General features: G+C 38.6%; 1 protein-coding gene across 1 annotated transcript; it reads left to right on the top strand.

Annotated features, from left to right (window-relative positions):
* Positions 1 to 52,344: 52,344 nt before the first annotated feature.
* LOC128638649 (uncharacterized) lies at positions 52,345 to 479,289 on the top strand. The gene is made up of 5 exons (XM_053690744.1): positions 52,345 to 52,448; positions 140,705 to 140,737; positions 338,913 to 339,194; positions 431,314 to 431,601; positions 478,933 to 479,289. The coding sequence occupies exons 1-5, from the start codon at positions 52,415 to 52,417 to the stop codon at positions 479,040 to 479,042; spliced, it is 747 nt and encodes a 248-aa protein (XP_053546719.1). The 5' UTR covers positions 52,345 to 52,414; the 3' UTR covers positions 479,043 to 479,289.
* Positions 479,290 to 498,447: the final 19,158 nt, after the last annotated feature.

The following is a 498,447-nucleotide window of genomic DNA, read 5'->3' as shown; positions in this document are numbered from 1 at the left end:
TAAAAACCAATCAATCACTATTTTAGCAAGGAACACTAGATTTTAAATACATAAATCAGGTAAAGCCAGGCCTGCAAATCTTTTTTGCAAAGAAAGTTTGAGTGAAATTCGTGTTTTCCTACTCTGCCATATAAATTGCCGAATTGCAACATTTAAATCCTGTATATCTTTCCCCTTCAGCAACACTGGTGTATTTTGAAGAACATATAAATGTTTTGGTAAGAGAACCATTTTAAATAATGCAATCCAACTAGACTAACACAGAAAGAATATTAAGGTTGTACCACATTTCAGGTTGAAGGGAGATGTGAATGCCTAGATATATGAACAAATTTGTTATTACTTTAAAGGGAATCTCTGCAGAGGAGTCACTATTTGTCCTTATCCAGAGGATTTCTAATTTAGAGACGTTCACTTTGTAGCCAGAGAGAGACCCAAAAAGTTCAATGATCGAAAACAGTTTTGGGATATTAACCTTGGTATTAAATATATATATAAAAGGATGTCATCCAGGTATAACATGATTTTTAATTATTTCTGTTCTATTGCTATGCCTCCTAAGTGCTGCCGAACCATTATGGCTAAGGGTTTGATTGCTATGTCGAACAGCAATGGGGATAGGGGACATCCCTGGCGCGTAACTCTGCCAAGAGTTATCCCGGTAGAGAGATTGTTAATGACTATTAATTTTGTATAAGGTTTATTATACAAGTTGGCAATAACATTAACAAGATTTTCTTTGAACCCAAACTTGAATTAAGAGAATAGTAAATTATCGTAGTGTACAGAATTAAAAGCTTTTTCAGCGTCAATTGAAATGATTGCTAAGTCCAGGGGGTTAAGTTCCTTCGGTCCTAGATACTCCTGAAAAAAATTAAAATAGTCAATAGTTAAGAAAAGTTCTCAGATTTTGGCAGCTGAATTTCGTTTATACAGAAAGCCTGCCTGATCTTTATGAATAATATTAGGTTACAAATTCTGTATTCGTTTTGCAAGAATGGCAGTGAGTATTTTGTAGTCCAAGTTAAGTAGTGCTATGGGTCAATACGATTCTTTCCTCATGGGCTCTTTCCCTTGTTTCAAAATTAGAGTGGTCAAAGAAGCCGTAAAGTTGGGAGAAATTCGTTTATTTTCAATATAGTAATAATTAAAAACTTTTTCTAAATATGGGGCAATATCTTGAGATAGAATTCTGTAGAACTCATTCAGGAGTGCGTCTGGCCCTGGTGCTTTATCTAGTGATAAGTCTTGAATTACTTTTTTAATTTCAGACTTTGTGATAGGAGAGTTCAAGTTAGTAGCTAAGTCTATGGGTACTAAAGGGGTTGAAATTTTTGCCCAAAACTCATCTCTATGTCTCTGATTAGACTCCTTGACTTAGTACAAATCTGTGTAATATTCCGTAAAGACTTGCAGAACATCTTCCGGGTTTTAGTAACTGTTGCCTGGTTTGTAATCGTTCAACTATTGTGGATCTATTCATATTTTTAGTGAGGGTAGCTAATAGTTTTCCAGCTTTGTTTCCATATTTGTAAAATCTATTCTGACTTCATGCTGAGTGGTCTTCTGAACTATAAAAGTATCCCTTTCTTTTCTGGCTCTAGTATATATATATAGCCCAGGCCTCTTCCGATTTTTAATGCATATAGCGATTGTAGGCGTTAGTTAAAAAATTTAAGACTTCTTGTTCTCTTTTTCTATACTTTTTCAGCAATTTTTTACAGTATACAATATGATCTCACCCCTTAACACAGCCTTGGCAGTCTCCCAAAATATATCTGGTTTCACTAGGTATTTTCGATTAAAGTGTAAAAATCAAACTTATGTTTAATAAAGTTTTTTAATTTCACATCATTAAGTAAGAATTTGGGGAAAAAGAAATGTGAAGTTGCTGAACTAGATATAGAGGTATATATTTGAAGAACGATTGGAGCATGGTCTACTAGAAATAGATCAATTCTAGAAAATGTTTTATGCACTTTAGACAGACACGTATAACCTTGAGTATCAGGAATTTGTTTTCTCCAAATATCTATTAGAGCTAAATTTTGGAATATCCTTTTAAACATTTTAGTTTCTAAGTAATCTTTTCTTTTTTTTTAATTAGGATACCATTTCTCCTATACCTATCCAAAGGATACTGCGGAGCCATATTAAAGTCACCACCCATTATTAGGTATCCCCCCATACATTGCAATATCCTCAACTGGGCAGAATCCCAAAAGTCTGAGCTAAAAGAATTAGGACCATATATGTTACAAAATGTATAAATAAGATTATCAACTTTTAATTTCAGAAGCATGTATCAGCCATCTGGGTCCATGTATACATGCGACTCCCCTCTTTCTACCAAGACTGGGCATAGCTATTACCTCGCCCAGGAAACCTTTAATTTAGCGGCTTCAACTATGTCTAAATGTGTTTCTTGTAGGAAGGCTAAATCTGTTTTTTGTTTTTTAAGTTGCACAAGAATTGATTTCCGTTTAATGGGAGAAGTGATACCCCCGATGTTTCAAGAAACTATATTTAAAGTAGTCCCATTACTCATTTTGTTTCAACTGGAAGCATATTGCACAACCGGAAAAACAAGGGCCAGAGAAGGAGAAAAGGAGAAAAAAAAACAAAAACAAAAAAAAAAAACATCCCAATTAAAAAAAAAAAGAGTACCGACTATAATAAGTATGAGAAAAAAATTGGAAAAGTTTCCAATTTAGACGGCCCAAAAAAGTGACCGCTTCTTTCCCTTTCTCCTTTCTTTTACCCTTCCTTCTTTTTTTTTTCTTTTTCCCCTTCCTTCCCCTTTTCTCCTCTTTAACAAAAATAAAGAAATGGTATAAAGCCAGAGACCTCAACACCTCCTCAGGTCAGCTACCTGGGTGTCAAAATATTGCAGTGAGTAGACAGCTCTCCAGAATAAATGTTATGAGCCCAATACTCACAGAGTTCCAATGCTCAAAATGCCTCACCGGATCCGCTGTTGCAACTCAGGGATGTCCGTCCTGAACCGGTAATGACTCGTGGATGTTTTCCTCGAGGGTCAGGCTTAAAGATGACCAACACCGCCATCAAAATCTGAAGAGTAGATTCGGTAGTGAAGAGGACCCAGATTATCTATCCCCCTCACACAGCACTGGTGGGAGGGGGAAGGGGTAGGGTACACCACTTGACTTGGATCAGATGCCGACAGGTAAGAAGTCTGGAACCATCAGCTAGTCAGTACTTTGTTTAGCGCTGATGCCTAGCATGGGGGGGGCACAACCTACCAGCGCCACTCTTAGCTTCCGATAGCAGTTGCCTTGTTTAGCCGCACACCAGCCCAGGTCAGTCAGGCCTCAGGCATGATTTCTCCGCCTATGGAACGGGCACGGGGTAACAGAGCACAGTGCTAGTGTGATCTACACCTAGCTCCTCCTCCGGAAGTGATGATCAGAGAATACAATTTTTCTTGAGCATGCTATTTTAAGCAACTTTCAAATTTACTCCTATTATCAATTTTTATTTATTCTCTTGCTATCTTTATTTGAAAAAGCAGGAATCTAAGTTAAAGAGCCAGCCCATTTTTGGTTCAGCACCCTGGATAGATCTTGCTGATTGGTGGGTACATTTAGCCACCAATCATCAAGAGCAACCCAGGTGCTGAACCAAAAATGGGCTGGCTCTTTAACTTAGATTCCTGCTTTCTCAAATAAAGATAGCAAGAGAACAAAGAAAATTGATAATAGGAGTAAATTAGAAAGTTGTTTAAAATTGCATGCTCTATCTGAATCATGAAAGAAAAAAAAATTGAGTTTAGTTTCCCTTTAATCCCTTTAGTACTGGTAACATATGCTTGTAAGCTTTAAGGGCGGGACATCTAATATGAATTTAAAATTAAAATACAAATTAATGATAAAAATAGAAAGAACAGACTTGTGGGATATAAACCTGGTAACTTTTTGAAACGTCACAAGGAGCAATGCACTGTGTCCTGGTTATTGTGGGTTGATAAGTAGAACTTACTACAAGAATCCAGCCTCTCCTACCCCAGCACTTATAGAGCTTATTATAAATAACTAGTCAGCAAAAGCGTGTTACACAGTTCCCAAAAGGGTGCAGGTAATGCACATCCCAGTCACGGTAGATCCACCCAGAGCAGCAAACATACCTCAACTCACCGGCTGCCTCTGTAAATCCAAACCTGCTAATGGAGCTTCATCTGCTGATGCTGGTACTTAACAGTGGGGAGATGATCCACTCGCTACCACTGCTGTATCTGTAGACTTTGGCTAACTTACCCTCTAGCGTCCAAGTAACACAGCGTCCCACAGAGCAAAGCTAGCGTAATGACATCACAGGCTCCAAATGCAAGGTGCAATAATGTAATTGGCTCTCATATGTAGGATTGCTGAAGAAAGGAGCAGAGCCCCTGTGCTCCGTGGCAAATACAAAAAATAAATCCAGAGCAATCCAAAAGATGACTGGTGAAAAAAACAAACACTTTATTCAAAAATCATAAAAAAAACCCAGACTACTGACAAAGGGAAACAAAGACAAGAAAAGAGTGTGACCGGTTTCGGTCCTTAAACCGTAATCATAGACATAAAAAACACACAGGTGCAAAGATTTTTAAAAAGACCTAAAACCATTCTCATTTGTGAATCATTACGTACCTGGTTAACCCCTTAATTGATGGTACAGAGTAAATAAATTAACATTTTGTAAACTTGAATACATTGAATATATTAATCCCCAATGTTTAATAAGGAGTATACTTGAAAACATAAATCTGTAATATGAGAACAGGCTGTAAAAAGTGCAGTCTAGAATAGCATGTACACATATGTCACATAACTATTAATGAATATAGGAAACAAACATCCCGGCACTCCAAAGATAAAAGTAAATGTCCTTTATTGCAAAAAAAGTAAAAACATAATAGGCAACAACGGAAGCCCAATCAAAACAAAGGGACAAGAGGATAAACCAAGGCCCCCTTGCTACACCAGACACGTTTCATGCCGCTAGGGCACTTGTTCACTAAACCTATCAGTTGGTTGGTTATGCAAAATGGTTAATAAAGGGATTATCTATCTCTTAAAACAATAACAATACTATTGTAGACTGTTACTTTAACATACTACAAAATTAGCAGAGCTCATATATATTAAATTTCCACATAGGTTTCATAAATGCATATATACAGTATATATATATATATATATATATATATATATATATATATATATATATATATATATATATAAATTCAAGAAGTAGCAGTAGTCAATCTTCATAAAAGAAAAGTCTTTATTGATCCAATCGTTAAAATCATCACAGGGGTACACAAAGCAGCATTCAAGATCACAGTATCTGCTAACATGTTTCGGCCTTCAGGCCGTAATCATAGCTGTAATACTTAGCACCTGTACCCTTTAAAAAGCAACAGAGCCACCTTGATTGGTCTAAAAACAAAAGGTGTGATCAAATGCAAATTCCTTATTACACTATATTTAAAGGTGCTGTCAAAACTGTGATACCTGCAAACAGAGAGAAGTACTATACCTAAAATAGAATAATGTAAATCCCAAAAGGGTGTCATAATGCTGACCGCCAAAGAACTTATTTAAGTTGAAAATATACATAAATAAATAATATAAATAGAGAGATAAATAATCTCTAAGGGATGTATAATAAGAGTAACATATTTATATATTTGAACGATGCATAATATAAACTACAAATGCATGTTAGTTACTCAAATATAGTTCATTAATTATCAAATACATTATCCCTTTTTTTTCTTATTTTATATGCTGGTATATTTTATTATGAATCCTATATGTAGTTTCATCAACAAAGGACTGGGAGAATTACAAATCCTAATTATTAGGTAAAATTATATAGTAACATAAGAACGTGGTGTTACAAAACTGATATAAAGATGTGGGAGAGCATCCTAAGCTGGACCAAAGGACAGATAATATATTATCATAGGAAGTAACATACATATATATGTATGTATACTTATGGACATATAAAGCCCATATAATTAATCAGTGTTACCTTAGTAGATAATTATATTATGTCTTTAATGTCCATCACATAGTCTTATCTCTCATAACATAATGTTAGATTTAGTCTTGCTCGATGTATTCATAAAAACTAAGCTAGATGTTATCTAAACCAAGTTTGTTCAGGGTCTGCTGGGGAAGAGGGAAAGGAGGCATCACTGCCAATGGTTAATCAGATCATATTCAGAGTTCAATCCTTTAGGAACCCTGGTTTGTAGTTTAAAGATCCAATACATTTCCCTCTTCTCCAGCAGACGGTCTCTGTCTCCCCCTCTAGGGGGACAGTATACTCGTTCAATAGCCTGCCATCTCAGAGTATGGAGACTTTTTTGATGTTTATTTGCAAAATGCTGTACAAGCGGAGTAGTTGCCTGTCCTGCCTGTATTGTGGACAAATGGTTACGCATTCTCACTTTTATCTCATTTGTCGTTAATCCTACGTACTGCAAGCGACATGCTGTACAAGTGAGAAGATAAATAACGTACGTAGAAGTACACTTGAGACAGCTTTCTATTGGAAATGTTTCACCTGTGTATTCTGACTTGAAAATGTTAGAAGGTAAGACGTATTCACATACCTTGCATTTATTAAGACATTTAAAAATGCCTTTATGTATGAGCCAGGAGCTTTTTGGTTCTTTTAGAACCGGAAGTACTGAAGGAGACAAGATATTCCCCAGTGTAGTAGTCCGTCTATATGAACAACGTAAACCTTGAGAAATGCACCTTTCCAATTTATCATCAGCTGCCAAAAATTTGAAGTGTTGTTTTACGATGTTACATATAGCAGGGTACTCTTCACTATACTCAGTAACGAAGGTAACACCTTTATGTTCATTGGAAACATTTTTTATCTTTATGGATAAGTAAACTTCTATCCATTAAATCCACTTGCCGTTTCGCCTTAGATATTGTTTTCTCCTGATAACCTCTATTTCTCAATCTTGTGGATAAGTCTAGGGATTGTTGTTTATATACCTTATCTGATGTACAATTGCGTTTCACCCTAATGAACTGTCCCTTGGCCACTGCAAAAGGCACATGACTAGGATGACAACTTTTACCATGCAAAAGAGCATTGCCGGTTATGGGTTTACGATATATCTCGGTTTGAATATTACCCTCTCTTGTACCAATCAGAGTAATATCTAGAAAATTTATGGTATTCTCATTCAGATCACTAGTGAATTTTAGACCAATTGTGTTCAAATTGATGTATTCAATATATGATGCAAAGTCTGAATTAGAGCCCTGCCAGATAAGGAGGAGGTCGTCGATAAATCTACCATAGTAGAAAATAGAATTTCTAAAAGGATTTCCATCTCCATAGACGTGGGACAGTTCCCACCAACCCATAAATAGGTTGGCATAGGAGGGGGCAAACTTATATATATATATATATATATATATATACACAAGAGCATTGCCCTACAGAGAAGCATGTCAATAAATGTATCCAGTAGATGTAAACATCCGTAATAGGCATCCTAACTAACTAACTATATCTATCTATCTATCTATCTATCTATCTATCTATCTATCTATCTATCTATCTATATATATATATATATATATATATATATATATATATATATATATAATGGCAAGCAGACCAAAACCTACATTAGTGTAATGTAAGTGGAGAGTCTATAAATAGATTAAAGTGTTTATGTAGGAGGGAGATATATATATAGACAAAGGAAACTCCAATCCATATTAACTAAACATATGTATATATACATGTACAATTACAAAAAATATATATTATATACATCTATACTCAAGAAGACATATCCAGTACGTCTATGTCAGTATAGTTAAAAGTGTCTTATGAATTCATATTAAGTAGATAACTCATATCCATCTAAAGGGCCTCCAAGAAAGCAAAGAGACATAATCAGTTTGAATAAATCACTGTCAAATCATCTATGCCAGTAATTGATGATGTCACATTTGGAGTTAAATCCCTTAGGTACCTGGCTATCCAGCTTATGAATCCAGTAAATCTCCTGTCTGCACAGTATCTGGAACTTATCTCCCCCTCTTTGGGGTATAACAACTTGCTTGATTGCCTGCTACTTAAAAGAGCTCACATTCCTACAGTGGACCTCAATAAAATGTTTTGATAAAGCTGAACATGCCCTTTCATTTGTACTATACAACAGATGTTCTGTTCTGTTTTGATAAAGGTACTAACCTCCATGGTCGTCCTTCCAACATACTGCTGAGAACAGAGTGTACAATCTATCAAGTATTTTACAAATTTGCTAGTGCAATTGACACACCCCCTAGTATCAAATATTTCTGAAGAACTGGTAGAGCTAAATGTGGTAGAAGTATTGATGTGAAAACACAATCTGCATGATCTCTTGCCACATTTAAAAGTCCCCTTTAAATGCAACCAGGAACTCTTTGGGCAACCACCCCTCAGAAGACTAGAAGACAAAAGGTCACCCAACGTAAGGTTTGTTTTATAAATATATACTCATGAATAGTTATGACATATATGTGCATGCTATTCTAGACTGCTCTTTTTACAGCAGGTTCTCATATTACAGATTTATGTTTTCAAGAATACTCGTTATTATACATTGGGGATTAATATATTTAATGTATTCAAGCTTACAAAATGTTCATTTATTTCTCTATCTCTACCATCAATTAAGGAGTTAACCAGCTACTTAATTATTCACCACTGAGAATGGTTTTAAGTCTTTTTAAACATCTTTGCACCTGTGTGTTCTTTATGTGTATGATTACGGTCAGACTCTTATTTATCTTGATTTCCCTTTGTCAGGAGTCTGCCTTTTAATGATTTTTTTGGGGAAAAAAAGGGAGAAAGGGCGGGGGGGTGGGGTGGAAGGGGGGGGGGTGTTAGGGGAAGCTGGGTGGAGAGCTGGGCAGTAATCGAATTAAGGGGACTTCTGTTCAGATACAGTAGGGTACAGGAAATAGGATTTTTAGTTTAGAATGAATAGAGCGCTGGAACTGTAGAATCCCAAACTCCCTATCTATATAAGCTCCTTCCAACTTATATATATGTAAAATATTCAAAGGAATTTGTGTAGGTATAGGGGCGTGGTACACTTAAGGGATGTGATTCAATTTTTTCGGATTTTTAAATAATATTAACTATTTTCCAATTATTGCTTTATGATATAGATATTACTAGGTCCATATAACCAATGTTTGCAGGTGTAAAGAAAACAAAATTAATAAAAATATAGTGGTGTGTGGAGAAGGTATTTGAACCATATAAAAGTGGTGCCTTTTGTGATACTGATTTTTCTTTTCAATGTGTAAGTAGAAAAAATAGTATAATTAACAGTACGTGTATAATTTTATTTTATTGTTTATAGCAGCATTTAGCCTTATAAAGAAACTCGGTGATTTAAAGGGGTAGTGTTTCTAGTCCATTAGAGTGCGCTAATTGTGTAAATCTTCTATATTTTAAAGATTTTTTGTGAAAACAAGTTTGGTGATAATAGTGTTAATTTCCTATAAAAAACTTTTTGTGTAAGTGTAGGTGTAGTGTTAGGTGACTGATTTGTTGATAAGATTATGTCAAGAAACAGTAGACAAAAATAATAAATGACTTTAACTGGTAAAATTAAATCAACACGAAATTTATTTAAAAAATTATTATTAAAAATTTCTTATATTTGGTAATTACCACTAGATGTCAAAATTTCTCTGGGACGTCTCCCAGATGCAATATGAATATTCAGATGACCATATAAAAAAGCTCAATATGTGTCAAAATTGCTATATAAAAAATTGTTAAACACAAAGTCAAAATTAAAAAAGGGTCCATTTTTTTTAAAAAACTTGAAATAGGGTTCCAAATATCTATTATATTATATCCATCTAATAATCTCTTTAATCTGAAAAATTTCTTCTGAATCATTTATCTTTAAGTTGGTAATTTTTTTACTGTGATTACAGGCCTTACAGGTGTAACATGGGAAGAAACCTCTTACACTTTTACCCATTAGATCTTTCTGTATTTTTTGGCCTATCCTTGGTTGTTTAAGATCACTTGGGGCCAGAATAGATTTTAAATTATTCGCTTTTTTGAAGATAAACTTTGGGTTTTCTGAAATTTTATCTCCCAAGATTTCATCCTCCCTTATTATACGCCAGTATTTTTTAATGATTTTTTTAATGATGTTATGGTCTGCGTTATACTCTGTTATAAACGGTATTTCAATTTTTTCTGTATTTTTCGGTAATTTTTCTTTATATGTGAGTAATTCATCCCTCTTTGTATTTTTGGCTTTATTTAGTGCCTTTTTTGTGGTTTCAGATTTATACCCTCTGGCCAGGAATTTGTTTTCTAGCTTTTCTGCCTGTTCTTCAAAGTCAAAAGGTCTTGAGCAGTTCTTTTTTATACGGAGAAATTGACCTAATGGGATATTCTGTTTCCATAGATCTAGGTGGCAGCTTTTTGAATGTACATAATTGTTTGCGTCAGTTTTTTTGAAATTAGTTTTTGTCTCTATTTTGTTTTCTATGACCATTATTTCTAAGTCTAGAAAGATTATTGTTTCCTTACTACAGTTTGAGGTGAATTTTAGGCCCCAAGTGTTATTATTCATGTTCTCTAGCATGTTGGTTAACCCTTCTTGTGTCCCTTCCCATATAATTAACAGGTCGTCTATATACCTTCTGTAGAGCACAAGGTTTGCGCCATAGTTATTTTTGCTGAAGAAATCATCTTCCCAAGAACCCATAAATAGGTTCGCATAACTTGGCGCAAATCAGGAATACTTAATAAAAAGGAATTTGAATTTCTAACACCAAAATTCCCTAAAATTCCGATTTTTTACTTTCTGCCAAAAATGCATAAGAGTACGACTAATCCCCCTGGCAGACCCATCATTTCTGGAATCGATTCCCCATCTGCCAATTTATCAAAATATGTAGACAACTTCTTACAAACCCATGTAAAAACTTTAAAATCATACCTCAGAGACTCAACACAAGTACTAAACACTCTAGAGTCCATAAAATGGAACGACAAGATGATTCTGGCCACGGCAGATGTAACATCATTATACATCACTATCAACCATTCTAAAGGCCTGCTAGCAGCAGAATCCTTCCTTAAAACAGATAAACTCATGACAGATCAACATAGAAACTTCATTATAAAAAGTATGAGATATATACTGGAAAATAATTATTTTGCCTTTGAAAAACAATTTTACCTCCAGATAGAGGGTACGGCTATGGGCACAAGGTTTGCGCCAAGTTATGCGAACCTATTTATGGGTTCTTGGGAAGATGATTTCTTCAGCAATAATAACTATGGCGCAAACCTTGTGCTCTACAGAAGGTATATAGACGACCTGTTAATTATATGGGAAGGGACACAAGAAGGGTTAACCAACATGCTAGAGAACATGAATAATAACACTTGGGGCCTAAAATTCACCTCAAACTGTAGTAAGGAAACAATAATCTTTCTAGACTTAGAAATAATGGTCATAGAAAACAAAATAGAGACAAAAACTCATTTAAAAAAAAACTGATGCAAACAATTATGTACATTCAAAAAGCTGCCACCTAGATCTATGGAAACAGAATATCCCATTAGGTCAATTTCTCCGTATAAAAAAGAACTGCTCAAGACCTTTTGACTTTGAAGAACAGGCAGAAAAGCTAGAAAACAAATTCCTGGCCAGAGGGTATAAATCTGAAACCACAAAAAAGGCACTAAATAAAGCCAAAAATACAAAGAGGGATGAATTACTCACATATAAAGAAATATTACCGAAAAATACAGAAAAAATTTAAATACCGTTTATAACAGAGTATAACGCAGACCATAACATCATTAAAAAAATTATTAAAAAATACTGGCATATAATAAGGGAGGATGAAATCTTGGGAGATAAAATTTCAGAAAACCCAAAGTTTATCTTCAAAAAAGCGAATAATTTAAAATCTATTCTGGCCCCAAGTGATCTTAAACAACCAAGGATAGGCCAAAAAATACAGAAAGATCTAATGGGTAAAAGTGTAAGAGGTTTCTTCCCATGTTACACCTGTAAGGCCTGTAATCACAGTAAAAAAATTACCAATTTAAAGATAAATGATTCAGAAGAAATTTTTCAGATTAAAGAGATTATTAGATGCACAACAAAAAATGTAATATATATCCTAAGATGTTCGTGCAATTTATTTTACTTTGGGGAAACCAAAAGAATGTTAAAAGATCGAATTAGGGAGCATCTGAACAATATAAAAAATGGAATGGACAATACATATCTGTACAAACATTTCAAGAATGTACACAAAGGAAATAACAAAGACCTGACATATTGGGGCATAAAAAAAGTACAAAGACACTGGAGAGGAGGGAATATGGAGAAAAAGTTGTTGATAAAAGAAGCTGAGTTGATATATCTATATAATACCCTGTCTCCATTAGGTTTAAATTCTGAACTGGATCTGTCTCCATTCCTTTTTGAGTTATAAAATTCGAAATAGAATACATATCCCATATAAAGTATGACATAATCCTTCTTCATTTACACACACATATAAAATAAGAAATAACCCTTCCTCATTTACGCATAATTCCAGACAGTGGCACATACATATCTCAGTATACTTGTTAAACAAATGGGTGTATATAATTTTAAGTTACTTATAGATTGGGGCATAAATACATGGAGGTTAAATATTCACAATAAGGACATATTAATTATAGGACCACAAAAATCAACATTAGAATTAGGAATATCATTATGGATCAAATTAACAAAAGAAGGTAACTCAATTCCATTTAGATATTTATTACATAAAAGTCAGAGCAAGTTGTTTTGTATATATAAACAATGAGAACAAATTGGTATCCTGTAAAGCCTTTTAAGAGAGCTACATAATAAATTCATGTTGCATATAATAAGGAACATCAATACATCAATACATAATACAGGGACACATAAATAACGACCACAAAGTGATACTTTGTAATACCACCTTAAAGAAATAATTCTTGAATATAAAAAAAGAAGACTCCAAATTAAGAAGAGAAAAAATGGGAAATATTAAATTTCTGCCTATCTATAACCAACGGGGATCCAAAATTACTAGATAAGCACATGAAAAGTTGTAAAACAACGAAGTTAAACCACTCATTCATAAGGAAATAACAGGTACAATAATGAAGTAACAATGGAAAGGCTGAATGATCCACCTTTACACAGAATTAAGAGACAACCAATAAGGATCAAGCAGGACATATAAAAGGAGAGAAGCTACTAGTCACCAGCATCTTGATAAAGCTCTGGTAAGAGCGAAACGCGTCGAGCTGTGTGATCTTTCTTTTATCTATGAACTTACATTCATATCTCATTTGACATATCGATCATTAAAAATAACCCGGGTTATTATTTTTATATTTCTATTCCACCACCAATTGGGGAACTATAAAGGACCTTTCTTTCATGTAATTAGCAAGAGTCCATGAGCTAGTGACGTATGGGATATACATTCCTACCAGGAGGGGCAAAGTTTCCCAAACCTCAAAATGCCTATAAATACACCCCTCACCACACCCACAATTCAGTTTTACAAACTTTGCCTCCGATGGAGGTGGTGAAGTAAGTTTGTGCTAGATTCTACATTGATATGCACTCCGCAGCAAGTTGGAGCCCGGTTTTCCTCTCAGCGTGCAGTGAATGTCAGAGGGATGTGAGAAGAGTATTGCCTATTTGAATGCAGTGATCTCCTTCTACGGGGTCTATTTCATAGGTTCTCTGTTATCGGTCGTAGAGATTCATCTCTTACCTCCCTTTTCAGATCGACGATATACTCTTATATATACCATTACCTCTGCTGATTCTCGTTTCAGTACTGGTTTGGCTATCTGCTATATGTAGATGAGTGTCCTGGGGTAAGTAAGTCTTATTTTCTGTGACACTCCAAGCTATGGTTGGGCACTTTGTTTATAAAGTTCTAAATATATGTATTCAAACATTTATTTGCCTTGACTCAGAATGTTCAACTTTCCTTATTTTCAGACAGTCAGTTTCATATTTGGGATAATGCATTTTTTGATTTATTCATTTTTTCTTACCTTCAAAAATTTGACTCTTCCCGGTGGGCTATTAGGCTCGCGGGGGCTGAAAATGCCTCTTTTTATTACGTCATTTTTGGCGCGGACTTTTTTGGCGCAAAATTCTATTTCCGTTTCCGGCGTCATACGTGTCGCCGGAAGTTACGTCATTTTTTGACGTTATTTCGCGCCAAAAATGTCGGCGTTCCGGATATGGCGTCATTTTGGCGCCAAAAGCATTTAGGCGCCAAATAATAGGGGCGTCGCTTTAGTCTCCTCAATTATTTAAGTCTCATTTTTTATTGCTTCTGGTTGCTAGAGGCTTGTTCTTGGCATTTTTTCCCATTCCTGAAACTGTCATTTAAGGAATTTGATCAATTTTGCTTTATATATATGTTGTTTTTTCTCTTACATTTTGCAAGATGTCTCACGTTGCATCTGAGTCAGAAGATACTACAGGAAAATCGCTGTCAAGTACTGAATCTACCAAAGCTAAGTGCATCTGCTGTAAACTTTTGGTAGCCATTTCTCCAGCTGTTGTTTGTATTGATTGTCATGACAAACTTGTTAAAGCAGATAATATTTCCTTTAGTAAAGTACCATTGCCTGTTGCAGTTCCTTCAACATCTAAGGTGCAGAATGTTCCTGATAATATAAGAGATTTTGTTTCTGAATCCATAAAGAAGGCTATGTCTGTTATTTCTCCTTCTAGTAAACATAAAAAATCTTTTAAAACTTCTCTCCCTACAGATGAATTTTTAAATGAACATCATCATTCTGATTCTGATGACTCCTCTGGTTCAGAGGATTCTGTCTCTGAGGTTGATGCTGATAAATCTTCATATTTATTTAAAATGGAATTTATTCGTTCTTTACTTAAAGAAGTACTAATTGCTTTAGAAATAGAGGATTCTGGTCCTCCTGATACTAATTCTAAACGTTTGGATAAGGTATTTAAAGCTCCTGTGGTTATTCCAGAAGTTTTTCCTGTTCCTAATGCTATTTCTGCAGTAATTTCCAAAGAATGGGATAAATTGGGTAATTCATTTACTCCTTCTAAACGTTTTAAGCATTTATATCCTGTGCCGTCTGACAGATTGGAATTTTGGGACAAAATCCCTAAAGTTGATGGGGCTATTTCTACCCTTGCTAAACGTACTACTATTCCTACGTCAGATGGTACTTCATTTAAGGATCCTCTAGATAGGAAAATTGAGTCCTTTCTAAGAAAAGCTTATCTGTGTTCAGGCAATCTTCTTAGACCTGCTATATCTTTGGCTGATGTTGCTGCAGCTTCAACTTTTGGTTGGAAACTTTAGCGCAACAAGTAACACATCGTGATTCTCATGATATTATTATTCTTCTACAGCATGCTAATAATTTTATCTGTGATGCCATTTTTGATATTATCAGAGTTGATGTCAGGTTTATGTCTCTAGCTATTTTAGCTAGAAGAGCTTTATGGCTTAAAACTTGGAATGCTGATATGGCTTCTAAATCAACTTTACTTTCTATTTCTTTCCAGGGTAACAAATTATTTGGTTCTCAGTTGGATTCCATCATTTCAACTGTTACTGGTGGGAAAGGAACTTTTTTACCACAGGATAAAAAATCTAAAGGTAAAAGTAGGGCTAATAATCGTTTTCGTTCCTTTCGTTTCAACAAAGAACAAAAGCCTGATCCTTCATCCTCAGGAGCAGTTTCAGTTTGGAAACCATCTCCAGTCTGGAATAAATCCAAGCCAGCTAGAAAGGCAAAGCCTGCTTCTAAGTCCACATGAAGGTGCGGCCCTCATTCCAGCTCAGCTGGTAGGGGGCAGGTTACGTTTTTTCAAAGAAATTTGGATCAATTCTGTTCACAATCTTTGGATTCAGAACATTGTTTCGGAAGGGTACAGGATTAGTTTCAAGATGAGACCTCCTGCAAAGAGATTTTTTCTTTCCCGTGTCCCAGTAAATCCAGTAAAAGCTCAAGCATTTCTGAAATGTGTTTCAGATCTAGAGTTGACTGGAGTAATTATGCCAGTTCCAGTTCTGGAACAGGGGATGGGGTTTTATTCAAATCTCTTCATTGTACCAAAGAAGGAGAACTCCTTCAGACCAGTTCTGGATCTAAAAATATTGAATCGTTATGTACGAATACCAACGTTCAAAATGGTAACTGTAAGGACTATCTTGCCTTTTGTTCAGCAAGTGAATTATATGTCCACAATAGATTTACAGGATGCATATCTGCATATTCCGATTCATCCAGATCATTATCAGTTCCTGAGATTCTCTTTTCTGGACAAGCATTACCAGTTGGTGGCTCTGCCGTTTGGCCTAGCGACAGCTCCAAGAATTTTTTCAAAGGTTCTCGGTGCCCTTCTGTCTGTAATCAGAGAACAGGGTATTGTGGTATTTCCTTATTTGGACGATATCTTGGTACTTGCTCAGTCTTTACATTTAGCAGAATCTCATACGAATCGACTTGTGTTGTTTCTTCAAGATCATGGTTGGAGGATCAATTTACCAAAAAGTTCTTTGATTCCTCAGACAAGGGTAACCTTTCTGGGTTTCCAGATGGATTCAGTGTCCATGACTCTGTCTTTAACAGACAAGAGACGTCTAAAATTGATTGCAGCTTGTCGAAACCTTCAGTCACAATCATTCCCTTCGGTAGCCTTATGCATGGAAATTCTAGGTCTTATGACTGCTGCATCGGACGCGATCCCCTTTGCTCGTTTTCACATGCGACCTCTTCAGCTCTGTATGCTGAAGCAATGGTGCAAGGATTACACGAAGATATCTCAAACAATATCTTTAAAACCGATTGTTCGACACTCTCTAACATGGTGGACAGATCACCATCGTTTAATTCAGGGGGTTTCTTTTGTGCTTCCGACCTGGACTGTAATTTCAACAGATGCAAGTCTCTCGGGTTGGGGAGCTGTGTGGGGATCTCTGACAGCACAAGGAGTTTGGGAATCTCAGGAGGTGAGATTTCCGATCAATATTTTGGAACTCCGTGCAATTTTCAGAGCTCTTCAGTTTTGGCCTCTTCTGAAGAGAGAATCGTTCATTTGTTTTCAGACAGACAATGTCACAACTGTGGCATACATCAATCATCAAGGAGGGACTCACAGTCCTCTGGCTATGAAAGAAGTATCTCGAATTTTGGTTTGGGCGGAATCCAGCTCCTGTCTAATCTCTGCAGTTCATATCCCAGGTATAGACAATTGGGAAGTGGATTATCTCAGTCGCCAAACGTTGCATCCGGGCGAATGGTCTCTTCACCCAGAGGTATTTCTTCAGATTGTTCAAATGTGGGAACTTCCAGAAATAGATCTGATGACGTCCCATCTAAACAAGAAACTTCCCAGGTATCTGTCCAGATCCCGGGATCCTCAGGCGGAGGCAGTGGATGCATTATCACTTCCTTGGAAGTATCATCCTGCCTATATCTTTCCGCCTCTAGTTCTTCTTCCAAGAGTAATCTCCAAGATTCTGAAGGAATGCTCGTTTGTTCTGCTGGTAGCTCCGGCATGGCCTCACAGGTTTTGGTTTGCGGATCTTGTCCGGATGGCCTCTTGCCAACCGTGGACTCTTCCGTTAAGACCAGACCTTCTGTCACAAGGTCCCTTTTTCCATCAGGATCTGAAATCCTTAAATTTAAAGGTATGGAGATTGAACGCTTGATTCTTGGTCAAAGAGGTTTCTCTGACTCTGTCATTAATACTATGTTACAGGCTCGTAAATCTGTATCTCGAGAGATATATTATAGAGTCTGGAAGACTTATATTTCTTGGTGTCTTTCTCATCATTTTTCTTGGCATTCTTTTAGAATACCGAGAATTTTACAGTTTCTTCAGGATGGTTTAGATAAGGGTTTGTCCGCAAGTTCTTTGAAAGGACAAATCTCTGCTCTTTCAGTTCTTTTTCATAGAAAGATTGCTATTCTTCCTGATATTCATTGTTTTGTACAAGCTTTGGTACGTATAAAACCTGTCATTAAGTCAATTTCTCCTCCTTGGAGTTTGAATTTGGTTCTGGGAGCTCTTCAAGCTTCTCCGTTTGAACCTATGCATTCATTGGACATTAAATTACTTTCTTGGAAAGTTTTGTTCCTTTTGGCCATCTCTTCTGCCAGAAGAGTTTCTGAATTATCTGCTCTTTCTTGTGAGTCTCCTTTTCTGATTTTTCATCAGGATAAGGCGGTGTTACGAACTTCTTTTGAATTTTTACCTAAAGTTGTGAATTCCAACAACATTAGTAGGGAAATTGTGGTTCCTTCATTATGTCCTAATCCTAAGAATTCTAAGGAGAAATCGTTGCATTCTTTGGATGTTGTTAGAGCTTTGAAATATTATGTTGAAGCTACGAAATCTTTCCGTAAGACTTCTAGTCTATTTGTTATCTTTTCCGGTTCTAGAAAAGGCCAGAAAGCTTCTTCCATTTCTTTGGCATCTTGGTTGAAATCTTTAATTCATCTTGCCTATGTTGAGTCGGGTAAAACTCCGCCTCATAGGATTACAGCTCATTCTACTAGGTCAGTTTCTACTTCCTGGGCGTTTAGGAATGAAGCTTCGGTTGACCAGATCTGCAAAGCAGCAACTTGGTCCTCTTTGCATACTTTTACTAAATTCTACCATTTTGATGTATTTTCTTCTTCTGAAGCAGTTTTTGGTAGAAAAGTACTTCAGGCAGCGGTTTCAGTTTGAATCTTCTGCTTATGTTTTTCGTTAAACTTTATTTTGGGTGTGGATTATTTTCAGCAGGAATTGGCTGTCTTTATTTTATCCCTCCCTCTCTAGTGACTCTTGTGTGGAAAGATCCACATCTTGGGTAGTCATTATCCCATACGTCACTAGCTCATGGACTCTTGCTAATTACATGAAAGAAAACATAATTTATGTAAGAACTTACCTGATAAATTCATTTCTTTCATATTAGCAAGAGTCCATGAGGCCCGCCCTTTTTTTGTGGTGGTTATGATTTTGTATAAAGCACAATTATTCCAATTCCTTATTTTATATGCTTTCGCACTTTTTTATCACCCCACTTCTTGGCTATTCGTTAAACTGAATTGTGGGTGTGGTGAGGGGTGTATTTATAGGCATTTTGAGGTTTGGGAAACTTTGCCCCTCCTGGTAGGAATGTATATCCCATACGTCACTAGCTCATGGACTCTTGCTAATATGAAAGAAATGAATTTATCAGGTAAGTTCTTACATAAATTATGTTTTTCTATTAACTGCGTGCATAGCACTAAGTGCAGTTGTAATTCTCAATACAAAGTGACAGTATACATAATAGCGATCCCACTGCCACGGCAAGACGACCTCCCACGAAGGAGTGTGACGTCAGACGCCGAGAACGGACAACGGAGTGAAAGAACAACATGGAGAAGCAGTAAGCGGCCAGAACAGTGCGGTCTGCCATAACACTAAGAACTGTGAGTAAAACAAAGTTGATAACCACATTGGAAAGGTGAATGTAAAATAATCCTAACCTTTTTGAAGGATATAATAAGGCGCTGGAGTTACCGCATGCACAGCACTAAGAGCGGTACATGAAAGCTTAACTGTCTTGGATTATACATTGAAAAAGCTCCAAGCAAGAGTGTTTGTAACAGCTAAAAGTTTGGCCTTGCTTTTGGACATACATAGTTACTTCTCTGTTTTTCTTGCCGCGTGCATAGCACTAAGAGCGGTGTTGAGTAAAGTATAAGAAGGAAATGATATAACAACCTGTTTTGAATTCATCAAATAATACAAATAGACATTTGGAACCCTATTTCAAGTTTTTTAAGAAAACAGACCCTTTTTTAATTTTGACTTTGTGTTTAACAATTTTTTATATAGCAATTTTGACACATATTGAGCTTTTTTATATGGTCATCTGAATATTCATATTGCATCTGGGAGACGTCCCAGAGAAATTTTGACATCTAGTGGTAATTACCAAATATAAGAAATTTTTAATAATAATTTTTTAAATAAATTTCGTGTTGATTTAATTTTACCAGTTAAAGTCATTTATTATTTTTGTCTACTGTTTCTTAACATAATCCTATCAACAAATCAGTCACCTAACACTACACCTACACTTACACAAAAAGTTTTTTATAGGAAATTAACACTATTATCACCAAACTTGTTTTCACAAAAAATCTTTAAAATATAGAAGATTTACACAATTAGCGCACTCTAATGGACTAGAAACACTACCCCTTTAAATCACCGAGTTTCTTTATAAGGCTAAATGCTGCTATAAACAATAAAATAAAATTATACACGTACTGTTAATTATACTATTTTTTCTACTTACACATTGAAAAGAAAAATCAGTATCACAAAAGGCACCACTTTTATATGATTCAAATACCTTCTCCACACACCACTATATTTTTATTAATTTTGTTTTCTTTACACCTGCAAACATTGGTTATATGGACCTAGTAATATCTATATCATAAAGCAATAATTGGAAAATATTTAATATTATTTAAAAATCCGAAAAAATTGAATCACATCCCTTAAGTGTACCACGCCCCTATACCTACACAAATTCCTTTGAATACAGGAAATAGGAAAGGGACAGTAATCTGGTCTCACATGGCATCCTAGGGTTCCCAGATAAAAAAGTGTAGATCATATTGTAGTTTAGACCTGTATACATAGCTTTCCATTGATCTAAGACATGCGATTAGGCTTATAAAGGCCCTGCCAGTTTGGGGGTTTAGTTTTTTCTAATTCCTGGCTATTGATAGTTTAGCTACCATCAATAATATGATTAATAGACAGCGTTTTGGGGGGGGGGGGCTGTTTGCACAATTTAAGATGGAGGAGTGCAGTTTTGGGAGGCAGACTCTCGGTCAGATTGAGGAGCTGACATAGGGTGAGCAATTTGGACCAAAAGGCTTTGATGACAGCGCGAACAGATGTGTTTTGCGCATCTCCAATCTGTGAGTAACCTCGCCAGCATAAGGAGGAGCAGGTTGGAAACATCTTATTCAGTTCAGAAGGCACATAGTGCCATCTCGTGAGCAGTTTGTAAAAGAGCTCGTAGAAGGTCATGCAGTGGATGAACTGTTTGGTGTGGGCTATCGCTATGCTCCAGGCTTTCTCTAGAAGAGTTAGCTCCCAGTCTTTTCCCCTGGCTAAAATGTGTTTGGTTTTGGTCAAGTTTTGAGAGTTTAGGATACATTGATAATGATGAGAGAGAAAGGACAGGAGTTGTGTTTCCATTTGAATTCTAGTTTCCTATATGGTAAGGGGTCTCAGAGGGGCATTGAGAAATACCCAGGATTTCATCAGTGAGCGAAGCCTCAATAAGTCAAAATGGAATTTAGCTGGTGTGGAGGTCTTTTCTATAAAGCTGTCGTGTGTCATGAGTTCTTTGTCAGTGAAGAGGTCTAATAATCTAAGCCCTGTTAATCTGGATCTCACACTATGACTCACGGTTGGGAGGCTGTATAACAGTCCTCAAAGGGAATGGATTGGTGAAGGGTGGGGGGAGATTTGGGTGTGATGGCAGAGGTGTAGCCATTAATCTCTACATTGAATAACAATCTTGTTGTGGAGTTGGATAGATGTGGAGCTATGGGAGGGAATCCATAGTAGATATATTAGTGTCATATGCGCAGGGAGAAAGGCCTTGGGGGGTGTCTGGGAAACCACCCAGGATGAGATGTGTGTGATCATTGCCACTTCATAATATGAGTGAACATTTGGGAGGTTGAGGCTACCCAACAGCAGGGAGCATTGTAACAATGTTGCCGCTATTCTCGTGCGCTTGCAATTCCAGATGTACCTATTGATGACAGCTTGAAATTTGTTTAGAAGTGTGTTTGGAAGTCTCATGGGTAAACACCTGAAAGACTTCCAAAAAATAAGTAAGTTTAGGGAGCTGCATCATTTTGATCACTGCGATTCTGCCTAGCCATGAGATCTCGTCATACCTCCTGGAGATTAGTTCATGTTAGAGCTGAGTCAGTAGGTTATTGAAATTTCTGTCAATTATTTCTTGACAGATACTCCTAGGTGTGTAAATCCTTTATGGAACCATTTAAAATTATAATCTCTCTTAAGTGATGTGATTATGGATTGGGGTAACTTTATAGGTAAGGCCTCTGTCTTACTTAGGTTAAGTTTGTAAAATGAGATGGACCCAAAGTAGTCTAGGAGGTCGAAGAGGGTGGGTAGGGAGGTGTCTGGGTCAGTTAGGAATAAGCTCAGGTCATATGCGTATAAAGCTACCTTTTGATGGGTGTCGTGCAGGAGGAGGCCTTGAATTTTGGTGGAGTTCCGAATTGCCACCGCTACAGGCTACTATAGCCAACTTTAGTTCCTCAATGGAGAGGGGGTTGAGAGGCTTAGGGTGTTTCCCGGGGGTTAGGGTCAGCAAGGTCAGAAAAAGTGATGTATCTGTATTGGAGGAGCTTTGGTTACTTTTGGGGATTTTTAAATGTTGTATAGGGATTCTTAGTGTTGGGCAAATGCTGTTCCAATCTCCTTGGGGGAATATACAGGCCCTACAGGTGTTTTAATATTTGTATTTCTGTGATATTGGGTGCGGAGGCGTAATTTGTTAGCTACGAGGTGGTCTGCATGATTGCATTTGTATTAATATAGTTGACATATGGATAAAAGGTTGGATTGAACTCTCTGTGTCTCTAGAGCGTTGATCCTAGATCTGCTCAGACATCAACCTAGATGGGGCTTTTTATTTCCCTTCTCTGTGCGGAGGTCCACATTTATCTGGGCTAGGGTCTTGCCCTGATTCTTTCGGTCTTTCGCAGCTTGCGTAATAAAGTGACCCCTAAGAAATGCCTTGACTGCTGCCCATAGTGTACCATCATCAGTTTCCCTATTGTCATTTAGTGTGAAAAATGTCTCTATTACTTTTGAGGTTAACGCTAATGAGGGGCCCGAGATGAGGGAAGGCATCAGTCTCCAAGAGAGAGGGCTTGAGAAAAAAGGTGTAGACATTATTTTCATCAAGACCATGTCATGATCTGACAGGGGCGCTAATTGATATTTTGGGTGTGTTAAGTTATCAAGTAGGTTTGAGTGACACATTAAGTAATCGATTCGGGAATAGGAAAGGTGTGGTTTTGAAAAAAAGGTTAAGTCTTTCTCTGTTGAAGAAAGACATCTCCAAGAATCATTTAGGCCTAGATTTGGAGTTTGGCGGTAGCCGTGAAAACCAGCGTTAGAGGCTCCTAACGCAGGTTTTAGGCTACCGCCGGTATTTGGAGTCACTGAAAAAAAGGGTCTAACGCTCACTTTTCAGCCGCGACTTTTCCATACCGCAGATCCCCTTACGTAAATTACGTATCCTATCTTTTCAATGGGATCTTCCTAACTCCGGTATTTAGAGTCGTGTCTGAAGTGAGCGTTAGAGCTCTAACGACAAAACTCCAGCCGCAGAAAAAAAGCAGGAGTTAAGAGCTTTCTGGGCTAACGCCGGTTCATAAAGCTCTTAACTACTGTACCCTAAAGTACACTAACACCCATAAACTACCTATGTACCCCTAAACTGAGGTCCCCCCACATCGCCGCCACTCTATTTTTTTTTTTTAACCCCTAATCTGCCGACCGCAAAGCGCCGCCAGCTAAATTATCCCTATGTACCCCTAATCTGCTGCCCCTAACACCGCCGACCCCTATATTATATTTGTTAACCCCTAACCTGCCCCCCACAACGTCGCCGCCAGCTACTTACAATAATTAACCCCTAATCTGCCGACCGCAAAGCGCCGCCACCTACATTATAGCTATGTACCCCTAATCTGCTGCCCCTAACACCGCCGACCCCTATATTATATTTATTAACCCCTAATCTGCCCCCCTCAACGTCGCCTCCACCTGCCTACACTTATTAACCCCTAATCTGCCGAGCGGACCGCACCGCTATTATAATAAAGTTATTAACCCCTAATCCGCCTCACTAACCCTATAATAAATAGTATTAACCCCTAATCTGCCCTTCCTAACATCGCCGACACCTAACTTCAATTATTAACCCCTAATCTGCCGACCGGAGCTCACCGCTATTCTAATAAATGGATTAACCCCTAAAGCTAAGTCTAACCCTAACACTAACACCCCCCTAAGTTAAATATAATTTAAATCTAACGAAATTAATGAACTCTTATTAAATAAATTATTCCTATTTAAAGATAAATACTTACCTGTACAATAAATCCTAATATAGCTACAATATAAATTATAATTACATTGTAGCTATTTTAGGATTAATATTTATTTTACAGGCAACTTTGTAATTATTTTAACCAGGTACAATAGCTATTAAATAGTTAAGAACTATTTAATAGTTACCTAGTTAAAATAAATACAAAATTACCTGTAAAATAAATCCTAACCTAAGTTACAATTAAACCTAACACTATACTATCATTAAATTAATTAAATAAAATACCTACAATTACCTACAATTAAACCTAACACTACACTATCAATAAATAAATTAAATACAATTCCTACAAATAACTACAATGAAATAAACTAACTAAAGTACAAAAAATAAAAAAGAACTAAGTTACAAAAAATAAAAAAATATTTACAAAGATAAGAAAAATATTACAACAATTTTAAACTAATTACACCTACTCTAAGCCCCCTAATAAAATAACAAAGCCCCCCAAAATAAAAAATTCCCTACCCTATTCTAAATTAAAAAAGTTACAAGCTCTTTTACCTTACCAGCCCTGAACAGGGCCCTTTGCGGGGCATGCCCCAAGAATTTCAGCTCTTTTGCCTGTAAAAAGAAACATACAATACCCCCCCCAACATTACAACCCACCACCCACATACCCCTAATCTAACCCAAACCCCCCTTAAATAAACCTAACACTAAGCCCCTGAAGATCTTCCTACCTTGTCTTCACCCTACCAGGTTCACCGATCCGTCCTGAAGAGCTCCTCCGATGTCCTGATGCAAGCCCAAGCGGGGGGCTGAAGAGGTCCATGATCCGGTCGAAGTCTTCATCCAAGCGGGGCAGAAGAGGATCTTCCATCCGATTGAAGTCTTCATCCAGGCGGCATCTTCTATGGTCTTCCATCCGGAGTGAAGCGGCAGCATCCTGAAGACCTCCAGCGCGGAACATCCATCCGGCCCGACGACTGAACGACGAATGACGGTTCCTTTAAATGACGTCATCCAAGATGGCGTCCCTCGAATTCCAATTGGCTGATAGGATTCTATCAGCCAATCGGAATTAAGGTAGGAATATTCTGATTGGCTGATGGAATCAGCCAATCAGAATCAAGTTCAATCCGATTGGCTGATTCGATCAGCCAATCAGATTGAGCTCGCATTCTATTGGCTGTTCCGATCAGCCAATAGAATGCGAGATCAATCTGATTGGCTGATCGGATCAGCCAATCGGATTGAACTTGATTCTGATTGGCTGATTCCATCAGCCAATCAGAATATTCCTACCTTAATTCCGATTGGCTGATAGAATCCATAGGTCTTCAGGATGCTGCCGCTTCGCTCCGGATGGAAGACCATAGAAGATGCCGCCTGGATGAAGACTTCAATACCAGAGTTAATTTTATGGTGCGGCCAGAAAAAAGGCAGCGTTAGCTACGCGGGTCGTTACCGACAAAACTCTAAATCTAGCCGATAGATTTTATTGGTACATAATGGGCTTGAGTGGTTAGTCCTCTGTCTGGGGATTTTTGAGAGGGGTTGGATATCAGGTTAGGTTGAAGTTACCCCCAATAAGAAGGGTGCCCCTGCGGACTTGGTCAATTAGTGGGAGGAGTTTTCCCAAAAACGTCAGTTGTTTGGAGTTAGGGGCATATAGGGATACTAGTGTGTATTGTATATTGTCCAGCTGATATACCATGACTAAGAATCTGCCCTCCGGGTCCCTCTCAAGGAATTGAATATCGCAGGAGATGGATTTGTGGACCAAGATTGCGACTACTCTTTTTTGGCTTGGGAGGATGCTAGTTGGCATATTGGATATAATTTGGAGTTTTGGAGATAGGTAGAACCCTGGGGCTAGTGGTTTTCCTGAAGGAAGGCTAGTTTTTAGCAGATATCTGAGTAAGAGGCTCTGTTTTGAGAGGGAGTTTAAACCTTGGGTGTTAAGGGTAGCAGTTTTAAAGGATAGCATGTTGAATCTGGTAGTTATGATGGTTGGGGGGGGAGAGAGGGGAAGAGAGATGAAAAAATGGGGGGAGGGGTTAGAGAGAAGTTATGGTTAGGGGAAGGGGTTAATACAGTAACTATAAAGTCTAAATGTTGACAACCATTAATCTATCTACAGATCTACAGTTAGTCTTACAGTTTGCATCGCTTCCAGATGAGGCAATTACCTAAAGTTGGTTAGTAGAGGGAGGATAGGAGAAGGGAAGGGAGGAGGGGGAAGGAGGTGGGAGGGGGAGGAGGGTGGGTGGGGATAAGGAGGGAGTCAGGTATGATCAGGGTGGACTATACATAAGTTGGCTTTTAAGTTAAAGTCCTAATACAGGTTCAAAAAAGAAAAATAAATAATTATACTTATGCATTGTAGAAGAAGTGTGCAAGTTCGAATCAAGATGTCCGTAGACTGAAGTTAGAGCTTGTGGTAATGGTTGTGTGAGAGTGCCAAACAATTATACTTCAGGAGGTAGGTCATTAAACTTCTTGTGCTGAGGATGAGGATGATTTGTGGTTCGACTGATGTGATCTAGGTTGTTTTGCCCTTGGGGCTAGTTATTGCCACGAAAGGGTTTCAGACCAAAGTAGTGTAGATGATTCTTTGTTGGAAGGGGTAAGGGATGTCTATGTAGGAAGGAAATACCATTTGATGAGTAGATCTCTAGCCTGATCAGGGGTTGAGACAATAAATTGGTGGTCATCTTTTGAAATGAACAGTCTAACAGGGAACCCCCAGCGATATTTAATCCCCTTGTTACTTAGGATTCTGGTGTATTCTTGGTATGCTTTCCGTAGTTGGAGAGTGTGTGGGGAAAGATCAGAGAAGAGTTGTACAGAGTCATATTTGCTGGAACGAAGAGCCCCTGAGTTAATAGCCCTCAGGAGTCTTTCTCGGAATGTGAAAAAGTGCAGTCTGGCCGCAATATCTCTTGGTTTATCATCTGCAAGAGATCTTAGTCTATTCGCTTGGTGGAGTCTGTCTATAAGAGATTCTGGTTCATTTAAAGGGCCCAGTGTCGAGGTAAAAAGATACTGGAGATAAGTTTGTAGATCCTTCTGTAGAACTGTTTCTGGAACACCTCTTAGCCTGATGTTTTTGCGTCTGGAGCAATCTTCCAGGTTGGCAAGTTTTGTTTCCAGCAATGACATCTGTTCACACAAGGATTGTGAGTGAGACCAAGTTAGAGTGATCCACTATGAGATCCTTATGTTTTCGCTCCAGTATGTCTGTGCGTTCAACTATGGAGGTAATGTCCCTTTTAAGGTCAGAACAGGATTTATCAAAGTGCTTGCAGAGAGAGTCATGGTGGGCGGCTAAGACTGCTTTAATGTCTACATTAAAGCTAGTGTCTACAAGGTTGTTGTTTGCACCAATCATTTCCATGATGTTCAGAGGTAAGTTGTAGGTGCTCAGGGTCCATCTCTGGGGAACAATCTGAGAGTTCGTCTTCCGATCTACCTCCCATGGAGGATTGAGAATTTTGGGTGTGGTCCCTCACTGTCCTCTTAGGGGTGGGGCAGCCTTTCAATTTTTTCTTAAGGGCTTGAGCCATTATTTTAAAGTTGCAATCATTTAGGTGGTCAGGAACCAGATACTGTAATTGATAAGCTTTGTTACACTTTTGTGAGGATGAGTAAGTATATTTTTCTGCTGTGTGCATGATACTCAGTGCATTGCTCAGGCGTGGACCTTGGAGATTAGCCCATTATTTTATGTGTTGAATATATCATGGTGCTAAGCAGGTAGCCTGTCTGATTATTCCCACTATTGGAGTTTTGTAGGTTAGAAGGATAATAGGCACCTAATTTCTGCAGGCAGAATTGCATGAATTTGCTGGAAAGAATCTATCTGTGTCAGGGTCTAAATTTCTGGGCAGGTGGGTTATATGGTAGATTGCTAGGCCTGCTACGTGGTTGGTATGTTAATGTGTTTGCAATATAGCTTACCCTCTGTTCTGGCTAAGGCCCGCTGTCCAGTGGAGCTTTGTGTGGTGCGCACAATCAGGTGCAGCATGTATTTTGGCCCAGGTTCTTTGTCATATTGAGAGGAGCAACTTTGGGGTCTCTTTGAACAGACTTGTTGTCCCCTAGTAGGTTGTGGACCCTTTATTGCTGTGGTGGGCCAGACAGCAATATTCAGAAGGTTTTGCAGCTGTGGGCCTGTATAACTAATTGGTAGAGTGAGGCCTAATCTTGTCCGGCTGCCCACGTGGGCCAAGATGTTGTAACTTGGGGGCTCTAGTTAGATTATATGTAAGATTAGGTGATACTCCTCAGTGTGAGGTAGAGTGCGCCTAGGTTCATCTGGGAGCCGCAGCCCTTGTTTATTTAGGGTTGTGGGAGGTGTGTTGGCCGGTATGTTTAGCTGCCGGTTATTTGTAACACACAGTCTTTGGGGTGAGGCTTTGTCTCAACGACTCTTTGGAGCCGTGAGGAAGATTTTGGCGGTCACTGGTGAATCTCTTCACCTGGTGTGTGCTGGAACTGAATCTTGTCGGCTGTTCGATGGAGCCGACGCTAGGCCCAAAGTGACAGCTTTTCCGGCCGCAAGGAAGTTGGTGTTGCTGTAAGACCGAAGCCCTCCTGGCTACACCCACAGATGTGAGAGTGCACTCTGGGCTCTAAAGTCATCCACTAATGTGGGCTAGAGTCGGCACCAGAGCTGAACCGAGTCTTCTGCTCCAGTGGGAAATTATAATGCAAAAATCACATGTTCAAATTGGTTTGAGTCATATTTGCACTACTGAATACAGCTGTGCTTATCAACCCATAGATAAAATGTAATCTCCCAAGCAGAGAATGGTTAGTGAATGTCTGGTACTCATGCACCTGATTGGATAACCAGCCATGTCCTGCTTGAGAACTAGCATTTTCCATGTGGGACTTTACCTTTGTATTAAAACTCTTTGTTAAGTCAATAATGCAAACAAATGACATACTCTGAGGATTAAACCATGCATTTTGTGTTTCAGAACATCCCTTTAAGCCAATATCATCAGCTTTTACTAGTTGAAAGTAAAACGTTTTCACTGTCGACCCGATGCGTGCAAAAAGCCGAAGTTAAAATACTGCATCTTATTATCCAATAGAGGTCGATGGAGCAAGAAAAGTGGAAAAAACAACCTACTCATTTTCTCAAGTGCGCTAACCCAACATGAAATATTAATATTTCACTTTCCAATGTTTTTCACATAGAATAATATGTTCTATTTATTCATAAATACATATTTCTATAACTATATATGTATATATATATATATATATATATATATATATAATGGTATTTTGATAATATATATATATATATATATATAAATATATATACAGTATATATATATATATATATATATATATATATATATATATATATATATATATATATGTATATATATATATATATATATATATATATATATATATATATATACTTCGTCATTTGGGCTTGAGATATACTAGGATTGATCAAATTGCAGTGTAAAGTTTAGACTACTTTGTAGGATAGATAGATGATATATAGTGATGCTCATACTACATACACTGCAAATATTTCTTGCTTACAAAACTGTATACCTGAACATTAAAGTACCATATTGTAATTAAAACAACAATATAATTTGTCAAATTATTTCCTATGTTGATTTGTTCCTGCATATTTTTGAGTTGTAGTTATATGCTATTTTAATGTAAGAAAAAAATGTTATTGGATAATATGAGAAACCCATAATATTCTATGCACTGTTTAAGAAATTAATATAAATGTTGGAAATAAAGCTTTGTATTTTGTAACATTTACTGAGTTGTCTGATTTGGATTCTGGAATCTTTTTATTTGGGTACATTTAGGGGAGAACTGGAGTTTCCTTGGTTCCTTACTTCTTGTGATGGAACTAATGTATATTAAGCATATTACATAATCTTCAATAATAACACATAATAATAATAAAAATAACCATAATAATACATTGCTAACTGTTGTGTATGGTCTTGTTACAGAATGGCACCTGGGAGTATTTAAAGGGATACTAAACCCAATTTTTTTCTTTAATTATTCAGATGGAGCATGAGATTTTAAGCACCTTTCTAATTTACTCCTATTATCAATTTTTCTTTGTTCTCATGCTATCTTGATTTGAAAAAGCAGTACTGTAAGCTTTAGAGCCGGACCATTTTTTGTTCAGCACCTGGGTAGCACTTGCTGATTTGTGGCTAAATGTAACAAACCAATCAGCAAGTGCTACCCAGGTGCTGAACTAAGAATGGTCCGTCTCCTAACCTTTCATTACTGCTTTTTTAAATCAAGATAACATGAGAACAAAGAAAAATTGATAATAGGAGTCAATGATAAAGTTGCTTAAAATTCCATGCTCTATCTGAATCATGAAAGAAAAAATGTGGGGTTACGACTCAGGCCCCGATAATCAAAAGTGCTATTATACAGCAAAATATTCCAAAGACTCCACAGCTATGTTGAGCACGCCTGTAAAAATATTACAAGCTCCTGACATAGTGCCATTGCCGAGAGGTGTTTATTATGCATGCCATTGGTCGGCGAGGCTGACTTAAGATTACATCTAGCATCGCCATCCATATTGGCGATGTATAGTAAAATAACTGCCGTTCCTAACCACTTACCCTAATAACCCTAAACCAAAGTACCCCACGATCGCAAACTAATACTACACTAATAAAGATCTAAACCACCACATACCCACTGCAAGTATCTAAGCTATTAACCCTTATAACACCACATACCCACCACAAGTACGATCCTATTAACTCCTATACACCACATACAAACATTCTGTTGTATCTATTTCACTGGAACAATATTTTCAGGTAATAGTATTAAGTACCAGTGCAATACTGCTTTTATTTCAATAATAAACAAGTGGGGCTAAAAGAGACTGAAATCCAGATAAATAAAATAAAAACAATGTATATATAGGGCTGATATCTTTTCATCTACATACACAATGGTTATATATAAGTATTTATGAGAACCTTTGTAGTGTTAGTGGGAAAAGACAGTTTCAGCGGATTTACTGGCAATCTGTGAGTTGTGCAATTAACTCAGAATGTATGTGGCCTAGGCACTGGCGGTTAGTAAAATTATTTTATCTGATGGCCTTATTTCTAGACTAGACAAGTACCTAAGATGCTATGTAGAGAAATGAATAAATGGGAGGAACATAAAACCTCAGGCTGCTGGTGTGGTCCTTAATGTGTTAGAAGGCAATTCAACTAGCAGAATACAGAAATATATATGTAAATAAATAATGCAAGTAGAGAAACATCTTTAATATTAGCCTATGCCTGTCTAGTTCTGTCAGACTCGCAGGACTAAATATGAAAACCAGTATGTTAGAAGTTAAATTCTGCTACAGTTCAGCACTAACCTCGTGGCTCCTGTGACCTGTCTGCCTGTCACATCTCAGTGAGTTCTTCCCGCGCTGCAGTTCAAGCTGTCTGGGGTGAGACGCCCCTCCCCCCTCCACAGGCTCCTGTGTAAATACACTGCAGTGCCTTTACAGCTTGCCGTTCCACATCTGCTCAGCTGCTAGCTAAGTAATAAGATGTGATACACTGTCCAGTTACCTAGCAATCAGCTACCCATGCGTTCCAGCTCTGCTCTGAGGCATTTTGTGAAAAAATAAGTTAGAGCCAGCTGTGTAATAAATCAGTCACCCTGCGCAAATACATTTTTTTCACTCATGCTGCTTTCCCAATGCTGGAAGCCAGGCAGATCAGGCGCCCCCCTGCTGAAGGCGCCCTAAGGCAGCTGCCTTACACAAACGCCAGCTCTGGACATAAACTACGCCTGCCTCACAGGGATGCAATGCTCCCAAGTCAGCATGGGGAGCTACGGATGCCTCACAGGGACATAATGCTCCCAAGTCAGCAGGTGGAGCTACGGATACTTCACAGGGACGTCATACCGGTAACTTCTGGACTTTTGCAGCAGTGATGTGCTGGCATGGTGGCTTCTGACTGGCTATGTCCCAGATCTCCCGGTTTAACTCGCTGGGCTTTTCCAGCAGTGGTATGCTGGTGTGTGGGGTCGCGGTCATCATCCTTGCAGGGGCTTCGGTTGATGGCGGTGGCTGACAGGTGCTGAAGAAATCCCAGTGTAGGCCCGAACCCCTACCTCTAACAGGAACAGTATTCCCACCGAGCAGCATTCTCACCCAACCCTGACATGGAACTTTCAAGGTAACTTCCGTTGTTTACATATACCGGTATTTTAATTGTTTTATTTTGCAACATCCCGATTGTAGGCCACATCCCTAGTTTAAAGACTTACATTAGGAGAAAAAAGTGCGGCCTATACTCGAGACAATATGGAAAATATAAATGTATAAATTCATATTCATATATATTTAACATTTGCTGCCCATTGCTGCGCGACTTACCAGCTTTGCTGCACTAGGTTCTCATGCCGTGTCTCACGGCATGAGAACGAGGTTCCCATTGGAGCCTATGGAAGCGCGCTCTATTCAAATTTGTGCACAACTCATAATCTGGACCTTATTAAGCAAAGAAAATTCAACTTAAAGGGATAGAAGAGTAAAGTAAATTAAACTTTTATGATTCAGATTTAGATAGGGCATGCAATTTTAAACAACCTTCAATTTACTTTTAACAGTCCATTTACTAAAGTGTGAACGGACATGATACAATGTAGCGGATCATGTCCGCCGCACATCGATAAATGCCGACAGCATACGCTGTCGGCATTTATCATTGCACAAGCAGTTCTGGTGAACTGCTTGTGCAATGCCGCCCCCTGCAGATTCGCTGCTGATCATCCGCTAGCATGGGGGTTCAGTCAGCCCAATCGTATAGGATCGGGCAGATTGAAGACCGCAGCCTCAGAGGCAGTGGACAAGTTATTAGACCGCTGCTTAATAATTACTGTTTCCGGTGAGCCTGAAGGCTAGTGCGGAAACAGGGGCATCAAGCTCCATTTGGAGCTTGATAATTCGGCCCCTTATTATCAAATTTACCTTGTTTTCTTTCTTATTCTTTGCTGAAGGCTAAATCTAGGTAGGCTCGTAGACTGATTTCTTAGCGCTTGAAGACCTCCTCTTATCTCAGTGCATTTTATTAGCTTTTCAAATATAGACAGTGCTAGTTCATGTATGCTATCTAGATAACATTGTGCTCACTCGTGTGGAATTATGCATGAGTCAGCACTAATTGGCTGAAATGCAAGTTTGTAAAAAGCACTGAGGTAAGGGGGCAGTCGGCAGAGGCTTAGATACAAGGTAAAAAAGTGTATTAATATAACAGTGTTGGTTATGCAAAACTGGGGAATGAGTGATAAAAGGATTAGCTATCTTTTTAAACAATTAAACATTTCAAGTAGACTGTCCCTTTAATTATCTTTTCAGCAACATTGATTCTTAGATTTCTATAATCCTATTACTACTTACCAGCAGTTATGCAATTTTAATATTTAAAGGGGTGGCAGTAACATTTTATTATTTTTTGATGTATTTATTTAAATTATTTTGTATTAACAGAAGTGAAGTTTTCATTTCTAACACAAGATACTTTCTAATTGATAAAACATAAATCCTTTTTTTTAACCTATACTTTCTATTTAATAGTGAGGTCTTTAGTAACACAGAGCAAGGATATGTGTGGCTCAGGGGCCCTACATCTTCAGCACTGGAGCTTATGATTACCTATCAGCTCTTTATGGTTTACTGATCAACAACATCTTAGCACTATTAGGTATATTGTTTTTATTTTCTCTACAGACAAAGTATACATATACCTTTTTCCAGAGTAAGTACTGGGACTGCTGGGGTAGTTTCTCTGACGCTCAAATGGACAAGCTACTCTGATGAAATAATCATAATCATAATAATAATAATAATAATCAGGGATTTTTTGTGAGGGTACTGTGTACTGCCACCTCTGTAATCTAACAGCTAGATTTGGAGTTTGGCGGCCAAGGGCCGCACCATAAAAATAACTCTGGTATCGAGAGTCCAAAAAAATGCTGCGTTAGGCTCCAAAAAAGGAGCGTAGAGCATTTTTACCGCAAATGCAACTCTCGATACCAGAGTTGCTTACGGACGCGGCCAGCCTCAAAAACGTGCTCGTGCACGATTCCCCCATAGGAAACAATGGGGCTGTTTGAGCTGAAAAAAAACCTAACACCTGCAAAAAAGCAGCGTTCAGCTCCTAACGCAGCCCCATTGTTTGCTATGGGGAAACACTTCCTACGTCTGCACCTAACACCCTAACATGTACCCCGAGTCTAAACACCCCTAACCTTACACTTATTAACCCCTAATCTGCCGCCCCCGCTATCGCTGACCCCTGCATTATATTATTAACCCCTAATCTGCCGCTCCGTAAACCGCCGCAACTTACATTATCCCTATGTACCCCTAATCTGCTGCCCCTAACACCGCCGACCCCTATATTATATTTATTAACCCCTAATCTGCCCCCCTCAACGTCGCTGACACCTGCCTACACTTATTAACCCCTAATCTGCCAAGCGGACCTGAGCGCTACTATAATAAAGTTATTAACCCCTAATCCGCCTCACTAACCCTATCATAAATAGTATTAACCCCTAATCTGCCCTCCCTAACATCGCCGACACCTAACTTCAATTATTAACCCCTAATCTGCCGACCGGAGCTCACCGCTACTATAATAAATGGATTAACCCCTAAAGCTAAGTCTAACCCTAACACTAACACCCCCCTAACTTAAATATAATTTACATCTAACGAAATTAATTATCTCTTATTAAATAAATTATTCCTATTTAAAGCTAAATACTTACCTGTAAAAGAAATCCTAATATAGCTACAATATAAATAATAATTATATTGTAGCTATTTTAGGATTAATATTTATTTTACAGGCAACTTTGTATTTATTTTAACCAGGTACAATAGCTATTAAATAGTTAAGAACTATTTAATAGTTACCTAGTTAAAATAATAACAAAATTACCTGTAAAATAAATCCTAACCTAAGTTATAATTAAACCTAACACTACCCTATCAATAAATTAATTAAATAAAATACCTACAATTACCTACAATAAAACCTAACACTACACTATCAATAAATAAATTAAATACAATTCCTACAAATAACTACAATGAAATAAACTAACTAAAGTACAAAAAATAAAAAAGAACTAAGTTACAAAAAATAAAAAAATATTTACAAACATCAGAAAAATATTACAACAATTTTAAACTAATTACACCTACTCTAAGCCCCCTAATAAAATAACAAAGACCCCCAAAATAAAAAAATGCCCTACCCTATTCTAAATTAATAAAGTTAAAAGCTCTTTTACCTTACCAGCCCTGAACAGGGCCCTTTGCGGGGCATGCCCCAAGAAAATCAGCTCTTTTGCCTGTAAAAAAAAACATACAATACCCCCCCCCCCCAACATTACAACCCACATACCCCTAATCTAACCCAAACCCCCCTTAAATAAACCTAACACTAAGCCCCTGAAGATCTTCCTACCTTGTCTTCACCTCAACAGGTATCACCGATCCGTCCTGGCATCCGGTGCTGAAGAGGTCCAGAAGAGGCTGATAGGCTGATAGGATTCTATCGGAATTAAGGTAAGAATATTCTGATTGGCTGATGGAATCAGCCAATCAGAATCAAGTTCAATCCGATTGGCTGATCCAATCAGCCAATCAGATTGAGCTTGCATTCTATTGGCTGTTCCGATCAGCCAATAGAATGCGAGCTCAATCTGATTGGCTGATTGGATCAGCCAATCGGATTGAACTTGATTCTGATTGGCTGATTCCATCAGCCAATCAGAATATTCTTACCTTAATTCCGATTGGCTGATAGAATCCTATCAGCCAATCGGAATTCGAGGGACGCCATCTTGGATGACGTCCCTTAAAGGAACCGTCATTCGTCGGGAGACGCCGAAAGAAGAGGATGGATCCGCGTCGGCTGCTTCAAGATGGACCCGCTCCGCACCGGATGGAAGAAGATAGAAGATGCCGCTTGGATGAAGATGTTTGCCGGTCCGGATGTCCTCTTCTTGCCGGATAGGAGGAAGACTTTGGAGCCTCTTCTGGACCTCTTCAGCACCGGATGCCAGGACGGATCGGTGATACCTGTTGAGGTGAAGACAAGGTAGGAAGATCTTCAGGGGCTTAGTGTTAGGTTTATTTAAGGGGGGTTTGGGTTAGATTAGGGGTATGTGGGTGGTGGGTTGTAATGTTGGGGGGGGGTATTGTATGTTTTTTTTTACAGGCAAAAGAGCTGATTTTCTTGGGGCATGCCCGCAAAGGGCCCTGTTCAGGGCTGGTAAGGTAAAAGAGCTTTTAACTTTATTAATTTAGAATAGGGTAGGACATTTTTTTATTTTGGGGGTCTTTGTTATTTTATTACTACCATTTTATTTGTTATTTTCACTATTTTATTTGTTATTTTCAATACTATTGTCATTATGTCTTTTGATGTCTTTGGGACATTTTAAATAACATTCTAGTATTATTCCCTTTAATAAACTTATCCACATCCTCCCCCCAGCAACTCACCTAGAGCTATATAGACGAATAATAAAAGATCTTTAGAGATCTTTTTTACATGTTCAGTATGGCTATTAAAGTAGAGGTATATTATTAGGTTAGAGTATATGCAAGGGATATAATGTAGAAGTCTGATTTTCTAAATAAAGGGAACAATATTTACAGGAGACTAATATAAACAGTATCACACATAACATGAGTAAGAGATAGGGAGGTCTTTAGGACCTAGATGTTGCCTCTAATCAAAGTGGTAGTTGTATGTTTTTAGAGTACCAATCAGGTGAGAGTTGGTTCTTTAAATGTATGTAGTAATTAACTTCACAATGAGTCTATGATTACGGCAAATCCATGCTGAAACGCGTAAGACTGTGATCTTACCTACACTTTGTACATTTTTTGATGCTGCTCTACAGATTTTAATTGTTTGTACTATGTGTACACAATAAATGGACGTTTTATTATTATTGAATTGAGGGTCGTGGCCTTTTTTGGAAATTGTTTTTTTTTGCAAGTTTTAAAAGGAGTGGGAAGCTCCTTTTTTCCTTCTACACAGACCCTACCTTGGTTCAGCAGGCGGATCCTTGAGCCGGAGAGTTGACCCAGACGTGGGAGTACGAGTAGTGGTTGGCAGCGGCAGGGCAAGTGCATTGAGTGGCTACGGAGCTGTGCGTAGAGATACGTAGCGCAACAGAAGTTGGAAGATGCCGAAGAGTGACGTCACCAAGAGGAGCCGGGCACACGAGCTGCGTGAGTAGCAGGGGCATAGGTGGCTCCTAGAGTGAGCCCGGCAACTTGAGAGTCGATGGAAAGGACCGGAGTGGCTATGGAAGCCCTAGCAAGGTTAATCCTTTAGGTAAATCGAACGAAGCTACAGTCCTCTGAGGGGTGAGTCACACTACGGCAATATCTGTTTTGTCACATGAAGTACTCTGCATATACGCTTATACTACAGACATAGCCACTTAATAGCACAAGCTTGCCTTTATACACCACGAAGAAATCTTTAATACATTGATGGAAAATACATAAAATAAAATAAAAGTATACTCGACGGACAAGACTTATATATATATACATAGGAGTGACTTCTCAATTGATCGTCTTATTTATAATATTCTTCCCAAACCGGGAGTCACACTTATTTCTAAGATCTGCTTTACTCTATATTTTTGCTTATCCTATATGAACCAATACTAAGAAGTGCATAAGAACTGTGAGACTGAGCAGCACAAATATGGAGACACCCGTGGAACACAAAGACTTTTACTCATTATCAGTGGTGGATGACAGAGATTTGATGGGACTTGAACTTGATGAATTTTTTTCAATGGACAGTTCAAATACTAAATTAAGTGACTTATTTTATAATTTGGAAATTTTACGTTTGAAAGAACAGAGATTGAAACTTGATACATGGATAATTAATAAGTATATTTCTCTAAGTATGATTCCTAGGGGATTGAGAGTAAAGAAATTCCCCACATTTGAAGTTAATAATGATGATTTTGTTAAGGAGTGGAATCAAATTTTGTCTGAATGTTCCTTTAGGCTGATGGCTATGTTAGTTAAGTATAAAATGGAAATGCTTAATACGGTTAGACAAGATATATTATCCATACAACAGGAGTTGAATAACTTTCAGACTAATAAGGAATATGCTGAATTCGATAAACTCTTAGAGAATGTAGTTGAGACACATAAAAAGGAAATTATACAGACTAAGCATATCAAATTTTTGAGGGATCAGAAGGATTACAGCACAGGCCAAGTGTTTATTTGGTATAAGTCATATCAGCGTAGACAGTATAGGCTAAGACAGGCTGATGATAGAGAAGTACAGAATGATATGTCTACTCAAGGGTTTAATCGCAGAAGGAGGAGAAGGAGGAATAATAGGAACAATAAGAATAAGAAAGTTAGCTTCAATGTTACAGATAATGAGACTACGGATGAAGAATCCTTGTCCAACTTCTCTACCTCCTGTGATGATAGCTCTAATTCAGAAGGGGAGGGATATTTAAATAGTGGGAATCAGTTGGTAGTAAATCCAATTGAACAACGCCCACCCCACATAGAGGTTACTAACATAAATACAACAGCAGTAGTAGCAAAGACACAACATACAAACAAAGGGACTATTCCTAAAAACCCTAAGTCTATTGGTAGAGGTAGAGGTATGGTGAATACTAATCAGGATATACCTGTGACTGCATCTGCAGAAAATAATGGGGACACTTCAAGTGTCAACACTCAAGTAGCACCGGTTTTTCGGTCAGCTATGAAGGTCAAGGGAGGAGGAGGGACAGACAGTGTAATGGGTACCAGGGCAAGGAACAGATATATGATCAAGGGGTCAACAATGACACAATGAGACAGGAAAACATTGTTATTAACATCTCTTCCTATACCCTAAATCAATTTGAATTGAAAGTACTTAATCTAGGATTGGGGTTCTGTCCTACAAGAAAATTTGACCTTTTTCAAACAATTTTGGACGTTAATAGGTTTGTCAGAACCCTGACTCTCCGTAGACACTTTTCTGAACAGGATACTGTACGAGAAGAATTGGAGGTTAGGAGAGATAGGAACAACACTGGTGTAGGGAACATTTTTAATACAATGGTTGAATTTACAGACATGCAGGATCTAGTCACCTTGCAGTCCCTCAATGCTGAGAGTGAACAAATATCTCAGGGTGATACAACACCAAGTCAAGGTATGAAAATGAAATCCAAATTTTATCCAGTACAATCTAGGGGTAAATCCCTTGAGAATTTTCACAAGAGAGTCTTGGAAGATCTTGCTCTGTTGGACAGCACAACCAATATAGGCCACTCTAATCTGTCTAGAAAAGAGAGAGAGGCTGTTTCATCTCTGCAGAATAATTTGTCGATTGTCATTAAACAGTCGGATAAGGGTGGCTGCTTGGTTGTGATGGACAGAGAAATGTACATTAAGGAAGCCCTTAGACAGTTGGGCGACGGTGATTCATACCGGCCACTATGTGGGGACCCTACTGTGAAATTTGGTAAAAAACTTAGGTCTCTTTTGGACGATGGGATATATATGGGTGTGATTGATAGGAACACTATGGACTACATTTTGGTAGAGAATCCTGTCTTACCCATATTTCACCATCTGCCAAAAGTTCATAAGGGCCTAGAGGATATAAAGGGGAGACCGATAGTGGCTGGTATAGGATCGCTGTCTGAACATTTGTCTGAATGGGTAGATAATATCCTACAGCCATTAGTTAGCTCTCTACCCAGTTTTCTTAGGGATACATCTCACATGTTGACTATGATTGAAAAGATACATGTAGAAGATGATATGAGTTGGTTGACAGTTGATGTCGCCGCTCTCTATACTTCCATCCCTCATTCTCTTGGCATTAGAGCTGTTCATTTCTTTTTGGATATGTTAACTGATTATAATGATGAAACTAAAGATTTTGTGCTAAGGTCCATAGAGTTCCTGTTGGAACATAACTACTTTTCTTTTGAGGGGGTTTTTTACCTCCAGAGGAGAGGTACAGCGATGGGGGCGAAATTCGCCCCCTCGTATGCCAACCTATTTATGGGTTGGCTTGAATATACCTTTCTTCTGGGGGAGAATAACCCCTTCAGGGATGGAATTAAATTCTCTAAAAGGTTTATTGATGACCTCATATTCATCAGTACCTTTGATCCAAGAGAGACAGAGAGGTTTGTAGAATACCTCAATTCCTGCGTACCAGAGATTAACTTTACGTATGAGTGGCATAAAACAGAGATTAACTTTCTTGATATTAGACTGATATTTGATTTTCAGTCCAAGGAAGTGCATACATCTTTGTATCGTAAAGCCATTACAGCCAATTCACTATTGCATGCTTCGAGTGCACACCCGAAGCATGTATTTAGGGGAATTGTAAAAAGTCAGTTTCTGAGAAATAGACGCATAAATTCTAAAGAAGATACCTTTGAGGCTGAAGCTAGTGCTTTAACAACTAGATTCAGACAAAGAGGGTATTCAGACAATTTGATAAAAGACACACTTAAAGAGGTTCAAAAATGTAAGAGGGGAGACCTCTTGGGAGGAAGGAGGAAGAGACAGGAGAATAAAGATGAAATATGTAAGAAACCCATTTTTGTAACCAAATATTCATCACAGTACTATGATGTGTGTAGGATAGTGAGGAAATATCTGCCCATTCTATATGGGGATGATCTATTGAAGGATACCATTAAACAGGGATGTAAATTTGTACATTCTAGGAATCTATCATTAGGCAATATGCTTTCTCCTAGTCAATTGCGAACCCCAAGAAGTAACAGTTCCTGGCTTACACACAATGGTACATATAGATGTGGAAAAAATTGTAAAGCATGTGAACATATAAAAGTGGGCCCTAATTTTGTGTCACATTCAACTGGCCTGAATTTTGACACAAAAGGATGTATTAAATGTTTTTCTACGTTTGTGGTATATCTGATTGAATGCTCGGTTCATTCCAAACAGTATATAGGAATGACATCTCGAGAAGTCCGTACAAGGATAAGGGAGCATTTGGGATATATCACAAATGATGTGAGGTGCTCAGAATTAGCACGACACTTTATAGATGAACACCATCAGAATGTGTCAACATTCAAGTGGAATGCTATTGAACTAGTTAAAAGCCCCCCTAGGGGAGGTGACAGGAGATCCATTTTAGCCAGACAGGAAGTCTATTGGATTAATAAGATGGGCACGTTGACCCCAATGGGTTTCAACTCAGCCAATGATATCATAAATTTTTGGGAGTAAAGGTGGTAATAACCTCTTTACCATACGTGCACAATCTTTTATGTTTAGTCATAATTTTAGTTTTAGACCCTTTTGTTTATGTAATGTCTCAAGAGATACTTGGTGATATGAATTTGTAACTTCTTGTTTATAAATTATGTATCAACATATAAATTGATATTATTGATATTATTGTTTATCAACTGATGAAGTAGGTCTAACTAATAATTTTATAACGATGATAATGATCCACATGAACTAGTCCTTTCAATACTATTGTCATTATGTCTTTTGATGTCTTTGGGACATTTTAAATAACATTCTAGTATTATTCCCTTTAATAAACTTATCCACATCCTCCCTCCAGCAACTCACCTAGAGCTATATAGACGAATAATAAAAGATCTTTAGAGATCTTTTTTACATGTTCAGTATGGCTATTAAAGTAGAGGTATATTATTAGGTTAGAGTATATGCAAGGGATATAATGTAGAAGTCTGATTTTCTAAATAAAGGGAACAATATTTACAGGAGACTAATATAAACAGTATCACACATAACATGAGTAAGAGATAGGGAGGTCTTTAGGACCTAGATGTTGCCTCTAATCAAAGTGGTAGTTGTATGTTTTTAGAGTACCAATCAGGTGAGAGTTGGTTCTTTAAATGTATGTAGTAATTAACTTCACAATGAGTCTATGATTACGGCAAATCCATGCTGAAACGCGTAAGACTGTGATCTTACCTACACTTTGTACATTTTTTGATGCTGCTCTACAGATTTTAATTGTTTGTACTATGTGTACACAATAAATGGACGTTTTATTATTATTGAATTGAGGGTCGTGGCCTTTTTTGGAAATTGTTTTTTTTTTTTTGTTTTTTTTTGCAGGATTCTATCAGCCAATCGGAATTAAGGTAAGAATATTCTGATTGGCTGATGGAATCAGCCAATCAGAATCAAGTTCAATCTGATTGGCTGATCCAATCAGCCAATCAGATTGAGCTTGCATTCTATTGGCTGTTCCGATCAGCCAATAGAATGCGAGCTCAATCTGATTGGCTGATTGGATCAGCCAATCGGATTGAACTTGATTCTGATTGGCTGATTCCATCAGCCAATCAGAATATTCTTACCTTAATTCCGATTGGCTGATAGAATCCTATCAGCCAATCGGAATTCGAGGGACGCCATCTTGGATGACGTCCCTTAAAGGAACCGTCATTCGTCGGGAGACGCCGAAAGAAGAGGATGGATCCGCGTCGGCTGCTTCAAGATTGACCCGCTCCGCACCGGATGGAAGAAGATAGAAGATGCCGCTTGGATGAAGATGTTTGCCGGTCCGGATGTCCTCTTCTTGCCGGATAGGAGGAAGACTTTGGAGCCTCTTCTGGACCTCTTCAGCACCGGATGCCAGGACGGATCGGTGATACCTGTTGAGGTGAAGACAAGGTAGGAAGATCTTCAGGGGCTTAGTGTTAGGTTTATTTAAGGGGGGTTTGGGTTAGATTAGGGGTATGTGGGTGGTGGGTTGTAATGTTGGGGGGGGGTATTGTATGTTTTTTTTTACAGGCAAAAGAGCTGATTTTCTTGGGGCATGCCCGCAAAGGGCCCTGTTCAGGGCTGGTAAGGTAAAAGAGCTTTTAACTTTATTAATTTAGAATAGGGTAGGACATTTTTTTATTTTGGGGGTCTTTGTTATTTTATTAGGGGGCCTAGAGTAGGTGTAATTAGTTTAAAATTGTTGTAATATTTTTCTGATGTTTGTAAATATTTTTTTATTTTTTGTAACTTAGTTCTTTTTTATTTTTTGTACTTTAGTTAGTTTATTTCATTGTAGTTATTTGTAGGAATTGTATTTAATTTATTTATTGATAGTGTAGTGTTAGGTTTTATTGTAGGTAATTGTAGGTATTTTATTTAATTAATTTATTGATAGTGTAGTGTTAGGTTTAATTATAACTTAGGTTAGGATTTATTTTACAGGTAATTTTGTTATTATTTTAACTAGGTAACTATTAAATAGTTCTTAACTATTTAATAGCTATTGTACCTGGTTAAAATAAATACAAAGTTGCCTGTAAAATAAATATTAATCCTAAAATAGCTAAAATATAATTATAATTTATATTGTAGCTATATTAGGATTTCTTTTACAGGTAAGTATTTAGCTTTAAATAGGAATAATTTATTTAATAAGAGATAATTAATTTCGTTAGATGTAAATTATATTTAAGTTAGGGGGGTGTTAGTGTTAGGGTTAGACTTAGCTTTAGGGGTTAATCCATTTATTATAGTAGCGGTGAGCTCCGGTCGGCAGATTAGGGGTTAATAATTGAAGTTAGGTGTCAGCGATGTTAGGGAGGGCAGATTAGGGGTTAATACTATTTATGATAGGGTTAGTGAGGCGGATTAGGGGTTAATAACTTTATTATAGTAGCGGTGCGGTCCGCTCGGCAGATTAGGGGTTAATAAGTGTAGGCAGGTGTCGGCGACGTTGAGGGCGGCAGATTAGGGGTTAATAAATATAATATAGGGGTCGGCGGTGTTAGGGGCAGCAGATTAGGGGTACATAGCTATAATGTAGGTGGCGGCGCTTTGCGGTCGGCAGATTAGGGGTTAATTATTGTAAGTAGCTGGCGGCGACGTTGTGGGGGGCAGGTTAGGGGTTAATAAATATAATGCAGGGGTCGGCGGGGTTAGGGGCAGCAGATTAGGGGTACATAGGGGATAATTTAGCTGGCAGCGCTTTGCGGTCGGCAGATTAGGGGTTAAAAAAAAAAACGAGTGGCGGCGATGTGGGGGGACCTCAGTTTAGGGGTACATAGGTAGTTTATGGGTGTTAGTGTACTTTAGGGTACAGTAGTTAAGAGCTTTATGAACCGGCGTTAGCCCAGAAAGCTCTTAACTCCTGCTTTTTTTCTGCGGCTGGAGTTTTGTCGTTAGAGCTCTAACGCTCACTTCAGAAACGACTCTAAATACCGGAGTTAGGAAGATCCCATTGAAAAGATAGGATACGTAATTTACGTAAGGGGATCTGCGGTATGGAAAAGTCGCGGCTGAAAAGTGAGCGTTAGACCCTATTTTCAGTGACTCCAAATACCGGCGGTAGCCTAAAACCAGCCTTAGGAGCCTCTAACGCTGGTTTTCACGGCTACCGCCAAACTCTAAATCTAGGCCTAAGTGAGCTAAAAGTGTTAGTAATTTTTTTTTATCAGCACAGTCCATTAAAATCTATGGGGAGAAGTTAATGCAGTTGCAATATCCGAAGTCCTGAAAATAGTCTGCAGGGGTTTTACTTTAACCTTGTAAATGCATGCTAACCCGTCTGTATATGAAGCATACTTTTAGGGAAGAAAAAAATTAGCACGCCACTTTACGCTGAGGGGGGGATTTATAAACCCGTCAATGCATCTGTTTCCGTGCAAGCCTTCAGGCTTTCCCGTAAACAGGAGTTAAGAAGCAGCGGTCTTAAGAACGCTGCTCTTTAACTAGTCCGCCACCTCTAAAGGCGGACAGCAATCAGCCTGACTAGATACGATCGGGTTGATTGACACCCCCTGCTAGTGGGCGATTGGCCACTAATGTGCAGGGTCGTTCAATGCACAATCATTTCACTAGAAATGCTTGTGCAATGATAAATGCTGACTGCGTATGCTGTCGGCATTTATCGATGTGCAGCGGGCATGATCGGCTACAGCGGATCATGTCCGCCTGCAGATTGTTAAATCGGCCCCTAGGTCTTCACTTGAGCTAACCTGTTAAGCACAAATTTCGTTTGCTCTCGAGTGCACCCATTTACTTTCAACTTGTAATATGCCCACCAGTTAGGAGGGTCACAATATTGCTTACCCCACGCTAACAATAATTAGTAATCTAGCCCAATGTAGGCATCACTTTTTTGTTATTATTTTCACAATGTAAAAAATGTCCCTTGTTCAATGAACAAGTATATGTTAATATCTTCTTAACAAAACAAAACAAGACAGTCCATACCTATCAAGGCGGGAAGTTACCACATCCAGAAGAGTTTTATCCTCTCTGAATCTGGATGTGTTGATCACTTGAGGAACGCTCAACCTCACTGCTTACTTATACTTTCTCTCATTAGCCAACTCCACGTCCATGTATCCAGTCACTGTAGAACTGCTCTGATAAGACTACACAGGAGCACTAGTATGTATTAAAGGGACATGAAACCCAACATTTTACTTTCATGATTCAGACAGAGCAATTCATTTAAGAAAAATCAAATTTACTTCTATTATAAAATTTGCTTTGTTCTCATGTTATTCTTTATAGAGGAGACATCTAGATAGTTACGTGTGCATGTCTGGAGCAGTACATGACAGGAAAAAGTGCTGCAATCTAGTGCTCTTACTAATGTATAACATTCTTGCAAAACCGCTGCCATATAGTGCTGCATGCTCCTGACCTTATCTTCCTGTCTTTCAACAAAGGATACCAAGAAAACAAAGAAAATTAGATACTTGATGAATGGGCCTCAATGGAAGAATAAAGTTATTCTGTCCAAAGAGTATTGGATCAGTTTGGTTTCAACAACATTGGTACTAGAAAAATATCACCATTATCTTACGTGTAAATTGGATGATTAGTTTCTCTATTAAGTTCATTTGGGAGGAATCTCTTAATTCTAGATAATATAAGGACACTGACTATGTTTATGTATACTGCCAAAGCTCTGTAACACTAAGCTACCCTGTTATATTTACTATAGATCTTCTGTACTATTAACATATTGAACTGAATTGCTTTGTTTTCCAATAAAAATAAAAATTGCCAAAGAGCCAAAGCCAAAAAACTTAGATAAAAAAACAAGTAAAAAAAATTAATTCTGAAACAGGAGAATAAGAGAGCCTGGAAGGAACATATCATGAAGTTGAGATAAGTGATGAAGAAAATTATGATTATCCTGACCAGAAAGCTAGGATAATCAGAATTTTATTTTAAGAAATGAGACATCATATGTTGCTAGTTTCAAGCAAAATGGATCATTGCAAAATATTAAAGCAGGCTGACTGATATCATAGCTCTTAGGTAATGCTAACGAAAAATAGAGTTAGAAGACCAATCAGCAGCATTAAGATTATCCTTTAAAGAGGCAGACTTAATGGAGACATTAGAAGCAACAGCTCCTCAAACAGAGTGACCTGAAAAATCAGAAGAAATACCTGCATCCTGCATGAAGAGCCCTGAAATGTAGAGGAGCAGGAACAAATTGCTTGGATAGAGAAAGACAAGAGGCCAATTATTCTGGCAACAGTTCTTATAGTGAAGAAATCTCTCTTCAACAAAGAGGAAATTTCTCTCTTGATATTTTTGATTTTGTCTTTTAGGAGACCTAGGGCTCCATGTCATAATGGTCGACTACAGCAAATCATCTCTGCTGGAAATCGCTATGGGCGAACAGCATATGCTGCCTGCTTTTATCATTGCACAAGCATTTCACCAGAAATGCTTGTACAATGGTGCCCCTACTCACTGGTGGTCAATCAGTCACTAGCAGGAGCTGTCAATCATCCCAATGGTAGCAAATCAGGATTATTTCAGTCCGTTACCTTGTAGGTGGTGGACAGGTTAAGAAGCAGTGGTCTTATGACTGCAACTTCTTAACTTTTGTTTCAGGTGATCCTGAAATGATGGGCCTCCAAAGCAGGAACTGCTTAATAAATGGAACCCTAAGAATAGAGTTGGAAGTGTCTATGATGAAGCCTTAAAAAATAAGAACGGGATTCCCTTCTGATTTTTCTTTAGGGTGAGCAACAAAAATTGTGATAAGTTCCTCAAATAATGGATGCCAGTACCTTAAAAAGAGGGAATAATAAAGAATAGTGCAGTTCAATCTTAACAAAATATCTGGTACAATAGTAGCTGCTGATTGGTTGCTGCACATAGAAGCCTCATGTGATTGGCTCACCCACGTGCATTGCTTTTTCTTCAAATAAGGATATCTAAAAAATGAAGCAAAATAAATAATAGAAGTAAATTGTAATGTTGTTTAAATTTGTATGTTCTATCTGAATCATGAAAGAAAGATTTTTGGTTTAGTGGCCCTTTAAGAGCTTTTATCAAGTTCTATTGTAAATCCGCAGTGATGTGATAGGCTCACACCAAGCACTTCCTCTAGGTAATATTCAGTAACAGGACACCTCAAATGGAAGAGAGAAAAAAATATAGTGCAATCCTGTTGGATACTTCACTTTAATCACCATCGTTTTGGTTTCCTTATGGTTGTTTGAACTTTAAAACAAGCTCAATCGTATAAGCTTGTTGTTGTGATTAGCCCTCAACCAGCTTAGAAATGTTTAAAATGATTAATTTAAAGATTCCATAGCTGGTTGTGGGAGGGGACACAAAATCTATGACAAGTCCTAAAATGATTTATCGAACCCAGTTATAAGAGACCAGTTTAGGAAAAAAAAAAAATAACTGTAAATGTTCCCCAACCTCATTTGGCGAAGAAAGAGGGAGAGGGGGAGGGAATTTCATTACCTGAAAGAGATCTTCCTCTATTCCTGGTTCTGGAACCACTTGAATTCTACGTCATCTGGATGGTAAGAAATTAAAATTTGACTAACTTCTGTACTGCTGATAAGGTTACAAGTATTGCTGGTATTGTTGTTGTTGGGGATTGGAGGAAGAGGCTTGGCAGGGAATATGTCCCCTGATTCTCTCATATTTGAAAAAGGCTATTGTTGGGATAAAGCAATTTTTTTAACTAAGGCTTTAGTTTTGAAAAGAGCTATAAAGGTATTCATATAAGAATTTAACTTCTTAATATATTTGTTGCGAAAAAGTAAGCCATTGGCATTATCATCCAAATTCTGTGAAAGCATAATCCTGAACCTTTGGATCCATGCGCTTAAAGATTAAGCATCTTTCTTCAGCCGCTAGAGTAGTATTAGCTTTTCTGAGTAAACATATTACTGTTTGGATCCATTTACAATTTCTAATGGATTAAGTGTGGTCTTATGTTAAACAGCTTGTTCTGCCAACTAAAACATTTTTGTGGCTGAAGCTGTAGTGTCCAGTAATTTGTCTTAACTGACTTTGAGGAACTGGTCAGTTCCTCTTTTAATATTTATGCAAGAAGAACTTATAAATTGAATCATGTTTTGGTCTATTTTTGGAGTTATAGTTGAGTTATCTGAGGACAAGGGCATTGTGCCCCGAGATTTGCTCTGACGTCCTTAGGAAGTGGGTTGCTTAAACAATAATCTACCTATTCTGCCACATTGGAGGAGAGCACTATTCAGAAGATTTTGGGTTTTATATATCATCAGGGTGAAAATAAGGATTGCCACAGGACTCTAGAAAATGGGTTGATCAATTTTAAGGGGTTTAGGGTTTTTTTTGCATCGTTTTTGCTTTTAAATACTCATCGGATAGAGAGCTGTCAGAGTCATCATACGAATAAGAAATGGTGAAACATTTTACCTTTTTATTTTTTTGCTTCATCCTCTGAGGGAGAATCTGGTGCATCTGTATAAGAAGAAAAGGGTAGGGAAGGGTCAATTTGAAGAGAGATGTTTGAAGGGTTAAGAGTAGTAGAGTCAAACTCCAGGTGTTCCTGAAGGTCACTGCAGGCTTACACTTGGGTGCTTGATTTGTGAAAGCTTACACCTTGTTTAGAGCTAAGGCTATGGGGCCCATTTATCAAGCTCTATAAGGAGCTTGTGGGCCCGTGTTTCTGGCGAGTCTTCAGACTCGCCAGAAACACAAGTTATGGAGCAGTGGTCTTAAGACCGCTGCTCCATAATCCTGTCCATCTGCTCTGATGAGGCGGACAGGAATCGCCGGAAATCAACCCGATCGTACTTGATTGACACCCCCTGCTGGCAGCCTATTGGCCGCGAGTCTGCAGGGGGCGGCATTGCACCAGCAGCTCACAAGAGCTGCTGGTGCAATGCTGAATACGGAGAGCATATTGCTCTCCGCATTCAGCGAGGTCTTGCGGACCTGATCCGCACTGTCGGATTAGGTCTGCAAGACCTTTGATAAATGGGCCCCAATGTCTTCTTACATTGGAGAAATGTCAGCTGAAGCTTTCAAATGCTTCCTTTTTAAGTACACTTTTTTGGCTATTCTGAATTAATTGCAGACATAAAATTTGTCATTGTATCATCCATCTTCGTCATACATTTGTTCATCATATTAGTAAAAATAAAATATGTCAGATAAAGTACAATGTAATAAAAATTATTTTATCCACTTTGTGTGAGGGAGAGGGAGCGTAGGAAGGACCGCTGAGGATAAACTGCAGGTGTGAGACAGTAGTCGGAGAAAAAGGGCCGGAAAACCAATAACAATGGGGGTGTGAAGGAAGAGTAGTGTCAAGCAATTTCGGAAGGCTGACCAACAGTGAGTAAGAAAAGAGCGAGCAAAGGAAGAAAACAAGTGAAAATGGGTGAACACAGAGGGAAAACAGAGTGAAAATTCTACCGCAGGAAAAAATGTAACTAGACCGAAAAGGAAAAAAATTAATTTGGAATAAGAAAGGTAGCGAACCAAGAGGAAAACGACACAGGAAAAAAAATCTGAATTGCACTTTCGGTAAAGGGAGTAAATGGGAAAAATTAAAGGAACGGCAAGTGCTGGGAATTAAACAAATGGTGAAAATCAGGAAAAGTAAAGATATAACAGAAAAGAGAAAATATATATTTCTGCAAACAGAGAGAAGGAAAATGGATTAAAGACTATATAGAGAAAACACAATAGGGGAAGTAAAAATGCAATGGAGAGGTAATTGCAATTATAGTGGCAAGAGCTTTCTGACATATCTCCTGGCTTTTCTGTTGATCTGTTTCACTATGTTCTGATATATACTATTGCTTTGTATTGCTGCAGTGTGGAGTAAAATACATTTTAAGCAAAATATGAAGTCTCCATTCTTGGAATAAAATTGGAAAATTGTTTAAAATGGTATGCTCTATCTGAATCATAAAATTAAAAAAATGTTTTTGATGTCCCTTTAAAATCAACTCCTAATGATACAATGTATAAAACATTGGAACTAATATCATTGGTGAACAACGCAGCCCATCGGATGCATTTCATGCCCCTTCTTTGATGCTTTCTCAAAAAATTTTCCCATACATGGATTCACATTATTTACAGACATCACTCTCCCCCCATGGGTGCTTGCTGCCAAACCTTAAGGAATAGTTGTTTATATCAATACTTGACATGACCATGAAATTAATTAAAGGTGTTGATTTGAATACATGCTAGTGCCCCTCGTGTAGCCTTTTAAGAGCAGTGTTACAGCGGCCAGATACGGATTCATGGATGTGGAGTCAGCTAATATGAGAAAGTTTGTTAATATGGTAAGAAATGTTATAGAAATATAGCTTTAAGGTTTTATATATTATTACGCACATATTATAATGATTGAAAATAAAAAAATATGTATACAAAGTAAGTGTTACTTATCTACCTCCCAAGTTTCATTGATCATGAACCTTGATTTATAATCAATGGAGCCTACTGAAGAAGCTGTCTTTTTATGATTACTCTCTTTTCGTCTGCTTTGCACTTTCCTCTTTTAATATTTAATTATACTTAATCAGTTATTAATATACAGCAATATTTTAAAACAGGTAGATTTTTGACAAGGCAAAGATCAAATTGCCAATACTGGGGGGGGGGGGTAGTTTCTCCTCTTGTGGCTCATGCATATACTCATCTTTATGGAGGCTTTTGTTCTGTACACTTGTTGGTGTTTTGGACAGACAGTCGTCCATCATATTCTGACATTTCAGCACTTTGATTTTAGTGTGACTATTTTTTTGGTAATGGTAATTTTGGTAATATCCTCTACCAGTCAGCTTGATGATTTTTGGAACTTATTAATTATGCATTTTTGGTCATTTAAAGGGACAGTCAACATCAGCATTTTTGTTGTTTAAAAAGATAGATGATCCCTTTATTACCCATTCCCCAGTTTTGCATAACCAACACAGTTATAATAATACACGTTTTACTTCTGTAGTTGCCTTGTATCGATGCCTCTGCAAACTGTCCCCTTATTTCAGTTCTTTTGACAGACTTGCATTTTAGCCAATCAGTGTTGACAGCTAGGTAACTTCACGTGCGTGAGCTCAATGTTATCTATATAGCACACATGAAGTAACGCCCTCTACTGCTGAAAAACTGTCAAAATGCATTCAGATTAGGGGCGGCCTTTAAGGTCTAAGAAATTAGCATATGAGCCTACCTAGGTTTAGCTTTCAACTAATAATACCAAGAGAACAAAGCAAATTTGGTGATAAAAGTAAATTGGAGAGTTGTTTAAAATGGCATTCCCTATTTGAATCATGAAAGTTTATTTTGGACTTGACTGTCCCTTTAATGAGTTATTCAATTCCTGTTTTTAGTACCCACTGACAGACCAGATGTTGAGGATTGGGTAAAAGCAGTTTGGTGTCCATGGTTACTGAGCAGCTGGCTGTTTCACATGTGTTCTAGTACTTTGAAAATCTTAGTAATTTGCAGGAATAAGATATTTTTAATTGAAGGCAAAAAGTAACCCAGAAGGAAAAAAATATTTTGGGCTGCAAAAATTGAAAGATTAGAATCCTTTTGATAGTACTTGTAAAATATTTTCTAGTACCCTTAAATCAGCAGCAGATGGCAGTGCTAACACATTTTGTAAATACAGTAATTTAGGGAAGTGAAATAAAAAACAAAATACAAGATACTGAAAAAGTGGCGTGTGCTAATTGCACAAATTAAAAGAGGAAGAGAAGACTTCTTAAGTCGTTTATGATATAAATATTCATAAAGAAGTTCACATATTGACGGCATGGATTCTATGACAGTCTGCCTTACATTTATTTGTGAGTATTGAAAACTTAACTATAACTTGATATAACACTGATATAAAATCAGGATGTAAAACATTATAATGATTACTATAAATATCAAAATATGCAAATAAGCTGATGAGGTTAGAACTTCTATTGTGTTAAATGGGATAGATGGAATAAAGAGAGAACTTTTTGCTGAAGAAATTCCTAGATCACAAGACAAACTAAAACACACACACACACTCATACACACACACATATTACACACACACATACTGTATATATATATATATATATATATATATATATATATACAGGGCCGTCTTTAACACAGGGCAAAAGGGGCAGCTGCCCAGGCCCCAGTCTCTGTTGAGGGGCCCAAGACTGCTGATGTGACATGGGGAACACACACATTCAATCATAATACTGTCACAGTCAAAAGTACTCTGCTTATATATATTTTTTTTAAAAACTGTGCCTCGGCATCCAGCCATTCCCACTGCATCAGAAAAGGTCCTGCTGGGGTTACCACTGTTACCAGGTAACTGCTCTGGTGGTGGGGATAGTTTCTGGGTAGGGCAGACTGTAGGCGCATGCAGCAGAAAGTTGGCGTGGCAGGCACATGAGGATTTGAGCATCTGTGCAGCTGCATACACTGCTCTCTTCAGTCTTGAGGCTGTATGACACATCTCACACTGTATCCATGCAGCCTTGGGCAGACAGCATCCAGTCTGCTGGTCCCCTTAGCCCTGCTCTTTCTGCTGTGGCCCTAAGATCAACTAACTGAAGTTTGTTAGGGGAACAGTGCTTTGTAGAAAGGTGTCAGTGGGAAGAACAAGTGAGTGCACACACGTCCCTCCCCATGCAGCATTGTCTAGTGCAGGGTGAGAGAGAACTTGTCCCTAGCAAAGAAGTGACATGTGCTGCTGTTGCTGATGTATAGTGTCATGCTGATACTTCATACATTAATTATATAAGGTTTATTTTTTATAGTTTTTGTTTTCTCTCTGGCTCAGATTTTACAGCTTCCCATAGCAGTTCTGCTGTTCCAGTCAGTAAACTTATATTTGTCTGCACCTCCATGCTTCCTCCTCAGTCTTTAACTTGCTTTGCTCCTGTTGGCTGCCCTAAATCTCTTTAACCAGCTAACCTCACACTAGAATCACATTCAAAAGAATATTAAATGAATCCACAGTGGAGGAATTTATATATATATTTATTTACTTATTAACACTGCTTAGGTCCAGTTTCACAAATTGCAATTTATTTCATTTTTTTAAATGATTAGCCCAGCAGTGGATGATCCACTGCTGGGCTAATAATTTTGAAAACAATTATAAAATAAATTGATTTAGTTGTTTTTTTGGGATGTTGGGGTGGAGAGCAAAATTGCATGGGGGGGGGGGGGGGGGGCAAGAACATTTTTGCCCAGGGTCCAGTCAATATGAAAGACGGCCCTGTATATATATATACTATATATATATATATATATATATATATATATATATATATATATATATATATATATATATATATATATATATACATATATATATATATTATATTATATATACATATTTATATATATATATATATATATACACACACACACATTATACACATACATTACACACACACACACATATATATATATATATATATATATACACATACACACACACATTATACACATGCATTACACACTTACACACACACACATATATATATATATATATATATATATATACACATACATTATACACATACATTACACACACACACACACACACACACACACATATATATATATATACACACACACACACCCACACATTATACACATACATTACACACTTACACACACACACACATATATATATGTGTTTTATTTAACTGAGTGATTTTTATTTAACTGAGCTCAATTTAATACTCAGGATATAAAGTACATATTTATTCATGTGAATTTAAGAAGAGGTTTCAGCCTGGTTTGTGTAGTTACTGAATAATTTTATTTTGCATTTAAAACAAAAAAGCAAAGGTTTGAGAACAAAAAACTTTAATGCAAAGAAAAAGACTTAAAATATTTCTTTAAAGCTTCTTATTTAAGAAACTAGTTATATTTAAACACCCACATGTCTAGACCTTTTTATAATTTGTCATGTTGAAATATGTGAGTCAATATGCTGAAGTTCTCCCTAAAGGTTTTAAAAGGGATAGAAAGGTCAAAGCTGAACTGTGCATTGGTGCATTTTAATTTTAAATAGAAGCATTTTTGCAGTATACCTCCATTAGCAAAAATGCTTCTAATAAAAGTCACTGCTATTTTTCAGTGGCATACACACATATTCTGTGAGGGCCTATGCACCAGTATTGTTGTGTATTGTGCCAGTGAAGACTTAGGGGTCGATTTAACAAGGGCCGAATGACCCCTGTTCCCCTTGTTTCCGCGCAAGCCTTCAGGCTCGATGGAAACAGGAGTTAAGAAGCAGCGGTCTTAAGACCCCTGCTCCTTAACTCGTAAGCCACCTCTGAGGCGGTGTACATAAATCCACCCAATCGCATATGATCGGGCTGATTGACACCCCTTGCTAGCTTGTTTGGCTGATCGGATCAGCCAATCGGATTGAACTTGAATCTGATTGGCTGATTCCATCAGCCAATCAGAATTTTCCTACCTTAATTCCGATTGGCTGATAGAATCCTATCAGCCAATCGGAATTCGAGGGACGCCATCTTGGATGACGTCCTTTAAAGGAACCGTCATTCATCGGGAAGTCGTCGGTCAGAATGGATGTTCCGCGTCGGCGGGATGAAGATGGATCCGGAAGAAAGAAGATTGAAGATGCCGCTTGGTAGAAGACTTCAGCCGGATGATGGATCTCTTTAGCGCCCGCTTGGATCAAGACTTCAGCCCGATGATGGATCTCTTCAGCGCCCGCTTGGATCAAGACTTCAGCCCGATGATGGACCTCTTCAGTGCCCGCTTGGATCAAGACTTCAGCCCGATGATGGACCTCTTCAGCCCCCGCTTGGGCTTGGATGAAGACTTCGGAGCCTCTTGTGGACGGATCGGTGATACCCGGCATGGTGAAGATAAGGTAGGGAGATCTTCAGGGGCTTAGTGTTAGGTTTATTTAAGGGGGGTTTGGGTTAGATTAGGGGTATGTGGGTGGTGGGTTGTAATGTTGGGGGGGTATTGTATGTTTTTTTTTAAAGGCAAAAGAGCAGAATTATTTGGGGCATGCCCCGCAAAAGGCCCTTTTAAGGGCTGGTAAGGTAAAAGAGCTTTTCTATTTGTATTTTAGAATAGGGTAGGGCATTTTTTTATTTTGGGGGGCTTTGTTATTTTATTAGGGGGCTTAGAGTAGGTCTAATTAGCTTAAAATTGTTGTAATATTTTTATAATGTTTGTAAACTATTTTTTTATTTTTTGTAACTTAGTTCTTTTTTTATTTTTTGTACTTTAGTTAGTTTATTTAATTGCATTTATTTGTAGGTATTTGTATGTAATTAATTTATTGATAGTGTAGTGTTTGGTTTAATTGTAGTTAATTGTAGGTATTTTATTTAATTAATTTATTGCTAGTGTAGTGTTAGGTTTAATTGTAACTTAGGTTAGGATTTATTTTACAGGTAATTTTGTAATTATTTTAACTAGGTAGCTATTAAATAGTTAATAACTATTTAATAGCTATTGTACCTAGTTAAAATAAATACAAAGTTGCCTGTAAAATAAATATTAATCCTAAAATAGCTACAATATAATTATAATTTATATTGTAGCTATATTAGGGTTTATTTTACAGGTAAGTATTTAGCTTTAAATAGGAATAATTTATTTAATAATAAATAATTTATTTCGTTAGATAAAAATTATATTTATCTTAGGGGGGTGTTAGTGTTAGGGTTAGACTTAGCTTTAGGGGTTAATCCATTTATTAGAGTAGCGGCGAGGTCCGGTCGGCAGATTAGGGGTTAATAATTGAAGTTAGGTGTCGGCGATGTTAGGGAGGGCAGATTAGGGGTTAATACTATTTATTATAGGGTTTTTGAGGCGGGAGTGAGGCGGATTAGGGGTTAATAACTTTATTATAGTAGCGGTGAGGTCCGGTCGGCAGATTAGGGGTTAATAATTGTAGGTAGGTGGCGGCGACGTTGGGGGGGGCAGATTAGGGGTTAATAAATATAATATAGTGGTTGGCGGTGTTAGGGGCAGCAGATTAGGGGTACATAGGGATAACGTAGGTTGCGGCGGTGTGTGGTCGGCAGATTAGGGGTTAAAAAAAATTATTAGAGTGGCGGCGATGTGGGGGGACCTCGGTTTAGGGGTGCATAGGTAGTTTATGGGTGTTAGTGTACTTTAGAGCACAGTAGTTAAGAGCTTTATGAACCGGCGTTAGCCCATAAAGCTCTTAACTCCTGGCTTTTCTCTGCGGCTGGAGTTTTGTCATTAGAGTTCTAACTCTCGCTCCAGCCAAGACTCTAAATACCAGCGTTAGAAAGATCCCATTGAAAAGATAGGATACGCAAATGGCGTAGGGGGATCTGCGGTATGAAAAAGTCGCGGCTGGAAAGTGAGCGTTAAACCCTTACTTACAAGACTCTAAATACCAGCGGTAGCCCAAAACCAGCGTTAGTAGCCCCTAACGCTGGTTTTGACGGCTAACGCAAAACTCTAAATCTAGGCGATTATTATAACAGGGACTGTAATGTCAGAATTACACTTTCATGATTCAGATAGAGCGTGTTAAACAACGTTCTAGTCTACCTTTATTATCCAATTTGCTTTGTTATTTTGGTATCCTTTTTGAGAATCTTACCTAGGTAAGCTCAGAAGCAGCAGTGCACTACTGGAAGCTAGCTGCTAATTGGTGGCTGCATATAGATGCCTCTAGTCATTGGCTCACCAAATATGTTAAGATAGCTCCCAGTAATGCAGTGCTGCTCCTTCAACAAAGAAAACCAAAAGAATGAGGCAGAAGTAAATTGGAAAATGTTATTCTCTATCTGAATCATTAGAGAAAAGCCTTATTCCATGTATCACTGAAAGGGGACACCATTACTCATATCAATTTAGAAAGCTTGGGTTTTGTATTCAGTAATTTAGAGAAAAAAAGGATTGATCTTTGATTAGATGTATTGTTTCTGGATTGATATATTCTGTAGAATAGAATTAATGACACATTAACATCTGTTAGACTATAAAAAAAAACAGTTTACAGCCATTTATTCTTTCAAAAGGCAGCTAGATGATAAATTAAGTTGATTTAGATATGTCATCATAATAGGCACATAAATATCATAGGGGTGATAAATATTATAAACTAGGAATTGTATATTCTTGGAGGTTGGGAGGCACCCTTAGAAGGGGATATAGGCCCATGGCAAATCCCCAGTTGTAAATAAAGGGATCCTTTATTTGTACTGAGTGAGACTCCACCATAGGGAAACAATGGGATAAACCAATAGTAGGTCAAGAGGACAAAATCAACAAAATTATTTTCTTTCACCTAATAAATCCTCTACCGACACTGCAAGACATGAGGGTATGGAATAGAGATTGCAATTTCAGTAAACCTCATAGGAGAGATTGGAGTGGTCTGATGTAGGGTATAGGAGGATAGGAGTCTGCTGAATGAAATGACAGGCAGATTTAGGTAAACAGTTTAGCAATAATACTTGCTGTAAGATGACAATATGTCAAATGGTAGAGTAATGCTGGAATAATTCTTCTGATGATAGGTAAGGTAGGATTGAAAGTACTCCTCTTAAAGATATATTACAAAAATTCACATAACTGACAGATTCACACAGCAGAGCTATATTTTCAGGAATATGCTCAATGAATGAGAAAAAGGGAGAAAAGCTTGATTCAACTAGCTATATAAAATAAAGTATTTCTGTTATCCAACAACTCTAATTTAACTGGCAGATTTGTCACAGGAGTTTTATGTTCCCAGCTTGGTACTTTGGTTTCCCCCTTAAAAAGGTCATTAGCTCTATATCAAATATTAACAAAATACACTTTATAGAAAGATGATTTTTTAAATAATTATGGGCCAGATTACAAGTGGAGTGCTATTTAACGCTCTGGCATAAAGGGGCACTGAACCCAATTTTTTTTTTCTTTCGTGATTCAGACAGAGCATGCAATTTTAAGCAACTTTCTAATTTACTCCTATTACCAATTTTTCTTCATTCTCTTTCTATCTTTATTTGAAAAAGAAGGCATCTAAGCTTTTTTTGGTTCAGGACTCTGGATAGCACTTTTTTATTGGTGGATGAATTTATCCACCAATCAACAAGAACAACCCAGGTTGTTCACCAAAAATGGGCCGGCATATAAACTTACATTCTTGCATTTTAAATAAAGATACCAAGAGAATAAAGAAAATTTGATAATAGGAGTACATTAGAAAGTTGCTTAAAACGTCATGCTCTATCTGAATCACAAAAGAAAAAATTTGGGTTCAGTGTCCCTTTAAGCATAAACTTTGCTAGAAATAAGCGTGTCAGGTTGCGCTTATTTACAAGTTAAAAGTAAACTGTTTTTACTTGCCCGCTAACCCAACACGCATAGAAAGCTGAACTTAGAATATCGTGCACACAATAACCTATTCCCCCATAAAAGTCAATGCAGCAAAAAATGTTGGGGAAAAAAACAGCCTACTCGCTAGTAAACAAAATTGCATATTCTCAAGTGCGCTAAACCAACATGGAAATATTAATATTTCACATTCCAATGTTCTTCAAATAGCAGAATATGTTCTTTTTATTCAGAAAAAAAACTGATTTCTACCTATATCTGATGGTATTTTGGTAATATATATATATATACACGTCGCTTTTTTATGGTTGTTGTACCTCAATAAAAGAATTTTTCACCTCTAAGAAGCAAGACTGTGCTGTGGTGTTGTTACACTTTGTATATATGGACTGTATCTTTTGGAGTGTGGCTGATACTCCATAGTGACGGGCACACAGGCTGGAAGCCAATATTGAAATTTATGGTGCTGGGCTCTAACTATCTATCTTTTATTCATGGAATCAGCTGAGCTACGAGCACCTGAAGCGAGTGAAAATACTATGGAGGGTAAACAACCATCTATGTTCTCTTATTTGGACATTGATGCTGCACGCATCACTTCTTTAGCCCTTGGATCACGGAATTTTTTAAGGGATACTGCTGAAGTTGATATCAAGAAAGAGTATGAAAAAACAAAAAGAAAATTGATATCCCTGGAACTGCATTCAGTCACACTTGCAGAATACTATCACATTAAAAGGATCCCTAGGGGCTTAAGGGTGAAGTTAAGACCTACCATCCTGTCTAATAACGAAATCTACAAAAATAAGTTTGAAAGTATATTGAACAAATGTTCATTTGACCTGATTGTCCTGACGGTGGAGTGTCTGCAAATTGAAATCGAAAAACAGAAAAAAGCTGTACAAGACAGAGAACGAGCTATGGAAACCAAGTTTACCTTGGAGATGTTAAAGACCACCAAAGACGAAATCGATGCCCTATTATCACAATACCGCTTGGAGCTTGAAGAGAGAAAAAGGGTCAAGTTCGTGAGAGACGAGCTGGATTACGCTAACCATCGAGTTTACCACTGGTCACATGACAATGCGTCTAGGTCACGTGAGGGCCCACGCTGGAGGAGAACGCAGAGAGTAACAACGGATCAAGATCAGGACAAGGCTGAAAGCACATCATCCGGGGAGAGTTTTTTAGACTCCGTTTCGGAAGGAGACACCGGAGGGGAGGGCGGAAGCACCGCCGATCAAAGAGAGCCCAGGATGTATACCCGCAGTGCATGGAACCAACAGCGGCAATTATACAGGCCGCACAGACAACAGAGAGGAGAGAGACATCGACAGGGCATGAGAAGATAACAACACAGGTAAATGAACTGCCTAAAACTAACTCCCCTGTGTCTGAAGAAGAAAACCTTGTCATTAATATCTCCAGATATAAGCTATCAGATAACGAACTTAGTCTCTTGATGAAAGGACTGTCTTTTTGCCCTGTTAAAGATCATGACGATTTTGAGATAGATAAAGATCTCTGTAAATTTTTCAGGACATTAAGGTTAAAGGCATTATATGGTGGGAGTAATATGGCTAATTTGTGTGATCAAAATGCAATAAATGAAGTAATGCAGAATGATTGTTTTAATCTAAAAACTTTGAATTTATACAAAAAGTCCTCATTTATACCTCCTACAAGTAACTCTGGTATTGAAACCTTTGTCAAGTTTGTCCAACAGGATGTTGCTAGTTTGGTAAAGAAAGCAAAACTGCAGCCATATACTAAACAACAACATTTAACTAAAGGGGAATGGGAGGCTATATCTACCCTAAAAAGTAATAAAAATATCACAATAAAAAACGCAGATAAGGGCGGATCTATTGTGATATTAGATACTGATTATTACACCCAGGAAATTCTACAACAATTATCAGATGGGGGAGTTTATGAAATATTAGATCAAAACCCCCCTTACAGAGAAACAAAGTGAACTTAAAGGAATCTTAGATAGAGCCTTGGGACGCAATATTATCTCTAAAGAGATTTATGAATTTTTGTTTAACAAATTTCCAATAACACCAGTTTTCTATACATTGCCCAAGGTGCATAAAAACCTCACACATCCACCTGGATGCCCTATTGTGGCTTGTACTGATTCTGTGTTTTCTAATACTTCAATTTTTTTAGATAAGATCCTCTTTCCTTCAGTTAAACAACAAAAATCATTTGTTAAAGATACAAATGATTTTTTAACAAAACTTGCAGGAGTTGAAATAGAAGATACATGTTTAATCTTTACACTTGATGTAGTAAATCTCTATACTTCAATTCCACATGAGGCTGGTTTAACTACTGTTAAAAGTTTCTTAAGTGAAAGTAAACTATATAATCCATCTCAGATTGATTTTGTTGATGACATCCTAAGATTGATATTGTACTGTAATTATTTCCTTTTTCAGGACACATATTATATGCAAAAAACGGGGGACAGCAATGGGCTCCAATGTAGCCCCCTCATATGCCAATTTGTTTATGAGTGGCTTTGAGAACAAATTTGTCTACAATAGTCAGCCATTCATCAGTAGCTGTAAGCTCTGGCTAAGGTATATAGATGATATTTTTGGCATATGGGGGGGCTCATTGGAGTCCTTACTTCAGTTTGTTGAGGACATTAATGCCTCTATGGTGGGCATTAGGTTTACACTCACATATTCTCATCAAAAAGTTAACTTTCTTGACACTACTGTCTATAAGCAAGGTACAAAGCTGAGTACTGATCTCTACACTAAACAAACAGACAGGAATACATTACTAAGATATGAAAGTTTTCACCCAGAAACTGTATTTAAATCTATACCCAGGAGCCAGCTATTGCGTACAAAGAGAATAGTTCAAGAACAAGAGATATTGCCAGAAAGATTGAAATCTATGGGCAATAAGTTTATCCAAAGAGGATATCCAGAAGAGATAGTGGCTAGGAGTATTCAAGAGTTAGATAAAACACAAATAAAACAAACTAAAAAACATCCTAAAAATAGCACAGTAAATAGATCTAACAGACTGGTTTTCTCTATGGAATATAGTGATTTGAGTAGTGATGTTTTCAGAATAGTAAGAAAGTATTGGCACTTACTGTCTAAATATAATCCAGAAGTAGAATCTTTCAAATTACCCCCCATGCCCTCATATAGAAGGGTTAAAAACCTTAGGGATAATATTGTTAGTGCTGATATAGGTACTATTAAACTATCTAATGTTAATTATCTAACTACACCAAATAAGGGATGTTATCCCTGTCTGCATTGTGCCCAGTGTAACTCTATAATTAAAGGCAAATACCTAGCACAAAATGATAAAAGGAAACAATACACTATAAATGGATTATATACATGCCAGAAGAATTATGTAATCTATTTACTTAAATGCCCATGTGGGCTCTGTTATATTGGCGAGACCACCCAGGCTGCCAGGGATAGGTTTAGCCAACATAAGGCCTCTATTAAATCTAAAGATTTGTCATTACCAGTTTCTGCACACTTCACACAAATGGGACACACAGTTAGCCAACTTTGCTTTCAAATTATAGACCATATTCCCATACATAGAAGAGGGGGCAATAGGGAATTAAAGTTAAAGCAAAAAGAAGTATGGTGGATTAAACGTTTGAATACTTTACACCCTTATGGTCTGAATAGGGACTATGATCTGTATTTGTTTTTATAAGATATTTTTTTGTTTTAATGTGTTATGTGTTTTGGGGCCACCAGGGGGCTCTTAAGTAAAGTAAATTGCAATACCTGAACAGGTATGAGTTAAATCAATTAGTTCACAGCACCAAACCCTGATTGGCTCAGATACCCTTTTTAAATGTTTGTTCAGTTGTCTTTTAACTATGCATGAATAAGGACCATGTAGGTCCGAAACGTCGCTTTTTTATGGTTGTTGTACCTCAATAAAAGAATTTTTCACCTCTAAGAAGCAAGACTGTGCTGTGGTGCTGTTACACTTTGTATATATGGACTGTATCTTTTGGAGTGTGGCTGATACTCCATAGTGACAGGGACACAGGCTGGAAGCCAATATTGAAATTTATGGTGCTGGGCTCTAACTATCTATCTTTTATATATATACAAGTTGATAAGCCTGCCCAGAGGGCAGTCTATTTATTAAAAATGCAACCCCCCAAGCAACAAAAAATAGAAAAGTAAAAATACAGAAAAAAAAAATAAACAAAGCTATCCAAAATAATAAAATTAAAACTAAACTAATACCCCTATAAAAAAAATCCCCCCCAAAATGAAAACACCCCCTAATCTAATACTAAACTACCTATAGCCCTTAAAAGTGTTTTTTTGTAGGGCATTGCACTATAGAAATCAGCTCTTTTACATTAAAAATAAACAAAGTCCCCCCTAACAGTAAAATCCCCCAACCCACCAAACCCCCCAAAATAAAAAAATCTAACACTAATAAACCTAAACTACCCATTGTCCCTAAATGTCTTCGTCCAGGTGAGTCTATCATCTTCATTCACAGTGAAGGCGGCGCAGAGTGGAGGTCCAGAGTGGTCTTCCCAGATGTGGCGGTCCTCTGCGGTGGTGGCGGTCCTCACAGCAACGGTGGTTCTGGGCGGCATGGAGGCTCCTCTTTATCCGAAGTCCATCGTATACTGAATATTGAATGCAAGGTACCCCAATCAATTTGGGGTACCTTGCATTCCTATTGGCTGAATTTTTCAAAACAGCCAATAGGTATAGAGCTACTGAAATCCTATTGGCTGTTCAAATCAGCCAATAAGATTTCAGTAACTCTCATCCTATTGGCTGATTTTCAAAATTTTAGCCAATAGGAATGCAAGGTACCCCAATAAATATGGGGTACCTTGAATTCAATCTTTAGTGTGCGGCTGACAATCACATGAAGAGGAACCTCCACGCCTTCGCTGAGGACAGCCGATGACTGCCGCCGAGGATCGTCACATCTGGGAAAACCCCTCCGCTCCATGCCGCCTTTGCTTCGTGCACATCTGGGAAGACTGCTCCGGACCTCTGCTCCGCTCCGCCTTTGCAAGGTCTCAATCAAACAAACTGGGAACAAGTCAGGGTTCACAGACTTATGTAATCACCCTAGACATATACAAAACACGGAAGGGGATTGCACTCTCAGACTGGACTGGGTACACATCCATGACCCTGCAACATGCTCAGCCCTGGGTGCTATAGCACTCTCAGGAAGCTGTGCTGTGAACCCTGACTTGTTCCCAGTTTGTTTGATTGAGAGCTTGCTTTTGTATGGCTGTATTAGGGACCCAGGTTTTGGAAGAGACCTTGTCGTGGTACCTGGGCTTGTCCCATCTCTGATGAAGCGCATGTACGCATGCACAAAACGCGTCAGATAGGATCTTACCAGTGCCTTTTTGAAGCCTGTTCTTCAATAACACTTTTTTGATCTACTCCGAGACCCAGCGTTCTCCTTTCCTCATTGCACTTGTCCCATTTGGCCAGATGCGGTAACTAACTCTTCTAGTTTAGCTTTTAATCTTAGCTGAGAGTTTGTAAGCAAGTGCTGGACTTTCTCTGTGTGTTGTATTATTTTATTTTGTAATTTTCCCTATGGGCCTTGCACCCAGGCTTGTCTGGGGTTAACTGCGGTTGACTTGACTCTGGAGACAGCACAGCTTCCTGAGAGTGCTATAGCACCCAGGGCTGAGCATGTTGCAGGGTCATTGGATGTGTACCCAGTCCAGTCTGACAGAGCAGGTCCCATCCATGTTTTGTATATGTCTAGGGTGATTACATAAGTCTGTGAACTCTGACTTGTTCCCAGTTTGTTTGATTGAGAGCTTGCATTTGTATGGCTGTGCTAGGGACCCAGGTTTTGGAAGAGACCTTGACGTGGTACCTGGGCTTGTCCCATTTGGTCAGATGTGGTAACTAACTCTTCCAGTTTTGCTTTTAATCTTAGTTGAGAGCTTGTAAGTGAGTTTTTCTCTGTGTGTTAAATATATATATATATATATATATATATATAGATAGATAGATATATAGATATATATATCTACACATGATTATATATAGTTATAGATATATACAGATAAATATAGTAATAGCTATTTAAAAAATGTGCAGAACATTGGTATGTGAAATATTTACAGTAAATAGATAGTTAAAACCTTTATTAAATATGAATATTGCATAAATATGATTTTACATTTTTTCATCTACTTAATGGAAAAGGGCTCCAATGTATATGTATTTATGTGAATCAAAACTGTTGTAAATTGAAACCCAGTTTATAATGTAAGTCAATGGGAAGTGAGGGAGTTAGATTCCAGGCCCCTCTCAAAATTGACATAAGTAACACCTAATACAGTACATTATTTTTAAAGCTTTGAAATGAAGACTTTAAATACTAAACGGCATTTTAAACCAAATTAAATAATCACACAGCAGACTGTATCATCAAACTAAGTTTAATGAACAAAAACATTTTTTTACTTGCATTTCTCTGCAAACAGTTCTCTGCATTGTTAGCATGTTAGATAATATTGGGTCTGCACCTATTCTATGCATTTCAATCTGGACTGATTAAGCAGTTAGGCACCCTCACCTCAAGCAGCTGGACAGAAAGATAATAGGGAAGTGGCTGCTAGATCTTGCTGCTTTGAAAGCTGCTCGATAGCTAATGTCTGTTCTGTGTACACAGATTAATTTCAGACCTGCTAAGCTTGCATAACTTTGCTGCAACACAAGCGGACAGCTCCACCTACTGGCTATTTTAATTAGTGCACTGCTTTTCAATAGCAGTCACATGACTGAAAAAAAGGTTGTTATTCTGAAACGGCACAAATTGAACCGGCGGAAACCGAGGCCACCTGTATATATATATATATATATATATATATATATATATATATATATATATATATATGAAATAGATTGGGGTTTGAGAAAAGCGCCTCCACAGGAATCTAATCCCACATTCCCTGTATATGTTAGTATACAATATGTATATATATCAAAAAATGATGATGATAAATGTGATCGTTTGTTGAAGATCACATAAAAGAACAAAAAATATACATATATTCAAATAATAGTTATAAGTGGATTATGATCAGCAAATTGTTATTAATTGTAGATATGTATATATACGCTCAGTTATATGTAATCACATATATTCCATACATAAAAATGCAAATATATAAGGAAAAGTAAAGGCAGTCCAACCACAGAATATGTGGATGTAAAAGAACTGAAAGTGAGGAAACGCTTATCACACTTTATATCCAGTAGGTATTGCACTTACTAGAACAAACCTCAATCATATGAGGTAAGTTGCCACCTCTTGTAAGTGAGAAACTTCCGGAACTCAGTAGTGTTGATAAATGCTTGGCCGTCTGTGTCTTGCCTTCTCCTCTCAGAGTATGGATTCAGTGTTCTGATGTGTACTGATGATAGATATTCTCCAAGATCCACGCAGAGTTATGCAAAATGAGAGGCAGAAGAAAAATACATAACGTAAAACTGTTTTATTAAGTTAAAAACTATAATTAAAATAGACAAATGGCCACTCACATTATGAATCCTCAAACATATGAGGTATGTAAAAAACACTCAATGTTAGCCTGTGGTTCTCAACTTTGTGGATATGAACTGCAAACGCTGTATCTTTAAATCTCAACAGAGAAATTTCTTTCATGCATAGTTCTAAGAGTGTCCGTTTTCAAACACAAGACAAAGAATGTTCATAAAAACAATATATAAAGTGCATATAGCACCAGAATAATAAAACAAACTCTCACAAATGGAGTGATAAGAGGTCCCTTACGTGTTTCAAAGCTTTGTGTATTGCTTCTTCCTCAGAGGGTGATTGTTCTGAATCTGTATCCTGTGTTCATAAAAGCTGGGCGGCGGCACGCCCCTTAGTACACAGTGTCGTGTTTGATTGGCTAGAATGTATGTCTGTTAGCTTGCATTCCCTATATGGATCATGCCCAGTAATTGACGTGCTCCGTGATTGGTCAGTTTGGGAGAGCATGCGTCATTAACGTTAACGTGTGCTTCGCAGTGATACTTGCAAAGCGTGTGGGCCTGTGTTTATATGGTTACTAAGGTTACGGCCCTGGAGACTTGTATTCGTAACAGCGCGTTAGGAATTGTGTATTGTTTCCATAGTAACGTGCTATGTTATACGCTGACCACTTAGAAAGTAAAGTTTTATTTAGATTAGATTAACTATAAAGAAAAAACCTTTTATTTTGCATGATGTTGTCTTGCTTAAATAAAGCCCAATCTTTCCATTTAGTGATAATACTAGCATTGTCCATACTGGGAATGCATGTTTATGACAAAATATATATATATATATATATATATATATACATGTCAGAATTGTCTATAAAAATTGTATATGGATTACATGTGCTTGATTATATATTTCATATGTTTCAACCTAGTCACTGAATTCTTTTTTTGTTGTTAATTATATTCATGCATCTGTCCATAATTTTTGTATATAGATATTTTTTAGGTAATCTGAAAAAAATATGTCATATTATACTATTATCTGTTTATGTAATCAATTGTGTGAAGGTTTATTTAGAAGTTCTGTGGATATGTACACTTAGCTTGTTGTTTAGACATTAGAGCCTGGATTCATTCTTGTCTGTGTACTCAAAAATAACCATGCTTTCATAGTTTAGTTGTGCAACAGAGGGTGTGCAGAGTGGTCCTTCTATTCAAGGAATGCTGCAAGGTCAATATCCTTGTTCAGACCTCCTGGACTCATAGTTCCAAACTGATGGATCCAGAAGGTCTCTCTTTTTCTCAAAAAGAGCTCTCTGTTTATTCCCTCTGGTGCCTTTTTAATATGGTCTAAAATTGTTCCTTTTAGACTGGTGGGATCCTTGTCATGGAAATTTTTGAAATGGAGTGGTACACTGTGGTTCTTTTCTCCCCCCTCAATATTCCTGATATGCTCCAATAATCTTTTTTTATAGGGTCGTGTAGTTCTTCCTATGTATTGTAGATTACAACTGCATTCCAATAGATATACTACATAATCAGTCCTACAGTTAGTCAGTGTAGTGAGGTTGTGTGTTTTTTTTAGTGGAAGTCGATACTATTTGTTTGGTTGGTTTGTTTCCATTATAATGATGTAGGCATGCTGCACAGTTCAATCTATTGCATTTAAAAAAGCCAATACTATTTACTCCAAGCCAATTTTTTGTTCTTTCTTTTTCTTTTGTCTTTAGCTTGCTTGGGGCTATAATGGATTTTAAGTTCTTGTTTTTTCTAAATATAATTTGTGGATTTTTTTCTCCAATTTCTTTTAGTAACGTGTCTTTTGTTAATACATGCCAGTGTCTTTTAAGGATCTGTTCTATTTCTCTAGCACCAGTATTAAACAAAGTTATAAATGTGACTCCTGGGTTGAATTTTTTATTTCTATTTTTATTATTTTTATTATTACTCAACAGATGGTTCCTATCCATCCTCTCTACCTTGTTGTAAGCTGTCATCAAATCTTTTTCCTTATAGCCTTTATGTAATAGTTTTGCTGTCAATATTTTTTATTCTTCTTTAAAGTCACTGTTTTTTTAGCAGTTTCTCTTTAATCTCTGATATTGCCCAAATGGTATGTTGTTTATCCATTTGGGGTGATGCCCACTCTTGGCATTAAGATAACCATTGCTGTCAGTTGGTTTCTTATACAGTTTACTTAAAATTACATTGTTTTCTGAAAAAAGGACTAGGTAAAAAAATTCAATTTCCTTTCTGCTACTTTTATCCGTGAATGTAAGATTAAAGTCATTTAGATTAATATATGTCACAAATTCTTTTAGTTCTGTGTCATCCCCACTCCATATGACAATAATGTCATCTATGAAGTGGGCCCATGTCACTATTTTTGAAATATAGGGATTATTATTCCAAATATACGTCTCTTCCCCAAGGCCCATGTACAGATTGGCGTAGCTTGGGGCAAATTTAGTCCCCATTGCTGTACCGCCAATCTGTACATAGAAATCATCATTAAATTTAAAATAATTTCTCTCAAGAATAAATTTGATTGATTCTGTTATAAATTCTTTCTTATTCTCCTGTAGATCAGTTATTTTGTTCAACCAGTACTTAATTGCCTCAATCCCTTTGTGGTGAGGTATGTTGGTGTATAATGCGCTTACATCCAGTGTGAGCCATTTGTAATTGGGTTTCCATTCTACTTTTGTTAATTGTTCTATAATGTGTGGTGTGTCTCTAATGTATGCTTTTAAAGTCGGTACTAGTGGTTGTAGATATGAATCTACAAATTCTGATAGTTTAGTTGTCAAGGACCCTATACCTGAGATTATTGGTCTGCCAGGAGGGTTTTGCTGGTCCTTGTGGATTTTAGGCAGGTGGTAGAAAGTGGCTACCTAAGGGGTTTCTTGTGTAAGAAATTTTATCTCCTGGTCATTTAGTACCCCCTCAGACTTTGCTGTATCTAGATGACTATTGTATATTTTTAGAAAAATTTGTGTGGGATCATTTTGTATCTTTTTGTATGTTTTTTCATCTTTGAGTAATCTCTCTGCTTCTTTAATATAGGTTTTTCTGTCTTGTATGACAATACTACCTCCTTTGTCTGCCTCTCTAATTATGATCTTGGTGTTATCTTTAAGTTGATTTAAGATGTTTCTTTCTTTTTTGGTTAAGTTATCGTGTTTGATCTTGTGTTCACTGCACATTTTATATAAATCGTCCTGTACCAGCTGAGAAAATACCGGGATATGGTAACCTTTGGATTGAGTAGGGAAGAACGTGGATGAAGGTTTAAAACTAGTGTGGGAACCAAAATTGATTATATTGGTGTCTTTTATTCTAATCTCTTGTTGGCTTCCTTCCCTTTCTCCTTCTAAAAAGAGTTCTTCTAAATTGATTAGAGTTTCTAAGTCCTGGTCGTCTAGATCTTTTACATTGGTATTTTCCATATTTTTGATCCGGTCTCTTTTTATTTTTTCAAAATGTCTATGTAAGGTCAATTTCCTCATAAACTTATGTGTGTCAATAAATAATTCGAAAGCGTTTGGCCCTCTTTTAGGGGCAAAGCTAAGACCCTTTAAAAGTATGTCATTTTCAGTCTTTGTTAATATTTTGGTTGAAAGATTAAATATTTTTATGCAGTTTTCTTTCTCTATTACATCTTTGTTGATTTTGACCCTTTTTGTTTTTTTGAGTTGGACCACTCTTCCTGCTCTACAGCCCCTTCTTCTTCTCCCCTTCCTCTTTTTTGTGGATTTGTTTTTTGTCTCCAAAATGGGGTTGGAGGGGTTTCTATTTGTATCTGGGGGTCTTTCTGTAGTTGGTGGTTTTGGTTTGGGATCTGTTGTTGGTAATATTGATTCTTGCTCTGATATGGTCTGGGGTTGTGATGGTATTGGTAAGAATATTGTGGTCTCGGTGATATTTGTTTGCGGTGGTCTAAAAAACGTGACTGTTGGAACGTGTTGTTATTTGCATGATAGTAATTGGTATTGTAGTTTTCCTTATGTGTAAAGTTACGTCTATAATTGCTGTTTCTATTATTATAGGTTCTAGGTGGTATATATAAGGGTTCCTTGTTTATAAATGTATGTTCCTTGGGTTTCCTGTTGGAACTGTTAAAGTGTGTACTTGTCTGTTGTCTGTTGTTAAAAAAGGTTCTATACTCACTGTTAGTTGAGAAGTGTGGCGAATATATATCCTCAAAGAGATCATCTTTGGGATTAGTTTGTGGGTTTTCTATAATTCCTGGTGTGGTGTTATCAATTGAGGGCAAACCCATTTGTTGTGATATTAAATTATTCTCTGTTCTATTGATCTTCATGAGCTTGTAATCTCTTCTGAATTTATCTTTCTTTTTGCTGTCTACTTGGTTTTCAAACCTTTTAATCTTATTTCTATTTTCTGTATCTAGTTCCCTGTAGTAGACATCCACTTTGAACATATTAAATTTCTGTCTGATGTCCGTAATTTGGTCTGTAAAGGTTTTCACCTTCTTATTTCTATATTTAATCAAGATTTTTATTAGAGTCATCGAGCAATCCTCTAGAGCTGTCTTCCATTCAGAGAGTAGTTCAATTTCAGTGTCCTCAAAAATAGGTGTCTTTTCTAGTCTAAGTCCTTGTGAGATGATGTTGTATTTTAAATATCTTTCTAGATTATTGCTATCATACCAGTTTAGAAGTTGTTTCTTACTTAGTTTCTCTAATTTGTCAAACAGTTTTTTGGGGTCAGTCATAGTCAGGTTGCTTTCTAAGGTCATGTCCTCTATGTTTATAGAAATATTTATTTGTTTTGAGGTTGGGTCAAAGTAAGCCCCATATTCCAAATCTACAGGAGTGTTTGTGGTTTCCATCTTAGAGTGATATTATAATTAGGATGTATAATGAAATTTAGTAAAATTGTAATTAAAATTAAAATTAAAATTAGGGTTAAAACAGGAATGTGTACCACCCAATGTAACTTAATCACATTAAACTGCTGCTAACTGGAACTAAACATAAACCAAATGGTTTGTGAAAGTGAATGTGGGAGTGAGAGTGGTTTGTACGGGCTAAACCCTACAAAACCAGGTTAGCGCTGATTATGAGATCAGTTGCAAGGTAGGTAGGGGATCCTGTGGTAGCTGCTATAAAATCTCAGAGAAAGGAAGGATATCCTATCCAAATAAAGGGTAGAGGTATCCCTCCAGTTAGAATGTGAAATAAATTGGGGTTTGAGAAAAGCGCCTCCACAGGAATCTAATCCCAGATTCCCTGTATATGTTAGTATACAATATGTATATATATCAAAAAATGATGATGATAAATGTGATCGTTTGTTGAAGATCACATAAAAGAACAAAAAATATACATATATTCAAATAATAGTTATAAGTGGACTATGATCAGAAAATTATTAATTGTAGATATGTATATATACGCTCAGTTATATGTAATCACATATATTCCATACATAAAAATGCAAATATATAAGGAAAAGTAAAGGCAGTCAGACCAGAATATGTGGATGTAAAATAACTGAAAGTGAGGAAACGCTTATCACACTTTATATCTAGTAGGTATTGCACTTACTAGAACAAACCTCAATCATATGAGGTAAGTTGCCGCCTCTTGTAAGTGAGAAACTTCCGGAACTCAGTAGTGTTGATAAATGCTTGGCCGTCTGTGTCTTGCCTTCTCCTCTCAGAGTATGGATTCAGTGTTCTGATGTGTACTGATGATAGATATTCTCCAAGATCCACGCAGAGTTATGCAAAATGAGAGGCAGAAGAAAAATACATAGCGTAAAACTGTTTTATTAAGTTAAAAACTATAATTAAAATAGACAAATGGCCACTCACATTATGAATCCTCAAACATATGAGGTATGTAAAAAACACTCAATGTTAGCCTGTGGTTCTCAACTTTGTGGATATGAACTGCAAACGCTGTATCTTTAAATCTCAACAGAGAAATTTCTTTCATGCATAGTTCTAAGAGTGTCCGTTTTCAAACACAAGACAAAGAATGTTCATAAAAACAATATATAAAGTGCATATAGCACCAGAATAATAAAACAAACTCTCACAAATGGAGTGATAAGAGGTCCCTTACGTGTTTCAAAGCTTTGTGTATTGCTTCTTCCTCAGAGGGTGATTGTTCTGAATCTGTATCCTGTGTTCATAAAAGCTGGGCGGCGGCACGCCCCTTAGTACACAGTGTCGTGTTTGATTGGCTAGAATGTATGTCTGTTAGCTTGCATTCCCTATATGGATCATGCCCAGTAATTGACGTGCTCCGTGATTGGTCAGTTTGGGAGAGCATGCGTCATTAACGTTAACGTGTGCTTCGCAGTGATACTTGCAAAGCGTGTGGGCCTGTGTTTATATGGTTACTAAGGTTACGGCCCTGGAGACTTGTATTCGTAACAGCGCGTTAGGAATTGTGTATTGTTTCCATAGTAACGTGCTATGTTATACGCTGACCACTTAGAAAGTAAAGTTTTATTTAGATTAGATTAACTATAAAGAAAAAACCTTTTATTTTGCATGATGTTGTCTTGCTTAAATAAAGCCCAATCTTTCCATTTAGTGATAATACTAGCATTGTCCATACTGGGAATGCATGTTTATGACAAAATATATATATATATATATATATATATATACATGTCAGAATTGTCTATAAAAATTGTATATGGATTACATGTGCTTGATTATATATTTCATATGTTTCAACCTAGTCACTGAATTCTTTTTTTGTTGTTAATTATATTCATGCATCTGTCCATAATTTTTGTATATAGATATTTTTTAGGTAATCTGAAAAAAATATGTCATATTATACTATTATCTGTTTATGTAATCAATTGTGTGAAGGTTTATTTAGAAGTTCTGTGGATATGTACACTTAGCTTGTTGTTTAGACATTAGAGCCTGGATTCATTCTTGTCTGTGTACTCAAAAATAACCATGCTTTCATAGTTTAGTTGTGCAACAGAGGGTGTGCAGAGTGGTCCTTCTATTCAAGGAATGCTGCAAGGTCAATATCCTTGTTCAGACCTCCTGGACTCATAGTTCCAAACTGATGGATCCAGAAGGTCTCTCTTTTTCTCAAAAAGAGCTCTCTGTTTATTCCCTCTGGTGCCTTTTTAATATGGTCTAAAATTGTTCCTTTTAGACTGGTGGGATCCTTGTCATGGAAATTTTTGAAATGGAGTGGTACACTGTGGTTCTTTTCTCCCCCCTCAATATTCCTGATATGCTCCAATAATCTTTTTTTATAGGGTCGTGTAGTTCTTCCTATGTATTGTAGATTACAACTGCATTCCAATAGATATACTACATAATCAGTCCTACAGTTAGTCAGTGTAGTGAGGTTGTGTGTTTTTTTTAGTGGAAGTCGATACTATTTGTTTGGTTGGTTTGTTTCCATTATAATGATGTAGGCATGCTGCACAGTTCAATCTATTGCATTTAAAAAAGCCAATACTATTTACTCCAAGCCAATTTTTTGTTCTTTCTTTTTCTTTTGTCTTTAGCTTGCTTGGGGCTATAATGGATTTTAAGTTCTTGTTTTTTCTAAATATAATTTGTGGATTTTTTTCTCCAATTTCTTTTAGTAACGTGTCTTTTGTTAATACATGCCAGTGTCTTTTAAGGATCTGTTCTATTTCTCTAGCACCAGTATTAAACAAAGTTATAAATGTGACTCCTGGGTTGAATTTTTTATTTCTATTTTTATTATTTTTATTATTACTCAACAGATGGTTCCTATCCATCCTCTCTACCTTGTTGTAAGCTGTCATCAAATCTTTTTCCTTATAGCCTTTATGTAATAGTTTTGCTGTCAATATTTTTTATTCTTCTTTAAAGTCACTGTTTTTTTAGCAGTTTCTCTTTAATCTCTGATATTGCCCAAATGGTATGTTGTTTATCCATTTGGGGTGATGCCCACTCTTGGCATTAAGATAACCATTGCTGTCAGTTGGTTTCTTATACAGTTTACTTAAAATTACATTGTTTTCTGAAAAAAGGACTAGGTAAAAAAATTCAATTTCCTTTCTGCTACTTTTATCCGTGAATGTAAGATTAAAGTCATTTAGATTAATATATGTCACAAATTCTTTTAGTTCTGTGTCATCCCCACTCCATATGACAATAATGTCATCTATGAAGTGGGCCCATGTCACTATTTTTGAAATATAGGGATTATTATTCCAAATATACGTCTCTTCCCCAAGGCCCATGTACAGATTGGCGTAGCTTGGGGCAAATTTAGTCCCCATTGCTGTACCGCCAATCTGTACATAGAAATCATCATTAAATTTAAAATAATTTCTCTCAAGAATAAATTTGATTGATTCTGTTATAAATTCTTTCTTATTCTCCTGTAGATCAGTTATTTTGTTCAACCAGTACTTAATTGCCTCAATCCCTTTGTGGTGAGGTATGTTGGTGTATAATGCGCTTACATCCAGTGTGAGCCATTTGTAATTGGGTTTCCATTCTACTTTTGTTAATTGTTCTATAATGTGTGGTGTGTCTCTAATGTATGCTTTTAAAGTCGGTACTAGTGGTTGTAGATATGAATCTACAAATTCTGATAGTTTAGTTGTCAAGGACCCTATACCTGAGATTATTGGTCTGCCAGGAGGGTTTTGCTGGTCCTTGTGGATTTTAGGCAGGTGGTAGAAAGTGGCTACCTAAGGGGTTTCTTGTGTAAGAAATTTTATCTCCTGGTCATTTAGTACCCCCTCAGACTTTGCTGTATCTAGATGACTATTGTATATTTTTAGAAAAATTTGTGTGGGATCATTTTGTATCTTTTTGTATGTTTTTTCATCTTTGAGTAATCTCTCTGCTTCTTTAATATAGGTTTTTCTGTCTTGTATGACAATACTACCTCCTTTGTCTGCCTCTCTAATTATGATCTTGGTGTTATCTTTAAGTTGATTTAAGATGTTTCTTTCTTTTTTGGTTAAGTTATCGTGTTTGATCTTGTGTTCACTGCACATTTTATATAAATCGTCCTGTACCAGCTGAGAAAATACCGGGATATGGTAACCTTTGGATTGAGTAGGGAAGAACGTGGATGAAGGTTTAAAACTAGTGTGGGAACCAAAATTGATTATATTGGTGTCTTTTATTCTAATCTCTTGTTGGCTTCCTTCCCTTTCTCCTTCTAAAAAGAGTTCTTCTAAATTGATTAGAGTTTCTAAGTCCTGGTCGTCTAGATCTTTTACATTGGTATTTTCCATATTTTTGATCCGGTCTCTTTTTATTTTTTCAAAATGTCTATGTAAGGTCAATTTCCTCATAAACTTATGTGTGTCAATAAATAATTCGAAAGCGTTTGGCCCTCTTTTAGGGGCAAAGCTAAGACCCTTTAAAAGTATGTCATTTTCAGTCTTTGTTAATATTTTGGTTGAAAGATTAAATATTTTTATGCAGTTTTCTTTCTCTATTACATCTTTGTTGATTTTGACCCTTTTTGTTTTTTTGAGTTGGACCACTCTTCCTGCTCTACAGCCCCTTCTTCTTCTCCCCTTCCTCTTTTTTGTGGATTTGTTTTTTGTCTCCAAAATGGGGTTGGAGGGGTTTCTATTTGTATCTGGGGGTCTTTCTGTAGTTGGTGGTTTTGGTTTGGGATCTGTTGTTGGTAATATTGATTCTTGCTCTGATATGGTCTGGGGTTGTGATGGTATTGGTAAGAATATTGTGGTCTCGGTGATATTTGTTTGCGGTGGTCTAAAAAACGTGACTGTTGGAACGTGTTGTTATTTGCATGATAGTAATTGGTATTGTAGTTTTCCTTATGTGTAAAGTTACGTCTATAATTGCTGTTTCTATTATTATAGGTTCTAGGTGGTATATATAAGGGTTCCTTGTTTATAAATGTATGTTCCTTGGGTTTCCTGTTGGAACTGTTAAAGTGTGTACTTGTCTGTTGTCTGTTGTTAAAAAAGGTTCTATACTCACTGTTAGTTGAGAAGTGTGGCGAATATATATCCTCAAAGAGATCATCTTTGGGATTAGTTTGTGGGTTTTCTATAATTCCTGGTGTGGTGTTATCAATTGAGGGCAAACCCATTTGTTGTGATATTAAATTATTCTCTGTTCTATTGATCTTCATGAGCTTGTAATCTCTTCTGAATTTATCTTTCTTTTTGCTGTCTACTTGGTTTTCAAACCTTTTAATCTTATTTCTATTTTCTGTATCTAGTTCCCTGTAGTAGACATCCACTTTGAACATATTAAATTTCTGTCTGATGTCCGTAATTTGGTCTGTAAAGGTTTTCACCTTCTTATTTCTATATTTAATCAAGATTTTTATTAGAGTCATCGAGCAATCCTCTAGAGCTGTCTTCCATTCAGAGAGTAGTTCAATTTCAGTGTCCTCAAAAATAGGTGTCTTTTCTAGTCTAAGTCCTTGTGAGATGATGTTGTATTTTAAATATCTTTCTAGATTATTGCTATCATACCAGTTTAGAAGTTGTTTCTTACTTAGTTTCTCTAATTTGTCAAACAGTTTTTTGGGGTCAGTCATAGTCAGGTTGCTTTCTAAGGTCATGTCCTCTATGTTTATAGAAATATTTATTTGTTTTGAGGTTGGGTCAAAGTAAGCCCCATATTCCAAATCTACAGGAGTGTTTGTGGTTTCCATCTTAGAGTGATATTATAATTAGGATGTATAATGAAATTTAGTAAAATTGTAATTAAAATTAAAATTAAAATTAGGGTTAAAACAGGAATGTGTACCACCCAATGTAACTTAATCACATTAAACTGCTGCTAACTGGAACTAAACATAAACCAAATGGTTTGTGAAAGTGAATGTGGGAGTGAGAGTGGTTTGTACGGGCTAAACCCTACAAAACCAGGTTAGCGCTGATTATGAGATCAGTTGCAAGGTAGGTAGGGGATCCTGTGGTAGCTGCTATAAAATCTCAGAGAAAGGAAGGATATCCTATCCAAATAAAGGGTAGAGGTATCCCTCCAGTTAGAATGTGAAATAAATTGGGGTTTGAGAAAAGCGCCTCCACAGGAATCTAATCCCAGATTCCCTGTATATGTTAGTATACAATATGTATATATATCAAAAAATGATGATGATAAATGTGATCGTTTGTTGAAGATCACATAAAAGAACAAAAAATATACATATATTCAAATAATAGTTATAAGTGGACTATGATCAGAAAATTATTAATTGTAGATATGTATATATACGCTCAGTTATATGTAATCACATATATTCCATACATAAAAATGCAAATATATAAGGAAAAGTAAAGGCAGTCAGACCAGAATATGTGGATGTAAAATAACTGAAAGTGAGGAAACGCTTATCACACTTTATATCTAGTAGGTATTGCACTTACTAGAACAAACCTCAATCATATGAGGTAAGTTGCCGCCTCTTGTAAGTGAGAAACTTCCGGAACTCAGTAGTGTTGATAAATGCTTGGCCGTCTGTGTCTTGCCTTCTCCTCTCAGAGTATGGATTCAGTGTTCTGATGTGTACTGATGATAGATATTCTCCAAGATCCACGCAGAGTTATGCAAAATGAGAGGCAGAAGAAAAATACATAGCGTAAAACTGTTTTATTAAGTTAAAAACTATAATTAAAATAGACAAATGGCCACTCACATTATGAATCCTCAAACATATGAGGTATGTAAAAAACACTCAATGTTAGCCTGTGGTTCTCAACTTTGTGGATATGAACTGCAAACGCTGTATCTTTAAATCTCAACAGAGAAATTTCTTTCATGCATAGTTCTAAGAGTGTCCGTTTTCAAACACAAGACAAAGAATGTTCATAAAAACAATATATAAAGTGCATATAGCACCAGAATAATAAAACAAACTCTCACAAATGGAGTGATAAGAGGTCCCTTACGTGTTTCAAAGCTTTGTGTATTGCTTCTTCCTCAGAGGGTGATTGTTCTGAATCTGTATCCTGTGTTCATAAAAGCTGGGCGGCGGCACGCCCCTTAGTACACAGTGTCGTGTTTGATTGGCTAGAATGTATGTCTGTTAGCTTGCATTCCCTATATGGATCATGCCCAGTAATTGACGTGCTCCGTGATTGGTCAGTTTGGGAGAGCATGCGTCATTAACGTTAACGTGTGCTTCGCAGTGATACTTGCAAAGCGTGTGGGCCTGTGTTTATATGGTTACTAAGGTTACGGCCCTGGAGACTTGTATTCGTAACAGCGCGTTAGGAATTGTGTATTGTTTCCATAGTAACGTGCTATGTTATACGCTGACCACTTAGAAAGTAAAGTTTTATTTAGATTAGATTAACTATAAAGAAAAAACCTTTTATTTTGCATGATGTTGTCTTGCTTAAATAAAGCCCAATCTTTCCATTTAGTGATAATACTAGCATTGTCCATACTGGGAATGCATGTTTATGACAAAATATATATATATATATATATATATATATATATACATGTCAGAATTGTCTATAAAAATTGTATATGGATTACATGTGCTTGATTATATATTTCATATGTTTCAACCTAGTCACTGAATTCTTTTTTTGTTGTTAATTATATTCATGCATCTGTCCATAATTTTTGTATATAGATATTTTTTAGGTAATCTGAAAAAAATATGTCATATTATACTATTATCTGTTTATGTAATCAATTGTGTGAAGGTTTATTTAGAAGTTCTGTGGATATGTACACTTAGCTTGTTGTTTAGACATTAGAGCCTGGATTCATTCTTGTCTGTGTACTCAAAAATAACCATGCTTTCATAGTTTAGTTGTGCAACAGAGGGTGTGCAGAGTGGTCCTTCTATTCAAGGAATGCTGCAAGGTCAATATCCTTGTTCAGACCTCCTGGACTCATAGTTCCAAACTGATGGATCCAGAAGGTCTCTCTTTTTCTCAAAAAGAGCTCTCTGTTTATTCCCTCTGGTGCCTTTTTAATATGGTCTAAAATTGTTCCTTTTAGACTGGTGGGATCCTTGTCATGGAAATTTTTGAAATGGAGTGGTACACTGTGGTTCTTTTCTCCCCCCTCAATATTCCTGATATGCTCCAATAATCTTTTTTTATAGGGTCGTGTAGTTCTTCCTATGTATTGTAGATTACAACTGCATTCCAATAGATATACTACATAATCAGTCCTACAGTTAGTCAGTGTAGTGAGGTTGTGTGTTTTTTTTAGTGGAAGTCGATACTATTTGTTTGGTTGGTTTGTTTCCATTATAATGATGTAGGCATGCTGCACAGTTCAATCTATTGCATTTAAAAAAGCCAATACTATTTACTCCAAGCCAATTTTTTGTTCTTTCTTTTTCTTTTGTCTTTAGCTTGCTTGGGGCTATAATGGATTTTAAGTTCTTGTTTTTTCTAAATATAATTTGTGGATTTTTTTCTCCAATTTCTTTTAGTAACGTGTCTTTTGTTAATACATGCCAGTGTCTTTTAAGGATCTGTTCTATTTCTCTAGCACCAGTATTAAACAAAGTTATAAATGTGACTCCTGGGTTGAATTTTTTATTTCTATTTTTATTATTTTTATTATTACTCAACAGATGGTTCCTATCCATCCTCTCTACCTTGTTGTAAGCTGTCATCAAATCTTTTTCCTTATAGCCTTTATGTAATAGTTTTGCTGTCAATATTTTTTATTCTTCTTTAAAGTCACTGTTTTTTTAGCAGTTTCTCTTTAATCTCTGATATTGCCCAAATGGTATGTTGTTTATCCATTTGGGGTGATGCCCACTCTTGGCATTAAGATAACCATTGCTGTCAGTTGGTTTCTTATACAGTTTACTTAAAATTACATTGTTTTCTGAAAAAAGGACTAGGTAAAAAAATTCAATTTCCTTTCTGCTACTTTTATCCGTGAATGTAAGATTAAAGTCATTTAGATTAATATATGTCACAAATTCTTTTAGTTCTGTGTCATCCCCACTCCATATGACAATAATGTCATCTATGAAGTGGGCCCATGTCACTATTTTTGAAATATAGGGATTATTATTCCAAATATACGTCTCTTCCCCAAGGCCCATGTACAGATTGGCGTAGCTTGGGGCAAATTTAGTCCCCATTGCTGTACCGCCAATCTGTACATAGAAATCATCATTAAATTTAAAATAATTTCTCTCAAGAATAAATTTGATTGATTCTGTTATAAATTCTTTCTTATTCTCCTGTAGATCAGTTATTTTGTTCAACCAGTACTTAATTGCCTCAATCCCTTTGTGGTGAGGTATGTTGGTGTATAATGCGCTTACATCCAGTGTGAGCCATTTGTAATTGGGTTTCCATTCTACTTTTGTTAATTGTTCTATAATGTGTGGTGTGTCTCTAATGTATGCTTTTAAAGTCGGTACTAGTGGTTGTAGATATGAATCTACAAATTCTGATAGTTTAGTTGTCAAGGACCCTATACCTGAGATTATTGGTCTGCCAGGAGGGTTTTGCTGGTCCTTGTGGATTTTAGGCAGGTGGTAGAAAGTGGCTACCTAAGGGGTTTCTTGTGTAAGAAATTTTATCTCCTGGTCATTTAGTACCCCCTCAGACTTTGCTGTATCTAGATGACTATTGTATATTTTTAGAAAAATTTGTGTGGGATCATTTTGTATCTTTTTGTATGTTTTTTCATCTTTGAGTAATCTCTCTGCTTCTTTAATATAGGTTTTTCTGTCTTGTATGACAATACTACCTCCTTTGTCTGCCTCTCTAATTATGATCTTGGTGTTATCTTTAAGTTGATTTAAGATGTTTCTTTCTTTTTTGGTTAAGTTATCGTGTTTGATCTTGTGTTCACTGCACATTTTATATAAATCGTCCTGTACCAGCTGAGAAAATACCGGGATATGGTAACCTTTGGATTGAGTAGGGAAGAACGTGGATGAAGGTTTAAAACTAGTGTGGGAACCAAAATTGATTATATTGGTGTCTTTTATTCTAATCTCTTGTTGGCTTCCTTCCCTTTCTCCTTCTAAAAAGAGTTCTTCTAAATTGATTAGAGTTTCTAAGTCCTGGTCGTCTAGATCTTTTACATTGGTATTTTCCATATTTTTGATCCGGTCTCTTTTTATTTTTTCAAAATGTCTATGTAAGGTCAATTTCCTCATAAACTTATGTGTGTCAATAAATAATTCGAAAGCGTTTGGCCCTCTTTTAGGGGCAAAGCTAAGACCCTTTAAAAGTATGTCATTTTCAGTCTTTGTTAATATTTTGGTTGAAAGATTAAATATTTTTATGCAGTTTTCTTTCTCTATTACATCTTTGTTGATTTTGACCCTTTTTGTTTTTTTGAGTTGGACCACTCTTCCTGCTCTACAGCCCCTTCTTCTTCTCCCCTTCCTCTTTTTTGTGGATTTGTTTTTTGTCTCCAAAATGGGGTTGGAGGGGTTTCTATTTGTATCTGGGGGTCTTTCTGTAGTTGGTGGTTTTGGTTTGGGATCTGTTGTTGGTAATATTGATTCTTGCTCTGATATGGTCTGGGGTTGTGATGGTATTGGTAAGAATATTGTGGTCTCGGTGATATTTGTTTGCGGTGGTCTAAAAAACGTGACTGTTGGAACGTGTTGTTATTTGCATGATAGTAATTGGTATTGTAGTTTTCCTTATGTGTAAAGTTACGTCTATAATTGCTGTTTCTATTATTATAGGTTCTAGGTGGTATATATAAGGGTTCCTTGTTTATAAATGTATGTTCCTTGGGTTTCCTGTTGGAACTGTTAAAGTGTGTACTTGTCTGTTGTCTGTTGTTAAAAAAGGTTCTATACTCACTGTTAGTTGAGAAGTGTGGCGAATATATATCCTCAAAGAGATCATCTTTGGGATTAGTTTGTGGGTTTTCTATAATTCCTGGTGTGGTGTTATCAATTGAGGGCAAACCCATTTGTTGTGATATTAAATTATTCTCTGTTCTATTGATCTTCATGAGCTTGTAATCTCTTCTGAATTTATCTTTCTTTTTGCTGTCTACTTGGTTTTCAAACCTTTTAATCTTATTTCTATTTTCTGTATCTAGTTCCCTGTAGTAGACATCCACTTTGAACATATTAAATTTCTGTCTGATGTCCGTAATTTGGTCTGTAAAGGTTTTCACCTTCTTATTTCTATATTTAATCAAGATTTTTATTAGAGTCATCGAGCAATCCTCTAGAGCTGTCTTCCATTCAGAGAGTAGTTCAATTTCAGTGTCCTCAAAAATAGGTGTCTTTTCTAGTCTAAGTCCTTGTGAGATGATGTTGTATTTTAAATATCTTTCTAGATTATTGCTATCATACCAGTTTAGAAGTTGTTTCTTACTTAGTTTCTCTAATTTGTCAAACAGTTTTTTGGGGTCAGTCATAGTCAGGTTGCTTTCTAAGGTCATGTCCTCTATGTTTATAGAAATATTTATTTGTTTTGAGGTTGGGTCAAAGTAAGCCCCATATTCCAAATCTACAGGAGTGTTTGTGGTTTCCATCTTAGAGTGATATTATAATTAGGATGTATAATGAAATTTAGTAAAATTGTAATTAAAATTAAAATTAAAATTAGGGTTAAAACAGGAATGTGTACCACCCAATGTAACTTAATCACATTAAACTGCTGCTAACTGGAACTAAACATAAACCAAATGGTTTGTGAAAGTGAATGTGGGAGTGAGAGTGGTTTGTACGGGCTAAACCCTACAAAACCAGGTTAGCGCTGATTATGAGATCAGTTGCAAGGTAGGTAGGGGATCCTGTGGTAGCTGCTATAAAATCTCAGAGAAAGGAAGGATATCCTATCCAAATAAAGGGTAGAGGTATCCCTCCAGTTAGAATGTGAAATAAATTGGGGTTTGAGAAAAGCGCCTCCACAGGAATCTAATCCCAGATTCCCTGTATATGTTAGTATACAATATGTATATATATCAAAAAATGATGATGATAAATGTGATCGTTTGTTGAAGATCACATAAAAGAACAAAAAATATACATATATTCAAATAATAGTTATAAGTGGACTATGATCAGAAAATTATTAATTGTAGATATGTATATATACGCTCAGTTATATGTAATCACATATATTCCATACATAAAAATGCAAATATATAAGGAAAAGTAAAGGCAGTCAGACCAGAATATGTGGATGTAAAATAACTGAAAGTGAGGAAACGCTTATCACACTTTATATCTAGTAGGTATTGCACTTACTAGAACAAACCTCAATCATATGAGGTAAGTTGCCGCCTCTTGTAAGTGAGAAACTTCCGGAACTCAGTAGTGTTGATAAATGCTTGGCCGTCTGTGTCTTGCCTTCTCCTCTCAGAGTATGGATTCAGTGTTCTGATGTGTACTGATGATAGATATTCTCCAAGATCCACGCAGAGTTATGCAAAATGAGAGGCAGAAGAAAAATACATAGCGTAAAACTGTTTTATTAAGTTAAAAACTATAATTAAAATAGACAAATGGCCACTCACATTATGAATCCTCAAACATATGAGGTATGTAAAAAACACTCAATGTTAGCCTGTGGTTCTCAACTTTGTGGATATGAACTGCAAACGCTGTATCTTTAAATCTCAACAGAGAAATTTCTTTCATGCATAGTTCTAAGAGTGTCCGTTTTCAAACACAAGACAAAGAATGTTCATAAAAACAATATATAAAGTGCATATAGCACCAGAATAATAAAACAAACTCTCACAAATGGAGTGATAAGAGGTCCCTTACGTGTTTCAAAGCTTTGTGTATTGCTTCTTCCTCAGAGGGTGATTGTTCTGAATCTGTATCCTGTGTTCATAAAAGCTGGGCGGCGGCACGCCCCTTAGTACACAGTGTCGTGTTTGATTGGCTAGAATGTATGTCTGTTAGCTTGCATTCCCTATATGGATCATGCCCAGTAATTGACGTGCTCCGTGATTGGTCAGTTTGGGAGAGCATGCGTCATTAACGTTAACGTGTGCTTCGCAGTGATACTTGCAAAGCGTGTGGGCCTGTGTTTATATGGTTACTAAGGTTACGGCCCTGGAGACTTGTATTCGTAACAGCGCGTTAGGAATTGTGTATTGTTTCCATAGTAACGTGCTATGTTATACGCTGACCACTTAGAAAGTAAAGTTTTATTTAGATTAGATTAACTATAAAGAAAAAACCTTTTATTTTGCATGATGTTGTCTTGCTTAAATAAAGCCCAATCTTTCCATTTAGTGATAATACTAGCATTGTCCATACTGGGAATGCATGTTTATGACAAAATATATATATATATATATATATATATATACATGTCAGAATTGTCTATAAAAATTGTATATGGATTACATGTGCTTGATTATATATTTCATATGTTTCAACCTAGTCACTGAATTCTTTTTTTGTTGTTAATTATATTCATGCATCTGTCCATAATTTTTGTATATAGATATTTTTTAGGTAATCTGAAAAAAATATGTCATATTATACTATTATCTGTTTATGTAATCAATTGTGTGAAGGTTTATTTAGAAGTTCTGTGGATATGTACACTTAGCTTGTTGTTTAGACATTAGAGCCTGGATTCATTCTTGTCTGTGTACTCAAAAATAACCATGCTTTCATAGTTTAGTTGTGCAACAGAGGGTGTGCAGAGTGGTCCTTCTATTCAAGGAATGCTGCAAGGTCAATATCCTTGTTCAGACCTCCTGGACTCATAGTTCCAAACTGATGGATCCAGAAGGTCTCTCTTTTTCTCAAAAAGAGCTCTCTGTTTATTCCCTCTGGTGCCTTTTTAATATGGTCTAAAATTGTTCCTTTTAGACTGGTGGGATCCTTGTCATGGAAATTTTTGAAATGGAGTGGTACACTGTGGTTCTTTTCTCCCCCCTCAATATTCCTGATATGCTCCAATAATCTTTTTTTATAGGGTCGTGTAGTTCTTCCTATGTATTGTAGATTACAACTGCATTCCAATAGATATACTACATAATCAGTCCTACAGTTAGTCAGTGTAGTGAGGTTGTGTGTTTTTTTTAGTGGAAGTCGATACTATTTGTTTGGTTGGTTTGTTTCCATTATAATGATGTAGGCATGCTGCACAGTTCAATCTATTGCATTTAAAAAAGCCAATACTATTTACTCCAAGCCAATTTTTTGTTCTTTCTTTTTCTTTTGTCTTTAGCTTGCTTGGGGCTATAATGGATTTTAAGTTCTTGTTTTTTCTAAATATAATTTGTGGATTTTTTTCTCCAATTTCTTTTAGTAACGTGTCTTTTGTTAATACATGCCAGTGTCTTTTAAGGATCTGTTCTATTTCTCTAGCACCAGTATTAAACATAGTTATAAATGTGACTCCTGGGTTGAATTTTTTATTTCTATTTTTATTATTTTTATTATTACTCAACAGATGGTTCCTATCCATCCTCTCTACCTTGTTGTAAGCTGTCATCAAATCTTTTTCCTTATAGCCTTTATGTAATAGTTTTGCTGTCAATATTTTTTATTCTTCTTTAAAGTCACTGTTTTTTTAGCAGTTTCTCTTTAATCTCTGATATTGCCCAAATGGTATGTTGTTTATCCATTTGGGGTGATGCCCACTCTTGGCATTAAGATAACCATTGCTGTCAGTTGGTTTCTTATACAGTTTACTTAAAATTACATTGTTTTCTGAAAAAAGGACTAGGTAAAAAAATTCAATTTCCTTTCTGCTACTTTTATCCGTGAATGTAAGATTAAAGTCATTTAGATTAATATATGTCACAAATTCTTTTAGTTCTGTGTCATCCCCACTCCATATGACAATAATGTCATCTATGAAGTGGGCCCATGTCACTATTTTTGAAATATAGGGATTATTATTCCAAATATACGTCTCTTCCCCAAGGCCCATGTACAGATTGGCGTAGCTTGGGGCAAATTTAGTCCCCATTGCTGTACCGCCAATCTGTACATAGAAATCATCATTAAATTTAAAATAATTTCTCTCAAGAATAAATTTGATTGATTCTGTTATAAATTCTTTCTTATTCTCCTGTAGATCAGTTATTTTGTTCAACCAGTACTTAATTGCCTCAATCCCTTTGTGGTGAGGTATGTTGGTGTATAATGCGCTTACATCCAGTGTGAGCCATTTGTAATTGGGTTTCCATTCTACTTTTGTTAATTGTTCTATAATGTGTGGTGTGTCTCTAATGTATGCTTTTAAAGTCGGTACTAGTGGTTGTAGATATGAATCTACAAATTCTGATAGTTTAGTTGTCAAGGACCCTATACCTGAGATTATTGGTCTGCCAGGAGGGTTTTGCTGGTCCTTGTGGATTTTAGGCAGGTGGTAGAAAGTGGCTACCTAAGGGGTTTCTTGTGTAAGAAATTTTATCTCCTGGTCATTTAGTACCCCCTCAGACTTTGCTGTATCTAGATGACTATTGTATATTTTTAGAAAAATTTGTGTGGGATCATTTTGTATCTTTTTGTATGTTTTTTCATCTTTGAGTAATCTCTCTGCTTCTTTAATATAGGTTTTTCTGTCTTGTATGACAATACTACCTCCTTTGTCTGCCTCTCTAATTATGATCTTGGTGTTATCTTTAAGTTGATTTAAGATGTTTCTTTCTTTTTTGGTTAAGTTATCGTGTTTGATCTTGTGTTCACTGCACATTTTATATAAATCGTCCTGTACCAGCTGAGAAAATACCGGGATATGGTAACCTTTGGATTGAGTAGGGAAGAACGTGGATGAAGGTTTAAAACTAGTGTGGGAACCAAAATTGATTATATTGGTGTCTTTTATTCTAATCTCTTGTTGGCTTCCTTCCCTTTCTCCTTCTAAAAAGAGTTCTTCTAAATTGATTAGAGTTTCTAAGTCCTGGTCGTCTAGATCTTTTACATTGGTATTTTCCATATTTTTGATCCGGTCTCTTTTTATTTTTTCAAAATGTCTATGTAAGGTCAATTTCCTCATAAACTTATGTGTGTCAATAAATAATTCGAAAGCGTTTGGCCCTCTTTTAGGGGCAAAGCTAAGACCCTTTAAAAGTATGTCATTTTCAGTCTTTGTTAATATTTTGGTTGAAAGATTAAATATTTTTATGCAGTTTTCTTTCTCTATTACATCTTTGTTGATTTTGACCCTTTTTGTTTTTTTGAGTTGGACCACTCTTCCTGCTCTACAGCCCCTTCTTCTTCTCCCCTTCCTCTTTTTTGTGGATTTGTTTTTTGTCTCCAAAATGGGGTTGGAGGGGTTTCTATTTGTATCTGGGGGTCTTTCTGTAGTTGGTGGTTTTGGTTTGGGATCTGTTGTTGGTAATATTGATTCTTGCTCTGATATGGTCTGGGGTTGTGATGGTATTGGTAAGAATATTGTGGTCTCGGTGATATTTGTTTGCGGTGGTCTAAAAAACGTGACTGTTGGAACGTGTTGTTATTTGCATGATAGTAATTGGTATTGTAGTTTTCCTTATGTGTAAAGTTACGTCTATAATTGCTGTTTCTATTATTATAGGTTCTAGGTGGTATATATAAGGGTTCCTTGTTTATAAATGTATGTTCCTTGGGTTTCCTGTTGGAACTGTTAAAGTGTGTACTTGTCTGTTGTTAAAAAAGGTTCTATACTCACTGTTAGTTGAGAAGTGTGGCGAATATATATCCTCAAAGAGATCATCTTTGGGATTAGTTTGTGGGTTTTCTATAATTCCTGGTGTGGTGTTATCAATTGAGGGCAAACCCATTTGTTGTGATATTAAATTATTCTCTGTTCTATTGATCTTCATGAGCTTGTAATCTCTTCTGAATTTATCTTTCTTTTTGCTGTCTACTTGGTTTTCAAACCTTTTAATCTTATTTCTATTTTCTGTATCTAGTTCCCTGTAGTAGACATCCACTTTGAACATATTAAGTTTCTGTCTGATGTCCGTAATTTGGTCTGTAAAGGTTTTCACCTTCTTATTTCTATATTTAATCAAGATTTTTATTAGAGTCATCGAGCAATCCTCTAGAGCTGTCTTCCATTCAGAGAGTAGTTCAATTTCAGTGTCCTCAAAAATAGGTGTCTTTTCTAGTCTAAGTCCTTGTGAGATGATGTTGTATTTTAAATATCTTTCTAGATTATTGCTATCATACCAGTTTAGAAGTTGTTTCTTACTTAGTTTCTCTAATTTGTCAAACAGTTTTTTGGGGTCAGTCATAGTCAGGTTGCTTTCTAAGGTCATGTCCTCTATGTTTATAGAAATATTTATTTGTTTTGAGGTTGGGTCAAAGTAAGCCCCATATTCCAAATCTACAGGAGTGTTTGTGGTTTCCATCTTAGAGTGATATTATAATTAGGATGTATAATGAAATTTAGTAAAATTGTAATTAAAATTAAAATTAAAATTAGGGTTAAAACAGGAATGTGTACCACCCAATGTAACTTAATCACATTAAACTGCTGCTAACTGGAACTAAACATAAACCAAATGGTTTGTGAAAGTGAATGTGGGAGTGAGAGTGGTTTGTACGGGCTAAACCCTACAAAACCAGGTTAGCGCTGATTATGAGATCAGTTGCAAGGTAGGTAGGGGATCCTGTGGTAGCTGCTATAAAATCTCAGAGAAAGGAAGGATATCCTATCCAAATAAAGGGTAGAGGTATCCCTCCAGTTAGAATGTGAAATAAATTGGGGTTTGAGAAAAGCGCCTCCACAGGAATCTAATCCCAGATTCCCTGTATATGTTAGTATACAATATGTATATATATCAAAAAATGATGATGATAAATGTGATCGTTTGTTGAAGATCACATAAAAGAACAAAAAATATACATATATTCAAATAATAGTTATAAGTGGACTATGATCAGAAAATTATTAATTGTAGATATGTATATATACGCTCAGTTATATGTAATCACATATATTCCATACATAAAAATGCAAATATATAAGGAAAAGTAAAGGCAGTCAGACCAGAATATGTGGATGTAAAATAACTGAAAGTGAGGAAACGCTTATCACACTTTATATCTAGTAGGTATTGCACTTACTAGAACAAACCTCAATCATATGAGGTAAGTTGCCGCCTCTTGTAAGTGAGAAACTTCCGGAACTCAGTAGTGTTGATAAATGCTTGGCCGTCTGTGTCTTGCCTTCTCCTCTCAGAGTATGGATTCAGTGTTCTGATGTGTACTGATGATAGATATTCTCCAAGATCCACGCAGAGTTATGCAAAATGAGAGGCAGAAGAAAAATACATAGCGTAAAACTGTTTTATTAAGTTAAAAACTATAATTAAAATAGACAAATGGCCACTCACATTATGAATCTTCAAACATATGAGGTATGTAAAAAACAGTCAATGTTAGCCTGTGGTTCTCAACTTTGTGGATATGAACTGCAAACGCTGTATCTTTAAATCTCAACAGAGAAATTTCTTTCATGCACAGTTCCAAGAGTGTCTGTTTTCAAACACAAGCCAAAGAATGTTCATAAAAACAATATATAAAGTGCATATAGCACCAGAATAATAAAACAAACTCTCACAAATGGAGTGATAAGAGGTCCCTTACGCGTTTCAAAGCTTCGTGTATTGCTTCTTCCTCAGAGGGTGATTGTTCTGAATCTGTATCTGATAGAGGTGTGTGTACATATTTTTAGACACACACCTCTATCTATCAACTATCTATCTTTCTATCTATATGAATAGATGATAGATAGAGAAATAGATAGATAGATATAGATATATAGATATGTATACATCTTTAGACATGTATATGTATGTACGTATCTATCTCTATGTTAAAGTCCTTTGCCTGCCTTTTTTTTCTAACACCTGAGACCTCATATCTTTGAGCCCTTATAACTTTTATGTGCAAAAAATAAATAATTTTTATTAGATGGTGTTATTATGAGTGTAAGTGTACTTTGTAATGTATTTTTGATGTGTTTTTTAAGACAACATCAGAGTTAACAAACAGTTAACTAGAGCTCTGAGGTTCCGCTAACCCAACGTGCGTTAACTTCAATTGCGCTAAAACAATCACATTTACTTTCAACTTGTAATACAAGTGGAAAACCTGACGCGTTTAAAGAGCCACAATAAATCCCTTTTTGTTTGCGCAAGTAAGCGTGCCCTTCGTGATGTAGCCCTATAATGGGAATCACTTTTTGCCAACATATGACTTGTTTTCTGTTTGAGAAAAGTTGCTACCAGCAGAGACATGAGCAACTACATTAGCTAAGTTTGCCCCTTTGTATGACAACTTTTTTGTGGAATAGTCGAGTCTGTCTTTTCAGGAGGCAGCCCCTTGATGAAAAATATTTTGTTCTATGGTAGGTTTGTTGATAACTTATTTGTCTGAAAAGTTACTCTAGTTGAAATATTCAGGCAATTTAGCATTTCAATGAAAACATATGGAAGCCTACTTTGGATTACATTACATTATCCGCAAGTTCTTCTAATCTAAACTACCTAAAATATGTAATTATCAAAGGAAAATGTATCCAGAGTCAGAGAGATTTATAGATCTGGACACTTACAAGACAATGAGCTTTTGGATAGGTTAGTGGACAGAAGGTATCATCTATAGTATAATTGCGTTTGTAATGTCCGTCGCCGTCAGCAGTTGCACACGCATCCTCAATGGAATGTTGGCAGTGCGAGGCAGCTAACAGAATGTTGGCTGCGCGCGCAGCCAAAAAATTCAACTGGATGCAGCAAAGCTGCATCCAGATGAATTCTGAAAATGGCAGGGATTCTTTCACCACCCTGCCATTTTCGGAATCCACCGGGATACAGTGTAAGCTGCCATTTTCGGAATCCACTGGGATGCAGCGAAGGCAAATTGATCACACATCGCAGTAAACCTAATTAACCTATTAACCCCTAAACCGCAAAACCCGATTCGCAATAAACCTATTTACCCTATTAACCCCTAAACCGCAAAAAAACCACATTGCAATAAACCTAATTATCCTATTAACCCCTAAACTGCAAAACCCCCACATCGCAATAAATCTATTTACCCTATTAACCCCTAAACCGCAAAACTCCCACATCGCAATAAACCTAATTAACTTATTAACCCCTTAAACTGCCAAAACCCACAATGCAAATAAATAATTAAATTACTAAGCCCCCTAACCTAACACCCCCTAAACTAACACTCCCTAAATGAAAACCAATTAACTAAACAAAAAATTACTAAAGTTACAAAAAAAAGCTAAGTTTACAAAAATAAAAAAGGCTAACATTACAGAAAATAAAAACTCATATTACCAAATTTTACAAAATTAAACCTAATCCCTATGAAAATAAAAAAGCCCCCCAAAATAAAAACACCCCCTACTCTAAGAATAAACTACCAGTAGACCTTAAAAGTGCTTTTTGCAGGGCATTGCCCCAAGATAATCAGCTCTTTTACAAAAAATACACAAAGTCCCCCCTAACAGTAAACCCCCCCCACCCACCAAACCCCCCAAAATAATAGAACCTAACATTAAAAAACCTAAACTACCCATTGCCCTGAAAAGGGCATTTGTTGGGCATTGCCCTTAAAAGGGCATTTAGCTCTTTTACCGCCCATCCCTAATCTAAATAAAACAAGCCCCCCAAAAAACCCGTAAAAAACCTAAGTCTAACCCCCCCCGGTTGCTACTTACCGTTCCTGAAGTCCGGCCGAGAAGGTCCTGTTCCAGGCGGTGAAGTCTTCTTCGAAGCGGCAACCTGTTCTTTCTTCTTCCAGGAACATCTGGCACGGAGTGGAGCTGAAGACCGATGACCACGGAGCTGAAGACCGGCGATCCTGGAACTGAAGACCGGCAACCCTGGAACTGAAGACCGGCGACCGCAGAGCCATGGAGCATGGAGGATCCTCTTTGCATGATCGCTGCCGTACACTGGATAGTGAATTCAAGGTACGCAATTAAAGATGGCGTCCCTTGAATTCCTATTGGCTGATTTGATTCTTCAAATTCAAATCAGCCAATAGGATGAGAGCTACTCAAATCCTATTGGCTGTTCAAATCAGCCAATAGGATGAGAGATACTAAAATTCTATTGGCTGATTTGAATAGCCAATAGAATTTCAGTAGCTCTCTCCGAAAATGGCAGGGTGGTTCCGTCACCACAATAGACTGCTCTTCCGAAAATGGCAGGGTGGTTCTGTCACCACAATAGACTGCCCTCTGGGCAGGCTTTCCCACTATTTTTAAATAACTATCAAATTTCAAGAATAAATACTTTTTATTGATAGAACTATTCTTCTAAAAGGGAGATATGAACATAGTTCATGTCAATTATTTTTCATAATTCAATACTGTACAAAATATAATATGCTCTCCATCATCATTAAACACAATATATATCAATATATTGATATTATATATCAATATATACTATAGATATATATAGATATATACAATATCAATATGTGGCCCCTGTCTTGAATTTAGGAGTTCTTCAAATGACCCTGGGTTACCATTTTAAATCGAGGCTTGAATCTGACTGAGACAAGGTATAAAAGCTTAGGGGAAGTGTAGTATGACTATCTATGATTACGGGGGAACTCCAGAAACGCGTCAGTGATGTCATACTGCCCCACTGGTCGTAGTCTCAGCTGGTTTAAATTAGCAGTCTGCAGTCTGGTTCACGTGGTTGCTTACTTGTTGTGTTTTTTGTTTTTGCTGTTTTTTACGTAGTCAATAAAGATACTCACCTTTTATCTATGAAAGGAGCCGGACTGGATGTTTTTTTGTTCTATTGTGTTGAATTTTCATCAAAGTATTCCAAAGTGCTTATCATAGGTGCTGGGAGTTTGACACTGACTAGCTGCAAGGTGGCTTGTGAGTATGGAGGGGGATAGAAGACTCTGAGCTGTGGAGTGGTCTAATAACTGAAGGGGGCACACTGGTCTAAACAGAGACTGTAAGTACATTACAATCAAGCTGTTAAACAGAAGATTCATATACCTGCTATTGTTTGTGAACAGAGTTTTGGCTTTGTTTGCTTGTTGCATATATAGCGATGCCCAGAATAGCTAACAGTTCTTGCCTATAGTACTGGAGATAAAATTATACAACTATACAGCTACACTCTTTGCTTTGTTGTGTTTGTTTTACATACCACTTGCTTCGATGAGTGGCGTTCCACTAAACTCATTATATTACAGTGCCTGATTACCTCTATTACTGACTATCATTATTATTACAGCTACATTTTATTATTATTAATAACACAATATTGGGTCATAGTACCTAGGTGTAAGTTTTTTTTTGTTTGGAACTGCATATATTTTCAGTGTGCATAATGGAACTACAAAGGAGAATGCAAGGTTATTACTCTTGGGATAATGCTTTTGATAAATAGCTTACAAGCGTGGAATTTGAAAAAGTATTTTCTCTTAGTAGAACAAATTCAACTTTTGGAGATTTGTTCTATGACATGGAAGTTTACAATTAAAAGAAGACAAGGCTCAAACTTGATAAATGGACTTTAGAACGATACCACTCACTTAAGATGATCCCTAGGGGTCTTAGGATGAATAAATATCCTACCTTTCAGGTTAGTGGCCAGGATTTCATCAATGAGTGGAAGGAAGTTCTACATTAATGCTCCATTAGGCTATTACTTCTTATCATTAAAAATAAGACTAAAGAGCTGGCAACAGTATGGGAAAAAATTGTGGAGATACAGATAAATCTTGAAACTCACACAGCAGATCCATTGTATAAAGAAATGAATGTGATATTGAAAACCACTGTAGAAGAAATTAAATCTGTAATCCTATAAATGAAACACAACAAATATCTAAGATATTCAGATAATTACAAGAAAGGCCAGGTTTTTGTTTGTTGAAAGTTGGATAGAGCTTTATAATCCAGAAACTACAACCAGTCAAGAGAGAGGAGAAATAGAGAAAGACAAAGAAATAGAATGGATACTAGGACAGACCATACCCCACGATCTATCCAAGATGAAGCAAGAATAAATAAAAGAAGAGTGACTTTCTGAGACATGGAAGCGGAATCTTTGGAGGAAGATATAGGATCATTAAAATGACACTATCACACAGATCCACTTCTGGAAGATGACATTGGCGCCTGGTGACATTGTTAAAAGTTCAGGAGTTCTCTCTGCTAATAATAATGAAGATCTGAACCTATATTCTAATCTTAATTTTGAGGATCAAGGTTGCCTTAGGGATCTAGTAGATCTTGCAGAAAGAGATGCCACTACTGAAATTCCTGTAACAAATAAAGAATTCAAACAAACGGTTTTGAGTAAATCATCATTCAAATACAGAGCAGAGGAACAGTTTTAGAATATTTTTTTATAAAGCTGTTGAGAAATAATTAACTAACAGATAGATTACAAGTTTTGATCGCTATAGGGAAATTAACGAACGCAACAAAAGTTGCGTTATTTAATCCCCTATAGCGTTGCCATTACAAGTTTTAAAAAAACAGGCTTGTGCGGGCGATATGGTGCTTTTAAGATCCATACCGCACCAAAAACAAGTGCTGATTTGACGTGCTCATGCACGCTTTCTCCATAGACATCAATGGGGAGAGCGGGTCAGAAAAAAAACTAACACCTGCGATCGCAGAAAGAAAAGCTCCGTAACGCAGCCCCATTGATGTCTATGGGGAAAATAAAAATATAATTTAAACCTAACACCCTAACATAAACCCCGAGTCTAAACACACATAATCTGCTGCCCCCGACATCGCCGACACCTTCCTACAGTTATTAACCCCTAATCTGCCACTCCCGATAGCGCCGCCATCTAAATAAAGGTATTAACCCCTAATCGGCCGCTCCCGATATCGCCTCCACTATATTAAAGTTATTAACCCCTATTCCGCCGCTCCCCGACATTGCTAAATAAAGCTATTAACCCCTAAACCTCTGGCCTCCCACATCACTACCACTAAATAAACATATAAACCCCTAAACCGCCAGCCCCCACATCGCAACAATCTAAATTAAACTATTAACCCCTAACCCTAACATAACCCTAACATAACCCTAACACCCCCTAACTTTATCATAATTTAAATAGAGCTAAATTAAACTTACAATTATTAACTAAATAAACCTATTAACCCCTAAACTGCCAGCTCCACACATCGCAACAACCTAAATGAAACTATTAAACCCTAACCCTAACATAACCCTAACCCTAATACCCCTAACTTTAAAATAATTAAAATAGAGCTAAATTAAACTTACAATTATTAACTAAACAAACCTATTAACCCCTAAACCACCAACCCCCCACATTGCAACAACCTAAATTAAACTATATTAACCCCTAAACCTAACCCTAACATAACCCTAACAACCCCTAACTTTAACATAATTAAAATATAGCTAAATTAAACTTACCATTATTAACTAAATAATACATATTTAAAACTAAATACATACTTATCTGTAAAATAAAACCTAAGCTAATATAACTAATAGTGCAATTATTTTTATTTCTCTTGTAAGGTGTATCCAGTCCACGGATCATCCATTACTTGTGGGATATTCTCCTTCCCAACAGGAAGCTGCAAGAGGATCACCCACAGCAGAGCTGTCTATATAGCTCCTCCCCTTCCTGCCACCCCCAGTCATTCTCTTGCAGCTCTCGGCAAACATGGAAGCAGTTAGAGAGATGTGGTGTAATTTAGTTGTTTTTCTTCAATTCAAAAGTTTATTATTTTTAAATGGTACCGGAGTTTTACTATTTTGGTCTCAGGCAGAAAATAGAAGAAGAGTCTGCCTGTGGTCTCTAATGATCTTAGCAGGTTGTAACTAAGATCCATTGCTGTTCTCACACATAACTGAAGAGAGAGGTAACTTCAGCTTGGGGAATGGCGTGCAGGGTATCCTGCTATGAGGTATGTACAGTCTAAATTTTTCTAGAGAAATGTAAATGCTAGAAAATGCTGTTAATACCGGATTTATCTGAGGTAAGCCTGATTACAGTGATTTAACAACAACTAGTATCATGCTTGCTGTTAGAGGTAATACTCATATTATTTTTCACATTTCTGAAATATAAAGTTTGCTGGAAGTGCTTAAACGTTTTTGTATATGCATATTGGTGATAAAACTTTATTGGGGCTTAGTTTTTTCCACATGGCTGGCTATTTTTGCCTAGGGAGAGGAATATGACAAGGGGGAAGTTATGCTGACTAACTCACCCCACGTGTCAGAGCCTTTGACTCCCGCTCAAGGGACTCACGCTCAAGAGGCGCCAGGTACATCTAGCGCGCCCATGGCATTTACTTTACAAGACATGGCGGCAGTCATGGATAATACACTGTCAGCGGTATTATCCAGACTACCTGGGTTATGAGGAAAGCGAGACAGCTCTGGGGTTATAAGAAATACAGAGCACTCTGACGTTTTAGTAGCTATGTCTGATACCCCCTCACAATATGCAGAAGCTGAGGAAGGAGAGCTTCTTTCTGTGGGTGATGTGTCTGACTCAGGGAAGATGATGCAACCTGATTCTGATATGGCAACATTTAAATTTAAGCTTGAACACCTCCGCGTGTTACTCAGGGAGGTTTTAGCTACTCTGAATGACTGCGACACCATTGCAGTGCCAGAGAAATTGTGCAGATTGGATAAATACTATGCAGTGCCTGTTTTCTCTGATGTTTTTCCAATACCTAAGAGGTTTTCAGAAATTATTACAAAGGAATGGGATAGACCAGGTGTACCGTTCTCTCCCCCTCCTATTTTTAAGAAATTGTTTCCAATAGATGCCGCCACACGGGACTTATGGCAGACGGTCCCTAAGGTTGAGGGAGCAGTTTCTACCCTAGCTAAGTGTACTACTATCCCTGTCGAGGACAGTTGTGCTTTCTTGGATCCAATGGACAAAAAGTTAGAGGGTTACCTTAAGAAAATGTTTATTCAACAAGGTTTTATTCTACAGCCTCTTGCATGCATTGCCCCAGTCCCTGCTGCGGCGGCCTTCTGGTTTGAGTCTCTGGAAGAGGCTTTACAGGTAGAGACCCCATTGGATGATATACTTGACAAGCTTTGAGCACTTAAGCTAGCCAATTTATTTGTTTCTGATGTCATTGTTCATTTGACTAAACTAATGGCTAAGAATTCTGGTTTTGCTATTCAGGCGCGTAGGGCGCTATGGCTTAAATCATGGTCAGCTGACGTCACTTCAAAGTCTAAGCTTCTTAATATTCCCTTCAAGGGGCAGACCCTATTCGGGCCTGGTTTGAAGGAGATTATTTCTGATATCACGGGAGGAAAAGGTCATGCCCTCCCTCAGGACAGGTCTAATAAATCAAGGGCCAAACAGACTCATTTTCGTGCCTTTCAAAACTTTAAGACGAGCGCGGCATCAACTTCCTCTAATACAAAACAAGAGGGATCTTTTGCCCAGACGGTCTGGAGACCTAACCAGGCTTGGAACAAAGGTAAGCAGGCCAAAAAACCTGCTGCTGCCTCTAAAACAGCATGAAGGATTGGCCCCCGATCCGGCAACGGATCTAGTAGGGGGCAGACTTTCTCTCTTCGTCCAGGCTTGGGCAAGAGATGTCCAGGATCTGGGCGTTGGAAATTGTATCCCAGGGATATCTTCTGGACTTCAAAGCTTCCCCTCCAAAAGGGAGATTTCACCTTTCACAATTATCTGCAAACCAGATAAAAAGAGAGGCATTCTTACATTGTGTTCAAGACCTCCTAGTTATGGGAGTGATCCACCCAGTTCCAAAGAAGGAACAGGGACAAGGCTTTTATTCAAATCTGTTTGTGGTTCCCAAAAAAGAGGGAACCTTCAGACCAATTTTAGATCTCAAGATCCTAAACAAATTTCTCAGGGTTCCATCATTCAAGATGGAGACTATTCGTACCATCCTACCTATGATCCAGGAGGGTCAATACATGACTACAGTGGATTTAAAGGATGCTTATCTTCACATTCTGATACACAAAGATCATCATCGGTTTCTCAGGTTTGCCTTCCTGGACAGGCATTACCAGTTTGTAGCTCTTCCCTTTGGGTTAGCTACAGCTCCAAGAATCTTTACGAAGGTTCTGGGGTCACTTCTAGCGGTACTAAGGCCACGGGGCATAGCAGTAGCCCCTTATTTAGATGACATTCTGATACAGGCGTCAAATTTCCAAATTGCCAAGTCTCATACGGACATAGTTCTGGCATTTCTGAGGTCGCACGGGTGGAAAGTGAACGAAGAGAAGAGTTCTCTATCCCCTCTCACAAGAGTTTCCTTTCTGGGAATTCTGATAGATTCTGTAGAAATGAGGATTTACCTGACAGAGACCAGGTTATCAAAACTTCTAAATTCTTGCCGTGTTCTTTATTCTACTTCTCGCCCTTCGGTGGCTCAGTGTATGGAAGTAATCTGCTTAATGGTAGCGGCAATGGACATAGTACCCTTTGCCTGCCTACATCTCAGACCGCTGCAACTCTGCATGCTCAGTCAGTGGAATGGGGATTACACAGATTTGTCCCCTCTTCTAAATCTGGATCAAGAGACCAGGGATTCTCTTCTCTGGTGGCTATCTTGGGTCCATCTGTCCAAAGGTATGACTTTTCGCAGGCCAGATTGGACAATAGTAACGACAGATGCCAGCCTTCTAGGCTGGGCGGCAGTCTGGAACTCCCTGAAGGCTCAGGGATCGTGGACTCAGGAGGAGACCCTCCTCCCAATAAACATTCTGGAATTAAGAGCGATATTCAATGCTCTTCAAGCTTGGCCTCAGCTAGCGACAATGAGGTTAATCAGATTTCAGTCGGACAACATCACGACTGTGGCTTACATCAACCACCAAGGGGGAACAAGGAGTTTCCTAGCGATGTTGGAAGTTTCAAAAATAATTCGTTGGGCAGAGTTTAACTCTTGCCACCTATCAGCTATCCATATCCCAGGTGTAGAGAACTGGGAGGCGGATTTTCTAAGTCGACAGACTTTTCATCCGGGGGAGTGGGAATTCCATCCGGAGGTGTTTGTACAACTGGTTCAATGTTGGGGCGAACCAGAACTGGATCTCATGGCGTCTCGCCAGAATGCCAAACTTCCTTGTTACGGATCCAGGTCCAGGGATCCCAAGGCAACGCTGATAGATGCTCTAGCAGCGCCTTGGTCCTTCAACCTGGCTTATGTGTTTCCACCGTTTCCTCTGCTCCCTCGTCTGATTGCCAAAATCAAGCAGGAGAGAGCATCAGTGATTTTGATAGCACCTGCGTGGCCACGCAGGACTTGGTATGCAGATCTAGTGGACATGTCATCTCTTCCACCATGGACTCTGCCTCTGAGACAGGACCTTCTACTTCAGGGTCCTTTCAACCATCCAAATCTAATTTCTCTGAGACTGACTGCCTGGAGATTGAACGCTTGATTTTATCAAAGCGTGGCTTCTCCGAGTCAGTCATTGATACCTTAATTCAGGCATAGAAGCCTGTCACCAGGAAAATCTATCATAAGATATGGCGTAAATATCTTTATTGGTGTGAATCCAAGGGTTACTCATGGAGTAAAGTCAGGACTCCCAGGATATTATCTTTTCTCCAAGAAGGATTGGAAAAGGGATTGTCAGCTAGTTCCTTAAAGGGACAGATTTCTGCTCTGTCTATTCTTTTGCACAAGCGTCTGGCTGATGTTCCAGACGTTCAGGCGTTTTGTCAGGCTTCAGTTAGAATCAAGCCTGTGTTTAAACCACTTGCTCCGCCATGGAGTTTAAATTTGGTTCTTAAAGTTCTCCAAGGGGTTCTGTTTGAACCTCTTCATTCCATAGATGTCAAGCTTTTATCTTGGAAAGTTCTGTTTTTGGTAGCTATTTCCTCGGCTCGTAGAGTTTCCGAGTTATCTGCCTTACAGTATGATTCCCCTTATCTGATCTTCCATGCAGATAAGGTAGTTTTGCGTACCAAACCTGGGTTTTTACCTAAGGTGGTATCTAATAAGAATATCAATCAGGAGATTGTTGTTCCGTCACTGTGTCCTAATCCTTCTTCAAAGAAGGAACGTCTATTACACAATCTTGAAGTGGTTCGTGCTTTAAAGTTTTATTTACAAGCTACTAAAGATTTTCGTCAAACATCTGCTTTGTTTGTTGTCTATTCTGGACAGAGGAGAGGCCAAAAGGCTTCGGCAACTTCTCTTTCGTTTTGGCTAAGAAGTATAATACGCTTAGCTTATGAGACTGCTGGCCAGCATCCTCCTGAAAGGATTACAGCTCATTCTACTAGAACTGTGGCTTCCACATGGGCTTTTAAAAATGAGGCTTCTGTTGAACAGATTTGCAAGGTGGCGACTTGGTCTTCGGTTCATACTTTTTCAAAGTTTTATAAATTTGATACTTTTGCTTCTTCGGAGGCTATTTTTGGGAGAAAGGTTTTACAGGCAGTGGTACCTTTGGTTTAAGTTCCTGCCTTGTCCCTCCCTTCATCCGTGTACTTTAGCTTTGGTATTGGTATCCCACAAGTAATGGATGATCTGTGGACTGGATACACCTTACAAGAGAAAACATAATTTATGCTTACCTGATAAATTTATTTCTCTTGTGGTGTATCCAGTCCACGGCCCGCCCTGTCATTTTAAGGCAGGTATGTTTTATTTTAAACTACAGTCACCACTGCACCCTATGGTTTCTCCTTTCTCTTGTTTGTCTTCGGTCGAATGACTGGAGGTGGCAGGAAGGGGAGGAGCTATATAGACAGCTCTGCTGTGGGAGATCCTCTTGCAGCTTCCTGTTGGGAAGGAGAATATCCCACAAGTAATGGATGATCCGTGGACTGGATACACCACAAGAGAAATACATTTATCAGGTAAGCATAAATTATGTTTTCACAGGTAAGTTTGTATTTATTTTAAAGTGTGTATTTTATTTTAACTTGGTAGACTAGTTAGTAAATAGTTATTTACTAACTACCTAGTTAAAACCTAGTTTTGTAGGGCATTGCCCTAAGTTAAACAGCTCTTTTGCTACAAAATAAAAACAAACACCCCCTAAAAAAATACATTACACAAAATAACAAATTATCAAAAATAATAAAAATTATCCCTATTCTAATACCCATTAAAAAATAAACACCCCAAAATAAAAAACCTAATCTAGAATAAACTACCAATGGCCCTTAAAAGGGCCTTCTGTAGGGCATTGCCCTAAATAAATCAGCTCTGTTTATGAAATCAAAATTACAAACACCCACTAACATTATAAACCCCCCCCCCAAACCCACAAAATAAAAAACTATCTAAAAAACCTATGCTACCCATTGCCCTGAAAAGGGCATTTGGATGGGCATTGCCCTTAAAAGGGCATTTAGCTCTTTTACTGCCCAAACCCTAATCTAAAAATAAAACCCACCCAAAAAAACCTTAAAAAAACTAACACTAACCCAAAGACGATCCACTTACAGTTTTTGAAGTCACGCTTAAACAATCTTCATCCTGGTGGAGAAGTCCTCATCCAGGCGGCGAGAAATCTTCATCCAGGCGGACTCTTCAATCTTCATCCAGGCATTATCTTCTATCTTGATCCTGGCGGCACGGAGCTGGTCCATCCTGAAGACATCCGGCATGGAGCATCTTCTTCATACGGTCGCCGCCGTAAACTAAATCTTCAATGCAAGGTATGCGATCCAAGATGGCGTCCCTTGCATTCCTATTGGCTGAAAATTTTGAATCAGCCAATAGGAAGTAGAGCTGCTAAAATCCTATTGGCTGTTCAAATCAGCCAATAGGATTTAAGCAGCTCTAATTCTATTGGCTGATTAATCATCCAATAGAATGAGAGCTGCTTAAATCCTATTGGCTGATTTGAACAGCCAATAGGATTTTAGTAGCCCTAATTCCTATTGGCTGATTCAAATTTTTCAGCCAATAAGAATGCAAGGGACGCCATCTTGGATCACGTACCTTGTATTAAAGATTCAGTGTACGGTGGCGACCGTATGAAGAGGATACTCCGCACCAGATGTCTTCAGAATGGACCCACTCCGTGCCGTCTGGATCAAGATAGAAGATGCCGCCTGGATGAAGTTTGAAGAGGCCGCCTGGATGAAGACTTCTCGCCACCTCGATGAGGACTTCTCTGCCGGGATGAAGATCGTTCAAGAGGGACTTCAAAAACTGTAAGTGAATCGTCTTGGGGTTAGTGTTAGATTTTGTTTAAGGGTTTTTGGGTGGGTTTATTTTTAGATTAGGGTTTGGGCAGTAAAAGAGCTAAATGCCCTTTTAAGGGCAATGCCCATCCAAATGCCCTTTTCAGGGCAATGGATAGCTTAGGTTTTTTAGAAAGTTTTTTTTTTATTTTGTGGGTTTGGGGGGTTTGTAATGTTAGTGGGTATTTGTATTTTTATTTCATAAACAGAGCTGATTTCTTTAGGGCAATGCCCTAAAGGGTTAGGGTTATTCTTAGGTTTAGGGGTTAATACATTTAGAATAGTGGCGGCGATGTCGGGGGCAGCAGATTAGGAGTTAATAATATAATGTAGGTGTCGGCGATGTTGTGGGCAGCAGATTAAGGGTTAATAAATATAATGTAGGTGTCGGCGATGTTGGGGGCAGCAGATTAGAATTCTATCAGCCAATCGGAATCTAAGGGACACCATCTTGGATGACGTCACTTAAAGGTACCTTCATTCTGTGTTAGTCATCGGATGAAGAGGATGCTCCGCTTCGGATGTCTTGAAGATGGACCCGCTCCGCGCCGGATGGATGAAAATAGAAGATGCTGTCTGGATGAAGACTTCTGTCTTAGTTAATTATAGTAATTTTATTTAGATTTATTTAAATTATATTTAAGTTAGGGGGGTTAGGGTTAGGGTTATTCTTAGGTTTAGGGGTTAATACATTTAGAATAGTGGCGGCGATGTCGGGGGCAGCAGATTAGGAGTTAATAATATAATGTAGGTGTCGGCGATGTTGTGGGCAGCAGATTAATGGTTAATAAATATAATGTAGGTGTCGGCGATGTTGGGAGCAGCAGATTAGGGGTTCATAACTATAATGTAGGTGGCGGCGGTGTCTGGAGTGGCAGATTAGGGGTTAAAAATATAATGTGGGTTAATAAGTGTAAGATTAGGGGTGTTTAGACTTGGGGTTCATGTTAGGGTGTTAGGTGTATACATAACTTTTATTTCCCCATAGGAATCAATGGGGCTGCGTTAGGAGCTAAACGCTGCTTTTTTGCAGGTGTTAGACTTTTTTTCAGCCGTCTCTCCCCGTTGATTCCTATGGGGAAATCGTGTACAAGCACATTACACCAGCTCACCGCTGACTTAAGCAGCGCTGGTATTGGAGTGCGGTAATGAGCAAAATTTGCTCAACGCTCACTTCTTGTCTTTTAACGACGGGTTTGTAAAAACCTGTAATACCAGCACTGTCTGTAAGTGAGTGGTGAGCATAAACTGCTCGTTAGCACCGTATAGCCTCTAACACAAAACTCGTAATCTTGCTGCTTGTTAATAATTGTAAGTTTAATTTAGATTTTAATTATGTTAAAGTTAGGGGGTGTTAGGGTTAGGGTTACGTTAGGGTTAGGGGCTAATAGTTTAATTTAGGTTGTTGCAATGTGGGGGGCTGGCGGTTTAGGGGTTAATAGGTTTATTTAGTTCATAATTGTATGTTTAATTTAGCTATATTTTAATTATGTTAAAGTTAGGGGGTGTTAGGGTTATGTTAGGGTTACGGTTACGTTAGGGTTAGGTTTAGGGGTTACTTGTTTAAATTAGTTTATTGTGATGTGGGGGGCTTTCGGTTTAGGGGTTATTAGTTTAATTTATTATATTTCGATGTGGGGGGCTTTTGGTTTAGGGGTTAATAGGTTAATTTTAGTTGCGGCGGTGTAGGGCTTAATAACTTTAGTATAGTGGGGGCGATGTGGGCGGATGGCAGTTTAGGGGTTAATAATATTTAAATAGTGTTTGCGATGCGGGAGGGTGGCGGTTTTGGGGTTAATAACTTTAGTATAGTTGTGATGATGTCGGGGAGCGGCAGAATAGGGGTTAATACATTTTATTAGTGGTGGCGAAATCGGGAGCGGCAGATTAGGGGTTAATAAATTTAATTTAGTGTTTGTGATGCAGAAGGGCCTCGGTTTAGGGGTTAATAGGTAGTTTATGGGTGTTAGTGTACTTTTTAACACATTAGTTATGAGTTTTATGTTACAGCTTTGTAGTGTAAAACTCATAACTACTGACTGGCGGTATGGATCTTATCGTTTTAGAGTGTAACGCTCGCTTTTTAGCCTCACCACAAAACCCGCAATACCAGCGCTATGGAAATCCCATTAAATAACATAGGCCTAGATTACGAGTTGTGCTTTAGGCTTAAAAAGCAGCGTTAGCCGGTCCTAATACCGCTGGTATTACGAGTCTTGCAGGTACAGGTGTACCGCTCACTTTTTTGGCCAGACTAGGCAATACCGCAAATCCACTTCCGTAAATTGCATATCCTCTTTTTTCAATGGGACTTTCATAACGCCGGTATTACGAGTCTAACAAAAAGTGAGCGGTAGACCCTCTCTTGTCAAGACTGGTACTGCATTTTAAAGTCAGTAGTTAAGAGTTTAAACTACAAAGCCATAGCATAAAACTCTTAACTTAATTGCTAAAAAGTACACTAACACCCATAAACTACATATTAACCCATAAACCGAGGCCCTCCCACATCGCAAACACTAAAATAAATATTTTAACCTCTAATCTGCCGAACCGGACATCGCCGTCACTATAATAAATATATTAACCCCTAAACCGCCGCACTCCCGCCTCGCAAACACTAGTTAAATATTATTAACCCCTAATCTGCTGTGCCTAACATCGCCGCCACCTACCTACATTTATTAACCCCTAATCTGCCGCCCCCAATGTCGCCGCCACTATATTAAAGTTATTAACCCCAAAATCTAAGTCTAACCCTAACACCCACTAACTTAAATATAATTAAAAGAAATCTAACTAAAAATTCCTATCATTAACTAAATTATTCCTATTTAAAACTAAATACTTACCTGTAAAATAAACCCTAAGATAGCTTCAATATAACTAATAGTTAGATTGTAGCTAGCTTAGGGTTAATTTTTATTTTACAGGCAAGTTTGTATTTATTTTAACTAGGTAGAATAGTTATTAAATAGTTATTAACTATTTAATAACTACCTAGCTAAAATAAATATAAATTTACCTGTAAAATAAAACCTAACCTAAGTTACAATTACACCTAACAATAAACTATAATTAAATAAATTTACTAAATTAAATAAATTAACTAAATTACATACAGTTAGATAAATTAAATTAAATTATCTAAAGTAAAAAAAACCCCACTAAATTACAGAAAATAATAAACAAATCACAGAAATTTAAACTAATTACACCTAATCTAATAGCCCTATTAAAGTAAAAAAGCCCCCCCAAAATAAAATAAAAAAACCCTAGCCTAAACTAAACTACCAATAGCCCTTAAAAGGGCCTTTTGTGGGGCATTTCCCCAAAGTAATCATCTATTTTACCTGTAAAAAAAAATACAAACAACCCCCCCAACAGTTAAACCCACCACCCACACAACTAACCCCCCAAATAAAACCCTAAATAAAAAAACCTAAGCTCCCCATTGCCCTGAAAAGGGCATTTGGATGGACATTGCCCTTAAAAGGGCAGTTAGCTCTTTTGCCGCCCAAAGTCCCTAATCTAAAAAATAAAACCCACCCAATACACCCTTAAAAAAAACCAACACTAACCCCCTGAAGATCGACTTACCAGGAGATGTCTTCATCCAAGCCGGGCAGAAGTGGTCCTCCAGACAGGCAGAAGTCTTCATCCAGACGGCATCTTCTATCTTCATCCATCTGGCACGGAGCGGGTCCATCTTCAAGACATCTGACGTGGAGCATCCTCTTCATCCGACGACTAACACAGAATGAAGGTACCTTTAAGTGACGTCATCCAAGATGGCGTCCCTTAGATTCCGATTGGCTGATAGAATTCTATCAGCCAATCAGAATTAAGGTAGAAAAAATCAGTCAATAGAATGCAAGCTCAATCCTATTGGCTGATTGGATCAGCCAATAGGATTGAACTTCAATCCTATTGGCTGATTGCATCAGCCAATAGGATTTTTTCTACCTTAATTCCGATTGGCTGATAGAATTCTATCAGCCAATCGGAATCTAAGGGAAGCCATCTTGGATGACGTCACTTAAAGGTACCTTCATTCTGTGTTAGTCGTCGGATAAAGAGGATGCTCCGCTTCGGATGTCTTGAAGATGGATCCGCTCCGCGTCGGATGGATGAAGATAGAAGATGCCGTCTGGATGAAGACTTCTGTCCATCTGGAGGACCACTTTGCCCGGTTTGGATAAAGACATCTCCCAGTAAGTCGATCTTCAGGGGGTTAGTGTTAGGTTTTTTAAAGGTGTATTGGGTGGGTTTTATTTTTTAGATTAGGGACTTTGGGCGGCAAAAGAGCTAACTGCCCCTTTAAGGGCAATGCCCATCCAAATGCCCTTTTCAGGGCAATGGGGAGCTTTGGTTTTTACAGGTTTTTACAGGTAAAATAGCTGATTACTTTGGGGCAATGCCCTGCAAAAGGCCCTTTTAAGGGCTATTGGTAGTTTAGGCTAGGCGTTTTTTATTTTAATAGGGCTATTAGATTAGGTGTAATTAGTTTAAATTTCTGTAATTTGTTTATTATTTTCTGTAATTTAGTGTTTTGTTTTTTTGTACTTTATATAACTTAATTTAATTTAGCTAATTGTATGTAATTTAGGTAATTGTATTTAATTTAGTTAATTTATTTAATTATAGTGTAGTGTTAGGTGTTATTGTAACTTAGGTTAGGTTTTATTTTACAGGTACTTTTGTATTTATTTTAGCTAGGTAGTTAGTAAATAGTTAATAACTATTTAGTAACTATTCTACCTAGTTAAAATAAATACAAACTTGCCTGTAAAATAAAAATAAACCCTAGGGCCTAGATTTAGAGTTCGGCGGTAGCCGTCAAAACCAGCGTTAGAGGCTCCTAACGCTGGTTTTGGGCGCCCGCTGGTATTTGGAGTCAGTGATTAAAGGGTCTAACGCTCACTTTTCAGCCGCGACTTTTCCATACCGCAGATCCCCCTACGCCATTTGCGTAGCCTATCTTTTCAATGGGATCTTTCTAACGCTGGTATTTAGAGTCGTTTCTGCAGTGAGCGTTAGAGCTCTAACGACAAGATTCCAGCCGCCTGAAAATAGCAGGAGTTAAGAGCTTTCTGGCTAACGCCGGTTTATAAAGCTGTTAACTACTGTACCCTAAAGTACACTAACACCCATAAACTACCTATGTACCCCTAAACCGAGGTCCCCCCACATCGCCGCCACTCGATTAAAATTTTTAACCCCTAATCTGCCGACCGCCACCTACGTTATACTTATGTACCCCTAATCTGCTGCCCCTAACACCGCCGACCCCTGTATTATATCTATTAACCCCTAACTTGCCCCCCACAACGTCGCCGCAAGCTACTTAAAATAATTAACCCCTAATCTTCCGACCGCAAATCGCCGCCACCTACGTTATCCCTATGTACCCCTAATCTGCTACCCCTAACATCGCCGACCCCTATGTTATATTTATTAACCCCTAATCTGCCCCCCACAACGTCGCCGACACCTACCTACACTTATTAACCCCTAATCTGCCGAGCGGACCTGAGCGCTACTATAATAAAGTTATTAACCCCTAATCCGCCTCACTAACCCTATCATAAATAGTATTAACCCCTAATCTGCCCTCCCTAACATCGCCGACACCTACCTTCAATTATTAACCCCTAATCTGCCGACCGGAGCTCACCGCTATTCTAATAAATGTATTAACCCCTAAAGCTAAGTCTAACCCTAACACTAACACCCCCCTAAGTTAAATATAATTTTTATCTAACGAAATAAATTAACTCTTATTAAATAAATAATTCCTATTTAAAGCTAAATACTTACCTGTAAAATACATCCTAATATAGCTACAATATAAATTATAATTATATTATAGCTATTTTAGGATTAATATTTATTTTACAGGCAACTTTGTAATTATTTTAACCAGGTACAATAGCTATTAAATAGTTAAGAACTATTTAATAGTTACCTAGTTAAAATAATTACAAATTTACCTGTAAAATAAATCCTAACCTAAGATATAATTAAACCTAACACTACCCTATCAATAAAATAATTAAATAAACTACCTACAATTACCTACAATTAACCTAACACTACACTATCAATAAATTAATTAAACACAATTGCTACAAATAAATAAAATTAAATAAACTATCTAAAGTACAAAAAATAAAAAAGAACTAAGTTACAGAAAATAATAAAATATTTACAAACATAAGAAAAATATTACAACAATTTTAAACTAATTACACCTACTCTAAGCCCCCTAATAAAATAACAAAGCCCCCCAAAATAAAAAATTCCCTACCCTATTCTAAAATACAAATATTACAAGCTCTTTTACCTTACCAGCCCTGAACAGGGCCCTTTGCGGGGCATGCCCCAAGAATTTCAGCTCTTTTGCCTGTAAAAAAAAACATACAATACCCCCCCCCAACATTACAACCCACCACCCACATACCCCTAATCTAACCCAAACCCCCCTTAAATAAACCTAACACTACCCCCCTGATGATCTTCCTACCTTGTCTTCACCATGCCAGGTTCACCGATCCGTCCTGGCTCCAAGATCTTCATCCACCCCAAGCGGGGGCTAGACATCCACTGAAGAAGTCCAGAAGAGGGTCCAAAGTCTTCCTCCTATCCGGCAAGAAGAGGACATCCGGACCGGCAAACATCTTCTCCAAGCGGCATCTTCTATCTTCTTCCATCCGATGACGACCGGCTCCATCTTGAAGACCTCCAGCGCGGATCCATCCTCTTCTTCCGACGACTAGACGACGAATGACGGTTCCTTTAAGGGACGTCATCCAAGATGGCGTCCCTCGAATTCCGATTGGCTGATAGGATTCTGATGTTCCGATCAGCCAATAGAATGCGAGCTCAATCTGATTGGCTGATTGGATCAGCCAATCGGATTGAACTATATTCTGATTGGCTGATTCCATCAGCCAATCAGAAAATTCCTACCTTAATTCCGATTGGCTGATAGAATCCTATCAGCCAATCGGAATTCGAGGGACGCCATCTTGGATGACGTCCCTTAAAGGAACCGTCATTCGTCGTCTAGTCGGCGGAAGAAGAGGATGGATCCGCGCTGGAGGTCTTCAAGATGGAGCCGGTCGTCATCGGATGGAAGAAGATAGAAGATGCCGCTTGGAGAAGATGTTTGCCGGTCCGGATGTCCTCTTCTTGCCGGATAGGAGGAAGACTTTGGACCCTCTTCTGGACTTCTTCAGTGGATGTCTAGCCCCCGCTTGGGGTGGATGAAGATCTTGGAGCCAGGACGGATCGGTGAACCTGGCATGGTGAAGACAAGGTAGGAAGATCATCAGGGGGGTAGTGTTAGGTTTATTTAAGGGGGGTTTGGGTTAGATTAGGGGTATGTGGGTGGTGGGTTGTAATGTTGGGGGGGGGGTATTGTATGTTTTTTTTTACAGGCAAAAGAGCTGAAATTCTTGGGGCATGCCCCGCAAAGGGCCCTGTTCAGGGCTGGTAAGGTAAAAGAGCTTGTAATATTTGTATTTTAGAATAGGGTAGGGAATTTTTTATTTTGGGGGGCTTTGTTATTTTATTAGGGGGCTTAGAGTAGGTGTAATTAGTTTAAAATTGTTGTAATATTTTTCTTATGTTTGTAAATATTTTATTATTTTCTGTAACTTAGTTCTTTTTTATTTTTTGTACTTTAGATAGTTTATTTAATTTTATTTATTTGTAGCAATTGTGTTTAATTAATTTATTGATAGTGTAGTGTTAGGTTAATTGTAGGTAATTGTAGGTAGTTTATTTAATTATTTTATTGATAGGGTAGTGTTAGGTTTAATTATATCTTAGGTTAGGATTTATTTTACAGGTAAATTTGTAATTATTTTAACTAGGTAACTATTAAATAGTTCTTAACTATTTAATAGCTATTGTACCTGGTTAAAATAATTACAAAGTTGCCTGTAAAATAAATATTAATCCTAAAATAGCTATAATATAATTATAATTTATATTGTAGCTATATTAGGATTTATTTTACAGGTAAGTATTTAGCTTTAAATAGGAATTATTTATTTAATAAGAGTTAATTTATTTCGTTAGATAAAAATTATATTTAATTTAGGGGGGTGTTAGTGTTAGGGTTAGACTTAGCTTTAGGGGTTAATACATTTATTAGAATAGCGGTGAGCTCCGGTCGGCAGATTAGGGGTTAATCATTGAAGTTAGGTGTCGGCGATGTTAGGGAGGGCAGATTAGGGGTTAATACTATTTATGATAGGGTTAGTGAGGCGGATTAGGGGTTAATAACTTTATTATAGTAGCGCTCAGGTCCGCTCGGCAGATTAGGGGTTAATAAGTGTAGGTAGGTGTCGGCGACGTTGTGGGGGGCAGATTAGGGGTTAATAAATATAACATAGGGGTCGGCGATGTTAGGGCAGCAGATTAGGGGTACATAGGGATAACGTAGGTGGCGGCGGTTTACGGAGCGGCAGATTAGGGGTTAAAAGTGTAATGCAGGGGTCAGCGATAGCGGGGGCGGCAGATTAGGGGTTAATAAGTGTAAGGTTAGGGGTGTTTAGACTCGGGGTACATGTTAGGGTGTTAGGTGCAGACGTAGGAAGTGTTTCCCCATAGGAAACAATGGGGCTGCGTTAGGAGCTGAACGCTGCTTTTTTGCAGGTGTTAGGTTTTTTTTCAGCTCAAACAGCCCCATTGTTTCCTATGGGAGAATCGTGCACGAGCACGTTTTTGATGCCGGCCGCGTCCGTAAGCAACTCTGGTATCGAGAGTTGCATTTGCGGTAAAAATGCTCTACGCTCCTTTTTTGGAGCCTAACGCAGCATTTGTTTGAACTCTCGATACCAGAGTTAAATTTATGGTGCGGCCAGAAAAAAACCCGCGGAGCGTTAACAGCCCTTTTACCGCCGAACTCTAAATCTAGGCCTAAGCTAGCTACAATGTAACTATTAGTTATATTGTAGCTAGCTTAGGGTTTATTTTATAGGTATTTAGTTTTAAATATGAATAATTTAGTTAATGATAGTAATATTTATTTAGATTTATTTAAATTATATTTAAGTTAGTGGGTGTAAGGTTTAGGGTTAGACTTAGGTTTAGGGGTTAATAACTTTAATATAGTGGCGGCGACGTTGGGGGCGGCAGATTAGGGGTTAATAAGTGTAGGTAGGTTGCAGCGACATTGGGGGCAGCAGATTAGGGGTTAATAAATATAATGTAGGTGTCGGCAATGTTGGGGGCAGCAGATTAGGGGTTAATAAGTATAATGTAGGTGGCGGCGGTGTACGGAGCGGCAGATTAGGGGTTAATAATATAAAGTAGGTGTTGCCGATGTCAGGGGCAGCACATTAGGAGTTAATAAGTGTAAGATTAGGGGTGTTTAGACTCGGGGTTCATGTTAGGGTGTTAGGTGTAGACATACATTTTATTTCCCCATAGGAATCAATGGGGCTGCGTTAGGGAGCTTTACGCTGCTTTTTGGCAGGTGTTAGACTTTTTTTCAGCAGGCTCTCCCCGTTGATTCCTATGGGGAAATCGTGCACGAGCACGTTACACCAGCTCACCGCTGACTTAAGCAGCGCTGGTATTGGAGTGCGGTAATGAGCAAAATTTTGCTCAACGCTCACTTCTTGTCTTTTAATGACGGGTTTCTAAAAACTCGTAATACCAGAGCTGCAGGTAAGTGAGCGGTGAGTGAACACTGCTCATTAGCACCGCATAGACTCTAATACAAAACTCGTAACCTATGCGATAATTTTTAAGAGTGCGGTACTGACGTTGCATTACAGGCTAGAAGGCTTGCGGTACACCTATACCAACAAGACTTGTAATGGCTGCAGTGCTGTTTTAACACTGAAAATACCATATTTTCAGCATTAAAAGACGAACGCACAAACTTGTTATCTAGCTGTGAGTTAAGTACATGATTATAAACTGATAATAGCATTAAGAGTAAGGTCTTGAATAAAGCAACTGCATCTCTGAAAGATAAAACCAATTTGGTGATAAAAAGATCGGATAAAGGGGGAAGCACAGTAGTGCTCCTAAAAGAGGATTATGTTAGTGAGACTCTGGATCAATTAAATGATACCAATACTTACATTAAATAAAAGATAACCCAACAGTGATATATCAGCAACAAGTGAGGTTAATGGTGGATGAGGGGGTGGAAAAATGATACATAGATCAAAGAACAGCTGAGTTTTTATATGTACAATACCCAAAAATTCCCCTCTACCACCATTTACCTAAAGTTCATAAGTCTCTGGACAGTATAAGAGGAAGGCTTTTATTATCAGGTGTTGGCTCCTTATTGGAACCATTGTTTGAGTGGGTTGACTCAGTCATCCAACCATTGGTCGGTAGACTATGGAGTTATTTAAGGGACACTAAGCACCTTTTAAGGATAGTGCAAGACATTGATTGGGAACCACACTATGAATGTCTTACCATAGATGTGGCATCCCTCTATTCCACTATCCCTCACAAGTTTGGCTTACAAGCTATTGAGAGTTTTTTGTATACAGATACTAATTTTTTTATGGAGCAACAAAAATGTTTTTCTATATGTGATCAGGTACCTACTAGAACATAATTTATTTTATTTTTTTCTAGTTTTGAGAGTCAGTTTAATGTCCAGAGATGTGGGATGGCGATGGGGGCTAAATTTGCCCCATCCTACGGCCAAACACATCTTTGGAAATAAGAATCCATACAGGTCATCTATTAAGGGCTATAAAAGAATTATAGATGACCTGAATTTTATTTGGACAGCAACAGAGGAAGAGGCACTCTTTTTCGTTGAATATTTGAATGAAAACAAAGTGGGCCTGAAATTCACAATGGAATATGATAAGAAACAGATCAATTACCAAGATGTTACTCTAGTTGAAGCTTCGAAAATAAAAATTAGTGCCAACTATATAGGAAACCGATATCAAAAAACTTGTTACTTCATGCAACTAGTAATCACCCGAGTCAAGTACCTTTTGCGATTGCTAAAGGTAACTTTTTAAGAGTCAAAAGAAATTGTAGTAATGGTGATCAATATAAAGAAGAATGTAGGAAATTGACATCACAGTTGAAAGAGAGGGGATATACCAATAGAGTAATTAAAAGGGCAAAGATGCAAGCAGATTGACGCCCAAAGGACAGCCTTCTGACAAATAAACCTAGAAAGGATAAGGGATACCCCCAACAAACAACCTTTGTTACAGGTTATAGCAACCAATATTTTAAGGTCTGTAATATTGTAATAAGCACCTTCTGATTCTTCTAGCTGATGATATACTGAAGAGAATAGTCAAACAGCGCTGTAAATACTCTATAAATTCTGGAAAAATTGGTTCATGGCTGAGACATAATGGTACATATAGGTGTGGGAATTCACACTGCAGAGCCTGTGATTATATACAGCTCTAACAATTCTAACAATGTTTCATACTCTACGGGTAATGAATATACAACACTGCAATGTTGAAATTGCTCATTGAGTTATGTTGTATATTTGGTTTCCTGCACTGAATATAAGATGCAATACGTTGGTCTCACCACTAGGGTGGTGAGATCAAGAATTAGAGAGCATCTTACTTATATTGACAATGGTAAAGAATATTCAGCCCCTTCTAGTCATTTTATCCATGTACACAGTAAAAATGTAGTTTACATTAAGTGGCTAATAATTGAAAAGGTATCTTGTACTACAAGAGGTGGAGATAAAACTAAACCCCTATATCGTAGAGAGGCATTTTGGATATTTAAATTGCAGACACGACTGCCAAAAGGGTTCAAGTTTTTGACCTAATAAATCATTGGGAGTGAATAAACAAGCAGATAAATAAATAGACACATATATTGGTTTATTTTAATAAATTCCACACTCTTTCCCTCACCATGTACTGAAGTTGTTAAATATATATAGTACTATGTACTAATAGTTATTTTGATTATATATAATATTTTATTAGATCCTGTATACATATGCTATTTATTATAGCTATATAAGATTGATCGATAAAGGATACAATATGAAGAAGTTATAAACTGATGTGTCTATTTTTATTTGTATAATTAAGGAGATTTAGTTTTTGTATCTACCGATGAGATTTAGTGAATTGTCTTTAGAATGATCAAATAAGTATACAAGCACTATATATTATTATACTATATATATATATATTTATTTTTTCTATTTAATTGATCGATGACTACAATCTTTTTATATATATATATATATATATATATATATATATATATATATATATATATATATATATATATACAAATATTAGTGTTTGTATTGGGCTCCCTCTTCATCAGTACATGTGACGAAATACAATTGTTTATAAGATGACATTTGATGTGATCTAGAAAATATGTATGTATTATTATAGATGCACTTGATACTTTGTTCAGAATAATAAGTAACTAGAATTGTTATTGTTAGTATATATGCAGAAACAATGTTTGTTTAGAATTATGAATTTAAAACTGTTAATAAGTTGCTAAGTTTCAGATCCATTGATTACTGTATCGAATTCATTTAAATGGTAGCATTTTAAATTGAGGCTTGAATCTGACGGAGACAAGGTATAAAAGCTTAGGGGTGTGGTTATCTATTAATTTAAAATATCTTTACTTTCTACTAAATATAATATACTAAATCTCTATGGTGAAACCACTAAAACCAACACATATAAATTGTGAAATTAACTCTATGAGAGGGTCTCCATTTTTTTGCCAAACAGTTTATTTTGGAATCAATATATATGTTAATAATAAGATAAATATTTACATATATATATATATATATATATATTTATATATATATATATATATATATATATATATATATATATATATATATATATATATATAAATCTATTTTACAGCAACACAGTCCACATTTAAGATACAGGGCAACTTACTACAAAAATCCCAATTTGTCCAATAATGCTAAAATAACAATAGGAATATACTTAGCCACATTTCCCAAAGTGTTCACCATCAGCCATCTTTCCAGGATAAAGAGAGAGAGAGGTATTCTGGTGTTACAGTATTTTATACCCCAATTCAAAAGGGAGTGGCCTATCAAATGCCACTCAAAAGGCCATTGGGGGAGTGTCTTTAGTTCAGAGAGAAAGGTGTACCTAGGGGAAGGGATTTTAATAAAAGCTAGGTGAATATTCCAGTGATAAAATGTCACCACATTCCCTCACTTTTTCTTCTCCTATGTTGCCCCGTTTTCTAGTTATACCCACTAGTACAGAAGAACACAGTGGGAGCGAAAACCTTACAGGGGAAATTCTCCCACCATCCCTTCGGAATCATTCCCTCGGCGATATGAGCTCTTCTGTACTTTCCTAGGACTGTCAATTCCTAGTCTAACTTTATACAATTCATTAGAAAATTTGATTTAAAATTCTACATAGAAACACAAAATTCTATGCTTAACCCCATTAGCAACATTTATACAATGGTCTTTAAAATTGGGAAAAGTTCATGTATGAATGTGTGAGTGTGGGTACACTAGATGGGTATGCGTGTAGTAAAATCTTTATTAATGTGTGAATTGTGCCTGTAAAACAAAAGTTATAATGGTTCACTGAAGTTCTTTGTTGTCATCTTTTGGCATCTGGTCCTTGCTTTTGGCATCTGGTCCTTGCTTTTGCTTTACCAAATCTCTCTCTTTGAACCACTTTGTTTTATTCAAGACCCTCAAAGGAATGAAAAAAAATTAAAACCAGGCATATATTTACTTCACAGTCACACTACAATACTCCATCTGCAGTAGAAACCACATTCACAGTTATTAACTTCAAGTTGGAAAGTGCCTCTGTTATTGCATCATCCCACTTGCACCCTTACTTAAACTTATGTTGCTTGATTTATATGATTATTTACCCCTTTATGCTATATATATATATATATATATATATATATATATATATATATATATATATATATATATATATTTATATATATATATATATATATATATATATATATATTATTTTGGCCTAATGCACCATTTTACATCTCCATTTTAATATATTATACTTATTTAATTTGTCCAATGTCACCATCATAGCTTCATGGTAAGATCAGTCCTGAAGACACCTGAAAAACAACAATCTATAATATATGTTATTGGGGAAAAACTGGAAGGAAAGGTGAGAAGCCTTCTATCTTCATTGGTTTTCTTCCTGCAAGATAAGACTTCAGACAGTTTACATAGAAACGGTATTGCATGTGGCCTCCCAAAACTAATCACAATGGAGGTATCTGTTATTGTTTTTTTAGAAAGAGAATGCATCAATTAACTATACATTCTAAATATTGGCATTTAAAACTTAATAATGAAAAATACTTAAAACTTAAAACTAAAGTACACATTACAAATGCACTGCAAATATGCTTATAAACAAAATGAATGATTTTAATTTGAGCCCTCCAGCTCTGTCAGTTGCTTCTTTAGAAACCCAATTTGATCTCTCATTCTCCTGTTTTTTTGTTTGAGTTCCCAATAACTTAAGTTGGCCTTATTGTTCATCTCATTTAACCTCAGCTTCCAATTTTTATACTTATTTTATCCTCTGTTAATATCACCATTTAAATTCCTGTCTCTCCAGTTTGCTGTATTTGATCCTCTACTATTCTGATATCCCCAAACATGTCTCCTGTTACCCCCCTCTGATTCCTGCCTGTGAATAGTCAGATTGTTCTCCATTGACTGCTTCACTGCAGAAATTGCCTTAATGGTGTATGGGTGATAATTCCACCACTTCTCAGCTCTAGTGAGCACCATATCTAGGTTTGTGGAGTTTGGATGTGACAGCTTTACAAACTCCTGACATTTTCTGGGGAGAGCTTCAAGTACCCTCTGTATGTGAGCTGGTGACCCCCAGACCATTTGGGTCTGTGGCTGGCGCAGCACACACCAGAATAAAACTCTTTTTGCTACTTCAAATGGCCCATCTAGAGGTCTCATGGTAATTTCACTAATCTCTTTTTCTAGACTAGTAAAATTGAAAAAGGTTTTAATTATTCTCCTAGCCTGATCAAATATGCTTGAATTTAATCCTAATAACCTGTTGGCATAGGGGCCCATGGCATCTTGAAGCAATTATGTCCATTCCTGCATGCTCATACCTAATTTTATGGCTTTTTCAGTTCCCTTGTGAAACCAATGTGAAAAGTTATTAAAGCTGTTTGTGGGGATTGTGCCCCACCATTTCTTAAAAATGTCTTTATCTGCTACAGTCATCGGCCTAGTCTGATTTGAAAAATCTGTAGGAACTTTCAGGTTGTTAAAATTCTCAGATATTATGACAGGGGCAATTGGAACAGAACTTGTTTTTTTAGTGGGGCCCATTTGCATTTTATCTTGTTTTAATACGTGTTTTGGCTCTTTCCTTTGTGGCAGTAAGTTATCACTATGTGCATTGCTCCCAGAAATATCACTAATTATTTTTTCTTCTTGTTTTATTTTCATTTTTAACTCAGTAATTTTGTTTGAGTATTCGTTTCTGCTGTGTTCTGTTAATTTTAATTGACGTTGTAATTTACTGATCTGTATGGTGTTAGTTAAAGCAGAAAGCTTAATACAATCTCTGTCAGTCTGTGTGTTACCTAACTTTAATTTAAGGTCTTTATTTTTCTCTGTCAGGTCTCCAATAATGTTCGTTAATCCCCTTATTGTTGAAATCCCTGCCTGTGCTATCATACATTTTCTTTTATTATTATTAATCTTTTTAAGAGTTAATACCTGTGTTAGTATATCTAAAACACTTTCACACTTTTTGTTTTTAGCTTCTGGGATGAGGAATGGACCATTATATTTATGAATGTAATTGTTAAAGAAATCACAGATTTCCTGTGAAATATAGTTCTTTCCAGACATTTTTAACAGATAGCCGTTAGAACTAAAATAAAAATTATATATATATATATATATATATATATATATATATATATATATATATATATATATATATATATACTAGAACAGACTCTGAATAGTGTGTCTCTCACAGCATTTTTTAAATGTTAACACAGAATGTACAAGATACCATTGATATGCTAATTTTACACAACAAAGGACATAGCAGTTAAGCCATCTAGAAGGGGTAGTAATTAGATCATAAGCAGGTCAGCATTACAGCAGAGGTGGTAATATAGTTAAATTTAGTTTTCCTAACCACTGCTCAATATTCTTTATTTTAATTCTGGGGAACAGACTTAGAATAGTTTGTCTCTTACAGCATAGTTTGCCAGACTATTTTACCTGCCCCAAATGCAAGGAATTATCATATCTATAGGGCAATGAAACACCAGACTAAACAGAAATTAAGCAATTAGACTTTCTGTAAAGGAGATAACTTTGTTTATAAGGAGCAGAAATCAAGCATTTAAAAAAACAACAAAAAAACAAAAAAACATTTGTAGTCCTAAAATATAGACCAAATTGAAAATGCAGGCTAAATTAAACACCCTTCAGATGTTTTTAGTTTAAACATTGAAAAATGTTTTAAAAAAAATAAAAAATGTTTGTGCTTTTAAATCCAAGTGGTGTGTCACACACTCACAATATACCTTGCTATCTACCTCTTGTACCTTCCCCCAACACCCCAACAGGAAGGAATTGACATTAACATATGTATAGGGCAAGCTACAGCTCTGGGTGTAACACATTCACATAAATGAATCCTTTGTAAATAAAAAAAAAATTGTGCAAGAAAATGACTCTCTTTATAAAATGTACATTATCTTCCATTTATAAGGAGCAGAAGTCAATCACTTTAACCTGACTATGGCAACTATTACATAGTACTGTAAGGCTTTTGTTTGTAAAAACATTTAGATGGGACCAACACAATACCTGTCTCTAAAATTCATTAGATTTTTACAGAAAACAAAAATTCTAAACAATTTTACTCTCAAATTAATTGTTTAAAATCCATGCGGTGACCAATAAAAAAAAAACACACACACACATGTCTAGCAGGGACAACTGATAGAAAACTGGCTCAACAATAAAAAGTATCCAGTTTTCAAAAACAAGAAAAATACAAGAGTTAAAGGGACAGTCTAGTATACATTTTTATTATTCAGACAGGACTTTAATCAACTTCCCAATTTACTTCCATCATCAAACTTGCTTTTTTTCTCTTGGTATTCTAAGTTTAAGCCAAACATAGGTAGGCTCATATGATAATTTCTAAGCCTTTTAGGGTTGCCTCTTATCACATGCTTTTTTTAAATCTCTTTTCAACACAAAGGGCTCCATGTACTAAGCTGTCTGCGAGGTCTTCGTGACTATTTTCGTCTAAATTTCTGCGTGCGGATCAATAACCGTATGTACTATCCCACGAATCCATTGAAAACCTTATATTAAAAAACGGCGAGCGAACTTGCCCGCAAATCTTGAATTCTCGTCTTTTTTGTAGCTAGAAAATACTCGCTCGACATAAATCTCGCACAAAACAGGAATTACTAAACTATCTATTTCTACGCTCGTGAATTTCTCCGCACCTACCTCATTAAAAATCCCTCGCCAGCTAATAGGTGGCGAGCACCATAATAAACAATAGGGTCTATCAGATCAACGCCTACAACTGATTTAAAAGAGGTGTACAATTGAATGGTTACTCACTTTTGATCCTGTTAGCCATTATGGAGACACTTCTTCAACTTTATATTGTTCGTCTGATGCAAATGAGGGGTAGAAGGCAAATTCGTCAACCTGATGCCCCAAATCCGGTTCGAAGAAGGCGATTACGAGTACAGCGGGTATTCCTTCCTCGGGTTCCTTTAGATGCCCTTTCCGATCGAGAGGTTATTCAAAGGTTCCGTCTGGATCGACATTCAATATTGTCTTTATATGCTCAAATAGCACATTTTCTAGAGCCTGTGACGGCTCGTTCAAGGGCCATTCCCGGAATACTAAAGTTTCTTGCTGCCTTGCACTTTTTTGCCACCGGATCATTTCAGGCAGTGTCCAGCGTCATCATTGGTTTCAGTCAGTCTGCCTTTTCTCGTCATCTTTCCAAAGTTATCGATGCACTCATGCATATATTTCCCGAATATGTTTGTCTACCATCTACCACAGAAGAGTGGCAATCGATAAAGTCGCAATTCTACAGTGTGGCTGGAATGCCAAATGTTCTTGGGGCAATAGACTGTACCCATATTGCAGTTCGACCGCCACGGTTACGGGAGGAGATTTACCGCAACTGAAAGTCCTGCCATTCCTTGAATGTACAGATGGTTTGTGACCCCAAAATGAGAATTATCAGCGTGAGATCAAATTACCCTGGCTCCTGCCATGACGCTTATATCCTGCGGCAGACTGGACTGTACCAAAAATTCGAAAATGGGGAAATGCCAGAGGGATGGTTATTAGGTAAGCTTGAATTGAACTCAACCAAAATTTTTAAAGGTTTTTTAAAGAGCATGTAATTTTAAACGACTTTCAAATTGACTTTTTATTCTTTTTATATCAATTGTTGAAAATCATATCTAGATATATGCTCAATAGCTGCCGATTGGTTGATGCACCTAGAGGCCTTGTTTGATTGGCTCACATTTGTGCATTGATATTTTTTCAACAAAGGATATATAAATAAATTTTGAAAAAAAAACACATTATATAATTAAATTTTTAATTTGTTACTATAAATTTATACTAATTTGATGCTAGCCTCAATAACTAATAAAAATTATTTTGTCTTTTTGGAATGACTTACATCAATATTTTTTTTTTTTAATTACAGGGGATGCCGGTTACCCTTGTTATGAATGGCTTCTGACACCCTATAATAACCCCCAACTCCGGAAACATATTCGTTTTAATGAAGCACACAAGAGCACAAGGGGTGTCATCGAAAGGACTTTTGGATTATTGAAAATGAGGTTCCGATGTCTGGACAGATCTGGCGGTGCAATGCAGTATTCTACAGAAAAAGTAGCAAGAATCATCTTAGTTTGCTGTGTCTTGCATAATATTGCCACCAAAAGAGGATGCCCCATTGATGACGATATTGCCATGCCTTTTAATGACTTTCCAGAAGAAATTTTCAGAGAAAACACCAATAGACGTGGCATGGCCACAAGGGATATGGTTTCTGACCAATATTTCGAAGATTGATCTTTCTCTAACAATTTGTTCATCTTATGTAAATTGTGTTCTGCATTTTTTTTTTGTTTTTTCAAATAAAATTTGTGTGCAACATCATCATATTGTTATTTCTTTGTAGCCCTTTTTCTAAACAAACCTTATTTTCATTGTTCACACCCCAAAAATAAATGAAACAGAATTTTTTTTAAATGAAAATAATATAACAATTTATTTTAAGTTCAAAAGGCAACAAGAATAAGAATTATAACTATTTCTATCCTAATACAACTAATATATTTACATAACTAAAAAAGTTCAACATTTATCTATTCAAAAGGTTACATATTAGACTTACTATTCTACATTTAACCAGTGATTTTGTTACATAGTAATTGTATCAAATATAAATGAATCACAAAATTTGAGAATATATATATTGGTAGTGTTATCTGTGGTCAATGACCTAGGATATAGTGATGTACTAAAAAAAAGATTATCCATGACGATATATTTATATCGTCATTGTTCATTCCTCATGCCAAATTTATCGTTCCAACAGAAATTTAATATAATATTGGTTATTAATGGTTAGTCGGATCAACAATATTATTCATGTTACATTGTATTAGAAAAATAAAGATTCAACAAAAAATAATGCTACATTGTAAAAATAGTCATGCGTCAATTTGATTGACAAGTATAGTTGTGACGTCAGATACTAACATGTCGCTAACGGAGCCTTTCACAGCTGGAGAAATAGTCATTCTGGTATATGCAATGGAACGATATTTTCCTCATCGTATGGGAGGAGTTCGATTGGTAAAGCAGGACAGTCGTGATCATATTATATACGAAATGATAAGAAGGATGTATAGAGTATCAAAGATAAAAAGGACAAGACGTCAATGCCTAAGAAAGTACAGCGATTTGAGGCGTAGGGAAACTAATTATTACAATTCAATTAAACGACTAATAAGAAACTGTAAGTATAAATGTTTAGTGTTACTTATAGTAAGTTTCAATTTTAATAGTTATTGATAGTAAGTCCAATAACTGCGTCATCTTTTACCTTTCACCATTGATTGATTTGCAATAATAGTAGGAACAAGGGACAACACATTTGACTTTCAGTATTCCGTTAAAACTTTTCTATCTGAACATTGAAAGACAAAAATTATGTTCATTGTTCCTTTAGCTTTAATAGACTGTTATTTATAGTATCTTATTTTTTTTCTAAAGCTATTCACCTTTAAGTAAGCTATATACTTGTTGATTAAACTAGAATGTACTGTTTAATAATCCTTTAATTAATAATATTGACATCAAGAAATCTCAAAATCCAATTTTACATTGATAATAGCATTCGATAATCGATTTAATCATATATTTTTAGTATTATTAATACAGAAAATGTTTGTTTTTAGTATATCTTCAACTTGCATATATGAAATGAAAATTAACATCTATTAATCATTACAACTATAAAAATAAAGTCAATTTTTACAAACAGATATGAAAAAATCAAAATCAAAAACTCAAAAAATTCCACGTTATTTAAGAGAAATAAGGATTGAAACCCCAAATAGTGGGATCACTTCACCACCCCTTCCTTTGACACTTATGGACATACCAATGACTCCCAAAAATAACAGAGCAGTGAAAAAAATGGCTGTCAACACTCAAAAAGGTACATAACTATAGAACAGCGTTAACAAGGTTTTATAAATTGTAAATAAAATAAATAATAATTAAAAAAAAAATTATGTTTAATAATCTAATGCACATTTAGATATCCCTGGATGTTCTTATGAAGAAATTCCATCCTTTGAAAAAGAACCAAATTATTATTTTGATCTTGAGGTCGATGAGCCATGCACAAAAGATGATGATACTAATCTTGGAAGAGGTATTAGAATTTTTGTTTTTTAGGGAAGTGAAATATAGAAAAAATAATGTAATTTTAATTTTAATTTTTTATATATTTATAAAAAGGTCAACCTTTGGACAAAGCGGTACAAGTTAAAATAGAATTGGATGGCATGGTATACGCAACAAGTAATGATATTGGACAAAACATGTTTCCTCCTAAAAAAAATCTGATAGACAAAGGTATTTTATTTAGTTACCTTTGTCAAAAATAGAATAATTGTAAAAACAATAAATTAAAAATTAAAAATTTTATTTTTTTATTTTACTTTAGCCTCTGGTTCAAGCGATGCTTACACATTAGAGGAAAAAATTGTGCAGACAGAAAATGATATGGATATCATACCTCCCAAAGAAAATGAAGGTATATACAGATATCAATATATTATTTATATTTTGTTATGTGATTAATATGTGAATTTAATTTATTTTTATTTATTTTAAGGTATAGAAGTTTTTGAAGAAAAAATCGATGAAAGCACACAAACTTTTTTGGATGATAACTTCAAAATTAAATTGGCAAAAATTAGGTCTATAATGGGAATGTTGATGGAGCAAGTTGATTTTTTGTACAAGAAATATGGCATTTAGTTTTTTTTTTAAATAAATCTTTTAAAGCACTTTCTATTGTTTTGAAAAAAAATTTTACAAATTTAGAAACATCTAAAAAAAAGGGATGATGAGTGTTTGTTATAAAAATCGAAATTTTTGTTCTTTTTTTTACCATTTCATAAAAAAAAAATATATTGTAAGCAATAAAAAAAAAATTTCAATGAAAAAAAATTTGGATTCATTCTTTTTTCAAAAATTTTAATAAAAAACACCAAAAATTATTTTTAAAAATATTAGTGCAACTCGAAAATATAAATATATTTTGAACAAAAATATAAAACAAATCAAAAAGTGCAACATCAAAAACAGTATAAACTCAAGTTATTAATACAATTAATAAAGATGTCTATCACTACTGTCCTGGCCTATTTGGTTCAGAAGGACCCTGTCTTTCACGAATAATGGACAGGAGAGAATTCATTGTTTGTTCTGCGAGGCGTAATGAACGGTTTATCTGTTCGTTGTGCTCCTCGTCCATTCGCCTCTGCCAATCAAACCTCTCTCTGTCTAACTTCAATTGTCTTTCTGCTAATGATGCACTTCGGTCCAGGTGTGCGATTAAAACATTCTGTAACTCTCTATGATCCACCCTATATTGTCTAGCAAGAGAGATCATTTCATTGAGACAGACATCATCCACTTCTTCAATTTCATTGTTGCCAGGTACCACAGGTCTTTCATTAGATTGTGTTTCTGCTGGCTCTACATTTCCTTGAATTGTTTGTTCTTCTACTTCTGCTTCATCAGGGACAGGTTCATGGATCTCCATTGGTTGTGCATCCATGATATCATCCAACAAATCTGGGGTCTCACTTCCATGATCCCTGGATTGAAGTTCCTCCTCCTCAGGTCTTTCTGGTTGTACAGCAACCAGGTTTAAGATGACCTCCCTCGATGACTCCTCTGGATCTGTGAAAATTAAAAATAAAAAAATAAATATATATGAATATATTAAGATTTTAATATCTATATAAAAATATAATGTAGATATATAAATATATATATAAAAATATATATATATTTATATATATATATATATATATATATTTGAAAAAAAAATTTAAAAATTTTTTTTTAACGATTTTTGTTGATAAAAAAATAAAATACTAACAAAATATTTAGTAGCAGCTGTGAATATGTACTATGGAAAAAAGGCAGCACTCACATGTCATTTGTAACTAAAATTCAGCTGTTCATAACACAAAATTAAATAATCTTTTTTTTTTTTTTTTTAGAAAATTTAATGAAGCTTTTTGTATTATTAAATGCTCTTTTTAATTTTAAATGACGAGTGATTGATGCCTTTTTATGATCTAAAATTCTAAATATATCTATCTATATATATAAATGTGTATATATATATATATATATATATATGTATATATATATATATAGATAGCAATATATATATTTTTATTTATATAAATATATATCTTTATATATCCAAAAAATAATAATATATATGAAGATGTTGCTATCTTGATATTTATGTATAAGAAGAAAATTTAAAAAAAAAGGAATGTATTAATAGTACAGATTCTCACCATCAAACAACCGTGGAGAACTTCCCGTCATGTTCCGAAAAAGATGTCCAAGGTCAGCTATGATAAAAAAAAATATATATATATATATATATTAAAATAAAATTTCTTTAGTGAAAAATCCAAAATAAAAAAATTACAATAAATCAATGTTATCTATATGGCCTAAGTGAGCAAACACTACCACGCTTTTAAAAGAAAACAAAAAAAAATGGAATTCAAGTAATTAGATTTTTTGAGAGAAAGCGAATTTCGGTTAGCTTTGACCAGTATGACCAGTGGAGAATGGAAAAAATGAAAATATATTGTTTACCTGTACCTCTACCAACACTGGTTTCAGGGATGCTGGTACGGATATCTGGAAGTGTATCCGCTGATAAAAAGGTATGGCTAGCAGATGATGTGCTTCTTATCGTTTGCCCAATAACGACACCACCACTAGTCATCGACGTCCCAGAGGAGGTTGATGGAATGGCTGAAGCAGGGTCATCACCACCCCTAGCTGTCACGGATTGTGGTCGAGCTGTTAAGAGATAAATAAAATCAATCGTTATTCATGTTTCTATCTATAGAAGATTAATAAACAACTAATATTTAAAATTTTAAATAGTGGTTATTGAAAGGGACAGTGTAGCACACACAATAGTAACCAGGTTGAAGAATTTGAATGTAAAAATTAAAAAAATTTGTAGACACTCAAGGTTGTTTGTATTGAAACTGTTTTGTAAAGCTTGTTTCTAGTATTTAAAAAGTGTTGAGTACTTTGTTTGACATAAAACAATAGTCCTGTGTTTATGTAATCTTTCATTCTATTCATTATTCATTCTATTATATTCTTTAATTCTATTCATTCATTGTATTATGTATCAACAAGCTGTTATAAGTGTTATTTGAACTTGTCATTTAATTACCTTGTTAACAATTAACTGTAAACGAAAAAGAGTCGTCTGCTCATTTGCTAATTAAATGACAAGTTCAAAGAATACTTATAAGAGCTTGTTGATACATCATAAAATAGTTGAATGAAAGAATAATGAATAGAATGAAAGATTACATAAACACAGGACTATTGTTTTATGTGAAACCAACTATTCAAGTTTTTTTAAATAATAGCATTTAAACACTCATTAATCCGCTTAATCTTGATATTATATATACACTAATGTTGAGAGTGTGTATCTGCATGTGTAAGTGTATAATATTAGTGTGTGTGTATCTGCATGTATAAGTGTATATTTTTTGGTCTGTATACATGCTTGTCTAATGTATACTGTAACGTTTGTTTTTGTGAATTTGTAGGTTTATACTATGCAGGTGTATATGCATTTTATTATCATTTAAAAAAAAATATTATTAAAACTAAAATTTGTCTACAAAAATATAGCACTGTATTTTCAAACGATCGTTGAATACAGAGCTCACATAGCAATAACAATATTGTTTGGCGCAGCTTTTGATTTGATGAATAGGGACATTAAACCACAAAAGATTTGTTCATCAGTCATAAAGAAATTAAGATTTTAAAATAGATCGAAATTTACTTCCATTAAAGGCGTCTATTTACAATTAGCTAGTAAGCAGTTCTAAATATGCTTTTCATCAAAGGATATCAAGAAAATGAAGTAAATTAAAATAGAATTGCTATTTATAAAGCGATACAAAAATAAAGCAGTAATAGGACTATATTCTGCATAATCAAAATTGGCGCCAATAAATATTGATTTTCCAAAATATAATTAAATGTTAAATATTTTTATAAACCGACTCCACTGGAAAATTACAATATGATCATCAGTCAATTTAAAAAATAGTAATTATATTAATGTTTTAAATCTTCGGTCGCTATCACAATCATCTGTGATCATGAATATTACATTACATACGTTATTGGTTAAGCTATACAAAAATCTAACAGTAATCTGCATTGATTTAACGTAATCAAAATTGACACACCAAAAAATTGATTTGAAAAAATATCTTTACAAGATAGATATTTGGATAAACCAACTCTAATGGATAATTACAATATGATCATCATTCAATTCAAATAATAGTAATTCGATAATTGTTTTACATCTTCGGTCGCTATCACAATCATCTGTGATCATGAATATTACATTACATACGTTATTGGTTAAGCTATACAAAAATCTAGCATTAATCTGCATTGATTTAACTTAATCAAAATTGACGCACCAAAAAATTTATTGGACAAAATATCTTTACAAGATACATATTTGTATAAACCAACTCTAATGGATAATTACAATATGATCAACATTCAATTTAAATTATAGTAATTCGATAAATGTTTTACCTCTTAGGTCGCTATCACAATCATCTGTGATCCCGACGATTACTTCTGGGCCTAGACGCTGCACCAGTCTCTGCTCGTAATCATTAAGATCAGCGACATAAGCTGTTCCACCTCCGGTAGCACGGGTTGAATTTTTTTCTTTTGCCAATTTGGCTTTTGCAAATCGTTTGATGTCGTTGTACCTTTTTTTTATTTGATCAACGTCCTTTTTCCCAGGTCCCTGAGCACTGACAGCATCACTTATCCGGGTCCATATACTTTTTTTACGGATACTAGACGTTTGCTTCGAACGACAACCAAATAAATAGTCATACGAGTCTAGCACCATATCGACAAGAACCAGGTTCTGCTGATGTGAGAAGTGGGGATTCTTCGATTTGGACTGTGAATCAGATCGAGAAGTAGCCATACTTAATTTATCGATAACAATAAAAGTCAGTAAAGCTTCAAGTTCTTGAAATATGCAGTCTGAAAAACTTTATTAAATAGAGCTTATATAGTGCTGCAATATGTTCCTGCGACAAAGCTGACGTTTCTGACACTTTGCAGTCACGTGGGACAAACATGACTGACAGTTTGTAAGCGATTAATAGTACATTCGCAAATAGCGAGGCGTCATATGTATGAATCATTCGCCAGTGCTCGATGCGGATTAGACGCGCCTTTTTTTTTAATAGTTTTTAGTACATATGGCGGGCGGGCAACATCTCGCTAGCTGCGAGTTAGAGCGAGTCGAGCAAACACGTTGTCGGCGAAAAAATTGATGCTTTAGTACATGGAGCCCAAAGAGACAGAAAGTACACATGGGCCATATAGATAACACTGTGTTCAGGCACAGAGGTTATTTAACATTTAGCAAGCTAAAAAACTAATATCTTATACAACAGGCCTGCTGAAACCAACCATTATGTGCTTCCCCCATGTAACTATGCAAATGCAAATTTATACAGACCAGAAATACAGGTTTTTAAAACCATGCTTTTCTTGAGAAACATTTAAAAGATATATATATCCTGCAATAATATTCTAAAATTAAATCAACATTTATTTAGGTCCACTCAGCAACCAACCATCTTCTTTGTAAGAAAACAAGGTACTGTATGGGACCAAGACAACAAGTAAATATGTCTCTAAAATTCATTAGATTTTTACAGAAAACAAAATTAAAAAATATTTACTCTCAAATAAAATGCAGGTCAAATGTAAACTCTAATTCCAAGCTTCATACAATTTATTAACCATAAAAACTAATATCTTATACAACAGGCCTTCTGAAACCAACCATTATATGCGCTTTTTAAAAAAAGTACTACATACAAAAACTTTGCTATAAAACACCAACAATTTAAATTTAAAATAAATCAACATTCATTTGATTCCTGCAAAACTAAAATGGCATATGGATTTGTCTACAACTTCATGGCCGCCAAAATGTGGTTATCTATTAATTTAAAATATCTTTAGATTCTTTACTTTCTACTAAATATAATATACTAAATCTCTATGGTGAAACCACTAAAACCAACACATATAAATTGTGAAATGAACTCTATGAGAGGGTCTCCATTTTTTTTGGCAAACAGTTTATTTAGGAATCAATATATATGTTAATAAGAAGATAAATATTTACAGATATATATATATATATATATATATATATATATATATATATATATATATATGTATATATATAAATCTATTTTACAGCAACACAGTCCACATTTAAGATACAGGGCAACTTACTACAAAAATCCCAATTTGTCCAATAATGCTAAAATAACAATAGGAATATACTTAGCCACATTTCCCAAAGTGTTCACCATCAGCCATCTTTCCAGGATAAAGAGAGAGAGAGAGATTCTGGTGTTACAGTATTTTATACCCCAATTCAAAAGGGAGTGGCCTATCAAATGCCACTCAAAAGACCATTGGGGGAGTGTCTTTAGTTCAGAGAGAAAGGTGTACCTGGGGGAAGGGATTTTAATAACAGCTAGGTGAATATTCCAGTGATAAAATGTCACCACAAGGGGAAGTGTAGTATGACTATCTATGATTACGGGGAACTCCTGAAATGCATCAGTGACGTCATATGGCCCCACTGGTAGTAGTCTTAGCCGGTTTTAATTAGCAGACTGCAGTCTGGTTCACGCGGTTGCTTACTTGCTGTGTTTTTTATTGTTGCTGTTTTTTATGATTTCAATAAAGATACTCACCTTTTATCTACGAGCGGAGCCAAACTTAATGTTTTCTTGTTATATTGTGTTACCATTTCACACGTCAGCATCAGTTTCAAGATTTAAAAAAATATATATATTTTCACTGTTCAAAAAATGTATTTTGAGGACAGCAGAAATCACCACACGGGAGTTCATGAAAATCTGTCTCTCAGGGGGAAAAAATAAAATGTTAACTCCCTCTCTCAAATTCTAAAGTGATACATTTCCCCTCCTGTACCATCTACTTCTTAATGAGAGCAATAGAGGAGGGAAAGAGAAGGGAGAGAGAGAGGTAAAAGAGGAAAGAAAGTGATAGAGAAAATGGTGAGGAGGGATGGAAAGTGGAGAGAAAGAGTAGTGAGGGGTGGAGGAGAGAGAGATGGGAGAGAGAGAGAGAGAGAGAGAGGAGAATAGAGAGGAGAGAGAAGGGAGAGACATAGGAAAATAGAAAGGAAAGAGAGGGAAGAGAGTTAGGGGAAGTGGGAGAGCAGAGAGATAGTGGAGAGAGAAGAAAAATAAAGAAGGGAGAAAGATAGATGTGGGACAGAGAATAGAGTGGAGAGAGAGGACATGGGAGACAGAGAAGAAATGAGAAAGAGAAGAAAAAAATGAAAAGGATGAAAAAAAGAGAATAGAAAGATTTTCTCCCTTTTTCTGTCAGGCATTTCAAGACAGCTTTTTAAGCACAGCTTTCAAACCCTAGTAGCTTACCTGAGTACAGTAGTGGCCATACTAAATTGAGTTCTGAGTGCTGTTGAGAATCCAGGGGTAGATTAAAAAGAAGGCTTTCAGAGCAGCTGAAGTCCAGGGGGTAGATTTACCAAGCAGCAGATGCTGCTATCCCTGTACTTTCCAGATAGCTGGAAATGTAAGTTAAGAAGCAGTGGTCATAAGACCGCTGCTCATTAACTCATCCACCACCTCTGAGGCAGCGGACATCAATCAGCACGATCGGATATGATAGGGTTGATTGACACCTCATGCTAGCGGCTGAATGTGCAGGGGTCGGTATTGCACAAGCATTTCACGAGAAATGTTTGTGCAATGATAAATGCAGACAGCATATGCTGTCTGCATTTATCGATGTTGGGCGGACATGATCCACTACAGCGGATCATATCCGACAAATGATAAATTGGCCCGCAGGGCTGCACTAAGAAGCTGAGGTTTAGAACTGCTGACAGCACAGGGTGCACTGTTAGCATCCCTTGGTTGAAGTTAGTTTCAGAAGGGTTTAGCACACAGGATTTGCAGATTTCTTCTGTTATAGTTACAGCTGTGCTACCTGCACAAAGGGTAGTGCTGTTTGTGACCTTGATGTCGGAAGTGACACTGCAGTTGTTTTGGCACAATGACCTGTGGGGAAGGGGTTAAATACCTCTGCTAATGCCAGCCAAGGGCTTGGTTATTCTCTATGGAAGCCCTGACATTCTTGTTTCTAGCCTGATCTCCTGTTGTGTCTTTTGCTTCAACCATGCCTGTACCTTAAATTAAGGACTGATAAACTAGTTGCTGACCTCTGGAACTGAAATTTGAACTATTCCTCTGCAAGCTCCTTGTGTTGTGACATCCAGCTTCTGTTTGTTATTCTGGTATTAAACCCTGGTCTGACCATTGACTCCTCCGAATATCCCTTGCCTGCTGACATCTGTTTATTTTCTCTCAGTAACAACCATGGCTTGTTTCTGACATCTACCTGCAACACATTTCCTGCAGGCTGGTTGTAGACTTTCCCAGTCATGTGCAGCAGCACACATCAAAGAGAGGGGATTATTTTAACAATAAACATACCTTAGTTAAAGTAGCCTCTTGCCCCTCTAACCTTGGTTCAGTGCTATGTTCTCCTGCCTGTAGATTTGTGCTGGCTCAAACAAGAGGGTGACAGTACGATGCTTGAGCTGGGAAAACCATTCTGATTTATATTGCTTATTAAACTGAGGATCATCTCCCTATTTTTGTGAATAGTGAAGAACTTATAATGCAAAATGTTGCTTAGGACTATGATCTATAGGGGCCGAATTATTAAGCAGTCAAGCTGCTTATTCCGTGCGAGCCTTCAGGCTCACCGGAATCAAGGGTTAAGAAGAATCCTTAACTCGTCCGCCACCTCTACGGCAGCGGACAGCAATCATCCCGATCAGACACGATTGGGATGATTGACAACCCCTACTAGCTGCAGTGAATTTGCAGGGGGCAGCATTGCACAAGCAGTTCACTACAAATGCTTGTGCAATGTTACGCTGTTTGCATTTAGCGATGTCGGACGGACATGATCCGCTACGGTGGATCATGTCCACTGCATCTTAATAAATTGGCCCCATAGTCTTGCTTTTACCTAGATTCTGTCCTGCTTCTACCTAATTAACCACAAGTACTATGTGCTCTTTGGCACAGAACTTCACATGGGTCTGAAAAGAAAGAGGGAATTGATTAAAGCAGGTGAGAAGATTGCTATTGCACTGGTGGTATAGGGGATCAGAGAGAGGAGCTGCTTACAAGGTCTTTGGCAGCCACGTTCTATGCACTACTGACCCCTTATACTGAGCACTGAGCTGATTATGGAGCTTTAAATTTCAGGCTGCCCCATGATTGACTCTGTGGAGAAGTGCACTTATGGTAGTGGACTCCCCAGTGTTCAGCTACAGATTGCAGCCCCTGTCATCTAACTGCACAGTGCCATATTTATAGCAGTTTACAGTATATCATGCAGATATAAATAACGACACACTGCAAAGTGCATAGGGCTGTCATACAGGGCAGGGAGCTGACAGTACATCATGACAAATCTGGCTGCCCTACACTATCTGATTACTGCTTGTGATACAACTCCCAGACTACTGTCCTTTCACCCATGTTGGCCAAGGGGCTATTATCATCCTGCCCCCACAGACCAGTGTTCCCCTGCTTGTCTCTCCAGGCTTCTGTCCAATTTGTATTGCCCGACTGGATCTGGCTTTAAATATGTGTTTCTTTTTATTTTTATCTTCAAGTGATAGGGTAATAGTAAAATGTTCTAGCCATTATGTACCTTAAAATATTGCTTAAGACCTTTGTGATGACCAGTGCTATCCAACCCTGCGCCAGTCACTTGTTTGGCACAGAAAGGGTTATCAGACCCCTTCTACTGTCACCAATATGTCACAATCTAGCCACACCAGGCAAGCTTGTGATTTAGTTCAGTGGGTGTAAGGGTTAACAACACTCTCTAGTCTGTACTAGACGTAAAAGAAATGCCCAAAACTCCCCTTTAATGCCACCCACACTAAACTAAAAATGATATCTATCTGCCACCACTTAAGATTATATGATATGGGTAATCTTAAGGAAACCCCAGATTTACACATTGACTCTCAGAATACAATTTAGCTGAAAATAACCTAAAATATACAGTTCTAATACTCTAGTCTCTTTCAGTAACTGGGTTCAAATATTAGACAAAGGCCAAAGTTTAATAAATTAATTATTTATTATGGCAAAAATTATTATGCACAGTGCATTATTAATAAAAAGTTGTTACAAATAAAATTACACACAAGCAAACAGTTTTTCAAAATAAAAAGAAGAAAATATAAACCTCACACTGTGCTAGTCTTTGGAATCTGCCAGGGAGATGGCATGAAGCAATCGGTCCTTACTCCAATGTTTGTAACAGCTTCCCTTGTAAGAATGACAATTTCAATTTTTCAATTTTAAAACACAAGACCCTTAAACCTTTTTTTCAATAGATCTGGTTGCCTGACCTCACCCCCTTTGAAGGGGCGGGCTGGGAAACCCCCTATCTTTTACAACAGTCAATAAACTTTAAGTACCTGTGGCTGACTTTAGAGAACACATTATCATTTTCTGCTAGATACATCCATTTTCATATAGACAGAAAGGCAATCTCTTATTTGCATTGTGAGAAACAGTTTGATACCAAATATGACAGGGTTGTCATATTTCCCTTCATCTAATGTCAAATAACCTGTTTTAAACACATATCTTACATTGTACCAATGTCCTTTTATTGACCTCCTCAGGATCTATGAAGAGGCACTGTTCTGTGTCTCTAAAACCAACACTTTTACGGCCTGAATGCACAAATGCCTATATGATAACATTTATTCAAGTGGAACTCTTAAACAATTTATAATGGGGTCTGGTTTAATCACAAAAACATAAACACAGGACACAGTTCTTCTTGAAAAAACAAATGTTTTTTAGCTCACAGGCAAAGAGAATTAACACTTGGCAGCTAAATCATGAGGTATTCGTGACAACCTTTAACTGAATTTTTATTTTTGATCAAAGTAAGCTTTTTTTTTTTAAAAAAAAAAGTTCATTAAAATTATGGGGGGAGATAAAAAACTGAAATTAAAATCCTCCATGTCTCAAAATTAAATCAATGTAAATATTTGCATAGGAAATTAGTACATCTAGGCAAGTATCTCCGCTTGCTATTCCCCAGAAATTCTTAATATACAATGTTACCAATGCACAAGAGAATTGTGGGTAAGATATGCAAATTAGATATGCAAATTCTCAGTTTTTTTGCTTCAAAATACTGTTTTGACACAGCAATCCTTTTAACAGGATTATTACAGCAAACCAGAAATCACTCACTAGACAGCTGTTTAGTTCATTTTGAAACTCATCAGTAGGAGATAGATTTCTGGCTGCTGCATTGGTAAAGCTATTTTCATGGATAAACCAAAATTCATTAAAATTATGCAGCAACCAGAAATCTATCTCCTACTGATGAGTTCCAAAAAGAACGAAACAGCTGTCTAGTGAGTGATTTCTGGTTTACTGTAATAATCCTGTTAAAAGGATTGCTGTGTCAAAACAGTATTTTGAAGCAAAAAAACTGAGAATTTGCATATCTAATTTGCATATCTTACCCACAATTCTCTTGTGCATTGGCAACATTGTATATTAAGAATTTCTGGGGCATAGCAAGCGGGGATACTTGCCTAGATGTGCTAATTTCCTATGCAAATATTTACATTGATTTCATTTTGAGACATGGAGGATTTTAATTTCAGTTTTTTATCTCCCCCCATAATTTTAATGAATTTTGGTTTATCCACGAAAATAGCTTTACCAATGCAGCAACCAGAAATCTATCTCCTACTGATGAGTTCCAAAAAGAATGAAACAGCTGTCTAGTGAGTGATTTCTGGTTTGCTGTAATAATCCTGTTAAAAGGATTGCTGTGTCAAAACAGTATTTCGAAGCAAGAAAACTGAGAATTTGCATATCTAATTTGCATATCTTACCCACAATTCTCTTGTGCATTGGTAACATTGTATATTAAGAATTTCTGGGGAATAGCAAGTGGGGATACTTGCCTAGATGTGCTAATTTCCTATGCAAATATTTACATTGATTTGAAAAAAAAAAAGAAAAGAAAGATGGTTCTTATTGATGCAGTACCCATTAGAGTACATTGCAGCACTTAGGGGTAGATTACGAGTGGCGCACTATTTATTGCTCTCACACTTACTCAGCTAGAAGGAAGCTTTTTGCGCTTTTCGGGAAGCACTTGTATTACAAGTTGAAAAAAGTTAAAAGTTTTCGTTTGTGCGCTAACCCGACATGCACAAAAAGCCAAAGTTAGAATATCACGACTGCATTAATGTAGTCCCCATGGAAGTCGATGGAGCAAGTAAAGTAAAAAAAAAAAAAAAAAAACGAACACCTTACTCGCACGCAAACCTGATCGCATTTTTTCAAGTGAGCAAACACGACATGAAAATATTACTATTTCACTTTCCAATGTTCTTCACATAGAAGAATATGTTTTATTCATAAATACATATTTATATATATATATATATATATATATATATATATATATATATATATGATGTTTTTTTGGTAAAATATATATATTGCTATATACAAGTGTATATATAATTATATATAAGTATAGATATATACAGATCTATATAGGAATATCTATTTAAAAATACATAGAACATATTCTCCTATATGAAGAACATTGGAATGTGAAATATACATAGGTAAACACTTTATTAAATATGAATATTGCATAAATTTGTTTTTACATGTTTTTACATGTTTTCAGCTACGTAACGGCAAAGGGCTGCAATGCACTTACAGTATATACAAAATATATATGAATTTGTGTGTGTACATATGTATTTATGTGTTTATATGTATATATGTCTGTAAAAACATATATACACATATAAATACATACATCTGTACACACATATTAACATATATATATATATATACACAAACGTATACATCTGTAGACATGTACAGTATATGTATGTATCTCTATGTTAAAGCCCTTTGCCTGCCTTTTTTCTAACATCATTGAGCCCTTATAGTTTTTATTGCAATATATATATATATTATATATATATATATATATATATATATATATATATATATATATAATAGTGTTTTAGAAGGAAGCGTTTTGTGCTTGTCGGGGAGAACTTGTATTACAAGTTGAAAAAATTTAAAAGTTTTCACTCGTGCGCTAACCCGACATGCACAAAAAGCCAAAGTTAGAATATCGCAACTGCGTTAATGTAGTCCCCATAGAAGTCAATGGAGCAAGTAAAGTAAAAAACAAACAAAAAACGAACACTTTACTCGCACGCAAAACCGATTGCATTTTCTCAACTGTGCAAACATAACATGAAAATATTAATATTTCACTTTCCAATGTTCTTCACATAGAATAATATGTTTTATTTATTCATAAATACATATTTCTAAATATATCTGATGATTTTTTGGTAATATATATATATATATATACCTACAATATATACAAGTGTATATATAATTATATATAAGTATAGATATATACAGATCTATATAGGAATATCTATTTAAAAATACATAGAACATATTCTCCTACATGAAGAACATTGGAATGTGAAATATTTACAGTACATACATAGGTAAACACTTTATTAAATATGAATATTGCATAAATTTGTTTTTACATGTTTTCAGCTACTTAATGGCAAAGGGCTCCAATGCACTTATATATATGAATTTGTGTGTGTACATATGTATTTATGTGTTTATATGTGTATATATGTCTGTAAAAACATATATACACATATAAATACATAAATACATCTGTACACACATATAAACTAGACATGTGCATGGCGAAAAAATTCGTTTCGGTTCGGATCGATTCAGAATTTTTCGAACTTCGGTTCGAATCGATTCGAATTCGGAAAATTCGGAATCGATTCGTTTCGGATTCATTCGGATTCAAAGAAATTCGGCTGGATTCGGTTCGATTCGGTTCGATTCGGTTCGGAAATTCGGCATTTCAGTAAGTGTTAGGTGGGATTAGACTAGTATTATACTGTATATTATGTGTTAATCTAAAATACTGTACAATACTAGTGTAATCCAATGGCCATCCGAATTTACGAATCGATTCGATTCGGAAAATTCGGCAGAATCTTAATTCGGTTCGATCCGAATCGCTGAATTTTCCGAATTGAACCGAACCGAATCGCACATATCTAATATAAACATATATACATATATATATATATATATATACTGTATATATATATATATATATATATATATATATATATACTGTATATATATATATATATATATATATATATTTCAAAAAAGATATACAGAGGGGACGCAGCTGCTACTTAAATTTGAGCTTATACTAGGATACTATGGACCACACTATATGTCCATATATCCATGAGAGAAAGGTTGGTGCAGACCCTTAAAAATACTTGTCATGGGTATGGGTAAGAAAGAACATCCTGAAACGTCATTCAGGAAAGAAAAGACAGGGAAATCAGCACTCTTTTAGAAAAAATTAGAAGCTTACAACTATAGAATATGCAAAACTGATTTAATCATGGAGACAGCAGTCTCTCTCACCAAGAGAGTACTGTAGCACAATATAGGATATCACAAAATACTATATACAATGCAAAGTACCGGAATAGTGACAAACTGAGCACACAGTAAAAAGTTCAAATACAATAGAATCTATAATATAAAAACCTGACCGGTCAGGGATAGAGCATCAGCTAAGTGGTTAAAAAACTTCTGCTAACATGTACAAGATATTCAACAGGAGGCTGAACATACCCTCTACTCCCTGCTAACCACTATACCCCAAAGTGTAGAGGGGGAATACGTAGTGGAAAATTAAGCAGGTAACCGCCGGGTCAGAGAGGGAAAGTTGGGTCTCCTCCAGGTAGCAGGTTATACAGTACAGCTTGAATTACAAATAAGCATATGGCGTATATGTAGGAGGAAACCTCCCAGACCTGCTACACCCAGCTGCACACAGCACCTCCTAGACGGAGGAAAACTTGCTGGGCAGGTGCAATGTTCGGGATCTGTTGGGTCTCCTCCAGGTAGCAGGTTATACAGTACAGCTTGAATTACAAATAAGCATATGGCGTATATGTAGGAGGAAACCTCCCAGACCTGCTACACCCAGCTGCACACAGCACCTCCTAGACGGAGGAAAACTTGCCGGGCAGGTGCAATGTTCGGGATCTAAGCAGTCTGTATGAGGAGAACCTCCTAAATATGTACACAAAACCAAGCACAGTGTAAGAAGGTTAATGCATGCAAGTATAAAGTAATAGCATTACAAAAGATCCAGCAAAATGATTATTAGTTGCAAAAGTCCAGCAGCGTTACATAAAGTCAGTTTTTCAGTGGCTATTCAGTAGGCATGGCATATAATGCAAGCATAGCAAGACGGAAGAAATCCATTGATTAGAGCAGGAAGACAAATGTAGCAGAAAAAAGCTTGTCAAGCAACATATAAGCCTCTATCTGTCAGTAAATGGAAACTTCACTCTAGGGTATGCAGACAAACCCCCTCAACAGGGAGAACATGCGACCAATGCACAATTTAGCTGAAAGCAGACTGTAATTTGCGGGACTTTGAGCTAGTACAATACGACCTTAGGAAGCTGGAATGTGTTGTGTCATCCGTTTTGACAATTCATGCATTAAGACTCGCACCGTCAGGATTTCATGCTGCAAGCCGTAGTTCCTTGGCAAGCGACCGTTACGCCGCACCTCCTTAGGCGATACCAAGACACACCACCATGCCAGCATTCATCAACGGATTCAGTCGGCTGTAACAATGCCGACGCGCGTTTCACCCGCATGTCTAAATGTTTAGACCTGGCTTCGTCGTTATTTATGTAACGCTGCTGGACTTTTGCAACTAATAGTCATTTTGCTGGATCTTTTGTAATGCTATTACTGTATACTTGCATGCATTAACCTTCTTACACTGTGCTTGGTTTTGTGTACATATTTAGGAGGTTCTCCTCATACAGACTGCTTAGATCCCGAACATTGCACCTGCCCAGCAAGTTTACCTCCGTCTAGGAGGTGCTGGGTGCAGCTGGGTGTAGCAGGTCTGGGAGGTTTCCTCCTACATATATATGCTTATTTGTAATTCAAGCTGTACTGTATAACCTGCTACCTGGAGGAGACCCAACTTTCCCTCTCTGACCTGGCGGTTACCTGCTTAATTTTCCACTACGTATTCCCCCTCTACACTTTGGGGTATAGTGGTTAGCAGGGAGTAGAGGGTATGTTCAGCCTCCTGTTGAATATCTTGTACATGTTAGAAGAAGTTTTTTCACCACTTAGCTGACGCTCTATCCCTGACCGGTCAGGTTTTTATATTATAGATTCTATTGTATTTGAACTTTTTACTGTGTGCCCGGTTTGTCACTATTCCGGTACTTTGTATTGTATATAGTATTTTGTGATATCCTATATTGTGCTACAGTACTCTCTTGGTGAGAGAGACTGCTGTCTCCACGATTAAATCAGTTTTGCATATTCTATAGTTGTGAGCTTCTAATTTTTTCTAAAAGAGTGCTGATTTCCCTGTCTTTTCTTTCCTGAATGACATTTCAGGATGTTCTTTCTTACCCATACCCATGACACATATATATATATATATATATATATATATATATATATACAAACGTATTCATCTGTAGACATGTATATGTATGTATCTCTATGTTAAAGCCCTTTGCCTGCCTTTTTTTCTAACATCTTTGAGCCCTTATAGTTTTTTATTGCAATATGTTTTTTTTTTTTTTTTTTTATATGATAGTGTTATTTATTATGAGTGTAACTGCAACAGTTAACCAGAACTCTGAGGTCAAGGTAATCATTCTATCTTAAATTGTGCTTGCGCTCATGCTTTCGCATTTACTTTCAACTTGTAATACGAGCGCTCCTTTTGACGCACGCAAACAGCCTTGATAAACCCGATATCACTTGCGCATAACTGTTAGCGTGCTATTCGTAATCTGGCCCTTAGTTGTTTGATCTGCTATTACTATTTTAATTATGCAAAAAAAAAAAGAAATATTACTTCTGTGGATTAATTTTTAACTGGTATGATAATTAATGTGTTTTTTTTTATTACAGGTTATTTACTAGCTGGATGTGTAGATGCACAGAGTAAGTATGAATCTAACTATTTCTAATATGCAAAAGTTAGCAACTTAAAGGGAAAGTCAATCCCAGCATTTGTGAAACGCTAGGATTGACCATTGGAACAAATAAAGGGGGCTTTTAGTCATGAAATATAAAATACTTGTAGTACTTGTAGTGATCTTTATGTGAAACAGAGACTCCTGCATTGCAATACAAGGTGTAAAAAATCCCAAAGATTTTGCGTGATTTCTCTCCATGCCTGAGAGGTTTTGAAAATCAGGCCCCTTGTGTTAAAGTGAAAGTCAATCCTAGCATTTGTGAAACGCTAGGATTGACCATTGGAACAAATAAAGGGGGCTTTTAGTCATGAAATATAAAATACTTCATGCTGAAAGTTCCTTTATTTGTTTCAAGCATTCACCGCACTGAGCTGCTCAGGTAGCCCACGGCAGATTGCTGTTTTGCTGAGAGGTGACATTTTCACCTCTTAGCCAATAGTCGTGTGGGAAATCCGGCTTTGCACCTGCTGGAACACACAACTATTAGCTAAGAGGTGGAAACGTCACCTCTCAGCCAAACAGCGTTCTGCCGTGGGCTACCTAAGCAGCTCAGTGCGGTGAATGCTTGAAACAAATAAAGGAGCTTTCAGCATGAAGTTTCACAAATGCTAGGATTGACTTTCACTTTAACACAAGGGGCCTGATTTTCAAAACCTCTCAGGCATGGAGAGAAATCACGCAAAATCTTTGGGATTTTTTTACACCTTGTATTGCAATGCAGGAGTCTCTGTTTCACATAAAGATCACTACATAGCAACATAAACATTTCTCAAGCTAAAAAATTGCGTTTCTAAATTTTTTTAAGGGCCTTGTCATACTGACAAGACTTCTTAGAATATCTCGCCTGAGCATCAAGGCTTTTAATATCAGGCCCCTGATCTGTTATAGCAATGGCTTTTTATCACTAATATACATGATTGTACCAAACATATCCATGATGTCTCTTATCTAGATTTAAGTGTCTAAGTGTGTATTACTTCGTGATATGTTTGCCAAAACTTTTTTTTTGGATACTTCAATGTAGCAACAAGAGCTATCCAGGGTGCTGAATAAAAAATAGGCCAGCTTCTAAACTTTCATTCTTGCTTTTTCAAATAAAGATACCAAGAGAACAAGGAAACATTGATAATAAGAGAAAATTAGAAATTTGCTTAAAATTGCATGCTCTATCTGAATCATAAAATAAAAAAATTGGGTTTAGTATCTGTTTCACCTGGCTTTGAGCCCCTCCATTTAAGTCTATGCATTATTTAGACCTTCAACTTGTATCCTCAAAAGTTCTTTTTCTATTGGCCATTTCTTCAGCCAAAACAGTTACTGAACATTTGACTTTATCCTGTAAACCTCCTTTCCAAATTTTCCATCAGCACAAGGCAGTTCTTCTAATCAACTATTCTTTTCTGTCCAATATAGGTCTAGATTGAAAGTGGCGTGCAAACGATTGCGCGTAATTGTGATTTACTTTAGAATTAATACCGCTATTTCAGAGCTATGGTTAACTGTCGAAATTAAGAAATTGCACAAAACACTTCAAAAATACATTACAAAGTACATTTATACTCATAATAACACTGTCTAATAAAAATTATTTAAAACAATATTGCACAAAAAGATCTCAGGTGTTAGAAAAAAAAAAAGCTGATGAAGGGCTTTAACATTGAGGCCCATACATACTGTATATAAATGTCTAAATATGTATATGTAAATATGTATATATATATATATATATATATATATATAAATAAAAATATATGTATATATACATATAGTGTATATATATATATATATATATATATATATATATATATATATATATATATATATATATATATATATATATATATATATATATACAGGTGGCCCTTGGTTTACGCCGGTTCAATTTGCACCGTTTCAGAATAACAACCCTTTTTTTCAGTCATGTGACTGCTATTGAAAAGGTTTTGAAAGCAATGCACTAATAAAAATAGCCAGTAGGTGGAGCTGTCCGCTTGTTTTTCAGCAAAGGTTTGCAACTTAACAGACTGAAATTGATCTGTGTACACAGAGCAGACCAGATCTATCGAGCAAAACAAGATCTAGCAGCCACTTCCCTATTATCTTCCTTTCCAGCTGCTTGAGGTGAGGATACCTAACTGCTTAATAAGTCCAGATTGAAATGCATAGAATAGGTGCAGACCCAATATTATCTAACATGCTAACAATGCAGAGAACTGATTGCATAAAAATTCAAGTAAAAAAACATTTTTGTTCATTAAACTTAGTTTGATGATGATGCAGTCTGTTGTGTGATTATTTAATTAGGTGCTGTTAGCAAATGTTTTTGTTCATTAAACTTAGTTTGATGATGATGCAATCTATATTATTAGGTTTATAATGATGTTTAGCATTTAAAGTCTTCATTTCAAAGCTTTAAAAATTATGTATTAGGTGTTACTTATGACAATTTTGAGAGCGGCCTGGAACCTAACTCCCTTTCTTCCCATTGACTTACATTGTAAACTGGGTTTCAATTTACAACGGTTTTGATTTACAACCATTCCTCCTGGAACCTAACCCCGGCGTAAACTGAGGGTTACCTGTATATATATATATATATATATATATATTGTATATAATATATATGTGTATTCATAAAAGTAAGACAAAAAGAAGAAGAAAAGAGGCAATGAGAATAAGTAAGAATAAGGATAAAGAAGGAATGGAAAACGATAGCTCTATCCAGCACTAAATCATTATCCCTATAATAAACTTAACACTTTATGGTTTTTAATTATATCACAAATGATAATACACAGGGGATTGCACAAACTAAATAACAGTTTAATTCTTAATGCAAATAATAAATACAAGAACCAGCAGCAGTAATTATGTATAACAAAAAACAACAACAATTTTTGTTATTTTGTTGCAAGGGACCCCTTGAATTAATGCCATCTGAGAAATAAGGCAAAATGTCCCAGAAAACTCAAGGTCCCAAATTAAAGTCCCATGAATTGGAATCCAAGATTGAATTTATAATTCTATTGGGGATCCCCTTACTAAAGCAGTGGACATCGATATAGCCTCAGTCCTTTTTAACATGCAATTGGTATTTCTTATGAAGATGCAAATATAATATTGCTTGAAAACCCAGTCACACTAATAATTGCAACATTTAAATTGCTGTGATTCCTCCATACAGCCACTTTGTAATGGGGCTCAGATATAGTACTCACTCAGGTTGTGTGTCAGGTTGCTTGATGTAAGGATCAGCGGAGCGCATACAATACCTCCCTTGCTGACATGGAGAATGCTTCCAATCCACACCTTGTTGAAATACAGCTTCCTTGCTTGTTAACCACACCTTGCCAGAGTTGCTCCTGTGGCTGCAGAGTTCCTGGATGTTGTTATGTCCTGTCCACTGATGCTTGGTCACACTGTTGCTTGGTCACACTGCTGCTTGGTCACACTGCTGCTTGGTAAGTGCTTAGCGGTTTAGGAATATTTGATTTACCATTGCAATGAACGCCTAGCTACACATGTTTCACCCCTTAGGCTTAGGGCTTCTTCCAGCAAATCAATTTGTGATGTCATCAGGAGGATTCTTTTTTATTCCATTTTTAGAACCTCCCTTTTCACTCTTCACAGTATTGCTTTTTTGGAAGCAGGTGAATTAATAACTGACCTCTGTGCATCATTTCTTTGTTTCCAATTGTTTCATTTAGTTACCATAGGAATAATGTGAACATTTTCTATTTATTAATTCATTATCTCACACTTCGTCATTATAAATATCATACTGTATTAATACATCAATTCATTTTTTCTACTCCAGAAAGTGTAGATATAAATTCTTATTACCCCTAACTATCATACATAACATTAGGAGCTAACAGAGAAAAAGAAAAATAATGAAAATATGTGTCCTTTTGTTGTAAAGACAATTTATTACAAATATAAAAATATTTGTTTTTTAAAAAACGAACAAATTGTGAAGGTGACTGAAGGTTTAAACACCGGGGGCGCGATCCGATATACGGCGTAGTTTTCGGCGCAAGCGAGGGAACCCGCGCCGCCCGTAATTTCACCTCTCAACTCGAGCTATCCAATATACTGCTCCGTCAGATGCTAAACTGGCGTAAGTAGGAAAAACCAGCGATCAACTAAAATGTGCGCAAATACACATTTTAGTCGTCGCAAGTACTTACGCCAGTATTTTGTTCACGTAAAGTCTCAATAAAGTATAGTTTTATGCAAATTATGCTACGAATCGTAAAAAGTAACGGCCAGTTCTAAAAGATGCGCTACGTAATTACGCCATTCAAAATTCATACATAAACCCATGCGCAGCCTCCATTTTCTTTAGTGTGTTTGGTTGGTTCTTGGAGCTACAGCACACCACAGTGAGTAGAGAGATTAGTGGTAAGAGCAGTGAGAGAGGAGCATTTCATTCAGTTAGTTAGGTCGGATTGTTGGATTGTTAAGCCTGTACATTTACTTACACTTTTTTTACATATTGCACACATTTTGCACACACACATATACAAAATACACAACACTTTTTTTTATAACACCTCACACATTTTATTTATCTTTTACAGTGTGATAGGCTGAGTGTTTGGTTGTAATTGTATGTGATTAAAGTGGGAGTGAGTGTGAGTGTGTAGTTTGAGGATGACAGGGAGAAAAAGGGCGGAGGGGAGGAGGGAAGGGGAGTTGCAGGGAGAGGATTATGGACAGGAGGAGCAGCAGGGTCCCCATCAGGGAGTGAGTGTAGTGGGGAGAGGGAGAGTTATAAGGGAGGATGAGAGTGGGGTTGCCCCAAGGCCAGGCACACTCAGAAGAGGGATAGAGGGTGCACATGGGGATAGAAGGGGGGAGGAGGGAGAGGATAGGGAGGAACCCACACCAGAGACATCCCAGGGTGGGAGCCAGGCGGCCCAGGACGAGGAGCGCATGAGGTGCCCGAACTTTTCTTTTGCCGAAAACCTTGCGCTAGTCCAGGCCATCATGGAGAACCACACTGCCCTCTTTGGCCAAGAGAAGGGCAAAGGAGTTGCCCGAAGGCATAGAGATGCACGGCTGAAGGTCGAGGAGGCAGTCAACAGTGTGGCCCAGCAGAGGAGGAATGTGGATGGGCTCAAGAAAAGGTGGAATGACTGCAAGAGGCGGGTGGAGGAGAAAATGGGCCAAGAAGCCATGCACCAGAGGGGAACAGGCGGTGGTCCTCCCCAGGAGGCGGAATATAATGAGTGGCAGGATATCATTCGCAGGTCCCTGAACGTCACAGCAGTCCGTGGACTTCCAGGGGCTCGTGACTCAGGGGCTGCAACATCAGCACAGCATGCTGGTGAGTAACATCCCACACACCAGTATTATATGTATTTGAGATATAACATCCTTTAATGTTACACATTCATGTACACAATGAGGAGCATGGTATTTGGCCTACTAACAAAAACATCTACAATTATATTTCACATTAAAGGGACATTAAACCAAATATTTTTATGTCATTATTCAGATAGAGAATACAGTTTTAAAAAACATCCCAATTTACTTCTATTATCTAATTTGCTTCATTATTTTGTTATTCTTTGTTTATTAAATATCAATGCACATGGGTGAGCCAATCACATGAGGCATTGATGTGCAGCCACCAATCAGCAGCTTCTGAGCCTATCTAGATATGCTTTTCAGCTAAGAATATCAAGAGAATGAAGCAAATTAGGTAATGGAAGTAAATTACAAAGTTGTTTAAAATTGCATGCTCTAGCTGAATCATGAAAGAATAAAAATGGGTTTAATGTCCATTTAATGCTACTTAACACATTGAAATTCATGATATGAGGTGGAATAGTTAAATACTAACATGTCTCAGAGTAACACAGGCCACAAGCCACATGTAGAGTTTTCAGTAAATGGACACTATAGCCATCACAAAACTTTTAGCTGAAGAAAGCACGTTATGTGCCTACATCAGGCTAAAGGAAATTGTGTGACCATAGTGTCACTTAAAGAACACATTTTCTCCATCACTGACATGTACACATAACTATTGTATGAAACACATACATGTATACTTTGCATATTAAAATCCCTCATATCACAAATCACAATGTGCACATGCATGTTATAGAGTTTGACATGAGAATGAGTATAGGCCCTAGCATGTATCAATGTACATTGTATGCCCACATGGATATATATATATGATTGTACTAATACCTCTCATCATTTGACTCCTCCACAGAACCTCCTGTCATCAGGGTGCAAACGGGCATGCATCCACCGCAACCACCAGGCCAGAGAATGCCTCCACCCCAACCACCAGGCCAGAGAATGCCTCCACCCCAACTACCAGGCCAGAGATTCCATGAACAGTATGCTCCCAGGCATGAGCTGGGTTGGATTTCCTCTGTAGAGGAGCCAGACGTCATGCCACCAGCATTGGAAGACGAGCCCTGGCAGAATCCCTGGCCGGAGGACTATTCTTTTGGCTTGGAGGGGGAGCCAAGTCAGCCCCGAAGGATAGATGTCTTTAACCCCCCAATATCAGGCCAGTCAGGGCTTTTACCAACAGGCTGAGTGGTCACACACCAGTCGGCAATGGGACTACCAGTCCACCTGGAGAGCTCCACCATCCGCTTCCCTTGGAAGAGCTCCAGCATATGAAGAGGAGCATATAGCTGTGGTAGTTCCTCATGCAGCACCAGCTGTCAGAGTTCCTCAGCAAGCACCAGCTGTCAGAGTTCCAGAGGAAGCACCAGCTGTCCGAGCTCAAGAGGAAGCACCAGCTGTCCGAGCTCAAGAGGAAGCACCAGCTGTCCGAGCTCAAGAGGAAGCACCAGCTGTCCTAGTTCAAGAGGAAGCACCAGCTGTCCTAGTTCAAGAGGAAGCACCAGTTGTCCTAGTTCAAGAGGAAGCAGAAGCTGAGGATGTTCCAGATCCAACAGCAGCTAGAGGTGAACCTGCACCTAGAATCCCTGCTGGTCAACAGCCTGTAGATCCTCTGTATTCTGAGCTGGGCGACGAATACATTTCCATCCAGAGGAAACTCCTAGCAAGCTGTGAGAGAAGACAGAGAGATCAACGCAGGTTTTACAGGAGCCAACAGACCTTACTCCAGCATTCCATTGAGCTGCAACGGGACATGGCAGCATCTTTAAATGGTATAGTCCAAAACCAATCTCAGATGATGAGGGTTATATCGGATATGCAGATGCAGACTGACAACGGATGGCGGGAACAAAACCAACTGTTGGGTGTGTTGGTGGAGCATTTCACACACCAGCAGGACATTGCCTCCAGCCTCTCATCTGTGGCCAGCACTCCAGCTGAATCATCGGAATCCGCACAACCCAGGAGAACCAGGAGATCCACTCCAGGCACCTCAGCCCCCTCATCTAAGAAGCCTAAAAAAAAAAATATTGTTATATTTCATCCTAAATCTTGTCCTCTGTTATTTACCATATAATTGTCATCCACATCCATGTGAGGGGTGTTTTAGTACACTAATATTGTTGAAACATATAATAAGGACTGTGTGGAAATGGCCCACAAAAGGTAATATCATCATGTTTATGACATATTCATGTTCTATAAACCACATCACATAGTTATTCTGAGAACTAGAAGGGTGCAACCGCACTACACAAATATTTGGGGGATGCCAGTAAAATGCCTACTGTCGGTAGACTTTATTTGTTGGCTGGAGTGCTTATGCATAAGACAATGGTTTTGAACACTATTAGTTAAAAAAAAGGAATTTTAACTCGCTGCAGGATGCATTTTAAAATTCCTTTTTTTAACTAATAGTGTTCCACATCACATAGTTGTGTATGAAGGGTACATATAATGATATTCAATTATAAGATGTAAATCAAGGTTTCTCACATCCAATAGAAATTGACACATGTGCAGGGATAGGCACGAGCCAAGGCTGTGGCGGACATTTTCTAAGGTAAAGACCTTTAGTGAAGGACACCTTGCCTCTCCCTGCACATGGGTATATATATCTAAATAATAATCGCCTAGATTTAGAGTTTTGTCGGTAAAGACCCGCGTAGCTAACGCTGCTTTTTTTTCCAGCGCACCCTTTAAACAACGCTGGTATTTAGAGTTCTCTGAAGGGCTGCATTAGGCTCCAAAAAGGGAGCGTAAAGGCATATTTACCGCCACTTCAACCCTCAATACCAGCGTTGCTTACGGTAGCGGCTAGCTGGAAAAACGTGCTCGTGCACGATTCCCCCATAGGAAACAATGGGGCAGTTTGGGCTGAAAAAAAACCTAACACCTGCAAAAAAGCAGCGTTAAGCTCCTAACACAGCCCCATTGTTTCCTATGGGGAAACAGTTTCTAAGTCTGCACCTAACACCCTAACATGAACCCAGAGTCTAAACACCCCTAATCTAACACTTATTAACCCCTAATCTGCCGCCCCTGCTATCGCTGACACCTGCACTATATTATTAACCCCTAATCTGCCGCTCCGGACACCGCCGCCACCTATATTATACCTATGTACCCCTAATCTGCTGCCCCTAACATCGCTGACACCTATATTATATTTATTAACCCCTAATCTGCCCCCCCCAACATTGCCGCTACCTTACCTACACTTATTAACCCCTAATCTGCCGACCGGACCTCACCGCTACTCTAATAAATGTATTAACCCCTAAACCACCGCACTCCCGCCTCACAAACCCTATAATAAATAGTATTAACCCCTAATCCCCCCCCCAACGTTGCCGCCACCTAACTTCAAGTATTAACCCCTAATCTGCTGACCGGACCTCGCCGCTACTCTAATAAATGTATTAACCCCAAAGCTAAGTCTAACCCTAACCCTAACACCCCCCTAAATTAAATATAATTTTAATCTAACTAAATAAATTAAATATTATTAACTAAAGTATTCCTATTTAAAACTAAATACTTACCTGTAAAATAAACCCTAATATAGCTACAATATAACGAATAATTATATTGTAGCTATTTTAGGATTTATATTTATTTTACAGGCAATTTTGTATTTATTTTAACTAGGTACAATAGCTATTAAATAGTTATGCACTATTTAATAGCTACCTAGTTAAAATAATTACAAAATTACCTGTAAAATAAATCCTAACCTAAGTTACAATTAAACCTAACACTACACTATCAATAAATACATTAAATCAATTAACTACAAGTACCTACAATTACCTACAATTAAATAGACTAAACTAAATTGCAAAAAAAACAAAACACTAAATTACAAAAAATAAAAAAAGATTACAAGAATTTTAAGCTAATTACACCTACTCTAAGCCCCCTAATAAAATAACAAAGCCCCCCAAAATAAAAAAAATTCCCTACCCTAATCTAAATTACAAAAGTTACCAGCTCTATTACCTTACCAGCCCTTAAAAGGGCTTTTTGCGGGGCATGCCCCAAAGTTATCAGCTCTTTTTCCTGTAAAAAAACCCACAATACCACCCCCCAACATTACAATCCACCACCCACATACCCCTACTCTAACCCAAACCCCCCTTAAATAAACCTAACACTACCCCCCTGAAGATCTCCCTACCTTGAGCCGTGTTCACCCAGCCGGGCATCGATGGACCAAAAGAGGGCATCTGGAGCGGCAGAAGTCTTCATCCTATCCGGGCAGAAGAGGACATCCGGACCGGTAGACATCTTCATCCAAGCGGCATCTTCTATCTTCATCCATCCAGAGCGGAGCGGAGCCATCTTCTTCCAGCCGATGCGGATCCATCCTTCCTGCACGACGCCTACTCGCCGAATGAAGGTTCCTTTAAATTACGTCATCCAAGATGGCGTCCCTCGAATTCCGATTGGCTGATAGGATTCTATCAGCCAATCGGAATTAAGGTAGGAAAAATCTGATTGGCTGATTGAATCAGCCAATCAGATTCAAGTTCAATCCAATTGGCTGATCCAATCAGCCAATCAGATTGAGCTTGCATTCTATTGGCTGTTCTGATCAGATTTTTCCTACCTTAATTCCGATTGGCTGATAGAATCCTATCAGCCAATCGGAATTCGAGGAACGCCATCTTGGATGACGTCATTTAAAGGAACCTTCATTCGGCGAGTAGGCGTCGTGCAGGAAGGATGGATCCGCGTCGGCTGGAAGAAGATGGCTCCGCTCCGCTCCGGATGGATGGATGAAGATAGAAGATGACGCTTGGATGAAGATGTCTACCGGTCCGGATGTCCTCTTCTGCCCGGATAGGATGAAGACTTCTGCCGCTCCGGATGCCCTCTTTTGGTCCATCTATGCCCGTCTGGGTGAACACGGCTCAAGGTAGGGAGATCTTCAGGGGGGGTAGTGTTAGGTTTATTTAAGGGGGGTTTGGGTTAGAGTAGGGGTATGTGGGTGGTGGGTTGTAATGTTGGGGGGTGGTATTGTGTTTTTTTTTACAGGCAAAAGAGCTGATAACTTTGGGGCATGCCCCGCAAAAAGCCCTTTTAAGGGCTGGTAAGGTAATAGAGCTGGTAACTTTTGTAATTTAGATTAGGGTATGGAAATTTTATTATTTTGGGGGGCTTTGTTATTTTATTAGGGGGCTTAGAGTAGGTGTAATTAGCTTAAAATTCTTGCAATCTTTTTTTATTTTTTGTAATTTAGTGTTTGTTTTTTTTGTAATTTAGTTTAGTTTATTTAATTGTAGGTAATTGTAGGTACTTGTAGTTAATTGATTTAATTTATTTATTGATAGTGTAGTGTTAGGTTTAATTTTAACTTAGGTTAGGATTTATTTTACAGGTAATTTTGTAATTATTTTAACTAGGTAGCTATTAAATAGTAAATAACTATTTAATAGCTATTGTACCTAGTTAAAATAAATACAAAGTTGCCTGTAAAATAAATATAAATCCTAAAATAGCTACAATATAATTATTCGTTATATTGTAGCTATATTAGGGTTTATTTTACAGGTAAGTATTTAGTTTTAAATAGGAATACTTTAGTTAATAATATTTAATTTATTTCCTTAGATTAAAATTATATTTAATTTAGGGGGGTGTTAGAGTTAGGGTTAGACTTAGCTTTAGGGGTTAATACATTTATTAGAGTAGCGGCGAGGTCCGGTCAGCAGATTAGGGGTTAATACTTGAAGGTAGGTGTCGGCGATGTTAGGGAGGGCAGATTAGGGGTTAATACTATTTATTATAGGGTTTGTGAGGCGGGAGTGCGGCGGTTTAGGGGTTAATACATTTATTAGAGTAGCGGCGAGGTCCGGTCGGCATATTAGGGGTTAATAAGTGTAGGTAAGGTAGCAGCGACGTTGGGGGGGCAGATTAGGGGTTAATAAATATTATGTAGGTGTCGGCGATGTTATGGGCAGCAGATTAGGGGTTTATAGGGATAATGTAGGTGGCGGCGGTGTGCGGTCGGCAGATTAGGGGTTAAACATTTTTATTATAGTGGCGGCGATGTGGGGGGACCTCGGTTTAGGGGTACATAGGTAGTTTATGGGTGTTAGTGTACTTTAGAGCACAGTAGTTAAGCGCTTTATAAACCTAGCGTTAGTCCATAAAGCTCTTAACTACTGACTTTTTTCTGCGGCTGGAGTCTTGTCGGTAGAGGGTCTACTGCTCACTTCAGCCAAGACTCTAAATACCAGCGTTAAGAAGATCCCATTGAAAAGATAGGATACGCAATTGGCGTAAGGGGATCTGCGGTATGGAAAAGTCGCGGCTTGGAAGTGAGCGTTAGACCCTTCCCTGGCTGACTCTAAATACCAGCGGGCGGTAAAAGCAGCGTTAGGACCCCTTAACGCTGCTTTTGATGGATAACGCAGAACTCTAAATCTAGGCGAATGTTTTTACAGAAGGTGTGAACATAAGGTATAAACATCCATTTTCATTCTTCTTAATGATAGTCAATAAATCATAGTGACCAAAACATGAATTAAACTAATTATATATTTTCAGTAATTAGGATGGTTAAGGGAATGGGGGTGGGATGTAGTAGTTTCACTTCCATGCAGTGGAAATCCGCAGTATGTAATTTGATGACCAGCTGCAGCAGGGGCAGCACCATGACCAGGGATCTCAGCAGCAACTATAGAATCAGCATGTATAGACGGAACAACAAGGGATTGTAGGGCTTCCAGCACCCCTTGTGCCCCATGATGCACCCTTGTGCCCAATGATGCACCCTTGTGCCCAATGATGCACCCTTGTGCCCCATGATGCACCCTTGTGCCCAATGATGCACCCTTGTGCCCCATGATGCACCCTTGTGCCCAATGATGCACCCTTGTGCCCCATGATGCACCCTTGTGCCCAATGATGCACCCCTTTGTGATTGGTTTGAAACACTTGCAGGGGCAGGAATAATACATGCTTTGAAGAGGTTAAATATTTGTGATCAAGCTGCTGATATGTATATATGTATGTTGTTAAGCATGCATTTGTTAGGCCTTCAGAGAGTTACGTTGGTTTCTAAGTCAGTGCAAGGGTTGCTGCGCCTGCAATTTGTGGCGAGATGAGAATGGAGTAGATTTTCTGAAATCTGCGCGCGTAGGTCCTTACGCCGTATATTGGATACCAAACTGCGCGTGTTTTGTATGTCACTCTATGGACCAAAAAACTATGGGCGAAGGCAGAAATATACGCGCGTAACTTCTAAGTTACGCCGTATATAGGATACCAAACCTGTGCAAAATTTGGCGTCGCCGGCTTTTGCAGGCGACGATTTATATCGGATCGAGGCCTTTAATTTACTATTGACATTTTAATTTACAAATGGAGCATAATTAGTTTCTTTATTTAATCCTGTAGGATTCAATGACTCTAAATGAAATATCCATTTACACTCATTCTGCAGTAAAATTGTGTCAAGATCACCACCCCTGCCTTTCAAGTCTATTTTTTCCAAGACTCTAAATGTCAATTAATTCTTGTTACTGTTATGGTGAATGGCAAAATGTCTTGCCACACTGCTTGTTTTTATCAGTTTGTTTTTAATATCTCTTTTATGTTCTTTTATTCCGTCTCTAAGTTTTCTGTAGGTTTTTCCTACGTAATACATTAAACAGCTGCAGGTCACTAGATATACTACTCCCTCTGTCCTGCAATTAATATTACCTTTTACAAACTGTTTTTTATTATTTTTGTCCAAGAATGAATTGCCTGTGAGTATGTTCTTACATACTGAACATGTCTTACAATTAAAATTTCCATTCTTTTCTTTAAATTGTTTTAACCAATTTGTCTCCTTTTTAGTATAATGACTTGTAACAGGTTTGTCTTTTAAGTTACAGCCCCTCCTAGCTGTCAATTGTGGATGTTCACCTATAAATTTAGATAAAATTGGATCTATCTTTAGAAGATGCCAATGTTTACTTAATATTGATCTGAGTTCTTGACAATTGTTATTATAAGTTGTTATAAATCTTATTATTTCTGTCTGTTCATTTTCTTTTGGTTTATAGAGTAAATCTTCTCTACTAATAATTCCTTCTTTATCCTTATTCTTACTTATTCTCATTGCCTCTTTTCTTCTTACTTTTATGAATACATTTTATTCATTATAGCCCCTAGCACCAGTTATTGCTACAGGAAATGTTAAGGTAGCAATTATTTGTTAAATCTCTCCACTAATTATCTATCGGCTAGATTACGAGTTTTTTCGGTAAAGACTTGCGTTGCTAACAAGCCTTTTTTTTCCAGCGCTCACTTTAAACAACGCTGGTATTACAAGTTTTCTGAATGGCTGCGTTAGCCTCAGAAAAGTGAGCGTTGAGCAAATTTAGCTCCACTTCTCACTGTAATACCAGCGCTGCTTACGGTAGCGGTAAGCTGGCTAAAACGTGCTCGTGCATGATTTCCCCATAGGAAACAATGGGTCTGAGACGGCTGAAAAAAAGCCTAACACCTGCAAAAAAGCAGCGTCCAGCTTCTAACGCAGCCCCATTGTTTCCTATGGGAAAATACTTTTAATGTCTACACTTAACACCATAACATGAACCCCCGAGTCTAAACACCCCTAATCTTACACTTATTAACCCCTAATCTGCTGCCCCCGACATCCTCGCCACCTACATTATATTATTAACCACTAATCTGCCGCTCCGGACACCGCCGCCACCTACATTATACCTATGAACCCCTAATCTGCTGCCCCTAACACAGCCGCCACCTACATTTTATTTATTAACCCCTAATCTGCCACCCCCAATGTCGCTGCAACCTAACTACACTTATTAACCCCTAATCTGCCGCCCCCAATGTCACCACCACTATAATAAATTTATTAACCCCTAAACCTAAGTCTAACCCTAACACCCTAACTTAAATCTAATTTAAATAAATATAAATAAAATTACTATAATTAAATAAATTATCCTATTTAAAAATAAATACTTACTTATAAAATAAACCCTAATATAGCTACAATATAACTAATAGTTACATTATAGCTATTTTATGATTTATTTTTATTTTACAGGCAACTTTGTATTTATTTTTAACTAGGTAGAATAGTTATTAAATAGTTATTAACTATTTAATAACTACCTAGCTAAAATCAAGACAAAATTACCTGTAAAATAAACCCTAACCTAAGTCACAATTACACCTAACACTACTCTATAAATAAATTAATTAAATTAAATTAAACTAATTACAATTAAATTAAATAAACTAAATTACGAAAAAAAAAACACTAAATTACAGAAAATAAAAAAAAATTACAATTTTTTAAACTAATTACACCTAATCTAATCCCCCTAATAAAATAAAAAGCCCCCCAAAATAATAAAATTCCCTACCCTATACTAAATTACAAATAGCCCTTAAAATGGCCTTTTGCGGGGCATTGCCCCAAAGTAATCAGCTCTTTTACCTGTAAAAAAAAAATACAATACCCCCCCAACATTACAACCCACCACCCACATACCCCTACTCTAAAACCCACCCAATCCCCCCTTAAAAAAAACTAACACTAACCCCCTGAAGATCACCCTACCTTGTGCCGTCTTCACCCAGCCGGGTCGAAGTCTTCATCCAATCCGGGCAGAAGTCTTCATCCGATCGGGGCAGAAGAGGTCCTCCAGATGGCAGAAGTCTTCATCCCAGCTGCATCTTCTATCTTCATCCTTTGATTATTCAGCAAATTATGTAACCGGTTCAGAATCAGATTATTCTGGATCAGAAGGAAAAAATAGATTTCAAAGGAGAAGAAATAATAGAAGATTTTTTTTAGGGAACAGTCAGAAGGACAAAAAAGAACAAGGAGAGGGGGAGAAAATACAAAGCCCACAGATCTGCAAAACAAGAGATACCCACTCAGAAATCAGAGGAGAGAGAAGCAGTATAACTCCTTAGAACAAAAAAAGTTATACATTTATCTAAAACTATTCTGACTGATTCTCAAGTAGACGTATTAGGAAAAGGTCTAACTTTTGTTCCAACAAATAAAATTGATAAGTTTACAGTAACAAAAGATTTAAACTTATTTGCGAGGAAATTAGCCCTTAGCAAAATCCATCATGATAGAAAAGAAAAAGTAACCTTTGACATGCAGGATAAACTGCTACTAAAACAATTTGAGGAAATTTCAATTATTCCAGAAACATTAACGGCTAGATTTAGAGTTTTGTCGGTAAAAAGCCGTGTAGCTAACGCTGCTTTTTTCCCCAGCGCACCCTTCCAACAACGCTGGTATTTAGAGTTGTCTGAGGGGTTGCGTTAGGCTCAAAAAAGGGAGCGTTGAGCCTAACTTAGCTCCACTTCAACTCTCAATACCAGCGTTGCTTACGGTAGCGGTAAGCTTGATAAACGTGCTCATGCACGATATCCCCATAGGAAACAATGGGGCTGAGCTGGCTGAAAAAAAACCTAACACCTGCAAAAAAGCAGCGTTCAGCTCCTAACGCAGCCCCATTGTTTCCTACACTGTCAGAAAAAATGTGCAAAAATTGTACCTTTAGGGGTACAACAGCTTGTCACTGGGGCAGTACCCTCAAAGGTACACCTGCTGTACCCTTTAAAATGGGTACAAATTGGTACAAATTGGTACCCTTGCAGATTGTACCTTTCAACGGCAAATATGTACCTTTGGTGACTAGATTGGACCTCAGTCCTATGGTACCATATTGTACCCATAAAAAATGGTGCAAATCTGGCCTTTTAAGGGTACTGCCCCAGTGACAAGCCCTTTGTACCTCATGATGGCAAATTTGTACTCAACACAGCATAATACAAACACTGTTTCATTAAATTTAGCATATAACATTCAAATATGCATACTTTTTCAGGAAGTATTACAATAGCTACACTGCAGCTTTAATAAAAAGTTTGTATAGTTAACTGTAGCAACTCCAAAGACTGCTACAGAACCACCTGAAATAGCCAGGCAAACAACCAGTACCAAAAATAACTACTCAATGGGTTTTATATCACTCTGTACTAGACTCTAAAAACACCCTATTTAATTTAGGGTGACATGCCACATAAAACATAAATATATAGAAAACATATAGAAAACAACATAATAATAAAATATAACTCTAACGAAAAGAAGGAGAATTCGGGGGAGGGATAAACGATAAAACTCACAACCATACATTGAATTGTCACTCTATGCAAAATATATGCAAATGAGTCTATTTTCCTAGTACACACTTTGGTGATGAACCTGCTACCAATAGATGGAGCTGTGTTACACATGTCAAGGAACTTTCAACCAACAGATGGCGCTATGGCATGTCACACAATGTCCAGGTAAGTGACTGGGGAACGGTTACAATTTTATTTTGTTTTTTTAAAAACTGGTTCTTAAACAGCTCTTGTTTATTTTATAGAGTTTAAAACATTTTTTTTCTTTGTACTTTTAGTTAATACATTTGCTTTATGTTTAAGAGTTAACATATTGATGCTCTAAATATAAACATTAAAATGTTAAGTGCTTGTTTGCTATTTAGAACCAGCAACACAGTATCATTGAATATATGGGTTATTAAAGGGACAGTCTAGTCAAAATTAAACTTTCATGATTCAGATAGGGCATGAAAATTTAAACAACTATCCAATTGACTTTTATCACTAAATATGCTTTGTTCCCTTGGTGGTATTTTTGAAAATCTAAACCTAGCTAGGCTCAAACTGATTTCTAAACCATTGAAAACCGCCTCTTAGCTCAGAGCATTTTGAAAGTTTTTCACAGTTAGACAGTACTAGTTCATGTGTGTCATATAGATAACAATATGCTCACTCCCATGTAGTTATTTAGGAGTCTGCACTGATTGGCTAAACTGCATGCCTGTCAAAAGCAATGAGATAAGGGGGCAGTCTGCAGAGGATTAGATACAAGGTAATCACAGAGATATAAAGTATATTAATAGAACTGTGTTGATTATGCAAAACTGGGGAATGGGTAATAAAGGGATTATCCATCTTTTAAACAATAACAATTCTGGTGTAGACTGTCCCTTTAAGTATTTTTTTTCTTTGCCCACTTCTTGCATATTACCAACAACAATTGAACATAATTATTTTGCTGTACAACATGTATGTTGCATTCATTTTGGGTGACAGTTATGTGAATATGAATAATTGAGCTGTACAAATGATATGGACTTGCAGGGTTTAGCAGCCTTGAATCACCCATGCCCTCAACCTTTTAGTCACACAAGTGATTGTACCTTTTTGGGGGGATTAAATGGTACAGACATGGACCCTTTGACAGTTGGAAACATATTTGTACCTTATTTACCGCTAAATGGTACATATTAGTTCCTTAAGGTGTAATCATGATCCATTGAGGGTACAACCACAGCAGTTGTACCCTAAGTGTTCACAAACGGACCCCAACCGTACCCTTTTTTCTGACAGTGTATGGGGATACACTTTCTAAGTCTGCACCTAACACCCTAACATGAACCCCGAGTCTAAACACCCCTAACCTTACACTTATTAACCCCTAATCTGCCGCCCCCACTATCGCTGACCCCTGCATATTATTATTAACCCCTAATCTGCCGCTCCGGACACCGCCGCCACCTACATTATACCTATGAACCCCTAATCTGCTGGCCCTAACACCGCCGACACCTATATTATATTTATTAACCCCTAATCTGCCCCCCCCCAACGTCGTCGCTACCTTACCTACACTTATTAACCCCTAATCTGCCGACCGGACCTCGCCGCCACTATAATAAATGTATTAACCCCTAAACCGCCGCACTCCCGCCTCGCAAACACTAGAATAAATAGTATTAACCCCTAATCTGCCCTCCCTAACATCGTCACACTATCATTAAATTAATTAATTAAATAAATTAACTACAATTACCTAAAATAAAATACAATAAAATAAACTATTCTATAACACAAAAAAAAAAACCCACTAAATTACAAAAAATAAAAAAGAATTACAAGCAGTTTAAACTAATTACACCTAATCTAAGCCCCCTAATAAAATAAAAAAGCCCCCCAAAATAAAAAATTCCCTACCCTATTCTAAAAAACAAAAGTAATCAGCTCTTTTACCAGCCCTTAAAAGGGCTTTTTGCGGGGCCTTGTCCCAAAGTAATCAGCTCTTTTGCATGAAAATAAAAATACAATACCCCCCCAACATTACAACCCATCACCCACATACCCCTACTCTAACCCACCCAAACCCCCCTTAAAAAAACTATCACTAACCCCCTGAAGATCTCCCTACCTTGAGTCGTCTTCACTCAGCCGAGCCAAATTCTTCATCCAAGGGGCGCTGAAGAGGTCCATCATCCGAGAGAAGTCTTCATCCAAGAGGCGCTGAAGAGGTCCATCATCCGGCTGAAGTCTTCATCCAAGCGGCAAAGAAGAGGTCTTCCATCGGGGCGATGTCTTCTTCCAAGCGGCATCTTCAATCTTCTTGCTTCAGGATCCATCTTCATCCCGCCGACGTGGAACATCCATCTTCCCCGACGCCTATTCGACGAATCAAGGTTCCTTTAAGGGACGTCATCCAAGATGGCGTCCCTTCAATTCCGATTGGCTGATAGAATTCTATCAGCCAATCGGAATTAAGGTAGAAAAATCTGATTGGCTGATGCAATCAGCCAATCAGATTGAAGTTCAATCCGATTGGCTGATCCAATCAGCCAATCGTATTGAACTCGCATTCTATTGGCTGTTCTGATCAGCCAATAGAATACGAGTTCAATACGATTGGCTGATTGGGAATTTTTTATTTTGGGGGGCTTTTTTATTTTATTAGGGGGCTTAGATTAGGTGTAATTAGTTTAAACTGCTTGTAATTCTTTTTTATTTTTTGTAATTTAGTGGGGTTTTTTTTTTATTATAGAATAGTTTATTTTATTGTATTTTATTTTAGGTAATTGTAGTTAATTTATTTAATTAATTTAATGATAGTTTAGTGTTAGGTTTAATTGTAACTTAGGTTAGGATTTATTTTACAGGTAATTTTGTATTTATTTTAACTAGGTAGCTATTAAATAGTTCTTAACTATTTAATAGTTATTGTACCTAGTTAAAATAAATACAAAGTTGCCTGTAAAATAAATATAAATCCTAAAATATCTACAATGTAATTATTATTATATTAGGGTTTATTTGATAGGTAAGTATTTAGTTTTAAATAGGAATAATTTAGTTAATTTTAGGAATATTATTTCGTTTAATATAAATTATATTTATGTTAGGGGGGTGTTAGGGTTAGAGTTAGGTTTAGGGGTTAATAACTTTATTATAGTAGCAGCGATGGTGTGGGCGGGAGATTAGGGGTTAATAATTGTAGGTAGGTGGCGGAGATGTTAGGGAGGGCAGATTAGGGGTTAATACATTTATTATAGTTGCGGCTAGGTCCTTTCAGCAGATTAGGGGTTAATAAGTGTAGTTAGGTAGCGGCGACGTTGGGGGGGGGGCAGATTAGGGGTTAATAAATATAATATAGGGGTCGGCGATGTTAGGGGCAGCAGATTAGGGGTTCATAGGTATAATATAGGTGGCGGCGGTGTCTGGTCGGCAGATTAGGGGTTAAAAAATTTTATTAGAGTGGCGGGGATGTGGGGGGGGGCTCGGTTTAGGGGTACATAGGTAGTTTATGGGTGTTAGTGTACTTTAGAGCACAGTAGTTAAGAGCTTTATAAACCAGCGTTAGCCCATAAAGCTCTTAACTACTGACTTTTTTTGGCGTTAGGAGTCTTGTCGATAGAGGCTCTACCGCTCACTTCTCCCAAGACTCCAAATACCAGCGTTAGGCAGTTCCCATTGAAAAGATTGGATACACAATTGGCGTAACAGGATCTGCGGTAGCCTGGAATCACGGTAGGGAAGTGAGTGGTAGACCCTTTCCTGCCTGACTCTAAATACCAGCGTTAGGACCCCTTAACGCTGCTTTTGACGGCTAACGGTAAACTCTAAATCTAGCCGTAAGTGAATCTGAGGACATAGGGTACAGTAATCTCTGTAAAAAATCTAAATTTGTGCCATCACTAATAACATTTCCCGGTATATACAATTTTGTTAAATCGGTGGAAAAATAAATTAAATCTTTAAATAATGGTACAAACTTTGATGATAATTTAACTAAAAAACAAAGACAGGCAATAAAAGAATTCAAAGAAAATCAAACAATAACAATTAAAAGTTCAGACAAGGGTGGGAATGTTGTTGTCTTAGAGACTAAAGACTATGAACATGAATGCTTAAAACAAGTATTGGATAAAAAACTACAGGACTTTAACAAAAGACCCTACAATACAATACCAAGATGAACTAAATATTCTGCTAGAAGAGGCCTTGAGCAATAAAGTAATAAACAAAAAAGAAAAATAATTTCTATATGTAAAATTTCCAAAAATACCTACTTTTTATACAATACCTAAAAATCATAAAGAAAAATTACCCCCACCAGGGAGACCTATTATATCAGGAATAGGATCCCTAACAGAGAAAATTTCTGAATATGTGGATTATTGTCTCAGACCTTTTCTAGCAACTTTACCATCCTTTGTTAAAGATTCATTAGCAGTGCTAAAAAGATTAGATGGATTATCAATACATGAAAATACCCTTTTAGTTACAATTGATGTGGAGGGGTTATACTCCTCCAAACCGCATGATAAAGGAATAGAAATAATGAAAACAATTTTGGATCAGCGAGGACCAAATTATACAAAACACACAGAATTTGTTGAAAAATTGCTAAAATTTCTATTGCATCACAATTATTTTGTATTTAATAAAATATATTATGAACAGACCTTAGGGACAGCTATGGGCACTTGTTGTGCACCGACCTATGCCTGTCTCTACTTAGGCCATTGGGAAAATAATAACATTTTGGATAATGAACAAAGTGAAAATCTGTTTAGTGTTTGGATACGCTACAAAGATGATATCCTGGTGTTCTAGCAGGGATCAGTAAAGGAATTAGAAAAATTTATGGAAAAATTAAATATAAATCAGTATAATTTGAAATTTACTTACAATTACAGTACCAGTGAAATAAGTTTCCTAGACTTAAGTATAATAAAAAATGGAACTAAATTAAACACTGCCACACATAGCAAAATAACGGCAGGTAACACCCTTTTGAGGGCAGAAAGTCACCATACACCCAATCTGATTAGTAATATTCCACAAGGACAATACCTTAGGCATAAAAGAAATTGCTCTGAAAATAATCGATTTAAAAAGAAAGCTAGGGATCTTGAAAATAGATTTAAGGAGAGATGCTACAAAGGTAGCCAATTAAAAAAGGCATATGAAAAAGCAAGGGGTATTAGTAGAGAAGATTTACTCTATAAACCAAAAGAACAGACAGAAATAATAAGATTTATAACAACTTATAATAACAATTGGGAAGAGCTCAGATCAATATTAAGTAAACATTGGCATCTTCTAAAGATAGATCCAATTTTATCTAAATGTATAGGTGAACATTCACAATTAACAGCTAGGATGGGCTGTAACCTAAAAGACAAACCTGTTACAAGTCATTATACTAAAAAGGAGACAAATTGGTGATATAATTCAAAACCTTAAAGTGTTAAGTTTATTATAGGGATAATGATTAGTGCTGGATAGAGCTATCTTTTTCCATTCCTTCTTTATCCTTATTCTTGGTTGCTGCCACACACGCTTGACACCATTTGAACCAAATAAGTTTATATTGGTCTCATCGGACCACAGGACATGGTTCTAGTAATCCTTAGTCTGCTTGTATTTAGCAAACTGTTTGCAGGCTTTCTTGTGCATCATCTTTAGAAGAGGCTTCCTTCTGGGACGACAGTAATGCAGACCAATTTGATGCAGTGTGCTGCGTTTGGTCTGAGCACTGACAGGCTGATCACCCCCCACCCCTTCAACCTCTGCAGCAATGCTGGCAGCACTCATACATCTATATCCAAAAGACAACCTCTGGATATGACCCAGAGCATGTGCACTCAACTTCTTTGGTCGACCATGGTGAGGCCTGTTCTGAGTGGAACCTGTCCTGTGAAACCGCTGTATGGTCTTGCCCACCGTGCTGAAGCTCAGTTTCAGGGTATTGGCAATCTTCTTATAGCCTAGGCTATCTTTATGTAGAGCAACAATTCTTTTTTTCAGATCCTCAGAGAGTTCTTTGCCATGAGGTGCCATGTTGAACTTCCAGTAATCAGTATGTGAGAGTCTGAGAGCGATAACACCAAATTTAACACACCTGCTCCCCATTCACACCTGAGACCTTGTAACACTAACAAGTCACATGACACTGGGGAGGGAAAATGGCTAATTGGGTCAAATTTGGACATTTCTACAAGGGGGTACTCACTTTTGTTGCTAACGGCTTAGACATTAATGGCTGTGTGTTGCGTTATTTTGAGGGGAAAGCAAATTTACACTGTTATACAGACTGTACGCTCACTACTTCACATTGAAGCAAAGTGTCATTTCTTCAGTGTTGTCACATGAAAAGATATAATAAAATATTTACAAAAATGTGAGGGGTGTACTCACTTTTGTGGGATACTGTAGGTACAAATATAGTAATGTATTTCTATGTGTATATATGTATTTACAGACATATATACACATATAAACATATGAATATATACTGAATGTACACATATAGACATATATATAAGTGCATTAGAGCCTTTTGCTGTTAAGTAGATGAAAACCTGCAAAAACATTTATGCAATATTCATATTTAATAAAGGTTTTAACTATGTATTTACTGTAAATATTCCACATTCCAATGTTCTGTATATAGCAGAATATGTTCTAAGTATTTCTAAATAGATATTCATATATATTTATATATATATATATATATATATATATATATATATATCTGTATATATCTATATATAATCATGTATAAATACACTATATAGGTATAAATATATATTTTATTAATAAACCATCAGATTAATGAATTATGAATAAATAGAACATATTCCGTTATGTAAAGAACATTGGAAAATGAAGTATTCATATTTGTATGTCAGGTTAGTACTAATGAGAATATGTGATGGTGTTTGCACGAGAGTGGGGTGTTAGGTTTTTTCCACTTTTTTTTCTCCATTGACTTCTATCGGGGAATACGTGCATGCACATGCAATATTCTAAGTTCGGATTTTTGCACTAGTCGGGTTATCACTAGTGCAAACAAAGTTTACTTTTAACTTTCAATACCAGCACAACCCGACTAGCGCGGAAATTAAAATTGTAGCGGAGTTTTCGCTTTAGCGAAAACGCAAAATACCGCTCCACTTGTTATCCGGCCTATAGTATCTACAGATGTCCTGTTCCTAAAATTTGAAAGAATCATCTCTTCACAACTTTGATTCTGTAGGTGCTCTTTTATGTGAAAGCCACACAAAATTGTATAGTTTCTTTGTCCATTTTTCTGGACCTCACAAGTGAAATAAAGCTACAGCAGTTACTTTAGCCACTGAACTCAAAGCTTTAATTCACAAGGCATATTTTGTCAAGGGGAAGACTCCCTCTGGATGCATTACTGCTCATTCCACTAGAGAAGTAGCTACTTCTTGGTTTTTCATCATAAAACTTTCATGGACCAAATTTGCAAGGTGGCTACTTGGTCTTTTCTTCACTTTAAGTAACTTGTATAACTTATATGCCTCTTCCGAGGTGGCTTATGGCAGAAAAATGACACAGTGCCTGATTAGTAACATTTCTACCTAAACATTATGGTTTTATGGACTTCACTAATTGGGCAACGCTAAAAAATTAGTTTAGTTTTGTTTTAATTAGTTAAATAAATAATTGTGTTTCGGCAAATTAGTTATGTTAAGTTAAATCGTTTTTTTGATCCGTTTGTTTTTTCTGATCCATTCTTTATTCATATGCATTATTCTATTCTGAAGTATAGAATAGAATAATGCATATGAATAAAGAATGGATCCAAAAAAATGATAGGATTCGAAAAAATTATTTAACTAAACATAACTAATATGCCGGCGATTGCAGAAACAAAATGATCTAAAACCGCCACCCACATCGCCGACACTAAATAAAGCTACTAACCCCCATACCGCCGTCCCCCCACATAGTCGACACTAACTAAACCTATTAACACCTAAACCGCCGCCCCCCCCATATCGCCAACACTACCTAAAGTTATTAACCCCTAAACCGCAGTTCCCCGACATCGGCGACACTAACTAAATCCCTAAATAAAGCTATTAACCCCTAAACCACAGTTCCCTGACATCACGGACACTAACTAAACCTATTAACCCCTAAACCGCCGTTCCCAAACATCGCAGACACTAACTAAACCTATTAACCCCTAAACCGCAGTTCCCTGACATCACCGACACTAACTAAACCTATTAACCCCTAAACCGCCGTTCCCAAATGTTGCCAACACTAACTAAACCTATTAACCCCTAAACCGCAGTTTCCCAACATCGCCGACACTAACTTAACCTATTAACCCCTAAACCGCCGTACACCCACATCGCCAACACTAACTAAAACACTAACTAAACCTATTAACCCCTAAACCACTGTACACCCACAAGGTCAACACTAACTAAACCTATTAACCCCTAAACCGCCGACTCCCACATCGCATTTCGGATCCGTTCGTTTTTTTATGATCCATTCTTTATTCATATGCATTATTCTATTCTGAATTATAGAATAGAATAATGCATATGAATAAAGAATGGATCCGAAAAAATTATAGGATTCTAAAAATCTATTTAACTAAACATAACTAATATGCCGGCAATTGTAGAAACGAAATTATCTAAAACCGCCACCCCCATCGCCGACACTAAATAAAGCTACTAAACCCTAAACCGCCGTCCCCCCACATAGTCGACACTAAGTAAACCTATTAACACCTAAACCGCCACCCCCCCCATATCGCCAACACTACCTAAAGTTATTAACCCCTAAACCGCAGTTCCCCGACATCGGCGACACTAACTAAATCACTAAAGCTATTAACCCCTAAACCGCAGTTCCCCGACATCGCCAACACTAACTAAACCTATTAACCCCTAAACCGCCATTCCCAAACATCGCCGACACTAACTAAACCTATTAACCCCTAAACCGCAGTTCCCTGACATCGCAGACACTAACTAAACCTATTAACCCCTAAACCGCCGTTCCCAAATGTTGCCAACACTAACTAAACCTATTAACCCCTAAACCGCAGTTTCCCAACATCGCCGACACTAACTTAACCTATTAACCCCTAAACCGCTGTACACCCACATCGCCAACACTAACTAAAACACTAACTAAACCTATTAACCCCTAAACCACCGTACACCCACAAGGCCAACATTAACTAAACCTATTAACCCCTAAACCGCCGGCCCCCACATCGCAAAAACAACCTAAATTAAACTATATTAACCCCTAAACCTAACACCCTCTAACTTTAACATAATTAAAATAGACCTAAATTAAAGTTACAATTAATAATTAACTTCCTAGTTAAAATAAATATAAACTTACCTGTGAAATAAAAATAAAACTTAAGCTTACACTAATAAAACCTAACATTACTAAAAATAAAAAACCTTACATTACTAAAAATAAAAAACCTAACATTACTAAAAATAAAAAAACCTAACATTACTAAAAAAATTAAAACTTCAATTACAAAAAATAATAAACACTAAAATTACAAAAAATAAAAAAAATCCCATTACAAAAAATAACGAAATTATCCAAAATAATAAAAATTATTCCTATTCTAATACCCCGTTTAAAAAAAAAAAAAAAAAAACCCACTCCCGAAATAAAAAAACCTAATCTATAATAAACCACCAATGGCACTTAAAAGGGCCTTTGGCATTGCCATAAAGTTAACAGCTCTTTTGCTAAAAAAATACAACAAACACCCCTAATATTACAAACCCCACCCCCAAACCCACAAAATAAAAAAGCCTAACTAAAAAAAAACCTAATCTACCCATTGCCCTGAAAAGGGCATTTGTATGGGCATTGCTCTTAAAAGGGCATTCAGCTCTTTTACTGCCTTTAAAATGGCATTCAGCTCTTTTTCGGGCCATTAAAATAAAAAAAAAAGCCCTAATCCAAAAAACAAACAAAAAAAAAAAACTAACACTAACTCCAAAATCGGTATTCACAGTTGTTGAAGTCCAGCAAAGATCTTCATCCCAGCGGCGAAGCATCTTCATCCAGGCAGATCCATATTCATCCATCGCGGGACTGGCATCTTCTTCATCCCTGCGGAGGCGGAGTGGTTGATGCATGGAGGCGGAGGACCATCGGTCCAATGTTGAGGTCCTCTTAATGCTGATTTGAACAGCCAATAGGATTTAAGCAGCTCTCATTCCTATTGGCTGATTTAAAATTTTCAGCCAATAAGAATGCAACAGTACCCCAATATAAAAGGGGTACCTTACATTGAATCCTCAGTCTGCCGCAGACAATCGCATGAAGAGGACCTCCACGTCAGACCGATGGACCTAGGCCTGGGCCTCCGCCTGGACCTCCACCTCCGTGCATCCACTGACCGCTCCGTCTCCGCTGGGATGAAGATAGAAGATGCCGGTCCTGCGATGGATACAGATGGAGCTGCCTGGATGAAGACTTCAGCAACTGTGAGTACTGATTTTGGGGTTAGGTATTTGTTTTTTTTTGGGGGGTGTCTTTTTTTTAAAATTAGGACTTTTTTATTTTGGATAATTTCGTTTGTCATGTTTTGTAATGGTAGTTTTTTTAATTTTTTGTAATGTTAGTGTTTATTATTTTTTGTAATTGTAGTTTTAATTTTTTAGTAATCTTATTTTTTTTTTTACTTTTAGTAATGTTAGGTTTTTTATTTATTAGTGTAAGCTTAGCTTTTATTTTTATTTCACAGGTAAGTTTGTATTTATTTTAACTAGGTAGTTTGTAAATAGTTATATTGTAGCTAGCTTAGGTTTCATTTTTATTTCACAGGTAAGTTTGTATTTATTTTTAAATAGGTAGTTAGTTAATAATTGAAACTTTAATTTTAATTATGTTAAAGTTAGGGGGTGTTAGGTCTAGGGGTTAATAGTTTAATTTAGGTTGTTGCAATGTGGGGGATGGTGGTTTACGGGTTAATAGGTTTAGTGAGTGTTGGCAATGTTTGGGAACAGCGGTTTAGGGGTTAATATGTTTAGTTAGTTGTTGGCGATGTTTGGGGATGGCAGTTTAGGGGTTAATAGGTTTATTTAGTGTTTCAGTTAGTGTCGGCGATGTCGGGGAACTGTGGTTTAGGGGTTAATAGGTTTAGTTAGTGTTGGCGATGTTTGGGAACGGCGGTTTAGGGGTTAATAGGTTTAGTTAGTGTCGGCGATGTTGGGAAACTGCAGGGGTTAATAGGTTTAGTTAGTGTCAGCAATGTCGGTTAACTGCGGTTTAGGGGTTAATAGGTTTAGTTAGTGTCGGCGATGTCGGGGAACTGCGGTTTAGGGGTTAATAGGTTTAGTTAGTGTCGGGGGAACTGCAGTTTAGGGGTTAATAGCTTTAGTTAGTGTCTGCGATTTGGGGGGAGGTTAGGGGTTAATTGGCTTGGTTAGTGTCGGCGATGTCGGGGAACTGCGGTTTAGGGGTTAATAGGTTTAATTAGTGTCAGGGAACTCTGTTTTCAGGGGTTATTAGCTTTATTTAGTGATTTAGTTAGTGTCGGCAATGTCGGGGAGCAGCGGTTTAGGGGTTAATAGCTTTATTTAGTGATTTAGTTAGTGACGGCGATGTCGGGAAACTGCGGGTTAAGATTAGAACAATTAAAAATTCTGAATATGAATAATGGATCCGAAAATTTGGAAATTGATTTATTCATTTTTAGAATTTTTCTGGATTTTTGTTATGGTGCCGATTCGGAAATTTGGATGCATTTGAATCTCCGAATCTGCAAAACTTCGTCTGAAAACTAAATTCGGCCGAAACGAAAACACACATGTCTAGATATGACTTATGTAGGGTTTAGCCCTTCCTTATATTTCTTAATGTAACAAGGTTGTAGTATATTTCATGCTCTCTGAATTTGTATACAGGTGAGAAATAGCAAGTATTCGATATTAGGCCTAAAAGTAGTTTTCTCTCTATCCATTTCCTTCAGAAATATGATTATTTCTCTTGATGTTGTTTGATGATTTTTACAGTATATCCTTTATGTAATTTCCTAGAAAAATGTAATGAAAACCTCTTAAAGGGACAGTCTTCTCCAGATTTTTTATTTTTAAAAAAGATAGATAATCCCTTTATTACTCTTTCCCCAGTTTTGCATAACCAACACAATTATATTAATATACTTTTTACCTCTGTTATTACCTTGTATCTAATCCACTGCAGACTGTACCTTTATCTCAGTTCTTATGTCAGACTTAAATTGTTTACAATTGCATGCCCTATCTGAATTATGAAAGTTTATTTTTGACTAGACTGTCCTTTTAATTAAAATGCAGCAAGTAAATTCAAGTTCGTACCTGCTATTGTGGAAATAGTGATGTAATAATAGGGAGAATAGTGAGAGTAACCCAGCCTGTGAGATGGGATGGGCCAGTGCAGTTAAGGGAGTGGGAAGTTTTCAATGTGTTGGAGAAGCTAGGCCACGAAGACAGAGTGTGAGGAGCATGCATCCTATGTGAGACGTCAGTGCAAGAAAGAATAAGGGTCCAGTCTTTTATAAAGTATAGGCCAACAAGAAGGAGACTGAGTGGAGTTGAGCCTAGGCTGTGAGAATAGAGGAGCTTTTTCCACAGGAGAGAGACAAGGAGTAAAGTATCTTATAGAGTCTGGACCAACAAGAAGGCTGGTTAGTGAGGCCCAGCCTGTGAGAGAAAAGGGGCTGGGCTGGTACTGCAGACAAGAGTTATAGGGGCCTAGCCTTTGAGATGGTATGAAGGAGTAATGTCCTCTAGATTAGCGGTCACCAACCAGTGGTCCATGAACCACTAGTGGTCCACGAGAAGATGTTGGTGGTCCTTGACACTATCAAGCAGGAATTAATCTCTAATTAGTAAAGAGAGTGTGTGCAGGGCATACATATCAAACTCCTATCAGTTCCTAAAAAAAACCTGAATTAGGACAAAAGTAAAAAACAAAACAAATGTGTGTAGGAGTGCGCAAAGGCTAAAGATATAGACTAAAAATATAGTAGTAGAGTAGAAATATTACACATAAAGGTAAAAGGCAGGCTATACACTGTATTCTAAAAATGATAAATGCTGCAATGATTCACTGAATGCAACAGAGTGCACAATAAATAGCAATTTATTAATAATAAAAATCAGGGAATATTAAAATCGGACGTCTCCGTTACTATTATGCTTAAAACAAATAGCACAATGAAGGACTAAACAGGGAATATTGCCCCAACTATAGTTTTAGAAAAGACACATATTATCCACCTGCAGATGGAAAAATACGTAAGCAAAAACAAGCTTGTCTTGGGAAACAATTGAAACAATGTCTCTAAAGAAACCGCAAGGATTCCACAACGGTTAGCAATTTAATTTTGGATATTATCCTAGAACGAACATAGGCACAGTACCTGGCTTCCAGAATGGAATAGGGGCGAGAGTAACACAAACTTTTTCTGACAACTCAGCCTCTGTGTTTCCTTTCCTCTGCCGTGTAGGTCACGATACTAAGATCGTATTGGTAGATACTTGTTTTTCAAATCTACAGCTGATCCGCTTTCCTAAGTGTAGAAATATCGACAGCATCTGCTCTTAAGTGCAATACAGCACGCAGGATGAATCTTCAAAGGCTTGTCTTTTGGCACTTGGCAGCACACAATATTTGTTTTTGTAGGTTTGTCTTTAGGTATAGTTATACCAGGAGTGTAAACCGCTAGATTCTCTGTGAATATAAGAGGACACTTGGCAGGTTATTGTAAATTACTCAAATCTGTAATGACTGCACAACATCGAAGCGTTTCTCCCTGCATGAGGGCTTTTTCAAGATGACTTGATAGCAGTTCAATGCATCCTTAAATTTACCTCAAAAGTTTCTCATTGGTTGTAACTTTAATGAGAATATAAGGTGGTATTGGCAATAGTCCTTACATTTATACAGGTGGTATTGGGAAATTCCACATAGTACATAAACCTTCTAAGTCATTATTATTCAAAATGACTATATAAAATATTTAGGTATAAAATATAAAATTAATAGAATTAGTACCACATATAAAATATAAAATAACATACAAAAGGGCCCAATAGAATCTAAAGCAATTCTGCTACTAAAAGTATTATAATATAAATCTAGTCCAATAGGAAAGGGAAAATATAAAGTTCAGAATTCAGACCTGTGAGGAACAAGGTATTATATTTATAAATATACTCAGCTTCTTTTAAGAGCAAATATGTATCTATATTTCCTCCTCTCCAATTTAATTTAACATTATGTATGCCTCAATATTTAAGGTCACTTGTCCTGCCCCCATGAACCTCTTTAAAATGTTTATAGAGTTGAGTATCATCTACCTTCTTTTCAATATTTAGGCTATGCTCCCTAATCCTATCCCTCAACATTCTTTTTGTTTCACCAAAATAAATTAATTTACATGTACATTGCAGTACATAAATAACTCCCTTGGTGGAGCACCTAATTAGATCTTTAATTATCAATTCCTCTCCTGTAGTGGGTATAGTTAATGAACTTTTTTTATTACTGTGTTGGCACGCTTTATATGAATAACATGGATAAAAGCCAGAGATTTTATTCCCAAATAGGTCCTTGTTTACTTTCTCTTTCTTTGCTTTGTTTTTAAATTCACTTGGTGCTATCATTGATCTTAGATTTTTTGATTTTCTAAATATTAATTTTGGTGTTGGTATATGTTTATCACCTATTATAGGATCTGCTTTTAAAATGTGTCAGTGTCTTTTGATAATGTTTCTAATTATTCTATGATCATTACTAAACTCAGTAATGAAAGGAACTTGTATAGAGTCTTCCACATTTTCATTACTTGTTTTATATTTATGTGTTAATAATGATTTTCAATCCATATTTTTCACTCTGTCTACTGCTTCCTTAATAGTAGCCTCCTCATATCCTCTATCTTTTAACTTATCGATTAATATCTCTATCTGATTTTCAAAATCTATTATCCTTGAACATTTTTTTCTAATTCTCAGACATTATCCAACTGGAATATTATTCTTTCATTGTGTGAGGTGGCAACTGTCTGCGTGGATAAAACTATTTGAATCAACTTTTTTAAAATTAGTTTTTGTTTCTATATTATTGTTACAAACCATAATTTCCAGGTCCAAAAAAAATATTGACTCTTGACTGTAATTATATGTAAAATTAAGTCCTTTATTATTAGAGTTCATCAAAGCAAAATATTAATAAGATCTATTTCTGGGCCTTTTCATATAATTAAAATATCATCAATATACCTTCTACAGAGCACGAGGTTTGCACCATAGCCATTCTCTTGGAAGAAATGTTTTTCCCAATCACCCATAAAGAGATTAGCATAGCTAGGTGCAAACCTCATGCCCATAGCCATCTCTTGAATTTGCAAATAAAATTTATTGTTAAATACAAAATAGTTATTCTCAAGGATACAAGCAATACTTTGAAGTAAAAAAATTTTTTGTTCTGGTTTAATTTCAGAATCTCCATCAAGCATTTTTTTCACTGCCTGTAGACCCATACTGTGGTTAATAATCATATAGAGCGAAGTTACATTGCATGTCGCTAAAAAGAAATCATCTTCCCATTTAATATTGTCTAAGATATTTAGTACTTGGGTAGAATCTCTTAAATAAGAATTCAGATTTTTAACATATTTTTGGAGGAAGGTGTCAACATATTGTGACAAATTTGAGGAGAGTGCCCCTATGCCAGAAATTATTGGCCTTCCTGGTGGATTCTTTATATCTTTGTGAATCTTGGGCAGAAAGTAAAAAATAGGGATTTTTGGATACTTAGGGATTAAAAATTCTGACTCTTTTGTATTAAGGATTCCTAACTTCTTACCTTCTACAATATTTTTATTAAGTTTGTTACAAATGTATTGGTGGGGTTAAGGTCTAACTTCTTGTAGGTCTTAATGTCACTTAATAGTTTTTGAGCCTCTTTTTCATAGTGAGTCGTGTCCATAACGACAAATCCAACCCCCTTATCGGCCGGCTTTATAGTCAAGTCATTATTCTTTTTTAATTGTTCTAATATTAGTCTGTCCTTTTTAGTCATATTAGATCTATTATATTTTGATGGTTGACTTTTCCTTAAATCTTTTAATAACATCATCTCGAATGTTTCGAGATTACTGCCTTTAGCAAATGTATGGTTAAAAGTTGACTTATTCTGTAGTCTAGTATGAGAGAATGTATCATTCACAACACTAGTAGTTCTATTGGTAGATCTTTCTAGAGTATTTTTCATAAAAAAAACATTTCAGTGTGAGATTTCTAACGAATTTCTTGACATGTATGTGGGTGTTAAATTTGTTAAGTCTTGTACTAGGGGCAAAAGATAATCCTAGCCTCAGGATTCTTTCCTCATTGTCTTTTAGTTTTATACTACCAATGTTAAAAACAATTTTTCTTTTTAATTATCTCCATCTTTTTGCTCCGTTTGCTTGCTCCACTACCTCTTGTTCCTCTAGAGATCTTTTTCTATTTACCCAAGTTCTTTCTGGGTCTTGTCTCTCTAGATTTCGTGATGTGCCCTCCTTCAGAGGGCTGTTCTCTAAAAAATGTATCTCATTATCCCTAGATTTAGGAGCCTCTGTCTTTTGTTGGTATAATGGTGTAAATCTATTTCTCACTGGTACATGCCAATCATTATCGTTTTTCCATTGCTGCCTTTCATTCTCATAGAACCTATTTTGTGTCGTTTCATTGTACTTGTTATTAAATCTCCTATTATCTCTATAGTGATTAGAATTCTCATTATAGTAATATTCATCTCTGTTGTGTGTATCCCTAACTTTATTATAGGGACCTGATCTCCATGAATCATTAGATCCTTGGATGTAATTAGATCTATAATTTCTTGGTTGAATGTGATTTCTTTTATGTTGTTTTTTTTTGCATGTACTGTAGTCCACTGTGTTTGTGGTATATTAATTTCTATATTTATATTTTCATTAACTACACCGTTCTCTGTTTGTAAATTCATTATATCTCTTTCTAGTTTTTTCCATTTGGTTTTCAATAAATCTTTGTTTAATGTATCTAATATTTCAATCTCGACCTTTTGTTTTTCTTTGAACTCTAGGACTGTTTTTTTATCTTTTAATATTTCTTTTAGTTCAAGGATTTCTTTTTCTAAATTGGTTAAAGTATCCTTTCTTGATCTTTTTAAGATATCTATTAGTTCATTAGATGCCTTATGTAACACTCCCTCCCATTCTGATGCCTTATGTAACACTCCCCCCATTCCTCTTTAAGGGGAACTGTACATGTTTTACTGAGTTTCAGACCTTTAGGGATAATCCCCTTACTTGTATATTTATTTAGAAACATAATCTCCATTTTTTGCTTAAGTTCCCTAACTAGGGCTTTCTCTAAATTTTTAATTATATCGTCTAAATTATCTACAGAGGGATAGCTATAGGTATCTATTTCCTTTTGCTCATGTAGTTTTCTATACATGTTATCTCTAAATTCAAATATATCATCCATGTTCATTATTTATAATAACAGGGAAATAGATCCTAAAAAATGCAATATGTTCAAGGTATGCTCCCTTCACACTACAAGGGAGAAGGGAAGTCAATTGTCTAATTAGTAAAGAGAGTGTGCGCAGGGCATAACTATCAAACTCCTATCAATTCCTAAAAAACCCTGAAATAGGACAAAAGTAAAAAACAAAACAAAAGTGTGTAGGAGCGCTCAAAGGCTAAAGATATAGACTAAAAATATAGAGCAGAAATTTTACACATAAAGGTAAAATGCAGGCTATACACAGTATTCTAAAAATGATAAATGCTGCAATGAATCACTGAATGCAACAGAGTGTACAATAAATAGCAATTTATTAATAATAAAAATCAGAATATTAAAATTGGACGTCTCCAATACTATTATACTTAAAACAGATAGCACAATGAAGGACTAAATAGGGAATATTGCTACCACTATAGTCTTAGAAAAGACACATATTATCCACCTGCAGATGGAAAAATACGTAAGCAAAAACACATAAAAAAAATCCTCTAGAAAGATCTACCAATAAAACTACTAGTGTTGTTAATGATACATTCTCTTATACTAAACTACAGAATAAGTCAACTTTTAACCATACATTTGGTAAAGGCAGTAATCTTGAAACATTCAAGATTATAGTATTAAAAGATTTAGGGAAAAGTCAACCATCAAAATATAATAGATCTAATATGACTAAAAAGGACAGACTAATATTAGAACAATTAAAAAAGAATAATGACGTGACTATAAAGCCGACCGATAAGAGGGGTGGAATTGTCGTTATGGACACGACTCACTATGAAAAAGAGGCTCAAAGACTGTTAAGTGACATTAAGACCTAAAAGAAATTAGACTTTAACCCCACCAATAAATTTGTAACAAAACTTAATAAAATTATTGTAGAAGGTAGGAAGTTAGGAATCCTTAATACAAAAGAGTAAGAATTTTTAATCCCTAAGTACCCAAAAATCCCTATTTTTTACTTTCTGCCCAAGATTCAAAAGATATAAAGAATCCACCAGGAAGGCCAATAATTTCAGGCATAGGGGCACTCTCCTCAAATTTGTCACAATATGTTGACAAGTTAATCTCTTTATGGGTGATTGGGAAGAACATTTCTTCCAAGAGAATGGCTATGGTGCAAACCTTGTGCTCTATAGCAGGTATATCGATGATATTTTAATTATTTGGAAAGGCCCAGAAATAGATATTATTAATATGTTTCCTTTGATGAACTCTAATAATAAAGGACTTAATTTTACATACAATTACAGTCAAGAGTCAATAATTTTTTTGGACCTGGAAATTATGGTTTATAACAATATAATAGAAACAAAAACTAATTTTTAAAAAGTCGATTCAAATAGTTTTATCCACGCAGACAGTTGCCACCTCACACAATGGAAGAATAATATTCCAGCTGGACAATGTCTGAGAATTAGAAAAAATTGTTCAAGGATAATAGATTTTGAAAATCAGATAGAGATATTAATTGATAAGTTTAAAGATAGAAGATATGAGGAGGCTACTATTAAGGAATCAGTAGACAGAGTGAAAAATACGGATAGAAAATCATTATTAACATACAAACATAGAACAAGTAATGAAAATGTGGAAGACTCTATACAAGTCCCATTCATTACTGAGTTTAGTAATGATCATGGAATAATTAGAAACATCAAAAGACACTGACACATTTTAAAAGCAGATCCTATAATAGGTGATAAACTTATACCAACACCAAAATTAATATTTAGAAAAACTAAAAATCTAAGATCAATGTTAGCACCAAGTGAATTTAAAAACAAAGCAAAGAAAGAAAAAGTAAACAAGGACCTATTTGGGAATACAATCTCTGACTTTTACAGCGTAAAAAAGGAGAAACACCCTGTGCTCCTAAAATCACAAAAAACTTTAATGTGGATTCATTTTAAAATATGAATAGCAATCCAAACAGAGTGGAGAGAATAGCACAGCACACAGGCGTACGCGTTTCGTCAATCAGCCATAGTCTTAGCCTAATGAGTACGTCATTCTGTAGATTAAAAAAGGGTAAAATAAGATATCATTGGATAACAGAAAGCGCTATACCTCCCACTAGTGATGTCGCAAACTTAAAAATTTTGGTTCGCAAACGGCGGATCTGAACTTCCGCTACTGTTCGCGAACTGGCGAACCGCCATTGACTTCAATAGGCAGGCGAACTTTAAAACCCACAAGGACTCTTTCTGGCCACAATAGTGATGGAAAAGTTGTTTCAAGGGGACTAACACCTGGACTGTGGCATGCCGGAGGGGGATCCATGGCAAAACTCTCACGGAAAATTACATAGTTGATGCAGAGTCTGGTTTTAACCAATAAAGGGCCTAAATCACCTAACATTCCTAAATTTTTTGGAATAACGTGCTTTAAAACATCAGGCATGATGTTGTATCGATCAGGTAGTGTAAGGGTTATGCCCGCTTCACAGTGACAGACCAAACTCCACGTGTAACGCACCGCAAACAACCGCAAACAGTCCATTTGCTCAACCACGAGATAGATAGATTTGATAGATAGATAGATAGATAGATACATAGATTAAATAGATCAATAGATGCAATATACATATGATAGATACAAATTACATAGATCAATAGATGCAATATACATTTGATAGATACGAATTACATAGATCAATAGATGCAATATACATTTGATAGATACGAATTACATAGATCAAAAGATGCAATATACATTTGATAGATACGAATTACATAGATCAATAGATGCAATACATATTTGATAGATACGATTGATAGTTAGATAGATTCGATAGATAAATAGATAGATTTGATAGATATATAATTTCCCTGACAGAGTATAACAATAAGACATGCGGTCTGGGACCCGTGGTGTGTTAAGTAGTACTATTCTTAGCAGTTTACTACCTGTTACTCCCCCTATCGGGGGAGGTCTATATGGCCTGCATTTTTGGAACAGGGAGATAGAAGAAGATGATTGGTCTGTCCTCCTACTTCAAATTTGGCCTAAACACAAGTGGCTGTCTCAAAACAGTCCGGCCACGAGATTGATAGTTAGATAGAATCGATAGAAGATAAATAGATAGATTTGATAGATATATAATTACCCTGACAAAGTATAATAATAAAACATGCGGGCTGGGACCCATGGTAACTAGGTTGTGTTAAGTAGTACTATTCTTAGCACTTTAATCCCTGTTACTCCCCCTATTGGGGGAGGTCTATATGGCCTGCATGATTACCCTGACAAAGTATAACAACAAGACATGCGGTCTGGGACCCATGGTAACTAGGTTGTGTTAAGTAGTACTGTTCTTAGCAGTTTAATACCTGTTACTCCCCATATCGGGGGAGGTCTATATGGCCTGCATTTTTGGAAAAGGGAGATAGAAGAAGATGATTGGTCTGTCCTCCTACTTCAAATTTGGCCTAAACACAAGTGGCTGTCTCAAAACAGTCCGGCCACAAGATTGATAGTTAGATAGAATCGATAGAAGATAAATAGATAGATTTGATAGATATATAATTACCCTGACAAAGTATAATAATAAAACATGCGGTCTGGGACCCATGGTAACTATGTTGTGTTAAGTAGTAATATTATTAGCACTTTAATACCTGTTACTCCCCCTATCGGGGGAGTTCTATATGGCCTTGATTTTTGGAACAGGGAGATGGAAGAAGATGCTTGGTCTGTCCTCCTACTTCAAATTTGGCCGAAACACAAGTGGCTGTCAAAAAACAGTCCGGCCATGAGATAGATATATTTGATAGATAGATATACATAGATTGATAGTTAGATAGAATTGATAGAAGATAAATAGATAGATTTGATAGATATATAATTACCCTAACAAAGTATAATAATAAAACATGCGGTCTAGGACCTATGGTAACTATGTTGTGTTAAGTAGTAATATTATTAGCCCTTTAATACCTGTTACTCCCCCTATCGGGGGAGTTCTATATGGCCTTGATTTTCGGAACAGGGAGATGGAAGAAGATGCTTGGTCTGTCCTCCTACTTCAATTTTGGCCGAAACACAAGTGGCTGTCAAAAAACAGTCCGGCCATGAGATAGATAGATTTGATAGATAGATATACATACATTGATAGTTAGATAGAATCGATAGAAGATAAATAGATAGATTTGATAGATATATAATTACCCTGACAAAGTATAACAATAAAACATGCGGTCTGGGACCCATGGTAACTAGGTTGTGTTAAGTAGTACTGTTCTTAGCAGTTTAATACCTGTTACTCCCCCTATCGGGGGAGGTCTATATGGCCTGCATGATTACCCTGACAAAGTATAACAACAAAACATGCGGTCTGGGACCCATGGTAACTAGGTTGTGTTAAGTAGTACTATTCTTAGCACTTTAATCCCTGTTACTCCCCCTATCGGGGGAGGTCTATATGGCCTGCATGATTACCCTGACAAAGTATAACAACAAAACATGCGGTCTGGGACCCATGGTAACTAGGTTGTGTTAAGTAGTACTATTCTTAGCACTTTAATCCCTGTTACTCCCCCTATCGGAGGAGGTCTATATGGCCTGCATGATTACCCTGACAAAGTATAACAACAAAACATGCGGTCTGGGACCCATGTTAACTAGGTTGTGTTTAGTAGTACTATTCTTAGCACTTTAATCCCTGTTACTCTCCCTATCGGGGAGGTCTATATGGCCTGCATGATTACCCTGACAAAGTATAACAACAAGACATGTGGTCTGGGACCCATGGTAACTAGGTTGTGTTAAGTAGTACTGTTCTTAGCAGTTTAATACCTGTTACTCCCCCTATCGGGGGAGGTCTATATGGCCTGCATGATTACCCTGACAAAGTATAACAACAAAACATGCGGTCTGGGACCCATGTTAACTAGGTTGTGTTTAGTAGTACTATTCTTAGCACTTTAATCCCTGTTACTCTCCCTATCGGGGAGGTCTATATGGCCTGCATGATTACCCTGACAAAGTATAACAACAAGACATGCGGTCTGGGACCCATGGTAACTAGGTTGTGTTAAGTAGTACTATTCTTAGCACTTTAATCCCTGTTACTCCCCCTATCGGAGGAGGTCTATATGGCCTGCATGATTACCCTGACAAAGTATAACAACAAAACATGCGGTCTGGGACCCATGTTAACTAGGTTGTGTTTAGTAGTACTATTCTTAGCACTTTAATACCTGTTACTCTCCCTATCGGGGAGGTCTATATGGCCTGCATGATTACCCTGACAAAGTATAACAGCAAGACATGTGGTCTGGGACCCACGGTAACTAGGTTGTGTTAAGTAGTACTGTTCTTAGCAGTTTAATACCTGTTACTCCCCCTATCGGGGGAGGTCTATATGGCCTGCATGATTACCCTGACAAAGTATAACAACAAAACATGCGGTCTGGGACCCATGTTAACTAGGTTGTGTTTAGTAGTACTATTCTTAGCACTTTAATCCCTGTTACTCTCCCTATCGGGGAGGTCTATATGGCCTGCATGATTACCCTGACAAAGTATAACAACAAGACATGCGGTCTGGGACCCATGGTAACTAGGTTGTGTTAAGTAGTACTGTTCTTAGCAGTTTAATACCTGTTACTCCCCCTATCGGGGGAGGTCTATATGGCCTGCATGATTACCCTGACAAAGTATAACAACAAGACATGCGGTCTGCGACCCATGGTAACTAGGTTGTGTTAATTAGTACTGTTCTTAGCAGTTTAATACCTGTTACTCCCCCTATTGGGGGAGGTCTATATGGCCTGCATGATTACCCTGACAAAGTATAACAACAAGACATGAGGTCTGGGACCCATGGTAACTAGGTTGTGTTAAGTAGTACTGTTCTTAGCAGTTTAATACCTGTTACTCCCCCTATCAGGGGAGGTCTATATGGCCTGCATGATTACCCTGACAAAGTATAACAACAAGACATGTGGTCTGGGACCCATGGTAACTAGGTTGTGTTAAGTAGTACTGTTCTTAGCAGTTTAATACCTGTTACTCCCCATATCGGGGGAGGTCTATATGGCCTGCATGATTACCCTGACAAAGTATAACAACAAAACATGCGGACTGGGACCCATGGTAACTAGGTTGTGTTAAGTAGTACTGTTCTTAGCAGTTTAATACCTGTTACTCCCCCTATCGGGGGAGGTCTATATGGCCTGCATGATTACCCTGACAAAGTATAACAACAAAACATGCGGTCTGGGACCCATGGTAACTAGGTTGTGTTAAGTAGTACTATTCTTAGCACTTTAATCCCTGTTACTCCCCCTATCGGGGGAGGTCTATATGGCCTGCATGATTACCCTGACAAAGTATAACAACAAAACATGCGGTCTGGGACCCATGGTAACTAGGTTGTGTTAAGTAGTACTATTCTTAGCACTTTAATCCCTGTTACTCCCCCTATCGGAGGAGGTCTATATGGCCTGCATGATTACCCTGACAAAGTATAACAACAAAACATGCGGTCTGGGACCCATGTTAACTAGGTTGTGTTTAGTAGTACTATTCTTAGCACTTTAATCCCTGTTACTCTCCCTATCGGGGAGGTCTATATGGCCTGCATGATTACCCTGACAAAGTATAACAACAAGACATGTGGTCTGGGACCCATGGTAACTAGGTTGTGTTAAGTAGTACTGTTCTTAGCAGTTTAATACCTGTTACTCCCCCTATCGGGGGAGGTCTATATGGCCTGCATGATTACCCTGACAAAGTATAACAACAAAACATGCGGTCTGGGACCCATGTTAACTAGGTTGTGTTTAGTAGTACTATTCTTAGCACTTTAATCCCTGTTACTCTCCCTATCGGGGAGGTCTATATGGCCTGCATGATTACCCTGACAAAGTATAACAACAAGACATGCGGTCTGGGACCCATGGTAACTAGGTTGTGTTAAGTAGTACTATTCTTAGCACTTTAATCCCTGTTACTCCCCCTATCGGAGGAGGTCTATATGGCCTGCATGATTACCCTGACAAAGTATAACAACAAAACATGCGGTCTGGGACCCATGGTAACTAGGTTGTGTTTAGTAGTACTATTCTTAGCACTTTAATCCCTGTTACTCTCCCTATCGGGGAGGTCTATATGGCCTGCATGATTACCCTGACAAAGTATAACAGCAAGACATGTGGTCTGGGACCCACGGTAACTAGGTTGTGTTAAGTAGTACTGTTCTTAGCAGTTTAATACCTGTTACTCCCCCTATCGGGGGAGGTCTATATGGCCTGCATGATTACCCTGACAAAGTATAACAACAAAACATGCGGTCTGGGACCCATGTTAACTAGGTTGTGTTTAGTAGTACTATTCTTAGCACTTTAATCCCTGTTACTCTCCCTATCGGGGAGGTCTATATGGCCTGCATGATTACCCTGACAAAGTATAACAACAAGACATGCGGTCTGGGACCCATGGTAACTAGGTTGTGTTAAGTAGTACTGTTCTTAGCAGTTTAATACCTGTTACTCCCCCTATCGGGGGAGGTCTATATGGCCTGCATGATTACCCTGACAAAGTATAACAACAAGACATGCGGTCTGGGACCCATGGTAACTAGGTTGTGTTAATTAGTACTGTTCTTAGCAGTTTAATACCTGTTCCTCCCCCGATAGGGGGAGGTCTATATGGCCTGCATGATTACCCTGACAAAGTATAACAACAAGACATGAGGTCTGGGACCCATGGTAACTAGGTTGTGTTAAGTAGTACTGTTCTTAGCAGTTTAATACCTGTTACTCCCCCTATCAGGGGAGGTCTATATGGCCTGCATGATTACCCTGACAAAGTATAACAACAAGACATGCGGTCTGGGACCCATGGTAACTAGGTTGTGTTAAGTAGTACTGTTCTTAGCAGTTTAATACCTGTTACTCCCCATATCGGGGGAGGTCTATATGGCCTGCATGATTACCCTGACAAAGTATAACAACAAAACATGCGGTCTGGGACCCATTAAACTAGGTGGTGTTAAGTAGTACTATTCTTAGCACTTTAATCCCTGTTACTCCCCCTATCGGGGGAGGTCTATATGGCCTGCATGATTACCCTGACAAAGTATAACAACAAAACATGCGGTCTGGGACCCATGGTAACTAGGTTGTGTTAAGTAGTACTATTCTTAGCACTTTAATCCCTCTTACTCCCCCTATCGGGGGAGGTCTATATGGCCTGCATGATTACCCTGACAAAGTATAACAACAAGACATGCGGTCTGGGACCCATGTTAACTAGGTTGTGTTAAGTAGTACTGTTCTTAGCAGTTTAATACCTGTTACTCCCCATATCAGGGGAGGTCTATATGGCCTGCATGATTACCCTGACAAAGTATAACAACAAGACATGCGGTCTGGGACCCATGGTAACTAGGTTGTGTTAAGTAATACTGTTCTTAGCAGTTTAATACCTGTTACTCACAATATCGGGGGAGGTCTTTATGGCCTGCATGATTACCCTGACAAAGTATAACAACAAAACATGCGGTCTGGGACCCATGGTAACTAGGTTGTGTTAAGTAGTACTATTCTTAGCACTTTAATCCCTGTTACTCCCCCTATTGGGGGAGGTCTATATGGCCTGCATGATTACCCTGACAAAGTATAACAACAAGACATGCGGTCTGGGACCCATGGTAACTAGGTTGTGTTTAGTAGTACTATTCTTAGCACTTTAATCCCTGTTACTCTCCCTATCGGGGAGGTCTATATGGCCTGCATGATTACCCTGACAAAGTATAACAACAAGACATGTGGTCTGGGACCCATGGTAACTAGGTTGTGTTAAGTAGTACTGTTCTTAGCAGTTTAATACCTGTTACTCCCCCTATCGGGGGAGGTCTATATGGCCTGCATGATTACCCTGACAAAGTATAACAACAAAACATGCGGTCTGGGACCCATGTTAACTAGGTTGTGTTTAGTAGTACTATTCTTAGCACTTTAATCCCTGTTACTCTCCCTATCGGGGAGGTCTATATGGCCTGCATGATTACCCTGACAAAGTATAACAACAAGACATGCGGTCTGGGACCCATGGTAACTAGGTTGTGTTAAGTAGTACTATTCTTAGCACTTTAATCCCTGTTACTCCCCCTATCGGAGGAGGTCTATATGGCCTGCATGATTACCCTGACAAAGTATAACAACAAAACATGCGGTCTGGGACCCATGTTAACTAGGTTGTGTTTAGTAGTACTATTCTTAGCACTTTAATCCCTGTTACTCTCCCTATCGGGGAGGTCTATATGGCCTGCATGATTACCCTGACAAAGTATAACAGCAAGACATGTGGTCTGGGACCCACGGTAACTAGGTTGTGTTAAGTAGTACTGTTCTTAGCAGTTTAATACCTGTTACTCCCCCTATCGGGGGAGGTCTATATGGCCTGCATGATTACCCTGACAAAGTATAACAACAAAACATGCGGTCTGGGACCCATGGTAACTAGGTTGTGTTAAGTAGTACTATTCTTAGCACTTTAATCCCTGTTACTCTCCCTATCGGGGATGTGTATATGGCCTGCATGATTACCCTGACAAAATATAACAACAAGACATGCGGTCTGGGACCCATGGTAACTAGGTTGTGTTAAGTAGTACTGTTCTTAGCAGTTTAATACCTGTTACTCCCCCTATCGGGGGAGGTCTATATGGCCTGCATGATTACCCTGACAAAGTATAACAACAAGACATGCGGTCTGCGACCCATGGTAACTAGGTTGTGTTAATTAGTACTGTTCTTAGCAGTTTAATACCTGTACCTCCCCCGATAGGGGGAGGTCTATATGGCCTGCATGATTACCCTGACAAAGTATAACAACAAGACATGCGGTCTGGGACCCATGGTAACTAGGTTGTGTTAAGTAGTACTGTTCTTAGCAGTTTAATACCTGTTACTCCCCCTATCAGGGGAGGTCTATATGGCCTGCATGATTACCCTGACAAAGTATAACAACAAGACATGTGGTCTGGGACCCATGGTAACTAGGTTGTGTTAAGTAGTACTGTTCTTAGCAGTTTAATACCTGTTACTCCCCATATCGGGGGAGGTCTATATGGCCTGCATGATTACCCTGACAAAGTATAACAACAAAACATGCGGTCTGGGACCCATTAAACTAGGTGGTGTTAAGTAGTACTATTCTTAGCACTTTAATCCCTGTTACTCCCCCTATCGGGGGAGGTCTATATGGCCTGCATGATTACCCTGACAAAGTATAACAACAAAACATGCGGTCTGGGACCCATGGTAACTAGGTTGTGTTAAGTAGTACTATTCTTAGCACTTTAATCCCTCTTACTCCCCCTATCGGGGGAAGTCTATATGGCCTGCATGATTACCCTGACAAAGTATAACAACAAGACATGCGGTCTGGGACCCATGTTAACTAGGTTGTGTTAAGTAGTACTGTTCTTAGCAGTTTAATACCTGTTACTCCCCATATCAGGGGAGGTCTATATGGCCTGCATGATTACCCTGACAAAGTATAACAACAAGACATGCGGTCTGGGACCCATGGTAACTAGGTTGTGTTAAGTAATACTGTTCTTAGCAGTTTAATACCTGTTACTCACAATATCGGGGGAGGTCTTTATGGCCTGCATGATTACCCTGACAAAGTATAACAACAAAACATGCGGTCTGGGACCCATGGTAACTAGGTTGTGTTAAGTAGTACTATTCTTAGCACTTTAATCCCTGTTACTCCCCCTATTGGGGGAGGTCTATATGGCCTGCATGATTACCCTGACAAAGTATAACAACAAGACATGCGGTCTGGGACCCATGGTAACTAGGTTGTGTTAAGTAGTACTATTCTTAGCACTTTAATCCCTGTTACTCCCCCTATCGGGGGAGGTCTATATGGCCTGCATGATTACCCTGACAAAGTATAACAACAAAACATGCGGTCTGGGACCCATGGTAACTAGGTTGTGTTTAGTAGTACTATTCTTAGCACTTTAATCCCTGTTACTCCCCCTATCGGGGGAGGTCTATATGGCCTGCATGATTACCCTGACAAAGTATAACAACAAAACATGCGGTCTGCGACCCATGGTAACTAGGTTGTGTTAAGTAGTACTATTCTTAGCACTTTAATCCCTGTTACTCCCCCTATCGGGGGGGGGTCTATATGGCCTGCATGATTACCCTGACAAAGTATAACAACAAGACATGCGGTCTGGGACCCATGGTAACTAGGTTGTGTTAAGTAGTACTGTTCTTAGCAGTTTAATACCTGTTACTCCCCATATCGGGGGAGATCTATATGGCCTGCATGATTACCCTGACAAAGTATAACAACAAGACATGCGGTCTGGGACCCATGGTAACTAGGTTGTGTTAAGTAGTACTGTTCTTAGCAGTTTAATACCTGTTACTCCCCCTATCGGGGGAGGTCTATATGGCCTGCATGATTACCCTGACAAAGTATAACAACAAGACATGTGGTCTGGGACCCACGGTAATTAGGTTGTGTTAAGTAGTACTGTTCTTAGCAGTTTAATACCTGTTACTCCCCATATCGGGGGAGGTCTAAATGGCCCGCATGATTACCCTGACAAAGTATAACAACAAAACATGTGGTCTGGGACCCATGGTAACTAGGTTGTGTTAAGTAGTACTATTCTTAGCACTTTAATCCCTGTTACTCCCCCTATCGGGGGGGGTCTATATGGCCTGCATGATTACCCTGACAAAGTATAACAACAAGACATGCGGTCTGGGACCCATGGTAACTAGGTTGTGTTAAGTAGTACTGTTCTTAGCAGTTTAATACCTGTTACTCCCCATATCGGGGGAGGTCTATATGGCCTGCATGATTACCCTGACAAAGTATAACAACAAGACATGCGGTCTGGGACCCATGGTAACTAGGTTGTGTTAAGTAGTACTGTTCTTAGCAGTTTAATACCTGTTACTCCCCATATCGGGGGAGGTCTATATGGCCTGCATGATTACCCTGACAAAGTATAACAACAAAACATGCGGGCTGGGACCCATGGTAACTAGGTTGTGTTAAGTAGTACTATTCTTAGCACTTTAATCCCTGTTACTCCCCCTATCGGGGGAGGTCTATATGGCCTGCATGATTACCCTGACAAAGTATAACAACAAGACATGCGGTCTGGGACCCATGGTAACTAGGTTGTGTTAAGTAGTACTATTCTTAGCACTTTAATCCCTGTTACTCCCCCTATCGGGGAAGGTCTATATGGCCTGCATGATTACCCTGAAAGTATAACAACAAGACATGCGGTCTGGGACCCATGTTAACTAGGTTGTGTTAAGTAGTACTGTTCTTAGCAGTTTAATACCTGTTACTCCCCATATCGGGGGAGGTCTATATGGCCTGCATGATTACCCTGACAAAGTATAACAACAAGACATGCGGTCTGGGACCCATGGTAACTAGGTTGTGTTAAGTAGTACTGTTCTTAGCAGTTTAATACCTGTTACTCCCCCTATCAGGGGAGGTCTATATGGCCTGCATGATTACCCTGACAAAGTATAACAACAAAACATGTGGTCTGGGACCCATGGTAACTAGGTTGTGTTAAGTAGTACTATTCTTAGCACTTTAATCCCTGTTACTCCCCCTATCGGGGGAGGTCTATATGGCCTGCATGATTACCCTGAAAGTATAACAACAAGACATGCGGTCTGGGACCCATGTTAACTAGGTTGTGTTAAGTAGTACTGTTCTTAGCAGTTTAATACCTGTTACTCCCCCTATCAGGGGAGGTCTATATGGCCTGCATGATTACCCTGACAAAGTATAACAACAAGACATGCGGTCTGGGACCCATGGTAACTAGGTTGTGTTAAGTAGTACTATTCTTAGCACTTTAATCCCTGTTACTCCCCCTATCGGGGAAGGTCTATATGGCCTGCATGATTACCCTGAAAGTATAACAACAAGACATGCGGTCTGGGACCCATGTTAACTAGGTTGTGTTAAGTAGTACTGTTCTTAGCAGTTTAATACCTGTTACTCCCCATATCGGGGGAGGTCTATATGGCCTGCATGATTACCCTGACAAAGTATAACAACAAGACATGCGGTCTGGGACCCATGGTAACTAGGTTGTGTTAAGTAGTACTGTTCTTAGCAGTTTAATACCTGTTACTCCCCCTATCAGGGGAGGTCTATATGGCCTGCATGATTACCCTGACAAAGTATAACAACAAAACATGTGGTCTGGGACCCATGGTAACTAGGTTGTGTTAAGTAGTACTATTCTTAGCACTTTAATCCCTGTTACTCCCCCTATCGGGGGAGGTCTATATGGCCTGCATGATTACCCTGACAAAGTATAACAACAAAACATGCGGTCTGGGACCCATGGTAACTAGGTTGTGTTTAGTAGTACTATTCTTAGCACTTTAATCCCTGTTACTCCCCCTATCGGGGGAGGTCTATATGGCCTGCATGATTACCCTGACAAAGTATAACAACAAAACATGCGGTCTGCGACCCATGGTAACTAGGTTGTGTTAAGTAGTACTATTCTTAGCACTTTAATCCCTGTTACTCCCCCTATCGGGGGGGGTCTATATGGCCTGCATGATTACCCTGACAAAGTATAACAACAAGACATGCGGTCTGGGACCCATGGTAACTAGGTTGTGTTAAGTAGTACTGTTCTTAGCAGTTTAATACCTGTTACTCCCCATATCGGGGGAGATCTATATGGCCTGCATGATTACCCTGACAAAGTATAACAACAAGACATGCGGTCTGGGACCCATGGTAACTAGGTTGTGTTAAGTAGTACTGTTCTTAGCAGTTTAATACCTGTTACTCCCCCTATCGGGGGAGGTCTATATGGCCTGCATGATTACCCTGACAAAGTATAACAACAAGACATGTGGTCTGGGACCCACGGTAACTAGGTTGTGTTAAGTAGTACTGTTCTTAGCAGTTTAATACCTGTTACTCCCCATATCGGGGGAGGTCTAAATGGCCCGCATGATTACCCTGACAAAGTATAACAACAAAACATGTGGTCTGGGACCCATGGTAACTAGGTTGTGTTAAGTAGTACTATTCTTAGCACTTTAATCCCTGTTACTCCCCCTATCGGGGGGGGGTCTATATGGCCTGCATGATTACCCTGACAAAGTATAACAACAAGACATGCGGTCTGGGACCCATGGTAACTAGGTTGTGTTAAGTAGTACTGTTCTTAGCAGTTTAATACCTGTTACTCCCCATATCGGGGGAGGTCTATATGGCCTGCATGATTACCCTGACAAAGTATAACAACAAGACATGCGGTCTGGGACCCATGGTAACTAGGTTGTGTTAAGTAGTACTGTTCTTAGCAGTTTAATACCTGTTACTCCCCATATCGGGGGAGGTCTATATGGCCTGCATGATTACCCTGACAAAGTATAACAACAAAACATGCGGGCTGGGACCCATGGTAACTAGGTTGTGTTAAGTAGTACTATTCTTAGCACTTTAATCCCTGTTACTCCCCCTATCGGGGGAGGTCTATATGGCCTGCATGATTACCCTGACAAAGTATAACAACAAGACATGCGGTCTGGGACCCATGGTAACTAGGTTGTGTTAAGTAGTACTATTCTTAGCACTTTAATCCCTGTTACTCCCCCTATCGGGGAAGGTCTATATGGCCTGCATGATTACCCTGAAAGTATAACAACAAGACATGCGGTCTGGGACCCATGTTAACTAGGTTGTGTTAAGTAGTACTGTTCTTAGCAGTTTAATACCTGTTACTCCCCATATCGGGGGAGGTCTATATGGCCTGCATGATTACCCTGACAAAGTATAACAACAAGACATGCGGTCTGGGACCCATGGTAACTAGGTTGTGTTAAGTAGTACTGTTCTTAGCAGTTTAATACCTGTTACTCCCCCTATCGGGGGAGGTCTATATGGCCTGCATGATTACCCTGACAAAGTATAACAACAAGACATGTGGTCTGGGACCCACGGTAACTAGGTTGTGTTAAGTAGTACTGTTCTTAGCAGTTTAATACCTGTTACTCCCCATATCGGGGGAGGTCTAAATGGCCCGCATGATTACCCTGACAAAGTATAACAACAAAACATGTTGGCTGGGACCCATGGTAACTAGGTTGTGTTAAGTAGTACTATTCTTAGCACTTTAATCCCTGTTACTCCCCCTATCGGGGGGGGTCTATATGGCCTGCATGATTACCCTGACAAAGTATAACAACAAGACATGCGGTCTGGGACCCATGGTAACTAGGTTGTGTTAAGTAGTACTGTTCTTAGCAGTTTAATACCTGTTACTCCCCATATCGGGGGAGGTCTATATGGCCTGCATGATTACCCTGACAAAGTATAACAACAAGACATGCGGTCTGGGACCCATGGTAACTAGGTTGTGTTAAGTAGTACTGTTCTTAGCAGTTTAATACCTGTTACTCCCCATATCGGGGGAGGTCTATATGGCCTGCATGATTACCCTGACAAAGTATAACAACAAAACATGCGGTCTGGGACCCATGGTAACTAGGTTGTGTTAAGTAGTACTATTCTTAGCACCTTAATCCCTGTTACTCCCCCTATCGGGGGAGGTCTATATGGCCTGCATGATTACCCTGACAAAGTATAACAACAAGATAATTTAGGCGGAAATACTGGCGCTGAAAGCTAGGGTAACACAAAAGATATAAGGGTAACCTTCTGGGGTCTACCTTGTCAGATATATAATCGTGTTATATGTAACATATGTATAGGTAAGCAAGAAATATAATAACCCAATAGATATCTGAAAATATATATATTTAATATGTTAAAAATTACAATATGCAGTAATGGGATAAGTAAAACACAATCAAGTCAGTAAATCAGTAGGTATAAATACTAAAAAGTAATTAATGAGGCCCTTTAAATTAGCTCGAAAAAAACATACAGAAAGGGGGGAGATTAACCACATTTCTATATATATATATACTGTTATCAAGATTCTAGTAGAATAGGGTAAAATATACTCAGATAAGTATAAAATCTAAGTCGCGTGATTTAAAAATATGACAAAGATACTAAAACAGTAGAGATAAAAACAGATTAGACAACTGGACGTCAAGCGTTAAAACCTACGTGCCTAAAATCTGAGGGGTCGAAACTGCAGGACCCTGAAAGTGCACTATTATAAAAGAAATCACTTGTTTTCTAGATGATCTTACTGGGTAGCATTGCATCAAGCTAATGGGCGAGTGAGGTACCTTGCGCTATTCTGTGAATTACAGATTAGATATTGTTTGTCCTGTATGTGGGCGGTATTCTTAAAGTGGGCGTGTACTCTTAGCGTCATCCGCTTACATCACCCTTTTTCTTCTAAAATGTCCAGCTGATTTCCGGAGGAAAAAAATATAAACGATCTCCGGAATGTTAGCAATCCTTTAAATGAACTATAGTTGTAACTTAAAGGTGCTCTTACTCCGTGGTGCTCTGTGCAGGTTGTGGATCATCTGGTGTTTATTCAGTTCGTAGAATGGTGCGCTCCCTCAGAAGGCTGTATTCAAATTCACAGACCTTGAGAGTAGTAAGCCAGGCGGTGGTTGTTGTCCTGTGGGCTTTTCAACACGATAGCGCTCCTTTAGACGGCTGTATCTAGTTCACAGACCCTAGAGGAGTTCAGCTTAGCAGTGTTTTTTCTTGTAGGAAATGAGACACGATCATCAACGCGTTTCTCCCCTCACTTGGGGCTTTTTCAAGATGTGTTCTCATTGCTGGCAGGTATTCCTTTATAGGGCTATCCTTTATCCTTATTGGTTAGTTGAGATGGGTGTGTAATCTCAGTTAAGGTGGAATTAAGTTGTGTGCCTTAAACTTTTAAGGAAGTATCGTATTGTCTCTTGTAGTTTTTTGGAAATGTCCCGTTAGTAGTTTTAGTTTAAAAGCATATAGACTAAAAATACATAGTGCTGTGATACAACCACAGTTTTAGTATGTTTACATCCATGGTCTCAAGAGAGATGAAATTGAATATTGAGTAAAATATGATCAAAAATCAGTATCTTATGTAAGTTAGCAGTTTGATTAAACACATAGGTAAAGGTTAAACACATATGTCAATATTGCACAAAATTTTGACAAATATTATAAAGTTTTACATATGGTGGTTGCATACTGAGGTAATTTATGGAAAAGGGTTCTTATTGACTTAGGGGTTAAGTTAAACACATAGGTAAAAGTTAAACACATATGTGTATATAACACAAAATATAGACAGAAATTCAAAAAAGCAATAAAAAATTATGCTTAGAATTCCTCAAGAGAGGTTTTAGTCAAATATAAAAGGAGCTACATCAAGTTCTGAGTTTAGGCCTAATGGGTGCAGTGTTTTCATAGTATATATAAGTTCGGCTTCCTTTTTTAGGAGCTTTGTTTCAAAATTCCCTCCTCTCCATTCTGGCTTGACTTTAGAGATCCCCCAGAATTTAAAGTTTTAAGTCTGTTATTATGGACCTCTCTGAAGTGTCTGTATAAGTGTGTTTCTTTGTTGCCTTTTTCAATGATACATAGGTGTTCTCTTATTCTCTCGCGGAGTTTTCTAGAGGTCTCTCCAAGGTATTGCATATTACAACTACACTGTATGAGGTATATGATTCCTTTATCTGTACATCTAATAGTGTCATTTATATGGTAAGTTATCCCTGTTTGAGTTGACGTGTATTCTTTGGTTTTGTTTGTGTAGTGGCAGGATCTGCAGCAATATCAGGGAAAAAAACCTGTGACTATGTTCCCTCGAAGGTCATATTGTTTAGGCTGATTATTTGTTTTAAACTCGCTGGGGGCCAGTGTACTCTTTAGGTTCTTTGATTTTTTATATAGAAACCTTGGGTTAATGGAGATCTTGTCTCCAATAATTGGATCCTCTCTGATTATGTGCCAATGTTTTTTAATAATACGTTCGATAATCTTATGGTCCCCATTATAGTTTGTAATGAAAGGTACAGATATATCGTCCATTTCTTTAGTGCCTTTTGGTTCTTCATTTCTTTTATATTTAAGTAGATCTTTTCTATCTATTTCTTTTATTTTATTGAAATTATCCTGAATTGTTCTATCATCATACCCTTTATCACTAAATTTCTTTATTAGAATTTTAGACTGTTCTTCATAGTCTATTAGGTTAGTGCAGTTTTTTCTGATCCGCAGAAATTGTGCTTTGGGAATATTTTCTTTCCACTTTGAAAGGTGGCAACTTGTAGCATGAATAAAGTTGTTAGAGTCTATTTTCTTAAAGAAAGTTTTGGTATTAAATTGATCAGTGTTGGTTTCAATGTCCAGATCTAGAAATGAAATTTTGTGTTTATTTATTTCGTAGGTGAACTGTAATCCCCTCTCATTTTGGTTCATGGAGGAGAAGAGTTCTAATAGTGTTTCTTCAGTACCTTTCCAGATAATCAGAATATCGTCAATGTACCGCTTATAGGTCACCAGATACTGCACCAAGCTATTTGTTCCCAAAAATTCAGACTCCCAATCTCCCATAAAAAGATTGGCATAGCTTGGTGCAAATCTGGTGCCCATAGCGGTACCTTTAATCTGTAAATACATTTTTTGATTAAAAGAAAAAGTATTGTTTTCAAGAATGAATCTGATGCTGTCTAGTAGGAATTATCTTTGTTCCTTGGATATAGTTTCATCTTTCTTTAAAAATTTCGTAACTGCTTTAACACCTAAATCATGTGCGATATTAGTGTATAATGATGTTACGTCACATGTAGCTAAAATGATTTCACCATCAATTTTCAAATTATCTAGAAGTTGTAGTACTTGGGTTGAGTCTTTCAAATATGAGGGTAATTGTTTGACATATTTTTGAAGGAATCTATCTATGTATTGGGACAGGTTGGCGGTGAGTGAGTTTATCCCTGAAATGATCGGGCGACCCGGTGGATTTTTTAAATCTTTATGAATCTTTGTTAAGAAGTAAAAAATGGGAATTCTTGGAAATTCAGGATATAGGAAGCTGTATTCTTTAGAGTTGAGTATACCTTTATCTTTAGCAGTATCTAAAAGTAGTTTCAGTATTAAATGATCAGCTCTAGTGGGGTCTCTTTTTAACTCTTCATAAGTAGTGTCATCCTTCAGTAGTCTTTCTGCTTCTACTACGTAGTAGTCTCTGTCCATAAACACTACTCCACCCCCTTTATCGGCTGGCTTAATTATGATGTCTTTGTTCTCTTTGAGTCTTTTGAGGGCATCATTTTCAGATTTTTTCAAATTAAAAGGCGCTTTTTATTATTATTTGGCTTGTATTTTTCTATGTCTCTTTGTACTAATTTTTCAAACAATTCTACGTTCTTCCCTTTCTCTTGGGTGGGGTAAAACTTGGACTTCGGTTTTAAATCTGTATGAACAAATTTGGGGTCCTCAGTGTATTGTCTGGATGTGTATTGTTCAATCGGATTTTTAATAAAATACCTCTTTAATGTGAGTTTCCTTATGAACTGAGATACATTAATATGTGTATCACAGTTCATAAGGAAACTCACATTAAAGAGGTATTTTATTAAAAATCCGATGTAACCATACTAAAACTGTGGTTGTATCTTATCACAGCACTATGTATTTTTAGTCTATATGCTTTTAAACTAAAACTACTAACGGACATTTCCAAAAAACTACAAGAGACAATAAGATACTTCCTTAAAAGTTTAAGGCACACAACTTAATTCCACCTTAACTGAGATTACACACCCATCTCAACTAGGATAAAGGATAGCCCTATAAAGGAATACCTGCCAGCAATGAGAACACATCTTGAAAAAGCCCCAAGTGAGGGGAGAAACGCGTTGATGATCGTGTCTCATTTCCTACAAGAAAAAACACTGCTAAGCTGAACTCCTCTAGGGTCTCTGAACTAGATACAGCCGTCTAAAGGAGCGCTATCGTGTTGAAAAGCCCACAGGACAACAACCACCGCCTGGCTTACTACTCTCAAGGTCTGTGAATTTGAATACAGCCTTCTGAGGGAGTGCACCATTCTACGAACTGAATAATCACCAGATGATCCACAACCTGCACAGAGCACCACGGAGTAAGAGCACCTTTAAGTTACAACTATAGTTCATTTAAAGGATTGCTAACATTCCGGAGATCGTTTATATTTTTTTCCTCCGGAAATCAGCTGGACATTTTAAAAGAAAAAGGGTGATGTAAGCGGATGACGCTAAAAACACACGCCCACTTTAAGAATACCGCCCACATACAGGACGAACAATATCTAATCTGTGATTCACAGAATAGCGCAAGGTACCTCACTCGCCCATTAGCATGATCCAATGCTACCCAGTAAGATCATCTAGAAAACGAGTGATTTCTTTTATAATAGTGCACTTTCAGGGTCCTGCAGTTTCGACCCCTCAGATTTTAGGCACGTAGGTTTTAACGCTGGACGTCCAGTTGTCTAATCTGTTTTTATCTCTACTGTTTTAGTATCTTTGTCATATTTTTAAATCACGCAAATTAGATTTTATACTTATCTGAGTATATTTTACCCTATTCTACTAGAATCTTGGTAACAGTATATATATATATAGAACTGTGGTTAATCTCCCCCCTTTCTGTATGTTTTTTTCGAGCTAATTTAAAGGGCCTCATTAATTACTTTTTAGTATTTATACCTACTGATTTTACTGACTTGATTGTGTTTTACTTATCCTATTACTGCATATTGTAATTTTTAACATATTAAATATATATATTTTCAGATATCTATTTGGTTATTATATTTCTTGCTTACCTATACATATGTTACATATAACACAATTATATATCTGACAAGGTAGACCCCAGAAGGTTACCCTTATATCTTTTGTGTTACCCTTGCTTTCAGCGCTAGTATTTCTGCCTAAATTATCTTACTATCCTCCTCAGGGTTCTTAGAGAGAGACCCTTTTATACTTGGCAATAGGGTTCATATAAGCGCCAATTCTCACCAATCCTCCTTAAAGTATAACAACAAAACATGCGGGCTGGGACCCATGGTAACTAGGTTGTGTTAAGTAGTACTATTCTTAGCACTTTAATCCCTGTTACTCCCCCTATCGTGGGAGGTCTATATGGCCTGCATGATTACCCTGACAACGTATAACAACAAAACATGTGGTCTGGGACCCATGGTAACTAGGTTGTGTGTTAAGTACTACTATTCTTAGCACTTTAATCCCTGTAACTCCCCCTATCGGGGGGGGGGGGTCTATATGGCCTGCATGATTACCCTGACAAAGTATAACAACAAAACATGTTAAGGTTACTTCCTTTTGCACAATCGAGTACAGGTTGGGATCCGGGATTGCCTTTTTGTGCTGTATGATTCTTTCAGGTATACCAGTTGCAGAGGTTCTGACCCTGCATTCTTGCTGCAACTATCCCTGCAAGAGAGATATGTTACAGAATCTGTGGGCCGGTATGCAAAGAGCTGGCCTGCCTGAAAGGAGCAGCAAGGCAGAGGGATCAATTCCTGCCTATAAGAAACCAGAGGGCACGCTACCTGCTGGAAGTGTGCAGTGAGGCAGAGGGATCTATCCCTGCCTAGAAGCAGACAGGAAGAGGTGATGCTACCTGCCTGGGAGCCCACTGAGACCAGCCCAGCTGGGGGAGATACAGCCACTGGCTTGACCCCGGTCTCAGCCATGATAGCCCTGGTCCCACTATTTGGAGGCAAAGGGATCTATTCCTTCCAAGAAGCAGCCTGGCAGGGGGATTTATTCTTGCCTAGAAGCAGACAGGCAGAGGGGACGATACCTGCCAAGAAAGAGCTGCAGGGCAGAGAGGACGCTACCTGACTGGGAGTCCACTGAGACCAGCCCAGCTGGGGGAGATACATCTGCTGGCTTGACCCCGGTCTCAGCAACTATATCTCTGGTCCCACTATCCGGTTGCCACCCCTGGGTTTGGACAGAGAAAGGGAGACCCCCTAGTGGAGTACCGCTACATCCGGGAGATGGAAAAAGATGTGCCTCAACAGGCACAACAGAATGAAATACCACATATGCCATCCTTTTGCACAATAGTGTACAGGTATGGCATCGATTTTAGCAACCCAGAGATAATTTTTAGGAACCGGGAGATGGAAAAAGATGCTTGGACACCCAGTACAGGTCGTTCTCCTTCAGCATTTTTATACGAGGGTCCCCGACCCTCAACAGAAGCAACAGCATGAAATACCACATATGCCATCCTTTTGCACAATAGAGTACAGGTATGGCATCGATTTTCGGAACACAGAGATAATTTTTAGGAACCGGGAGATGGAAAGATGCTTGGACACCCAGTACTGGTCGTTCTCCTTCAGCATTTTTATACTTGGGTCCCCGACCCTCAACAGGCACAACAGCATGAAATACCACATATGCCATCCTTTTGCACAATAGAGTACAGGGATGGCATCAATTTTAGGAACCCGGAGATTATTTTTAGGAACCGGGAGATGGAAAAAGATGCTTGGGCACCCTGTACAGGTTGTTCTCCTTCAGCCTTTTTATACTTGGGTCCCCGACCCTCAACAGGCACAACAGCATAAAATACCACATATGCCATCCTTTTGCACAATAGAGTACAGGTATGGCATCGATTTTAGGAACCCAGAGATAATTTTTAGGAACCGGGAGATGGAAAAAGATGCTTGGAGACCCAGTCAGGTCGTTCTCCTTCAGCCTTTTTATATGACGGTCCCCGACCTCAACAGGCACAACAGCATGAAACACCACATATGCCATCCTTTTGAACAATCCAGTACAGGTATGGCATTGATTTTAGGAACCCAGAGATAATTTTTAGGAACCGGGAGATGGAAAAAGATCCTTGGACACCCAGTACAGGTCGTTCTCCTTCAGCCTTTTTATACGAGGGTCCCGACCCTCAACAGGCACAACAGCATGAAACACCACATATGCCATCCTTTTGAACAATCCAGTACAGGTATGGCATTGATTTTAGGAACCCGGAGATAATTTTTTAGGAACCTGGAGATGGAAAAAGATGCTTGGACACCCAGTACAGGTCATTCTCCTTCAGCCTTTTTATACGAGGGTCCCCGACCCTCAACAGAAACAACAGCATGAAACACAACATATGCCATCCTTTTGAACAATCCAGTACAGGTATGGCATCGATTTTAGGAACCCGGAGATCATTTTTAGGAACCGGGAGATGGAAAAAGATGCTTGGGCACCCAGTACAGGTCGTTCTCCTTCAGCCTTTTTATACTTGGGTCCCCGACCTTCAACAGGCACAACAGCATGAAATACCACATATGCCATCCTTTTGCACAATAGAGTACAGGTATGGCATCGATTTTAGGAACACAGAGATGATTTTTAGGAACCGGGAGATGGAAAGATGCTTGGACACCCAGTACTGGTCGTTCTCCTTCAGCCTTTTTATACTTGGGTCCCTGACCCTCAACAGGCACAACAGCATGAAATACCACATATTCCATCCTTTTGAACAATACAGTACAGGTATGGCATTGATTTTAGGAACCCGGAGATAATTTTTAGGAACCGGGAGATGGAAAAAGATGCTTGGACACCCAGTACAGTTCGTTCTCCTTCAGCCTTTTTATACGAGGGTCCCCGACCCTCAACAGGCACAACAGCATGAAATACCACATATGCCATCCTTTTGCACAATAGAGTACAGGTATGGCATCGATTTTAGGAACACGGAGATAATTTTTAGGAACCGGGAGATGGAAAGATGCTTGGATACCCAGTACTTGTCGTTCTCCTTCAGCCTTTTTATACTTGGGTCCCCGACCCTCAACAGGCACAACAGCATGAAATACCACATATGCCATCCTTTTGCGCAATAGAGTACAGGGATGGCATCAATTTTAGGAAAACAGAGATAATTTTTAGGAACCGGGAGATGGAAAAAGATGCTTGGGCACCCTGTACAGGTTGTTCTCCTTCAGCCTTTTTATACTTGGGTCCCCGATCCTCAACAGGCACAACAGCATAAAATACCACATATGCCATCCTTTTGCACAATAGAGTACAGGTATGGCATCGATTTTAGGAACCCGGAGATAATTTTTAGCAACCGGGAGATGGAAAAAGATGCTTGGAGACCCAGTCAGGTCGTTCTCCTTCAGCCATTTTATACTTGGGTCCCCGACCCTCAACAGGCACAACAGCATGAAACACCACATATGCCATCCTTTTGAACAATCCAGTACAGGTATGGCATTGATTTTAGGAACCCAGAGATAATTTTTAGGAACCGGGAGATGGAAAAAGATGCTTGGACACCCAGTACAGGTCGTTCTCCTTCAGCCTTTTTATACGAGGGTCCCCAACCCTCAACAGGCACAACAGCATGAAACACCACATATGCCATCCTTTTGAACAATCCTGTACAGGTATGGCATTGATTTTAGGAACCCGGAGATAATTTTTAGGAACCTGGAGATGGAAAAAGATGCTTGGACACCCAGTACAGGTCATTCTCCTTCAGCCTTTTTATACGAGGGTCCCCGACCCTCAACAGAAACAACAGCATGAAACACAACATATGCCATCCTTTTGAACAATCCAGTACAGGTATGGCATCGATTTTAGGAACCCGGAGATCATTTTTAGGAACCGGAGATGGAAAAAGATGCTTGGGCACCCAATACAGGTCGTTCTCCTTCAGCCTTTTTATACTTGGGTCCCCGACCTTCAACAGGCACAACAGTATGAAATACCACATATGCCATCCTTTTGCACAATAGAGTACAGATATGGCATCGATTTTAGGAACCCTTGAGATAATTTTTAGGAACCGGGAGATGGAAAAAGATGCTTGGACACCCAGTACAGGTCGTTCTCCTTCAGCCTTTTTATACAAGGGTCCCCGACCCTCAACAGGCACAACAGCATGAAACACCACATATGCCATCCTTTTGAACAATCCAGTACAGGTATGGCATTGATTTTAGGAACCCGAAGATAATTTTTAGGAACCTGGAGATGGAAAAAGATGCTTGGACACCCAGTACAGGTCGTTCTCCTTCAGCCTTTTTATACAAGGGTCCCCGACCCTCAACAGAAACAACAGCATGAAACACAACATATGCCATCCTTTTGAACAATCCAGTACAGGTATGGCATCGATTTTAGCAACCCGGAGATCATTTTTAGGAACCGGGAGATGGAAAAAGATGCTTGGGCACCCAGTACAGGTCGTTCTCCTTCAGCCTTTTTATAATTGGGTCCCCGACCTTCAACAGGCACAACAGCATGAAATACCACATATGCCATCCTTTTGCACAATAGAGTACAGATATGGCATCGATTTTAGGAACCCAGAGATAATTTTTAGGAACCGGGAGATGGAAAAAGATGCTTGGACACCCAGTACAGGTCGTTCACCTTCAGCCTTTTTATACAAGGGTCCCCGACCCTCAACAGGCACAACAGCATGAAACACCACATATGCCATCCTTTTGAACAATAGAGTACAGGTATGGCATCGATTTTAGGAACCCGGAGATAATTTTTAGGAACCCGGGAGATGGAAAAATATGCTTGGACACCCAGTACAGGTCGTTCTCCTTCAGCCTTTTTATACGAGGGTCCCCGACCCTCAACAGAAACAACAGCATGAAACACTACATATGCCATCCTTTTGAACAATCCAGTACAGGTATGGCATCGATTTTAGGAACCCGGAGATAATTTTTAGGAACCGGGAGATGGCAAAAGATGCTTGGACACCCAGTACAAGTCGTTCTCCTTCAGCCTTTTTATACAAGGGTCCCCGACCCTCAACAGGCACAACAGCATGAAACACCACATATGCCATCCTTTTGAACAATCCAGTACAGGTATGGCATCGATTTTAGGAACCCGGAGATAATTTTTAGGAACCGGGAGATGGAAAAATATTCTTGGACACCCAGTACAGGTCGTTCTCCTTCAGCCTTTTTATACGAGGGTCCCCGACCCCCAACAGAAACAACAGCATGAAACACTACATATGCCATCCTTTTGAACAATCCAGTACAGGTATGGCATCGATTTTAGGAACCCGGAGATAATTTTTAGGAACCGGGAGATGGAAAAAGATGATTGGACACCCAGTACAGGTCGTTCTCCTTCAGCCTTTTTATACAAGGGTCCCCGACCCTCAACAGGCACAACAGCATGAAACACCACATATGCCATCCTTTTGAACAATCCAGTACAGGTATGGCATCGATTTTAGGAACCCGGAGATAATTTTTAGGAACCGGGAGATGGAAAAAGATGATTGTACACCCAGTACAGGTCGTTCTCTTTCAGCTTTTTTATACGAGGGTCCCCGACCCTCAACAGGCACAACAGCATGAAACACCACATATGCCATCCTTTTGAACAATCCAGTACAGGTATGGCATTGATTTTTGGAACCCGAAGATAATTTTTAGGAACCTGGAGATGGAAAAAGATGCTTGGACACCCAGTACAGGTCGTTCTCCTTCAGCCTTTTTATACGAGGGTCCCCGACCCTCAACAGAAACAACAGCATGAAACACAACATATGCCATCCTTTTGAACAATCCAGTACAGGTATGGCATCGATTTTAGCAACCCGGAGATCATTTTTAGGAACCGGGAGATGGAAAAAGATGCTTGGGCACCCAGTACAGGTCGTTCTCCTTCAGCCTTTTTATACTTGGGTCCCCGACCTTAAACAGGCACAACAGCATGAAATACCACATATGCCATCCTTTTGCACAATACAGTACAGATATGGCATCGATTTTAGGAACCCGGAGATAATTTTTAGGAACTGGGAGATGGAAAAAGATGCTTGGACACCCAGTACAGGTCGTTCTCCTTCAGCCTTTTTATACAAGGGTCCCCGACCCTCAACAGGCACAACAGAATGAAACACCACATATGCCATCCTTTTGAACAATAGAGTACAGGTATGGCATCGATTTTAGGAACCCGGAGATAATTTTTAGGAACCGGGAGATGGAAAAATATGCTTGGACACCCAGTACAGGTCGTTCTCCTTCAGCCTTTTTATACGAGGGTCCCCGACCCTCAACAGAAACAACAGAATGAAACACTACATATGCCATCCTTTTGAACAATCCAGTACAGGTATGGCATCGATTTTAGGAACCCGGAGATAATTTTTAGGAACCGGGAGATGGCAAAAGATGCTTGGACACCCAGTACAGGTCGTTCTCCTTCAGCCTTTTTATACAAGGGTCCCCGACCCTCAACAGGCACAACAGCATGAAACACCACATATGCCATCCTTTTGAACAATAGAGTACAGGTATGGCATCGATTTTAGGAACCCGGAGATAATTTTTAGGAACCCGGGAGATGGAAAAATATGCTTGGACACCCAGTACAGGTCGTTCTCCTTCAGCCTTTTTATACGAGGGTCCCCGACCCTCAACAGAAACAACAGCATGAAACACTACATATGCCATCCTTTTGAACAATCCAGTACAGGTATGGCATCGATTTTAGGAACCCGGAGATAATTTTTAGGAACCGGGAGATGGCAAAAGATACTTGGACACCCAGTACAGGTCGTTCTCCTTCAGCCTTATTATACAAGGGTCCCCGACCCTCAACAGGCACAACAGCATGAAACACCACATATGCCATCCTTTTGAACAATCCAGTACAGGTATGGCATCGATTTTAGGAACCCGAAGATAATTTTTAGGAACCGGGAGATGGAAAAATATTCTTGGACACCCAGTACAGGTCGTTCTCCTTCAGCCTTTTTATACGAGGGTCCCCGACCCCCAACAGAAACAACAGCATGAAACACTACATATGCCATCCTTTTGAACAATCCAGTACAGGTATGGCATCGATTTTAGGAACCCGGAGATAATTTTTAGGAACCGGGAGATGGAAAAAGATGATTGGACACCCAGTACAGGTCGTTCTCCTTCAGCCTTTTTATACAAGGGTCCCCGACCCTCAACAGGCACAACAGCATGAAACACCACATATGCCATCCTTTTGAACAATCAAGTACAGGTATGGCATCGATTTTAGGAACCCGGAGATAATTTTTAGGAACCGGGAGATGGAAAAAATGATTGTACACCCAGTACAGGTCGTTCTCCTTCAGCTTTTTTATACGAGGGTCCCCGACCCTCAACAGGCACAACAGCATGAAACACCATATATGCCATCCTTTTGAACAATCCAGTACAGGTATGGCATTGATTTTAGGAACCCGGAGATAATTTTTAGGAACCTGGAGATGGAAAAAGATGCTTGGACACCCAGTACAGGTCATTCTCCTTCATCCTTTTTGTACGAGGGTCCCCGACCCTCAACAGAAACAACAGCATGAAACACAACATATGCCATCCTTTTGAACAATCCAGTACAGGTATGGCATCGATTTTAGGAACCCGGAGATCATTTTTAGGAACCGGGAGATGGAAAAAGATGCTTGGGCACCCAGTACAGGTCGTTCTCCTTCAGCCTTTTTATACTTGGGTCCCCGACCTTCAATAGGCACAACAGCATGAAATACCACATATGCCATCCTTTTGCACAATAGAGTACAGATATGGCATCGATTTTAGGAACCCTTGAGATAATTTTTAGGAAACGGGAGATGGTAAAAGATGCTTGGACACCCAGTACAGGTCCTTCTCCTTCAGCCTTTTTATACAAGGGTCCCCGACCCTCAACAGGCACAACAGCATGAAACACCACATATGCCATCCTTTTTAACAATCCAGTACAGGTATGGCATTGATTTTAGGAACCCGAAGATAATTTTTAGGAACCTGGAGATGGAAAAAGATGCTTGGACACCCAGTACAGGTCGTTCTCCTTCAGCCTTTTTATACGAGGGTCCCCGACCCTCAACAGAAACAACAGCATGAAACACAACATATGCCATCCTTTTGAACAATCCAGTACAGGTATGGCATCGATTTTAGCAACCCGGAGATCATTTTTAGGAACCGGGAGATGGAAAAAGATGCTTGGGCACCCAGTACAGGTCGTTCTCCTTCAGGCTTTTTATACTTGGGTCCCCGACCTTCAACAGGCACAACAGCATGAAATACCACATATGCCATCCTTTTGCACAATAGAGTACAGATATGGCATCGATTTTAGGAACCCGGAGATAATTTTTAGGAACTGGGAGATGGAAAAAGATGCTTGGACACCCAGTACAGGTCGTTCTCCTTCAGCCTTTTTATACAAGGGTCCCCGACCCTCAACAGGCACAACAGAATGAAACACCACATATGCCATCCTTTTGAACAATAGAGTACAGGTATGGCATCGATTTTAGGAACCCGGAGATAATTTTTAGGAACCGGGAGATGGAAAAATATGCTTGGACACCCAGTACAGGTCGTTCTCCTTCAGCCTTTTTATACGAGGGTCCCTGACCCTCAACAGAAACAACAGCATGAAACACTACATATGCCATCCTTTTGAACAATCCAGTACAGGTATGGCATCGATTTTAGGAACCCGGAGATAATTTTTAGGAACCGGGAGATGGTAAAAGATGCTTGGACACCCAGTACAGGTCGTTCTCCTTCAGCCTTTTTATACAAGGGTCCCCGACCCTCAACAGGCACAACAGCATGAAACACCACATATGCCATCCTTTTGAACAATAGAGTACAGGTATGGCATCGATTTTAGGAACCCAGAGATAATTTTTAGGAACCTGGAGATGGAAAAATATGCTTGGACACCCAGTACAGGTCGTTCTCCTTCAGCCTTTTTATACGAGGGTCCCCAACCCTCAACAGAAACAACAGCATGAAACACTACATATGCCATCCTTTTGAACAATCCAGTACAGGTATGGCATCGATTTTAGGAACCCGGAGATAATTTTTAGGAACCGGGAGATGGAAAAAGATGATTGGACACCCAGTACAGGTCGTTCTCCTTCAGCCTTTTTATACAAGGGTCCCCGACCCTCAACAGGCACAACAGCATGAAACACCACATATGCCATCCTTTTGAACAATCCAGTACAGGTATGGCATCAATTTTAGGAACCCAGAGATAATTTTTAGGAACCGGGAGATGGAAAAAGATGATTGTACACCCAGTACAGGTCGTTCTCCTTCAGCTTGTTTATACGAGGGTCCCCGACCCTCAACAGGCACAACAGCATGAAACTCCACATATGCCATCCTTTTGAACAATAGAGTACAGGTAAGGCATTGATTTTAGGAACCCAGAGATCATTTTTAGGAACCGGGAGATGGAAAAAGATGCTTGGGCACCCAGTACAGGTCGTTCTCCTTCAGCCTTTTTATACTTGGGTCCCGACCCTTAACAGGCACAACAGCATGAAATACCACATATGCCATCCTTTTGCACAATAGAGTACAGGTATGGCATCGATTTTTGAAACCCGGAGATAATTTTTAGGAACCGGGAGATGGAAAAAGATGCTTGGACACCCAGTACAGGTCGTTCTCCTTCAGCCTTTTTATACGAGGGTCCCCGACCCTCGACAGGCACAACAGCATGAAACACCACATATGCCATCCTTTTGAACAATCCAGTACAGGTATGGCATCGATTTTAGGAACCCAGAGATAATTTTTAGGAACCGGGAGATGGAAAAAGATGCTTGGGCACCCAGTACAGGTCGTTCTCCTTCAGCCTTTTTATACGAGGGTCCCCGACCCTCAACAGAAACAACAGCATGAAACATCACATATGCCATCCTTTTGAACAATCCAGTACAGGTATGGCATCGATTTTAGGAACCCAGAGATAATTTTTAGGAACCAGGAGATGGAAAAAGATGCTTGGTCGGTCCTCCTACTTCAAATTTGGGGCACTGCGCGTGCAATGTACTGTGCCACCAGATATGAGTGGTGTGTTAAGTAGTACTATTCTTAACAGTTTAATCACTGTTATGTGCCTTTTTTTTGGTTTGGGTTTTGTAGCCACAGTGCAGCACCAGAGGCCAGAAAAATTAGGCATGTAAAACTGCCTGAAAAATTAGGTATTGTTGCAGCCGCTGCTGTAGCAGCTGCCTGAAAAATTGATGTTTGTTTGACAGTTAGAAAGTGCCCTAAAACATTGCGTCTTGAACCCTAGTTGTTGGCGGGTAAGTCACGCAAGTCATCCGCCAATCGAAGATAAAATAAAGCAGCGTGTGTACCATTTGTAGCCCAAGGCAGCTCATCTCATCTCATCAGGCCTTTTTTACTCGAATGTATCGCACAATGTCAGTCCCTTCGGGATCCATCCCTCATTCATTTTAATAAAGGTGAGATAATCAAGACTTTTTTGACCTAGGCGACTTCTCTTCTCAGTGACAATACCTCCTGCTGCACTGAAGGTCCTTTCTGACAGGACACTTGAAGCGGGGCAGGCCAGAAGTTCGATTGCAAATTGGGATAGCTCAGGCCACAGGTCAAGCCTGCACACCCAGTAGTCAAGGGGTCCATCACTCCTCAGAGTGTTGAGATCCACAGTTAATGCTAGGTAGTCTGCTACCTGTCGGTTGAGTCTTTCTCTGAGGCTGGATCCCGAAGGGCTGTGACGATGCATAGGAGTTAAAAAGGTCCGCATGTCCTCCATCAACAACACGTCTGGAAAGTGTCCTGTCCTTGCCGGCATGGTCGTGGGAGGAGGATTACTTTCATCTCTTCCCCTGTTAGATTCCCGTTGTGCTGTGACATCACCCTTATACGCTGTGTAAAGCATACTTTTACATTTATTTTTGAACTGCTCCATCCTTTCCGACTTGCGTGAATTCGGCAACATTTCAGTAACTTTATGCTTATACCGGGGGTCTAGTAGCGTGGACACCCAGTACAGGTCGTTCTCCTTCAGCTTTTTTACATGATGGTCCCTCAACAGGCACGACAGGATGAAAGACCCCATTTGCACAAGGTTGGATGCCGAGCTAATCATGTCCCGTTCCTTGTCCTCACTGATCTTCCCCCAGCCACGTGCAACACCACGGGTACCAGATAGGTGACAGCAACGACCACCCTGGGATGCCTGTTGTGCTTGGTCTTCCTCCTCCTCCTCAAAGCCACATTCCTCCTCTGACTCCTCTTCCTCACAATCCTCTTCCTGCGTTGCCGCTGGTCCAGCAAGCGATGCTGATAAGGCTGTATCTGGTGGTGATGGAGACCACAACTCTTCCTCTTCACGCTCATCTATGGCCTGATCCAGCACTCTTCACAGGGCATACTTCAGGAAGAAAACAAATGGTATGATGTCGCTGATGGTGCCTTCGGTGCGACTGACTAGGTTTGTCACCTCCTCAAAAGGACGCATAAGCCTACAGGCATTACGCATGAGGGTCCAGTAACGTGGCAAAAAAATCCCCAGCTCCCCAGAGGCTGTCCTAGCACCCCGGTCATACAAATACTCGTTAACAGCTTTTTCTTGTTGTAGCAGGCGGTCGAACATTAGGAGTGTTGAATTCCAAAGTGTCGGGCTGTCGCAAATCAAGCGCCTCACTGGCAGGTTGTTTCACCGCTGGATATCGGACAAGTGCGCCATGGCCGTGTAGGAATGCCTGAAATGGCCACACACCTTCCTGGCCTGCTTCAGGACGTCCTGTAAGTCTGGGTACTTATGCACAAAACGTTGTACAATCAGATTACACACATGTGCCATGCACGGCACATGTGTCAACTTGCCCAATTTCAATGCCGCCACCAAATTACTTCCATTGTCAGAAACAACTTTGCCAATCTCCAGTTGGTGCGGAGTCAGCCACTGATACACCTGTGCGTTCAGGGCAGACAGGAGTGCTGGTGCGGTGTGACTCTCGGCTTTCAGGCAAGTCAACCCCAAGACGGCGTGACACTGCCGTATCCGGGATGTTGAATAGTACCTGAGGAGCTGGGGGGGTGCCGTTGATGTGGAGCAAGATGCAGCAGCAGAAGAGGACTCAGCCGAGGAAGAGGTTATGGAAGAGGATGGAGTAGGAGGAGTAGAGGAGGTAGCAGCAGGCCTGCCTGCAAGTCGTGGTGGTGTCACCAACTCCTCTGCAGAACCACACATTCCATGCTTGGCAGCCGTCAGCAGGTTTACCCAATGCGCAGTGTAGGTGATATACCTGCCCTGACCATGCTTTGCAGACCAGCTATCAGTGGTCAGATGGACCCTTGCCCCAACGCTGTGTGCCAGACATGCCATTACTTCCTTTCGCACAATCGAGTACAGGTTGGGGATTGCCTTTTGTGAAAAGAAATTTCGGCCGGGTACCTTCCACTGCGGTGACACCTGACTGTGGGCAGATGACCAGGAACTGCTACGTAAGAGAGACTGAGTGGCGGATGGATGAGAGGGGGCAAGGAGGACAGCAGTGGTTGACGTGGCTGAAGATGCTGGACCAGGAGGAGGATGGCGGCTTTGAGTTTGTGTGCTGCTTCTACTCATGTGTTCATCCCATCGGTGTTTGTGATGTGAGACCATGTGCCTTCGCAAAGCAGTTGTACCTAGGTGGGTGTTGGACTTCCCACGACTCAGTTTCTTTTGGCACAGGTTGCAAATGGCATCGCTGTTGTCAGAGGCAGACACACAAACAAAATGCCACACTGCCGAGCTCTGCGATGACGGCATTCTGGAGGTGGCAACAGCATGCGTTGATTGGCGTACTGTCTGGCTGACCCCGGGTGCCGATGCATGCTGTCTGACTGTGCCACTATCTCCTTGCGACGACCTCCCCCTGCTTCCAACTCGTCTTCTCCTCCTCCTCTCTGTCTCCCTATCTGAACTTTCCCCCTCTTCTTCTTCTCTTCTAGCGGGCACCCACGTGACATCCATGGACGCATCATCATCAACCGCTTCACTTGTATCTGACAAATCAACAAAGGAAGCAGCAGCGGGTACAACATCACCATCATCATCACACCGTAAGTCCATGTCTGTAATGCTGCCTGACTGAGACATATCACTGTTATCTACATCCTCTGTCAATGATGGTTACGCATCACTCATTTCTTCCAACTGATGTGTCAATAACTCCTCTGACAGATCAAGTGAAGCGGCTGTGGTGCTAGTGTTGGTGGTGGCGGCAGGCGGGCAAGTGGCACTGGTCATTTGAGAGGTGCCCGCAGCTAAGCTGGAGGTGGATGGTGCGTCAAGGTTAGGAGCGGAAGCTCTGGAAGATAGGGTGTCCTGTGTTAGCCATTCAACTAGGTCCTCCTCAGAACTTTTTTTGTTCATGGCACTACTATTAAACAAAATATGAGTGGTGCCACTGGGCAAGTGGGCACAGTATACGCTGTGAGCCTGACACAAAAAAAGCAGACTGATGTTTCACAATCCAAAAAGTTTATTTTTTTTTAAATGTACACTTACACTACTATTAAACAAGATATGAGTGGTGGCACTGGGCAAGTGGGCACAGTATACGCTGTGAGCCTGACACAAAAAAGCAGACTGATGTTTGACAGTCAAAAATGTTTATTTTTTAAATATTTAAACTACTGTTACAACAAATATGAGTGGTGCCACTAACTTGGCAAGTGAGCCTGGCACACATGCTGGCAGGCAGGCAGGCAAATGCAATAAGATTACAATAGCAGACTGATGTTTCACAGTCCAAATTTTTTTTTTTTTTTATATTTACACTACTTTTACAACAAATATGATTGGTGGCATTAGTTGGCTTGGCAAGTGGGCCTGGCACACACGCTGGCAACTTCAATTAGATTACACTAGCAGACTGATGTTTCACATTCCAATTTTTTTTTTTTTTAAATATTTACACTACTGTTATAACAAATATGATTGGTGGCACTAGTTGGCAAGTGGGCTTGGCACACACGCTGGCAGGCAGGCAGGCAGGCAACTGCAATTAGATTACACTAGCTGAATGATGTTTCACAGTCAAAAAAGTTTTTTTTTTTTTAAAATATTTACAATACTGTTATAACAAATATGATTGGTGGCACTAACTTGGCAAGTGGGCCTGGCACACACGCTGGCAGGCAGGCAACTTCAATTACATTACACTAACAGACTGATGTTTCACAGTCAAAAAAGTTTTTTTTTTAAATATTTACACTACTGTTATAACAAATATGATTGGTGGCACTATTTGGAAAGTGGGCCTGGCACACACGCTGGCAGGCAGGCAACTGCAATTAAATAACACTAGCAGACTGAAGTAAAATGTTTTTTTTTTTTAAATTTACACTAATGTTACAACAGATAGGAGTGGTGGCACTGAGGATGGAAGTAGGCACAGTATATGCTGGGAGCCTGACACACAGGCTGGCACTAGTGGCAGGCTGGCCTGGCAACTAAAATTAAATAAAACTAGCAGACTGATGTAAAAGTTTTTGTAAAAATTTTTTTACACTAATGTTACAACAGATAGAAGTGGTGGCACTGAGGATGGAAGTAGGCACAGTATATGCTGGGAGCCTGACACACAGGCTGGCACTGGTGGCAGGCTGGTCTGACAAATTAAATAACACTAGCAGACTGATGTAAAATTATTTTTTTACAAAATTTACACTAATGTTACAACAGATAGGAGTGGTGGCACTGAGGATGGAAGTAGGCACAGTGCTGGGAGCCTGACACACAGGCTGGTACTAGTGGCACGCTGGCCTGGCAATTAAAATTAAATAACACTAGGAGACTGATGTAAAAGTTTTTTTTTTTTAAATTAAAATTAATGTTACAACAGATATGAGTGGAGGCACTGAGGATGGAAGTAGGCACAGTATATGCTGGGAGCCTGACACACAGGCTGGCACTAGTGGCAGGCTGGCCTGGCAACTAAAATTAAATAACACTAGCAGACTGATGTAAAAGTTTTTTTTTTTTAAAGTTACACTAATGTTACAACAGATATGAGTGGTGGCACTGAGGATTAAAGTAGGCACAGTATATGCTGGGAGCCTGACACACAGGCTGGCACTAGTGGCAGGCTGGCCTGGCAACTACAATTAAATAACACTAGCAGACTAATGTAAAAAAAAAAATTAAAACATTTTACAGTAATGTTACACCAGATATGAGTGGTGGCACTGAGCAAGTAGGCACAGTATATGCTGTGGCCTGGCAACTGAAATTAGATTACACTAGCAGACTGATTTAAAAGTTTTTTATAAAAAAATTTACACTAATGTTACACCAGATACGAGTGGTGGAAAACAGAGCAATTAGGCACAGTATATGCTGTGGGCCTGATACACAGGCCTGATGGAAAATGAAATTAGATTACAGTAGCAAACTGATGTAAAAGTTTTTTTTTTTAATTTACCCTAATGTTACACCAGATATGAGTGGTGGCCCAGAACAATTAATCACTGTATATGCTGTGGGCCTGGCACACAGGACTGATGGAAAATGAAATTAGATTACAGTAGCAAACTGATGTAAAAGTTTTTTTTTTTTTAATTTACACTAATGTTACACCAGATATCAGTGGTGGCACAGAGCAATTAATCACAGTATATGCTGTGGGCCTGACACACAGGCCTAATGGAAAATGAAATTAGATTACAATAGCAAACTGATGTAAAAGTTTTTTTTTTTTTAATTTACAATAATGTTAGACCAGATAGGAGTGTTGGCACAGAGCAATTAATCACAGTATATGCTGTGAGCCTGACACACAGGCCTAATGGAAAATGAAATTAGATTACAATAGCAAACTGATGTAAAAGTTATTTTTTAAAATTTAAAATAATGTTACACCATATAGGAGTGGTGGCACAGAGCAATTAATCACAGTATATGCTGTGGCCTGGCAACTGAAATTAGATTACACTAGCAGACTGATTTAAAAGTTTTTTATAAAAAAATTTACACTAATGTTACACCAGATACGAGTGGTGGAAAACAGAGCAATTAGGCACAGTATATGCTGTGGGCCTGACACACAGGCCTAATGGAAAATGAAATTAGATTACACTAGCAAACGGATGTAAAAGTTTTTTTTTTTTAAATTTACACTAATGTTACACCAGATATCAGTGGTGGCACATAGCAATTAATCACAGTATATGCTGTGGGCCTGACACACAGGCCTGATGGAAAATGAAATTAGATTACAGTAGCAAACTGATGTAAATTTTTTTTTTTTAAATTTACACTAATGTTACACCAGATATCAGTGGTGGCACAGAGCAATTAATCACTGTATATGCTGTGGGCCTGACACACAGGCCTGATGGAAAATGAAATTAGATTACACTAGCAAAATTATGTAAAAGTTATTTTTTTTAACATTTACACTAATGTTACACCAGATATCATATGAGTGGTGGCAGTGAGCAAGTAGGCACAGTATATGCTGTGAGCCTCACACACAGGCTGGCAGGCAGGCAAATGCAAAAAAAAAACGACTGAAGTTCTAGCCCTAAAAAGGGCTTTTTGGGCTGAAGTTCTAGCCCTAAAAAGGGCTTTTTGGGGTGCTGTCCTTACAGCAGAGATTAGATGAGTCCTTCAGGACTGTAGTGGACACTGAATACACTAGCCTAGCTATCAATTTCCCTATAAAATCACAAGCAGCAGCACTAAACCTCCTCTCACTAAGAATGCAGGATCGTAATGAATCTAAAATGGCTGCTGCCCAGGAGCTGGGAGGGTCTGGGAGGGAGTGTCTGCTGCTGATTGGCTCAAATGTGTCTGCAGACTGTGAGATACAGGGTCAAAGTTTCCTCAATGATGACGAATAGGGGGCGCATCGCATATGTTCACCCGCCGCGGCGAACGCGAACAAGCTAAGATCGCTGGGAACTGTTCTCCAGCGAACTGTTCGCGACATCACTACCTCCCACTAATACCTGATTACAGAGATGCTAAACACATGTGTATAAGTTATACAAGCTAATAGTATGTTAAAGAAAATAACAAAGTATCTGCCTCAAGAATATATATGAAAAAAGCTTTTAAATGCAAAAAGTTGTATAAAACATTCAACTATTTATGCTATATCAAATAACTTATTCACTATACACTATAGGAAAAAAACATTCAATTAGACCCTAATGGATATATTTCTGTGATATTATGCTAGCTAGATGGCTCTTGTTATTGACAAGATTTAATGGATACAAAGGATAAGGAGAACTTGCATACATTTACAATATGTCCTGCATATGTTTGCAACATATTTACAACGTGGCTGTAATCTACCCAAGCCTGCCTCACATAGAACGCAGCTTTTTAGATTAGAAATATCTAAGAATGTGTCCTATAATTTTTAAAACTGAATGAAACAACATATGTATATGAATGTTTCAAGGTTGTGGGACATAGATATTAATATGGGTAAAAACTGTTTGTATTTAGCTTGCTTATGAATAAAAATACATACTAGTTCATTAGGTATTACTCCCAATAATTGATTAGGTCATATCTAGAGTTTAGACCCTCTGGATGTCTAGTGCACAGCTTAAACATCCAGAAGATCTCTCTTTTGGCCAGTCGTTTGTCTATGTTGCCACCTCTTTTTGGTAATTTGACATGTTCAATAGCACACCATTTCAGTGTGCTTATTTTCCCATCATGTTTCTCCACAAAGTGGCGTTCAAGTGGGGTAGTTGACTTACCCCATATGATAGTTGAGATATTTTCTCTTATCTGAGATTTTATATCTCTTGAGGTGAGTCCAATGTATTGAACCCAGAGGTTAAGTGTATATCTCTAGCGCCACAAGTGCTTCTACACAGGCTCCTATATGCAAGATCTCTCGACCAGATCTTAAATGAAATACAGATATGATTAGGCTAAAAGGAGCGCTTAGAGCACCTAAAAGGAGTTCTTAGCTACGTAGAGTCAGCTGGGTTTTTAAAAGAGATTATATAAATCAGTATTCATAAAAATATATAATTTAATGTACATAAAACAAATTGTATAGAACAAAGTATAAAAACAAATTATTAAAACATAGTCAATATATTGGTAAATAATACAATTATAAAAACTTCTACTAAGTAAAACGGCTAGTGCTGACTAAGGTGACGAAATAACTCCAACTTACGTGAATGTTAGATAATACAATATCTGAGATATCCAGATGGGATATAGGCAAAAAATATAGGCAAGAAATATAGACAAATTCGAAAAAGATAATATGGATTCACAATATGGCTAGCTGATACATAGCAAATACAAATTCAATGTAAAAACCAATGTGGATATATCCTCGATGTAAAAACAATGCAAAAACAATATGACAAATGATGATGATAGAACCAGGGTATACTTGGGTGTATCAATATCTTTAAAGTGTCCAAAAACAGTGTCCAATTAATAAAGTGTCCATATGGAAAAATTATATATATATGATAAAATGAAAAAACAAAAACCATGTGAAGTGATCAAAAAGCAATTGCTGTAAAAAATAAAAAATAAGAAATAAAATTCAAAAATTGTGAGATATAACAGGTGTACACCTTTAAACGGTTTTGAAAAATATCTTTGTGTCTCACATAAAACTTCTTTGTGTCTCACATAAAATTGTGAACTATTGTATACAAAAGTCTCTTGAAAAAAATCTCGTGAAAAAAATATATATATTAGTGAGTCTTGAATTTGAATTATCCAAATATCCTTCGGTAAGTACTGTTAAAATACAAATAATAATAAGTGAAAATGTCCTTGACGAATTTATAATATTTTGGTAGTTCCTAATATGTCTTTTACTCCAAATGTGATGTTTCCATGTCTTTATATCTTCAATATCCTATGCGAGAAAATAAACAAACATAGTGCAATATTGCTAATCCAAAATAACTGAATAGGTAATGAACTCATAGGATATTGAAGATATAAAGACATGGAAACATCACATTTGGAGTAAAAGACATATTAGGAACTACCAAAATATTATAAATTCGTCAAGGACATTTTCACTTATTATTATTTGGATTTTAACAGTACTTACCGAAGGATATTTGGATAATTCAAATTCAAGACTCACTAATATATATATATTTTTTCACGAGATTTTTTTCAAGAGACTTTTGTATACAATAGTTCACAATTTTATGTGAGACACAAAGAAGTTTTATGTGAGACACAAAGATATTTTTCAAAACCGTTTAAAGGTGTACACCTGTTATATCTCACAATTTTTCACAATTTTTGATTTTTATCTCTTATTTTTTATTTTTTACAGCAATTGCTTTTTGATCACTTCACATGGTTTTTGTTTTTTCATTTTATCATATATATATAAATTTTCCATATGGACACTTTATTAATTGGACACTGTTTTTGGACACTTTAAAGATATTGATATACCCAAGTATACCCTGGTTCTATCATCATCATTCGTCATATTGTTTTTGCATTGTTTTTACATCGAGGATATATCCACATTGGTTTTTACATTGAATTTGTATTTGCTATGTATCAGCTAGCCATATTGTGAATCCATATTATCTTTTTCGAATTTGTCTATATTTCTTGCCTATATTTTTTGCCTATATCCCATCTGGATATCTCAGATATTGTATTATCTAACATTCACATAAGTTGGAGTTATTTCGTCACCTTAGTCAGCACTAGCCGTTTTACTTAGTAGAAGTTTTTATAATTGTATTATTTACCAATATATTGACTATGTTTTAATAATTTGTTTTTATACTTTGTTCTATACAATTTGTTTTATGTACATTAAATTATATATTTTTATGAATACTGATTTATATAATCTCTTTTAAAAACCCCGCTGACTCTACGTAGCTAAGAACTCCTTTTAGGTGCTCTAAGCGCTCCTTTTAGCCTAACCATATCTACAATGTATTGAACCCCACATGTTTCGCATTTTAGCATGTATATTATCTGAGAGGACAGGCAATTCATACAAGTTTGAATCTGAAAGATTTCCCCAGTTATATGTGAAGTAAAAGTCTTGTTTTTTTCCAGGAATTCACACGGCCGGCACTTTCTATGTCCACAGCAATACATGATTCTGGTACTCATCCATGTGCTCATTCTAGGCTGCTCATTTTTGAGAGCCGTAGGGGAAAGCATGGACCCCAGTGTAGGACATTTTCTAGGAGTACACCTAACTCCTGCCTTAATCAAATCTATTAATTTATCATCTGCTGCCAAAATCGGAAAATGTTTCCGGACTATTACAGTGATCTGTGGGAATTGTGTACTATAACTAGTTATGAAATAAACCCAAAACAAGGTATTTACAGCACAACAAAAAAATGGGGAGTCACAGTTATTATATAAAATTATACATAAAACAACAATATTGAAATTCTGCTGTTTAGAATACAGATTTAACGTATGCAGAGACTTATATAATAGTTTCCTTGTGATCAAACAAATTATAGTACAAAGAAATTGATCATAAAGAATTACAATAAAAACAGTGTTACTTATATAAACACTAAAGTATAGAATTATGATATAATATTCACAGTTGAAGAATGTTGAATCAATGATACGTTTACCACATCCAGCTATGAGAAAATTGCTAGTTGCAGGAGATCAATAGCCCAATGTCTCATATAGGTTATATTCCAAACATTTTATTCATCACAATGATCCCAATCTGAGGGTTGCAGCTACTTCCAGAGATGTGTCACCAAACAGTCTCTAAGTGTAGTAATCCTGCAGCAAAAAGAACAAAGCGCAAACCCACATCAAGGTAGACGTTTTCTGTTTTTATTAAGCATAAGCGGTCAAAAACACTTACAAGATAAAAAATAATCACAAGCCTGTATCCCAATCTTGGGAAAAGAGAAGAGAGTCCCAGTTTGAATCAAAGTGATGTTTCAGTCACACTTAGCTGTTTAATCACCCGGCTCTTTCTCTGTTGCAGACGCTGTCCCGAGGAGCCTCATCAAGCTCCGCCCCCAATGCGTTTCGTTCGCCTTATGCAAACTTTTTCAAGAGGAAATGATTATACGCTGTGTAATACAGCATCTCCTTAAATCCTTGGATGCGGTTCCTAATTGGTTATTATCTGGCCAATCCGATGAGACAATCCGGAGCAGCCTTTTGTTTTGGGCGTAAGGATACTAACGTCATCTTGACACAGCCCAATCCGATTTCTTTTTGACTGTCCCATGTGCTTTATCGGCCAATCCGTTCAGGTAGTTAGGACCAGCCTCTAAGTAAAGGTAAATATACCTCTATCGTCATCTTGACTTTTCTAAATAGCTCACACGGAGATAGATGTATAAAGAAATAAACATTTTATAAAAAACATATGCAAGTCTACAATCAACAATAAGTAATAATAATAATAATAATAATAATAATAATAACATATGTCGATACATGTATATAACTAAAATCAGAAAGCAAGTTTGAAAAGTAACCTTAAATGTATGATAACATTTTTCATAAATGCCCTTCTTAGAAGAAATAAATGATCAGATAATACTGAGCAGTAATTTTCATACCTTGTCATTGTTGATTTATGTATATCTCTTACTTGGACATTACTAAATAATAATTTAAATATAAATATAAAAACTATTACATACTATTCCCATATTTAAAAACAGTTAATAACAATTAAAATTAATATATCCTATTTTAAGAAATGTATATAAAAAGTAAATTAAATATTAGTAAGAAAGCACTGAATGTCATATTTAAATATGCACCCAAAAGGGTTTCCCATTATACCTAGCTTTTTGGACTATATTCATGTCATAAAAGCCTGCAGCTCTAGGTCTATATTAAGCCCTTTAGGTGTCATACAATCTAATAGGTGGATCCATTTTGTTTCACACTGTCTGAGTTTCATAAGTCTTTGCTGTTCATTACCCACTGAAGCTGGTATGAGTTCTAAGACTCTGACTGAGAGATTAATGGGATTCTGTCCATGTGTGGTTTTGAAATGCTCAGAGATGCTATGATTCTCATAACCTCTTTTTATATTATCTATCGCCTAGATTACGAGTTTTGAGTTAGCCTTAAAAAGCAGCGTTCAGAGGTCCCAACGCTGCTTTTTAATGCCCGCTGGTATTACGAGTCTGACAGGTACAGGTGTACCGCTCACTTTTCTTCCGCAACTTTTGGCTACCGCAAATCCCCTTATGTCAATTGCGTATCCTATCTTTTTAATGAGATTTTCCTAACGCCGGTATTACAAGTCTTGGAAGAAGTGAGCGGTAGACCCTCTCCTGTCAAGACTTCTACCGCATTTAAAAGTCAGTAGTTAAGAGTTTTATGGGCTAACGCCGGAACATAAAACTCTTAACTAAAGTCCTACAAAGTACACTAACACACATAAACTACCTATGAACCCCTAAACCGAGGCCCCCCCACATCGCAAACCCTATAATAATTTTTTTAACCCCTAATCTGCCGACCGGACATCGCCGCCACTTTAATAAATGTATTAACCCCTAAACCGCCGCACTCCCGCCTTGCAAAACCTATAATAGATTTTATTAACCCCTAATCTTCCGTCCCTAACATCCCCGACACCTACCTACAATTATTAACCCCTAATCTGCCGCACCCAATGTCGCCGCCACTATAATAAATGTATTAACCCCTAAACCTAAGTCTAACCCTAAACCTAACCCCCCCTAACAAATCTAATTTAAATAAATATAAATAAAATTACTATAATTAAATAACTTAATCCTATTTAAAACTAAATACTTACCTATAAAATAAACCCTAATATAGCTACAATATAACTAATAGTTACATTATAGCTATTTTAGGATTTATTTTTATTTTACAGGCAACTTTGTATTTATTTTAACTAGGTACAATAGTTATTAAATAGTTATTAACTATTTAATAACTACCTAGCTAAAATAAAGACAAAATTACCTGTAAAATAAACCCTAACCTAAGTTACAATTACACCTAACACTACTCTATAAATAAATTAACTAAATTAAATTAAACTAATTACAATTAAATTAAATAAACTAAATTACGAAAAAAAAACCCACTAAATTACAGAAAATAAAAAAGAAATTACAATTTTTTAAACTAATTACACCTAATCTAATCCCCCTAATAAAATAAAAAAGTCCCCCAAAATAATAAAATTCCCTACCCTATACTAAATTACAAATAGCCCTTAAAAGGGCCTTTTGCTGGGCATTTCCCCAAAGTAATCAGCTCTTTTACCTGTAAACAAAAAATACAATACCCCCCAACATTACAACCCACCACCCACACACCCAACCCTACTCTAAAACCCACCCAATCCCCCCTTAATAAAACCTAACACTACCCCCTTGAAGATCACCCTACCTTGAGCCGTCTTCACCCAGCCGGGCCGAAGTCTTCATCCAATCCGGGCAGAAGTCTTCATCTGATCGGGGCAGAAGAGGTCATCCAGACGGCAGAAGTCTTCATCCAGGCTGCATCTTCTATCTTCATCCCAGCCAACACGGAGCATCCTCTTCAATCGAAGTCCTAACGAAGAATGATGGTTCCTTTAAATGACGTCATCCAAGATGGCGTCCCTTGAATTCCGATTGGCTGATAGGATTCTATCAGCCAATCGGAATTAAGGTAGGAAAAATCCTATTGGCTGATGCTATCAGCCAATCGGATTGAAGTTCAATCCAATTGGCTGATCCAATCAGCCAATAGGATTAAGCTTGCATTCTATTGGCTGTTCCAATCCGCCAATAGAATGCGAGGTCAATCCTATTGGCTGATAGCATCAGCCAATAGGATTTTTCCTACCTTAATTCCGATTGGCTGATAGGATTCTATCAGCCAATCAGAATTCAAGGGACGCCATCTTGGATGACATCATTTAAAGGAACCGTCATTCTTCGTTAGGATTTCGATTAAAGAGGATGCTCCGCGTCGGCTGGGATGAAGATGGACCCGCTCCGCGCCGGAAGGATGAAGATAGAAGATGCAGCCTGGATGAAGACTTCTGCCGTCTGGAGGACCTCTTCTGCCCTGATCGGATGAAGACTTCTGCCCGGATTGGATGAAGACTTCGGCCCGGCTGGGTGAAGACGACTCAAGGTAGGGTGATCTTCAAGGGGGTAGTGTTAGGCTTTATTAAGGGGGGATTGGGTGGGTTTTAGAGTAGGGTTGGGTGTGTGGGTGGTGGGTTGTAATGTTGGGGGGGGTATTGTATTTTTTTTTTTACAGGTAAAAGAGCTGATTACTTTGGGGCAATGCCCCGCAAAAGGCCCTTTTAAGGGCTATTTGTAATTTAGTATAGGGTAGGGAATTTTATTATTTTAGGGGGCTATTTTATTTTATTAGGGGGATTAGATTAGGTGTAATTAGTTTAAAAAATTGTAATTTCTTTTTTATTTTCTGTAATTTAGTGTGTTTTCTTTTCGTAATTTAGTTAATTTAATTTAATTGTAATTAGTTTAATTAAATTACTTAATTAATTTATTTATAGAGTAGTGTTAGGTGTAATTGTAACTTAGGTTAGGATTTATTTTACAGGTAAATTTGTAACGACAAAACTCGTAATCTAGCCGTGTGTTTTCATATATGCAGCGCTTTACCTTTCTTTTGGTCCTGCCCACATAGATTTTTTCACACTCGCAGGTTAGGCAATGCACCGGATACATGGATACACAGGAGGCCTTTTCTTTAATTTTAAATTCCTTCGATTGGTTCCAATTGCTTACAGAATCTCCTTTTTTAATCAATCCACACATACAGCAGTTCAATCTGCCACATTTGAATGTTCCCCCTTTACTTACACCCCAAGCTGAAAGGTTCCCTATTCTAGTTGATTTTTTAACCTTAATTTTGAAGGGGCTATTATATTTTTTAATATTCTTGTTCTTTTAAAATATTGTAACTGGATTTTTATCCAAATAGGGCCCCAAAATGGGGTCCATCGTCAACACATTTCAGTGCTTCTTCAAAGTTGATTTGATGAAGCCGGACCCCAAATTGTAAGTAGTAATAAATTTAGCTCCTATCCTATTCATGCTAGAATTCGATTTATCCTTATTAATTAAAAGATCCACTCTTATCCTACCTCTACTATTCTCTCTGGCTCTTTGAATTAATTCACTATCATACCCTTTCTGAAGAAACTTATGTTCAAGAATATCAGCTTTCTTTTCAAAGTCAGCTATAGCCGTACAATTTCTACGTATTCTTAGAAACTGCCCCAATGGTACATTACTTTTCCATTGGGGAAAATGTCCACTCTCTGCATTTAGGAATCCATTACTATCCTTAATTTTTCTATAGTTCTTTACTGCTATTCTATTAGTGCTTCCGTTTATATACAAAAGTAAATATAAAAATTCCATCTGTTGCTTATTTACTTTTCCTGTAAATTCAAGATTGAAGCTATTACTATTCATATAGTTAATGAATTCAAGAGCATCCTTTTCATCTCCCTTCCAGATCATAATGATGTTGTTGATGTATCTACGGTACATCACAACATTCTTCACAAGCAGGTTATTGTTCCACACATACCTCTCCTCGAAGGCTGCCATGTAAATATTGGCATAAAATGGGGCCATGGAAGTCCCCATGGCAGTTCCCCGTATTTGTTAGTAATATTTACTTTCAAAAGAGAAGTAGTTATGGAACAATATAAATTCAATTCCCCTGGCTATAAACTTAAACTGAGCAGATGATAAATCACTATACATATCGAAAAATTATTCAAATGCTTTTACTCCCTGTAAATGCAGAATGTTCGTGTACAGGGGTGTAACATCACAGGATATCCATAAATATTTTTCATCCCAATTCAGTCCTTCAAAGATTTTTATAGTTTCTGTAGTGTCCTTTAAATATGATTTAATGAGTTTAACGGTCGGTTGTAAGAACCAATCAAGATAGCAGGACAGATTACTCATCAAAGAGCCCACCCAGAGATAATGGGTCTCCCTGGTGGATTCTGTATGTCCTTATGCATCTTTGGTAGATGGTAAAACAAAGGTGTGGCAGGACAGGAGATCAAAATAAAATTGGCTTCCTCCGTATTCAAAATACCATCCTCCCTCCCCTTAGATATAAGGGTATTCAACTCAAGACTGAACTGGGGAGTGGGATACTTATCCAGTTTCTTATATGTATCGCTACAGTTCAATAGCCTGTATGCTTCCATCAAATATGAATCACGATCCTGGATAACTATCCCACCCCCCTTATTAGCTTGCCTTATAGTGATTTCTGTGTCAAGTTTCAATGAGTCAAGGGCTTTTCATTCTTGATGATTAAGATTATCTTTATATTTAAATTTACTAATCTTAGACTGGGTCTTAAAATAATTCCTAAACTCCTCCTTCACTATTTCATTAAAAACTGGAATGCACTCACCCTGTGCAAAAATGGGATTAAACGTTGATGGACGTTAAAAATAACTATGTTTAATGGGAATATCATTCTCATGTGTACTCAAATCAAGAAGACCCTGGTCATTAGTACATCCCTCAATACACTGTGTATTCTGCTGTGCTTCTTCTCTCAAACTAACAAGGATACTTAGGCCTAGATTTAGAGTTCGGCGGTAGCCGTCAAAACCAGCATTAGAGGCTCCTAACGCTGGTTTTGGGCGCCCGCTGGTATTTGGAGTCAGTGATTAAAGGGTCTAACGCTCACTTTACAGCCGCGACTTTTCCATACCGCAGATCCCCCTACGCCATTTGCGTAGCCTATCTTTTCAATGGGATCTTTCTAACGCTGGTATTTAGAGTCGTTTCTGCAGTGAGCGTTAGAAATCTAACGACAAGATTCCAGCCGCCTGAAAATAGCAGGAGTTAAGAGCTTTCTGGCTAACGCCGGTTCATAAAGCTCTTAACTACTGTACCCTAAAGTACACTAACACCCATAAACTACCTATGTACCCCTAAACCGAGCTCCCCCCACACCGCCGCCACTCGATTAAAATTTTTAACCCCTAATCTGCCGACCGCCACCTACGTTATACTTATGTACCCCTAATCTGCTGCCCCTAACCCCGCCGACCCCTATATTATATTTCTTAACCCCTAACTTGCCCCCCACAACGTCGCCGCAAGCTACTTAAAATAATTAACCCCTAATCTTCCGACCGCAAATCGCCGCCACCTACATTATCCCTATGTACCCCTAATCTGCTACCCCTAACACCGCCGACCCCTATATTATATTTATTAACCCCTAATCTGCCCCCCTCAACGTCGCCGACACCTGCCTACACTTATTAACTCCTAATCTGCCGAGCAGACCTGAGCGCTACTATAATAAAGTTATTAGCCCCTAATCCGCCTCACTAACCCTATCATAAATAGTATTAACCCCTAATCTGCCCTCCCTAACATCGCCGACACCTACCTTCAATTATTAACCCCTAATCTGCCGACCGGAGCTCACCGCTATTCTAATAAATGTATTAACCCCTAAAGCTAAGTCTAACCCTAACACTAACACCCCCCTAAGTTAAATATAATTTTTATCTAACGAAATAAATTAACTCTTATTAAATAACTTATTCCTATTTAAAGCTAAATACTTACCTGTAAAATAAACCCTAATATAGCTACAATATAAATTATAATTATATTATAGCTATTTTAGGATTAATATTTATTTTACAGGTAACTTTGTATTTATTTTAACCAGGTACAATAGCTATTAAATAGTTAAGAACTATTTAATAGTTACCTAGTTAAAATAATTACAAATTTACCTGTAAAATAAATCCTAACCTAAGTTATAATTAAACCTAACACTACCCTATCAATAAAATAATTAAATAAACTACCTACAATTACCTACAATTAACCTAACACTACACTATCAATAAATTAATTAAACACAATTGCTACAAATAAATACAATTAAATAAACTATCTAAAGTACAAAAAATAAAAAAGAACTAAGTTACAGAAAATAAAAAAATATTTACAAACAAAAGAAAAATATTACAACAATTTTAAACTAATTACACCTACTCTAAGCCCCCTAATAAAATAACAAAGCCCCCCAAAATAAAAAATTCCCTACCCTATTCTAAATTAAAAAAGTTACAAGCTCTTTTACCTTACCAGCCCTGAACAGGGCCCTTTGCGGGGCATGCCCCAAGAATTTCAGCTCTTTTGCCTGTAAAAAAAAACATACAATACCCCCCCCCCCAACATTAAAACCCACCACCCACATACCCCTAATCTAACCCAAACCCCCCTTAAATAAACCTAACACTAAGCCCCTGAAGATCTTCCTACCTTGTCTTCACCATCCAGGTATCACCGATCCGTCCTGGCTCCAAGATCTTCATCCAACCCAAGGGGGGGTTGGCGATCCATAATCCGGTGCTCCAAAGTCTTCCTCCTATCCGGCAAGAAGAGGACATCCGGACCGGCAAACATCTTCTCCAAGCGGCATCTTCGATCTTCTTCCATCCGGTGCGGAGCGGGTCCATCTTGAAGCAGGCGACGCGGATCCATCCTCTTCTTCCGATGTCTCCCGACTAATGACGGTTCCTTTAAGGGACGTCATCCAAGATGGCGTCCCTCGAATTCCGATTGGCTGATAGGATTCTATCAGCCAATCGGAATTAAGGTATGAATTTTCTGATTGGCTGATGGAATCAGCCAATCAGAATCTAGTTCAATCCGATTGGCTGATCCAATCAGCCAATCAGATTGAGATCGCATTCTATTGGCTGTTCCGATCAGCCAATAGAATGCGATCTCAATCTGATTGGCTGATTGGATCAGCCAATCGGATTGAACTAGATTCTGATTGGCTGATTCCATCAGCCAATCAGAAAATTCCTACCTTAATTCCGATTGGCTGATAGAATCCTATCAGCCAATCGGAATTCGAGGGACGCCATCTTGGATGACGTCCCTTAAAGGAACCGTCATTAGTCGGGAGACATCGGAAGAAGAGGATGGATCCGCGTCGCCTGCTTCAAGATGGACCCGCTCCGCACCGGATGGAAGAAGATCGAAGATGCCGCTTGGAGAAGATGTTTGCCGGTCCGGATGTCCTCTTCTTGCCGGATAGGAGGAAGACTTTGGAGCACCGGATTATGGATCGCCAACCCCCCCTTGGGTTGGATGAAGATCTTGGAGCCAGGACGGATCGGTGATACCTGGATGGTGAAGACAAGGTAGGAAGATCTTCAGGGGCTTAGTGTTAGGTTTATTTAAGGGGGGTTTGGGTTAGATTAGGGGTATGTGGGTGGTGGGTTTTAATGTTGGGGGGGGGGTATTGTATGTTTTTTTTTACAGGCAAAAGAGCTGAAATTCTTGGGGCATGCCCCGCAAAGGGCCCTGTTCAGGGCTGGTAAGGTAAAAGAGCTTGTAACTTTTTTAATTTAGAATAGGGTAGGGAATTTTTTATTTTGGGGGGCTTTGTTATTTTATTAGGGGGCTTAGAGTAGGTGTAATTAGTTTAAAATTGTTGTAATATTTTTCTTATGTTTGTAAATATTTTTTTATTTTCTGTAACTTAGTTCTTTTTTATTTTTTGTACTTTAGATAGTTTATTTAATTGTATTTATTTGTAGCAATTGTGTTTAATTAATTTATTGATAGTGTAGTGTTAGGTTAATTGTAGGTAATTGTAGGTAGTTTATTTAATTATTTTATTGATAGGGTAGTGTTAGGTTTAATTATAACTTAGGTTAGGATTTATTTTACAGGTAAATTTGTAATTATTTTAACTAGGTAACTATTAAATAGTTCTTAACTATTTAATAGCTATTGTACCTGGTTAAAATAAATACAAAGTTACCTGTAAAATAAATATTAATCCTAAAATAGCTATAATATAATTATAATTTATATTGTAGCTATATTAGGGTTTATTTTACAGGTAAGTATTAAGCTTTAAATAGGAATAAGTTATTTAATAAGAGTTAATTTATTTCGTTAGATAAAAATTATATTTAACTTAGGGGGGTGTTAGTGTTAGGGTTAGACTTAGCTTTAGGGGTTAATACATTTATTAGAATAGCGGTGAGCTCCGGTCGGCAGATTAGGGGTTAATAATTGAAGGTAGGTGTCGGCGATGTTAGGGAGGGCAGATTAGGGGTTAATACTATTTATGATAGGGTTAGTGAGGCGGATTAGGGGCTAATAACTTTATTATAGTAGCGCTCAGGTCCGCTCGGCAGATTAGGGGTTAATAAGTGTAGGTAGGTGTCGGCGACGTTGTGGGGGGCAGATTAGGGGTTAATAAATATAACATAGGGGTCGGCGATGTTAGGGCAGCAGATTAGGGGTACATAGGGATAACGTAGGTGGCGGCGTTTTACGGAGCGGCAGATTAGGGGTTAAAAGTGTAATGCAGGGGTCAGCGATAGCGTGGGCGGCAGATTAGGGGTTAATAAGTGTAAGGTTAGGGGTGTTTAGACTCGGGGTACATGTTAGGGTGTTAGGTGCAGACGTAGGAAGTGTTTCCCCATAGGAAACAATGGGGCTGCGTTAGGAGCTGAACGCTGCTTTTTTGCAGGTGTTAGGTTTTTTTTCAGCTCAAACAGCCCCATTGTTTCCTATGGGAGAATCGTGCACGAGCACGTTTTTGATGCCGGCCGCGTCCGTAAGCAGCTCTGGTATCGAGAGTTGCATTTGCGGTAAAAATGCTCTACGCTCCTTTTTTGGAGCCTAACGCAGCATTTGTTTTAACTCTCGATACCAGAGTTAAATTTATGGTGCGGCCAGAAAAAAGCCCGCGGAGCGTTAACAGCCCTTTTACCGCCGAACTCTAAATCTAGGCCTTAGTGTTTTATAATCAGTCTCTTTTGGGATTATTTGGGAAGTATTATCCATATTATTCCTAAAATTATTTTTCAAAAAATACCGCTGCAAAGTTAGCTTCCTTATAAACTTTTGCAGATCGATAAAAATTTCAAAGCTATTAGGTTGACTTTGTGGGGCAAACTTTAAACCTTTCCCCAGTAATTTATATTCATCATTAGTAAGCATTCTCTTAGATAGATTGAATACATCTTTTTACCTATCCTCTCATACCTGCATCTTGATTTTACATTCCCTAACTCGTGCCCCTGCTCTAGTTCCTCATCTTGTTCCCACCTTCTTTTCATCCCCTGTTTTCTCTCCTCCCTCTGTTCTAGTGGATACAGTTGTTGTTGTGGTCCCCATTGTCTCCTTTCCTCCCTTTCTGTTTGTTGGTAATAATTGTTCTGGGCCTTCTGAAGCCAAGTCTGTTGAGACCTTTCCCTCCATAAAAAAGAGGTAGAGGAGGAGGACGGGGAAGAGTAAGCAGGGTGGGGTTATTAAACTGTTGGTTTACCTGTCTATTGAGATGTTGCTCTCTTGATTTATAATGATTATATCTATTGCCATTCTCTTTCTTATGAATGTGCTGCCTATGTGACAGTGAAGGTTCATTCAAGGCCTGAAACCTGTTTTGTACTTTAACTCCATAATCTATATTCTCCAGTCCTGTTCTTTCTGGCTCGAGTCTATCTACCAACTCTTTTTTTCGAAAGTATTAATTCTAGACATAATATCACTATTATTTTCTTCCATTTTTCCACATCTTTCAAAGGGTTAATTTTAATAGATAGTTCCTTAATTTCTGTTTTAATTTTAAAGAGTTTTATTAAGACAATAATAAAGCAAAACATAAATATGAACACACGCAACATTGTGCATTAAATTATGATCTGCACTTACAAACATGTGAAGAGTTAGAAAAAATTTAGTACAGTTCAAGTTGATTACAGACAATTAAATTATAATATCTGCGTTTACATTTTCGTTCAATTGGACCTATAACGCATGTGTTGGTGTTGAGAATGATGTCTTATTTTTCTATGATAAGAAATAGAGAGGATGTATTTTTAATGTTATTTACACCATCAAGACCAGAGGGTCTAAGGGTGATATTTAGAAAAAGATATCTAAAATGCCTTAGATCTAAGGAGGTAATTCCCGGCCATGTCTGCAATGCCTGCCCAAGGGTGGAGGGTCAGAAGAGGGGGACGGGATTGGAGTTGAGGTGGAAATGGATATTTTGGTGGGAAAGGTTAAACGAGGGTTATTTCAATCTGGGTGGATTGTTAGCCAAGGAGACCAAATGTCATTATAGTAGTCTGTTTTATCTAGAACTCTGTGAGAGTATTGTTCCATTATCCTAATGAATCTGATGTTAGTACTTGTGTGAAGGATGGAGGTTTCTTTTTTTCCATTCTCTAGCAATCGCTAACTTCAATGCCATGAAGACATAGACTGTTAATGCCTCAGAAGCTTTATTTAGATTAGGGGATTGTATATGTAACAGGGTAATTTCTGGAAGAAAAGGAGGATTAATATCTAGGGAATGAAGAGTGCAGAAGAGTTCTCTCCACAGTGGTTGAATTTTGGGGCAGGACCACCATATGTGTGAGGGCGTACCCATCTGTCCGCGCATTCTCCAACACATAGGGAAGTGTGAGCTGTAGATTTTGTATAATATGGAAGGGACCAGGTGCCATCTAACTAGTAACTTATAGTACAACTCCCATAGAGTGGCACAGTGTAAGAGTTTTCTGGTTATCTGAATTCTTTTGTGCCAAATGGCAGTATCTACTATAAAGCCTATCTCTCTCTCCCAGGCCAGTATCTGAGGAATCTTTTGTTGCGCTTTAGTGTTGGACAGTAAGTTATAATGGAAGGATAAGGGGTGTTTAATGAGGTGGGCTTTATTCCAAGCTTGTTCCCAGAGTGAGGGGGGTCTGAGATGCTGCTTAGGATATCCCCAAGAGCGTAGCAAAGAACTAAGCCGGAAGGCCTCAAATTGCAATCTCGGGGGTATCAGGAATTTAGTGCAGAGTTGTTGGTGTGGAATCCATGTACTAGAGTCATAAAAGTCTGTCACATATGAGATCTGCAAGTTTTTCCAGAGCTCTGGGTGTGCATCTGGGAGAGAGAATATGGCTGCGGTTGGGAGAGGGGTGGGGTGCTATGAATGTAGTATGTCGGATCTGTTCCCAGAAGAGGAGGGCATCACGGAAAACAGGATGTATGTCTCTCAGGGTTTGCCCATGGTGAGAAGGTATCCAGAGTAAATCTGAAAGCCTAAGATAACTAGGCAGCAGGGAAGTCTCTATATGATGCAAACCCAGAGCTTGGGATTTATCGTTCCATACAAGTAAGTGTGTGAGTCTAGCTGCATTATAGTATGTGATAATGTTAGGTAGTGCGAGTCCTCCCTGGTCAGTCGGCCTTTCTAGGGTATGCCTAGCAGTTCTCGGTCTCCTGTCTTTCAAGACATACTTTGTAATAAGGCTTTGTAGTTTGTTTAGATTTGGTCTGGGGATATTATAGGGGATGCATCTGAAAAGATAGGGGATTTTTGGCAAGAAGGACATCTTTATGGCCGCAATTCTGCCCGACCAGGAAATTCTTAATTTCTGTTTTGATTTTTTTCCAATTTGAATTCTCTGTATTTCACCAGTATTTTAATTAAAGTTATGGAACATATATGTAAAGCATTATCCCACTCTGTCGTAAATTCTATCTCATCTAGTTTAAATGCTGGATATTTATTAATCCTGAGACCTCTAGGAATGATGTCGTGTAAGATATAATTATCAAGTAGGATCAAATCCTGTCATTCTTTGGGATCTTGTGTAAGCAATTTCTCTAATTGTTTAAACAGAATGTGGGGATCTTCATCTACATTAGAGATATTATTAAATAAATGAACTGATCTTTGCCTCTTTCTAATATATCCAACTTCAGTCTCTCCTTCTACTTGTATAATTTCAGACCCCTCATCCATAGTGCAGCTGTCCTACGTAACACACTATCAAAGAAATAAACCTAAAACAAGGTATTTACAGCGCAACTAAAAAATGGGGAGTCACAGTTATTATATAAAATTATACATAAAACGACAATATTGAAATTCTGCTGTTTAGAATACAGATTTCACGTATTCAGAGGCTTATATAATAGTTTCCTTATGATCAAACACATTATAGTACAAAGAAATTGATCATAAAGAATTACAGTAAAAAACAGTGTTACTTATATAAACACTAAAGTATAGAATTATGATATAATATTCACAGTTGAAGAATGTTGAATCAATGATACGTTTACCACATCCAGCTATGAGAAAATTGCTAGTTGCAGGAGATCAATAGCCCAATGTCTCATATAGGTTATATTCCAAACATTTTATTCATCACAATGATCCCAATCTGAGGGTTGCAGCTACTTCCAGAGATGTGTCACCAAACAGTCTCTAAGTGTAGTAATCCTGCAGCAAAAAGAACAAAGCGTAAATCCACATCAAGGTAGACGTTTTCTGTTTTTATTAAGCATAAGCGGTCAAAAACACTTACAAGATAAAAAATAATCACAAGCCTGTATCCCAATCTTGGGAAAAGAGAAGAGAGTCCCAGTTTTAATCAAAGTGATGTTTCAGTCACACTTAGCTGTTTAATCACCCGGCTCTTTCTCTGTTGCAGACGCTGTCCTGAGGAGCCTCATCAAGCTCCGCCCCCAATGCGTTTCGTTCGCCTTATGCAAACTTTTTCAAGAGGAAATGATTATACGCTGTGTAATACAGCATCTCCTTAAATCCTTGGATGCGGTTCCTAATTGGTTATTATCTGGCCAATCCGATGAGACAATCCGGAGCAGCCTTTTGTTTTGGGCGTAAGGATACTAACGTCATCTTGACACAGCCCAATCCGATTTCTTTTTGACTGTCCCATGTGCTTTATCGGCCAATCCGTTCAGGTAGTTAGGACCAGCCTCTAAGTAAAGGTAAATATACCTCTATCGTCATCTTGACTTTTCTAAATAGCTCACACGGAGATAGATGTATAAAGAAATAAACATTTTATAAAAAACATATGCAAGTCTACAATCAACAATAAGTAATAATAATAATAATAATAACATGTCGATACATGTATATAACTAAAATCAGAAAGCAAGTTTGAAAAGTAACCTTAAATGTATGATAACATTTTTCATAAATGCCCTTCTTAGAAGAAATAAATGATCAGATAATACTGAGCAGTAATTTTCATACCTTGTCATTGTTGATTTATGTATATCTCTTACTTGGACATTACTAAATAATAATTTAAATATAAATATAAAAACTATTACATACTATTCCCATATTTAAAAACAGTTAATAACAATTAAAATTCATATATCCTATTTTAAGAAATTTATATAAAAAGTAAATTAAATATTAGTAAGAAAGCACTGAATGTCATATTTAAATATGCACCCAAAAGGGTTTCCCATCATACCTAGCTTTTTGGACTATATTCATGTCATAAAAGCCTGCAGCTCTAGGTCTATATTAAGCCCTTTAGGTGTCATACAATCTAATAGGTGGATCCATTTTGTTTCACACTGTCTGAGTTTCATAAGTCTTTGCTGTTCATTACCCACTGAAGCTGGTATGAGTTCTAAGACTCTGACTGAGAGATTAATGGGATTCTGTCCATGTGTGGTTTTGAAATGCTCAGAGATGCTATGATTCTCATAACCTCTTTTTATATTATCTATCGCCTAGATTACGAGTTCTGCGTTAGCCTTAAAAAGCAGCGTTGAGAGGTCCCAACGCTGCTTTTTAATGTCCGCTGGTATTACGAGTCTGACAGGTACAGGTGTACTGCTCACTTTTCTTCCGCAACTTTTGGCTACCGCAAATCCCTTTATGTCAATTGCGTATCCTATCTTTTTAATGAGATTTTCCTAACGCCGGTATTACAAGTCTTGGAAGAAGTGAGCGGTAGACCCTCTCCTGTCAAGACTTCTACCGCATTTAAAAGTCAGTAGTTAAGAGTTTTATGGGCTAACGCCGGAACATAAAACTCTTAACTAAAGTCCTACAAAGTACACTAACACACATAAACTATCTATGAACCCCTAAACCGAGGCCCCCCCACATCGCAAACCCTATAATAATTTTTTTAACCCCTAATCTGCCGACCGGACATTGCCGCCACTTTAATAAATGTATTAACCCCTAAACCGCCGCACTCCCGCCTTGCAAAACCTATAATAGATTTTATTAACCCCTAATCTTCCGTCCCTAACATCCCCGACACCTACCTACAATTATTAACCCCTAATCTGCCGCACCCAATGTCGCCGCCACTATAATAAATGTATTAACCCCTAAACCTAAGTCTAACCCTAAACCTAACCCCCCCTAACAAATCTAATTTAAATAAATATAAATAAAATTACTATAATTAAATAACTTAATCCTATTTAAAACTAAATACTTACCTATAAAATAAACCCTAATATAGCTACAATATAACTAATAGTTACATTATAGCTATTTTAGGATTTATTTTTATTTTACAGGCAACTATGTATTTATTTTAACTAGGTACAATAGTTATTAAATAGTTATTAACTATTTAATAACTACCTAGCTAAAATAAAGACAAAATTACCTGTAAAATAAACCCTAACCTAAGTTACAATTACACCTAACACTACTCTATAAATAAATTAACTAAATTAAATTAAACTAATTACAATTAAATTAAATAAACTAAATTACAGAAAATAAAAAAGAAATTACAATTTTTTAAACTAATTACACTTAATCTAATCCCCCTAATAAAATAAAAAAAGCCCCCCAAAATAATAAAATTCCCTACCCTATACTAAATTACAAATAGCCCTTAAAAGGGCCTTTTGCTGGGCATTTCCCCAAAGTAATCAGCTCTTTTACCTGTAAACAAAAAATGCAATACCCCCCAACATTACAACCCACCACCCACACACCCAACCCTACTCTAAAACCCACCCAATCCCCCCTTAATAAAACCTAACACTACCCCCTTGAAGATCACCCTACCTTGAGCCGTCTTCACCCAGCTGGGCCGAAGTCTTCATCCAATCCGGGCAGAAGTCTTCATCTGATCGGGGCAGAAGAGGTCATCCAGACGGCAGAAGTCTTCATCCAGGCTGCATCTTCTATCTTCATCCCAGCCAACACGGAGCATCCTCTTCAATCGAAGTCCTAACGAAGAATGATGGTTCCTTTAAATGACGTTCCTTTCTTTTGGTCCTGCCCACATAGATTTTTTCACACTCGCAGGTTAGGCAATGCACCGGATACATGGATACACAGGAGGCCTTTTCTTTAATTTTAAATTCCTTCGATTGGTTCCAATTGCTTACAGAATCTCCTTTTTTAATCAATCCACACATACAGCAGTTCAATCTGCCACATTTGAATGTTCCCCCTTTACTTACACCCCAAGCTGAAAGGTTCCCTATTCTAGTTGATTTTTTAACCTTAATTTTGAAGGGGCTATTATATTTTTTAATATTCTTGTTCTTTTAAAATATTGTAACTGGATTTTTATCCAAATAGGGCCCCAAAATGGGGTCCATCTTCAACACATTCCAGTGCTTCTTCAAAGTTGATTTGATGAAGCCGGACCCCAAATTGTAAGTAGTAATACATTTAGCTCCTATCCTATTCATGCTAGAATTCGATTTATCCTTATTAATTAAAAGATCCACTCTTATCCTACCTCTACTATTCTCTCTGGCTCTTTGAATTAATTCACTATCATACCCTTTCTGAAGAAACTTATGTTCAAGAATATCAGCTTTCTTTTCAAAGTCAGCTATAGCCGTACAATTTCTACGTATTCTTAGAAACTGCCCCAATGGTACATTACTTTTCCATTGGGGAAAATGTCCACTCTCTGCATTTAGGAATCCATTACTATCCTTAATTTTTCTATAGTTCTTTACTGCTATTCTATTAGTGCTTCCGTTTACATACAAAAGTAAATCCAAAAATTCCATCTGTTTGTTATTTACTTTTCCTGTAAATTCAAGATTGAAGCTATTACTATTCATATAGTTAATGAATTCAAGAGCATCCTTTTCATCTCCCTTCCAGATCATAATGATGTTGTTGATGTATCTACGGTACATCACAACATTCTTCACAAACAGGTTATTGTTCCATACATACCTCTCCTCGAAGGCTGCCATGTAAATATTGGCATAAAATGGGGCCATGGAAGTCCCCATGGCAGTTCCCCGTATTTGTTAGTAATATTTACTTTCAAAAGAGAAGTAGTTATGGAACAATATAAATTCAATTCCCCTGGCTATAAACTTAAACTGAGCAGATGATAAATCACTATACATATTGAAAAATTATTCAAATGCTTTTACTCCCTGTAAATGCAGAATGTTCGTGTACAGGGGTGTAACATCACAGGATATCCATAAATATTTTTCATCCCAATTCAGTCCTTCAAAGATTTTTATAGTTTCTGTAGTGTTTATGATTTAATGAGTTTAACGGTCGGTTGTAAGAACCAATCAAGATAGCAGGACAGATTACTCATCAAAGAGCCCACCCAGAGATAATGGGTCTCCCTGGTGGATTCTGTATGTCCTTATGCATCTTTGGTAGATGGTAAAACAAAGGTGTGGCAGGACAGGAGATCAAAATAAAATTGGCTTCCTCCGTATTCAAAATACCATCCTCCCTCCCCTTAGATATAAGGGTATTCAACTCAAGACTGAACTGGGGAGTGGGATCCTTATCCAGTTTCTTATATGTATCACTACAGTTCAATAGCCTGTATGCTTCCATCAAATATGAATCACGATCCTGGATAACTATCCCACCCCCCTTATTAGCTTGCCTTATAGTGATTTCTGTGTCAAGTTTCAATGAGTCAAGGGATTTTCATTCTTGATGGTTAAGATTATCTTTATATTTAAATTTACTAATCTTAAACTGGGTCTTAAAATAATTCCTAAACTCCTCCTTCACTATTTCATTAAAAACTGGAATGCACTCACCCTGTGCAAAAATTGGATTAAACGTAGATGGACGTTTAAAATAACTATGTTTAATGGGAATATCATTCTCATGTGTACTCAAATCAAGGAGACCCTGGTCATTAGTACATCCCTCAATACACTGTGTATTCTGCTGTGCTTCTTCTCTCAAACTAACAAGGATACTTAGTGTTTTATAATCAGTCTCTTTTGGGATTATTTGGGAGGTATTATCCATATTATTCCTAAAATTATTTTTCAAAAAATACCGCTGCAAAGTTAGCTTCCTTATAAACTTTTGCAGATCAATAAAAATTTCAAAGCTATTAGGTTGACTTTGTGGGGCAAACTTTAAACCTTTCCCCAGTAATTTATATTCATCATTAGTAAGCATTCTCTTAGATAGATTGAATACATCTTTTTTCCTATCCTCTCATACCTGCATCTTGATTTTACATTCCCTAACTCGTGCCCCTGCTCTAGTTCCTCATCTTGTTCCCACCTTCTTTTCATCCCCTGTTTTCTCTCCTCCCTCTGTTCTAGTGGATACAGTTGTTGTTGTGGTCCCCATTGTCTCCTTTCCTCCCTTTCTGTTTGTTGGTAATAATTGTTCTGGGCCTTCTGAAGCCAAGTCTGTTGAGACCTTTCCCTCCATAAAAAAGAGGTAGAGGAGGATGACGGGGAAGAGTAAGCAGGGTGGGGGTTATTAAACTGTTGGTTTATCTGTCTATTGAGATGTTGCTCTCTTGATTTATAATGATTATATCTATTGCCATTCTCTTTCTTATGAATGTGCTGCCTATGTGGCAGTGAAGGTTCATTCAAGGCCTGAAACCTGTTTTGTACTTTAACTCCATAATCTATATTCTCCAGTCCTGTTCTTTCTGCCTCGAGTCTATCTCTGGTCTCTGGATTATTCCTTTTATTAAGGACTACTGGGTCTCCCCCCATTGTTTTATTGTTAACATCCCTTCTCTGCACATTAGAGACCCTATTATATACTCTGTCATTCTTATAATCATCCTGATCCCGCTTAAGTTTTAAAGTTTTATGAACTACCAACACTTTTTTCCAAAGTATTAATTCTAGACATAATATCACTATTATTTTCTTCCATTTTTCCACATCTTTCAAAGGGTTAATTTTAATAGATAGTTCCTTAATTTCTGTTTTAATTTTAAAGAGTTTTATTAAGACAATAATAAAGAAAAACATAAATATGAACACACGCAACATTGTGCATTAAATTATGATCTGCACTTACAAACATGTGAAGAGTTAGAAAAAATTTAGTACAGTTCAAGTTGATTACAGACAATTAAATTATAATATCTGCGTTTACATTTTCGTTCAATTGGACCTATAACGCATGTGTTGGTGTTGAGAATGATGTCTTATTTTTCTATGATAAGAAATAGAGAGGATGTATTTTTAATGTTATTTACACCATCAAGACCAGAGGGTCTAAGGGTGATATTTAGAAAAAGATATCTAAAATGCCTTAGATCTAAGGAGGTAATTCCCGGCCATGTCTGCAATGCCTGCCCAAGGGTGGAGGGTCAGAAGAGGGGGACGGGATTGGAGTTGAGGTGGAAATGGATATTTTGGTGGGAAAGGTTAAACGAGGGTTATTTCAATCTGGGTGGATTGTTAGCCAAGGAGACCAAATGTCATTATAGTAGTCTGCTTTATCTAGAACTCTGTGAGAGTATTGTTCCATTATCCTAATGTATCTGATGTTAGTTAGTACTTGTGTGAAGGATGGAGGTTTCTTTTTTTTCCATTCTCTAGCAATCGCTAACTTCAATGCCTTGAAGACATAGACTGTTAATGCCTCAGAAGCTTTATTTAGATTAGGGGATTGTATATGTAACAGGGTAATTTCTGGAAGAAAAGGAGGATTAATATCTAGGGAATGAAGAGTGCAGAAGAGTTCTCTCCACAGTGGTTGAATTTTGGGGCAGGACCACCATATGTGTGAGGGCGTACCCATCTGTCCGCGCATTCTCCAACACATAGGGAAGCGTGAGCTGTAGATTTTGTATAATATGGAAGGGACCAGGTGCCATCTAACTAGTAACTTATAGTACAACTCCCATAGAGTGGCACAGTGTAAGAGTTTTCTGGTTATCTGAATTCTTTTGTGCCAAATGGCAGTATCTACTATAAAGCCTATCTCTCTCTCCCAGGCCAGTATCTGAGGAATCTTTTGTTGCGCTTTAGTGTTGGACAGTAAGTTATAATGGAAGGATAAGGGGTGTTTAATGAGGTGGGCTTTATTCCAAGCTTGTTCCCAGAGTGAGGGGGGTCTGAGATGCTGCTTAGGATATCCCCAAGAGCGTAGCAAAGAACTAAGCCGGAAGGCCTCAAATTGCAATCTCGGGGGTATCAGGAATTTAGTGCAGAGTTGTTGGTGTGGAATCCATGTACTAGAGTCATAAAAGTCTGTCACATATGAGATCTGCAAGTGTTTCCAGAGCTCTGGGTGTGCATCTTGGAGAGAGAATATGGCTGCTTTTGGGAGAGGGGTGGGGTGCTATGAATGTAGTATGTCGGATCTGTTCCCAGAAGAGGAGGGCATCACGGAAAACAGGATGTATGTCTCTCAGGGTTTGCCCATGGTGAGAAGGTATCCAGACTAAATCTGAAAGCCTAAGATAACTAGGCAGCAGGGAAGTCTCTATATGATGCCAACCCGGAGCTTGGGATTTATCGTTCCATACAAGTAAGTGTGTGAGTCTAGCTGCATTATAGTATGTGATAATGTTAGGTAGTGCGAGTCCTCCCTGGTCAGTCGGCCTTTCTAGGGTATGCCTAGCAGTTCTCGGTCTCCTGTCTTTCCAGACATACTTTGTAATAAGGCTTTGTAGTCTGTTTAGATTTGGTCTGGGGATATTATAGGGGATGCATCTGAAAAGATAGGGGATTTTTGGCAAGAAGATCATCTTTATGGCCGCAATTCTGCCCGACCAGGAAATTCTTAATTTCTGTTTTGATTTTTTTCCAATTTGAATTCTCTGTATTTCACCAGTATTTTAATTAAAGTTATGGAACATATATGTAAAGCATTATCCCACTCTGTAGTAAATTCTATCTCATCTAGTTTAAATGCTGGATATTTATTAATCCTGAGACCTCTAGGAATGATGTCGTGTAAGATATAATTATCAAGTAGGATCAAATCCTGTCATTCTTTGGGATCTTGTGTAAGCAATTTCTCTAATTGTTTAAACAGAATGTGGGGATCTTCATCTACATTAGAGATATTATTAAATAAATGAACTGATCTTTGCCTCTTTCTAATATATCCAACTTCAGTCTCTCCTTCTACTTGTATAATTTCAGACCCCTCATCCATAGTGCAGCTGTCCTACGTAACACACTATCAAAGAAATAAACCCAAAACAAGGTATTTACAGCGCAACAAAAAAATGGGGAGTCACAGTTATTATATAAAATTATACATAAAACGACAATATTGAAATTCTGCTGTTTAGAATACAGATTTCACGTATTCAGAGGCTTATATAATAGTTTCCTTAAGATCAAACACATTATAGTACAAAGAAATTGATCATAAAGAATTACAGTAAAAAACAGTGTTACTTATATAAACACTAAAGTATAGAATTATGATATAATATTCACAGTTGAAGAATGTTGAATCAATGATACGTTTACCACATCCAGCTATGAGAAAATTGCTAGTTGCAGGAGATCAATAGCCCAATGTCTCATATAGGTTATATTCCAAACATTTTATTCATCACAATGATCCCAATCTGAGGGTTGCAGCTACTTCCAGAGATGTGTCACCAAACAGTCTCTAAGTGTAGTAATCCTGCAGCAAAAAGAACAAAGCGCAAACCCACATCAAGGTAGACGTTTTCTGTTTTTATTAAGCATAAGCGGTTAAAAACACTTACAAGATAAAAAATAATCGTAAGCATGTATCCAAATCTTGGGAAAAGAGAGTCCCAGTTTGAATCAAAGTGATGTTTCAGTCACACTTAGCTGTTTAATCTCCCGGCTCTTTCTCTGTTGCAGACGCTGTCCTGAGGAGCCTCATCAAGCTCCGCCCCAATGTGTTTCGTTCGCCCTATGCAAAGTTTTTCAAGAGGAAATGATTATACGCTGTGTAATACAGCGTCTCCTTAAATCCTTGGATGCGGTTCCTAATTGGTTATTATCTGGCCAATCCGATGAGACAATCCGGACCAGCCATTTGTTTTGGGCATAAGGATACTAATGTCATCTTGACACAGCTCAATCCGATATCTTTTTGACTGTCCCATGTGCTTTACCATCGGCCAATCCGTTCAGGTAAAACCGTTAAACTTATTAAATCATATTTAAAGGACACTACAGAAACTATAAAAATCTTTGAAGGACTAAATTGGGATGAAAATTATTTATGGATATCCTGTGATGTTATATCCCTGTACACGAGCATTCCGCATATACAGGGATTAAAAGAATTTGAAGAATTTTTCGATATGTATAGTGATTTATCGTCTGCTCAGGTTCAGTTTATAGCCAGGGGAATTTAATTTATAGTGTTGTTATTATTATTATTTTTTATTTATAAAGCCCCAACAGATTCTGCAGCGCTGCCCATGGGTACGAAGATAGCAGTACAATAGAGAAACAACACAATAAAAGACAAAATGTTACAGACAAATACAGGGGGAATTGAGGGTCCTATTCCTGTGGGAACTTACAATCTAGATGGGTAGAAGGATGGGAAACAGGAGGTGGGGGCTGCAAAGGTGAGAATGATATTAGTGAGGAGATAGAGGGCAACTGTTAAGTGAAGTTAGTTTGTTAATAAGTCGGGTGATAAGTTTCCCTGAACAGAAAGATCTTTAGGGAACGTTTAAAGGAGGAGAGGTTAGGGGCAAGTCTGACAGCACAAGGAAGTGCATTCCAGAGGGTTGGTGCCACACGAGAGAAGTCCTGTAGTCTGGCATGAGAGGAGGTGATGGTAGAGGACGCAAGAAGCAGGTCATTGTTGGATCTTATGGGGCGGGCAGGAGAATATTTGTTGATAAGTGAGGACAGGTAGGGTGGGGCAGCATTGGTGAGGGCTTTGTAGGTCAGGGTGAGAATTTTGAATTTAACTCTGTTGTGAATGGGGAGCCAGTGAAGGGACTCAAAGAGAGGTGCAGCAGAAACAGAGCATCGAGAGAGGTGGATTAGCCTGGCAGATGCATTTAGGATGGATTGGAGGGGAGAGAGGTGGGAGAGAGGGAGGCCAGTTAGTAAGTTGTTACATTAGTCAAGTCAGGAAATTACCAGGGAGTGGATTAGCTGTTTAGTAGTTTCAGCACTTAGAAATGGACGATTTTTGGAGATATTGTGTAGGTGTTTGCGGCAGGATGAAGAGAGCAATTGGATGTGGGGAATGAAGGACAGATTTAAGTAAAGCATGACTCCGAGGCAGCGGACTTGTGGTGATGGGGGATAGTGGTGCCGCCAACAGTGATAGAAAAATTATAAACTGGAGTAGAGTTAGAGGGGGGAATTAGAAGTAGTTTGGTCTTGGATATGTTTATTCTTAGGTGGTGAGAGGCCATCCAGGAGGAAATGCCAGATAAGCAGTCATTGATGTGAGAATTGACAGAAGGAGAGAGTGCAGGGGTGGAAAGGTAGATCTGGGTATCATCAGCATAGAGATGATAGCTGAAGCCATAGCTGTTGATAAGTTTACCCAGTGAAGAAGTGTAAATAGAGAAGAGTAGAGGACCCAGGACAGAGCCTTGAGGTACTCCAACAGACAGAGGCAAAAAAGAGGAGGAGTCACCAGCAAAAGAGATGGAGAAGGATCTGTTAGAGATATAAGAGTGAATCCAGGAGAGGGCAGTGTCACAGACCCCAAGAGAGCTGAGAGTCCGTAGGAGAAGGGGATGGTCAACAGTGCCAAAGGCAGCAGAGAGGTCAAGTAAGATGAGTATAGAGTAGTAGCCTTTGTTATTTACTTCTCTTTTGAAGGTAAATATTACCAACAAATAGGGGGAACTGCCATGGGGACTTCCATGGCCCCATCTTATGCCAATATTTACATGGCAGCCTTCGAGGAGAGGTATGTATGGAACAATAACCCGTTTGTAAAGAATGTTGTGATGTACCGTAGATACATTGACAACATCATTATGTTCTGGAAGGGAGATGAAAAGGATGCTCTCTAATTCATTAACTATATGAATAGTAAAAGCTTCAATTTTGAATTTACAGGAAAAGTAAATAACCAACAGATGGAACTTTTGGATTTACTTTTGTATGTAAACGGAAGCACTAATAGAATAGCAGTAAAGAACTATAGAAAAATTACAGATAGTAATGGATTCCTAAATGCAAAGAGTGGACATTTGCCCCAATGGAAAAATAATATACCATTGGGGCAGTTTCTAAGAATACGTAGAAATTGACGGCTATAGCTGACTTTGAAAAGGAAGTTGATATTCTTGAACATAAGTTTCTTCAGAAAGGGTATGATAGTGAATGAATTCAAAGAGCCGGAGAGATAAGTAGAGGTAGGATAAGAGAGGATCTTTTAATTAATAAGGATAAATCGAATTCTAGCTAGTGATGTCGCGAACAGTTTGTCGGAGAACAGTTCCCGGCGAACATAGCTTGTTTGCGTTCGCCGCGGCGGGCGAACATATGTGATGTTCGATCCGCCCCCTATTTGTCATCATTGCCTAAACTTTGACCCTGTATCTCACAGTCAGCAGGCACATTCCAGCCAATCAGCAGCAGACACTCCCTCCCAGACCCTTACACCTCATGGACAGCAGCCATTTTAGATTCATTCGGAAGCTGCATTGCTAGTGAGAGGAGGGATAGTGTAGCTGCTGCTAATTTAATAGGGAAATCGATAGCTAGGCTAGTGTATTCAGTGTCCACTATAGTCCTGAAGGACTCATCTGATCTCTGTTGTAAGGACAGCACCCCAAAAAGCCCTTTTTAGGGCTAGAACATCTTTTTTTTTCTTTGTAATCTAATTTCAGTTGCCAGGCCAGCCTGTGTGTCAGGCTCACAGCATATACTGTGCCTACTTGCTCAGTGCCACCACTCATATCTGGTGTAACATTAGTGTAAATTTAAAAAAAAAACAAAAAAACTTTTACATCAGTGTGCTAGTGTAATGTAATTTCAGTTGCCAGGCCAGCCTGCCACTGCCAGCCCTGCCAGCCTGTGTGTCAGGCTCAGAGCATATACTTTGCCTACTTGCTCAGTGCCACCACTCATATCTGGTGTAACATTAGTGTAAATTAAAAAAAAAACTTTTACATCAGTGTGCTAGTGTAATGTAATTTCAGTTGCCAGGCCAGCCTGCCACTGCCAGCCTGTGTGTCAGGCTCACAGCATATACTGTGCCTACTTGCTCAGTGCCACCACTCATATCTGGTGTAACATTAGTGTAAATTTAAAAAAAAAACTTTTACATCAGTCTGCTAGTGTAATCTAATTGCCAGCCTGCCACTGCCAGCATCTGTGTCAGGCTCACAGCGTATACTGTGCCCACTTGCCCAGTGCCACCACTCATATTATCTTGTTTAATAGTAGTGTAAGTGTACATTTTAAAAATAAAAAAACTATTTTGACTGTGAAACATCAGTCTGCTTTTTTGTGTCAGACTCACAGCGTATACTGTGCCCACTTGTCCAGTGCCACCACTCATATTATCTTGTTTAATAGTAGTGTAAGTGTACATTTTAAAAATAAAAAAACTATTTTGACTGTGAAACATCAGTCTGCTTTTTTGTGTCAGGCTCACAGCGTATACTGTGCCCACTTGTCCAGTGCCACCACTCATATTATCTTGTTTAATAGTAGTGTAAGTGTACATTTTAAAAATAAAAAAACTATTTTGACTGTGAAACATCAGTTTGCTTTTTTGTGTCATGCTCACAGTGTATACTGTGCCCACTTGTCCAGTGCCACCACTCATATTATCTTGTTTAATAGTAGTGTAAGTGTACATTTTAAAAATAAAAAAAAATATTTTGACTGTGAAATATCAGTCTGCTTTTTTGTGTCAGGCTCACGGCGTATACTGTGCCCACTTGCCTAGTGCCACCACTCATATTATCTTGTTTAATAGTAGTGTAAGTGTACATTTTAAAAATAAAAAAACTATTTTGACTGTGAAACATCAGTCTGGTTTTTTGTGTCAGGCTCACAGCGTATACTGTGCCCACTCACAGTAGCTTGCACGCATAGTAGCACTAATAAAAAAAAATGACAGGCAGAGGCAGGCCAACCCACAGGGGCCGTCATGGTCGTGGTGCTGTGATTCCCTTTGGCCATAGAATAATGCCCAGTGTTAGGCCACGTACCATGAACACGAAAAGTTCTGAGGAAATAGATGACTTTATAACACAGGACACCCAATCTTCTACAGCTTCCGCTCGTAACCTTGACGCACCATCCTCCTCCAGCTTAGCTTCAGGCACCTCTCAACTTACCACTCGCCCGCCTGCCACCATCACCGACACTAGAACCACAGCCAACTCACTTGATCTGTCAGAGGAGTTATGTACACATCAGTGTGAAGAAATGAGTGATGCACAACCTTCATTGACAGAGGATGTAGAAAACTGTGATATGTCTCAGTCAGGCAGCATTACAGACATGGACGATGCACGGTGGGATGATAATGATGATGTTGTACCCGCCGTTGCTTCCATTGTTGAGTTGTCAGATACAAGTGAAGGGGTTGATGATGACGATGCGTCCGTGGATGTCACATGGGTGCCCGGTAGAAGAGAAGAAGAACAGGGGGAAAGTTCAGATGGGGAGACAGAGAGGAGCAGGAGGAGGAGACGAGTTGGAAGCAGGGGGAGGTCGTCGCAAGGAGCTAGTGGCACAGTCAGACAGCATGCATTGGCACCTGGGGTCAGCCAGACAGTACGCCAATCAATGCATGCTGTTGCCACCACCAGAATGCCGTCATCGCAGAGCTCAGCAGTGTGGCATTTTTTTTATGTGTCTGCCTCTGATAACAGCAATGCCATTTGCAACCTGTGCCAAAAGAAACTGAGTTGTGGGAAGTCCAACACCCACCTAGGTACAACTGCTTTGCGAAGGCACATGATCTCACATCACAAACGCCTATGGGATCAACACATGAGGACAAGCAGCACACAAATTCAAAGCCGCCATCCTCCTCCTGGTCCAGCATCTTCAGCCACATCAACCACTGCTGTGCTCCTTGCCCCCTCTCAACCATCCGCCTCTCCGTCTCTCTTCCGGAGCAGTTCCTGCTCATCTGCCCACAGTCAGGTGTCTATCAAGGACATGTTTGAGCGTAAGAAGCCAATGTCACAAAGTCACCCCCTTGCCCGGCGTCTGACAGCTGGCTTGTCTGAACTCTTAGCCCGCCAGCTTTTACCATACAAGCTGGTGGAGTCTGAGGCATTCAAAAAATTTGTAGCTATTGGGATACCGCAGTGGAAGGTACCCGGCCGAAATTTCTTTGCACAAAAGGCAATCCCCAACCTGTACTCGATTGTGCGAAAGGAAGTAATGGCATGTCTGGCACACAGTGTTGGGGCAAGGGTCCATCTGACCACTGATAGCTGGTCTGCAAAGCATGGTCAGGGCAGGTATATCACCTACACTGTGCATTGGGTAAACCTGCTGACGGCTGCCAAGCATGGAATGCCTGGCTCTGCAGAGGAGTTGGTGACACTGCCACGACTTGCAGGCAGGCCTGCTGCCACCTCCTCTACTCCTCCTACTCCATCCTCTTCCATAACCTCCTCGGCTGAGTCCTCTTCTGCTGCTGCGTCTTGCTCCACATCAATGGCACCCCCCCAGCTCCCCAGGTACTATTCCACATCCCGGATACGGCAGTGTCACGCCATCTTGGGGTTGACTTGCCTGAAAGCAGAGAGTCACACCGCAGCAGCACTCCTGTCCGCCCTGAACAGGTGGATCAGTGGCTGACTCCGCACCAACTGGAGATCGGCAAAGTGGTTTCTGACAATGGAAGTAATTTGGTGGCGGCATTGAAATTGGGCAAGTTGACACATGTGCCGTGCATGGCTCATGTGTGTAATCTGATTGTACAACGCTTTGTGCCAGGCTTACAGGACGTCCTGAAGCAGGCCAGGAAGGTGTGTGGCCATTTCAGGCGTTCCTACATGGCCATGGCGCACTTGTCAGATATCCAGCGGCGAAACAACCTGCCAGTGAGGCGCTTGATTTGCGACAGCCCGACACGTTGGAATTCAACACTCCTAATGTTTGACCACCTGCTCCAACAAGAAAAAGCCGTTAACGAGTATTTATATGACCGGGGTGCTAGGACAGCCTCTGGGGAGCTGGGAATTGTTTTGCCACGTTACTGGACGCTCATGCGCAATACCTGTAGGCTCATGCGTCCTTTTGAGGAGGTGACAAACCTAGTCAGTCGCACCGAAGGCACCATCAGCGACATCATACCATTTGTTTTCTTCCTGGAGCATGCCCTGCAAAGAGTGCTGGATCAGGCCGTAGATGAGCGTGAAGAGGAAGAGTTGTGGTCACAATCATCACCACCAGAAACTGCCTTATCAGCATTGCTTGCTGGACCAGCGGCAATGCTGGAAGAGGATTGTGAGGAAGAGGAGTCAGAGGAGGAATGTGGCTTTGAGGAGGAGGAGGAAGACCAAGCACAACAGGCATCCTAGGGTGCTTTTTGTCACCTATCTGGTACCCGTGGTGTTGTACGTGGCTGGGGAGAAGAAGATACCTTCAGTGAGATCAGTGAGGATGAGGAACGGGACATGAGTAGCTCGGCATCCAACCTTGTGCAAATAGGGTCTTTCATGCTGTCGTGCCTGTTGAGGGACACTCGTATAAAAAAGCTGAAGGAGAACGAACTGTACTGGGTGTCCACGCTACTAGACCCCCGGTATAAGCATAAAGTGCCTGAAATGTTACCGAATTCACGCAAGTTGGAAAGGATGGAGCAGTTCAAAAATAAATTAAAAACTATGCTTTACACAGCGTATAAGGGTGATGTCACAGCACAACGGGAATCTAACAGGGGAAGAGGTGAAAGTAATACTCCTCCTCCCACGACCACGCCAGCAAGGACAGGACGCTTTACAGACGTCTTGTTGATGGAGGACATGCGGACCTTTTTAACTCCTATGCATCGCCACAGCCCTTCGGGGTCCAGCCTCAGAAAACGACTCAACCAACAGGTAGCAGACTACCTCAGCTTAACTGCAGATGTCGACACTCTGAGGAGCGATGAACCCCTTGACTACTGGGTGTGCAGGCTTAACCTGTGGCCTGAGCTATCACAATTTGCCATAGAACTTCTGGCCTGCCCCGCTTCAAGTGTCCTGTCGGAAAGGACCTTCAGTGCAGCAGGAGGTATTGTCACTGAGAAGCGAAGTCGCCTAGGTCAAAAAAGTCTTGATTACCTCCCCTTTATTAAGATGAATGAGGGATGGATCCCGAAGGGACTGACATTGGGCGATACATTCGAGTAAAAAAGGCCTGATGAGATGAGCTGCCTTGGGCTAAAAATGGTCCACACGCTGCTGTATTTTATCTCCGAATGCAGGATGACTTGCGTGACTTATCCGCCACCAACTAGGGTTCAAGCCGCCATGTTTTAGGGCACTTTCTGCCAGGGAAACAAACATCAATTTTTCTGGCCGCTGCTACAGCAGCGTCTGCAACAATACCTTATTTTTCAGGCATGTGTACATGCCAAATTTTTCTGGCCTCTGGTGCTGCACTGTGGCTTCAAAATCAAACCCCAAAAAAGGCACATAACAGGGATTAAACTGATAGGAATAGTACTACTTAACACACCACTCCTATCTGGTGGCACATTAGATTGCACTCGCAGTGCCCCAAATTTGAAGTAGGAGGACCAACAAAGCATCTTTTTCCATCTCCCGGTTCCTAAAATCCATGCCATATACACGTAACAGGGATTAAATTGATAAGAATAGTACTACTTAACACACCACTCATATCTGTTGTCAAAGTAGCTTGCACGCATAGTACCACTAATCAAAAAAAAAAATGACTGGCAGAGGCAGGCCACCCCGCAGGGGCCGTCGTGGTCGTGGTGCTGTGATTCCCTTTGTCCCTAGAATTATGCCCAGTGTTCAGAGGCCACGTACCCTGAACTCGAAAACTTTGGAGCACATAGTTGACTGGCTAACACAGGACACCCAATCTTCTACAGCTTCCGCTCGGAACCTTGACGCAGTGTCTGTCAAGGTGTCTGTCAAGGACATGTTTGAGCGTAAGAAGCCAATGTCACAAACTCACCCCCTTGCCCAGCGTCTGACAGCTGGCTTGTCTGAACTCTTAGCCCGCCAGCTTTTACCATACAAGCTGGTGGAGTCTGAGGCATTCCAAAAATTTGTAGCTATTGGGACACCGCAGTGGAAGGTACATGGCCAAAATTTCATAAATCAATGCCATATACACGTCCCCTGATGGGGGACGTAACAGGGATTAAACTGATAAGAATAGTGCTACTTAACACACCACTCATATCTGGTGGCACAGTAGATTGCACGCGCAGTGCCCCAAATTCAGAGCCTCGGGCCCCGCAACTGCCTCTGGGAACCTTACCATGGGTCCCAGACCGCCCGTCTTGTAATTCTCTGTCTGGGAAATTATCTATCTATCAAATCTATCTATCTATCTATCAAATCTATCTATCTATCTATCGTATCTATCATCAAATGTATCTATTGCATCTATTGATCTATCTATCTAATCTATGTATCTATCTATCTCATGGCCGGACCGACCAAGCATCTTTTTCCATCTCCCAGTTCCTAAAATCATCTCCGGGTTCTTAAAATCGATGCCATATACACGTCCCCTGATAGGGGACGTAACAGGGATTAAACTGATAAGAATAGTACTACTTAACACACCACTCATATCTGGTGGCACAGTAGATTGCACGCGCAGTGCCCCAAATTCAGAGCCTCGGGCCCCGCAACTGCCTCTGGGAACCTTACCATGGGTCCCAGACCGCCCGTCTTGTAATTCTCTGTCTGGGAAATGATCTATCTATCAAATCTATCTATCTATCTATCTATCTATCTATCAAATCTATCTATCTATCTATCTATCTGTCTATCTATCTATCTATCTATCTATCGTATCTATTATCAAATGTATCTATTGCATCTATTGATCTATCTATCTAATCTATGTATCTATCTAGCTCGTGGCCGGACCGACCAAGAATCTTTTTCCATCTCCCGGTTCCTAAAATCATCTCCGGGTCACGCGCAGTGCCCCAAATTTGAAGTAGGAGGACCGACAAAGCTATCCCCAACCTGTACTTGATTGTTTAAAAGGAAGTAATGGCATATGGGGTCTTTCATGCTGTCGTACCTGTTGAGGGACCCTCATATAAAAAGGCTGAAGGAGAACGACCTGTACTGGGTGTCCAAGCATCTTTTTCCATCTCCCGGTTCCTAAAATCGATGCCATACCTGTACTCGATTGTGCAAAAGGAAGTAATGGCATATGGGGTCTTTCATGCTGTTGTGTCTGTTGAGGGACCCTTGTATAAAAAGGCTGAAGGAGAATGACCTGTACTGGGTGTCCAAGCATCTTTTTCCATCTCCCGGTTCCTAAAATCATCTCCGGGTTCCTAAAATCGATGCCATACCTGTACTCGATTGTTTAAAAGGAAGTAATGGCATATGGGGTCTTTCATGCTGTCATGCCTGTTGAGGGACCCTCATATAAAAAGGCTGAAGGAGAACGACCTGTACTGGGTGTCCAAGCATCTTTTTCCATCTCCCGGTTCCTAAAATCATCTCCGGGTTCCTAAAATCGATGCCATACCTGTACTCGATTGTTTAAAAGGAAGTAATGGCATATGGAGTCTTTCATGCTGTCGTGCCTGTTGAGGGACCCTCGTATAATAAGGCTGAAGTAGAACGACCTGTACTGGGTTTCCAAGGATCTTTTTCCCTCTCCCGGTTCTAAAATCATCTCCGGGTTCCTAAAATCGATGCCATATACACGTCCCCTGATAGGGGACGTAACAGGGATTAAACTGATAAGAATAGTACTAGTTAACACACCACTCCTATCTGGTGGCACATTAGATTGCACGCGCAGTGCCCCAAATTGGAAGTAGGAGGATCGACCAAGCATCTCATCTCTGTGTTATTTCCTGTTCTTGTAGGACAGTTAATGGGTCAGTCATGTTGCACAGCTCCTCAATGTGACAAATCTTCCTGGTTAGCTCATCATTCTCTTTTTCCCAGCTGCTGGATCAGATCAGAGATTGTGAGTAAAACCTGCTCCTGTTGCCGGGTGATCTCACTCAGGACTTGCTTCTCTAGGTCTTCCAGCTGTTTCCTGATGTCCCTAATCAGGGCAGTGAGTCTCTCTGTTACACCAGCTGCTTTCTCTTGCACCCCTTTCCTGTGCTTCTGCAGACTCTGGATTTTTTTCTCAGTCTCCTTTCTCTTTGTGGTCAGTTTCTGCAGAACATTTCTCAGTTTCTTTTTCTTCTTCTCAGAAGCCTCATTCAGCAGCTCCACCTGGTGTCCCCTGTGCTCTCCGGCCAGGGAGCAGGACACACAGATACAGGTAGCATCCTCAGTGCAGTAATATAATAGGAGCATCTTGTGGGTGGAACATTTTCTGTTACCCCAGGAAGTGATTGCACGCGCAGTGACATCAGTGAGGACAAGGAACGGGACATGGCTAGCTTGGTATCCAACCTTGTGCAAATGGGGAGTTTGCGTTGTGCAAATGGACTGCTTGCGGTTGTTTGCGTTGCGTTAAACGGGGAGTTTGGTCTGTCACTGTGAAGCGGGCGTAACCCTTACACTACCTGAATGATACAACATCATACCTGATGTTTTAAAGCACGTTATTCCAAACAATTTAGGAATTTTAGGTGATTTATGCCCTTTATGGATTAAAAACAGACTCTGCATCAACTATGTAATTTTCCATGGGAGTTTTGCCATGGATCCCCCTCCGGCATGCCACAGTCCAGGTGTTAGTCCCCTTGAAACAACTTTTCCATCACTTTTGTGGCCAGAAAGAGTCCCTGTGGGTTTTAAAATTCACCTGCCTATTGAAGTCAATGGCGGTTTGCACAGTTCGCCGGTTCGCAAACTTTTGCGGACGTTCGCGTTCGCTGTTCGCGAATGCAAAATTTTAGGTTCGCGACATCACTATCCATGGGCATGTGTCTAAAAGAACTCTATTGCATGTCAATCTCAAATGCATACATGCATACCAAAATATTATCCAAAAGATAAATATATTATGAAATCATAAAGATTAGCACATAATGTTGACTTTGAAAAATATGATTTGTAATGTATTTATGAAATGTTACATGAAAAATAACAGTGAACAGTCAGAGTTTAAAGGATCAATTAAATCTTCTTATTAATTATATTTGATTAAAATCAATCAATAACTTAAAACAGTCATTATTGTGACTTTGTCTAAATATTTTATGAGAACAAGAATCCAGATTTTAAATAATGTTGAATCTTGACTTCTTTCAAGATAATAATATATTTTCATATCATATATGTATTTATAGAATTGTTTTATATATTTCAGATGGAACTTCCACTTCTGGGCATCAGCCTCCCTCCCCTTCCCATCCAGAAGCCCTCCCCCCACACCTTCCCAGCAGAAAACCCTACTCACTGCACACACCCCCAGCCAGAAGCCCCTCCCACCCCTCGCCCCTTCCCAGTCAGAAGCCCCTACCGTTCCCCCCAGCCAGAAGCACCTCCCACCCCCCCGCCCCTTTCCAGCCAGAATCCACTCCCGGGCCTTCCCAAACTGAACCCGCTCCTGGCCCTTCCCGTTCTTACTCCTGTCCTGTCCCTCCAAAGAAAAGATTCCTTGCCCCAACTCGCTGCTCTCCCCATTTGGCCTGCCCTGCTTCTACCCCACCTGCACAGCCACCAGCTCCCCAGGCCCCTGACTCCCCAGCTGTGCAAGCTCCCCAGAGCGGCAACCCAATCCCCCACCTCGCCACATCCCTCCCCATCAACACCTTTACCCTAATCCCAATCCCCACCTTCAATGTCCTGGGTGTTGTGTCCTCCTTCCCAGCCACCGATGTAAGTATCATTACGAATCAACATTAGAACATACATTCTTAAAGGGACATTATACTGATCTAATTATACATAAATATAATAGAGGAAATTGTATTTATCAAACTTTTATTTATTTCATTTATGTAAATGTTTACAATTTACATGTCATGAAATCAACATCCTGATTTTCTAATATCTAAATGATATTGCCTAGATGTTGGATATATATAATGTATTTATGCCAATATTTTGTATTTGTTATCACCGCCATTTTCACAGTGTTCATAAACCAAAAATATTTTTTTTTACAGATTGATAGTGTTTATTTTTTTAATAGTATCTTAATGGTTTATCGATTAAGAACATATTTAATGTTTAAAGGGACACTGAACCCAATTTTTTTCTTTTGCGATTCAGATAGAGCATGCAATTTTAAGCAACTTTCTAATTTACTCCTATTATCAATTTTTCTTCGTTCTCTTGCTTTCTTTATTTGAAAAAGAAGGCATCTAAGCTATTTGTTTGGTTCAGAACCATGGAAAGCACTTGTTTATTGGTAGGTGAATTTACCCACCAATCAGCAAGAACAACACAGTGTGTTCAGCAAAAATGGGCCGGCATTTAAACATACATTCTTGCATTTCAAATAAAGATACCAAGAGAATGAAAAGAATTTGATAATAGGAGTAAATTAGAAAGATGCTTAAAATTGCATGCTCTATCTGAATCACAATAGAAAAAATTTGGGTATAATTTCCCTTTAATTCTTATTCTCTATAGTATATTTTATTATAATAATGATTGTATTTAAATAAGTACAATGTCTCTTTGAAATATTTTTATTATGTTCTGTAATTCTTATTAATTTTTAATATTTATTTTTGTTTAGGTTGTGACTCAGCATGGTTGACGCTAGAGGCTCTAGCAAGGATAGAGCAAACCATGCTGAGTTCCTATCGGTTGCTGGGAAGGATGCATGACACCATGCTTACCACTCTAGCCCGAATAATGGGGCTATGCATGAAGCCGCAGCTGGAGGGGCTCAGGACGATGAAGGTTATTCTGATGCACCAGTAAGTGGAGGATCCGGAGCTGGCCCGAGGGAGCAAATATAAATTTTCCATGCACATGTTATGTTTTTTATTTGTTTCTTGTTGATATTTGTTGCCATTTGGCCAATTTTCTAGTTTTTGTTGTGCCTGTTGCACTATTTCACCTTGTCAGATTTATACTAAGGGCTATGTTGGCCTTTGTTTTGCCTTGTCAACTTCCTCCAAGGACTGTGATGCACTATGTCACCTTGTCAGATGGCTCAAATGGGGCTATGTTGTCCTTTGTTTGCCCTTGTCAACTCCCTCCAAGGACTGTGATGCACTATGTAACCTTGTCAGATGGCTCAAATGGGGCTGTGTTGGTCTTTGTTTTGCATTGTCAACTCCCTCCAAGGACTGTGATGCACTATGTCACCTTGCCAGATGGCTCAAATGGGGCTGTGTTGGCCTTTGTTTTGCATTTTTTTGTCAACTCCCTCCAAGGACTGTGATGCACTATGTCACCTTGTCAGATGGCTCAAATGGGGCTGTGTTGGCCTTTGTTTGCCCTTGTCAACTCCCTCCAAGGACTGTGATGCACTATGTCACCTTGTCAGATGGCTCAAATGGGGCTGTGTTGGCCTTTGATTTGCATTGTCAACTCCCTCTAAGGACTGTGATGTACTATGTCACCTTGTCAGATGGCTCAAATGGGGATGTGTTGGCCTTTGTTTGCCCTTGTCAACTCCCTCCAAGGACTGTGATGCACTATGTCACCTTGTCAGATGGCTCAAATGGGGCTGTGTTGGCCTTTGTTTTGCATTGTCAACTCCCTCCAATGACTGTGATGCACTATGTCACCTTGTCAGATGGCTCAAAATGGGCTGTGTTGGCCTTTGCTTGCCCTTGTCAACTCCCTCCAAGGACTGTGATGCACTATGTCACCTTGTCAGATGGCTCCAATGGGGTTGATTTCTCATTATGACTTGTTTTAAAGTTATCTTATTTCTTTATGTTTTATGACATTCCTATATCATATTTATCATAATAAAAAGAATGTCATTCATATGTTATTTTTCTTCTTTATTTATTCATGTCATTTATTAAAAAATATATTTTATGTTGTTAATCCTTAAATGGACATGAAACCAAAAAATGGTCTTTAATGATTCAGATATATAATACAATTTTTATAAACTCTTATATTTACATCTATTATTTAATTTGCTTCATTTACTTGATATACTTTGCTGAAAGGTTTATCTTTGCTACATCAAGAGTAGCAGAGAACCTAGTTTCGAGATGTTGATTGTTGGTTGCACATATATATATACAGTATATATATATTGGTTGTTATTGGCTCATCCATGTGTTCATTTAGAAAGCATTGATGCACCTTTAACAAATGATACCAAGATTATTAAACTAATGAGATAATCAATGTAAATTATGAAGTTGATGGAAATAGTATACTCTCTGTGAATCCTGAACTTAATTGTTTGTATTTCATGTCCTTTTAAGTGATGCTGACCACAATTCTTAATTTATGGATATGCATTTCTAATGTATTTATTTTCTTTTGACATCAACATACACATATAATATCTTTAAAACTGACTATTATCTGAATGTTGACAGCATACCTATTCCAAATTCACTTACATCTTATTGTAGTAGTATAACAAAAGAAATCACTGTGTGTAATGCACGTATTTTAGACGATTAATATCTTTCTATTATTATAGATTATATTTAATTATCCAACAATATATTGCTATAGGTAGGCTGACCATATTTCCGCTTTAATAAGTGACACATATGATAAATACATGTCATTGTTCTTATTAAAAAAAATCTTTAAACAGCCCTGACATATGTATTTCTCATGTGTCCCTTTTTAAAGCGGAAAGATGGTCACCAGAGCTATAGGTAACATATAATGTATAACCAATCCACATTTTCATAATGTATCTCGTAGCATTCTTTCTCAGTTAAAGGGACATGAAACCCAATAATTTATTTTATCATTTAGGTATAACATACTATTTTAAACAAATTTAAAATGTACTTCTATTATCAAATTTGCTTCAGTCTCTTGGTATCATTTTTTAAGGAGCAGCAGTGCACTACTGGTTTCTAACTGAACACATAGGTGAGCCAATAACAATCAGTATATATATATATGCAGCCACCAATCAGCAGTTAGAACATAGGTTATTTGCTGCTCTTGAGATTACCTCGAAACACATTTCATCAGAAGATAACAAGAGAAAGAAGCAAATTTAAATAATATAATTACATTTTAAAGGTTGTTAAAATTGCAATCTCTTACATAATCATGAAAAATAAAATGTGGGTTTCATGTCCATTTAAACCCTGCTTCTTCATAAATAGTTCATAATCTTCCTATTATAATGAAATATATAGTTATTACCAACAATGGATTATATTTTATATATCACAGTATTCTGTTATCTAGCGCTACATTATGTGAAGTTGTGCATTACATGAAACAAACACGCTTCATAGATAACAATATAGCACATACTAGTTTTTAAAATATAAATACGTTTCTTATTGACATGCAAAGCTGTAAAATCCGTCCTTTGATTGGATTACGTTTTTATGCAATCTCAGATGCACCATGTTGCTTAAGACGTCACATGCAAAGCTGTAAAATCCGTCGTTTGATTGGATTACGTTTTTACGTGATCTCGGATGTGCCATGTTGCTTAAGACGTGACATGCAAAGCTGTAAAATCCGTCCTTTGATTGGATTACATTTTTACACGATCTCGGATGCACCATGTTGCTTAAGACATCACATGCAAAGCTGTAAAATTCTTCCTTTGATTGGATTACATTTTTACGCAATCTCGGATGCGCCATGTTGCTTAAGACGTCACATGCAAAGCTGTAAAATCCGTCCTTTGATTGGATTACGTTCTTACGCGATCTCGGATGCGCCTTGTTGCTTAAGACGTCACATGCAAAGCTGTAAAATCTGTCTCATTGGATTATGTTCTCCCGCAATATTTGAGTTTCCACGTAAACCCACGTTTGCGAATGAGAACACAAGTTAAAAACCATGACTTTCTTAGATTATGGATTGTGTCAATCATGTACATTGTTGAATCATAGCTGATAAAGAACACAAAAATATATTTTGATGGCTGTCTCGTTGAAGAAACGAATGAAGGCAATATGTTTTTCATGCAGAATAAATTTTGAGGCAAGTGCGAATCAATAAATATACTCCATCTTGTTTAATATGTTTGTCAACAATATTTTCACTTTACTAAATAATTAATGTGTTGTATTGAATTTTCTACATATATAATTCCTAAAGATGCGCTTTTGTATTTGAAAAAAATAATCAATACGCATTGACCTTTATCATATGATAAATATATGAGATGTCTACTTATTCTAGATGTTATGTCCTGATATTTTTTCTTAATGTAAATGCTCAGTATCGTGTCATGTATAGCTTCCACATTGTTGATCTCCAAATATAGTACAGTGAGCATATATTTCTAATGTAACTCTTAAAAGGACAGGAAACCAGAAATTATTATTTTTTTATTTAACATACATTTTTAACCAGGTTTGCAATTATCTTATATTCTCAAATGTGCTTCAGTCTCTTGGTATAATGCGTTGAATGAGCATCAATACACTACTATATTTTAAGTAAACACATGGGTGAGTCAATAAAAATCGGTAGGTATATGCAGCCACCAATGAGCAGAGCAGTCTTAGATAAACCTTTCTGCAAAGGATAACAATATAATGAGTCAAAGAGTGTGAATGTTGTTTAAAATGTTAGACTCTCTCAAAATAATGTAAGCGAATGTTTTGCTTTCATACACCTTCTAAATGAAATGTCTTTCTTAAAAAATTCAAACACTATAATGTAGCTTTAAAAAAATACCCTTTATTTAACACGTCGAGAGAAATATGGCATTTAGGCTTAGTATCCTATTCAAATATTTTCTTGTTTTAACAAGTATGTGTAGATATACCAACAAGCCCAAAGGATTAGTATATGTTAGCATATGTTCTTGTTTAAAGGGACAGTCAAGTCAAGCAAAACATTAATGATTTAAATATGAAATGCAATTTTCTTCAAATTTCTATTAAACTTTTATCCCCAATTTATCTTTGTTCTCTTGGTGTTCTTAGTTGAAAGCTAAACCTAGGAGGTTCATATGCTCATTTCTTAGATCTTAAAGTGTGCCTCTAATCTGAATGCATTTTGACCACTAGAGGGCATTAGTTAATGTGTTTCATATAGAAAACATTGAGCTCATGCAGTGTAGTTACCCTGGAGTGATCACTGATTAGCTGAAATGCAGGTCTGTGAAAAGAAATTAAATAAGTGGTCATTTTGCAGAGGCATAGATACAAGGTTAATCACAGAAGTAAAACGTGTATTTCTATAACAGTCTTGTTATTCAAAACTTGATAATGCGTAATAAAGGGTTTTATTTTTAACCAACAATAATTCATGTTATGAGTGTCCCTTTAAGCTGTGTTGTTGGCATCAAAACAGTGATATGCCATCATGTATAATTGTAATGGTCATTTTTTTTGAGATTAGGAGAACAGTTTGGACATCACATCACAAAAAACAATCAATGTAATCAACAAGGACAGCATGTGATGATATGGTCTCCACACACTTGTAAAACACACTCTGCAAACAATCTGCCTCCATGGACCCTGTGCCATAGAAGCCTATTAAATACAAAGTGTGCTCCACAAGTGTAAGTAGAGAAAATCATCACATACCTATCCTTTACACATTAAATAAATAAAAATATATACAAAATTACTTCCTCTTCCTTCCCCTCTTTCCACGAGACTGAGGCTCGGGGTGGGGGGGCAACTGCCCCCTCCGATGAGTTCTCATAGGAGATTGTTGGGGAATAGGGGGAGTACTGTGAGTTGTTAAGGGATCACCAGGCTTAGGAGGAGATTGAGGCAGAGGAGAAGATGGAGGAGGCCCAGGAGCAGATGGGGCAGGAGCAGATGAGGCAGGAGCAGATGGTGCGTTTGGCACTTCCCGGAGGACCTGCAACATATTATTGAGAGCATTCAAAATATCTCTTTGTCCTTCGCAAATTTCATTCAGTACTCCTGTCAGGTACACTCTGTATTCCGCCTGTTCCCTCTGGGAGGCACGCATCTCCTCGAGGAAATCAGTCAAGATCTGCACCTCTGGTATCTTTGGGGGGATGTTCTCCTTAGGAGCTGATGCACGGCGGGCTGCTGCTGCACGAGGGGCTGCTGCTGCACGGGGGGCTGCTGCAGGGATCTCTTCTGCAGCTGGGGGTTCTTCAGGGGGTGCTTCAGGGGGGGATAGTGCAGGGATATCTTCCAGGTCTCCCCGAGGTGGTGAGTCATGTGAATGGGATATAAATAAAAGAGGGTAAGGGGTATTAAACAGATAAACGTATATGTTGAAAAAGACGAAGATGAGGATATGTAAACAATAAGTTTTTGCAAAACAAAACAAAAATAAAACTATGGGATGGGAATGGAATAAAAGGGAATGAGGTATGGGATGAAAGGGAATGAGGTATGGGATGAAATGGAATGGGGTATGGAGTGTAGTATGAGAGGGAATGGGGTATGGAGTATATGTAGTGTTAGTGATAAGTGTATGTATGTATTGAATGTGTTTGCGTGTAAATATGTTTATAAAATGAATGTAGGAACAAAACACTTGCACACTCACCCAAACAAACTCTCGCTCACTAACTCGCTCTCTCACTAACTCGCTCTCTCACTAACTCACTCTCACTAACTAACTCTCACACTAACTCACTCTCTCACACTAACTCACTCTCTTACACTAACTCACTCTCTCACACTAAATAACTCTTACACTAACTAACTGTCACACTAACTCACACTAAATATCTCTAATCTCTCCAAACCCTCCAACGCCTAGACCTGCACCTAACTGGAAAAAGCAATACAGTCAAAGAAGCCATGCTTAGAGCGTGCTTATATACCCTATGTAAATGTTAAATGATGTACCGGTTTGCAAAGTAAAGGAGGTTCAGGTGTGCTTTCTTTGTAATTAGTATGTGTGCAATGTGGAGTAGTTGTTTTAATTTGCGCATACTCATATTGAGTTTGTAAATGCACCTATGTATTTGTGTAATGTGTATAATGTGATGATGTCATAGTGATCGTTTTGCATAACATTCTCCAAAAGTAGTATCTCTAAATGTAAATGCTGATTTGTGATGGTCTCGTATTTGTCAAGTGCTGTAAATGTTTATTTGTACTAATGTTACATAATCTGCAATGCGAATGTTTTGTTTGTGTATCAGTGTGCAATTCTTTTTTCATGTTGCAAGATCTCAACGTATTTAGTGATTCCTCATTTAGTTTAAATGTTGTGCATTATTTTTTGCTTACGATTGTGAATGTTGAATGTGTATGTGCTATGTTGCGTGAGCGATTGTTGTTTGTACATTTGAGCTGAGTGTTTTTGTTGTGCATTATTTCGTATACGTAATATGACAGAGCAGTGTGTATTTCTCGCGAGATTGAGTGTTAGATGAAAAATCTTTGATTAGTTAATTTAGCATTGATCTCTATAGGAGAATCTTTAACGCGCCCGTGATTCCGCTTATTAAATAAACACGGTACTCGTGTTACTGCGACGTGTTGTGAGGTTGTTTTCAGACTCATAATACCTACGTTATAATAAGTGCGCAATGGAAATAACGTACACGATATTAGCGAGCAGCCATAATGGAAAACTTGTAATCTGGCTGAGTGTTGGTTATGCAAAACTGGGGAATAAGTAATTAAGGGATTATCTATCTTTTAAAACAACAAAAATTCTGGTGTTGACTGTCCCTTTAAAATAAATACAAACTTACCTGTGAAATAAAAGTAAAACCTAAGGTGCCTTACACTAAAAACTACCACTACAAAGAATAACAAACGAAATTATCCAAAACAATAAAAATTATTCCTATTCTAATACCCTGTTAAAAAAAACACCAAAAACCCTAATCTACAATAAAGTACCAAGGGCCCTTTGGGCCTTTTGTAGGCCCTTAAAATGGCCTTTTGTAGGCCATTGCCCTAAAGAAATCTGCTATTGTTCTAAAAAAAGAAAAACAAACCCCCCCCTAACAGTATACAAACCACCACCCCCCAAACCTACAAAATAAAAATAAAGTTAAACCTAATCTACCAATTGTCCTGAAAAGGGCATTTGTATGGGCATTGCCCTTAAAAATAAAAAAATGGCTATTCTAAAAAAAAAAAACACCCCAAAAAGAAAAAAAAACATTACACAAAATAACAAACGAATTATACAGAACTAGTCCTAAAGCCCGTTCACACGGGCCATTTTTTGCAGTACCCCTTGTGCGCTCTCCCTCCCCCTCTCTTTTGCTCTCTCTCTCTCCCCCCTCTCTTTTGCTCTCTCTCTCCCCCTCTCTTTTGAGCTCTCTCTCCCCCCTCTCTTTTGAGCTCTCTCTCTCCCCCCTCTCTTTTGCACTCTCTCTCTCCCCCCTCTCTTTTGCGCTCTCTCTCTCCCCCTCTCTTTTGCGCTCTCTCTCTCCCCCTCTCTTTTGCGCTCTCTCCCCCTCTCTTTTGTGTTCTCTCTCTCCCCCATCTCTTTTGCGCTCTCTCTCTTCCCATCTATTTTGCGCTCTCTCTCTCCCCATCTCTTTTGCGCTCTCTCCCCCCCTCTATCTCCCCCTCTCTTTTGCGCTCTCTCTCCCCCCTCTCTTTTGCACTCTCTCTCTCCCCCCTCTTTTGCGCTCTCTCTCCCCCCTCTCTTTTGCACTCTCTCTCCCCCCTCTCTTTTGTGCTCTCTCTCCCCCTCTCTTTTGCGCTCTCTCTCCCCCTCTCTTTTGCGCTCTCTCTCCCCCTCTCTTTTGCGCTCTCTCTCCCCCCTCTCTTTTGCGCTCTCTCTCCCCCCTCTTTTGCTCTCTGTCTCTCCCCTCTCTCTTTTGCTCTCTCTCCTCCCTCTCTTTTGCTCTCTCTCTCTCCCCCCTGTCTTTTGCTCTCTCTCTCCCCCTCTCTTTTGAGCTCTCTCTCCCCCCTCTCTTTTGAGCTCTCTCTCTCCCCCCTCTCTTTTGCACTCTCTCTCTCCCCCCTCTCTTTTGCGCTCTCTCTCTCCCCCTCTCTTTTGCGCTCTCTCTCTCCCCCTCTCTTTTGCGCTCTCTCTCCCCCTCTCTTTTGTGTTCTCTCTCTCCCCCATCTCTTTTGCGCTCTCTCTCTTCCCATCTATTTTGCGCTCTCTCTCTCCCCATCTCTTTTGCGCTCTCTCCCCCCCTCTATCTCCCCCTCTCTTTTGCGCTCTCTCTCCCCCCCTCTCTTTTGCACTCTCTCTCTCCCCCCTCTTTTGCGCTCTCTCTCCCCCCTCTCTTTTGCACTCTCTCTCCCCCCTCTCTTTTGTGCTCTCTCTCCCCCTCTCTTTTGCGCTCTCTCTCCCCCTCTCTTTTGCGCTCTCTCTCCTCCCTCTATTTTGCTCTCTCTCTCTCCCCCCTGTCTTTTGCTCTCTCTCTCCCCCTCTCTTTTGCGTGATCTCTCTCCCCCCTCTCTTTTGCGTGCTCTCTCTCCCCCCTCTCTTTTGCGCGCTCTCTCTCCCCCTCTCTTTTGCGCTCTCTCTCTCCCCCCTCTTTTGCGCTCTCCCTCTCCCCCTCTCTTTTGCAGTCTCTCCCCCCTCTATTTTGCGCTCTCTCTCCCCCTCTTTTGCTCTCTGTCTCTCCCCTCTCTTTTTTGCTCTCTGTCCCCCCTCTCTTTTGCTCTCTCTCCCCCCTCTCTTTTGCTCTCTCTTTCCCCCCTCTCTTTTGCATGCTGTCTCTCTCCCCCTCTCTTTTGCGCACTCTCTCTCCCCCCTCTCTTTTGCGTGCTCTCTCTCCCCCTCTCTTTTGCGCTCTCTCTCTCCCCCCTCTTTTGCGCTCTCCCTCTCCCCCTCTCTTTTGCAGTCTCTCCCCTCCTCTCTTTTGCGCTCTCTCTCCCCCCTCTCTTTTGCACTCTCTCTCTCCCCCCTCTTTTGCGCTCTCTCTCCCCCCTCTCTTTTGCACTCTCTCTCCCCCCTCTCTTTTGTGCTCTCTCTCCCCCTCTCTTTTGCGCTCTCTCTCCCCCTCTCTTTTGCGCTCACTGTCCCCCTCTCTTTTGCGCTCTCTCTCCCCCCTCTCTTTTGCGCTCTCTCTCCCCCCTCTTTTGCTCTCTGTCTCTCCCCTCTCTCTTTTGCTCTCTCTCCCCCCTCTCTTTTGCTCTCTCTCTCTCCCCCCTGTCTTTTGCTCTCTCTCTCCCCCTCTCTTTTGCGTGCTCTCTCTCCCCCCTCTCTTTTGTGCGCTCTCTCTTCCCCCTCTCTTTTGCACGCTCTCTCTCCCCCTCTCTTTTGCGCTCTCTCTCCCCCCCTCTTTTGCGCTCTCCCTCTCCCCCTCTCTTTTGCAGTCTCTCCCTCCCTCTATTTTGCGCTCTCTCTCCCCCCTCTATTTTGCGCTCTCTCTCCCCCTCTTTTGCTCTCTGTCTCTCCCCTCTCTTTTTTGCTCTCTCTCCCCCCTCTCTTTTGCTCTCTCTCTCTCCCCCCTCTCTTTTGCTCTCTCTTTCCCCCCTCTCTTTTGCACTCTCTCTCTCCCCCCTCTTTTGCGCTCTCTCTCCCCCCTCTCTTTTGCACTCTCTCTCCCCCCTCTCTTTTGTGCTCTCTCTCCCCCTCTCTTTTGCGCTCTCTCTCCCCCTCTCTTTTGCGCTCTCTGTCCCCCTCTCTTTTGCGCTCTCTCTCCCCCCTCTCTTTTGCGCTCTCTCTCCCCCCTCTTTTGCTCTCTGTCTCTCCCCTCTCTCTTTTGCTCTCTCTCCCCCCTCTCTTTTGCTCTCTCTCTCTCCCCCCTGTCTTTTGCTCTCTCTCTCCCCCTCTCTTTTGCGTGCTCTCTCTCCCCCCTCTCTTTTGTGCGCTCTCTCTTCCCCCTCTCTTTTGCACGCTCTCTCTCCCCCTCTCTTTTGCGCTCTCTCTCCCCCCTCTTTTGCGCTCTCCCTCTCTCCCTCTCTTTTGCAGTCTCTCCCCCCCTCTATTTTGCGCTCTCTCTCCCCCCTCTATTTTGCACTCTCTCTCCCCCTCTTTTGCTCTCTGTCTCTCCCCTCTCTTTTTTGCTCTCTCTCCCCCCTCTCTTTTGCTCTCTCTCTCTCCCCCCTCTCTTTTGCTCTCTCTTTCCCCCCTCTCTTTTGCATGCTGTCTCTCTCCCCCTCTCTTTTGCGCACTCTCTCTCCCCCCTCTCTTTTGCGTGCTCTCTCTCCCCCTCTCTTTTGCGCTCTCTCTCTCCCCCCTCTTTTGCGCTCTCCCTCTCCCCCTCTCTTTTGCAGTCTCTCCCCTCCTCTCTTTTGCGCTCTCTCTCCCCCCTCTCTTTTGCACTCTCTCTCTCCCCCCTCTTTTGCGCTCTCTCTCCCCCCTCTCTTTTGCACTCTCTCTCCCCCCTCTCTTTTGTGCTCTCTCTCCCCCTCTCTTTTGCGCTCTCTCTCCCCCTCTCTTTTGCGCTCTCTGTCCCCCTCTCTTTTGCGCTCTCTCTCCCCCCTCTCTTTTGCGCTCTCTCTCCCCCCTCTTTTGCTCTCTGTCTCTCCCCTCTCTCTTTTGCTCTCTCTCCCCCCTCTCTTTTGCTCTCTCTCTCTCCCCCCTGTCTTTTGCTCTCTCTCTCCCCCTCTCTTTTGCGTGCTCTCTCTCCCCCCTCTCTTTTGTGCGCTCTCTCTTCCCCCTCTCTTTTGCACGCTCTCTCTCCCCCTCTCTTTTGCGCTCTCTCTCCCCCCTCTTTTGCGCTCTCCCTCTCCCCCTCTCTTTTGCAGTCTCTCCCCCCCTCTATTTTGCGCTCTCTCTCCCCCCTCTATTTTGCGCTCTCTCTCCCCCTCTTTTGCTCTCTGTCTCTCCCCTCTCTCTTTTGCTCTCTCTCCCCCTCTCTTTTGCTCTCTCTCTCTCCCCCCTCTCTTTTGCATGCTCTCTCTCTCCCCCTCTCTTTTGCGCGCTCTCTCTCCCCCTCTCTTTTGCACGCTCTCTCTCCCCCTCTCTTTTGCGCTCTCTATCTCCCCCCTCTTTTGCGCTCCCCCTCTACCCCTCTCTTTTGCAGACTCTCCCCTCCTCTATTTCGCGCTCTCTCTCCCCCTCTCTTTTGCTCTCTCTCTCTCCGCCATCTCTTTTGCTTTCTCTCTCCCCCATCTCTTTTGAGCTCTCTCTCTCCCCCATCTCTTTTGCGCTCTCTCTCCCCCACTCTTTTGAGCTCTCTCTCTCTCCCCTCTCTCCCCCCCCCTCTCTCTCTCCCCCCTCTTCTCTCTCTCTCCCACCTCTCCTCTCTCTCTCCCCCTCTCCTCTCTCTCTCCCCTCCTCTCTCTCTCTCTCTCTCCCCTCCTCTCTCTCCCCCTCTCTCTCTCCCCTCTCTCTCTCCCCTCTCTCTCTCTCTCTCTCTCTCTCTCCCCCCTCTCTTTTGTGCTCTATCTCTCTCCCCCTCTTTTGCTCGCTCTCTCTCTCCTCCTCTCTTTTGCGCTCTCTCTCTCCCCCTCTCTTTTGCGCACTCTCCCCCCTCTCTTTTGAGCTCTCTCTCTCTCTCCCTCTCCCCTCTCTTTTGCGCTGTCTCTCTCTCCCTCTCCCCTCTCTTTTGTGCTCTCCCCCCCTCTCTTTTGCGCTCTCTCCCCCTCTCTTCGCGCTCTCTCACCCCTCTCTTTTGCTCTCTCCCCCCTCTCTTTTGCTCTCTCTCTCCCCCCTCTCCTCTCACTCCCCCTCCTCTCCTCTCTCCCCTCTACTCTCCTCTCCCCTCCTCTCCTCTCTCTCTCTCTCTCTCCCCTCCTCTCCTCTCTCTCTCTCTCTCCCCTCTCTCCTCTCTCTCTCACCCTCTCCTCTCTCTCTCCCCCCTCTCCTCTCTCTCTCCCCCCTCTCCTCTCTCTCCCCCCCTTCCTCTCTCTCTCTCCCCTCCTCTCTCTCTCCCCCCCTCCTCTCCCCCCTTCCTCCCTCTCTCCCCCCTCCTCTCTCTCTCCCCCCTCCTCTCTCTCTCCCCCCTCCTCTCTCTCTCCCCCCTCCTCTCTCTCTCTCCCCCCCCTCTCTCTCTCCCCCCCTCCTCTCTCTCCCCCCCTCCTCTCTCTCTCCCCTCCTCTCTCTCCCCCCTCCTCTCTCCCCCCTCCTCTCTCCCCCCTCCTCTCTCTCTCCCCCCTCCTCTCTCCCCCCCTCCTCTCTATCTCCCCCCTCCTCTCTCCCCCCTCCTCTCTCTCCCCCCCTCCTCTCTCCCCCCTCCTCTCCCCCCTCCTCTCTCCCCCTCCTCTCCTTCCTCCTCTCCCCCCCTCCTCTCCCCCTCCTCTCTCTCTCCCCTCCTCTCTCTCTATCTCTCCCCCCTCTCTATCTCGCGACCGCACCTGACCACGCCCCCTTCATGCCCGGCCACGCCCCCTTGACGGTCATTCACGTCCGGCCACGCCCCTTCCCATCTGCCATGCCCCCGCTCACGCCGGCCACGCCCACTTCTGCCACGGCGCAGATCAGACAGCTAGGGAGTAGGACTCAAAGGCCAGGTGTGTTTGTCCTCGTGCTGTCTCTACTGCGCAAGACAGCTTCGGCCAAACACACTTGGCCTTTTATATAATAGGATAATAAAAATTATTCTTATTCTAATACCCCGTTTAAAAAAAAAATAAAAAATTAAAGAACCCTAATCTATAATAAACTACCAATAGCCCTTAAAAGGGCCTTTTGTAGGGCATTACCCTAAATAAATCAGCTCTTTTGCTACAAAATAAAAACAAACCCCCCTAACATTACAAACCCCCACCCCCCCAAACCCACAAAATAAAAAAATCTAACTAAAAAATCTAATATACCCATTGCCCTTAGGGAATTTGTATGGGCATTGCCCTTAAAAGGGCATTCAGCTCTTTTTCTTGTCCTTAAAAGGGCATTCAGCTCTTTTAAGACAAGCCCAAACCTAATCTAAAAAAAAACAAACACCCCCCAAAAAATTAAAAAGACCTAACACTAACCCCTCTTTAGGCACTCACATTAGCTAAAGTCTGGCTTGAACGATCTTCATCCCAGCGGCTCCATCTTCACCCAGGCAGCTCCATCTTCATCCATCGAGGGACCAGCATCTTCTTCATCCCTGCGGAGGCAGAGCGGTCGATGCGTGGAGGTATAACAGTTTTGTTGCGTAAAACTCTTAACTACTGGTCTCAGATTGCGAAAAACAGATACCGTATAGGGTGTAACGCAAGTATTTTAGCCTCACTGCAAAACTTGTAAGGGCAGCGCTATGGAAATCCCATGCAAAAACATCATTTTTTTGACTGTGGGACGGACGTTGCATTACAGGCTAAAAGGCTTGGGGTACAGCTATACAGACAAGACTCATAATGGCTGCATTGCTGTTTTAACTCTGAAATGGCAATTTTTTCAGCGTTAAAACACGAACGCAAAACTCGTAATCTAGGTGTATATCAGCTTGCAACTGCCAGCACATAAGGGTGCTCTATCGAAATGGGAGTAAACCCTTTGCTTTGCATACTATATCCATCTTTATGGCTACTGATTGATACATACATGAGGCATCCCTCTCTTGTTTTTTTGAATTTGTAAAATTATCAGAAATACAGTGTAGATATTGTTAATGTTGTAAATGACTATAGCAGCTGGGAATAGCTGATTTTTTTATGGAATATCTACATAGGCATACAGAGGCCCGATATCAGCAACCATCTGTCCTGTGTTCCAATGGCAGGTTGTGTTTGCTAATCCAAGTTTATAATTTAAAAAGGCTAATTGATTATTAGAAAACCCTTTGCAATTATGTTAGCACAGCTGAAAACTGTTGTGCAGATTAAAGAAGAAATAAAACTGACCTTCATTAGACTAGTTGAGTATCTGGAGCATCAGCAATTGTGGGTTCGATTATAGATTCAAGATGGCCAGAAACAAAAAAACTTCTTCTGAAACTCGTCAGTCTATTCTTGTTGTGAGAAATGAAAGCTATTCCATGCGAGAAATTGCCAAGAAACTGAATATCTGTGAAGAGAGTAGTACAAAGCATTGTACGACAACAGCGCAAACTCTAACCAGAATAGAAAGAGTAGTGGGAGGCCCCGGTGCACATCTGAGCAAGAGAACAAATGCATGTAGAGTCTCAATTCAGACTTAGAAACCAATGGCACTACTTATGAAGTGAGCTCAAAAAGTTATAGCGCACAACCTTTATTCTTTTTTTTTTATTATTTTTTTATTTTAAAAAGGCTTTATTTGGTAATCATAAGAAATGATACAAAAACAAGTGTGTCATTAGATATTACAACAATCAATGTCATAAAATACATTATTCTGAAATATTCTGCATGCTCTGAGATTACAAGAAAAGAAAAAATAGCCATCAGCAAACATTAACAACTAGTGAGACACTATCTAGTCCTTAAGGTCATCACATTTGTAAATGCCAAGTGTCCAGTATTCCTCCTCTCATGTCCATATTGCTTGTTTCTAGGTTACAATTATTTCTCTTGGCTAGTATTACATGCGGAAACCCGAGATAGCTAACACACAGTCTATAACATTTTAACAATCGTGATAAACCCAATTTGGGTGTAACAGCAATACACCCTTTCAAGCTTAAATTATGGCATGCATCAGAACCATCGATGCATGTCATTAACATTGAAAGTAGGAAAAGGAAACGGAAAAAGAAGAATGATAGAATTTTTAGCATAGCATATCTGTAAAGGAAAAGAAGAGAGGGAATCATCTCAAGGAGGGAAGGGTAGGAAGGGGGAAGGAGAGGGGGGGAGAAAAAAAAATGGGGGGGGAAAAACCCCATGTCCAATTGAGTAGTTCCGTTGTGGGATGTGGAGTATGAGAGGCTTATATAATCAGTGGCCTCCAGAGTTCCTTCATGTATTCATGGATTTCAATTTTATCATCTCTCATATAGCGAAACCTTTCCAGCGACAGATATCTGTCTACTTGGATTTCCTAGTCTGAGGTCTGTGGAATTCTGTCAGATTTCCAGTTCTTGGGAATGAGAGATTTGGCGCTACTTAGCATTATATAAAGAAGGTGCTTTTTAGGTTTTTCTGTCAATTTGGGTAGGCCATGGAAAAGCAGGAGTTCAGAGCCCCTGCATAAAGTAATGTTTAGTTTAGAATCTATTATGTCCAACACTGACTGCCAGTAAGGTTTTATTAATTCACAAGTCCACCAGATATGGAGGATCGTGCCAGCCTCTCCACAGCCCCTCCAGCACTTTCCATCTGATTTCTTATCATTTTTTTTTATCCTAACTGGTGTAAGATACCAGTGGGACAAGTACTTATAGTTGGATTCTAGAGTTTTGGCAGAGATAGAAGCCTTGGTGTGATTATGGAATATGTTTTGCCACTCTGTGTCTGTCAGGGCCTGATCTAATTTGCAGTTCCAATGCCTTATGAATGTGGGTGTACAAGTCTCTTTATGAGATGTCAGTAGTCTATGCATAATTGAGATTAAGTGTTTTGGAGGGTGGGGTAGTAAGCAGAGCGTTTCCAACAAGGTCAGCTGTCTAGTGATGTCATTCGCCCTTTTATGGGTAAGTAAATAGTGTTGTAGCTGTCTATGAAAGTACCAGGATATATTCATAACTGTCCTTTCTAGCTCCTCTAAGTTTCTGAGTTTTTTGTTTGTTAGCAACCTGTAAAACATAGTCTGATCTAGCCGCGTTTTATTCATGGTTGTCTGTGATGCGTTGGAGAATGGTATGTCTGGGTTTTGTATGAAAGGCATTAAAGGTGAGGGATTGGTGGAGATATGTGGATGTTCTATAAGTGTCTTGTCCTATTGTAAAAAGCATTCCCATAGAAATGGGTAAGAACTGATTATGTTAGGTCTATTTTTGTTAGAGACCCACCCCAGGGATCCCGCATTCTGCACACCCAAAATTGTGCGTCCTATTTGGACCCACGTTTTTGTCTTTTGAATTGATGCTCCATTCCACTTGATGTTGGAGATTAATGGCTTTCTTATATAGTAAAAGGTTTGGAATACCCAGACCGCCATTCTCCTTTGATAAATAAAGAGTATGTTTAGAGATGCGAGGTCTCGTACCCCCCAAATGTATTGTAGTTTTAGTAAGTATTGGGCTGGGAATGGGATCGGGAGAGTTTGAAGATAATATAAGACACGGGGAAGGATGTTCATTTTTACTACTCCGATCCTGTCTAACCAGGAGATCTTCTTATTCTTCCACGACGAGAGGTCCCCTGATATTGATTTTAATAAGTGGTTAGCATTAGCTTCAAAAAGGTTATTTGTTTTTGGTGTTAGATTAATCCCTAAGTATTTAAGTGTGCGGGTTTTTATACGTAGTTTACAGATGTCCGGTATGCGGCATAAATCTGCTTGGGGCAAGTTAATATTCAAAATTTCTGACTTTGTGTGGTTTAAATGAAAGTTGGATACCTTGCCGTATTCTTCAAATTCTTTAAGAATTTCTGGGAGCGAATTAAGGGGATTTGTGACAGAAAGTAAAACGTTGTCCGCATATAATGATACTTTATGTTCATGGTCTCCTATTTTTATTCCAGAGATTTTCTGGTTGACTTTTTGTGCTAATATTTCTATCGTGAGGGCGAATAGCAATGGGGACAGGGGGTATCCCTGACGTGTACCGTTTGATATTTTAAAGGGGTCGGATAGTATGTTGTTAATTTTAACTTGTGCTGTAGCTTCTGTGTAAAGGGAGAAGACTTTTTGCATAAAGGGTTGGCCAAAATTCATTTTTGACAGGATAGCTTTAAGGAACGTCCAGCTGACCCTGTTGAACGCCTTCTCGGCGTCTGTCGAGACGAGCACAGATGGAATATTATTTTGTTGGGCATAATTCACTAAGAGGTTGGCTTTAATGGTGTTATCCCTGGCCTCGCGGCCAGGGACAAACCCCACTTGGTCAGGGTATATTAGCTGTGGAAAATATTTATTCAATCTTATCGAGAGAATCTTTGCAAAGATCTTTAGATCCACGTTAAGGAGTGATATCGGCCTAAAATCTCAGGCCGGTCAGTTGTCTTTACAGGTTTAGGGATAGTGGTGACATGTGCTAAAAGCATAGATGGGGGAAATCCCTGAGTGTTCCCGATATTGTTAAACAGGGAAGCGAGATGCGGTGATAATATATCTTTAAATATTTTATAGTATTTGGCACTAAAGCCATCTGGGCCAGGACTTTTACTGGCCGGCAAGCTTTCTATAGTTTTGGCCACTTCCTCCGACGAAATGTGTGCGTCTAAACCCTCTCTTTCTTCATCTGACAATGCAGGGAGTGTCAGGGAGTCCAGGTACTGATCAATGGGGGACTGGGAGGCGGTCTCACAGTTACTCTGAAGAGGGGCTTCTTTAACTTGTAAATTATAGAGATTTTGGTAATATGATCTAAGTACCTCCGCTATAGACGGACTGTCCGAACATGGTTGGTTATGATGGTTTAGGATAGTATGAACATGAGAATTTAATTGCCTGCTCTTTAAGGCTCTCGCTAAGAGTTTACCAGGTTTATCCCCGAATTCAAAATATTTTTGTTGCAGTTTTAAGGCCAATAACTGGTGATCTGTAGAGTGTATATCCTGTATCTCCTTCCTAGCCTGCTGAAGATCTAGTTTAGTTTGTGTGTCTGTGGGTGTTTTTTTGTGTTTTATCTCTAGTTCATGTATCTTAGAAAGAAGAGATGTGTATCTGAGTCTGATCTGCTTGGATTGGGCGGCTTTCTGCTGAATCAACTCGCCCCTAAGCACGTACTTGTGTGCTTCCCAAGCAACATGGTCCGACACCTCCCCAGTATCATTGTTTCGGAAGTAATCTAATAATTTTGTCTCTATTTGAGTTTTGACCACTTGATTATTTATCAGAAAATCGTTGAACCTCCAAATGAATGGTCTATCTGGCATGGTGGGCCATTTCATTTTACAGATGACTGGGGCATGGTCAGACCACGTCATAGGAAGTATCTGAGTACTTGTGACCCCTGCTAAAGTCGACTGATCTGTAAAGATGTAATCAATTCGTGTGTATATTCATGTGGATGTGAAAAAAAGGTATAATCACGCTTAGTGGGGTACAGTGTGTGCCATGTGTCATGAACTGCTAATTCTTCAAGTCTAGAGTTGCATTGCCTAAGGACTTTTTTGGTGATTGAAGCTGTCATTCTGGACGTGTCTAAGACAGGGTTAAGGGGGAGGTTAACCCCCCCCAGGATCAGAGCTCCTTTATGTAATTCTAGGATTTTGTTAGTAAGGGCGGACATAAATTTGTTCTGATGTTGGTTTGGGAAGTAGGCGTTTACCAGTGTGACCACTCTGTTGAATAGTGTACCTACCACAATCAAGTATCGACCGTCGGGGTCTCTTTCAATGTGTATAACTGAGAAAGGGGCAGAGTGTTTAATCAAAATTCCTACTCCATTTTTCTTTGAGGGCCCGGATGCAAAAAAGGAGGTTGGAAATTTGGAATTGGGCCAAACCGGTTCCCTACCTTTACGGAAGTGGGTCTCCTGCATAAATATTATATTGCAGTGCGCCCTATTGGCGTCCCTAATCAAATGTGTTCTTTTTTGAGGGATATGTAGGCCTTTCGTATTTATTGTCATTAAAGACAGGTTGTGTACTCCGTGTGTGGGCATGTTAGGGGGGGGGGGGGAGAGGGTAAGGGTAAGGGAAGGTAAGAGAGAAAAAAAGGGTAAGAGAGAAGATGAGTTGAAAGGAAGAAGGTGAATTAAGTATAGACACTAGTTCCAGATAGGGGAAAGTGATTAGTGTAGACGTAAATTGGTTAAGCCACAACTAGGTGCGATCCACCAAAATACTGCCAGAAAAGGATAAGTAAGAAAAATATAGGAATGTGGGATCAGTATCCCTACGCCTGATGCAATTAGAAAAAAGATGAATGTTAATAGGAAGGGGCAATTTATGCCCAAACATAACAATAATTTAAGATAACCCTGGGTAGCTTATGATTAAGAAGAACATGGTTAGACATTTTCATGTTATTTCCACATATTAACCCAAAAAATCTCTATACAGTAGTCCCAACAATAGTATCGAAACATAAACAGTAACATGTAAAAATGATACATCTTAATTCCAGAAAAAAGGAGCCAGGAACCATACTCCATGGAGGCAATAAATCCAGATGTTAACCCGTTATTCTTATGTGTCAGGAAGTTTTCCTTTCTTTGTATTATAAGGGAAAGAGGTAACCAAGCATGTCTCAAGAGAGCAACAAGGCAAGACATCAGCCTAACTATTTTTATATCCATGAGTATTTATATTAAGATAAGTGCTTAGTATATCTTTTGGGAGTTGTGGTGTGGCCCCTTCGTCTAGTCCAATTAATCCCATGTGGCATCTGTCTATGTCCCTGTTTTATAGTCTTGCTGTTAATAAGCGCTATTAAAATTAAATTTGAGCTGAGTCAGTGGGGAATATGAGCTCGGAATGTAAAACTGGTTTCATGCTCTGTTGTACATAGAAAATTTAGCGAATCTCATAAAAGCAATCGCCAATGCTATACCCTAAATATTAGTGTTTAGTACATTTCTTAATATCAGTGTACCCACCATTTCTACAGGGCCATCTACGGGTGGAGTTCTATAAGGATCTAGCTGGATTAGGGTGGTTTTCCTATACTTGCTAGTTTACATTCGGGATAATCCTCCAATAAACCCCCAGGTATCTGGCTTAAAACATCAAAACCACAATGGATAAAAAAAGAAACACAATTAACTCCTGTAACAAGAAAAAACAACAAGCAAAACACAACACATTCAATACTTATCTGGTTCCCTCATAGGCAACAGTGGAGACGCATAGTCGTTGCCAGTAAACTGTCCAATTAGATAATTTATTTAGCAATATTATTGTCCCGTGTGTTCTGGTCTCGTGGAGAGGCATCTTCCTCTGCAGGTGTTGGTATGTCTATATCCAGAATTTTACAAAAGTCCTGTAAATCCGTTTGGGTTCTGTATATTGCCTGCTTCCCATTTCGCGTGGCAATGAGACACACCAAGAAGCCCCATTTATATTGGATTTTGTGTAATTGGAGTGCGCTGGTGATAAACCGAAGATCTGTGTATTTTCTGCTGGACATTTTAAACTGAGGGTGTGTCAGTCCTGACTTACCCAAAGCAGGTCTCTGTAGGTCTGTGACCAGTGCCAGGTGGTTTCTCTGCCCCAGCTCAGAACAAATTGCTAGGTGTCACACTGCCTTGCCATGTGTGCTAAGATTATCATGACTTTAGGCCTTCTGTGTAGCGTCCTCTGACCGTTTTTGCAATTTCTCTTTATTTGTTATGTCTCCCTCCTCCTCACTGGGCTATTGACAAGCTTATGTGCTGCAGCCACAAGGCCCCCAATCAAATAATGCTGGACAACAACAATGGCTTAAGTACAGGTCCTGTGTATCTAAACAGAGTAGTAGTTATAGGCCCTCCTCGAGGTAAAGGCCTCCACCATGCCTTGATTACCTGGTACAGACTACAGGAAGCCTGTCGGCGGTCCGGCTATGTCTCCCCTCAGCTCCGCTGTCTAATTACAAATGTACTTTCTCCTTCAGGCTCCGCTTATGAAGTGTCATGGTGCAGGGTGCTAATATCGGCCGAGATCAGTGGGAACTAGTCAGCTCCGCCGCGGCAAATTGCGGCCCACGGAAGGCCTCCACTCCTCTTCTGGATCTCTCACCCCTGTTAAACTGTTATCCTCCATGACATCTGATAGTTTAAGGAAGGCTCCGGTAGGTGTAATTGTCACACCAGCATGTCTTAGGGCGAACAGAGCTGCTAGGCGATGTCCCGTTCTCAAGGCCGTCTAGGCCGCAGGCACTATCAGCATGATAATTTCTTCCGGGTTTCCCTCTGGTTATCAAATGTTGTGCAGGGTATATTTATGGGGTAGAACCCAAGGTTTAGAGCATTTTTGACAACAGCTTCCTTAGTAAAAAATTAAACATCAGGCGCAGGGCTTAGGAGCCAGGAATTAAGCAGCCATGTCCCTGCGTGGCCAGGCTCCGCCCCTCACAACCTTTATTCTTTATACGCTTATAGTTTGCTCCTGAAAGTGCTGTGAATCAAGAAATAAACCTTAATTTCATGTTCCAGTATTTATACTAGAGAGGATACCCCTTTAACTGGCAGCTTCATTATATAGTACCCGCAAAACATCAGTCTCAATGTCAACCGTGAAGAGGCGACTTTGGGATACTAACTTTCTAGGCAGTGTTGCAAAGAAAAAGACATACAGTGGCCTCTATTTATCAATGTGTCAACTATGGAGCATTCACGGGCGTCAATACGCTCGCCAAACTTCGCCATACATCGCGGCCACAGACTTGAAAACGCTCTCCAAAATTAACAAAAAAGTCGTCAAAAACATGGGTGTGAAGTGCAGTGTGAAGAGGATCGGACTGTTATTAGCTAACAGTCATCGATGTCGCAGCGATTCGGGCTTTTCCCAACTTTATTTATATTATTTCAGTACAGTCCATGCACATATTACATATCTTGTCGGCACATTATTGTATATAGGTATTGTAATTGTTTTTGTAAATCAAATTTTAAAGATAGCAAGTAGCGACATAATTCTTAGCAAAATGGAGAGGGAAATAGTTATTTTCAAAATTGTATATACTGTACATACTTGTATATCCTGTAATACATGCGTCACTCATAAAATTCAAACAATTGATCATAGGATTGTCTGGATTCATGCGTCTTAAGAGTATAATCAAATATTAAAAGATGCGATCCCTCTGTCGGACACTAGCCCCCTCATATCTGTAATAATTGTATAATTGTTAACAGCTGATTGTCTACGCATTACCTATCTATAAAAGGGGATTTAAAATGAAGTCTTTTCACTATATTTATTCTGGCGACATTTGTGTACTATATTATTTTGTTTTTTTGAGATTCCAATTGACTACTATAGCATCCGCGACCTCCAAGGCGGCAGATTGAAAACTCGGTTCGCAGCGTCAGATAAGACGCGAGCGCAAGTGGTCATTTTTTGATAAGTTTGGAAAAGCTTCAAATTGTGTCAAATAACACGGCGAATACACAGAATTCCACGACAATTCCAGATGTTTTCTTTCCGCATTGATCTGCGTCGAATTGAGAGCGTTGGATCGTATGTGACGTCACAAATTTCTAATACTTGCGACCTTGAGGCTTTGCTAACTACGGCGAATCAATCTCGCGTAAAGTACGACGCGAAATTCGGGCGCATTTTCTGTTGACGCTTTGATAAATAGAGGCCAGTATCTTAGACTGTGCAATAAAAAGAAAAGATTAAGATGGGCAAAAGAACACAGAGACTGGACAGAGGAAAAAATTATGGACAGCCAAATATATGCCTGTTTCTTTCAGTTCTTTTGACAAACTTGCATGTCAGTACTGACTCCTAGTTAACTCCATGGGAGTGAGCACACAGTTATCTACATGGCACACTGTAGATAACTGTCAAAATGCACTGAGATAAAGAGTATAGAAATTAGCATATGAGCCTATCTAGGTTTAGCTTTCAACAGAGAATACCAAGAGAATAAAGCAATTTGATGATAAAAGAAAATTGGAAAGTTGTTTAAAATTGCATGCCCTATCTGAATCATGAAAGTTTAATTTTGACTAGACTGTCCCTTTAACCCCTTAACGACCAAGGACGTGCAGGGTACGTCTTCGAAAAAAAAAAAAAAAAGGAAACGTCCTCGGTGTGGAAAGCAGCTGAAAGCGATCCCTCGATATGGAAGCATCCTGCAATAACCCTGCATAGCCATCCGATGCAGAGAGAGCCAACAGTCAAAGGGATCTTGGAGGGGTGGGGGGTTGGTCTTGGGTGGGGGGGGGGAGCTACACTACAGAAAAAGGGATAAACTGGGTACTGGCAGACAGCTGCCAGTACCCAAGATGGCGTCCATTAAGGCAGAGGGGGAGGGTTAGAGAGCTGTTTGGTGGGGGATCAGTGAGGTTGGGGGCCAAGGGGGATCCTACACAGCAGCATATGTAAAAATGCTTAAAAAACACACGCACAAAAAAGCCCAAATATACCTTTTATTTTAGTACTAGCAGAGTTTCTGCCAGTACTTAAGATGGCGGGAACAATTGTGGGGTGGGGGAGGGAAGAGAGCTGTTTGGGAGGGATAAGGTGGTCTGATGTTTCAGGTGGGAGGCTGAGCTCTACACTAAAGCTAAAATTAACCCTGCAAGCTCCCTACAAGCTACATAATTAACCCCTTCACTGCTAGCCATAATACACGCGTGATGCGCAGCGGCATTTAGCGACCTTCTAATTACCAAAAAGCAACGCCAAAGCCATATATGTCTGCTATTTCTGAACAAAGGGGATCCCAGAGAAGCATTTGCAACCGTTTGTGCCATAATTGCACAAGCTGTTTGTAAATAATTTCAGTGAGAAACCTAAAGTTTGTGAAAAAGTTTGTGAAAAAGGGAACTTTTTTTTTTAATTGATCGCATTTGGCGGTGAAATGGTGGCATGAAATATACCAAAATGGGCCTAGATCAATACTTTGGGTTGTCTACTACACTACACTAAAGCTAAAATTAACCCTACAAGCTCCCTACGAGCTCCCTAATTAACCCTTGCACTGCTGGGCATAATACACGTGTGGTGCGCAGCAGCATTTAGCGGCCTTCTAATTACCAAAAAGCAATGCCAAAGCCATATATGTCTGCTATTTCTGAACAAAGGGGATCCCAGAGAAGCATTTACAACCATTTGTGCCATAATTGCATAAGCTGTTTGTAAATGAAACCTAAAATTGTGAAAAATTTAACGTTTTTTTTTAATTTGATCGCATTTGGCGGTGAAATGGTGGCATGAAATATACCAAAATGGGCCTAGATCAATAGTTGGGGTTGTCTACTACACTACACACACTAAAGCTAAAATTACCCCAAAAAGCTCCCTACATGCTCCCTAATTAACCCCTTCACTGCTGGGCATAATACATGTGTGGTGCGCAGTGGCATTTAGCGGCCTTCTAATTACCAAAAAGCAATGCCAAAGACATATATGTCTGCTATTTCTGAACAAAGGGGATCCCAGAGAAGAATTTACAACCATTTATGCCATAATTGCACAAGCGGTTTGTAAATAATTTTAGTGAGAAACCAAAAGTTTGTGAAAAAAATTGTGAAAAAGTGAACGTTTTTTGTATTTGATCGCATTTGGCGGTAAAATGGTGGCATGAAATATACCAAAATGGGCCTAGATCAATACTTTGGGGGGTAGTTATCAAGCCGTCTACTTTTCTGGCTTCGCCGGCCCAATACGCCCGCCTAAGCTCGCCTACCTTCGCCGCCGCGGACCTTGAATACGTTCGCCTAAGTTATCAAATAAAGCTGTCAAAAAGCCGCGGGGAGATGAGCAGCGGACTGTGACAGTTATCACTCATCCGATCTCGCTGCCCTTCGGCTTTTTCCCAGCTTTATTGCTAGCCTGTCACTAAGCACTCACACTAAACTGCACTGTTCTACCCCCTATACCGGCACCCCCGGAGCCCCCCGCAACTAAATAAAGTTACTAACCCCTAAACCGCCGCTCCTAGACCCTGCCGCAACTCTTATAAATGTATTAACCCCTAAACCGCCGCTCCCGGACACCGCTGCCACCTACAGTATACCTAGTAACCCTTATCCTGCCCCCCCTACACCGTCGCCCTCTATTATAAAATTATTAACCCCTATCCTGCTGATCCCGCACCTCTCCGCAACTAAATAAATAGTTTAACCCCTAAACCGCCGCTCCATGAACCCGCCGCAACCTATATTAAACCTATTAACCCCTATCCTGCCCCCCCTACACCGTCGCCACCTATAATAAATTTATTAACCCCTATCCTGCCCCCCACTACGCCGCCGCCACTGTAATAAAATTATTAACCCCTAAACCTAAGTCTAACCCTAACGCCCCCCTAACTTAAATATTAATTAAATAAATCTAAATAAATTAACTCTTATTAACTAAATGAATCCTATTTAAAACTAAATACTTACCTTTAAAATAAACCCTAATATAGCTACAATATAAATAAGAATTATATTCTAGCTATCTTAGGATTTATATTTATTTGACAGGTAACTTTGTATTTATTTTAGCTAGTTAGAATAGTTATTAAATAGTTATTAACTATTTAATAACTACCTAGCTAAAAGAAATACAAAATTACCTGTAAAATAAATCCTAACCTAAGTTACAATTAAACCTAATACTACACTATCATTAAATTAACTAAATAAACTACCTACAAATAACTACAATTAAATACAATTACATAAACTAACTAAAGTACAAAAAATAAAAAAAGCTAAGTAACAAAAAATAAAAAAATAAGTTACAAACATGTTAAAAATATTACAACAATTTTAAGCTACTTACACCTAATCTAAGCCCCCTAATAAAATAACAAACCCCCCAAAATAAGAAAAATCCCTACCCTATTCTAAATTAAATAAATTTCAAAGCTCTTTTACCTTACCAGCCCTTAAAAGAGCCATTTGTGGGGGCATGCCCCAAAAAGTTCAGCTCTTTTGCCTGTAAAAGAAAAATACAACCCCCCCCAACATTTAAACCCACCACCCACATACCCCTAATCTAACCCAAACCCCCCTTACAAAAACCTAACACTAATCCCCTGAAGATCATCCTACCTTGAGTCGTCTTCACTCAGCCGAGCCACCGATGGAACTGAAGAGGACATCCGGAGCGGAAGAAGTTAATCCTCCAAGCGGCGCTGAAGAAATCTTCCATCCGATGAAGTCATCATCCAGGCGGCGCTGAAGAAAAGTCTTCGATCCAGCCGATGTCATCTTCAAAGAGGCGCTGAAGATGTCTTCTATCCGGGCGAAGTCATCTTCCAAGCCGGGACTTGAATCTTCCTTCCGCCGACGCGGAACCACCTTCTTCACCGACGGACTACGACGAATGACGGCTCCTTTAAGGGACGTCATCCAAGATGGTGTCCCCTCAATTCCGATTGGCTGATAGGATTCTATCAGCCAATCGGAATTAAGGTAGGAAAATCTGATTGGCTGATGGAATCAGCCAATCAGATTCAAGTTCAATCCGATTGGCTGATCCAATCAGCCAATCAGATTGAGCTTGCATTCTATTGGCTGATCGGAACAGCCAATAGAATGCGAGCTCAATCTGATTGGCTGATTCCATCAGCCAATCCTATCAGCCAATCGGAATTGAGGGGACGCCATCTTGGATGACGTCCCTTAAAGGAGCCGTCATTCGTCGTAGTCCGTCGGTGAAGAAGGTGGTTCCGCGTCGGCGTTAGGAAGATTCAAGACCCGGCTTGGAAGATGACTTCTCCCGGATAGAAGACCTCTTCAGCGCCGCCTGGATGATGACTTCATCGGATGGAAGATTTCTTCAGCGCCGCTTGGAGGATTAACTTCTTCCGCTCCGGATGTCCTCTTCAGTTCCATCGGTGGCTCGGCTGAGTGAAGACGACTCAAGGTAGGATGATCTTCAGGGGATTAGTGTTAGGTTTTTGTAAGGGGGGTTTGGGTTAGATTAGGGGTATGTGGGTGGTGGGTTTTAATGTTGGGGGGGGGTTGTATTTTTCTTTTACAGGCAAAAGAGCTGAACTTTTTGGGGCATGCCCCCACAAATGGCCCTTTTAAGGGCTGGTAAGGTAAAAGAGCTTTGAAATTTATTTAATTTAGAATAGGGAAGGGATTTTTCTTATTTTGGGGGGGTTTGTTATTTTATTAGGGGGCTTAGATTAGGTGTAAGTAGCTTAAAATTGTTGTAATATTTTTAACATGTTTGTAACTTATTTTTTTATTTTTTGTAACTTAGCTTTTTTTATTTTTTGTACTTTAGTTAGTTTATGTAATTGTATTTAATTGTAGTTATTTGTAGGTAGTTTATTTAATTAATTTAATGATAGTGTAGTGTTAGGTTTAATTGTAACTTAGGTTAGGATTTATTTTACAGGTAAGTATTTATTTTTAAATAGGAATAATTTATTAAAGTATAGTGTAGTGTTAGGTGTAATTGTAACTTAGGTTAGGATTTATTTCACAGGTACATTTCTCTTTATTTTAGCTAGGTAAGCTATTAAATAGTTAATAACTATTTAATAGTTATTGTACATGGTTAAAATAAATTGAAAGTTACCTGTCAAATAAATATAAATCCTAAAATAGCTAGAATATAATTCTTATTTATATTGTAGCTATATTAGGGTTTATTTTAAAGGTAAGTATTTAGTTTTAAATAGGATTCATTTAGTTAATAAGAGTTAATTTATTTCGATTTATTTAATTAATATTTAAGTTAGGGGGCGTTAGGGTTAGGGTTAGGTTTAGGGGTTAATAATTTTATTACAGTGGCGGCGGTGTAGTGGGGGGCAGGATAGGGGTTAATAAATTTATTATAGGTGGCGACGGTGTAGGGGGGCAGATTAGGGGTTAATACATTTATTATAGGTGGCGACGGTGTAGGGGGGGCAGGATAGGGGTTAATACATTTAATATAGGTTGCGGCGGGTTCAGGGAGCGGCGGTTTAGGGGTTAATACATTTATTATAGTTGCGGTGGGCTCCGGGAGCGGCAGTTTAGGGGTTAATATGTATAGAGTAGCTTGCGGTGGGCTCCGGGAGCGGCGGTTTAGGGGGTAATAACTTTATTTAGTTGCGGCGGTGTAGGGGGGGTCAGATTAGCGGTGTTTAGACTCGGGGTACATGTTAGGGTGTTAGGTGCAGACAGTTCCCATAGAAATCAATGGGATGTCTGGCAGCAGCGAACTTGTACTTTCGCTATGGTCAGACTCACATTGATTCCTATGGGATCCGCCGCCTCCAGGCTGGCGCTTTGAAAACCAGGTACGCTGGGCCGTAAAAGTGCCGAGCGTACCTGCTAGTTTTTTGATAACTAGCAAAAGTAGTGAGAATGTGCCGCACTTGTGTGCGGAACATCTGGAGTGACGTAAGAATCGATCTGTGTCGGACTGAGTCCGGCGGATCGAAGTTTACGTCACAAAATTCTACTTTTGCCGGTCTCGAGCCTTTGATAACTAAGGCGAATCAGCCTCGCCACAAATACGATGCGGAATTCCAGCGTATTTGAGGTTGACGGCTTGATAACTAGGCCCCTTTGGGTTGTCTACTTAAAAAAAATATATACATGTCAATGGATATTCAGAGATTCCTGAAAGATATTAGTGTTCTAATGTAACTAGCGCTAATTTTGAAAAAAAAAATGGTGCTACTTGTATTTATGGCCCTATAACTTACAAAAAAAGCAAAGAACATGTAAACATTAGGTATTTCTAAACTCAGGACAAAATTTTGAAACTATTTAGCATGGGTGTTTTTTGGTGGTTGTAGATATGTAACAGATTTTGGGGGTCAAAGTTAGAAAAAGTGTGTTGAAAATAATGGTATCTTTAGAAAGTCCATTTAATGGCGAGAAAAACGGTATATAATATGTGTGGGTACAGTAAATGAGTAAGAGGAAAATTACAGCTAAACACAAACACCGCAAAAATGTAAAAATAGCCTTGGTCCCAAACGGACAGAAAATGGAAAAGTGCTGTGGTCATTAAGGGGTTAATATTGTTTATCAGAAAGTGTATATGAGTGATACACTTTATTTAATGTATTATATAATAATATACAGTATATATACCTATACACACAAATATATATATATATGTATATATGTTTATATATATATATATATATATATATATATATATATATATATATATATATATATATATATATATATATATATATATGCAAAATAGAAATGGTTGCAGCACTCCAAGTTGTTTTTTTATAACATTTTTATTACAAGCAGTGAAATACAGGCGACGTTTCGGGCTTCTGCCCTTTCTCAAGCCAAGTGATTAGTACATAATCCAACTCCACCTTTTATAGGCAGTCCATGTGACACAACACAGGTGTAAATAATTACAATTGTGATAATACATATTCCTTCAACAGAATAAAAATAATCAATAAACAGTGATTTTGTTTCATAATCATAATTATGCATTTCTTATACAAAAAACCTTGTGATTTTCAACATATGTGATTCTTTAAACACCTTCTTATTATTAAATATTTAGGGTTAATATGAGGAAAATATAAAGTGACCCTAACAGTTCATTATCTTATCTGTGAATTATGTGAGATACTTTCATGTAAGATAATGAACTGTTAGGGTCACTTTATATTTTCCTCATATTAACCCTAAATATTTAATAATAAGAAGGTGTTTAAAGAATCACATATGTTGAAAATCACAAGGTTTTTTGTATAAGAAATGCATAATTATGATTATGAAACAAAATCACTGTTTATTGATTATTTTTATTCTGTTGAAGGAATATGTATTATCACAATTGTAATTATTTACACCTGTGTTGTGTCACATGGACTGCCTATAAAAGGTGGAGTTGGATTATGTACTAATCACTTGGCTTGAGAAAGGGCAGAAGCCCGAAACGTCGCCTGTATTTCACTGCTTGTAATAAAAATGTTATAAAAAAACAACTTGGAGTGCTGCAACCATTTCTATTTTGCATATTAATACCTGTCAAGGTGAGACAGCGGCTGCTTGCACCCTTACCGAGGAAAGAATTGGTGCTGGACGTTAACTTGTTTATATATATATATATATATATATATATATATATATATATATATATATATATATACTGTATACAGTATCACAAAAGTGAGTGCACCCCTCACATTTTTGTAATTATTTTATTATATCTTTCCATGTGACAACACTGAAGAAATTACACTTTGCTACAATGTAAAGTAATGAGTGTACAGCCTGTATAACAGTGTAAATGTGCTGTTCACTAAACCGTTGGGAACAAAAGTGAGTACACCCCTAAGTGGAAATGTCCAAATTTTGCCCAAAGTATATATATTTTGTGTGGCCACCATTATTTTCCAGCACAACCTTAACCCTCTTTGGCATGGAGTTCACCAGAGCTTCACAGGTTGCCACTGGAGTCCTCTTCCATGACGACATCACAGAGCTGGTGGATGTTAGAGACCTTGCACTCCCCCACCTTCCATTTGAGGATGCCCCACAGATGCTCAATAGGGTTTAGGTCTGGAGACATGCTTGGCTAGTCTATAACCTTTGCCCTCGGCTTCTTTAGCAAGGCAGTGGTCGTCTTGGCTGGCGGTGTGTTTGGGGTCATTATCATGTTGGAATACTGCCCTGCGGCCCAGTCTCCAAAGGGAGGGGATCATGCTCTTCTTCAGTATGTCACAGTACACGTTAGCATTCATGGTTCCCTCAATCAACTGTAGATCCCCAGTGCCGGCAGCACTCATGCACGCCCAGACCATGACACTCTCACCACAATGCTTGACTGTAGGCAAGACACACTTTTCTTTGTACCCCTTACCTGTTTGCCGCCACACACGCTTGACACCATCTGAACCAAATAAGTTTATCTTGGTCTCATTGGACCACAGGACATGGCTCCACTAATCCATGTCCTTAGTCTGCTTGTCTTCAGCTAACAGTTTGCAGACTTTCTTGTGCATCATCTTTAGTTGAAATAATTTTTATTGAGTACAATTCAAAATGAAGAATTAATACAAACAATTCCAATAACCATGACATGATCCACCACCCCCACACTGGATAGCTTGGAACAATAGTCTTTTTGTGATCTTGTAAAGTCCCAAGTGCAGAGTAGAATCCTGTTGGTTTAATATATTGTAACTCTTTTTTCAAGTCTTTTTTTGTTAACCATCCATAAAATTTTCCAAATAAAACCTCTTATAATTGTAGAATAAATGGATAAAATAAAAAAACAATATTAAACAATATAGGTCACTGCGATCTCAACCACCAACCTCCACATATGCTGAATCACACTTTTCACTGTCCAATTGATTTTAAAAATATCACTTAAGCCCTGCCCCTAGTTATTATCGTAATTGGCCCCCTCCATCACCCAGTAAAACCAAATCTTACTAAATCTATCCATGGTATTTTGTAAATGAGCAGCTGTCTCATACATTGCATATGTGTTCTTAATTTTGAGAATAATCTCTGACCATTCCGGAACCCCTGTCTTCCAGTATTTAGCGATGGAAGTCCTTACAATAGTGAATATAATCCTAAGAAATGTATTGACATATTTGTTGTAAGTTTTGTTTCTGACATTTAACAGAGCTTGTGATGCTGAAACTATAACTGGATCTCCCAACAGTCCCAACAAGAGATCTGACACCCGTCTCCAGTCCACACCATCTCAACCTTGGGGCACTCCCACCACATGTGCATATAGGTTCCCTTGACTTTACACCCTCTATAACATGTATTTGAGTTTCCTGCTACAGAGTGTGCTGTCCTCTCAGGGGTCAAATACCATCGAAACACTGATTTAATACTATTTTCCCTCAAGTCTGCGCTCAATAATCCTCGGCAAGCCTCACTTGTCAGTGAGTCCCATTCTTCCACTGATATGGCCAGCCCTAGATCTGTCTCCCACCTACTGATAATAGGTGGTTTGCTCTTGATTTTAGATGACTGGATGGCTAGATACATACTGGAAATTGCTTGTTTGGGCCTGATCATTGCACTACACTGCTTCTCTAGTGTTGTGGTCTGACTCTTAGTTCCCTTTAGTATGTAAGTACGGACTGCGGACAGTATCTGTAAGTATAAAAACCAATGTAATGGAAGTGGATGTATCTTCTCCTGCAATTGGGCAAACGTAAGTGGGAGTCCCCCATGTAGGAAGTCAGCTACCCTATATAAGCCCCTGTTTTCCCACTTATCTAGGAGAGCATGGCTATCTTTCGGGAGAATATACTTCAGTAGTCGTACGCCAGTGTACTCTGGGATCAATCTGTCAAGTACAGAGTTATGCCACTGCTGAAATGTGAGCACGAGAGCTCTTGGTCTGTATACTTTCCCAGTCATACCCACATCTTTTCTCCAGAGGATATCCTCTGGGGAGGTTAATCCTCCCATTGAAGCTTCTAAGGTGGGCCATACTATATCGTAATTCCGTCTTCCTAAAATTGAATTTTGGGCCAATCTGGAGGCTTGATAATAATCCCATAAATTGGGGAACCCCACTCCCCCTAACTGTCTGTGTCGTGTGATAATTTGGCTGGGTATTCTAGCATGCTTATTACCATGTAAGTAAGTAAGGAATGTAGCTTGCAAAGCCTCTAAGTCTTTTTTGTGTACTCTAATCGGTAATGTCCGAAAGAGGTACAACAGTCTAGGTAGCAGATTCATCTTAATCGCAGAGAGTTTCCCATACCACGAAAAGTTATAATGTTGCCATTTGGAGATCTCATTTTTCATATTTTTAAAGAGTGCTAAATAATTGGCTTGATAGAGTTTCATAATCCTGTGTTAGTTTCACCCCCAAATATTGTATATGACCCTTCGCCCACCTAAAGTCAAAATTGGCCTCAATAAGTTTAACTGTATGATTAGGGATATTAATGGGGAGGGCCTCGCATTTGTCTGCATTGATCTTGTATCCCAAGATAACTGAGAACTTGTGTAGAATGTTATATACTACAGGTAGGGAAATCAATGGCTTGGTCAGAGTTAACAAGACGTCATCTGCAAATAATGTTATTTTATAGGATTTCCCTCCTAGTTCTATGCCTTTAATGTCTGTTTCTTTGCGGATAGTCTCCGCTAGTGGTTCTATGCATAATGCATAACGGGCACCCCTGCCTAGTGCCGTTGAGAATATTGAAAGTGTGTGACTGATGTCCTATCGCCCTGACAAATGCCGTGGGGGAGGAGTACAGCATTGTAATTGCAGACACAAAGGGTCCCTCAAATCCCACCACCCTCAGCACTGTCAGCATATAATTCCAATCCACCCGGTCGAATGCCTTCTCCGCGTCCAACGAAAGGAGCAGAGAAGGCACTCCATGAGCCCTGAAATAATCCAGCACCGACACCATCCGCCTTATGTTGTCTGGGGCTTCCCTATCTTTAATGAAACCTACTTGGTCGGGGCTGTATAATAGTAGGAAGAATCTGTTTTAATCTGTTTGCTAATATTTTTGTTACGATTTTAATGTCTTGGTTTATGAGGGAGATCGGTCTGTAGCTTGAACAATGCTTTGTATTTTTTCCTGGTTTTGGAATAACCACTATTTTGGCTTGGAGTAAGTCTTTGGGCAATGGCCTACCCTCTAATATATGGTTTGCAAATTTAGTGAGATGTGGTACAAGTGTGTCCGCAAACAGTTTATAATACTCCCCCGGTAGGCCATCAGGGCCTGGTGTCTTCCCTGGTTTTAGGTCTTTTATAGCCTGAGAAACCTCCTTTGGGGTGATCGTGGCATTCAACTGGTTTCTGTCTGAATCTGTAATTGTCCTTAAGTTCGCCTTATTCAGAAAGTTTGTGAGTAAGTCTTGAGTAGAGTGTGTGTGGTTAACCTTCCTACCATCATAAAGCTCCCCATAGTATGAAGCATAAGCGTCAACAATCTCCTGCGGGTGTGAAGTTTCCTCACCGTCTGCTCTATATAGAGCAGGGATGGATGTAGCCATATAACCATCTCTAATCTTTTTGGCTAAGAATTTATCAGGTTTGTTGGCATACAAGAAGTAATGAGTTTTCATTCTATGAGCATACTTTATTGACTGATCTTTGAGAATCGTATCTAGTTGTCTTTTTTGTTGTATCTGTTTCAAGATGGACGTTTCTAGTGTTAGTTTGTGTTGCCTCTCTAATGTCTCAATATCTTTGGTGAGGGTATTGAATGTGGAGTTTCTTTTTTTAGTAAGTATCGATTTCTCTTTTATTAAGATACCTCTAAGCACCGTCTTATGGGCCGCCCATACCGACACTGGACACATAGTGGTACCCATGTTAACATTCCAATATTCCCCCATGGCTTGAATTGTGTTAGCTTTTTTTTGTGGGTCCCGAAGGCACGCCGGGTCATAAGTCCAGGTCCGGGTCCTACCTCTGTCTTTTATGCTTTTAAGTAGTATCTGTGTGATAGAGTGGTCTGACCAAGTACAAACGTGAATGGTAGCTGACACTAATAGCGGGCAAAGAAGCTGGCTGATCAGAATATAGTCTAATTTGGAATAGCTATTATGGGCAGCTGAAAAATATGTGGTGTTAGTTGTGTTACCATATAGGTATTTCCATGTATCAATTAGGGTATGCGGGGATAGAAGATTAAGAATAGTATTAGCTATTGTTCTCAGCCGGGTTTGTTTTTTAGAAGAATGTACATTTGTCTTGTATTTGAGTGCCTGTATGTCAATATTGAAGTCTCCGGCTAAAACTATCCGCATTTGCGACCAATCTGTTAGCAGATGTGAAATTTCCCTGAAAAATGCGTCTTGTCTTTCATTTGGGGCATAGACATTGCAAAATAGCACTTCCTCTCCCTGTATTTGACCCTGTACTATCAAGTACCTACCCTCCCTGTCTGCAATTGTTTTAGTATGTTTAAAGTGTAGTGAAGAATGCAGCAATATTGAGACCCCCCTTTTTTTTGTGTCTGCCGTGGAGTGGTAATTCTGCTGGAAGTTTCTGTACCAGTATTTGGGAATGTACGGCCTAGTGAGGTGAGTTTCTTGTAAGAAGATCACATTTGCTTGTAATTTTCTATAATGATCAAAAGCTGTGCGTCTTTTGCGATCTGTATTCAACCCTCTCACATTGTGTGAGACTAAACTAATTGTTGGTAAAGCCATATATGTATATAATAACTCCGCAAATGATCAGTACTTGACCCCTGCAAGCGGCGCACGCTCATACACTGACCCTGACTATATTGTATCCCAGACTTAGAGATAAAAACTAGATTATTCATAGGACTAAATAAGAAATCAGAGGGAAGGGTATTATTCTCACAGTGACCAACCGCTTTACAATAAAAATTAAAGAAAAAAGAAAACATATATACATATGAAACTACATCATGAATCCAGGCATTAAGTTGCCTAGGCATGCAATTGAATTTAGTGCAGGTAAGAGCAGAACATTTAAATAAAACATGTGAAACAACATACTGATATTAAAGATACTAGCAAAATTGAGTCTATATGAAAAACCAAACCTCGGCTACTAATGGGCTGTAAAATTTCACACAACATTCCTCAGAGTGGCCATTCAGGTTTTGAGTTTTTTCTTATTCTCTACTCTGGTCCATCTAGATTTCCGAGCTGGTGTTTGTTGTTTCTGTGACCCCTGATGCGGTGGAGGAGAGGAATCCTGTTGCATCTCCGGTGGATCAAGATTCAGATAGCTGCAGATCTCTGGGATATCTTTGTCTGACCTGAGAGTGATCAGCCTGCTGTTTTGAGAGATGTGGAGGGCAAAGGGATAACCCCATCTGTAAAGGATTTTCTGTTTCCTCAGCAAAGATGTGAGAGGGCGTAGGGCATACCTCCGTTGGAGAGTGCGCATGCACAAATCTTGGAAGAATTGGATGACAGTTCCTTTGAATTTAAAGGTTTGATGTTTTCTGGATGCTGACATGATGGTTTCTCTATCAGTAAATCTCAACATCCTGACGATGACATCCCTAGGTGGGAGGCTTTCTTTTGGCTTAGGCTTCAGGGCCCTGTGGGCTCTTTCTATTGGGAAATCCGAATCCCCCCCATCTCCAGTGATAGCCCTGAACAGTTGGGCAAGATAAGAAAGTAAATCAGTGATTTCCACACTCTCTGGAATACCCTTCAATCTAATGTTGTGTCTTCTATTTCTATTTTCAAGATTCTCCATCTTGTCTTGGAGGTCCTGAACTTGTTGTTGGTGATGTGAGATGGATTCAGTAGCTGTAGCCATATCTTCTGCTAGGGTTTCATGATCATTTTCTATCGTCTCCACTCTATCTCCAAGTTCAGATATGTCTTGCTTGAGTTCGGCTAAGCTATTTGTTACTGAGGTGTGGAGGTTATCTATTTTGTTCATTAACTTTTCAAAGCTGGAGGTCATATCTGCCTTGGAGACTAATGTTTGGAGATCAGCTTTTGTGACTGCTGCAAGAGACTCCATTGCTTCCTGCTGATTCCCAGCTAAAGTGTGTGCCTCTTCACCTCCCCTCTCCAGTGCCTCTGTCATGCTGAGACCCTTGGATTGCTTTAAAAAGTTGTCCATAGCTGTAGATTTGAGGTTTTTATCTATCTTGGTGTTCTTTCTGGCTGTCATCTCTGAGTTAAAAGAATCTTGGGCTCCGGGGGCGTGTCCGAATGGCTTACCTAACCAGTCGCATCTACTGTCAGCTCTGTAAGATCTCTCTTTAATCCGCCGATTTAGAGTCATTAACAGCAAATCTGGAAACAAACTATTGTTGCCTAACATAAGGTGAACATAACCCAACTTTCATTTGCTGTATTTATGAAAACGGAGACACAGTTCGGAAGCTTAATACCTAAGGCAGCGGCCTATCCATAGGTTGCAACCCCCCCCAGCTCCTCCGGGTTACCAGTGCTGGCAGCGGGAGACTGCCTTACTGATCTTCTAAGCAACATTGCATAGCTCAGCATATCACCACAAAGCTCACAACATGAATGATCCTTACTCTGCTAACTACCGGGTAACAGACTATTCTAAAATGGAGACCGCCTGGGAGATGGAACTGGAACAGGAACTTAATCTGCATTTCGCTAAGCTGGACAGTCTGCTTAACAAGATGTACCAAAATTCTTTTTACCAAGTTCCCACAGAGAATACTGGCCACAGGCATTCACATACCGACACATCAGACCAGTACTTTACAGCGCCCAAAACTAAAGATGGCGTCCAGAGGGGAGCAATAACAGAGGTGAGACCTTTTCCTCTAACTGCCCTACCAAAGCAATGGGGAGACCAAGCCATTACCCACGCCCCTCGTGAGACCGACCACCATCTCTATAGTAGAGAGAAAGTCTTGGCTGGCTTACAGGCTGCGCTGAAGGACTTCGGCGTGGCTGGAAGCCAATCACATACCACATGGCTGCCATTTATGTCTGCACAGTTCCCCCTTGTTCGCGGAGAACCAGCTGGGACTAAGCTTAACGAGAGTAAAGATCCTGACCAGGGGATGAGTACAACTGATCGTGAACTGCACAACAGTAACGCCCGACCATCATTAGCACCATCAGGGTTGATTTCAATGGCAAAAAGTATTAACGGTGCACCAGCTGCCTCTTTACGATTCTTTCCACACAGCAAGCCAGGTGAGGGGAGAGGCTCTGAATTGGAGGCAACCGCCATTGTTTTGGGAATGTATTATCACAAAGTGCAATTATCATCAACACCATGGGAGCATGAGACCGCTGTACCAAATAACATTATAGACGGCATATCAGCCGCAACTTCACAGAACTTTCAACTTGATACAGGCTGAAGAGAACTTTGGACTAAGCATTACTAGTTAGATACCCTCTTAAAAACATAACATCCCCAGATGTAAGTTTGGTTTAATACATGTCTCATTTAGTTAATAATGTTCTACCATGTTAAGTTTACCCTGCATATTGTGCTCCAAAAGCTTCCCCACTATGGCTGCCTCCCTCATACCCTGGAAAACGCATGAATAACGTTAGTGTTTGTAAACATTTGACCCTGAATCACTATATTTGGTAGCAACTCCCCCTCAACAATTATGTTTGTATTCTCATATTTACAGGTCCACATTATGGCTGTACTTGACATATGGGGTGCAATTAAGGGGCTATATTCCCATATACATATATATTGGTGATAGTAGGGGATTGAATTCCTAGTCACAAACAAGTGAACATATATGAGCAGATATATACCTAACTTAATACCTTACCTGTAATTTACTGGCAACCCCCCACCTCATACTTAACAATGGTCCTTTTAATAACTTATAAGCTGGAATAGCTCACTACACCCCAGCAGTAAAGGGTGCCACATACAATCTGCAACCCTCAAGCATCTAACTTAGCAGACAATATCCATGTGAGGGGAATGCCTTTCTATAATGGTGTTATTCCTGCTTAACAAAGGCAGGAATGGTATCACGCTCTGCTCCAAACATATTGAGGAAACTATTAGATTACCGGGTGGTCCCTTTAATTAGACAGAGAATGTAAAATGACTCTATCAATGATGACCGAACCGTGAGCAGGACAATCTAAAAGTGGCAGCCAGCCTATTTTCTTTTTCTTAATATATTCTTCCTTTTATTTTGCTTGAAATTACTTTGATCTAGGTAACCGGGGATGCATAAAAGCTGTACCTAGTATTGGCCCATGTATCTCCATAACAGTTACCGGTAGCTACGTAATTGAAATGTTGTCTTCTAATGTGTCATTTACTCTGCAATGTGTTTATGTTATTTTCTTTATTGTTTCTAGGCAATTCTTACTGTTACGCACTTTTGTTTATGTTTGTTTGGCCAGAGAGCCTATATGGACACGGACTTTATAAAGGTGCTGCTAAATTCAGCAGTAACCTCAAACATGGCACAAGCTGCCAGGAATGGCATTGAAAATTAAAAAAAAAAAAAAATGTGAAGCTTTACATGTTGTATACAATGTTTTGATTTTTTCAATAAAACATATTTAAAATTAAAAAAAAAAAAAAAAAAAAAAAGAATCTTGGGCTCCACGTGGGCAGCGATATTCTTTCAGAACAGTGGGAAATAAGTGTTAGGCCTTGTCCCATAAAATGGTATCTGCACCTCAATGATAGAATAATCTCTCAAGTACTTTCCAGCTGTGCAATTCTATTTGTTATCAATTCTGTGTACTTTTTGTCAAATCTGCCTCCGGTGTTTAGGATCTACTATGTAAGTGATTGAGGTTATATAGCTCCTCCTTAGTATGGATCTTATTGCAGTAGTTTAGTGACCGTTATGCTGTGTAATATGGCCCCCTCCACCTCAGCTTTATAATCATTATCTGTGAGTGAGACATAAATGCTGATTGCTGCCTGTGTTGATTCAGCTTGCAGGCGTAAAGTTTTGTAATGGTGTTAGTGTGGCCATTATCATACCAACTGTTGCGGGCCCCAGAACTTAGCTGCGTCACACATGGCTTACCTCCCGGTCAATGCATATCTCTGCTGCTGTCTCTCCGCATGTCAGCTTATCTGTGTCCATCATTGACATGGCGTGTCTATAGCTGCTGACAGAGCGGAGGTGTCCTTGATCAGAAGCGCTGCTTACTTGTCATGTATATGCCCATGCGATATCTATGGCCTCCGTTATGCTTCAGGGTCGGGTCTCCGGCACCCCTGTGTGTCCCAGTAAATAAAAAGGCATGCAAACCGGATGATCTGTGTTGTACCAGATATGTTCCCTCTACATATTTGTGTGGCTGTTGGTCATTAAAGCATGTTTTGCCAAAAATAGCTCAAATACTGCTCGGAGCTCCCTAACTAAGCAGCCATGCTAGAGCTCGGTCAGGCTCCGCCCCCCTGTGCATCATCTTTAGAAGAGGCTTTTCTCTGGGATGACAACCATGCAGACCAATTTGATGCAGTGTGCGGCGTATGGTCTGAGCACTGACAGGCTGACCCCCACCCTTCAACCTCTGCAGCAATGCTGGCAGCACTCATATGTTTATTTCCCAAAGACAACCTCTGGATATGATGCTGAGCATGTGCACTCAACTTCTTTGGTCGACCATGGCGAGGCCTGTTCTGAGTGGAACCTGTCCTGTGAAACTGCTGTATGGTCTTGCCCACCGTGCTGCAGCTCAGTTTCAGGGTATTGGCAATCTTCTCATAGCCTAGGCCATCTTTATGTAGAGCAACAATTCTTTTTTTCAGATCCTCAGAGAGTTCTTTGCCATGAGGTGCCATGTAGAACTTCCAGTGACTAGTATGAGAGGGTGTGAGAGAGATAACACCAAATTTAATACACCTGCTCCCCATTTACACCTGAGACATTGTAACACTAATGAGTCATATGACACCGGGGAGGGAAAATGACTAATTTGGCCCAATTTGGACATTTCCACTTAGGAGGGTACTCACTTTTGTTGCCAACGGTTTAGACATTAATGACTGTGTGTTGAGTTATTTTGAGGGGACAGCACATTTACAGTTATACAGGCTGTATACTCACTACTTTACATTGTAGCAAAGTGTCATTTCTTTAGTGTTGTCACATGAAAAGATATAATAAAATATTTACAAAAATGTGAGGGGTGTACTCACTTTTGTGAGATACTGTATATATATATATATATATATAAAAAAAATAATAAAAGGTTTAGTCTGCCCTCCCACACCAAAACGTGTCTAGATTGGGGGTCATACCTTCATGCAGATTTGGAGGAGGGGGCAGGCTTTTTCGTCTGTTTTGACTTAGACCAAGAGGAACCAGGATTTCACATGGACTTGGAGGTGTCTGACATTTAAAACATTTCGGAGGAGGATCTTGGCATCATGGATTGTCAAAACGGATTAAAAAACATCCAGGGGACCCCCCTTAGCTTTCTATGTTTTGGCAGGAAAGCTCCTTTACCTCTAGTGAATGTTGCAATAATAGCATTCAGTCCCGATTCAAACAAAATCTTTTCCTAGAAGAGATGGGAATGTAGTCTACTTTTTAATACCATATCAGCAGACCATGAATTGAGCCTTAAAGGGATAGTAAACTCATTTTGTTTCATTTAATTCATCAGATAGAGCATGTAATTTTAAGCATCTTTCTATTTTGCTCCTATTATCAATTTCTCTTAGTTCTCTTGGTTTATTTATTTGAATTTAAACTTAGGAGCCGGCCCATTTTTGGTTCAGCACCTGGGTGGCGCTTGCTAATTGGTAGCTACATTTAGCCACCAATCAGCAAGCGCAACTCAGGTGTTGAACCAAAAATGTGCCGACAGAAATGTTGTCACATCAGACTACAGTAACTGCAGGAACACATGCTACACTGACAATTTAATGAAACATATAGCCTGCCAGCTGGAATGATAATCTGTGAAGGCTTTCAAGCTTTTTGTCCATTTTTGGATCCTTTACTGTACTCTAAAGACATGGTAGTCCACCAAGCTAGAGTTGAGACACCACCATCCACTTTTGGAATAGATTTCAATACCCCAATTTTTCATAGGGAAAATTGAAAATATTCTTTAATTTGTCTGAAGGAACAAAAGAAACACCTGGTTTGTTCCATTTGTTGGTGGTTAGGTCAGAAGAAAAATCAGGAACAGGAAAGATATATGGATTTTCTGGAGCTACCTTAAAAGAATGTACTGTATTAATCTTATTAACAGAATGTCTGTAGTTGGAGGATCCTCAACCTCCAAGGATATAACACTTTCCACAAGAGAGTATGTGTCCCAACCTGAGACTAAAGGACGCTACTTCTGCTGCTTAATCAACAGGGGGGTCCTGTTTTCTGAATAATCTCCCTAAGAAGAGGAGGATTCTGATCTTATTGTATTCCTAGATTGTACAGGGATGTCTCTGGTGAGCCTAGGGCCAGTGAAGAATTATCTTCTGCCCTTTGCATGTGCTTACTTTTAACTGAAGGAAATATGACAGTCATCAGTTCTGAGATTGCAGAGTGGATAAATTGCTTCAAATTAGGGAACAGGTAAGTAGAGCTGTCATTGAGATAACCCTGGTGGATGCAATGCTTCATGACCTTGTCTAGCATTAGACATAGACTCAGTGCATAAATGGCATAACTAAGTGTGGGACACCCCAACACATTCTTACATTGCAATCATTGTTGTAGAGGGGTTCAATTATCCAATGATAGCCTATCTGATGGGTTAGCATGATGGTTTCCAGAGACAGAAGCTGCTCCAGTTTGCTCCATAATATACAGTCAATAGTAAGGAAAGACAACGGAATCAGAAAAAAATGGACACTGTCTCTTTAAAAATGAAAATATGTGTTTTAAAATGTAAATAAATGACAGTTGAATATAACTAGGGTTTATAAATATACACTAATTTGCCAAATCTCTTTAAATAAAGGGTGCTTACCACTCTTAGGCCTCTATTTATCAAGCCATCAACCGCAAATACGCTAGAATTCCACAGCGTATTTGTGGCGAGGCTGATTCGCCATATTTATCAAGCCCTACAGAACGGCAAAAGTAGAATTTTGTGACGTAAGCTACGATCCGCCAGACTCAGTCCGACACAGATCGATGCTTACATCACTCCAGATGTGCCAAACGCAAGTTCGGCACAATCTGACTACTTTTGGAATTTATCAAATTCCTAGCAGGTACGCTCGGCACTTTTCCAACCCAGTGTACCTGGTTTTCAATCCGCCGCCCTGGAGGTGGCGGATTCCATAGGAATCAATGGGAGTCTGACATCAGCGAAAGCTCATGTTCGCTGCTGCCCGATATCCCATTGATTCCTATGGGCGATGTCTGCACCTAACACCCTAACATGTACCCCGAGTCTAAACACCCCTAATTTGCCCCCCCTACACCGCCGCCACTTACATTATATTTATAAACCCCTAAACCACCGCTCCCGGACCCCACCGCCACTCTAATAAACTTATTAACTCCTAAACCACTGCTCCCAGATCCCGCCGCAACTAAATAAAATGTTTAACCCCTAAAGTGCCGCTCCCGGACCCCGCCGCAACTAAATAAAATGTTTAACCCCTAAACCGCCGCCCACCTACATTAAACTTATTAACCCCTATCCTGCCCCCCTATACCGCTGCCACCTATATTAAAGTTATTAACCCCTATCCTGCCCCCCCTACACCGGCGCCACTATATTAAACTTATTAACCCCTAAACCTAAGTCTAACACTAACACCCCCCTAACTTAAATATTATTTAAATAAATCTAAATAAATATTACTATTATTAACTAAATTATTCCAATTTAAAACTAAATACTTACCTATAAAATAAACCCTAAGATAGCTACAATATAACTAATAATTATATTGTAGCTATTTTAGGATTTATTTTTATTTTACAGGCAACTTTGTATTTATTTTAACTAGGTACAATCGTTATTAAATAGTTATTAACTTTTTAATAACTACCTAGCTAAAATAAATACAAAATTACCTGTAAAATAAATCCTAACCTAAATTACAATTACACCTAACACTACACTACAATTAAATTAATTAAATTAATTCCCTACAATTCCCTACAATTAAATACAATGAACTAAAATTAACTAAAGTACAAAAAAAAAAAAACACTAAATCACAGAAAATAAAAAATAAATTACAGGAATTTTAATCTAATTACACCTAATCTAAGCCCCCTAATAAAATAAAAAAGCCCCCCAAAATAATAAAAATCCCTACCCTATACTAAATTACAAATAGCCCTTAAAAGGGCCTTTTGCGGGGCATTGCCCCAAAGTAATCAGCTCTTTTACCTGTATCAGCCAATCGGATTTTTCCTACCTTAATTCCGATTGGCTGATAGAATCCTATCAGCCAATCGGAATTCGAGGGACGCCATCTTGGATGACGTCATTTAAAGGAACCGTCATTCGTCGTCTAGTCGTCAGTCTGGATGGAAGCTCTGTGTCGGATGTCTTCAAGAAGGTGCCGCTCCGCTCCGGAAGGATGAAGAAAGAAGATGCTGCTTGGATGAAAACTTCTGCCGGTCTGGATGTCCTCTTCTGCCCGGATAGGATGAAGACTGCGGAGCCTCTGGAGGACCTCTTCTGGCCGGATTGGATGAAGACTTTGGCCCGGGTGGGTGAAGACGGCTCAAGGTAGGGTGATCTTCAGGGGGTTAGTGTTAGGTTTTTTTAAGAGGGGTTTGGGTGGGTTTTAGAGTAGGGGTGTGTGGGTGGTGGGTTGTAATGTTGGGGGGGTTGTATTTCTTTTTTTCAGGTAAAAGAGCTGATTAGTTTGGGGCAATGCCACGCAAAAGGCCCTTTTAAGGGCTATTTGTAATTTAGTATAGGGTAGGGATTTTTATTATTTTGGGGGGCTTTTTTATTTTATTAGGTTGCTTAGATTAGGTGTTATTAGTTTAAAATTCCTGTAATTTATTTTTTATTTTCTGTGATTTAGTGTTGTTTTTTTTGTACTTTAGTTAATTTTAGTTCATTTTATTTAATTGTAGAGAATTGTAGTTAATTAATTTAATTAATTTAATTGTAGTGTAGTGCTAGGTGTAATTGTAACTTAGGTTAGGATTTATTTTACAGGTAATTTTGTATTTATTTTAGCTAGGTAGTTATTAAATAGTTAATAACTATTTAATAACTAGTTAAAATAAATACAAAGTTGCCTGTAAAATAAAAATAAATCCTAAAATAGCTACAATATAATTATTAATTATATTGTAGCTATCTTAGGGTTTATTTTATAGGTAAGTATTTAGTTTTAAATTGGAATAATTTAGTTAATAATAGTAATATTTATTTAGATTTATTTAAATAATATTTAAGTTAGGGGGGTGTTAGTGTTAGACTTAGGTTTAGGGGTTAATAAGTTTAATATAGTGGCGGCGGTGTAGGGGGGGCAGGATAGGGGTTAATAACTTTAATATAGTGGCGGCGGTGTAGGGGGGACAGGATAGGCATTAATAAGTTTAATATAGGTGGGGGCTATATAGGGGGGGCAAGATAGGGGTTAATAAATATAATGTATGTGGCGATGGGCTCCGGGAGTGGCAGTTTAGGGGTTAAAAAATTTATTTAGTTGCGGCAGGGTCTGGGATCGGCAGGATAAGGGTTAATAACTTTATGTAGGTGGCGGCGGTATAGGGGGCGGCAGATTAAGGGTTAACAGGTATAATGTAGGTGGCGGCGGGGTCCGGGAGCGGCGGTTTAGGGGTTAATATATTTATTATAGTTGCGGCGGGGTCCGGAAGCGGCTGTTTAGGGGTTAATATATTTATTATAGTTGCGGGGGGCTCCGGGAGCGGCGGTTTAGGGGGTAAACAGTATAGTATAGTGTGGGTGCTTAGTGACAGGGTAGCAAGAAAGCTGCAAAGAAGCCGAAGAGCAGCGAGATTGATGACTGTTAGTTAACAACAGTCCGCTGCTCATCGCACCGTACTTGGTGCGCGGCTTTTTGACAGCTTTCTTGATAAATTTGGCAAACGTACTCAGGTCAGCGGCGGCGATGTTAGGCGATCTTAGGCGGGCGTATTGGGGCCGGCGAATGCAGGTAAGTACGGAGCTTCATAAATAGAGGCCTTAATATCAAGAGGAAAAAGATTTGCATGTCAGCAAGATGGCCACAAGTCAGTGAGGGGAAGAAAAATTAAAGCTTGCTATTTTAGCGCCAAAAATTAGCCCCTGTTGTCTCCAGAGCACTTTTAACCCAAGAAGTAAAAATTAGCTCCCAATAGGGCTAAATATCCTCCTGATTGTTTTAAAACCTGTTGACAGTACCTCAATTATTAATTTTTTTGTGAAAGTGCCTAAAACTGTATGGTGTATGTAACTATGTACCCAGGCTGTGTGAACCATGTGTACATAATCATGCTTATAGCCAGCAGGCACCCGTCTACCGTGCTTACCTTAGCTGTAGAAGACTGCTACCAGTAGACTTGCCCATCCAAGGCAGTGCAAGCACAGTGCCAAGGATCTGTAAGGTTATAACAAAGAGCAGCAAACTGTAGACTAGGGGATTGGTGGGCATCAGGATACCTTTATGCATATCTCAGTTATTCTTGAAATCCCTTAATATGGCCACGTTTACATTATTGCCGAAAATCAGCAGTTGTAAAACGATAATAATTTTCAGATCTCAAAATCCTGCATCAGTTTAGATACCTTTGCATTACATTTTACTAACTCACAAAAAACTCGTCAGGTGATAAGCCCAAATCTGCCATTTTCCCCATATTTTAAGCTATGCAATACATAAATTGCTTTTGAATACTCTGTCAGTAGTGGGCGGGGCTGATATTTACATATATAAATGTGTTTCATATACACATACATAATACCTTGTACCGCTAGTGAGATCTCTAGGAAACGTGAGAGACCAGAAATCCCATCCCCATCTCAGAGAAAAGGGTTTTAGCAAACCAACCCATTAACAGGGGCACTTTAATTCATTCAAATATTTAAAGATGTTTCCACTAGCTGGATGAAAAAGGGGACATGAAATTATTGGATGAAGCCGAATTCGTCATCTAAAACAAAAATCAAGTATGAGATGAGGGCGGAGGAATGGTGCAATGTTTACCATCACTAAATAGTAAATATTTTACAAAGGAAGTGTCATATATTTTAATGAATTAAAGTGCCCCTATTTTTATAACTAATGTTAAATACAATGTATTAAACTATAAAAGTTTACAATCAGCATTTGCCTTTTTTTTTTTTTTTTAACCTCAATCTCCTTACAGATATAGAAATGCAGCAAAGACAAAACTCGTTCTGTACAGTGAGAGTGAACTTTTGAAAGCACACTCTGCAACTTTGGACAATATTTGAAAGCTCATAACATAAGCTGTTTCCCAATTTACAGCATGAGAACTGTTAAAATCCTGTTTAAGACGATAATAATAGTTGGTGCCACATTCTTCTAAATGAAAATGATTTTCTTGTTTTTAGATTAAAAACTCGCCAAATTGGAAAAAGTATTTTTTTCCCAATCAATGATATAAAAAATATAGGGCCAGATTACGAGTGGAGCACTAAGAGTTCCGCACGAGGAATAAGGGGTTTATCCTGGTTGTCTGCGTGTGTTGGACTTAACACTCATATTACAAGTTGAAAGTAAACAATATCGCTTGAGCGCAATCATGATTTATGCTAGAATGATTACCGCGTTCTCAGAGCTCTGGTTAACTGTTTTGCAAAACAAAAAAGTTGCACAAAATGCATCAAAAATACATTACAAAGTACAGTTACACTCATAATAACACCATCTAATAAAAAAATATTTAAAAAAGTATATTGCACACAAAAGTTATAAAAAATCTTAGGTGTTAGAAAAAAAAGGCAGGCAAAGGGCGTTAACATTGAGATGCATACATATAAATCTCTAAAGATGGATATGTATGTATAGATAATGGGGGGTAGTTATCAAGCCGTCTACCTCAAATACGCTGGAATTCCGCAGCGTATTTGAGGCGAGGATGGTTCGCCTTAGTTATCAAGCCCTAGATACCGGCAAAAGTAGAATTTTGTGACGTAAGCTTCGATCCGCCGGACTCAGTCCGACACAGATCGATTCTTATGTCACTACAGATGTTCCGCACACAAGTTCGGCACAATCTGACTACTTTTGCTAGTTATCAAAAAACTAGCAGGTACGCTCGGCACTTTTCCGGCCCAGCGTACCTGGTTTTCAACCTGCCGCCCTGGAGGCTGCGGATCCCATAGGAATCAATGGGAGTCTGACCATAGTGAAAGTTCATGTTCGCTGCTGCCAGACATCCCATTGATTCCTATTGGAGCTGTCTACACCTAACACCCTAACATGTACCCCGAGTCTAAACACCCCTAGTCTGTCCCCCCTACACCGCCGCAACTAAATAAAGTGTTTACCCCCTAAACCGGCGCCCCCGGAGACCACCGCAACCTATATTAAACTTATTAACCCCTATCCTGCCCCCCCTACACCGTCGCCACCTATAATAAATTTATTAACCCCTATCCTGCCCCCCCCTACACCGCCGCCACTGTAATAAAATTATTAACCCATAAACCTAAGTCTAACACTAACCCTAACACCCCCCTAACTTAAATATTAATTAAATAAATTTAAATAATATTATTCTTATTAACTAAGTTAATCCTATTTCAAACTAAATACTTACCTTTAAAATAAACCCTAATATAGCTACAATATAAATAATAATTATATTGTAGCTATCTTAGGATTTATTTTTATTTTACAGGCAACTTTCAATTTATTTTAACTAGGTACAATAGCTATTAAATAGTTATTAACTATTTAATAGCTACCTAGCTAAAATAAAGAGAAATTAACCTATAAAATAAAAACTAACCTAAGTTACAATTACACCTAACACTACACTATACTTTAATAAATTATTCCTATTTAAAACTAAATACTTACCTGTAAAATAAACCCTAAGATAGCTACAATATAATTAATAATTACATTATAGCTATTTTAGGATTTATATTTATTTTACAGGTAACTTTGTATTTATTTTAGCTAGTTAGAATAGTTATTAAATAGTTATTAACTATTTAATAACTACCTAGCTAAAAGAAATACAAAATTAACTGTAAAATACATCCTAACCTAAGTTACAATTAAACCTAACACTACACTATCATTAAATTAATTAAATAAATTACCTACAAATAACTACAATTAAATACAATGAAATAAACTAACTAAAGTACAAAAAATAAAAAAAAGCTAAGTTACAAAAAATAAAAAAAATAAGTTACAAACATTTAAAAAATATTACAACAATTTTAAGCTACTTACACCTAATCTAAGCCCCCTAATAAAATAACAAAGCCCCCCAAAATAAAAAAATGTCCTACCCTATTCTAAATTAAAAAAAGTTCAAAGCTCTTTTACCTTACCAGCCCTTAAAAGGACCTTTTGCGGGGCATGCCCCAAAGAAAACAGCTCTTTTGCCTGTAAAAGAAAAATACAACCCCTCCAACATTAAAACCCCCCACCCACATACCCCTAATCTAACCCAAACCCCCCTTAAATAAACCTAACACTACCCCCCTGAAGATCATCCTACCTTGAGTCGTGTTCGGCCAGCCGACCCACCGATGGAACTGAAGAGGAGATCCGCAGCGGCAGAAGTCATCATCCAAGGGGCGCTGAAGAAATCTTCCATCCGATGAAGTCATCATCCAGGTGGCGCTGAAGAAATCTTCCATCCGATTGAAGTCATCATCCAAGGGGCGCTGAAGAAGTCTTCCATCCGGGAGATGTCATCTTCCAAGCTTCATCTTCAATCTTCATCCATCCGGAGCGGCGCGGAGCCATCTTCAGATGAGCCGACGCGGAGCCATCCTCTTCTTCCCGACGACTACCGACGAATGAAGGTTCCTTTAAGGGACGTCATCCAAGATGGCGTCCCTTCAATTCCGATTGGCTGATAGAATTCTATCAGCCAATCGGAATTAAGATAGGAAAAATCTGATTGGCTGATTGAATCAGCCAATCAGATTGAAGTTCAATCCGATTGGCTGATCCAATCAGCCAATCAGATTGAGCTCGCATTCTATTGGCTGATCGGAACAGCCAATAGAATGCGAGCTCAATCTGATTGGCTGATTCAATCAGCCAATCAGATTTTTCCTACCTTAATTCCGATTGGCTGATAGAATCCTATCAGCCAATCGGAATTGAAGGGACGCCATCTTGGATGACGTCCCTTAAAGGAACCTTCATTCGTCGGTAGTCGTCGGGAAGAAGAGGATGGCTCCGCGTCGGCTCGTCTGAAGATTGCTCCGCTCCGCTCCGGATGGATGAAGATTGAAGATGCCGCTTGGAAGATGACATCTCCCGGATGGAAGACTTCTTCAGCGCCCTTTGGATGATGACTTCAATCAGATGGAAGATTTCTTCAGCGCCGCCTGGATGATGACTTCATCGGATGGAAGATTTCTTCAGCGCCCCTTGGATGATGACTTCTGCCGCTGCGGATGTCCTCTTCAGTTCCATCGGTGGGTCGGCTGGCCAAACATGACTCAAGGTAGGATGATCTTCAGGGGGATAGTGTTAGGTTTATTTAAGGGGGGTTTGGGCTAGATTAGGGGTATGTGGGTGGTGGGTTTTAATGTTGGGGGGGTTGTATTTTTCTTTTACAGGCAAAAGAGCTGTTTTCTTTGGGGCATGCCCCGCAAAGGGCCCTTTTAAGGGCTGGTAAGGTAAAAGAGCTTTGAACTTTTTTTAATTAAGAATAGGGTAGGGCATTTTTTTATTTTGGGGGGCTTTGTTATTTTATTAGGGGGCTTAGATTAGGTGTAAGTAGCTTAAAATTGTTGTAATATTTTTTAAATGTTTGTAACTTATTTTTTTTATTTTTTGTAACAGCTTTTTTTATTGTTTGTACTTTAGTTAGTTTATTTCATTGTATTTAATTGTAGCTACTTGTAGGTAATTTATTTAATTTATTTAATGATAGTGTAGTGTTAGGTTTAATTGTAACTTAGGTTAGGATTTATTTTAGAGGTAATTTTGTATTTCTTTTACCTAGGTAGTTATTAAATAGTTAATAACTATTTAATAACTATTCTAACTAGCTAAAATAAATACAAAGTTACCTGTAAAATAAATATAAATCCTAAAATAGCTATAATGTAATTATTAATTATATTGTGGCTATTTTAGGGTTTATTTTACAGGTAAGTATTTAGTTTTAAATAGGAATAATTTATTAAAGTATAGTATAGTGTTAGGTGTAATTGTAACTTAGGTTGGTTTTTATTTTATAGGTTAATTTCTCTTTATTTTAGCTAGGTAGCTATTAAATAGTTAATAACTATTTAATAGCTATTGTACCTAGTTAAAATAAATTGAAATTTGCCTGTAAAATAAATATAAATCCTAAGATAGCTACAATATAATTATTATTTATATTGTAGCTATATTAGGGTTTATTTTAAAGGTAAGTATTTAGTTTTAAATAGGATTAACTTAGTTAATAAGATAAATATTATTTAGATGTATTTAATTAATATTTAAGTTAGGGGGGTGTTAGGGTTAGTGTTAGACTTAGGTTTAGGGGTTAATAATTTTATTACAGTGGTGACGGTGTAGGGGGGGCAGGATAGGGGTTAATAAACTTATTATAGGTGGCGACGGTGTAGGGGGGGGCAGATTAGGGGTTAATAAGTTTAATATAGGTTGCGGCGGGGTCTGGGAGCGGCTGTTTAGGGGTTAATACATATATTATAGTTGCGGCGGGTTCCGGGAGCAGCGGTTTAGGGGTTAAAATATTTAGTTAGTTGCGGCGAGGTCCGGGATAGGCAGGATAGGGGTTAATAACTTTATTATAGGTGGCGATGGTATAGGGGGGGCAGGATAGGGGTTACTATGTATAATGTAGGTGGCGGTGGGCTCCGGGAGCAGCGGTTTAGGGGTTAATACATTTATAAGAGTTGCGGCGGGGTCTAGGAGCGGCGGTTTAGGGGTTAGTAACTTTATTTAGTTGCGGGGGGCTCCGGGGGTGCCGGAATAGGGGGTAGAACAGTGTAGTTTAGTGTGGGTGCTTAGTGACAGGCTAGCAAGAAAGCTGTAAAAAAGCCGAAGAACAGCGAGATCGGATGAGTGATAACTATCACAGTCCGCTGCTCATCGCCCCGTACTTGGTGCGCGGCTTTTTGACAGCTTTTTTGATAACTTAGGCGAACGTATTCAGGTCCGCAGCGGCGATGTGAGGCGAGCTTAGGCGGGCGTATTGGACCGGCGAAGGCAGGTAAAGTAGACGCGTTGATAACTAGAGGCCAATATGTGTGCACAGATGTGTTTATATATGTATATATGTATTTACAGACATATATACACATATAAACACATAAATACATGTACACATATAGGGACATTACGTATATATATATATATATATATATATATATATATATATATGTTCATTGGAGTCCATAGCAGTTAAGTAGATGGAAACATGTAAAATCATACTTATGCAATATTTATGTTTGATAAAGTGTTTTACTATGTATTTACTGTAAATATTTCACATTCCAATATTCTGCACATAGCAGAATATGTTCTATGTATTAATAAATAATAATTCACTTGAATCTTGGTTGCGCTCTTTGTTCCCTCTTCGTTTTTCATGCTGATGCTGGCGGAGTGTGAAAGAACTCTGCATCATTAGAGCTGCACCGAAAAGACCACACACATCGTGTTTGGCACGTCATCATCTGGCGACTGGGATCCACATGCTGGAACTGCACGCTACACTTTGCTGGGGATTCCCACTGTTGCGTGTAAGCCATTAGGAGCAACATTGTTGCGGAAAGACAAACTGATTATAAGAGATATACATCTATATCAGAGTGGATCCATATTTCAGCGGAGGTATTGTACTTTTGTATCCATGACTTTGGCTGTTATTATTTTTATCATCAGTTTTCTATGAATTCCACTTGACATTTGCTTCTGGACAGAAAGAGGATAGCTCACCAATGATTTGTTGAGGCATATTTATATTGTGTAATATTATTACTTACACTTATTCATTTATCATATATTTATTTTTTCTATTTATTCATGTGAGGAGGTTTTAGCGCGGAGCGTTCTTTTAAGGGTATATTAATAAATAGATATTATTATATACTGTATATCTGTATATATCTATACCTATATACAGTATAATCATGTATATATAAAGGTATAGATATATATTGCACCAAAATACCATCAAATATATGTAGAATTATGTATTTGTGAATAAATAGAACATATTCTTCTTTGTGAAGAACATTGGAATGTGAAATATTAATATTTTCATGTAGGGTTAGCACACATGAGAATATGTGATCGTCTTTGTCTGCGAATAGGGTTTTTTCCACTTTTTTTGCTCTGTTGACTTCTATCAGGGAATACGTGAATGCGCGGGCGATATTCTAATTTCCGTTTTTTTTGCACTCGTCGGGTTAGCGCAAGAGCAAAATCAGTTTACTTTCAACTCATAATACGAGCGCAACCTGACGAGCGCAAAAAGCTTACTTCTAGTGCAGTTAACGCTCAAGTGGGACCATTAAATAGTACTTCACTCATAATCTGGCCCATAATCATTAAAGGGACAGTCAATTCAAAATTAAACTTTCATGATTCAGAAAGAGCATGCAATTTTAAACAACTTTCCAATTTTCTTTTATCTTAAAATTTTCTTTGTGGAAAGCTAAACCTATGTAGACTATCCCTTTAAGCAAACGTGCCCATTATATTCATCATGCCTATATACACTTGGAATTGTTTAACTCTTCTCAGGATGGATTCAGGTTACAAAAGTTTTTGGTTACACATGCAAATGATGTTTTACTTTGTACATTGTACAAAGAGATTTGGTTTTGGCTATATTTTTACACTATTTTGCCTGTTCTTTGTGAATTAACATCTAGTAGTCAATGAAGAAAAAAAAGTTGAAAAAAACACACCTTACTCTCATGCCAACCCGATTGCATATTCTCATGTGCGCTGCGCAAACCCGATATGAAAAAATGAATATTTCACGTTCCGATGTTCTGCACATAGCAAAATATGTTCTGTTTATTCATAAATACATATTTCTACATATATCTGATGGTATTTTGGTACAATATATATCTATACCTAATAAGCCAGCACTCACTGTTCTGAATATAATCAAGCTGGGGTGCATCCCAAAGTAGAATACAATAAACAGTCCATAGAGAGCACTCTCGGTGTCTCAAAGTAGTGTTTAATCTGCGTAAACATTTTCAGGACGTGGCCCGTCATCAGACAAGTGGAAAAACAATAATAACAACTGCACTTACCTAAGGCTACTATATATAGGGGGCTAAAGGTCCGCACGCCAACGGCTACCCCTCGACAGCACCATGCTCGAGACCAGAAGTGGTCCCCAATGACGTTATCAAGGTGGCGGTGCGCCAGTCCGCTGCCGGAAGTGACAAAGCTGTGTAAAGTCGAAGAGTTAGTATGGTAACATACACAATAACAGATTGTCAAATAAAGCAAACAATTATATACAATGTGTTAACCAATGTGTGTGCAAATATTTACAGTGTATACTAAAAGTGTATATTAAATGTGTAAATTAAAAATGCACATGAGGTAACAGTTACGGTCTTGTGGCTAGTAACAAGCATTCTCAAGTAATCCTAAGGATATCATTAGAAACATGAAAGAAAAGGAAAAAGCAGAAAACATTAACGAGAATAACAACATTAAGATAGAGAAAATAGCAGAGGAAGATAAGAAGTAGAAAAGAGGAGAAGGAGGAGAAGAAGGAATAGAGAGGGGCATAAAGTTAGAGACTCCAATACGGCTCACTATCTAGCTATAGCGCCCAATTAGCAGGACAAATACCATATCAACTAGATGTTAGTGAAAGCCACCCAATAATGGGCATACGATTGGGCCATATAGGGTATTCAATTGGTGCATCCACCTGGAGATACGTGTGAACCAATTATCAAAATGGATTAATGAAAATTCTCATATGGGGAAACCATAAAGAGGCACCTAAAGAAGAGGTAAGGGAAAAAATTAAAGAATGAAATTGAAAAGAAAGAAAGAGAGAAAAAAGGCAAAAAAGAAGATAGAAAGAAGGAAGGAAAAACAGGACAATATGGGGAACAAATACATATACAAAAAATAAATATGCAAAGAAATGGGATATGCAAAAAAAAGTGCAAAAAAATTCATTCAGCAATTGGATTACACCATATAGTTGGCTATAGAAAACAATGCCAGTCCAGATGGGTATTAAGCCCATTAGGGATCAAAGTGCCCAATTCATAGGTCCATCTTGCCTCTTTTTGTAAGAGCATTTTTCCCCTGTCCCCTCCTCTTGAAAGTGGCAGAACATGGTCAATGAGGATGTAGCAGAGGACTTTTACTGAATGGCCCTTCTGTAAAAACTGCTGTGCCACTGGTTGATCCCTATGGCCCCTGTCTATGGCCGTCCTAATAGAGGACCTATAATTGGCCATTCTTGTTTGGAGATTGTCTGTGGTCTTTGCGACAAAGAATAGACCACAGTTACAATGTAGCAGATATACCACATATGCTGTGGTACGTTAGCCTATATTTATGAAAATATTTATTTTTCTTGTATGGATGGGTAAAGTAGGGGCCCGTAGCTAGTCCATTGCAGGTGGTACAGCGTATACATTTGAAGCATCCGGGTTTGTTATGCAGTCATGTGGTTTTCTGGTAGCAATGTACCGGGTCTGTATGTACCATAGTATCCTTCAGCGATCTAGCCCTTTTGAACCCTACCCTAGGGCATGGCATCTCCTGTAAAGGTAACTGGCGGTAAGTAGTAATTATCTCTCAGTTCTTCTGCAGACACTTTGAGAACCCCTGCTTATCATGGGTATATGTGGTGACAAATGTCATACACGGTGCTGCTTGCTGCTTCAGTTTACATAACCCCTGTTCAGTCATAGGTTCATTGAGCTTATTTAGTTCCTTGCTAGGGTATCCTTGCTCCATAAATCTATCTTGCATCACATCCAGTTGTTAAATTGTGTTCATATTTTCCATGTTGTTTCTTATAACACGTTTGAACTGTGAGCCAGGTAAGGACCTTTTTAAGGCTGAAGGATGGCAACTAGTGTAGTGGAGTAATGGTCTGTTGTTTTTCTAAATAAAGTTGAGTTTACTCTCTTTCTTATAGAGACATAGGTCCAGAAAGTCAATTGTATCTGAATTATAGCTGATCTTAAACTTTTGGGCCAGGCATACTGTGTTTAGTTTGTGATACCAATGTAGAAGGTCTTGTTTCGTGCCCCTCCAGATGATAATAAGATCATCAATATACTGTTTAAATAAAATAATCCTGTGATCTTGAAACAGTTCTGTGTCATTGGTTTCGAATTACGCCATGAAAAAATAATTATCTATAGGTATACAAAAGTGAGTACACCCCTCACATTTATGTAAATAATTTATTATATCTTTTCATGTGACAACACTGAAGAAATTACACTTTGCTACAATGTAAAGTAGTGAGTGTACAGCCTGTATAACAGTGTAAATTTGCTGTCCCCTCAAAATAATTCTACACACAGCCATTAATGTCTAAACCGTTGGCTAAAAAAGTGAGTACACCCCTAGGTGTCCAAATTGGGCCCAATTAGCCATTTTCCCTCCCCAGTGTCATGGTACTCGTTAGTGTTACAAGGTCTCAGGTGTTAATGGGGAGCAGGTGTGTTAAATTTGATGTTATCGCTCTCACACTCTCATATTGGTCACTGGAAGTTCAACATGGCAACTCATGTCAAAGAACTCTCTGAGGATCAGAAAAAAAGAATTGTTGCTCTTCATAAAGATGGCCTAGGCTATAAGAAGATTGCCAAGACCCTGAAACTGAGCTGCAGCATGGTGGGCAAGACCATATATCGGTTTCGCAGCACGGGTTCCACTCAGAACAGGCCTCGCTATGGTCGACCAAAGAAGTTGAGTGCATGTGCTCAGCGTCATATCCAGAGGTTGTCTTTGGGAAATAGATGTATGTGTGCTGCCAGCATTGCTGCAGAGGTTAAAGTGGTGGGGGGGTCAGCCTGTCAGTGCTCAGACCAAACGCCGCATACTGCATCAAATTCGTGTGCATTGCTGTCACCCCAGAAAGAAGCCTCTTCTAAAGATGATGCACAAGAAAACCTGCAAACTGTTTGTTGAAGACAAGCAGACTAAGGACATGGATTACTGGAACCATGTCCTGTGGTCCGATGAGACCAAGATAAACTTATTTGGTTCAGATGGTGTCAAATGTGTGTGGCGGCAACCAGGTGAGGAGTACAAAGACAAGTGTGTCTTACCTACAGTCAAGCATGGTGGTGGGAGTGTCATGGTCTGGGCCTGCATGAGTGCTGCCGGCACTGGGGAGCTACAGTTCATTGAAGGAACCATGAATGCCAACATGTACTGTGACATACTGAAACAGAGCATGATCCCCTCCCTTCGGAGACTGGGCCACAAGGCAGTATTCCAACATGATAATGACCCCAAACATACCTCCAAGACGACCACTGCCTTGCTGAGGGTAAAGGTGATTTGGTGGCCAAGCATGTCTCCAGACCTAAACCCTATTGAGCATCTGTGGGGCATCCTCAAATGGAAGGTGGGGGAGAGGAAGGTCTCTAACATCCACCAGCTACGTGATGTCGTCATGGAGGAGTGGAAGAGGACTCCAGTGGCAACCTGTGAAGCTCTAGTGAACTCCATGCCTAAGAGGGTTAAGGCAGTGCTGAAAAATAATAATGGTGGCCACACAAAATATTGACACTTTGGGCCCAATTTGGACATTTCCACGTATGGGTTTACTCACTTTTGTTGCCAACAGTTTAGACGTTAATGGCTGTGTGTTGAGCTATTTTGAGGGGACAGAAAATTTACACTGTTACAGGCTGTGCACTCACTACTTTACATTGTAGCAATGTGTAATTTTTTCAGTGTTGTCACATGAATAGATATAATAAAATATTTACAAAAATGTAAGGGGTGTACTTACTTTTGTGAGATAATATATTTATATATATATATATATATATATATATATTTATATATTTATATATGTATGTTGATAAAGAAAAATCACCTGCGCTACAACCTTACAATATGAAAATTTGTTGTTTCAGTATATTTGTTTATGTGGTATTTTTGCCCTTTGTAATATCCCACTATAGTATAGGTAAAAGTGGATATAGGTCTATTTTATACGAAGACAGTCAAAATGAAAGGAGTATATATAAGCGCACCACATATAATACAACAAAATTTAAATAGCGTGCTGCCTTAGTATTGACACAGTGTACCCATGTCACTGTTAGAAATAGTAAGAAAAGAGCAATCAATAATGATAAAAAGGCGCTCAGCTATAGTGTAATATGTCCTGTTGTAATAAGAAGAGTTCTTTGATGGTAAATGAACACAGTTTATGCAGATTTCTTGATGTGGATGTCGTAATTAATAAAGATGTGAGAGTAAGAATTCCTGCTTACTAGATATACCCTCAATCTATATGAGGTAAGCTTTCTGCTCTGTCTGGGTAAAGGTGGTGTTTTCCCTTGTCCTCCAGAGTACTATTTTCTGAATGCTTTATCCACGTCTTGTTCAGATGTGAAAAGAGGATCTTTGTAATCAATGGTATCCTTGGACTCTCTGTAGCTCTTTCGTGTAATGGTTAAATGAGGATATTGACCTAGCAGCATTCCTGTAAGTGAAATTTTGGATTAGGTCAGACAGATTACTTCTTCTATGAAGATTCTTCAATTGTTTAAAATATCCAAACCCTGGTGAATTAGCTTTGGATAAAATTCTTATATGATCTTGCAATTTCAGGAAGAGACGGAAAGAGGAAGTATTGAGCACTACTGCTGCTAGGTCAATATCCTCATTTAACCATTACACAAAAGAGCTACAGAGAGTCCAAGGATACTATTGATTACAAAGATCCTCTTTTCACATCTGAACAAGACGTGGATAAAGCATTAAGAAAATAGTACTCTGGAGGACAAGGAAAAACCTCACCTTTACCCAGACAGAGCAGAAAGCTTACCTCATATAGATTGGTATATCTGGTAAGCAGGAATTCTTACTCTCACATCTTTATTAATTACGACATCCACATCAAGAAATCTACATAAACTGTGTTCATTTACCATCAAAGAGCTGTTCTTATTACAACAGGACAGCGCCTTTTTATCATTATTGATTGCTCTTTTCTTACTATATATATATATATATATATATATATATATAGGAATATCTAGAAATACTGTGCTATGTGCAGAACACTGGAATGTCAAATATTTACAGTAAATACACAGTATAACACTTTATGAAATATGAATATTGCATAAATATGCTTTTATATGTTTTCATCTACTTAACTGCAAAGGACTCCAATGCACTTCTTTATATGTCTATATATGCATATAAATATGTATTTGTGTTTATATGTATATTTATGTCTGTAAATACATATATAATATACATTCTTAAACATGTACAGTATGTGTATGTATCTCAATGATAAAGCCCTTTTTTTCTAAAACCTAAGATTTCATATCTTTTGAACCTTTATAACTTTTGTGTGCAATATTTTTTTAAAACTTTTGATATTATGGCCTCTATTTAAGAAATGTCTGTCGGACCTGATCCGACAGTGCGGATCAGGTCCGACAGACATCGCTGAATGCGGAGACCAATACGCTCTCCACATTCAGCATTGCAAGAGCTGCTGGTGCAACGCCGCCCCCTGCAGACACGCGGCCAATCGGCCTCCAGCAGGGGGTGTCAATCAACCCGATCGTACTCGATCGGGTTGATTTCTGGCGATTCCTGTCCGCCTGCTCAGAGCAGGCAGACAGGGTTATGGAGCAGCGGTCTTTGTGACCGCTGCTCCATAACTGCTGTTTCTGACGAGTCTGAAGACTCGTCAGAAACACGGGCCGTCAAGCTCCTAATTAGGAGCTTGATAGATAGGCCTCTATAGTGTAACTATACTTTTTAATGTGTTTTGTGCAGCTTTTTAGTTTTTCAGAACTCTGAAGTTGTAGTAATCAATGTAGTGTAAATCGGGATTGTGCTCAAGCGATCGTATTTACTTTCAACTCATAATACAAGCGCAGGGGCATATTAAGGCATAGGCCGACAAGGTCTGTGCCTAGCGCAGCAGATTAGAGGGGGTGGCAATTGGGGGGGGGGGGCGCAGCATGGCGGCAGATAGCGGAAGCGTGGCACTGGCGGCACTTTCGTGTAGTCACTGTCAGTGTGTGACTGGTCACATGGGCTCTGTGGCCGAATGCATAGTAAGCACTAGGTGTGCGTGAGGCTTCAGCAGGTGTTACAGGTGGTAGGCGCCGGTACGACAAGACAGCTAGGAGCTGTCAGGACATACTGGAGAGGCACCACATACAGTAAGAAGGAGAAGAGGCTTCAGGGCTGGTAAAACACGTAGGGGCAATGATAAAGTTACAGAGGCTTGTGAAAGGCTCAAAAGGTGAAAGCAGAGGACAGAGCAGAGCTGAACCGGATAAAAAACGGTTCCCCGTTGCCAGCTGAATGCTTTCTTTCCTTCAAAGCCCTCATCTTTCCATGTAATACTGCTTCCTCTGCAACTTTCATCTTGCTGTCCAGTTCAGCTCTGCTCTGTTCTAATGCACACACCGTGTAGTTCTATATTTTTATTAATGTATATTTTTTAATTAGATTAAATTTATTTTGTAATAAATATGGGAGATGTGCTGTTACTGTGCTTAGGAAACTTTAGGCTTTTGCATTGGGAAAGAAGAAGGAGTAGGTGGGCGGAGCTAGCAGCACACGGGTCAGTTAGAGCACATCTGCTTCTCTGGAAGGGAAGGAGGAGTAAATGGGGGGGAGCCGGTGTTCTGGTAAGAGGCCGAACTTTGGAAAAGAGCGAACCATGTCACTCCCTGTAACATTTCATCAGCTGTTTTACACATTTTGGACCTAATTCGCATGCGTGCCAGCGTCATCACATACCTGACCGCATACGTCACTGCTAAAATATTTAGACCTGTGAAATTCAGAAACCCTTTCTATAGCACATGCGTGGGATTTTGTATCATAAATGGCGCACTCATGGAAAGCTGTTTTTTTTTTTTATTTGGTTTTCAAAAGCTTTATTGAACATATAATCGCTGCATACAATGCAAAATTGAAACAGTTACATATGCAACAGTGTAATAACAATGATTCCATATACATGAAACATGATACAATTTTTCAACATAAATGAGTTGTGGGTATATTTATCGTTCAATGAACAAGTTTAGGTTGCATAGGTAAGTTATTTAAACTAGGTGAGAGAGAAATGAAATCAATAAATAAATGAAAAGGTACAATAAACAATACAAATGGATGTATAAATATATATACATACATACATAGCTCCTGCAGAGGTGTAAACTGTTGTGTCGTTGATTATCGGGCTTTTGAAATGACCTTCTGTCTAGTTTAAGGTAATAAGAGAAAGCATCAAGTCCGTCAGCAAAGGGCGGTCAGTGATTTTGAGTTTGAGGGAGGGATATGAGGGTGGTGGTCTTGAGTGTGGGGGATTTCTGATTAAGATATTCCTCCCACAAAAAGTATATCGAGTGGTAGTCGGCTATTTGTTTGTTACGAGTAAAATTATATTTTTCTAGTTTTAGAGACTGAGTGGTTGTTTCTCTCCAAACATGGATAGATGGAAGTGTATTGCATTTCAAGTTTTTGGGAATTAGTCGCTTTGCTGAGTTTGTCATGATAGTCAGTAGAGCTAGCCGAAGTTTGCAAATTATTTTGGTAAATTTATTAAATATGAAAAACCAGATGTCGAGCTTGAGACTTAAAGATAGAACTTTTTCGAATTCACACGTCCACCATATGTGTGTAGGGGTGCCAATATTTTGGCAACCTCTCCAGCATTCCGATGAGTGTGTAGGGAAAATGGTGTGAAGCCGGTGGGGTGTGTAATACCATCTATATAGTAACTTAACATTCATTTCCATTACATAAATGGATGAGGAAGATTTTGTCATGCAGGAAAAGATTTGTTGCCATTCCTTTGGGGTTTGTGTAGTTCCAATCTCTGCTTCCCATTTTTGTGTGTATGAGGGGAGGGACATGTTGCTCAGCTGCATGAGTAATTGGTATGTAAAAGATAGAAAGCCCTTGTGAAGGGTGTCATAAATGCAGCTGCTTTCTAAACCAGTATGGGAGCGAAAAAGTTGTAGCTTATGTGGGTGTTTGGCAAGGAAGTCTGTTAGTTGATGGTATCTAAACCATTCTATGTGTATTTTGTCCAGGATGGGGGCGAGTTCGGTTAAGGGTTTGATTTTCCTGTTTTGAATGACTGTAAGGCAGGGAGAGGAGTTTACAATGTGGGGTGTTTGAGTTATTTGGGTGGGGAATGGTATTGGAGAATCTGGATTTTTGCAAAGAGGTGTTAGCGGAGAGGGTACAGTTAAGATGTGGTTATATTGTTTTATGGATGCGTACCATAATTTTAAAGTTTCCCTAGTGATTGTTGGTAGACATGTAGGTAAGTTTCTTTTGGTGGGATGCAACCAGCACTTGCTGCCAAGATGTGAAGTATGCGATAACGAGTGCTCTAAAAGAACCCATTCTTTGTGAACTGAATGTCTGCACCAGTGTATTATTCTGGTATAGAAGCTAGCCAGTCTGTATTGGATAAGGTTTGGGATCCCGAGGCCACCCAATTCCTTAGGGTGATAGAGGGTGGCAGTAGCTATCCGAGGTCTTTTGTGTTGCCATATATAGGAGATGAAGGATTTTTGAAGGTTGTGTATTACAGATTTGTGGATTGGATCGGTAGGGTTTGGAAGAGGTATAGTAGTTTGGGGAGGAGAATCATTTTGACTGAGTTAATTCTGCCTAACCATGAGATTGGTTTATTGCTCCAGGAGCGCAGCATGTTTTGTATTGAGTCGGCTATGACTTTATAATTGGTGTCAAGTGTGACTTGTGTATGGGGGGAAACATACACTACGAGGTATTTTATAGAACGCGGTTGTATGCGAAAGTGTACGAGTGCTTGTATCGCGGTGATTTCCTCTGTTTGTAATCCAAGTGGGAGCAATTCTGATTTGGTAATATTTATTTTGAAATTTGAAAAATTGCTGTATAAGTGTAGTGTTTGAATGAGGGGGGGAAGTGAGTCATGGGGTCGTGTTAGTGTGAGAAAGAGATCATCAGCGTATAAGGTAGCTTTGTATTCCTGGTGAGCAATTGTGAACCCCTGTATGTCTGTGTTATGTCTGATATGTGATGCTAGAACCTCCATTGCAAGGATAAATAATATAAGGGAGAGGGGGCATCCCTGTCTCGTACCGTTTGTGATTGAAAATGGCTGGGACAAGGTATCATTCAATTTTATTTTGGCTTGGGGGCTGTTGTAAAGGGAGAATATTTTTCCTGTGAAAGTTGGGTTGAAGCTGAATTGTGCAAGTGTCTCCTTCAGAAATTGCCAGTTTAGCCTGTCAAAGGCTTTCTCCGCGTCCATAGAGATGAACACGGAGGGGATATGGTTGTTAACTGCATGTTCCATTAATAATAGAATTTTGGTCGTATTATCTTTAGCCTCTCTAAGAGGAGTGAAACCAGCCTGATTAATATGTATGATTGATGGGAGTATAGAGTTAATACGGGTGGCCAATATTTTAGCATAAAGTTTGATGTCTATGTTAAGAAGGGAGATTGGGCGGAAGTTAGCGGGCGTCGTAGGGGATTTACCTGGCTTTGGTATCACTACTACTTGCGCTTCTAGCATGGATTGGGGGAATGGATTGGTGTCCGTTACCTCATTGAATAGTTGAGTAAGATAAGGGGAAAGTTGAGAGGAAAAGGTGTGATAATACTTTCCAGTGAAGCCATCTGGTCCTGGGCTTTTCCCATTATTAAGTGATTTTATGGCCGTGAGGAGTTCAGTTTGGGTAATGGGATTGTTGAGGGTTTTAAGTTGATCAGATGTTATAGTGGGTAGTGGCACACTGGAGATATAAGAAATCATATCTGGAGAAGGGCCTTGAGAGGGCTCATTTCTTTGAATATTATATAGAGTGGAATAATAGTCATGAAAGGATTGTAAAATTTCTTTAGTAGTTTTTAGGGTATGGGGGCAGTTAGGTGTTTGTAGTTCGTTAATATATGACTTCAATATCTTTTTTTTCAAGGTTCTTGCTAATAACTTGCCAGACCTGTTGTTTTCATAATAAAACATGCTATTAGTTTTTGCGCGAAGCGTCTGGTATTCTATTTGTAGGAAGGCATCTAATGCTTGTTTAGCGCTTTGTAAGTCATTCAGTATATCAAGGTCTGTAGGGGATTGTTTATGGGCCAGGTCCAGATGGGCAAAGGTATCTGATAGCTCATTGTATTGTTGTCGATGTAGTTTTTGGAAATGAGCCTTCAGTTTAATTAATTCACCCCTAAGCACGCACTTATGTGCTTCCCAGATTGTATATTTGTTGGTTGTCGAGGGGATGTTCAGTTTAAAATATTCTTCAATGGTGTTAGTGAGTTTCTTAATTGTGTCTGGGTTGTTAAGGAGGGAGTTATCTAATTTCCACGTATATGATGTTAGAGGGGTGTTTGTCCATGATATGTTTAGTTTTACCGCCGAATGGTCTGACCATGATGTGGGGGAAATAACGCATCTGTTGACTAAGGCTAGGGCTGGCTGGTTTGTGAAAATGTAGTTTATGCGACTGTGTGTTCTGTTAGGGTGGGAAAAAAAGGTATAGTCTCGGGTGTCCTGGTGGATGAAATGCCAGGTATCGTGAAGGTTAAGGTTTCTCAAACCTGTCCATAATAAATTAGTGACCTTTTTTGATATCGCTATTGTGGGGTTGGAGCTGTCCTTAGTAGGGTGAATGGGGACATTAAAATCTCCCGCAACAAAGATAGGTCCTTTTGCGATGTCTACAATGTGGTTAAATATTTGTTTAAAGAAAGGGGCTTGCTTTACATTTGGAGCATAGATATTTACCAGCGTGATAGGTCTGCCATAAAGCAGACCCACTAGGCCAAGAAATCGGCCTTCAGTGTCTTTAGAGGTTTGTATATGAGTGAAGGGAAGTGACTTGTGCAATAAAATACTAACTCCACTTCTTTTTGAGGTATTGGAGCTGTGATAGTGGGTGGTGAATGTTTTCCCAAAGTATTTGGGTTCCTTGTTTTTCTTAAAATGAGTCTCTTGTAAGAACAAGATATCTACCTGTCTTTTTGAAAGGTCTAAGAGGGCTTTAGATCTTTTGTGGGGTGAGCTGAGTCCCTTAGCATTTTGTGTGAGAAGGGTTAGTTTACGAGTTTCATCGTTCTTAATTTTAAACGACATGGTGTTTTTGCTGAGGTATGTTGTCTGGTTGTGTGTATGAGGTCATATAGAACCCATAACATATATGTAGTTTATAAATGTGTGAGCGTATCTCTGCAGGAGAAAAACATTCATTTAACAGGTGATAACTTAAACAGTATCTCGTAACAAACATTATAACATTGTAAACCATGAAAAACATTAACATGTTAACAAAAAACAAAAAGTCTCTCTGCCTATTATAGGTCATAACTGAGAGTAGGTTTGGGGCAGTACCGTAAAGTGCCCTGTAAATTCTGGATATTTTTAATAATATTGGTTAGGAATCCTGAAGGGGGGAAGGTAAGGGAGGTGGGTCAGAGGGATGGGTAGGAAGGAGAAAGGATAGGTGGGAAGGGGGGAGAGGGTGAGGAAAGCAATATGGGAGAGGGGTTATTAAAGTCTGTCTTTGCTCTCATTCTCTGAATAGTAGGTTATAAATTGCTGAGTTGAGAAAAAAACAACTAAATAATGATGACCAGTACTTGCCTGTCCCGGGGGGGTGACACTGTCCAAAATATCAATCTATTTGCTCAGTGTTACTGAATTAGGGGTAAAGGGTTCACGAAGGCGAATTTTCAGAGGGGGCCAAGCTGGTGGTGGGTTGCCTTCTTGTGGTGGTGTCTTTTGACTTGGCTTTCTTGGGAAGGGCTGTGTGCCAGGACTCGTTTGGATTGCTTCGTCCTTTGGAGATTTGTGAGATCTGTGGTTCAGGTAGAGTTTCTGCAGGGGGTTCAAGTCCAAGTGTTGTACAAAAAGTTTGAGTGTCCTCTGGAGTTCTGCAGACCACTCAGGTGCTATTGCTAATAGTCCAAAGATGTGTTGGAAAGCCCCATCTGTAGGGGATTCTCTTATTTCTTAGCAGGGTAGTAAGAGGTGAAAATTCCTTCCTGCGTTGTAAGGTGCGAGTTGATAAGTCTTGGAAGAATTGTAGGACATTGCCTCTGAATCTTACAGGCTGAGTTTTGCGGGATTGTCGTAAGAGCATTTCTTTTTCTTGAAAGTTCTTTAGGCGGATCACAATATCCCGTGGCGGGGCTGAGTCAGGAGGTTTTGGTCTCAAAGTTCTATGAGCTCTAACCCATGGGATATCCTCAGTATAGGAAGATTCTTTCAAATGTCGAAATAGATCCTGTAAATAAACCGGGAAATCCTTGGGCAGGACTGACTCTGGCACTCCTCTGATACGTATATTTTTGCACCTGCTTCGATTCTCGAGGTCGTCGAGTTTATCTTGAAGAGAAAGTATGGTCTCCTGTTGGGAGGTTACTTGGTCAGTTAACTGCTGTACATCTTCTTTAATGATTTCTTGGTTACTTTCAAGAGATTCAAACTGAAAACCTAAGGTGTGAATGTCCTGCTTTAATTCAGCCAGCTCCTCTCTAATACAGGAGCGGACTATGTCCGCGATGTCCTTTTTCGATTGTAAATTTTGTAAAAAAGAGGGAGAGAGCTGGCATTCAGTTGGTAAAGTTCTGTTTGGTTGAGATTCCTGCGACAGTGTTTGAGGAGTTTTGTCCCCAGTTTTAAGGAAGGCAGGAGAGGTATTCGTTGTATCTGAACTATGTAGAAAAGAGGACATTAGGTTTGATTTCCCTGTTATAGACTTTGGCATTTTATCATGTTTGATATTGCGTTTAGTCGCCATGTTGGACCAGGGATGCACGTGGCGTGATTCTTGGGTCTCTTGTGACAAGATTGTCTTATGCAATGTAACACTTATGAGGTATATGCTGGTAGAAGAATTAGTCCCCAAAACAGGCAAAAGGATCTTGTAATCACTGATAATAAATGAAAGATGCTCATCAATGGTATATTGCAGGTGGAAGGGGTTAAGGTCTGCGCTATAATCGCAGCAGCAAATTTTAGAAAGGAGGGCTTGATCTCCAGGCTGAGTTTAAAAGCCAAGCATTGGATATTTCTGTGGGTTTGTTTTTCAAAAGAGCTGCAAAGTCAGTGGTTAAAGGCAGCTAGGCTGTTATTTATTTTCTCTGATGTATAAAAGGTGATGTAAAGTATTAGAGCTGCAGTTCCTGTTTTATTGATCAGGCATAGAAGATGGGTTAGACTATGTAGCTGGTCTGTCACCGGAGCTGGTCCTGTAGTAGGCCCAATCCCTAGGATAAATTTTTAGCAGAGGCCTGTAAGGGCCGTACAGTGACTGATTATTAATTGTGGCCGGATTACAGTTAGGGAATGGGCCTGTCTCTGTGTGGATGAGCTGATATGTTAGGGTATATGAAAATTCTTACCCTGGAGGAAGCGGAGTTCCGGTGTAGGCCCAATCCCCAGGCTAAATTTTTTTTCCATTCTGACTCGAAAATCGGGTGCCATTTTTCAGTCCTGAGGCCCTTCGTTTTAAGCTATGAGCCTTCCTAGGAGCTTGGTTGTGGCCCCTGATGACCAGTAAGGAGGTATACTTGTGACCTGATGGCGAATGCGGCCTGAATTCGGTCCGGAGTGCTGAGTGTCTCTGGTTCAGGGGGAGATGAAAAAAATTATCCCTCTGAGTTGTTGCCACGGGTTTTAAAGGTGCTGGGGAATATTATAGGAGAGTTTAGGAGCAAGGATGGTCAGGATTCCTGATGATATAAGGGCCTTTACAGCGGAGCTCTATAGTTATGCTGCCATCTCTGCAGCTGCCGGCTCTGCCCCTCATGGAAAGCTGTTTATTAATCTCCTCTGCAATATTCGGAACTCCGCCCCCCCTACTGCAACTACTCCCATTACTACTACTACTGTAAAGCTGATTCTCGTGCTCATGCATGTCATTATCTTTCATTACAGCTCCAATTCATTGTGCTCCTCGTTAATAGAACAACACATTTACTGCTGCAAAAAAATGTTTAAAGAAACAGGTTGTTAGTGTTGTTTTATTAACAAGGAGCACAATGAATTGGAGCTGTAATGAAAGAAAATGATATGCACGAGCACGAGACTCAGCTTTACAGTAGTAGTAATGGGAGTAGTTGCAGTGGGGGGAGGAGTTCCAAATATTGCAGAGGAGACTAATAAACAGCTTTCCATGAGCGCGCCATTTGTGATACAGAATCGCTCGCATGCGCTATAGAAAGGGTTTCTGAATTTCACAGGTCTAAATATTTTAGCAGTGACGTATGCGGCCAGGTATGTGATGATGCTGGCACGCATGCGCATTAGGTCCAAAATGTGTAAAACAGCTGATGAAACGTCACAGGAAGTGACATGGTTCGCTCTTTTCCAAAGTTTGACCTCTTACCAGAACACCGGACAAAAATGCAGCATGCTGGTCAGTTAGAGCATGTCTGCTTCTCTGGAGGGGAAGGAGGAGTAAATGGGGGAGAGCCGGACAAAAATGCAGCATGCTGGTCAGTTGGAGAACGTCTGCTTCTCTGGATAAGAAGCAGGAGTAAGTGGGTGGTACATCAGTGTGAGGACTGAGGATAGTTGGACACAGCGTTAAAGACAAATAGATGTGGGGTAATAGGGTATAATTCTGAGTGCCTAGGGCAGTACAAAACCTAAATACGCCACTGTACAAGCGGTAAGCCTGACAAGCTCAAACACCCACGATAAACCCCTTATCACTCGGGTGCAAACCTTTGTGCTTCACTCATAGACTTGCCCTAAATTTACAAAAAAAAAAACAGTACCAAAAAACCCTCCACAGTTATGCCTATTCTCAAATTAAAGCCCCCCTTAAAAAAACATGCCAAAATAAAGAAAACAATCTAACACTTAACTAAACTATAGCCATTAGAATGGCTTTTTGTAGGGCATTTCCCTAAAGTGATACAGCTCTTTTTCCTTGAAAAATACACAACTATCTAACAAAGCCTTTTCTATGGATTGCCTTGAAAAGGGCATTTGGTTGGGCATTGCCCTTAGAAGGGCATTTAGCTCTTTTGCTGCCCAAGGAAAAAAAAATCTATTCTTAAAAATAAAAAAAACAACCCCAAAAAATTCCTAGCACTAAACCCAAAAGAAGGTAATCTTGAATCTGGCTCCTACGTGTAACGTGCTCGCCAACTGCTGTGTTTCTCTTCTATCACAACAGCAGTGGTCCATCTTCTTTCTTGATCCTGGCAGCGGTGGTCCATCTTCATCCCTCTTCTTCCTCTGCTGGGGAAGTCATCATCCATTGTGTCTTCTTTTCTTCTGGTCTTCCATCTACGATGTCCTCTTCTCATGAGGTGACACACTGAATTTTGAATGTTATGTACCCACTTATAAAGGGGTACCTTTGAATTGTTATTGGCTGACTTTCTAAACCAAATTCAAATCAGATAATAAAAAAAGCTTTCCTTCAATTGGCTGATTTGAATTTGGTTAGCGTATGACATAGGTGTAGGCATTCTGTGGGAATTCTTTGGGAGTTAGCCGGGCATCCATGGGGAGACCTTTGTACTTTGATCGGGATACATCACCAGCAGTGTAATATATTCCAATCTCTGAAGTGCAAGTTGCGAGTAGGGTGTCAGCCATATTTGTCTTGCCACTTTTTCAGTGGCAAAACTTTCCCGTATGAGGCAGTTAGTGTAGGTTTAGGGAATGTAAGGTCACCTAGGCATTATTTGAAGTGTTCCTACACAGAAGCCGTGTTTGTTTTCCCTATTGTATCCTATGCAGACACATTGCCACTCGCCGGCACTTTTTGGGTCTGCTGCCTTTTTTAGAGTAAATTGACAGACCGATACTTTAAATATCGCAGCTAATGTGAAAAAATCAGGTCAGCATAAACTGCAAAAGGAAATAAACTGTTAAACTATAAAAAAACAATGCTTTATGTTTAACAATAATTATTGGCAACAATGTAAGGCCTAGATTTAGAGTTCGGCGGTAGCCGTCAAAACCAGCGTTAGAGGCTCCTAACGCTGGTTTTGGCCGCCCGCTGGTATTTGGAGTCAGTGATTAAAGGGTCTAACGCTCACTTTGCAGCCGCGACTTTTCCATACCGCAGATCCCCCTACGCCATTTGCGTAGCCTATCTTTTCAATGGGATCTTTCTAACGCCGGTATTTAGAGTCGTTTCTGCAGTGAGCGTTAGAGCTCTAACGACAAGATTCCAGCCGCCTGAAAATAGCAGGAGTTAAGAGCTTTCTGGCTAACGCCGGTTTATAAAGCTCTTAACTACTGTACCCTAAAGTACACTAACACCCATAAACTACCTATGTACCCCTAAACCGAGGTCCCCCCACATCGCCGCCACTCGATTAAAAATTTTAACCCCTAATCTGCCGACCGCCACCTACGTTATACTTATGTACCCCTAATCTGCTGCCCCTAACCCCGCCGACCCCTATATTACATTTATTAACCCCTAATCTGCCCCCCACAACATCGCCGCCAGCTACTTAAAATAATTAACCCCTAATCTTCCGACCGCAAAGCGCCGCCACCTACGTTATCCCTATGTACCCCTAATCTGCTACCCCTAACACCGCCGACCCCTATATTATATTTATTATCCCCTAATCTGCCCCCCACAACGTCGCCGACACCTGCCTACACTTATTAACCCCTAATCTGCCGAGCGGACCGCACCGCTACTATAATAAAGTTATTAACCCCTAACCCGCCTCACTAACCCTATCATAAATAGTATTAACCCCTAATCTGCCCTCCCTAACATCGCCGACACCTAACTTCAATTATTAACCCCTAATCTTCCGATCGGAGCTCACCGCTATTCTAATAAATGTATTAACCCCTAAAGCTAAGTCTAACCCTAACACTAACACCCCCCTAACTTAAATATAATTTACATCTAACGAAATAAATTAACTCTTATTAAATAAATTATTCCTATTTAAAGCTAAATACTTACCTGTAAAATAAATCCTAATATAGCTACAATATAAATTATAATTATATTATAGCTATTTTAGGATTAATATTTATTTTACAGGCAACTTGGTATTTATTTTAACTAGGTACAATAGCTATTAAATAGTTAAGAACTATTTAATAGTTACCTAGTTAAAATAATTACAAATTTACCTGTAAAATAAATCCTAACCTAAGATATAATTAAACCTAACACTACCCTATCAATAAAATAATTAAATAAACTACCTACAATTACCTACAATTAACCTAACACTACACTATCAATAAATAAATTAAACACAATTGCTACAAATAAATACAATTAAATAAACTAGCTAAAGTACAAAAAATAAAAAAGAACTAAGTTACAGAAAATAAAAAAATATTTACAAACATAAGAAAAATATTACAACAATTTTAAACTAATTACACCTACTCTAAGCCCCCTAATAAAATAACAAAGCCCCCCAAAATAATAAATTCCCTACCCTATTCTAAATTTAAAAAGTTACAAGCTCTTTTACCTTACCAGCCCTGAACAGGGCCCTTTGCGGGGCATGCCCCAAGAAGTTCAGCTCTTTTGCCTGTTAAAAAAAACATACAATACCCCCCCCCCCAACATTACAACCCACCACCCACATACCCCTAATCTAACCCAAACCCCCCTTAAATAAACCTAACACTAAGCCCCTGAAGATCTTCCTACCTTGTCTTCACCATACCAGGTTCACCGATCCGTCCTGAAGAGCTCCTCCGATGTCCTGATCCAAGCCCAAGCGGGGGCTGAAGAGGTCCATGATCCGGTCAAAGTCTTCATCCAAGCGGGGCAGAAGAGGATCTTCCATCCGATTGAAGTCATCATCCAGGCGGCATCTTCGATCTTCTTCCATCCGGAGCGAAGCGGCAGGATCCTGAAGACATCCAGCGCGGAACATCCATCCGGACCGACGACTGAACGACGAATGACTGTTCCTTTAAGGGACGTCATCCAAGATGACGTCCCTTGAATTCCGATTGGCTGATAGGATTCTATCAGCCAATCGGAATTAAGGTAGGAATTTTCTGATTGGCTGATGGAATCAGCCAATCAGAATCTAGTTCAATCCGATTGGCCGATCCAATCAGCCAATCAGATTGATCTCGCATTCTATTGGCTGATCGGAACAGCCAATAGAATGCGAGCTCAATCTGATTGGCTGATTGGATCAGCCAATCGGATTGAACTTGATTCTGATTGGCTGATTCCATCAGCCAATCAGAAAATTCCTACCTTAATTCCGATTGGCTGATAGAATCCTATCAGCCAATCGGAATTCGAGGGACGCCATCTTGGATGACGTCCCTTAAAGGAACCGTCATTCGTCGGGAGACATCGGAAGAAGAGGATGGATCCGCGTCGCCTGCTTCAAGATGGACCCGCTCCGCACCGGATGGAAGAAGATAGAAGATGCGGCTTGGAGAAGATGTTTGCCGGTCCGGATGTCCTCTTCTTGCCGGATAGGATGAAGACTTTGGAGCCTCTTCTGGACTTCTTCAGTGGATGTCTAGCCCCCGCTTGGGTTGGATGAAGATATCGGAGCCAGGACGGATCGGTGAACCTGGTATGGTGAAGACAAGGTAGGAAGATCATCAGGGGATTAGTGTTAGGTTTATTTAAGGGGGGTTTGGGTTAGATTAGGGGTATGTGGGTGGTGGGTTGTAATGTTGGGGGGGGGGGGTATTGTATGTTTTCTTTTACAGGCAAAAGAGCTGAACTTCTTGGGGCATGCCCCGCAAAGGGCCCTGTTCAGGGCTGGTAAGGTAAAAGAGCTTGTAACTTTTTAAATTTAGAATAGGGTAGGGAATTTTTTATTTTGGGGGGCTTTGTTATTTTATTAGGGGGCTTAGAGTAGGTGTAATTAGTTTAAAATTGTTGTAATATTTTTCTTATGTTTGTAAATATTTTTTTATTTTCTGTAACTTAGTTCTTTTTTATTTTTTGTACTTTAGCTAGTTTATTTAATTGTATTTATTTGTAGCAATTGTGTTTAATTAATTTATTGATAGTGTAGTGTTAGGTTAATTGTAGGTAATTGTAGGTAGTTTATTTAATTATTTTATTGATAGGGTAGTGTTAGGTTTAATTATATCTTAGGTTAGGATTTATTTTACAGGTAAATTTGTTATTATTTTAACTAGGTAACTATTAAATAGTTCTTAACTATTTAATAGCTATTGTACCTAGTTAAAATAAATACCAAGTTGCCTGTAAAATAAATATTAATCCTAAAATAGCTAAAATATAATTATAATTTATATTGTAGCTATATTAGGGTTTATTTTACAGGTAAGTATTTAGCTTTAAATAGGATTAATTTATTTAATAAGAGTTAATTTATTTCGTTAGATGTAAATTATATTTAAGTTAGGGGGGTGTTAGTGTTAGGGTTAGACTTAGCTTTAGGGGTTAATACATTTATTAGAATAGCGGTGAGCTCCGATCGGAATATTAGGGGTTAATAATTGAAGGTAGGTGTCGGCGATGTTAGGGAGGGCAGATTAGGGGTTAATACTATTTATGATAGGGTTAGTGAGACGGATTAGGGGTTAATAACTTTATTATAGTAGCGCTCAGGTCCGCTCGGCAGATTAGGGGTTAATAAGTGTAGGTAGGTGTCGGCGACGTTGTGGGGGGCAGATTAGGGGTTAATAAATATAACATAGGGGTCGGCGATGTTAGGGCAGCAGATTAGGGGTACATAGGGATAACGTAGGTTGCGGCGGTTTACGGAGCGGAAGATTAGGGGTTAAAACTGTAATGCAGGGGTCAGCGATAGCGGGGGCGGCAGATTAGGGGTTAATAAGTGTAAGGTTAGGGGTGTTTAGACTCGGGGTACATGTTAGGGTGTTAGGTGCAGACTTAGGAAGTGTTTCCCCATAGGAAACAATGGGGCTGCGTTAGGAGCTGAACGCTGCTTTTTTGCAGGTGTTAGGTTTTTTTTCAGCTCAAACAGTCCCATTGTTTCCTATGGGAGAATCGTGCACGAGCACGTTTTTGATGCCGGCCGCGTCCGTAAGCAACTCTGGTATCGAGAGTTGCATTTGCGGTAAAAATGCCCTACGCTCCTTTTTTGGAGCCTAACGCAGCATTTGTTTAAACTCTCGATACCAGAGTTAAATTTATGGTGCGGCCAGAAAAAAGCCCGCGGAGCGTTAACAGCCCTTTTACCGCCGAACTCTAAATCTAGGCCTAAGTGAGGCCTATATTTGTCTTCCACCTTGGTTGAAAGTTTTTTCCATGAATTAACCATCCTTTTCTTTATATATAAAAAGTAAAATCTTGCACAAGCTATTCCTAAACCTGCTACTACCTTTCAGCTTTTTTTTTTACTGTGGAACATGCATTCATATCCACTTGTATCCTATGTATTTATTATTATTTCTCAGTGCACACGTCACTTTATTGTTCCTTCTGCAGAACCAAAGTTTTGTATTAAGAGTATATTCAGCACGTAGATTTGGCATTGGATAGACACCAAATGAATGTATCCTAACATGTCCTATATATTTTTTTTTAAAGTAGATGCAAAGTACTATATGGGAACTTATAGGCCCTGAGCTCTCGATGAAAACATTGGGAGTGGGTTAACTGCCATTGAATATATCTTTATGAGAGCGTAGCTGAGTTACCAATGATCTAGATCAGATGTTGTTTTTTCTCTTTCATTTATGTATTAATTGGTTTAAATGTTTTGTACAATATGAGGCTGGATGTGAGACTGTATGAAAATAATACCCTTACGATCCTATGTAACACTTATAGCTCTTACCTCCTATACGCCTAGATTTAGAGTTTTGCGTTAGCAGTCAAAAGCAGCGTTAAGGGGTCCTAACGCTGCTTTTTACCGCCCGCTGGTATTTAGAGTCATGTTGTTAAAGGTCTACCGCTCACTTTCAAGCCGCGACTTTTCCATACTGCAGATCCCCTTACGCCAATTGCGTATCCTATCTTTTCAATGGGATCTTCCTAACGCTGGTATTTAGAGTCTTGGCTGAAATGAGCGGTAGAACTCTAACAACAAAACTCCTACCGCCCATGGAAAGGCTGTAGTTAAGAGCTTTATCGGCTAACGCCGGTTTTTAAAGCTCTTAACTACAGTGCTCTAAAGTACACTAACACCCATAAACTACCTATGTACCCCTAAACCGAGGTCCCCCCACATCGCCGCCACTCTAATAATTTTTTTTAACCCCTAATCTGCCAACCGCACATCGCCGCCACTTACATTATAGCTATGAACCCCTAATCTGCTGCCCCTAACATCGCCGACCCCTATATTATATTTATTAACCCCTAATCTGCCCCCCCCAATGTTGCCGCTACCTTACCTACACTTATTAACCCCTAATCTGCCAACCGGAACTCGCCGCCACTATAATAAATGTATTAACCCCTAAACCGCCGCACTCCCGCCTCAAAAACCCTATAATAAATAGTATTAACCCCTAATCTGCCCTCCCTAATATCGGCGACACCTAACTTCAAGTATTAACCCCTAATCTGCCGACCGGACCTCGCCGCTACTATAATAAAGTTATTAACCCCTAAAGCTAAGTCTAACCCTAACCCTAACACCCCCCTAAGTTAAATATAATTTAAATCTAACGAAATAAATTATTTCTTATTAAATAAACTAATCCTATTTAAAGCTAAATACTTACCTGTAAAATAAACCCTAATATAGATACAATATAACGAATAATTATATTGTAGCTATTTTAGCATTTATATTTATTTTACAGGCAACTTTGTATTTATTTTAACTAGGTACAATAGCTATTAAATAGTTATTAACTATTTAATAGCTACCTAGTTAAAATAATTACAAAATTACCTGTAAAATAAATCCTAACCTAAGTTACAATTAAACCTAACACTACACTATCAATAAATTAATTAACTAAACTACCTACAATTACCTACAATTAAATCAACTAAACTAAATTACAAAAAAAAAAAAAAAATTACAAAAAAAAAAAGATTACAAGAATTTTAAACTAATTACACCAACTCTAAGCCCCCTAAAAAAATAACAAAGCCCCCTAAAATAAAAAAATGCCCTAACCTATTCTAAAATAAAAAGTTAACAGCTCTTTTACCTTACCAGCCCTTAAAAGGGCTTTTTGCGGGGCATGCCCCAAAATTATCAGCTCTTTTGCCTGTAAAAAAAAAATACAATACCCCCCCAACATTACAACCCACCACCCACATACCCCTAATCTAACCCACCCAAACCCCCCTTAAAAAACCTAACACTAAGCCCTGAAGATCTTCCTACCTTGTCTTCACCCAGCCGAGTATCACCAATCCGTCCAGAAGAGGGTCCGAAGTCTTCATCCTATTCGGCCAGAAGAGGTCCTCCAGAGGGTCCAAAGTCTTCATCCTATCCGGGCAGAAGAGGACATCCGGACCGGCAGACATCTTCATCCAGGCGGTATCTTCTATCTTCTTCCATCTGGAGCGGAGCGGGTCCATCTTGAAGCAGCCGACGCGGAACCATCCTACCTCACCGACAGACTAATGACGAATGAAGGTTCCTTTAAATGACGTCATCCAAGATGGCGTCCCTCGAATTCCGATTGGCTGATAGGATTCTATCAGCCAATCGGAATTAAGGTAGGAAAAATCTGATTGGCTGATTGAATTAGCCAATCAGATTCAAGTTCAATCCGATTGGCTGATTGGATCAGCCAATCAGATTGAGCTTGCATTCTATTGGCTGTTCCGATCAGCCAATAGAATGCAAGCTCAATCTGATTGGCTGATCCAATCAGCCAATCGGATTGAACTTGAATCTGATTGGCTGATTCAATCAGCCAATCAGATTTTTCCTACCCTAATTCCGATTGGCTGATAGAATCCTATCAGCCAATCGGAATTCGAGGGACGCCATCTTGGATGACGTCATTTAAAGGAACCTTCATTTGTCGTTAGTCCGTGGGTGAGGAAGGATGTCTCCGCATCGGCTGCTTCAAGATGGACCCGCTCCGCTCCGAATGGAAGAAGATAGAAGATACCGCCTGGATGAAGATGTCTGCCGGTCCGGATGTCCTCTTCTGCCCGGATAGGATGAAGACTTCGGACCCTCTGGAGGACCTCTTCTGTCCGAATAGGATGAAGACTTCGGACCCTCTTCAGGACGGATCGGTGATACTCGACTGGGTGAAGACAAGGTAGGAGGATCTTCAGGGCTTAGTGTTAGGTTTTTTAAGGGGGGTTTGGGTGGGTTAGATTAGGGGTATGTGGGTGGTGGGTTGTAATGTTGGGGGGGTATTGTATGTTTTTTTTACAGGCAAAAGAGCTGATAACTTTGGGGCATGCCCCGCAAAAAGCCCTTTTAAGGGCTGGTAAGGTAAAAGAGCTGTTAACTTTTTATTTTAGAATAGGGTAGGGCATTTTTTTTTATTTTGGGGGGCTTTGTTATTATATTTTTTTAGGGGGCTTAGAGTAGGTGTAATTAGTTTAAAATTCTTGTAATCTTTTTTTTTTGTAATTTAGTGTTTGTTTGCTTTTTGTAATTTAGTTTAGTTGATTTAATTGTAGGTAATTGTAGGTAGTTTAGTTAATTAATTTATTGATAGTGTAGTGTTAGGTTTAATTGTAACTTAGGTTAGGATTTATTTTACAGGTAATTTTGTAATTATTTTAACTAGGTAGCTATTAAATAGTTAATAGCTATTCTACCTAGTTAAAATAAATACAAAGTTGCCTGTAAAATAAATATAAATGCTAAAATAGCTACAATATAATTATTTGTTATATTGTAGCTATATTAGGGTTTATTTTACAGGTAAGTATTTAGCTTTAAATAGGATTCATTTATTTAATAAGAAATAATGTATTTCGTTAGATTTTTTTTTTTTTTTTTTTTTTAATTCTTTATTTATATATCCAACAGCAAACATAATTATATACGTTTACACCTATTATGCACCACACAGGGTCAGGTGTAAAAGAAAAAACATAAGGAGATAACATAAGATTTAAATAAAAAGATCTCTCCTTAAATACAGCATTTTGTAGAAAAAACAAAAGAAAAACGAGAGTTAACAATATATTCTCCTGTCATTCATTTGCATATGCTGTTGGAAATTTTTCACATACGATAAACAGTGGATCCATTCAAACTATCATTCAAACAGAGGAAAAAACAAGAACAAAGAAAGAGAAGAAAGAAAGAAAAGAGAGAGAAAAAAAAAAAAAAATATGTAAAATAAATAAAATAAAAAAAGATAATAAAAAGAAAATATATTTTTCCTTTCTTATCTTATCCTATCCCCCCTCCTCCGCCTCCGAGCATTATTACATGTAACCATCAGGCTTAATATTTATTGTCTTGTCTCTATCTTAACTCCCTTCTTCCTTCCTTTACTTCTTTCCTTCTCTTGTCTCGGTCCTTTCCCGTGCTATTTCCCTTGATCTTATTTTCTTTCGCTGTCCTTCTCCCCCTCCCACTCCCCTTCTCTCCCCCTCCCTTTCTCTCCAAAGTATTCCTTAAATCTTCTCTCATGTAGTAATCTCCCCGTAACCAGATACCCATAATGGGGGAAACAGTCCTAATATAACCAATTCCAAAAAAGCTATCGTATTTAAAAAAGGCTGTAAAATACGCCTCTGAACCTGAAGCGGATAAGATGTAATTAGCGGAAGCCAATACATAAGAAAAACTCCTATTCTACTGTCCGTCAGAGATTTAGTATGGAAAGATTCAAATAGGATTTGAAACTGAATTTCTTTAAGGAACTCTGAGACCCTGGGGGCTGTATGGTCTTTCCAGCCCTTGACAATTAACTGTCTTGCAGTAAAGATAATAGTATTTAATATTTTTATCACACGTTTAGGGCGTAAATCAGCATTAGTTAAAAAAAATATCTCCTCCGCAGCAAACGGAATCATATCTTTATAGTGTTTACTATACCAATATCTTATCTTTTGCCAATATTGTTGAATCTTAGGACAAGAACAGAATATATGAAAAATATCAGCCCTATCCAAAGAACAACGTGAACAAGCATACTTTTGGGTGGGAAAGAATCTAGCCATCTTATTGGGAGAAAGATAGTAATTATTAACTAGTTTTAAATGTGTTTCTCTCCATGATATAGAAATTTGTAATTTTACTGACTCTAAGAAGCTGCGCTCTATCCTATTCTCTTCCAATTGTGGAAAGTATCTCTTCCAGTAATTGTATAGTTTATCCATATTGAGTTCTCCCTGTTTAGCCAGGAGAATATCATAAATTAAAGATATTGTGGAACGACCCAAGGAAAATTGACGAATTATATTCTTAATATCCATCCAATCCACAAACACCTCTGTATTCCACTTTTGCGAGAATATATAATGACGTAACTGGAAATACGCAAATAAATTTGAATGGGGTAAATTAAACTTATGGAATAATAATTCTGAAGAAAATAGCTGATTAGAATCAAATAACTGGTAGACATATATCAGTCCTGCCTCCGCCCACAATCTAAACACTCTCTGCTTTAAACCCGAAATAAATTCGGGATTACCTATTATCGGAAGAAATTCAGAAAATAATGGAGAAATTTTTAATACTCGGCACATTTTATGCCAGGCTATAATAACATTTTTGAAAGAGATCAATTTATTGAGATTCGAGGGCAATTTTTTTACCGGGCAGTGGAGAATAGCTTTTAGAGAGAAGGGAGTAATCATAAATGTTTCCATATCTACCGAGACAAATTTATCTATCTCTGTAATCCAATCAAAGGCCAATTTAACTAGACAGGACCAATTATATAACCTGAAATCTGGCAATGCCAGCCCTGCCTGAGGACGTTTCTGCATTAACCTGTTCAGACTAATCCTAGGCTTTTTATTGCCCCATATAAATTTAGATTGCCAGGACTGTACATCACTAATATCTTTATTAGTCATTAGTAACGGAAGATTCTGAAGAAGATATAAAACTCGAGGGAAAATAATAGTTTTAATCAAATTGACTCTTGCAGATAATGAAATTGGTAGAGAGGACCAATTTTCTAGATCATTTTTAATTTTCGACAAGACTGGTGGGAAATTTAATTTGTACCAATTTGCTGGATTCCTATGAAGGATGATACCTAAATACCGAAAAGACTCAACTACTTTAAAAGGATGATCTCCCCAATTAAGACCGTTCTTATGTATCCATAGGAGTTCGCTCTTATCAAAATTAATTTTATATCCTGAAAAGGAGGAGAAAGCCTTAAATAATTGTAACACTATAGGAATATAGTGTTGAGCCTTATCCAGAAATATTAACAGATCATCGGCATACAAGAGCGTTTTTAATCTAGTAGGGCCCAGTGGGATTCCTGGCAACCTATCCCGTAATAGAGTAGCAAATGGTTCAAACGCCAAGTTAAAGAGCAAGGGGGACAGAGGGCACCCTTGCCTAGTTCCTCTTTTGAGTGATATATACGGAGAAGAGTGACCGTTGATGCAGAGAAAGGAAATCGGATTTTTATATAGATTTTTAATAAATTCTAAAAACTGATTCTTAAATCCAAAATGCTCTAAAGCCGTAAACAAGTAATTCCAATTCACTGCATCAAAGGCTTTCTCGGCATCTACTGTCAGAATAGCTGCTTCCCTGATCTTCTTAAATTCTTCATTTTTAGGATCTAAGTTCCAGGCATAGTCAAGAAATGTAGAAACTTTACGGATATTCTTAAGGGAGTTCCTGTCTTTCATAAATCCGGTTTGATCTGGGTGTATGATCCCATCTAATAATTTAGCCAACCTTGTCGCGACAATAGCCGTCAACAATTTATAATCCGCATTGAGTACAGATATAGGTCTATACGACCCAGGATCCTCCCGATCCTTACCTTTCTTAAGAATCAGAGATATACGTGCTGCCGAAAAATAATTAGACATTGGCTTACCGGAGGAAAAGTAATAATTAAACAAGTTAACTAGTGGTAATTTGATTTCTTCCTTCAAAATTTTGTAAAACTCTACCGGGATCGAGTCTGGTCCGGGAGATTTATTAATATTAGCAGATTGTATAGCCGCCAAAACTTCCTCCTCTGAAATAGGTCTGTTAAGATCTAACAGATTCTCTTCCGAGACACCCGGGAGTTTCACATCGGCCCAAAAATTTGATGCATTATCCAGATTTACCTCTGATTCTGAGTACAGCTTTTCAAATACCTTGAAGAAAGCCTGGCTAATATCCTCCGTATTAGAATACTTTACATTGTTAAATTTAATAGCCGAGATCAAGTTCTTGCTTTTCCTAACTTGCACTACACTAGCCAAAAATTTGGCGGAGTTCCCATAATGACCTCTAAATTGGTAATTTATTTTTAATTCTTCTTCTTGGGACCTTTGTTTTAAATGGATGTCTCTTTCCCTTTTTAATTTGCAGTATCTATCCCAATTATCCTTTGTCTTGTCATTATAGAATTTCCCGATCGCATTTCTGACTTGAGCAGCTAACTGTAATTCCTGCTCCAAAGTTTTCTTCCTCCACGTAGCTAAATAAAGTTTAATTTCCCCCCTCAGAACGGCTTTTGCTGCTTCCCAAAAAATCTCTGGTTTACTAGATTTCCCCACATTGAACGTAACATAATCCTTCCACCTTTGCTTTAACCAGTTGCAAAACCTAGGGCTGTCAGCCAAATACCGCGGAAAAAAAAAAGATGTATTAGGAATCTTGGGGGGGGAAATAGCCATCAATGTGAAAGAGATTACTGCATGGTCAGAAATGACAATATCATAGATATTGGCATCGGACCTACAAAGAGCAAGTGACTTAGAAATTAAGAATAGATCAATTCTAGAAAATGTCATATGGGATTTAGACTCACAGGTGAAACTACGTTGTTCTGGATTTTTAAATCTCCATATATCAATCAGTCTTAATTCATGACAGAAGAGTTTGAAATATTTTGCTAATTTAGCATTTTCACGAGAATTTTTTGCCGATAATCTATCCAATATAGGGCACAGTGCCATATTGAAATCTCCCCCTAAAATTAAATTAGCTGCTGAGAATAAAAATAGTTTACTTCTAATATTGTCCCAAAAAGCAGGAGAAAAGGAATTGGGGCCATAGAGATTACATATAACAAAGTTACAGTTATTAATCTGGATATGCAGAATCAAAAATCTTCCCTCTGGATCAGCCTCCGTTTTTATAATATTATAAACTAAATTTTTGTGTAACAATATTGCTACTCCTGATTTTCTTTTAACACCTGACGCTGCTACGCATTCACCTACCCATTTACATTTCAGTTTAGCTGCTTCAACCATACTAAGGTGTGTTTCCTGTAGCATCACAAGATCAGGATTAAATTTAGCAAGATATTTGATAATTAACTTACGTTTTCTAGGAGACGTGATGCCCCCCACATTCCAAGAAAGTATATTAATCTTGGATGCCATCAATCCTCAACATAAGACAATGTTCCGTGGCATTTTAGGCTGGTCGTATAACCAAGGGCGGGAGGAGGGGAGAGAAGAGAGAAAAGAAGAAGGAGAGAAAAAAAAAAAAAAAAAAAAAAGGAAAAGGAATATCTGCCATCCTGAACCAACACACTTAAGCCTAAAAGGTGGTTAAACTTAAAATAAAAAACATTCAGTTCCCAAAAAAGTTTTTTTCCACTTTTAAAAATATTGATAAACAGTGTATCCAAGCAAGATATAACTAAAACAGTATAATCAGTCAAGTAACACATCGATCTTGTTCAAAACAAATTTTCATTCTGGTAAGAATTAATTCTCCTAAGATACTATAGGGTACTGATAAACTCGAGGGCCTCTTGGGGATTATTGAAGACTCGCCTAACACCATTCTCTTCCATTACAATCTTTGCGGGGTATACCACCCAAGCTTTAAACCCTTTATCAATAATCTTGGTGCATAACGGAATCATTTGTTTCCTTTTGGTGGATGTTTCTATTGAGAAATCTTGAAACATCAACAGCTTGTTTCCTTCAAATACAAATTCCCCTATCTTTCTATATGCTTTTAATAAGTCTACCTTATCCTGATATACCCATAGATGTACTTGTTCTACTATATCCAACTCTATGGGCTCTTTCAACTGCCAGAGGGAGTTGTTGTTCCGGGAAACCTAATGCCTTAGGGAGTAATAAGGAGGTAACTTTAATAAGGTCCTCATACTCGGGGGATTCGGGGAGACCGATAATTCTAATGTTATTCCGCCTGGAGCGATCCTCCAGATCCTCCAGACGGAATTGTAAACTTGAAATTTTAGCTTCATGGTCTTGTACAATTTTATCTTGACTATTAACCTGGTCCTCCAAGTCAGAGATCCTATTTTCTGCCTCCTCTATCCTTGAGGCAAATTGCTTAACCTCATTTGACAATGAAACAATGTCTGTAGATATAATGCTAAGCTCTTTCTTGATAATATCAAACTGCGGAGTGAATATGTTGGTTAATTGCAACACTAGATTACCTGTGTCTAAATGAGCCATACCCCCCTCCACAGAGGGGTCCAATGAGGTGTCTGCACTCCTAACCTTTCTGTCCTTACCTTTTGGTGGCATTATGGGGGAACTCTGTTTCGTATGTATAACAAATCTTTCCATATACCCTGTGATTACAAACAATATTTACAGAGCTGCAAATGCAGCGAGAGAAAAAAAAGAAAAAAAAAAGAAAAAAGAATAACACGTGCAATAAATCCAAGAGAGAGAGAAACAGAAAGAAAAAATCAAACTCTGTGTAATTTCTGAGTGTTCAAATCCAGGGAGGATTAGTATCTCTTAAAGTGGGAGCCATAATAATGGGCAAAAAAGAAAAAATACAATTTCAGCTGTGAAGGTGTTTTTTTTTTTTTGTTTTTTTTTTTGTGTAGCTTTTTAAACTATGTGTAGAAAATAGGTTAACAGTGATATTAGGGCCTGTTGGCTTTAGCAATTATTATTATAGGAGGGGAGCACCTGTGTAATTAAATAATTATGGTATACAGATAAATATTAGTATAGAGTAAACCCCTTTCTCAAAAGAAATTTTTACCAAAATATTTTTGACAGAGTAATATATTATCTCTCAAGCTAGACACTAACCTAGACAAGGAGGGCAGTAAAGACCCCTAAGAAAATCTATATTGGAGAAAAAAAAAGACAAGCAAACATCCATTTACATTGGTCAACATTAAGCAGTCCCATGATAAACATTAAATCTTTTTTTTTTTTTTTCTCCTCCTCTCCCTCTCCTCTCCAGCCTCTCCACTCCTCTTTCTTCTTCTTACTCTTGGTCTGCAATAAACAAACAATCCATAGAACAAATAAAGTGGGGAACAGAGGGTCAGATGATACCAGAGTCCTGCAACCAGTACGCTGTACAAAAAGGCCTCCAAATGACTCCAAATGACTCAGACGAGAACTAGTAAAATAAAGTTAGCATAACCAAAGCAAATGTCAAGTAGAATGCTGTTTCTCCTTATATCTCAGGATTCACTTTCATGCGTTAGTAAGGACAGTGATAGATATAACCAACTCCATCATGCTGTAGTATCAGGTACCAGAATACCCCATATCCATTGTTGTAAAGCACTTCCCCCAGATATCACCCAACGACTCAGGTAGGAATAGGCCTAGGGTAGCAAATGCAATATAGATAATCAATGAGGGCCTCTTATCATTGTCTCACTTCAGGTAAAAAAAAAAACCCTTTGACAAAAGTAAAGTGCCTCAGCTTAAATGCAGGTCTCAACCACCCAAGCGTAAGATACAGCAGTGTAGGGGGAATATATGCCCGTAGGCTCGGTATGTCTTACCAGCTACTGTTAAACTTTTTGGCAGTCCGCCTAAGAAGAACCGCAGAGGGGTAGGTCGGCGTCTCCTCACCTTTCAATCAACCAGGTGATACACTCTTCACCGCGAGGAGGGAGTGCTGTCCGCCGATCTCTCAACAGACAAACTGCCCCCTCCTACAAGCGGCTATTCCAAACCGTGAGTCCGACCGCTTCACGGGTAAAAATCCAGCTTACCCGACTTTGACGCCCCTCTTTTCCGCTCTGTAAGGCTCCTCTGAGGTGATTGCGGTATCCACCGCCGGGCTTTACCGCCAGTACCGGAACTTCCTCTGCATAGGCATAGACGCCGCCTGTTAGCCTGCACCGGACCCCAGCGATTCTGGGTCACGCAGGCGGGTAAATGCTGGGGGAGATTTTTCTTGCTCCTGTTCACCAGAGCACCCGAGCTGTGCAGCCACAGCGTGTCCAACAGCTCCGCCCCCACCGGAAGTCCCAAGCGTCAGATTTAAATTATATTTAACTTAGGGGGGTGTTAGGGTTAGGGTTAGATTTAGCTTTAGGGGTTAATAACTTTATTATAGTAGTGGCAAGGTCCGGTCGGCAGATTAGGGGTTAATACTATTTATTATAGGGTTTTTTAGGCGGGAGTGCGGCGGTTTAGGGGTTAATACATTTATTATAGTGGCAGCGAGGTCCGGTCGGCAGATTAGGGGTTAATAAGTGTAGGTAAGGTAGCGGCGACGTTGGGGGGGCAGATTAGGGGTTAATAAATATAATGTAGGTGTCAGCGATGTTAGGGGCAGCAGATTAGGGGTACATAGCTATAATGTAGGTTGCGGCGGTGTACGGAGCGGCAGATTAGGGGTTAATAATATAATGTAGGTGTCAGCGATAGCGGGGGCGGCAGATTAGGGGTTAATAAGTGTAAGGTTAGGGGTGTTTAGACTCGGGATTCATGTTAGAGTGTTAGGTGCAGACTTAGAAACTATTTCCCCATAGGAAACAATGGGGCTGCGTTAGGAGCTTAACGCTGCTTTTTTGCAGGTGTTAGGTTTTTTTCAGCTCAAACTGCCCCATTGTTTCCTATGGGGGAATCGTACACGAGCACGTTTATCAAGCTAGCCGTGTCCGTAAGCAACGCTGGTATTGAGAGTTGAAGTGGCGGTAAATTTGCTTAACGCTCCCTTTTTGGAGCCTAACGCAGCCCTTCAGAGAACTCTAAATACCAGCGTTGTTTAGAAGCTGCGCTAGAAAAAAAAGATGCGTAGCTAACGCATCCCTTTGGCCGCAAAACTCTAAATCTAGCCGATAGTTGTTATGCATATTATATTCCTGTTAGCTGCACCCATTTGTAATCATTTTGGGTATGTTATAACCTATATGTTAACTTGATACGTAATGTATATGTTTACTGTGATAAGAGGGAAAGTAGATTTTTCCAGCTAGGTATTAGCTCATTTTTTATCCTACATTTTGGTTCCGGTGGAGCTGTCTGCGGTCGGAACTGCAAGAGTGGACCTAAGCTGTTTTAATTTAGGAATTAATACTGCATCTTCATATGTCTATACCAGACATTTAATTTTACATGTACTATGGCTTTAGTTTTGAGGTTTAATATGCTTGCTATTATAGATCTCACTAGTTTGAAAATCCCCAATAGTAACATTTACCAAACTCCAAATGTTTGTTTTCTATAAGATTCTCCAGTTAATAGTCTATATAGGAAATATAGCTTACATAGCACTTTTCAGCTAACCCTCCCCTCCCCCCCAGATAACCACTCCCTATATGCTATGGGTAACTTTTTATTGTATATCCTTTACAGCTGTGACACAGACATGTGCACTCTACCTCTCTTTATTTGTTGACCCCACAATATAGGTTGTATATACCTTTAAGATATTTAATTACGTATAATGAGCAACAAGCCTTTTACATTACTGTTGGCTCCATTCCGCCCCCCCCCCTATAGTTTACTTAGTAAACTAAGGAAAATATATCCTACTTATGTCCTATATCTCCAAATTTTTAAATGTACGTTTAACCAGAGGTAATTGATTAACCCTTTCCTAATCCACAAATTAAAATGAGGTTCTCACCCCGTAGGTTCTTTCATATTCATTTATGGCGCCCATTTGGGCAATTTGTATAAACAAAAGATGTTTAGATGTACACTATGGGGCCGAATTATCAATAGACCGCTGCTCCATAACTTGTCCACCTCCTCTGAGGCGGCGGACAGAAATCAACCCGATCGAATACAATCGGATTGATTGACACCCCTTGCTAGCGGCTGATTGGCCGCAAATCTGCAGGAGGCAGTATTGCACAAGCAGTTCTGGTGAACTGCTTGTGCAATGATAAATGCTGACAGCTTATGCTGTCAGCATTTATTGATATGCAGTGGACATGATACACTACATCGTATCATGTCTGCTCGCACTTTGATAAATATGCCCTATATATTAATTGGATACAACCACTTTGACTCTAGTTTCTGCGATTCTCCTAAGTATGCTTTAGAAGAAATCATCTGTACTATAACTTGTATTTTCAGCTTATTAAAACACTATGTGGATGCCAATATTTAGTATTTCATCTATATTTGTGAAAAAAACATGTTATATACCCTGTATGTTTATAACAACCTCAATAAAAAAAAAAACATTTAAAAAAAAAAAAAGAAAAAAAAGTATGTCAGCACACTGAAAATTAGTTTTAAAGTATCTAAACTAGACATATTAGGCTGCGGTCTATGAGCAACTTCAATCAAAAAGGGCTCTAGATTTTATTGATCTGTTGATTGGCTAATGACATGATGCCGGTCTGCAATCCACTCACACTGCTTTAAATGCAACCTCATCCAAACCTGGCCCCCAGTACAGACAGTCAGAAAAAGAGATTTATAACGAATTCTTCATTAGAAATATGTTTGTAATGTGTACATGATAGTGGGGACATCACTGTACACAAATGGGTAAAAAAGCAACTGGTGTCTATGAGAACTAGTGATATAAATCTGCTGCTCTTTGCATTTGATAGTTGAGAACTGATATCTCATTCAAATGGGAATTTAGTGAATCCTTGTGGCTGCACAAGAGGAGGCAGAAGGGCAGGAGAATAGGAGCACCTGTATAACACTATACAGTCAGCAATATAAAGCAGCATAGTGTACAAAATAACATGACATTTATAAATATGACTCTTTTTCTCGATTATCAGGTTATCTTGCAACATCACTTACAGCCCGTCCCAGCCAAGTGATATACAGAGGAGGAAACCTGACTTTATCTTGTAATTCTCTTTTATCACATGTGACATTCACTTTGTCCAGAGACTGCCACACAAATACACAGATAGTACAATCCAAAACAATTGCTTCATCTGTGGCTGAATTTAATATACAAAATATAAAGTATGAAGATGCTGGAAATTACTGCTGTTATGTAAGTTTACCGTATAGAACTTCTCTAATCAGTGAGAATCTTACAATCGAAGTCACAGGTAAGTAACTGTTATATTTTATTTTATTCTAATCATACACATACAAACAAGACAAATAGCAAAGTAAATACAGCAGTATACTGAGAGTCTGATGCCCGTGTAAACCAGGGACTCTGCTTTCATCCTTATATAATGCAATGCAATAATGTGTAGTCCACAGCTCCTCACAAGTTAATCCATCTTTAACATTGCCATGTTTCGGCAAACCCCCTTATTCATACATAACTTGTTCACATACAAAACACTTTCTTTCAAACTTTCATTTTCGCCTCACTAGTCACTGAAAATTGGTAATACAGCACCAGTCTAGTGGATATCAAATTCATTACAACTTCATACAAATTAAAACATTTTATCCTAAATTGATACGTTGTTAATCTATATGCATTTGTTATCAATTATTACCTCCTACATTATCTTACTCAATACAATTCTATCTTAACTTTTGACAATATCCCTTTTTAAATTTCATACTTCTTTCTGTCTATGTCATTAATTATTCCCCATTATTATATTATAACTTCCCCATAGAAATAAGGAAGATGAGGGACAAGATAGAGAAAATTATATTTGTCACACAGTATAGCCCTCTTAGTGATAACATTTCAAAGATTATACATAAACACTGGCATGTATTTAGAGTTTGCAATAAACATATGTAACTATTATATACTATACCACCATACTATACCATACCATACTATAATATACCATACCATACTATACTTTGCCATACTATACTATACTATACCATACCATACTACACTATACTATATCATAACATACTATACTATACCTTACTACTATACTATACCATATAATACTATACTATACCATATTATACTATACTTTACCATACCATACTATACTATACTTTACCATACTATACCATACACCACATAATACTATACAAAACTATATTTTACTATGCTATACTAAACTAAATTATTATACTATATACTATACAATACCATACTATAAAATAAAACTTTACTATACCATACTATACTATATTATTCAAATAAGGACAAATCTCACACAGTTGTGAGTGTATCCAAAAAAGAATGCTTTTTTTGCACTAATTGCAATTATCAGAAATTGTAGTAAGTTAAAATATAACTTTTATTTTAAACTTAGTAAAAGGCAGCAAATAGTGGCAGTATCATGCTGCTCACACACATATGTTAGTGTTATTCTAATATTGTATATTGAGTCAGTTATATAGTGACAGGAGAGATTAGTAATTTTGGTTAAACTAGTAGAATGGTGCTCAATGAATTGAGGCAAAACAACAGAGTTCTTTTAACAAATAATATTGATAGCCTGGCTATAGGCTTGTTTTAAGCTGTATCAGGCTTCTGAGGTTTGCTAATGTATTCCTACGATACTGGTAAAGTTAATACTTCCCTCCCCACTGGAGAGTACTAAGCAATAATTAAACACTATTACAGCAAAGAAAATTCGTAGTTTTTTAGGTATAGCAAGTATAAGGAGGCTCAGTGAATTGTAGCACAACAGCAGAACTTTATAACGTTTATATGGCAATAATAGCCTTACTATGGGCTTGTTTAAGCTATGTTAGGATTCTGAAGCATGCTAAGGTATTGCTACGATACCGGTAAAGTTGCTGCAACACTCCCTAATGGAGAGTACTTAGCTTAAATTAGCACTATCACAACTCACTTTTTATCTTATATATCAACAACAGGTCTGGCAATAGACAAGGAGGTGGTGTTGTTATTTTACTTTCCTCTCGTTGCACCTTTCAACAAATACAGCCCTTCTCTTCCCTCACATTTTTTCATTTAAGGTACACATGATTTGTTTATTTTCTCCCCTCTCTATACATGTTGCAGTAATATACCGCCCCCCTGGCTCCCCAGATCACTTTGCTGACTGGCTTCCTTATTTCCTTTCCTCAGACACATCTGACCTCACCCTTGGTGACTTCAATATCCCTCTTGACAATCCCACTGCCTCCTCTGCAAAACAACTTCTGCAACTCACTTCCTCTTTCGGCCTGTCACAATGGACTGACTCTCCCACTCACAAAGATGGTCACTACCTTGATCTGATTTTCAGTTATCAAATTCCCCTTTTCCTCTTTCTGACCATCATCTCCTAACTTGCAACATCACTTCCCTCCCTACAACCCCCCCTTCCTCTACCCCTTACACCAAACTTCACAGAAGCACTAAGTCATTAGACCAGCAACAGCTCGCTAGCTCTCTCGAACCTCTCCTCTCTTCCATCACCACCTTTTCCTGCCCTGACCAATTTATCTGCCACTATAACTCCACCCTTACATCGGTCATTGACTCCCTGGCCCCTCCTACCATAGCTCAGAAACCACACTCTCAGCCTTGGCATACTTCTCTGACACGGTACCTATGCAGATGTTTCCGTACTGCTGACCGACAGTGGAGAAAATCTCGGAGTTCAGCTGACTTTCTTCACTAAAAGTTAATCCTGAACTCCTACTATTCTGCCCTTAACCTTTATAAGCAACAATACTTCTATAATCTCATCTCTACTCTTTCCTCTAACCCAAAAGTTTAGCTCTTTTGCCCCTCTTACCGAGGAAGAAGTTTCTGCCCTTATACTGTCCTCCCACCTCACTACCTGTCCCCTCGACCCTATCCCCTCACAGCTACTACCCTCCCTCTCTTCTACCCCCACCCCAAAACTCACACACTTTTTTAACCTCTCCCTCAGCACTGGTATATTTCCCTCATCTCTAAAACATGCAATGGTCACACCTATCCTCAAAAAACCTTCCTTCGATCCAACCTCCCCATCCAACTACCGTCCTATTTCCCTACTCCCTCTTGCCTTAAAGCTCCTTGAAAAGCTAGTATATGCATGTCTATCCCATTTCCTTGCACTATACTCTCTTCTTGACCCACTGCAATCTGGATTTCATCCCCATCACTCCACAGAGACAGGAATTGTCAAGGTTACCAATGACCTACTTACAGCCAAATCCAAAGGCCACTTCGCTCAGCTTATCCTCCTTGATCTGTCTGCAGCCTTTGACACTGTTGACCAAACTCTTTTGCTCCAAACCCTCCAATCCTTTGGCATCTGCAATACAGCTCTCTTGTGGTTCTCTTCCTATCTCTGGAGCATTTTCTGCCCCGTTACCACTTCCTGCTGGGGTACCTCAAGGTTCTGTCCTTGGTCCCCTTCTCTTTTCAATCTATACGTCATCATTAGGTTCCTTAATAAAGTCCCACAGGTTTCCATATCATTTGTATGCTGATGACACCAACATCTACCTCTCTGCACCAGACCTACCTCCTTCCTTACTAACCCGTGTTACTAACTGTCTTCCTCATATCTCATCTTGGATGTCCTCTCACTACCTTAAGCTAAACTTATCCAAAACTGAACTCCTTATTTTCCCCCCTTCTTCCAAAATCTCCACTTCAATAAAAACATCTCTAAAATTAGATATTTCATTACACAAGACATAACTAAGATTTTAATCCACTCTCTCATCCTTTTCCGTCTCGACTACTGCAACTCCATCCTCTCTGGTCTACCTAGCTGCTGCCTAGCTCCTATATAATCCATAATGAATGTCTCTGCCAGGCTCATCTTCCTTACACATTGCTCTTCATCTGCTGCACCTCTCTGCCAATCCCTTCACTGGCTTCCTCTTGCCTCCAGGATTAAACACAAAATCCTCACGCTGACATATAAAGCCCTCAACTGCACTGCTCCCCACTACACTTCAGACCTTGTCTCCAGATACTCTCCCTCCCATCCCCTTCACTCTGCTCATGATCTCCTACTCTCCTCCTCTCTTGTTACTTCCTCACATTCCCATTTACAGGACGTCTCCAGACTGGCCCGCATCCTGTGGAACTCCCTGCCTCGCTCCACAAGACTCTCCCCTAGTTTTAACAGCTTCAAGTGCTCCCTAAAGACTCTGTTGGCGTTCTACAAATACCTGTTAATAATAGGTGAGCTTTTTAAAAAAACACAGAGAAATCCCCTGACGTGGTTGTGTTTCACATATGCTTCCTCAGAGGGGTAAGCGGGGCAGCAAGAGAGGCCGACTTATAGTAGAGTAAGTACCTACCTCTAATCTTTGATAGGTTGATGATGTGGTTACATTATATTAGACATGTCAGTCACAATCATGTGGTGCCGTATATCCTGTTACTAAATTGTGCCACAATCTGGGCTTACTTAGATTGCAGTATACATGCATTGGCTGTGTATTACTGAGAATTTTAGTTGGATCTATATTGTACAATGTAATAATGTGCGAGCAATTGTGGGCATTAAGATTTGTATTATTTACACAACACCCACTTGTTTACATAAATTACGTTCTCCTTTACTATTGGAGGAGAGCCAAAATCCGTTAAGCCTATCATCAGGCATTTAGCGAGCACACCTTTATAAAATCTATGTTGCTCCTGGCTTATGTTATTGAGAGGGTGAATGCTTTTTGCTATGAGTGTCAGTAGAACAAATTATAACATTATGATAACATTATGATAACATTGAAACATTTGAATACATATTTTGTTTTTGCTAAGATGTTATATAATACAGTGACTGAACAATTGTATTAATTTATTCCAAAGATACAGGATGTGTGAGTGTTGATAATCTGTTAAGAATACAGACTGCTGATTGTGGCTGCTATAAGTTATGCTAGTGATGATAATCATAAATTTATTGTTTTTATATTTTTTTTATTATCTTTTTTTTATTTGCTCAATAGTGTACACCATCAAATCAACAATACAGCATTATTTAGACAAATCACGAAATGATATAAATAGCATCATATTAACAATTTTAAACAAAAATTTATATACTTTCACATGTAGTGCATTGAATCTTCAAGACTAGATACAGAACAAAAAAGATATGCTGCTAGCTCTAAATGCTAGTAAATAAGGAGATGTGCACATTGGATGAATTTAACAGCTTATAAAAAATATCAAAACAAAGAAAATCAAAATGATAAATAAATACCTGTGCCATTGTATACTAAATAGGAAGAATACCATTATTTAATATGCCAGAGAAGTTTTGAGACACACACAACAAAAAAAAAAGGGAAAACAAAAAGGGAAAGGGGGGCAGGCAAATGGGGACAAAAAGAAGGGGTCCTGGCAGTCTTCCAATTCTTAATTATGAGGTGTCTAGCTGTAAGTATAATAGTTATAAAAGAGTATAAAAATTGGGGACCTGTATAATTATACATTTTTAGGAAAATCACTTCATCTATGGAAAATTTTATGGATAAATTAAATAACTGATTAACCCAGTATTGGATTTTCAACCAAAATTGAAAAAATTTAGGGCAAAACCAGAACATATGCACTAAATTGGCATTAGAGGAAAAACACTGTGGACATACAAATGTTTGTGTAGCATAAAACCGTGCCATCCTGGATGGGGAAATTTGTTAATAAGCTTAAAATGGGATTATTTCCAGTTTGTGGCAACCACACATTTATTTATTAAAAGTAAACTCTGACTGATCATTAGTGATGTCGCGAACCTAAAAATTTCGGTTCGCGAACGGCGGACTCGAACTTCTGCTACTGTTCGCGAACCGACGAACCGCGCAAACCGCCATTGACTTCAATAGGCAAGCGAACTTTAAAACCCACAAGGACTCTTTCTGGCCACAATAGTGATGGAAAAGTTGTTTCAAGGGGACTAACACCTGGACTGTGGCATGCCGGAGGGTGATCCATGGCAAAATTTCCACGGAAAAGTACATAGTTGATGCAGAGTCTGGTTTTAACCCATAAAGGGCCAAAATCACCTAACATTCCTAAATTGTTTGGAATAACGTGCTTTAAAACATCAGGTATGATGTTGTATTGATCAGGTAGTGTAAGGGTTATGCCCGCTTCAGAGTGACAGACAAAACTCCCCGTATAACACACCGCAAACAACCGCAAACAGTCCATTTGCACAACCACGAGATAGATAGATTTGATAGATAGATACATAGATTACATAGATCAATAGATGCAATATACATATGATAGATACAAATTACATAGATCAATAGATGCAATATACATTTGATAGATACGAATTACACAGATCAATAGATGCAATATACATGTGATAGATACGAATTACATAGATCAATAGATGCAATATATATTTGATAGATACGATTGATAGTTAGATAGATTCGATAGATAAATAGATAGATTTGATAGATATATAATTTCCCTGACAGAGTATAACAATAAGACATGCGGTCTGGGACCCGTGGTGTGTTAAGTAGTACTATTCTTATCAGTTTACTACCTGTTCCTCCTCCTATCGGGGGAGGTCTATATGGCCTGCATTTTTGGAACAGGGAGATGGAAGAAGATGATTGGTCTGTCCTCCTACTTCAATTTTGGCCTAAACACAAGTGGCTGTCTCAAAACAGTCCGGCCACGAGATATATTTGATAGATAGATATACATAGATTAATAGTTAGATAGAATCTATAGAAGATAAATAGATAGATTTGATAGATATATAATTACCCTGACAAAGTATAATAATAAAACATGCGGTCTGCGACCCATGGTAACTAGGTTGTGTTAAGTAGTACTGTTTTTAGCAGTTTAATACCTGTTACTCACCCTATCGGGGGAGGTCTATATGGCCTGCATGATTACCCTGACAAAGTATAACAACAAAACATGCGGTCTGGGACCCATGGTAACTAGGTTGTGTTAAGTAGTACTATTCTTAGCACTTTAATCCCTGTTACTCCCCCTATCGGGGGAGGTCTATATAGCCTGCATGATTACCCTGACAAAGTATAACAATAAAACATGTGGCATGGGACCCATGGTAAGGTTACTTCCTTTTGCACAATTGAGTACAGGTTGGGGTCCGGGATTGCCTTTTTGTGCTGTATGATTCTTTCAGGTATACCAGTTGCAGAGGTTCTGACCCTGCATTCTTGCTGCAACTCTCCCTGCAAGAGAGGTCTGTTACAGAATCTGTGGGCCGGTATGCAAAGAGCTGGCCTGCCTGAAAGAAGAAGCAAGGCAGAGGGATCGATTCCTGCCTATAAGAAACCAGAGGGCACGCTACCTGCTGGAAGTGTGCAGTGAGGCAGAGGGATCTATTCCTGCCTAGAAGCAGACAGGCAGAGTGGACGCTAGCTGCCTGGGAGCCCACTGAGACCAGCCCAGCTGGGGGAAATACAGCCGCTGGCTTGACCCAGGTCTCAGCAACGATAGCCCTGGTCCCACTATTTGGAGGCAGAGGGATCTATTCCTTCCAAGAAGCAGCCTGGCAGGGGGATTTATTCTTGCCTAGAAGCAGACAGGCAGAGGGGACGATACCTGCCAAGAAAGAGCTGCAGGGCAGAGAGGACGCTACCTGACTGGGAGTCCACTGAGACCAGCCCAGCTGGGGGAGATACATCTGCTGGCTTGACCCCGGTCTCAGCAACTATATCTCTGGTCCCACTATCCGGTGGCCACCCCTGGGTTTGGACAGAGGAAGGGAGACCCCCTAGTGGAGTACCGCTACATCCGGGAGATAGAAAAAGATGTTTGGACACCCAGTACAGGCCGTTCTCCTTCAGCCTTTTTTTATACTTGGGTCCCCGACCCTGAACAGGCACAACAGCATGAAATACCACATATGCCATCCTTTTGCACAATAGAGTACAGGTATGGCATCGATTTTAGGAACCCGGAGATAATTTTTAGGAACCGGGAGATGGAAAAAGATGCTTGGACACCCAGTACAGGTCGTTCTCCTTCAGCCTTTTTATACGAGGGTCCCCGACCCTCAACAGGCACAACAGCATGAAATACCACATATGCCATCCTTTTGCACAATAGAGTACAGGTATGGCATCGATTTTAGGAACCCGGAGATAATTTTTAGGAACTGGGAGATGGAAAAAGATGCTTGGACACCCAGTACAGGTCGTTCTCCTTCAGCCTTTTTATACGAGGGTCCCCGACCCTCAACAGGCACAACAGCATGAAATACCACATATGCCATCCTTTTGCACAATAGAGTACAGGTATGGCATTGATTTTAGGAACCCGGAGATAATTTTTAGGAACCGGGAGATGGAAAAAGATGCTTGGACACCCAGTACAGGTCGTTCTCCTTCAGCCTTTTTATATGAGAGTCCCCGACCCCAAACAGGCATGACAGCATGAAAGACCCCATATGCCATCACTTCCTTTTGCACAATCGAGTACAGGTATGGCATCGTTTTTAGGAACCCAGAGATAATTTTTAGGAACCGGGAGATGGAAAAAGATGCTTGGTCGGTCCTCCTACTTGAAATTTGGGGCACTGCGTTTGCAATCTACTGTACCACCAGATATGAGTGGTGTGTTAATGAGTACTATTCTTAACAGTTTAATCACTGTTATGTGCCGTTTTTTTGTTTGGGTTTTGTATTGGGTATGTATTGTTGCAGCCGCTGCTGTAGCAGCGGCCAGAAAAATTGATGTTTGAAAAACAGTTAGAAAGTGCCATAAAACATTGCGGCTTGAACACTAGTTGTTGGTGGATAAGTCACGCAAGTCATCCTGTTTTCTAAGATAAAATACAGCAGCGTGTGTACCATTTGTAGCCCAAGGCAGCTCATCTCATCAGGCCTTTTTTACTCAAATGTATCACCCAATGTCAGTCCCTTCGGGATCCATCCCTCATTCATTTTAATAAAGGTGAGATAATCAAGACTTTTTTGACCTAGGCGACTTCTCTTCTCAGTGACAAAACCTCCTGCTGCACTGAAAGTCCTTTCTGACAGGACACTTGAAGCGGGGCAGGCCAGAAGTTCGATTGCAAATTGGGATAGCTCAGGCCACAGGTGAAGCCTGCACACCCAGTAGTCAAGGGGTCCATCGCTCCACAGAGTGTCGAGATCCACAGTTAATGCGAGGTAGTCTGCTACCTGTCGGTTGAGTCTTTCTCTGAGGCAGGATCCCAAAGGGCTGTGGTGATGCATAGGAGTTAAAAAGGTCCGCATGTCCTCCATCAACAACACGTCTGGAAAGCATCCTGTCCTTGCCGGCATGGTCGTGGGAGGAGGAGTATTACTTTCATCTCTTCCCCTGTTAGATTCCCAATGTGCTGTGACATCACCCTTATACGCTGTGTAAAGCATAGTTTTTAATTTATTTTTGAACTGCTCCATCCTTTCCGACTTGCAGGAATTTTGTAACATTTCAGTCACTTTATGCTTATACCGGGGGTCTAGTAGCGTGGACACCCAGTACAGGTCGTTCTCCTTCAGCTTTTTTATACGAGGGTCCCTCAACAGGCACGACAGCATGAAAGACCCCATTTGCACAAGGTTGAATGCCGAGCTAATCATGTCCCGTTCCTCGTCCTCACTGATGTCACTGAAGGTATCTTCTTCCCCCCAGACACGTACAACACCACGGGTACCAGATAGGTGACAACAACGAGCACCCTGGGATGCCTTTTGTGCTTGGTCTTCCTCCTCCTCCTCAAAGCCACATTCCTCCTCTGACTCCTCTTCCTCACAATCCTCTTCCTGCATTGCCGCTGTTCCAGCAAGCGATTCTGAAAAGGCTGTTTCTGGTGGTGATGGAGACCACAACTCTTCCTCTTCACGCTCATCTATGGCCTGATCCAGCACTCTTTGCAGGGCATGCTCCAGGAAGAAAACAAATGGTATGATGTCGCTGATGGTGCCTTCGGTGCGACTGACAAGGTTTGTCACCTCCTCAAAAGGACGCATGAGCCTACAGGCATTGCGCATGAGCATCCAGTAATTTGGCAAAAAAATCCCCAGAGGCTGTCCTAGCACCCCGGTCATACAAATACTCGTTAACAGCTTTTTCTTGTTGTAGCAGGCGGTCGAACATTAGGAGTGTTGAATTCCAACGTGTCGGGCTGTCGCAAATCAAGCGCCTCACTGGCAGGTTGTTTCAACGCTGGATATCGGACAAGTGCGCCATGGCCATGTAGGAACGCCTGAAATGGCCACACACCTTCCTGGCCTGCTTCAGGACGTCCTGTAAGCCTGGGTATTTATGCACAAAGCATTGTACAATCAGATTACACACATGTGCCATGCACGGCACATGTGTCAACTTGCCCAATTTCAATGCCGCCACCAAATTACTTCCATTGTCAGAAACAACCTTGCCGATCTCCAGTTGGTGCGGAGTCAGCCACTGATCCCCCTGTGCGTTCAGGGTGGACAGGAGTGCAGGTGCGGTGTGACTCTCTGCTTTCAGGCAAGTCAACCCCAAGACGGCATGACACTGCAGTATCCGGGATGTTGAATAGTACCTGGGGAGCTGGGGGGTGTCGTTGATGTGGAGCAAGACGCAGCAGCAGAACAGGACTCAGCCGAGGAAGAGGTTATGGAAGAGGATGGAATAGGAGGAGTAGAGGAGTTAGCAGCAGGCCTGCCTGCAAGTCGTTGCGGTGTTACCAACTCCTCTACAGAGTCACACATACCATGCTTGTCAGCCGTTAGCAGGTTTACCCAATGCGCAGTGTAGGTGATATACCTGCCCTGACCATGCTTTGCAGACCAGCTATCAGTGGTCAGATGGACCCTTGCCCCAACGCTGTGTGCCAGACATGCCATTACTTCCTTTCGCACAATCGAGTACAGGTTTGGGATTGCCTTTTGTGAAAAGAAATTTCGGCCAGGTACCTTCCACTGCGGTGTCCCAATAGATACAAATTTTTTGAAAGCCTCAGACTCCACCAGCTTGTATGGTAAAAGCTGGCGGGCTAAGAGTTCAGACAAGCAAGCTGTCAGATGCCGGGCAAGGGGGTGACTTTGGGAAATTGGCTTCTTACGCTCAAACATGTCCTTGACAGACACCTGACTGTGGGCAGATGACCAGGAACTGCTACGTAAGAGAGACTGAGTGGCGGATGGTTGAGAGGGGGCAAGGAGGACATAAGTGGTTGACTTGGCTGAAGATGCTGGAGCAGGAGGAGGATGGCGGCTTTGAGTTTGGGTGCTGCTTCTACTCATGTATTCATCCCATCGGCGTTTGTGTTGTGAGACCATGTGCCTTCGCAAAGCAGTTGTACCTAGGTGGGTGTTGGACTTCCCACGACTCAGTTTCTTTTGGCACAGGTTGCAAATGGCATTGCTGTTGTCAGAGGCAGACACACAAAAAAAATGCCAGACTGCTGAGCTCTGCAATGACAGCATTCTGGTGGTGGCAAAAGCATGGGTTGATTTGCGTGCTGTGTGGCTGACCCCGGGTGCTTATGCATGCTGTCTGACTGTGCCACTAGCTCCTTGCGATGACCTCCCCCTGCTTCCAACTCGTCTCCTCCTCCTCCTCTCTGTCTCCCCATCTGAACTTTCCCCCTCTTCTTCTTCTCTTCTAGCAGGCACCCACGTGACATCCACGGACGCATCATCATCAACCGCTTCACTTGTATCTGACTAATAATCAAAGGAAGCAGCAGTGGGTACAACATCACCATCATCATCACACCGTACATCCATGTCTGTAATGCTGCCTGACTGAGACATATCACTGTTATCTACATCCTCTGTCAATGATGGTTGTGCATCACTCATTTCTTCCAACTGATGTGTCAATAACTCCTCTGACAGATCAAGTGAAGCGGCTGTGGTGCTAGTGTTTGGTGGTGGTGGCAGGCGGGCGAGTGGCACTGGTCACTTGAGAGGTGCCCGAAGCTAAGCTGGAGGTGGATGGTGCTTCAAGGTTAGGAGCAGAAGCTGTGGAAGATTGGGTGTCCTGTGCTAGCCATTCAACTAGGTCCTCCTCAGAACTTTTCGCATTCATGGCACGTGGCCTCTGAACACTGTGCATTATTGTAGGGTCAAAGGGAATCACAGCACCACGACCACGACGGCACCTGCGGGGTGGCCTGCCTCTGCCTGTCATTTGTTTTTTTAAATGTAGACTTACACTACTATTAAACAAAATATAAGTGGTGCCACTGGGCAACTGGGCACAGTATACGCTGTGAGTCTGAAACAAAAAAGCAGGCTGATGTTTCACAATCCAAAAAGTTTATTTTTTAAACAAGATATGAGTGGTGGCACTGGACAAGTAGGCACAGTATACGCTGTGAGCCTGACACAAAAAATCAGACTTATGTTTCACAGTCAAAAATGTTTTTTTTAAATATTTAAACTACTGTTACAACAAATATGAGTGGTTCCACTAACTTGGCAAGTGGGCCTGGCACACACGCTGGCAGGCAAGCAAATGCAATAAGATTACACTAGCAGACTGATGTTTCACAGTCCAAAAAGTTTTTTTTTTAAATATTTACAATACTGTGATAACAAATATGATTGGTGGCACTGTCCAAGCGGGCCTGGCACACACGCTGGCAGGCAGGCAACTGCAATTAGATTACACTAGCAGACTGATGTTTCACAGTCAAAAAAGTTATTTATTTTAAATATTTACACTACTATTACAACAAATATGAGTGGTGCCACTAACTTGGCAGGTGGGCCTGGCACACACACTGGCAGGCAGGCAACTTCAATTAGATTACACTAACAGACTGATGTTTCACATTCAAAAAAGTTTTTTTTTTATATTTACACTACTGTTATAACAAATATGATTGGTGGCACTAGTTGTAAAGTGGGCCTGGCACACACGCTGTCAGGCAGGCAGTCAACTGCAAGTAAATAACACTAGCAGACTGATGTAAAAGTTTTTTTTCAAAAATTTACACTAATGTTACAACAGATATCAGTGGTGGCACTGAGGATGGAAGTAGGCACAGTATATGCTGCGAGCCTGACACACAGGCTGGCACTAGTGGCAGGCTGGCCTGGCAACTAAAATTAAATAACACTAGCAGACTGATGTAAAAAAAAATGTAAAAAAAATTTACACTAATGTTACAACAGATATGAGTGGTGGCACTGAGGATGGAAGTAGGCACAGTATATGCTGGGATCCTGACACACAGGCTGGCACTAGTGGCAGGCTGGCCTGGCAACTAAAATTAAATAACACTAGCAGACTGAAGAAAAAGTTTTTATTTAAATAATTTACACTAATGTTACAACAGATATGAGTGGTGGCACTGAGGATGGAAGTAGGCACAGTATATGCTGGGAGCCTGACACACAGGCTGGCCTGGCAAATAAAATTAAATAACACTAGCAGACTGATGTAAAAGCTTTTAAAAAAATTTACACTAATGTTACAACAGATATGAGTGGTGGCACTGAGGATGGAAGTAGGCACAGTATATGCTGGGAGCCTGACACACAGGCTGGCATTAGTGGCAGGCTGGCCTGGCAACTAAAATTAAATAACACTAGCAGACTGAGGTAAACATTTTTTTTTTTAAATTTACACTAATGTTACAACAGATATGAGTGGTGGCACTGAGGATGGAAGTAGGCACAGTATATGCTGGGAGCCAGACACACAGGCTGGCACTAGTGGCAGGCTGGCCTGGCAACTAAAATTAAATAACACTAGCAGACTGATGTAAAAGTTTTTTTATAAAAAATTTACACTAATGTTACAACAGTTATGAGTGGTGGCACTGAGGATGGAAGTAGGCACAGTATATGCTGGGAGCCTGAAACACAGGCTGGCACTAGTGGCAGGCTGGCCTGGCAACTAAAATTAAATGACACTAGCAGACTGATGTAAACGTTTTTGTTAAAAAAAAAATTACACTAATGTTACCATAGATATGAGTGGTGGCACTGAGGATGGAAGTAGGCACAGTATATGCTGTGCTGGGAGCCGGACACACAGGCTGGCACTAGTGGCAGGCTGGCCTGGCAACTAAAATTAAATAACACTAGCAGACTGATGTAAAAGTTTTTTTATAAAAAAATTACACTAATGTTACAACAGTTATGAGTGGTGGCACTGAGGATGGAAGTAGGCACAGTATATGCTGGGAGCCTGAAACACAGGCTGGCACTAGTGGCAGACTGGCCTGGCAACTAAAATTAAATGACACTAGCAGACTGATGTAAACGTTTTTGTTAAAAAAAAATTAGACTAATGTTACCATAGATATGAGTGGTGGCACTGAGGATGGAAGTAGGCACAGTATATGCTGTGCTGGGAGCCGGACACACAGGCTGGCACTAGTGGCAGGCTGGCCTGGCAACTAAAATTAAATAACACTAGCAGACTGATGTAAAAGTTTTTTTTTAAAAAATTTACACTAATGTTACAACAGATATGAGTGGTGGCACTGAGGATGGAAGTAGGCACAGTATATGCTGGGAGCCTGACACACAGGCTGGCACTAGTGGCAGGCTGGCCTGGCAACTAAAATTAAATAACACTAGCAGACTGATGTAAAAGTTTTTTTCTTTAAAAAAATTTACACTAATGTTACAACATATATGAGTGGTGGCACTGAGGATGGAAGTAGGCACAGTATATGCTGGGAGCCTGACACACAGGCTGGCACTAGTGGCAGGCTGGCCTGGCAACTAAAATTAAATAACACTAGCAGACTGATGTAAAAGCTTTTAAAAAAAATTACACTAATGTTACAACAGATATGAGTGGTGGCACTGAGGATGGAAGTAGGCACAGTATATGCTGGGAGCCAGACACACAGGCTGGCACTAGTGGCAGGCTGGTCTGGCAACTAAAATTAAATAACACTAGCAGACTGATGTAAACATTTTTTGTTTTTTAAATTTACACTAATGTTACAACAGATATGAGTGGTGGCACTGAGGATGGAAGTAGGCACAGTATATGCTGGGAGCCAGACACACAGGCTGGCACTAGTGGCAGGCTGGCCTGGCAACTAAAATTAAATAACACTAGCAGACTGATGTAAAAGTTTTTTTTATAAAAATTTACACTAATGTTACAACAGATATGAGTGGTGGCACTGAGGATGGACGTAGGCACAGTATATGCTGGGAGCCAAACACACAGGCTGGCACTAGTGGCAGGCTGGCCTGGCAACTAAAATTAAATAACACTAGCAGACTGATGTAAAAATTTTTTTTTTTAAAAAGTTACACTAATGTTAAAACAGATATGAGTGGTGGCACTGAGGATGGAAGTAGGCACAGTATATGCTGGGAGCCTGAAACACAGGCTGTCACTAGTGGCAGGCTGGCCTGGCAACTGAAATTAAATAACACTAGCAGACTGATGTAAAAGTTTTTTTAAAAAAAAGTTACACTAATGTTACAACAGATATGAGTGGTGGCACTGAGGATGGAAGTAGGCACAGTATATGCTGGGAGCCTGACACACAGGCTGGCACTAGTGGCAGGCTGGCCTGGCAACTAAAATTAAATAACACTAGCAGACTGATGTAAAAGTTTTTTTCTTTAAAAAAATTTACACTAATGTTACAACATATATGAGTGGTGGCACTGAGGATGGAAGTAGGCACAGTATATGCTGGGAGCCTGACACACAGGCTGGCACTAGTGGCAGGCAGGCCTGGCAACTAAAATTAAATAACACTAGCAGACTGATGTAAAAGCTTTTAAAAAAAATTACACTAATGTTACAACAGATATGAGTGGTGGCACTGAGGATGGAAGTAGGCACAGTATATGCTGGGAGCCAGACACACAGGCTGGCACTAGTGGCAGGCTGGTCTGGCAACTAAAATTAAATAACACTAGCAGACTGATGTAAACATTTTTTGTTTTTTAAATTTACACTAATGTTACAACAGATATGAGTGGTGGCACTGAGGATGGAAGTAGGCACAGTATATGCTGGGAGCCAGACACACAGGCTGGCACTAGTGGCAGGCTGGCCTGGCAACTAAAATTAAATAACACTAGCAGACTGATGTAAAAGTTTTTTTTATAAAAATTTACACTAATGTTACAACAGATATGAGTGGTGGCACTGAGGATGGAAGTAGGCACAGTATATGCTGGGAGCCGAACACACAGGCTGGCACTAGTGGCAGGCTGGCCTGGCAACTAAAATTAAATAACACTAGCAGACTGATGTAAAAGTTTTTTTTATAAAAATTTACACTAATGTTACAACAGATATGAGTGGTGGCACTGAGGATGGACGTAGGCACAGTATATGCTGGGAGCCAAACACACAGGCTGGCACTAGTGGCAGGCTGGCCTGGCAACTAAAATTAAATAACACTAGCAGACTGATGTAAAAAATTTTTTTTTTAAAAAGTTACACTAATGTTAAAACAGATATGAGTGGTGGCACTGAGGATGGAAGTAGGCACAGTATATGCTGGGAGCCTGAAACACAGGCTGTCACTAGTTGCAGGCTGGCCTGGCAACTGAAATTAAATAACACTAGCAGACTGATGTAAAAGTTTTTTTAAAAAAAAGTTACACTAATGTTACAACAGATATGAGTGGTGGCACTGAGGATGGAAGTAGGCACAGTATATGCTGGGAGCCTGACACACAGGCTGGCACTAGTGGCAGGCTGGCCTGGCAAATAAAATTAAATAACACTAGCAGACTGATGTAAGCGTTTTTTTTTTTTTTAAATTACACTAATGTTACAACAGATATGAGTGGTGGCACTGAGGATGGAAGTAGGCACAGTATATGCTGTGCTGGGAGCCGGACACATAGGCTGGCACTAGTGGCAGGCTGGCCTGGCAACTAAAATTAAATAACACTAGCAGACTGATGTAAAAGTTTTTTTCTTTAAAAAAATTTACACTAATGTTACAACATATATGAGTGGTGGCACTGAGGATGGAAGTAGGCACAGTATATGCTGGGAGCCTGACACACAGGCTGGCACTAGTGGCAGGCTGGCCTGGCAACTAAAATTAAATAACACTAGCAGACTGATGTAAAAGTTTGTTTTTTTTTAAATTTACACTACTGTTACACCAGATATGACTGGTGGCACTGAGCAAGTAGGCACAGTATATGCTGTGAGCCTGGCACACAGGCTGGCAGTGGCAGGCTGGCCTGGCAACTGAAATTAGATTACACTAGCAGAATGATGTAAAAGTTTTTTTTTTTAAATTTACACTAATGTTACACCAGATATAAGTGGTGGAAAACAGAGCAATTAGGCACAATATATGCTGTGGGCCTGACACATAGGCCTGATGGAAAATGAAATTAGATTACACTTTAAAACTGATGTAAAACTTTTTTTTTTTAATTTAATTTACAATAATGTTACACCAGATATGAGTGGTGGCACTGAGGATGGAAGTAGGCACAGTATATGCTGGGAGCCTGACACACAGGCTGGCACTAGTGGCAGGCTGGCCTGGCAACTAAAATTAAATAACACTAGCAGACTGATGTAAAAGCTTTTAAAAAAAATTACACTAATGTTACAACAGATATGAGTGGTGGCACTGAGGATGGAAGTAGGCACAGTATATGCTGGGAGCCAGACACACAGGCTGGCACTAGTGGCAGGCTGGTCTGGCAACTAAAATTAAATAACACTAGCAGACTGATGTAAACAAATTTTTTTTTAAAAAGTTACACTAATGTTAAAACAGATATGAGTGGTGGCACTGAGGATGGAAGTAGGCACAGTATATGCTGGGAGCCTGAAACACAGGCTGTCACTAGTGGCAGGCTGGCCTGGCAACTGAAATTAAATAACACTAGCAGACTGATGTAAAAGTTTTTTTAAAAAAAAGTTACACTAATGTTACAACAGATATGAGTGGTGGCACTGAGGATGGAAGTAGGCACAGTATATGCTGGGAGCCTGACACACAGGCTGGCACTAGTGGCAGGCTGGCCTGGCAACTAAAATTAAATAACACTAGCAGACTGATGTAAAAGTTTTTTTCTTTAAAAAAATTTACACTAATGTTACAACATATATGAGTGGTGGCACTGAGGATGGAAGTAGGCACAGTATATGCTGGGAGCCTGACACACAGGCTGGCACTAGTGGCAGGCAGGCCTGGCAACTAAAATTAAATAACACTAGCAGACTGATGTAAAAGCTTTTAAAAAAAATTACACTAATGTTACAACAGATATGAGTGGTGGCACTGAGGATGGAAGTAGGCACAGTATATGCTGGGAGCCAGACACACAGGCTGGCACTAGTGGCAGGCTGGTCTGGCAACTAAAATTAAATAACACTAGCAGACTGATGTAAACATTTTTTGTTTTTTAAATTTACACTAATGTTACAACAGATATGAGTGGTGGCACTGAGGATGGAAGTAGGCACAGTATATGCTGGGAGCCAGACACACAGGCTGGCACTAGTGGCAGGCTGGCCTGGCAACTAAAATTAAATAACACTAGCAGACTGATGTAAAAGTTTTTTTTATAAAAATTTACACTAATGTTACAACAGATATGAGTGGTGGCACTGAGGATGGAAGTAGGCACAGTATATGCTGGGAGCCGAACACACAGGCTGGCACTAGTGGCAGGCTGGCCTGGCAACTAAAATTAAATAACACTAGCAGACTGATGTAAAAGTTTTTTTTATAAAAATTTACACTAATGTTACAACAGATATGAGTGGTGGCACTGAGGATGGACGTAGGCACAGTATATGCTGGGAGCCAAACACACAGGCTGGCACTAGTGGCAGGCTGGCCTGGCAACTAAAATTAAATAACACTAGCAGACTGATGTAAAAAAAAATTTTTTTAAAAAGTTACACTAATGTTAAAACAGATATGAGTGGTGGCACTGAGGATGGAAGTAGGCACAGTATATGCTGGGAGCCTGAAACACAGGCTGTCACTAGTGGCAGGCTGGCCTGGCAACTGAAATTAAATAACACTAGCAGACTGATGTAAAAGTTTTTTTTAAAAAAAGTTACACTAATGTTACAACAGATATGAGTGGTGGCACTGAGGATGGAAGTAGGCACAGTATATGCTGGGAGCCTGACACACAGGCTGGCACTAGTGGCAGGCTGGCCTGGCAAATAAAATTAAATAACACTAGCAGACTGATGTAAACGTTTTTTTTTTTTTTTAAATTACACTAATGTTACAACAGATATGAGTGGTGGCACTGAGGATGGAAGTAGGCACAGTATATGCTGTGCTGGGAGCCGGACACATAGGCTGGCACTAGTGGCAGGCTGGCCTGGCAACTAAAATTAAATAACACTAGCAGACTGATGTAAAAGTTTTTTGTTTTTTTTAAAAAATACACTAATGTTACAACATATATGAGTGGTGGCACTGAGGATGGAAGTAGGCACAGTATATGCTGGGAGCCTGACACACAGGCTGGCACTAGTGGCAGGCTGGCCTGGCAACTAAAATTAAATAACACTAGCAGACTGATGTAAAAGTTTTTTTTTTTTAAATTTTACACTACTGTTACACCAGATATGACTGGTGGCACTGAGCAAGTAGGCACAGTATATGCTGTGAGCCTGGCACACAGGCTGGCAGTGGCAGGCTGGCCTGGCAACTGAAATTAGATTACACTAGCAGAATGATGTAAAAGTTTTTTTTTTTTTAATTTACACTAATGTTACACCAGATATAAGTGGTGGAAAACAGAGCAATTAGGCACAATATATGCTGTGGGCCTGACACATAGGCCTGATGGAAAATGAAATTAGATTACACTTGAAAACTGATGTAAAACTTTTTTTTTTTTTATTTAATTTACAATAATGTTACACCAGATATGAGTGGTGGCACAGAGCAATTAATCACAGTATATGCTGTGGGCCTGAGAGACACAGACCTGATGGAAAATGAAATTAGATTACACTACCAAACTAATGTAAATTTTTTTTATTTTTTTATTTACACTAATGTTACACCACCAGATATGAGTGGTGGCACAGAGCAATTAATCACAGTATATGCTGTGGGACTGGCTCACAGGCCTGATGGGAAATGAAATTAGATTACACTAGCAAACTAATGTAAAAGTTTTTTTTTTTAAATTTACAATAATGTTACACCAGATATGAGTGGTGGCAGTGAGCAAGTAGGCACAGTATATGCTGTGAGCCTCACACACAGGCTGGCAGGCAGGCAAATGCAAAACAAAAATGACTGAAGTTCTAGCCCTAAAAAGGGCTTTTTGGGCTGAAGTTCTAGCCCTAAAAAGGGCTTTTTGGGGTGCTGTCCTTACAGCAGAGATAAGATGAGTCCTTCAGGACTGTAGTGGAGACTGAATACACTAGCCTAGCTATCAATTTCCCTATACAATCAGCAGCAGCAATAACACTCCTCTCACTAAGAATGCAGGATCACAATGATTCTAAAATGGCTGCTGCACATAAGCTGGGAGGGTCTGTGAGGGAGTGTCTGCTGCTGATTGGCTGTAATGTGTCTGCAGACTGTGAGATACAGGGTCAAAGTTTACTCAATGATGACGAAAAGGGGGTGGATCGAACAAGCTATGTTTGCCGGGAACTGTTCTCCGGCGAACAGTTCGGGACATCACTACTGATCATATCTGGATTTATAGCCGGAAAAGAGCTCGCCCAGACCTTACATATATTATCTAACAACAATATACTTTGTTTAGCAAGCATAAGATCATAGAAACGTGATATTGAGGTATCCCCAATTCTAAATTTATGAATACATTTAGTTAACATGTCCGTTACAAGATTCCGACTTAAAATGAAATGGCAAAGCTGAAAATACGTAAATAAATTATTCCTAGATAAATTGAATTGTTGAAAAAGAATATCAGGAGGGAATAAATGCTGACTATCCGAAATTAGCTGAAATACAAATTCCAGACCATTCTTTTCTCATTTTTTAAAGACTTTATACTGCGTTCCAGGCATAAATTCTGGATTACCTCTTATAGGTAAACATTTTGAAAAATAGGGAACCACTTTCAGGATCCTGCAGCACTTTTGCCAGGCTACCACTACATTTTTAATAGAGATTAACAATTGAATCTTATGAGGAATATTTTTAATTGAACAATATAAAATAGCCTTTAAAGAAAAGGGGCCAATACAAAAACTGTTTAACTCAATAGAAACAAAATTATTTGAATCAGAAATCCAATCAAGCGCGGTTTTAACTTGTGTAGTAATATTATACAATCTTGCATTAGGTAGTGCCAAGCCTGCTGCATTCTTTTTTGCATCAACCTGCATAATGAAATACAAGTTTTTTTATTTCCCCAAATAAATTTAGATTGGCAAGTATAGAGTTGCCGCAAATCCGTGATTGTAAGAAACAATCACCTAGATTACGAGTCTTGCGTTAGCCTTAAAAAGCAGCATTGAGGGGTCCCAACGCTGCTTTTTAATGCCCACTGGTATTACGGGTCGGGCAGGTACATGTGTACCGCTCACTTTTTTTCCGCGACTCGAGCATACCGCAAATCCCCTTACTTCAATTGCATATCCTATCTTTTCTATGGGATTTTCCTAACACGTTATTAAGAGTCGTGCAGAAAGTGAGCGGTACAGCCTCTCCTGTCAAGACTCCTACCTCATTTAAAAGTCAGTAGTTAAGAGTTTTATGGGCTAACGCCGAAACATAAATCTCTTAACTAAAGTGCTAAAAAGTACACTAACACCCATAATCTACCTATTAACCCCTAAACCGAGCCCCCCCCCCCACATCGCAAAAACAATAAAATTATTTAACCCCTAATCTGCCGACCAGACATCCCCGCCACTTTAATAAATGTATTAACCCCTAAACCGCTGCACTCCCGCCTTGCAAACACTAGTTAAATATTATTAACCTCTAATCTGCCGTCCCTAACATCGTCGACACCTACCTACATTTATTAACCCCTAATCTGCCGCCCACAATGTCGCCGACACTATGGGCTCCATGTACTAAGCCGTCAATTAATCCGAAATTGTAGACACGGATAAACTCACCGTTACTCACCGCGAGCGAAATGGTGTCCGCTGTCACTATGTACTATTAATCCTCTAATAAATAGACACGTCTAGCCCGCTGCGAGCAGTGGCGGATTTATTGATAAATTTGACGCCTCGCTCGCCGCGACTAAGCTAATGTACTTAACTGTCAGTCGAATTGTATGGCCAATTATTAACACGTGACATGCAAGGTGTCAGAAACGTCATAGTAGTCGTGGGAAAAGAATTTGGCTACTATAAAAGTGCAAGTTTTATAAACAACTGTATTATTGTTCCAAATTTTTAGAACAGTGATTACAGAGCGTTATTTTTGTAATATTTATTTACAAATTGGATATGGCTTCATCTGGATCTGATACCACTTCAAAATCCAAGAATCCTCACTTTTCGCATCAGCAAAACGTAGTTTTGATTGATATGATTATTGACTCTTATGATTATTTGTTTGGATGTCGTGTCAAACAGACTAATTTTTCAAGGAGGAAGATGATCTGGCAAAGGATAAGTGATGCCGTTAGTGCCCAGGGTCCTGGAAAAAAGGATGTTGAACAGTTGAAGAAACGTTATAACGACATCAAACGTTTCGCCAAAGCTAAATTGGCCAGAGAAAAAAATTCTGCATGTGCTACCGGCGGTGGACCAGCATATGTGGCCGACTTAAACGACTATGAGCAGAAGCTTGTTCAGCGTCTAGGACCTGAGATAATCACCGGCATAACGGACGACTGTGACAGTGATTTGAGAGGTAAATGTACGACATAATTGACGCCAAATGTTTGTTAAATAACGATAGTTCAGTGTCTCCAATATAATATTGAAGAAAAATAACCTTATCTGTCTTTGCTTCCATACGTGAATCCGCACATAGGCCCCAAATATTTTTGAGTCTTATCAATTATGGTGCATTAAAAAGAAAAATATGTATTTTTAGAATAAAAAGCGATAACGGGAATATAACTTTTTTTTAGGAGTTGATTATAAATATAGGGGACAACTATTATCGTGATGCCTAAAGATATTACCCATGTGTTCATATACAAACCAGTATTGAATTCAAACTCCTTCAAGAGATAATGACAATAGAAATAATGCAATTTCATACTATAAAAAAAATTATTCATGTTGTGTAACATGGTATGTTAGACATTAATCATGAAAGAAAATTTTTATTTTTCATATCAATTTAACTTTTATCTTTGCTCTGCATATTCTGACTTCCCATGATCACATGCCTTTGTAAATGTATTATCTATTGACTTCCATGTTGCAGTATTTGAGTATAGAATAGTATTTTTAACATCTTTCAAAATTAGTTAATATGTAATTGTCTGCTTTCTATAGATATACTTTTTTTCAGACATAGCGATGCACATGGTTGACGCAGTCACACGAGCCATCTATGTGCATCAACCAATGATCAACATTTACTGAGCCTGTATAGATTTGCTTTTCATACCAGTATATCAATGTAATGAAGCCAAAAAGATAATACAATTAAATTTTAAAATTAATTTTTAAAAAGCATGTTTTTCTGAAATCATGATAGTAAAATTTTTGTTTTCATGTGCCTTTAATGATTGTGCCAGCATTCACTGCTGTGATCAGAGTATTATTACCAGTATTAGCTTTCAGTTTAAACTACAAATAAAAACAGATTTAAAAATGTATAAATAAAAATATATTATTTCTTTCATGTAATTAGCAAGAGTCCATGAGCTAGTGACGTATGGGATATACATTCCTACCAGGAGGGGCAAAGTTTCCCAAACCTTAAAATGCCTATAAATACACCCCTCACCACACCCACAATTCAGTTTTACAAACTTTGCCTCCGATGGAGGTGGTGAAGTAAGTTTGTGCTAGATTCTACGTTGATATGCGCTCCGCAGCAAGTTGGAGCCCGGTTTTCCTCTCAGCGTGCAGTGAATGTCAGAGGGATGTGAGGAGAGTATTGCCTATTTGAATGCAGTGATCTCCTTCTACGGGGTCTATTTCATAGGTTCTCTGTTATCGGTCGTAGAGATTCATCTCTTACCTCCCTTTTCAGATCGACGATATACTCTTATTTATACCATTACCTCTGCTGATTCTCGTTTCAGTACTGGTTTGGCTTTCTACAAACATGTAGATGAGTGTCCTGGGGTAAGTAAATCTTATTTTCTGTGACACTCTAAGCTGGGCACTTTGTTTATAAAGTTCTAAATATATGTATTCAAACATTTATTTGCCTTGACTCAGAATGTTCAACTTTCCTTATTTTTCAGACAGTCAGTTTCATATTTGGGATAATGCATTTGATTTAATCATTTTTTCTTACCTTCAAAAATTTGACTTTTTTCCCTGTGGGCTGTTAGGCTCGAGGGGGCTGAAAATGCTTCATTTTATTGCGTCATTCTTGGCGCGGACTTTTTTGGCGCAAAAATTCTTTTCCGTTTCCGGCGTCATACGTGTCGCCGGAAGTTGCGTCATTTTTTTACGTTATTTTGCGCCAAAAATGTCGGCGTTCCGGATGTGGCGTCATTCTTGGCGCCAAAAAGCATTTAGGCGCCAAATAATGTGGGCGTCTTATTTGGCGCTAAAACATATGGGCGTCGCTTTTGTCTCCACATTATTTAAGTCTCATTTTTCATTGCTTCTGGTTGCTAGAAGCTTGTTCTTTGGCATTTTTTCCCATTCCTGAAACTGTCATTTAAGGAATTTGATCAATTTTGCTTTATATGTTGTTGTTTTTTCTCTTACATATTGCAAGATGTCTCACGTTGCATCTGAGTCAGAAGATACTACAGGAAAATCGCTGTCTAATGCTGGATCTACCAAAGCTAAGTGTATCTGCTGTAAACTTTTGGTAGCTATTCCTCCAGCTGTTGTTTGTATTGATTGTCATGACAAACTTGTTAAAGCAGATAATATTTCCTTTAGTAAAGTACCATTGCCTGTTGCAGTTCCTTCAACATCTAAGGTGCAGAATGTTCCTGATAACATAAGAGATTTTGTTTCTGAATCCATAAAGAAGGCTATGTCTGTTATTTCTCCTTCTAGTAAACGTAAAAAATCTTTTAAAACTTCTCTCCCTACAGATGAATTTTTAAATGAACATCATCATTCTGATTCTGATGACTCTTCTGGTTCAGAGGATTCTGTCTCAGAGGTTGATGCTGATAAATCTTCATATTTATTTAAAATGGAATTTATTCGTTCTTTACTTAAAGAAGTTCTAATTGCTTTAGAAATAGAGGATTCTGGTCCTCTTGATACTAATTCTAAACGTTTGGATAAGGTATTTAAATCTCCTGTGGTTATTCCAGAAGTTTTTCCTGTTCCTAATGCTATTTCTGCAGTAATTTCCAAAGAATGGGATAAATTGGGTAATTCATTTACTCCTTCTAAACGTTTTAAGCAATTATATCCTGTGCCGTCTGACAGATTAGAATTTTGGGACAAAATCCCTAAAGTTGATGGGGCTATTTCTACCCTTGCTAAACGTACTACTATTCCTACGTCAGATGGTACTTCGTTTAAGGATCCTTTCGATAGGAAAATTTAATCCTTTCTAAGAAAAGCTTATCTGTGTTCAGGTAATCTTCTTAGACCTGCTATATCTTTGGCTGATGTTGCTGCAGCTTCAACTTTTTGGTTGGAAACCTTAGCGCAACAAGTAACACATCATGATTCTCATGATATTATTATTCTTCTTCAGCATGCTAATAATTTTATCTGTGATGCCATCTTTGATATTATCAGAGTTGATGTCAGGTTTATGTCTCTAGCTATTTTAGCAAGAAGAGCTTTATGGCTTAAGACTTGGAATGCTGATATGGCTTCTAAATCAACTCTACTTTCCATTTCTTTCCAGGGTAACAAATTATTTGGTTCTCAGTTGGATTCTATTATTTCAACTGTTACTGGTGGGAAAGGAACCTTTTTACCACAGGATAAAAAATCTAAGGGTAAAAACAGAGCTAATAATCGTTTTCGTTCCTTTCGTTTCAACAAAGAACAAAAACCTGATCCTTCATCCTCAGGAGCAGTTTCAGTTTGGAAACCATCTCTAATCTGGAATAAATCCAAGCCAGCCAGAAAGGCAAAGCCTGCTTCTAAGTCCACATGAAGGTGCAGCCCTCATTCCAGCTCAGCTGGTAGGGGGCAGGTTACGTTTTTTCAAAGAAATTTGGATCAATTCTGTTCACAATCTTTGGATTCAGAACATTGTTTCAGAAGGGTACAGAATTGGTTTCAAGATGAGACCTCCTGCAAAGAGATTTTTTCTTTCCCGTGTCCCAGTAAATCCAGTAAAAGCTCAAGCATTTCTGAATTGTGTTTCAGATCTAGAGTTGACTGGAGTAATTATGCCAGTTCCAGTTCAGGAACAGGGGATGGGGTTTTATTCAAATCTCTTCATTGTACCAAAGAAGGAGAATTCCTTCAGACCAGTTCTGGATCTAAAAATATTGAATCGTTATGTAAGGATACCAACGTTCAAGATGGTAACTGTAAGGACTATCTTGCCTTTTGTTCAGCAAGGGAATTATATGTCCACAATAGATTTACAGGATGCATATCTGCATATTCCGATTCATCCGGATCATTATCGGTTCCTGAGATTCTCTTTTCTGGACAAGCATTACCAGTTTGTGGCTCTGCCGTTTGGCCTTGCTACAGCTCCAAGAATTTTTACAAAGGTTCTCGGTGCCCTTCTGTCTGTAATCAGAGAACAGGGTATTGTGGTATTTCCTTATTTGGACGATATCTTGGTACTTGCTCAGTCTTTACATTTAGCAGAATTTCATACGAATCGACTTGTGTTGTTTCTTCAAGATCATGGTTGGAGGATCAATTTACCAAAAAGTTCATTGATTCCTCAGACAAGGGTAACCTTTCTGAGTTTCCAGATAGATTCAGTGTCCATGACTCTGTCTTTGACAGACAAGAGACGTCTAAAATTGATTTCAGCTTGTCGAAACCTTCAGTCACAATCATTCCCTTCGGTAGCCTTATGCATGGAAATTCTAGGTCTTATGACTGCTGCATCGGACGCGATCCCCTTTGCTCGTTTTCACATGCGACCTCTTCAGCTTTGTATGCTGAATCAATGGTGCAAGGATTACACAAAGATATCTCAATTAATATCTTTAAAACCGATTGTTCGACACTCTCTAACGTGGTGGACAGATCACCATCGTTTAATTCAGGGGGCTTCTTTTGTGCTTCCGACCTGGACTGTAATTTCAACAGATGCAAGTCTCACAGGTTGGGGAGCTGTGTGGGGATCTCTGACGGCACAAGGAGTTTTGGAATCTCAGGAGGTGAGATTACCGATCAATATTTTGGAACTCCGTGCAATTTTCAGAGCTCTTCAGTTTTGGCCTCTTCTGAAGAGAGAATCGTTCATTTGTTTTCAGACAGACAATGTCACAACTGTGGCATACATCAATCATCAAGGAGGAACTCACAGTCCTCTGGCTATGAAAGAAGTATCTCGAATTTTGGTTTGGGCGGAATCCAGCTCCTGTCTAATCTCTGCGGTTCATATCCCAGGTGTAGACAATTGGGAAGCGGATTATCTCAGTCGCCAAACGTTGCATCCGGGCGAATGGTCTCTTCACCCAGAGGTGTTTCTTCAGATCGTTCAAATGTGGGAACTTCCAGAAATAGATTTGATGGCGTCCCATCTAAACAAGAAACTTCCCAGGTATCTGTCCAGATCCCGGGATCCTCAGGCGGAGGCAGTGGATGCATTATCACTTCCTTGGAAGTATCATCCTGCCTATATCTTTCCGCCTCTAGTTCTTCTTCCAAGAGTAATCTCCAAGATTCTGAAGGAATGCTCGTTTGTTCTGCTGGTAGCTCCGGCATGGCCTCACAGGTTTTGGTATGCGGATCTTGTCCGGATGGCCTCTTGCCAACCGTGGACTCTTCCGTTAAGACCAGACCTTCTGTCACAAGGTCCTTTTTTCCATCAGGATCTGAAATCCTTAAATTTAAAGGTATGGAGATTGAACGCTTGATTCTTGGTCAAAGAGGTTTCTCTGACGCTGTGATTAATACTATGTTACAGGCTCGTAAATCTGTATCTAGAGAGATATATTATAGAGTCTGGAAGACTTATATTTCTTGGTGTATTTCTCATCATTTTTCTTGGCATTCTTTTAGAATTCCGAGAATTTTACAGTTTCTTCAGGATGGTTTAGATAAAGGTTTGTCCGCAAGTTCCTTGAAAGGACAAATCTCTGCTCTTTCTGTTCTTTTTCACAGAAAGATTGCTATTCTTCCTGATATTCATTGTTTTGTACAAGCTTTGGTTCGTATAAAACCTGTCATTAAGTCAATTTCTCCTCCTTGGAGTTTGAATTTGGTTCTGGGGGCTCTTCAAGCTCCTCCGTTTGAACCTATGCATTCATTGGACATTAAATTACTTTCTTGGAAAGTTTTGTTCCTTTTGGCCATCTCTTCTGCCAGAAGAGTTTCTGAATTATCTGCTCTTTCTTGTGAGTCTCCTTTTCTGATTTTTCATCAGGATAAGGCGGTGTTGCGAACTTCTTTTGAATTTTTACCTAAAGTTGTGAATTCCAACAACATTAGTAGAGAAATTGTGGTTCCTTCATTATGTCCTAATCCTAAGAATTCTAAGGAGAAATCGTTGCATTCTTTGGATGTTGTTAGAGCTTTGAAATATTATGTTGAAGCTACTAAATCTTTCAGAAAGACTTCTAGTCTATTTGTTATCTTTTCCGGTTCTAGAAAAGGCCAGAAAGCTTCTGCCATTTCTTTGGCATCTTGGTTGAAATCTTTAATTCATCTTGCCTATGTTGAGTCGGGTAAAACTCCGCCTCAGAGAATTACAGCTCATTCTACTAGGTCAGTTTCTACTTCCTGGGCATTTAGGAATGAAGCTTCGGTTGATCAGATTTGCAAAGCAGCAACTTGGTCCTCTTTGCATACTTTTACTAAATTCTACCATTTTGATGTATTTTCTTCTTCTGAAGCAGTTTTTGGTAGAAAAGTACTTCAGGCAGCGGTTTCAGTTTGAATCTTCTGCTTATGTTTTTCGTTAAACTTTATTTTGGGTGTGGATTATTTTCAGCAGGAATTGGCTGTCTTTATTTTATCCCTCCCTCTCTAGTGACTCTTGTGTGGAAAGATCCACATCTTGGGTAATCATTATCCCATACGTCACTAGCTCATGGACTCTTGCTAATTACATGAAAGAAAACATAATTTATGTAAGAACTTACCTGATAAATTCATTTCTTTCATATTAGCAAGAGTCCATGAGGCCCGCCCTTTTTTTGTGGTGGTTATGATTTTGTATAAAGCACAATTATTCCAATTCCTTATTTTATATGCTTTCGCACTTTTTTATCACCCCACTTCTTGGCTATTCGTTAAACTGAATTGTGGGTGTGGTGAGGGGTGTATTTATAGGCATTTTAAGGTTTGGGAAACTTTGCCCCTCCTGGTAGGAATGTATATCCCATACGTCACTAGCTCATGGACTCTTGCTAATATGAAAGAAATTAATTTATCAGGTAAGTTCTTACATAAATTATGTTTTTTTTTTAAAAAAATTCAAAGCTACACCGACACCACAAGCACAGCCTGGGAGGAGTACAAATGAAGCGCCCACTTGTTCCAGATCATCTGCAGCTGTTTCAAGACCATCTACCAGTGCAGCTCATGGTCAATTTATACGTTCCACATCTACTGTCACACATAGTTCTTCATCAGCGGATACACTCCTTGATGTAAGGACCAGCACTCCAGAAAACAGGTGTTTGAAGAGCAACTGGTAAGATAAATAAATTATTAATTAATTGAAAAATTAAAAGGTAGTGTGTTATCTTTTTCATCTATCAAATACAATTTTTTTTAAAAACAAATGTACAATGTTAGTATTGACATAATCTAGTTCCAGATCATTTCAAGATGTAATGGCAATTGAATGACAAATACAAATGATCTGAGCTTTTCATTAAAGGGACACTGAACCCATTTATTTTTATATCATGATTCGGATAGAGCATGCAATTGTAAGCAACTTTCTAATTTACTCCTATTATCACATTATTTTCATTCTCTTGGTATCTTTATTTTAAATGCAAGAATGTGATTTTAGATGCCACCCCATTTTGGGTGAATACACTGTGTTGTTTTTGCTGATTGGTTGGTAAATTCACCTACCAATAAACAAGTGCTTTCCATGGTTTATGAACCAAAACAATAGCTTAGATGCCTTCTTTTTGATATAAAGGAAACAAGAGAATGAAGCAAAATTGATAATAGGAGTAAACTAGAAAGTTGTTTAAAATTGCATGCTCTATCTGAATCACAAAGGAAAAAAATTGTGTTCAGTGTCCCTTTAATTGCAAACTTAATTTTTATTTTCAATGTTTTATTAGAAATACTGTTTTCAGGGAATGTAGTAGCATTTGAATATATGTCAATAAATAAAATTTAATAAAATCTTATTTTCTTTTTTTTATTGCTGATTTGGGACATCTTTTCCATACTTTGACTGGAAATTCATTTCCATTATTTGATGGTATGTATCACTGATGTATATATATAATATAATTTAAATTTTTGTGTATAACTGTTTTATCTGCTCTCTCCTTCTATTCCATCTCTGAAACCGTCTGTAAAAAATGTTATGGTTATTTTCTAACAATTGTTTATGGTTTTATCTAGAAGAAGAATACTCATCAAGGGAGATAACTCTAAATCTCAAGCCAATAAGTGTGGAAAATCCAAATTCAGAAGAAAATACTGGACGTCATGATGGAAATGAGACTCCAGATATTCTAGATGAATTTGGAGATGCCCAACCAGTTGAAATACATACCCCTGAAAACATTGAGGAACCAGTGGAAACACAGGCACCACCACCGCTACCACAAGAAACAGGGGCTCTAAATATGGAAAATCCACCAGCTGAAGGACTATTGGCTGATGTTGGATTAACGGAAATGTTGTCCCTTGCCAGGCAATATAGAGAGGACCACAGGGACATGCAGAATCTGATCAACACTAATATTGAACGTTGGGCAGCCATTTCAGATAAAAATATTGAAATTGCAAAAGAAAAAAATGAAATTGAAAGGCAAAAATTCCATCTCCAAAAAGAAATGTTTCCGTGGCAGAGGCAGATGGATGAAGAAAAAAACCTGCAAATAAATAGAGCATTAAGCCTCACTGAAAGGACATTACAAGCACTGTTGTCTATTTTAAGTGAAAGGGAGGGTACAACAGACCCCAAAAGACCAAGGCTGCAATGAACTTTTAATTTCTAATTTATACCTCCAAAATCCAAAAAGTTGTATTTTCTGTTAATTGCTTGCAGACATATATTTATTTTTTATTTATTTCTTTGTTTTGTTTTTTAGGTTTAATTTTTTTTTTTAATAAATACAAATTTTTTTTGTGTAAAAAAAAAAATCTTTTATTTACAGAAAATCAAAATTCGGATCTACTATTTATTGTTCACAAAACAAAGTATTTGTCATTTTTTTGTTGTCATTCTTCTGACAATAATATTCCAAAAAAATAAAAAAACATAATTCTAAATCAAATAACATATTTTCGGTATAAAAAATCTACTTGCTCCAATAACATTCCCAAAGTTGCCCTAATTTTAGCGATTTTTAGTTTAACATTATCTTCAAGACAACTCTGAGTACTTTTGTCTTCAGTTTCAGTAGTTGATGTTGAAGATACATCTGTAGAATAACAAAAGCAAAAAATTAGTATTTAAATTTACATATACATATTCAATATATCATATGGTTTATTTATTCACCAATATTACATACTGCTGTTGCATTATCGATTTCAGCTACTATATTGGCTTCTACACTTATATCCACTCCTTTAAAGCTTTCATCAGAGCCTACTCCTAAAAATATGCAATATCTATCAGTTAAAACTTTATTTTTCTTATTTTTAAGAGTAATTAGTATGAAACATACCTTTATCTGCCATCATTGTTCTTAAAACTTATATTCTTGGTTGACTATCATCTGAACTCAAGGCTTCAACTAATGGCACACTATCAGGATTTTGAAAATCATCGATCTCATCCCTATTTTCTATGGCCTAGATTTAGAGTTGGGCGGTAGCCATCAAAACCAGCGTTAGAGGCTCCTAACGCTGGTTTTTACCGCCCTCTGGTATTTGGAGCCAGTCATTAAAGGGTCTAGCGCTCACTTTCCAGCCGCGACTTTTCCATACCGCAGATCCCCTTACGTCAATTGCGTATCCTATCTTTTCAATGGGATCTTTCTAACGCTGGTATTTAGAGTCGTGGCTGAAGTGAGCGTTAGAAATCTAACGACAAAACTCCAGCCGCAGAAAAAAGTCAGTAGTTAAGAGCTTTCTGGGCTAACGCCGGTTTATAAAGCTCTTAACTACTGTGCTCTAAAGTACACTAACACCCATAAACTACCTATGTACCCCTAAACCGAGGTCCCCCCACATCGCCGCCACTCTATTAAAAAATTTTAACCCCTAATCTGCCGACCGCACACCGCTACCACCTACATTATCCCTATGAACCCCTAATCTGCTGCCCCTAACACCGCCGACCCCTATATTATATTTATTAACCCCTAATCTGCCGCCCCCGCTATCGCTGACCCCTGCATATTATTAACCCCTAATCTGCCGCTCCGTACACCGCTGCCACCTACATTATAGCTATGTACCCCTAATCTGCTGCGCCTAACACCGCCGACCCCTATATTATATTTATTAACCCCTAATCTGCCCCCCTCAACGTCGCCTCCACCTGCCTACACTTATTAACCCCTAATCTGCCGAGCGGACCGCACCGCTACTATAATAAAGTTATTAACCCCTAATCCGCCTCACTCCCGCCTCAATAACCCGATAATAAATAGTACTAACCCCTAATCTGCCCTCCCTAACATCGCTGACACCTAACTTCAAGTATTAACCCCTAATCTGCTGATCGGAGCTCACCGCTACTCTAATACATTTTTTAACCCCTAAAGCTAATTCTAACCCTAACCCTAACACCCCCCTAAGTTAAATATAATTTTATTCTAACGAAATAAATTAACTCTTATTAAATAAATTATTCCTATTTAAATCTAAATACTTACCTGTAAAATAAACCCTAATATAGCTACAATATAAATTGTAATTATATTGTAGCTATTTTAGGATTAATATTTGTTTTACATGCAACTTTGTATTTATTTTAACCAGGTACAATAGCTATTAAATAGTTAAGAACTATTTAATAGCTACCTAGTTAAAATAATTACAAAATTACCTGTAAAATAAATCCTAACCTAAGTTACAATTCAACCTAACACTACACTATCAATAAATTAATTAAATAAAATACCTACAAATAAATACAATTAAATAAACTAACTAAAGTACAAAAAATAAAAAAGAACTAAGTTACAAAAAAATAAAAAAATATTTACAAACATTAGAAAAATATTACAACAATTTTAAACTAATTACACCTACTCTAAGCCCCCTAATAAAATAACAAAGACCCCCAAAATAAAAAAATGCCCTACCCTATTCTAAAATAAAAAAGTTCAAAGCTCTTTTACCTTACCAGCCCTGAACAGGGCCCTTTGCGGGGCATGCCCCAAAGAATTCAGCTCTTTTGCCTGTAAAAAAAACACATACAATACCCCCCCCGCCAACATTTACAACCCACCACCCACATACCCCTAATCTAACCCAAACCCCCCTTAAATAAACCTAACACTAAGCCCCTGAAGATCTTCCTACCTTATCTTCACCATGCCAGGTTCACCGATCGGTCCTCGGAAGTCTTGATCCAAGCCTCGGAAGTGTTGATCCAAGCCCAAGCGGGGGGCTGAAGAGTGACGTCCATCCTCGGGCTGAAGTCTGGATCCAATCGGCGGCTGAAGAATCCTTTAAAGGAACCGTCATTCGGCTAGTAGGTGTCGTTAGAAGAGGATGGATCCGCGTCGGCTGGGAACATGATGGCTCCGCTCCAGAAGAAAGAAGATTGAAGATGCGGCTGGATAGAAGACTTCATCCCGATGATGGACTTCCAACTTCAGCCGATGATGGATTTCTTCAGCCGCCGCTTGGATCCAGACTTCAGCCCGAGGATGGACGTCACTCTTCAGCCCCCCGCTTGGGCTTGGATCAAGACATCGGAGGCTCTTCTGGACAGATCGGGACCCGGTGAGGTGAAGACAAGGTAGGGAGATCTTCAGGGGCTTAGTGTTAGGTTTATTTAAGGGGGGTTTGGGTTAGATTAGGGGTATGTGGGTGGTGGGTTGTAATGTTGGGGGGGGGGTATTGTATGTTTTTTTTACAGGCAAAAGAGCTGAATTCTTTGGGGCATGCCCCGCAAAGGGCCCTGTTCAGGGCTGGTAAGGTAAAAGAGCTTTGAACTTTTTTAATTTAGAATAGGGTAGGGCATTTTTTATTTTGGGGGGCTTTGTTATTTTATTAGGGGGCTTAGAGTAGGTGTAATTAGTTTAAAATTGTTGTAATATTTTTCTAATGTTTGTAAATATTTTTTTATTTTTTGTAACTTAGTTCTTTTTTATTTTTTGTACTTTAGTTAGTTTATTTCATTGTAGTTATTTGTAGATATTTTATTTAAATAATTTATTGATAGTGTAGTGTTAGGTTTAATTGTAGATAATTGTAGGTAGTTTATTTAATTTATTTATTGATAGTGTAGTGTTAGGTTTAATTGTAACTTAGGTTAGGATTTATTTTACAGGTAATTTTGTCATTATTTTAACTATTTTAGCTATTAAATAGTTCTTAACTATTTAATAGCTATTGTACCTGGTTAAAATAAATACAAAGTTACCTGTAAAATAAATATAAATCCTAAAATAGCTATAATATAATTATAATTTATATTGTAGCTATATTAGGATTTATTTTACAGGTAAGTATTTAGCTTTAAATAGGAATAATTTATTTAATAAGAGTTAATTTATTTTGTTAGATTTAAATTATATTTAACTTAGGGGGGTGTTAGTGTTAGGGTTAGACTTAGCTTTAGGGGTTAATACATTTATTAGAATAGCGGTGAGCTCCAGTCGGCAGATTAGGGGTTAATGTTTGAAGTTAGGTGTCGGCGATGTTAGGGAGGGCAGATTAGGGGTTAATACTATTTATTATAGGGTTAGTGAGGCGGATTAGGGGTTAATAACTTTATTATAATAGCGGTGCAGTCCGCTCAGCAGATTAGGGGTTAATAAGTGTAGGCAGGTGGAGGCGACGTTGTGGGGGGCAGATTAGGGGTTAATAAATATAATATAGGGGTCAGCGGTGTTAGGGGCAGCAGATTAGGGGTACATAGGGATAATGTAAGTAGCGGCGGTTTACGGAGCGGCAGATTAGGGGTTAATAATAATATGCAGGGGTCAGCGATAGCGGGGGCGGCAGATTAGGGGTTAGTAAGTGTAAGGTTAGGGGTGTTTAGACTCGGGGTACATGTTAGAGTGTTAGGTGCAGACGTAGGAAGTGTTTCCCCATAGACATCAATGGGGCTGCGTTAGGAGCTGAACGCGGCTTTTTTGCAGGTGTTAGGTTTTTTTTCAGCTCAAACAGCCCCATTGTTTTCTATGGGGGAATTGTGCATGAGCACGTTTTTGAAGCTGGCCGCGTCCGTAAGCACCGCTGGTATCGAGAGTTGAAGTTGCGTTAAATATGCTCTACGCTCCTTTTTTGGAGCCTAACGCAGCCATTCTGTGAACTCTCAATACCAGCGGTATTTAAAAGGTGCGGCCAGAAAAAAGCATGCGTAGCTAACGCACCCCTTTGGCCGCAGAACTCTAAATCTAGGCTTGTGTGTTTTTATGAAAAACTTGATATGGATTTGGAGATAATTCAATATCCAATAGTGTTAGTGGCATAGGTGGAGATAAAGCTTGACTCCTGGGTGTTTCCACCAACATTGACCAGAGGTAGCGTGGTGGCTGTTTACACTTTATTTTCTTACTTCTCATATCTATAAACATATCAATATAAAAATAAAAATTTGAAGTAAAAACTTTAAATTTTTTAAATTGTAATACATTTTTACCAAATTTGAAGTTATGCATGCTACTAAAATGTTATTAAAGGGACTTTGAACCAAAAAAATTTCTTTCGTGATTCACATAGAGCATGCAATTTTAAACAACTTTCTGATTTACTCCTATTATCAATTTTTCTTCATTCTCTTGCTTTCTTTATTTAAAAAGAAGGCATATAAGCAATTGTTTGGGTTCAGTACCATGGAAAGCACTTGTTTATTGGTGGATGAATTTACCCACCAATCAGCAAGAACAATACAGTGTGTTCACCAAAAATGGTCCGTCATCTAAACTTACATTTTTGCATTTCAAACAAAAATACCACAAGAATGAAAACAATTTGATAAGAGTAAATTAGAAAGTTGATTAAAATTGCATACTCTAAATCACGATATAAATTTTTTGTGTTCAGGGTCCCTTTAATTGTATTTTGTTTTTATCAAGAATTTCATTTTAATTCTACTAACACAGTTATGCATGTTTATTTTTTTACTATTAAATTAAAATTCTACTAATATTGTTCATGAAGTTCATTCTTAAAGACTAATTACAATTATATTTTACTCTACTAACACAGTTCTGCATGCTTACTTTTCTAACTTTTTAAAATTGTATATACTAACATTGTTAAAGGGACACTCAAACAAAAATAAGATTGTTGTTTAGTCGTCAATGACGACGCACTTCAAATTACATTATCTGTTTCTATTACAATTTTTTTTAAATATATCAATATTAAACTTACATGTCCTTATCAATCTTCTAATAGATTTATAGTACTTAGGTTGTCTTCTCTTCAAGTCACTATATTTTCGAAGACATTGTCGCCTTGGTCTTTTGATTTTGGAAATCCGATGCATTCTTCTCAGCATCTCGTATAAAATTTTGTCACGGCATTCCTGTCTCACTGCCCTTACACCACCAATAGGTTTAGGAAAATATTTATCCATTGCATAAACTAATATTACTAATTCGCCAGCACCAAAAGGTTTAGGGCGCGACATGCTTGTCGATGACGTCATTAATCGTTAAAGTGTGCAAGGTGGGGGTGGGGAGCGCTCAAAAAGAGCTGTGAGTTGGACTGTGATTCTTAACTATTCCTTAAAATCCTTCAAATCTTCTCACAAAAATCCTAAATTAAAGTGTTAATAAATTAATCACTATGCTATGTGGCGGTAGACGTTTCTACAAAAGAGTGTACTCCGTGTTAAAACTTATTTCCCCTAATCGGCAATTTTGTAACAATATATATTGTTTGAAACTTAGTTTAAAGTGCAGTGCGTGTATATATGTGCATTAGTAATATTCCCATCCGCAACAGATACTACTGGTATTTATCCTATTCCTTAATACTTCTATCCGTAATGTGTAAGCACAATGTTGTGAATACAATATTGTAAATATACTTATAAGTGAATGAAAAATTATACAGTGGTTTAGAAAAAAACATTTACTTAAAACATGTTAAAATACAAATACAAATACTGTTGCTGAAGACAATTCATATGGTGTTCCGTATCTTTGTAATTAAAGCATATATTAGAGCATATCCATATCCTATGAAAAAAAGTGTAATTGTTTAAAAATAATGTTTTTCAGTGAGTTCAGATATTGTGATTCTTTAGTAATATATCTGATAGGGTATTCTTAAGTTGTGGCCACAACTAGTCCATAGATTAAAAAGTCCCAAAGGTAAAAACAAATTGGCTCAACTCCCCCTAACCGGACCTCCGATATCCCTTACCTCCGTGATATTTATCGTGGTGCCGTGGGTTCTGGGAAGAGTGCTTCTGTGTACAAGCCGAGTTTGTTGTTTCTCCCGTCGGCATGCCGCCGTTTGGGTCGCTTCCGCAACTACTTCCTACCCAGGTGTGTTTGATGTCCGTCTGACGTGGTGCACGGAGGACCTATCGGGTAGCCGGATCGTGGGGGGAGTGTTCCTGTGATCCTTCTGCTGGAGCTAATAGTATCCACACTCGATGTCGTTTTCTACGCGTTTCAGCGCTGTACCTTGCGCCTTTATCAAGACTGTATACTCTAGTGTGTTCCTTAAGCTCCTTTATAGTCCTTAGAAATTCGGATACTCCCCCTAATCAATTAGAGGTTGTGCTCTTAATATGCTGATGGTTTGTTAGATGTTGTTATCTTGTCTTATATATATATTATTCTAATAACAATATTAACAAAAAGAGGTTAACAAAAAGAGGTTAACAAAATGAGATGAAATACAATCACTAAATAGAAATAAATAGTATATGGTGATTTATGCTAAGTGGGAAGATATATAATAGCTGTATAGAGTATGTGTTCCTCGAATTACAAATTCTAAAGATATTCTGATATACATTTTATATTACATAGGCAAAGTAGCTGATTCCATATATATTGCCTGTATATTTGGCATAGGATACATATAGGATACATATAGGAGATGTGTTTACAAATTCAAACATTTCTCTAGTTGTTTGTATAACCAATATTTTATATATAATACCTATAGGATTGGAGTGTATTGGTATTCTAATGTAAGTTTCTTTTATTATATAAATGGATTTAGGTTGAGTTCTGCATTCAGGCCATTAGGAGTGAGTGTATTAAACTTAAATATTAATTCAGCTTCTTTTAATAACAACATTTTTTCCATGTTACCTCCTCTGTCATTATGTACTTTTTTTATGCCCCAATATATAAATCCTACCGGTTTTTTATGGTGTTGTTCTTTAAAGTGTTTGGAAAGTAAATGTTTACAGTTGCCTCTTTTAATATTGGAAAGGTGTTCTCTGATCCTATCATGTAATGGTCTGCTCGTTTGTCCTAAGTACTGTAATTTACACTGGCATTGAATTAAGTATATTATGTTTGTGTCAGAACATCTAATGGTATCTTTTATGGGATATTTGTAATTATTATTAGAGGATATTACTTCCTTACTTTTTTTGCCAAATTTGCATGCTTTGCAGCTGGTACAGGGAAAGAAGCCTTGCAATGTATTTCCCTGTAGATCTTTATCTCTTGATTTTAGTGTTTTATTAAACTGACTGGGAGCTAGTATATTTTTCAAATTATTTGTCTTTCTGAATATAAGTGTTGGGCGTTGTTTAACAATATCTGATAGTAGTGGGTCCTTTCTGATTATGTGCCAGTGTTTATCTAAAATCTTTTTTATAATTTTATGATCCTCATTGTATTCTGTAATAAATGATATTTGATTCTGAAATTTATTTTTATTCTTTTTTGCATATTTAAGTAATTCTGTTCTATCTTTATTTGTTGCTTGAGCTTTAGCTTCTTGTATTATTGTATCTTTATATCCTTTCTCTTTGAATTTCATTTCCAAAGTATTAGCCTGTTTCTGAAATGTGTTTTCTTCTGAGCAGTTTTTCCTAATTCTATAGAACTGGCCTTTAGGTGTGTTATTGATCCATCTTTCCAAATGACAGCTGTCGGGATGTATATAACTATTTGTATCTGTGGGTTTGAAATATGTTTCCGTTGTTATAGTATTGTTTTTGATGTTTATTTGAACATCTAAAAAATGTATATTGGTTTTACTATATTCGTGGGTGAAACTTAAACCCCAAGTATTACAATTTATGTCTTCTAGAAATAGATTCAGGAGTTCTTGATCTCCCTTCCAGATCAGAAATATGTCGTCTATGAATCTCCTATAGAGCACGAGGTTTGCACCCCATGGGGAGTGTAGGATATGTTTATCCTCAAATCTCCCCATGAATAGATTTGCGTAGCTGGGTGCAAACCTCGTGCCCATAGCCGTTCCTTGTAATTGCAAATAGAATGTTTTGTTGAAATTAAAATAATTATTTTCTAATATAAATTGCATACAGTTTAAGATGAATTTGATCTGAGGGGTTTTCATTTCATAATCTGTATTTAAGTAGTGTTCTGAAGCTTCTATTCCTAATTTATGTTGTATGTTGGTGTATAATGAATTTACATCACATGTAACTAATGTATAGTCTTCTTGCCATGTTATGGTTGTCAGTATATTTAGAAAATCTGTAGTGTCTTTTAAGTGTGACGGTAGGTTGTGTACATATTTTTGCAAGAATGTATCCACGTATTGTGACATGTTTGAAGTAAGGGCATCAATTCCGGAAATTATGGGACGGCCAGGCGGATGATCTAATGTTTTGTGTATTTTGGGGAGATAATAGAAAACTGGTGTTTTTGGATATTGTATATTGATGAATTGGTACTCTTGATTATTTATTATTCCTGCTGTTTTAGCAGTATTTAAGATTATTTCAAAATTTTTTGTTTGTTTTTGAATTGGGTTGAATGGTAATTTTCTATAGGTTTCTGTATCTCCTAGTATTCTATTAGCTTCTATTATGTAGTCTTTGGTGTTTAGTATGACCAGCCCTCCACCTTTATCTGCTTGTTTTATTGTAATTGTTGGGTCTTCTTTAAGTTCTTTTAGGATAGTTTTCTCCTTCCTAGTCAGATTAGATGGTTTCCTTTTGTTAATTTCACATTTTTTTATATCCTCTTTTATTAATCTTTCAAACATTTCAATATGTGTTCCTTTATCCTGTGTTGGGTAATATGATGATTTAGGTTTAAGTGATGTATGGATGTATTCAGTTCTTTTGGTTTGTAATTGATTTTCTTGAGGATTTTTTACAAAATGTCTTTTTAAAGTGAGTTTGCGTATAAATTGATTTGCACTTATTAGAGTATTAAATTTATTTAACCGTGTAGTTGGGGCAAATGATAAACCTTTGGCCAGAATATTCTCCTGTTCTTTATTTAAAGGTTTGTCACTTAAATTAAAAATGCCTTTATTTGTATTGTTGGTAGCTGAACTGTCTATCTCACTTTTTTGTGATTTCTTGGGCTCTCTGCCTCTTCTTCCTCTACTACCTCTAATCTTCTTTTCTTTTGATTTTTTAATCTCTCTCTGTTTTCTTGCTGTAAAGTGTTGGATGTGGATGGGTGTTCTTGTCCTATCCCTAAAAAATGTTGGTTTCCATTTGTGTTTTCATCTAAGGATTCTAATGCTTCATATCTATTCTTTAATTCTATCTTTCCTTGTGAATCTCTAATTTCTTTGTTCCTACCTTGATGTCTATTATAATCAGAATTATGTTCCCTATAGTTTTGATATCTTGGATAATCATTATATGTAGTATATGTTCGTCTGTCATAATTTGAATTATATTCTTCCTGGTTGTAATGTCTGTAATTCTGTATTTCTTGGAAATTTCTATCTGAATTTTGTGTATGCCTCCTCCAATTTTGTCTTCTATCCCAATCATTCGTATAATGCTCTCTATTCCTCCAATTATTTGTATAATTATTTCTATTTGAGTTTTTATATTCCCAATGATATGTTTGGTTATAGTTATGATTATTGGATCTGTCTCTATGATTAGTGTCTCTTATTCTATCATAATCATCTCTGTCTTTATAGTTTTGCCCATATCCATTTCTATAGGTTCTATAATTCCTTTTTGGATAATATCTGAAATTATCTTCCTCCCTATGTCTATCTGAATGTATCCCTGTGTGTTGTTCATAGTTTTCTTCATATTCTATTTTATTATTATTCCGTCTTTCTCTATTCCCATACTCGTTTCTATTATTTGAATATTGTTGATTCTTTTTATTGGATTTTTTAAAAAGATCATTATTACCATTTTTATTTTTATTAATTGTATCTTTTGTTGTTATTCCCATCTCTATTTCTTCTATTTCTGTGTCATTTTCTTCAATACATTCCCCGTTTTTAGATGTGATTTTTTTATTTTGGTTATAATCTGTTTCATCTCTTTCTAATTTTTTCCTTTTGCTATTATATATACTAGCGTTTAGATCTTTCATATTTTGAATAATAATCAGTTGTTTTTCTTTAAATTTGATGTCCTCCATATAAGGTTTTAGCGTTTCTTTAAATTGATTAATTTTTATAGAAAGGTTCCCTAATGTCCTAGTACGGGATTTAATAATCACTTGCATTAGATCTAAAGATGCTTTTTCAAGCACATTGCACCATTCGTTTTCATGATCTTCTTCTAATTCAAAAGTGCAATTTTTCTTTAATCTAAGTCCCCTTGGGACCATATTAGAACTGGTGTATTTTTCCATAAATATTATTTCAATTTTATGTTTAATTTCTCTCATCATTATATTTTCTAGTTCAATCATTTCTTCTTGTATATCTATGTTCGTGTTATCTGATTGTATATCATCAGAGTTGTTGGATATGTCAGATAATATGTTATCTCTAAGGTTAAACATGTCCATACTGTTTCTAATGTTCACTCAACGGGAGAAAATTTGATTACAAAAAGAGGGGGTGAGGAGTGAAGCTTAGATCAGACTCAACTTGCTTCCCCAAGTCTGATATGCTCCCAATATCAGATGTGTGAAAGTGTGCAAGGTGGGGGTGGGGAGCGCTCAAAAAGAGCTGTGAGTTGGATTGTGATTCTTAACTATTCCTTAAAATCCTTCAAATCTTCGCACAAAAATCCTAAACTATTGTGAAAATATAATGATGAGAGAAATTAAACATAAAATTGAAATAATATTTATGGAAAAATACACCAGTTCTAATATGGTCCCAAGGGGACTTAGATTAAAGAAAAATTGCACTTTTGAATTAGAAGAAGATCATGAAAACGAATGGTGCAATGTGCTTGAAAAAGCATCTTTAGATCTAATGCAAGTGATTATTAAATCCCGTACTAGGACATTAGGGAACCTTTCTATAAAAATTAATCAATTTAAAGAAACGCTAAAACCTTATATGGAGGACATCAAATTTAAAGAAAAACAACTGATTATTATTCAAAATATGAAAGATCTAAACGCTAGTATATATAATAGCAAAAGGAAAAAATTAGAAAGAGATGAAACAGATTATAACCAAAATAAAAAAATCACATCTAAAAACGGGGAATGTATTGAAGAAAATGACACAGAAATAGAAGAAATAGAGATGGGAATAACAACAAAAGATACAATTAATAAAAATAAAAATGGTAATAATGATCTTTTTAAAAAATCCAATAAAAAGAATCAACAATATTCAAATAATAGAAACGAGTATGGGAATAGAGAAAGACGGAATAATAATAAAATAGAATATGAAGAAAACTATGAACAACACACAGGGATACATTCAGATAGACATAGGGAGGAAGATAATTTCAGATATTATCCAAAAAGGAATTATAGAACCTATAGAAATGGATATGGGCAAAACTATAAAGACAGAGATGATTATGATAGAATAAGAGACACTAATCATAGAGACAGATCCAATAATCATAACTATAACCAAACATATCATTGGGAATATAAAAACTCAAATAGAAATAATTATACAAATAATTGGAGGAATAGAGAGCATTATACGAATGATTGGGATAGAAGACAAAATTGGAGGAGGCATACACAAAATTCAGATAGAAATTTCCAAGAAATACAGAATTACAGACATTACAACCAGGAAGAATATAATTCAAATTATGACAGACGAACATATACTACATATAATGATTATCCAAGATATCAAAACTATAGGGAACATAATTCTGATTATAATAGACATCAAGGTAGGAACAAAGAAATTAGAGATTCACAAGGAAAGATAGAATTAAAGAATAGATATGAAGCATTAGAATCCTTAGATGAAAACACAAATGGAAACCAACATTTTTTAGGGATAGGACAAGAACACCCATCCACATCCAACACTTTACAGCAAGAAAACAGAGAGAGATTAAAAAATCAAAAGAAAAGAAGATTAGAGGTAGTAGAGGAAGAAGAGGCAGAGAGCCCAAGAAATCACAAAAAAGTGAGATAGACAGTTCAGCTACCAACAATACAAATAAAGGCATTTTTAATTTAAGTGACAAACCTTTAAATAAAGAACAGGAGAATATTCTGGCCAAAGGTTTATCATTTGCCCCAACTACACGGTTAAATAAATTTAATACTCTAATAAGTGCAAATCAATTTATACGCAAACTCACTTTAAAAAGACATTTTGTAAAAAATCCTCAAGAAAATCAATTACAAACCAAAAGAACTGAATACATCCATACATCACTTAAACCTAAATCATCATATTACCCAACACAGGATAAAGGAACACATATTGAAATGTTTGAAAGATTAATAAAAGAGGATATAAAAAAATGTGAAATTAACAAAAGGAAACCATCTAATCTGACTAGGAAGGAGAAAACTATCCTAAAAGAACTTAAAGAAGACCCAACAATTACAATAAAACAAGCAGATAAAGGTGGAGGGCTGGTCATACTAAACACCAAAGACTACATAATAGAAGCTAATAGAATACTAGGAGATACAGAAACCTATAGAAAATTACCATTCAACCCAATTCAAAAACAAACAAAAAATTTTGAAATAATCTTAAATACTGCTAAAACAGCAGGAATAATAAATAATCAAGAGTACCAATTCATAAATATACAATATCCAAAAACACCAGTTTTCTATTATCTCCCCAAAATACACAAAACATTAGATCATCCACCTGGCCGTCCCATAATTTCCGGAATTGATGCCCTTACTTCAAACATGTCACAATACGTGGATACATTCTTGCAAAAATATGTACACAACCTACCGTCACACTTAAAAGACACTACAGATTTTCTAAATATACTGACAACCATAACATGGCAAGAAGACTATACATTAGTTACATGTGATGTAAATTCATTATACACCAACATACAACATAAATTAGGAATAGAAGCTTCAGAACACTACTTAAATACAGATTATGAAATGAAAACCCCTCAGATCAAATTCATCTTAAACTGTATGCAATTTATATTAGAAAATAATTATTTTAATTTCAACAAAACATTCTATTTGCAATTACAAGGAACGGCTATGGGCACGAGGTTTGCACCCAGCTACGCAAATCTATTCATGGGGAGATTTGAGGATAAACATATCCTACACTCCCCATGGGGTGCAAACCTTGTGCTCTATAGAAGATTCATAGACGACATATTTCTGATCTGGAAGGGAGATCAAGAACTCCTGAATCCATTTCTAGAAGACATAAATTGTAATACTTGGGGTTTAAGTTTCACCCATGAATATAGTAAAACCAATATACATTTTTTAGATGTTCAAATAAACATCAAAAACAATACTATAACAACGGAAACATATTTCAAACCCACAGATACAAATAGTTATATACATCCCGACAGCTGTCATTTGGAAAGATGGATCAATAACACACCTAAAGGCCAGTTCTATAGAATTAGGAAAAACTGCTCAGAAGAAAACACATTTCAGAAACAGGCTAATACTTTGGAAATGAAATTCAAAGAGAAAGGATATAAAGATACAATAATACAAGAAGCTAAAGCTCAAGCAACAAATAAAGATAGAACAGAATTACTTAAATATGCAAAAAAGAATAAAAATAAATTTCAGAATCAAATATCATTTATTACAGAATACAATGAGGATCATAAAATTATAAAAAAGATTTTAGATAAACACTGGCACATAATCAGAAAGGACCCACTACTATCAGATATTGTTAAACAGCGCCCAACACTTATATTCAGAAAGACAAATAATTTGAAAAATATACTAGCTCCCAGTCAGTTTAATAAAACACTAAAATCAAGAGATAAAGATCTACAGGGAAATACATTGCAAGGCTTCTTTCCCTGTACCAGCTGCAAAGCATGCAAATTTGGCAAAAAAAGTAAGGAAGTAATATCCTCTAATAATAATTACAAATATCCCATAAAAGATACCATTAGATGTTCTGACACAAACATAATATACTTAATTCAATGCCAGTGTAAATTACAGTACTTAGGACAAACGAGCAGACCATTACATGATAGGATCAGAGAACACCTTTCCAATATTAAAAGAGGCAACTGTAAACATTTACTTTCCAAACACTTTAAAGAACAACACCATAAAAAACCGGTAGGATTTATATATTGGGGCATAAAAAAAGTACATAATGACAGAGGAGGTAACATGGAAAAAATGTTGTTATTAAAAGAAGCTGAATTAATATTTAAGTTTAATACACTCACTCCTAATGGCCTGAATGCAGAACTCAACCTAAATCCATTTATATAATAAAAGAAACTTACATTAGAATACCAATACACTCCAATCCTATAGGTATTATATATAAAATATTGGTTATACAAACAACTAGAGAAATGTTTGAATTTGTAAACACATCTCCTATATGTATCCTATATGTATCCTATGCCAAATATACAGGCAATATATATGGAATCAGCTACTTTGCCTATGTAATATATAATGTATATCAGAATATCTTTAGAATTTGTAATTCGAGGAACACATACTCTATACAGCTATTATATATCTTCCCACTTAGCATAAATCGCCATATACTATTTATTTCTATTTAGTGATTGTATTTCATCTCATTTTGTTAACCTCTTTTTGTTAACCTCTTTTTGTTAATATTGTTATTAGAATAATATATATATAAGACAAGATAACAACATCTAACAAACCATCAGCATATTAAGAGCACAACCTCTAATTGATTAGGGGGAGTATCCGAATTTCTAAGGACTATAAAGGAGCTTAAGGAACACACTAGAGTATACAGTCTTGATAAAGGCGCAAGGTACAGCGCTGAAACGCGTAGAAAACGACATTGAGTGTGGATACTATTAGCTCCAGCAGAAGGATCACAGGAACACTCCCCCCACGATCCGGCTACCCGATAGGTCCTCCGTGCACCACGTCAGATGGACATCAAACACACCTGGGTAGGAAGTAGTTGCGGAAGCGACCCAAACGGCGGCACGCCGACGGGAGAAACAACAAACTCGGCTTGTACACAGAAGCACTCTTCCCAGAACCCACGGCACCACGATAAATATCACGGAGGTAAGGGATATCGGAGGTCCGGTTAGGGGGAGTTGAGCCAATTTGTTTTTACCTTTGGGACTTTTTAATCTATGGACTAGTTGTGGCCACAACTTAAGAATACCCTATCAGATATATTACTAAAGAATCACAATATCTGAACTCACTGAAAAACATTATTTTTAAACAATTACACTTTTTTTCATAGGATATGGATATGCTCTAATATATGCTTTAATTACAAAGATACGGAACACCATATGAATTGTCTTCAGCAACAGTATTTGTATTTGTATTTTAACATGTTTTAAGTAAATGTTTTTTTCTAAACCACTGTATAATTTTTCATTCACTTATAAGTATATTTACAATATTGTATTCACAACATTGTGCTTACACATTACGGATAGAAGTATTAAGGAATAGGATAAATACAAGTAGTATCTGTTGCGGATGGGAATATTACTAATGCACATATATACACGCACTGCACTTTAAACTAAGTTTCAAACAATATATATTGTTACAAAATTGCCGATTAGGGGAAATAAGTTTTAACACGGAGTACACTCTTTTGTAGAAACGTCTACCGCCACATAGCATAGTGATTAATTTATTAACACTTTAATTTAGGGTTTTTGTGAGAAGATTTGAAGGATTTTAAGGAAAAGTTAAGAATCACAGTCCAACTCACAGCTCTTTTTGAGCGCTTTTCACCCCCACCTTGCACACTTTCACACATCTGATATTGGGAGCATATCAGACTTGGGGAAGCAAGTTGAGTCTGATCTAAGCTTCACTCCTCACCCCCTCTTTTTGTCAATCGTTAAGTCAATCATTAGCGCATTGATCTCGATATGTAACCAAAACTTTTTTTTTAAATACAATGTATTTAGTGAATGTTTGTAAATTGATTCTATGTTTATAGTTATTATTTTTGTTTACATAATTTTAAAAAAAAAATATAATATATATAATGTTAAAATATTGATTGTCAGTTTGTAATAAAACAATTTAGTTTGCATTATTTGTTGATATTTTTGGGGGGCTTTATTTATTTTCGCACCAATATCGGCACTATTTTCTTCATACAAATTTATAATTGGTTTAATCTTACATAGATATATACACAATGACAATGCTTAATCTATAAGAGCCACAATAACTTAAAAAACGGAATGGAAAGCGAAGTTAATAAAGATAATAAGTGATAAGAGTAAGCCCTGACGGATTTTTGAAATTGAATATGGCCCAACCTAGGAGCTGTTAAAAATTGAGATTAAAATAAAACAAAGCAAATTAGCTTGTTAAAGTCTTTAAAATAACCACTCCTATCTGAAAGCATAAATTTTTACTTTTGAATAGCCTGTCGTTTGGTAAGTCTACAATTCAATGAGACAATACAATGAATTACCATCAGCTATTGAGGGATTACATTACACAAATCACATTATGTAAAAGAGTTAGAGAAGCTGTAGACAGTATTGTGATGTCACAAAGACAATGTATTATCCAAAAATTATACTTTGGAATTCCTTTGATCATAAACTTGATTTATAATTAATATTTTAAACCATTGATAATTGAAGAGCAACAACTCGATGTATTTATATGTTTATCAACATTGATTTTTAATAACCTTAATTATAAAAAAATGTATACTTTTTTGCTTTTAATTGTAATACCATTTTTTTTTACTATTTAAAAAGATTATCTTTTTATGAGAAACATGATCATTATTTTTCTTTAACATGTTCTTTTACATCATATTAAAACATTTTATTAAAAAAAGAAGAAGACAATGTAATAAAGCCATTTTTTTATTGATCAACTTAAGACAGGACATTTCTTAAGACAGGACATTTTTAATCATCAAAATATTGTTCTGAAACCATGTTCCTTGTTGCCATACCACGCCTGTTAGGTTGTTCTATACATATTTCTTCTGCAAAATCATCAGCATCTATGGTATTTTCTTCCTCTAATGGGCAGCCTCTTTTAATTGCTATATTGTGCAGTATGCAGCAAACTAATATAATTCTTGCGACCTTCTCAGTTGCATACTGCATAGCGCCACCAGAACGATCAAGACATCGAAACCGCATTTTCAAAAGACCGAAAGTCCTCTCAATTATCCCCCTGGTAGATTGATGTGCTTCATTGAAACGTACTTGATTTCTGGTCTGTGGGTTGTTATAGGGAGTCAAAAGCCATTCTGTACATGAGTACCCTCCATCTCCTAATAGGACATAAAAGAAATATAAATATTAATATAAAAATAATTATAAGGATTGAGAACTAATACGATACAAATTAAAAATATACAACACCTTACTCTTTAATTACAGTCGACAAATTTGGCGCAATTTATGTACATGGAAATTAAAATACACAAATTAGACGCCAGTTATGCTTACCTAGAAGCCATCCTTCAGGCATATCTCCGTCCTCGAACTTCCGGTATAAGCAAGTCTGCCTTAAGTTGTAAGAATCATGACATGAGCCTGGGTAGTTTGAACGGATACTGATTATCCTCATGTTGGGGTCACAGACCATCTGAACATTCAAGGAATGGAAATGCTTTATATTCCTATAGATCTCCTCACGAGCTTGAAGTGGTCTTACAGCAACATGGGTACATTCTATGGCCCCTAGGACATTGGGCATCCCAGCCATCCTATAGAAATTTAACTTTATAGATTGCCATACTTAAGGGGTAGGTGGCAAACAAACATATCGATGAAAAATAATCATCATAGCTCCTATGACTTTTGATAAGTGGCATGAAAAAGCAGATTGACGCTAGAAATTGCCTGAAAGGAGCCTGTTGCCATAAAATGCAATGCAGCTAATAGTTTTAAAAGTCCCAGAATAGCTTGTGAGCGAGCCGTCATCGGCTCCAAATAATCTCCAATCTCTCGATACAGGTGTAATATGGATTCACGATCGAGCCGGAATCTTTGTATGATCTCTTGGTCAGAAAGGCCGTGCAAACCAACCCCTGGAAGGAATATACGTGGGACATGAACTCTCCTTCTTCTAACTATTCGATTAGCGACATTTCCAGTATTCTGTCTTCTAGACCGGATTTGCATCACATGGAGAATAAACAAATACAGAAGTGTCTCCATAGCTGTAAGTACAATGCTGATATAACTGCCTTTTATATATGTCTAGACTGGCGTCTACAATGACTTTCCTATTGTTTTGTACCTTGCCTGCCACCTAAAATGTGGCGAGGCAAAAATAACGAGGTGGGAGCGGAAATTGTAGCGAGCGGACAAATTGATTTTTTAGTACATTAGTTTATGGCGAGTTGTTGGTCAAATGTGTCTAATTACAGTGAAAAATTGAGAGGTAGCGAGGTTTGGCGGATAAGTACGCTCGCAATTTTAAACATATCAGTTTGCAAGATTTGACGCAAGATTTTTTGCAGGTAGCTCGCTGACTGCTTAGTACATGGAGCCCTATATTAAATGTATTAACCCCTAAACCTAAGTCTAACCCTAACCCCCCCTAACTTAAATATAATTTAAATAAATCTAAATAAAATGACTACAATTAAATAAATTATTCCTATTTAAAACTAAATACTTACCTATAAAATAAACCCTAAGCTAGCTACAATATAACTAATAGTTACATTGTATATAGCTTAGGGTTTATTTTTATTTTACAGGCAACTTTGTATTTATTTTAACTAGGTAGAAAAGTTATTAAATAGTTATTAACTATTTAATAACTACCTAGTTAAAATAAATACAAATTTACTTGTAAAATAAACCCTAACCTAAGTTACAATTACACCTAACACTACACTATAATTAAATTAATTACCTAAACTAACTACAATTAATTACAATGAAATTAAATAAACTAAATTACGGGAAAACCCCCCCACTAAATTACAGAAAATAAAAAAGAAATTACAAATTTTTAAACTAATTAGACCTAATCTAATCCCCCTAATAAAATAAAAAAGCCCCCCAAAATAAAAAAATTCCCTACCCTATACTAAATTACAAATAGCCCTTAAAAGGGCCTTTTGCAGGGCATTGCCCCAAAGTAATCAGCTCTTTTACCTGTAAAAAAAATGACAATACCCCCCCAATATTAAAACCCACCCAATCCCCCCTTAATAAAACCTAACACTAACCCCTTGAAGATCACCCTACCTTGAGACGTCTTTACCCAGCCGGGCAGAAGTCCTCCAAGAAGTCGGGCAGAAGTGGTCCTCCAGCCGGCAGAAGTCTTCATCCGATCCAGGCAGAAGAGGTCCTCAAGTTGGCAGAAGTCTTCATCCAGACGGCATCTTCTATCTTCATCCTTCCGGCGCAGAGCGGGTCCATCTTCAATCCAGCCAACGTGGAGCATCCTCTTCCATCGACGTCCTAACGAACAATGAAGGTTCCTTTAAATGACGTCATCCAAGATGGCGTCCCTTCAATTACGATTGGCTGATAGAATTCTATCAGCCAATCAGAATTAAGGTAGGAAAAATCCTATTGGCTGATGCAATCAGCCAATAGAATTGCAGTTTAATCCTATTGGCTGATCCAATCAGCCAATAGGAGGACCACTGGAGGACCACTTCTGCCCGGCTTCTTGCAGGACTTCGGCCCGGCTGGGTGAAGACGTCTCAAGGTAGGGTGATATTCAAGGGGTTAGTGTTAGGTTTTATTAAGGGGGAATTGGGTGGGTTTTAGAGTAGGGTTGGGTGTGTGGGTGGTGGGTTTTAATGTTGGGGGGTATTGTAATTTTTTTTAAAGGTAAAAGAGCTTATTACTTTGGGGCAATGCCCCGCAAAAGGCCCTTTTAAGGGCTATTTGTAATTTAGTATAGGGTAGGGAATTTTTTTATTTTGGGGGGCTTTTTATTTTATTAGGGGGATTAAATTAGGTGTAATTAGTTTAAAAATTTGTAATTTCTTTTTTATTTTCTGTAATTTAGTGTTTTTTTTCCGTAATTTAGTTTATTTAATTTAATTGTAATTAATTGTAGTTAGTTTAGGTAATTAATTTAATTATAGTGTAGTGTTAGGTGCAATTGTAACTTAGGTTAGGGTTTATTTTACATTTGTATTTATTTTAACTAGGTAGTTATTAAATAGTTAATAACTATTTAATAAATACAAAGTTGACTGTAAAATAAAATTAAACCCTAAGATAGCTACAATGTAACTATTAGTTATATTGTAGCTAGCTTAGGGTTTATTTTACAGGTAAGTATTTAGTTTTAAATAGGAATTATTTATTTAATTGTAGTTATTTTATTTAGATTTATTTAAATTATATTTAATTGGGGGGGTTAGGGTTAGACTTAGGTTTAGGGGTTAATAAATTTAATATAGTTGCGGCGATGTTGGCAACGGCAGATTAGGGGTTAATAAATGTAATATAGTTGCAGCAACGTTGGGGGTTAATAACTATAATGTAGGTGTCGGCGATGTTGGTGGCTACAGATTAGGGGTTCATAGGTATAATGTAAATGGCGGCGGTGTCCGGAGCGGCAGATTAGGGGTTAATACGGTTATGCAGGTGGCTGCAATGTCGGGATTGGCAGATTAGGGGTTAATAAGTGTAAGATTAGGGGTGTTTAGACTCAGGGTTCATGTTAGGGTGTTAGGTGCAGACATAAAATGTATTTCTCCATAGGAAACAATGGGGCTGCGTTAAGAGCTGAACGCTGCTTTTTTGCAGGTGTTAGTTTTTTTTTCAGCCGAATCTGCCCCATTGTTTCCTATGGGGAAATCGTGCACGAGCCCGTTCAGCCAGCTTACCACTACCATAAGCAGCACTGGTATTGAGGTGAGATGTGGAGCTAAATTTTTCTCAACGCTCATTTTTTAGAGGCTAACGCCGGTTTTGAAAAAACCTATAATACCAGCATTGTTTGTAGGTGAGCGGTGAGCTGGAACTGAGCGTTAGCAACGCACAGCTTTACCGACAAAACTCGTAATCTAGCCGAAAGGTAGGTTTTGTAATGGATATAATACTTGGGGAAAAATAATTGTTTTTATTAGATTCACTCGTGCAGAGATGGGAAAAGGAAGACAGGCCCATAATTTAAGATTTTTTTTTAATCTTCTGTAATAAGGACAATAAATTTAAATTGTACCATTTTTGTGGGTTCCTGTGGAGACATATACCCAAATATTTAAAAAAACTCTACAACTTTAAAAGGATGGTGCTGACAGCTTACCCGAGATTTAATCACCCACATAAGTTCACTTTTTCCAAAATTAATTTTATACCCAGAAAATGAACTAAAATCATCAAATATTTGCAGAATTAATGGGATAGATTGTTTTATCCAAAAACAACAACAAATCGTCTGCATAGAGAAGAATTTTTAGTTTATGTACCCCCATAGGAACTCAGATCAAATTATCTCTTAGCCAAACAGCCAGTGGTTCTAGAGCAATGTTAAAGAGAAGGGGTGACAATGGGCATCCTTGCCTTGTTCCCCTACCAAGCGTTATTTTGGGGGAAAGCATCTCATTGATCAGTAAATATGATACCGGGTTTTTGTATATTTTGTGGATAAAATGTACAAATTGCTCCTGAAATCCAAACTTTTCCAGGGCCCTAAATAAGTAGTGCCATGTGATGGAATCAAAGGCTTTTTCCATGTCTACTTTGAGAAGTGCTATATCTGAGTAAATTCCCTTATTTTTAGCTTTATCCATATTCCACATATAGTCTAAGAGCATAACCACTTTACGGATGTTTTTAGAGGAATTCCTACCATGCATAAACCCGGTCTGATCAGGATATATGATCTTATCTAACCTAATTGCCAATCTAGTTGCAATAATTGAGGTCATGATTTTATAGTCAGCATTAAGGACAGAGATTGGTCTATAAGATGCTGGATCTTCCACCTCCTTATCTTTGTTTAAGATAAGGGTTATATGAGCTGCCGAAAAATAATTGGACATAGTATTGTTATATGAATAATACTCATTATACAACCTTTTTAGCGTATAGTTAATCTCCTTAGTTAAATTTTTATAGAATTCTGCAGGCAGGAAATCAGATCCTGCTGCCTTATTTGATTGAATTGTTTCTATTGCTTTGGTATATTCTTCTGCTGTAATAGGCAAGTTTAATTCACTTAAGTGTTCTTTGGATAATTTTCGACCAGAAGCTATCTAATTTTGGTAGATTAATATCAGTTTTAATTGATTTAGTACAAAATAGCAAAAGCACTACACTAATGGAATAGGAACGCTCTATTTTGTGATTCAATATATACACAACATATTCAGGTTAATTACCAATGGTATGCAATTTATATACCTGAATTGTATATACCTGTGTGTATTTATTAAATTTCTGTATTTATTAATAGGTATATATCTATATATCCAGTGAGCTTGAGTGCTTGTGCATGAATATCAGTTTTACCCTACAACTTTTGATAAAAGCTATGGAATACCTTAATAATGTTTTCAGAATCTGTATATCTGTCCATACTGGACTTAATTGCTGTAATATAGTTCTTACTCTTTCTGTTTTTAATCAATTTAGCTAAATGTTTTGCTGAGGTACCATGATATCCTCTAAACTGTAAATTCAATTTTAGCTCCTCTCTATGTGATTTCTATTTCAAAAACACATCACGATTGTTTCTAGCTTCACAGTATTTATTCCAATTAAGTGGGGTTGTTTCATTTTAAAATCTTCTAAGAGCATTTTTAACTTGATTTGCGAGCTGTATTTCAACTGCCCAATTTTTCTTATTCCATGCATTTAAATACGTCTTAATTTCACCTCTTAAAACGGCTTTTGATGATTCCCAAAATGTCTCTATTTTAGTAAATTGAGTTATATTAAGGGTAACAAAATCTTTCCATTTTTGTTTCAGCCATACATTAAATCTGGTATTATTAAGCCAGAAATGCGGAAATATAAAATTTTGATCTCTGGGTTTAGATAACGAAGGGAAAGCAAGTGATATAATGGCATGGTCTGAAATCAGCTATTTCTGGGGTTATCTTTAAAATGGAGAGAGATTCTGAGATTAATAACATGTCAATTCTGGAAAACGTTTTATGTGTTTTCGATTCACGAAAACACTCTAGCATCTGGATTCCCAATACGCCAGATATCTAACAATTTAAGTTTACGAAAGAATTGTTTCAAATAGTTTGCACTTTTATTATATTCCTTAAGTTTTTTCCTTGAGAATCTATCCAATTCAGGGCAGATTGAAATATTAAAATCACCCCCTAAAATAAGATTCTGACCAATGAACCGGAATAGTTTGACTTTAATACTTTCCCAAAATGAGGGGGCATGGGAATTCGGCCTGTATATGTTGCATAATGTGAAAGGATTATTATTAATCAATATTTGCAAGATAATAAATATTGCGTCAGGGTCGAGCTCAATATTTATAATCTTAAAATCTAGATTTTTACAAAGTACAATTGCAACCCCTGTTTTTCTATTATTGACCAGAATCGTGATCACTTCTCCCACCCATTTTATTTTCAGCTTCGATATCTCAGATTCTTTTAAGTGGGTCTCTTGAAGAAATACCACATCTAGATCATGTTTAGCAAGAGCTTTTATAATAAGTTTACGTTTCATTGGCGAGGTTATACCTCCTACGTTCCAGGAGAGAACCTTAAAGTTCCAGTAAACCTAAAAAATAATGTTATATAATTCTGCACATAGTGCAGAATTATATAACATTATATTAGTGCTATCCTTATAAAACTAATATTCCCTTTGATTTTTTTAAAAATATGTCAGTTTTTCAGACCCGCTCTCTGTCCTCTTCTGAGCGGGTCTGTTTTTATTACACAGCGCATCGGGCCAGCTGTATAGTCACAGCCCGGCCCGACCGCGCCATTATACTAAGTGCAGTTCGCTCCTGCTCTGTCTGACAGCAGGAGCGAGCTGCACTTAGTATAATGGCGTGGTCGGGCCGGGCTGTGACTATACAGCTGGCCCGATGTGCTGTGTAATAAAAACAGACCCGCTCAAAAGAGCACAGAGAGCGGGTCTGAAAAACTGACATATTTTTAAAAAAATCAAAGGGAATATTAGTTTTATAATGATAGCACTAATATAATGTTATATAATTCTGCACTATGTGCAGAATTATATAACATTATTTTTTAGGTTTACTAACACTTTAAAGTTTTTATTTACAGTTGTGGTCATTTAAAACAAAAAAAAAAACACATCAACACCTGATTCAAATCTGGGTGTGGATCGAGAGAAAGGGTGGGGGCTGGGAAGGAAGGGAAAGAGGGGGGAGAAAAAAAAAAAGAGGGGGAGGATCCCATATAAATTATATGGGAGACATAATAAAAATGATGGTCTAATCGCCGCTCAATCATCTGACACAAGAGGGGGACTGCTCCTACGATAGTAGAAGTTGGGTAAGAACTATACTCTTGCATATCGATCCTTACACATATGAGACATGCATACTTGTTTATACTAGACAGCCCACGAGGGATATGCGGCCTTTACATCTGCTGACACAGCGTGGTACCCTCTCCTAGACGGGTGACTCTATCGAGACTTTAATACACTATTAGGGAATTATCAACTATTATTGCATGCCACAATAAGCAGCAGAGGAAGATTTAAACATCAAAGGAACGCAGCAGAGCTGTTTATTGAAGGACTCCACTGAGGGTCTGTTATAACCTCCCCAAAGCGAATCAATATACAAAAGTCTGAGTAGAATAGCGCATTTTGGAGGAGAAGCTGAGCACCTGGGGTACATTATAATAAACTTTTGCCATCTGCTAGCCCCATAGGAGAGAGTATTCCTAAGGAAGGACATACAAAGTCAAATTATTTTTTTTAGCACAGGCCCTGCCTGCTTATATATCAGCCCAGAGGCTATGTGATCCTTGCTAAAGCTGCCACTATAGACCTTGGCTCTACCCAACAGACACTTGTCCCTCTCAGCTGGGTATATTTTTGGATTGGTATTTACCGTATTTTTAGCCACGTTGGCTGGGACTATAATTTATGCCAGGCCCTGTATTAAACTGACAGTCTTGCTGCACTGAGGAGAGCCCCCCGGCAAGGCCTCTGGGAAACAGAGATACTACAGGACACAGTGTAACCACCTCTGCAGAGATTCCCAAGACATTCTTTCTCTTCAATATAGAGGGCTCTAGGACAAGCTTTGGATTGGTATTTACCGTTTACTACATGCAGTTTGATTTCCTGTCACCCATATGTAAACCACATTGTATCAGATATATAATATCCTCTACTGCAGATGGTACTGTCTAACTGTTTCCTGGGAGAACATTGCTTATTAAGTACATAGTTTAAGGTCTGTAGCAGAAAGCCTCACAGCAACTGCTCCATGCAACATATTTCCTGGCAGCGGACTACCACACTAATATGAGAGGGTAGGACCCTGACAGGCCGACGGCTGGGGTAGGGTCGGGAAGCTTCATGGCCCTAACAAGGGTAGGATAGTATCAAGTCCTATTTAACCTCAAAAACATATGACGCCTTGACTAACATAGTGCTCTTTTCAGGTTGTCAGCCTACTATTTCTTCTAGTGAAACCTGCGCTTCAGTGAACTGCTGCCCCCCCTTCCCTCTCTAATATGCCGCAGGGGTCTAGGAGCAAAACTACAAATCCAGCTACTTACAAGAAATCGCTAGCAGATCAATTTAAGCCCAAGACCCTGTCAGAGAGACCGCCGGTTGCTGAAAATAATAAAGGAGGCACCGGTTCGGATAGTGACTCGCTAGTCCTAGATTCACAAAACACTTCTGACCTCCCACCCATCATGGCCTCTGAGATTGTGGACACTCTCACCCAGAGAATTAATAACCTACAAGAATCACTTACCAAGACTTTCAAAAGTTCGATTGCTGATCTCAGAAAAGACATAGGGGCTATAGATGAGAGAGTAGACACTCTTGAGCAGAAGCAAGAGGACCTTATAGTCGAACAAACTAACTTATCTAACCATTCACAAGTATTGGTAGACATGCTATACACTATGGAAGCCAAAATGGCGGACATGGAGGACCGCTCTCGACGCAACAACTTGAGATTTAAAGGAATACCTGAGACTCTCTCAATGGCGGACCTAGAATCATTCCTCAACAAATTCTGTTCCTTCCTGAAAACCCCACTTCTGCCTAGTGAGAGTCTTTTAGACCGTGTGCACAGACTTCCGAGAGGTAGAAATGTATCAGCTGAGAAACCTCGGGTTGTCATTGCCCGCTTTCACTTCTTCACCTACAAGTAGCAAATTGCCAGAGCAATGTTTGCCAACCCGACCCTACCAGAATGTTTTCAGGGCATACAGGTATTTCTGGATCTCTCACAATACACAATACAGAAACGAGCCACCTTCAGAGAGGCCACTAAGAAGTTGAGACAGCAGGGCATCAAATACCAGTGGGGTTACCCCACGAAACTACTCATCCAAAGGGAAGGTAACCTAGTTACGGCAACGACTCCTGACAGAGTTTTTCAATACCTAAAGATCTGGGACACAGCACAGTCTTCTGTTTCTAGTGAGACCCCATATACCAGCAGGGTTCCCCCATCCTCGGGGGAACCAGTCAAGCCTCCGAATGCTGATAACCTTCTAAGTCCCTCGGCTGCAGAATCGCGTCCTTTACCACAGAGACAGTCCTCTTCCAGGCTTTTGTTCCATGGTAGAGTGACCCTGATACAACCAGAGCACATGAACCCAAAAGGACAGTCTACAGAAGATGTAGATGCACTGGATTATGACTGAATGACGCGCTCAAGGCGATAAGTATTACTATCTGAGGGGAGAGGCAATGGGAATGTTCTAACTTTTCCCCTTATCCCTGATTCATCCCATTGAATGTTAAAATTAACAGTGTGCATTGGCTTATTATGTTTATTTTCTCTGTAACTGTTTATTTTTGCTTGTCTAATATGTTAAGAGGGTTATTGGAAAAGCAGCACCTCTTCTAATTTAACCTATCAGTGTTCATAAAGTTCCACATATCTAAACTATACTTACTCTGAATATGAAGTGGTCCTACGCTAATCCATATAATTGATCAGCTCTCCTAGCTGCCAAATGGTATACGACAGCCCCCTAAATTTAAAGTGGGGACAGGGAGTCCTAATTATGTGGAGTAGATGTTGGATTTATTCTGACTTTTCCCCTTACCCCTGATTCATCCTATTGAATGCTAAAATTAACAGTGTGCATAGGCTTATTATGTTTATTTTCTCTGTAACTGTTTATTTTTGCTTGTCTAGTATGTTAAGAGGGTTATTGGAAAGGTAGCACTTCTTCTAATCTAGCCTAGCAGTGTTCATAAAGTTCTGCATATCTAAACTATATTTACTCTGAATACGAAGTGGTCCTACGCTAATCCATATAATTGATCAGCTCTCCTAGCTGCCAAATGGCATATGACAGCCCTCTAAATTTAAAGTGGGGATGAGGAGTCCTAATTGTGTGGAATAGATGTTGGATTTATTTGGTGTGTAGGAATTGTTGCTGATAGTCATGTTCCATAATAACTGGAGTGTAGGTGGCAATAACACCCCAAACTATATTGTGCGAAGGGCGGTGAGACTCATGTAAATGCATATGTTTAAGCTGAGTACCATGCTGCCTGTTTTCTTATAGCAAAGCGGGTTTCAGCATAAATATTGTTTGAGGAACTCAGGCAGCATTGGCGATAGGCAGAATTACTTATGTCTAAAATCCACGACAATGGCAGTATCAACTGTTATGATATGTCTTTCTACAAGTAATACCATTGCACTTTTATGAATATTCTAACATGTTAGATGAGCCCTGCCTTCTTGCCTACACACACAGGTGAGGACCCTCCTGTGCTCCCTTAGACCAGGATTGATTGAATGCCTGCCCTTGTTTGTTGTTTAGATTTGAAGCCATGCTCTGTCTGGCGGGCGGGCGAGGCCATGGCCCACTACTAAGACGAGAATCTGCGACCATAATGTTGACCTTGGTGGGCCATGGGCCGAGCTTGCGGGTGAGACAGACCATTCGAGCCATTCCGATCTGTAAGTATTTATTCCAGTTATGTTTATCAGTTTGTATAATTATGTTTTTCTTACTCATAAGACAATGTTTTTGTACACTGTTATGCTGTGTTATCTTATAAGTTCTAAAGTTCCACCTTATTGAGTGTCCTAACTTACAAAATGAGACGATTACTGGTGTTAGAGATTACGACCAATAGCACAGGGTTCCTTTTTTTTTAAAAACTAGACTCTTAGTCTCATGCTAACCTTCCACCCAGTCCCTGACTCTATGGAGTGCACTTTCTAAAGTAAAATACAATGTAGTGGTCCCTTCTATATAAGTAACATTTTGGGACTATGATAAAGACAATCATGACATGTGACCCCCAGACCTCCTAACATCCCCCTGCATGTGGTCCAGTGACGCAACAGTTACAGAGCAATACTGCAACATCATTACATCACAGACACCCACCCATTATCTTCCTCTCTTCTCCCCTCACCCCCACATAGGACTTGATAACTTACGTTTATTCACACTATTGTACTCTTCTCTCCCAGCTGTCGGCCTAACTGACAGTTTTCCATTAGATACTCACAAGTTTCACCTCCCCTGAAACACAAGTTTACTCAGTAAACACCAGAACAAAATAAATCTTTTTCGCCTATAAGAGCGAATCATTCTCCTTTTTTTTTTTTTGCTTCTTTTGTTGTCTTTTCTTTTTACTTTTTCTCAGCATTCGGGTCATCCTACCCAGATATTAGAGCCTAGGATATCTATATAGGTTTTTCTCTTACCTTGGAAGCCTTCGGACTTCCTTTAGAGATCGTCTACTAGTCCCATACCCAGTCCCTCACCCACAACCCTATTTCTTTTTTTTTTTTCTTTTCTTCTCTCTCTCTCTTCCTTCTTCCCCTTTCTCTATCGTCTTCCATTTTCCCCGTGTCTGAGCCCCCACCGAGACTCAACCTACAATGACGTCTTTTCTGACTCTTAACGTAAAGGGTCTGAACACCCCTAACAAGTGAAGCCTATTAAAAAACTTTGTCAAGTCTCAAGGTAGTGATGTGGTCTTCCTTCAGGAGACCCATTGGGCCTCCTCACAGATCCCATCTTTTAAATTCCCCCAGTATCCAGATATCTTCCACTCAACGTACAAAGACAAGGCAAGAGGGGTCTCTATCCTTATTGGGAGACATACCTCTTTCCAACTCATACACCAGATTGGTGATGATGAGGGACGTTTCCTGGTTCTGATTTGCAAACTTAATAATCAGTTGTTCACGCTAGTCAATACTTATGCCCCAAATCAGGGGCAGGTACCATTCCTAAAAAAACTTCTCAATTCAGTTGATAGACTGAAACAGGGCACGCTAATAGTTGGAGGTGATTTCAACCTTATCTGGGATCCATACATGGATAAAAAAATACCAGCGTCTAAAACCTTGGACTCTTATTCTCTCTCGGTGGCCCCTAAATTTCGTAATGCGATATTTCAACATTCCTTATACGACGTCTGGAGGGCCTCCCACCCAGACTCGGGAGATTATACCTATTTCTCAGATTCCCATAGATCTTATTCACGTCTGGACTACTTTTTTGTTGACTCATGGACAATGAATCTAGTCCAGGACTCGAGAATCCATTATTGTGTTTGGTCGGACCATGATGCAGTATCCTTTAAGATTAAGAGCGAGGACACTCACACGGCTTTACCATCGTGGAAATGTCCTAAATTCCTTCTGAAAGATGTTTTATTCATTAAACACCTCCAGGAAGAGATACAGCATTTCCTTGCAACAAATAAGGAAGGCCAGACCTCCCACCAGGTGAGATGGGCGACACTGAAAGCCTACATAAGAGGCATTTGCATCTCCAAGCTTGCTAAGATACAGAAACTCTCTAAGGCTCCCCTGGGCAAACTTGTGGTCGAATTGAGAGCAGCGGAGAGTCAGAACAGAGCAAACCCTTCCCAGCAGAATACTGCTGAAGTCGCACGCCTACGGAGCTTGATTAACTTGATAGGATCCAGAAAGCACTAGCAACCTTCAAACAAATGTATTACCACAAGAGCAACAAAGCTGACTCTTTGTTAGCAAATAAGCTCAAATGCCGCACAGCTGCTGCTAGAATTCCATTTATCCTACATAAAGGCCAGAAAGCATTTGCTCCGGCTGATATTGGCTCTGCGTTCGAAGAGTTCTATAAGAATTTATATAACATCAAAGCGGAGGTTACAATAGAGGAGTCCTCTATTGAAAAAAATTCTCAATACCTCCAGAGCTTACACCTGCCTAGGCTTTTGGAAGAGAACAAAGTGGCCCTGACACAGCCCTTCCAGACCAGGGAGATTATGTTGTCTCTTAAAAATCTTAAAAATAATAAATCACCGGGACCAGACGGTTTCCCTGGTTGCTTCTACAAAAATGTTTCAAATCAACTCACGGCGGCCCTTCACTCTTTCTTTAATGAAATTAAAGCTGAGGGTAAACGGTTACTTGAATTTCTAGAGGCATCTATAATTGCTATCCCCAAACCAAACAAGGATCCCACACTATGCAGTAGTTACCGCCCCATCTCGCTAATAAACGTGAACACGAAGCTCTACTCTAAACTTCTTGCAGAGAGGATGGTATCCTTACTACCTTCTCTAATACAAATTGATCAGGTGGGATTCACCAAGGGACGTCAAGGACCTGATAATACGAGAAGATTGCTCTCGGTCTTGACTGACGCTCACAGAAGTGGTGTTCCGATGGTAGCCCTGTTATTGGACACAGAGAAGGCCTTTGACAGGGTCAGATGGGAGTTCCTGTGGGAGGTGCTAAAGATCTTTGGTTTCCCCCAGCAGGCTATCAGAGCCATCCAAGCGCTGTACTCGGCACCACACGCTAAAGTGAGAGGCCCTGGGTTTTGCTCTAGCGAGGTGAACATTACAAATGGTACGAGACAGGGATGCCCCTTGTCTCCCCTTCTTTTCTCTCTGGTCATGGAGCCTTTCGCACAAGCGATCAGACATTCCACACAGATAACAGGGATAAAGTACCCCCTCCATGTAGAGAAGATCCTGCTATTTGCGGACGATGTTACACTATTGTTGACCAACCCGGAAACTTCTATTCCAGCAGTCTTTGACTTGATTGATTCATTTATGAAGCTTAGCTACTATAAGTCTAATAAATCGAAAACAGAGGCATATGCCCTTAACATTGCCCCAGAGAGACTGCAGACCCTACAGAGTACCTTTGACTTCCAATGGTCTGATTCACACATGACACATTTAGGGATTATCCTCAGCGCAGTTCTTGATACTGTGATCATCAAGAATTATGACAAACTCCTCGGAGAGCTGAAAACTTTGTCACAGAAATGGGACTTTCAGGAGGTCTCGTGGCTGGGCAGGGTGGCAACGGTTAAAATGTCACTCTTGCCGAAGGCCCTATATGTGTTCAGATGCCTCCCAATTAATATCCCACACGGATATTTACAACAAATCCATAGACTGTTTTTACACTATGTTTGGAAGAATAAAGTACCTAGAGTGGCATACTAAATAATACAAAGATTGTTCTCCAGTGGAGGTGTCGCGTTCCCCAACGTATACCTTTACTATGAAGCGGCTAGACTCTCACACATTTCAGCGTGGGGTATACTCGAGGAGAAGCCAGGTTGGCATAGACTTGAAGAACAGGCTCTGCCTCCAGGACTCACCCTTAGAGATGTGATTTGGGTCCCCAAACATATGAACCTATGCAAAGACTTAACTAATCCTGTGGTACGTCAGACCTACTCAATGTGGCATGATCTACGTCACTGCACAACTATATCTCCACACCCATCTCCTATTCACAGTATTACTGGCCTATTTTGGAAGTTCCCAAACATCCATTTAGATTTCTGGGTAAATGAGGAGAAGCAAGTAATTTCAGATCTCTACTCCTCAGGGGAATTATCTCTAGTCCCAAAAGACTGTGCACCTATGGTGAGAGATCCCAGGTGGTTCAGATTTGAGAGTATGAGAGTCATGTCCCTTTTGGGATCTAGAGGCTTCCCTAAGTCAGGGTTAAGAGAAATCACCAAATGGGAGGAGAGGTGGGTAAAGGGAACAACCATGTCCAGACCTCTATCCTTTCACTATGCGTCCCTTGTGGGAGACCAGATGCCTGGACCCCCATGGCAAATGACAGAGTGGTACAGAGAATTAGGGGTAGTGATCCTGCTGGAGGATTTCTCCAAGGCAATTGTACTCACGAAAAAGACTCTCCACTGTGTGACGGTGATGGAAACTTATATTAAAGTTCTACTGAAGTGGCATAGGACGCCAGTGAGACTTTCCTTGATCTACAAAACAAGCAACCCATATTGCTGGAGAAACTGCCAACAGTTAGGATCCAATCCCCACATTTGGTGGTCCTGTGATAAGATAAAACCTCTTTGGAAGGACGTTGAACTTCTCATCCAAACACTAAACATTGATCTATGCCTCACTCCACAAATTGCATTATTCCACATCTTCTCAAATTCTATTACTACCCCAGCTAAGAAAATGGTAATTTACATAGTGGCTGCTACAAAATTGTTTATTGCCAGATCTTGGAAGCAAGTAGAACCTCCATCACTTGATGATGTATGCAATATGGTAAGCCACTTTGCATCAATGGAAAGATATGTGGCAGGAGATACCAATACAATAGAGTCCTACTGGCAGACTTGGCAGGATTGGTATGAGTCCCAGTAGACAGAGTGGAACAAACTTCTTACTTTCTTCTGCTTCTCCTCCTCTTTTTTTTTTCTCTCTCTCTTCCCCAATTTTCCCTCCCACCATGTATGCAAGTAACCCCCCCACTACCCCCCCCCCCCCCCCCGTATGTATGCTGGACAGCTGTGGTGATCTAGAAAGGATTTCTGAATATTAAGGTTTATATAGCAAGTAATAATACATAGAAACTGACCCTTTTTTTGCGTAATAGATGCCCTTGACGCGTATACGAGATGTTTAGGCTTGAGCTACATATTGTTTTATCCTTAGTCTATGATTCCAATGTCATGCTTCCCACGACAACAGTAATAGACCCTGAACCCTACCTAGAATTGATAGTAAGTTTTTTTCAAGTCAGAAGATTGAAAATGGGTTGACGACTTGCAACATTCTGGGAAGCCTAGACCATTCTTGAATGGCCAGCATCTGATAATATCTGAGGTTCTGGTTCTTTCAAACTATGTAATTAGTCGCAGACCTAATGTACTCAATGATTTCTTTTTTCTTTATTCTATGTTTTATATATTTCAATTTATGTACTGTAATGATGTGCAATTTATTCATACTGTTTGTATTTGACTATTGTTTCATCAATAAAAACTTTAAAAAAAGAAAATGATGGTCTGCGCAGAAAGTAAAAAGTACTAGTAGTGGCATAACTCTTATGTGGATACACATATTGACCTTTCTTTTTATACAGAAATACCTGAACAAAAGCAATCTGAATAAAAATACACTCTCATGCAGATATGGCTTTAAAGTAAGGCCCTATCTTTGATCAAAAAATACCCGAATGAGATTTTATTTAGTTAAAGTGAATTATTGGGCCTCAGTTACATTATTAAGAGTGAACCAATTATTGTTATATTCTACTACAATCTTAGCAGGGTATATTAATCAGGCTTTCAGACCTTTGTTAATAAACTGGGTACAATAGGGGGCCATAAGTTTCCTTTTTGCTAAAGTTTGTTTGAAAAATGTTGAAATAATAGTATCTTATTATTAGCTATAGAAAAAGAGTCGACTTTCTTATATAATTTTAATAATTCAATTTTGTCCTGAAACTTTAATAATTTAACAATGCACATTCTATTCCTGGGGGAACCATTTACGTTTGTTTTTAGGGGACCAATCCTATGGGCTCTTTCTACAGCTAGTAGAAGTTGCGAAGGAGGAAAACCTAAAGCCTGTGGTAGTAAAGTAGATGTGAATTTCAAAAGGTCATTGTATTCTGCAGTTTCAGGGAGTCCTACTATTCTAAGATTATTTCGTCTGGAGCGATCCTCCGGATCCTCCAGACGACTGCAAATTACTGATTTTGACTTCTTGTTTGTGTAATTGGCTATCCTGTGTGTTGGCTAGGTCTTCTAAATCTGAGATTCTGCTTTCAGTCTCTGATAATCTATTTGCAAAATGTCTTACTTTGGTAGAGAGATGAGTAATATTAGAAGAGATACTGGCAAGTTCATTTTTAATTACATCAAATTGGGGCGATAAAAATTCAGATAATTGCGCCATTAGAGGCTGTAAATCTGAGAAGGGGTTGATAACTTCCATGTTGCCATCTGAACTAACATCCAATAATTTGGTTTTCCTATCTTTTATTTTTGGAGGCATTGTGGGTGAGTGGTGTTTTCCCTGAGTGATAAATCTTTCCATGCAGAAAGAAAGTGAGAAAAAAAAAGTGAAACTTAAAACTGTGTGAAAAAAAGAGAGAGTGGTCAATTAATCAAAAAGTAAACCACTGGTGTTATCTACAGGTATAAGTGAAACTGAATAGTTTTACCTTTGTTAATTTTTTGGGGTTAGTTTAAAAAGGTGTACTGAGTGATACTGTGATTTTTTTTTAAGGAGTGTTACTGAGAAAAATGGCTCCTTTTTTCCAGTTTCTATCTTCTGTGTTTATATTTAGGATTTTTTAATTCATTAATATATATATATATATATATATATATATAAACCCCTTCCTATTTTTTTGTTTTTGTTTTAGCCCAAACTCTGAATTAAACCTGTTGTTGGAGGCTCCCTCACTAATTCAGTAAATATAATTACATACGTTGTTAGCAAGTTATTATTAGAGAAAGAAAGAGCTTTCTAAAAACCATTTGTTTGCATATAATGTGATGCATGATCTTAACACATAAATTAAAGGGCCACTGTAAGTAAATATTTTCTATGCCTGTTACTAACTAACTACCCCAAATACGCTTTTTATCAATAGCATTTCATTAACATATCTCTAGCGTATATCAGAAATCTTGTCTGCAAATTTAATTGTTTTCCAAACCCACTCCGTGGGTATCCTTTGCTCTGTACCAATCCGTTTACAATACCTAGGTTTCAAAATGGCGCTTTAAACACAAAGTTATTGGTTTAAGTATTTTGAACACGCAGTGCTGAAAATAGTGGGCAGGATAACGTGACATCATCGGGGAATAAAAGATATAACTTTTAGAACGTTATGAAACTTCGTTTTGGAGAAAATATAGGTCAGTAGGTTTTAATTAATGTTTATTAACTTTAATATGTTAGTTGTTTAGCTTAAAAATTATAACAGAAAGTAATCCTTTAACAACAATCAATCATTGAGTAGGAACTCTGCAGGATGTGGGAGATTGCAAGCAAAGATGATAATTATACTCCAGTAACAAGGTAAACACATAATAATACAACCACCATTATCTAAATATGACTAAAAAGACCTGCTGTGGTCGCTTTATATACAGTATATATTTAGATAAATCGTTAAACCTTATTAAGCTTTACTACCATGTTTTGCAAATAACTATAGATGGCTTTTTGATATAATCTTCAAAAAAGGAAAAAAAGAGAAAAAAGATCTACCAAAAACCAATAAAAGAGTGTTAACCAACAGTTGTTGAATCCCAATCTGGCTACACTTATGTGTTTATATACGTTTATGCATTTATACGCAGCATATCAGTAATAGCAATAATAGTGAAACACAAAATCACAGTTATATGTGTATATATACTTTGTTAAGTCTTGTAACACTTGTCTAAGCAAGTTTACAGCGTGTAAATCCTTAACAAAATTTTCCTGTGTAAAAGGCTGCTGGCTACACAGATAATAATGGGTTTCACTCCAACAAAGAAAAACAAAAAGTTCCAGGTGTTTGAAATGCTTAATGATCCTTGTCAGGTGTCCACGACAATAGCCCTCACACGGAGCAAGAGAAAAAAAGGCTAAATAAAGTTCCAGAGAACAATTGCAGCGTCTTATATTAACTGTGTGGCTAGAATATCCCAGTCAATGGGAGGCATACAATGCCGATTTTCAAAGGCTGAATGAATGTTTATGAGCCACACAATTATGTATATCGATATATATATAAAAACAAAAAAAACTGTGAATACTTGTGATTCCAGAACAGAAAGAGTGGCTACAACCAGGTTTCAAAAACACTTGCTCACTCCTGGGGCACAATTGTTTGTGTATTAGTGATAATTAGTGTTCAGATAAGTAATCAAAAAACTTGAGTATTTGCTTCAGAATGTGAGAAACATTGTGAAAAGAACACATTAATAGTGACGATTTTTGTTCTATTATTATTTTATGCTATGTGGAGTAATAATTAAGGAGTGAATTACAAAAAATGTGCTTTATAGTGTGGTATTAGCATTCATAACTAAAATTAGAGAAATAAATGAATATTATACTAAGAATATTCCAAGCTAAAGTTATCTAACTAAAGTTATCCAAGTGTGGCTTATAAAACAGAAAGCAAAAAAGTGCTGTGACAGTGATATTTGTATGGTAAGATAGTGCGTGGTGGATGATATTAGTTAAACCACTGTTTATAATAATGTAAAGAAATAAGGTATTTTTAAGAAGTAGACAGTTATATTGCACATTTGTTGATGGATAAATATTACTGACTAGTACTAAAGCCCGTTCACACGGGCCATTTTTTGCAGTACAGCGGCCCCACCCCTTCCACTCTCTCCCTCCCCCTCTCTTTTGCTCTCTCTCTCTCTCCCCCTCTCTTTTGCTCTCTCTCTCCCCCTCTCTTTTGAGCTCTCTCTCTCCCCCCTCTCTTTTGAGCTCTGTCTCTCCCCTTCTCTTTTGCGCTCTCTCTCTCCCCCTCTCTTTTGCACTCTCTCTCTCCCCCTCTCTTTTGCACTTTCTCTCTCCCCCCTCTCTTTTGCGCTCTCTCTCCCCCTCTCTTTTGCTCTCTCTCCCCCTCTCTTTTGCGCTCTCTCTCTCCCCTATCTCTTTTGCGCTCTCTCTCTCCCCCATCTCTTTTGCACTCTCTCTCCCCTCTCTTTTGTGCTCTCTCTCTCCCCTCTCTTTTGCGCTCTCTCTCCCCCCCTCTCTTTTGCGCTCTCTTCCCCCCCTCTCTTTTGCGCTCTCTCTCTCCCCCCTCTCTTTTGCGCTCTCTCTTCCCCTCTCTTTTGCGCTCTCTCTCCCCCCCTCTCTTTTGCGCTCTCTCTCCCCCCCTCTCTTTTGCCCTCTCTCCCCCCTCTCTTGTGCGTTCTCTCTACCCCCTCTCTTTTGCGCTCTCTCTCCTCCTCTCTTTTGCGCTCTCTCTCCCCCCTCTTTTTTGCGCTCTCTCCCCCCTCTCTTTTGTGCTCTCTCTATCCCCCCTCTTTTGCTCTCTCTCTCTCCCCCTCTTTTGCTCTCTCTCTCCCCCTCTCTCTCTCCCCCTCTTTTGCTCTCTCTCTCCCCCCTCTCTTTTGCATTCTCTCTCTCCCCCCTCTTTTGCGCTCCCTCCCCCCTCTTTTGCGATCTCTCCCCTCTCTCTTTTGCTCTCTCTCTCTCTCCCCCACCCCTCTCTCTCCACCCTCTCTCTCTCCCCCCCTCTCTCTCTCCCCCCTCTCTCTCCCCCCCCTCTCTCCCCCCTCTCTCTCCACCCTCTCTCTCTCTCCCCTCTTTCTCCCCCCCTCTCTCTCTCTCCCCCCCTCTCTCTCTGTCTCTCTCTCTCCCCCCCTCTCTCTCTCTCCCCCCTCTCTCCTCTCTATCTCTCTCCCCTAACTATCTCACTCCCCTCTATCATGCGGCCACACCCCCTGCACGGCCATTGAAGCCCAGACATGCCCCCTTCATGTCGACCATGCCCCTGCTCACGCCCGGTCACGCCCACTTCTGCCGCAGATCAGCTAGGGACTCAAAGGCCCCTCTCTCTCCCCCCCCCCCTCTCTCTCTCTCCCCCTCTCTCTCTCTCTCTCCCCCCCCCTCTCCTCTCTATCTCTCTCCCCTCTATCGCGCGACCACACCCGACCGCTCCCCCTTCACGGCCATTCACGCTGGCCACGCCCCCTTCACGTCGGCCATGCCCGGTCACGCCCACTTCTGCCGCAGATCAGCTAGGGACTCAAAGGCCAGGTGTGTTCGTCCTCGTGCTGTCTCTACTGCGCATGACAGCTTCGGACAAACACACTTGGCCTTTTATATTTTAGGATGTTTTTTTAAAAAGCTCACCTGTTGTTGTTGATATATAATATAAAAAGCGAGTTGTTATAGTGATAGTGCTAATTTAAGCTAAGTACTCTCCATTAAGGAGTGTTGCAGCAACTTTACCGGTATTGTAGCAATAGCTTAGCATTCTTCAGAATCCTAACATAGCTTAAACAAGCCCATAGTAAGGCTATTATTGCCATATAAACGTTATAAAGTTCTGCTGTTGTGCTAGAATTCACTGAGCCTCCTTATACTTGCTATACCTAAAAAACTACAATTTTTTGTTGCTGTAATAGTGTTTAATTATTGCTTAGTACTCTCCAGTGGGGAGGGAAGTATTAACTTTACCGGTATCGTAGGAATATATTAGCAAACCTCAGAAGCCTGATACAGCTTAAAACAAGCCTATATCCAGGCTATCAATATTATTTGTTAAAAGAACTCTGGGCCCGATCCGATATAAATCGGCGCCCGCAAAAGCCGGCGACGCCGATTTTTGCGCGGGTTTGGTATCACATATATGGCGTAACATAGAAGTTACGCTCGTATATTTCTGCCTTCGCCCGTAGTTTTTTGGCCCATAGACTGACATACAAAACACGCGCAGTTTGGTATCCAATATACAGCGTAAGGACTTACGCGCGCAGATTTCAGAAAATCTACTCCATTCTCATCTCGCCACAAATTGCAGGCGCAGTAACCCTTGCACTGACTAACAAACCAACGTAACACTCTGAGGGCCTAACAAACACATACATAATCACATACATATCAGCAGCAGATCTCAAACAGTTAAACCTCTTCTAAGCATTCATAATTCCTCCCCCTGCAAGTGTGTCAAACCAATCACAAACAGCACAACCTCTCACCTGCAGCCTTAAAACGCCTGCCAATGCACACCCTCATTAGCCACCATGTTTCCCCTGCATTATATTGCATACCTAGAGAGACAGCATCGTGGGGCACAAGGGGTGCTGGAAGCCCTACAAGCCCCTGTTTTGGATGATATACCTGCTGCTGAGGTCCCTGGTCATGGTGCTGTAGCTGTCCCTGCCCCTGCTGCTGCTGCCCCTGCTCCTCCTGCTGTTGTCCCTGTTCCTGGTGCTGCCCCTGCTGCTGTTGCTGCAGCTGGCCATAGGCCAGCAGGGCCTATAAGACGAAGGCATCAGCAGAGGGGAAGAGCACCAAGGATACACAGGGTTAGGGTCACCCTGTTTGGGATGACAGAAGTGGAGGTCAGGAAACAATATCGCTTGACTTCTGCAAGCCTCATTGACCTATATGAGGTCTTGAAGGATGATATTGACCCTCAAGCGAATAGGAACCGAGCTCTGACTGGTATGCAGAAGCTGTTGTGTGTTGTACACTTCCTGGCATCCGGCTCATTCCAGTCAACAGAGGGGCTTGTGTCTGGCCTAGCGCAGTCTACCTTCTCCAGGATTCTAGGGTCGGTTTTGACTGCTCTAGATAACCAGACACAGCGATACATTCATTTCCCCCGTACCCCCCAGGAATGGAACCGTCTTAAACAAGGCTTCTATCGACTGGGGGGTATTCCCAATGTCATGGGGGCAATTGATTGCACAATGCACACATGTGCGTATCATGGCCCCCCATGAGGAGCCACTCCTCTATATTAACAGGAAAGGGTTTTACTCATTGAATTGCCAGATGGTCTGCAATAACACTCTGAAATTCACACATCTGTATGCAGGCTTTCCAGGGAGTGCACATGATTCCTACATCCTGCGCCAGACCTCCTTATTCCAGCTTTTTGAAAATGGAACATTCTCGGGAGGTTGGTTGCTTGGTGAGTATGCACTACCTTCAGTCTGTCTGTATATTTCTACTAAAGGGACACTAAACACAAAATAATTATCTCATGTTTCAGATAGAGAATACAATGTTAAACAACATTACAATTTACTTCTATTATCTCATTTGATTTATTCTTTAGATATCCTTTGTTGAAAAAATAGCAATGCACATAGATGAGCCAATCATATGAGGCATCTATGTGCAGCCACCAATCAGCAGCTAATGAGCATATCTAATATGCTTGTCAGCAAATGATATCAAGAGAATGGAGCAAATTACATAATAGAAGTAAATTATAAAGTTGAAGAAAATTGCAGGTTCTTTTTAACTCATGAAACAAGAAATGTGTGTTTCATGTCCCTTTAAAGGGACAGTATACTATAAATAGGTTTTCACTTAAAAGGACATTTTCTTAAAATTGCATGTTCTATCTGAATCATTAAAATAGAATTTTGGTCTAGACTAATCCTGGCATAAAAGTAGATTGCTTACAATGCACCAATTTAATGTTTTTGTTAAATATATCTTTTAAATGAAATCCATGTTATGTCCCTTTAAGCACATGATGTACATGTAGTAATCATAATACATATGTTACATGACAGTTGACGCAGGGTACGGCTGCAGACCATGGCTACTAACCCCCTTGGTGCACCCCCTTACAGAGCCACAACTCAGGTACCAGGAGGCCCACATACGGTCAAGAAATGTGATTAAAAGGAGCTTTGGTCTGCTCAAAACCAGATTCAGGTGTCTGGATGTTACAGGCGGAGCTTTACAGTATAACCCAACAAAGTGTGTTCCATTGTCAATGCATGTTGTATTCTACACAACATTGCTGTGGACACACGTATATTGGGGGACATGGAACCAGACAAAGAGCAGCAGCAGCAGCTGGTTCCTGTACCTGAGGATGTGGACAGGGGGACACTGAGGGGGAATGAAGTGAGGGACTCTGTCATCCGGGAATACTTCACCTGTAAGTTACTTGTTCATAAGTACAGTAAACCGTAACATTCACATGTGTTTGACTGTACCTCACCAACCATTGCATGTGTATATATCATGTCTTGCAGAATTACATACTGCGGATTTCCACTGCATGTAAGTGAAACTACTACATCCCAACCCCCTTCCCTTAACCACCCTAATTACTGTATATTTCTCATTTGTTTAATTCATGTTTAGGTCACTATGATTTATTGACTATCATTAAGAATAATGAAAATGGATGTTTATACCTTATGTTCACACCTTCTGTAAATACATTCGCCTAGATTTAGAGTTCTGCGGTAGCTGTCAAAAGCAGCGTTAAGGGGTCCTAACGCTGCTTTTGGCCGCCCGCTGGTATTTAGAGTCGTGTAGGTAAAGGTCTAATGCTCACTTTCAAGCCGCGACTTTTCCATACCGCAGATCCCCTTACGCCAATTGCGTATCCTATCTTTTCAATGGGATCTTCCTAACGCCGGTATTTAGAGTCTTGGCTGACGTGAGCGTTACACCTCTACCGACAAAACTACCGCCCATGGAAAGGCTTTAGTTAATTGCTTTCTATGCTAACGCCGGTTTATAAAGCTCTTAACTACAGTGCTCTAAAGTACACTAACACCCATAAACTACCTATTTACCCCTAAACCGAGGTCCCCCCACATCGCCGCCACTATAATAATTTTTTTAACCCCTAATCTGCCGACCGCACACCGCCGACTCCTACATTATCCCTATGAACCCCTAATCTGCTGCCCCTAACATCGCCGACACCTACATAATATTTATTAACCCCTAATCTGCCCCCCCAACGTCGCTACCTTACCTACACTTATTAACCCCTAATCTGCCGACCGGACCTCGCCGCTACTCTAATAAAGTTATTAACTCCCGCCTCGCAAACCCTATAAAAAATAATATTAACCCCTAATTTGCCCTCCCCAACATCGCCGCCACCTAACTTCAAGTATTAACCCCTAATCTGCCGACCGGACCTCGCCGCTACTCTAATAAATGTAGTAACCCCTAAAGCTAAGTCTAACCCTAACCCCCCTAAATTAAATATAATTTTAATCTAACAAAATAAATTAAATCTTATTAACTAAAGTATTCCTATTTAAAACTAAATACTTACCTGTAAAATAAACCCTAATATAGCTACAATATAACAAATAATTATATTGCAGCTATTTTAGGATTTATATTTATTTTACAGGCAACTTTGTATTTATTTTAACTAGGTACAATAGCTATTAAATATTTATTTACTATTTAATAGCTACCTAGTTAAAATAATTACAAAATTACCTGTAAAATAAATCCTAACCTAAGTTACAATTAAACCTAACACTACACTATAATTAAATAAATTAAATAAATTACCTACAATTACCTACAATTAAATAAACTAAACTAAATTAAAAAAAAAAAAAAAAACACTAAATTACAAAAAATAAAAAAAGATTACAAGAATTTTAAGCTAATTACACCTACTCTAAGCCCCCTAATAAAATAACAATGCCCCCCAAAATAAAAAATATTTCCCTACCCTAATCTAAATTACAAAAGTTATCAGCTCTATTATCAGCCATTAAAAGGGCTTTTTGCGGGGCATGCCCCAAAGTAATCAGCTCTTTTGCCTGTAAAAAAAAACACAATACCACCCCCCAACATTACAACCCACCCCCACATACCCCTACTCTAACCCAAACCCCCCTTAAATAAACCTAACACTACCCCCCTGAAGATTTCCCTACCTTGAGTCGTCTTCACCCAACCGGGGCGAAGTCTTCATCCGATGGGGCAGAAGAGGACATCCAGACCGGCAGAAGTCTTCATCCTATTCGGGCAGAAGAGGACATCCGGACCGGCAGACATCTTCATCCAAGCGGCATCTTCTATCTTCATCCATCCGACGAGGAGCGGCTCCATCTTCAAGACCTCCGGCGCGGAACATCCTTTTGGATCATCCAATCGGATTGAACTTGAATCTGATTGGCTGATTCAATCAGCCAATCAGATTTTTCCTACCTTAATTCCGATTGGCTGATAGAATCCTATCAGCCAATCGGAATTCGAGGGACGCCATCATGGATGACGTCATTTAAAGGAACCGTCATTCGTCGTCTAGTCGTCGGGGAAGAAGGATGTTCCGCGCCGGAGGTCTTGAAGATGGAACCGCTCCTCGTCGGATGGATGAAGATAGAACATGCCGCTTGGATCTGTTGGGGGGCAGATTAGGGGTTAATAAATATAATATAGGTGTCGGCGATGTTAGGAGCAGCAGATTAGGGGTACATAGGTATAATGTAGGTTGCGGCGGTGTCCGGAGCGGCAGATTAGGGGTTAATTGTGTAATGCAGGTGTCAGCGATAGCGGGGGCGGCAGATTAGGGGTTAATAAGTGTAAGATTAGGGGTGTTTAGACTCGGGGTTCATGTTAGGGTGTTAGGTGCAGACTTAGAAACTGTTTCCCCATAGGAAACAATGGGGCTGCTTTAGGAGCTTAACGCGGCTTTTTTGCAGGTGTTTTTTTTTTTCAGCCCAAACTGCCCCATTGTTTCCTATGGGGGAATCGTGCACAAGCACGTTTTTCCAGCTAGCCGCTACTGTAAGCAACGCTGGTATTGAGAGTTGAAGTGGCGGTAAATATGCCTTTACGCTCCCTTTTTGGAGCCTAACGCAGCCCTTCAGAGAACTCTAAATACCAGCGTTGTTTAGAAGCAGCGCTAGAAAAAAAAGACGCGTAGCTAACGCACCCCTTCTAACGCAAAACTCTAAATCTAGGCGACTATTAGTTAGATATACCCATGTGTCAATTTATATTGGATGTGAGAAACCTTGATTTACATCTTATAAGTGAATATTACTATATGTAACCTTCATACACAACTATGTGATGTGGTTTATAGAACAGGAATATGTCATAAACATGATAATATTACCTTTTTGGGCCATTTCCACACAGGTATTATTATATGTTTTAACAATATTAGTGTACTAAAACACACCTCACATGGATGTGGATGACAATTATATGGTAAATAACAGAGGACAAGATTTATGGTGAACTATAAGAATATTTTTTTTTTTCTTGGCTTCTTGGATGAGGGGGCTGAGGTGCCTGGAGGGGATCTCCTGGTTCTCCTGGGTTGTGTGGATTCAGATGATTCTGCTGGAGTGCTGGCCACAGATGATAGGCTGGAGGCAGTGTCCTGCTGGTGTGTGAAGTGCTCAACCAACACACCCAAGAGTTGGTTTTGTTCCCGCCATCAGTTGTCAATCTGCATCTGCATATCAGAAATAACTCTCATAATCTGCGACTGGTTTTGTACTATTTCATTTAAGGATGCTGCCATGTCCCTCTGCAGCTCTATGGTACGCTGGAGTAACCTCTGTTGGCTCCTGTGAAACCTGTGTTGGTCTCTTTGTCTGCTCTCACAGCTTGCTATGAGCCTCCTCTGGAGTGAAATGTATTCCTCGCCCAGGGGAGAATACAGTGGATCTACAGGCTCTTGACCAGCAGGGATTCTAGGTGCAGGTTCAGCTCTATCTGCTGGTGCATCATGGACATCCTCAGCTGCTGGTGCATCATGGACATCCTCAGCTGTTGGTGCATCATGGACATCCTCAGCTGCTGGTGCATCAGGGACAACTACAGCTGCTGGTGCATCAGGGACAACTACAGCTGCTGGTGCATCAGGGACAACTACAGCTGCTGGTGCATCAGGGACAACTACAGTTGCTGGTGCATCAGGGACAACTACAGCTGCTGGTGCTTCAGGGACAAATACAGCTGCTGGTGCTTCAGGGACAAATACAGCTATATGCTCATCTTCAGATGGTGGAGCTCTTCCAAGGGAAGAGGATGGTGGAGCTCTCCGGGTGGATTGGTAGTCCCATTGACAACTAGTGTGCGCCCACTCAGCCTGTCCAGTTTGCATTTCCTGTGTGTAAAAGCCATGACTGGCCTGATATTGTGTTGGGGGGGGGTAAAGACATGGACCCTTTGGGACTGACTTGGCTCCCCCTCAAAGCCAAAAGAATAATCCTCAGGCCAGGTATCTTGCCAGGGCTCATCTGCCAATGGTGGTGGCATCACGTCCGGGTCCTCAACAGAGGCAATCCAACCCAGCTCATGCCTGGGAGCATACTGTCCATGTTGCTGCATGCCTAGGACTGGTGGTGGAGGTGGCTGCATGCCTCGGACTGGTGGTGGAGGTGGCTGCATGCCTCGGACTGGTGGTGGAGGTGGCTGCATGCCTGTTTGCACCCTGGTGACAGGAGGTTCTGTGGAGGAGTCAAATGATGAGAGGGATTAGTACAATCATATATATGTCCATGTGGGCATACAATGTACATTGATACATGCTAGGGCCTATACTCATTCTCATGTCAAACTCTATAACATGCATGTGCACATTGTGATTTGTGATATGAGGGACTTAAATATGCGCAGTATCCAGGTATGTGTTTCATACAATAGTTATGTGTACATGTCAATGATGGAGAAAATGTGTTCTTTAAGTGACATTATGGTCACACAATTTCCTTTAGCCTGATGTAGGCACATAACGTGCTTTCTTGAGCTAAAAGTATTGTGATGGCTATAGTGTCCATTTACTGAAAACTCTACATGTGGCTTGTGGCCTGTGTTACTCTGAGACATGTTAGTATTTCACTATTCTTTCATGATTCAGCTAGAGCATGCAATTTTTTTTTTTTTTTTTTTTTTTTTTATTGGCAAGCATCAGGAGTTTTATTACAACATAGTTTCATGTATAGATGAGAGAAAAAGAAAAATCAAAAAAAGGAAAAGAAAAACATCAAGATCAGTTCTTATAATGACAGAACCTGGTCTAAACTATAAAATACATTCCTGATTTTAACTCTCATCAAATACACAACATGACACTTTAAACCTGTCTACCTGATGCCCCTTTTTTCTTTTTACCTCTTTTTCCTTTTTCCATTTAATATCTATTAAATATCTTAAACCATAAAAACTAAAAACAAACAAACCATATAAAATGGAAAAAAAAAAAAAAGGGGGAAGAGAGGGGGAAAAAGAAAAAGAAACCAGGCTAGATAGACAGAGAGGATCAGAGCCTTAATGGTTCATTTGTTAACTGCAAAGATCTACCAAATTCCCAGGAGGACCAACTCCGTATTTCTAAAGGGATAAATTAAATGTTCAATTTCACTTGTGGGCAGAGCTTTAATAAAGTCTGACCACTTAGAGAAAAAACTCCTCACCTCTTGGTCATTCTGTAGGTTGGTATCTAATTGTTCTATTATGCATTGTTTCTTCAAACAATTTTTTACCTCTAATATACTTGGAGTTGCTCGCGATTTCTATTTCTTCAATATTAAGTATCGGACAGCGAGAATTACCAAAGTGACTATTTTGAGTTTATCTCGGGGGAGGCCAAAGTCCTCCAGTGGAAAGATTATATTTAAAGGAGAGAATGATAATGAAGATATTCCTAGTGAGTTGACCATCCAGTATTGTGTTTTCAGCCAACAATTCCTTATTTTTGGACAATACCAGAACATATGGATAAGGTTAGCCGAAGGGTACGAACATTTTGGACATTTATTAAAGGTAACACTTCGGCATTTAGTTCCCTTCTCTGGGGAAAAATACGTCATAAATAATAGTTTAACATGTGTCTCTCTCCACGTAGCGGAGAGAGTGGCACGTGCGATTGCTTGAATTGATAAGGTAATTACAGGGGTCTCTCCTAGATTCTCTGATAGTATGTTTGTCCACTTAACCTGCAGATTTTCTAATATTTCTGGGCCGTTAAGAGAGGCCAATCTCTGGTATATATAGGAAATCGATAGTAAGCCGTTCTTGGCTAATAGAATCCAGTTCTCGAGTAAACCTAGGGACGATTCCCAACCGAAATCATTTACTAATTTAAGGGCAAAATGTCGTGCTTGCAGATAAGCGAAAAATGTTTTATTAGGAAGATGGAAGTCCTTTTTAAGAGAATCGAAGGTTTTGATACATTTGTTTTGGAAGTCAAGTAGTTGGGAGATATTCTGAAGGCCCAGGGATTCCCATTTAGAGAAGAGAGCAGATTGTATACCAGCTTGGAAGTGTGGATTATTTAAGAGAGGTAAATATCGCGAGGTTCTAGGCTGAATATGTAACATTGAACATATCTTTTTCCACATCTGGATTGGATTGTAGATAGACTTAATTTTCTTTAGTATAGGTGGAATTATATTTTTATCACAATGTAATAGGGCTATCAAAGAACATGGGTAGGCTATATTTTTTTCAAGATCAAGACTTGTTACATAGTTAGCATTGGTTAACCAATCTATTGCTACTCTAGTCTGAAAGACTATATTGTACAAACGGATATCTGGCAGAGAGAGTCCTCCCTGCTCCACAGGAAGCATTAATTTAGATAAGGAGATCCTAGGTTTCTTATTCTGCCACAGAAAGGAACGAAGCGCTGAATTAAAAGATAAAATATCTTTTGTTTTTAGGATAAATGATGTATTCTGAAGTACATACAGGATTTTGGAAGGAGAGTCATCTTATAAAGTGCAATGCGACCTGACAGAGATAAGGGGAGTTTTTGCCAATTTTTAAAGTCTTCTCTGACTTTTTTAAGTACCGGAGGGACATTTAAATCGTACCAGGCATTAGGGTTGGAGGAGATCCATATACCGAGATACCTAAATGCATCTTGGACTATAGTAAATGGGATATTTGCACAAGAATCTTTGGTATGATTAAGCCAGCAGAGCTCTAATTTTAAAACATTTACTTTGTATCCAGAAAAGGAGCCAAATTGATCTATAATAGCAAGAAGTTTTGGGATATTTCTAGCCGTATTGGAAATATAAAGCAGTACATCGTCTGCATATAATGCGATTTGCAATTCTTACCCCTTAATTTTGATCCCTTCGAGTTGATGGCGAATCTGGATAGCAAGTGGTTCGATAGCCAAGTCAAACAAAAGAGGGGAGAGAGGACACCCCTGCCTAGTCCCTCTCCTCAGTCTTATATCGGATGTCATATCCCCGTTAACTAAGATTCTTGTATATGCATTACTATATAAATTGTTAAAGGAGCGAAGAAAATTACCTCCAAGGCCAAATTGTTGTAACGTGAAACACAAGTGGTCATGATGTACCGAATCGAACGCTTTTTCAGCATCAATGGATATAATTGCTTTATCAGAAGTGTCCTCCACCCCCCGTCCCCCCTGAATCCAGCAGGTTAAGGTATTCTATTGTCATGAATACCTCTCTTATCTTAGCAGATAAATTTTGCTTTAGGAGGAAACCTGCCTGGTCACTGTGTATAATAGAAGAAAGCAAAGGTTGAAGTCTATTTGATAGGATAGATGTAAAAAGTTTATAATCTGTGTTCAGGAGTGCGATGGGTCTGTATGACTCCTTTTTTTCTGGATCTTTCCCCTGTTTCAAGATAAGAGTTGTATAGGATGCAGTAAATTCCTTAGTTGGAGTATTACCTGAGATGTATATATCATTAAAAAGTGGAGTTAAATGCTTTATTATCTCGGGTGCTAATATTTTGTAAAATTCATTTGGAAGTGCGTCAGGTCCCGATGCTTTATTAAGGGAGAGATTTTGAATCGTTGTGGCAATTTCTGCTTCGGTAAGGGGAGATTGTAACATTTCCAGCGAGTCCGAAGTCAGGGTTGGAAAGGTTATTTGATTCCAGAAGTTTTCCCTCTGTGAGATATTAGAGTTTTTAGAAAAGTACAAAGACTCATAATATTCTGCCAATATTCTGGATATTTCTTTGGGGGAGTTAAAGCTTTTATTACCACATGATATAGTTTTTATTATAGATGAGCCTCTTTGAATCTTCTTTAAATTTGCTAGGAGCTTCCCTGTTTTATTACCATAGTGATATAATTTAGCCTTCAACCTAAGATCTCTTTGGGTACTTTTGTAGAGCAAGAGGGAGTCTCTCTCCGCCAACGCCGCGCTATAACTAGACCAATTTTCGGATGTTTTAAATAAAATATAACGGTTGTATGCATTCGTGACGGCCTTTAGTGCCTCGGTCTCCCTTTTTTTCATTTTCTTAGATCTAGAAATAGTATAGGCTAGTATTTCCCCACGAAGGACCGTCTTCGCAGTTTCCCAAAACAAAGCAGGTTTAGAAGTATGTTGTAGGTTAATGACTGCATACTCCCGAAATCTAGAGATAAGCCAATTTTAAAATTTTAAGTCATTTGCTAGATAACGAGGGAAAGAAAAACCAAAATTCCTGTTCCCCAACGGGATTAAGTCAAGTTCGAGAGTAATCGGGGCATGGTCCGAGATAGTAATAGGTAGAATATTAGCAGCTACTTTTGACTTACAGAATCTTTCATCAATCAGGAACAGGTCGATTCTTGAAAGCGATTTATGTGCTTTCGAATGGCATGTAAAGTCTCTAAGATCCGGATTTTGAATCCTCCAGATATCGCAAAGCTTTAGGTTGCGGGAAAGTTTGAGAAATAATTTAGACTCTAGGTTGTCTCTCTTGGTTTTAACTGGGGCAGAGTTCTGCCTGAGCCTGTCAAGGGGATGCTGGGGAGCCATATTAAAGTCGCCAGCCAGCAGTAAATAGCCTTCTGCGAATGAGAGAAGCTTGTTTTGCAGTGTTTCCCAAAATGGGAGGTTAAAAACATTTGGGGCGTATACGTTACAGAGTGTATATAGCACTTTTGAAATTTTAATTTTTAGCATTAAATATCTACCTTCCTGATCCGTGTCTACCTGAATAACCTCATAGAGGAGTTTCTTCCCCAAAAGGATCGCGACCCCGCTCTTTCTTTTTACTGTGGAGGGAAAAAAAACATCTTTAACCCAGGAGGATTTAAGTTTTAAAATTTCTTCAGATTTTAAGTGTGTTTCCTGTAGGAAGGCTATATTGGTGTTAATCTTTTTTAATTGAAGAAGTATTGCCTTCCGTTTAATCGGAGAAGTGAGACCTCCAATATTCCATGAGGTCATTTTAAGTTTGTGCCCCACAGTCATCGTTTTTTTTTATATGAGAGAAAGAGAGGTAAAAGAAACATGAGAAAAGAAAAGAGAAAGGGGAAGAGGGGAGGAGGGGGAAAAAAAGAAAAAAAAAAGAAAAAAAAAAAAGGGAACATCCATGTACAGTAAAAGGTAACTGTTCCACCCATGGCGTTTATTACCCTAACCTGAAGAGGCCCGGACTTTAATTTCTTTTAAGGGGGACAATTAATAGAGTAGAATTTTTCTGCTTCAGCAGCTGTATCGAAAAAGTGTGTTGTGTTGTCAATCATCAGTCTAAGTCTAGCAGGGTGCATAATAGTAGCACGAAGCCCTTGTATGAATTTCGTGCACATTGGGGCCAGTTCTCTTCTTTTCTGTGCCGTTTCTGCTGCATAATCCTGAAAGATAAAGACTTTGACACCTTCAACCATTAGGGGTTGATGTTTACGATATTGTTGTAGGAACATGATTTTATCCTGATAATTCAGGAATTTAGCTATGATAGGTCTTGGCCTCTTATTAATATTGGCAGAAGAAATTGGTCCTATCCTATGTGCACGTTCTATTATTATTTTAGGATAGTTCTCGGGTATCTGTAATAAACATGGAAGAGTATGTGTAAGTAGCTTGTTAAAATCTTCTGGCTGTTTTCCCTCGGGAAGACCAATTAATCTTAGATTATTGCGCCTTGAGCGATTCTCAAGGTCTTCAACTCTATTTTGTGCTTTAGTAAGGGCTAAAGATATAGTTTCTAATTTATCATTCTGGGTTGAGACCAGGTCTTCAAGATCCGAGACTCTTTGCTCAACCTCAGAAAATCTTTCAGCGAATTGTTTGACTTCTGAAGTTAGACAGGCGATGTCTTGTTTGAGCTCCTTTTTTAAAGAGTCAAATTTAGGGGTGAGGGCGTCAGAGATTTTAGTGACTAAAGATTGTACATCAATATGTTCTTGCAAATTTAAAGGGTCACAGGGGGGTACCTGCATCTCTGCTTGGACCTTCGGGAGCAGATTTATGTTTCTTATCTCTTTGTCTGACCGACATGGCCGCTGGTGAGGTTTTACCGTGAGGGTGAAAAAATGTATCCATAAACTATAAGTGAACAAAGTGAAGTGAGAATTGTTTATTATATTAAGGGGAAAAAACCCAATCAGAGAAAAAAAAAAAAAAGAGGGGGGTAGGGAGTGCGGGGCAAATGTGAAGGTGAAGTGCAAATGTGGGAGAAGAAGGAAAAAAAAAAAAAAAAGAAAAGGTGAGTTAAGTGTATCAGGCAGCCGTGTCAGGGAGACAGGAGAGTTTTTTTCTTCAAATCTGTAAAAGTGTATAAAGCGGCCCTTTTACAATTACCTTTAAAATTTATGCGAGTTTGAAATTAAAGAAATTTGACCCCCCACAAAGATGTAAGGAGTAAGTATCGATTTTAAGTGTATTACCAAATGTGGGATAAAGTCAAAAGTAATTTAGCCTCTAGAAAAGATGTAATAGTATAGCCGTATGTGGGGAAGTATAAACTACTAGGGCTAAAAATATTTTGAAAAAATTAATCTCTGATAGTTATGCAATAAAGTCCAGTTATCTTTTTGATGCTATGAGAGAGAAAAAAAGAGATTTTTAGGGTACCTTCTACGTCAAGGCAAACAGTTCTTCTAAATTGTACTAAGTAAAGTGATACTGAAACCTAAATATTAAATTGACAATTAAATCATCAAGGGAGGAAAAAGATGCAGAAAGCGCCTTTTACAGATATTGATCAAAAAGACATGTATTTTTTTCTCCCCTTTCTTCCCACTTCCTTCCCCTTCCCCCTCCCTGTCCTCTCTCTCTCCTCCTTTAAGAAGTTTACAATGCCCTGTTTTCCCTTAGTTCTCTTTAAAGTGAATTCAGTAGATATAAGGCTACTCGCTATGTGACAGATTTCTACAGTGTGAGCTGGCCTTAAAAGTGTTTTAAGAGTTAAGTGTAAGGGTATATTAGTGCAGGTACTAAATCGGAATCTATTTGTCAATCCTAGTCGGCCACTTTGTTCCAGTTATCTCTTAATCTGGGGTATCAGTAGCCAGAGTAAAAACAAAAGAAGTTATAAAAGTTAGAATTGATAGAACTACTTGTATAGTGTAGTTTTAGAACATATAATATGTTTTATAAAGCTCCTAGACTAGAAGCCTTTTTAAAAACTAAAGTAGTTTTATGGTGAACTTTTGCCCCATCTAATGTGGTAATCCAATTCTGACTATTAGGGTTAGTTCTATTGCTCTTTTTCTCTTTTTTTTCTTTCCTCTCCTTTCTTTAAAATAAAGATTTAAGGTGGTTTATAGAGGGATTCTAGGAGCATCTATAGACTTAATATTTAAGCTGACAAACCTCCTTCTTCTCCTTAGTTTTGATAGCGGTATGCTCAAGGGGGAGGAAGATAGAAATTAAGTAGCAAATTTTAAAACAATTTCCCTTCTAATAAAATAGAGCTATACAAAATGAAACATTAACTGTTTACGGTTTCTTGTACTCAGCAGAAATTAGATCTATACAGTCCTGTGTTCTCAGAATGTATTGGGCTATATATTAAATATGCAAAACTTGTGAGTTAGTAAATTATTTTAACAAAATAGCTTTATAGTCCCCAAGTGTTGGTATAGGTTAAACCAGTGCTTATGTGACTTTTCTCCTTTTTTCTTCCCCTCTGTCTTCCTCTTCTTCTTTCCCCTCTATCACTCCTCTCCTACTCCTTCTCTTTTATATTTCCTCCAGATTAAATGGGGAACTCAGATCTTGATTCAATAGCACAACTTTCCATGTATTGGGCTTTAGAAAGAAAAGGTATTTTTGTGCCAATTTAATTGTAATCCTTAATCCAGTTAAGAAGTGTCTTTTACCCCAACCTGGTATGTCCTTGGCAGCCTTTAGGTCAAATAACAAAAATAGAACCTGTAGAGCTTACCTTTTCGCATGCCGCCCCCCTGCAGTGGTTGAGTGTCTAGCCAAGAAGTACTCACTGTGCCGCAGGCTAGTTCGTGAAGAAACAAAGCAGGCTTCCAGTTATATGCCCCTGCGTGTGACCCAGGGTGCATTCACCTCCTCTCAGCAGATGGTATAGGTGGCGGAGGGAGAAACCCGGGCAGATGTAAGCCACAAAGAAAAGGTACAATTTCAAAACCGTCCCTCTAGCCCTCTCTCGAACACTATCCAGGAGTTCACCTCCTCCCACGCAACACCGGTGGGGGGGGAGGCGGAGCAGCTGCCAAGGAAGAGTCGGACCCGGGACCGGTCACAGGAGGCACAAGAAGCCCAGGCAAAAGGCGGCCAGCGGCAATTCAAATCCTGCCGGAACAACCAGATGAAGCAGCCAGACGCATCAAAGAACAATCCGTATGCCAACGATGCCGACTCACCTCCTCCCACGCAGCACCGGTGGGGGAGGAGGGGGGGCAGATATTGAGATGCGGGCAGGTCGCGGTCCAGCCAAGAAAGCAGCAGGCAACTCAGAAAGGCAAGGCTCAGCGTCTGTACCGGGGCCGGCCCAGCGAGCATAGCGGAGTTCAGGAGAAGCAAGCAGGTAAGCAGGGTAGTGGTTTGTGGCTGATCCCACAGGTGTCGCTTCACCTCCTCCCGCGCAGCACCGGTGGGGGAGGAGAGAATTCAGGCAGCAAAAAACGAGTGGGTCCCGCTCAAGCCAGGGAAGCCTCAGGTGTCACAGGGCTAATAAGACTTAGGGCCAGAGCCGGTTCAGCGAGCACCGCAGTAGCCAGGGGGGGACAAGCAGGTAAGCTGAAAGAAGAACTATGTACGTCCCCACAGATACAGCCTCACCTCCTCCCGCGCAGCACCGGTGGGGGAGGAGGGGGAAAGGCCAGGAGGACAGGTAGGAGTCAATCAGGCCAGAAGGGCCACGGCCAGCTCGGGTATGTTGGCATTTGCAGAGGTATGTCAGCGTTTGCACAATGACTGTTCTTTGGGGGAGACGGCTATTCACAAACAGGAGGGGGAAGAGGACAGGTAGATTTATTCTATATGTTTTTGCTGAGAAGTAGTTAAGAGAAGTGGTTTTTTAAAAAAAAAAAACGAGTATAATGTTGCTCCTGTCCCCTTCAGGAGAGAACGGGGTTTATCAGTAGTAGGTAAAGAGAAGCCAGTTCAACCCCTTAAGCCATCTGTTATAATAATTAGGTTAAGCTCCAGGTCTCTCCAGGTAACCTGTTTGCCAACACAGTGAGATGTAATATCACTGTTATGGGTTCCCGAGATGATGTCTCAATCTGTCCAAGAAAGCAGCCCCAAACATGGGGTAAGGCGCGAGGATTCACCACCAAGAAGCTATGGGACTGGAGTATTGAGCCAAGCAGCAGCTACAGCACATACTTTGCTCCTTCTCCACCGGAACCCTGAGCCAACAGGGCATAGAGCATGCAATTTTAAACAACTTTCTAATTTACTTCCATTACCTAATTTGCTTCATTCTCTTGATATTCTTTGCTGAAAAGCATATCTAGATAGGCTCAGAAGCTGCTGATTGGTGGCTGCACATCAATGCCTCATGTGATTGGCTCACCCATGTGCATTGATATTTCATAAACAAAGAATATCAGAATAATTAAGCAAATTAAATAATAGAAGTAAATTGGGATGTTGTTTAAAACTGTATTCTCTATCTGAATAATGAAATAAAAAAATTTGGTTTAATGTCCCTTTAATGTGAAATCTAATTGTAGATGTTTTTGTTAGTAGGCCAAATACCATGCTCCTCATTGTGTACATGAATGTGTGACATTAAAGGATGTTATATCTCAAATACATATAATACTGGTGTGTGGGATGTTACTCACCAGCATGCTGTGCTGAGGTTGCAGCCCCTGAGTCATGAGCCCCTGGAAGTCCTTGGACTGCTGTGATACTCAGGGACCTGCGTATCATCTCCTGCCAGGTGTTGTATTCGGTTTCCAGGGGTGGACCACCGCCTGTTCCCCTCTGGTGCATGGCTTCCTGGCCCATCTTCTCCTTCACCCGCCTCTTACAATCGTTCCACCTTTTTTTCAGTCCCTCGATAGTCCTCCTCTGCGGGGCCACGCTGTTTACAGCATCCTCAACCAACAACCATGCTGCCTTACGCCTTTGGGCAACTCCTTTGCCCTTATCCTGGCCAAAGAGGGCACTGTGGTTGTCCATGATGGCCTGGACTAGCGCAACATTCTCATCGAATGAGAAGTTTGGGCATCTCATGCACTCATCGTCTGTGGCCACCTGGTTTCCTCCCTGAGATGTCCCTGGTGTGGGTTCCTCCCTATCCTCTCCCTCCTCCCCCCTTCTGTCCCCATGTGCACCCTCTGTCCCTCTTCTAAGTGTGCCTAGTCTCGGGGCATCTCCCCTCCCATCATCCCTTCTAACTCTCCCTCTCCCCACTCCACTTACTCCCTGATGGGGACCCTGCTGCTCCTCCTGTCCACTACAATACTCCTCTCCCTGCAACTCCACTCCCCTCCTACCCTCCGCCCTACCTCTCCCTGCCATCCTCACACTACACACACTCACACACTCACACTCACTCCCAGTTCAATCACACACAATCACAACCAAACGCTCAGCCTATCACACTGTAAAATAGAAATAAAATGTGTGAGGTGTTAGAAAAAAAAAGTGTTGTGTATTTTGTATATGTATGTATGCAAAATGTGTGCAATATGTAAAAAAAAAAGTGTAAGTAAATGTACAGGCTTACCCAAACAAAAATCTGACCTAACTAACTTTTATGCTGCGCCTCTCTCACTGCTCTTACTAATAACTCTCAACTCACTGTAGTGTGCTGTAGTTCAATGAACCATCCAAACACACTGAAGAAAATGGTGGCTGCGCATGGGTTTATATATGAATTTTGAATAGCGTAATTACGTGGCGCATCTTTTAGAACTGGCGGTTATTTTTTACGATTGTTAGCCTAATTTGCATAAAACTACTCTTTATTGAGACTTTACGTGAACAAAATACTGGCGTAAGTACTTGCGACGACTAAAATGTGTATTTGCGCACATTTTAGATGATCGCCGGTTTTTCATACTTACGCCAGTTTAGCATCTGACGGCGCAGTATATGTGATAGCTGGAGTTGCGAGGTGAAATTACGGGCTGCGCGGGTTCCCTCGCTTGCGCCAAAAACTACACCGTATATCGGATCGCGCCCTCTGTTGTTTTGCCTCAATTCATTGAGCACCATTCTACTAGTTTAACCAAAATTACTAATCTCTCCTGTCACTATATAACTGACTCAATATACAATATTAGAATAACACTAACACAGGTGATGTGTTTTTAACGTGTGTGTGAGCAGCATGATACTTCCACTATTTGCTGCCTTTTACTAAGTTTAAAATAAAATTTATATTTTAACTTACTACAATTTCTGATAATTTCTGCAATTAGTGCAAAAAAGCATTCTTTTTTGGATACACTCACAAATGTGTGAAATTTGTCCCTATTTGAATAATTTTGCAAATGCTTAAAGGGACACTGAACCCAATTTTTTTATTTTGTGATTCAAATAGAGCATGCAATTTTAAGCAACTTTCTAATTTACTTCTATTATCAAATTTTCTTCGTTCTCTTGCTATCTTTATTTGAAAAAGAATGCATCTAAGCTTTTTTTGGTTCAGAACTCTGGACAGCACTTTTATATTCAGCAAGAACATCCCAGTTTGTTCACCAAAAATGGGCCGGCATCTAAACTTACATTCTTGCATTTCAAATAAAGATACCAAGATAATGAAGAATATTTGATAAAAAGAGTAATTTAGAAAGTTGCTTAAAATCGCATGCTCTATCTGAACCACAAAAGAAAAAAATTGGGTTCAGTGTCCCTTTAAGCACTACTACTTAGGTCAGCAAGTAGACACTTAATACTAAACAATCGTTTTCCTTCCTTTTGCTCTAGAATTTCATACTATACTTTACCATACTATACCATGCACCATACAATAGTATACTAAACTATACTTTACTATACTATACTATGCCATACTATACAACTTTACTTAATGTATATTACATAATACCATTTAATACAGCTAGAATAATGTTTAAGGCATTATTTCCTATTTCCTTATGTACAGTTCTAATAACTGATGGCACTTAAACATGAAAAAAAGTAAAAAATAAAATATGAATTGTCTTGTCTTAATACTTTGCAGTTTCCTACAAATATTAAAGGGCCATTATAGTAAAAAAAAATACATTCCCTAATACATTAGAGCATGTCATTTTAAGACTATCAACCCTAGACTACTCTGTGTCTAACCCCCACAAAGGGGTTAAACACACAGTAGAAATACTGTTGCAAGAGAAAAATTAATGATGGCACCACTATAAATGAATACTTAAAGTCTTGTAACCATCTATGATTAGGACAAATTGGCCTAAAAATATATATTATATTCAACTGCGGTGTGGTGCTTAGTATCAGAGTTACATTTAAATTCAATAGAGAATTGAATACAAGGATACTATAATAGCACTCCTAAGACTCTGTGAACAAATTAGAACGGAGAACTTGATAAATCACTTGAGTTTAAAAAATATTAATCTTTATTAGAACATAATTAAAATAATGGGTATAGTTAAAACTAAAGTGTTAGCAGATAAATAGTGATGATTTACATCACATTATTAGTGGGTTGGTGCTGGTAGTTAAAATAATGCAGGCTCAAATTGGGTATAATTACTGGTTCCTTGTTGGTGGCAGGATATTAGAACTTGTAGGTCAAAAGATGACAATAGTATAACACCCAATATATTAATTCCAAATTATATTTTGGTTACAATAAGGATATTGTCACTCTCCAATCTCCATTATTGATATGGGACCTAAATAATGTCAGTTCTAATATATAACGTTATAATATCAATATTGAGTTAAACTGTTCATTATTATCGATTGTTGAACAATATATCAAAGTATTATATTAGCTGATTTATGTGTATAACAATAACAGTTTACCACCAATTGATATTGGATTATGAGGATAGCTTATGAGTTCAAAGTTTATTAGCAGCTTTTATGTATTGCAACATGTTTAGTGTATACATTTTATTTTCACAATAGCCCTCTTATCACTGAATCTTTGAGTGTTTATTAAGGTATGGTACTAATTGTAGTGCTTTGGTTCATACATTAGACCACCTACGATAGGGTAGTATTTCTTGCTGATACCCCCACTCAGGATTCAGGAGTGACAAGCTATGTTAATTAATCACTCTTGTCTAATATTACAGTAAAAAGTGCCGGTCCACTTGTATGAAAAATAAAAAATAAATAAAGATTTAGCTGATATTAACAATTATTACCAGCTGGATAGTGAAACATACACTTTGTTCATATCATTGTGTATATTAATATATTATGCAGAATTGCTATTAAGTTATTAAAGGGTTAATGGGCTTAAATATCTATCTCTGCACAAATCCTGCTGAGCGTCAGTGCCTAAATAAAGCGTGTTGTTATATAACAGCCAATTGTATATCAGGTGGAAACCGGTACAAACTCTCACGTTAATTATACAAGTAACTGCTCATTAAATATGCGATCTAAGAAGGCATCGATACAAGTCCCAATTGTCACTATTATTTGGTAAAATACTAGAGCGTGTCGGTCCACTTATTATAGAGATTACATGCTAGCTGATGTTACCAACTATTGATAGCTTGATAATTAACTCACGCTTGGTAATAACGTTTGGTCTTGTTATATATTTCACAAAGTTACTCTTATATTATTGTGGGACCAGTAAGTTGTAATATCGTTTTTTGCACTCGTTCTACTCGGCATCCATAACTGTATAATGCGTAATGTGGTATTACTATCCGTTATTTATCAACAGGAGACCTTGTAGGTTAGTACGTTAATTAGACACACAACTGCATATCAGAATGTCATTCATAGAAGGTATGACCACTAACCCAAATTTGAGTCTATAATGAACTACTACCAGGCACCAAATGTACCCACAACACGCTTTATTTAGGCACTGACGCTCAGCAGGATTTGTGCAGAGATAGATATTTAAGCCCATTAACCCTTTAATAACCCTTTAATAACCTAATAGCAATTCTGTATAATATATTAATATACACAATGATATGAACAAAGCGTATGTTTCACTATCCAGCTGGTAATAATTGTTAATATCAGCTAAATCTTTATTTATTTTTTATTTTTCATACAAGTGGACCGGCACTTTTTATTGTAATATTAGACAAGAGTGATTCATTAACATAGCTTGTCACTCCTGAATCCTGAGTGGGGGTATCAGCAAGAAATACTACCCTATCATAGGTGGTCTAATGTATGAACCAAAGCACTACAATTAGTACCATACCTTAATAAACACTCAAAGATTCAGTGATAAGAGGGCTATTGTGAAAATAAAAAAGTATACACTAAACATGTTGCAATACATAAAAGCTGCTAATAAACTTTGAACTCATAAGCTATCCTCATAATCCAATATCAATTGGTGGTAAACTGTTATTGGTATACACATAAACCAGCTAATATAATACTTTGATATATTGTTCAACAATCGATAATAATGAACAGTTTAACTCAATATTGATATTATAACGTTATATATTAGAACTGACATTATTTAGGTCCCATATCAATAATGGAGATTGGAGAGTGACAATATCCTTATTGTAACCAAAATATAATTTGGAATTAATATATTGGGTTTTAAACTATTGTCATCTTTTGACCTACAAGTTCTAATATCCTGCCACCAACAAGGAACCAGTAATTATACCCAATTTGAGCCTGCATTATTTTAACTACCAGCACCAACCCACTAATAATTTGATGTAAATCATCACTATTTTTCTGCTAACACTTTAGCTTTAACTATACCCATTATTTTAATTATTTTCTAATAAAGATTAATATTTTTTAAACTCAAGTGATTTATCAAGTTCTCCGTTCTAATTTGTTCACAGAGTCTTAGGAGTGCTATTATAGTATCCTTGTATTCAATTCTCTATTGAATTTAAGTTAACAGTAGAAATACTGCTCAGGACTCGTTAAGCACTGCTGATTCCAAGTGGAAAAATTTGCTGATCCTATCAGCAGTGCTAGTTCCACATCTGAATTGTGTGACTAGCACTGCTGATTGGGTCAGCAGTGTTTTCCACTCTGGACCAGCAGTGCTCTGTGAGTTCTGAACTGTATTTCAACTGTGCGTTTAACACCTCTGTGGTGGTTAGACACACAGTAGTCTAGGCCTGGGTCAATAGTCTTAAAATGACATGCTCTAAGGAATTAGATCATGTCATTGTTTTTACTATAATGGCCTTTTAAGAAGCAGAAACAACACATATTGTTTTATGCTTGTTATTATTTTACTCTTTACTGATGTTAGTTTCTGTATTATTTATACACGAATGTATCTTGTGATTTTCCAGACCTTAAAAAACCTGACATCTCCTGGAAGAAAGATGATGCAGAAAAAGGATTGTACATAATTACTTGCACTGCACCTGAACCACATGAGGATTACACAATTAGATACTTTTCCGTTTATGAAAATATGGATCAAATCAGAAATTACAATGCTCCAAAAAAATCCTTAAAAATGACCTTCAGAGAACCTGTGAAGGATTTAGCCCAGTACAGATGTATTTATGTTTTAAATTCAATAAACACTACAGATTATCAGATAACATCACCATTCAGTGACTCTCTGCAAACAGGTGAGGTTTTTTTTGTACTACTAAATATAACATTCTATTCATTTTTTTATCTTGGAAATTAACTAGTTTCAGAGCATGAATAGAAGGTAAATGATACACCTATTTATAGTTCTGAATAAACTAACCAGTTTTTAAAATCCTAAACACAAAGGCCTAGACTTCAGTCACTCTGCAAACTTGAAAAATATTTTTATCCTACTTTGCAAAAACAAAAATAAATTAGCGTTTGTAGATGTGAACATTTTTTTCTGATCACTGTCATTTTATGGGTATCAGTCAGGACCATAATGGAGCATAATCCCCAAATTTGGAGTCAGAAGATTTTGAGCTTCTCAGCACAATCCTGGTCGATCTATGTATAGATATGACTTTCTGAAAGTGGGAGGGGAAAGGATGCGCACTCTCCCCCCCCCCAAGCAAATTAATATCTATACACAGTAGAAAATGTATGCATATTGTCACCCTTGACATTATGAGTACCATACAGTGGGACATCATTGGCATCTTTGAGTTGGGTAAAAGGCAGGAGCATCATGCATTTTTTTTTCTTATAGATAGCTCAGCATGCTAAGGCACTGTGGCTGAGCTCTGTAGCAACCCAAGGGTTGCAGGTTTGATCCCCGGCGAGGTCCACTCAGCCTTTCATCCTTTCTGAGGTTGATAAAATGAGCAGCACTTTGAGACCCTTACGGGTGATTAGCCGCACTTTATAAGTACCCAATACATACATATATACAATGATAAAATGATGTGTCCCAACTCCTGAACAAAGGCCCAACTGCTAAAAGGGTATAGACAGAAGGCCATAAAGCCCTCCACTGTAACAATTATATTATATATTTATTGAAAATCCATTAAAACAGGTATATGACCATAACAAACTGCTTAAAAATGAAGAAAACAAAAAGGAACAGGTGGTTTCAGATATCTGAAAAATCTTACCTTGGGCAAATTTTTGTCACTTAGTCTTTTGAAATCAAATATATTTAAAAGTTCCTGGTTGTATTTTAGGGGCACTTTTAGATGTGGGAGAAGGAGGTGCAAGTCCTGTTACTATATTATTGTAAAAAATATTCACGCTTTGGATACCGCACGTATTACAAGTTGAAAGTAAAAAGTTTCACTCATGTGCTAACCCGACGCTCGTAAAAAGCCAAACTTTGAATATAACGATCACGTTAACGTTGTCTCCCATAGACTTCGATTGAGCACGACAAGTGGAAAAAACACCCTACTTGAGCGTAAACACAATCGCATTTTCTCAGGTGCTCTAACCCAACATGAAAATATTAATATTTCACATTCCAATGTTCTTCACATAGCAGAATATGTTCTATTTATTCATAAATAAATATTTCTATGTATATATATCTGATGGATTTGTGGTAAAACATATATATATATATATATATATATATATATATATATATATATATATATACATATATATGATTATATATACAGATATATATATATATATATATATTTATTTATTTATAAATAAATAGAACATATTCCCCTATGTGGAGAACATTAGAATGTAAAATATATACAGTACATACACAGTTAAACACTTTATGAAATATAAATATTGCATAACTATGATTTTACATGTTTTCAGCTACTTAACAGCAAAGGGCTCCAATCCACTTATATATGTCTAGATATGTAAACATTTGTATTTATGCATTTATGTACCAGATTTACAGTATGTAGAAATATATATTTAATAATACAATGTACATTATTTTCTATGTGAAGAAGATAGGAATGGAAAATATATGTTTTGCACATCACTTTTCTCAATTTAGATCTTAACATGGTCGGGTTAGCGCACATGATTCTTAAAGCATTTTATTTAAATTTTACACAGTTCAGCACATCTATACATATACAAAGCCATTTGTAGACATGTATATATATATGTATCTCTGTGTTAAAGCACTTTGCAGCCTTTTTTCACTAACACCTGAGAGTCCTCATATCTTTAAGCCCTTGTGACTTTGGATTGCAATTTTTTTTTAAATATTTTTTTATCAGAAAGTGTTATTATGAGTGTAAATGTACTTTTTAATGTAATTTTTTGATGTTTTTTGTGACACTTTTTATTTAAGCATAACAGTTAACCAGGGCTCTGAGGTCGCAATAAGCCAACACGAGTTACATTCAGTAACTTTTGAGCAAACAAGTTTACTTTCAACTTGTAATACACGTGCTACTTCTGACTCATGCAGACACCAGTAATAAACCACTTATTGCTCAAGCGTAACATTTAATGTGCCACTTGTAATCTGGCCCTAAGAGAGCATTTGTCCTACATTTCGGGGGATAGTACCTGTTCAGCCTTATCTAGGCATTTTATTTAAATTCATCTTAAGAATGTAAGTTTATTTAAATGGCAAGCTATTGAACAGGTCAAGTGACCCACTAGAGGTGGAGACAGATACAGGTTACTGTGTTGTCAAGAAATGTATTGGATTTTCAAATTGAATACTTTGGTTCCCAAAGGATTTAACTCTAAATTTGATTATCAATAACTGGGAATATGTATTTATTTTAATCTTTATATCTGTTTCAGCAGCTTAGTGCATTACTCATGTGTTCTACCCCATTGCTTTTGGTTTGGGAGACTGGTAACACTGTATCTGATTCTTTTTTTTTTTCTTTAATGTCCCAACAAAGGGACACTTTATTTAATTTTTCAATTTTAACTATACATACAAAACAAACTGTGATAAATACATCAACATATACAAAAAAGAAAAATACAACATCATCAAAAATACAGAAATCAATCACAGCATTACATCTTGTTTGGGGACATAGCTCACCAAACTTGAGGGAAATTAAATGTAAATTCTTTACATGATATATATGATTAGTTGTTTCCCCCTTAAACTCTGTCCCCGATTAACTACTTCTCTCTACTCTTCACCACATTCTATCCTTTTTATATATACTCAGAAAACACATGTCCCCAACAACACTATATTCTTTATCATATTTATCGATGTGGGCAAGGGGGGAAGAGAGAGAAAAAAAAAAAAGAAATGTATAAATCAAAAAAGCCTTAACCACTTACTCCCCCGGCTCACCAAGATCCCAGTCAACTATATCTCAGTATCTATTATGACTCCAGCCATTGTGTAGGAAGAACTCCTTCTATAATCAATGACTGGAAATGTATTGAGTTCTTCAATGGTAACAAAAATTGGGATTGGTTGAACCGTGGCCATACCAAAATTACTTTTAACCATTTTTTAAAATAATCTCTAAAGTGCTTTTCCACCAGCAACTTATTATTGTGTAATTCTACATTCATTTTCAGTTTTATAGCATTGACAAACTCCGCTATGCCTGGAATATTGTGGGAGGCCCATTGCCTGAGTATTAGATTTCGCGCAACTAGAATGGACGTATTTATCAGCAATTGGTCCCCCTTCTGTGTGAGATTATACATCAAAAAGAAAACAATATAGGGTCCGATTACCAAATCATTTTTGAGTATTCTGTTCAACCAAAAGTTGATCTTACACCAGAACTGCCTGGTCTTAGGGCATGCCCACATATAATGAAATATGTCTACCCCCTCCCCTCTGCACTTAGGATAATAGCGTTTCTTATCATTCTGTGCTTACTTTTGATCCTGTTCGGGGTCAAATAATATTTATTCACTATTTTCAATTGTGATTCTCTCCAGCTGCAATTTGTTGTGGCAGCTTCAGACAGGCTTATACTTTTCTTAATTTCCTGTTCTGTTATTTCTGGAAAATATTTCAAATATCCATTCTTTAATTTCCCAATATATTCTTGGCCCCCCTTTTCTAAGTAACATCTGATACCAGTACTTAATTGATCGCATGCCAGATTTATAAATATTAATCCCTGCCTCAATCTCTTTCCAGTCCCATGCCCAATTTCTTAACTAGTCTAGCTGGTTCAGATAGCTTCTTACTTGCAAATATGCAAAGAAATTCTTAGGGGAAAGATGATGTTTTTTAGATATCTCTGCATACGTATCTATGTAGGTTTTATCCTCATTTATAAATTGTGCAAAGTTCACTAGACCTTTCTCATACCATTCTTTAAAAACTACGTTATAATAACCTGATGAAAAGTCTGGCACCCCAATTATTGGGAGGTGACGCGATACGCGATAATCAATATTCAGAAAATTAAACATTTTCTGCCATGTGCAGATTATGTTTGAAAAAGTTAACATCTGATGTACGTTACTAGGTAGTTTATTAAATGGTTGATGAAGCACAGCCTTCAGATTAAATGGGGCTAATAAATTCGATTCTATATCATAGTAAGTAATGTATTCTGCTTCTGTGATCCAATCTGCACCATATTTTACCATTGTTACCCAGTTATAATGTTTTATATTAGGTAAGGAGAATCCCCCATATTCTTTGAGTTCCATAAGTCTATTTATTGCAAGTCTTGATTTTTTATTTTTGCCCCACAAAAATCCAGCACAAGCTTTATTATACCGATCAATATCTTGCTTAGGGATAAATGTGGGTAAATTCTGTAACAGAAATTATATTTGTGGAAAAATTATTGCTTTAATGAGCATAACCTTCGGGGAGAGAGATAAAAAAATACATTCCATTTATTGAGCTCACTGGCCAGATTTTTAAATACCTCTGTAAAATTAATATGATACCATTCACTCAGCCTATTTCCTATTTTTATCCCTAGATATTTGATATATGCCACTTCCTGGAACGGGTGTCTATTATGACTTTTTGAGGTCTTATGTATCCACAGGATTTCAGATTTACTGGAATTTATTTTGTAACCTGAAAATTGACTATAACTTCTTATAATTTCCAGACATTTAGGAATATTTACGTTTGAATCTTTAAGAAATAGCAAAATATTGCCGGCATGCAATGCCACAACCAGGTTCTTATTCCCTAGCTCAATTCCCCTTATTTCCTTCCTTAGGTAAATAGCTAAAGGTTCTAATGAGATGTTAAACAGCAGTGGTGAGAGAGGGCAGCCCTGATGGGTGCCCCTCTACAGTGTAATATATTGCGATAATTCGTTATTAACTAACAACTGTGATCTTGGCTTATTATAAATTAGCTTTATTATATTCAAGATGTTTCCCTCAAAATCAAATTTAGTAAGAGTTGTGAACAGATGAGCCCAAGTGATAGAATCAAATGCTTTTTCTTCATCTATAGTGACCAGGGCCATATCGTCTTTGCTGTTCTTCCCGAGTGTCTCTCTTTTATTATAATAATAATCTAGTGTTAATAATACCCTGTGCATATTACGGACCGGGTTTCTGCCCGCCATAAAGCCAGTTTGATCTTCATTTATCAGGTCCCCCATTACATTTTTAAGTCTCTCCGCAAGAATGGCCATTAAAATTTTATAGTCTAAATTTAGGAGGGATATCGGTCTATAAGATCCCATGTTCTCCGGATCTTTACCTTTTTTATAAATAAAGGAAATTGTTGAGTCTATAAAATAAGGTGACTTTAATTCATTCTGTGTAAAATACTGCTCAAATAATTTGCTTAATACTTCTGTGATATTATCTTTCAAAATTTTATAAAATTCAGCTGATAATCCATCTGGCCCTGGTACCTTCCCTAATTTAATTTTGTCTATAGCTGCAACTGTTTCCTCTGTGGAGATTTTCTCTGTTCACTTGGTCTAAATCGTCCCTAGAGATTCCTGGCATCAACGGGGACTTTCGCGTATAACTTCTGATAAAATTTAAGGAGGGCTTCCCTGATTTCAGACACCTGTGTATACACTGTCCTTTATTAGGGATATCATATTCTTTTTTTCCCAGTTTTAATGAGTTTTGCAAGATGTTTGGTTGAGATTCCCTGGTATCCCTGAAAGTATACTCTTGATTTTAGTTCTTCAAAAGCCCATTTTGTTTTTAAAAATATTTCCCTTTCCGCTTTGGCATGGGAATATTTTTCCCAAGTTGTTACGTTTGGATTATTTAAGTACTTTCTAAACTTATTTTTAAGCTGATTAGATAAGTGTATATCCTGACTTCTAGCCTTTTTTTTAATTTTAACCATATACGCCTTTATTTCCCCTCTCATAACTGCTTTTCCAGCTTCTCAAAAAATCTCAGGTTTATGCAGATATTCCTCATTTAACTTACAGTAATCTTGCCATATCTCCCTGAGCCAGTTACTAAACCGAATATTATTGTACATAAACTTAGGGAAACTAAAAGAATTTATACTGTTCCCTCCTTTGCTATTGCACTTGATTTTTAGGCTAATTATTGCGTGGTCTGAAATTATGATATCCTTTATTTGGGACTCCATATCCAAACTTAAAAGAGTGTCTTCTATTAAAAACATATCTATCCTCAAAAAACTTTTATAGGCCCTTGATTCACATGAATAATTGCGTGTATCGGGTGTTGAAGTCACCATATATCTTTTAGTCTTAGTACCTTACTTATTTCCCTCAGACATTTTACCTCTCTTTGCTGTCTAGCAGAGTGTTTTTGTTGAAAACGATCCATTTCTGAGTGCATAGCCATATTAAAATCCCCCATCAGTATTGAGTTCTGACCTAGATATGGAGCTAATTTAACCTTCAATTTATACCAAAAATCTAGGTCCAGTTTATTAGGTCCGTATATGTTACAGAGTGACCAGATTATTTTCCAATCTCTATCTGTAATATAATATAACGTCCTGCCGGGTCTAGTTCTTGTTTAACTAGACTATATGCAACTCTCTTATTAATAAGTATAGCTACCCCACATTTTCTTTTCGTGCATGGTGTAGCAAAAATCTCTTCGATCCAATTTACTTTTAACTTAGGGATTTCAGATGCTTTCAAGTGTAATTCTTGTAAACAGATTATGTCGGGACTCGGTTTTTTGAGTGTTTTAAAAATATGCTTTTGTTTAATTGGTGACGTAACCCCCCCCCCCCCACATTCCAGGACATTATCTTTAAATCCTTACCCATTATCCTACAATAAAATCTTGATTCATGGCTCTATTTTAAAAAGAATAATATTCCCATAAACAACCTGGTTATGCTAACCCTTAGGTCCATCAGCATGTATCCTATCCTCTGATACCACTTGCCAGGGCCGCCACTAGAAATTTTGGTGCCCCTGACTCAACCATTGATCAGGCCCCCCCCCTCTTTTGACATGTGCAATTTTTGACCAAGTGACTAAAACGTATATGCACTTTATTCTTACAGGGAGTGCAGAATTATTAGGCAAGTTGTATTTTTGAGGATTAATTTTATTATTGAACAACAACCATGTTCTCAATGAACCCAAAAAACGCATTAATATCAAAGCTTAATATTTTTGTAAGTAGTTTTTAGTTTGTTTTTAGTTTTAGCTATTTTAGGGGGATATCTGTGTGTGCAGGTGACTATTACTGTGCATAATTATTAGGCAACTTAACAAAAAACAAATATATACCCATTTCAATTATTTATTTTTACCAGTGAAACCAATATAACATCTCAACATTCACAAATATACATTTCTGACATTCAAAAACAAAACAAAAACAAATCAGTGACCAATATAGCCACCTTTCTTTGCAAGGACACTCAAAAGCCTGCCATCCATGGATTCTGTCAGAGTTTTGATCTGTTCACCATCAACATTGCGTGCAGCAGCAACCACAGCCTCCCAGACACCGTTCAGAGAGGTGTACTGTTTTCCCTCCTTGTAAATCTCACATTTGATGATGGACCACAGGTTCTCAATGGGGTTCAGATCAGGTGAACAAGGAGGCCATGTCATTAGATTTTCTTCTTTTATACCCTTTCTTGCCAGCCACGCTGTGGAGTACTTGGACGCGTGTGATGGAGCATTGTCCTGCATGAAAATCATGTTTTTCGTGAAGGATGCAGACTTCTTCCTGTACCACTGCTTGAAGAAGGTGTCTTCCAGAAACTGGCAGTAGGACTGGGAGTTGAGCTTGACTCCATCCTCAACCCGAAAAGGCCCCACAAGCTCATCTTTGAGGATACCAGCCCAAACCAGTACTCCACCTCCACCTTGCTGGCGTCTGAGTCGGACTGGAGCTCTCTGCCCTTTACCAATCCAGCCACGGGCCCATCCATCTGGCCCATCAAGACTCACTCTCATTTCATCAGTCCATAAAACCTTAGAAAAATCAGTCTTGAGATATTTCTTGGCCCAGTCTTGACGTTTCAGCTTGTGTATCTTGTTCAGTGGTGGTCGTCTTTCAGCCTTTCTTACCTTGGCCATGTCTCTGAGTATTGCACACCTTGTGCTTTTGGGCACTCCAGTGATGTTGCAGCTCTGAAATATGGCCAAACTGGTGGCAAGTGGCATCTTGGCAGCTGCACGCTTGACTTTTCTCAGTTCATGGGCAGTTATTTTGCGCCTTGGTTTTTCCACACGCTTCTTGCGACCCTGTTGACTATTTTGAATGAAACACTTGATTGTTCGATGATCACGCTTCAGAAGCTTTGCAATTTTAAGAGTGCTGCATCCCTCTGCAAGATATCTCACTATTTTTGACTTTTCTGAGCCTGTCAAGTCCTTCTTTTGACCCATTTTGCCAAAGGAAAGGAAGTTGCCTAATAATTATGCACACCTGATATAGGGTGTTGATGTCATTAGACCACACCCCTTCTCATTACAGAGATGCGCATCACCTAATATGCTTAATTGGTAGTAGGCTTTCGAGCCTATACAGCTTGGAGTAAGACAACATGCATAAAGAGGATGATGTGGTCAAAATACTCATTTGCCTAATAATTCTGCACTCCCTGTAATTGTCTATTTAAACTTGGAAATGTTGTAAAGGTAGTAACATACACAGACACACTCATACACTGAAACACACAAACACACTCACACATAAGGATTCACATATAGACACTCTAGCAGACACGCAAAGAAATACACTCAGACACAGACACCCAAACAGACACTTAGCACTTGTTTACATTGACCTGACAAGTAATGAAGTAAACTACAGTTTTGTAAAAAAAAAAGGAGATTTAGAAAACAAAATATGGAGTTCGGATTATCTTTTTGTAAAGGAAGATGACAACTAAATTATAACAACAGCATGCAGTGGCTGAAAGGAAGGGCCCTGAACTGCCTAAACAATAATTTAAAGGTTAAATGGTGGATTGGTTACTTCCTGAAAGGTCTTGTTAGTCTCAAAGTCTGTAGAAAGATGTGAATAATTAGTAGTAAGGTCAAAATGTCCTAAAAAGGAACAGACAATGGACACACACACACAAACTCAAACTTGCACATACACCCAAGGAAACACCAACAGAGACAGCCTCAGAAAACACACAAAGACATACACACACACACAGAGACACCCACAGAAAACACACAAAGACATATACACACAGAGAGACAACCACATAAAAAACACAGAAAGACATACAAACACACACTCTCACTGAGACATCCACAGAAAACACACAATGACATACACACACCCTCACAGAGACACCCACATAAAACACACACCCTCACAGAGACATCCACAGAAAACACAGACATACATACACACACACACACACACCCTCACAGAGACAGCCACAGAAAACACAGACATACACACCCACCCTCACAGAGGCATCCAGAGAAAATACACAAAGACAAACATACACACACCCTCACAGAGACACCCACAGAAAAAGCTCAAAGACATATGAACACACCCTCACAAACATCCACAGAAAATGCACAAAGACATACACACCCACCCTCACAGAGAGACCCGCAGATAAAAAATGCATACACACTCCTAGAGAAACAAACCAAAGCACAAATACATAAACACAGACACCCACAGAAACACTCACAGGAGGAAACATTTATGCACCTTGCATCCCCTAAATCAACAGTGTGTGACATGCATGATAAAAAATTTTTTAGCAATTAAGAGATCACTTTTTAAAGAATCATATTTGTAAATGTGCAAACAAAAATAATTCTGTGAATTCAAAATTGTACATTAATGAGCTGGGTAGATGGCTAGATGATGAAAAGTACCTTTAAAAGGTTGACATATGTTTGTTTGTTTGTTTTTTCCCCATTTTCCCCAACCAAGAGCACCACTTCAAATATAGTGTACAAATATTCCCAGCTGTCAGCTGTACTTATGGATTTTGAAAATGCTGTACTCTATATTGTCCTGGTGGGACCATAAGCTGTGGTACTCATACCATTAGATCTGGTTAAATGCAGGATTTAGGCTTGTTGGTATGTATTTCAAAATTAAGTCAGCTGTAGTATAAACTGAACAGTTTTAAGTTAACCTGTCTCATTTCAAACACTGAGCAATCTTAGTCTGAGAGTATAAAATCTTATGCAGATGTAAAACTCTTAGATAAAATGCCTCCTTGCATCTGGAAAGTCCTTGCATAAAGGGGTAGTAAACTGGAATGTAATATATATATATATATATATATACATATCTGCCAAAAGGGCATCTACCATTTGTGTATTGAGGAGGAAACCTTTCTGCATGGTTTTAAATATAGAATTTCTACAGCATTGTCAAATGATCATAAATACACTGCTGCTAACAAAATGTGTTTTTATGGACCCCTAGCCCCACCAAACAAATACTACCACACTGAAGTTACAATCCAAAATTGCACAAAGAAATAAAAAACATTTGCTAAGTAAGTACTACCTCCTCTGCAAATGAAAGTGATCTGCCGTCTGACTCAGGCACACACTGTACAAAGTGCCAAGTCTGTCTCACACTGCGCATAGTGGTTTAGTGCACCCTAAGAAATCCTCTCAAATGCTAATACTTTACTCCTTGTAATAAAATTTCCCATGCTCAATTAGCACTCTGCTGTAGTACCCACTGGTGGCTGGCCAAATTTAAAAATTTTTTTTTTAGTTCTTGCCTCATGGGGCCCCCCTGGCTCATTGGGCCCCTGACAGGAGTCACCCCTGTCACCCCCTGATGGCGGCCCTGCCACTTGCTACTGGGAGGTAACAGATGTCTCCGCAGAGAAGTCTTGAAATAGTAATATTTGTTTATTATCTATCAATAATGTATTTTTCCTGCTATAATGCTGCATTATCTTGGTTTTGTCTAAGAAACTCAGATACTTGATCGTGATCATTCTTGGATATCTCTTGCCATCAGATTGTTCTCTAATAGTGCCTCTACCCTATGTGCCCTTACTTGCATCTTTCCTGCTTCTAGTTGGATTTCCAGTAATTTGGGGAGAGTAATAGAGGCAAATTCTAACAGATCACTATACTCACTATTTTCTGGAAGTCCCACTACCTTGATATTATTACGGCGGGACCTGTCCTCCAAATCTTCTATTTTAGCCTGTAGCGATCTGATCATGTCGCCACTATTTTTAGTATATTTTTCTTGATTGTTACAAAAATCCTCTAATTCAGATACACGAGCCTCCACTTCCACTAATCTGTTTGAGAACTGCCTTATCTCTTATGTAAGGTCTGCCAATTCTTTTTGAACTAACTCAAATTTTGGTAAGATGAGATCTGCTAACTGATTAAACATCGTCTGCCCTTCTGACTGTAAGGTTTGTAAACTAGATGCATCCAGAGACCTCTCTGGTGTATCCTGAGCCGTTTTAGTTTTTCTGTCTTTTTTAACTGGCATAGCTGGGGATTTTAATTTAGTGTTAGTGATAAACATTTCCATTAATCTTGTGTTTTATAAGTGATCTGTGCCAAAATATTATTAATAGTGATTAGGCATCTTAAATATATATATATATATATATATATATATATATATATATATATATATATATATATCTATCTGCGTACTTGTGTATTCCGACTGCCCCACAGGGGCCGAGAAAAACAAAAACAAAAAAAAAACACAAAAGTGAACAAAAAATCAAGTGCGACTTCGTGTATTAAGGGAAAAAAAAAAAAAAAAAAAAGAGGTGCTCAGCTATGCACTTAAATTCAACGATGGAAAAAAAACAGCTCAAAGCAATATTATAGTGTTTATGTTACTTCTTTTATCAGCCTCTCTTGCCCAGCCTGCAAACTTGTGTTCACCTTTAGTGATGTCGCGAACCTAACATTTTCGAACGCGAACTTCCACAAAAGTTTGCGAACGGGCGAACCGGGCGAACCGCCATAGACTTCAATAGGCAGGCGAATTTTAAAACCCACATGGACTCTTTCTGGCCACAAAAGTGATGGAAAAGTTGTTTCAAGGGGACTAACACCTGGACTGTGGCATGCCGGAGGGGGATCCATGGCAAAACTCCCATGGAAAATTACATAGTTGATGCAGAGTTTGTTTTTAATCCATAAAGGGCATAAATCACCTAAAATTCCTAAATTGTTTGGAATAACGTGCTTTAAAACATCAGGTATGATGTTGTATCGTTCAGGTAGTGTAAGGGTTATGCCCGCTTCACAGTGACAGACCAAACTCCCCGTTTAACGCACCGCAAACAACCACAAACAGTCCATTTGCACAACCGCAAACTCCCCATTTGCACAAGGTTGGATACCAAGCTAGCCATGTCCCATTCCTTGTCCTCACTGATGTCACTGCGTGTGCAATCACTTCCTGGGGTAACAGAAAATGCTCCACCCACAAGATGCTCCTATTATATTACTGCACTGAGGATGCTGCCTGTATCTGTGTGTCCTGCTCCCTGGCCGGAGAGCACAGGGGACACCAGGTGGAGCTGCTGAATGAGGCTTCTAAGAAGAAAAAGAAACTGAGAAATGTTCTGCAGAAACTGACCACAAAGAGAGAGGAGACTGAGAAAAGAGTTCAGAGTCTGCAGAAGCACAGGAGAGGGGTGCAAGAGAAAGCAGCTGGTGTAACAGAGAGACTCACTGCCCTGATTAGGGACATCAGGAAAAAGCTGGAAGACCTAGAGAAGCGAGTCCTGAGTGAGATCACCCGGCAGCAGGAGCAGGTTTTACTCACAATCTCTGATCTGATCCAGCATCTGGGAAAAAGAGAACGACGAGCTAACCAGGAAGATTTGTCACATTGAGGAGCTGTGCAACATGACTGACCCATTAGCTGTCCTACAAGAACAGGAATCACACAGAGATGAGATGCTTGGTCGGTCCTCCTACGTCCAATTTGGGGCACTGCGCGTGCAATCTAATGTGCCACCAGATAGGAGTGGTGTGTTAACTAGTACTATTCTTATCAGTTTAATCCCTGTTATGTCCCCTATCAGGGGACGTGTATATGGCATCGATTTTAGGAACCCAGAGATGATTTTAGGAACCGGGAGATGGAAAAAGATGCTTGGACACCCAGTACAGGTCATTCTCCTTCAGCCTTTTTATATGAGGGTCCCTCAACAGGCACGACAGCATGAAAGACCCCATATGCCATTACTTCCTTTTAAACAATCGAGTAAAGGTATGGCATCGATTTTAGGAACCCGGAGATGATTTTAGGAACCAGGAGATGGAAAAAGATGCTTGGACACCCAGTACAGGTCGTTCTCCTTCAGCCTTTTTATACGAGGGTCCCTCAACAGGCACGGCAGCATGAAAGACCCCATATGCCATTACTTCCTTTTAAACAATCGAGTACAGGTTGGGGATAGCTTGGTCGGTACTCCTACTTCAAATTTGGGGCACTGCGCATGCAATCTAATGTGCCACCAGATAGGAGTGGTGTGTTAACTAGTACTATTCTTATCAGTTTAATCCCTGTTACGTCCCCTATCAGGGGACGTGTATATGGCATCAATTTTAGGAACCCGGAGATGATTTTAGGAACCGGGAGATGGAAAAAGATGCTTGGTCGGTCCGGCCACAAGATAGATAGATACATAGATTAGATAGATAGATCAATAGATGCAATAAATACATTTGATGATAGATACGATAGATAGATTTGATAGGTAAATGGATAGATTTGATAGATAGATAATTTTCCAGACAGAGAATTACAAGACGGGCGGTCTGGGACCCATGGTAAGGTTCCCAGAGGCAGTTGCGGGGCCCGAGGCTCTGAATTTGGGCACTGCACATGCAATCTACTGTGCCACCAGATATGAGTGGTGTGTTAAGTAGTACTATTCTTATCAGTTTAATCCCTGTTACGTCCCCCATCAGGGGACATGTATATGGCATTGATTTATGAAATTTTGGCCGTGTACCTTCCACTGCGGTGTCCCAATAGCTACAAATTTTTGGAACGCCTCAGACTCCACAAGCTTGTATGGTAAAAGCTGGCGGGCTAAGAGTTCAGACAAGCCAGCTGTCAGACGCCGGGCAAGGGGGTGAGTTTGTGACATTGTCCTCTTACGCTCAAACATGTCCTTGACAGATACCACGTCAAGGTTCTGAGCGGAAGCTGTAGAAGATTGGGTGTCCTGTGTTAGCCAGTCAACTATGTGCTCTGAAGTTTTTGAGTTCAGGGTACGTGGCCTCTGAACACTGGGCATTATTCTAGGGACAAAGGGAATCACAGCACCACGACCACGATGGCCCCTGCGGGGTGGCTTGCCTCTGCCTGTCATTTTTTTTTTTATTAGTGGTACTATGCGTGCAAGCTACTTTGACAACAGATATGAGTGGTGTGTTAAGTAGTACTATTCTTATCAATTTAATCCCTGTTACGTCCCCTATCAGGGGACGTGTATATGGCATGGATTTTAGGAACCGGGAGATGGAAAAAGATGCTTTGTCAGTCCTCCTACTTCAAATTTGGGGCACTGTGCGTGCAATCTAATGTGCGACCAGATAGGAGTGGTGTGTTAAGTAGTACTATTCCTATCAGTTTAATCCCTGTTATGTGCCTTTTTTTGGTTTGATTTTTGAAGCCACAGTGCAGCACCAGAGGCCAGAAAAATTTGGCATGTACACATGCCTGAAAAATTAGGTATTGTTGCAGACGCTGCTGTAGCAGCGGCCAGAAAAATTGATGTTTGTTTCCCTGGCAGAAAGTGCCCTAAAACATGGCGGCTTGAACCCTAGTTGGTGGCGGATAAGTCACGCAAGTCATCCTGCATTCGGAGATAAAATACAGCAGCGTGTGTACCATTTTTAGCCCAAGGCAGCTCATCTCATCAGGCCTTTTTTACTCTAATGTATCGCCCAATGTCAGTCCCTTCGGGATCCATCCCTCATTCATCTTAATAAAGGTGAGGTAATCGAGACTTTTTTGACCTAGGCGACTTCGCTTCTCAGTGACAATACCTCCTGCTGCACTGAATGTCTTTTCCGACAGGACACTTGAAGCGGGGCAGGCCAGACGTTCTATGGCAAATTGTGATAGCTCAGGCCACAGGTCAAGCCTGCGCACCCAGTAGTCAAGGGGTTCATCGCTCCTCAGAGTGTCGACATCTGCAGTTAAGGCGAGGTAGTCTGCTACCTGTCGGTTGAGTCATTCTCTGTCTCTGAGGCTGGACCCCGAAGGGCTGTGGCGATTCATAGGAGATAAAAGGTCTGCATGTCCTCCATCAACAACACGTCTGTAAAGCGCCCTGTCCTTGCCGGCGTGGTCGTGGAAGGAGGAGTATTACTTTCACCTCTTCCCCTGTTAGATTCCCGTTGTGCTGTGACATCACCCTTATACGCTGTGTAAAGCATAGTTTTTAATTTATTTTTGAACTGCTCCATCCTTTCCGACTTGCGGTAATTCGGTAACATTTCAGGCACTTTATGCTTATACCGGGGCACTGGACAAGTGGGCACAGTATATGCTGTGAGCCTGACACAAAAAAGCAGACTGATGTTTCACAGTCAAAATAGTTTTTTTATTTTTAAAATGTACACTTACACTACTATTAAACAAGATAATATGAGTGGTGGCACTGGACAAGTGGGCACAGTATACGCTGTGAGCCTGACACAAAAAAGCAGACTGATGTTTCACAGTCAAAATATTTTTTTTTATTTTTAAAATGTACACTTACACTACTATTAAACACGATAATATGAGTAGTGGCACTGGACAAGTGGGCACAGTATACACTGTGAGCCTGACACAAAAAAGCAGACTGATGTTTCACAGTCAAAATTGTTTTTTTATTTTTAAAATGTACACTTACACTACTATTAAACAAGATAATTTGAGTGGTGGCACTGGACAAGTGGGCACAGTATATGCTGTGAGCCTGACACAAAAAAGCAGACTGATGTTTCACAGTCAAAATAGTTTTTTTATTTTTAAATGTACACTGCAAAAAAGCAGACTGATGTTTCACAGTCAAAATAGTTTTTTTATTTTTAAAATGTACACTTACACTACTATTAAACAAGATAATATGAGTGGTGGCACTGGACAAGTGGGCACAGTATACACTGTGAGCCTGACACAAAAAAGCAAACTGATGTTTCACAGTCAAAATAGTTTTTTTATTTTTAAAATGTACACTTACACTACTATTAAACAAGATAATTTGAGTGGTGGCACTGGACAAGTGGGCACAGTATACGCTGTGAGCCTGACACAAAAAAGCAGACTGATGTTTCACAGTCAAAATAGTTTTTTTATTTTTAAATGTACACTTACACTACTATTAAATAAGATAATATGAGTGGTGGCACTGGGCAAGTGGGCACATTATACGCTGTGAGCCTGACACACACGCTGGCAGTGGCAGGCTGGCCTGGCAACTGCAACTAGATTACACTAGCAGACTGATGTAAAAGTTTTTTTTCTTTAAATTTACACTAATGTTACACCAGATATGAGTGGTGGCACTGAGTAAGTAGGCACAGTATATGCTGTGAGCCTGACACACAGGCTGGCAGTGGCAGGCTGGACTGGCAACTGCAATTAGATTACACTAGCAGACTGATGTAAAAGGTTTTTTTTTTAAATTTACACTTCTGTTACACCAGATATGAGTGGTAGCACTGAGCAAGTAGGCACAGTATATGCTGTGAGCCTGACACACAGGCTGGCAGTGGCAGGCTGGCCTGGCAACTGCAATTAGATTACACTAGCAGACTGATGTAAAAGTTGTTTTTTTTATTAACACTACTGTTACACCAGATATGACTGGTGGTGGCACTGAGCAAGTAGGCACAGTATATGCTGTGAGCCTGACACACAGGCTGGCAGTGGCAGGCTGGACTGGCAACTGCAATTAGATTACACTAGCAGACTGATGTAAAAGGTTTTTTTTTTAAATTTACACTACTGTTACACCAGATATGAGTGGTGGCACTGAGCAAGTAGGCACAGTATATGCTGTGAGCCTGACACACAGGCTGGCAGTGGCAGGCTGGCCTGGCAACTGCAATTAGATTACACTAGCAGACTGATGTAAAAGTTTTTTTAAAAAAATTTACACTAATGTTACACCAGATATGAGTGGTGGCACTGAGCAAGTAGGCACAGTATATGCTGTGAGCCTGACACACGCTGACAGGCAGGCAAATGCAATTAGATTACAAAGAAAAAAAAACACAACAAAAATGACTGATGTTCTAGCCCTAAAAAGGGCTTTTTGGGGTGCTGTCCTTACAGCAGAGATCAGATGAGTCCTTCAGGACTGTAGTGGACACTGAATACACTAGCCTAGCTATCGATTTCCCTATTAAATTAGCAGCAGCTACACTGTCCCTCCTCTCACTAGCAATGCAGCTTCCGAATGAATCTAAAATGGCTGCTGTCCATGAGGTGTAAGGGTCTGGGAGGGAGGGAGGGTCTGCTGCTGATTGGCTGGAATGTGCCTGCTGACTGTGAGATACAGGGTCAAAGTTTAGGCAATGATGACGAATAGGGGGCAGATCGAACATCGCATATGTTCACCCGCCGCGGCGAACGCGATGAAGCTATGTTCACCGGGAACTGTTCTCTGGTGAACTGTTCGCGACATCACTATTCACCTTTAGCAAGCTAATACCCTTATCATATTGTGCGGCCTGTTGAATGTATTCCCTGTTATTTAGATCATCGGATCTCTAATATAGAACCAGCATTAGCTGGCCCTTCTGACTCAATCTTAATATACTAAAACATTCAATGTATAATAAATATGTTGCATCTATTATTTGTGTTGATATAAATTGAAGGACAGACAGATTCTTACCAAAAAAAGAGAACAAAAATACATCTTATTAGTCTTCAACCAGTAGCTGTGAATCCCAGTTAATTTCTTTTTTCTTTCAGCCTAAACCTAATTTCAGCTACTCTTATCTTGATATGCAACCTGCTGCCCAAACTGTTTGGCTCAGTTTTTAACAGAAACAGCCCCACCTGTTCTCCTACTGGCAAAAAAAAAAAAAAAATGAAAACAACATAAAGAACAAAGAGACTTTCAAGCTGGGAACAGATATTAGAATCTCCAGAGGACATCTACCACTGCTTGGCTCCATATTACTTATATAGATTTTTTAGTCTGCTTACAGTTGCAATTAAATACCCAGTTCAATAACAGACCAATTATCTATTAATTATAGCTTAATTTTAGATCCAAATAGCTCTTCTTATTATAGTCCTCTGTTTTATATGTCCAAAGAAAAAAAAATTCAATAAACAGTCAGTTTCTTCATGTAGCGCTTAACCCTTGTCACAAATGTTTCTTGAATCTCCCAAACGTCCAGTATGACCCCTTCCACCAATTTAGTTATGAGCAACCCAGGTAAGGTAAAGAAAAAGAAAAGGCAGTCTCTTTATACAATATTATGGTCTTCTAAACTGAGTCTTATGATATGCTGTTTATACTGTATATTGCTGTTTTCGTCTCTTCCTTACTCTTTACTTCAAGATGTGGGGAAATTTAGATTTACTGTGGGAGCCCTTCACTACTATTTCAAGGGAGGTGCAGACCCTTCTTGCCTCCTTCTCTACACCCAAAATATATATAAATCCAAACCCCTGCTTGTTCCCCCAATTTTTTTTTAAATTTTTTTCTTTTATTTGTCTCCAATAGTTATTCTCCGGTATGGTGTTATACCTTTGTTATACCTTTGTTTTGCTCAGCGGATACACTCCGTCTCTTTTTACTGGATAACCAAGTGTTGTACTATCAAACATAAACTATTCCACACCAGGCACATGCAGCGTGGGTGATGATTCATACATAGAATATTCACATATAATACTTGTGGTTTCCTTGCAATCTCCTTGGAGGCTTGGGCACCTATTCCGGAGTACTTCAGCTGTGTCTTCCCTTCCCGGTTCCAGACATGACACCTCTCATCCTCACTGGGAAAAGAGTTACAGCCATTCCCTGCAGGTTCCTCTGTAAGTCTCTGCTTGCTGTGTATATCTAGTGCCTCAAGCGTCACACCGTCTCGCTACTCTATGGTAGCCCCAAACCGACCTCTCACGTCAGTTGTCTCAGCACAGTCCCGCAGATTGAGTCACCCCCCAGCTCTGAAAATGCTGCATGCACTTGTGGCCAGTGTCATCCGGCCTCTGCAGGCACTGTATCTGATTCTTAATACTGACAATATTGACCATGTGGACATATATTTTCTGTGCACATATATGTATATATTAGGGATGTGCAGGCCAGAAAATGTTGTTTAAGACAAAATTTTAGTTTCAGATATTCAAGGAAATTCATTTCCCCCAAATATTATTTGCCTGAACTATTCGTTTTTTGTTTCTTTTATGGTCTTTAATGCTTCACTAACAGTGTATTTGGTTACTAATATTGACCTTGTGTACATATTTTCTGTGTACACACACACACACACATATATATATATATATATATATACTGTATATATATATATATATATATATATATATATATATATATATATATGTGTGTGTAAATATACACCAATCTTAAACATAGTTTTGTTTGCAAAGCTTTCCCATGAGGTCATTACTAACCCTTTTAAAATGTATTTCTGTAGTATAATGGGTATTTGAAGCTTTACAGTGCTATACATTTATTATGACAAGTGGACAGACAGAAGAGTGATGATTTGGAATGCTACTCATACCACATCTAATTTTAATAAGCACTCCAAAAATAATTTTTGTTGCCAATTTTAAGTAACAACATAACATGTTAAATCTAGTCCTATATTAAGCTCTACTTTAATCTAAGCTCATATTTAAGAGGTAAAATGATAATACTAAAGGTGGATTATCAACCACTAAACTATTTAGTACAAGATAGTTGTTAATGCCAGAGGTTTATGAGGTCATATTCACTATTGAGGCCAAATGGTCTCCTAGTTTTTAATCTTAGAATCCAATAGACCTCTTCTCTTGCTAGTAATTGATCTCTGTCTCCCCCTCTTTGTGGGGGTGAGATATGTTTGACTATGGTCCACTTTAAAGTACTAGGGCTCTTATTGTGAAGGTAATTAAAATTTGAAATGAATGGAGTAGTCAAAATTCCTACTTTTATATTACTCACATGCTCATGAATTCTAGATCTGACCTCACGTGGGGTCATACCTATGTATTGCAAATTGCATAATAGTGAGCATGTTAGTAAATAAATCACATAAGTAGCTCTGCAATTAAAGCATTTCTCATGTGTGAAGTTTTCCCCTGTTACTTCACTTTTAAAACCATGTCCCATTAATAAATGGCTGCAGGCTATGCAATTTGTATTGTGACACTTAAAAACACCTTTTGTTGTTAGCCAAGAGCTTGGTGTGTTCCTACTTTTGTTCTTAAGAATCATGGGCGCTATTCTGTTGCCTATAATGGAACAAAGACTGTAAAATTGGCCTCCTGAAGCCATAGATGCATTCTCTCATCTGAAAAAAGCATTTTGTTCTGCTCCTGTGCTCCACCATTCTGATCCTGACCTGTAGTTCACTTTAGAGGTTGATGCCTCTGAGATAGGAGCTGGAGCAGTTCTAACCCAAAGGGATCCTTCAACCTCCAAGTTGCACCCTGTAGCCTTTTTTAAACAGATGCCTGATGAAATAACTAGCTGAGCTGAGAAACGCATTGTAATCTGTTAACAATATTGTTTTTATACACCTTGGGTGATGCTCATACCCTTGGGATTTTAATATCACTTTTAATAAAAGATATATTGCTTTTTATGGAAGTCTGAGCTGGAATCGTTATTTCCACATCTGTGCCTTGACATCCTATTGGAGGATCAGTTTGCTGGGACACTGTAAGTTCCCAGCTCGTATCAATTAGCACATATGGTGCTGCTCCCTTTGTGAGTATAACTACAACACAAGATCTATACCACCTTTATTATCCCAGTATCACACTAGGATGTGCCCTCTTGTTTGTGATTTTCTTCATAGATTCCTGTATTCTGTTCTATTCCTTGAGAGGAGCTGCCGTTACCATACATGTTAGATCTAACCTCTGGGATTGGACTTATCACCACAAAAGGGCATATATGGATTGCCTAGACTATTTCACAATTCTCTAATAAGGACTCAGATAAGATATTTTGTGCCTTTTGCATCATTTTCTCAACAGTTGATATTATATTTTGATATGCCATTTTTTTATGTGTCTATATAGTTACTATATATGATGATATAGTACTCAATATATATATATATATATATATATATATATATATATATATATATATATATATATTTATATTAATATTTCTTGGTTTACCACAAGCGCCCCCTAGAGTTGGACACGTTTAGTGTGAACAACAGATTTGTATCTTTTTCTCTAAACATTTTACTCCTGCAGAGAGAAATTATGACGTGGGTAATCGTGAACTCTTAGCCATTAAGATGGCCCTGACTAAATGGCGTCATTGGCAAGAGGGTACTGCCAATCCCATTCAGATTCTCACTGACCACAAGAATCTGATGTACCTAGAGTCTGCTCATCGACTCAATCCTCGACAGGCCAGATGGGCCTTGTAATTTTCCCATTTTAACTTTGTGGTCTCTTGTTTTGTGGACCAAAACAAGAAGGCTGACACCCTTTCCCATCAGTTTCCTCAGTATAGTGATTCCTCTGAAGCTCCTACTTGAACACATCATACCCCCCTCCTGTGTGGTTGCTCAACTGAACACATCTCTTCTTCAAAGACTGCAACGTGCCCAGTCTAGAAAGCCTCCTGAAGCCCCCGTGGCTCCCAATATCTTCTTTGTACCTCTGAACCTACGCACTCCTCTGCTATCCTGGGCTCATGATAGTAAGCTTTCAGGACATCAGGTTTGACAAGGACTTTTAAGCTTCTTTACTGACATGTATGGTGGCCTACTATGAAGGCTGATGCTCAGGATTATGTGAAAGCCTTCACGACTTGTTCTGCCAACAAAACTCCCCAATTATTGCCTCCTGGCTTGCTCCAACCGTTGTCCATTCCCAAACAACAGTGGACACATATAACAATAGAGTTCATTGTGGACCTCCCTCCTTCTGACCATCATACAGTTATCTGGGTTGTGGTGGATTGATTTTCCAGACTGGCTCATTTTGTACCCCTAAAGAAACTGCCATCTGCCCAAGAATTATCGTCTCGTCTTCTTCTGTTGCATGTGGTACCACTTCATCGCATTCCCATGAATATTGTTTCCAACAAAGGTCTAAAATTCATCTCAATGTTTTGGAGAGCCTTTTGCAAGTTGATTGGAACCACTGTTTCCTTGTCTTCTGGCTACCATCCTCAGACTAATGGGCTAACTAAGAGAGTAAATCAAGATCTCGAAGCCTATCTCAGAACCTTTGTTAATTCTCTCCATACCAACTGTTCTGAGTTGTTACCCCTAGCTGGGCTGGCAAAGAACACTCATTGGCACTCTTCTCTACGATGTTCTCCATTTAAAGCTGCAGCAGGTTACCAACCTCGTGTCTTTCCTCTTTCTGCTCAGTCCACAGGGGTTCCTGCTGCCGACCAACACATTACTAATCTCACCACTCATTGGCAACGTATTTGCTCTCAGTTACGTTCAGCTGTCTCCAGATACAAGAGGTTTGCTGATCATCATAGAGCTTCTGTATGCGCCGTTTCGTTAGGTGAACGTGTTTGGGTCTCTACTCGACGTATTCGTCTACGTCAACCCAGTCACAAATTAGGGCCTAGGTTTATCAGTCTTTACAAAGTCCTGAAAAGACTGTCTCATGTTGCCTACAAAGTGGCCTTGCACAGAACCCTGTGCATACACCCAGTCTTCCACATCTCATTACTCAAGCCCTACATCAAGAATAGATATACTCAGCTTAGAGCTCCTCCTCCTCCACTCCTGGTCCATGGTGAGCCTGAATATGAGGTTGCTAAGATCCTGGACTCCAGATACAGGCGCAGACAACTACAATATCTTGTACATTGGAAGGGTTACTCTGTGGCAGATCGTTCCTGGGTTCCTGCCCGTAATGTGCATGCTCCATCTTTGGTCTCCAGATTCCATGCTGCTCATCCTTTGAAGCTAAATCTGGTTCCCAGAGGGAACCCTTGAGAGGGGGGCTATGTCACGCCGCTCTGGCTGTTGCCAGGGACTCAGTGCTTGCTGCTCTGGCCGTTGACAGGAAAGAGTCAGTTCCTGTGTGTGTGTGTGAGGTGGTGACGTCATTGCCGCACGTCTCTTCCCCTCTGAAGCCAGTCAGGATATCCTGTGGCACGAATCCTATGCCTATGTAAGTTGCTCATTTTCTACCTATCACTGCCCAAGTATAGGTGTTACTGTGTGTGCTCCTGGATGTTATCTATATGTCCTGGATTGATATAACATTACTGAATTCTGCCTGTCTGAATAGTCTGCTTGCTTAACCCCTAAAGTACTGGATTGCCATAATGATACTAAACTCTGCCTGTCTGAATACTCTGCTTGCTTAACCCCTAAAGTACCGGATTGCCATACTGTTGCTGAACTCAGCCTGTTTGACCACTCTGCCTGCTTAACCCTTGAACTATTGGATTGCTATTCTGTTACCGAACACTGCCTGCCTGACCATTCTATTGGTTTATCCCTGAATTGTTATATTACTGGATTTCCTTTGTTGCTGATTCCTGCCTGTTTCCAGTCCTTCTATTGGTTTATCCTTGAACTGCCATACCGCTGGATTTCCTTCCTGTTACCACTAAAGACTACCCTGCCTACTGTGAGTACCGCTTACCTCATTTTGCAAACTTTCTCTGCTCTGGGATATTTCCTATCATTTCAGCTTGATGCCGGGATAAGAAGACTACTGGCCAAGTTTGGTCTGATAGTGGAATATCCCACGAACATTACACAAATCATGTCCGCTCAACTATTGTTAAATTTACCCCATTGTGTAGTTCATTTAACAAATCTAAACAAGTCCTTTGCTGCATTGGAAACAATGTATCCAGAGGTTTTCTGTGGAAAAAGCAATCCTCATGACTTGTTTAGATTTGTTAAATGAACTACACAATGAGTTATTTTCTTTACATTTTGTGCTTACTCCCCATAATTTTAAAAGTTGCTGTATTTCGGCCAGAAATCAACTTCACCCAGCAATGATTCAACCTACTCCTAGCTGATGATTGGCAAAAAACATGAAACAGCTGTCCTGGGATGGTTTGAATCACTGTACTAACCCTAGCTAAGCTTAAAAGCTGTGTATACAGTGATGCTATGGCATAAAGGGAGTCTGCGTAATAGCAGCCTGAAGTAAAAAAGTCAGTCATTGTAAACCTAATTTGCAAATCATACCCAGAATCCTTTGCTGCATTGGAAACAATGTATCCAGAGGTTTTTTGGGGAAAGAGCAAGCCTCATGACTTGTTTAGATTTGTTAAATGAACTACACAATGAGTTATTTTCTTTACATTATATATATATATATATTTATATATATATATATACAGTATATATAAAATTATATATATATATATATATATATATATATATATATTATATATGACCTATGTGTATACAAGTTCATTGCAATTCCTTGTGAACATTTCCGAAAAAAAGTCAAATTATACCCTTACCAAAAAATATTATGGCCAAAAGACAGCATAAAACCTAGGGGGTTGGGTGGGTGGTCAGCAGAATTTTGAGTGCCTAGGGAAGCACAAAATTCGGATTATCCTAAATTATGAAGGTATAATCTAGATTTTATTAAAGACACAGAGACGAGTATTTTGCTTTCTTTCCTTTACTACTTAAATGCAGTTTTAAAAGTACACAGAAATAAATACAAATAACTGTCAATATTTGAAAAAGACAGTAAAAACAGAGTACAGACCAGTGTGACCAATAGAAATGGAGAACTGGTTAAACTAGAACAAAGTGACCAATCAGCTTGATAATATAGCCTATAAACTGTCCAACTTCAAACAGCAAATCCTATTTATTGGCATCTGTTGAAGGAAAAATCAAGTCCATGATGAAAAAATAACTCCAACCAAAAAGGCAACAAAAAATACTGAAGAGGAGAATCTTGAAGAAGAAGTCCATCCACAAGGAAATACCCAAACGATGAGAAGAATTTGACAACCAACTGGAACTTTGAAGAAACTGGAATGAACTTGATTGAAGTGATGACTTGTCACTCAAATGAGAAGGAGCAAAACCACTTAAAACGATATCCTGGTTATGGATTGGTAACTAAAACAAATGTACAATAAATAAGATTAATAATATGATAATACATATAAAGGGAGGGAAAATATACACATCAATGAGGAGGAGGGAAAATACTTGTCTCTGTGTCTTTAATAAAATCTAGATTATACCTTCATAACTTAGGATAATCTGAATTTTATTACAAGACCAAAGACTCATATTTTGCTAGTTTAAAGCAACTAACAAAATAAATTGAGAGGCATGTTCAATGGGTTTAAAATAAAATTGTTTAAATATGGAATCTGAAGACCAGTCAGCTGCATCCAAAATTTGTTGAAGGGTAGTAGCTTTCAAAAATGCTTTAGAAGCAGCTGATCCTCTAACAGAGTGAGCGGAAAAAGACAAATCAATACCTGCTTCACTCATAACCCATTTAACCCACCTGGCAATAGAGGAAGATGACACAGGATGATTAGGAGGTACAAAAGATAACAAAAGTTGATTAGAAGAAGTACGAAAGGAAGAAGTTCTACGTTCATATTCCTTAAGACATACAACCACACAGAGAAGAGGTTCAGAAGGTAAATAAGGATAGAATATAGAAGTAGTGATGTCGCGAACCTAAAAATTTCGGTTCGCGAATGGCGGACTCGAACTTTCGTGACTGTTCGCGAACCGGTGAACCGGGCGAACCGCCATTTACTTTAATAGGCAGGCGAATTTTAAAACCCACAAGGACTCTTTCTGCCCACAATAGTGATGGAAAAGTTGTTTCAAGGGTACTAACACCTGGACTGTGGCATGCCGGAGGGGGATCCATGGCAAAACTCCCATGGAAAATTACATAGTTGAAGCAGAGTCTGCTTTTAACCCCTAAAGGGCATAAATCATCTAACATTCCTAAATAGTTTGGAATAACGTGCTTTAAAAGATTGGGTGTCCTGTGTTAGCCATTCAACTAGGTCCTCCTCAGAACTTTTCGCGTCCCCCCTGGCACCCGGCGTCTGAACAATGTGCATATTTGTAGGGTCTAAAGGAATCACAGCACCACGACCACGACGGCACCTGCGGGGTGGCCTGCCTCTGCCGGTTTTTTTTTTTAAATGTACACTTACAATACTATTAAACAAATTATGAGTGGTGGCACTGGGCAAGTGGGCACAGTATACACTGTGAGCAGGAAACAAAAAAGCAGACTGATGTTTCACAATCCAAAAAGTTTATTTTTTTTTAATGTACACTTACACTACTATTAAACAAGAAGATATGAGTGGTGGTACAGAGGAATTAATCACAGTATATGCTTGCTGTGGGCCTGGCACACAGGCCTGATGGAAAATGAAATTAGATTAAACTTGCAATTAGCAAACTAATGTAAAAGTTTTTTTTATTTTTTTTAAATAATGTTAAACCAACAGATATGAGTGGTTGCACAGAGCAATTAATCACAGTATATGCTTGCGGTGGGCCTGGCACACAGGCCTGATGGAAAATGAAATTAGATTAAACTTGCAATTAGCAAACTAATGTAAAAGTTTTTTTTATTTGTTTTAAATAATGTTAAGCCAACAGGTATGAGTGGTTGCACAGAGCAAATAATCACAGTATATGCTTGCGGTGGGCCTGGCACACAGGCCTGATGGAAAATGAAATTAGATTAAACTTGCAATTAGCAAACTAATGTAAAAGTTTTTTTTATTTGTTTTAAATAATGTTAAACCAACAGGTATGAGTGGTTGCACAGAGCAATTAATCACAGTATATGCTTGCGGTGGGCCTGGCACACAGGCCTGATGGAAAATGAAATTAGATTAAACTTGCAATTAGCAAACTAATGTAAAAGTTTTTTTTTTAAATAATGTTAAACCAACAGGTATGAGTGGTTGCACAGAGCAATAAATCACAGTATATGCTTGCGGTGGGCCTGGCACACAGGCCTGATGGAAAATGAAATTAGATTAAACTTGCAATTAGCAAACTAATGTAAAAGTTTTTTTTTTTTTTTTTTTTAAATAATGTTAAACCAACAGGTATGAGTGGTTGCACAGAGCAATTAATCACAGTATATGCTTGTGGTGGGCCTGGCACACAGGCCTGATGGAAAATGAAATTAAATTAAACTTGCAATTAGCAAACTAATGTAAAATTTTTTTTTTTTTTTTAAATAATGTTAAACCAACAGGTATGAGTGGTTGCACAGAGCAATTAATCACAGTATATGCTTGCTGGTGTTGGCCTGGCACACAGGCCTGATGGTAAATGAAATTAGATTAAACTTGCAATTAGCAAACTAATGTAAAAGTTTTTTTTATTTTTTTTAAATAATGTTAACCCAACAGGTATGAGTGGTTGCACCGAGCAATTAATCACAGTATATGCTTGCGGTGGGCCTGGCACACAGGCCTGATGGAAAATGAAATTAGATTAAACTTGCAATTAGCAAACTAATGTAAAAGTTGTTTTTATTTGTTTTAAATAATGTTAAACCAACAGGTATGAGTGGTTGCACAGAGCAATTAATCACAGTATATGCTTGCGGTGGGCCTGGCACACAGGCCTGATGGAAAATGAAATTAGATTAAACTTGCAATTAGCAAACTAATGTAAAAGTTTTTTGTTTTTTTGTTTTAAATAATGTTAAACCAACAGGTATGAGTGGTTGCACAGAGCAATTAATCACAGTATATGCTTGCGGTGGGCCTGGCACACAGGCCTGATGGAAAATGAAATTAGATTAAACTTGCAATTAGCAAACTAATGTAAAAGTTTTTTTTATTTTTTTTAAATAATGTTAAACCAACAGGTATGAGTGGTTGCACAGAGCAATTAATCACAGTATATGCTTGTTGGTGTTGGCCTGGCACACAGGCCTGATGGTAAATGAAATTAGATTAAACTTGCAATTAGCAAACTAATGTAAAAGTTTTTTTTATTTTTTTTAAATAATGTTAACCCAACAGGTATGAGTGGTTGCACAGAGCAATTAATCACAGTATATGCTTGCGGTGGGCCTGGCACACAGGCCTGATGGAAAATGAAATTAGATTAAACTTGCAATTAGCAAACTAATGTAAAAGTTTTTTTGTTTTTTTTTTAAATAATCTTAAACCAACAGGTATGAGTGGTTGCACAGAGCAATTAATCACAGTATATGCTTGCTGTTGGCCTGGCACACAGGCCTGATGGTAAATGAAATTAGATTAAACTTGCAATTAGCAAACTAATGTAAAACTTTTTTTTATTTTTTTTAAATAATGTTAACCCAACAGGTATGAGTGGTTGCACAGAGCAATTAATCACAGTATATGCTTGCGGTGGGCCTGGCACACAGGCCTGATGGAAAATGAAATTAGATTAAACTTGCAATTAGCAAACTAATGTAAAAGTTTTTTTTTTTTTTTTTTTTAAATAATCTTAAACCAACAGGTATGAGTGGTTGCACAGAGCAATTAATCACAGTATATGCTTGCTGTTGGCCTGGCACACAGGCCTGATGGTAAATGAAATTAGATTAAACTTGCAATAAGCAAACTAATGTAAAAGTTGTTTTTTTTTAAATTTAAAATAATGTTAAAGCACCAGATATGAGTGGTGGCAGTGAGCAAGTTGGCACAATATATGCTGTGAGGCTCACACACAGGCTGGTGGCAGGCAGGCGAATGCAAAAAAAAAAAAACGACTGGAGTTCTAGCCCTATGCAAAAAAAAAAAAAAAATTTAGCCCTGAAAAGGGCTTTTTTGGGCTGCTGTCCTTACAGCAGAGATCAGATGAGTCCTTCAGACTTTAGCGGAGACTGAATAGACTAGCTATCAATTTCCCAATAAAATCAGGAGCTGCAACAATAAACCTCCTCTCTCTTCAAAAGCTGCATCACAATGATTCTAAAATGGCTGCTGCCCGGGACCTGGGAGGGTCTGGAAGGGAATGTCTGCTGCTGATTGGCTGTAATGTGTCTGCAGACTGTGAGATACAGTGTCAAAGTTTACTCAATGATGACGAATAGGGGGCGGATCGAACATCGCATATGTTCGCCTGCGGCGGCGAACGCGAACAAGCTATGTTTGCAGGGAACCGTTCGCGGGCGAACAGTTCGTGACATCACTATATAGAAGTTGAAAAAGATTTAGTTCTTTTAGAGATAAAGAATGTGACACCTTCAGGAGTGAAACGTTTAGAGTTAAAATCCAAAGCTCTCACATCAGAAACTCTACGAAAAGAGATTAAACACAAAAGAGTAGCTAATTTGGCAGAAAGTTGTTTTAAGGATAACAATTCATTAGAAGGCCAAGATTTAAAAAGAGAAAAAACAAGGTCAACATCCCAAAAAGAAGAGTATCTGGGAGCAGGAGGTCTTTCAAGTTTAATAGCTTTCATTAATTTACAAATTAAAGGGTGTTGGCCAGCAGGAAAATTATTAATAAAAGAGTGTTTAGCAGAAATAGCAGATCTAGAAACATTAATGGTCCTATATGCTTATCCTGAATCAAAAAGACAAGTAAGAAATTTAATAATAAAAGTTGCATCAACTGAAAGGGGATCCAAACTTCTCTCCAAGCACCAGCCAGACCATCTGGACCATGTGGAAAAATAGCATTTTTTGGTACCAGGGGCCAGAGAGTCCTGAAGGAGTGCCTTAGCGTGTTGTGATAATCCTTGGAGAGGTGAAGATTGCCCAAAATTGACCAGGCTATGAGACGAAGAGATCCGTAAATGATAAGATCATGAGGAAGACCTTCTGTATCTGATAAAAGAAGAGGAAAAAGAGGAAGATGAACAGGATGTTTGACAGAGAACTCTAGAAGGGATGGATACCAGGGTTGAGATGGCCAAAGGGGAGTGATTAGGAGAATTGAAAGGAGATCCCGTCGGACTACTGATATGGTTCTCTGAATCATGGAAAATGGGGGAAACACATACGCTGTCTGAAGAGGCCAGGGGGGGAGAAATGCATTGATCGTCAAGGCATCTGGATCTGGACGCTAACTGAAATAAAGACGAATCTGAAAATTCAGTCTCGAAGCGAACAGATCCATCGAAAAGGGTCCTCAGAGACTGAAGCAAATTAAAAAATTGAGTGTGAAGTTTCCAATCGCTCGAGTCTGTCAGATAACGAGAACCCCAATCCGCTGCGACATTGGATAAACCTGGAATATATTCTGCTTTGACAGAAATATTTCTGTCCAAGCAAAGGTGATAGAAATCTTTCATAATAATCGATAAATCTCTCGATTTTGTATCACTAAGATGATTCAGATAACGTACTGCAGAAATATTGTCCAGTAAAATAGACACTGGCAAAGAATCTTTGACAAAACTCTTGACTGCAAATGAACCTGCCAAAAGTTCTAAGCAGTTGAAAACTTTTTTCTTCTGAAAACCATTTTCCACCCGTAATTGAAGGGCCGCAACGAGCTCCCCAGCCCGAACGACTGGCATCGGATTCTATAATTAAATCCAGAGCTTTCCCAAAAATGTCTCTCCTATTCCAAGCTTCTATATGGGAGAGCCACCATGAAAGTTCTTCTTTGGCTTCTGAAGATAGAGGGATCAAGTGAGAATATGAAAGACCTTTCTGAAGATGGAATATGTTCAAACGTTGAAGTTCCCTGTAATGAAGAGGAGCAGGGAAAATAGCCTGAATAGAGGATGAGAGTAACCCAGCTATTCTGGCTATAGTCATGATGGGAACCAAAGATAAAGAAAGAGTTTTTGAAATTTCTTTCTTGATATTCACATTTTTCTTTCATGTAATTAACAAGAGTCCATGAGCTAGTGACGTATGGGATATACATTCCTACCAGGAGGGGCAAAGTTTCCCAAACCTTAAAATGCCTATAAATACACCCCTCACCACACCCACAAATCAGTTTTACAAACTTTGCCTCCAAGGGAGGTGGTGAAGTAAGTTTGTGCTAGATTCTACGTTGATATGCGCTCCGCAGCAAGTTGGAGCCCGGTTTTCCTCTCAGCGTGCAGTGAATGTCAGAGGGATGTGAAGAGAGTATTGCCTATTGAATGCAGTGATCTCCTTCTACGGGGTCTATTTCATAAGGTTCTCTGTTATCGGTCGTAGAGATTCATCTCTTACCTCCCTTTTCAGATCGACGATATACTCTTATATTTACCATTTCCTCTACTGATTCTCGTTTCAGTACTGGTTTGGCTTTCTACAAACATGTAGATGAGTGTCCTGGGGTAAGTAAGTCTTATTTTCTGTGACACTCTAAGCTATGGTTGGGCACTTTATTTATAAAGTTCTAAATATATGTATTCAAACATTTATTTGCCTTGACTCAGAATGTTCAACTTTCCTTATTTTCAGACAGTCAGTTTCATATTTGGGATTATGCATTGATTTATCATATTTTTCTTACCTCAAAAATTTGACTTTTTTCCCTGTGGGCTGTTAGGCTCGCGGGGGCTGAAAATGCTTCATTTTATTGCGTCATTCTTGGCGCGGACTTTTTTGGCGCAAAAATTCTTTTCCGTTTCCGGAGTCATACGTGTCGCCGGAAGTTACGTCATTTTTTGACGTTATTTTGCGCCAAAAATGTCGGCGTTCCGGATGTGGCGTCATTTTTGGCGCCAAAAGCATTTAGGCGCCAAATAATGTGGGCGTCTTATTTGGCGCTAAAAAATATGGGCGTCGTTTTTGTCTCCACATTATTTCAGTCTCATTTTTTATTTGCTTCTGGTTGCTAGAAGCTTGATATTTGGCATTCTTTCCCATTCCTGAAACTGTCTTATAAGGAATTTGATCTATTTTACTTTATATGTTGTTTTTTCTCTTACATATTGCAAGATGTCTCACGTTGCATCTGAGCCAGAAGATACTACAGGAAAATCACTGCCTGCTGGATCTACCAAAGCTAAGTGTATCTGCTGTAAATTTTTGGTAGCTATTCCTCCAGCTGTTGTTTGTAATAATTGTCATGACAAACTTGTTAAAGCAGATAATATTTCCTTTAGTAATGTACCATTGCCTGTTGCAGTTCCCTCAACATCTAAGGTGCAGAATGTTCCTGATAACATAAGAGATTTTGTTTCTGAATCCATAAAGAAGGCTTTGTCTGTTATTTCTCCTTCTAGTAAACGTAAAAAGTCTTTTAAATCTTCTCTCTCTACAGATGAATTTTTAAATGAACACCATCATTCTGATTCTTTGGACTCTTCTGGTTCAGAGGATTCTGTCTCAGAGATTGATGCTGATAAATCTTCATATTTATTTAAGATGGAATTTATTCGCTCTTTACTTAAAGAAGTACTAATTGCTTTAGAAATAGAGGATTCTAGTCCTCTTGATACTAATTCTATACGTTTGGATAAGGTTTTTAAAGCTCCTGCGGTTATTCCAGAAGTTTTTCCTGTTCCTAATGCTATTTCTGCAGTGATTTCCAAAGAATGGGATAAATTGGGTAATTCATTTACTCCTTCTAAACGTTTTAAGCAATTATATCCTGTTCCGCCTGACAGGATGAATTTTGGGACAAAATCCCTAAAGTTGATGGGGCTATTTCTACCCTTGCTAAACGTACTACCATTCCTACGTCAGATGGTACCTCGTTTAAGGATCCTTTAGATAGAAAAATTGAATCCTTTCTAAGAAAAGCTTATCTGTGTTCAGGTAATCTTCTTAGACCTGCTATATCATTGGCTGATGTTGCTGCAGCTTCAACTTTTTGGTTGGAAACCCTAGCGCAACAAGTAGCAAATCGTGATTCTCATGATATTATTATTCTTCTTCAGCATGCTAATAATTTTATCTGTGATGCCATTTTTGATATTATTAGAGTTGATGTTAGGTTTATGTCTCTAGCTATCTTAGCCAGAAGAGCTTTATGGCTTAAGACCTGGAATGCTGATATGGCTTCTAAATCAACTCTACTTTCCATTTCTTTCCAGGGAAACAAATTATTTGGTTCTCAGTTGGATTCTATTATTTCAACTGTTACTGGTGGGAAAGGAACTTTTTTACCACAGGATAAAAAATCTAAAGGTAAAAACAGGGCTAACAATCGTTTTCGTTCCTTTCGTTTCAACAAAGAACAAAAGCCTGATCCTTCGTCCTCAGGAGCAGTTTCAGTTTGGAAACCATCTCCAGTCTGGAATAAATCCAAGCCTGCTAGAAAGGCAAAGCCTGCTTCCAAGTTCACATGAAGGTACGGCCCTCATTCCAGTTCAGCTGGTAGGGGGCAGGTTACGTTTTTTCAAAGAAATTTGGATCAATTCTGTTCACAATCTTTGGATTCAGAGCATTGTTTCAGAAGGGTACAGAATTGGTTTCAAGATGAGACCTCCTGCAAAGAGATTTTTTCTTTCCCGTGTCCCAGTAAATCCAGTGAAAGCTCAAGCATTTCTGAATTGTGTTTCAGATCTAGAGTTGGCTAGAGTAATTATGCCAGTTCCAGTTCCGGAACAGGGGATGGGGTTTTATTCAAATCTCTTCATTGTACCAAAGAAGGAGAATTCCTTCAGACCAGTTCTGGATCTAAAATTATTGAATCGTTATGTAAGGATACCAACGTTCAAGATGGTAACTGTAAGGACTATATTGCCTTTTGTTCAGCAAGGGAATTATATGTCCACAATAGATTTACAGATGCATATCTGCATATTCCGATTCATCCAGATCATTTTCAGTTCCTGAGATTCTCTTTTCTAGACAAGCATTACCAATTTGTGGCTCTACCGTTTGGCCTTGCTACAGCTCCAAGAATTTTCACAAAGATTCTCGGTGCCCTTCTGTCTGTAATCAGAGAACAGGGTATTGTGGTATTTCCTTATTTGGACGATATCTTGGTACTTGCTCAGTCTTTACATTTAGCAGAGTCTCATACGAATCGACTTATGTTGTTTCTTCAAGATCATGGTTGGAGGATCAATTTACCAAAAAGTTCTTTGATTCCTCAAACAAGGGTAACCTTTCTGGGTTTCCAGATAGATTCAGTGTCCATGACTCTGTCTTTAACAGACAAGAGACGTCTAAAATTGATTACAGCTTGTCGAAACCTTCAGTCACAATCATTCCCTTCGGTAGCCTTATGCATGGAAATTCTAGGTCTTATGACTGCTGCATCGGACGCGATCCCCTTTGCTCGTTTTCACATGCGACCTCTTCAGCTCTGTATGCTGAACCAATGGTGCAGGGATTACACGAAGATATCTCAATTAATATCTTTAAAACCGATTGTTCGACACTCTCTAACGTGGTGGACAGATCACCATCGTTTAATTCAGGGGGCTTCTTTTGTTCTTCCGACCTGGACTGTAATTTCAACAGATGCAAGTCTCACAGGTTGGGGAGCTGTGTGGGGATCTCTGACGGCACAGGGAGTTTGGGAATCTCAGGAGGTGAGATTACCGATCAATATTTTGGAACTCCGTGCAATTTTCAGAGCTCTTCAGTTTTGGCCTCTTCTGAAGAGAGAATCGTTCATTTGTTTTCAGACAGACAATGTCACAACTGTGGCATACATCAATCATCAAGGAGGGACTCACAGTCCTCTGGCTATGAAAGAAGTATCTCGAATTTTGGTTTGGGTGGAATCCAGCTCCTGTCTAATCTCTGCGGTTCATATCCCAGGTGTAGACAATTGGGAAGCGGATTATCTCAGTCGCCAAACGTTGCATCCGGGCGAATGGTCTCTTCACCCAGAGGTATTTCTTCAGATTGTTCAAATGTGGGGGCTTCCAGAGATAGATCTGATGGCCTCTCATCTAAACAAAAAACTTCCCAGGTATCTGTCCAGATCCCGGGATCCTCAGGCGGAGGCAGTGGATGCATTATCACTTCCTTGGAAATATCATCCTGCCTATATCTTTCCGCCTCTAGTTCTTCTTCCAAGAGTAATCTCCAAGATTCTGAGGGAATGCTCGTTTGTTCTGCTAATAGCTCCGGCATGGCCTCACAGGTTTTGGTATGCGGATCTTGTCCGGATGGCATCTTGCCAACCATGGACTCTTCCGTTAAGACCAGACCTTCTGTCGCAAGCTCCTTTTTTCCATCCGGATCTGAAATCCTTAAATTTAAAGGTATGGAGATTGAACGCTTGATTCTTAGTCAAAGAGGTTTCTCTGGCTCTGTGATTGATACTATGTTACAGGCTCGTAAATCCGTATCTAGAGAGATATATTATAGAGTCTGGAAGACTTATATTTCTTGGTGTCTTACTCATCATTTTTCTTGGTATTCTTTTAGAATTCCGAGAATATTACAATTTCTTCAGGATAGTTTAGATAAGGGTTTGTCCGCAAGTTCCTTGAAAGGACAAATCTCTGCTCTTTCTGTTCTTTTTCACATAAAGATTGCTATTCTTCCTGATATTCATTGTTTTGTACAAGCTTTGGTTCGTATAAAACCTGTCATTAAGTCAATTTCTCCTCCATGGAGTTTGAATTTGGTTCTGGGAGCTCTTCAAGCTCCTCCGTTTGAACCTATGCATTCATTGGACATTAAATTGCTTTCTTGGAAAGTTTTGTTCCTTTTGGCCATCTCTTCTGCCAGAAGAGTTTCTGAATTATCTGCTCTTTCTTGTGAGTCTCCTTTTCTGATTTTTCATCAGGATAAGGCGGTGTTGCGAACTTCTTTTGAATTTTTACCTAAGGTTGTGAATTCCAACAACATTAGTAGAGAAATCGTGGTTCCTTCATTATGTCCTAATCCTAAGAATTCTAAGGAGAAATCGTTACATTCTTTGGATGTTGTTAGAGCTTTGAAATATTATGTTGAAGCTACTAAATCTTTCCGAAAGACTTCTAGTCTATTTGTCATCTTTTCTGGTTCTAGAAAAGGCCAGAAAGCTTCTGCCATTTCTTTGGCATCCTGGTTGAAATCTTTAATTCATCTTGCCTATGTTAAATCGGGTAAGACTCCGCCTCAGAGGATTACAGCTCATTCTACTAGGTCAGTTTCTACTTCCTGGGCGTTTAGGAATGAAGCTTCAGTTGATCAGATTTGCAAAGCAGCGACTTGGTCCTCTTTGCATACTTTTACTAAATTCTACCATTTTGATGTATTCTCTTCTTCTGAAGCAGTTTTTGGTAGAAAGGTACTTCAGGCAGTGGTTTCGGTTTGAATCTTCTGCTTATGTTTTTCATTAAACTTTATTTTGGGTGTGGATTATTTTCAGCAGGAATTGGCTGTCTTTATTTTATCCCTCCCTCTCTAGTGACTCTTGTGTGGAAAGATCCACATCTTGGGTATTCATTATCCCATACGTCACTAGCTCATGGACTCTTGTTAATTACATGAAAGAAAACATAATTTATGTAAGAACTTACCTGATAAATTCATTTCTTTCATATTAACAAGAGTCCATGAGGCCCACCCTTTTTTGTGGTGGTTATGATTTTTTTGTATAAAGCACAATTATTCCAATTCCTTATTTTATATGCTTCGCACTTTTTTCTTATCACCCCACTTCTTGGCTATTCGTTAAACTGATTTGTGGGTGTGGTGAGGGGTGTATTTATAGGCATTTTAAGGTTTGGGAAACTTTGCCCCTCCTGGTAGGAATGTATATCCCATACGTCACTAGCTCATGGACTCTTGTCAATATGAAAGAAATGAATTTATCAGGTAAGTTCTTACATAAATTATGTTTTTTCTCTGGGTAGACTGAGTGTAGAATTCAATGTATCTATTTGAAAACCCACAAATGTTAAAGATTTGGTAGGAGAAAGAACTGATTTCTCTTTGTTGACCAAGAAACCCAAATTTTCCAGAACATAAATAGTAAGCTGGAGCTGAGAATTTAAAATGACAGAACTCTGATTCATAATCAAAATATCGTCTAAATAGATGATAAGATGAACGCATCGTAACCAAAGCCAAGTAATTATAGGTTTCATTAATTTGGTGAAGATCCAAGGAGCTGAGGACAGACCGAAAGGCATACAAGTGAAACTCCAAATTTTGCCTTCCCAAACAAAGGTGAGAAATTTTCTGTGTTCCTGAGCTACAGGAACTGTAAGATAAGCATCTGTCAGATCTAATCTGACTAAGTAATCGTTGTCTAGAAGGCAATCTCTGAGAAGATGAATACCTTCCATTTTGAAATGTTGATATACAACAAAGGCATTTAAGGATCTTACATTTATAACTGGACGAAATTGGCCATTTTTCTTTTTTACAAGAAAAAGATTGCTTAGGAAACAATCTTGAGGATTTAAAGCCGGTTCTATGGCTTGTTTTGATAAAAGGTTTGATATTTCGTCTTGAACCAAAGTTCTGTCTGAAACTGAAAATTTTATTGGAAGAGGAAGAGAATTTTGGATAGGAGGAGAAATAAAATCAATAAAAAGTCCTGAAATGGTTTGAAGAACCCATTTGTTACGGTTGCCTCCAGGATGGCTGGAAGTTGGACCGTAGAAAAGGATGCTCCTAGCGCTCACCAAAGGATCATCAGCACCGTAGACACCATAACTATTGCGTAGCCACCATAAGTAATGCGGACTCTACGAACCACCGCTGCTGGGCTGGTATCTCGCCGTCTGCTCTGCGCCCTGGACCTACGACCAGGCTCCAGTAGGTGAACCTCTTCCTTCTGTAGAGCGAAGCAGGATCAGGAACAAGAGCTCTTACAAGAGCTCAGTAGCTAAGGGAGTATGAAGAGCATAGCAATCCCTGTAGTGATTATAGCTGTCCCCTACAAACATGAGTCAAGGCTGCAAGTTAGAGGGTCAGAAGAGGTCTGAAGTGCTGGAACACCCAGCCTGCTTTTTATTGAGGTTACATGCAAAAAGGACACTCTCAGGGGGAGGCATAAAATCCCCAATCACACATTTGATACATTTAGATAGAGAGACAACGCCCTGTGACAGGCCACAATGAATTACATTACTTTAGCAGATAAGTTACACACAAGAAAACAATGCAGTCCATCTTATCACTAGCAGTCTGACTCTGGAGGAGATTAGACAATGGGAATGTTTATCCCTAAACTTAATTAGAGCTGATGCCAGCAAACGTGTATTTAGAAAATAGCTTCTAGAAGCTGAACAAAGTTAACTCTTTAGTTCTGACCGAAGGGTCTGTCACATAGCACTTAATGGCACACAATGAAAACTAATGCTTTTGTAACAGTGCTCCCTTTCTGTGGAACACTCTGCCTGTGTGGTACTTGGTTCAGTAAGCCCTATTTACTGAACCAAGTGGGAGAAAGCCAGGGACAAGTTATTTTACAGGTCTGGGGACATAGTCTTAAAGGGGCATTGTTCACCAAAGTCACAATATGTCCCCAGACGGTTCTTAAAGGGCCATACACACCCAATAAGAGTTAATACGTTTTCAGGGGCACAATCTTCCAGGGGCCATAGTCATGAGGAAGGAGGCTGGCAAATAGGCTTCTCCACAATCCAGGGAAGCAGGGCAATTTTCCATTTAAAGGGCCAGTTACAAATAGCAGTTTGTAACACCATTGATCTTTTGTTATAAGGTTCCATTTGTGAGCAAAAAGAGCAATTCTGCCTCCTATAATGTTTTGGGAAGAAACATGAAAAGGAAGAAAAAGATTTACCTTGAGGGGCACGAGATCTTTGCCTTGATCGTTGAAATCTTGGATTCCATGGTCTCCCTCTGGAAGGGAAAAAAGTAGAGTTAGCTGGATTTTGGAACTGCCTTTATTGATATTGTTGTTGCTGGTTTGTGAATTGATTCGCATATTGAGACCGATTGGGGTATGATGCACGGCTGGGACAACGTCCTCGTCCTTTCCCGGCCTGATCGGAAAAAACGATTTTGATAAAATATCTTTTTCATAGAAGTTCTGACTTTGTTTAGATTAGAAAAGGTATTAACATAGCTATTTAATTCCTTAATGAAAGTGTCTCCAAATAGTAAACCATAAGTGTCTGAATGAATTTCGTTAACTGCAAAATTACAAACCCTAGGGTCAATTCTTCTGAGTATATTTCTTCTACGCTCTGCATACATAACTGAATTGGCATTGCCTAAAATACTAAGCATCCTCTGTAGCCATTCTCTAATGATAACTGGGTCTAATAATAAATTATTGTAGTCTGCTTGTTTTGATAAATCAAAGGGTTTGGATAGAGGACCTATAGTATCTAACATTTTATCCTGGAATATTTCCCATGCCCTATCCATTCCTTTTTTGAGCTTAAAACCTGGGGAACCTATAAATTTTAAGATCTTAGGCTCAACCTCTGGGGTACAATCTGAATTATTCGGGAGAATAGGTCTGGGACCTTCAGCCCTTATTTTATTACGAGAATCTCTTTTTAAAGGCTGACGAAGTTGGAAATTAATTAACTCTGCAATGTCTGAAGAGGGACACCACTCCGCAGACCTAGGATGATGTAAATCATCAGCATTAAATCTAGGGTTACCCAAGCAATCATAAAATGTTCCTTTTTCAGGATCAAGATGTTTAATAATTTAATAAATAAATTGTAATTAATATTTAAAAATTAATAATTAAGAATTGACCCCAACAGGAAAAAATCTTACAGACACCATACAAATAATTGAGAATTTAAAAGACTAAATTAAAAAGAAATGTGTATTAAATAAATTATCACTATATGGAGACACAGACCAGGGAATGTAATATAACTACCGGAATAGAAATAAATCACTTTTATGAAGATGGCAACAAAATTGCAACTGCAATTAACAAGCAAATAGCCGAACTGAGGGAAAGAGGGCGGGAAAGACAGAGGCGGGACTTCTACTCAGTCAGAAAGAAGAAGCCCTACTGCGCATGCGTATAAACAAAATGGATGTCGGAAGAGCAATCAGAGCAAACAGTAAGTAAAACGGAGCGCAATAGGAGATAAAAGAAGCAAAATTAGCTAAAAACCAAGGAAATAGAAACAGAATTTAAATGAAATGAAACAAAACAAATAAAATGAAAATAGGATAAAAACAAAAAAAAGTATAAAACGATAGTAATATAAACGGAGATAATAAACAAATGGAAATTAAAATAATGGCAAAATAAATTAAGCAAATATAGCACAATAAACAATATATATTTATTCACAAAATTAACCCAATACTTATCTTTCTTCAAGCAGTAAAAGAAAGAGGATTTGCTGTTTGAAGTTGGACAGTTTATAGGCTATATTATCAAGCTGATTGGTCACTTTGTTCTAGTTTAACCAGTTCTCCATTTCTATTGGTCACTGGTCTGTACTCTGTTTTCACTGTCTTTTTCAAATATTGACAGTTATTTGTATTTATTTCTGTGTACTTTTAAAACTGCATTTATGTAGTAAAGGAAAGAAAGCAAAATATGAGTCTCTGGTCTTGTAATACAATCTTAATACGACTAATCTTAATAAGAGATTATGAACTAGCTTTGTGAAGATATATACATTTATCCTAATGAGTTATGTACCAGAAGGTATACATTAGAGGTACAAATCTTGTTAATTCAACATTAAAGAGCCCATAATTAGAAAATATGCAATAAGTAATAAAATAATAAGGAAATGTTATTAGAAGATTCTTTGTGTTCCTGTTTGAAACCCTATTTATAATAATATATTAGCTGTTAGTTTTATTACTTATACAACACCTAAGTTTTTTTGCATGGCAGAGAGGATTTTCTCATAAGAACCTTTAAAATTCTTTAAAAAATGTGCTCAGTTTGCTTTCATGCTATAGCATTATTTTAAAAAGTTACTGATAATGTATCAATTGAGATTATCCACATTAAAACCCTGTGCCACAAACAAACTGCATATTGAAAGTTCCTGAATAAGGTAGGGATTTTTCATTATTGCCTTCAAGCAACAAATGTTTGCTGACCAGGATTTAGTAATGTAAAAGACAGAACACTGGAGAGGATTTTATAAATGTGTTTGGATCTATATAGTAAGGCAGGTGCATCACAGCTTCACAATGGAACATTAAGCTAAAAGGGATAGTCAACACCAGAATTTTTGTTGTTTTAAAAGATAGATAATCCCTTAATTACTGATTCCTCAGTTTTGCATAACCAACATAGTTATAATAATACACTTTTTACCTCTGTGATTACTTTGTATCTAAGCCTCTGCAGACTGACCCCTTATTACAGTTTTTTTTAACAGACTTGCATTTTAGCCAATCAGTGCTCACTCCACGGTAAATTCACGTGCATGAGCTCAATGTTATCTATATGAAACACATGAACTAACGCCCTCTAATGGTGAAAAACTGTCAAAATGCATTTATTTATTTATTTATTTATTTATTTATTATTTATTTATAAAATATTTTACCAGGAAGGATACATTGAGATTTCTCTCGTTTGCAAGTATGTCCTGGGTTTTCAAGTTTTTCCTGAGGCAGCCTTCAAGTTCTAAGAAATTAGCATATGAACCTCCTAGGTTTAGCTTTCAAGAATACCGAGAGAACAAAGCAAAATTGGTGATAAAAGTAAATAAGAAAGTTGTTTAATATTACATGCCCTATTTGAATCATTAAAGGTTTTTTGGACTTGACTATTCCTTTAAAGGGACAGTCAACACCAGAATTGTTGTTGTTTAAAAAGATAGATAATCCCTTTATTACCCATTCCCCAGTTTTGCATAACCAACACTGTTATAGAAATACACGTTTTACCTCTGTAATTAGCTTCTACCTAAGCTTCTGCTGACTGCCCCCTTATTTCAGTTATTTTGACAGACTTGCATTTTAGCCAATCAGTGCTCTCTCCTAGGTCACTTCACGTGCATGAGCTCAATGTTATCTATATGAAACACATGAACTAATGCCCTCTAGTGGTCAAAATGCATTCAGATTAGAGGCAGTCTTCAAGGTCGAAGAAATTAGCATATGAAACTCCTAGGTTTAGCTTTCAACTAAGAATACCAAGAGAACAAAGCAAAATTGGTGATAAAAATAAATTGGGAAGTTGTTTAAAATTACATGCCCTATTTAAATCATGAAAGGGTTTTTTGGACTTGACTGTCCCTTTAAATAGTTTTGTGTCTGTGCACTTTAAAAGCAAATATATAGCTCAGAATGCACAATAAGCTTATTCTCAAAAATTAAACCTATTACAATTATAAGAATAATGCTTTATGTTACAAAACTTGCTAATGTAGTGTTAAAATTAAACTTTTTTATGTGCATTATGTAATATGCATTATTTCCTCACATTCTCCGTTGTACCTTTTTTGTGCATTGTAAGCATAGGAACAGTCCAGTCTTGCAATCTGGAGACTAGTCACAACAGCTTCTTTCTCCAAGGTCAAATCTGACTCAACTAGCTTAATTTTCAGAGAGGCTTGAGTGCTCACTGCCTACCTGCAGAAGCCTCCCTGCAGTTGGAAGATATTGCTCTCCAGCTGTGGTCCTTTCTGGTGGTAGGTCACCGACTAAGGCCTACTTGACTTGGGGGAACTAGCTCCTTCTTCTAACCTGTGCAGCACTAACTTTCCTGAACCCTCCCAAATAGTATTTTGCCAGGAAAAACTTGAAAACACATGATTGGCGCATAAAGTGACATTTCCTTAAAGGGACATAAAACACAAACTTTTTCTTTCATGTATCAGATAGATAATACAATTTTAAACAACTTTCCAATTTACTTCCATTGTTAAATTTGCTTCCTTCTCTTGTTATCCTTTGCCGAAAGGTTTATTTAGGCAAGCTCAGGAGCAGCAGAGAACCTAGGTTCTAGCTGTTGATTGGTGGCTGCATATATATATATCGATTGTGATTGGTTCACCCATGTGTTCAGTTAGAAACCATTAGTGCATTTCTGCTCCTTCAAAAAATGACACCAAGAGAATGAAACAAATTTAATAATAGAAGTAAATTAGAAAGCTGTTTAAAATTGTATTCTCTATCTGAATCATGAAAGAAAATGTTTGGGTTTCATGTCCCTTTAACCCTTTACACTCCCTGGGTTTACATAAGCATAATGTTGGTATAAAATATACAGTGGGGCAAAAAAGTATTTAGTCAGCCACCAATTTTGCAAGTTCTCCCACTTAAGAAGATGAGAGAGGCCTGTAATTTTCATCATAGGTATACCTCAACTATGAGAGACAAAATGTGGAAACAAATCCAGACAATCACATTGTCTGATTTGGAAAGAATTTATTTGCATATTATGGTGGAAAATAAGTATTTGGTCACCTACAAACATGCAAGATTTCTGGCTTTCACAGACCTGTATCTTCTTCTTTAAGAGGCTCCTCTGTCCTCCACTCATTACCTGTATTAATGGCACCTGTTTGAACTTGTTATCAGTATAAAAGACACCTGTCCACAACCTCAAACAGTCACACTCCAAACTCCACTATGGTGAAGACCAAAGAGCTGTCGAAGGACACCAGAAACAAAATTGTAGACCTGCACCAGGCTGGGAAGACTGAATCTGCAATAGGCAAGCAGCTTGGTGTGAAGAAGTCAACTGTGGGAGCAATAATTAGAAAATGGAAGACATACAAGACCACTGATAATCTCCCTTGATCTGGGGCTCCACGCAAGATCTCACCCCGTGGGGTCAAAATGATCACAAGAACAATGAGCAAACATCCCAGAACCACATGGGGGGACCTAGTGAATGACCTGCAGAGAGCTGGGACCAACGTAACAAAGGCTACCATCAGTAACACACTACACCGCCAGGGACTCAGATCTTGCAGTGCCAGACGTGTCCCCCTGCTTAAGCCAGTACATGTCCGGGCCCATCTGAAGTATGCTAGAGAGCATTTGGATGATCCAGAAGCGGATTGGGAGAATGTCATATGGTCAGATGAAACCAAAGTAGAACTGTTTGGTAGGAACACAACTCGTCGTGTTTGGAGGAGAGAGAATGCTGAGTTGCAACCAAAGAACACCATACCTACTGTGAAGCATGGGGGTGGCAACATCATGCTTTTGGGCTGATTCTCTGCAAAGGGAACAGGACGACTGATCCGTGTACATGAAAGAATGAATGGGGCCATGTATCGTGAGATTTTTAGTGCAAACCTCCTTCCATCAACAAGGGCATTGAAGATGAAATGTGGCTGGGTCTTTCAGCATGACAATGATCCCAAACACACCGCCCGGGTAACAAAGGAGTGGCTTCGTAAGAAGCATTTCAAGGTCCTGGGGTGGCCTAGCCAGTCTCCAGATCTCAACCCCATAAAAAACCTTTGGAGGGAGTTGAAAGTCTGTGTTGCCCAGCGACAGCCCCAAAACATCACTGCTCTAGAGGAGATCTGCATGCAGGAATGGGCCAACATACCAGCAAGAGTGTGTGACAACCTTGTGAAGACTTACAGAAAACGTTTGACCTCTGTCATTGCCAACAAAGGATATATAACAAAGTATTGAGATGAACTTTTGATATTGACCAAATACTTATTTTCCACCATAATATGCAAATAAATTCTTTCCAAATCAGACAATGTGATTGTCTGGATTTGTTTCCACATTTTGTCTCTCATAGTTAAGGTATATCTATGATTAACATTACAGGCCTCTCTCATCTTCTTAAGTGGGAGAACTTGCACAATTGGTGGCTGACTAAATACTTTTTTGCCCCACTGTATCTGCCTTATCATTACAGAAGCATAGGCATCAACAGTAGCTTGGTTTAGTAACAATGGGTTAGATTACAAGTAGCGAGCTAATGTTTTGTGGTGACGCAATAAGCAATATCGCAACCTCGCTAACTAGTGCGCATATTACAAGTTGAAAGTAAATGGTTGTGCTGGAGCTCAAACAGAAACTGCAGTTGAAAAATTAGCACAACATCAGACCTAACATATACTGTAAGGATTAAAAAAATGTTCACAAATCACATTCAAAACATATTAAAATAAACTATTACACTCATATATACACTATATGATAAAATATAAATATTAATTAAAAATGCTTTATACGGATTAAAAGGTGTATAGTGTACCAGCATGGAGAGAAATTTAGCAAAAAAATTATTTGAGCATTATATTAAATGTAAGTGTCTCTCCTTCACATCCAGAACCAGCATAGTGAGATAAACAGTTCTCAAGATAAAATTTGCCTAAAATTCTTTGAGGGACCTTGCAACACTGATGAGATGTCTAAGATCATCTCAGGAGAGTGGAGAGCTAATCTACCTACCTATATCACTTACTCACATGTCATAATATTAGTTAATGCCTATCTTGCACTGGTGGCCAGCACTTGTCTGTCTCATTGTAATTATATTCTAACAAGTTACACTGCAGACAGGACTCTATAACAGGTCACTGGAGGTGACAATGTACACTGCAGGAGGTAGGACTCTCTACTGACAATGTACTCTGCAAGCAGGACTCTCTATAACAAATCACTGGGGGGGTGACAATGTACTCTGAGGCAGGACTCTCTATAACAAATCACTGGGGGTGACAATGCACTCTGAGGCAGGACTCTCTATAACAAATCACTGGGGGTGACAATGTACTCTGCAAGCAGGACTCTCTATAACAAATCACTGGAGGTGACAATGTACTCTGAGGCAGGACTCTCTATAACAAATCACTGGGGGTGACAATGTACTCTGAGGCAGGACTCTCTATAACAAATCACTGTGGGTGACAATGTACTCTGAGGCAGGACTCTCTATAACAAATCACTGGGGGTGACAATGTACTCTGAGGCAGGGCTCTCTATAACAAATCACTGGGGTGACAATGTACTCTGAGGAAGGACTCTCTATAACAAATCACTGGGGGTGACAATGTACTCTGAGGAAGGACTCTCTATAACAAATCACTGGGGTGACAATGTACTCTGAGGCAGGACTCTCTATAGGAAATCACTGGGGTGACAATGTACTCTGAGGAAGGACTCTCTATAACAAATCACTGGGGTGACAATGTACTCTGAGGCAGGACTCTATAATTGATCACTGGCGGTGCATAATTCCCAGCAATTTCTTTTTTTACAATATTATGTGTAGGACAGTGGGGCTAAAAACCTTCTAGCCCTTCCTGTACCGAAACATTAAAGCCACTAGATGAGCTGTTCTTGATACTAATTAGGAGAAAAAGGGAGAGAGAAAAGGAAAAATAAGAATTACATAAAAAAGTCTATGGACAAATTTGATTAAATTCTCTAACGTATTTATTTGGATTAAATATAAATATTTTTTATAAGCATGGAAAACATAGAGATTATGATAAAAAATATAACAGGGTGGCAGACACCATTTTTATTTTTGGGGAACATTTTAAATACTGGGGCCGGCTTCATGCTGCCTAAATGGATGAGCCACCAATGCAATAATCACAAACTTAAAGGGCCACTAAACCCCAAATCTTTCTTTCATGATTCAGATAGAGAATACAAATTTAAACAACATTACAATTTACGTCTATTATTTATTTTGCTTCATTTTTTAGATATCCTTAGTTGAAGAAAAAGCAATGCACATGGTGAGCCAATCACACAAGGCTTCTATGTGCAGCAACCAATCAGCAGCTACTGAGCATATCTAGATATGCTTTTCAGCAAAGAATATCAAGAGAATAAAACAAATTACATAATATAAGTAAATTAGAAAGATGTTTAAAATTGCATTCTCTTTCTAAATCATGAAAGAAAAAATGTGGGTTTCATGGCCCTTTAATCTTACAACAAAAGTTTCCCAACCAGACTCCAATTTACGTAATTCATCAACGTATTTTAGCAAATATCTATCAAAATGTTGCATTGAAGCAGTAGAAATACCTATTACTCTTAAAATAACCAGACATTTTGTTTGCACCTTTATTAGACATGTACAAAATATAGGGAGTGTAAATTACTGCAAGTTCATGCAAACAAATAGTAAAAATGTACTATTAGATTTTCAGGGTCAGTTATGCCTATGCTATGAGCTAGTTTTTGCACTTTAATGCCCCTTTAAATGTTTATAGAATTTTGAAACTAAATTAAAACATTTCTGAGCATTATTGTACCACACATCTCTAGTGTATGTAAAGTTTGCATTTTATAATTTATTAATATAATGTTGTTTATCTCTTTTCTTCCAGATGACTATACAACGGGGAACATTATCCGCCTTCTGCTGGCAACAATTATTTTTATTGTCACTGGAATCATTGTATATAAACATTTGGATAATTTGCAAAATACTAAATAGCCATCGTTCTCTAAGACACAATGAAAAGACACTGGAAACAATTTTTTTGAACCACCCTGAAAAGGATATTGAGGAAACAAAAAAGAAAATTAGAAATAACCAATAGCAGAAGAGATTATAAAAGGTCATGTGCTTTCTAAAAACTAGCCTACTATATAATTATGGGCTTCTTTCCTTGCCTGCTTATTAATAGTATATTCATAAATAAAGAAATAGAATGCATAAAAAAACTGCATCTTTTGTTGCACGACTTGCTTGTTATTTGATCTTAAGTTTTAATGTATACCTATTATAAGCCACATACAAATATTTTAATATAAAATGGGAAAAACAAAGACTCAGTATTAAGAAAATGGATACTTTTTATGTTTCACGATAACCATTATAGGGTTAGATTACTAGTGGTGCATTATTTAATACTCCCGCTCATGTGTTAACTTCACTTGAAGTAGTTTTTTGTGCATGTTGAAAGTAAAACACAACGCGCGTTAAAAGCCGTACCATAGAAGTCAATGGAGCAAGAAAAATGAAAAAAAAAACTACTCAGGCACTAACCCCGATTACATTTTCTCCAGTGCGCTAACCCGACATGAAAATATTAATATTTCACATTCCAATGTTCTTCAGATAGCAGAATATGTTCTATTTATTCATAAATACATATTTCTATATATATCTGATGGTATTCTGGTAATTTATATATAAAAATAATTCAATGTAAATATTTGCATAAGAAATTAGTACATCTAAGCAAGTATCCCCGCTTGCTTTCCCCCAGAAATTCTTAATATGCAAAGTTTCCAATGCACAAGAGAATTGTGGGTAAGATATGCAAATTCTCAGTTTTTTTGCTTCAAAAATACTGTTTTAACACAGCGATCCTTTTAAACAGGAATATGACAGCAAACCAGAAATCACTCACTAGACATGCCTGTTTCGTTCTTTTTAGAACTCATCAGTAGGAGTTAGATTTCTGATTGCTGCATTAGAAAAGCTATTTTCATGGTTAAACCAAAATTCATTAAAATTATGGGGGGGGGAGATAAAAAACTGAAATTAAAATCCTCCATGTCTCAAAATTAATTCAATGTAAATATTTGCATAAGAAATTAGTACATCTAAGCAAGTATCCCCGCTTGCTTTCCCCCAGAAATTCTTAATATGCAAAGTTTCCAATGCACAAGAGAATTGTGGGTAAGATATGCAAATTAGGTATGCAAATTCTCAGTTTTTTTGCTTCAAAAATACTGTTTTAACACAGCGATCCTTTTAAACAGGAATATGACAGCAAACCAGAAATCACTCACTAGACAAGCCTGTTTCGTTCTTTTTAGAACTCATCAGTAGGAGTTAGATTTCTGATTGCTGCATTAGAAAAGCTATTTTCATGGTTAAACCAAAATTCATTAAAATTATGGGGGGGGGGGAGATAAAAAACTGAAATTAAAATCCTCCATGTCTCAAAATTAATTCAATGTAAATATTTGCATAAGAAATTAGTACATCTAAGCAAGTATCCCCGCTTGCTTTCCCCCAGAAATTCTTAATATGCAAAGTTTCCAATGCACAAGAGAATTGTGGGTAAGATATGCAAATTAGGTATGCAAATTCTCATTTTTTTTGCTTCAAAAATACTGTTTTAACACAGCGATCCTTTTAAACAGGAATATGACAGCAAACCAGAAATCACTCACTAGACAAGCCTGTTTCGTTCTTTTTAGAACTCATCAGTAGGAGTTAGATTTCTGATTGCTGCATTAGAAAAGCTATTTTCATGGTTAAACCAAAATTCATTAAAATTATGGGGGGGGGGGGAGATAAAAAACTGAAATTAAAATCCTCCATGTCTCAAAATTAATTCAATGTAAATATTTGCATAAGAAATTAGTACATCTAAGCAAGTATCCCCGCTTGCTTTCCCCCAGAAATTCTTAATATGCAAAGTTTCCAATGCACAAGAAAATTGTGGGCAAGATATGCAAATTAGGTATGCAAATTCTCAGTTTTTTTGCTTCAAAAATACTGTTTTAACACAGCGATCCTTTTAAACAGGAATATGACAGCAAACCAGAAATCACTCACTAGACAAGCCTGTTTCGTTCTTTTTAGAACTCATCAGTAGGAGTTAGATTTCTGATTGCTGCATTAGAAAAGCTATTTTCATGGTTAAACCAAAATTCATTAAAATTATGGGGGGGGGGGGAGATAAAAAACTGAAATTAAAATCCTCCATGTCTCAAAATTAATTCAATGTAAATATTTGCATAAGAAATTAGTACATCTAAGCAAGTATCCCCGCTTGCTTTCCCCCAGAAATTCTTAATATGCAAAGTTTCCAATGCACAAGAGAATTGTGGGTAAGATATGCAAATTAGGTATGCAAATTCTCAGTTTTTTTGCTTCAAAAATACTGTTTTAACACAGCGATCCTTTTAAACAGGAATATGACAGCAAACCAGAAATCACTCACTAGACAAGCCTGTTTCGTTCTTTTTAGAACTCATCAGTAGGAGTTAGATTTCTGATTGCTGCATTAGAAAAGCTATTTTCATGGTTAAACCAAAATTCATTAAAATTATGGGGGGGGGAGATAAAAAACTGAAATTAAAATCCTCCATGTCTCAAAATTAATTCAATGTAAATATTTGCATAAGAAATTAGAAACTTTGCATATTAAGAATTTCTGGGGGAAAGCAAGCGGGGATACTTGCTTAGATGTACTAATTTCTTATGCAAATATTTACATTATATAAAAATATATATATATATGTATATATGATTATATATATATGTATAGTTATATACAGATATAAATAGGAATATCTATTTTAAAATACTTGGGAACATATTCTACTATATGAGGAACATTGGAATGTGAAATATTTACAGTACATACACAGTATAAAACTTTATTAAATATGAATATTGCATAATTATGCTTTTTCATGTTTTCATCTACTTGACAGCAAAGGGATCCAATGCACTCATATACATGTCTATATATATGTATTTATGTACACATATATATACACATACATATATATTTAGACATGTATAAGTTTGTATATGTTAAAACCCTTTTCAGACTTTTTTTTTCTAACACCTAAGACATCATATCTTTGAGCCCTTACAACTTTTTTGTGCATTTTTTAAATAATTTTTATTAGATATTGTTATTATGAGTGTAACTGTTTTACGTGTATTTTTTATGTGGTTTGTTCTTTTTAAACTCAATAGTGCTCAAGCGATCATGTTTACTTTCAATCTGTAATATGTGCACTCCTTCCGATGAGTGCAAACAGCCGTGATAAATCCCTTGTGTACGCACCAAATGGAATACTTTAATTTCAAATTAACACTAAAAATAAGGGGAAAGTAAACACCTTGTAATTATATTTTTCTGCAGTCTTCCAATAGATAAACAAATTAGCAGATTCTGAACATTACCAGAACAGATTATCACTTTGCTGCAATTGTTTTTCAATAGTCAACACACCATTTTCCTTATTTAGAGGACCCAATTCAGACTTGAGTCTAGAGAAGACAGTGATTACCCTTGTTGCTGTGTTTAAAAAAATCAATGATTGGCTTCAGCAAAAAGGATGACAACACACTTCAATATAGGGACAGATATGTATCCACAATTTTGAGACTTAAATTACAGGAAAAGTATAGGGCAAAAGTGTTTACTATGCACAAATAAGCATTTTATATTAAATCTCCAATGGCTAGATTACGAGTTTGGCGTTAGCCTTAAAAAGCAGAATTAAGGGGTCCTAACGCTGCTTTTTAACGCCCGCTGGTATAACAAGTTTGGCAGGTACAGGTGTACCGCTCACTTTTTTTCCGTGACTTTTTCATACCGCAAATCCCTTTACGTCAATTGCGTATCCTATCTTTTTAATGGGATTTTCCTAACGCCGGTATTACAAGTCTTGGAGAAAGTGAGCGGTACAGCCTCTACCTCCAAGACTCCTACCGCATTTAAAAGTCAGTAGTTAAGAGTTTTATGGGCTAACGCTGGAACATAAAGCTCTTAACTACAGTGCTACAAAGTACACTAACACCCATAAACTACCTATTAACCCCTAAACCGAGGCCCCCCCCACATCGCAAACACTAAAATACATTTTTTTAACCCCTAATCTGACGACCGGACATCGCCGCCACCTACATTATCCCTATGAACCCCTAATCTGCTGCCCCTAACATCGCCATCACCTACATTATATTTATTAACCCCTAATCTGCCTCCCCCAACGTCGCTGCCACCTACCTACTATTATTAACCCTAATCTGCCAACCGGACCTCACCGCTACTCTAATAAAGTTATTAACCCCTAATCCGCCTCACTCCCGCCTCAAAAACCCTATAATAAATAGTATTAAACCCCCCAACATCGCCGCCACCTACCTACACTTTTTAACCCCTAATCTGCCGACCGGACATCGCCGCCACTATAATAAATGTATTAACCCCTAAACCGCTGCACTCCCGCCTCGCAAACACTATAATAAATTTTATTCACCCCTAATCTGCCATCCCCAACATCGCCGCCACCTACCTACAATTATTGACCCCTAATCTGCCGCCCCCAACGTCGCCGCTACTATAATAAAGTTATTAACCCCTAAACCTAAGTCTAACCCTCACCCTAACACCCCCTAAATTAAATATAATTTAAATAAATCTAAATAAAATTACTATAATTAAATAAATTAATCCTATTTAAAACTAAATACTTACCTATAAAATAAACCCTAATATAGCTACAATATAACTATTAGTTACATTGTAGCTATTTTAGGATTTATTTTTATTTTACAGGCAACTTTGTATTTATTTTAACTAGGCACAATAGCTATTAAATAGTTAATAACTATTTAATAGCTACCTAGTTAAAATAATTACAAAATTACCTGTAAAATAAATCCTAACCTAAGTTACAAATACACCTAACACTACACTATCAATAAATTAATTAAATAAATTAACTACAATTATCTAAAATAAAATACAATTAAATAAACTAAACTATATTACCAAAAAAAATAAACACTAAATTACAAAAAATAAAAAATATTACAAGAAGTTTAATCTAATTACACCTAATCTAATCCCCCTAATAAAATTAAAAAGCCCCCCAAAATAATAAAATTCCCTATACTAAACTAAATTACAAAGTAATCAGCTCTTTACAAGCCCTTAAAAGGGCTTTTTGCGGGGCATTGCCCCAAAGTAATCAGCTCTTTTACCTGTAAAAAAAAGAAATACAATACCCCCCCAACATTACAACCCACCACCCACACACCCCTACTCTAAAACCCACCCAATCCCCCCTTAAAAAAACCTAACACTACCCCATTGAAGATCACCCTACTTTGAGTCGTGTTCACCCAGATGGACACCGATGGGGCAGAAGAGGACATCTGGACTGACAGAAGTCTTCATCCTATCCGGGCAGAAGAGGACATCTTCATCCAGGCGGCATCTTCTATCTTCATCCTTCCGGAGTGGAGTCATCTTCTATCCAGCCGACGCGGGGCCATCCACTTCAATCGAAGTCCTAACGAAGAATGAAGGTTCCTTTAAATGACGTCATCCAAGATGGTGTCCCTTGAATTCCGATTGGCTGATAGGATTCTATCAGCCAATCGGAATTAAGGTAGGAAAAATCCAATTGGTTGATTTAATCAGCCAATCGGATTGAAGTTCAATCCGATTGGCTGATTGGATCAGCCAGTAGAATTGACCTTGCATTCTATTGGCTGATCCAATCAGCCAATCAGATTGAACTTCAATTCGATTGACTGATAGAATCCTTTTTTTTTACAAGAAGTTTAAACTAATTACACCTAATCTAAGCCCCCTAATAAAATAAAAAAGCCCCCCAAAATAATAAAATGCCCTACCCTAAATTGCAAATAGCCCTTAAAAGGGCCTTTGTGGGGCATTGCCCCAAAGTAATCAGCTCTTTTACCTGTAAAAAAAGAATACAATACCCCCCAACATTAAAACAAACCACCCACACACCCCTACTCTAAAACCCACCCAATACCCCCTTATAGTAACCTAACACTACCCCATTGAAGATCACCCTACCTTGAGTCGTCTTCACCCAGATGGGCACAAGTGGTCATCCGATCCGTCCAGAAGTGTTCATCCGATGGGGCAGAAGAGGACATCCAGACTGGCAGAAGTCTTCATCCTATCCGGGCAGAAGAGGACATCCGGACCGGGAGAAGGCTTCACCCAAGCGGCATCTTCTATCTTCATCCATCCGACGAGGAGCGACTCCATCTTGAAGACATCCGGCGTGGAGCATCCTTCCAGCACGATGACTAACGATGAATGACGGTTCCTTGAAAAGACGTCATCCAAGATGGCGTCCCTCGAATTCCAATTGGCTGATAGGATTCTATCAGCCAATCGGAATTAAGGTAGGAAAAATCTGATTGGTCAATTTAATCAGCCAATCGGCTTGAAGTTCAATCCGATTGGCTGATTGGATCAGCCAATAGAATGCGAGGTCAATTCTATTGGCTGATCCAATCAGCCAATCGGATTGAACTTCAATCCGATTGGCTGATTAAATCAACCAATCAGATTTTTCCTACCTTAATTTTAATTGGCTGATAGAATCCAATCAGCCAATCGAAATTCGAGGGACGCCATCTTGGATGACGTCATTTAAAGGAACCTTCATTTGTTGTTAGTCGTCGGAAAGAAGAGGATGCTCCGCGTCGGATGTCTTGAAGATGGACCCGCTCCACGCCAGATGGATGAAGATAGAAGATGCCGCTTGGATGAAGACTTCTGCTGGATGGAGGACCTCTTCTGCCCCGATCGGATGAAGACTTCTGCTGGTCCGGATGTCCTCTTCTGCCCCATCGGATGAACACTTCTGGACGGATCGGATGACCACTTGTGCCCGGCTGGGTGAACACAGCTCAAGGTAGAGTGATCTTCAATGGGGTAGTGTTTTTTAAGGGGGGATCAGGTGGGTTTTAGAGTAGGGGTGTGTGGGTGGTGAGTTGTAATGTTTGGGGGGTATTGCATTTCTTTTTTTTACAGGTAAAAGAGCTGATTACTTTGGGGCAATGCCCTGCAAAAAGCCCTTTTAAGGGCTTGTAAAAGAGCTGATTACTTTGTAATTTAATTTAGGATAGGGATTTTTATTATTTTGGGGGGGTTTTTTATTTTATTAGAGGGATTAGATTAGGTGTAATTAGATTAAACTTCTTGTAATATTTTTTTATTTTTTGTAATTTAGTGTTTGTTTTTTTGGTAATATAGTTTAGTTTGTTTAATTGTATTTTATTTTAGATAATTGTAGTTAATTTATTTAATTAATTTATTGATAGTGTTAGATGTATGTGTAACTTAGGTTAGGATTCATTTTACAAGTAATTTTGTAATTATTTTAACTAGGAAGTTATTAAATAGTTATTAACTATTTAATAGCTATTGTACCTAGTTAAAATAAATACAAAGTTGCCTGTAAAAAAATATAAATCCAAAAATAGCTACAATGTAACTATTAGTTATATTGTAGCTATCTTATGGTTTATTTTATAGGTAAGTATTTAGTTTTAAATAGGAATAATTTATTTAATTATAGTAATTTTATTTCAATTTATTAAAAATAGATTTAACTTATGGGGGTGTTAGGGTTAGACTTAGGTTTAGGGGTTAATAACTTTATTATAGTAGTGGCAACGTTGGGGACGGCAGATTAGAGGTTAATAATTGTAGGTAGGTGGCGGCGATGTTAGGGACGGCAGATTAGGGGTTAATAAAATTTATTATAGTGTTTGCGAGGTGGGAGTGCGGCGGTTTAGGGGTTAATACATTTATTATAGTGGCGGCGGTGTCCGGTCGGCAGATTAGGGGTTACTAAATGTAGGTAGGTTGCAGCAACGTTTGGGGCAGCAGATTAGGGGTTAATAAATATAATATAGGTGTCGGCGATGTTAAGGGCAGCAGATTAGGGGTTCATATGGATAATGTAAGTGGTGGCGGTGTCCGGAGCGGCAGATTAGGGGTTAATAATATAATGCAGGTGGCGACGATGTTGGGGGCAGCAGATTAGAGGTTAATAAGTGTAAGGTTAGGGGTGTTTAGACTCTGGGTTCATGTTAGGGTGTTACGTGTAGACATTAAAAGTATTTTTCCATAGGAAACAATGGGGCTGCGTTAGAAGCTGAACGCTGCTTTTTTACAGTTGTTAAGTTTTTTTTCAGCTGTCTCAGCCCCATTGTTTCCTATGGGGAAATCGTGCACAAGCACGTTTTGCCAGCTTACCGCTACCGTAAGCAACGCTGGTATTACAGTGAGAAGTGGAGCTAAATTTTGCTCAACGCTCACTTTTCTGAGGCTAACGCAGCCATTCAGAAAACTTGTAATACCAGCGTTGTTTAAAGTGAGCGCTGGAATAAAAAGGAGCGTTTGCAACTCTAGTCTTTACAGACAAAATTTGTAATCTAGCCGCAAGTGTTTAATGTCCCTTTAACTCCTACACATTGGAAATAGTAAACGCAATTCATTCATACCAATGGCCGTCTCCAAACAATATTAATCTTAAATTCCTTGCAACTTCCCAGCTTCAACAACAAGTATCCCTTAAACCCTCCCAAATACAATTAAATTATACTTCCTAGATTACCTAATTGCAATCAATAAATTGCCATACATCCAACCCAGATTGTTTTTACTCAGAAATGTTTGTTGTCGTGATATAGAATAACATTTCAGCCAAGTCTAAACATTTTTAAAAAAAATTAACATCTTGTTTGCTTCAATATTCTGTCAATAACCATAATCCACCCACCATTTGCCTTATTTGGAGGAGCGGAGATAGGATTGGGTTGATAGACAAGAAGGCTAGCCACAGTCATAATGCTAATCTATAATGCATTGTTTTGCGGTTCTTATCAGTTAAAGCCAACTAGGAAACAATATGTAGCAGGGTTAACCTTGATAAGTCAGCAGGGCACTTTTCAAGTTCTAAAAATTTGAAAATCCGCAATTTTCAGAGCTAAATTACATGAAACAGGTGGCAAAATAAATAATTATATTGCATTTCATTATGCATAACTAACCATTTTATTTACTGTTCCTTTCAGATGGCCAGACTCACTATCCAAACTGATTATACCCACTGTTGTGATTGGCTGTATTGCACCCAGGGCCAGGCTGGGAATAAAAAGCAGCCCTTGAAAAATTTGAACACCAGCCCTATTTTACGTTAAGTACGTAGAATTTACACCCCATGTTTTCTCATGAGGATTACTGGGATACTCCTCCCCCAATATTTTGTTAAGAATTAAATAATATTAGTTTGTCATAAAAAATGGCAGAATGTTGTTGTATGTGCACTCTACAGCCCAGCATAATTTATGACTTCCTTTAACAGTGTGAAAATGTTTATATTGTGATCTGGAGAAGACACTCAAAACAGTTTATCACTCTGTCTCAGAGTGTGACTTTGTAAATAAAATAAAAGTGTCAAAATGAAAATTACACAAAAATATATATACAGTATATGTTAAAGGAAAATAAAGTTGTGCTTAAAGTGAAAGGGTGTTAATTAACACTTTCGATACCGACCATATAAAATATCCAATGTCAACAGTTCTTTGATGTATTGTAATACAGTCTTTATTGCTGAAAAGATCCTCAAAGGTGATCATCAAAGGAAGAGAAAGACAACATAACATAAATCTGTATACCATATAATGCAGTATCACAGCAGAGCCGGTCCTACTCACGTGATAGAGAGCTACAATTAGCTCTAGGGTTAGCGCTCAACAAACAAATCTCTCAGGTAGCAGCATATATAAATGTATTCAAATGAATAAAAGCAAACAGACATCACTCGGGGTTGTAACAGCTTTGTCACTATATTATCTTTTTTTTTTAAATAAATAATGTTACTTTATTTAACATGTTCATTTTAAAATTACAAAGCTATTTAAAAAATAGTAAATTAAAAACCATAAAACTTTAGTCTTAAATTAAAATAGGAATCTGTTGATCTTTTAAATCAAAGTTTTAAATAAATGAGCAGATTCTTCCTCATTTCCTAAACAAAAAACATTTGGTAGCATAGTTTAATAATTATTATTTATTATTATTAATTATTATTTTTTGAAAATATGAAAAGTAGAGATATGTGACACAGAAAAACATAGAACAAAATGACAAAGTGTAACTGTTGCTCCTACTACTCAAATTATATGACATTAACTTTAAAAATAGTGATATTTTGGGGACTTTCCCTTTTTGTTTACCAGGTAAACAAATTAAGTAGCACAGGAAGTTGATTGTAGGCAAACAACCTTCTTCTTAGAAACAAACACGTCATTAAAAAAAAAAGGAACAGATCTGATGCAGATGTTACACAAAGGTCTTCAATTTTCACAGGAAAGTATGGCGCAACCCAAGAGGCACTAGAAGGAAGTTAGTTTAAATTTCATCAGAAAGAATTTTTTTTTTTACTACCACAGTTGACCAGCAAGTGGTGCTGCTACATAAACTACAGGTATACCCCGCTCATACAGCGGGTTAGGGACCGGAGCCCCGCTGTAAAGTGAAAACCGCCTTAAAGTGAAACAAGGCCGTTTTAGCTTTCTTTTCACTTGCCAGTGTGTTTAAAAACTTAAAAACATGTTTTAATTAACTTATATTAGGTGTGCAATAGTGCTAAGTTTAGTTTAACACTCGCACAGCACAGTATTCAATAAATACTGTACCTGTAAAATAGTGACAATCACTGTAGTACATTTTGCCAGAGTATAGCACTGAGACACAGATTGCACTGTAATGCTGTAAACAGAGTGAACTAAGCATAATAAAATGGTGCCAGTCACTTTCCTTGCAATCTCACAAAGATTACAGCACTGTTTTAAAATCCTTGGAGGTTGAACTTCAGCTCCACAAAGCGCTGTATTAGCGAAGCGCTGTAAAGTGAAGCGCTGTAAAGTAAGGTATACATAATCTGTCAGAAAAATAGAGTCATTATTACAGCAAATTTTAAAAATAAAAAAGTTTTACCTTAGAAAGAAAATATATATCAACACTGATAATTTGGTTATAAAGCAAGGATTTAGACTGCAATTATTTCTAAATCATGGGCAGTGTAAAGTCTAATACCGTTTCCATCCTCCCCAAGTCTCTCTCCAACTGATGGCTCAAGCTGTTTTTTGTAGCTCCAACAGATATCTGTGGGGGTATCCAAGAGCTAAGATTAACACTTCTCTCACCACATGCAAAGCAACAGCAGTACAGAGGACTCTCCTCTCTCACTGAGCTACTAGTTACAACCATAGCCAACCTGAGGAAGCCCACTCCTTGCTAGCAAGAAAGGGGAAAGCACTAGGTAGACCTGGGAAGGCCTTAATTGTGTAGGTGGAAGGCATTGGAGACAGTGCTGCAATCATCACGATATGGGGAGCCAGTATGCAGCAGAATGAAGACACATAGCCAAGAATGTGACCAATATATTTTAATATAAAATTGCTTTTACTTGCAGTGCCAATGGTGCTTTGGCCCTCAGCTGAGCTGCTCCTCATTGAGTCCCACAAACTCCAGGGCAGTGGGTACATATCGCATCTGCAGCCATGTAGATCTAACCCCACATGCTCCTTTCACCCAATAGGAGGCTAGAAGACCGTCTTTGCCTAGATGTCCCCTATGCTAATTGATAGGTTGAAGTCAGAAATCAGTTAAAGGGACACTGTACTCAAAAAATTTCTTTCATAATTCACATAGAGCATGCATTTTTAAGCAACTTTCTAATTTACTCAAATTTTCTTCATTCTCTTGGTATGTTTGATTGAAAAGCAAGAATGTAAGTTTAGATGCCGGCCCATTTTTGGTGAACAACCTGGGTTGTCCTTGCTGATTGGTCAGCACCAATAAACAAGTGCTGTCCATGGTCCTGAAGCAAACATTTGCTGGCTCCTTAGCTGAGATGTCTTCTTTTTCAAATAAAGATAGCAAGAGAATGAATTAAAATTATTAATAGAAGTAAATTAGAAAGTTGCTTAAAATTGCATGCTCTATCTGAATTATGAAAGAAAAAATTTGGGTTCAGTGTCCCTTTAAAGGCACAGAGGGAGCATGTGTAAATTTCTCTCAAACAGGGCAGATTACAAAAAACGCCCTGTCTGAGAGAACTTTGCAAATGCAAAAAAATTTTTTTAAACTAGCAACCAAAAAAATAAAAAAACAACAACAAAAAACAACTAACCTATTCCTAACTGCACACAATGACATTTTATTTTGAAGGCATTTTATTTTTTTACCTACTATGCCCTTATGGAGGCGCTTCCACTGATTTACACATATAAATACATAAATAACTTGGTGGCTTTTGTTCCGGTACAATAACAATATATGTTTTTTATTCTGTTTTGTTTTTATTCTGTTCAATTTGTATTTTTATATATGGCCAATTGCTTGCCCTAATTTAAACATTAAGGACAACTTCTGAAACAGACACATTTTATGCACACATTTGTACATGCTTTTATTCTTACTTCAGGGAAAATATTGTAAGTGGATATAAATCACCTGTAGAAATAAATTATATGGTTCAAACTAGGGTTGCACCGATACTGATACTAGTATCGGTACCGATACCAAGTACTTGCATGAGTACTTGTACTCGTGCAAATGCACCGATACTTAAACCGATACCTCCACTTACTACCCATATGCTAACTTGTGGTGTTTTTTTCAAACTGCATGTTCCCATTTCATTTAAAGCTGGAGTGGAGACTAAACTAAAAATTGTTTACTACTGTTCTGCCAATACAAATTGCTCTTATTTGTATTATTGTAGGAGAGATCACTGTACTGCGTTCAGACAAACCCCTGAAGAACTGGGCAGTTAATAAACTGAGATTTCCAGCTCTGGCTAAAATGGCCCAAAAATATATTTCTGCCCCATGCAGTAGTGTGGAAAGTTGAACCTCCTTACTGATAGCAAAAACAGACTTATAGCTGAACATGCAGAAATGCTTCTGTTCTGTTCCTTAAAAAGAAATTGCCACTAACTTTTGAAAATTATTCTAATTGCTAGATTGCCTTTTATACTGCTAGTTCTCATCTTGCACACTTATGTTCAAAACATACTGTACTCTGAGGAACATCTTAGCTTATATAATTGCAAGAAGAGTACTCATAGGAAAAATTAAGTTAATCCCAATGAACACTTATCCTGCAATTATAGGACTAGATTTAGATTAGATTTGATTGGTAAGCTTTACCAATGCTCTGTTCACATTTCCAACTCCATAGCCTTTAATGGAGTAGGACATGTAATGAGAGCATTGGTAAAGCTTACCAGTCAAATGTAATCTAGCCCATAGTGTTGTTCACCATGATAAAACAGTATTCTGTTCTATTTTTTTTTTTTTTTTTTTAAAGAGCTTTATTAAAAAAATAAACAAGATTCATAAGCTTCAACAGACAATAATACAAACAATTAGAGTCACTACAAGACAACCAAACTTTACAACCATGGGCTCACAGGTCCACGGGCCCTGACAATAACAGTCTAGAGTGACGGATTAGCTTTTCCAAACACATTGACCTTGAAGCTTACATTTCTTATGTAGCTCTACTGCACATTTTCTTCTTTTCTCTGTCCCTGAATCATGATACATGTCCTTAAATAGAGACACATTATACAAAGAAAAATAATACACAATTTAGCATTGGATCTAAGGTTAAAGCATAAGAACTGGGAATGTAACTCGGTGCAGAGATAAAGATCCATACCTCAAAGTCCATGCCCCTGCGGGCCACAAGAGCCACACGGGAGGTAAGGGGGAGGGGGAGGGGGGGTAAGGAATTAAGGGGAGGGGGATGAAAAAAAAAGAAAAGAAACAACCAGAAGAACTAATTTGGACTCATACATCCTACATACTCATTCCTAGTCACGTGTAGTTAATATATTCACCCTGCGGTATCCAGTCTCTCCCACATATGAAGAATCTCCCCATATTCAGCCATCTTAGAAGTTTTAATGTAGTGATATTTTTCAAGTATTAGCGTGTTATTCACGCTCTGTCTCCAGTCATTAAGTGTGGGAATCTGATTCGTCAGCGTAATCAAATTTTTTGCCCCAGTCAACAATATCAGTAGAAGGGTCTTTTTCAAAGGATTCTGTACACGGTTGGGAAAGTGAAATAGTAAGGTCTCAGGCGTCTTTGCTATCTCTAGGTCTAGTATGCCCTGGATCTCCTCCCACACCGTGGACCAAAAGTCCTTCAGTAGTGGGCAATCTCACCAAATGTGCACCAGGGAGCCTGTTTCGCCACAGCCTCTCCAGCACCTATCCGAGACTCTTGGGTATATCTTCCTCAGCCTGACCGGTGTAAGATACCATCTACTTAACAGCTTATACTGAGATTCTTGTATTCGTGCTGAAACTGAGAGGTTCTTAGTGGTCCGGAAAATCCGTAGCCACTCCTCCCTCGTCAATTCACAACCTAATTCTCTGTGCCACATCCTGGCATAGCTTGGGAGGGGACAGTCCCACGGGTGTATCAGTAAGGTGTAGATGAGCGAAACCAAATGTTTAGATGTTGTTTGTTTTGCACACAAGGTTTCAAACGGTGTGAGATCCCTCAAGAATTGCAGTTTATATTTGTGAGTGTTGATATAGTGCCTTATCTGTAAATACTCAAACCATGGAATAAAACCCTCTGGGTGTTCTGCTATTATCTCCTCCCTAGTCTTTAGTCGTCCAGCCTGTGTGAAAGTAATTATTCTGTTAGGGAAAGTTTTTGTCTGGTCTGGAAACGGTCAGGTCTGCAGAGGTTGTTCCGGGTTCCCATAAATCGGTGTCAAGGGGGAGTATGGAGCTGATATGTGAGTATCTACCCTAATCCCCTTGTCCCAAACATCAAAAAGCTCCTTTAGCAGAGGAAAATCATGTATCTGTGTTGGCCTGTATTTAGTGCCAGTCCAAAGAAGAGGAGCCAGGTCCCTAACTTGTAAAATGTCTCTGTCAACTATAACTCAGTCTTTTTGGGGGCTGTTCTGACACCATTCGACCGCCCTTTGCAAAATCACTGCCCGCCTGTATAGCTCTAGGTCTGGGAGACCCAGGCCGCCGGCGTCCCTAGGAAGAGACATTGTCGCCCTGTTGATTCTGGGCCTAACACCCATCCAAATATACTCCTCTACTAATCTCTGAAGTGTCTTAAGAAAGTTGCGGGGGAGTGGAATGGGTAATGTCTGAAACAAATACAATAGTCTGGGGAGCACGTTCATTTTGACTACATTTATTCTCCCCATCCATGAAATTGTTTTATGTTTCCAAGATGAAAGGTCACTCACAAATGCATGCTTAAGGGCCCCGTAGTTGGCCTCAAATAGGACAGTTTTGGATGTCGTCAAGAAGATCCCCAGATATTTTAAATGTTTGTCATTTATCTGGAATGGACACCCAAGATCTCTGATTTAGATGCGTTGAGGAGGAAATTGGACACCTCCCCGTATCTGGCGAACTCCTGCAGCAGGGCTGGAATTGAGGACTCCAGGTCAGTTAACGTAAATAATAGGTCATCAGCATACATTATTATTTTGTATTCCCTATTATTTAGAGAATACCCTCTGATTTGGCGGTTATTTCGAATATTGCATGCCAGAGCCTCTACCGATATAGCAAAAAGAAGGGGTGACAAGGGACACCCCTGCCTGGTCCAATTGGTGATTGGCACCAGATCGGAGAGTAGGCCATTAACCCTGATACGGGCATTCGGCGTAGAGTAAAGGCTGAAAATCATCTTGAGGAAATGGCTACCAAAGCCCATCCCCTCTAAGGTGCATCTTAGGAACTGCCAACTCACCCTATCAAACGTTTTTTCGGTATCTGTGGAAAGCAGGGTGAGTGGCAGTCCCTTTTGCCCAGAATGTGCCAGCAGCTGCACCACCTTGAGGGTATTGTCCCTCGCCTCCCGCCCTGGGACAAAGCCCACCTGATCCAACGCAATTAGATCAGGCAAGAACCTGTTCACTCTATTTGCTAAGGCTTTCGCTATTATCTTCACGTCAGTATTCAATAACAAGATTGGCCTGTAGCTCTGTGGTTTATCAAGCGGTTTCCCCGGTTTAGGGAGGACCGTGATGTAGGCAGCTAGCATGGTGGGCGGCAGTGCCCCCGAGTCCGGCAGCGAGTTGAGTAGGGCCTGAAGGTGTGGCATAAGCTCCTTTAGGAAGGTCTTATAATATTTAGCTCCCAGCCCGTCTGGGCCAGGGCATTTTCCATTTGGAAGGCTCTGCAGGGCGTCCCGTATCTCATCTTGAGTTAAGGGTGTTTCAAGGAATTCCGCTGCCTCTCTGTCCAGAGAGGGCAGCTGGGTATTTTTAAGGTATTCCAGTGAGTGATGGTGCTGTGGAGACTCATCCATGGGGAGAGCACCGGATATTGATTTAAGGTTATAGAGATTACTGTAATAGGAGCGGAAAACCTCTGCTATGCCCGTGCTGTCTTTGTGTACCTTATTTCTGTAATCTCTTATTGAGTATATGTATGATTTTAATTGGGTTCTTTTAAGCGTCCTAGCCGGCAACTTGCCCGCTTCCCCCCCCCTTCATAGTATGTCTGTTTAAGCCATGTCGCTATCTTTTGGTTTTCCTCTTGGAGAAGCTGTCTAAAGTCTAGCCTAGCTTGAGTTAGCTTGACCTCAATGTCACTACTGAGGGGGTCTTTCTGGTGCTGTGCTTCAAATGTCTTGATCTCACATAGTAAATCATTATATTTTTCATTCTTTTGTTTCTGAATTCTAGTCTTATGCTTAATGAAGTGGCCTCGGATAACACTTTTATGTGCCTCCCATATTGTGGTTAAGGGCAGTTCATCTGTTATATTAATGTCAAAGTAGTCTGTCATCTGGGTTTTGATATCTTCAAGAACTGCAGGGCAGTCCATGAGCGTGTCGTCTAGTCTCCATGTGTTGGAAATAGCCGGTGTATCAGGCCAGAGCATCTAAAAAGAAACTGGGGCATGGTCAGACCATGTAATTGGTGCAATGTCGCTCCTCTGAGCATATTCTATCCCCCGTGAGTTAGTAAAAAAAAAATCTATACGTGAGTATTTTTTGTGTGGGCTAGAATAAAATGTATATTCAGATTCCGTTGGATGCAGTGTACGCCAGATGTCATGTAGTAAGTGACCCTTTAAAATTGAGTTAATTTGTTTTAGAATGAAATGTGATACACTAGAAAGGCCATTAGAGGTATCTTGTTTAGGGTTAAGAGGTGTGTTGAAGTCCCCGCCCAGAACCGTGACTTTGGAGTGTTCTAGCATTCTACTCGAGAGAGCCTTGAAGAATACATGCTGCACAGCATTTGGGGCATATACATTAATCAAAGTTGTCTGAGCACTATGTAATAGCCCTATCACCATGATATACCTCCCTTCTTTATCTTTAACCATCTCTTGTGTTTGGAAAGGTGTGTTTTGATGAATCAAGATACCTACACCATTTTGCTTACTCGGCCCTGATGAAAAGAAGGCAGTCGGGTACCTATGGTTATGCCATTTAGGCTCTTTGTGTCTAGCGAAGTGTGACTCTTGGATGAAGATTATATCACCCCTTAATTTATGTAATTCCCTGGTGACTATAGACCTTTGGCCAGGACTGTTCAATCCTTTCACGTAAATAGACAAGAATTTTAAGGGGTGTACCTTTGGTATGTACCTAAGTGGAGACATTCTTTACCCCTATTCCTGGAAAAAAAAAAAAAGAAAGTGGGGGGGGGGGGGAGAAGGGGGTGTGGAGAGGGTTATGTGGGTTGAGTAGCACAGATAGGTTGAGCTGTGCAAACAGGTAGTATGAAAATCCCGGTGACAAGTGCAAATTAACTAAAGCGTAAAGGAAGATGTTGGTCAATAAATCTTAGGAAGCTACCAAAACTCCCGAGGAGCGTGGACACAACACAGTTTTAAAAAAAAAAAAAAAAAAAAAAAGGTTTAGATCACTGTATTGAAACAAAAACAGAAACACCAAGTCTCTAATAGACCTTCTCACCCTTATGAAGGCTTAACTGGAGGGAATATGCTGTAAGCCGGCCTGTTGATAAGTATATATGTATGACCTAATTCAGCAATATAACATAACAAAATAACATTGACTCTAAATGTTAACTTCATATTGTACATTCAATAAAAACAAACATGAGCTGAAAGATTTAAGCTAATATTTTGAACTGAAGAGAATCGTGTGGGCGCTACAAGAAAAAGCAGAACGCACCACGCGACCCTCTTAACCACAGCAACACACAAAAACCTGTTAGGAACATGGCTATGACATTGTATGTGAGGCCCCCTTTTGGAGGAATCTGGAATATGTAAAATCCATATGTCCATCAACAGTTAGTGAGAACTGTCCAGATTAAAACTATAGTTCTTAGTGGGGGCATTAGTGCTCCTTTGTCAGCATGGGAGTCCATGTGTATCCTACATAAATTAACTTGGACTGCCAGAATAGTATAACATTAAATGGGAGCAAACGAAGTCCAAGCCTGTGGTAAATATATTATAAGGAAAGGCTACCTGGGGAAATAAGTCTTCTTCTCTTACACTGGAACATTGGGGGGCACAACTGGAATGTCTTACCTAACCGTCTATGGTTGTGTACTGCTCCCCTCCATGGCTGAAGTTGATCCTGGCATATCCTCCGGGCATTGGACAGTAATGCCCAGCGTCAAGCAAAACATATACAGATCTACCATTGATCTATAAATCGGCGTCTTGTCTCCAGTACTGGCAACCAAACAAGAGGGAAATTCCCATCTGTAGTTAATATTTTTCTCTTGTAGCACAGATGTAAGAAAACGCAGTTCCCTGCGCTTTTGCAGGGTTGTAGGGCACAGGTCAGAAAAGACCTGCAGGGAGATTCCAGCATCTTGAACGGGTTGTTTATTTCTACTGCATCGGAGGATCTCCTCTTTATCTCTGTAATTCAAAAGCTTGAGAATGACATCCCGTGGGGAAGCTTTTGGGGAGGGTTTAGGGCGCAGTGCCCTGTGGGCTCTTTCTATTATCAATTCTGGTGACAAGGGAGTTCCCTTGATGGTCCTGAAGAGGTCCTGGAGGTACCCCTGGAGGGCAGATGGGCTAACCAACTCCGGAATACCTCGTATTCTCAAGTTATTCCGCCGACTGCGGTTGTCAAGGTCTTCTATCTTTTCCAATAGTACCTGAATAACATTTGTGTTGTGCTGTGAGTGGGTTGTAGTTTCTTTTAGTTGGTCTTGCAGTGTGTCCTGTGATGTTTCAATTGTGGAAATACGTTGAGAAAGATCAGTAATGTCCTTCCTCAGTTCGCCAAAGAGATTTTTAATGTCTGCAGAGATCTCCTTAATATCATCCTTAGATGATAG

This window comes from Bombina bombina, chromosome 8 (assembly GCF_027579735.1).
Source record: "Bombina bombina isolate aBomBom1 chromosome 8, aBomBom1.pri, whole genome shotgun sequence".
Lineage (NCBI taxonomy): Eukaryota > Metazoa > Chordata > Amphibia > Anura > Bombinatoridae > Bombina > Bombina bombina.
This window is presented reverse-complemented; position numbering and strand designations above follow the sequence as displayed.

Coding starts and splice junctions, on each gene's coding strand:
- LOC128638649 (XM_053690744.1), top strand. CDS start 52,415: ATGGATTCTATGACAGTCTGCCTTACATTTATTT. Junction 52,449..140,704: donor AGTCTGCCTTACATTTATTT/GTGAGTATTGAA, acceptor TTTTTATTACAG/GTTATTTACTAGCTGGATGT. Junction 431,602..478,932: donor CAGTGACTCTCTGCAAACAG/GTGAGGTTTTTT, acceptor CTTTTCTTCCAG/ATGACTATACAACGGGGAAC.